Raw genomic sequence first — 576,716 nt, forward strand, 5'->3', positions numbered from 1 at the left:
ATGTGGTCACAATACAGCAGAATAATATTTCCTACAACCCTTGAACTTCAAGTTATCTGCTTAAGTTATTTGCAACAGACTTCGCACTTTGATCTAGTACAAACTTCACAATCTATAGATCGATAAAATACCTAAAGTATTTAGTAGATACTTTCTGTATAAAGTCTACACATTAATACAAGATTTATGAAAGTTCTTCTGTGATAATCTTATCAATATTTTTAACCAATCAATCTTCCCAATCTCCGATTCCCCAACACTCTTAAATTCCTAACCCCAACAAAAGGCCGGCAACGCACTTGTAACGCCTCTGGTGTTCCAGGTGTCATGAGTGACAGCGATTACTTACCATCAGGTGATCCGTCTGCTCGTTTACCGACTTATACCACGATTATTATATTAAAATATTATTATTTTTTATGTTTTTTTTATTATTTTAAATAATCGTTAGATACGTAGATATCATATATTATAAACATAGAATACCATTAATACCTCAGTACATATTCAAGAAGTTATCGCTTTGTTTCCACGTAACTGCTGTTTGTCATAATTAGGTGAAGTTCATCAACCTGGGCAGGTATTTGTTCTCTTCATTGGCGGTAATAAAAGATAATAACTTTATGCAGCAAATATTTTGCTTCTTTCAATGCTAATTGGGGGTCTTAGGGCGGAAGGGCACAGGTAGTTACCCCCACACTTGTTAGAGACGAAAGAAATCGAAGTGAACTCTATCCCGATCAACCATGTCTTTTTTTATAACTTTTTTTTCGAGGGGTGAAAATCCAATGACTTCTCCCGCCTTGGGCGAGGCGGGGGGGACAGTTTTCAAACTCTTACTGACTAAAAACCACCCCGTTCCTTCTCCTGCTTCGAGCCGGAGCCCGGTAACCCGGTACGTTGTCCGCAGCTCCGAGTCCCCCATGTTTTTGGTTGATAGAGCTCACTTTGAAAGTTCCTGCTAAAATTTGACTTCCCAAAAAGGAAATGGTTCTCAATTCGGCCAGTATGTTTTTTTCTATGTATGTACACCGATTACGTCGAGGTTTATGGACCGATTTGCGTAATTATTTTTCGTTCGACGTGCATTAGCTGAAATTTAGTCCCATAAAAATTTGTTTGAGTTTGATTCAGTAGTTTTGATTTTATTACCATTAAAAGTACTTATTAAGTATTTGTGTTTACAATGTCAATACCTATCATAACCTAAAACTGATTCTACTATAAACATATCTCTATCCACGAGCAACAAGCGTGATATTTAAAAATAGACCGTATTTACAAAACATAAATACTAGATTAACGTGTGCACGAAGCGTTTCCTACCGACTTGTACAATTTGTAGTAATTAGTGATATTAATTAACTACAAGTGCTTTAGATAATAACTTTATAATAATGTTTGTAATTAATTCACGAGTCATTTATTTACTTGTAGCTGTCACGTTCTGTTAAACTGGTGGACGGTTTCTTACAGAGAGAGTTCGAAGGTTAAACCTAGATATATTAATTTATCTTTAGATATGTATGAGTGATCAGCTGGTGGTCAAAGTTTCACTGTATATGCAGATGTTTAATATACTTTTACACTATGCGTGCGTTGTATTTTGTTGTGTGAGTTAGGCTACGGGAAGTCCAATAACCCCCCTTACTAATCTTTCCAATTAGGAATATAAGGAAAGATCATCATTCCCAACATTAAACTTTTCAGGTTTATCAGAAAGAGCTACTGTCTGGCCTCTGTCCATGCACACCACGTTTTTTAAACGAGCCGTCGACGCGCGTTATTTGCGACACAGACGCAATACGCACGCAAGTTAGACGCAGCCTGTATACCTTTGCACACCTGACGCGCGTGTGTAGCGATGCAGACGCGCTGGTGCCGCGCGTTTGTATCGTATAAAAAACGTGGTGTGCATAGGCCCTAAAAGGTCCCAAATGTGGGTTACCTTACTCTACACTCTCTAATCTTACACTAACTATCAACACATCACTAACACTACACAACATCTAACACTTGACTTACTTTGACTTAAGGTCCTATGACCCCTAGATGGGGCAGAGGGCGTCCACAGAGGTCCTCCATCTCGATCGGTCTTGAGCTTCCCGCTTCACCTCGCTCCACGTCATGCCGATGCCCGCCGCTTCCGCCACTACAGTACGTCGCCAGGTTTGCCGAGGACGGCCACGCTTCCTTTTCCCCTGGGGATTCCACTCTAAGGCTTGTTTTGGAATGTGGTCGGGGCCTCTTCGGAGAGTATGGCCAATCCATCCCCACTTGCGGCGTTTTATTTGGCGATCGATGGGGCTTTCGTGGCATTTCTCCAACAGGTCAAAGTTGGAGATGGTCTCGGGCCAGTAAATACCGAGAATGCGACGCAAACATCGGTTAACGAAGACCTGGATTTGGCGGGAGATGTCCTTCGCACCCGTATAGCAGCACCGATTTGACGTTGGACCCAAAGATCTTGAGCTTGATCCTTCGGGTCAGTTTTCGGGACTGCCAGACCGGTCTCAACTGTGCGAAAGTAGCTCGAGCTTTGGCGATCCGTGACGCGATGTCCTCCTCACTTCCTCCAGTTTCTGACACGACGCTCCCGAGGTATGTGAATTTGTGGACGCGTTCCACCGCCTCTGTGCCAATCAGCAACGGTGAATTATTCTTCACGCCAGATCTTATCTCTTTGGTCTTCCGGGTGTTAATTTTAAGCCCTGTTTTTGCTGCCTCCTGTCGCAAATCGTCCAACTTAGCTTGCATGTCGGCATGGGTGTGACTCAGCAGGCAAAGATCATCGGCATAGTCCAAGTCTTCTAGTGTGTTGGACAGTCCCCATTCTATCCCGCGGCGCCGTTTATCTGTGATGCGAAGCATAATTCCGTCCAGGACGACCAGGAAAAGCAGCGGTGACAGAAGGCAGCCTTGGCGGACACCTGCGTGCACCGTTATGTCTTCCGAAATGATACCATTGTGAGTGACTCTACAGGAGTACTTTCTGTACATACTTTCCAACAGGCGGACAATCTTCGGTGGCACTCCAATTTCCAGTAGACGAGACCAGATGCTCGGCCACTTCAACGTATCAAAGGTTTTTTCGAAGTCAACAAATGTGAGGTAAACCTCTCTGCCATTCTGATGCCTGTTCCAATATGATACGAAGAGTGTTGATCTGGTCCGTACACGAGCGGCTCGATCGGAAGCCAGCCTGTTCCCTGCGGAGGAGAGGGTCCACTGCCTTTACCAGTCTGTCCAGAATGATCTTGCAGAAAACCTTAGCAGGAATCGAGAGCAATGTGATGCCTCTCCAGTTGTCACACATACTAAGGTCTCCTTTCTTAGGTACTGTAATAACAAGGCCTTTGTTCCAGTCATCCGGTAGCTCCTCTGAAATCCAAATTTTCTCAATTAGAGGCGTCAGAACATCGACAGCGGAAGGTAAGTCTGCTTGTAGCATCTCCGCAGTGATAAGGTCGAGTCCTGGCGCTTTGCCTGTCTTCAGAGAATGGATTGCTTTTGCCACTTCCAAGGCTGAAGGTGGGTCTACATTAATATCGAGGAGCTGTGGTGGTGGGGAATTAAAATGAAGTTCGCCAGGTGTTGATGTCGTAGGTAACCGGAAGACCTCTACAAAGTGCTGATGCCAGCGTGCCAGCTGCCCCTCTGGTGTCACAATGAGTTGCCCATCTTTATCTTTCAGCGGCTTTTTTCTCCTGGACTTACTGCCACCTGCCAAGGACTTTGTAGCATTATATAGCTCTTTTAAGTTACCTGTGTTCGCAGCGTGTTGAGCGCGATCTGCAATACCGTCAGCCCACTGCCTTCTATCCTTGCGGGTACTGCGATAGATCTCTTTGCGTTTTTGACGGTATTGCACGTTAAGTTCGGCTCGAACAGCGTCATCATGAGCTTCGAGGCGTCTCAGGTGAAGTCTCCGTCTGTCTTCTATCAGGTCCCATGTACGTTGCGACATCCAGTCCTCCTTTGAGTGAGTGCTCTTACGCCCTAAAACGATGGAGCTGGTCTCTGTATAGGCCACTTTAATCCGATTCCACTCCTCGTCCAATGAGTCAGTAGCCGTGTCGAGTGTGGCAAAACGATTGCGCAATTCAAGTTGGAATGATTTGCGCGTATCTGGATCGTTTAATTTGCCCACCTCAAACCTTCTCCCAACTTTGCCAGGTCCCCCAGCTACGCGGGCCACCGCGACCTTAAGCCGGACTTCAGCAACAACCAGGTGGTGGTCGCTATCAATATCGGCTCCCCTACGGTTGCGCACATCTAGCAATGAGGAGCGCCATTTGGAGCTGATGGCTAGGTGGTCGATTTGGTTCTTCGTGGTGCCATCGGGTGAATTCCACGTGTATTTGTGGTGGTCGCCATGAATAAATAATGTCCCTCCGATGGTCAGATCATGGTTCTGGCAAAACTCGACAAATCGCTCACCATTCTCATTACACTCCCCAAGTCCGTGTGTACCCATATGCCGCGTGCGGTTAGTGTTGTCGCTGCCAACCTTTGCCGTCCCCCATGACGAAGACAATGTCCTGCTTCTTTATTTTCTTGATGGTAGCATTCAGAGCATTGTAGAAGTCATCTTTGGTATCCTCTGTTGCTGCATTAGTTGGGGCATAGCACTGGATGATTAAAATTTTGCGGACGTCTGAATTAAATCGAGCGTATATGATCCGGTCCGAGATCGGTTTCCAATCCAAACATCTAACACTACACTGACAAAAAACCACCCGGTTTTTTTTCAGTAAGAATCACAGTCTGAAACGTCATTGGATGATTGTTCCCCTCAAAAATGGTAGCTTTCGCGTCATTCCACAACAACAACCGAACGTATGTATATTTCTATACTTGTACCTAAGTAAACACATGTGGTTTTCCTGTGAGTGATTAAAATTCACAAGTGATACGTTTTATTGATGTCGATTCGTAATTTTTTTTACGATTTAGAATATTCATCATTTCTTTGAAAATCTTTGACGTGCGTAATATGTATATTTGTTCAATCATAGATACATTTAAATATGTTGTGCTCTCGTCTCCGTTTGAGAGAACTTCCTATATTATTACACTACCTAATTACATCAACATTATTTTAATAATTTGTACTGACTTTAAAACTCAAATAATATTTACTTAAGCTCGTAACAGAGATGTGACAAATTCCTTAATTTTTACTATTGATTTTGACGCGAAACAAAGATCAACAAATTAGCTTCTTTATATAGAAACAACTCGTAGTCATTAAGTTATTACATTACATCTATAATAATAACATTCGTGAGACAATATACTACATTAACTAAAAATGAAGCTTTACTTACGAAAATATGGCAAGGTTTTAAGGTGCGGCACGACCTCCGGTGCTTTAATACCGCTTCTATTGAAAAAGCCATCGAGCAGAATCGGGGGTCTAAGGTGTTCGTACAATCTCTCGGCAGAAGCCACCTGACGAAACTGACCACAGCAACTGGAGAAGTTGTTGCCTCTAAGCCGGCGGTTCTTTCGGAAATAGAGGACTTCTATAGCCGGTTATACGCTTCGCATGCATCTCGTCCTGATCCCGAAAATGAGGACTCTAGAGCTACATTAACGCGCCATTTCACCGAAGACCTGCCAGAAGTCAGCATTGGCGAAGTCGAGATTGCTCTTGGGCGGCTTAAAAATGGAAAAGCCCCTGGAGAGGACGGCGTTACCACAGAGCTGTTAAAAGCTGGAGGCAAACCCGTACTGAGGGAGCTCCAAAAGCTTTTTAACGCTGTCCTATTTGAAGGGAGAACTCCAGAGGCGTGGAGCAGAAGTGTGGTCGTCTTGTTCTTCAAGAAAGGGGACAAAAGCCTTCTGAAGAACTATCGACCCATTTCGCTTCTAAGCCACGTCTATAAGCTGTTCTCAAGAGTGATCACGAACCGTCTTGCGCGAAGACTCGACGAATTCCAACCACCGGAGCGTCCGCATCCACACAGTGCGGCAGATTATACAGAAAACCGAAGAGTATAATCAGCCCCTGTGCCTAGCATTTGTGGACTATGAGAAGGCCTTTGACTCGATAGAGATCTGGTCTGTCCTGGAGTCCTTGCAGCGATGCCAGGTTGATTGGCGATACATCCAAGTGATGAGATGTCTTTACGAAGCCGCCACTATGTCCGTCCAAGTACAGAATCAGCAAACACGTCTCATACCATTGCATCGAGGAGTGAGACAAGGGGACGTCATATCCCCGAAACTGTTCACTAATGCAATGGAGGATATGTTCAAGACGCTGCACTGGAAAGGACGTGGCATCAATATCAATGGCGAACACATCTCTCACTTGCGATTCGCAGATGACATCGTCATAATGGCAGAAACGCTGCAGGACCTACAAGGGATGCTGAACGACCTGGCTGACTCCTCTGCACGCATCGGCCTACGGATGAACTTGGACAAAACCAAGGTCATGTTCAATGAACATGTTCTACCGGAACCGATTGAGATTCACGGAGCCGTCCTCGAAGTTGTTCAGAAATATGTCTACCTCGGGCAAACGTTGCAGTTAGGTACAAACAACTTTGAGGATGAGGTGAATAGGAGGATTCAGTTGGGTTGGGCAGCTTTCGGAAAACTCCGTCGAGTCTTCTCATCGTCAATCCCACAGTGCCTAAAGACGAAAGTCTTTAACCAGTGCGTCCTACCCGTAATGACATACGGTGCCGAAACGTGGACACTTACGGCTAGACTGGTCCACAAACTCAAAGTCGCTCAGCGGGCTATGGAAAGGGCTATGCTCGGTGTCTCTCTCCGGAATCGCATTCGAAACGAAGTGATTCGGCAGAGAACCAAGGTGATCGACATAGCCCACCGGATCAGCAAGCTGAAGTGGCAGTGGGCCGGCCATATTAGCCGCAGGACCGACAACCGTTGGGGTAAGCGAGTCCTGGAGTGGAGACCGCGTCTCGGTAAACGTAGTGTAGGACGCCCCCAGGCGAGGTGGAGTGACGATCTGCGCGGGATGGCTGGCAGGAGCTGGATGCGAGTCGCTAGTGATAGAGCAAAGTGGCGAACAATTGGGGAGGCCTATGTCCAGCAGTGGACTGCTATAGGCTGATGATGATACGAAAATATATTGAGAAATGCTCTACTAGTTTCGAGTCACAGAGGGACTCTTCCTCCTAAGCAGCGTGCGCAGACGTGATAGCTGACGTCGCGCATCAACTATTTTTAGTTAATTAACATCTATTGACACAATAGACACACCCACTAGGTATATATTTAGGAAATATCGTCATCGTTACGAAAATATTGTGTTATCAAGGCAGTGACACGGTATACTTATGGTACAAAGTCCTATTTGATCCACACAATAACAACAATGTGTAATTGCATCACTTTTCTTATTCATTAAACAAATAATGACAGATTTGCTAACAGTAAATTCATTTTAACTCAACAGTTACTTGGAAGAACACGACCATTAATAGTGAATTATGGTATGAGATGAAGAAGAAACGTTTCTATTATGGCGACTGTCCATGGGCGGCGGGGATTGCTTACCATCAGGTGATCCATCTGCTCGTTTACCGGCTTATTAAAAAAAAAGACTAATACAGAATTAAAAAGAGAAGCCAACGTCTAAATAAACGTATTGAACAACCACCCCTAAAAGCTCCTGCTTTTCAAGACGCGAGAAGAGATAGACAATTTTCCCCCTAAAAAAATCCACTCATCATACCTTACTTACGTAGCCTAATCTATCTATATTAACATACATCTTTATTACCAAGCTACCAGTTCATAAAAACAGAGTTAAATTTCGTACTTTAGCCTCCAGCATTACAAAATCATTATCACTTGACTAATCAGTTTAATATTAATTAAGTATTCTAAGCCTATCTCACATATGTACAGTTGCATCATCTAACAAGCCCCTCATGTGTCTGCCTATCCCGAAAGGCCACTGTGATAACCGTGATGATAAGTAACACTTATCTAAGTATGTAATATAATAAATGTGACATTGTGTTTGTTTGTCCTCTCATCACTCTTCTGTACCAATTCAAAGTATCTGGCTTGGGAGTTTTAGTCATTTATTTTGTGGTCATCAAACCTTTTATTTTAACTGTCTTGGTTTTTGGGGACAGTAAAACATCCTATGACTTCTCCCACCTTGAGCGAGGCGGGGTTAGACACTTGTTTATTAAAAACCACCCCGTTCTGCTTCGAGCTTCGAAATTTTAGGTAATAAGCGTCGAGTCTGTTATAATCTCCTATTACAGGAGGACAAAAATAACATAACTGGTAAAAAAAAATTAAAGCTTACAAAATTATGTGCTCAACCTCACGTCTTTCATGGGGTTAGGTAGAGACTAAATATGGAACGTCAAATGCTACGATTCTAACATACCTCAACATTAATATGCCACTACCTTATATAAACAAAAAGGACTATTTTCCATCTTTCAGAAAAGCGAACAAAGTCACGTTAATACACCAGTATACAGGGTGTATGAAAAACAAGTGTTGTTTGACATAGATATAGTAAATGTTATCGCGCGCATGCGTCATAGCGGCCGGCTCGCCGCGTTGTGATTGATGCGTGCGGTGGGCGTGGTTCGAGCCTGGGTGAGGTAAACGCTACTGTTGGTAGAAATGAGAAAACATATTTTTTGTTTTAATTTCCGAGTTGGGTTTTTATTTTGATATTTCTTAAACTTTCTGAGTAGTAAGACGGAGGCTGGTAATGAACCCGGTAATTATATTAGATTTACCAGCCCATAAGCGGCTAAGAGGTGCAAGAGCATCACATTCCTCAGAAATAAAAAAACATGGAGATTTTGTGAAAATCTTTCTTTATTTAAACAATGTAACAAATATTTATGATTATGTATTTTTATACTGACTGTAGAGCTCTACAGTCCTTAGACGCAAAATACGGACATATACCGACCAGATTGGTGATATATTAAAGAAAGACCATAATAAAAGTACAGTTAACCAATATGCATGTGTGGCGACACATTGACAAGTGACAGATGACAGAAGTCGCGCACATAGACTATCGACGAGCAAATCAATGGATGACGTCATAAATATCCTGCATCGCACATATGAAGTTTCCTCATCAGCGTCTAGGCGCAGCACTTTCTGCACACGGTTTGAGGACGTCTTCCTCCCGTCAACGCAGACGCCAGCCACTACGCACCTACCCTCGCAGCATCAATTCCCCGACTCACCGTGGGACACTGCGACTACTCCGACTCACTGGAGTATCACCCTGCACCGCTCACCCGACTCACTGGGCATTCAGCGGCACAGTTCCGACTCACTGGAACTAGGGACATTCTACACTGGCTCTGGCACCGCTCATCTCAAGCATCGACAGCCGTCTCAACAGGATCGACCTCCGGTCTTGGGGGAGTGATGTGGCGACACTCTGACAAGTGACAAGTGACAGATGACAGAAGTCGCACATAGACTATCGACGAGCAAATCAACGAATGACGTCACTAATATCCTGCATCGCACATATGAAGATTACATGAAAATAAACAGGGATAGAAAATCCCAACGAACAATAGTTGGGCAGAAAGCCCGCCAGGCTGATCACCTCGCCTGGTCTGAGGATCCTCCTTTTCTTAGGGAACTTTACTCTCTGTTTCCTAAACATGCATGAAAATATTGATAACTGTTGATAAAGTGAAAGAAGTATGCAAAATTGTAGCAATATACGTTCCATCGTCTCTACCTACCCCTATTGGAGGGTTTTGTATGCAATACCTTTATATTTATTTTTTTGGCCAGGTTTAGCGCTCTTGGGTTTTCTCTTTACATGGGATTTGTAACATAATCGATCAGTTTCTGTCTACTCCTTCGTAGGTATTCTTTGTTATGTAATTATTTTGTTATTACTTAAGAAAAACAATCATTTGTTCATTTTATAATTTAATGTTCTTATTTTTATGTATTTTCCTCTTATAATTTTTTTATTGGTATTGTGTGCTTTATTTAATTACATCTGTGTGAAAAAATGCTTCTTTCTTTCTTCATCTCTTACTTCCTTATTAAATAAAAAATCTATTTCAAAATTACACCAGGCTCATAAAAAGCGGCTCACCGCTTAATATTTAAAATAAATAATATTTTAACTTATCAAGTTATTGTTGGGTTAGTAAAACATAGGTACCTATCTAATCGTTTTACAAAACATTTAAAACATTAAAATATAGTTTATTTATAAAAGTATGTCGTAATCATAAGGAAATAAGATACACTTTGGCATTGCTCTGTATTTCCCGAAGGTAGGATAGGCAAAAGGCACTTATGAGACTTGGTATGGGACTTGAAGGTACTTATGGGACACATTTCTTTTAAATCGTTGCCTCACCCTTGTTTTTTCTCCTGTGTCGTGGGTGCGTTTACAAACATACAAGTTCACATACACATGACACTCAATCCCGAAACAACAATAAAATTTGTAGATCACAAAGAGTTGTTCCGTGCGGGAATTTAACCCGCTACACGTTACACGGCAGCCGGTTGCCCACAAATTGTTGTTTCGGGTCTAGGTGTCATATAGATGTGAACTTGTATGTTTGTATACTCACCCACGACACAGGAAAAATCCTAGAGAGAAAAAAACACAACAATTAATTAATTTGAGCCTTAGGGAAGTTTATATAAGCAGGGCACAAGGTTAAACCTATCTAGACTATCTCATACACTATGTTTTAGTTAGGTACCTAATAAGACTTTTAAAAACATGTTTATTTTGTTCTTTAAGTTTTTCCTTATTTCCTACGACGAGGGAATTACCCACATACCTAAGCCTATATACTTTTATATACACAAAACAACATGACATGACTGCTCAACCAAGAAAGGATAAGTACATACATATAATTGTTAGTTATCATGTGACATCTTCAGGTTTTTTATGGTATAAGCCGGTAAACGCGCAGACGGATCACCTGATGGTAAGCAATCGCCGCCGCCCATGGACACACGAAACACTAGAGGCGTTACAAGTGCGTTGCTAGCCTTTTGGGGGTTAGGAATTTAAGGGTGATTGGGGAATCGGGTATGCGATAGATTGGGATGGGGGTAACAGGTAATTCAATATACGTTAAGCACACTTGACTTTATTTGATTTCATTTTATGAAGTAACGTTAGGTTTTTAATTTTTCAAGGAATAAGCAATGGATGTTAAATCCCCAAAAGGGTAGGATAACAGTTTTAACATTTATAATTAACAACACGTTTTCGCATATTTTTATTTTAACTGTTGGCCGACGCTAGGTTTTTCACATATATCGTAAGTGCGTTTACAAACATACATTTGACACCCAGACCAGAAACAACAATTTGTGGACACAAAGAGTTGTTCCGTGCGGTAATCGCGCCCGGCATCAAATAGAAACCTTAAAATAAAACAATTAATACAAGTGAAATTATTTATGGACAATTTTAATGTATTGAAAAGTCGAAATAAATTATTTTGAGTGAGGAAAATACCCCATACATTGTATATTTTCACCTCTGCCTACCCCTCTATGGACGGGACGATATACTATCCACGTCCTATATACTCCGGAAGATATTAGTTAATCAGTCGCCACGCAATAACACGATGATACCGATCGTGACACGCCTACTATTTTATCTCCACAGTTATTTATTTAATTTTATTTATAATTAAATATTCAACAAGCCTATTAAAATGCAATTAATAACACATTAAAAACGAAATAGTTTTTAATTTTGGTTATTAAAATCTAGTTCTGACTTGTGCCAGTCGTATCTAGTTTCAAATAGGCTGAACTGGTTTTAGTCGGTTCTCTTTCTTTCTTTCTCTCTCTCTCATTAGGATTTTCTCCTGTGTCGTGGGTGCGTTTACAAACACACAAGTTCACATACACATCACACCCAGACCCGAAACAAAAATTGGTGCATGACACTAAGAGTTACCCCGTGCGAGAAACGGACCCGCTATACGTTGCTCGGTAGCCGGTAGCCCAACCATCGCGCCAACCGTCAATCATTTTTCATACAAACTAAAACTAAGCACACTAGTCAAAAGTGGATACTTCAATTTGCCATATTTTAAGATATGAGATCTTAACAAAACTTCTAAAACTAAAATCCATAAAAATACTATTTGTACTGCCTGTGTCTACCCACTGCTAGTTTAGAAGTCGCAGTAAAATGGGACCTAAGTTGAGAAATTCCCCGTCGAAGACATAAAGAATCACGCAAATCGGTTCATAAACGTCGCTGTAATTGGTATACATACAAAGAAAAAAAAGGAAAATAACATACCGGCCGAATTGAGAACCTCCTCCTATTTGGGAAGTCGGTTAACAAATATGCCTCTATTTACCCGACTGCGCCAGAAGGAGGGTTATGTTTTTCGAGAGTATGTATGTATGTATGTATGTATGTATGTAGGTATGTATGTATGTATGTATGTATGTATGTATGTATGTATGTATAATTGTTTGGCACGCTCTACAGCCTAAACGGCTTGATGGATTTTGGCTTGAGAGGTGTCGTTGGATTCGTCTTTCCTGTGAGAGTGACACTGGATATATCAAAATAATATAAAAAACAAAATGGCGAATTTTTGGCGCCAAATTCGAATATTGCCACTCTCTAGCCTAAACGACTGGATGGATTTTGGCTTGAGAGGTGTCGTTAGATTTGCATTTACTGTGAGAGTGACACTAGATACCTATAATTATCAAAATATTAAAATAATAAAACTAAAAGAAAATAAAATAAAATAAGGTAATTTAAAAAACTAAAAAACCCGACTGCGTTTCTTCATAATATGAAAATGAAAAACCCTAAAACAAGAAAGTCATCGTAAAATTGAAGCAGTCGGGACCCATTCTAAATATGAAGACTTAGTGAGTGTTTTCTAGAATGGGTCCCGACTGCTTCAATTTTACGATGACTTTCTTGTTTTAGGGTTTTTTCACTTTCATATTATGAAGAAACGCAGTCGGGTTTTTTAGTTTTTTAAATTACCTTATTTTTTTCATATACTCTTTTTAATAAAAAAATAATAATAAAGCCTGAGACCCTTTACGCGTGTACCTAGGGACCCCTAAAGACATCTTAATCGCCACTCAATAAATTATTATACATAGTTGACCCCCTGAACGTTTCTTTCCATTCATGTATCACATGTATGTCACTGATAAGCTGAACACTTGACGAACAAACAACATGAAATACTTTTAATTTATATTTATAGATTGATAATAATAGAATGAGACCGTAGATAGCTATTTTTATATAAATAATAGCGAAGGAAAGTTTTTTTTATGGATTGTGCGGTTCGCGCGGGGTTTGTTCATCATCAGCCTATTTGTGCCCACTGCTGATTAAAGGCCTCTTCTCACACGGAGAACGTTTGAGTTTTAATAACCATGCTTACCACAGGTGGATTGGCAATTTCTCACGATGTTTTCCTTCACTGTTGCGGTTTCACCATTCTGAAACGTTCAATGCTGAAAATAGATCTCCTATAGTCAGGGGAGTTTGTTACATTTCCCAAGATGTTCGAATGAACGAAAGGAACTTGAGTACCGACCGCCATGTCATTGGTTGTAAGAATAATCTTGACCAATGAAGAGCGAGAATGCGATCGAGCTCACTTTAAATTTCAAAATGGACAGTTACAGTATAGCCTAGCAGGTCTTGTGAGACGCAGTTTTATACCATCCCTGGGTCCAATTACGACACCAAATTGCCATTTTAAATTAGAAAATCTCTATCAGCACTGTGACAAGATTAAGTACTAAGCCCGCAGTCAATCATCAAAGCCGGAATAAGAAAAATTAATGACATTATTGTCTGAACGAATAAATAGGTAATTAAAAATGTCCACAGTACATAATGTGCAGTAAAAATTGTCCATGTGAAGGCTTAAACACGTGATCACATATCTAGAGTGTGATTTTATCCTCAAGTGTTGCATAAGGTCGAGTTTCATACGACACTTGAACAAGGATATCCAATGTTACATTATGATAATAAAGTTAGTAATTACAATGAAAATTGTACTTTAGATTATAATGTTGTTTTAAGTATTGCAGGATTAGTGATATAATATCGAACATAATACTTTTCTTGCACCTATTTTTCGTCAATTGTAATCTACAGATGTTTTTAATCCTACTAAAACTTGTACAGATATAAGATACCTTCAAGGCTGCAAGCTTTATTGCATGCATATTTATTAGTAGCACATTTAGTAGTACTCCCTTAGGCATTGGCTAATGTCTAAGGGGAAGGCTTTCGTTAAGCAGTGGACGTCTCTCGGCTAATTATGGTGATACCTATGTCCAGACGGTAAGCGTTAAGCGCGCGTCTTGATAACGTGCGCTTTACAACAACATGCATTTTATTCAGCCTAAAATCCCTGCGTTTTGTGCGCAATTTGAATAAAATGTGTGTATCAAAACATAGGCCAATATTTATTAAAAAAAAAAAAAATATTTATATTAGGCGGCGAACTAGATAATTTTGTGTTTCGACAAACAGACTATTAAACCGCGGATAACCACTAGTTGATAATTCAGAACAAATTACTTCAGATATTTTTTGAAAAACACCTAATCTCTAACTTGTCATTTAAGACAAAGGTTATCATCATATTTCAGCTATCTTTCAGACCCACGCGACTGTTTCATGGTGACTAAATAATACAACCTAACTTACTATCTATTACAGTTCACAAATTGTAATCTTTCTGATAATTTTATTTACTTTTTATTGTAGATATATAATTAATACAAATCTCAGTGGTTATTAGAGAGTTGAAGGCCGGTCTCAGCTAGTTATTTAAGAGTTTGACGTGTAAAAAAGTTACATTGTAACCTATTTGCAAAATAAATATCATTTAAGAAGTAAAGTTCAACTTATAGATAGACTGTTAGAATTTCCACTGATAAGTAAGGCTTAGTTTAACTTATAAATAGTGTTGCAATTTCGACTGATAAGTAAGGCGTCTCTTTTTTTCATGGGAATAATCACCTAATGACTTCTCCTGCCTTGGACGAGCGGGAGTGTCAGACTGTTACTGACTAAAAACCACCCTGTTCATACTCCTGCTTTTCGAGCCTACTAGGCTGTCCGCAGCTCCGTGAGGCAGTCCACAGCTCCGACAAGGATCGATAACTATATGGTGCAAAATATGTGTCAATGAGAGGTTTTTGATTTTCCGAAAATTTCACAATAAATAGTACAAAGTCTGGAGTTGACTCCGATATTTATGGCAATAGCTTTACCCCCAGTTACAGTAACATATACATACATGATAATACAACTGAACTATGTGCTGTTGCTCTGTCTGATCTCCATTCGAAGCTACACTCTGGAACGAGCGCCTAACTTCACTGATATACAGACTGACGGACAATTCAGCCTTGACGTTTCAGTAACAGATGCATGATTTAGGATATAACTGAACTATGTGCTGTTTTTCTGTCTGATGATCTATCTACTATGGAGATTAAAAGGAAAAAATAAACACTTAGAACTTCCTTATAAGAAAAGATATTGTAACTCTACATATATAAAAAAAATATACCTACTTTACCGCGTATTTTCCAATAAAGACATTTTTGCAAGACAAGACTTGATTGATGTGTCTTTAGTAAATAGTAAATAGTCGATACGATATGTACGTATAAGTACGTATATACGATTCTTACGTATCGACTATTTCGCTTCATTACAGTCATCAGTCTTTTCATGCTCGTCGGTTAAGTGTACTTTAAATTTGGTCAGACGGACCAGGTTTTTTATTAGCGTTGATAAATCTACGTTTGGCCACCAACTTACTTCTAGAACGGCGAAGCGAAGATGTGGCCAAAGATGGATCACACAGGCTTAGAAAGTACCTATTCACTCTGACCTTGAAAAGACACGGGTAGTATTTCCGTATAGATTGCCGATATATTAGAGTCAAAGCATTTATTTCAATTAATCATTATAATTAATTATAATTGGGCACATTTGAAACGGCAAATTGATTCGTCTGTCTGTCAGTGAAGTTAGGTATTCGTTCCAAATTGTAGCTTCGAATGCACGTACAAATCTGCATATTACGAATTACAAATACACATATCTCTATGTAAATTTATCAAGATTAATTACTATGTAAAGAGTAAATTCTTAGTATTATCAAATTCAGACTTTAGATAGGTATTCAGACATCTGTCAGACAGATGTCCTAAAGTAGATTTCCTAAAGTACACAAGTAGTTTTACTTGACTAACATTTAAATAAGATATTGTTAAAGATTGTGGCCAAAAATAAATATACCTGCTTTGCATCTGCGGTTTGGTCTGTGTGTTTTAATTCGAATAAATTTTCTCGAGTACTTACTCGATACAGGGGACTCCCCATCCTAAGTATGTAGGTAACCGCTTTAAAAACAAATATACCGTGAAAAGTGTACCTTTTGTGAATCGGTTCAAAGTAACTAAAATAAACGATGTTCAATTCTACATACAAATGTTCGTACGAACAAAATCGCGAGTTAAAAGGAAAAAAGCAATTGAGTACCCAACACTCATCAACAGCCTATAAGTGGCCACTCCTGACCAAAGGCTTCTTCTTCTCACATGGAGGTTTGAGTGTTAATCAATGCGTGAGTTGGCGATTTCAAACTTTTAAAAATTATAAGTCCAGGTTTCCTCACAATATTTTCGTTCGCCGTTTATCAGTGGTGACTAAATATGCTTAGAAAGTACATAGATATATCTCCAAAAAAGTCACATTGGTACTTGCTGTTGGTAAGTCATTTAAGTTTCAAATCCGCAGCCTCATACATGAGAAGCAGGCATCTTAAATCTCCGGGCTACGACACTCATTGGGTAGGCAATGTGATGCATTCATTTGAGTCTTGTGCGAATTGTGTGGTACATACAATATGACGATCAATTTTTATTATACATGCAGAAAGATGTAAACTCAAATAAATAACAGTCAATTTACGATTGGACAAGTAAAACAATATTTAAGATTACGCTATTTTATTTTGTACATCTGTTATCAGACACGATATAGTAAATAGTGCCTAAGTAAATGACGTAGGAAGTTCAGCGCTATCTCAGTGTTTATCCAGATGTTTTCACAGCATCTTGTTTGTGATAAACTTGGACATAAGTAAATGTAACACGTAACAGGTTGGCTATATTTCCGTGGGGTAGGTAGAGGTGATTCTGTAGTGTACTTTTTATGCAAACGACAAACGAACCGACGGATCACGCGATGGTAAGCAATTAGCGCCGCCCTAACTGCGCTGTTGGTCTTTTGAAGGGATATAGCCTCCTGTGACCTCACAAATGCACGTTTCCTGTGAAACAATGAATTTATTTTTGTAGCCTACTATAAAAGAGCACTTTTACACGTCAAAATTATTTAAATCTAGATGAAGTCGGCGTGGTACTATGGTATCCCTTCAGTCGAGCTGGCGCATTATCGCCGAAGCAACCCACTATACAATATAAATTCAGATTCGCGATCTATGAAAAAAATATATAAGGTGATTTAATCTCTGCCTCGGTTTTAATGGAAGGTAGTGTTGTGTTTGAAGATTACAATAGTGAAGAAATTTCGTAGCCCCTATATAATACCATACGCAGAAAATTATATGGATCAGTAAGGTATTTTAAACCCACAGCTAAATTATATTAAACTAATCCAAAGGTGTTTGTAGGCCAAATCCATTTTGAATATTTGATGAAGCTACAGAACAAAGACGAAGTATTACAAGGAAAACTCGATGAAAAACAATGTCACTGAGAATAATTGAATTAATTATATGCAAGTACTGTAGTAGCATCGAGAGACGATCGAGAGATAGTCACTGGAGGAAATCTATTTATTATTTTCTGTACATACAACACAAAGGACGTCTGACTTGATGATCATGAATATTAGGTTATAAATATATTTCTTTAGAACTTGCAACATTTACCATGTTTATTAAATACAATTAAGATCAGTTCATCAGTGATCATGGCGCTTGCAACAGTGCCAAAATGTCGGAAAGTCAAATAAATTTATAAAACATGGTAAAAGTCCCGTTGCAATTTCTCAAATAGTTCTTTTGTCAATTTAATTGTTTGAATAATGTGTATCAAATAAGCCTGCAAGACCTACTGCTACATACTGAATACAAATTCTTATTCAATAACAAGAATTTTATATCAAAAAAAACAATTCCTTGAAAACATCCGGCTCACAAAAAAAAAACGCTTATCCAAACAAACCCTTAAACCTAAAGCCCTTCCCTAACCAATAACTTCCCTAAAATCTATTTTTACACAATTATATTTATCACGCAACGCTATCGGCATAGAAGTTGATAATGGAGTCGTATTTAAGGCGTATCGAGCGGTCAAATACACCAGTGTGAACGTAGTATCGCTGCTTAGACGTACTGACGCTCTGTCAGTGGACGGGAGAGCGCGTGCGACTGCGAACATCGCGAAAAAAAAAAAAAAATCGAAAAAATATTTTTATCCGCGAATTAAATCCGGCTAGTAAATTACATCTGGACAGTTTTGAAGACATCAAGAGGAATACTATAGACGTGGTTGACCAGAACAGCAGACGCCATGACGAAGACCGAAGTTTCAATAAATATACTCAGGAAACTAGTCCTCGACTGTTTCCTACTAATTGGATGTAAGTGTTAACTTTTTTTTAAGTGATTATCTGCCGCACTGAGACACGTTTAACGATTACTTAAACTATGCCTCAGTAAAGATTATTTCCTAAAGCAATTGCTAAAGACTGGGTTAAGTAACCATTAAATGACTCTGAGTACGACGATTGTGATTATATGAGTTACATTAATAGTCAACTTAGTTTTATAACATTGCTATTGATAGTAGTAGTCATAACGACTGAATGACTGAATTAGATTCTGATAACAAGAAAATACTAGTTGTGTGAATTTTTCTAATCATTGCCTAACTTCTAACTAATGCTAACATTACATAGAACTTAAGACAGGATATTTACCATGTTTATTAATGTCTATGAGTTTCCGATAATTCGGCACTGTTGCAAGCGGCGAACACCAGAGGTGTTACAAGTGCGTTGCCGGTTTTGGGGGTTAGGAATTTAAGGGTTATTGGAGAATCGGGGATTGAGAAGATTGGGAAGGAGGAGTAATTGCCCCACCGGTAACCTCACTCACATAACGAAACAACGCAAGCGTTGTTTCACGTCAGTTTTCTGTGAGGCCGTGGTATCACTCCGGTCGAGCTGGCCCGTTCGTGCCGAAGCATGGCTCTCCCACACTTATCTTAGTAACCATAGCCCATTTCAAACAGGCGTGGTTATGAACTAACACAGGATGATTATTTAGTGACACATCGTTTTCCGATAGTACATCTTTTAACTCGTTTAAAATCCAACCGAGCGATTTTAAACGGCTGCTAATGGTTTCTGGTCACTTGTAGTGATTACAGTAATTTACTCGTTCAAGTACCGTGACTATAAATAACATAATATCGTTACCAACGCTATTATATTAGTGTTTAGAGAATGTGTGTAGGCTGTATTTTAACGTGGATGGGATTTAAAAGAACTGTTTTGATTTTCGACCCCTTGTTAACACATTAAACGCCATGGGGGGCAAAAATGACTGGCGTTAGCGAAAAATTTGCCTTCAATAGTTTTTGAATTATGTGGTCAGGTGGGCAAAGTTTCTCAAATTCTCCATTGGGTATTTTTATGGTAAAGCCGGTAAACGAACAGGCGGATCACCTGATGGTAAGCAATCGCCGCCGCCCATGGACATCTGAAATACCAGAGGCATTACAAGTGCGTTACCGGCCTTTTGGGGGTTTGGAATTTAAGGGTTGTTGGGGAATCTCCACTCCATCGGCCATTTTCTTTCTTAGTGCTATAGGCTCTTATTTTGTCTATTCTTCTTCTTTTTATCCTTATCCCAAACTACTCAATATTGGCACAATATGTCTTCTTTCTCCATTCTCCACTATCAGATGTAATTCTATGTTTCTCTTACACATGATTTTTACATCATCTATCAACCTTTAGTCGTTATTTTCCTTTCCATTCCTCTTTGTGCGTTTAATATCAAGGTAAGAATTACTATGTGTCACACATACTAAAGATCTTAACCTTTTTTTGAGGGGGCAAAATCATCCAACGACTTCTCCCGCCTTGGGCGAAGCGAGAGGGAGTGTCAGACTCGTACTGACTAAAAACCACCCCGTTCCTACTCCTGCTCTTCGAGCCGGAGCCCCGGTTACCCGCTAGGTAGTCCGCAGCTCCGGAAAGTCGTTAACCTAACCATAACAATTGGCAATTTATTAACGACAAAACGTTAAGAAAATTTTCCTTATGTGCTTAAAACAAAAAACGGAGGCTTGGCCAACAAACTTAGAAACTCGTTTGTGTTTGCTATAGAACTCGTATGAGACCTTAAATATGTATAAACTAAACATACATTCCGCAAATCGTGTTTTTTGTGTTATTTGACATAATTAATATAATATATTCGCGAAGTTTTTTTATTCTTTCGTTTACGTCTCCATGGTTTTCTGGTTTACGATTTTGGCTGCTTTGTTTTAGTGGCTTTAAAATGTATAGTAATAGAAGTGAACTCTATCTGCCGCACTCAGAGTCATTTAATGGTTACTTAACCCAATCCTTAGCAATAGTTTTCGATACAAAATCGTTGCTAAGGAATAGTTTAAGTAATCATTAAATGACTTTGAGTGTGGCAGTATAAGTGATTTATGGATACTAATCTAGGAAGGCAAAGCATTAATCATTAGCCGAAATAGGTACATCATCTGCTTAACAAAAAGGTCCATCTTAAGATTTACTATCCAAATATTGCTATAGTCACTACATTTGGCAGGTTCATCGCAGTTAAGTAACTAACAATTTGAAACCGTGACCGGAGATTGATCACAGCTTATTAAACGGTACTCATAGCTGACAAAAAAATATTTTAAGAGCATATCACATGTTAACGGCACCGTTCCAACCCAGCAATTAATTTATCATTTAAATTTGAACAGTAAATCTTATGTCGTATGATATATTTTATAACGTCAATACAAAAAGGCTGTTAGCACGGTCCACATGCTGACAGCGCGCTTATTTTCGTGCCGTGTCCTATTTGTGTCCAATGACCCTTAGATTTAATGTAAGCATTTCTTTCTTCAAACCATTTCGACCAATCACAGTTATGTTTTAATTCATGTCCTCAAATATATTCATATTCATTTATTTGCTTTCCACAATGTATGTATGTAGATATTTTAGTCCTACAGGTAAAAGTAACAATTATCGACCCTGTTTGAGCACAGCAATTTTAAGGATATAAAAAAGCGGGCTTCAAATATAACATTATTTTAAACATTGTTTATTTGTCTTAGTTTAGGAATACTTAAATATTTATAATTATTGAGATCTTTAAATATACTTTGTAGGTGATTACAGACCTTCTGACTAATAGGTATTTGGTATTCATTTGTTTCAGTGGGGCTATGCATATGTGCAACGAATGTTCTCTGGCAGCCGTTCCAAAGAGGTTTCTTCTGCGGAGACCAGAGCCTCATGTACCCCTACAAGGGAGACACTGTCACAGTACTTATGTTAAGGCTTGTTGGACTACTACTACCTATTTCAGCGGTGAGTACCTATTTATCATCACTACGTAGTATATATTAAATGAACAAAGTCGCTTTCCGCCGTCAGTCCGTATGTATGCTTAGAACTCTTTCAAACTACGCATTGGATTTTGAAGCTGTTTTTTGTACTTTTTAAATACGTTGCGTTTGTGTGTGTGTGTTTTTACAACATACAAGTTCACATACACATAACACCCTGACCCGAAACAACAATTTATGGATCACATAAAGAGTAGTTCCGTGCAGGAATCGAACCCGCAACGTTGCGCGGCAGTTGGTAGTCAAGTCAAGTTTTAAATAGATATAGTAATCCAAGAGGAGGAAAAGCAAGAGATATATATTGTTCTGGGCATTTTCAATATTGAGTAATAATTTCCATCTGGATCCGCAGATTATGTGATTGAGTAACAATAATTATATCAGAACTTTTACTCATAATATCAGTATAAACATCATGGTATCGAATCAGTAATGTTACGATTTAAAACAACATTCGATCCGCTATTTTTAAACAAATTTGAGAATTATTTAAACACGCACATTCTCTACATTTGTTGCCATTTATCAAGACACGTGTTTAACCTTCGATTCTTGTAAAAAATATTTTAATTTTTAATGAACCGAGGCGGATTTTATAACTAGTTTTTCAAAAAAAAAGGCTGATCTAATGCTCGACAACATAACTAAGATATAAAATTTGCTACGCACATTTGTCTTTTGAGCACCATACCTCACAAATCCGATGAGGTCAATTTCCTAGATATGAAATTAAAATAAAGATTACACTTTTTAATCTTCTATTATCTTTCTTTATTTTCCTCGTTATTTACCAATCAATCTCAATAACTTGTCTGTTCATAGATTTGCTTATCAGTCACTTGTGTTGTGATACCACAAGTGATGAATACTAGATTTTCCAGACTAGATTTCAAACCTAGTATTTGAAAAATTGAGATCAAGTTTGTTCTTCCTTACATGGGAGCCAATAATAATGGACTGAAACTAAATCATCAGTAACCTTAGTACGAGTTTAATTTACGTTGAACGAAAACGAAACGAGGAAAATGACATTCCATGTGACCGCAACACAGATAAAACATCACGTTGCTATTAATTATCATTTCTAATTACATTCTTAACTAATTGACCCATTATACAACTCAGTAAGTGATGGTTACCGTGGCCTATGAACGATTGCAACACTTGGGGCATTACATGTGCCTTGCCGACGCTGAAAAAATGTTTACTCCCTCCTTGAAGAACCCTAGACTATCTTATAGTGGAGCATACAAAAGCCATTGACTTCCAATGACTACCATTTAAGAAAATGAGACATAAAAGTGAAATTATAACAATACTTTTCCGTATTACCATATTTTTTCAATTTAATTTTCCCGCAAAATCTGATGACACATGAAAATGCATACCTATCGATATTACGTCTGCTGAAGCAATTGATTTACTTAAAGACATATTTAAGATAAGAGATTATCTTGTACTTGCATTGTAGTGATAAAATTATTTCTGTGAAAAAATATGACTAAGACAATTATTACGTCCGGTGGCGTTTATTAGTAATGATTTTACTCAATTATCCTATTACAACGTTAATCCATTTAATTTTAGATTTTTTTATGATATAAGCCGGTAAACGAGCAGACGGATCACCTGATAGTAAGCAATCGACGCCGCACATGGACTCCAGAAACACCAAAGGGGTTACAAAAATGCGTTGCAGGCCTTTTGGTGGTTAGGAATTTAAGGGTTGTTGGGGTGAGGCCATGGTATCCGGCCGGTTGAGCCGGCCCATTCGTGCCGAATTAGTCAATATTATCAAAACAATAATTTGATGTCAGTTTCAATATCTTTCTTTTATCGATTATCGACAAAAAAAATGTTTTCGTACGATACTCATGTAAAATAATCATTACTTAAAACATTTCTTAAAAATTTATGGACCTTTTGTATTTTTTGTTTCTAAAACTACTTTTACTAGTCAGCTATTCGCACTGAACATCCGTATTATCATAGTAGCACATCCAGTAATTGTCTCAACTCTCATCGTCTACGTCTGCGTGCCTTCCGCTGGTATTGAATGCAGGGACCAACTATGCACTTATCCTATTGACGGCCATACAGCACGATAATACGCACTATATTGATGGCATAACGGATGGAAAATACCAATGTTTCAATTGGTTAATCATTGGATTTTGAACCTACAATAAACTGTTACTAAAGTCCATTTTTAATATCACTCTTTTGTTCTTAAGTAAGTAATTAAATGCGTGCATTAACTATACTTGATTAGGCCTTTTATTTAACATTTCGCTTCTCTTAATTAAGTTCTAATAGAAATATCAGATGGCTTAGTACGAGTTTGTTTTACGTTTAGCGAGATCAAAACGACGAGCGTTCGACGCTCTGATTGGCCGGCACGAATGAACCAACCAATCAAAGCACCGAATGCGCTCTCGTTTCGTTTCCGTTCAGCGTAGAGCAAACTCTTTCTAAGGGTACAGAAAAGTAGCATGATACTCTAAGAACATTAAGATTTAAAATGGTAAAAAAAGTAATCTAATCAGTGAAAAATAACCGATTAAAAAAGGAATCAAGTCCATTTATCTATAACTAGCTACTTCCGCGCGGTTTCACCCGCTCTGCTCGGCTCCTATTGGTCATAGCGTGATGTTTTATAGCCTATAGCCTTCCTCGATAAATGGACTATCCAACATAAAAATAATTATTCAAATCGGACCAGTAGTTCCGGAGATTAGCGTTATTTGTATAGATTTGTATAGATAATTGAAAAGTATAAAACGCACTACCCCGCCCATTAATCCATCAATTACATATGCCAGCTACAGAAAACACGAGATTTTCTTCAATCACCACACAAACTCATTTCAATCACTGATCAATCTCAAGTACAGGCTGACGTCACGATACATAGTCGTACGTTCGCACCGTATCTTCACACGTGCGTTAGGCCGCGTTTCCATTGAAGCGGAGCGGGGCGGAGAAGAGCTTAGCGGTGCACGAATTGACCAATCACTATGCTCGAAATCTCCGCTCCGCTTCAATGGAATCAACATGAGCGGGGCAGAGCAGAGCTGAGCGGATATTCATAAAAATATATAGCGAGACGATGCGGTGCGGAGGGCAGCGGGGCGGTGCTATGCGGAGGACAGCGGGGCGGTGCGGAGCAGCGCGGTGCGGTACTGTACTGTACTTAAGACAAGGATAGTGACACTAACACGACGCCAATGCTAACGTGTGACAGAGACATATAATCGAGTACCGAGTATTGTCGAATAAGCACGAAGATTCACGAAGTAACCAAAAAGGGATGTCCAAGTAGCGTGAGTGAGGGTGTTGTTTATCGATTTTCTTAAAATCGATTACTACGAAACAAATTACTTATCAAACAAAAATATATTTATTTTCAATGTTATATTGATGTTTTAAATTTTCTTAAACAGTCGTTACTCAAATAGTCGTTAATGATAATTGATATTCAAGTAAATCATAACTTTCAATTGAGAAAATACTTTCTTTTAGTTTTATTTTCATGTCGAAATATCGTTTATAAAATTAACTATATTTGTAAATCTTATTTAGTTTAATATATCATATAAAAAAAACAATAAACTCTAAATGAAAATATCGATTGCGATATTTCATCGATAAAGGGTCTATTGTATTTAGACACATGGTCAATCTCTCAATATGATTCCAAAAGTATGCTCCGCTCCGCCTCACTCCACTCCGCTGATCATTTTTCACCGCTCGTCACCGCTCCTCTCCGCCCCTCTCCGCCCAGCTCCGCGTCAGTGGAAACACTGACCACTTTTCACCGCTCTTCTCCGCTCCTCTCCGCCCCGCTCCGCGTCAATGGAAACGCGGCCTTAAGCCAATCTGCAATCAAATCTGCAGCAATAATTACCTATTGTTAGCCTAAAAGGACTGACATTGTCCAACCACACATTTTCCATTACAATGAAGTTGAAAAATGGTTGTCTTTTATAATTATTTTTATCGATGACTGTGGAATCATTTGAAATCTGTAGTACTATAGTAGTACTGGGTCGGTTAAAGTTAAATTCGTTTATTTTTAACGTGTATTCAGTAATTGGTTCGGTTGATTGGTTACCGTAATTGCAAGGTTATTGAAGGTAAGATGTGACGGTTCGAAGTTAGAAGAATTGATTTAGGTTACGAGAATAAGTTAAATGTTTTAATGACTGAATGGGTGATTGCAATTTACACGGTTGCAGTGATTTTCATTACACTGTTGATAAAATGGCATAGTAAAGTAGTTGTTAAATGGAGCCTTTACGAATCTACGATTAGGAAGGAGTACTATTCCATTTTTCCGTCTTTTTCATTATTGAAGATCTTAGAGGAGTCTCTCTCATCATAAAGCATAATAAATGTCTATCTTCAAGTGCCTAAGTTATTGAAAACAATGCTTTTGCTTAGACTTTATACTAATCATCTATGTATTTTGTCCTCAGTTCCTGATTTGTGAGTGGACACTCCTGCGCAACGTGCGCGACAGTGAGCGGTGTCTGGGCGTGCGCATCCCTGCCTGGGTGCGTGGTTTCTACAGCACCCTCGTCTGCTTCGCCATCGGAACCTGCTTCGTCGAGATCGCTGTCAACATCTCCAAAAATGTCATTGGAAGACCTAGACCTCACTTCTTTGATGTAAGTTTGATTCAGTATTATTGTTATCATTAGAACTTGAGACGGGATATTCGTTTATGAGTTTCCGATATTTCGGCACTGTTCACGGATCACGGATGACCTGACTCAGTTCATCAGAATTTAATAAACATAGTAAATATCCCGTCTCAAGTTCTACTTGATATTGTTAGTGGCTATGACCGTTTAAAAACTTACACAGTATTAGGATGTCTCCTTGAACGATAGTAGTTATCCAAAAACAGCATGTTTAGTTAAATATTTTGGTCACTTGGAAACTATTAACATATCTATCTCAATGAATATGAAAAAAAATATTAAGGCAAAAATGTTTTTCCTAACTTTTATTATTTTAGTTGTACCTATCTCAGAAAGTAGTTCTGTCTAGTCTTTCTAAAGTATTCGATGTGTTCATTGCATATAAAGTAGCTACTTACTTTCAAGATAGTGTTTGAAGTACCAGAATTAGTATATGGAACAAACAGTAGCATTTGCTACTAACACAATTGAAAGATTAATTATAAGTACTTACAGTATCTTATTAGAAATAAATGTGACGTTTAAGTAAAGCAATATTATATTTATCAATACAATTCAACATTTTCCTGAATCATACGTATTATGTAGCAGAAGCATTTTAGAAAAAATAGGCGTTCCTCAAGGTTCAGTTCTGGGTCCATTCCAGTTTTTTTTATCTGATCCTTGTGATATACCTTAGGTATATTTAATTTAAAAGAAATCACAATAGACTCTTTTCTAACAATTGTTATTTAATATATACATAACTGTTACATTTATTACAAAAACCAGTATAATAATAAGGATATAAAATGCGTTATGTTTAGTAATATGGATTTATTTCCTGGATTATATCTATTGACATAAAATGACGTATATATCGTAGTAAGTTCCTTATTTATGTTGTCGTAAATCATTATTTACTATGTTTACGATTGATTAATAGTATTATTGAGGTTTATCTAATTCATGACGTATTTTATAGTAATTACATAATTACTTTGAAGTATGAAGTTAACAATGAAGATATGATTGCAGGAGGTTGTGGGTTCAATATCGAGTTAGAGTTCTTTGACATTCCTAAATTAAGAAAATTGTTTTTGATTTTATAAACGCTAGTTTATATCATTATGATGGCAATTGATGATGATGATGTCAACATTTCAAGAGGTTCCCATCTTTCCTTTACGTAAAAACCTTTTTGTTTACTCACTCTCTTACAGATGCAACGACACGACTTTTATCCCCGAAGGGGTAGCCAGAGGTGCACATTACGACACGTAATGCCGCTATACAATGTACACCCACTTTTTACCATTTGTGTTATAAAATTATTTATTTTCTTTTCTTTTTTTCCAGATCTGCCAACCATCAATAAACTGCAGCTCCTTGGAATGGCAGGACCGGTACATCCAGTCCTCAGACTACACATGTACAGGACCACAGACTGACAAGTACGAGGACATGCGCAAGAGTTTCTTGAGTGGACACTCTGCGTGGGCAGCGTATACTATGGTTTATTTAGCTGTGAGTATTTTGGTTTAATGTTTTTGGGTTTACAGTTTATTATTGAAATTTAATTATATTGATTTGGAATTCTACTTTGAATATTTTTTTGAATGATAGCGATATTTTAAGAAGTATAATATCTGGTTCGAAAAAAATTAATATTAGCTCTAACTGTTACTTTGTCTACACTATTTTCTATTTCGAAATTATCATTCATAGAGTCTGGACATTTGTCGCATAAAAAGCAAAGGTATCCAAATATAGATTTGCAAATCGTTCTTTCTATGATTATCTACGAACCAATATAGACTCTATTCCCTTATACTAAGTACCTCCACCTAATCCATCATCTTCTTCTTTCAGATGTACCTAGAAGGCCGAATGACCTGGCAGGGTACGAGGACACTCCGCCACGCCCTTCAGTTTGGAGTCGTGATGCTGAGCTGGTTCACCGCGCTCTCGAGGGTCACTGACTTCAAGCACCATTGGAGTGATGTGCTCGCTGGGTACTCCCTGGGCGTCGTGTTTGCTGTTGTCATGGTTAGTATTACATACCAGTACCAATTTGACCACCAAGTTCAAATTTTTGATAGTCAATTAAAACATCAAGCACTAGTCCCACTCGTAGCTGGTCGTACTCGGACCACCTAGCGGGTTCCGAGTCTCTGGCTGGATACATGAGTAAGGAACGGAGTGGTTTTAGTCAGCAAGAATCTGATAGTCTCTCTCACCTCACCCAATGCAAGAGAAGTTATTGGATAAAAAGACAGATTTCTTGATTCTTGAAAAATAGAAATAATTTTATCCTTCTATCGTAGGACAAAATTTATATTTTTAACTAAATTCAATATAGGTATTTAATTTAAGTCCATGAAATGTGAACATTGACATACACATGTTCAGAACAATACACAAGTTTTAAAATGTTACATTTGCTGACTTTAAGTATTAAATTTTACATCCAATGTCAGTTTTAGCCAATAAAAACGACAATTAACCATTCTGTACATCCAAGAACCCATTGTCTAGATTAAATTTAAATAATTAACATTAATATAATTTTACAACCGTTTTATACTCTTAATTAACCTGTTTACATACCTACCTTGTTAATTATGTAGGTATCCACTACGTCTCTAGATCAATGTTCAGTCGTTGACTTGTTTGCAGTATTTTCAAAATATTTACATGTTTTTATGATCTTATATCAGTAATGGGTTAATTATCATTCACCTGCATCGCATGATAATAAACTAGCTTTGCGCCTGCGGTTACACTCGCATGGCATCTCTATATATAAAAATCAATTGCAAATCAATTCTATCAATTCTTTAATCTCGATAAAACTCAAGAACGGCTGGACCGATTTGGCTAAACTTGTTGAATGTTTGTAGAAGTTCAAGGAAGTTTTGAAAGAGATATAATGTTTAAGGCGGTACAAAGTTTGCCGGGTCAGCTAGTACACAATATTTCTCGTGTGTATATTCTAATTCTGTGAGAATATTACGATAAACAAAATCTATACTAAGCTAAAAGAACTAGCTAATAAAACATTCATGGTTATTCCTTAACGAGTAAGTTTTTAGATGGTGTTTAACAACTTAATCGGTTCAGCAGTTTCAGAACGTACAATGCAAATGAACAAATAATAAAATCTTTCATCTTAACCCGGCGTCATGGGGGTGGAAAAGTGTTACACGGACGTTGGGGTGGGTCTCACCGACCCGTTCATAATGTCGAAATTATTTCAATAAATTTATAAATAACAAAGACTATTTTTATGCGTGTTTATATTTTTGGGTATTTTTTTGATTAAATAAAACACAAATATTATGTTATATTATGTTTTAATTATATATAATAACATTTAAAAAAAAGAACTAAAATTATCAACAAAAATTTTCTCTTCTACTTAAATGTAATTATATTATTATTAATTAACAATCAGTCTTAAAATTTAATGGCACTTTTTTGTAGGTAACTAAATAAATTTAAAAAATAAACAATTAATCATTTGGAATCATTATCTTTGGTACAGTCAGCACAGAAAGGTACTATATGTTCTACGCAGATATATTGCAATCGAATAGACAGTGGAATATCATCATTATCAGACTCTGAGATATCCTGTTCTGTGTCAATTGAAATACTACGCTCCCTCAAGTGATCTTCTTCGTCACACACATCCTGGTCTGACAACTCAGTATCAGAGTCAGACTCTTGTAAAATTGCCAGAATACGCTGTCGTTCAGCCTCTTCACGGTCCATTTTTACTAAGTACCTACAAAAAATACAAATAAAATACATTGAACTATATATAACCAGTTACAATTGTAAATAACAATAAAAATCAAAAATAAAAATGATAAAAACACAGATAATAAGTGAAACAATATGTATACAAAATGGCGCGAAATTGTTACACCGACTGCGGGGATGGGTCTCACGTACCTTTTTTAACTTTGTGCACCTGTATCTCCCACTGCGGCCATGGCAGGACTAACGTGTAGCTTGCGACGCGTAGGACAACTCAACAGCTCCAGCTATTGAGAAGAGCAGCAACGTCACACGCATAGTAACCGAACTACAAGCGAAATAAAATGTGGTGGGTCGCACAGACCCAACCCCCATGACGCCGGGTTAATTGTAGTTTATTAGTATAGATTCAATCAACTTTAATGGTTGTTTATCGATATTATTCTCTTAACCTATTAACATTTTGGATTTGTTGACAAGAAATGGGACACTGAACCTGTGTAGTGTAGATTTAATCTGTAAATAATGTATAAATAGCTACCCATTAATAAATAAATGAATAATTAAAGCAAGTTGAAGATGACAGAACAAATATAGCTGTAGATAAGATAAATATTGATCAAATTTAATATTTCTCCATGTTACGGTTAAACATTACAGTAATATCTTAAACTCTTATCAATAACACTTAATTTAGGAAATACGCTCAGTGAATTTGTAGAAGAATATTATAGGGTCATTCAATATCGTAGATAGATTGTTTTACCAATATTTTTTTAAACTAGTGCGTATTTTGGAATGGGGCATATCATCCAATGACTTCTTCCCCGCCTTAGGTGAGGCGAGAAAGAGTGCAGATTTACTGACTAAAAACCACCATATTCCTACTCCTGCTACGAGCCGAAGCCCTGGTAACCGGCAAAGTTGTCCACTTAAAAAGCCTTAAATAAAAAATATATACAAAAAATAATAACCCAAACCAAACAATCCCCTTTCCTATATATAACAACTCGTAATTGAGTTGCCTTATAAACATGCTAACAAGATTACTCTCTTCTTTCCAGTGGGCGTGGGGCACAGATGTAGTTCAGAAGAAGAAGAACTGCAACTCGTTGCCGCAGTTCGAGATCGCCATCACCAGCCAGTCGATGCAGCCACAACGTTAAATAACAGTTTTACTTAACTAGACACACCAGAAGAATTCACGATTGCCTTCTTTGGGATTAGTGTAAAACGTCTCATTAGCCCTATATCGTGAGTCGTGAGCACAAAATGGAAACCTCTCATTAGGTTTTTAGACTTCTGAATTTCTCTATGTATCACTAAACCACCAGAAGATTATGCTACTTAAAGTTCTGTCTTATTTATGGCACTTTTCTATTTTGAAAGTGCTAAGGCAAAAATCGTTATTGCCATGCTAAATAGTGGACATTTCTGGGTCACATCTATCCACCTAGTCCTAGTCCACTATTGGACTATGGACCTCCTTTGAATTTAAAAAAATAACCCTAGCAGACTGTGGGCCCTTTCTGAATGACCGTCTGACTTAAGCTCTACGCTTGGCTGACGGATTGAAAATTGCAGATTATTAAGTTTATAAGAGAGCTTGTGCTGTAGCTGCTCGGCCTCTAGCAAATGTGTAATCCCGTAACTTAACGGCTCTTATACACCCACGTGAAGAGAAGGGCTGGTGGCTGATGCGAAAGATATATAAGAATATTCTCCTCTGTCATCACCGAATCTTCTTCGAATTTCTGAGCTAAATATGTTTCCACTGTTCTTTACCAAAGAAGTCAATCGAGAATACTTCTGTTTAGTTATGTTAACAACTAGTTATTTAATTAAATAGGCTGTGCAGTATATACGTTGTATCAACGTCTAGATTTATAAGAAATATTATTTAATGTGATAATTTAGGTTTATTAATGTTATTTAAATAAATTCTCATTATTATTTAACAGAATTTTACGGTGTTTTTTTTGATGGTGTATAATCATCCCATGACAGATCCCGCCTTAGGTGAGGAGTGAGGGACTGTCAGACTTTACGTTGAATGAAAACGAAACGACGCGTTTGGCACTCTAATTGGCCGGCGGGAATGAACCAACCAACGTAAACCCAACTCGTATTTAGGGTACTGATCCCAACTCGTTACTCTATAAAGAGTGAGTGAGTTTCCAAAAATACAAAGTCAAAGAGCATTTGCTTCAACTAAACCATTAACAGGTACTTTTGAAAATTCAACGAACAAATAGTCTGTCTGTCTGTTCATCAGCGAATATAGTTCGTTCCAAAGTGTAGCTTCGAATAGAGTAGAAAGAGCAAGAAACTCCATACAATACTCTTAAAAATATATTATATATTTTAGGTACAATCTCACGGTTACATTATACAATCCAAGATTGTACATATACATATACATATACATATATACCTATGTGAAGACAATGCCGAGACACTGCGAGACATAACACAATTGATATAAATAATCCACTAAGAGACCAACTCCTCATTATTCAGTTTTAAAATACCTTATCCACAATAAAATTCAAAGAGTTAGCATTTGAATTTTATTGGCTCTAACTAAAAAAGTAGTTACTAGAACAATGTCCTGATAAAATGAATAACAATTAACTACAAGATAAAAATACTAGATTAGGTACTTCATTTTGTCTGTAATTCTAATTCAAGAGTAGATAAAACATATTAGCCTTTCAAGTTTTTAATTACATTCGTGGCGCCATCTATCTAACCACATTTTAAATGCAGACACTCTTGCATTTTGTCTCCTAACAAAAATTTTATAGCAATACTACAATATCAAACTCGTTGCTGTATTTTTTAAATATGACGCCTGGATATTTTATTCTAATCGCTAATTTTAAAATGTAAGACTCATCTACACATATATAAATAGAAAAACTTTTGAAAATTTTCGCAGTATACGGCAACAGACTCCAATCGTTTTTAGGGTTCCGTAGCCAAATGGCAAAAAACGGAACCCTTATAGATTCGTCATGTCTGTCTGTCCGTCCGTCCGTCCGTCCGTATGTCACAGCCATTTATTTCCCAAACTGTTGGGCCTACATAGTTGAAACTTTGTAGGATGGTGTATTTCGGTAACCGCTATTCGAATTTTGAATAAAAATTAATAAATTTAAAAATTAAAGGGGGGCACTCCATACATGGAACTGATTAAAAAAAAATTTTTTCAGCTAACATATCCGTAATGGGTGTCTATGGATAGGTCTTTAAAAATGACATTAAGGTTCCTAAAATCATTTTTCGTGAAAATCAACCGTTTGAAAGTTAGACGCTTCCAAAGTGGAAAAATGAGTGTCCCCCCCTCCAACTTTTAAAATAATAGAGTGAGAAAACTAAAAAAAATATATGCTGTAGATTTCAATGGAAAATACCAACGAAAATTGGTTTGAACGAGATATCATAATTAGTTTTTAAAAAATAAAACATTTTCAAAAACCGCAAATATAAGTTTGTCGTTCATACAAACACTATGTAAAACCAAGTTATTTTGTAACGTCTATATTATGTCATCTACTTGCTGCTACGGAACCCTTCATGGGCGAGTCCGACTCGCACTTGGCCGGTTTTTTTTTACATGGGATCTCAACTGCAATCTCGTTTTTTTTTTTGTATAATCCGATAAACGAACAGACGGATCACCTGTAAGCAATCGCCGCTACCTATGGACACCCGAAACACCACAGGCGTCACAAGTGCGTTGACGGCCTTTTCGAAAATTAGGAATTTAAGGGTTGTTGAATCGGGATTTGGGCCCAATTACCCTTTATCGTTCTAAAAAGTTAATTTTAAAAAGTATTACTGTAAAACTTCTAAACCTACGATGAGATTAAAGTTTTGTGTTCTGAAAATGGAAATGAGTAAGATCGACAATAGCGCCACTAGATGATGACGAAAGTAAGAAGAATTACGCTACGTGAGCATTTAAATATTTTGCGTTTATTTATATTTATTTTTATACCACAATAGGATAAACATATAAACAATAAATAAGCTTATGTCACTAGATAATTTCTTTGGTTTTGGTATTTTGATATTTTGAATGGGTTTTTTAAGTGAAACCTACGAGGTGATTTGCGAGATTCATTAACCATTTTCAAAATAGACATTAGAAGAAAAAGGACATAGAGTCAACTTGGATACATCTTTTATATCATTTTAAATGTGAGAGAGCCATGCTTCGGCACGAATGGGCCGGCTCAACCGGACTGATACCACGGCCTCACAGGAAACCGACGTGAAACAACGGTTGCTTTATGTTACGTCGTATGAGTGAGGTTACCGGACGCCCAATTACCCCCTCCACCAATCTTTCAAATCCCCGATTTCCCAATAACCCTTTAATTCCTATAGGTACCCCAAAGGCCAGCAACGCACTTATAACGCCTGTGGTGTTTCGGGTCTCCATGGATGGCGGAGATAGCTTACCATCAGGTGATCCGTCTGCTCATTTACCGGCTTCACTACATAGTATAAAACAAAGTCGCATTTTGCGTCCCTATGTCCTTTTATATGCTTAAATCTTCAAAACTACGCAACAGTATTTTTAATAGATAGAGTGATTTAAAAGAAAGGTGTATCATACATATGGTGATATATTATGCATGCAGCTTTGCATGGGCAAAGCTGGGGCGAGTCACTAGTATACCAAATAAAAATATCATTTCAATAAAAAAACAGATTTATCAATCAATCAATAAAGATAAAGACTACAGCAAGAAAACACCAAGAAAGATAATCTATAGAATCCTGCGCTAATTGGATCGTGTTAATTTAATTAAGAGGTAATTGAACTGCAATCGCAGATGATCGCGACGTGGTGAGGAAATGCGGTTAGAATGTTTGTTGCAATTTTCCAGACAGGAATGTGAGCAGAGATACTGGTTCTTGTATGTTCTTGGATGTAAGACTGTTCAAGAAATATGACCATTTAATTTTATGATAGACACTGATACAGCGTAGACATTTATTTAAATGAATCTTACTTGAGTAAAGTTTAATTAAAATATAATATGATTAACCGTCGTACTCAGAGTCATATAACTGTTACTTAACCTAGTCCTTAGCAATTGTTTTCAGAACTAAATCGTTACTAAGGAATAGTTTAAGTAATCATTAAATGTCTCTGAGTACGGCAGTATTGTCCTCAAATACTGACACGTTGATTATTCATCTCTCGTTATTTCAGTAAGAGGTCCGACTTTATTCTCGGGAAATAAAAAAAATATAAATAAATCGATAATTAACTATGAGAAAATACAAGAAAAAATATTTGACCGTAAGAATAAAGAAGTGACCATTTGAGATTTAATTTCGATTCAAGAAAAATATTTTATGAAAGGCCTAAAAAAAGCGTTGCCCCACACTGGGATTTTCTTCTGTGTCGTGGATGCGTACATACACATCACACCTAAATCTGAAATAACAATTTGTGGATCGCAGAAACAGATGCTTCGTGCGGGAATCGAACCCGCTACACGTTGCACAACAGGCGTCCAGCCACCGCGCCAACCGTGCAGTCTAATGTTAATAAAACCAAGTCTTTTTATCATCAAATCACTCTTTTGCTACTTACAAAATTCTATTTGAAACATATTAACAGAAAAGTATTTTCACCACTCGTTGATGTCTTTTCTATAGGGAAACTTGTGAACGGGTTTTTCAGGAACTGTTTAACAATATGTATTATATTAATTACTATTTATCTATTATTGTATATAAGTATCTATCCTACCTATCTCTTTAGGAGAAATCCTATTTATTATAAGTACATATTTAAACAGAAAAACCAATATACCACCAGTTATAGATTACTCTACTCTTCTCTACGTCTACAGTAGAGATTACTCTACTAGAAAAAATAAGACAAGCTTTATAACCTGTAACAAATTTCTTAATCAGAAAGTTTTACTGTAAGGGCATCGCACCGCACTATTAACATACAATTAAACACAATAAGAAACGAATCCCTAGGCCTTACGGGGCATTATTTCACCGTCCACCATACTTTGACCATCATTTTACAATGCCTGCTTCAGAAAATACACAAAAACCAACCATAACTTCACAAAAATAAAATTCATATCGCCTTAACACGTGTTGATGGAGAATTTAATCAATTGATATAGGAAATTGTTCTTTATTTAGTAGGGAGGAAAGTGTAGAATGCGTTGTTGGTGTTGTGTGAAGAGGCTCGCGTAAGATTGGTAAAGTTTACTTTCGCCGGCGGGCGATGTCGGTCGGAATGCCCGATGTGCCGACTAGCCACACTGCCGTGTCTACCACTTGGCCATAGAGTGTGTTATGTTACAGATGGCCAAGTAGGTTGTATTGTGTTATCTTAACAAAATCATTGTGATGCTTTTTTTCTTACTTCAGACTAGAATTTTCACTTGTGCTGTAGTACATTTACCAAACCAAACACATAAATCACATTCAATTATTTTCCCCAAATGAATAAACTAAAGACCATTCACAGTTTTCGTTAGGTTATCTTAAGAAAACGGTTCAATATAATTTGATTATTAGCCATTGGAAAATATGCCGTTGGCACGATATCAATTAAACAATCTTTAATGTATTTCCGTTTTAACAAAAGCGTTTTATCTGTTAAACTATGTATTTTTACTAAAATAAGGTCCTTGATTTCCTTTGGTCATGTTTCTCTTATTTATCAACAATTGACGAAGTAACTTAATCAACATCTTTATAATAAATAATTATTGTTGAAGATATTAACTGTACGCTTAAAAAAACCTTAAATCACTAATGTTTGACTTTAGGAATTCCACAAGGGAGTACTCTTGGCCCTGCCTTACTTTTTTAATGCTTCGGAATCGCTCTCGTTATTATTTAATAATGATTGAGTCATAAACAATCATCGTTCTCATATACATATATTGAATAATCTAAAAATATTTTTATCATATAAACAATAGCATTTAATATTATGGATATGTACCGGCGGTAAAGTCCCGCAGGAACGATTGTTAGTGAGTCATATTTTAACTTTGGATTGTTTATATGAATTGATTTAAATACCGCCGCTTTTATCTTTACAACCACAGATGCTTCACAATATAATTATACAATGACGATTCTTATTTACCGACTTCACAAAAAGGAGGAGGTACTATGTTCGGCTGTTTGTATGTTTTTTTTTTTTTTTTTTTTGTATGTTTGTTCATCGAATACTCCGTCAATTGTCGACGGATTTTCAAAATTCTTTTTTTGTTCGAAAGTAGATAGTTCTGAGGTGGTCCCATTGTCACCAAATTAGGATCTGATGATGGAATCTTAGAGAAATCGAGGGAACTCCTCAAATATTATAGGGAACTATATAGTGATTTTGGTATATTCATCTAGAATTGAACCATTTACAGTCAAAAAGTAACCTTTGAAGAGGTGGAACTGATGAACTGACCAGAAATGGCCAATGGAACTTCATACTCACTTAGAAATCACAATAAAATTAATTAAGTGACTGTGACAATACAAATAAATAAAGTAGTTATTGAGATAGAGAATTTTAACTTATTTATTATTTTTAACTTATTTATTTTTGTGAAATAAAATACTTTTTACAAAAAAATAAACCGACTTCACTAAAAAAGTTAAAAATAACTTTAATTTTTTTGTTTAATACTTTAATGGAAATTTAAATGAAGAACCTAAGTGTTTTGAAACGAAAACAAAAGAAAAAGCAGTAATTACCCTCACATCGCTAACAATGGCATATTAAAATGTAACAACCCTGAATCAAAACTCAATTCTGTCCTCAGAGAAGCACTGGCGAATTATGCACAAACGAAACGCTTAAACAGAAAGGCTCTTAGTAGAGTCGACGGCGAACCTACAGTAAACAATTGCGGACAGTTCTCGCCCGTGCCTCGCGTGAGCCGCGCGCCCGCAACGACACTGTAAATGACCTACCCGACAGGTGTCTGTGAATCTAATTCAAATATCGAATGAGAAAAAAAAGAAACAAGATTCGTTCGTTTACTTTTTTTATTATTTTTTTCTCACAAACTTTTTTTTTTATTAATGTACCGTTGCGCTGTGATGTTTCCGTTAACCGTGTGTATTGTGCTGTGAGACCCAATGGACTGTTCTCGTGGAAAATGGTTTTAGTTGCTTCTATCTCGCGTGTATAATACTGTTTTTGACGTTTACATGACGTTTCTGGCTGTATGGAATAGGTTTGGATGTGTAAACTTTTGACCTGTGCCGAGTATTTTTTTTTTTACTTTTTTTCTTTTTTGTGAATAGGAGTTTTGTTGCTGTTTTTAGGAGATTATTCTTGTTGTTCAAGGTTTTACAGTTATGTTAGAATTGTTGAGTTAGACGTCTTTAAGGTTAAGTTAGGTTAGTGTCTGTTGTATCTCAGTGTTCTCAGCTCACATTCTTGCAACAGTTGTTATCCATTACGTACGTAGAGATTTCGTAACATCAGCAGAAAAAAATGAGAACATTATAAAATTAATTTTGAGTAACAAATTCGCTCCAAAATTACGTTCTGACCTAAATACAAAATTGAAAGTCGTAATGATTGAGTCAGTTTCAATCGTATGCAAGTAATTCTCACGAGAAACGCCGAATACTTGACTTTTATCAGGTTGCCTTAGGAGCAACAACCGGCCTTGAGGTGGACGCCATAGAAACATATATACAAGAAACAGTATAAGCCAATAAAATTCCTTATCACCCGCATATACATAAGAATTTATATTAACCTAGACATATACCGTGTGGTATATATACATATACAAGAATTTATACTTAAATCGGCAGAGTATAATACATTTAACACTACTACCCTTTCTCTTCGCCCTCGAGCTGCGGACTACCTAGCGGGTTACCGGGTTCGGCTCGAAAAGCAGAAGTAGGAACGGGGTGGTTTTTAGTCAGTAAGAGTCTGACTCTCTCCCCTCGCCCGAGGCGGGAAAAGTAATTGGATGATTTTCCTCCCTTAAAAAAACCTTTCTCTTACTGTGGGTTGTCGTAAGAGTCGATTAACGGCCTAAATTATTAACTTATCTCAATCCAAACCTTGTGGATTAGACAAATGATTTGTCTAAGGCGGGAATCAAACCCGAGACCCCTTGCGACAAGCACTTGTGACCATTAGGCTAGCGAGGCAGCCAAAAAACAACTTATGTCAAAAGTTCTTGTCCACAGATTTTGAATTGAGATAGGTTATTTATTTCGGTCGTAAGGAACTGCATATTTAACAGAGGCTGGGCAGCAGCGTCCTCTAATTAACTTGAACCTCTTACTGCCGCACTCAGAGACATTTAATGATTGCTTAAACTATTCCTTAGTAACGATTTTGTTCCGAAAACAATTGCTAAGGACTGGGTTAAGACTTTGAGTACGACGGTTAAACTACGATCTCCAACCCGCCTGTCGAGCGAGGAGATCATGGCAAACCCAACTTATGTAGAGGAGGCCTCTTTTTGAGTAGGGAATATCATTCATTGACTTCTCCTCTACTGACTAAAAACCACCCCGTTCCTTCTCCCGCTTACCTAACGTAACCTTTTACGTTGTCCGTAGCTCCGGATATGTAGAGGAGGCCTACGGTCCAGATGTGGATTACGGTCACATACTGTTGATGTATGATGTGCATGTGATACATAAGTATGTATGTATGTATGTCACAAACACTTATCGCGAAGACGTTAAACGTATAGAATTGGTTTTGCAAGTAATGGCAATGTGGCAAATTGTGGATGCTCATTGAAACGCACACCCACTGCTTGTGGATACGTTGTGTTAATTCACACATTTGATTATATCCCTCGGTTGCTTGGGTGCAATGTTACTACTGACTAGTGACTGAATACGATTTTAAACGATTTCGAAATTCTATTATCATGGAGTCTAGAATTATGGTCAATGTTAAGAAATGGCCTTATCCTCTAATACTCATATTCGTATTCATTTATTCATTGTAGATCAGGTACATAATACAGTAATTATGGTTATATTACAAGCTTAAGTATAGTATTATTTATAAGCTTAAATACTAAAAAGCATAATATAGTATAATTAATGCATTTCAGATAATAACGTCACTAGATATCCTCTCCTTTCGACTTTCATACATACGAAAAGAGTTCCTTTATAAAAGGTCGGCAACGCGCCTGTCGCTCCTCTGGTGTTGCGAGTGTCCAACACCAGAGGTCCAATATCATTTATCAAATAAGGCTTTTTTTGAGGGGGAAAATCATCCAATGACTTCTCCCGCCTTAGGCGAGAGCGAGTGTCAGACTCTTACCAACTAAAAACCACCCCGTTCCTTCTCCTGCTTTTCGAGCCGGAGCCCCAGTAAACCCGCTAGGTAGTCCGCAGCTCCGGATCACCGAATAAGGCTTACCGGAACTTCTCAATCATCAACCGGCTAAGAGGTTTAGTTAAAATAGTTATTCAATAGCCTGTCAAAATAAAAAAGGTGCTTGTAAAGAGAGTATATCAAAGTGAGAGTGAATGTATGACGTAAGCGCGAGTCTAGATTTAAAATAGTCTATCTAGACAGCCGATACATAATCAATGCGGAAAATATTTTATAAATTACACATGCATTATATTATATTTAAAATTCTCATGTAAATGAGTTATTTAAAATATTTGTTACGTAATTTTTCAAAATGTTTGCATAATTTTTGGTTTTTGTAAGCTATTGTGGTGTGCGGTCGGATTGTTACTAAATAAGTTAAAAAGTCATTAATAACTAACAATTCTTAAACAATTTGATGAACGAACATGAAAATTATACCTACTTCTTAAACCAAACCAAAGTCTTTGACTGCCAATAGAAAACGAATTATCGTTTTAAATTGTATATTTTAAAATCATATATATAAAAAAATAAAGAAAAAAAGGAAAGAAAGTTCAGAAAGCTCTGCATAGAGAGGAGTGGAAGGAGGGTAAGCAGGCCTCTGCCCTACTGAGGGACGACCACGGCTAAAAATAAATAAAATATAAAAAAATATGAGAATAAAATCCTGTATTTTTTATTTATCGGAATGCAACACTGAGCAGATGAGGACTGAGAAGCCTAATTAACTTCAACTGCTGATCAGAACTCAAAAACTAGTAAATACGTTATCTTCACGATACATATATAAATGAGTGAGAACTCGTCGATTATATAACTTATCGAAACCAGTAAACCACATCAAAACTGGTTTGTAGACATTTAGATAGAATAATAGTAAACAATAGTAATAAAAATGTCTAACGACCGAAATTAATTCAAACCAATCCTAAATATAGCTGCTGTTCGATTATTAAGATTAGTTGTATTCAATTTCTGTCCAAAATATCAACCCGGACATTTTGGATTAAGATTAGCGTTATTCAGTTATTCCGTCGATCGTTCTGCCATAATTTTCCTGCCCTTAATCCAAGTGACTTGTATTCTGGAGCCTGCGGACAAGCTAGCAAGTTTACCGAGGCTCCGGCTGTGCGCGAAGAGCAGGAGTAGGCATGGGGAGGTTTTTTAGTCAGTAAGAGTCTGACACTCACTCTCGCCTCAACGCAAAGCGGGAGAAGACGTTGGATGATTTTCATTTCGTCATGTTATTGTTTTAATTCATCGAAAAAAAGTAAAAAAAGTAAAGTCATTTTTTTAGTACTAATCCCCAGTTAATATTTTCTTCTTAAAATTTTCTCTATGATTATTTGTCTGTAGATATCTAAATTGGTTTCTATCATAATTTGTTGGGTTTTCCTGGTTTTTTGGTTAAACTATTTAACGTAGGTTTAGTTTTTCTCTTTTATATCATTAACATTTTCAACTATAGATCTCTTCTCTAAGTCGTCTATTTAAATACAAACACTACTATTGTCTTCCTGCTATGTCAATCCTGAGTAACAGCGTAAATAGTGAACAATACTCTAATATACGTATTATTTGCTCTCTTTAATAGTCTTATTGATGACAAATACCGTTCAGTTTAGTAAAGCAAACGCTTGCCCTTCACGTCACGAGTTGTTGAATGAAAATCACAGACACGATAAAAAGATATTTTAAAAAATGTCAGGGTCTTTGGCTGGTAATAAATTATTCTACATTCAATATAATGCCGGATATTGACCAAATCTTGCACAACGATTTATTTATAAAATATTAAGATAATAATAAATAATATTATGAAGGATATAAATTGCTCTCTCTTCAAACATAATTGTGATGTTTCGCAAACAAAAATGTTAAAGAATTTAATGATTAAACTTGATTTTGCCGTAAGGGACTATTAGAAATAAAGAGAGAGAGAGAGAGGGAGGCAGAAAGAGATTTTTTGAGGGGGGAAAATCATCACTGCCTTCTCCCGCTTTGGGCGAAGCGAAAGGGAGTGTCAGACTCTTACCGACTAAAAACCACCCTGTTCCTACTCCTGCTTTTCGAGCCGGAGCCCTGGTAACCCGTTAGGCAATCACTAGCTGCAGCGTAGCTCGGAAGAGAGAGAGAGAGAGAGAGAAAGAAAATAAGTGTTGCAAAAAAGTTTTCTTGACTCTTTGTAACGTTTTCACTCCAAAATTGCTGAACCAATTTCAATTTATTCTTAGAAAACATTCAAAATGTTTTTTGCGAAAATAATATCAGAAAAAGAAGACACGGAATGGGCGGTGTTAAACAAGTATAAATGCGAACGAAGCCGCGGGCAAAAGTTATTATAATATTGATAACATAAAGCGATCTTATTAACACACCTTTTTATTCATTAGGACATTCTAAACTATCGATGTTATACATATTACGTGCAATCAGAACGGAAGTAATAAATTTTTCAAAAAAATGCAGATTAAATAACTTTTTTGAAAATTTCTGCATATTAGTGTCATTTGATCGCAATCGATTGGATGATTTAAGATGATTCAATCATTTTAAATTAAATCAAATCATTTAAATTCTATAATCGGAAAACTATAAAATATTTTTTTTCTTTTTTGAATTGTGCATCGAAATTTAAATCCTTACCAAAACCTTTTATTTTTCTTTTATGTTCCTACGGTCTTTGATAGCTAACGCTAGTTACTAGCTAGTAGTAGCTCTAGCTAAATAATCAATTAAGCTAGAAATAGTCATTGATAACTAAAAATAATGCTTTACTCAATATATTAAGAAAAGCTCTTAAGTAGTAAGCTGCGCGATGTCGCTGCGTCCGTACACGCTGTTTATGAGAAAGAGTCCCTCTATGACTCGAAACTAGTAGAGCTTTTCTCAGTATATTTACGTGAGTAAACCGTTATTTTAGTATATTTTAAGATGGTTATTATAAAATATAATTATTGTTACTTTAAAATAACAAATACATGAGGTGTTTTCCACGTACGAAGGGAATAATTTCTAGAAATGTATATTTGCTATCTAATAAGCGAATGTATGCGTCGTGTATGTAATGTTGTATGTATGTAAGCATTCGTAAGTCGTTCGGTTACCTTCGCCTTATAACTGGGATGTGGGCAAACTGCATGCCACCACAATGGCGACTACTATGCGCGTGCGCAACCTGCTAGTGATGCGACATGAGCATACGATCACTTGTAAAACTTGAGCTAAATAATTGTAATTATGGTGGTTCTTATAGCTTTTATTTTAGTTGTTTTACATCTTATTTGAAATGGATAAGTATTTTTTCATTTACATTTTAAGTCTCAATTTCTTAACAATTACCTGATTTTGTTTAACGTTAGATTTATTCATTTGTCCTGCGTGTTAGCGTGTATAATTTCGTATACTATACTCATATAGTCAAGAAATTCTAAATCGGAGCTGCGGCTCCGGCTCAAAAAGCAGGAGTAGTCAGTAAGAGTCTGACACTACCTTTCGCCTTGCCCAAGGCAGATGAAGTCATAGGATAGGATGATTTAGCTCCTCAAAAAAATGCCAGAGAATTATTTATACCAGTAATATGCCTACCTAAGGCTAATTTTAATTTGTGCAAAAATCTCAAATAAATAAAAAACATCAGCCAGATGGCATTAAAAGAAGATTTCTTAACCGAACTATTTCACAAAGCCCACGTTACTATGAAGCACTTCACTATGCCTAAACGAGATCAGTATATGACGGCAACTATGCAAATATAAACCGATAAGCCTTACATGGCTCATGAATATGGATCACACACATGACCACACTTCAGTAAGTGGTAAGTGGTGGTGAATGGTGGTGAATGGTGGTAACATGTGGTGCCACTAACCACACTATCTAGGTATTTAGCCTAGTCTAGTTTAGTTTGAAATTGTTTGGGTTTAGGTATGTTTGATAAGAGAATTGTTCTGACATTGTTCGTTGATAGTTGTGGTGTTTCAGGGCATATCTTAGGGCATTAGTTATATTGGTTATGTGCATAGAGTAGTGCAATACAGTATGTTCTTATAAAGACCTTTTAAGGTATTTTTAAGTGAGATGTTTTCGGTGTTTCATGGCATTTCTTAGGGCTCACATAATGTAGTATGTTCTAAGAATTTTGTTTTTTTAGCTAGATATGGATAATGTTATTTATCTTATAACAATATGTTATGCAAGCATCCCTCTTTAGAGGAGGTTAGATCTTTAAAATTTAGAAAATTCTTCTCACCTTTAGGACCTGATAATTTGGTCCCATCTGAGTACTCTGTACAAATCTAGATCCTTCTACAAATCTTTAGACCACTTTAAACCAACAAGACAGTATTGCATAACAATCTGAATGCTTCTAAGCCGCCTTGGGCTGTTTCCCATCGATAGCATCATCAAACATAAATAACATTACACCTGTCCGTGTACAATACCAGATTACATTAAGAAATCTAAAGTAAAAGTAGTTTTTAGGATCATTGATGCGCCCACGCAGCGCCCACGGCCGCCCGCCGAGCCGTTGACCAACGCTGGCCAAAAACTGCTCCTACGTCCATTACTGTTTAATGTCGCTTTCAAAATCATTTTTTCAATAGTACCGAATAGGGTTCCGTGGGAAAAACGATAAAGAATCGGTACATAATGAATTATAAAGTACATGTATTCTGAATTACGTTAAGCTACTCAATAAGTATGTAGATTATGAATTGTCTTTTCTGATAAACCCGAATATTTTACACTGCGACCTACAACCCGCCAGCCAAGCGTAAAAATGTGTGCTATGGATAGCTTCCCTACTATCGATACATCGCATACTCGAGCTGCGCATCTTCGCACAGCTACTTTGCGGTGGCGCATCTTCATAGACGATGACATAGTTTCACAGCTTAGCTATTACATCTTCGTAGCATAGCTACATAGCTCATTTCTGGTGGAAAAGCTGCTTAATTCTCCATTTTTGCCAATGTTATCTGCTCATAACAAATGGGTGTTATTTTATAGCTTGTTCGCAACTTTTTATGATCCTTAATGTTATTCATGGTAGGCAGGAAACCTTTATTTTTTGACTTTATGATCTGTAAAGTGCTGCCTACTTAGATTAGGAAGTTTTTATTGAAAACACATTTTCTAAATATAATTTTGCTATAAAATTAATATTGTTTTTATGTAATTTTAATTCGTGTTTTTCTAAGATAAATTATGTTAATTATTTATACATTATCATTCGAATTGGTCAGCGTTAATTGACTTTTATCATAGCAATTTAATCAGATTTTAAATTATGTTGTTAAACCATAAAATTGACTAATTAAATTAATTATTAAAGTGCCCTTCCTCCGGTTTTGGGTACCTTAATACGGTTATTTTAATCGCGGTCTATTACATACAAAAAATATTAAAATATTATGTGCAGATAGCATTTCTCAAGTTATAAGATGGTTGAATGAGTGATGGTTGCCAACCCGCATTGAGCAAGCGTGGTGATTAATGCCCAAACCTTCTCCGCGTGAGAAGAGGCCTTTGGTCAGCAGTGGCCACTTATAAGCTGTTGATGTATGTGTGAAAATGGTTCAATATACCCTGAACTGCTTCGGTAAAAGGATGGTAAAGCACTTTTTTTGTTCCATTTAGCTTAGAAACTATCGTGCCTCTAGAATCTAGAGTCTAGTCAAATAATAAAATTGATATTATGTAGAACATAAATATTTATGTATATTGATATAGAAAAAAAATGTATTTTAAATAGGTTCTCACGGTCGTAATTATAACACATTTAGAATCAAAAGTCTGGCTTATTTTTATTTTTGGTTTTTATTTGACCCGGATTTCAAAAACGTATAAAAAATACGCCTGCAATTTAGCAATAACAGACTTAACTAGACAAAAGACCAAAATGGTGTTTAAAATTTTCGTATATTATTCAATCTAAAAATATCTAAAATTCCCCATATTTTATTGCAATAGCTTACGTGTGTGTCATAATTCAAAAACAATTTAATAACAACCACCTCTATACCAATTGTTATCAATATCAATACAGTAGTTTAAGTGTAAAAGCGTGACAGACAGACGAACAGGTTAATCTTCACATTTTTAATAACAAATATAGGAGTTTATTATTTTAACTTGGATCCTTTACTATCTTTTTCGATAGTCTACTTCACCTATAGTATCCTCAGTCACTAATATATGCCAATATCATGCTACCAACACCGTTAACCTGTAAACTAGTGCGTTATGTACGATGTACGTAGTTTTCATAATTGCCGCAGTTTTTGCCGCGACCATTTAATAGTATGGAACACATAAATACTAAGGCAAGGTATCATTACGCTTGCACGTTCCAATACTTTACCGACTACTTTGATGTGTGGCCCAAGTTGTAAGATTGAGCGAGATTAGTATTGCTATGTATCGCTAGGATAGTGCTAGATGTGATACACAAAATAATTGTGCAACTGTCAATACCGCAAATGGAGCTTAATTTATAGGAAAGTAGTATAGTGTATGTAGTGTTTATGACAGTCCACTCTCCTCAAATCTTAGGAGATGGTGGAAGTCTTGATACTCCAATAAGATAATCCTATTTATTTTAAATATTTAACCTTTTTTGAATTTTGCATGTCTTTAAGTCTTTTAATGGCATCTCATACATGCGCAGTTCCAGTAACTTATTTCTCTTTCCCCTTTTTTCAACCATACTACTACTACTACATCCACTACTCAATGTCCTCTAGTTTTACTCCGCTTAATCTCACCGCTTGCACCACACAACCCCAGAGGCTGCACGCAACCAGCAGGCGCACAGCCTCCAAGAATGAGGAACGGCATTCGTTGCGAAAATTTACAACCGCAGTGATGCAACGCATCAATGGCTCGATGATATGCCGTGGAAAGTGAATAGAATATGAGAGAGTACTGTCTTTTAGTCTTTTAAAGGTTAAATTATTGTTGGCAGCAGTAACTTCACATTTCCTTCTTTATTAATCCAATTATCTATTGTAAAAGACAAATACTCCAACGCCACTCAATTTTAAGGCGCTCTCAAGAATAGTTATGTCGCTACAAATTCTTTATGAAATGACAGAGATAGCACTACAATTAAGTACAACTTAAAATTAAGTAGCATTTCAGTACATGAAGATTTGCCACGATATTTTTTCTACTATCCGTAGGAAAAATGCTTGATGCCCGATAATAAGTGCCATACCATAAGCATACCTTTTTTTGAAAAGAGAAAATCATCTAATGACTTATCTTAGTCCCACATTTGCATCATGAGTGCGATGCTGTCTCGATATCGAGGGCCTGTCGTCCCTGAAAATAATAAAACATTATGAACTAAGTCCCCTATTCTACTACCTCAGTTACTAAGAACAAAACTGTTACATAAACGAATTAACTATTACAAACACCAACCAGCCTTGAACAGTTAATACATTTTTGATGACTGTTATGAATGAAGGGGTCAATGAACCGTAGTGGTCATTAAGTAAGGGTGTTTCACGATCAATATAATCGCGTGTCCAAGGGGAACGATGAATTTGGTCACCGTACTGTACTTATTTAAATGCATAATAAAGCAGATTTAACTCGTAGTTAAGTTTAGTGAGTCATACTATTTTTCCCTTCGATTTCATTACAGCATGATTCAGTTTTTAATGCACATTTGAGTAATAAAGCATTAAGTAGCGATAAATTAAATTACTTAGTAGTAAAACGTAATGAAAACCAAGTAATATTAAACATAAATTAAACATTAAAACCTTATTTCAACAAAACCTTTTCAAACTTTGAATTAAGAATGCAACGAAAAAAAATAACTGTCAATTGAATAATGTCATTACCCGGAGAGCATTTGAAGAGTTTTAATTAATTTTGAGTTAAATCTTTAACTGCTGACTGAAAACTGTTGAAAGGAAATCAGTCAACATTGATGGCATTGGCAGTCATGTGGCAGTAATTTTGAGTCAAATTGAAATCGATGCTAGTTACGTTAATCTGTTCTAATTCTTAAATCATTGACAAAAGACGAATACTGTCTTAAAGAAGAAAATTAAAGACCGCGAACGAATCTTGTTTCCTTAATAAAATAATTATGGTATATAAAATCAATCTTATTTTCTCTATACTGACAAAAAGTTATAAAATTCCAGGTGCCCGAATGAGTGTATTAAAGTGTTAGTGAAGTGTTGACACAGTGTTAGTGATGTTAGTATGAGGTGATAGAACAACAGTTAATGAGTAATAATGTATCGGCCGAATTTCTATGAGAGTACATGTTTTCGTTGCAATGAGATTGTGTACCAGGTGGACAGGGTCGGGCCGCTGAAGGATTTCACCTTCTTCCATAGTGGCTGCTTCAAATGTGCTGTCTGTGGGACCAAGCTGACTTTGAAGGTGAGTTCTTTCATTATTTATTTTCTAAGTTAAGGGAGCAAACAAGCAAACAGGGGCCTTAGTCTTTTTTTTTTTTTTTTTTTTTTTTTTCGGGGGAAAATCATCCAATGACTTCTCTCGCCAGGGCAAAGCGAGAGGGAGTGTCAGACTCTTACTGACTAAAAACCACCCCGTTCCTACTCCTGCTTGTCGAGCCGGAGCCCCGGTAAACCCGCTAGGTAGTCCGCAGCTCCGGATTGGCATCAGCCCTACTGGGCCCCATCTGTGGTGGTCTGATGGCTCTTTGAGGCGCGCGCGGAACGCAACGCGCCGCACGCACGGGTCTGGTTCTGGTCGGGCGGCGAGCTACCCTTGCTCGCCGTCCGCAGACCCGCACTTACGGTGGCCGGAGATCGTCACGCGATCCCCGACGCCCGGAGTGTCTTTCGCGTCGGCTAGCGTGAGGAAGTTCGTTCCCTCACGCGTCCCGCCTCCTCCTTAGCTAGCATAACTGCTTCGCAGAAGGAGGAGACGGCATCCCAGTCCCCCTCGCTCCGCACCATGGTCTGAACCAAAGCCGGACGCGAGAGGTCGCCGTCGCCGATCACTTCCCTGAGGGCACGGCGGTGCTCAGCCCACGCAGGGCAGACCGCAACCGTGTGTTCCACCGTGTCCTCCGGGCGGTCTTCGCAGTGATGACACCCGGGCGTTTCCTCCCGCCCAATCAAAAACAGAACCTACCGAAACTCCCATGTCCGGTAAGCACCTGCGTCAGGCGGTAGGTGAGGACGCCATGGCGCCTCTCTAGCCACTCCTCAAAGAGGGGACTTACCGCTGCAATGACAGCGAGCCCAGCCCTCGGTTGCGACAGTCGGTGCTGCCAATCCGCCATGAGATCGCGCCGGAGCTCGTCCCGCCACGCACTAATCTGGCGCGGCAGCGGAGTTTCGCCCCGGCGACGCGCGTCGGCGCGCAGACTAAAGACGCGCGCGAGCACTTTCGCCTCCAAATCCCACGGCGGTAATCCGGCAAGGAGGTTCGCCGCCTCCCCGGAGATCGTGCGATATCCACGGATCACTCGGATGGCCATGGCCCTCTGGGACGTGAGCAGCGTCCGAGTTGGCCGCCGCATCAGGTTCGGCGCCCACACAGGGGCGCCGTAGAGGGCCATGGACCGCACGACCCCCGCATACAACCTCCGGCAGGAGGCATTTGGCCCCCGAGGTTGGGCAGGAGCCGCTTAAGCGCAGCCCCCGTCCGTTCCAACTTAGGAGCCAAACGTCGGAAATGCTCCACGAAGTTCCATCGACTGTCGAGGACGAGTCCTAGGTACTTCATCGTCGTCTCGACGCCGATGGTAACCCCTCCTGCCGTTATTTGGGACCCACCTGGAGGTGGCGCGTTCCCGCGGCCATGAAAGCACATGGCCTCGGACTTGTGGAGCGCCACCTCGAGTCCCAATTGCCGGATCCTTGCAACGACTATCGCAACCGCTGTCGTCATTAAATTGGCCGCCGCCTGGTGCGACCTCCCGTGCGCTAGCACCAGCGTGTCGTCGGCGTAGCAGATTACGCTGACGCCGTTCGGGAGGTCGGTGCGCAACACCCAGTCGTAACCGATGTTCCACAGGAGCGGCCCCAAAACCGAACCCTGTGGAACACCGCGCGACATTTCTCGCCTGTTCCACTCGCCCTGGTGACCGGGGAACGTAACATACCTGTCTGACAGGTAGGCCTCGATTACACGACGGAGGTAGGTAGGCACCCGGTGGTACCGAAGTGCCCCTAGTATGCAGCTCCAGGGTAGGGAGTTAAAGGCGTTGGCGATGTCTAGAGACACCGCCACGACGACCTTACCCCTGGACACTGCAGTCCCCGTCGTGAGGTCCCTTACGCGCATGATGGCGTCCACCGTAGAGCGCCCTCTGCGGAAGCCGAACTGGCCATCCGCGAGGTCCGGCCCAAATTCGGACAAGTGCGCGACGAGGCGGTTCGAAATGATCCTTTCGAAGACTTTTCCCACCTCGTCGAGCAGCACAATGGGCCGGTACGCGGACGGAGAGTCCACAGGGCGCCCTGGTTTCTTCACGAGGACCAGTTTTCCCGTCTTCCACTGAAGTGGAAACTGGCCCCTCTCCAAACATGCGCTGGAGAGACCTATTAATCGAGGCCCGAGAGCCTCCGAGGCCAGGACCCACGCCTTGCCATGCAGGCCATCGGGTCCTGGGGCGGTGTTCTTGGCGCCCATCCGGCGCACCGCCGCTCTCAATTCTGCCTCGGTCACCTCCGGAACGATGTCGTCGTCGTCGTCGCTGTGGCCCGCATTGGGCACCGCAGGGGGCGGAGTCATGGATGGAGGGGTGAAGCCCCTCCGTAGTCGGGGGAACAAGGCGCCGACCACTTCCTCCACGACCTCTGGCCGGAGACTCTAGGGGCCTTAGTCTGCTATTACAATTGTGTCAGAATGGTCGATCACTGAGCAATGCGAGAGGGACGCAGCTATGTAGGTTGTATAGCTCCATCCCTCTTGTACTGCTCAGTGATCGATCATTCTGACACAATTGTAATAGCAGACTAAGGCCCCAGATCACCTGATTTATGGTAAGCAATATGTAACGAACTTTGACCATGTGGGTACATGTTCATGCTGGTTTTCAGTGACTATGGTGTTATACCATTCAAGCCGGCTCATTCATGCTCAAGCATGGCATTGATAAATAAACGTTTCTTAAAGGTATTATGGCTCTCCCACATGGAATACTTATTTCTCAAGTTTTATAACTTAAACCTTCGTAATAAATAACGCGACTTCTAATACCTTTGTCAATTCTCTCTGATAACCTCACTTACACAACGAAGCACAACGCAAGCGTTGTATCACGTCGGTTTTCTGTGAGGCCGCCGTCATTCCAGTCGAGCTGGCCCATTTCTGTTGAAGCATGGCTCTCCCACACTTTTTACTCAAACCAAAAATTAACAGCATGCCTTCTTCTTTGCATACGCTCTCACACAGACATATTTATGACGTCAGCAACAAAGCACAGATTAAAAAATATTTAAAAATAACCAAAATAATGCAGAAGCTTTTTGAAAATAGCTTGATAAACACAACGGTTTTACTAATGAAACCAGTTTCTCATGTTTACATTATTATTGATAAACAGAATGGCTATTTCCTAGTCTCTGCCCGGCCTTGTAACGCCGCATCTTCACGACCTTCAGGCATTACCAGTTGGCATTTATCTGACCTCTAGAATCTTGAAACTTTTTGCTACAAATTTTATAAAATCCGGCTACAAAAAGCTGTTGTTTTTAAATTAATTACTTAATATAAAGTACTGTTTCGCTTGTGTTCTGGTTGTAAATGTGACTGAGAAAAGTTCTCGTTTTGATTAATTGATGCTTAATGGGTCACAGATTATGACAGGTTCGGTCTCTCCACGTCTATGACATATCAGCAACGTCCTAGTGAAACTGCTGATATTGTGTTTAGTATCAGTTACTAACAACTCTTCATCATCACCATTATTGGCTTGAAGACATCCACTGTTGAACACTGGACTTCCACTTAGTCCTTCACATCAAAAGACAATTCTTACATACATGAATCGAATCCTTTATCCAATAAAATTTTACCTACCCCAGCAAAAATTACGGAGAGCTTAGATAGGCTTATGAACGTTACATAATTTTTAGCATTTGTCATTCATGCAAAAGACACCGCGGTTAAGATCCATACTATCTATTTTCTAGAATCACACTAAATTAACAAAATGAATATGTAAAAGAACGTTAGCAGAAAAATGTGCATTAAGTCACGAGATTCACGGACATTCATTAGTTAAACCGTTTTGCGTTTAATTGTGTATTTAAAAGTATTAGCGGTACATTGAGGAATGTCTCAGTAAATACTTGCATTTACAATTAAAATGTAAATAAGAACGGGATATATAGACGTAGAGGCGCAGTTTTCGTTTAACAGAGCCTCTTTGCAAATTGGCAAAAATCGTGCCAAATGCGCGTCTTTGCGATTTTTTCTTTTTGAATTTGATATAAAGACGTCATTAATTACATTGGCCTCCCCAATGACTTACAAGCTTGACGAACTCATAAACGCAGGACTCTGGAGGCAGGTTGCTTCTAACCAGCCGATCCAGAAGTCACTGGTAGAATCTTATGTTCAGCACAACGTCTTATAGCTGACATAATAATGATGAATTGCTGGACATATATAAACAAAATATAAAGTTAACGATGAATTCAAATCTGGACTGCACGGTTGGCGCGGTGGCTGGGCAAATAGCTGTTGTGCAACGTGTAGCGGGTTCGATTCCCGCGCGGAGCAACTCTTTTTGTGATCCACAAATTGTTGTTTCGGGTCTGGGTGTCGCATGCATGTATGTTTGTAAACGCACCCACGACACAGGAGAAAAGTAACCGTCTAGTGTTGAGGCAACTTCTTCAAAAAAAGCTACATTCTGTTAAAAATTAAAATTCTAACATACTCATATTTTATATTCTTATACAACTACTTAATTAAAGAGCCGAGGTCAAGGTACACGGCAGAGTTCATTAAGAACACAATATAATTATTTGCACGCACATTACACAGTTATTAAATGTAAGTAAATACCGGCCGTAGCATGAGTCAGTGTGTGTGATCTGATGGTGTGTCATATGGCCTTAATCTGTTTGTTTAACACCAGTTTTAATGAAAAGAATATGCCTACATACAATATAACATTTTCATTCAGAATTTTGATCACAATATATTGCGTGAGAGAGCCATGCTTCGGCACGAATGGGCCGGTTCGACTGGAGTGATACCACGGCCTCACAGAAAACCGACGTGAAACAACGCTTGCATTGTAATTTGCCCCAAAGGACGACAATGCATTTTTAAGTCCTCTGATTTTCCGAGTGTCCATGGGTTGCGACGATTGCTTACTATCAGGTGATCCATCTGCTCATTCAGCTTCCTATCGCATAAAAAACGACAATCCCATAAAAGTTCTTATTTGCAACGGCAACCAGAAACCCATCCATTAACCAACCGCACTATGTGAAGCTTAACCTAAAAGAGAGTGATACGTGCTCTATACTCATAACACGTATTACATGAATGAATGACGTTCATTACAACTTCCTCAGCCGAATATAAAATATTAATGTTACATTATGTCCGTATGTCATTGCTTGCTTTTTTTGGTAGGTAGGTATGTTAAAAATAATTAGAATTTCAAAATCTTGACATTGACGCTTTCATTCATTGCCTTACATATAAACACATAAAAAAATATTGATTTTGTCATAAATAAACAGTTTGTTCAATTAAAACATTCAATTTTGCACTTCCTAGATGGCGCTAGTATCGCTTAGAGTCATATTAGTCCAATCAGCGTAACTTTCACAAGTTAATTAACTAATCTTCTAGTGACGTGAAAACCTTCAATTAAAGACACTGAAAATTAAACACTAAAGTTGTTGTAACAAGGTCTTATTTTCTGTAAACTAAGTACACGTATGTATCTAAAAAAGCCTTTAAAGGCAAAAAAGGTTTTAATATATCAATTATTAGGTTTAAATTCCGACGTCATTAATTTAATTCAGTTCCTCTAACTGTTCAGTTAGCACAACAGTTTGATGTAAACGATAATTAACAGTTAACTGACGCGCGGTTATGGGAAATGCATACACACCTCTATTTGTTAGCGGAGCGTTTTGTGGGCCACTTGTCTATATAGGCATTTTAGTCAACTAAATAATTTTGAAACATAATATGAAATTACTTGCCTTTTTGAACAAGTAAGCATGTGTAACCGTCGATTATTATATTAGGTATTAGGTTAGATTTCCCAGTCAAGAATGGTTTTTTCACCGTCGTTTTTCGAGTTCGCCGGGTTTGCTAATAACTTATATTTCTGAAACTTGTTTAGATTGTAGCATTGCCCTTTGTAATGGGATACGAACAACTTGACTTAGCTACTGCTTTCAGCAGAAACATGCCAAAAAAGGCATGTGTTGCATCACAGACTTACAATTTTGAACTTGGTATGAACACAAACAAAAATAATAAAAAAAATACATCAATACGAATCCAAACACAAAACTGGAAAAATATATATTAGACCGACAATACAAAGTTATATTCAATGAATAATCCAATAAAAACATTCACTTTGTCACAAATTAACTGTCCGTACCGAGTCCCATTCATAAAACACCAATTTAATGTGACCCATTGATCCATTTCACGGTCTAAAGTATCGAAGGTCACTTTAAGCTGGTTACCAACCATTGTGTTGGCTATAATTTGTGTAAAATGAATCAGTTTGACCAATAAAAGAGTCAAAAGTGACGTAATTTTACTGTTGTTCATATGAATCATGCTTTTAAACGAGAGCTTTGTGAAATTAAACTCGGTTTCTTTTCATGTAATATTAGGCTGCTTTTGTATATACAATGACTTCTCCCTCCTTGAGTGAGGCGAAAGGGAGTGTCAGACTCTTACTGTCTAAAAACCACCCTGTTCCTACTACTGCTCTTCGAACCGGAGCCCCGGCAACCCGTCTTTAATCAATGTCCACTCAAAAAACTTTACGTATTTACAGAATTTCCACCAAATAACCTAATCTTCTCTTCTTCCACAGACATACTACAATAACCAGCACTGGACAGAAGACAAAGAAGTTTACTGTTCCAGTCATGTGCCCAAAATCGGGCCTGGACATCTGGACAACTCTTCTGTGGGCATCCGCAGCGCACTGAATGTGCCCAAGAGTAACAATTATGTCAACGAACAGATTCGAGGACACGCCAGAAATAGCCACGATAATGAATGTAAGTGATACTTTATCTTCTTCTTATTCTTCTTCAATACTTGCTTCTATTTTTTGTAGGTAAGGAAAAGAAATTACCTAAAAATGCATTACACATTTATTGAAATTTTGGCATCCGAATACTCAAAATTATTCTACAAACAATCCAATAAACACCAGCTGTGAAATGAAATGTTTGGACATAGTTTTCTCGTCCTTTAGAGTCCTAGCTGATGTCTAGATGTTAAAAGCTACAAACAGATCAATTCATTCAATGCCGTACCTAAAGCATACTGATCATATTCCGCGTCCAATGACCTAAGGACTTAAAACTTTTTGTGATTACGTACAGTATAATTACGTCATGATCACGAATTAATAGTTTATTTACCTAATTAACAATAAACAATAGCCATTCAATAGACCTTAATTTCATAGACAGGCGTTTCGGAAAAGAAGGAAAGAAACAAACATCTATTTCATCATTTTTTGGAGTCAAATAGACAAATACCCATTTATGCCAGTTTGAATAGATGAATGAATTTTCTTTTTCTATAGTAAATAAACAGAGCTGGTCAATAAACGGGGACAATGCCGCCGTGCAAGGGCAGCCATTGTTTTATTGCAATCAGACGTCGATCACACAATGACTCCATGACTCTAAATCATTGGCGGGCTCCAATCAATCATTGCATCAATCCTTTGTCTAAGGAATCTGGGACTTTTAGTTATCTATCTAAATATATATATAACTCAAAGGTGACTGACTGACTGACAGTAATTTATCAACGCACAGTCCAAGCCACTGGATGGATCGGGCTAAAATTTGGCAAGCAGGCAGATGTTATGACATAGGCGGATGCCTAAGAAAGGATTTTCATTAATTCTACCCCGAAGGCGATGGAACTTTGTCAATTTTAAACCGATCGGACTGAGACTTTGCATGCATGAAGCTTTTATGACGTCAAGTTCTACTCCTAAGGGGAAAAAAAGATGGTAAACTGATTTTTTTACTAAACCTCTTTTTATCAAACTCCTGAACCGATTGAAATGAAATCCGTTATAGGTATGGTTGGTTGGAACTGGAAATGTCTATTCAGTCATTGCACCTATCATGCAGTCAATTCTTTAAAATATCGCATTACTAACTAACTTCAAGTTAAAATTACTTCATCTCTTCACCTTAAAATTCGTCAAGCCACATCAAGAGCAATGCGCGTGCGGCTCTGACGTCATAAGCACGAAATAACGTCACTCTGTGGTCATGTCAGATGAATGTATCATTAATTTATCGGTGTCACACCCAACCTTTTTTATTGTAACCTTTTTGCACCTTTTTATTGATGGTCATCGCGCCATTCCGTCTGGTAATTAGTATATTTTTTTATTGGGACAAGTCCCATACCTCTGGTATTCCTGTAAGCCAGGATCTACAGTAGATACAACCATGAAAAAACCGGAACATTGTAGTCCGGCGCGTCTCAGGGACATGAATGACTGTGTTGAATCCCGCAACGAAATAAATCAGAAGATATTATTAGAGGAGAAGAAAAGAATATAAAATAATTAGTATATTGTGAAATAGATTACTGTACCCTTAGTACGAGTTTGCTTTACGTTGAACGAAAACGAAACAAGAGCGCATTCGGCGCACTGATTGGCCGGTGCGAATAAAGCAACCAATCAGAGCGCCGAACGTGCTCTCGTTTCGATCTCTTTAAACGTAAAACAAACTCATTCTCATTGAAATAGGACACAAAATTTGTAGCTGCGGACTACCTAGCGGGTTACCGGGGCGCCGTCTTGAAAAGCAGGAGTAGGAACTGGATGGTTTTTAGTCAGACTGCAAGCCTCTCGCCTCGCCCAAGGCGGAAGAAGTCATTGGATTGGATTTTCCCCCCTAAAATAAACGACACAAAATTTAGTAATTTCTGCTAAAATCCACAAAGCGGTTAAACCACAACGGTTATAAATAAACGTGTAAAGAATTTAAATAGACAGGTATGTGTTAAAACCGTGCAAGATACCGTTATTTAACAAATAAAATGTCTATCACAAATCCGCATCAAAAAGGCATAAATAACAAACAGAACTTGCAAGAATCCAGTCTTACTTCCGAAGAAGGTACGATGTTATGCGAAAGCTTTTGAACTTCGGCACACTTCGGGAAACTTCGGGTCCATTCGTGTGGGAGAGCGAGAGGTCAGTGTGTGTTAGAAGGGGAGCGGAGAACTTGTTGCAAAACAACCGGCCACATTCCACTGTCGGCAGCCCAGTGACCTAAAGCTCGGTACTAGTCGGACCTTTGGACCCTATACTGAGTTTACCTTCAAAAGTACGGCCATTTGTAGAAATTGTTAATGACTTTTTGAAAAAAAAAGTAGCACCCATTTCTTCCATAATATGGTAGGAATGCAATGCAATCTGAACTCTGTTACAGCACTGAATAATGTACGCTTTTTATAAAGTAAAATTATTATAGTTTATACTGAGAGAGAGAAAGCAATCCATAGCACGCATCTTTCCATAAAAGCTGAGTCCGTTTCCACTAGTGCTATGCTATGTGTACCAATGAATATAATTGGTGGAACACAGCAACGTAGCAAAGCACATTTCTGGACCCTTAAACTCGTAACATCACTGGCGATAAGTCGGTATTACATTTTACACGCGCTTCTCTGACTACCCCTTCGACCCTTCCGAGTTTAAAAGGCAAGGCGTTATGAAATCTAAACCGAGTTTGAAATTCCTTAAGCTTCAGATAATATTAAATGTAAACAAATCTTGTCTTGACACACATCAATTCGTTACACCACTATAACAAGCCATCAATTAGGGAACGCCAACGCGAACGATTGTTTTACATAAAATTGAAAATATATTACTAACCTGTCAATATGCACCTACATACAACATTGTTCTCACGTATATTTGATTACAAAGGTACCAAGCATCCTTGCATTAAAGCTTTGAGCAGATTATTAAGGTTTAAGTAAACGGATCTAAATTAACTATAAATCACAGGGGGGCTCTTCATCATGAGCAGCGTGAGCAGACGCGGCGACGATGATGAAGAGTCCCTCTGTGACTCGAAATTAGTAGAGCTTTTCTCCATTAATATACGTGGGTAAACCGTGATTTGTTAGTTAATTAAATATGTCTCACGATAGTTATTACAAAGAGACTTATTAAGAAGAGTTTGGCAAAGGTAATCAAATTCAACTCAGATTTCATAAATAAAAAATACAAAATAATTTCTATAAATGCACTGATTTCAAAAGACAATTTTACAGACAGTTGTCGAAACTATATTCGTTAGTTATTCCGTCACAGACAACTAGCACTAGCCTATTAAACGTATCGTAGGCGACACAGGAATTCTAAAGCGACAACTGTTTACACATTTCCGGTCCAAATAGAAACTAGACTAGTTCGATACAAAATAATGACGGATTTGAAGCCGAAATTCTCTTTAAAGATAATATGTTAGGGTAGCACAATATATTCTCCCATTAAAAAGATGAGAACACAGATGGCTTTATCATTTTATTTGACTTAATTTGGGGAATAGAATACATACAAAAACCAAAACAAAAATATATTAATTTCCCATTCTACAAAAATCTAGTATATTCTATTCTACACTAGATTTTTGTATGTGTATGTAGAACAATTTAAATCTAAGTATAATATAAGCATAATTTGAATTGCATTGTACCTACTTATTTTTATTTAATGTAATAAAATTATGTAATGAGCGCCTCTCGCCAACAAATGTAACAGTTTGGCGAGTTTAGATTTAAGGCGAGTGGCCTTAATTCTAAACTCGCCAAAAACTACTACTACTGCTACTACTGTATACTTTTATAAGATAAATAAATAAATATAAACCTCTTCTATATCACATGCATCTATTCATAAATGACTTGCTGATAATTCACACATTAATCTGACTTCTGCCGCCCTGGGTGAGGCGAAACGAAGTGTCAGGCTCTTACTGACAAAAAAACCACCCCGTTCCTACTCCCGCTTTTCGGACCGGAGCCCCGGTAAACCCGCTAGGTAGTCCGCAGTTCCTGATCAGGCATCAGACCTACTGGGCACCATCTGTTATGGCTCTTTGAGGGTCGCGCTCCTACCGCTGATATTAATACCCGATCTTAATTCAACAGCTCTAGATCGATCTACATATTGACAGAAGTTCAATCAATAGAATTAATATCAAAAATCCTAATCTCAATCACAAGATTCTAATACGAGATCGTTTACTAAAGTAAGGTCGTTAATCTGGGTCACTTAAACTAAACTTAACTTCTCTTTACTTAAACCTTCGTCTCTAATCTAAATGTTCCAAGTAAACGACATTAAGAAGGTCGCTGTGACGTCACGAGCGACAGTTTCGCAACTCAAGCGCATGCGCAGGTATCCTGAATCGTGCGCAATGTTGCCATTACAAGGAACTCTAGTTTATAGTGTGACATGAATATGTAAGAGTTTATTTTTTTTCCTTTGAAAATTCGTGTCGGTGTTGCCAGATTTGGTGATGGATATTAGCTAAGACTGAGCTGAGTAAGGAGGTTGGTTAGGTCAGTTTACGTTTTCCTTGTGTGTGATACGAGTAGTATTGGATAACGGCACGCCTTTTAATCCCGAAGGGGTAAGCAAAGAGAGCCGCTATACGATGTACACCCACTTTTCACCATTTGTGCTATTAGTCCCATGTGATAGGGGGTGAAATTATTGCTATATACTGGGCACAATACCAGACTCTGTGTTACTCCCTACTAATACTTTGCCCGACCCGGGAATCGAGACCCCTTGTCCGTTGCGAAACTTCCCAAGAATGACGACCACTTGACCAACGAGGTAATCTTGGAGTAGAAAATAATGTAATACTAATACATATTTATATTTTTGGCAAGCTATAAATAAATTAATGTTGTGTGATATCACTGCTCGTAATATCCATTTGACATTCTTATATATTTTGGACGACATTATCCTTAAAGGAAAAAGGCCTTTATAGGTGTTGGTTTTTTCTGAGACTAAATTGAACTGAATTAAATAATCTCTTTTGATATAGGACAGATTATGAATAATCTTTTCCTGTTGTGTTTCGCTGCACTTTATAGTGTACAGCTCATTCTAAACCATTTAGAAGTAAGACAATATTTATAAAGTCTAAGAACATTTTTAAGCAAGTGTTTTTACTGATTTACTGCATTGTTGATTGCACGGTTGGCGTGATGGGTGGCCAACTGGCTGCCGTACAACGTGTAGCTGGTTCTATTCCCGCACAAAGCAACTCTTTGTGTGATCCACAAATTGTTGTTTCGGGTCTGAGATGTGCATGTGAACTTCTATGTTTATAAACACACCCACGACACAGGAGAAAGATCTAGTGAACAATGTTTAAAAAAAAAAGAAAATAATTTCAAGCCAAAAACTACGAATTACCTAACATCGAACAGCTACACCTATCAGCTCTGTGGACTGTCATAAATCTTGCCATAGCTAAAACACTATCTCTGCCATAGCCATATTGGCCGACGGCGCCATATTTAGGGATAAACGCCACAAAATTGCCGGTCGGTTGCGCCATACATTGCATTGCAGTAAGAGTGTAACGCTCTGCATAACGTAATCTCCGCGAAAGGTGTTGAATGCATGCGCAGGAGTTCCGTAAACATCGTTTTATTTTACTGAGGAATGTAATTGGAATTTTGTAACCGATTTCGCTTGTTTTAGTATTGAGGTGATCAGTGTTGTATAATTATACCAATTGGTTTCTGGGTGCTCTATATGTAGATGTTATCTTGTCAGTTTTTAATGGTTACTAAAAATAGTAAATGAGATACTAAGTAGTATCTAGGCTAGACTAATACATGCATTGTAGTGTCTGTTTTTAATTAATATATTTGTTACACGAAAATAATTATAGTTTACAATTTTTATCTCTCTTTCTGTCGGTTTGTTCCGACCAATCTCTGAAATGGCTAGACCAATTTTGATGGGACTTTTATAAGCAGGTAACTGATGTATTAAGGATAACTTAGGCTTTTATTTTAGCAAAACACCTCTGCACCTCTCAGATTGGCTGGTAGAGAATACCATTTGGCATTAAGCTCGCCTATGTTCATTTTGTACATAAAGTTTTAAATAAATAAAACTAATATAAGAATAATGAATAATGTTAGGCTGTCTGTCCACAAGGATATATTGCCGAAATGCAAATAGCCGGTAATTCGTGCGGATATTAAGACAATAGCTGTTTCAATGGCGACAAGTGAATCAATTAAGTGATTGTCTTGAAGGAAAATGTGTCATTGTTATTATTTGACCGAGGTGACCTTGCTATTGAAGTCTGTGACTTTATGTCGGTGGGTGCCGAAATTTCCGATATGTAATTGGGATTATTTCATTTCGGCACAGCAAAAGATAATACAAACATGTCGACGCCCCCAAGCAATAACTCGGTAATCGAAAAATCAAAATTTTACAGGAGAAAAGATTTACTGATTTTATTAAATATCTTTTCAATATATAGGTGTATAAATTAAATATTAATAACAACTATGACTAAAATGTTTTTAGCTTAAAAATATCTAAAAAGGAATTTGATTAATTTTAATTTCGGTTTAGATTTTGCTTAGGTATAGTTTCTGGAGTACCTACAGATAAATAGCATCTTAATTACCTAAGTCTTTAAAAGCATTCCAATATAATAGAAAATTCTTTGTTCCAAGAAATGTCTGTTACAGTATAGATTCTGGTACAGTGTACGAAAATAAGAGCACCCCTTATTACATGGAACTCAATTCTTTATTGCTCTTAACAAATCCGCCGTTAAGTTCTATTTTTTTAAACATGTTTTATTATAATTTTCTTTTTTTGTTATTTTAAAGAACATCATCCCAACCTAGGATTTTATCCTAGGTCGTGGGTGCGTTTACAAACATACAAGTAACTTACTCACATGTTCAATATAATAATTGTTATAATACAAACGTACGCTCGAGAGCGCATCTGTTTCTCGCGTTTTATCATAAAATAACGCTTTACCTACTTTTTATACGCTGCGTTTGCCAAGTACCTACACTTTAGCTCGCCAAATAGTGTGTAAAACTTATAGAGTAAGCCAGGTCATTGACACCATTCAAACGTATTGCGTCCGCATTGTAAATCTTACTTTATCTCCGCACGTTAAGATTGAATTTCAAATGTGTATTTGTGTGATATAATATTTATATAGGAATGTACAAAATATAGTAAAATTTAAAAAGGTTCGCTGTATGAGGTCTCTTTTACAACTATTTTTATAGTAGGTTTTGATAAATGTGTATATTTAAAAGTCGTTGAAAGAATTTAATATGATAATGAAGGTGGTAGGTCGATAAGGTTCATTTTAAACGGTATTTGATTGGTTTTTGTCCCTAATTACAATAATTCCATCCTCTGAAATATTACTTTTTGAAGAGTGACGTAGATTAATATTTATTCTGAGATCATGTGCGCTGCAGCCTACCTCTTCGTACAAACAACGTGTAATAAAAGGCGTGACGTTGCAATTATACAAGATCGAATCAAGAATTAATTAATACTTAAGGAAACTTATGAATCCCTAACGATCGTAATCGCTGCTGGCAAAATGCTAGAGTACAAAATATACTGTGATTTGCACTAATCCTAAAATTTTGTCTAGTTGAACCAGTTTTTAATTATAATCCTTGATTTATTGATCTTATATTCTCCGCTTAGTATTTAATCATAAAGCATACCAAACAAAATATTTTTAAAACAACATAAATAATATTTATTACGTGTTTATTTCAATATTGTGAAAGAGATTTAATCCTCGAATTGATTGTATGACATAAATTATTGTCATAAAAGGAGTGTTGAATCAAAATTGTATTATACTGTGGGTCAATCGATATAAAAATGATAATGATTATGGCAAACCACTACACTTAGTACCGTACTTAACAACATATACTTAATACAATTCCAGATCTTTAATTTTGAGAAACCGAAAAATGTACTGTACTGATAATGTTTATTTAATTGTTCTTTTTTAATTAGGAACACGAGGAAGTACTTATTATACATACCTATTTGTTATCACCTTTTTTAAAACCTACAAATGGCGTCTAGCTTTTTAGAGAGAAAGACTAGGAAGTATGGGATTTTAACTTCACTAAAACCATCCCGGTGGACACCCTCAGCACCTGTTAGGAGCACCGGGTCTTCTAATAGACCTGCTCTGGATACCCCAGTGTGCAACGCCTATTACTGCATATCCCTAGGGAGATGTGCATCTCCATTGAGCCTCGCTGCGCAGTTGCACGGCAGCATAGTGGTAGCGTCTTCCCTAAGGCACTGGGAAGGTAATAACCTCCCCAGTGATATTTTATACTGCGATCCCAACCCGCCAGCTAACTTTAGACATTGTTGACATTGCAAATTACCTCGTAATATAAAATAGTGTAGGTTGAAGTTCTCTTTGAAAATAATGTTATATCTATTTCATGACAAGAATTCCATATGATCTAGTCCACCTTGGGTATTATAATAATTATGCTGATTATACAGAATTAATTCTGAATGGACAACTGTACCTGCAATTATATTGCTCATTTCATTATTATGATGTTTTGCTTAGAGAAATCATTGAAGCTTGTATGGATATAGACTTATACAATATAACTATATAACTTATATACTTGTATATAAGTAGGCTTAGATTAAATTATAAAAGTTTACATATACCTATTTTTGCGTTTTTCAAGCGATAACTGATTCGAATCTAAAGTTAACTAATAGAACATATATTTTAAACTAGCTTCTACAAGCGGTTTCGCGGTAAGATCATTATGACCCCTGTTCCAAATTTCTCCCGATCCCTTTAGCCGTTCTAATGTGGTTGAGCAACAAATATGCACATAAACATATCGTGCATATAGTACAAATTAAAATAAAATTTTACACATCCCTAATAGTACTATAAGTAGTTGACATTTATTTACCTATATCGTAAAATAATGAAACTGTTTTTCGCTAAAATTTATAAGGTATTTATCCATTTCCAAAATACCAAATACTCAATTTACCTTCAAAACCTCTTAAGACTTCTATTAATACTACATATTCTGAGATAAAACACAAATACCACACACGTAATAAAATGCAATACATTTAATGCGAAGGTGCAAAGATCACAGATGCACATAATTATTAGTTAGTGGCACACTGCCAACTGCACGCAAGGACGAATGCAACTTAATTTCCATGAATTCTTGCAAAACTCGTGATGTCATCTCCATTTTGATTATCTACTTGCAGTAAATGCCTTGTGTGATAAAAATAATAAGTATAAGTAGTTATTCTATTACATGGAATGAGAAGGACAGTATGTAAATGTTATTAGTTTCACTCGCCAGCCAGATGCACTGAGGATTTCCAAAATGCAAAAAGATAGTTTGGTACGGCTTATGTTCGATCTTAGTCAAATGTTTGATTAGAAACAAATGTACAGCCAGTGTGGCAAACCAGGAGTGGACAGAAACGGGATGATATCGATGATGATGATAAATACAAGCTAAGATTTTGTAAATTTATCCAAAAACAACCTTATGTGTATCCAACTAAGACACTAAAAATACAGAGAAGAAGCGTAGATAACAACTTAACTAAAAAAAAATGTAGGAAAACAAGAATTATATCTAGAAACTTTTGCAAACAAACTACTTACAACAAAATGTATTAACATACCTCCTCAGGCACGCGTTAATCACATCTGTCACTATCAATTACTAGATAACCATAAAGCGAGTCAATAATTCCTAGTATCAACAGGTAAATTACTGTTGTACACAAAATCCAGTTAATTTAACTAGAGGCCTTCGGTCCGATACACACGGGCGGGTGCGCAAACGCCGAGCCACTCACACGAACGCTAATCACCCGTTTATTACATTTTCCGTTAGTGTGAACTGCGCCTATGATTGGGTCGTTATTTTATGAATAGAGATTCCTTCGAAGAGAGTTTTATTGTTAATGCAAATTTATTGCTAAATTGTTTAGGTTTATGTATTTATTGCTTTGGGAAACTTGAAATCTTCTAATGATGTCTTTAAAGTAATTACGGTCCTTCGCTAGGTCGGAGCAAGCTTTCTACAATAAATGAATGAATTAACCTTTTCTCATTCAACTTCTGCCACTTATCTCTGAAATCTTCTGCTCAATACATGTCTCTTGTATGTACATCGAAATAAATAAATTAAATTAAGTAATTCTCTTCTTTTCCAGTCCTATCAGCAGTCTCCCCAACTCGCACCACAAACGGCGGCAGCGCGCACGCGTCGCCTGCGCGGGAGTTGTCCCGTGACACTCCAGACTACCAATATGGCCGATTCGACGCAAGCGCACTCCACATTGCACATGCGCTCAAACAGACAGAGCTTCAAAAGGCGTATCATAGACCCAGGGAGAAGCCCATCGATTGTTACTTGGTAAGTGATTAAATATGTTTTAAGGAAATTGTCACAGAGCTCTTTTAAGTCATTGGACCTTTAAAAAGACGAAAGAATTTCAACCCTAAATACTTTACCATGAGGTTCCAAATACATGACAAATATTAAGTCTTAATATAGTAAAGCGGCATGAATCTGATCATCTCACATGACATAACTGTAAAGTTATAAATTATAAACATTGTTTAATATAATAAAAAAGGAAGAAAAAGAAAAGAAAACAAACTGAACCTTAGACCAATGCTTAGACGTATTCAATACACTTTTTGAAAAGAGAAAAATCGCTGAAAAATGATAATAGTTACTTACACTTATTAATTCAATCATCAAACCTTCCTTGAAGACACAATCTGAACGGCCTCATACCTTCATACTCACAAACATGAGATGTCCACAAGGTCGCTACCACAGATACTGCGGTACTGGCATTTATACCGGCAGTAGGATTATATTATGCTAATGTAATGAATGAGTTGTTAGCTTTAAATGCTACTCCAACCACTGATCGTTATCTGCTGGTATGATGATTTCATTTCGAAAGTTGTTTTATTCTTTTATAAATGGATTGTTGAATTTCCTCTGTTTCTCACAATGCTGGCTCGCTTGTCGCGTTTGAAAATTTAAATATCGGTTTTTGGTCCTCAGAAGCAAAAATTTTTCTTGTAATTTTTTAACAAATTTTCCTGCACACCTAAATCTGTTTAATTTTTTTTAAACTGTGTGATAATATAACATAACTAGATAACCTCGGTATAGGTACACGAGAGTATTGGTTAGGAGTTTATAAATGCTGTGTAAAATAATAGAATGAAACATTACTTTTCCAAATTAACTAAATCATGATTTACTCACGTAAATTACGCGACGACGTCGCGCATCCAACTGGACGTCGCTGCGTCTGTGCAAACTGCTCATGATGAAGAGTCCCTTTGTGATTCGAAACTAGTAGAGCTTTTCTCCATTAATGTACGTGAGTAAACCGTGATTTTTAGATAATTTAATATGCCTTGTGATAGTTATTATAAAAATACTACTATGCTGGACCTAGGTCCAGCTATGAAACATAGTAGTATTTAGTAGAAAGTAAATACATCTAGTATTATTCACCGAAGGTATAACACTGGTATAAGACAAACTAATGTAGAACTAACAACATCAAACGACTACCATTAATCTCATGTTGACAGTTGAAATCGATGTAAAATTCTAAATGATTCGATTGCACACAAATATATATCGTAACTCCATCGCATGACGCGACCGATCGAATTCACAACGCCACAGTACTATTATTATAAATGTAATACTCTATTGCAACTGTTTCTTTTAAATTCACAATATTTGTGGTTTTACGAAATTGTTCCATAACGTAATTGGATAATTATATCAGTGGCCAATTTGGTGTTCTTTGGGAGGGCATAAAAAGATATTTAGTTCTTTTTTTATAGCGTTGCATAAGGTCTCGTTAGGCGGTTAGAGAATTGGCCCTTTACTTGTTTTGATAGAAAACAAGCGTTCGGCAATAAAAGTAACGTAATCTCTGAGTTTTTGTTTGGAAGTTTCACTTTTAATACGTTTGTTGGTATGGTCATGGGTATACGTAATCTTGTTTTAAGTTAATTTGATGTAAACTTATTTAAAAGTCCGTGTACGAGTAAAACTCATCTTGTTTGGCTGCAAAGTCAAATGTCAAACTCAAGAAAGCATAAAAAAAAAAGACCTATAACTGCGACCAACATCAAGACATGATTAGCTGCATCCTCAAAATGTTCTGTAAACTAACTGTGTATGTGATAATATCAAACCTTATGGACATCTTTATTTAAGGAAGTATCCAGCTGAAGATGATAGTATTTTTTTACAAAAATCATCCATTCTCCCGCCTTGGGTGAGGCTAGAGAGTGTCAGATACGCTGACTAAAAACCACCCCGTTCCTATTCCTAGGTAACCCGCAGCTCCGGAGGCTGAAAATGATAGTGACAATCACTCATTTTATTTATTTCTTAGAAAAACCGAAAACACAGAAACAATCTCCTACTTTTATCATTTCTAATATTTCATTCACATATCCCCAAAGCAGTACACCAGAGTGTTGATCACTTGTTCTACCGTTGGAAGAACAATCAATTACCAATGTTTCTTCGCCAATTACTATGTGTTATGGCTTATTTTCCTCGGGGGAGGCGGTGATGTACCGACATCTGCTGCATTCCTGTCCTCTGGAGTAGAACGCATAGCGTGTGCACTCGGAATGTACGCTTCAGTTGTTTGATCTAAGTTACAGGAGATTGCCTATTTTGGTTAAAGCGAATTTAGCTGTTGCTCAATTTTGGTGATGTGTTGTGCCATTGTTCTATTAAACACATATGGAAGCCCAATTCCCCGCTTCCCAATCTTCCCAATCCCCGATTCCCCAACAACCCTTAAATTCCTAACCCCCCAAAGGGCCGGCAACGCAGTTGTAACGCCTCGGTGTTTTAAGTGTCCATGGGCGGCGGTGATTGCTTACCGTCAGGTGATATGTCTGCTCATTTACCGGCGTGTTCCATAAAAAAATGGATTTATAAACATGGTCTCTTAATGCATTCATGTTATTGTTAGCCGTAATTACCTAATACATGGTGAGTCAAAAAAACAGACTGTGCGATTATATCAAATTCGGAGTTAAAAATATCAACACTATTTTACCATACCGAATAGAAACCCAAAGACCTAAATTCGGTCGCCTCTTAACCTTGTGTAACTTATCCCACTTTGCTTTGTAATATATATTTTAGAAAAACGTGCGTGCAAGACAATGGTGCAAGCATGACAAAATCGTTACATACATACATACATAAGATGTGAAACCATTCCAATGAATATGCGTTCACAATTATTTCATTCACGCAATAATACGTGTATCCTTAATTTTTATTGTGTTTACACATGTATTACATACCTATAGATAGTAAATAATGTTACGAAACACACGCACGATACTATCTACTTAATGACAAAAGTGCGTGCGTAGTGTCGCAATATTGGAAGCAAGTTAGTGAACAATTAAAAGCATATTTTAAGGGTTTTACCGCTGCACGCAGAGTCATTTAACGGTTTCTTAATCCAGTCCTTAGCAATTGTTTTCACTACAAAATCGTTACTAAGCAATTATAGTAGTTTAAGTAATCATTAAATGTGTCTGAGTGCGGCAGTAAGCAATAATTTTTTTTGCAGTTTAATCAAAATTTTATTTTCATAGTTTTTGTACAACATGTCAAAGTTACCAGTAAAGCATTTTTTGAAAGTCAAATGAAAAAATGTTTATGTCTAATTTAGATAATCCTCTTAACTTGTTTAATTTACTTATTGTTTTTTAATAGTGATAGTGATGAGATAATAGATGCTTACTGACTTTTGTGAACATTATTTCCCTTATATATTCGAAATGTATCTCCAAACAAACCACTTTCTTTCTACCAAAAAATATGCCCGCTTGGTCTCACACCTTACACCAAACCAAAGTTGCTCTCTCGAATCGGCAGCAGTGATTTAGCATCGAGAAATCTGCCGTGACTGGACGATTACATACGGACGATCATTGCAGATAATTCTATATTAGACAATGGAATTATTGTACTATGCCTCTGTAGAGCCCCTTCATAACTTGGGGCCAACACTGGCCATTGAACAACGTCCAACGCTTCATTAGTTTTCAAATGATTATGTAAGCTTGTATGTAATGGGGCAATGTATGTTGGTTAATGAAACCGAATAGTTGTGGACAGTATATTGTAGTGTAGGTAGTTTTTTATAATAATGATTAGTTTGTAGACTTCCAGTTGCTGAACTTAAGCGAGAACAAAGCTAGAGGCTATAAGTATTGCTATGTTCCACAAAGGGGTCTTATACAGTTGTTCAAGAAATGTAGTACAACTTAGCTTAATTTGAAGACTATAATCACGTTACCTGTACAGTCATTCATAATTGAATTGCAGACAATTTATATTTTTTTCTTTTATGGAATAAGCCGATACACGAGCAGACGGATCACCTGATGGTAAGCAATCACCGCAGCCCATGGACACTTGTAACACCAGGGGCGTTACAGCCATTTAGGAGTTAGGAATTTATGGGTTGATAGGGATTGGGAAGGGAGGTAATTGGGCCTCTGGTAACCTCACTCACACAACGAAACACAACGTAAGCGTTGTTTCATTTACAATCCGCCTAATTACTAAAGATAAAATTAATAAAACTCCAAATAAACGTTATAAAATCGAGATAACATTAGCTAGAACACCCATACGAATTCATAAGAAAAACAAATTAATAAAGAAACCAGTTCTTTACATAATCTTCATAATTTCTGCGCCGGACATGTAACATTGCTCCCACACGCCTTTCTACCGTCGCCGAGTGAGTCACAGATTGACATTTCTATCAAACCACGCCTTAAAAGCTGAAGATTGCTTTGTATTCTATACTAGGTCTTGCCCACGGCTTCCTTCGTGATAATGTAGATTTTTATCGGATCTAAATCACTCTTCAATTATTAAGAATTAAGTTTTACTTTTGAAAATGAAAACACATTACGCTAGCAAATATAGGCAAAAGAATTTTGATAAATTTAACTTTTAAGAGATTTATGTGATCTCCAGTTGTCATATGCCTATTATAACTCAAAAGTGAACTGTTGGTAAAAGGGTACCGTTGTTTTATTCTACTTTTCCTACAAATGAATTATTGATCCAAACAGTAGGTAAAAGGGTATCGTTGTTTTATTCTTAACCACTTTTCCTACAAATGAATTATTGATTCAAACAGTTAAATAACACACACGTCAATATTTCAAATAGATGAGGCCGGCATTTCCTATCCCTAATAACAAGGATCTCTTTTAAACAGACAATAAATAGAGGATAATTGCCAAGTTGATTCTGTAGTGGTCAGCGGTGATTTTACGACACTCATTTTCATTTGAAAGTGAGTTAATGTGATTACCATGGTCTAAGTTACTTAAGGGCTACACTTTCTTCAACAGCACAGTCTATAATAAAACATTATCATAATGTAACTACTATTTTTATTTTCATCTATAGGAAAAAATAAATAGTAACAATAGTCCATTTTATTCAGAACAAGACAAATTCAAAGACTAATTAGGAGGATGGTTGATATTTTTGGTGATCGAAAGACTGGCTACTACTTTAATCAAAGGTTAGGTATTGCCATTTGGCAATGATTGGGCATTTACCTCACGACTGCAATGAGGATATTTTTTTCGATGCCGTAAGCTAGATTTTCTATTATTATCATACCAAGTATTCTATTTAAAGAGAACTCTAATAAAACCTCGTAATAAACCATGAATCTTAAACACAATGACTTGTAACCTTCATAAAGCTTAATTATCGGATATCCTTACGAAACTAGTTTCTGAGATATTCAACATTTTCGGTTTTTGTAAAAAAATCCCGAATTGATTACAAAAACATCAATAAATAAAAAAATACTGGTTGGTGAGTTAATGTGATTACCATGGCTTAAGTTACTAAAGGGCTATACTTTCTAAAGCAGCACAGTCTATAATAAAACATTCAAAAACATCTTAATTTGCAAAATTTTGTTAAAAATGATCTTTCCTACGACGAATACATGCCCGAACACACTTCCTTATCTCTATGACGTTCACTCTTGGGCTGAATATGCGTTTTATTTCGTCACTATGTTTTGGAGAAGAATTTCGATGCTCGGCCAATTCCCTTTGCATAAACATGGGACTTCATGTAAAAATCAACCAACGTTAGATTCTGGACACCGCAATTGCCGTGTAGTTGGACCCCCATGCCAATATAACGCCTGGGAACCAAGGTATCCAACCATTGCCTCACAGTAGTTCGATAGTGAGCTGGATAGACTAATATCACAATATCCATTATTAGCCACAAAAAAGTCAACAAAATCCGAAAAAAGTAAGCCATCGTTAGCGCATCGCGGTTTTAATTCAAATGTTTGCAATTATCATAAATAATTTGCAATTATCATAAATAATTATTTGATTGGACCCTATTTTTCATCCAACAATTTAAATGGTGAGAATTATGAAAAAAAATTAAAGAATGTGCATGAATGAATTTATTCTACTTATTGAATTAATTTATTAATTTGATTGACGAATTTATTCCACATGACGATTGTCAAGTGCATTATCGAACTATTGTGCGGCAATGGTCGAAAACATTGATTCTCAGGCATTGGATTAGTAGGGCGGTCCAACTACATGGCATGCACAATGACCAGAACCTAACGCCGGTTGATTTTTACATGAAGTCCCTTGTTTATACAGAAAGAATTGGCCGTGTATCGTAATTCTTCTCCGAAACATATTTGAAGATAATTACGAAATAAGACGCATATTCAGTCCAAGAGTGACCGTCATAGAGATAAGAAAGCGTGTTCGGGCATGTACTCGTCATAGGGGAGGTCACGTTGAACAAAATTTTGCAAATTAAGATGTTTTTGAAATTGCGCTTTTCTCTTTACACTCTACTTATCATCAATTAATTCATTTGTTTTTGGGAATATTGTAAATAATTTAACGTTTCTGGGTAGGTAATAAACCAAGGAAGTTTTTCTAATAGTTTGTACGCTTAGTGTCATATATTTTTTTCAAAATAAATCCAGTTATCTATTGACCAAATTAGTGAAACAAAACAAAATTTCATAGGAAATTACTTGCTATTTTAAAACGAATGATATTTCTGCCATTATTAGTATTTATAAATGATAACTGATGTATTGGCAACTGATTAAAACTAAAATAACTAAAATCCAACCAGTATTTTTTTATTTATTGATGTTTTTGTAATCAATTCGGGATTTTTTTACCAAAACCAAAAATGTTGAATATCTCAGAAACTAGCCACTTTCCGCCCAAGGACCTCAGAGCTATTTTTGTAGGAAATTAGTTATATTATCACCTCCCGAGAGGAATACGTCGAATTCAAAGTCACCCTGTATATAAACTAAAGCAACATCTACATTCTTACCGACTCGTTGTAAGGGAAAACTCATGAATGGCATTCACATAAGAGGCCAGATTCATTCATGGGAAAGATTCGCTTACTACGTAATTTCTAACAATAATTACTGGTTTTTGTTGGCTAAAGAACTGGGTCTACCATAGTCTCCCACTCCTCACGTAGCGGTACAACGATTACGTAATAAAGAAGTAAAGAAAATAGCTCCCACATGGTTTGACAAAGCGAGGTGGTATCACCATGTATGGGCTCCTCGGTGGTCACCAACCACACCACAGTAATGACCATATATGATTGATGTGAGCAACAGCTCCAATTTTGTTATGACCGGCTTGTTTTGTCCAATATCTATTTTTGGTGCCTATAAAGAATTGATTTTGTCGCCGATTCCTATGTTGGTGTTAATCGCGATGTCAAATTAATTAGCTTTGGTTGCTATGTAACTTATTCCTAATACAATGCCTATTTTGACGTGAAGATATTAAGAGATCATAGATATAAATATTTCTATGAAAGAGATACACTCATCTCAACCAATTTTCTTTTGACCTTTTCACAGCACATTGGGCCTATCAATTAATTTTTACCTGATTCAACTAACTCGTAATTTATGGAGAACATTTTTTTATTTTGTGTTTTAAAAAACCGTTGTCCTACTCTAGGATTTTCTCCAGTGTCATGAGTGCGTTTACGAACATACAAGTTTACTTACATATCACACTCAGACCCGAAACAGCAATGTGTTGATCACACAAAGCTATACGCTTCGAGCGGGAATCGAGCCGGTTGCCACGTTGAACGCGGCGCCGACCAGTCCTACATGTACCCTATATTCCAATATAAACAAATACCAAGTTACTCTCACTCACTTTCCTAGAGATAGATCAGCATCGAGAGCTCGTTGATATAAAGTCAGTATGCGTACTATCGATAGTCCGTCACGTACTGAATTAAACATAATATGACCCACAACGAGCGGATGGGCAGACAACGAGGCCATTCATGTCCTTTCCTTTGGCATGAGCCAGTGAAAACCGGACCCAGACCTCAAACTATTGATTGTTTTGTATGTTTATTAGTGGAAGAAGATAATGGTGGATTGTTGATTACAGAAACATTATTAAGTTGTGTACAAAAGCTATATGAATTAAGAATATATTGTCATAATGTTTAAGCCGCGGAGATCTGTGTTCAACAGTAAGGATGCTTTTCATGTAGCTATGCTACGAAGATGTAATAGCTGAGCTGTGAAACTATGTGACTGTTTCTACTGATACTAAGCTATGTAGCTGTGCGAGAAAGATGCGCAGCTCGAGTATGCAATGTATCGATAGTTCCCTACTAGCCATCCATAGCACGTATCCATAACACGCATCCATAGCACGCATATTTCCATATAAAAAACCTAGTTTAAATGAGTCCATTTCCACCAGTACCAATATGATGGGTGGAAGCCAAACGCATCCACAGCAACGTAGCATAGCACATCTCTGGTGTAAAAACCCTAAGTCTGACTAATACTTAGCTCTAAGTTCACATTAAAGTGCCTACAAAATGGTGTCACTTGATCCGTACCTTTAAATAAACATGAATGTAGTGGACATACCAGAGACACGAGAGATCGGTGTCAGCTATGAATGGCGGTGTCGGGTGCACGCGACCTTGCGCCTACGCACCGTGCCCGATACCCTGCATTGTACGTGGGCATCTTCTTGCCACTGCACTCGAGTAAACGGGATTTTCTTGCTTCTCTCAATGCCATTAAGAGTAGGAGGTTGCAATTTTAGAAAAGTTTTCAAAAAAATCATAGCTGAATGGCTGAAGAATTAGTTTTAAGTAATTAAAATTATTGTACTTTATTTTGTTATATAGGTATTTATATATACATACATTGAAGTATTTTGTATCTTTTTAACTGTATAATGTTTTGGCTCAAGCTGTAAAATTATGTACAGTTTTTTTTACTAATAAATAAATCGCTGATTTTTTTATTTTTCTGTATTTATTTATTAATGGTATACCACTTTATTAACTCCATTGTCCAAGTACTTGTAGGGCCATGAAATCAATTTGGTAGAGGTTACGTTTTTACAACATATCCAACCTCACGTACGACGTACGTCTTTCAAACAACAAAAACCTCACGAATTTGACTTCTCCAACCTTAGAAATTGTCCACAATGACTGGATAAACGTAACAAAACTGACAACTAACAAGTACCCACTGTTTGGTAACACTCTTACTTTCCAACTTATAATTTTGCAGCGTCACTTAAATACCCTATTTCCGTCTCATTTCCTCTTATGAAAGATCTCAATTGTGCGAGGGAGATAACAGATCTGTGTCGATACGGAAGTTGGTTTTATCGTAAGGAAGACAGGGTAACAATGGGGATAGTTGTATAACGTTGTTCCGAGATTTAAAAGTTATGTTGGTACATGGCATGTGTCAGGTGTGCCAACATGCAGTTACTAGTCACCATAGATAACATATTCTTTTTTTTATTTGCAAAGAGAAAGCTTTTGAAGGGCCTACAGTTTTATTGTTTCTTCTGCATGGGGTTATCTTAATTAATATCTCATTAATAACAATTGTATGTACATTTTATGTGTGGATTATAATAGATATACGTCACGGTTGCTAGCTGTGTATGAGTGGTTTGTACGTTTTGTATACAGAACGGCTTTTACATGTGATATAAATTACTCAAACAATGACACTAATCGGAGTTTAAAACATTAATTTGTTTTAAATAAACACAATTTCAATTAAGCACAAGTTCTTATGAGAAACGAACGGAACACGTGTAAAAAAAACAATTATTAAAATTAAGAATAATGGGAAAAGTTACCTACCGCTGTACGGTATAATTAAAATTGCCCCAAACTAAAATACTTAAAACCTCATTTGTGAAACATGGTATTACAAGTTTTAATGAAAACTGTTCTTTGACTATTAAACACGCGACTCATATTACAAAGGCCATTAAATTAGTGCAGATGGACAAGTGAAAGCCAAACGTTAGTAAAAGTATTAGAAATTAGTGATCATTCATAATAAATCATACATATGTATGTATTCATAAATCTCTGTGATTGCATGAGAGCACATCACACACTTCATCTACAATTAATTGTGCGAGATCAGAATCATGAAATGTAAAGCACATCTGTATTAAATATGCCACAGACAACATTTGTCATGTCCAATTTAACTTGTCAACTCTATTTGATCAAGTTGTCAGACTTCTTTGCAAAAGATTTATAAGTATACCGTTTTGTAGAATCTATTTTAATTTCTTTATGTGCTTATGTTACAAGGAGACAACCAATTCACCTCATAAATAACCAAATCCATAAATAAAATGTAAAATAAACTCTCTTTTATTTTATTTCGCGCCAAAACTTTGACAGTTGTTCTTATTAATCATCGCCACAGATTAAATATGAATAAAAGTTTTCGGAAATTAAAAAGTTTGTCTGCAATATTAACTACGTTGTTTCTGTACATCTTTTTGCATTTTGATTACAGTATTTTAAACCGGGATTTAATTAAAACAATAATTACTGATGTTCACTGAGTAAAGTGGGAAAGAGTTGCCAAAAACTTGATTAATTTAAAAAGGCTGGTGACCTGACCTGGCGGCCTTCTGGCGCAGGTTCTCACGTCCGAATGTATTTAATATACCGTAACATTATTTAACACAATGTTTAAGTTTTAGGTCGACGAGATAAACATAACTTAATTCACACCGTAGATAGAAATGTTACCTAGCATCTTATCTCACCATTTCATCTTTCACGATGATGCATCTTAAAACTTGAGGTCTTCTTTTAAAGCGGATATAAATTTTCGTTGTCTAACAATAAATTATGTAGTTAATTACCTACATTCCTTGTTATTAAGACATTTTTTACATAGAAATAGAACTCGTAAATTATGTAAAATGTTTACTAGAGAAAACGCATCCAATGACAGTTAGGTCCAAGTGGATAAAATCAATTTAAGGTAACCTAACCAAATAAGGCCTACCTTATTTTTATTACCGCCTAGCTCGTAGGTTTAAAATGACAATGGGCTGATAATTTCAAAATCTTATATTTATTTATTAAACTTTGTAATAATGGAATCAAAATGTCTTTAGAAACAAAATTTACAATTTTATAAACACAAATAACTAAAGTGTCACTTTGGCCTTATTGGGAACCCTATGTCTTAATAAGGCCTCAATAAAAACTAGTAAGTATTCAACTTCTTAATTATAACAAAACTTTGTCAATGCTTATAATAAATGTAATGAGATCTTATTAATTAATTTTTGTCATTACACATCAGGCTAAACGAGTTTCTCATCATGTATACCCAAGTAACATCTTTGAAGTCATCGGTACCCCAGCATCAGTCAAACGAATGAGAATAACTTCTTGTTCTGTAGCCAATTTAGCGACCGACCTAGCTTTCGTGTAGTGGAAACCACTCTTTAGATGATGCGTACTTCTTTGGATGTTATATCTGGCTGCAGCAGCCTACCGGGTAAAACAGGGTGTATAAAATTCGAAGGGTGAATAGATACTATGAAGAATTTCCCGATATCCATTCACCCCTTTTCTGTATCTATTCACCCCGTTTACCCCTTTCTACCATTTTAACAGCGTTTTCCATCTTTTGCAAAATCCATTGGCTTTCTTTTTGACAGAAGCTGGTGATCCGTTTTCTTTGAAATTACTGAAAAACAACTATGCCGTAATAAGGCCTACACGTTTTTTTTGTAGGCTTTATTAAGGCATGGCACATAGGTAAACAAAACAACGATTATATGAAATACACCGATATTATAGCTATTTCACTTATGTGAGGAGATGGCTAAATGTATAATTGTCATACAGACAAAACACGGTACGTCGTATACTGATAAATATAAAAATACTAACAGTTTACGCTACTCGAATTTTATAAAAACTAAAGTGCGCTCCACGTCGTGATTGTTTTCGTCTGTAGGTTCCAACATAATCGCGGCACGGGTTGCTTGCTGTGCTCAAATTAGTTAAGTAATGTGCATGCACACTTCTACAAACTTTGGCGACCATTTGACATCGGGAAGATGGAAATTTTCAAAATAGGCTTTATTGGGGCATAGGCCTTATTTGGTTAGGGTACTATACAACCTTTAACATTAGGTATTATTATCCTAAAAGTACTCTAAAGTCCTATGTTATACGTTATTTGAAACTGCATACTACTGATCAAAATATTTGAACTAACAAACCTTACAATTCATTAAGCTTAATTAAATATTTTGACTGTAACACCTACACTCTATAGGTGTGCTAATGCGAGACGAAGCTAAAAAAGGGTTCTTGGTCCTTAAATAAATTCTTACGTTTATTTTGTTTAAATACTTTATATACCCTCAAATAAATTTAAACTTTATCCACCTTTCCTTTCCTTTCCATCAGTTCTCATATTGAATGTAAAGGTACCACGTGAAAGTAATAAGGATTAACGCATGACACAATTATCTTTTATCCCAGCTTCCACAAAACAACTCATTCTTTACTTTCAGTTCACATTAATGGGACTAACGACTCGCCATATTTATTACATTATTGCAAAAAGCACTTAATCCACTTCAGAACTGAGATATCAAGCACTCGGAATAGACGGCGGACTGTTGCGATATTGCAGACTTTAATGGCTACTGCACAATGGTATTCTTTGTCTAATGCTGCTTTTATAACAAGTGTAGTTTGAACAATATTAAAGAACATCTGTTAATTGATAGTACCTACTGACTAAATTGCTGTTAGGACTCTTGTCTACTACTGAACATAGGCCTTCTTCGATAACTTACAAACTAGCCAGTTAAGAGCTTCATCTCGATAGAATCACTGACCTGATTTACCTAGCTTGTCAAAAATATTTGTTTCTTATTTATACACTTCTTTGTACGCCATAAATCAAAAAAGAAGAATTATGAAAAACAATATATTATTTGTACAATGTTATGGTCGGTCTACAAAATAAAAAAGCGGTCTTATCGCAGAATGCTACTCGTATATTCTGTACTTACATCTTTTTTACAATACTCACATGAAACTTGAGCTACTTATTAACCCAAATACACGCTATTGTTTGCAAAACGACAACTAAGTTCTTATTTCAAGGACAAAACGTGACTCGTTACAAGAACCCTACCATTAAACTCCTAATAACTGGCTGCTACCGAAATAAACACTATAATCAAAAATTGTTGCTACACAATTACATGAAGATAAATATTTAGTAGGCGAGCGGGTTCCCACAAGTTCAAAGCAATGCAAACACTAGACAATAAATCATTTCGTCATTTACCAACAATGGTGAATGAATCTAAAGTAAAAGGTTTAAGCTTCGTAGGCGACTGTGCAAATTGTGCTGTTCTGTGCAGACTGTGCTTGTGCGTTTATGCACTAGACGCCGTGGGAATATCTAATAACGGTTATGTTAACAAAGCTGTTTTCGCGTCGCTGAGCGGTGAGAGTAAATAAAAAGCGCATGAGAAGCCTTCGTTCGACTATGTTTTAAAATATTCGCCTTTTGTTTCCGGGTTCCTGTTGGTCAGATATGAGGCCACGTTTCGTTGTTTCATCAAACTTATTATAAAAAAACGATTCATTATTAAAGCTTAAAACTCTTACGCATCCTGTATTAGTTTGTAGTGGTAGTGGTAATCATCTCCAACGACCTGTATCCATGAAGGTAATGAAAAATTTATATGATATAAGCCGGTAAACGATCTGACGGATCACCTGATGGTAAGCAATCGTCGCCGCCCATGGACACCCGTAACACTAGAGGCGTTCCAAGTGTGTTCCCGGCCTTTACTCTTATCTTCAGAGATAAATTGCGTAAGATCTTTTAAAGTAATAAACACCAAAATTCATAAGTATTGCCCGTGGTTGAGCTTTATAAAGAGCCTATTCAACGTTTTTAAAGCACTCCGTGGAATTCAAAGTGCTGCCTTTAGGCATGAACAAGGAACTCGTCAAGTTCCCTGCAGCGTTCGCAATAAATAACTTTTTTGCACCAACACAAAATAAAATATGGAAAACCCAATTGAGTTACAAAAATTCTCATTTTTTTGTCAACATTCCCACGTTACTGTGAATACTTGAATTTGGTTATTTGTGCCGCTTTTTTTTTAATCCGGATTGTGGGCCACAGGAACAACTTCTTTAGGTCGTCTCTGAAGTTTTCTTAATACCTATGCAAACTTTTAATTTTTGTATTTATGTTATGATGATTTTGAATAGATACTCTGAATCTGTTACATGTACATTGGCACTTTTGCCTACTCCTTTGGGGATAAAAGGCGTAACGATTCGTTCGCTCTGAATTCTATGATAAATATTGTTATCACGTAAACATCTAATAAAAAAAAATGTTATCAGAAAGTCGTGTTTTAAGAACAGCCAGCCAGCAAGGTTTTAAGTTTACCTAATAACTATAAAAAGTTTTCAAATTCGACGGTTAGTTTTTGGGACTTTTTATGTCATATACATACAAAATAATAATATTACATGGTCTAAGCATTTAAATGGTATTTATAAAACCCACATAAGACCATCAAATCCCACTCTTAAACTATTTGCCGCCATTTAGGTATTTGTAGACTCTTTTGCCAAGTTGATGTGCCAAAAAGCCATAAATTAGCTAATTCTAACATCCTACGATGTTCCCACACAAGTGTACAGTCGACTACAGCGTTTGCATGCAGTATAGTGCTGATAAAATCAATGTTTTTGGATAAAAAGTTAGAGAATTATGGATCTTAAACAAATACGGCTAAGGAAAGCAAAAATACTTATTATGCCACAAATATTTTAACTGCCTACGTTGTAACAGTCTCAGCGTGATTAACGAACAAACATCGAAACAAACTTCTCAAGAAGGTAATAATTCTGTTGTCTTCTTACAGAACTTATTACACAGCTACACTGAACTATGCTTCAATTGGACAACTGATTCATCTTCATCATCAAGAATTTCCTCTGCAAAAGAGGTGTTTACCATAATCTCGACAAATCTTTTGGCAATCGGAATTTTAAAGGTTCAGATTTATCAAAAGGCGCTGTTGTTCGATCTGTATTTAATGTAAACTGAATATTTGCGTTATCCACGCTTCGATAACACCTATTGATCGATACTTAGGAAAATGAAACTATAGCTTAGTAAAAATTAAACACTCTTTATTTTGCAGACCATATATTTTCTAAACACAAAATTAATAGAACATGGGCATTACATTACATATGGCAGATAAATTCATTGAATACAAAGTCTCGTAGGTTGGCCAGTTAGAATGTTAAATAGGATTATATTCTCGCATTAGAATACATTACTGTCTCCGTTTGGTGTGTCTAATTAAATGACGTAATGTCATACTCGTTCCGCTGACCATTTGCATTTTATTGTAGGCGATGGTATCCGAAAGCTGTAAAGTACCAAAGGGCACTCTTTATAAGCCAAGGTTGGATAACTGGGCGGCGTCCATCATGGGCCGCATCATCACTTATCAACAGGCGAAATAAAGACCAAACGACGACACAACAAACGTAAAAAAATATTTGGTTATCTGGTGAAGTGCTTATAAAGCTTAAGACTAATTTAAATATAAGGTATGGTGGTGAGATGCATGGGAGTTTTCGATTATAAATACACATTTCTCAATGAATGGTATAAAATCTAGATTCCAAGAAATGTTTGTGTTGGTTCATAAGTCTGTAATATATGTTCCAGTGTTTTCATGGTTGTATCTACTGTAGATCCTGGCTTACAGGAGTTGCAGCAGTGTGGGAGGTTGTGGCGGGCTTGTCCCTTTAACAAAAAAAAGTCTGTGATATATACCTAAGTGGGTTTGACCAATAGAACGAGCTAATCTATAATGTCTTTCGAAACGCTGACACTTACTACAATACTCCGATTAAGTACTTTTGAGCCTTCTTGAAGGTTATCTGAGAAAATGAAACGTTGGACATTACAACAGTATCTATAGGTAAAAAACACTTCTTGGAAAATATCCAACCATCTTTTGTACTCCAACCACACCACAAATCCACATGTCACGCAGTATTAACTCACTTCTCCATATTAACGGCCCGTAACCCAAGGCCCGAAGACATTCTGATCTAAATAAGATTTCTAAACACATACACGCGGACGGACACAAAAACTAACATTACTTCGTGTAGCGGTGTGTAATTTGCATCAGACATTAAGTACGGCACCGTACTGTGTACTGCTACTAGCAAGGTTAGCTGATACAGTCCAGGGTATGCGTATGTATTTTGCTTATGGTGTATCTTGACTTCTGGAGGCAATAAGTAGTGCAATGATAACACGTTCAAAAATCACTTGGCTCAATATGGTAAAAATGCCTGTTTGAACGTCCCTTGCGTGAAACAACGCTTGCGTTGTGTTTCATTTTGGGAGTGAGGTGAGGTTACCGGAGGCCCAATTACCCCCCTTGCCAATTCCCGATTCCCCAACAACCCTTAAATTCCTAACCCCCAAAAGGCCGGTAACGCACTTGTAACGCTTCTGGTGTTTCTAGTATCCATGGGCGGCAGCGATTGCTTACCATCAGGTGATACATCTGCTCATTTACCGGCTTATTCTTTAAAAAAAATCCATTGAAACTAACTCATTTCTTACCCCATTTTGCATTCGTAGAAAATAAAATGGAAATACTATCACGCACCTATAGGTTTCTTCCGAACCCAAATTTTCTTCTATAAACAAAATAATAGAATATCTAGCTAAAGTATATTAGACGCATAGATTCTTCCGCTTTTCTAAACACATGGTCACTGCTAGCAACACCAGCAAATAGCAACGGACGCAGTAGGAAACACAAGCCATGCATGTCGGGCCGTTGATTGCGTCCGAAGCGACACCTAGTCATAATGCGAAGTGCACTGCCACTAACTGTCACCTGGACACTTACTGCAGTTACTGTACTTGGATGTTAGGTGCAAATGTTTTCGTTATTGTTTTATTAAGGAGTGGTATGAATTGTGCATGGGAAGTCAATTGCAATGGATTCCATAGTTATTGGTTATTATTAGATAAATCTCAGGAAGATTGTAGTAGAATATTGGGCATTCGTATTTCAAAATTTGCGTGAACTTGTACAAATGTCTAACTAATGTTTTTTTTATAAGTAAATGTTTTTTTTATAATAACTTTTTATCCAAATTCATGATAGAGCAACAAATACATACGAATAACAACAATTTTATAGCAATTTTCACACTATTCTCGTAATAACTATTTTTGTCCAAGGAGGTCCCATTCTCCTCTAAGTAAGGTGTTTACAAGGTTTCTGCTCGTGTGACGTCACTCCACCATATTTAGGAATAGCTGTGTCGTGCGCCAACCGGGCTGATTACCATAAATGTTGATTACAAAGAAAATTAGACGCGGTCACGTTTGTGAATACGGTATTAAGATGTTTGTTTTAAAGCTGAGAGAGCGTAGAACTTTGTTTTAGGAGCAAAACTTTAATTAATGTCGTTAAACATAGATTTTGGCTGTTGTTTCTTTGAAATTCTCGGTAATTGCATGGTTTAAGTTTTCGATTACATAGGTCTAATAGTAAGTCAATATGGTTTGACTAATCAAATCATGTTATCATATACTTTTAAGGTATTAATTGGCGATTACTTTAAAATCTCATTTAGAGTTACTATCACCGTTGACTGCCGACTATACGATAAAACTGTTGCAATGATGTTGAATTGATGATGAATGCAAATCTTCAGCTATCATGACCCATATTGTGCCCCTATGGCGCTTAACGTGTTAAAACTGACTAATTCAAGACTCAGATAGGATAGGAAGAAGCTTTGCTTATAATTACAGCTCGTATAGATCACAAATAACTTGCCACAATACTAAAACCAAAAATCAAAGTTACCGTACATTGCGCCGGCGCCTCCAATGCTATGAATAAGAGATTTTTTTCCGACAAATCCGTGAATAATCACAATGTAACAATAGAACAGTTATAATGCGGAAACACTTGCTCGTATCATAATAAAGATGACAGAAGAACAACTTGAAATAACTGACTACTTAAACTACGGTTTATTTCTTGGGATTAAGGACTTGTTTCACAATGTCTGGATAGCCGCTATGTATCAGATTACTTTGAATTAAGAATGTAATTTGTATCTACTATCTGTCACATAAGTTTATCAGGTACTTATATGAAGGTGGTGAAACAGGCGCTAAGTCACCTACACAATTTTTATACTAATTTTTACTTAAAGCTTGCAAATACTAGCTCAAGCTTTATCTTAAAAACGTATAATCAACATATCAATAACTAAAGATCACAATTATAACTTCTCTCGAAACCAAACTCCTTCATGAGGTATCTAGTCCATTGTCGTCATTGAAATACTTACAAAATTTATTTTAATCAGTAATCCTTAAACTTGTAGAACCAAAAGACATTTAACGCATCAGTTTATCAATGGACTCACATATTTTTCATTCCAAAATCTACCTTCTAAACAAGTAAACCTTCTGATGTTACCTTTACATCACAATAAAGATTACTCAGATGAAACTAGCGATGATATCTGTACTATTTCCTAAGAACGTGACTCACTGAGATTGGCTAGTCACCGTATTAATTACATTTAATTAACTATATTAATCAAATGTAACATTAACTTGTTATTTATGCTTTATATAATATCTTGGTAAAAGTATTTTGCATTTCGGATGTATTTACATGTAGCCTAAAGTTTAGATTTTTGCTCATTTAAGTATTTTAACATTACAATAATTATAATAGACATTTAAAAAAGGGAACGGCCATCCATTTTGTGTACTGCCTTCGTTTTGTTTAAGTCAGGAATTATACCTAAAACCTTCTCCTAAGTCTGAAAAATACTATGCTGAAAACGGCATTAAAATCGGTTCAGCCAAACGAGAGATGATACACACTTCTATGAAAGTTTAATTTAATTTCAATTGATTGTGGTTTACCACGCGGACGAATCTACGCACGGAAAAGTTAACATATTCTAAAGTAAAAATTGCGATAAAAACAATATAAACATTCCTGCATTTATTTACTTTCCGCAAAGAGAAAACTTCAAGGGCTTTCATAGGTTTATGATACAGCTAACGAGAGAAATTAAATCTAGAAAATGGGATATAGATTTATATCCACGTCGTAAACATTTCTTCATTTAAAATAAATTACAGGTTTTTATGTAGACACTTACAGATAATTCGCGGTATTTACCTATGTGGGTCAGTCAGGCCATAGCGTAGCCGTAGTGTAGGTTAAAGAAAATTTTCTGGTAGCCATAAATGACTTTGAATAAAATAAATAACATAATCCAACTTCATTTTACTGAACAAGTGATGTGATTTAAGATTTTAATGCAAAACGAACATTCAAAATTCGAACAGTAAAACGAAACGCGCCAATATTCGACACAGATTAAAAAATACAATGGACAATCGAAATAGATATAGCAAATATTTTTGTTTTTTTTAGACCACTGCAAATCAACCTACAGCCTCGTTCGTTGACTCGCAGATAGAAAGTTGTTAATTAAGAACGCGCCTGATTGGCGGGCGATTGTGTAACCGAACGCAACAGATCAAGCATGTGGCTGAACAGGGAAATACCTTTGCCAAAGAAAGTAAACACGTCATTTTTCCTATTGTGCAATAGTTGGAGCACGGTCGATTGAATATTGGTCTTTTTATGATAATAACTCTTTCAAAAATAAATACCTAGGTATATTGCTTTAAGAGAGACTGATTATTGGGTGGCATAAAATTGCAATGATTTGATATGCCCCAATTTTATTAGAAAAAATCTAAAAGAAAATGCACAGATGTTGCAAAAAACAAAAATTTAATCCGTTGGGATACAAAAATATGTCGGACAATATACCCGGGGCAAAAGACAGCACAATCGCAAACCCGTAAACAACTTTATCGGGTACTAAACTTGATAATTAAATCTTCTTAATAATTTACATTGACGAGTATATTACTTATAAGTATTATTAAAACGGTAATAAAGCCAAATTGGTTTATTTATGGCCATAACCGGATCGGACACAGCGTCCTCGCGAAGTGGAACATTGAATCAATTGTGCAATTGCAGATTTCACATAAATATCAATCTGTTAACCCAAGAACGGTATCACACGGTACAATGAGATACGATTTATACACAGATATCGTATTTCAAGGAAACTACTTCCATTCTTGAGGACTTGAGTAGGATCACGAGGATTCTGGATTTACTTACAAGGGTATACTAATAAAATAGGGTTATTAGCTCTTGGATTGAACCATAGATGGAGCCCAGTAAGGCTGATGCGTGATCCGGAGCTGTGGATTACCGGGTTTACCGGGGCTCCGGTTCGAAAAGCAGGAGTAGGAACGGGGTGGTTTTTAGTCAGTAAGAGTCTGACACTCCCTCTCGAAGTCATTGGATGATTTTAACCGCTTAAAAAAAGCTTTTAGATTGAAACCTAGAAATTCTATCTGAAGTTACCACACATGTAAAGATATTTTTAGTCGTAGACCGAGTAGGTTATATACCTCTGTATTTGTGTGCATCCCACAGTTATGGTTTTGCAATCTCCTGTTTAGTTGACTAACTGGTTGAAACTGGCTTGAATCAATCTGTATTCAAGAAATTCGTCCATTTAGTACAATACTTATAATGCACATAAAATTAAGATTGACGTGTTGCAAGCAGAATTAAATTGATGCCAATTAATATGTTAGACAGTTCTGAGTAATTATTTTGTTTTGATTTTAATTAGAATGCTGTAGCGGGCATGACAGTTTCCCGCCTCCTATAAAAGTGAGCAAAACTAGGACTCAAGAACTAAGTATTGCATTCTTTCACGTTAAACAAATAAAGGATTTTTACTTTTACAAGGATATTGTTAAAACAATGAAAATGCAGGAGAGTTCGTCATAATTTCTCATTCATAAAATCTGGCGTTGGAAACACGGTTCAAAGTATTCTCAATCACCTGTCAGCGAACTCCGCAGCTACGTCAGGTATTAAAATTTATGTCGCATTGTTTAAGAGTTCAACCATCCTAAAGATTGTTTCCAAACACCTCGTTGCTTCAGTGACTCAGTTTCTAGTAAATTCTTCACAATCAATTTTCTTATGAATAATTAAATCTACGAATAAACGGCAGATCTCGGAATTTGATCACCCATAACAATAAATTAAACATCTATTTATAATCAAATATTTAAACTTTTTGAACATTTAGTCTATGATCACCGCTGATTTTATTTTAACGACAATCCAATCTTGGTTTTATGGCAAAGGTATTTACGTGAACAGCCTTAATTGCATACAGTTACGCAATCAAAAGTTACCCGCTGTTATTCGAATGTGGAATTGTTTGTAGAAGAAAAATGATTTAAAAATGGTGCCAGCGCCGTGCACTCGCCATATAGATAGGCAATTAACTCTGTTAATAGACTGGCCGGTGCTTCGCCGGATAGATTTTCTTGTGAAGAATTCCAGTTAGAAAAAAATCACGCACGCGGCGACCGTTGCGACTGGAAAGCGTAAAATGGCAAGCCTCGATCGTAAGCGCGGACATATTGTTGCCAATCAATTGTTTATTATTATGATTTATAGTGAAATTGGATACAGTAAAGTTAATTTGATATTGTGAATGTAACACGAAGAAAACAAGGCGATTCGTGATCGTAGCCTACATTTGTAATAACAACGCTTTATGTTACTGAAACTGTTCTTAATAATCTACTTACTTACATATTTTTATTGAATGTATATTTATGATGGTTTTGATCCCATTTATTTCTCGCCAAATTGTAGTATTTAAAACACAAATGTGAATTTCCTATTTCAAATTTAGTCCTACAGTCTACAAAACAGAATGAGATTAAGGCGCCATTTTGAAAAAAATACAAAGAAATAAACAGGCACAGATATTTATCGATCAGCCGGCCTTGTCATCTAGTCCTGCCAAAAAGTTCTAAATTTAAAAGTGAGTGGCATTATATCCTATTGTTAAACTTGAACTTTGCTAATGGCGGTCGGGTCATTGTATTACATTTGCATGTTAATCGCCCTGTAATGTGTTTTGTTATTACTGCTATTGTTCCGTCCAATTAGACGTGACTATGATTGAGCATCATAGCAAATATTATACAAGTCTTTGAGGATTTGGTTTTGGTGTAAAAATATTTATCGAGAGTCAACTAATTAGCGTATTAACTTAGCAGGGACCTAATGAGTTTTAGAAGGGATAATAAAATGTGTATAATGTGTCTATATCAGATAGGTATCTACGTAATAAAAATATACTATGTGACTTAACCTTTCATAACGACAGACACAATAAAAATAAAAATAAAAGCAAAAACAATTTATCTCACGCTTTTATATAACATTGAAAACAAATTTTAAAATAAGGTATAAAAGTAAAACTTTATTACAAAAATAAATACTTGTGACACGTATTTAGTATTCGCATTACAAACGCTGCCATTGGAAAAACATCTGTGATAATATTAAGTGAAGAATTCTTGAATTATACAACTCCGACTCTGTTTTGATAACCTGTTTACCTTCCTAAGACGGCTAGACCTTGAGAAATGCCAGGACATGTTCATTCACAGACGTTCTAACATAAAAACTGACCACAAACTGTATTTAAATTCCTAGCCAGTGAACAAAACGGATCAATATAGAACGGTTTGAAAATAAATTTATTCAAAAAAACTGTCGACCTCAATCAAGGCTCAAATTAGCAAACATTATCTCTCGAATCGTTTAGTAAATCTGCTGTGAAAATAGGCGTGTATGATAACAGCACAGATAGGTATCTTCATACGGCGTACAAGCAATATCAATATTTAAGTAAGAATCTTTTCTGTTGCCCAATTAACAACTCGACGATTTTGGCGTTGGCAACACTATCACCACTGATAAGATATACAGAGATTAACACAAACTTAAATTTACCGTTCGTTAAATGTTAAGGTGAACATTATCATACACACAACGAGGTAATCAACGGCAATACAAAGTTTGTATAACTCGGTAATAATAAAAATCAGAGTTATCGTTCTTACGTCTAATTACTGATAACGCAAAGTTTCGTCATGTCATACAGTCTTTATCACTTCACATTCTGAACACACCGAATTTGCTCTCTCTAAACGGAGCGTTCAAGGCTGCGGACAAACTGAGTCCTATCACTTTCCTCGTGTCCTTGGGAGCGATGACACCGTCGTCCCATAGTCTAGCAGTACTGTAGTATGGCCGTCCTTCTCTCTCGAACATTTCTTCCAAAGGTGCTCTCACTTTCTTGTCATCCTCCGCAGTCCAAGGCTTTCCACTCCTCTCAGCTTTCTCCTTAGCCACCAACGACAGTACAGTAGCCGCTTGTGGGCCACCCATTACTGAGATCCTTGCGTTGGGCCACATGTACAGGAAACTGGGAGAGTATGCACGACCACACATGCCGTAGTTTCCAGCACCATAACTGCCTCCGACCAGCACTGTGATCTTGGGTCCTTTGAAACAACTGACAGCTGTCACCATCTTAGCTCCGTTTTTGGCAATACCTCCGGCTTCAGCGTCTTTGCCGATCATGAAACCTGTGATGTTCTGTAAGAATAGTAGAGGAATCTTCCTAGCTGCGCAAAGTTGAATGAAATGAGATCCTTTCAAAGCTGCCTCTGAATACAAGACACCATTATTACCGATCACTCCGACAGGATGACCATAAATAGATGCAAAACCACATACCAAGGTTTCTCCATAAAGTTGTTTGAATTCATGGAATCTACTTCCGTCCACTATCCTAGCGACAACTTCACGCATGTCGAACGGTCTTTGAATGTTGGCTCCAACAATACCATGAAGATCGTTTACGTCATGGACAGGTTCGTCAACTTTTGGTGTGTGGATTCGGGTTCTCTGTTCATTATTCCAATTTAAATTGGCGACAGTGTTCCTAGCTAAATGTAAGGCATGCTCATCATCCAAAGCATAATGGTCGGTGACTCCGGATTGGCGACAGTGTAGATCAGCACCTCCTAATTCTTCAGCAGTCACTGTTTCGCCTGTGCCAGCCTTCACCAATGGTGGGCCGGCTAAGAAAATGGTTCCTTGATTTTTAATGATGATACTTTCATCAGACATGCTAGGAATGTACGCGCCTCCAGCGGTACATGAGCCCATAACTACCGAGATCTGCGGAATTCCTTCCGCTGACATATTTGCTTGATTGTAAAATATCCTTCCGAAGTGTTCTCTGTCCGGGAAGACATCAGCTTGATCGGGTAAATGCGCACCTCCGGAATCCACGAGATAAATGCACGGAAGACGACACTCCTGTGCGATCGCTTGAGCTCTCAGATGCTTCTTCACTGTCATAGGGAAATAAGTACCTCCTTTAACAGTAGCGTCATTAGCCACAATCATGCAGTCACGACCGTGAACTTTGCCAATGGCGGTGACGATGCCGGCGCTCGGCACTTGCCCTTTGTACATGTCGGCGGCGGCTAGCGTACTCAGTTCTAAAACGTCGCTTCCCTCGTCCACCAACCGGTTAATCCTGTCCCTGACGAGCAGTTTTCCTCTTGCCGTGTGCCTCTTTACGGCCTCCTCCGGGCCGCCTTTGATGGCGTCACCGGTTTTCTGCCGTAATTCTTCGACAAGCTCGTCCATTTTGGCCTTATTCTCTTGGTAGAAAGGATCAGTTCTGTTCGGCTCGGAGCCAATGACGGTAGCGTGATTGTGCCGGCATTGGTTCAACCGCCGTATCCCTCTGACTAGTTTGAGCATTTTAACGTATATTAAGTGCAGAATGAAACACGACCGGTCGGCGAGTCGCTGTCGCGCTACTGCCGATAATGTAGTACCGTTATCTATACGATTAACTTGTACAAAAACAAATTCCTCGCTCGCCGACCCTCCACGGCACGATAAAAACTCGCATTATGTATGAAATGATAATGTGAAGCCATTGTTACTCGTTCACTATTTACGTAATATTTACATGTTGTTGAGGCGATGCGCTGAGGGTTCATTCATTCGTTCTCAGAGAAATCGTGCTGATATAAGTGATGGTAAATAATATGAGCGTCGTGTGTCGTGTGCTCTCCGAGTGAATAGATACTTATTGAATGATTCAATGATCGTGTCATGACCTACTTGCAATAAGTTCATGTTGTGTGACGCTAACCTTGAGCGGGCGTTACTTGTATTTATTTATTTCCTTTTCACATCTGTTAGTTATTGTGATAACTAATGGACTATTGATGGCTGACTAATGTGCAATACTTTGTTGATATGACATAATGGCTTTCGTAGATATTTGTTCCTGTTAAATGCATAATCAACATTCGACTTGTTTGTCTAATAGACACGATTTGAGAGAACAAATAGCTAAAATCATAATAATACATAAATTACTATGTATCCTACATAAGTTAAACAGATTTATTTAAATGCCTCAAGGCCTAAGGGTTTTAACAGTTCAGGATAATGTATCATCAAACTTATGATGTAACAAATTGTCTCACCGTCCAAAGAACAAGAATGGGCAATAAGATTTACAAACATAAATATTTCTCGAAATTTCTCAACGCACCTTCCAAGTTATCCGGTTATAAAAACGTTTAATTTATTCATTCCTAATGATTGATAACTGTTAGTCAATTATAGCTACAACCGACATCTTCGCTCGTATTAACTGGGCAAAAAATTTTTTGCGTGTTAATCCAGGTCATGGTTCTATCTTTACTTATAACTTTTATTTAGTCCGTAATAAAGAAAATTCGTAAGTCTCTCTAAATCTAAATCTGTTGGACTAATTGTGATCTCATATTTATTACACCTGTCATTCTGCGAAGAGATACGTTGACTTTGACTTTTGTTACAAGAGACCCAATTTTCACCAGCCCTTGTTTTTAATCCCCCCTAAAATCCATCATTATGGCAGATAAACTAGGTCATTGATGATTGCACTGAATGCATCCTTATGCTACTTTTATCAAAGTCTATTTGCTCTGAGTTTCTATGTACTATATTCATACATACGAATCAAAGATCTGACTATGATATTGAAATATGTAAAAAAGTTTATCAAAATCGGGGACGATGGTCAAATGAAACCGATTCATTTTGACAGAAGTTACTGTTACTCGAAGAAAAAATCTCATCAGTAAGTACTCGAGTATAATTTCATACTTCTAGGGCAGTCACCGCTGGAGGCCCTGCTGCTATTAATAAGAGCATAAATTATACTCTTTATAAGCACTTTTGACATACATAACCAACGTCTTTTAACACCCAAAGGGGTACTCAGAGATACACGATCATATTCAATGTAACACTAACTTTTCACCAGTTTTATTTTGTTATGAGTTCCATGTACTAGGGGGCGAGCCTGGAGAATTTTTGAGGAACCGATAAGACTCCAATAACACCTTCCTTGATCCAGATATGAAACCTGGGCTCACACAAGTCACATTTCATTTCTAGTCATTTGACCACCCAATTTTTATCGACTATCGACAACCACAAACCAAATAAGATCTTCAAAAAGGAGCTCCAGTACTAAAAATAAAAAATACAACACACACTGGCCCCATAGTTTTCTAACTTTGAAAATACTAGGAAATTGCTAAACACTTTCCGATTTACGATGCTACGAGCAATTTATGAATTCTTCCGGCATTCGTGCTACCGCAAAAACAGTACTAAAAGACAGAAAATTACCGTGAGCAGTGAACACCGTGATAAACCTGTAGCGAGCTATCAATAAATAAGCTGGTGCGATCGGTCATCTAATCATGGAGTAAGGAAGATACTGGTAAACAGAAGGTCTAGTTGCGAGAGAAGTGGTTCTTTACGGAAGAAGATAACTTCAGTAAGGTCCTTATTACGCACATTATGTGTAGGTGCATTGTGTACTGCCAAAAACCGTTTGATTCTCCAAAGGCTTTTTTATTTTGCTATCCTAAGATATAGCAACTTATGTGCACTTCCCTGAACACATATTTTTACAGTGACATAAAATTACAGTCCAAATTCCGTGCACCTATACGTTCTTAGGCTTTGCATGAACTATTAGTTTAATTTGAAAAACATAATGAACTACCTCGTCATTGTTCCAACTCGGTATTCTGACCCTTCCTATTCTACGATCTAATCGCTACCTTGCGCGCGCGCAGGTGAACGACACAATCGTTTCACTTTTCACGGCGGCCGCCAGGTGGCGACACTTTCCATCGTGACGATCTAATGGTCGTCTAGCCGCTAATCTTTCCTGACATATTGCTAAGCTAAATAAGATTGAATTAGATACGGTATATAGGTAGCTATATACTTTGATTTATGATCAAGATAAATATAGTTGTAATTATGGCCACTATCTGCCTTCAAGCATCTGTTATGGTGGAAAGTGGTAGTTTTTAGCCAGTTATTATGTTTCAAGTCAATGGACTGATGAAGCCTTGTGTAATAAAAACTTAGTAAGTTGTACATTTCTCCTTTCAAGTTAAATTGTACTTAGAAACAGATTCATTATGTTTTTGCGCTCTGTTTAGAAATGTGTCGTCATTATTGTATGCTTAACGACTTATATGACAACACGACTGCAGATGTTACGACAAATTGTGACTGAGTTGCTAACAGTCTTTATGAAGAGATGATTTTATGAGATCTATTAATCTGTTGTGCGTGTTGCATGGATCCGTATGGTCAATGGATATTCCTCTGAAGAAAGCAAATATTAGATAATAATAAAAACTCGAAAAGATAATAATAATACTTCTTAACTACCACTACTTGCAAAATAAATAAACATGTTCAGTGAAAATTATCATGTTCTAAATAGCCAATGCATTGTTTTGTCCTCAGGATCGTGATGAACAGACTAAATTAGAAATGAAACATCGACAAGAGGAAGACGACCTGTACAGAAAATTCTCCAAACACCGAGAAGAAGAAAACAGAAGAATACGAGACGAAATACAGGTACAGTTAAACATCTGTTTTAATCATTTGATTATTATGTACATAGCAAAAGAACATTTAGTATCACTCGATAAATACGCTTATGTAGAATTAGTTCAGTAAACGTAGAATTACCATTTTCATATATTCTAGTTCATTAACGCAAACTAATGAACACAATATAAGAAAGTACACATATTATTGAAATACAATTAATAAACACACATCTTCTAATTACAGGATGAATGGGAGCGCGAACTAGAGAGGCTGACGAGCAGATTCCAGCAAGAGATGCAGGTTAAGAAGAGAAGGCCGGACTCCGAGATAGGAGCCCTCACGTTACGTCACCAGCAGGAGAGAGCTGACTTGGAGAAGAATATGACGCTAAGAAGGGACAAGAAGAAGGAGAGCTTGACGAGGAAGATGTTGGAACATGAGAGGTTGGTAACAGACAGATAATGCAATAAATTAAACGTCACACAGTTTCCCTAACTTATACTTGAAGTCAAGAGCTAAAAGGCTAGGCTATTGCTATATCACACACCCAGTTAGATTAGGATAATTGACATAGATCGGAAAAATCAATAATACTTTGTTCGATCCAGAAATTGAACATAAAATCCTGTATTCAGCAGTCGTATTTGCGACCACTTAATCAACGAGACTATCTATTAATAGAAATCTACAGTCGAAGCTAAATTCCACCTAATAATAAATTCCAGAGCGGCGACAGCGGCTCTAGTAGAGAAACAAAGTCACGAGATGATGGAGCTGATCCAAGAGCGTCGGTCGGAGTACATGGCGGCGTCATCCTTGTTCGTGGACGGTGAAGAGGCACCGCCCTACCCCGCCCGCGCCCCACCACCTCAACCCCCGCTCGTCTCCAAGTTCCATATCTACACAGATCCCGCCGAATTCGCTGATGTTGATAAGATTGCTATTTCGGTAAGTCTATAAGGGGATATTATAACCTTAATCTATTTATAAAAAGTTCAAAGTGACCTTAAAATAAAGAAAGAATAAGTGTATGTATTGATGAACACCCCTTTTCGGTCCGCTACGTATCCGCGAGCGCTAATAATTTTAAAAATACCACTAACTTTTAAAAAATACTTTTCATTCCAGGTGGCACAAGAAGACCAAAAAACCTTTACGGATCTAGTCCGACAGCTAGTAGGTAGATGCGCAAGCGACGTTGAGAAGGCGAGGACCATATTCCGCTGGATCACCGTCAAGAACCTGAACAACATCCAGTTTGATGACAACCTGAGGGGAGACTCTCCTCTTGGACTACTTAGAGGCATCAAACATGGCACTGAAAGTTACCACGTACTGTTTAAGAGATTGTGCAGGTAAGACCTTCTTATAAAATATACTTTGTTGAAATTCTAATTAGTTGAACTACTAATTCAGACTTACTTAACTACTACAGACTATAAGAAAATCTATTATAATTAATTGCTTTTGCATGACCCAATTCCTGGGGAGAATCCATGAGGACCACGAGATATTTTGGCATCTTTAACCAAATCTTCCTCCCACTTCCAGCTATGCAGGTCTCCACTGTGTGGTGATCAAGGGCTACAGCAAATCCGCGGGCTACCAACCAGGAGTGCGCTTCGAAGACAATAGATTCCGCAACTCTTGGAACGCGGTATTCGTGGCTGGAGCGTGGCGCTTCGTACAGTGCAATTGGGGAGCCAGACATCTGGTCAACGCTAAGGATGCGCCGAAACCGGGCAACAGAGGGAAGAGTGATAGCTTGAGGTATGTGGTGATCAGAATGGTTAGATGAAGATGTCTTACGACATCTCTTATTCTTAACGGAGAAACTTTTTTTAGGTTTAAGTTTCTTGGATGATGATCAATTGATCATCCGCCTTGGATGAGGCGAGAGGGGAGTGTCAAACTTACAACTAAAAATGAGTCCTTCCTACTCCTTCGTGCCGGAGCCCCGGTAATTCGTTAAATTATCCGCAGTTCCGGAAGAAAAACGGTTAGAATGAGAAGTCATTCTAATGCGTGTGTCCAATAACGTCGCAATCCAATTTAGCATTAATTGTGTATTAAAGATGCTTATTTCTGTTCCAGATACGAATACGATGACCATTACTTCTTAACGGACCCTCGGGAGTTCATCTACGAGTTCTTCCCGCTGCAGCCCGACTGGCAGCTGCTGAAGACGCCCATCACTCTGCATGACTTTGAGGAACTGCCCTTCGTCAGGTCGCTGTTCTTCAGATACGGATTGTACTTCAGTGATCCTAACACGAAGGCTGTTATGTTCACTGATTCGACTGGTAAGTAAACTTGGCAACCATTTTGTAACTTCAACCTTGTTTTTCGATGGTGTTATTGCCGTTCTGATGTCACAAATCCAGACTCCGTACCACTAATGAGAATTTGGAATTTGAAAAATTTAATAATTATTATTCTTGCGCGATCCGAGGATCCACAGTGCTAAGTTCCCTGGGTAGTCTTAAATATTTCTTAACGCGTCTATTACATTATGTGTGTACTTATTCCAGGTGCGGCGACTATGCGTATAGCCATGCCAGCACACATGCAGAGCTCGCTCATCTTCCACTACAACCTCAAGTTCTACGACACGGAGGGAGACGGCTTCGATGGCGTCAGTCTCAAGAGATTCGTCATGCAGGTATGGGCCTCTTGTCTGTTGTACGAAAAGGTGTAAACGATTCCATGAAAGCATGAAAACTTGTCCACGTTTTATCAAACATTATAATTATTATGTTTATCGTCTATTCCTTCCTCCGAACCGTAGCCTCCTTAGTCCTCCGGAGTTGCGGACTACCTAACGGGTTTACCGGGGCTCCGGCTTAAAAAGCAGGGGTAGGAACGGGGTGGTCAGCAGCAGTCAGTCAGAGTCTGATACTCCCTTTCATCTCGCCTAAGGCAAGATGATGATTTTTCTCCCATAAAAAAGGCTTTTTCCATAAGTCCGCAATAAAAAGAACATTGCTTTTATTACTTTTTCTTATTTCATATTATTCTGTTGTATTATCCCTCAGTCGGTGGTCGGCAACGTGGTGTCATTCCGTGTGCACGCGCCCTGCAGCGGTGCGTTCCTGCTGGATATATTCGCGAACGCCGTCACACCCAGGGAGTACCTCACCGGGGAACCCATGAAGTTCAAGAGCGTTTGCAAATTCAAGGTAAGTAAACCTTCTATTATGAACACATTCTTCTTCTTCATCGCAGAAGATTTGCTTATATGGATGTTTAAGAAATTAGAAGAATTAAAAAAAAAGAGTGTTGGAGTTTGCGATGTTGAGAATGGAATGGAGAATAAAAAACAAAACATACTGTGCTGACAACCAGTAAGTTGGTATAAAGGTAGAAAAAGCAGTATGACAAAGTGCATTCCGTATTATATTCTTCAATTTAATCTGCCTACTAAAAAAAGGCGTTATGCTACCTCATGTTATGTAATTGAAAGGTAAAAAAAATTAACAATTTTACGTTGTAGATTTGCTGTGCTGAGCTACAAACAGTGATGGTACCGCTGCCAGACTGCGCGAGCGGCGAGTGGGGACCCACGAAAGCTACCAGACTCTTTGGACTCGTACCTATAACGCATCAGGTAATAATCAAGTCGTTTTGCAAGTTGTGCAGAAACAGAAATAACGCTCAAAACCTTTAAATGTGAGAGGCCAGTCGTTGTACAATGCTCTGGAAAAGAGACTGTCAGAACTGCCCATCCTATTCAATTTTTTCACATTTAAGTCAGCAAACATGTTCTACATGACACATGTACTAAAACAAAATATAACTCACCCATACATAATATTACATAATCTGTAATTGCAGGAAGCGTTAGTGTTCGCGGGTCGCGAGCTTGAGATCCAATTCCGCATGTCGCGCCCCCTGGCGGACTTCATGGCGACGCTGCACAAGAACGGAGTGGACGAGAAGAGGCTCTCCAAGTACGTCCAGCAGAACGTGTCCGATGACATCGTCTCCTTCTACATCACGTTCCCTGAAGAAGGTAAGTTCACCATATAAGGTTACGATTAATTAGTAAATAGTAAGTCTTCATGGATGTCAATGATTTCTTTAAAATGAAAGTCAAAGTCAAAGCATTTATTTCAATTAATATTAGGCACTTTTGAAACGTCACATTGAATTGTCCATCAGTCTGTCTGTCAGTGAAGCTAGACGAAACAGAAGATTTTTGTAAAACTGGCTTACCTTTTAATTTCGATGTCGGTTAATAAATAAAACCGCCAGCGTATACTTGCGTGTCTCACTTGAGATTATGTAAAATTCTCTCAAATATCCAAACTCACAGACCCTCACAGACGTAAAAGCTCTTACTCACGAGCGGTATGTTACCAACGCCGACACGCGTCAACAGTTGCAGTTATATCTGCCATTGGCAATATTATGCAACAGCTCCAGAGCTCAAAGGTAAAATAAAATACCAAATACTTAACCTTCTGTCTCCCCAGGTCAATACGGTCTGGACATCTACACGCGAGAGCGCGGCGGTCCCACAGCTATCCACCAAAACGGTTCCACGGAGAAAGAGAAGCACCTCCTCACACACTGCTGCAAATACCTCATCAACAGCAGCAAGAGGAACTAACGAGTTATTCAATAATATACTTTATGTTTTAAGTGTTTAAGTAGGAATTTGCGTTATCATCACAAACTGGATTTTTTTTACTTTTCGCATCTGAAATAGCGACTCGTTTCTTATGAAAATAAATAATATGAATTTGCCGACTGTATCAAATTGGATAATGCCTGTTTTGATGTATTTGTTGTTGTGTTAAAGTTTAGATTGGAATAGTACCTGTGCAAAGCCAGGGAAGCAGCTAGTTTGCAATATAAATTATTAAATGAATTAGGCCACTGACTGCCGCACTCAGAGACATTTAATGATAACTTAAATTATTTCCTAGTAAAGATTTTGTATAGAAAACAATTTCTATGGATTGGGTTAAGTAACCATTAAATGACTGAGAATGGCGATCCAAAAACTTAAAAGAGGTCAAACCAGGTAATCGCATATTTTATTTTTGTGTTCTATAAACACAATACATCACTAGTTCGTAAACCTACGATTGTCACAACCATTGATGCCGGATATTATTACGATATTACTGCAATAATAAAATATAATAATAACTAGATATTATTAGTCATAATTTTACCGATATAATAATGAATAACATGTTATTTAATATTAAAAACTTTACAACAATATGGCTACCGTCCAATTGTCTTCCATGTTTTATTAAACATTATTATAACAATTTTGAACTTCCTACATTGTCAATTATTATACTCAAAAAGGGTGGTTACAAAAGGAAACAGGTTGCCGGTACGGACGAGTCGGTACGGGGATTTATTAAAACATGAGTCGTTTTTATAGGTAAACCTTTTACCTATCTGTACCGGCCAACCTGTACCGGTACTGAGGGACGGAGCTATACAACCTGTATGTTTACGTAAACACCTTTAAGAAAAAAGGTTGTGGACGAAAAACCTTTATTACTTTTAAGCTATTTTATACGATTTTTTACCCAAATGTAGATATACGTAATAGAATAGAAATAAAATACTTATGCTGACACGTAAAACATTTATTATATTATAATTATAATTACTATAGAATACGCTAACATTTATACATAAACTTATAATTGTAAATGATTCGATATAAATTGAATTTAATTAATTTTAAGTACGTAATAAGGTTGTGCCGGAGCAATTTAATTGCTTTTTTGTACTTTTTTTAATTATATTACGAATAATTTGTATAAAGATTTGAGCGTTTAGTTTTAGTATGCACGTTATCTGCGACGGCAGATTGTAATGTCATTGTCATACCTTTTTTTACATAATGGCTAACATAAATATCACTATTTCTTTAAGTTTTGAGTTAACAGTGCGTGTGTGAAACGTGAATATTCCCATAGAAGCTAGTTCATTTGCTTTACATTCCTTCCCTGTCCCATAATAAAAGAATGGCGCGAGATTTAAACTTAGAATGAGCATTGAAAATGACATTTATAAAGGTAAGCGGTCCGCAAGCCCGCATCACAAGCATCGTACGCATTCTAAATGACGTCATCAGTACGCATCGCATGTAAGCATTGCTGATGTTGCGGTCCGTATGATGCGGATCAGTGGACGCAGTTGTATGACTTTCTATACAAGACAAACAATAATTCCTTGCGTGGGATGCGTACGATGCGGGCCTGTGAACAAGTACCTTACAAGTTCGTTCAGAAATTGACATTTGTTTTTATTGGCCAATACATTGGCGCCTTTTTTGACAGGCTGCAAAAAGGTTTTATGCAACTTTTTAAATTAATTGCTCAATATTTTCAAAGTGTGGTCTCGTCTATCAGTCTGCAATGTTTCTCTTTATTCTAAGACAGTGATATACGCTTACTTGTAATGAGAATTATAAATAGATTGCTCTATTTTATTAATATATTTTTTATTTACCTGTTAAACGCACAAAATGAAATGTAGCAATTTATTATTATTATTACTTAATCCTAGAATAGTTTTAACATTACGTTTAATTTATATGACAATATTATTATTTTTTTCTATTTAATAAACACGAAAATGTATGTAAATTTTTTATAAAATATATGGCATGTTACTTTTCTAATATGCATTTTTATTTTATACGGGATTCCTAAAATAGTTCATAAATTGAGCACCAAAATTTATTAAATAATTAAGGACGGCTGAATTATCTTAAAATTAAATAACATACCAAGTTAACTGGGGGTAAATGTAACATATATATTTGTTAGACATTAAACCTTATAAATAATTTCATTATTAAACATGAGATTCAATTAAATGGATGGTCATAAGATTGAGATTTGCGTGACAGAGGAACTGTTTCATAAGTCTTTTTAGGTAGGTAATAGGTATCCAATAGTTTATATTAAATACAACTAAAATATGACAATTCCAAGGCACTGAGATTCATAAATGAGATTCTTTTTTATACATAAACTAACAACCAATTATATCATAGCTTGCGAATCTTACTTTAGCAATGAACACAATTTTCGATAATAATAATTATTCCTATAATATTAGAGTCGTATATGGCCTGCATTGTTTACATAATTATAAGGTATCAAGTAGCAACCTTTTAATTTGTCAAAGAATAATTCAAATAGTGTAATGAACATGTCAACTAGTCCTTATTGCTATTGCAAAATAGGTCATATCTCTTTTACATAAGAGCCAGAATAGGTAGCAGGAAAAACTTGATCTTGTACAAATTATTGTTGTAGGTCATAACTTAGGCATGTTTAGGGAACAACTAAACATAAAAATAGTCAAAATAAAACAGTGCAATTCAATTCCTTTTAAAACAGTGCATTAACCGCAGCTTGCGCAAAATAATGCGCTATTGCGCAAAATAGTGCGCTATTGCGCTAATTCAATTTATACTTGCGCTATTTCCACTGCTCAAAGCGAGTAGGATCATCGTACTTGGATTCATTTATAATCTGCACTAGAGTCAAGGATCAAAATTTTAAAATTCATTAATATTTTCAAAAGTACCAATGAGCTAAATTGGCAATATCAAATCAATTTTCTACAATAACTTGTTCACTCACTTTCAGCAGCATAAATGACGCTATATTTTTTCAATATCTCACTATAAAATTACATACATACATAGCATGTTGATAACTTTGTATATTACTATATCTTATACCAGTCCTTTCGTAGCGTTCAGTGTGGCTCTCTGCTCCACGCCTCGTATTAAAGTGCCAAGTAAACCTTCCATTTCGTTCGCCGTCTCCCGCAGTTGAGTATTGTCAAAGCATGAGTCTGAAAACAGACATACCAATATTAGAAACTAGTAATTAATTTGTTTTATCAAATGTAACACAGGTAGTTTAAACATGCAAGTTCTTAATAAGAATGAGTGTAAAATGAACATAGATTCAGAGCAAAATGTTCTATACATACTAATAAAATAAAGCTGAAACTTGGTTTGTTTAAATGCGCTAATTTCCGGAACTGTTAGGTAAAATTTCATAATTCTTTAGGGCTGGAAACAGTTCATTACGGCTGTAGGCTAAAAAAATATCGCGCTACGACCATTAAGAGCTGAACAACAGGGAAACTGCACGAAATAGGCTGCGGTATTATAATAAAACGGTTAACTTACCATCCATAGCAAAATTATTAGTCAATATTTGCTGCAGTCTATCGAGTACCGTGTCTAGGTCGGCATTGAGTTCCTTCATCTTATCGTTACTGTCCTCCACATGTCGTATGTCGGCCGCGAACTTCTGCTCGGCAGCCGATAGAGACTGGTTCGTCGTGTCTGCTAGGCGAGCCTTGCTACGCGCTCTTTTATCGGGTATTGATTCCGTTTCTGGAAAAATAATTTCGGATGTGATTACATAAACACGTTTTTAGATAGAGGTGACCTACATACAACGATTCACTGCAATCTGATTGGTTGGTTTATTTGAGCTGACCAATACTTTAAACGTAAAGCAAACTTGTACTCAGGGTACACAGGTCGTCTATCGAGTTTGGTGTGGATGACAAATAGAAATATTGATCCAAATATTTAGAAAGGCTTTTACTGCTAGCATATCGCTTCGACCAGGTTCCACTGGACACTTTTCAACCAGATTCCACTGGCCACTTGCTGAGATCCCAAGCAGAAACAGAACAAAAAATTGTGTTAATACCCATATAACTATACTGTTTTGTACTAATGAATTATATTAGTGTGATTAAGCAGGTACTCACCATTATACCAATTGCTGATATCATTCATAGACACAGTGGATATGCTGTCGGAGGTCGCATGCACGACTACAGGCTTCAGAGCATCTCCGGACATGGTCAGCAAATTCTGACTCTCTGGCTTAGAAACCACAGAGAAGTTTCCAGAATCCAGACTTAGTACCCGCGGCTGGCTTTTAATGTCTGTGACTTTTGACTGTTTCTCGTTTTCCAGTACTGGTATTGGACTGAATAGGTCAAATGCTTGCGGTCGTTCGATTTTGTCGGTTTTCGGAGCGTTTTCTGATACTATTATCGTTTGGCTTGATGATAGGTTTTCCTGGAATTATAAAATAAGTATATATAGAATTACTTAGTAAAAAAAAATAGACAACACTAAAACTGAAATATTTTTTTAAAAACTACTGCGCAAACTTGAATAACAAGTTGTATGTCGCACAATGTTGTTCATTAATATGAGCCCCTAACATGGCTTGAAACTCGTTGAGTCACCTCGTAGGTATATCGTAATGCGAGAATCAGCCGTTAAAGAAAATTATATGTAACTCAAGAAGATGATAAAATTGCAGTATAGCATTATTAAATTCCGCAAACAACTAAATTACTATTACTTAAATTGTCCTTGAACTAGGTATATACCTTCAAAGCCTTCAGTCTGCTAATCTGTGTGGACATGTGAGCCCAGTGCGCCTCCACTTTAGTCCGCAGCTCATCATTGTCATTGTTCTTGGCATCAGCCTCAGTCCCATACAACCTGTCAAGCCTGCTCGACAGCTCTTGGAGGGATCTACAACAAGTTAGAATTTGTAAGATGGTGACAAAAGCGAAAATTTGGTGTTATATACTATGTTGTTTAATATGTGCTTACCACATACCACGGCCTGACAGACAGTACACTGACGTAAAATAACACTTGCATAGTGTTTCATTGTGTGAGTGAGGTTGCCGCAGGCCCAAATACCCCGTTCCCAATCCCCGATTCCCCAACAACCCTTAAATTCCTTCAAAAAGCCCGTAACGCACTTGTAACGCCTCTAGTGTTTCAGGTGTTCATGGGCGACGGTAATTGCTTACCATCAGGTGATCCGTAAGGTGGTTCATCAGCTTATAACATAAAAAAAGAAACAACTCACTTGTGCTGCGTTTCCAACTGCGTTATAATATCATTGAGTACATTGGCGGGGTTATTGGCACTGTTGCCTGATGCCTTGCCCACTGTGGACGTGAATATCACAGGCTTGCCATCTCTCCTTCTTCTCACAGTACCACTGTCCACATTGTCTACATTCTTCTTAGAACCCTTCTTAGGCCCTTTCTTCTTTGTTTTAGTACAGAAGAATAGTCTCTTCATACCCTTTATGAAGTTTATACATTCTGATGTTTTCGTCTGTGCAAAAGGAAATATTGGTTAATTAGTATAGGTGTAAAAATGTGGTGATATGAAATAAAGGTGCTTTTCTATTTTTAGCTTAACATCTCAACCATGGCACACTGACTGCGGTTACTTGTGGACAGCCTACTTTTTAACCAACTTAAAAAAGGGTTCTCTCAGTTTGACCTGTATTATGTTTCGTTTAGCTGAACCGATTTTCATGCGGTCTCAGCAGAGTATATTAAGACTTAGGAAAAGGTTCTAGACAGCTGACATGAAAAAGAAAGTTTTGTTTACTAGCTGATCTCTATCAAATATTCAGTCCCTTAGGATGCCATGGGAAGAGTAGAAATGATGTCTTGTTTGTATGGCGTTTAACATAAACAGAGAATAACATTAAAAACATGTGAATTTTAACTGCTTACCTGTCCATCCATGATCTCATGTACAAGATGAGTCTTCTTATGTCCACTGACGGTGGTCAGGTCCTTGTCATACAAATAGCACTTCTCACAGAAGTAGATGTCACTGCATTTACTGCACTTGAATTTTAGCACCTGTAATTTAATATTAATTATTTTAATTGCAAATAATACTTTAGATAGTGACTTTCTGTCGATTATGTAGTCTCAAATGCTACTCCAGAATGTAACTGACTGACTCCTCCAAAAATGTATGGCATGGGCACGGACCAAAGTCCGTGGAGAACTAATTATAATAAAAAAAAATGATACACCAGAATTTCGATATGCCTATCTAGGGTGCAATCAGAAATGATCACCGTAAATAGAAAGTACTATGCCCGTTGTTTCACAAAAATAATACAATCTCTCGGTTAGAATCATTATTAGTAGTATCCCGCCACCGCGAAATCTGCCTTCGCCCAAAAACAACAACGAAGTTTAAAAAACTGTTTAATTTTATTCATATTCACAAAATAGGTAATTAATTTTACAAGATTATTTTCTTCACAAACTTTTCCGTTATTTTTAACAATACGTAATTAACATACTAATACGTACTGCAAACAGTAGCATACAATAGCAGACTACATCCCGTTACACACGTCTTCATTGTTCGACGACAAAATTGAAAGTGCGTAAAATGTACGAGCATCGGCGCCTGCGCATGTCGAGATAAAAACCGCAAGAAGTAAACAATAACAGGTAGACGATGTCAGGTGAATAACAAGTGGGTTGCAGGTAGCAATTGAGGTACTTTCAGTTTTTCTTTTCGTTTTTTTTTCTCTTGAGACCCACCCACATACTCTATAGACTACCTATTGTGACTGTTACGATGCGAATTTTGAATGTTGTTTATTCTCACTAGTGTGTCTCTTAACTGTAGTAGTTGTAAGCTATTCCTTTTAGTGTATGAACCAGTCTTATAATTTGTAAACCACAAAAGCATATTAAATTAAACAATGCTTTTTAAACACTGTTATTATTGTTGTTATAAACTGGAAAGCAAAAGTCAATACGCATTTCTTTTAGGCGCGAGATCCCACCGTACTGTACGAGGCTAGTGACGCGGTTGCCGCCAGGCGCATCGCATGAAATGTGTGTCTACCGCCCGATAAGCTGCCGGTGCTCGATAGCTACAGCTAGCTTAGCGATAGCTGCAACTGCCCGATAATATGGGACTACTATCAAGTAGTTTAAGAAGAAGAAGTACTATAAGAGCTTACTGACCTGTATAAGAGGTTGCGAACAATGAGCGCATGTGGCGGTAACATTGGCACTGTTCCTGCTGGCCACGACACGCTGCACTACGGGGAGCCAGCGCGCACTACTGCAGCTCTGCACGCCCCACTCCGACACTGCTCGAGCACTCACGCCGAGCATGCCGGCACTCTGAAATAAGTTCAGCTACATTAAAACAGCTATAATATAACTTCACGATAAACAATGTAGATTTTTTACTAGTTATTAATTCCCATGTGATTGGGGTTTTAGAAAACGATGTTGCCTCACCTAGGAAATCAAACAAAAACAGAAGGAACTTGTTTTTTTGCTTGACAAACATACTAGCAACTGACGAAGCAGTGTAGTTAAGTATGTGTACTTAAACTTTTAACCGTTAAATGTTATCAGCCTGGGAAGTAAACATAAACAATTTTGATTAAATTACAGTTTTCGTTATAATTCAGACCAATAACCTTTTGGCTGATAACTTATTAAGACACTTGAATAGACTCACGACTTTTTAATAAAAAAAATCGCATTTCGATATTCATACGATCGTAATTTCTCATCTACAACAGAATAATAGACAGTTCAAAATTAAATTCCCTTTAAATGTGAGAGTTACCACAGCCTCTCAGAAAGCCAACGTGAAACAACGCACTTATAACTCCTCTGGTGTTTCGGGTATCCATAGGCAGCGGCGATTACTTAAATCAGGTGATCTGTCTACTACTACGCAATTAAAAAAATATATTTAATGACACATCACCATCACATACCTTGTCAAAACAAGCCTCCACATCAGCTTGGGCATGATCACAAACAACTCCAAGGTATGCAGACAATGCTGTCACATGTGCTAACAAAGCGGCTAGTCTCTTGGGCGACACACACCCGTTATGGTCCATACAACAGTTGGCCAGAGCTCCCCATTTGTCTGCAGCTGACTCTTCACTCAAAATTATAAGTAAAGTCTTTGCTGCTAGAACTCGCACTGGTTCTTTTCTTTCACTGTAAAATTAATGGTAGTTAAGTCACGAAAATTAAATGAAGATGAGTATTCATGAAATGAGGACAGGATTCTTTTGAGCATCTTGAAGGATGAGGTATCGGGTTCAAACTGGATTGCAAAAAAGTATTATTGAAAGTTCAAGTAATTACAGCAACATCGCGCCTTTTATCCCTGAAGGGGTAGGCAAAGGTCCCATTACAACATACACCCACTGTTCATCATTTGTGTTAGATGATTTAATAGGAGGTGCCATAATTGCCATATACTCTGGCTACAATTCCAGGGGTAAAAGGCGTGACATGTGAAAGTTCAAGTACCTAAGTTACAGCAGATGTTGCCTAATCTAGTAGGTCACATTAGGAATAACATTCTATGAAATAAGTTTTTCGAGAAAATCACACTATTTTTAACATTACACATACACTATAATTATCGTATAATATCTGAAACAAATCCTTACACCCAATGCCATGTATGAAACTCACCTATCATAAATATTGAGTAACAGGTTGATCAACAGGTCCACAGCTAAATCTATATCTCCTGTGAATAAACCTTCTTTTTCTGCTGCAAAGTAAATGTCGGCCAGGACAGACTCCAGCTCTACTGTGTCTAAAGATAAGCTGCTTTCTGATAGGCTGAGCTGGTGCCTAGCAAATACTCCTGAACTGATCCGAAGAGGAGGCACTGGAAACAAAGTGTATTTTCTTGAAAGTTTGTATAGTTTAATGCTCAAAAACTACTGGATAGATTTAGATGAAATTAAGCATAGTGATAGATGATAGTCAGACTTTTAGACATAAGGTACTTTTATTCCAGTAAGACGAATGTTTCGGTCATAATCTAGGCCAAAAACAAAGCATAATTATGTTCTCTTATGATCAGATTTATTGTTTTAGTACTCTCGTAATACTATTTTACTAGTGGCATGAGTAAATCTATAGTTATACTAAGGAAATTCTTTGACAAACGTCTTTGTTGAACTTTGGTGCCGAGTTTCGAAACATTCTAGTCGTAGTTTACGTATAACTAGTTTTTAATTAACTTTACGCAACCAGATACTTTATCATTAATAAGAATTCAACATTATTGAAGATAGAACATTTCTAATAAATAGTAGATAGTCGGCAACAGTAAATTCTATCTGAAATCCGATATATCACCATAAATGGTAAGAATAATGTCAACAGGTAGCACTTGCACCTACCTCTCAGGTGTTTTTGTAAAGCGTATATCTTGAATGCAACACGATAAGCGTTATATTTGATCCCGTCATATTCTTCAAGGGACTCCATAATCTTCCGAAACTCAGGATGATCATATTGTTGTTTAGCAGACACCTCACTAAAAACAAAAAACTTTTAAAGTTCCAACTTGAAGACGAAATAAGCACTCGAGGTGTGAAAGTTTTACGTACTCGATATAACACGGATACCCGGCCTCATTTTCTACTTTTTTCCACTGTGTTAACGACATGTTGACTATTTTATTTCACAATTCCATTATTTTAAATCAAAACATTAGAGCTGAAACAGCAAAATATTTATTACTCAACCGTCGTATAATATTCAAAAAATAAAATAATTCTCATAGAGATAAAAGTTTTAAAAGGTCAAGTATTTAGGCGAATCAGCACGGTGCTTCTACTGAACCTATATTCTTATTGGTCAAAGAATATTAAAGCATAATTTCTATTGGCTATATACTGTAATGGACTTTAAAGCGAAAACTGGTACAAAATCACACACAAATGAAAACTAATTTGAAACAAATATAATCCCAACAATTAAAAAACATTTTTTCAAGTATTATCATTACAGTTGAAAATTATTTTATTTGTATTTACTTTCTTATTTTGGTTTATTGGTAACAGTAAAACGGTTTTAGTGTTATGACTTAGCGTATAACGAAACGTAGTTCGATGACATTAGCTTGTTTTCTTTGACAAATCTGAATTCCTCGATTCTTGTGGCCAATAGGAGCAGAGCAAGTTTTGTTTACGCGGTGTTCTAGCCAATCAAAAAAGGGAATACAAATTTATTTTTTTCTACCATTTTCTAATTGTAACGGAGACGCCATTTTGCAAGCGTCACTTGGCGGCGTGTCGGGTATCCGCATTTTGACCCGAAATACCTTTGTTAGAATCATAATATTGTTTTGTTTCGTATAATATGTCTTATCAATCAAGTGTAGCTCAAGACTCTTTAGCTGCGGCACAATTAGAGATGACCGGTAACCCCAACGCTTTGGCCTTGCGTCGGCCATTCGACCCGGTGGCGCACGATTTAGAAGCTAGTTTTCGATTGACACGATTTGCTGACTTGAAAGGAAGAAGCTGCAAAGTTCCCCAAGATGTTCTTGGTAAACTTGTGGAATCGTTACAACAGGACTACTCCCAGCAAGAGGATCAATTTATGCATGTGGCGATCCCGCGCATCGGTATCGGCTTGGACTGTTCGGTAACGCCACTCAGACATGGAGGGCTTTGTTTGGTCCAAACCACCGACTTCTTCTACCCTCTGGTTGACGACCCCTATATGATGGGTAAAATCGCTTGTGCTAACGTACTAAGCGACCTGTACGCGATGGGTGTTACGGAATGTGACAATATGCTTATGCTGCTCGGCGTGTCAACAAAGATGACTGAGAAGGAGCGTGATGTTGTGATTCCTCTAATTATGCGTGGATTCAAAGACTCTGCCTTAGAGGCTGGCACCTCTGTCACTGGTGGACAGACGGTCATTAACCCTTGGTGTGCAATTGGTGGGGTAGCCACCACAATCTGCCAACCCAATGAATATATTGTTCCTGATAATGCTGTTATGGGTGATGTACTTGTGTTAACTAAACCCTTGGGTACCCAAGTAGCTGTAAATGCTCATCAGTGGCTTGATCAACCTGAACGCTGGAATCGTATCAAGTTGGTAGTGTCTGAAGAGGATGTTCGTAAGGCTTATCACCGAGCAATGGATTCTATGAGCAGGCTCAATCGTATTGCTGCTCGTTTAATGCATAAATACAATGCTCATGGTTCCACAGATGTTACTGGCTTTGGCCTGTTAGGTCATGCACAGAACCTGGCTTCTCATCAGAAGAATGAGGTTTCATTTGTTATTCATAACTTACCAGTGATTGCCAAAATGGCAGCAGTAGCCAAGGCATGTGGCAATATGTTCCAACTTTTGCAAGGGCATGCTCCCGAGACATCAGGTGGTCTGCTCATCTGCTTGCCCCGTGAACAAGCTGCAGCATATTGCAAAGACATTGAGAAGCAAGAAGGCTACCAGGCATGGATCATAGGAATTGTTGAGAAAGGCAACCGCACTGCTCGCATCATTGATAAGCCACGAGTCATTGAAGTTCCTGCTAAAGATTAAATAAAGTTCAGTTTCAGACAATTACAAATTTTATATTTTCTAAGTAATTAATTCTTGAGAACTGGATAAATTTAAAAATTTTATTTTGAATTTATTATGTATAACTTGGATCTTAAGTATTTTAGTTTGAGAGTTTGATTTCCACTGTTTTCTTGTAAGATAAGTTACTTAAGGTATAATTGTTGTAAGAAAGCTTCTAGGAAACTCAATCTAGTGACTATTTTGGTGTTTATAAATCTAGATAAGATATCATAAATGAAAAGAGAATAATTCCATTAGGTACACGTAACCTATTTGTTTGCAGCTTGTGGAATGTTTCTGCAACTTGTGAGATAAGTATAATGATTAGAATAAAGTTATTTTTCAGTCAATTTGTAGTTTTATTTTAATTCAGTAAATTAATAACCTTGACTATTTATTCTGAATACAATATTCAATTTTCCAAAACAGTAGTTATATTTTTTTATGACTTGTTGCATAGTAGTCCACAACAAAAGAGTTACTAGCTACAAAGCCCAAGGCAAACAATAAAAACACTTGTATTATCATAATTAGAACTTTATTCGTCTGTTTCTAGTAAATTATGAATAACACAGCTATCAGCAAGCTGGGCCCAAAGAAAATACAATATAATCCACTGTCATGCAATTATAAATTTAATTTTGTTTCTATGACCTACATACATTTATTGCCAAAAAGGTTTAATTGCTAATTATAAGGCTGGTAGCACATGACAAACATATTCACTAGCTAATGTGGAGCACATAGTACACTAATATGGGATGTACAGTAATTGTGTTCACTACTATAAATATTATATAACAGCAATCACATTTTATTCTAGCATGTGCACTCATTTACTGAATAATTTTGATACTACTAAATTTAAAATCACAAATCACCTATTACACAGCGATTATGGAATATTGATAACTTAAAATGGTGATAAAAATACACTATAATGTAGAATATCTACAATTGGAAATGTTAAGCTATGTAAATAAGTTCTAATTTTATTGAAGTTTGAATTTTCATTAACGAAACACGTCACAAAAACAAAATATGATTTTAAAATTGAGTTATCAATATTCCACAGTACAATCTATTTCAGACAGTTGAAATTAATACATAATATACTTTTTATATTATCATAAATAGCATCAAAATTAATATTTGCAGTACTGCTTTCAAAATACTCAAATAAATTAATTCAGTAGTCATTATAAAGTATATATTTAGTGCCCTAAACATCTAATAAGACATCTTTCATGAACCTCTGCCTGATGCATGGCACAGTACACTCAAGTACTCCAACACATTTAGTCAACTTATGTGCCTAGCTAATGAGAACTACTCATTGGCACAGATACAGCATAAGTTCACCATTTTAGTACATTCATTTTTGAAAAATATAATAGTCAAGACAACAAGTAATTATTTAGCACATCTGTAATAAAATCAATTTCAAAAATTATAACACTACAGTAACAAATGTAGTCCCAAACAATATTGCATAACTCAAGAATATTACGGAGGCACTAAAATTACTGAACACATTCTTAATTTTAGAATATTAAAATTATTTATACTATCAGATGAATTTAGATTCAAAGATATGAAACCTCCAAGAAGGTATATGTTGAGTAAAAAAAAAACTTATGAATAAAACATGGAATGAATATAATTCATACTTTGATTTTCAATATTCAATATCCACTGAAATATAAATAACTTACAGCCACACTTGAGAACAAATTAGTTCAAAGATCCGTTGTAATGGCACTTGACTGTCAGATGTAATTTCTCAGAAGACATGAGACCAATACATTGAGAATCAATGTATAATTTGACCTAAGATGTGGAATACAAATGTTACAAAAATGCCATACACTTGAAAGTCTATAACTGAAGCACAAACTAACTGGCTGACTTGTTGGCCGGTCTTCAGTTTAGTGGTGAGTTTAGACAAGGCCTCTTGCGAGGTCGATTGTCGTCGCCATTCTGTTCAATGTGGCTGTGGTCACGCTTTTTTGGTGAATTGTTGTTCTGAAATTGAGAAATTGGATTTTATTACAAAAATAAGTACATAATCTCTTTAGAAAGTATATAATCCCACTTATTTATTGTTGCAGAAAAGTGGATTGGTAATCTTATTGGTTTTATTCATTACTCAGTATTCTGATATCTTGTCTACAAAAGGTGAAAGGTTTATCTCCTATAATAGTTAATAGCACAGCTGAAGAAAATACCTACCCAATCGGGAATACCAGGTGTGATGCATCAGATATAAAAGATAAAAAAATTACTACTGTGTAATCAATAGACAACATTTAACAATATGTAGGTGCAACGGAATGACTATTTTTTAATTTTTTATTCTATATCTATCTTAACCTATGTAGTCTGTCAATAATCAACACAACATCATGCCTTTTAACCCCAAAAGTAGTAGGCAGAGATATACACTGCACAATGTACACCCACTTTTTATCATATGTGTTATTAGGCAAAATTCCAGACTCCTTGTTACCACAGAGACATTTTCGAAAAACCGAAATAATCTCAGTAATACTTTGCCCGACTCGGGAATCGAACCTGAGACCTGTCTGACCAACAAGGTGTTTTATCTTTTTGCAGCTACATATATTATTGTTAAAAAGCAACAAACAAAACTTATAAATTAATGAAATTTAAATGAATGAAAATAGCTTCTATAAACACTATCTACTTTGTAAATGTGTCACTATGTACTGCAAGTTGCAACAGGTTTCCTATGAAATGCGACAAGTCTCCTGCAAGTTGTGACAAGTATTAACCAACTAACTTGATTTTATAAAACATTGATGGTCAGTCTATTATTCACTTGCTGACATTTTCAAATGGCATAATCTAAATTATCAATATGTAACCAACATGTTTTGAACTAACCCGTAAAGTTTGATGCTTTAAATTTTTAAAACACAAATTCCGACCTATAAAACTATCCTCAATGTTTTAAAATCATTTTAAATCATATTAATATTCACTATTTGCTGTACTTTGATGATTAAATTGGGAATAAACATTCAGTTTTCTTTATAAAATGTAAATCTAGGCTAAGTGCTGTGTTTAACATTATAAAATAAGGTTAAAAGAAGTTTGCTTACAGGAATCAATATAAAAAGAATCTTTACCTTTTTCTCCCATTGCTGATGAAGATACCTTAACAGTATATTTGTCTTTTCTGTTACAATTACTGAAAAAGAAACAAATTCACTAGATTAATGTATGTATAATTAGTCCACATTATGAAAAGTAATGAATGAATAGATAATAATTATCTAAATAAATATAGGTTATGTTTTATCAAGATCAACGTGATTAGTGTTAATTCGAATGCTGCTATAAATAAACAATCTCATTAACTCTTACTAGAATCGTATACTCAACTTTGCTCAGACGGTATATCCTTAGTTGGTAAATATATTGACGGTCTTTTCGAACAGTTTCTAATCCCATGGTCCGTATTGAATAATGTGAAGTTGTGCTCGTCGTACGACGGTAGATCCTTCAGGAATTCCATCACCGACTGCCGAAATATCACAATTCAATCAAACACTATTGAAAGGTACAACATCAAGGCCCAAGCATGGTGCGCAATACAATCACTTTTTGCCGATATTTGGATCCAACTTCCGCACTTACCATAGTAATCCTACAATGATATGGTCAGAGCTCGTTATTTAACAATCAACAATTTGACAAATCAAACAATAAAGCCAAAATAATCAAAAATAAAATTCTCAACGATCGCTTCCACCAGCAACCAGATGAGAATGACAGCTAGAACTAATGTTGCCGCATGCAAATAAAAAGCTAAAGAAAAGAGTGTTTTTGTAACGAAAATAATAAAAATAAGATTTACTGATTTTTTTAATTACTTGGTATTAAAATTAACTGAATATTTTTACTTCTTAATTTACCACGAAACAACAAAACTTTAAAAGTACACCTCAGCGAATAAAAATTATATTATTCTGAAAAGCCAACTTCAACTGAATGGTAACATTATTGCAACATATTAAAAAAAAACTTATAAGCGGGAATTTCAAATGGTTCTATTTTCCTTATATTTAAAAGTGAGCCGTTAGTTTAAAATTTAAAGTTAAAAATTAATTTAATTTCCATAATTAATATTAAACATGTACAGTTTAGTTAATACTAATTTTAACAGAACTTATAACCCAAGTGGACGACAAAATGCTTTATCGGATATCAAAAAGCTGCTTACTTCCCGGGATACAACTGCACAAAACAAGGCTTGTGGATATTTGATCGAGGTCATTAGCCGTTATAACAAGAATTCAAACGAAGGTGCTCGTATGGTGGAGTACTTACTCGACAATGACATAACTGTGTTCCTATGTGAAGCTACCTCAAACCTAGATTTTACGCTGTTTAGGTAGATATGAATTTTTCTTATGTAATTTGATGTTGTACTATGTACACACAATAAAGTGTGTGAAAGTAGAATTAGATGCTGAGACATGAATTAATTAAATCTAATTACTTACCTTACGAATATAATATTAACTAAAATACTTAATTTTTCTTTCACTGATTTTCTTAATCTACCTTCAAAAAAATTATAGAAACATATCAATGAAATTAATTAAATTAACTGTTTGCCGTCCATTGGTCGTACTCTCAGCTTGTTTATAAATCCCGGTGCGACTCAAAACTAATAGAGCATTCTCGAACTATTTACTTGAGTGAACCCGTGAGCCGTAAGATTAATTCTTCTTTTTTTATTATTTATTTATTTATTTAGGAACTTTTTCTTAAACATCCTCAGATCAATCCTATCATGTCTCCGGCTTCTATGGCGTTCTCATCAGTTCTTTGCGGACGAGCACGCTGCGCACGCAATGACAGCCGTGTTGCGTGCCCTAGCGCACTACGCAGGGAGTGGTTCCAAGCCTCCTGTGGACGCCTGCCTGCATTTCTTGTGTGACTTGTTGAATGGGTAAGAATTTAAGAAATACTTAAGAAGAAAGAAAGTGACTTTTAAGTGTGGGAGAGCCATGCTTCATCACGAATGGGCCGGCTCGACCGCAGTGATACCACAGCCTCACAGAAAACCGACGTGAAACAACGCTTGCGTTGTGTGAGTGAGGTTACCGGAAGCCCAATTACCCCCTTCCCAATCTTCCCGATTCCTAAATTCCTAACCCTCAAAAGATCGGCAACGCACTTGTAACGCCTCTGGTGTTTCAAGTGTTCATGGGCGGAGGGGATTGCTTACCATCAGGTGATCCGTCTGCTTCTTTACTGGTTTATTCCATAAAAAAGTAAGAACCTACCTACTTTAAGCACTTTTTAAATTCTTTTTACAGGGTGTCTGCGAACAAGACCACTCCACCTCTTTCACACCAAAGCGCTTACAGTGCTGTACAGCTGTTAGCTTGTCTAAACGCTCTAGCTACTCATATCAGTACAAATCCAAATACGATTTTATCAAGCGCTTTAGTGCTTCACGCGCTGATTTCTTACCAACCGGAGAACTTGACCATAAACACGAATACAGCATCAGCTTTACTGGAAGTTTTGAAGAAATGGTTCAGCTTGCTTATGGGGACGTTGAACCATTCCATGCTGGTGGGGGACAATGGAATTTCTGGAATGTTCTACGTCGTCATTTGTCAAATTGGTCTGGATGTCTTTGGGTAAGAAGCATTTTATTACTTATCTTATGACACTGTATTTTTTTGCACATTGAATGTCACATTAATACTTACCTATGTTATTTGTACCTACCTGGTTTATTTGGCATTAGAACTTAAATAATGAAGACCTCTAAATAGTACCTGTAGAGTCTTACTTTATTGGTTACTTAACACAGTCCTTAGCAATGGTTTTCGGAATAAAATCATTATTAAGGAATAGTTTTTATAATCATCAAAATGTCTTTGAGTGTGGCAGTTACTTCCTTAATTCACCGGACGCCAGTTATTAACACAATTTCACCAGGAACTATTTCACTAAACGACTTAAATATGACCGTAATAATTTTCTAGACTAATAAAACTGGTCGGTCGGGATCGGAAAGCGGACTTTGTGCAGACGATACTGAGCGATGATCACGAGATAAATGCTCTGAGGCAATGTGCCGGACATTTGGGAGAGGCGGTTAGGCTTGTGGTAGCTGAGCTCATTTCGTTTACAAAGGTGAGTGCTCTTTATTTCTTTTTTCTTCGTGGTTATTTATTTCTATGGTATTTTAAATTGTTTAAGTGTGAGCCATGCTTCGCCATGGGCCGGTTCAACGGACGTGAAACAACGCTTGCGTTGTATTTCGTTGTGTGAGTAAGGTTACCGGAGTCCAATTAGCCCCCTTCCCAATTTTCTCAATCCCTGACTCCCCAACAACTCTTAAATTCCTAACCTCCAGAAGGGCGGCAACGCACTTGTAACGCCTCTGGTGTTTCGAGTGTCCAAGGGCGGCTGCAATTGCTTGCACGGTGATCCGTCAGCCCGTTTACCGGCTTATCCATAAAGATATTGAATCGTATTTCTGCTTACACAACTGAGATAATCACGGTCCTCATATTCTAGGAACATCAAAACCAAATCTCTACAGAAGAATACAACGTATTCCTAAAGTTATTACTCATATTTTTCTACGACAATAGAAACAATGAGTACTTGATAGATTTCTGTGATTTGCTATTTTCGAAAGGATATCTCATGATGCTGCCACAGGTGCAAATAAATAGGTGAGTTTAGTAATCAGACTAATAGTAGGTAATTAGCACCATACTAATTGGTCTTAGAATAAAATCTTCTCGTAAACAGCCAAAAAATTATGGTCCCAATATCGGTCCTTGAGAAAACTTTACTTACCCAGAAAATCAGTGTAAAATTTTGTTCATCAGACTGATAAAGTTGTCGAGGTACGTCTACAGAAGGACCTAAATTACATTTGCTTTTCAGAAACGATGTGTCCGTCCGTAAAGTAAGCACACTAGTGCTAGGAGAAATGCTAAAAGTTCTAGCTGAAAAATATCTTAATGTGAACGATGTACAGAATAGTGACACTTGTGCTAAGGATATTCACGTGAGTAAAGATCACTCAAGACTCAGTAATATGTATTAAAATTCAAATCAGTATTTCTTTAATTGCCATGACCTTTTCCTAACTAGCTTCAGCATTGAGTTTTAATCAGAAACTACATAATCAGTGTGTTTCAGTGGTTATTTGCAAAAAATGTATCGGTTATTTTATTAGGTTAACCTAAAACTAAAGTTTAAAATTCCTCTTTCAATCATCTTGAAAATGTCTCTACATTTTCATACACTACACTATACATGTTAATATTTTCTTTGCAGATGGGCTTAGTAGAGCTACAATATGGAATAGAGAAACCTCATCGCATTGGTTCTCAACTGCAGAAAAACCAACCTTATAGTTTACTCATTTACATCTACTTCTACTGCCAGTCTTCAGAAAAGTATTGGAATATTTATTAAAATTAATCAGGGACTATTTACTTCAAATATGTTTTCTACCGCATTTCACAAACCGGATTTATGTTTTAATTCTCTTCAGCCCAGAAGAAGCAACAGCACCACTTCTACCGTACCTAGTAGAGCATATTCTGAAACTGCCCAAATCGTTCAAGCCACCTGCTTACATTATAAAGGCACTGTGGCTCGTATTCGCAGTGAGTATCTATTGTCTGATGAATTATAGAAAGCAAACTTATTGCCACACACAATGCCATTTCAGACACCGCGATATTAAAGAGAGCTAAAGAAACTTAAATATGTATATAGAAGGGTCAATTACTTCCTAAATCACAAGTTTCTCGGCAGATGTCAACAATATCGAATGGCTCACTGGAATCTCTAGGCGAGAGAGTGTACCTGGAGAAGGCGACGGATCGTTTAATAGCAATGTTATACCCAGACCCATCGGTTTACTACACACATAACCCCGCGATATTGCTTTGGGCTTTCACCTCGCAAAGGATTTCGCATTGTGTTAGGTTACATGTGGTAAGTTTGGAACTGATACTGGTACAACAAGATGTCTTGTTCCTAAATAATTATTGTTATCAATTTTTTTTATTTAAAAATTATAATCAGAAATACAAATGAAAAGAGTCTTCGATAAATGGTTAATGACTGTGAAAAATAAAAACTTAAGTCTAGATAAGTCCTTACCCATTTCCCATTGCTAATTAACATAATGTATATAGGTACCTAAGATAAAGGAGCTTTCATAAAATCTCTAATGAAATCGCTCAAAAGCGATCGACACCTGTAGAGGCTGTAAATACAGACTAAAAAGGAATATAGTCACTTTCTGAATGCATAATTTCATTTTTAGCTATCCCAATGGTTCAAATCCGAAGACTCATTACCAGCAGACCTTACAACCCAGCCAATAGTTTGGGAACTTCTCTTGAACATTTTGATACAATGCAATGACAAAACTATAGTGGCTAACTGTATGGAAGCTCTCCACGTGTGTTTGGAAGACGGCGACGATGACTCTAGGCAGGACTTCGCTGGACTGATTTGGTCTATGCTCCCTAATGTCTTGTCTAAAGTCTTGATAGACACTGAATATCAAATAGGTTTTTATATCACGTTCTAAATTGTTCTACCACTCTACCTCATTATACGAGTACTGATCCACAATAACCACTCTCACATCTTCAGAGAGAAATGTTTCCTTACTTATTTCATTTTCTTTGTTTGCGGCTTCTTCATTTACATTATCCTCAACCTAATTGTCTTTTTCGTTACATCAACCTAAGTTTTCATTATCATTTGTTACTTTATTTCGAAATATTTTATCTCAAGAAAATTCTTTCAGACACAAACATCTGCCACTTCTTAGACCTAGCAACAACTCTACCGCCTCTAGAAATAGACCAAATAGTGTGTCTAAAGACTGCGGTGCTTATAACCGCTATATTCTCAAAGAATCTTCCAGAACATTGTGAAGAAAGCACTAAGCATCATTATGAATACGTTTGTTTGAAACTTGGTCTATATTTGCTGAGTTTGGCTAATAGTCAGAATGATAATCGAGGTGAGAAAGACACTGCTAAAGGAATTTGAATCAAAAGTTCTTTGTTGAAGTAGTATTATTGTTTGTTTCAGTTCTCTTAACTTACACAAATCGAGTAGGATTTCTGCAATCAGTACTTGCTGCAGCTGACAGTACAAATGAAAACGTGGCTTGTGCAGCTTTGCAGCTTCTCTCTTACGTCATTCACTACTTCACAAAGAATAATTATCAGGCAAGTTTTTTATGATCCCTAAAGCTATCCTAATTAAGTGTCGTTATAAGATGGGTCTTTTGTCGATCCCACTTTAAACCTTTCCAAAATTTTGATAACTATTGTTTGTTTACAATTAATCGCAATGCAGTTTAAGACCTCTAGACGACAAGATTTTGAGAAATCGACAATTTTAAAACCCAAAACTTTCACTAGATCATCTTTTTGATTCCTGAGTTGACTTTTAGCCAAAATCAGTGCTGCAGATACAGACACACTTGATTATAAAGACTTTAAAACGGGACAGTACTAGTGAGAGAGGGGCTTCCTTGCTGCAATTGGTGTATATGGTGCTAAATACGGGAGCATCATCACCATTAGCTTTGGCGTATAGTGTGGAGGAACAACCGACTGTGAACATGCAGTGTAATGCGTTAAGAGCTCTGATGTTGAGGATACAACTGATGCTTTGTTGTAGGGTAAGTAGGAATAATTTGATCATGATATAAATGTGACTGTGACATCTCTGGTATTGCAGGTGCCCATAGGCGGCGCTGATCACTTACCATTTGGTAATCTGGCTGCTCGTTTGCCCCCTATTTCATAAAAAAAAAAAAAATCTCAGCCTTAACCGTTTACTCACTAAAAACGAAACTATACAATGACTAATTTGCATTGGCGTCTCCCAGACTGCTTTACAAAAGAGCTCATGTTTTATTAGCCAAAGTGATATTGGAAATTGAAACGATGTACTCATATTCTTATAGGATTCCAAAAACCAATCAACAGCTGGCTGGAAGACCCTAAGCTCTATATTCAAACATGCTATAGTCACAAAGAACGATACAAAATTGATAGCCACACTAACATCCCAACCTTGGACGCACACATTGATACAATTTCAACTAACGCAAGACTTAACACCAGAATTTTTAACGTTCACACAAAATTGGCTGACTTTGCTAAAAATAACGATAAAAAAGTGCCAAGAGATGAACAAAATGCAGCTTTGTAAGCAAAGTCTGGTGATCAAAACGATGGTGTTGATGAAGAAGAATTTGGTCATAGAGGGCGCTTTGAAAGAAATGAGCGAAAAGGTCCTGGTGATTGTCGATGACATTTTAGAAGACGCTAAAGTTAAGTATTAACTATTTGTTGATTTAATGTTTCTGTTAATTAAAGAGGTAGAATAGAATGGTTACACATTTGTTTTAATTTACTGAATCACCTACTGTACTTATTTTTGATACGATCCAACATTTCGAAACACTTGATACTTTTACAGAATTCACAATGAATGGTATTCGCAGTTCGTAACACCATTTCCTACAAAAAGTCAATTTAGTAAGCGATTGCGTAATCTTTGGCAACTAAATAGCCCTTACCGAAAGGGATTCGATTACGAAGTTTTCCATTATAAGATACATTGTATTCAAACGTAACGTGTATGCAAAATTACTAATTAACTTTCTATTTTAACGATTGTCCAAAATATTCCGGAACAACTTTCCATGCATCGCTTTCCAAAGGACGAGAGAAATTATATATCGTACAGCCCATAGGTGTTGGTACTCGATTGGCATAGGAATGAGCGTGAAAAGCGAATACAATAGATATTAATTTATTTATCGATGCAGTTAACGCCTGCGTATTTATATGCTGACAATTTATATGGGGTTTTATAATATTGATAGATAGAGAAAGCATTGGGTTCGGTTAAGGCACTTAATATGATTTATCTTTCACAGCTTTTGAGACATTCCGTTATTTCATTACTTCATTTATTATTATGAATACCAACTCCAAAAAATCCCTTTCATCTGCACTGTAGATTTGAATTTATTGGATTTGAAGTAATAAAAATAAATAATTTTAATGGTAATTCGTGGCACGGTGACACTTCACACAGCTGTTAATCATTAAGCTACTACTCCGAGCGTGCATCTTAATTTATTTAACCGCCATTTATTAAAAGTGTCAGATAACAGAGAAATGGTCGTATTACCATAACAGGTGTTATCTAATAATAAGATGTGAAGAACTTTGGAAAATGGAAAATCTCTAATGGTAGGTACTTTCCTAAGATTGCGTGTTGTCGTGTTTAGCAGCACTTGCGCTACTGGACCAGTGGGCACAATCATCCTACACGCAAATAAAATCACTTATCAGGTTACTATAAGAACTTGTGCTATTAACTGACAATTTCGAAATGAAAACCCAAAAGATTCTATTTCTCAGCAGTCACAATTGCAACCAAACCAACGCAGTTGATCCGATCGAATTTGATGAATGATTCGAAACATTTTTTAAATGCGTGGTTATCCTTCGGGACCCCCTCTTAAATCTTAATGTGATGTATTCTTTAACGAAATAATTGTATGACTATGATCTAATAAACCCTTGCGATAGCGTTAAGACCAAGTTCTAAAAAATACAGACAACCTTCAAAAACATAAAATATTTACCAAAGCTTCGAATATGATAGACACTGATAAACCTACATTAAAAATGTTCACGATAGAACTATATTTGGCCTCATCTATATAAGGGATAGAAGATCACAGCACAATTTATTAAGTTCAAATTTAGTAGACAGCGCTGCTGCCCGGTCTCTATTCCCTTAATCAGCTCTAATGATACACGCGGGAAGTAAATGTAGGACCCTGTTTTGCGAAAACAAATTGATATCACTCTATGTTATCAGTATCACTGTGCTGGAGAAAGCAGATGATAATGCTTGAAGCGTGACGCGTTAATGTTGCTTGCAAATTCTACAAAGGTAGGGCATAATGATTGTGATTTGTGATTCACTGACATCGTTGTCAGGCCAACCTTGAAGCTAGTTAAATCTAAGAACACTGCGTACATGTAGTTTTAATTGCCTCTGTTTAATTCTATTGATGTACACAGATTTATAAGATGCTAGATTTAGATTATACTCGTAAATGAGTTAGTTTGGAATGCTGATGCCTCAATGTTTTTAAAGCTGCTATCCTTTTCTATTTACTTATAATGTTGTTGTTTTAATTATTCATAAAGAAGATAAAGAGGAAGATGAGCCGGCTGGTAGCCCAAAATGTCATAAAAATAATTATGTATATTCCTGATCTTTTTTTAAGAGTAAAAAGTCATCCAATGACTTCTCCCGCTTTAAGCGAAGCGAGAGGGAGTGTCGGACTGTTACTGACTAAAAACCACCTCGTTCCTACTCTTGCCCTTCTAGCTGAGCCCCGGTAAACCCGCTATGTATGACCCGGAAAAAAAAACACTAGATTAGCTCAGCCGTTTTACTAAACCATCCACGACTGACAAACTAATAGTAAACGCAAGTAACCATGCCATATCATTCTCAAAACTCGCCACTTTCCATGTTTTCTTTTTACGGAAACATTAACACCAGTTCTTAGTATGCGCCATAACACACAATTACAGAGCAACAAATGTTTGTTATTTAACATAACGGCGTAAAGCAGTGCTTATGTTACGTATACATACATGTAAAAGCCCTTGAATTTAGTTCAAAGTTTTCTAAGTAGGTATCTACCTACCAATCATGAGCTTGCACCTTTTATGATTCAAACGTCAGACCATTGCAAGCTCGTTTGTGATTATTTTTTAATTACTTATCGTATAGGTTTATAATATCTTTAATTTCTAGAAAGTTATTGAGATCCGCGCCGAGATTAGGATTTAATTGTTGGGTTTTAAGAGATTATTATCAAACGCTTAATAAGAAAATGATGACGTAGATGTGTGTAAGTAAGTATTTATTTAGTGTTATGATAACTTCGTTAATCTTTTTACTATTTTTGTTGCATTATTTAAATATTTATAGTCATTAGTTAATCCTTTATAAGGCATAACATTAAAGTAAAACTTTTTGTGGTTTATTAAAATATGCGTTTTGTAATATTCACTGAACTTTTCGTTGAAGTAAACATGGTGGTAAAAATATTCCCTTTGCTTTATAAAGGGATTTTGTTTTACGTGTCAAAAATTTATAAATCTCACAGTAAGGTAGAGTCTGCCTACAATAAAAATCTAATATTTTAGCTGAGTACTGACTTTTTTGCGCTGTTTTGTTTTCTTTTAATTATTTTCTTGTTTTGCCCCCAATGCAAGTATGTTACAACGGTGCAAATAAACTGTTTTCTTTCATCTTTCTAATAGGCAGTTGCGTCAAAACTCGAAAGTTTGCACGCAGTACTTACCAAATATTTGCTGCATAACTGTCACACACATATGCGATTACAATACCAAAACAAAGCTAGAATTCGCCACATTACATGACGTCACAGCTACCACTATTTTTTGGTGGTGGTGCTTGCTCCCCCGTCGGCAGTAGCGAATGGAGCAGTCGACCGCAAACCGCTGAGCAAGCGCCACTTTCCACCGAGCCACTCCTGCGCAACCTCAAATTGTACACTAGTGAAGCTTACTGAGTATTTTGTGAAGTGACAGTGATGCAACCGTGTGCATATTAGTGATCGACATGCTTTTATTGAGGACTTTTTGCAGTGCAAAGATGAATGGTAAGACCTATTTGGTGTGTGATTTTTTACAGAAATATTCGGTACTCCTTATTTATATTCTGAAAATCACCAGTACTTAAATGATATCGTGTTTTTTCGTTATTAAATAAATCACATATTTTTTATTAAATAAAATGCAATTTTTTGCATGATTCTTTATAACCTGTTACGATCATGTTTTAACATTTTTTTTATAGTCATACACGACTTAAGTTATCATAATGATTGATTTATTCGTCTTTAACATTTAGTAATATTTTAAAATATACAAACGCAATAAATCACAAACTACTTTATAAAAGTTAAAAAAAATCACTTTCATCCGATTAAAAATAACATAATAAGATTATTTATTTATGTAGATTTAAAAACAGGTGTAAAAAGATTGAATTTAAAAAAAAAGTTGAACAGGACGTGCATAATTTTATGTGAAAAGCCCCGTTAGTATTGGTTGCTCGTGCTCATGTGAACAAACCTGAACAATATCTAGATCGGATGCACACATCGAGATAAGTAGGGCTTATTTTTTATCGAATTGAATTAATAAGCTTTAGATAGTACTATACGTGTTCTTACAACTACTTAATATACCAGACTTATGACTTATTCTACTTTTTCCCACCAGCCATTAATTTATCGTTTTCCGACCGTGATTGCGGTAAGTAAATTAACGTTGAATTACTTTGACACAGTTAGCTAGGAAGGTACTTTCGTTGTGTCGACAGCTTTTATTAAATTGCGGACTATTTATATACTTTCCGGAATTTACGGGGCTTACAAATGTCTTGTTGGTTTCTTAAGAAATATTGTGTAACTAACTTCTGCCTGCGACTTCACCCGAGTTCTCGCGGGATAAAAAGTAGCCTATGTGTTATTCCAGATATAATCTACCCCTGTTACAAATTTCATCTCGATCCCTTCAGTAGTTTTGACGTGACTTACCTTGTACCTTCACAAACAAACAAAATTTCGCATTTATACTATTAGTAGGATCTTTTATTACTACTAGGGAACCGCTAAATGCATGTAGCTTCCATTCAGATGATTTGGAAGTTATTGAGGGAGGCGTAGTGTCTTTCATGACATAATGAAAGCATTTCTATTATATTTCTTTTTTGTTATCTATTTTGTTCAATAGATAATAATATCATCATTGCAAAGTAAATCTTTGTCTCAATATTTTCGTTGTCTCCGTGGGGAAAAATAGAAAGCAAATCGTGATCGATTAGACATTTTCACTTTTATTGTTCTCCAAAGTATACAAAATTAGATTCAATTCGCGCATTGTTTGTACAACATGTAACTGTCGTGAGAACTTATCGAAAAAAATCGTAATTCTATTATAAAATTTTGATAGAAGAAGATGAAAATTATTTGTTAGGTTGGGTAGAAATGATAAACACAAGCGGCTGTACAAGTATCTCGCGTTTCATTTGAGGTCAGATACGGTATTAGACAAAACTTTAGTTAATCTAAAATGGTGCCTAATACATGCAAATAATACCAAATTATACAGGGTGTCCGGTGGCAGAATTAGGATTTTAAAATTAAATAATAAAAAAACGGCATAATATATTTTTTTATTTCAATGACTATAACAAAGAAGGGAATTGCGGGTTTTATATCTTAAAAATTATTTTGTCTAAATGTTGACCATCACGTCGGACACACTCTTGGAATCTGGCTTCAGTATTCCGCGCCACTCGCTGGAGAAGGGACGTCGGGATGCCATTAAACTCGCGAACGATATTTTCTTTTAATGCTGATATGGTCGGTGGGGCGGTTTCATAAACTTTACTTTTGAGGTACCCCCACAGAAAAAAGTCCATGGGGGTAAGATCCGGCGACCTGGGTGGCCAGGGGATGTCAGCAAAACGACTTATTAATTTGTTAGGGAACAAATCACGAAGAAGCGCCATGGTCTCTCTAGCAGTGTGAGGCGTGGCGCCATCTTGATGGAACCATGTCTGTGAACTGTAGGTAGGATGTTCTCTTAATATTGGCAGAAAAAAATCGGTAAGCATTCGCCGATAAGAAACGGCGGTCACAGTAATGGTTTGTCTTTGACGATTTTCAAAAAAATAAGGACCGATTATTCCACTGCTTGACAATGCACACCATACCGTCACTTTGGGACTGTGAAGTGGCTGTTGATGTTTCAATCGTGGGTTCTGTCCTTTAGGTGACCAAAAACGACAGTTCTGTTTATTTACACTTCCATTTAAATGAAAATGGGCTTCATCACTTCAAAAGATTGTGTTCACCGTACGAAATCGCTGCAACATTGTTTCGCAGAAACTTTTGCGCAAATTGTAATCATTAGGCTTAAGCGCTTGCACAATTTGAATTTTAAAGGGGTGAAGTTTAAGGTCCTTTTTCAATATTTCGTGCACAATCGTTTTTGGGAGCCCTAGAGCAGCCGCTCTCTTACGCACGGACTGTCGCGGGTTATCACGTAAACTGTTTGCGACAAGTTCGATGTTGTCATCAGTCCTCGACCTTCGACTGGGTCCCGGCCGCGGATTATTTGCTGCTGAACTTGTTGCTCCGCACCCACAATCGAATCAAATCTTCGCTTGACGCATCACGTAACCGGCGGATATTGTACCGCGAACAAAATCTTCGACGAGCAATAGCACAGGAATCGTTTGCTTTAATAAATCAACTAACTTTACTAACTCATCACACACATTATAATGTAAGTAGGTACAATTATTGTTATTTTTGGAGTCGGTGTCAGCCAACTAAGATAGGTTTGTTATTTACCTATTATCACAACAAAACATTACAGTTTTACACCAGTTGTAAGTAGGTACTTAACCACCACTCCGCCCGTACCGTGCTAGTTGTTGGCGTTTCCTAGGCTGACACCGACTCCAAAAATAACAATAATTGTACCTACTTACATTATAATGTGTGTGATGAGTTAGTAAAGTTAGTTGATTTATTAAGTTGTTGAAAAATACGCAATTATTTCTTTTACTTTTTAGTGCATATTAATTTGTTTTGGAATATTTATTTTTTGAAGTCGGTTTTTTTTTGTTAAAAATGTTTTTTATTTCTTGATTTTTAGTGAATAACTTATTTGAGTATGGGTCGACCTATTAAACGCGCTGCTCATATGAGACAGCACCGTTTAAATGAATAATATTAATATCTATCCATATTGACGCATAATTACATTATTTTCAAATGTATATTAACCTGATACCCTTACTTATGATCTGCTGAGCCGACAGCTGACAGTAACCTGTTCATAAGCTACATACATAGTCAGTTTTCAAACACACAAACAGATTAGATACCCACATAGGTATACAGTCATGTAACTCAGACAGCACATCAAGCTTTTTTTTTGAGGGTGGAAAATCATCCAATGACTTCTCTCGTCTTGGGCGAGGCGAGAGGGAGTGTCAGACTCTTACTGACTAAAAACCACCCCGTTCCTACTCCTGCTTTTCGAACCAGAGCCCCGGTAAACCCGCTAGGTAGTCCGCAGCTCTGGATCAGGCATCAGCCCTACTGGGCCCCATCTGTGGTGGTCTGATGGCTCTTTGAGGCGCGCGCAGAACGCGACGCGCCGCACGCACGGGTCTGGATCTGGTCGGGCGGCGAGCAATCCCTACTCGCCGGATCCTTGCAACGACTCCTTGCGCATCAAGCTACCCATCATTCTATACCAGATATGCTACTATCTGTCCTGAATTTTATGGCTACTGAGAAAGATAAGCTAGTATGCATCACTTCAACGTAAACGCAGAGCTCATTCTGCTCATTTTTAAGGAGTTCACTGGATTATCTTCCACATTTATGGTCAGACTTTAAAAACAATTATATGGAACCACACTGCCATCGTACTCTTTCAAACACAAAAAGAATTTCACAAATTGGACTATAACTGCCAGAGATATGCATTTGTCAAACACAAACAGATTAGGTACCTACATATACATGTAAATCAGACAGCACATCAAGCTACCCATCATTCTATACCAGATATGCTACCATCTGTCCTGAATTTTATGGTTACTCAGAAAGATAAGCTAATATACATTACTTAAACTCAAACGCAGAGCACATTCTGTTTATTTTTGAGGAGTTCCCTGGATTATCTTCTACATTTATGGTCAGACTTTAAAAAAATTATATGGGACCACACTGACATCGTACTCTTTCAAACACAAAAAGAATTTCTCAAATCGGTCTATAACTGCCGGAGATATCGATTAACATACATAAAAAAAAGTTTTTGTTAATTATCTCAAAAAGTGCTGAACCAATTTCGATAAAATTTTAATGGAACAACGTCTGATGTAAGACCTACGAAATACAACAATTATCATCCAAATCAGTTCATAAACGACACAGTTATTCGCGAACAGAAATAGTAAATGTTTGTATTGATATTTGTTTTTGTTAATTATCTCAAAAAGTGCTGAACCAATTTTGATAAAATTTTAATGGGACCACCTCTGGTATAAGACCTACCAAATACAAAAAGAATCATCAAAATCGGTTCATAAACGACAAAGTTATCCGCGAACAAACATAAAAAAAAAAAAAAAAAAAAAAGCATATATACGGTCGAATTGAGAACCTCCTCCTTTTTTTTGAAGTCGGTTAAAAAAAGCTTCGATTGCGAACGCACGTTGTTCACCCGTCCACTGCGACATCGTGGCTAAGGAATCCGCACGAATGACGAATCGAACGAGACCACCCCGTCCGTCCCTCCGCTAACGGTTCGAAAATAGTTTGAAATTTAAATCCTAATTCTGCCACCGGACACCCTGTACATACCTAATGAAAATTTATACTAAGTTAATTCATTGCCTAGGTATTTCTTCGAGGAAGCCCGTACAAACTGGACCGTATCTATATTGGTAGATTAAAAGCAAGTATTTTTATTCTGTCATTGAAAAAAGTTACACCTAGGTACACGAGTCCATGAGATTAACACGTTCACTGCGGCTGTGCAAGATTAAGACTTACTTCCAGTGCTGTACAAGTCACATACTTCCCGTATCAAGATTGCCTGGTGTGCGTTACGACGTCTATGTTCCCGTATGTAGTCCTGACTTCAAACCTCCACAGAGACATGGAAACTCCTCAGCAGAATTTTTTTCTGTACCAATACATAGTTTATATCCTTGTGTATACACAGCTGCAGTAGCACGGGGTTCTTAGTAATATTTTAAAAGTTACAGGTATTTTTAAAAATGGTTGATTTTACGGGAAAATAGTTGCCGTGGCGCATACAACAGTCGTATTGCTAGGGATGGGGTATCACAAAAACGTTGTTTTGTTTTAGATTTTAATTTTTTATTAGAGTATTACGCAATCATCAAAACCTTTTTTGTAATAAAAGTAATAATTGTTAACAAAAACAGTAACTTCTTATTTTATATAATTATTTATTTGTTTTACTCGATAATCTAATCATCAGAAAAAAAAATACTTAAAAAATAATAAGAGTAGTAGGTGCCATACCATGAAATATGATAATCCTTAATAATAATTCTTTACATAACATCCTGCATAATCACGACTAATAGGAACTTTAAGTAGGATATCGCGTTCTGTAAAAACGTATCGACTAGACACAGCACTATGACTAAATGAAGCTCACGTTCAGTGCGGTACGGGGTTTAGGATACGGCCAAATAGTTCCCGTATCGCACTATTGTACAATAATTACCTTTCTGTGCGTTACGACAAAATAATTCCTGTACATTTTTATTCTTAAATTTGAATACACTATAAGTAAGCACATCGGGAATATAGGTGTCTCTTTTTTACTTGAACGAATACTTGAATAAATCACCTCCGCACGGAGAGTAAAACCAGGACAACTAGCTGCCGCACAGAGCAAGACTCAATTACAACCAAATATTTCCCGTAACGCAGTGAACGTGTTAATACTGCTACAGCATTAATATGACATCATCATAAGAAAGCCAAGAAATTGATAATGGGATTACATAAAAACATTGGATTATTCGCAAGAAAATCGCATCAATTTATCATGTACAATATTAATTCTTGTGACAGGTGCATTTTATAATAATAATCGATAGATTGATGGGGTTCCGATTAGCGAGAGAAATCGTTATAGAGAAGTTTATTAAAGAATGCCGAATAGGGTTGGTACCATTTCTAAAACATGAATTATACGGTTTTGGGCCTCAAATAGGTCTATTTTTGAACAATAAATAAATAAGCAAAAGTTAATATGTAGCATGAAGCTTATTAGGACCCCGAAGAAGTAAAATTTTCGTGAAATTTTCAATGATCTCCATGTTTAAAGTTTCGCAATCAAAAAGCTTATTCGCTCGGATACCATTAATTGACCTACATTAACAACTTATATAGTCAGCTGAAAGCAGTTACTTTTCTTAGAAAACCTAGTAGCAGGAAATGTTAGTAGTTTGTGAAAACTTATGAATATTCATATATTATGTACAGTTACTGATCGATATCTATGAACGTACTTACAATAATTTACATGGAAAAATGGAAAAGCCAGTAAAGCACCGACCGGTAGACATAATCTATGTTTATTGTGTTCTTAACTTCATTCGTTTAAAAGAGCAATGACAGGACATTCAAAGTGATTTTTATTTTCACTTTTAACTTTGACAGTGAAGAGTGAGTCATACATATTGAATACTATGAAGATATTGGTACAGATAATCACTCGAGTTGACGATTAAGAAGGTACATTTAATAAATTGTAATTAGTTTGCTAACCGCTCGGCGCTCTAAGTTAACGGGATTACGAGCGTTCTGATTTCAAAGAAACTTTTAAAGATTTCTCAAATATTATTTTGCTCTATAGCACAAACCGCTCGTTCTCAAAGACTCTTTAAAAATCACTCGTTCAAAAAACTAAATATTTAAGTATGCAACCAAGAATACACTCATTCTTAATTTTAACCACTACTCTAGAAGACTTCCTTCCCAATGAAGTTTAATACAATAACCACTACAGATTACAAATAGAAAAGCTCTCGACCACAAATGGATCAAATTGCATTAGGTACCCACTGAAATATATTATACGTGGTCGGAAGTAGCTGCGTGTGTAACACCGGGCACAATTTTATTGACCAATAAGAAGTCTTGCTCGTCACGTCATTAATAATTTTATTGTCATTGACAAATTAATTACTTTTTTTTTTTTTTTTTTTTTTTTTTTTTTTTTTTTTTTGTGACGGGGGAAACCTATTAAAAAATTAATTACCTACATATCATATCTAAGTAAGAAGTAGTAGGTATTTCATTGTGGTAATAGGAAAAGTTATTATTGGGTTTTAAAAATATAATAGGGATGTAAATAAACAAGACACTAAAGGTCCTTATTTCCTGAAAAATACGCAAACGATGAAAGTCTAACTGCTATACTCAGACTCATTTAATGGTTACTTAACTCAGTCCATGGCAATTGTTTTCGTAACAAAATCTTAATAGTTAGTACGATCCGAATAGTTTAAGTAATCATTACATGTCTCTGAGTACGGCAGTGAGATAGACAATTAAAAACTGCCAATTAAAATCAAGACCTTATACGAGACCAATAAAATTAGTTCATAAATATGGCCGAGTTCTCAGTATCTACTTTTTAAGTCAGGTTGATTACCACAATTCAACGTCATAGCCTTTTGAGAGGACTAGTTTATTTTAAGGTCCATTTTACAACCTCTCCTAGTGTCGACTATGCTGCTTTTACCACAATTTGCTACTAACGTCTCTCTTAATACTTAAGCAGGTATTTTACTATCAACCAGGAAGAAAATGGCGTCTAATAATATGGCTAACTTGTCATATTATATTACTTATCCATCGATCACGGACGTAAACACCATAGCGAGACTGGTTCTGCGGTCAGCTACCTATAATAGTTGCGGGAATTCTATGCTGGTTATGGAAGATTCTATGGGGTATACATACCACAATATACGTATTAGAACATCAATCCTCTGCCTCATCTAGCTATTTGAAATATTAACGTGTAAAAGTGTTATTTTATATCCTATTTACAGAAATAAATATAATTTATCAATCAGTTTCAGTTTTGAAGCTATTGTAATAAAGTTAAATATGAACTTATTGAAGAAATCGGAAAGTTTTATCCAATTGTTTTATTCACATATCTATGTTATATGCATTGAGTGTGGGAGAGCCATTGCTTTAGCACGAATGGACCGGCTTGAACGGAGTAATAAAGAGGACACAGAAAACCGACGTGAAACAACGCTTGCGTTGTTTGAGTGAGGAGGTCCAATTACACCACTTCCCAATGTTTGATACCCCAAAAACCCTTAAATTCCTAACCCCCAATAGGCTGGCAACGCACTTCAAACGCCCCTGGTGTTTCGGGAGTCCATGGGCGGCGGCTATCAGGTGATCCATCAGCTTTTTTTGGCCGTAGCATGGAATAACTAGGGGAAGACTTTTGTTCAGAAGTCTTGTTGATGGAGTCAGTATCCTGTTCTGTTTATTTAATTGGTTTAACATTTAGCTAGTGCACTTGCTACTAGTGCCAATTCGTTTGTTGTCGCTCTTTCAGATCATAATAAGAACAAACGCGGTTTCTTAGAACATCCAAAATTAAACTCTGATCTAGTCTATCTAAAACGAGTTCAAGCACAAAGTAAGAATACAGATGTGTTACTAAAGGTTAGAAATGATTTAAGTACAGAATATTCTAAAAATTTATAACTGAAAAAAAAAGTTTTATTCATAATCTAGAATTGCGAAGTACCAAAATATGTATATCTTAAATAAATAGAATTGGTCTCACAAAGCTAAATGAAATTTAATCATAATAGTCCCAAACAGATTTAACCATAACTATTTAAAGACGTTCAATGAGACCCATGACCAATTGGGAACAGTCTGGGTAACTCTTGTCTGTGAGACGTAGAAATGTAGGGCTAACATAAAAAATACTAATGGAATAACGAGTTCTTAGCTCATAAGATGATTACTGTAATTAGTCTAATTGTTTATGTCTCATAAATATGTAAAAAACAAGAAGCGAAGACCATTAAGCGTGCCAACTCTTTACCGCCGTCTCTGCCCGTCTTTGCCGACAGACAAAAAGTAGTAGGTAGGTACCTACTTAGATTTATCTTACGTTAATAGTAAATTTAATTCTACGTCGCTATGTAGTGGCCTTAAACTTGAATGCCACAAAGGAGTGTCATAAATGCGATTCGAGATTACGGTAAAATATAATTGAAGGTTTCTGATTTTAGATTTTTTTTCAGTGCATTAAATTTTCTACACTATACTTAATGTTCGATCCGGAGCTGCGGACAGCGTAACAGGTTACCGGGGCTCCGGCTCAAAGTAGGAGAAGGAACGGGGTGGTTTTTAGTCAGTAAGAGTCTAAAACTCCCTCCCACCTCACCCAAGAAGTCACTGTATGATTTTTCCTCCGCACAAAAAAAACTCAATGTAAGAAGTGAAAAATTGAATATACACTACTGCTTCTTTAAGGAATAAAAGGCATGATAACATCTATGTTTATTTCTATAGTAAATACAACACTAGATAAAATTCACGCAGTTGTTTCTATTTCCGTCCATTGACAAGCCATGTATGCTTTCTAATTATAGAGGCAAAGGAAATGTTTCCGCGGCGCCAAGCCGTTTGTCCACACAAGCTAAGCCCTCATTTACTTTCCTTTAACAGTTTAACAAGTCTATAATTTAAACACAAATACAGAATTGTTATCTAAGTGAAACTGAAATAGATAGACCTGTTACTTATAGTAAACGCGAAAGTAAGTTTCTTTGTCAACTTATAATCTAGACACACGGCAGTGTGTCCGCCAAGTTCGAGCAAAAAAACCGACACACCGGCCGTGGGTTATATTACACGAACCATTTCGGGCCAAGTTCGACCCACCTATAACTCAAAATCTATTTTATCTACGCATATGAAATTTCTAGTATCTATCGAGATCTACTTACTTATCTAAAATACAAAATTTCATTAATGTACCTATTGTAGATCTTGAGATATTGACGTCAGAAAATCGCTATTTTTACTATACACTCACTGACTGACTCACTCATCAAAAACCTAGACCACTTCCAATAGTCGTATTGACTTAAAATTTGGCATGGAGGTAGGTCTTTAGGTCAAGGTAAAGGAAAAAATCTGAAAATGGCCAAGTGTGAGTCGGTTTTAAAAATAATGAAGGTGTAAATTCATACCCCTAAGGAACTAAAACAAAAAAATTATCTATATCTTCCAATGGTCGTACCGACGTAAAATTCGTTACGAAGGTTTGTATTTAGTCAAAGTAAAGTAAAATAAGAAAAAAAGAAAATAAACCTTACAAAAATAAATGAAATCCCACCCAAAACATAAATGTGAAAGGATGCCAAGTTCGATAATATTGGAATGCTTCGCCTATAAAAGAAGTGAGATCTAAATAAGTACCAAGTTCCATACACAGACCTCAGTTAAAAATGATATAACTTGGCAAGTTTTAATTGAAAATTATATACCTACTTGACTCATTGCGTTTAGTAGGTTTATAACAAAGTGTGTGAAAACTTGCCAACTTGTTATATCATTTTTAACTGAGGTCTGTGTATGGAACTTGGTACTTATTTAGATCTCACTTCTTTTATAGGCGAAGCATTCCAATATTATCGAACTTGGCATCCTTTCACATTTATGTTTTGGGTGGGATAGAGTATATTCTAGACGTCCTCTATAGAATCCATTAAAAATTAATATCTTTAAGGACATAGGATAATTTCATGCGAGCAAAGTCGCGGGTAAAAGCTACACAGAACTCGGTACAACTGAAGAAAGTGCAGAGAAGTCAATTGTCTGTCGACTAATTCGCTTTAATGAATTTTGATAGGTACATAACAATAACACTACATAACTGGCATAATTAGGATAAGCTATTAAGACGCAATAGGGTAGATGACTAATTTAAATAAAACACGTCTTTTTTATTTTCTCACGGGAACAAGTACTTTCGACGATATATTGATTAGATATATTTTAAATACCGCGTGACGTCACTTCTGTGTAAAAAGTGAAGTGTTGTATAATTTAGCATAAGTCGATGGATTTTATGATTTCTTTACGATTGTTTTATAACTACTTAAGTTACAAAGTATTTTTAGTCAGCGATTACCTAATCATTATCTAGATAAAAGATTATAATAATAACTTCTATTTTAGAAGCTATTTTAAAACTGGTTTCATAGTCTATAAATAGCTGTTTTAAATCTAGAATAAATAATGATTTTGTCAGCTTGTCGATATATTAACGTATTATATTATCGGAGACCTGAAACACATGCCCTTTTTCGAGGGGAGAAAATCATCCAATGACGAGAAGGAGTGTTAAACTCTTACTGACTAAAAACCACCCCATTCCTACGCCTGCTCTCTGAGCCCCGCTAACCCGCTAGGTTATACGCAGCTCTGGGTAGGGCATCAGCCCTCGTTAAACTAGCCAAAAAGTACACTTTACATAATACATTTGAGTTACCTATCAATCAAATCATAACGTTGTTGTTACATTGTCATGTTTTTGATAGAGATTTCCTTAAATATCTCTAATTAAGTCACCCAATCCATCAAACTACGACATTTAAAAACTAATATGTATAAGTGAAACCGCGAGACAAGGCATGTTGTACAGACACCAGCAAGTCAACCTACTCCAATCTAATTTACCTTCAATCGATTTTCAACTTAATCACTTTTGTACCACAGTCGAAAATCCATTGAAGTAACTTGACATATACAACACATGCATATTAAAATGCAACGTATTAATTAATTCAAGCTCAAAACCGCACAAACTTGAAATATAGTTGTTGTAGTCCAACCGAAACCTGATACTTGATACATGTATGTAAAAGGAAACATTATTACAACTTCCTGATTATGATAATTAAGATATCAAATAAAGAAAAGACTTTCGATAAGTAGAAAGAGAATGGGACAAAGAAACATAGTTTTGTTTGTATTTAAAAATTTACATACGGAATATACGGCAATAGACTCATCCTCTATTACATGGGACTTAAAATAAAAATGGTGAAAAGCGGGTGTAGATACAGTGGCATTACTTGCCGTAATGTGCACTTCTGCCCATCCCTTCGGGGATAAAAGGCGTGACAAATAAATGGCCCACGAGGCCTCTTCTCGTTTAAGCACTGAGATAAGTAATCACCACGCTTGGTCAATGCGGGTTGGCGATTTTAAACTTATAATTAGAAATTATAAGTTTCCAATTAGAAAATGTCATATTCAACATTGGTACTTTTCTTAAATTCATAACGCATAACTATACAAAAACAAAACGTCAAAAAAGAAAAATAAATTACACTAGGTGTAATATAAGCAAAGCTCATGACTAAGAACATTTAGCTTGTAGAAAAGGAATATTTATCTATATACACTACTCATCTACATCTATATATTAATACGTGATGCCAAAACTTTGGACCGCTTTTTACGAAAATTGCGCGGACGTAGGAGCATAAAATTTGGTACACTTATAGTTTATGTGTAGGAGAAGTGCAGGACGCTAATATTTTTAAAAACTAATGCTTATAAAGTACATTAAATCAATAAATAAAACATTACACACACATGCATAGTATCTGATCGTATTTGACAAAACGTCAAAATCGATAGACATTGCGATGGTATTCTGACGTCTCATATGAATAGAGTTTTATAAAAGAGTTTGTTTGAGTTTGAGTTAAATAAAAATTATCCTTGAACGTATTTTAAGTGGTATTGTAAATTAAATCGTATATGGTCGAATTTCGATCACTAGGCGACCACTAGTATATTTAAATACACGTCCATTGACCTATAGGCAAAAGCCCTAGTAGGTAACCCGATCATATAGCACCTACTGCCATCTGTAGCGTGTTACACAACAATAGCAGTTACAACACACAATAGCTTACGAGTATAACTCCACGCAACAATTATTGTTATTAACACCAATTTGAAGCCCTTTAGTGAAAGTATACCACCAAATGGATACCGTGTGAACCATTAACACAGCCATGTTTAATATCTAGAACTTTTTATTGCATCCATTAGCATGTTAGTGGAATAGAAATCTATCTACAATTGATTTCCTAAGCCTATATTTGATGTGAAACTGTTGCAACTGCTTTTAAGCAGTTTTTGCTCGGAAAACACGTTGACTTTTATAACGTTTTTGTTCTGGATAAATAATTTATCAGTGTTGAATCGAATTAATGGATTGCAATGCCAACTGCATATTACTTAGGTATGTTTTTTAGAAATCGAAATGAAAAGTTATTGAACTTTTTCGTTTAGAGCAAGCCCTCTTATATACTTGGTTCTTTGAGGAGAAAAAATCATCCAATGACTTCTCTCGCCTTAGAGGAGACGAGAGGGAGTGTCAGACTCTTACTGACTAAAAACCACCCCGTTCGTACTCCTGCTATTCGAGCGATAACAGCCCTACTAATGTATAGGAGGTCTGATTGTATCTACGGTTAACCGATTCTAATAGCAGACATATGAACAGCTAGAATTATTTAACTTTTAATTATTTTTTTATTACACATTCAGGCCAGATAACAAAAATAAATAGGTAGTCTCTTGAGTTGCTTAAGACTGTGAGCACTCCATTCATAATTTCCATACGGTCATTCAGACTTTAGCGTTTATTGTATCGGAAGTACTAAGTAGGATACCAGACTGTAAACTGTAGGTACCCTTAGTACGAGTTAGCTTTACGTTTAACGAAATCGAAACGAGAGCGCGCTCTCATTGGCCGGCTCGAATGAACGAACCAATCAGAGCGCCGAACACGCTCTCGCTCAACGTAAAACAAACTCGTACTAAGCCCTCTGGCCAGTCTGACTAACACGGATTTCGTCTAGTTTCTCCAAACCTAGTCTAGAGAACACAAGCGTAACTTTTACATAATTTATTTTAACTTATTGTTGTTACATGTTAACTTAAGTGACACGTTGAACATTTTTCCAATGAATAGCAACTTTCTTAGAGAAATTGTATTATAACAACGTTTGTGTTAAGTCGTAACTGAGATTTAAAAGTGTATAGCTTTGACTGTTCACATCATCGTTATGTAGTAACTTAGTTATTTTAATTAATAAGATTCTTTCTTTTGCCTCGTTGGTCGAGTGGTCGCAAGTGCAACTGCCGAACAAGAGGTCTCGGGTTCGATTCCCGGGTCGGGGAAAGTACTACTGGGCTTTTTCCGGTTTTTCGAAGATTTCTCAGTAGTAGCACGGAGTCTGGAATTGTGTCCAGTTTATGGCAATAGGCTCATCCCCTATTACTTTGGACTTATTACACAAATGGTGAAAAGCGAGTGTACATTGTAAGTATAGAGGCATTACGTGCCGTAATGTGCACCTCTGCCTACCCCTTCGGGGATAAGAGGCGTGACGTTGCATAAAGATTCTTACTTTTCTAGTATTGTTAGTAATAATTATTATCTATGCAATTCTCACTTAGATTAATCGGAGAGAGTCTATTATTCATGTTTATGTTTAAAAGAGGATAAAGTTTAACATGTATTTAGATAGATAGAAGTGTAATGTCTACATTAAATTTATAGTCAGTTGTAAAGAGAGAGAGCGAGAGAATAAAACCTAATTACTTGCCACCTATGTACTAATAGTCCTTTCTCAAGATAGACTTCTAGATAATGCACATTCACAGCACTTATTGTTAATCGAAGTGCTAATGGCACTTATAATAAAATAGAGAGATTACTGAACAACGATTAATTTTGACTCTTAATTATAGAATAAACCGCCGTACTCCGAGTAATTTAATGGTCAATTAACCCACTCCTTAGCAATTGTTTTCGGAACAAAATCGTTACTAAGGAATAGCTTAAGTACCGAATCATGAAATGACTAAGATTATTGTTACCCATATAATTATGTATTTATGCAAATATTTACTAACTACTTGGTAATAAAATTAACGAAATCACACTGTACAATGATTTTATTACTGATTGTGCGTTTAGCAATTATCAAATGAAACTAACTTTGACACAATTTTTGCCTGCATTGTAAGATTACAAATAAAAGTTATGTTTTTAAATGTCACATGCAAAGCGTTTGTTACTACAATAGTAAATACTAGGTCTATTATAGTATTTTTACCGACTTCACAAAAAGGAGGAGGTACTATGTTCGGCTGTTTGTATGTTTTTTTTTTTTTTTTTTTTTTTGTATGTTTGTTCATCGAATACTCCGTCAATTGTCGACGGATTTTCAAAATTCTTTTTTTGTTCGAAAGTAGATAGTTCTGAGGTGGTCCCATTGTCACCAAGTTAGGATCTGATGATGGGATCTTAGAGAAATCGAGGGAACTCCTCAAATATTATAGGGAACTATATAGTGATTTTGGTATATTCATCTAGAATTGAAGCATTTACAGTCAAAAAGTAATCTTTGAAGAGGTGGAACTGATGAAGAAGACCAGAAATGGCCAATGGAACTTCATACTCACATAGAAATCACAATAAAGTTATACTCCGTCAATTGTCGACGGATTTTCAAAATTCTTTTTTTGTTCGAAATTAGATAGTTCTGAGGTGGTCCCATTGTCACCAAGTTAGGATCTGATGATGGGATCTTAGAAAAATCGAGGGAACTCCTCAAATATTATAGGGAACTATATAGTGATTTTGGTATATTCATCTAGAATTGAAGCATTTACAGTCAAAAAGTAACCTTTGAAGAGGTGGAACTGATGAAGAAGACCAATGGAACTTCATACTCACATAGAAATCACAATCTATATATTAATACGTGAAGCAAAAACTTTGTAACAGTTTTTACGAAAATTGCGCGGACGTTGGAGCATAAAATTTGGTACACTTATAGTTTATGTGTAGGAGAATTGCGGAACGTTAATATTTTTCAAAAATAATGCTTATAAAGTACATTAAATCAATAAATAAAACATTACACACACATGCATAGTATCTGATCGTATTTGACAAAACGTCAAAATCGATAGACATTGCGATGGTATTCTCACGTCTCATATGAAAAGAGGTTTCTAATTGAAGGAGGTTTGGTTATTCATGATGCGCCGGAATATATTAATTTGAATTTTACAAAACTAATAGCAATTCGTTAAATACAAATTATCCTTGAACGTATGTTAAGTGGTATTGTAAATTAAATCGTATATGGTCGAATTTCGACCACTAGGCGACCACTAGTAAAGTTAATTAAGTGACTGTGACAATACAAATAAATAAAGTAGTTATTGAGATAGAGAATTTTAACCGACTTTTTCGCAACTAAAAAGTGTGAAATAAAATACTTTTTACAAAAAAATAAACCGACTTCAAAAAAATAAAAATAACTTTAATTTCGGAAGTCGGTGTAACAAACAAATAATACCGAGAAACACCGACTTCCGAAATTAAAGTTATTTTTAACTTTTTTTTTGTGGTTTAATTATAACATTGCTTATGTATTTGTGTGCTACATTACATTACATAAACATGCAATCATAACAGTTTAAATAAATATTTCCTAGATCTGTTACGATCGCCATGTTTGATCAGTGTAATAGCTATGAAATACAATATTGTTGCATGCTAAATGTATACAATCGTGCCCTTATGTAAGTCATGCACGAACACGTAGTATTATGTTGATACATATCATGGAAATAATTAAAAAAATAATGGATTTACACACGTCAACTCGTGGGCCTTGTGGCAGCACTGTCGTTTTTGAGGCTAATGACCTTTTTGAAGCGAATTGAATATTTCAAATATATTTTGTTTATGTTTTGAATTACTATGACTTCTTTTAGGTAATTTAAATGTCACTAATTGAAGCTCTTATCTTAAATATCTCGTGAATAAATTAGATCGCCAACTTAAAATAAGAAGAAACTACCAAAACATTTTCAAAATAAAAACCATGAATCCAAGCTTCACAACATAGTCTGACCTACACAGACACATAGTACTACCTATCGAAACCTTTTTTAAGGGACAACAATCCAATGACTTATATTCCTTGGACAAAGCGAGCGAGAGTGTCACACTTACAGACTAAAAACCACCGCGTTCCTACTCCTGCTTTTTAAGCCTCGCTAGGCAGTCCGCAACACCTATCAAAACCTAAGTACCTATAATAATACAATCAAACCACACACTTACACTTACGAAATAAAACGCGAAACCATCCACTTTTCCTTTTCGAGTCCTCAATAAAAATGCGTTAGTATTACGAAACTCGTATGAGTCAGGGTCCCTTAGCAAAGAAAACAAAAGAAAGTGCACCGTATATCCGTAACGGGAGTGCTGTATTCTAGCCGCGTCCATCATGGAAAGTGAATGACTGAAGGTCACGGCCGTAGAATGGTAATGGAGTTGTAAGAAGACAGATGGACAGACTGATAGTTTAGTGAAGATCTTTAGTGTGTGGCGTGAAGTCTGTATTTTTATAAGGTGGTTATTTTTTGTTTTGTCTTTTTGTTGCGTCTGGTCTATAGTTTATTGTCTGTTTGCTAAAATTAACATAATTTAGAGATACCTGCAACTTTCTTCGCGTGGATTACCTAAGAACTTGGTGACAAATCAAAGTTGCCTAAGTTACTCCTTAGTAGTTATATTAGCTACCTGCCAATAAAACTCCTGTCAAAATCGGTCCAGCTATTTCAGAGATTAATGAAAACGAACCGATAAATAGACAAACATTGTAAGAAATTATACATGGGTGTATTGGGTGTATGTTTAATCGTATGTGTATTTCATATGCATGTAGTAAAAATCGGTTATTTCAATATTACAAACAGACACTGCAATTGTATTTATTAGTCTAGATTAAAGTAGTTCATCTTACTAACTGCCGTACTCAGAAACATTTAATAATTACTTAAACTATTCCTTTAAAAATAATAGCTTTTTATTGAACTGGGTTAAGTAACCATTAAATGACGGTAAGTAACAACTTGATATGTCAGCAAAGCAAATGATTGAAATTTTATGAATCTTGTTTGCTAATATTAAAACAAAATACTTGTGTGTTTACTTTTTAGTTTAAGTATCACTTGATAATTACTATTTCGTTTTTTATCTTAAACGTGGTGACTTTATCAATATTGTTATTAAAATTTTCGAAATATTTTCACCGTTACCAATATAAAGTAAGAAGTCGCTGACTAACAGTCGTCAACTTTCTTCACTTTTGAAAAATAATCGAGAGATTGGAAAGTTGAGTTTTAAATCGAATTAAAATGACATAGAAACTCAATAATGTGCACAGCCTATTAATATTTTTTTAAATATAAACTTATTTTTAAGGTAAAATGAACTCAAAAATAACCCAGCTTAAGACACAAAATATCAATTAGGTATCGGTAAGTTCGGGTTTCTTTGACCCTATACTCTATAGGTTTCCAAACGCAGACTTATCAACTCTAAAAAAATAGGGTAACATTGACCCAAATTTATAACCAAAATGAATGTAAAAACAACGCGTATATAAGTTTGGGTCAAAATTACCCAGTAGTGTTAAACATCCCGATGTTACGGCTAGTTAGGTATTCCTTTCTTTACCAAAATACAGACTATTCCATACAAGGCCAAACGTCAAAGAAAGTTACGTAACAAAATACACTATTTTCTTTCATCCCTTGCACAATGGTGCAAAAACGAGACTCCTACAATGAGGCGTTCCCATAGATTCTAAAAGTCATCAACGACAACTTTTTTATGAGGCAATGAAAGTGAATGATTTTTATTAGTAATCATTGTCATGATGGAGACAATCAATCGTTAATCGTGTGAAATTATTACGTTAGTAAATTGTTGTTCGTTGAACCGTCAAACGACATCAGTAACTATTAAGAACGTGTAGTAGTATATGCGGGAGAGCCATGCTAAGTGTGGGAGCATACCGAACCGTACTGTGAGAGGGAGTGTCAGACTGTTACTCACTAAAAACCACCCCGTTTCTGTTTCCTCCTGCTTGTCGAGCTGGAGCCCCGGTAAACCCGTTAGATAATCTGCAACCTAGGTAGGTACAATATAGCATATACATAGTAATTAAATGTTAAACAACAGCTTATAATATGAAATATTGAAAACAAGGTTAACAACACAAAATCGACCTTATTGTATGAAAAAATTACATCAAATATTTACAAAACTTGATCACAATTCGCAATAACAATTATTAGTCGTATGCTATGACTGAAACTATGCGGAGGAAGCTAACACATTGATACTGGGTATGTGTGTCAGTTAGTTGCTATAAAACAGTTAATGGCCAATTACATTCAACATAAATAAGTTTTTATAGCGTAATATCACGACACCGTTTAATATTACAAGTTACTGCATGAAAATCTTGCACATTTCTTACAAGATTAAGGTGCTTGAATGCATTTCACTGTTCTCTTATTTTAGGAGTTAGCTTACAAAGATGTGTGTAATAGTTTACCACTCTCTTCTGCACTCTTTCTTCTGGCGTATTTCCAACAAGGACAGGCTCAATCTACATAGGTTCGCAATTTAGTAACAATTCAGGTGCAATAATTCTAGAACCAGACCTTTCCAAGAATGAAAACGGCGTATTTCTTGTTAAAAGGCCCGCAGCACACCTGTGACTTCTCTGGGTGTTGCGGGTAGCCATGAGCGGCGCTGATTGCTTACTATCAGGTGACCCGAATGCTCGTTTGACTCCTATTCCATTAAAAAATACGAATATATCCGATTTAAGCGTACTAGTTAGTTCTAGAGATGTCACAATGCTTGATCGATTTGAGTATTAAACAGGGTTAAATTTATCAGCTATATCTTCTAGTTTCATGGTATCTTCCTTTTTTCTCCAAAAATAAAAAAGGTCTCGGTCTCGATGTCTAAGAGAAAACAAAAGCCATATTTAAATACTTAATAAGCATTTCTCTTGCTGGTGTTGTGCGTACAAACTACAAAGTGCGGTGAACACCGTAAAATATTGAAGCAATCTGAGCAAGGTAATCTATGCTGGAACAAGTAGGGCGTGGAACTCTCTAAATGGCCAAGTTCACTGTTTACTTGCATAAAATAACATCATTAGTAACTAGTGAATTTCGGATCAGTTTGAGTGCAAATATTTGATATCACTGTTCTTACCAATAGACTTGTTACCATGGTAAGAACAACGTGGAAGTACGGATGGAAACAGAAGTGACTCTTTTTACTTGGACAAATGAAATAAAGCCAAAACTTCTCCTTTTTCATAATAATAAGGTACAAAGACTAACAAAAACCGCAAACGCCACGAACCGGATAATGTTCTCACAATAAAAACTAAACAGAACGATTGAAAAAGGGTATAAATAACAAAATAACAAGTCGACTAAATAAATAAGGCAATTTTACGCGCTAGCTGAATAAAAAGTCGTGCAAAAGTGGAACTAATTCATGTTGCCGGAAATAATTGATGGTAAACATTGTGGTGGACGGTGGACGTGTCGATATGGCGGCGATACTCACGAGAGGTTTGAGTAAACATTAACAATCATCAGCACAACGAGTATTCATGGGAATGGTATTATACTAGACTCTAGAGCGTGGGCTTCTCTAGGGATATCCATGATATTCGTAAGGAAAGATTTCTTGAGTTAGCCTTCTCAGAAAATATGTTAAAACATGTTGTGTTGTTGTTACTCATCTTTCGTTGAAACAACAGTTCATTACAATTAAAACCTATATAATAAGCGAGTAAAGCATTTTAATCATAACATTAAATATCTAGCTAGACGTTAGAAATGCTGAACACGTCCAACACGCAAATAGAATCTCGCGATGCGCTCATAATTTGCAGCAAAGTGCAGTCCAATATAATTTCTCGAGGGTAATACTCTACCCGACCGCAACAATGGCATCTAACTTCATTAATAATATTTACATACCGATTTCGTGTACATAGACCGATACGTGACGCATACATCGGGTGCAATAACCCGAAACTCCGAAAGAAAACTACTTTTATTTTCATGTGGGTAAAGTGGATTTTTATTTGTGTTGAGCTAGATGGTGGTTGAATATGCGGTGTGCTCTCTCGAGCGAGATAAAAGCATAAAAATGTGGTTGGTAGTGTTTTCTCGAGTCGAATAGCTGTAGTGAAACGGGCCACGGTCCGCGGAGCAGGCACGAACGGTCACGTGGAGCACCGTTCATCCACTCGACGTTCTGTGAAAAACTTGCTTCACGCAATCCTAAGTTATGGCAACTGGATTGAAGTTGAAACAAACTAAGTATTGCATAATTTGACACACGAATATGTCTAGCCGTCACATTGAACACGCTACTCGCCCAAATTACCATTCCAACGTCCAATTTCTACTGATGGATAAGCTAATATTTGTAGGCGCGGTTTCCAATTAATCAAACTTAACGATGTTATTAAATACGTTTATTTAACATTAAAATATTGAATATAAAGTAGGCAGGAATGCAAAACTCTGGTAAATCGTTTATTAATTTGATAAAAATAAACTTTCGACGCTTGTATGTTTATTAATTTTCACTTAATTTTAGTAAAAAAAAGTTTTAAATTAAACGTTTTGCGGTCGATAGACCCATTTCTAGGCTCGATTAAAATCAAAGTCGATTTCACTATAATTCTGTTGATTTTACATAAAATAAACACGTTATCGCACATCAAATATCCATATTTATGTTTGTTTTATTTAATTAGTGTAATATACCTTTATCTTCACTATCATTTTAACTCTCAACATTATGATCAATCAAGTTTAAAAGAAGTGAGTAATCTTACCTAAGCCGTATTTGTTCTTCATTCACTCGAGTCTTTTAAGTTAAATATTTATTTAAACCACTATATATCAAACCTTCCCTCCGTTTATAAGTTTTCCGCAAGGAAGCATTTTGGGACCATTACTGTTTTAGCAATTTATGCACAGATTTTAGAGCTCATGACAAATGAAATGCTTATAACAATGCGTTTTGAACTATAGGTATACAAAGTATGCTAAGATTACTCACTAGTATTTGTATAACACCAACAACATAAGCAGCATAGGTTTTCACCCAGCCACCGAGGCATGACCAAATTAGGTGCCAAATTCGTAATTTTCTTCGGCAAATTGTGAATTATCTCACAAAACGGCATTTTAACAATTTAGTCTCATGGACGAGATAGAATTTGTTATGCTTTCCTTTTCTGGACCCAGATACTAACAGGTGTGTCTGGGTAGCGACAGCGACGGTCAAAAATATTTTATGTTGATCTAGAATTAAAATAATTATAATTAGATTTTTTTTGGAAATGTGTTTTATTAAAACTTCAAATATTTATTTAGTAGTAGGTGATTAGTGTACCTAAATGATATATTAACTCAGGACAATCTGCGTAGTTTATCTCGTATCCCGAAACTATATGAAACTCAATAATTTCTATAGTCTACCGGTAGACTAAGACCATATCAACACTAACTGTAATTTGACGGAAATCTGGACTCCTACTCAATTAGCGAAAGGGCCTAAGGACATGTCAGTTTATTAGAAAAAAAATACACCTATGACGTATAGCAGTTAGGATATGTTACGAAAGGCAAAGTGACAGTGGTACATGACTCTCATAACATGAGTCTTACGCGACAGTAATAACTGGCCTAAAGAGTCAACACATTTATGACAGCTAGCACCATAAACAGTCCCATAATAAACACACGAATATGAATACTAACGTGATATTATGCTTTTTATTATCAACTTTATAGTTAGGTAGTGAAAGTGTAAAATGTCACCTCGTCATTATATTAGATTATGCAATTTATGTGACACATAAAATGAATTAATTTTCTTATTAAACGTATTAGTATTATATTCTTCTCGATATGGTTATGTTATATCATTTATGGAAATAAGGGTCATATTTATTATTGTACATTTGGATCTATTTTTAGATTTAGATTATATAAGAAAAATAACACCAATAGTGTTCTAAGAAGTCACTATCAAGAATTTATCGAAACTAGTGGTCGCCTAGTGGTCGAAATTCAACCATATACGATTTAATTTATAATACCACTTAACATACGTTCAAGGATAATTATTATTTAACTCAAACTCAAACAAACTCTTTTATAAAACTCTATTCATATGAGACGTGAGAATATCATCGCAATGTCTATCGATTTTGACGTTTTGTCAAATACGATGAGATACTATGCATGTGTGTGTAATGTTTTATTTATTGATTTAATGTACTTTATAAGCATTATTTTTGAAAAATATTAGCGTTCTGTACTTCTCCTACACATAAACTATAAGTGTACCAAATTTTATGCTCCTACGTCCGCGCAATTTTCGTAAAAAGCGGTCCAAAGTTTTTGCATCACGTATTAATATATAGATATTTCGAGTTGGTCATTGTAATAACAATGGCATAAGGCAATAAGATATCTGGCGGAAAGTAAATCAACTACTAGGTAGTACAGTTTTAAGTGTGGGAGAGCCATGCTACAGTATGAATGGGCCAGCTCGACCAGAGTGATACCACGGCCTCACAGAAAACACGTCGTGAAACAAAGCTTGCGTTGTGTGAGTGAGGTTACCGGAGACCCAATTACTTACCATCAGGCGATCCGTCAGCTCGTTTACCGGCTTGTATCATAAAAAGAGCGCAATACAGCTTAAACTATCTTAAGCAGTCAGCTAAAAGTTAACGACCTACCTAACGAGGAAGGTCTAATTAAACTCTTGTTCGTATATCAAATCAACCAAGCAATGCTATTAAACGGGTAACATATTACAGGTGCATAAGATAAATTAACAATACAATAAAACAACGTTACGCCTTTTATCCCTGAGGGGTAGGCAGAGGCATTATTAAGATAAATTAAACGAATCACAAAAGAAAATGAGTGTCTCGCAACAAAAGAAATTCCTAGAACCAGACGAAGTATAAGATGTAATGTGTCTATTATCTAGAAATGTACTCCACAGTCTGTGACCATCTTCCGTGGTGTGAGCCAAGTACGAAGGCTGAACAATGGGGACAACACCTGACAACGTAACTATGATGTTACTTACGTTGCTTGCAGTCTCGAGATTATCTTTCTCCAAAGGAATTTACGTTACTTACGACTACAATGCGTTTTATGTTAAAAAATAAACACGATGTTAGCTTTTTTTGAGGTGGAAATATCATCCTTATGACTTCCCCTGCCTTGGAAGAAAGAAGACTCTTATTAACTAAAAACTACCCCGTTCCTACTCCTGCTTTTCGAGCCGAAACCCCCTTAACCAACTAGGTAATCCGCAGCATCGGGTAGTCTCTAGACTTTAGAACATGAATATCAATCCGATTTCCCAGCTACTGTAGCCATCAGCATCTTTATACAAAAATAATTATCTAAATTAGTTTTACAATTAATCGAAATCTAGATCATGTCAATCAATTTGTAATCGATTAAACTAATCAATTTGGTTTATTTACAAACTACTTCGGCGAAACAATCTGGTCAAAGAGAAATGTTCTTAAAAAGTCGGAAATCAACCATGTTAAAACACTCTCTCGTACTCGTATAGTCACGCCTTTTATCCCAGGCAGAGGGGCACATTAAAGCACGTAATGCCTTAGTACAATGTACACCCACTTTTCACCATTTGTATTTTAACTCCTATGTAATAGGGAATGAACTTATTGCCGGGCATAATTCCAGACTCCGTGCTACTACTGAGAAATTTCCGTAAAACCGAAATAAGCTCAGGAACACTACCCGGCAGTCAGCATTTGCTTGCGACCAATCGACCAACGAGGCAGTTATCAGGCATTCATAATAATATTGATAGGGTTATCATGGAACTGTACCAATACGAGTGCATCTCTGTGTGATTTATGTGAAGAAAAAGCCTTACTTATAGACCTGTTTCCCTTTAATATGCTAAGTAAATCAAACATCTTATCATCAATCTTAAATGTCACCTCTATATTATCCTTATTACAAATCTCTCCACTTTAGTCCAGTAATGTAATAAGAACCTCCATAACTTCATATACACCACCATATATACAATGTGATAGGGGCGAGACTTCTAACCCGTTAAGGCTGAGTACTACATCTAATTTTATCGACAAAAGTCAGGGGTCGAAGGGGTCGAACTGTCACCCTAAAAATTATGGCTATTTTAATATTTTTTTTACTTTTATTGATATCAAAGGTTGTATGCGTCGTAGAAACAAAAAAAACGACAAACGGTAGCTAATAACCTTGGCTAACTAATTCATTACTTTTTTCATATGTTTGATGTTTGTATAGGCTTATCTAACAGAACGAGTGATAAAGTAATAAACCACACGAGGAAACGAAGTTCACACCATAACGTTACGTTACACTACCATTTCGGGCGAGTGACCATAATAAAAATTATTATGATGATAGAAAACAGTACGTGGTCGTGGTCCCCAGTGGCCGAATGGAAACCACGTACACATGCTGCGAGCAATGGAAAGTGATACTGCACACATATAATTGTGTTAAGCCTTTCTAGTTTTCCACGGTTGAAATTTTTAATATCTTTATTCTGCACACGTTTCGCGTTATTGTTCTTGGGACAAGGATTGCGAATGTTTTGTTGAGTGACTTAAACTTAAATGTCCTATTAGTCATGTAATCTGTCATATTTGGCTGATTTTATTTGCACTGATATTTTCTACAAGTTTTGAATCGAAATGTTTTTGTTTAACAGAAATATTCAAACCAGTTCGAATTACTACTTTTAATCTTATGGCTTTGTTCTGGATCCTATTGGTTATAGAATTTGAGTCAAAGTTACCCAGTAGGGTCAAAGAAACCCGATCGTGCGGTAGTGGTCTTTTTCGGGTGGATTCAAAAGTCTGTTTCGCAGATTTTGATGTTTAATAGTCAAACCTTACTGCAGAATAATCTTAACCCTAATTAATAAGTTCTGCTCTGCCTTTAGGCTTAAGTCATTTTGTCTCCTGCCTTAAATTCACCGAGGGAAATGGAAACAAACGTTTCTTGTCCTCTAATACCTAATATCTTCTAATTTATTTCGTTGCGAGATCCAAGACAGGTTTTCATGTCCCTGGAACGCGTCGGACTTCAGTGTTCCGGTGTTTTCATAGTTGTATCTATTGTAGATCCTGGCTTACAGGAGTTACAGCTGTTTGGAAGGGTATGACGGGCTTGTCCCATAAAAAAAATAAATCTATAATAATCGTACTATAGCAATTAGACAATCGAAATTGGACTCTATAGCTATCCAAATAACTAAATAGGCTGGCATAGGCCGGTACAATCAAAGTTAAGTGTAGACTTATGGACTCAATAATTTCACATAATAATGCCGTAACAAAAACAGTAAATTGCACGTATATTTCCCATGCAAGTTGTTATTATGTGTTCACTTTCCCACAAAGTGTAATAGGAGATAATTTTACTCAATCAAATGATATGACACTTTTTTTTTGTCCCGAAGTGTAATGCTCTATAGAGTGTATAGTTCTGTAAGGAAGTAGAAAGTATAAATATGATTCTTAAATCTATTATAATAGAAATTATAATTGAATAATGAACTGAAATGCGTATTGTGGATAGACGATGCATTGTTGCTGTTCAAAAGAAGTAATCACCAGTAGTTAAAGTATTTGCTTTTTTTTGTAGGATTTCTAATTCAATTTAATTATATTTACTTCCTTCGACTGCCTCGTTGGTAGAGTGATCGCAAGTGCGACTGCAAAGGGTCTCGGGTTGGATTCCCGGACAGAGTATTACTGGATTTATGTCAGTTTTTCGAAAATTTCTTAGTAGTAGCACAGAGTTCGGTATAATTGTTTGAATTTTTCAGCTTATTTAGTTTAAAACTATTTTTAGAATGATCGAATAAAATCAATTTTCTTTGTGCTCAGTACCTATATATGGCAATAGTCTCACCCCCTATTACATGGGACTTATAACACAAATGGTGAAAATATGTTCAGTCTGAGAATCGAACCCAAGATTTGCAACTAAACAACCATACTTAAGTGAGCAATTAACTGACATACTTAGAAATAATGAAAAGTTAAGTTTAGCCAAGTTCAATGTAAGTATGATTGGCTAAAACTGACGGAATGACTTGTAACTTAAAAATGATGAGTATGACGGAGGTCAAGACCACAGATAATAGATATAATTATAAACTTGTCTGTGGTACGTATGTTATTTATGGTTCGATAGTAATTTAGCTTTTACTTTCACGTTTGGCCTATCAATTGCGAAGAATGTTTTAAAAAGTAAATTTCTTTAAGCTAGAATTATAATTGTTGTATCTATAAAAGATATTATTTATGATTGTGTCATGCTCAAGTGTATGTTGACAATGAATATTTATCGTCGTCCGTAGAAATAAAAATATGGCTATTCTACACTTATCGCCGTACTCAGTCATTTATGTGACAGATAGTGCAACAAGTGTTTCAACAAGTCCTTAACACGTTAACTGCCTCGTAGGTCACCGGCAACCTACGCTAGCGGAGGATTTGCCTTCAACAGTTTTCTGGTGGCAGTTAAAGGCTTAATGTCTCTGAGTACGGCTGTTAGTCATTAAATCTTTCTAAACAATTATTGGTTATTTCTTGCTCGACTATCATTATTGACTCGTATCTGTACCTAGAACCCAAAGGTACGACTTATAAACTCATCAACATCGAGCTTACATTTTTTTTTCTGTTTCCAGATGTACGGCTATGGGTGTTTGCGGTCACACTGCAGACGCTGCTTCTATCAGCCAGCTGTGGCAACCACCGGCGGTCCATGGCCTCACAAGTGGTAAGGAAACCTTTCACAATATCCCCCAACTCTTTTTAATTATATATGTCATGAATTACACCACTGCATGACTTCCATTAAATGAGACCAGCCATTTATTGGGCAGACAAATAGAGATTTCATTTACAAATATTGACTTTACGTAGGTAAAACTTATAAATGTTTGATATAAATAAAACAATTATATGATAAACTATTCTGTTCTTCCAGGGTCTAGGCTCAAAAGGTGGTTGGAGACCCGTGGTCGGATCAAGCGGCATGGTATACGGGTCTTACGGCACAGCTCCATTACACGCGCCACACTACAAGATCCCAGTTCCCGTCATAGACCAGTACCAGTACCAATCGTCGACGCGTCCTGTCGCTACGAAGGATGGGAACAAACTGACTTCTATCGCGCAGTCGTACCGCCCCACGACGCTGAGGACCGTTCCAGCTGCCTCCGCCATCCCTGTCATCAACCAGCCCATCAACACTTACCACAATCCCTTCGCCTTCCAAAACAACGGGTTCGCAAACTACAAGTTCGTCCAAAACTATCCAGTGGAGAGCGTCCTTGTGAGAAACCCCCACAATCCATTCAACGCACGTCCCCTGTACTCCAAGTATCCCAATAAAGTGAAGCAAAACAATCACCAGAACCTTATGATGCAGCAACTGACAAACGTCCAGCCGATACAGTTCGGACAATACCAGACGGCCAAACCTTTGGACTTGTTTGGTAAACCGATTGAAAGTTACGCGAGACCCACAGAGACGAAGAAACAGCAGACGAGTGGTACTGAGATCTATAAACAAGAGCTGTATAAGCTACAAGACAGTGATACGGCGCCGCAGTCCGTCAGCCAACAAGTTAAGACAGGTCCTCAGCAAGTGAAGACAGCGCAGCAGCAGGGCCTGGTCGGCATACCCAACATTGTAAACCCCTACGCACAGTATTCGTTCCAGGATGCTGTCTTCCCACCGAGTATATTAGGTAAGTTTCTTTCTTTCTTGGTAGATTTTACAAAGGACTGAAAATTGCTTATGTATCTCATTTGGAATGTGCTTTCTTTCAGGTTCGTTTGGAACATTTGGAGTTCAATCCGTTAAAGGCAGGGACCCCGTGTACCAGTTTCCAGCCACGAAGACTACATATTTACCTCCACATTCACAACCGACAAAGACGACCATATTCAACTCGTTCAGCTACTCCCCGAATTTCAAGACTACTCCGACAATATTCGATTCAACTACACCCAGATTACCCACAACAGCTAATCAGCTGCACTTCGGGACAACATACAGCGATATTAAGATCACACCCACACCACAAACTAAGGTGTACGTCCCACCAAAGATCGATCCCAATGCCGGAGCCAAAGATGCCTTCAAACCAAGTCCTCAAGATCCCTTCGCAAAGAACCATCAAAGTGACTTCAATAAAATCTCTGTCACCACCTACAACCCCACCGCTGCCACGACAACTCTAGCCAACAACTTCTACGACTACAATTTCCCCACACACCAAAACCAGCAGGGCCAAATAGCACATGAACCTCAGAACGTTAACTACAGTAATGAGAAAAAGAAACACAAGATCCACGACAACCTCGCTGCCGGTGGTAACCAGCAACCGTCAAAACAGTACGCTAATACTCCCTTGAGAACAGATGCACAGAACGCACAAAGCGCTCCTTATCGACAGACTTACGAAGTAACTGAATCTTCAGATGACTTCCATTCTCAATCATCAACAGCACCCTGGACATTGACCTCTCAAACGTATGAGTACAACAACCAGAAACCTACACAAGAAACAACAAAGCCGCAAGACTATTCAGATTCGTACCGCAAGCCGGAGCCCACGCCTGTGCCAGACCTCCCCGAAGAATTTGCCATCGTGACCGAGGCTGAGAACGGCCATGACAACTCTTTGAGCTACGACGCGAAAGTCGAATCCCAAAGCAGGCGGCCTCTAGAAGACGACTTCGTTGAACCAATCGGTAAGCACAAGCTTAAAGACTACTACTACAAGGTATCAACTCCTTCATACGAAGACTACACCACGTCAAGACGAACGAAGAAGCCGACTGAAGCGGCGAAGTATACCTCCACACCAGAGACTACCACGCAGTTTAACAACAAGGACAACAACGGAGACGCACAAGTGGAAGCTCTGCCCACGTTACCTCCTAACAAGCATTTCAAACGACCCAACACGTCTGAACGGAAGAGGAACAAGGTCAGGAGGCGCCGTCCTCCGCTAGCGAACAACAACCGTAACAAGGATGAGACTTCCAGCACTACGAGTACGCTAAGTACCAGATCTTCTGCATACATCTCGTCAACCGAGCCAACCCTCACCACAGACCCCGAAGAAGTATACACCATCAGACCGAGAGTTAGACCAACGAAGTCACAACCCAACCTGACCACACCAACTGTCACGACTGACCTGACCACCAGCGCTCTACCGACAGTCACCCCTACCATCCCCACTATAGTAAAGAAGAAGTTACTTCACCGCCGACCATTAACCACACCTGCTGATAGACCCGAAACTACAACATACGTACAAGAAGACTTAAACAAAGAATCGCAGATTATGAAAATAACAAGCAGACCACATGGATCTAAAATAAACAGTTATGACTTCAAAAACGACTTTACACATAAACAGGATGAAAAAGACACGCCGACAAGTGACGTCACTGTTAGCTTATCCGATACACTGAAAACTACCGTTGAATCTGGACAAGAATTTTCATTCCATAAAGATGTAAAGCCTATTGAAGCTAAACTAGAACCAGTAAGGGCTTGGGAGACAACAACAGAGTTTTACAAAGAAGATAGAACAGACTATACGACCACACCGAGAGTCGACGTCACCACTACAAGCCGACCTCAACGACCGAGACTGCGCAACAAATACAACAGAACAAGATTCAACGTCAAAGACTACAGAAACAGACTGAGTTCCACAACCAGCACTACTGAGAAACCTGCTGAAACCGGACCCAAAATAAGATTCCCTCAGAGAAGAGTGCCTTACAATGAAAACATTAACAACGAAAATGAAAGCACTACAGAACGCAAAAGATTTACACCTAAAGACCCGCGATACAAGAACGGAAATGTGGAGAACGAACAAACTCAGACAGAGAAGGAAACACAATTTACTAAAGCAAACAAACAGAGACAAACAACGGAGAATGTTGAGGCGACCACAATCAGAGTATCAGCGCGGATTCGGAACGGACAGCGGCGGCCGAGGCCTACGACCGAAGAACCGGAGACGACCACACCAACGACAGTACACAGCAAAAGACCAATAAGGAAGAAGATTAAGGACTCTGAAATAGGAGAATCTGTGCAGGACATATCGGTCACAGAGACAACAGTTTACGACAAGAACGAAATAACATCAGAAAGGACAAGATCAGAGAGTGCGATTATGAAAATAGCTGACAAAAAGCACCAAGACCATTTAGAGCATTTATTTGAGCATTCGAAGAGGGTATCGGATCTAACGTTAGCAGCAAGCAAAGATTACAACAAGCCGGGGATGTTTAAGACGGTGTCGTCAAACAGTAGGCGGATACCGAATTACTTTACGATAGCAACAGATGATCCTATTTTACCAATAGAAGCATTCTTTCCCCAGTTGAACCAGAAGAAGGAATCGTAACGTTCCTAAGCATAGTTTATTCTACAAACCAAATCCTCTTTACTGCCAAAGCTTTTCTGTAGGTCTATGTGACAGCGGTAAAAGAAATTTAAGTTATACAAGTTTTTGTTATATTTATATTAAAGCATTGGAGTAATGACGTCACTACACTCTCTTTAAGAGATATTGCTAGTGATGTCAACTTGTCAATTTTGAAATTAATAATAACATATTACAACTGAAATTGGGTAGTTTCCTCAGTCAAAAATAAATTATTTCGACTTTTCAATACAATACAATTTTCAAAAATAATCACACTTTCGTTCACGGATTTGATGATCTACTTTATTTATAGAAAATACCATTTTTGACGTTTCGAAAAAAGTATTGAATTTGACTAGTAGGAAACTAGCCTATTGGGTTTAATAAGCCCTGTTTTAAGACATTTATTGACCGCTGGACTTTACACTATAAATAGATAGATTTTAGCAACGACACGTCTAGCTAAACTTGCAAGAACTGACACTAGATAAGACTTATTTAAATATTATTATATTCATCTCATTTCACAACTGTTGTTCGAACTCTATCGGTGCTCATTTAGTTATTAAGTTATAATACAGTACTGCATTTAAAATAACTACATACATTTAAAAACCTAGATACAGCAGTCTCGCGATTTTGAATCCTATTACGTACGCAATAAAACAAAAATTATAGCAGCAGAATTTTATACTGCAAAGAGTAATATAATAATTCAATTTAAAAATTGATTACCTAGTATATAAAGTATTAGAAAGATTTGTGTAGTGAACAAATAAATTGTTTCACAAATTTGGACCAAGAGGTTATTTAAATAAGAGGCATTTTAAATTGTTTGGTTGTTATTACTTCGTTCCAGCATGTCATAACATGTTATTTTATTATAAACCAAATGTCCACATGACAGAGTTCACAAATTTTCAAATAAGCTGCTAATCAAAGGGTAAATGTAATGTTATTTTAAATGCAAAGTATGTATTTGTGGTTGTTCGTTATATACATAATATTAACTATATTATAATGTTACGTCTGTGTGTACGTCTGTTTTATATTTATATTCAAAACTTCGCAGCATTTATTATAAAGAATATTATTTAAATGCAAATTAATTTCTGTTATTTGAATATTGAAGTGAAAATGGTTATATGAGTGAGGAATGAATGAATAATTGAAAATGAAATTAAATATTTATACTCTTAGTGATTAATTGTGTAAATAAAAGATTTTTTCTTAACAAATTTTGTGTATTATTTGATATAAATAACCCTATTTATATTACATTAAATATGTTGTAAGTAATAATTAAATGGACTTTATCCTGCATTCGGCTGGACTTTGAACATTTTCTGAATGCTCTTCACAGCTGCTTGGTGAATCGTTTTGTCCAATGCATCTGTAATGAAAGAAAATACAATCAGAATAAAGTCACCTTGAACAATATTGTAAGTTGGTTAAAGAAATAGAAGTAAGGGCTAGTCGAATGCGACTTATAAACCAAACCGGTAAATTTTGTTTAGCTATAATCTCTTAAAACCTCATATTTTTAATTATTATTTTTAAATTCTATGCTCAAGTTATATAGGTTTGTCCTTACTTGTTAAAAATAACTTACATATTTTATGGGCTCCTTTGATCGGGAACCGAAGCCTCAAACTGATGGGATTGGAACAGATGAACACGTACGGACTGTCGCTCTCTCCTCCTGGGTATCTGGAAATAACGTTACATTATGGAACTATGATTTGGTTTATATCTTGTCAGATGGCGCCACTGAGGTAAAAGATCCTGATCGGGAACCGAAGCCTCAAACTGATGGGATTGGAACAGATGAACACGTAAGAGATTAATACTAAGTTGTTTGGATGAATTATCCACTATAACCAGAAAAATCCATACATATTACAAAGATTTCAAAATGTATATATACTTGTCCGCCATACCTAACATTTCAATGGCACAAAATTCTATAATTATTTTTTTCATTTATTTTCGAGACAAGTTTTTAATGAAATAAAGAATACATCAGAAATGTCAAGGAGTAGCACACAACTAAAGCCAGGACACCTGTTAAACGTTAAACAATAAGTAATTTTATTTCTTAACAATGAAATCATAAGGTTCATAATGCAATGGACTTACTTTTTCTGGTACTCTTCTTGCGGTAGACAATCGTCCACGTTGACACAGCCGAGGAGACATCCAGTTGGGTAGAATGATGGGAACTTTATTTCTGTCTCTGTAATATTTAAAGCAAACATTGATACACTTACATGTCAGGTAATAATCAAATGAATATATAAATGAAAAATCTATTCTTTGACAACATGTAACATGTAGCGGATTCAATTCCCGCATGGAAGAACCCTTTGCAACACGAAACAACAACTTATGGATCACACCACAAATTGTTGTTTCAGGTCTGGGTATCAAAAATATAAAATAAACGAATTTTTACCTGGGTATAGGACTCTGTACTGATTCTCAATGGCCCTAATGATTTCCTGGTCTGGTGGCTTCACCGTGGACGCAATCCACAGCCGACCGCGGTGGCTGGAGTACCAGGTGCGACCTTCGTGTCTGGAACAGGTGAATTGAAGCATTGAAAATGGAATGTCACGTAAGAGCATGCATGGAGCTAAGGAGTATGCATGGAGCTATTTATCATATTATGGTAATCATCATCATTAGCCGAAAGTCATCCATTACTGAAGCTCAGCAAAGTCCTCTTACTGCCGCATTCAGTGACATATTAGACTATAATTTTAAAAACGATTACTTAAACTATTCCTTAGTAATGATTTTTAATCGGAAACGATTGCTAAGGACTGAGTTAAGTATCTATTAACCACTTGTCTGTCGATATATGAGACACAATAGAAAACACATTGTGTCTCGCGTAGATTTGCGTTCCGACATACAACGGGTTAAATGACTCAGGTTAGCCATCCAAGGCAAGGTGAACGACAACTGTCCGTCCATATACAGTTTCATTGTATTAACAAAAAGAACTTGATCCCTCTACTTTTAATAAATATCTGGGGGCACTAATATTTAGGTATAATATTGAATACCACTTTACCCGACGCTGAGCAATTTAGCAGTCATGCGTGTAACTTGTAACCGATAAGACCAATTTCAAATTGGTATTTTTTTGGCTATTAAAATGGGGTTAAAAAGAGCCGCTCAGGCAGCGCTAGCGGTACCTAAGTCACTATGTCCCTCCAAAAAGTCCTGTAAAAGTGACTTGAACGATCATCGATAGCTGATGTCGGTTTCCTCACAATACTTTAGACACCGCATCAACTGGTCTCACGTTCCTTCCTAGCGCCATACATCATAGCGGCTCATTGAGTAATTTTTAACAGGGGCAATCTAGGTATTACCTATTAACCCTGCTAAAAATTCCTGTCTGAACATCCGACCGGTCCGCGAGGTCATACAATCGCGGAGAATCTTAACACCGCGATTCAGAAATCGAGTCTCAATGTAAAGCGACATCTAGTTGCTGAAATAAATGTAAATTCTGATTCCTCTCTCTCTATTGAACGAGTAAAGCGACATCTGCGTAAGTTTTCGCTCCTGTGACGTCACAAAGCACGTGTTGGCTTAGTCTTTCCATTCTATATTGAATGGGTAAAGCGACATCTACGGTACTTGTTTGAAAGTTGTGACGTTACCCTGTGACGTCACAGGCCACGTGTTGACCTTTGTAGCGAGGTCACCGCGCAAGCGAGTCTCCCCCTCGCTACGTCATGTCAACCCTGACCTATTTAAATATCGATCACCTTGTACGTAGTACTTGTACCGTTGACTTACTTTTGAAGTTGGGAAAATGGTTAAAAATATAAAATTTCTGTAATAGATATTTTTTGTTTTCAGTATGGAACCGAATTAAAAAAATATATTATTTTCATTAGTGTCTCTATGTTGTTAAGAAATTGCTTTTTTCTATTTTTTGTAAATCGTAGAGATGATGATAACTAGTAAAATGAATTTTGTCTACAATTATTACTAGATGTGACGTGATAACTTTAAAAAAATGTTAACAAGGTCTTTTTTTTTACACCATAATTTCAATATTGGCTGCACGTTTGCTGCGGTGGCCGGCCACGTGTAATAATTTCGATTCCAGCACAGAGCAACTCTTTTTGGTACACTAACAATACAGTAAGATTATTTAGTTTCAATTCTATTCAATTCCATTCAAGTATCGTAAGTGACCCGGTTGTGGCCACTTTAAGAATTTTGTCGACTTTGAGGCTTTCTTAACTTATAGTTTTTGTCATCACGAACATATTTCTTGTAAAAAGTCATTTAACATGTATTAATCTTGCCTAAGAAAACCCCTTTTTTAAAGAACGTCCAATAGAAAAATAACTGTATAAAAAAGAAAAAAAAAAGGGAGTTTGTGCCAGTTTTGGCCAGATTCGTGCCATTTCTGGCCACGGTCGAGTGCCAGTTCTGGCCATCAAAAAATACAATAAAAGTAATCAAAAATTATCAATTAAATTTGACATTTTAGAAACAATGGTTTTCATTTAGTCTGGAAAATATGAAATATTATTACTTCACTTGAATTTAACTTACAAATAAAGAGATCAACATTTATATGATGTTGGTAAAAGCTGCAAAGTAAACTGACCTCCCTTTGTGTGAAGGCAATTTATTGCATCTCTGAAAATGAAAAATATGTATTTGTTGATATGTAAAGTCAAGGAAAAATAATAAATAAATTACGATAAATGACTAGAAGTGGGGCGTTTATGTACAAAAGTTTTGGCCAGCCGTGTGGCCAAAGATGGAGAAATTCATAATTTTGTCTCCATTAGTGGCCACCTTCTAATAATCCCACTTCAGAAACATATGGCGACAAAATAACTTTAGTTCCACTTAGACAATATATTCTTCATGTAGTATTAACATAAACACCCAAACAATAAGCAAAGATTAAAAAAATAAAAACCAAATCCTCACCCGCTCGCCTTAGCCTTTTTGTTAAGATCTTAACAATTTCACCCTCAACTAAAAATAATGACTTGTTGCATCGAAGTGAAGTTTGACACATCAAAGCTGCCAACGGTATCAGTGTCTCCAATATTCAATATTTTAAATACTGTACATCACAGAGTAATTTATTTGTCCATGCCTAAGTTATAAATATTTGAAGGCCCAAGTGGCCACAAAGGGGTCGATGGCCACAACCGGGTCACTTGCCCTATAAGCGGCAGTAGCATGGATTTCCGCAAAGTAACGCCTGATTCTATTCTATATAAACTCTTTTTGTGATCCACAAATTGTTGTTTCCGATCTGGGTATCATAATATGTAAGTGAACTTGTACGTTTGTAAACGCACCCACGACACAGGAGAAAATCCTAGTGTGGGGCAACATTTAAAAAATAAAGATATAATAACAAGTATAACACTTACAGCTTAATCCCCTCAACAAGCAGTGACGCCCAGGGTTGGTGCATGGACAGACAGCGGCCAGTATCGCTCATCTCCTGCAGCTCCATATCCTGCACGCGAGGCATCTGCTGGCCAGGGTTACTTCTGGCCACCTGAGCCCAGCCTTTTGTCTCCACTGACGGGTCGAACTGGAAAACATGTTATAAAGCTTATATATTTGGCAAAAGCTATAGTTAGCAGGTCACACATCAACACGTGCTGCCGTGCAGCTTGCACAGCGAGGCTCACGGGAGACGTACGTCTCCTTAGGATTGTGCCGTAACAGGCGTTGCACCAATGGGGGCTCCGGAGCAGGTCTAATTAGAGGACTCGGTGCCCTTTTATAGGTGCTGAGGCTGGCCACCGGGGTGGTTTTTGTGAGGTAAAAATCCCACACTTCCTAATGTCTTTTATCCCCAAAAAGCTAGGCGCCTTTTGAAGGTTGTCCCCCGTTATCAAAAAAACAGTCGCACATCAACACAACTATTATTTACAGGTTTATACAATATACATGTGTGGATAATTTCATATTAATGTGCATAAAACGTGTTTCCATCACGCATACACAGACATTTAGTTTCAAAATCTTCTGTTCTTTCTGCTTATCTTATCAAAAATCTAAAAGAGAACTCAAAACTGTATATGTCTATACAAATGATTCTGACTGACCTGTAGAAGCGGCGCATTAACTCCGGGCGCCACGTCCCTATCACTGGCCACTCCAATGAACATGTCGTGCTGCAGCTTGCTCCCACCGGTGGAACTGTCGCTGGTCATCTGTCTGATCTGGTCCTCGTCAGGCTCGTAGTCTATTGTGTTGTCTTCCACTATTTGGCGGCCTGAAGAAAAATATGTTTAATTTTGTAGGTGAAGTTTATTTTTTTAGCACAAATTTTAAATAGACGTTGTATAAATATGTTACATTACTTATTTGATATTATAATTATCTTATATTTAAAGAATATACATTGTAACACTTTCATTTTATTGAGTCATTGTCACCGAATTTTAATTCGGAAAATTCGGTTTATTTATAAGCCCAAATTAAAGTAACAGTTTGCACAAGTAAGAAACATTTTGCGCAAGTGTTGCGCATACAACACTACAACGAAGTCAAAATAATAAATAAATAGCGGAATGCTGCTCATTAATATAAGCCTCTAGTATGGCTTGAAACTAGTCGAGTTACTCGTCAAACAGTTACGTGAGTAGCCGAAAACATATAATTAATTTAAATGTCCGAAAGAACGAAAGTTTTTAATAAAATTTAAAAAAGTTTTAATTATTACTTACCAGCAAAATCAAATGTCATCTTCTTGTTAAGCCTGGAGCCATGTTTCTTCTCATGGAGAGATTGTTGGTACTTCTCTAACTTCTCCTTTTCAGTAGCGTTCAGCCATACACTGTTAGCGTTGAAGTAGTCGCTGTCATCATCCGTGACGCGGGTACGGCGCTCACTACAAATACAAACGACGGTTTTGTTTAATCCTTAAAATTTAATTATCCTATCGCGTTATTAGAGTTTAAGGTCACTGCCTATTACACAGGTCAAAATTAAAATCACCTCTGCCAAACCCATTCCTTCGAAGATGAATAGGTAATTTTGTAAAAGAAAAAAGTTACCAAAATATTGTGCAGTACGCACAGCATAATATTTTGAGGTATTTTTATATCGAACACGTAAACGTATACGGTAAACGAGCAGACGGAACTTGATGGTACGTAATCACCGCCGCCCATGGACAGCGAGCCCGCGTTGCCGGCCTTTTGGGGGTTATTGTTGGGGAATCGGGGATTAGGAAGATTGGAGGTTTAAGCTGAGTATTGCATTTGCACCTCTGCCAAGCCCATAGTACCTATTCCTTCGAAGATTAATAGGCCAAAATTTTGCAAAAAAGTGACTAATTAATATTAAATTATTAGGTAGTATGCACCGCACAATATTTTTAGGTATTTTTTAAGATACACACCTTGTGCGATCATACTCCAGTAGACGGTTCCTGTGTGAGAGGGCAGCCTCCCATCCCTTAGGTCTGCTGCGCTCCATCAAAGACTCCATCAGCTTGGCAGCACCCTTGGTCTTTGAATTTATCTCCTTTTGTTCTTCTGGAGTGCACACCTATAAGACAAACAAAACATGATATTTTTTCTATTGTAGTAATTTCGCGTTACATATCTATTACTAAAATGATACCTAGAATGTATTAATGTTTACACAGGTTTGATGGAAAAACTTCTTAACTTTAGCGCAAAAGTTTCCGCAATGTAAGAGATTTTGCGCAAAAACAAAATGGATAAAGAAGAAATAACAAACAAAAATATGTTAAAGTAGAAATTAAGGTCTTTACCCATACTTTATACTCAGAGTACTTTAATTTTGTAATAAATAAATATAAAATTACTTACCAAATTGCCACAAAACAGGCATGGTCCTGAGCCTTCTTGCGTGCACACGACTCGTCCACATTGGATGCAGTTGTTGACTAAGTCATGTTTGGAAGCCTGACAGTCACAGCGGTGTCTGCCTGCAAAATATTACCATATTTTGTTAAAATAATATTATTCTATACAAGTAAGTAATTGTTAAGAAAAGAAACAGAAAATCATTCATTGAAAAAGAAAATTATATAATCAACTTAAATTTTATGTAAATTAAATAAAAGTCACTCCTAAATGTTATTCTCAATCTTATCCATTTTGCAAATAAGTTAAAAATTCAAGCTAGCCTAATCTGATTTCACATTACAATAAATTTTCAACCATATCCATTTGCAATAAAGTTGAAAATCGATTAAAAGATGGAAACTATATAAAAAATATACCTTTTAACAACACAACTTGCGCATTCTTCCCTTCTTGTGAGTACAAGTTGACATACTTTGTCTTTTTCTTAGATTTGCTGTCAGTATCTGCCGGTTCCTTTATTTCCTGGACTGGCAGGGCACTGATGAAGTCCTGCTGCTTATTCTTTGATATTTTCTTCTTTTGTTTGGGTTGTGAGGCGGCTGGAATTTTTGTGTCCAATTAAGAATATTACTTATGGAGTTAGATAAATAGTTGTACATATATTTAACTTAAGAGTCCTATGATAGGATTTTTTTACTGCATGGTTGATGAAATGGCTGGACAACCGGCTGCCATGCAAAATATAGTAGGTTAATTTCCCACTTGGAGCAATCTTGTTGTGTGATCCACAAATAGTTTTTTTGTGTCTGGGTATGTGAACTTGTATGTTTTTTAATGCACCCATTATGAGTGTGGGGCAATGTTTAAAAAAAAGATAAGAAAAATCATAACGGATGAAAAGTGGGTGGTCTCAGTGTATATTAACCTACCTAGGACTAAAAGGTGTGAGTGTGACATCAAGTGTCCTATACCACCGCAACAGGTTAAAAAGAAAATAATATAGCTATTGATGATTGTAATGATCACTCAGGTCATATATAAAAATAATATTTACACAATATTATGATGGTGATTCGAATGTGATAACATTGCGCAATAATAAGTAAATCAACAAAATAATATTTTGCAATTAATGATATTTTGCATTGTATTTGATAAAGTGTGTAAAACTATTAATAAATGTAGGTAACTTACCTCGGCTTGGGAACTTTTTCTTGCATAGTTCCAAGAAGAAACCTTTATGTTGTGAGTTATCAAAGTCAAGCAAAGTTTTCATGTACTCATTCAAATCATTCTCACTTTCTATAGACATTATGTATCTGAAAGTAAATAATAACAATAATTAGTTACATTAACCAGCCACCCTTCGTTTTAAAGGGTTTTTAAAGTGATTTAACATGAAAGGTTTAGGAGTGAAAACATAAACACGATTTCTTAATGCAACTTACTTTATTAAATCATCCGGTATCTCGAAATCCAAGATTTTGGACAATCCTTCACTAATCCACTGTTCCATGTTCATTGAATTTATGTACTTTCTTGAATTTTTACAAAAACTTATTTCGTTTTACGTGGAAAGTTGAATTTGTAAGAACTTCAATAATCCTGAATCCAGCTGATCCAGCTGTTTCTGACAGTGACAGTACCCACTACCTACACGATAGGCGACTCATTGACTCTAAAAATATGAAAACTTATCGATATCGATATCGATATCTAAACGATAATGGGTCTGTTGTGTTGAAAATTCTTTCTTCAATATTATTATAATATTTAGCCTGTAAATATAATTTGATAAGTATAGGTACGTTTCACTATAAAAATATCTAGATTTTAACACGAACTTTAAAAAATAGACAATATTATTTTATCTGTGTCAAATTTATGAATCTGACAATACAGATTGCTGTCAATGTCAAACTATTGTTTTCGACCAGAAAATCTTTGATCAAATTCGATTTTCGAAAGAATTTAAAAGGTAATTTGTTTTTCATGGATAGACAGAATAGAGGCACATTCATTTGTTAAAATTAACACGTACAATATGCAATACGAATGAATCAAAACCTGCTAACAATGTCCATACAATTAGATGTCATTTGTTTACGTAATTTTGTAACCTAAATGTAGTTTCTGAAGATTTTTTTCGTGAATTTCAGACATAACAATGTCTCTTTCACCGTTCCTTCGCTCGCCGTTCACGGACTTGACGGGAGGTATTCACTCCCATCAAATGCTGGGTCGTTGCCAGAAGCAGGAGAGTCGTTTCATGGAATGCCTGGAGGCCTACGGTCTTGAGCGCGGAAAGGTCAAATGCGCCCATTTGTTTGAGGACTTCCATGAATGCCAGACCTCGATGAAGCAGTACAAACGATTCGTGGTACGTGTATTTGAAATAAGTATTAAAAAACTTTAATAGTGAACAGTTAACAAGAGGTGCACACTACGGCACTTAATGCCACTGTACAATGTACACCCACTTCTCACTTTAGCTATTTACTGGGCACCATTACAGACTCTACGCTACTATTGAGAAATTTTTGATTAGTTGAAATAAGCCCAGCTATCCTTTGCTCAAACCGGAAATCGAACCTGGGTCAACTGTCAGGCAGGCGAACAAGTGTAGAGGATTTCTTATTCATTTATATTTAGCCACCATCTTTCAATGTTATACATATTCTGTAACCAGAGACACTAGTTGCTTACAGCCTTACACTAGTTAGCTAACTTAGTATTATATTCTCTTTGGACTAAGTACAGTAGAACTCCAATTATCCGAACTCCGACTATCCGAATCGCCGATTATCCGAATCACAAAAATTGTCAAAAAAAAGTCTAAGTGCGCTATTATTCTCCCCCCGCGAAGCCAGTGTTTGCGCGTCAAGTCTTGACTTGACTTGTCTTAACTTGCCGTTGTGCCTATACTGACTTCCCCACGCAATTTAATTCAATAAAAAAATAGTGCAATATCAAAACGTAGCTTTTATTCTCTTCAATGGCATTTTTTTTTAAAAATCCGATTATCCGAATATTTGATTATCCGAATGGGTCCCGGTCCCCATTAATTCGGATAATTGGAGTTCTACTGTATTCATAATTAGTCTAAAGTGTAATCAACAAGTAATGTTTAATTATGTATGTTTGTTTTACAATATCTATACTAATAGTATAAAACTAAAGAGTTTGTTTGTTTGTTGGAACGCACTAATATCCGGAACTAGTGGTACGAATTGAATAATTCTTTATGTATTGGATAGTACATTTATCGAGGAAGGCTATGGGCTATAAAACATGACCAATAGGAGCCGAGCAGAGTGGGTGAAAAAAGTAGCTAGTTACTTATAATATTTTAATCTTTCTGAGTTTTCCAATTTCGTACTTTCAGGCTATGCACAGAGAGCGAGAGAGGCAAATTGCTGCAGGCAAATTGACTGGAGACGACAAATATGTGTCACCGAAAATTGATAGCTACTAATTTTACGTAGATCAACCTTTTCCAATAGTTACTTTAATTTTTGCAACAGAATATACTGTAATACTGGTGTAAATAAAATAATTTAATCATCAATTTACCTATTTGTTCTATTTGTTCCCTAATTTTTTAAACATATATATATTATATATATAAAATTGTTTACACAAACACAAGGTAAATATACAGGTCCTTTGATGTTTAATAATATTATTTTTATTTAGGAACTTTGTATTAATTTGCCACTTGGTATGCGAAACTACGTAGAGAGCGGCGCCTCGTATTTTATCCTTTAACAATACTTATCCAACTGACAATCGCCATCATCCACCATAAACGGCGAACCAACAACTGTAACTATCTGCATTTAGGGAAGAAAGCCTGTATTACTTATTATGTATCCATTTCAAGAAATATACCCAAAGCTACGAGGTAAGCAAGAAGCAAGTCAGATTAACATATTGTTGAAGAACATGCGATGCCTCAGCGCATTTCAAGATCACAGGTCCTTATTATGGGTAGACTGGGCAGGTAAATACAAGTACTTTAAATTATTTGATAGATCACTGTAGGTGTGATGCATGACTTACTGCCACACTCGGAGACATTTAATGATTACTTAAACTATTCTTTAGTAACGATTTCATTCCGAAAACAATTGCTAAGGACTGGATTAAGTAACCATTAAATGACTCTGAGTATGTACTTTGGTTACTTAACTTAACCGACATTCGAGTCTGTAAAAATATTCTTATGATCATGAAACAGTCAGTGTTGATCCAAGCAAAAAAATTCAACAAACCATGTATTTATGAAAAGGATGTTCTTTAATTTATAAAAATATACAAACTATTTTAACGTTGTTTTTTTTAGTAAAGTGATAATTTGAATTTGACATACCTATTGAACAAAATGTCAATCTTACAGATCTTGTTCTAACATATATTTTACTAGCTCGAGTATTACAAGAAAAGTGTGTTAAAATGCACAATATATCGCCATTTTTTCGTTCCCCTTTGACTGACGTTACTGGGTGCATCCATTCCTACCAGATGTTGGGTCGTTGCGCGAGGCAGGAGATGGCATTGATGGACTGCCTGGAGGCTTATGGACTGGACCGCGGCCTTGTGAAGTGTAACTATTTGGTCGACGACTTCCGCGAATGTCATACCAATGCGAAACAGTTCAAGCGATTTTACGTACGTTGCAATACTTACTTATAGCTTACTAATTTTGTCTGAGTAGTCCTCATACATAATTTCAGATTTCATTACGTACCTATCTTTACTTTCGTACATAAGTATATAGCTAGATTTCTAGGCGCCTGGCTAAAATGATAAGGTACATAAATGTGATATTTCTAAGTTAAATCTATCAGGCGCTGAAGCTGGGTGGTACTACTGTAGTAGGTATCTCTTATCTCTACATTACCTAGATGCCACTCTGAAGTACCGAACGACATATTCTGAACTTATTTATTTATTTGTCTATCTTTTTACGTTAATTCACCATAATAACTCATGCCATGTTCTGTAACACAATTACACAACACACCCACGAAAGTCGCGTGTTGTGTATTGAAAATAACCCACGAAATGGGTGTCACATTCGCGCAGATCCAGACTGAATTAGGTATCTTAATTTTAAATTAAAAGAAGACGTACATTACATAAATTCACCCCTGTCTCCTATGGGGGTACGCAGAGAAAATGGAACGCCAATTGCTACGAATCTTACATACTTCTTTCGCTTCATCAACAGTCATTAGTCTATTCATGTTCGTCGTAACACGTCACACCACATAGTATAAAAAAGTCGCTATCCTATCCCTTTGTAAGCTTAAATCGTTAAAACTACGCATGGCGCGCATGGTTTTGATGCGGTTTTTTTGTAACACATGCATAATATATCACCATTGCATGATTGCACCCATGTGAAGCTGGGGCACGTCGCTAGTTTTATATGTCGCCAATCTAGACGATATAATTATGTCTATTCCTTATGTATTATCGATGTAATTATGGACATACCTATGTGATTATTAGGCATTGTCTATCTAAGGCGCCCTCTACCGACGGTCCCATTTATTATTATATCCACTCTTTATAGTTCTTCCGTAAATCTGCTTTCATCCATCTTTTCTAACTGTCTAAATCTGTAACATTCACTTTTCTGTGTTCCCCATTCCATTAAAAGTAGCATCTCTAACTAAACTAATTTGGTTTTTATTCAAGGCGATGCGCCGTGAGCGTGATCGTCAGATTGCGATGAAGAAGCGTACTGGCGATAAGATGTACTGCTCCCCGCTTGTCGACAGCTATTGAACTACCAGTTTAAGAGGAACCACAAATAAACAAGAAATGAAACTACTCGTATCTTGCGTCGTAGTTTAATTTCGCAAAACTTAACATAATGTCCTTTGTCGTTCCTGAATATTTTGTTAAGCATTCAAATAAATACATATAACATTGATGCAAAAGAGTTTTTTTCTTCAAAGACCTTGCTGTGTTCGAGTGACCTTTATCTACGTAAATGCTGAAAGACAGATAGGTAGTACAAGTAGTGATGTGACGAATATTCGCACTCGCATTCGCGAATATTCGCACATTTTTTGACATTCGCATTCCCAATTTTTCGCACGAATATTACGAATTTGAATGCCATAAAAATAAATAATGTTTTCAATGGTAAATTCACTAGAGAATTTTTAGTATTAATTTCTAATTTAGTATTAACTAGTGGTCGCCTAGTGGTCGAAATTCGACCATATACGATTTAATTTACAATACCCCTTAACATACGTTCAAGGATAATTTGTATTTAACGAATCGCTATTAGTTTTGTAAAATTCAAATTAATATATTCCGGCGCATCATGAATAACCAAACCTCCTTCAATTAGAAACCTCTTTTCATATGAGACGTGAGAATACCATCGCAATGTCTATCGATTTTGACGTTTTGTCAAATACGATCAGATACTATGCATGTGTGTGTAATGTTTTATTTATTGATTTAATGTACTTGCTTGAATGCTTATAGCATTATTTTTGAAAAATATTAACGTTCCGCAATTCTCCTACACATAAACTATAAGTGTACCAAATTTTATGCTCCAACGTCCGCGCAATTTTCGTAAAAACTGTTACAAAGTTTTTGCTTCACGTATTAATATATAGATTTCTTTTATATTTATTACAAAACCTTATCTTACGATTAAACTGCCTTTTCTTGAAGGGGGAAAATAATGCATTGACTTCTCTTGGACGAGGCGAGAGGGAGTGTCATACTCTTACTGACTAAAAACCACTCCGTTCCTAGAGTTTTTAGTAGACAGTACTGAGAAGACTGAGTAAACATGCCACCCATTTTGTATGGAGCTTATGTCAAAATTCTACCGCTGGTAGGCAAATCTACCGATCGGTAGGTTATTGGAATGCGCCGTTATTAGACTGAGTAGACAAGTCCCTTGAGTAGACTGAGTGGACAAGACTACTGAATTTACTGAGTAGACGAGTCTACTAAGCAGACTGAGTACACAAGACCATTGAGTAGACTGAGTGGACAGGTCTACTGAGTTGATTGAGTTGACGGGTCTATTGAGTAGACTGAGTAGACGGGTGTATTGAGTAGACCGAGTAGACAGGTCTACTGAATATACTGAGTAGACAACTCTACTGAATAGAACTACCACAAAGGTAAAGTTCGCCTGTTCATCTACCGTCACCACTCGACACTAGCAGAATAGTCGACAACTTTGTATTGGAGACCTGGTTGCCATCAAGAAGAAAAAAAAATTGCTACGCTTCTTTCTAAATATAATTACATACACACATACTGAATAAATTCTTAATTCTTCGCATTCGCTTTCGCGAAAGTCTAAAAACTGACATTAGTTACATCACTAATAGAAATAGGTAGATACCTAAATATTTACCTTCCTACACATTTTGATACTATGCTATCCTGAAATGCCTTACAAATATGAAACTGACGCAATGTTGGTAGAAGTATAGACGGAAGTTTACCCCGATAGACTGTCATCAAATGAACTAGATTATAAAACCATATACACTATGATGAAGTGTAAAGTCCATCTTAATACATCTAATCGAACTTCAACTTGCGTGATGACCATTATGTTCTCGTCAATCCCATACTGTTTTCTTCTAGCTCTGAACCCTTGCTCCTGAGTCTTCGTCACTTTGAACTCTGAATCCTGATATGCAGGATGCTCTAGGCGTCGACTGCTGCAAGTCAAATCCAAGAAAATTGAATAAACGGACTGCGTACTGCGTTCGTTTGCTGCTATACAGACTACCTGATCGCAACCAAAGAGCATTTTCACATTATGGGTTTTTTAAGGGGGGAAAATCATTAGATATTCCCCATTGAGATAGAGTGTCAGACTCTAATTGACTAAAAACCACCCCGTTCCTACTCCTGCTTTACATGATGGGTTAAGTATCCGATCCGATATCGGCATCGGACACTGTCCACCACCACACACCACTAACGGAAGTTTTTACTTTAACTAATGATAGAAAACCGCTGTGCAACAGCGCTAGTGTGACATCTTTGGCCATCAATCATCGTCATCCTTTCCCATCTTCCCCATCACCAAAACTTAATCACTAAAAAGTCAGCAACGCACTTGTCACTCCTCTGATGTTTTGGCAAGTGTCCATAGGTGGCGCCGGCGCCGATTGCTTACCTAGGTGATTCGGGCGATACATCTGCTCGTCTATCGACCTATCCCATAAAAAATATGGACAGATACACAAAAGGTTACATTGAATACATGCGAAGTCGCGGGCAAAAACTACGTTTTATATGGTGAACTGCGCTCATTACTAAATATTATTTATTCGTAGATTAAAGCGTTGTAGATTCATATCTAACAGAGTATCTTAAGCAGGTCCAGTACTCGATACCTTCGCGGTTTTTTGCGTTCAAGAGTCACGGTCGTTCAGCCACGTTTTTGTGTGGAATTTTGGCGCCAAACTACAATACAATTAATCATTATGTACTAGTTGTATGTAACACGATCGATAAAGAATTAAAATATATTTATTTATTAGTAGTCTTCCTACGCAGATGTGTTCTACATACATAGGAATGGCGTGAGTTGTTTTTTTAGACGCGCTGCGCTGTTTGTCAGTTATTCTTGAATTTTATATTAATTTATGAGGGGCCTGGATAGGTGGAAAATAGCACGGAAATGCTTAGATTTAGGTGTTATGCTTACAGATAGAAGCTAGTTCATATTCAGTGTTAAAATCGGGACAAGTACCTAATATTTTTGGAATATTTTTTTTAGGTTTTGAAAACTTAGATACACGATAATTTAGTAAGACAATACCAAATCTCATTTTACCTTGTCACACTAAGTTACATCTAATATAGTATGTGATATCTACCGATTCGAAGAACCTACCAACTTATTAAAATTAAAACACATTTTTCATAACAAATATGCAAATGAACCAATTAATGATTAGATAAATAATTTCAAAGTAACTAAAAGCAATAGTAACGAGCAAAAAAGTGTTTATCATGTTTGGCGCACAGGTAGCTGCCCAAATGCCGATACGTGACATTTGTTCCTAAAAATGTTAACATGAATTTAATTGCAAAATAATTCTCGTCATTACCTTAGTAAATGAAGTTCATCGACCGTCTATTTTAGTGACGAAACATATTCGAAGGTTGTATCTGATCACGTCAAGGTAAAGCCATCACGAGTCCTTTATAGAAAAAAAATATTTTTTTCGCTTGCGGAACCGATTATTAAAGGTACACGACCTCGTTTAGATTTTGAACCATTTGCCATCTTATACGTACATAACATTTGTACGGGGTAGTACATTGGTAGGTAGATGGAAAGGCCGGCCAACAACCCTTCGGCTGTGGTCTTCGAACTCCACAGAATGCAGATTTTGCATTAAAAGCCACAATTTTATTGTAAAGGTAATGGCCAAATAAGGTTCGACGACTTGATTATGGGTATGCAAAGTTCTATTTACAGGGCTTCTCTGATTCATCGGTAGCACCCTAAATGTCACCACCGCTACTTCTTATATCCTTAATTGTTAAAAAACATCAGATGACGCAGGAACAAAGAGACCATTGGTAGACGAAGCATTCATCAAAAATTTGCTCTTTTTGTTCGTTACAGTCCAGACAAGATTTTGAAAGATTACCAGGAATCTGAAAAGGAAAATTGTCGTCCAATTATTTATAAGAGCTGAGTCGGCTCAGTTAAGTTTCCTCAAAAATACTTTCACAATTCCCCGAATTAGTGACTGGACCTCATCAATCACCAACAAGCCAGGACTTAATTCTCATGAAAATTAATCTGTTCATGTGTTTTTATGAGCTAAAGCTTCGGAGAACCTCCCTGAGTCACCCATTGTCTCATCGAAAAGATTGCGCCAAGGTTCAGGAAATTGGACCCAAAAAATAGATAAGTCACTACCTGAGTACATTGCCGCATAGGAACGCAATGTGATGCAACTTTATGAGATATTTACTAAGCCTTGCATTTAGAAATAATAACAAATAGAGGCAGATAGACAGGCTACCTTATAGGTACTTAAATATAAAAAGAAAATACTTATTATAAGTTATATTTCACGCGTTTGTTAATAAGAATTATTGCTTTTCTTTAATGATTTTATTTTTCGGATTCGAAATTTTTATTCAGCTTGAAATTTAGATTATTGTGGCGCAAGCGGCTGAGTAAGGAATTAAGGATGCGCTCGCGCACGCTGTAGATCTTATCTTAGTAAAAAGATAGAGGTTTTTTTGAGGGGGGACAAATCGTCGAATGAATTCTCATGCCTTGGGTGAGGCGAGAGGGAGTATCACACTCACACTAATGAAAATGACAGAAGCAAGAAGAGCATTTAGTTAGATTCTACCTATGCATATTTATTAAGTTTAAGTATATTCAATTATGTTTTGATCAAAATGATATAATCTAAACACAATAATATCGGTGACAATGTAATGGCTGTCGTAGCAACACGGTGTGATGCAAATATATACGGCGTCCGTCAGACGTATCCAGCCCGGGACATATTACCACCTCATCAGGGACAAACATCGATACATTATGCATGCTCGGTCTCTCCTGATTTAACAATGTTATTTTAGACTGTAACTCGGTCTCAATATTTTCAGGCATCAAGCTTCAATATTATTTATTTTCTATTTGAAAAAAATTAAAGGCCGGCAACGCACTTGTATCGCCTCTGGTGTTTCGGGTGTCCATGAGCGGCGGTGATTGCTTACTATCAGGTGATCCGTCTGCTCGTTTACCGGCTTATACCATAAAAACATAGTACCTATATCGTATCGTTAACGCACGCTGTACGCAACAGTACTTTGGTAGAGCGCAACTCTGCGTTTACAAGTCAAGTCACAATTCTCAATATAAGCAGATATTCCTTTTACTTCCTCCACGTGTAAATATAAAGTATTTAGGTAATCGAACATGCTCATAATATTTCAGATAACACAATCACCCAAATACTGAATCGACACCGATTCAATTTTAAGCTCACATTTGCCAATTTAGATCGTCTTGGAGATGAGTGGCATTCGTACATTTGTGCGAACAACGTCCACTATTGATCAGTAAGTGGGCCGCATGTATTGCCAGGCAATAAAAAAAAAAGAACAGGTTAATCAGCAGAGTACCAAGTCTTTATTCCATGTCAAAACAGTTTTAGTAATTGGCAATCATTTGCTATCTGCAGATTGTTATCACGGTGGCTTTATAATAATTAAAGCTACACAACCGAGTACCGTAGCTGCAATCCGTTACTTACGGTCCCACTTACATTTCTCTCAAATTCAATACACATACAAAATATAACCGATTGTTTGACAACTTTACTAGTGACAAGAGATAAGTCGTCGACCTATACCAAAGTCAAATATTTCATTCGTCCGACACCGAGGTGTGCGGACATTATAATTTCAAAATCTAGTGTTTTTGTGGGGCCCGGCGCCGATAGAATATTTACCACCTATACATAAGAACGACTAACTACAACATTAACAATCTAGAATCTAGTTCTTATATTAGATGTGGTCTATTAAATGCCCGGTAGAGGTCGTTGGCGAGACGTCGCGTTCCGTGCCGACCTTAAATGCCTCGTCAAGTGTCATTAACTTAAGTGATGCAGAAGGAGAATGCAATTAAAATTGTAGTTTTCTGATAAAAAAGAGAGGATTTTCTCGACATGCATTCTTAACATAACACATACCGACTGGGCAGCTAATGTAATCACTCACATCTTTTTTAAAAGCTTGAGCATCATGTGCATTGTTGATGAGTTCATAGACGCCGCGTTTCCCTACCTAATATTGCTAATATCATCCGTATACAATCATCTCTCTATTCACACTAGAGCTAATTAGTAGTAACGATGAGACTGGTCAACTCAATTCAATGGTGTTGATGACGTAAATTAATAAAAAAATGTAACACGATTTCTTTCTATACATCATCATAACTAGAAACTATGACGCAGAGAGTCGCACACTTACCAAAAATAATTAATAATTAACGCATTAAGTACATTAAAAAAAAATGGCGCGGACTTATTTTCTTAAACAAACAATTTCTCAATTAAGTAAATACACCGTTAATCCCGTCGCCAAATCTTTGTCTCTCGTATCCCGTTACCTGAATACTTGAAAAGACCTCAATTCTGTTATGGTGGAATGTAAATTGTACAAGAAATCGTGTATTTTATGGGATTACGATGAATGCAAATTCATTCAGATATTCTCATGGCGAGGAAGGGCTGTGTGGCAAGCTGGTAGTGAACTCGACGCGTGGCGGTCACAAGAGGTCATTCAGTACTTTACCTACTCACAATACAATGACGTAGGTATAGAGTCCCGGTTTTTATTTTTATACTAGGTATCGGTTGCATCCTTGTATTAATTAAGCATTATATTTATGTACTAGGTACTAAAGTTATAGTGACAATTAATAAGGTTTTAATTAAGCTTAGGTATGAGCCATCTGATGGTAAAACCGTCACGTAGGTACATCGGTGTGGACAACCTAACAGGTTACCGGGGCTCCAGCTCAAAGCAGAAGTTCTAAGTTTCAAGTTCTGGTAAGTTCTAGGTTGAAAGAGTCTGACACTCTCTTTCGCCTCACCCAAGGCAGGAGAAGTCCAAGTATTTAGGATTTTCCCTCATTTTCCCTCTGGTGTTATTACCAATGGGTATTTTTTGAAAAAAATGTGTTTTTGTAATTTTTGAAAAAAAATACCCATTGCTAATAACACCAGAGGTATTACTAATTCGTTGCTGATCACAGAGGAAAAAAAGTATGTGGTTCACTATGCATTTTCAATATGTACCTAAGGGAACTACTCATTAGACAGAAGTGTAGCCTATTGTACCTTTGCGTATAGCTAAAAGTTGTCAGGATAAAATAGCATCTCAATAAATATTGACACTAAAGTTATGCAAATAAAACTAATAATTCCTAGTTCCTAAATCTAATTAATTATTTAAAATCGTTATTTCATTGACATCTCGTGTTTTTATTGCAATACTAATGCAAGACTGGATAGTATTTACGTCAGACCATACACTTTACTTATATTTATAGCTGTCAAGCAGGAAAGAAATTAATATAATCGATGTATATTCATTTCTTTAATTGCTATATTCGCTTTCCGTCTGCAAATTCACTCGCGTCATAGAATAGGAAATAGTACAGGTAGGCTTTATAAGATTTCTTTCGAGGTCCTTTTACCCTGTGGGAATATCAGGGTATAAAAGAACCTATGTCTCTCCCCTAAAAGATACTTTCCAATGGTGAAAGAATTTTTCAAATCGGTCCAGTAGTTTCGGAGCTTATTCAATTCAAATAAACGAACAGACAAAATTAGAAGGAAGGTAATAAATTAATTCGGAACTCATTTATACTGCATTATCATAATAATAGCATATTTTCTGATTTTAATTGCACAAGTTACGCGATTGTCTATGTAAAATACCTACTTACTGATGTATAATGACCAAAATTAATTAAACATTATAAGCATTGACAAAGTTTTTTTTAGTAAAATACTTTTATTTTGGCTACACCATTAAGTTATTAAGAAAAGGAATGATGAAAAAATAAGCAGCGAAAGAGAATTAATTACTTCCTTAATATAGGTTTTTTTAAGGGAGAAAATCATACAAAGACTTCATTGGGTGATGCAAGATACCCCTCTTGCATCAGCCAATGAAGTCATTCAGACTTATTGACTAAAAACCACCCCGTCCATACTCCTTCTTCGAGGAGCCAGAGCCCCGGTAGTCCCCTAGATAATCTAGGGGACTACAATCTAGGCTAGATTGTCCAGAACTCCGAGGACTTAAAGACTTAACGTTAACACCACAATTTTAAAGCGCACATACCTCAAATAGGTAGCTGTGTCTCTCTAATTGATACAAATGTGCAATTTATTATTACATTATATAATAATACCTTCGCTTAAATGTCAATAAGATTTATTGACATTAAACTAATTAATACTAGAAGGTGGAACACTGAAGGTGACCGAGACGATCTTTCTGCTCCTATCCTAGATGACCATATCGTGTCGAGGGGCCCGGTTTATTTAAACTTTATATGTCCAACGACCTTAAACATAATTATTACCTAGTTCAAATGGAAAGGAAAAATAATAACAAGTAAAAAATGACATTAAAATTGTATTGACATTTGAATTACGAGTATGTGCATTTAGATATGGCTGCAGCTGTTTCCGTAAATACTATGAGAGCCTCTTTGAGGGGGACAATCAATCTATGACTTCTTCCGCCTTTTTTTACGGGACAAGCCCGCCACAACCTCCCATACCGCTGCAACTCCTGTAAGCCAGGATCTACAGTAGATATAACCATGAAAACACCGGAAAATTGAAGTCCTTCCACCTGGGGTGAGGCGAGAGATAGTGTCAGACTCTTCCTGATTAAGTACCACCCCGTTTTTAGGTACTCCTGCTTTGAGCCTCGGTAACCCGTTAAATCGTCCGCATCTCCGGAGCATTATAAGAGCTGTGACTACGAACACTAGTGTTGACGCAACGAGAACGCAAAATCTCTTTAGAACCAATTACTGGATGTCTCAATTAAAGGCAGTATAAATAAACTTTAACGAAGCAATTAAGTAATGTATAACTTATCACCAACCTACCTTACAAACTATAGCTTATGCCAGCGTATTTGCCCGCGTTACGTGCGATAAAAAGTATCCTATCACCCAAGTCAGCTCATACTCTGTCTGTACGCCCAAATTTCATCACAATCCATTCAGTAGCTTCAGCGTGATTGATGGACAAACAAACAAACTTTTACATTTATATAGCGTGTATATATTATAGCGTGAAGTGTGATACCAAGCTTGCCTTACAGGTTACAATGCATGCCAAAACAATTTCTGGAACACTCTTTTTTTTGTAATTATAATATTTTTTATTGAATCATAAAATACGCGGACACTTAATTCCGGATTCTTTTATAATGTGGCTACATATTTTTAAAAGTACTTTCGAGATCAATTATTTAATTACATATACGATTACGAATTATGATGTATTAATTAATCAATCGATTAACCAGTCGAATAAATCGAGTTATCGTGTAGCTATATCGAAATTAAATTAGATATCTCGAAAAAATTTAGTAAATCCGAGAACATTCTCCATTTTCAATGATAGTACAGACCCTGGAATGTACCATAAATGGGAAACGGCTCGGCTCTTACTTAAGTAGACCTTCATATACCAGAATGCACCAAATTATTTGTTGAATTGTACTTTGTACTCACCACCATATTACATGGGACTTACAACATATATTGTGAAAAGTGGGTATACATTGTACAGTGGCATGTGCACCTCTGCCTACCCCTTCGGGGATTGAAGGCGTGACCATATATATTGTACTTTGTACCTAAGCCAAAGACCAAACCTGAGACCACGTGCTCTAAGCTCGCTCGCAACCACGAGGCAGTCTATCCGCTAGTAATGTTAAAATTAACATACTTAGGAGTGCCCCCGTCTGCGATTGCGCAATTATATTATAGTTCATTAACTTCCGCTGAATTTAATATATTCAACATATAATATATTACTATGTTCAAATATTCGTAGCACGTAACAATATTATTCATTAAATACTTCAAATGTGACGCGGTTACTACGAAACTGTAAGATGAATCACTGCTACTGCAAAATTTGATTTAATGTGGTGTAATTATTGCATATTTTTTGTGTGTAGTAAGGAGGAAAAAGACCGCAGTACCAAAGGACCGCAAAGGACTTTTCTTTTCAGGCTAAAGTAAATCATATTATTTTCCGAAAGACAGCAAAACTAGTTTTAATATTTTCATCTGTTATTAGTTCTGTATTTTTTTTCAGGTGAGTAAAACGAAATGCCCTCTTACAGGAAGCTGGTGAGGAACGGTTGTCAAGTCTTGCTGTTGCTCTTTCTTCTTTCTGGGGAAATACGGGTGGGGTTTGAAAATTAAATTACTATTAAGTACGTCAGTTATTCAATGATAAAATATTAGACACATGTTTTTTATTTGCCATATAAGATAACAATACTTAGGTAAAACGAATCAAAGTTTAGGAGTGGGAGAAAAAGTCATTTCTACGTATTTGTTTCCGTAAGAAAATATAAGTATCTAATATTTTAAAATAATCTACCTACCAGAAAAATTAGTCATCTACGCTACTCTTGTGAAATAAGTAACCGCTAAAATAAAAATGCACTTTGAAACAATTTCAACTAGCCAGTTCAATTCCGAGCGATGTCCTCGGAATAACTTTGGGATGGCACGTGCGATGCTATCAAGTTTAAGACACGTACAGATCGGCACGACTGCCTGACTTTTTATTTTATTCAAATTGATAACAATAGACCTAACAGTCATACTACCAAAAATAGCCTGTATCGATCTAGTCTAGTCTCAATTCTTAGTGCCATCCACTATACACTAACAATAAAAAAGGTGATCTTGTATAATGTACAATAGAAAGTACCTATCTTCTTCGTAAGATCACGTTAACGGTAAGACACATGCTACCCAATAGTAAGGTTATTTGATGGAATCAGACGCATACGCAAACCTCATTAGTATTTCGCTAAAAATAAAAATAAAATGCATAAAAGGACGTAGCTCGTAAAGCCCTTTAGGCAAACACGGAGATGTTACCACGTGTAGGAATGACAAATCAGCCAGTTTTTAAAATAAAACTGCACACAAATCACTTTACTTCACAGAGATGAACAATGCATGCCTATTATCACGTACGCACAAATTTTAATGTGCTTGAGACAAAAATTCGTTTTCGGCGATTCGTTTGTGATTCGAAGAACCATTTTTTGCTTTATTTCAAAACAAGAGAAGTTGAATGGGAATGCCGCATATTAGGTAGAAGTTTCGCTTTAATAAGAGAGCTTTCGGGCACCCTGCGATACGGTTAGGTGTAAAGCTCAGTGGCGTGGCGCCCCAGTTCCGAGTTGAGGGGCGGCGCGAAGGCACAACTAACGCAGCACCGCGCTACCGCACGCGACTGTACTTTATCGCTCTTATTTATCGGAGCAAAAAAGTTCGCAATATTATCAAACTTCTTTCTGATTATTTACTTTTTTCGAACAAACTTTTTAAATAAAAAAAAAAAACTATAATTTAAATTACGAATTGAGATATTTTGTTTTTCTTTTTTTTCGTGATTTATATTTTCGTTAGGTGATGTGTGATTTTAGTTGATTCTACATGTTTTTAATTAAGTTGTTATTAAAATGTATTACAAAAAGTTTGAACGCTACATAGCATTATGTTTGCTAAAACAAATAACTTTGACACTGTATGTGAGTGGAAAACCGACGGGTGGTGAAAACAGTAAAATATTTACGGACTTTCAGTTAAACGATTTGGCGCTAGACGTGTGCACACAATTGGAATTTTTCGTAAATGTGGTAAGACATATTTTTTTAATAATTTTCAATTTTAAAGTTACCCCTTGGTTACATTTATTTATAAAAAGAGTAAAGTTAACCTTTTAAAACAGGAAGAAATAAAGATTTTTCCAATTTCTTCCTTCAACGAAGAAACTAAAAAAAATATATCTCATGGCGGAAAAATATTCTAAAACCATTTAGGAAATTCACAAAAAAAAATTAAAGCACAATCAGTAAAATTGTCGCACTGTTAAGATCGCGGTACAATCATAAATGAAAAAATATTGAGATGTCGGAGAAACTCGTATGACTCCTTATCAGTAGATAACAAGTGGGCGTATCATTTAATACGTCCATGCATCTTATTACATCAAAACAATATTACGTAAAGTATTAATGGACCTACCTCTACTCGCAAACAAATTAAATCATAGAACTCAAGTTGTAATATAAAGAATCACTGCACTAATACCTTTTTTAAAATTGTTGTCATGAAAAGTGCTATTTTTGTAGCAAACAAAATATTTCCAAAAAATCAGAACTTTAATTCAGTAATTTATTAACACTACAATTAAAAACAAGTACAAATAAGTAATTGATCTAATTAAAACTGAGTTCATTAACTTTATCAGACAACACAATATAGATACAAAAAAAAAATATCACGTGAAGCAATTTCTCACCATCTTTTTAAAAGACAAATTAACACTCTCTTAATACTTAATTAGTAGTTAATTGTAATTGTAAGTGTGGAGATTACTATATCGATGTATGTGACAAAAGAAGTGCATAACATAAACATATTCATTGATAATATTGGAACAGCTCATATAGGGTAAAGGTGATAGTTATCTGCGATCACTCCCAGACAGATACCGGCTACGTTTCGACCGATACCAGCAATCAATAGGCCGAAAATGTTAACTGCAGTTACTGCGAATAATATAAAACAACTGTATAGGTATTGGTAATATACAGGATGCTGTTACTATACCCCTAATAAATAATTTGAATGCCTGGAACCATAACACTGGAGTAGATTCCAAATAAAGAAATTACATTTCAAGAACTAAACAAAGAATTTTGATTAGTAGCATATGCACGGATGGGAATGGATGGGATTTGCAAAAAGAGGATAGTCAACCTCTTCTGAACTTGAAGATTTTTTACCTTTGCTTGGTTTGAAGAAGGCAGAAGAAGGGTGTGGAAGCGGGAAAACCGCCACTTTATTTACGTCACTATTTGAGAAAAGTCAGAATTCGTTTGTCTTTACAGCGTGTTTCAAGAATATCGATAGCTCAAAATTTTCTGTTGAAAATCTCCAAAAACAATTCTTTATTCGGTTGGACCTTTTGCCAAAACTTGAAAGTTATACAGAATATTTCCTAACCGCTAAGTAATGAAGAAATGTTTGCATGATAAACTAGAAGATTGGAGCTGAATTTAAATATAAGGAGTAAACGTATTAGTCCAAACAAGAACTTTTACAAGGCACCTTAAAGTTTGTATAACTACTATAATCAATAATTCTCTTTAGATCATTTCCATCCTGTATAATAGTGCTTATCGTATAGCACTCTGTCGGCATTGACACTGAAAGATTTGAACTTGAATGTTCTGTTTTGTCACAACTCACTATCAAATCAATTGACGGTAGCAATGACGCAAATTGTAATACAGGCATCAAGGTGTGTGTGATACTACGAGATTCTGAATTGATATTATCAGCACTCTTTCAAAGATAAATCGTATTTTACCATCTGATTGCTTTTAGTGACTATTTTTACCTAATCTTGCTGGAAACGTTGATTGGGTTTTCCTATTGGGAATTTCTTTGTTGATTTTATCTTCTGAAAAAAGATTGTCTTAAAATGGAATACTGCATTCATGACGTATCAAAACCTGTGTAATATTATGTTATTGCAAGAACTCTCTAATCATTTTTATACAAATCTGATTGAATTGATAAAAATTGTCCTCAATAACAGCTGTTTAGAAGAAAAGGACTGGTTGACACCAAAAATCCTGCTTTAAGTAGACATCCTCCGCCCCCTTCATTAATTACCAGTAACTATTAAGACCAGGTTTATTCCCTAGATTACAATCCAGTCAAAGACACGTCCAGCAGTGGATCACCTGAATAAAATGAAGAACATCATTTGAGTTCAGTAGCTTAGTCCAGTTATACCCAAAACTGGGGATTGTGGGCGACTTCTCTTGTTTCTGTCTCGGAAATAGTTCAGAATGCAATTGAATGCATAACTTGCATTCCTGCAGGTGGAAGTGGAAGTCATTAAAACTAAAATTAATATTGTCGCATAATGTACAGAACTAAGCGAAAGGTATGAATGGGAACACGAAACGAACACTTTAGTGAACATCACAGTACCTACTACGCAGATGATAAGACCTGGAAATTATAAACCATATATACGTGACAGATATTACATTAAACTACGTCAATTAATCATCACACTTATCATCGCGTACCTCAGCAATAAGATATACCATCAAAAACATTCTGTAAAAAAGTCCAAGTCTCGCACCTTATCAGTTTTTCTACCGTAAAAAGTTGTGAGATCCATGTAATACCAAGTCGGGTTATTTTATTTAGTCCCTACTTAAGGAACCTTCTGTCTCAAGTTATTATGTAAATTGTTACCATATCAATATTACATTGATTTTACGTTTTAAATAAAATAGATCGACTTGGCCATCGCACGTAATCATGCAATGGACCATCGTGATTTGTGATCATGAAATAAACAAGGTATACTAATGTTTTCCCAGATAGTTAAGTAAATCCTACTAGAGTACTTAAAATACATCATGTACCAGGTCTGACGTGGCATCGAACGTGTGCCGTAGGTAAATGATCTACATAGCGTCGCTTCGGTGTGACCTGTATGAATAACTACTATTTCAACGATTGAAAATGCAACTAACGTTGTACTTTCTCTGTACTTTGTCTTTGTTGGAGAAATTTACGCACGCTGTATATCGATAACTGTAGGAATTGTGTGTGATGGATACGTTTACCCAATTTATGTATGAACTATATGTTACTTATACACCTGGTCCTGTAGGGGTAGTTCATACTATAGAACGCTAACAGGTATCAATTCTTACATAAAATAGACACTTTTATTTTCAACGGTTCCAAAGCGTTCTTGCCCCTATATCATGGCTAGCCATTTTTCGAAAAAATCTCCAATGATACCAGAATTTAGTAGCGAAAAATTTGGTAATTAAGATAGACTTTTTCAGACTTTCAGACGTGAACTATGGTCTAATTAGTTATAATTAGAATCTCGTATAATACCCTCAGGTTCGCCGTTCTGTGGTATTTCTGTGTGTTTGTTGACAAACTGTGCATCGCTGCAATGATTCAACCGCGCATATTGGAACGTGTCGCTTTACGTCCCAAACACTTCCACTTTCATACCTTGTTCTATTAAAAGAGACCTTAAAAACGTTAAAATAGGACATATATTTGTAATTCCCTCGTAAATAACCGTGCCCGGAAGTTTGCTAGACGCTTGAATTCGTAAAATAATCCTTTAATGCGTGTTGATTTCTTCAGCGCTTTATGTAAAGGTTATAAAAACTGATAAATTGTTGATTCACTTTATTTTTTATCCGTCTGGTCTAGGCACTCCACATTTTTTATTTGTTGTCTGAAAGAATAGCAAGTATCCTTTGTAGCATAGTACTTTTCCATTATATTCGATAATTTTTTGTCCATTAGGTAGATTCCATTAAGTTCCACCGAATTAACTAAATTACTGCTTACTATTGATAGTTGAATTTCGTACAATAATTTGTATTAACTCGAGAATATAAAAAGATCACAATTCGCACCCAAATCGAACATCGTGAATCGTGGTTGTTTTACTTGAAGCTTGAAAAGAGGTCGTTTACCCAGCAGAGCTAGTAAACGCCAGACGTTTTTTGGTTTTTAAATTTGATCGATTTTTCTTTTTGTTTCAGACAGTAAACAGGTGCATGGAAAACTACTGGGGTTAGTATCAGTATCTTCGTATTTGAATTAATAATCTTAGCATAAAACAAAACTCGGAGTTTATAAGCGCAACTGACAGAAATTGACCTTATTCGTAAAAAATATTATAACGGGTTTCCAACTTCACAGTTCTCAATAAAAGCACTAAGATCGATACACTATACTTTGGGGAATTTTAGAGCTCTGATGGCAAGCGAACGCCAATATATAAACACACTTGCATACATCAGACGTATCACAAATACGTTGCGGATACTTATAGTCACACAAATAACAGTGAATAGCGGACTTAATGCCTTAAGGCATTGTCTGACAGTCAACAATAGGGAATGCCGAGCAGAGAAATGTATCGGATGGCGCAAAGCCAGAACACAATCTCAAAAACACAGATTGTACTTATTTAATTTTTATGGAATTCACGCCTTTAATCCCCGAAGGGGGAGACAAACAAACAGACGTTTCACCTGATGATAAGCGCCGCCCTTGGCCACCCGCAACATCAGAGGAGACACAGATCTAGTTAGTTAGTTAGTTAGTCAGTTATAAATACTAATTACATATGTGTCGTCTTTTATCCTAGCTCCAGAACAAAGTATGCCACAGTTATCTCCACACGTCAGGATACGATGTTGGAGGAACAAGAGCATCTGGTTCCAGATAAAGCCTTCAGAAAACTTCCAGCTTGTGGCGTTAGTGCCACATCCTAACAATGACGATTATTTTGTAAGTATTTAACTTTTATAACGTTTTTAATACTACATCGACATCTATGACAATTGATTGGCCGCAAAAAGCTTTAAACAGAGAGGAGTGGAAGGAGGGTAGGGAGGCCTTTACCCTGCAGTGGGACGATCATGGCTGAAATCTAAATCTAACTTTTAATAAGTACTCATCCGCTCTGTATCGTCCGGTTTGGTACGATGTTTTCGTTATTTCTCCCATTTTCAGTTGGATGATTCGAAATCCAAAATTGAGCACACCTCCTCATAACAATAGAGACGATGAAAAAGTTAACTATCAATCAATCAGTGCAGTTTAGAGAATCCTTGTATGTAATGATAATGTGACGAAAAATCATTTGTGATATGTGCCTAATAAATCATCTTCTGCATAGTATTGAGGGCGCTCTGATTGGCCGGCGCGAATGAACAAACCAATAAGAGCGCCGAACGCGCACTCGTTTCGATCTCGTTGAACGTAAAACAAACTCGTACTAAGGTTACCGTATAATAGTATAGTACATAAATAACATTTACGAAGGGATATTTCACACATGACATCATTGATCACCTTATGGGACCCTGATGTACCTGTTTACTATGGCCGTGAAGCATTTATTATATTTGCTAATGTGCTATTTGTAGTTACTTCGAAGTACAAGTTGCAGAGTTCAGTCCCACCTGTTGCGTGATCTGATTAGTCTAGCCATTGTCTCTCCAGTACCGTTGCGCACGATTTTTCCCGAAATCGTTTATCTATGCCTACTTCTATATATACAGTATGGAGATCACTCATACTACATCTACAGAAGCATTACTAATACAACTAAATAATCCAACTGTATGAACAGCTCCATGTACCTTGATCACAGAAGAGCTGTAATGTTGTAGGTTGTCTAGAAATGTTACAGACATGTGGCGCGGCAGTCGCAATGCCGTGTTTGTAAAGAGTGTTCAAATTAGCTCAAAGAGAAAAATGCACTTTTTGGCTTACCTACTGGGCCTATTTCGCTAATTTTTCGTATATTGCCAGTCAAGATGATAACAAATATGTGGTTTAATTAAGTCATAAGAGGTTTCCCCATACGGTGTATTGTACGTCCTGAGGCAAACCTTCCTTATTATTTATTCAATCTACGATAGTCCGCCATTACCTAATATAGATTTTTTAAATAATCCCTAAAGTTTAATGACGTAAATAACAAAGGAATTTCCATACGCATCTATAATAATTTGTCATATTTTTGTAACCATAATGAATCCATTCAATTTATCCGCACTCGTACGTACGTCAATGCGGGTTTCGCAGATAACGCAACAAGCGGGCGGGAAAGCGTTTCATATACCCACACTGTTTATTTATATCCATGAAAGAACTGTTATTTCCAAAATGACATTTTACAGGAATGTAAATCTACCTACTATTGATACGAGTCTGTGCACACATAAAAGGTCCCTATGGATACCTATTTTCCTTAAAAGAACGTTAACATTATTAGCAAAACGTATTTTAATTAATACTTTTTCAAAAATAGGTTTTATGACACCGGAAAGTCCGATGATTTATAAAACTAAGCTACCAATTGCAACGGGTTGCATTTTAATTTTAAAAATTTTATCTATACTCGAAGTAGGTAGAATGCAGTTATATAAAAAAAAAACATACCGGCCGAATTGAGAACCTCCTACTTTCACCAGGGAAGTCGGTTAAAAAGGGTTCTATCTACAAATCAATTGATTTGTTACAGATACAACACAGTATTATAGAACCTTGGGGTGAATTCGAAGAGATGCCCATAACTCCTCAGGTTAACTACACAATATGGAGCACGGAACTCAAAGATGGATCACCAGTAAAGTGGAGGAGAGGTGACACACTGCCACCACACGACAGACTTATGGCTCAAGAGAACAAAACGTACGAAATTAAAAAGTTCTTCCACCCCACTGTGGACCCTTCGGTCTTGGATGGAAGGTTCACATGGAATACTAGTGGAGGTAAGACTTTATCCAATTAAAAAAGTACTTAGGAAGTAGGTACGGCTAACTACGAGAATTGTTTGTAAAAATACTCGGCTAGTTTCAAGATAGACACGGGACTTATAATAATCATAAGCTTGAACAGTCGGCAAGGCCGTATCGACCTATGTTTCAAACAATTTCGATATCACAGGATAGTAAATCTTCATCCAAGTCATAATAAAAAATCACATAATTTCGACAGAAGAAATGTACTTAGTTTCTAGAAAATATTTTTCTTACAGATGCTGATGTATGCTTCGATGTTTTGAACTTTTGCGGGAAGTCGAATTTGAAACAGAAGAAAATTTGGGTGAGTTACGTTTTGGTCAAAATAGAATAGAACTTGTGAACTACCTAAACTTGTAAATAAATATAGAGAGAGCAAGAGCAAGAGATTGAAAGGAAAACATCTTTTTAAAATTATTTTTGCCTAAGAAAATACTACATGAAAAAACTCCAAAAATAATCACTCAATTTTTAAGCCTTTAACTGCCATCAGAAAACTGTTGAAGGCAAATCCTCCACTAACGTAGATCACCGGTGACCTATGTGGCAGTTAACGTGTTAATCTTAGACTCTTTTTTTCATATAAATCTTAGACGTGGGGTAAAATGGTAGAATTATTCACAGAAGAGTTTATATTAATTTCAGCCAAACAATGAAAACATCGAGCCATATGTGGTGTTCGACAGGCTGCCTGTGGAAGATGAGTGCATCATGGAAGTAGTTGGCATGTACGGGACCACCAAGGTGACGTACCGCACTCCTTTCTGCTACCCTGGCGACTGTCCTCCTTGTAAGTGCCCCATTAAGTCTCATCTGTTAGTTTATGAGACACAAAAGCAAACACATTGTGTTGTATAGATCTGCGTTCCGACGTACCACTGGCTACCTTCTAGTATTAAGAAATTGGTATTATTGACAGAATAAGTAGCAGCTCTTAACTGTTACTAAATCTGAGCCAAACTTTGGGTCCTAATACCAATCCTTAAACGTGGAGATTCCACAATGATGCAATTAGGAAAATAATGTCGCGATTTTCCCATTTCGATATGGTGCGATTGTGTTTTTTGATATGGCGACAGAATTCAAATCGTAAAATCTACTTTTAACAGTAAAATTACAATAAAAACACACATTGTATGCGGGGAAAATCATCCTATGATCAGACTCTCATTGACTAAAAACCACCCTGTTCCTACTCATGCTTTTCAAGCCAGACCGCAACCCTCTATGTAGTCCGCAGCTCCAGGTTGGGCCTCAGCCCTACCGCGCCCCATCTGTAGTGGTCTGATGGCTCTTTGAGGAACGGAACGCGACGCGCCGTACGCCCGGTCCTGCACGTGTCTAGTTCGTGGTCGGGCGACGATAAAAACTTTTGTTACTTTCGTTTCCCAGCCCCAATGGAGCCAGAAATGGCGACAAACATCACAATATTTGCGATAGAAGATTCCTTCGACAGCTGGGAGGTGCACGTGAGCTGGGCGAGGCCAGATGTTCTCCATGACTTATACAACGTGTCTCTATGGATGGATGAAGTGGAAACACAGAGAATCATCTTGCCTGGGGTTAGTTTACTTATTTATACTTTACATTTAAAAAGGGGTTGTATGTCAACCGCTGTCCAAAGCAAGACTGAACGGATTTAGATGAAACTTAGCACAGAGATTTATTATAGTCTGGAATCATACATGGGTTACTTTTTTTCCCGGGTAACGCCGCTGAAGCCGCTGGTAAAAGTTACTTACTTTATCAATAAGATTCATCAAGACGTACTCTAACTAAATATAACTTACTTATGGCATTAAATTATTCTTTCCTCAAATATTTCTTACTCGAAATATTATTTTACAGGATGTAACAGAAGCAGTGTTCAGAAACGTGACAAGTAACAACAGCTTCGGCTTGTACCAAGTGGCCATCAGGTCCAAGCTGGGCAACAAGACAGCTACCACCATCAGACAGGCCCAGTTCCCTGGTAAGTTCACTCTGCACTACACAGACGTGGATGAAGAATACTGATCAGGAAGAACAGCGTTAACAACACCTTTAGACAACAAAGTTTGGGGGCGATAGGAGTCGCCCACACTCCCATATATGCAATATCTTGCAGAGACATTAATAGGCGACTCTCCAACAGACAGGTGGAAGCTTGGTCGCCACCAAAACACTTCAATAATACTAACACATATTAGCAGACGTCCTGCTAAATTACCTATTCAACAAATAAACTCAATGCAATTTGATTTGATTGGGCCGGCTCGACCGGAGTGATACCACGGCCTCACAGAAAACCGACGTGAAACAACGCTTGCGTTGTGTTTCGTTGTGTGAGTGAGGTTACCGGAGGCCCAATTCCCCCTTCCCTATCTTCCCAATCCCCGATTCCCGAACAACAACTCTTAAATTCCTAACTCCCAAAAACAACGGCAACGCACTTGTAACGCCTCTGGTGTTTCAAGTGTCCATGGGCGGCGGCGATTGCTTACCATCAGGTGATACGTCTGGTCGCGTTTACATGTTTAATAAAAAAAAATGCAACCCTTTTCCTTCATATACTTACAGCATCGAGACACTGACTGTACCTGAAAACCAACCTTATTACAATAAAATCAAACTTCACAATTCCCTCGTCTGCATTTTTATTCATCCTACACATAACAAGGAAATAAACTATCACCACTGATTTTAACGCATTTTTCGTGCACCCTACTCATCTTATACATAAGATTACACATAAAATAAACAAAGTACATAACAAACTGAGAAAGCTCTACTGCTCGTGTGTCTAGAATATGATGATTTTGGAAGTTTCTAAAAGCAAAAAATGTGCCTCACAATTTTATTATCCCAGAAACAACAAACCACCCTATAGATACCAAAGTTCACCAAAAGGTACCATTAATAAATTAATATTATGATGTGTAATGCTCAGAAATATAAATCTGTTTTAACACATAAGAAATACGCACTAGAGTTACTAGATTAGACTTTTTTTGAGGGGAGAAAATCATCCAATTACTTTTCCCGCCTTGGGCGAAGCGAAAGAGAGTGTCAGACTTTTACTGACTAAAAACCATCCCGTTCCTACTCCTGCTTTTCGAGCTGGAGCCCCGGTAAACAAGCTAGATAGTCCGCAGCTCCGTTAGAGTTAGCTGTAGTTTTTCTAATAGCACGATAACTAAGCACAACTGCTTTTAGAGATACCCGAATGTAATCAAGGTCTTAATGCATAGAATCAACAAAATGAGGTATGGTACTTAATATTGAACTTGCTAAAGACCATTATTTCAATCCAAAGAAGATTAATGAAAATAAAATTACCTATCTACTAATTCTCGGAATGTAAGTACTAAAACACTAAACCACAATGAGAAACTTATCAAAAACAATTTGGGTATACTCGATTATTCTACCATGCAGATTGATATAATAACCAAAAGCTTATCGTTTTATCTGTATCCTGTATGACTTATATCATAGAGAGCGACATCAATCATTATACAACATACAGAAAGCAGTATACACTCTATTTACGCCCACTACACAATAGGCAACAGAAACCAAATCCTTTCTTACGAAACAAACAATTTCTTATACCATAATCTACGTACAACTAAGCATAGTACATACGTGCCGCCTGGTGATGGCCACCAGCTTACAGCTGCAATACTAAAACCATCGTTATTACATTACTACTTGTTTTACGATAAAGGTAAGCGTCCACAGACCCGCATCGTACGGAACGCACGCATTCCGTATGACGTCATCGGTACGCACCGCATATTGCCGATAATGCGGTCCGTACGATGCGGATCAGTGGACGCAGTTGTATGAGTTTCTATACAAGACAAACTAAAATCCGTTGCGTGCGATGCGAGGGTTGCGTACGATGCGGGCCTGTGGACGCGTACCTTAAGACTGCACATCATAGAAAACACATACAATAGCTTTGAGTATAAACTTGTAAGATCTCAGATCAGTGACTTAATGCTAGTTTTCACATTAATGAATATAAGATGTAATAGAATGAGAATAACGTGGTATAGTGTTGCACGTGGTCAGACACTGCGGGGGCGGCGCGGGGCGCGGAGCAGGCGGGCGGGGCGGGCGTCGCGGCCGTGGGCGCGGGCTGCGCTGCGGCCGCCGCGCTGGCGCTGCTGTGTCGCTGCCGGCGCCGCAGGGACCACCTGCCTGTGCCGTCTTACAAACCGGTAACTTGCACAAACCTTAGCACTTAGTCCTTAAGATCAAAGAATTGATGAATCCAAACTCAAAACATACATACTTAATCATTCTTCCAAAAATCTGAACTTTATTATTCTTCCAAAATTCTTCTTAATGTCATTCCTCAATAGAGGATATAACTAAACCACCTAGACTAATGGCCCAATTAACGGCCTCAGCAGGACGACAAACCGTTGAAAGAAGGCGACACCGATGTGCTAGAAGTATGGAGCGAGACAGAAGACCGGTGGGAGGTGCGGGCAGACAAGCTCGTGCTGCACGAGGTCATTGGAGAAGGAGCGTTCGGTGTCGTTCGCAGGGCTACACTCGCGCCGCACTCCATGCTCGTCGCTGTTAAGATGCTAAAAGGTAAAGCTGGTGAAATGACGAGAGACACCATGTCATTGGTGTAAATAAAAACTGAATAAACAAAAAGAACTTCTGAACAATTTTCATTTATTTGCGGATAAAATCACCCCCACAAAACGTCAATGAAAAGAACAAACAAATCTTATTCACTCGGTTCGCAAGCAAAACAGCAGCAATTGATCACAAGTTTTCTCTTTCCCTAATAGACTTCCCATCGCTGGAGGAAATCCGATCATTTCGTTCAGAGATGGAGCTGATGAAGAGCGTGGGCGTGCACCCGCACCTCGTGAGCCTGGTGGGCTGCTGCAGCGGCAGGAGGCCGCTCATCATTGCAGAGTATTGCAGTCGAGGGGACTTGCTCAGTTACTTGAGGTACAAGAACAGACCGTATTAGATTAAAAGCACTTTATTTGGTTTATTTTTAAACTTATTCAAAATGAAAAGCCCCTGATAGTTTACCAGTTATTCTTCATTTTACTTATTTCCAGATGCACATGGGACGTTATGCTGTCCAAACGTAACGCGAAATACTACAACAACAACATAGACGTGTCGGACTATAGGAACGACTTGTTCAAGTGCAAAGCGCAGATGGAGAGCTCCAAGCTAGTCGTCAACAAACTGTATGAGCTACAAGAGATCTGCGATAAAGAACTCACTGCTTTAGACCTTCTCTCTTTCTGCCGGCAAATAGCGATGGGTATGGAGTTCCTAGCTGCGAACAGAGTGGTCCACAGAGACTTAGCAGCCAGGAACATTCTGGTGACAGCAGACAGGACTTTGAAGATAGCAGACTTTGGTCTTTCAAGGGATGTGTATGAAGAGAACCAGTACAAACAGAAGGGTAACGGCAAGATGCCCATTCGGTGGATGGCCTTGGAGTCGCTGACGCGGAGGATATATACTACGCAGAGTGATGTGTGAGTATTATTTGCATAATTTAGGTAATAAGCATGTTGCTAAAAAGTAGACGTTCTTGGTAAGAAAAGATTTGTCTTCTGATGTCAAGATTTATAACCTGGAGAAAAGTTTAACACTTTCTGGAACAAGACAACTGCAGAAAAGCTATTTTCTAACAACACACACATATACACATATTCCTTTGAGATAAAATATAAAACACTTACCAAAACAACTTGTGTTTGTCTCAGCTGGTCGTTCGGTGTGGTGGTATGGGAGGTGGCGACAGTGGGTGGCTCACCGTACGCTGCAGTGCCGGCCGCTCGACTCCCGCGACTTCTTCGAGCTGGGTACCGCATGCCCAGGCCTAATAACTGCAGCCCGCAACTGTAAGTATACTTTTGTACCTATTACAGTTGTTGATCATTAAAATGGATGATTCAATGATTCGCCACTGGGCACAATCGGAACATCATTTACAGACCTTTGTATTTAAAGCACTCGTAGAATAGAAAATAAAAACTTAAGATAACTTACCATTCTTCAATACTTACTTTTATTTCAATATGCGCAGATACGACATAATGCTATCGTGTTGGCGCACGCACCCCCGCGACAGGCCGACGTTCGCCGACCTGCACCAACGCCTGGACGAGCTACTGAACAGCGCGTGCGCTAACCAGTACCTGTCGCTCGAGATAGACGCAGACGACGCACCGCCCACGCCCAAACACCACAGATACATTAAGATGCTGATGAGGTGAGTTCCCATTACTTTAAAAATGTTTATTTTTGGTGTTGAGGACTATTAAATGAACTACGAGGATTAACTACCTGATGTCCAATGCTCATTGGCAAGGAAACATTTGATACCGTGTGTGGTCAGACTGTCAGTTCCATAATCGACAGTGGCGCCATCTGGACATTGCAAGAAATATAAACTATGTTATATTTCTTTTTAAGTTTTATTTACATTTAATTATGTTATGTTTGTAACACTGTCAGATATAGGTAGTGCGCGTTCTATTTATTCACTAATGTATTGGATGATACACAGAGGCAAGCGCGCATGGTCCCGCGGCGAGACGTACGAGCGCCCGCTGAAGGCGCCGCAGAGCAACCACTACACGTCGCCGCCCGACTCGCTCAGCGCGCAGCCCGCTTCCTGACTAGCTCCCAATACTTGAACAGAGTACATTTAGTTTTCAAGAAAATAATGAAGTATTTGATACATCAACACTTTGATTAAACCTTATTAAAGAGTGCTAGGGTGAGTTTTCTCTCCTATTCAATCGCGTAAATGACCTGCACAAACCGTAGTTAATCAAAAAAGGGAGAGCCATGCTTCGGCACGAATGGGCCGGCTCGATCGGAGTGATACCACGGCCTCGCAGAAAACCGACTTGAAACAACGCTTGAGGTCCAATTCCCCCTTCTCAATCTTCCCAATCCCCGATTCTCCAATAACCCTTGAAATTCGTAACCCTGGTAGGTTGGTAACGCACTTGTAACGCCTCTGGTGTTTCAAGTGTCCATGGGCGGCAGCGATTGCTTACCATCAGGTGCTCTGGCTGCTCGTTGAAAAATGTTAAAGCAATTGAATAGGAGAAAAACTCGGACTGGACACTCAGAAATATGAGATAATTATTCAGATTTGTAAAATGTTGCCTAACTCATTACAAAGTCTGAGGATTAAATTATCAATCTATTGTTTATATCTAAAATGAGGGCTATGATGTGATAAATATTAGGTGCAATACAATATAAATATTAGGTGCGAAATGTATATAAAATAATGTGTTTACTTGCTGTGTTGTGCTGTGATACGTAACTGTAGCTATATAGATAGTTAAATAGAATTTTAAATAAATAAGGTTACTCGTACAATTGTCAACAATCGACTGTTGACGAAAATTTTGCTTGAAACTAAAACATCACACTAATGTTATAAATGTGAAAGTTTGTTTGTTTGAATGTTTGTCTATCAATCACACTGAAACTACTGAATGTATTTTGATAAAATTTTATATACAGACAGGGTATGAGCTGACTTGCGTGATAGGATACTTATTATCACACGAAAACGCGGGTGAAAACGATGGCAGAAGCTAATGTTAAATAAATGTGTGTGAAATGACAAATGCATAAAATGATACGATATCAACTATTCGCTCTAGTTGTTTGTAATTTAAGTATTGAAGGCGAGAAATGCAACTTGTCTTTCATAAAGATTAACATGACAATAGAAATATGAACATTGTTTTTTTTTTATCAAAAATTTTGCTAATCATGTAGAATTGGACTAGAAGTTCAATTTCTTAAACGTTAACTAATTTGTGTGTTTAATAATTAAAATGATGTACAAACTATAGTTTTGTAAGAAAAAGTATTTCTTTTAAAGATGCTTTTGTAAACAAAATGTTCTGAGCTATGTTTTACTTAGAAGTAAGTAAGTGATAAGGATTAGTTTTGTAAATAAGTATTGAGTTTTGTACTTAAATTTTACATAAGATTAATAATAAAGTAATAAATAAAGCACTGACTAAACACATTCAAAATGTGTGCAGAAATATGTCTTTTTAATTACCAACCTTCGATTCGATTTCTAAAATAATGACACACGATGCGGCGACTGTTGCAGAATGCTGCTCATGAATATGAGCCTCTTAGCATGGCTTGAAACCAGTCGAGTTCCTTGTGAAATAATAACGTGAATAATCCGAAAAACATAATAATTATTTTAGTATGTCTTACGATGTCACGACAATGTCGTGGTGGCATTCTTATGCAAGAGAGTGCGTATTCGAAACCTACCAACGGCAAGTACCAATGCGACTTCTTCCGAGTTATATGTACTTTCTAAGATTATTTAGACATCACTGACAAACGGTGAAGGAAAACATTGTGAGGAAACCTGGGCTTTTATAATTTCTAATTATAAGTTTGACATCGCCAACCCGCATTGAGCAAGCGTGGTGATTAATGCTCAAACCTTCTCCGTCTGAGAAGAGGCCTAAGATCAGCAGTGACTACTTATAGGCTAATGATGTGAAATAAATAAAACATTTGATAGATTGATATATTAACTTCGTATATTTTACAGCAATATAACTTATCTCTAGATATAAAAATATCCATATGATCACACCTCGCTTTTCCATCATGGTGCCTCCGATACATCCTTCGTGGTGCGTGTGCCCTGTACCACACACTTAAAGCTTGCCAACACGACTCCGTATATTACAATACACATTATTATAAAAGTAATAATACAAGACACACCCACATCACGACCAATCACATTCCTTTATTATCGATACTAGTGATGTACCAACTATCACAATTTATCGACTATTCCCACTACTGGCACATTAGAAAATAAAACGACAAAGCTTTGTACAGAGGCAAACAAACGAACCATAATATTAAAAATGATATACCAGCGTATGTTAGCTATCAACATATCGCAGTAGTTGGTACTCACTCACACTATATAGCTATAATACATATTATATTATTAGGACGTACTCAATGAGCGAACATAAGAGCATCATAATTTCCATAAAGTATAAACGCCTTAAAACTCTATGATATGACTAAACCAAACATTTTAATTTCCTTTACAATATCACACATAATTTTGATGTAAATACATAATTATATTTTGATAAAGCTACGTACAATACGCTTTATTTAATTATCAGTTTGTTAGAAAGCTACAAATTATCTAATAATGAATTTATCAAATAAGAAAACAGCTGTATATCCCTTACAACGGGTCTTCAAAAGAAATGTAAAAATAAATCTAAAATACATAAAATAAATTGCATTTTTTGTAATGATAATTCGAAAAAAAAATGTAATGTTTTACCAAAAGCCTCAAAGACTTTGTATATCTAAAAACATATTTTAGTGCCGAAATTAAAATGATTTATTTAATTGATTTTCAGTCTCAATATAACTAAACATGGCAAGAAAGCCTTTATATGTCGCGAATACACATATAAAAACTGTACTAGTGAACTATGTCATGTACGCACAGACTATTAGGTACATACATACAAACATACATACATATATTTAAATACTATTTTCGTAAAAAAGTGCGAATTCTATTACATTATTGACATGAATATTATACATTAAAACTTTAACAGTAATTTTACTTGACGATCTGTTTCGATGCGGATTTCAGGAAAATAACATACTTATAATCATCACTGGGTAATATGACTATATGTCATCGAATTATTGCAATTGCTAAGTTAATATTGCCATAAAATCACAATTATCATTGGTACATAAATCGCCGGCAATATAGAGTATCATTTATATTAATTAGCAAATAATAATTATTTGTTTAGCACTATTTAAAGTGCGCATCTTTCGTTATTATTCACTAATCTACATTCATATAAAAAGTGCGAATCTTATAAAAACCTATGTCGCTAACGTAATTAGGAATGATGTAAACAATATTTGCCTTTCGTTAGAGATCAAACTTCTATACACATTCTATTTTAGACGAACAGAATTACATACACATAACTTTGGCTGTTAATACTTCGAGTGTACCACACACTGGTCGGATGTTGTGTTCATATAATATACTTTTTAATTTACAATGAGACATCGACAAACCACTTAGAAAATAAAAAGAGCAGCAGCTTAACTATTTTTACATAAGTACAATTGAATTTGCCTTGTTCACGCGAATTTAAACTTTAAGCGCATTACAAGTATTGCTATAATACATCGAAATGTGACGATATCTGACACTGCAATTATAGCGATAGGCCGCGGAGTACGGCAAGACAAATTCGCTAACACAGTTTCTGAAAGGCTGAACTTTTTATTGATCATAAAATATGATTTGTTTCCAATAGCAGATAGATAAATAATTAATAAAAAATAAAATCATCAATAATTTGATCGGAGGATTTGTCCTCAACAAATTTCCTCTTTTCGAATGAATTATTTGGGTAATTAGAGATTCTACAGAAGACTTACTTGAGCGTTTGTCTGGGTCAGCAGTAGTGTTGTTTCAGAAACACGCGTGTGTCTGTAGTGAGGCGGAGAGTACCGTCGCGCTGGGTACGGGTCGCGCTGCCTGGTCAGTCGATGGGCGGCGGCTGCGCCGGGATACTGGACGGCGGCGCCGTCAGGTAGCCCGCCGTGTGCGGGGCGCCTAAGGAGGGCACATAGTGAGGATGATAAATAATGATCCTTGAACGATATATTTCTAAACTCTAAAACTATCTTTCTTTTTTAAAAAATGTCAATAGTTATAGAGCATAGAAATCAGTTATTTTGAACCCATCACAAAACAAACTCGTAAAATCTCTAGTCTATTTATGTTTACTCGCAATAAACTACTATTTTAAGTAATTTATTGTAAAAGAAAACTACTGAATAGATTCTCACAAAATTTACACTAATGAATAACAGCGATTTTTACGGAAGGTTTTATATTTAATGCAGAATTATTGCCCATACAAGTTTAGTAATTTCCTTAATTCCAAGAGTACCTGTGAGTAAATTATTCTGCGGCGCGGCGGTGATGAAGAGGTCGTGTCTCTGCGCGCTGTAGTGTTCCCAGACAGTGGACCTGGCGAGCACGGCCTTGACGCGCTCGCCGTGCAGCGCGGACCGCGCCATGGCCTTCAGAGCCCGTACTAACTGCGCCGCCGTCGCTCCATCAAGGCGAGTCTCCAGGAGAGACAGCAGCTCGCCTATTAAATCTGTTTCTAGTGCCTGTGGATATTTTTGTGTTGAGGTTAATGATTTTGGGCGTTGACTTAAGTCGTATATAGTAAAAATTTTACGATTGTATAAGATCGAATTATGAAGATAATCATTATATGACACGAACGTTAACAGTTTACCGAAATATACACAAGATTAAACTTTTTGAGTTTTCAAATTTTACAAACGTTATCTAAATTATAAATGATATTTATTTTTGCAAATAGGTTACAATGTAACTCTTTTACACGTCAATCTCATGGCATTTCCTATCGGACTACTCTGAGAATTGTTATATTAAAAGTTATACAAATTTTCACTAAGCTTTATGGCTTTAAAACACTTATACAAACTAGAATATAAGACAGACCTGTAACACCAGTCGGTCGGTATTGGCGTTGCTGGAGAATATAAGTGCGAGCGCCTCGCACGCGCAGCCCACGGCCTCCTTGCACGACTGTACCGCCGTCTTGATGCCCGCCATTACGTCCGTCTGGGATAGTGCCACCACACATGCCTGGAATATATATGAGATTTAATATCGCTATTGGAAGAAAGGATAAATGTATAGTAGTAGGAAACTTGATAAATTTCATTGTTTACAAAATGGTGTTCACGAGTTGTTACGTTGAACAAAATCGAAACGAGAGTGCGTTCAACGCTCTCAATGGCCGGCATAAATGAATCAACGAAAAGCGAACTCATACTAAGGGTACTGAGTAAAGCGAATTATTGCTTATATGTTATGATTATTTAAAAAATTTGTTCAGCCACAGATTGCAAGAAAATCTAGGGAGATTTAATACATCCTTCTCATCAAGAGGTGGCTTTTATTTAGCAGAAGACGGCTTTTAGTCGATAGTACCTGTGTGGGCGCGAGTGCGGCGAGTACGGGCAGTGCAAGCCTGGGCGCGGCGGGCAGCAGGCGCGCCAGGCGCGGCACCTCGCCCAGCTGCGCACACACCTCGCCCAGCGCGGGACGGGCGCGGAGGGCCGCGCTCAGCGCCAGGGCGCAGGTCTCGCCGCGACTGCCCTGCGGGGGGGAATGGTGGCTGTCACTTCTTTACTTACGGAAAGATACACGATATATCTCATTACTCAATATTTTATTTTAAGGATCCGTAACTAATAAAAAGCTATGATGTAGTGTGTACTTCTCGCCTACCCTAAGCGAAAAATATATTTTAATTACTCCTTACAGGGCAAGAACCACTACAAATGACCCTTTTGTCTAGACTTTAAACGAAATTGTGTCCATATTTCTTTCTTTTCAGTAATCGATTAAAAAGTTTCAAGCAAAGATTCACTTGAATGTTAACGTACAAATACCAATGTCCTATTTACATCAGACCAACAACAAAAAATGCAAAACCTTAACAACCTCAAACCAAACAACTCCACAAAACATACCTCTGACGAATCCTTATGCACGGCAGTGATGGTCTCAGTCAACAACTCCTGGAGGAACCGTTTAGGGCTGCGCAAGTTCCAGTGCGGGTTCTGTAGGTAGAGCTTGAGGTAAACCCCGTCGACCACGACCTCGCCGGGCGGCGCCCACGTCTGCTCGCCCGACGCCGCGCGCTCCAACGTCTCCCGGTCCTCGAACGCCGCGTTTGGAGAACGGAGCTGCTCGGATTGGTGTCTGGATAGGAATAAAGTTAAAGTTATTTCGTGTTTTATGTTTTATTCGTGATTGTAGAATGTCAATTTGCTGTTAACATTGTGAGCAATTAGATTGTATGATAATTGAACAATAAACCAGCTGTGCAGATTTTGAACAACAAAATAAATTTTAAGTACAGACAACAGCAAATCAACCTCCTCCTTTCTATCAAACTACATTAAAATGTCCACCCTATAGTTCTCATATAAAGTCAAAAATTCAATGAAAACAAAAAATACTGATTGGCAGGTATCATCAACAGCAGGTACCCTTAGTATATTTAAAGTAATCTAAACGAGAGCGCGTTTGGCGCCCTGATTGGCTACCTCGAATAAACTAACCAATCATAGCGATGAACAAGCTCTCGTTTCGATTACTAAACGTTAGGCAAACTCGTATTAAGGGTATTGTACATAATATGTATTTTTTTTTTAAGTTAGTCACTGACCTGTCTCTCAGTTGCGTGATGTGTGCAGCGAGTCTCCGTCTCGTGTCGTCAGTCCACACGAGCTCTGGGTGTTCGTGCTGGGCATCGAACATGTGCACCGCGTTGGACGCGCTAGACTCGCGCATCGCCTCCGCAAACACGCCCGGAATGTATCGAGATATTGTTAGACGAACCTAAAAGATAAATTAATGATTATTTTTTCGTATTTTTTTCTTTATTTAAAGTCTTATTTATGCTGATACTTCATAGATCTTTCGAGAATTCTGTCTTTTCTGGAATGCGATTGTTACAAAAAAGCGAGGCATTCAGTTAGTAAGTTTATAGAAATCGAACAATGTTGACTTACTGCCAATTTCAATAACCGATCTTAATCAAAAATACATATTTGAATAGATATTCATTTGTGACAGAAGCTCTATATAAGTAATGTCAAAAATCAATCTTGATCTAAAGATCGAAGATCTAAGATTCGTATTGAAATGGGCAGTTAATGTGTTAAATTGTTCCAGAATTGGCTGTCTAGATTTCCAATCGGTCGATTATCATGTCATAAAGGGACGCCTTCGTTCAGCAGTGGACGTCAGATATCTAATAATTATGATGACAATGATGACGAAAAATGAGATTAATGGAACATACCTTAGGTCCATGTAATTTGTCTGCCATCATCCTGGCTAGCAGTTCAACCGCCGCCTCTCTCGTCTCTGGCAGCTTACTATTGCAGAACAGATCTAACAAGTATATCACAGCACCTGTGTTAGGACAAAGATAATAATACTTATTAACAGTAGAAATAAGAAGTATAATCATGAAAAGCATATAAGAGAAATCTTTTAACGTGTTACATTGTACACAACTAGCAAACCCGGCGAACTCCGTTTCGCCACCAATGATTTTCTCTGTTTCCTGCTTTTCTCTTGAATATTTTCCTGAATTTTCTTTGCTACAAACCTCACGGAGCTCGAGACCTTTCCAACGAATGCAAAACCGTGGAAATCGGTTCCTGCGTTCTGGAGTTATAGCGTCAGGAAGGAAAACCCGACTTATTTTTATATAATAGATATTATTTTCATTAGCGCAATGATTGCTCAAAAATTTTACACGCGAAACCATTGCGCAAAAAGCTTTAAACAGAGAAGAGTGGTCGGAGGGTAGGAAGACCTTTGCCCTGCAGTGGGACGATCATGGCTGAAATGGAATTGAATTGAAATTGGACCATTGCGCAAACAGTTCATACGCTAAACATTGCGCTAACATTTATTATGCGCAACATTACGCAACAAGCATAAGTAACCAACACATAAATAACTATCTACATCACACACTTACCTTTATTGAGTGCCTCTCTAACAATAGCAGTATTGGCGAGTAGAGCAGCGAGCGCAGTCAATGTAGCTGGGCGCGGCGGGCGCTCGGCCAGCAGTGCCAGTAGGTGGCCCAGTACCAACAAATAAATAACTATCTACATCACACACTTACCTTTATTGAGTGCCTCTCTAACAATAGCAGTATTGGCGAGTAGAGCAGCGAGCGCAGTCAATGTAGCTGGGCGCGGCGGGCGCTCGGCCAGCAGTGCCAGTAGGTGGCCCAGTACCAACAAATAAATAACTATCTACATCACACACTTACCTTTATTGAGTGCCTCTCTAACAATAGCAGTATTGGCGAGTAGAGCAGCGAGCGCAGTCAATGTAGCTGGGCGCGGCGGGCGCTCGGCCAGCAGTGCCAGTAGGTGGCCCAGTACCAACAAATAAATAACTATCTACATCACACACTTACCTTTATTGAGTGCCTCTCTAACAATAGCAGTATTGGCGAGTAGAGCAGCGAGCGCAGTCAATGTAGCTGGGCGCGGCGGGCGCTCGGCCAGCAGTGCCAGTAGGTGGCCCAGTACCAACAAATAAATAACTATCTACATCACACACACACCTTTATTGAGCGCCTCCCTAACAATAGCAGTATTGGCGAGTAGAGCAGCGAGCGCAGTCAATGTAGCTGGGCGCGGCGGGCGCTCGGCCAGCAGTGCCAGTAAATGGCCCAGCACTGCACTGGCCGCCACGTCCTCCACACACTCGCGCCGCGCCCCGGCACTGCCCACTACTCGCAGCGCCCCCTCTTGGAGCTGCGGGTGAGCCCGCGCTGATAGAAGACCGAAGATCAAACCGAACTGACCGATGCATTGGATCTCCGTACCTGGAAATTATTATAGCTTGTTAAAATTACTGTTTGATAAACGCATCGTCGTATAAAGTCGATATTTGTAACAGCTGCGTCTTAAAATTACTGTTTGGCAAACGCAGCGTACAGATGAATGATATTTGTACCAGGCGCGTCTAATATGTAACAAAACTACACAGCTACATTCGTAGAGATTAAAATTGACAAAAATAACCACTGGCTTGACTGACTTCGATAAACAAACAAAGTGTTAACCAATATTTACTGTATTTTCTATTATTATTACTTTTTTATCTAAAACAGTACATACTAGGTATAACTTACCCGGGTTCTTAATAATAACGTTGGCGAGTGCAGTCAACGCATACGTGACCTGTTGCACTCTCTCCGCAGTCATGTCGTTTTGTGTCTCCTCCTGGATGAACTTCAGCAGTTCCAGGATGAACTGCTGTGGATTCTGGGCAAAAGGAAGTAAAAGTTGGTAATGGCATGATTGAATAAAGGATTATCATCAATATTAAGAAGTTAATTTGTTGCGCAATCTCTTTAACAACATATAAAGAAGTTATTAATAGTAAGTCTACCTAATAAGTTTATTATATGCAACATATATTCATTTAAAGTCAACGGTGGCGTTGCGCAAAATTGCGCTAACTGCCAGTTGACTTCTTATACACAAAACATTCAGAAAAATCGAAAAAACATTATTCAATAGACGTTCCTTCTGAAAAGTTAGCGTAAATGCCGTATTTGAAAAGAGTGTTCTAATTCAAAGCTCAAAGAGTATAATAAATTTTTTGGCCTTCTACTTCGCTCATTTTTCGTATATTGTCAGCTAAAATAATAACACATGTGGTTTAAATTAAGACATAAGAGGTTTCCCCATACGGTACACTAATGTACATAGTTATAAAATATATCCAACCACGTTTTATAAAATCTATATCTATATAATAAATATGTATCAAAATCTTACCTCAATAGGGAAGTCAGGCTGTTCATTATAGATGTCTATGTACACGCCGCCAACAGACACGAGTCCCTCATGGGCGGTGTACGTGAAGGGTTCTATGATAGGTCCCTCGTCCTCCATCAGAGGGCGCGAGTTGCGCAACACGTCCTTCAGTTCTGCGCGAGTGCTGTTGTCCCACACTAGGTATGGCGTGCGCCAGTTCGATGTTAGGGTTTTTAGAAGCTGTTGATTAAAGAAATTGGGGTTAAATGGAGTAGAATATGAAGTTTGGTGAGAGGCTTGCGATTTATTTGGTGTTGCAAACTTCTATAAGCTATAACAGTAGTTATAGCTTACAGCAGTAGCTTATTCCACCAAACAGAGGGCTTAATACGAATTCGTTTTACGTATAACGAGATCGGATCGAGTCTGCATTGGGCGCTCTGATTGACTGGTTTATTGTAGCCAGTCAATCCGTGCGCCGAACGCCGAACCATTTTATTTGGTCCCCAGATGGCACAAATCTAGCAAAAGGTCTGTTTGGCCAATCATTGCAGCTGTCATAAATATTGAACGTGCGATTGCTTATTGAACAAACTAACTAAATTCCTTTTGGACGGAAAACGAGATATTCACATTAGCGCCATCTATTAAGCAAAACACAATATCATTAGTGTATTTTACATAGAAAAATAATTAGATTAGACATACCTCATGTTGATCAGGTTCCGCGAGTCGTCCACATAGATACGGCGTGAGTAACAAATGTAAGGAGTTCTGTATGTTCTCGTCCAGCGGAGACGGGGTAGCGTGGGGGCCGTACATCGCTGCTAGCGCCACCACGCACTGCTTCGCTAGTTGGTTCGCTACCTCCTGTAGTAATAGAAAAGGACGTTAGAAACAGATCTTTAAAAAGGAGGGGGGTATTGAAACTCTCATGGGATAGTTTCCGAAAGAGAAATGCTTTAATAAGCTCTGAATATTCAACGAATAAAACGAAGTTTGCAGTTCTAGAAACATATCACAGCCAATTTCTTAATACGATGAATTTTCTTACTTATTGCGATCTTCGAAATTAGAAAACACGATTCAAAGTCACAATTCGATCAATGGAAAATGGCTGGGAGATTCAATCCCCCAACCCTACCAAAAGCGCCCAAAGGGTCTGTAACTCTTCTGGTGATACGTGGGCGATCCTGATTATAATTTGCTATCAGGTGATCCATATCCCCCATCCTCCCCCTCCAGGTCCCCCTTTACGGTTGCATTATATTATAATGCGTAACTTCTCCAGCAAAATTTAAAATAACAAAGTTATAAGTGACCTGTTTATTAATCTGCGCGTCGGTGTCGACCCCGGACTCGGTGAGCGTGTAGTCGTACCGCAGCGCGGCGGGCAGCAGTGCCTGCAGGGCGCCGGCGCGGGCCAGCTGGGCCCGGCACCCGGCCTCCGCCGCCAGCGCGCCTACTGCCGCCGCGCCTGCGCACGCTGTCTCGCCCAGGTTCTAGGGACAATCAAACATAATGTAGGTAGAGGAAATAAAATACACATTAATGAAATGTTGAAAAAATAAAAATGAACGTGTGGAGTGAAAATGATATGTATATACTCAATGAAACAATCGTTAATAGTCAACACATGTTTTCAAACAAAATCAAGTTATATTATGTTGATGGATAAAAAGAAAAACGAAGTTTCAAATGTCGAGTCTGATGGTGTAATGACATTTAATAGAGAGAATGTGGTAAAAGAACAATAAACCGACTCACAAACTAGGAATAAAAATCAAGAAAATATTCCAAAAGCAATACTTACAGGTCTCTTGAGCAGTGGTACAAGGTCGTTACATAGTTGCGGCATCTCTGCACAGAGGGCGCGGCAGGCGGGGAACGTCGCCGCCACGGCGAAGCAGCGCGCCGCGTGCGCACATACCTGCGCCGATATGTCGCCCGGACCGCGGGCGCTCGACAGTACGGGGACGCAGCGAGACATGGCCTCGTGCAGGACCTGGAGGAACAAACAAAATTTCTATGTAAGGATTCACATACAAATGGAAAACATATATTAATTAATATAGAATAATGTACTAAGTAATGGAAAGTTTTCCTCGCGATTTTTTTATTTTTCTTAGCTGATCCAGCAACTTTGTGTTTAGTCTTTTAACCACTTTCGTGACGTATTTTTATGCAATTTTCACTTGTAGTTTCGAAGCTACGTCTTCGTACATATGACAAAAGTGACACCACGCTTTTTGACACGCGGCAATGGGGTTTGCTACTCTATATATACGTAACTCAATGCTTTCGTACGACATTTCTGGACATTAGAATAATCTCGAGTATAAGTAAAATTAGATATCGTCACGCCTTTTATCCCCGAACAGGTAGGTAAAGGTGCATATTGCGGCATGTAATGCCCCAGTACAGTGTACACACAATTTTCACAATTTATGTTGTAAGTCCCATGTAATAGGTGGTAAGCTAGTGTGTAGTGGTTGCCATATACTGGGCACAATTATAGACTCCGTGCTACTACCGAGAAATTATAAAGTAAGTAAAATAAACAAGTCCTAGTTACCTGCAGGCCGCCCTCCCGGCGCAGTTCCTCAGCGTTGAGCGCGGAGCAGCGCACGGTGGCGTGCGCCAGCTCGCAGGCGGCGGGCAGCAGCGGGGCGGAGTCCCGCTCCGCGAACAGTTGCTCGGCCTCCGCCTCCAGCCGCGCCGTGCGCAGCAGCTGCGGGTAGCCCGCGTACTTGTACGGGGCCAGCACTACAGACAAATATTATAGGGTTCAAAAAAGTGCAGTAACAGTGCAACGTCACGCCTTTTATCCCCGAAGGAGTAGTCAGAAGTACACATTACGACACGTATTGCCGCTATACAATGTACATTATCCACTATTCACCACTTTTGTTACAAGTCCCATGTAATAGGGGGTGAAAAAATGCTACAATGTTAATGGGAATGATTTATGAAAATGTACTTTATGCTCGACTAGTTTTAAGTTACAACCGGAGCTCAATAACCACAAGCAGTATACGAGGCGTTTCACGAGCGAAATTTTTAATTTAATTTACCATTCTGCATTCAATGCACAAGCTCTGAGTTACGGAATAAAAATACTTTTTATATCATTAGTTTCCCTCGGCAACAACATTCAAAACATCCATCCCCTTTCTTTACTATAATTCTCTACTTTGACCATTTTAATGTTACTTTCATTAGTCTTACCTTCAGAGTATCTCTGGAAGAGTATAGTCTGCGTCCTGAGTATGAGCACAATGTTGTTGGTGTTGGGTCCGTCGCCGGTCCACACGTTACGGCTGCATAGGAACTCATACGCCTGGTTCACGGCCTCGAAGCGATCCTGTAACATAAATATTAATTGTTAAAATCTCAGAAGTGAATTTCTTTGTTACAATCTGAGAAAATTAAAATCTAATAATCAATTTTAACAAATATTATTTGTTAGAATTGATAATTTTGGTTTATGAATAATGTTGACTGTAACAATAGGCTTTGCCTATTAAATAGTTCATTAAATGTTGAAAATACTACTCATAAGTTGCGCAACAAATCACAAGATGCGTATGATTGCGCAATGGTTGCGCAACTAAACAACCAAATAAAATGGAACGACGTCTTTTTATCATGGCCTATTGGCGGCGTTTGGAAACATTCCGTTTACAACCTATATAATAATATCTCTTATAAATTAAGTTAAGATCAACAAAAAAATAAAATAAACTCACCCGTCCTTCAGGATTCTTATCAGGATGGTATTGTTGCGCAAGTCTGTAGTAAGCTTTGCGCACCGCGGCCTCGTCGTGTTGGCCGGTAGTCAGGCCGAGGGCGGCGTACGCCTCGCCCGCCGTCATTGAAGGCGGCTTCTTCTCTACTTCGCGTCGCCACGCTTCCAATACGTCTTTGAGAAGACCAACCTAGATGGTAGAAAGATTTTTTGGCTTTATTTTTTGCTATTGATTAGTGAGTGTAGAGTATTGATAGCAGTTTACAGATTAGGTTAACAAACTTCCTTTATGGAGTAATCAATAAAATAATCTATGTTGACTGTTAACTGGTTGTTTCTGTATGGTGCGGTCCTCAAGTCATAGAAGTTTCAAGATTATTCATAGTACATATTATGAGACATATTCTTTATTGTTGCTTTCTAAAAAAAAACGTGTGTGTTTACAAACATACAATTTCACATACATATGACACCACGATTTATGGATGACAAAGACTTGCTCCATGCGGGAATCGAACCCGCTACACGTTACGCGGTAGCGCGGTATCCCAGCAGGTTGGAGGATGCAGATATAACAAAACTCCTAATTTCTCTATGTGTATTTCTAAAACTAAATTAAACTTACAGGGTCAGGTATAGGCCAATCGGGGAACTTCTGAGTATCACAGAGATGTCTGAGATAGAACATGTTGCAGAAGAGCTCGTGCTGCAGCTGCGGGTAGCAGACGGCGGGGATGGCGAGGTACGGGTACCGCGCCGCCACGTGCGCGCGCAGCCGCGGCGTGAACTCGCCGATGTGCGCCGATACCTTCATTATTAGCATCCGTCTGGAGGTGCAAATATTATTAACATATTAGAGGCCATGTCGGATAACACTGACCGACAATAGTAGAGCAATATTTATGTATATACAATAGCTTTTAACAGATTTTTATTGGCAGTTAAAGGCTTAAAGTAACTGTTTTTATTATGAGTATTATTCAGTTTTAGATAAAACGTTTAGATATTTAGCAGCGTTTTACTGATTTTATTAATAGCTCTAGACATAGTTGGAATTTTTAACTTTATTAATTTGATTATGGTTATTGATTAGTTTGCAGACAAATACTATTTGTGGTACAGTAATGGATAATTGATTCGTGGAGTTAATAAAATTCTGATTATAGACGTTTTTAACACTCAAGCTCTGAAGTTTTGAGAAAAATCAAATTAAAAATGATTTCAAAAGCTGCCAAGTTCGCTTCTGAACAAAACACATACATAATTGATGTAATAAAAACAGTATAACATAAAGAATATAGCTACAAACCTCATTTCAGAGTTCCATATAGCCTCAGGCGTGTCCCACTCTCCAAGGAAGATCTGCGCGAATTTCTCAGCGCCGTGGTTTTCTAAGTAACAAACCATCGCTTCTGGCAGTAGTTGGCCTAATATCGACCTCTGCATTATATCTGAACTCGACTACAAACAGAAATATATTAGAAACATCGCAAAATAAAACATTAAAACTACAGAAAGTTCATTGCATTTTAAACCTTATTCCAATGACATACAACTCAAAATAAAATATACCAAAAGAGTTACTCTCTTTTTACAAGAAACATATTCTCATAGAAGTGTTCACAAACCTGATCAGCTCTGAATGCTTGCTTCATATGAGTCAATCTAAGGAACCTGGCGATAGGTAACAAGTTTGATCCTGTGTATAACAGCATGAAGTAAAATACTCCAGTCAAATATAACTTGGAAATTTCCGGATTATCCTGCATCACTTCGTACAGGAGTGTAGCTACCTGAAAATGTGTAAAACGGTGGAAATAAATGGAATTGTCAAAGCAAGTATGTTTAGATTCATCAAAGGCGTTTGATACTCCACAACATGATAGAACAATATAACACATGCTAATAAAAACTGAAATTATATTATAATCAACTATTAGCTGAATAACGTAACTCAGCTAAATTATGGCATCGTTAAGTTAATGTTAACTAAAAACTAACAACATTTAATTATGTTATAAATAGGAGTTCCTCAAGGACCCATTTTCGGTCCAACGTTGCATTTTGCTTACTTTATGAAAACTTCTGTAAATAACTTGGACTTTACGCTGTAACTATAGGGCCGAGGGTCCAAATTAGCTTGACTGGTTTTTAACAATGCGAAAATGTATGTGTATATGTGTTACTCAATCACGTCAAAACGACTGAAAGGATCGAAACGAAATTTGGAACAGGAGTAGATTACGGTCTATTTTTGTGAAAATAAATAACTTTAGAAGGAATAATCAATCTCTTACCTTTTCGACGAGTATTGGATCAAACGTGAGTAACAGCTGCACAACATGCGCCAGACAAGCTGGTTCTGATAACATTCGCTTTACTTTTGGTAACGGTCTTATTACTGCGTCTTCCTCATCCCTAAAAATAACCAGAAATGTTAAACCTCTTTCTCCAGTACGTAGTTCCCATATATAAAAGTAAATAGAACTTAAAATTTAGTTTTCAGTTCTACGTATCTATCTTTATACAAAGACTAGATAGATACATAGGGTTAAGGTTTTTATAATAGAAATGAGCCCATTTTCCAGCACTGCCCATCTGTTATCTCATTTCGAAGTCTATAATGCTAATAGTACTGTTCGACTGCACGGTTAGCGCGGTATCTGAGTAACCGGCTTCCGCGCAACGTGTAGCGGGTTCGATTCCCACATGAAACAACTCTTTGTGTGATCCACAAATTGTTGTTTCTGGTCTGTGTGACATGTGTATATGATCTCGTATGTTCGTAGACGCACCCACTAAACAGGAGAAAATCCTAATGTGGGGCAACGTTTTTTAAAAGGAAGAACAATAAAAGAAAAATACCTGCTAGGATAATATCTGGCACAAGTAATGAGCAGGTCCAGTACAGTGGCAGCCAGTGCACTCTCGTCATACACGGCGGTTCCCCTCGCAGCGAGCGTCCACTTGAGCTGCGCCACTCCGCCCACGGCGCGCCAACCTTCCATACTGTTGGCCCACGCCTTCGTCTTGTTGTTTATCTCACCAGATTTGTATAGGTCTTTTAACTGTGGAAAATTAAATAATATTTATATCAAGCTATGCATGACCAGTATAACCTGACCTTTGAATGTATGAAAAGATTATACAAAGGGTGACCGTGTTAAACTGGTTGTGTATTTATAGCTCGATAAGTAACTGTGTACAAAACCATATGTGGGAGAACTGTACTTCGGCACGAATGGGTCAGCTCGACCGGAGTGATATCACGACTTCATAGAAAACCGAAACTGAAACAATGCGTTGTATTTAGGCGTCTGAGTAAGGTTACTGGAGGCCCAAACCTCACCTTCCCCTTCCCACCCCCAATCCTCAAATCCTTTACCCCCCAAAAGACCGGAAAAGCATTTATAACTTCTCTAATAGTTAAGGCGTCAACGTTTGCTTACCATCAAGTGGTCCGTCAGCTCATTCACCGGCCTATACCACACATGACTACATTAAAGATCTATGAACATACCTGTTGGAAGCTAACAGGTCCCTTCCTCTGTACTTTGTCCCCCTGGTCGACATTGTAGTACCACTCCCTGTCCCCGCCAGTCTGTTGTTGCGGCCCCTCTATAACGTTACTCTGTGCCGGTACTGTCGCTCGCGACGTATGTAAGTGTGCTAGTGTCATTAGTTCTACTAGGATTCTGAAATAAAAATCAAGCTGTTTTATAAATCCAACTCTTAATGAAGCTTGAAAATATGGTAACAGTATAGTAATAATTTACTTTTGAAACAATTGTATGTCGTAGAAGAGGATTTGAGAAATGATTTTTGGCGATAACTAGGTGGCGCCACTATCGAGTAAAGTCTTGTTAGTCCTTCCATTGTCGCTTATAAAAGTCAATAAAAGATATAATGGTTCATTGATTACTCGTTAGTAAAACTCACTTTACAATAGTAAATAAGTATTTTTGATACTTTAGTAGTTAAAGTTAGTTAAAAGAACACTGTACTCACCTAATACCGTTCCATTCTAAAATATCGCTAACGTTTCTTCTGTGTAATATTAATTTCGATAAGAACTGAACTAATCTATCTCTTTCCATTCTATCACATGTCTGAAACAAAATCACAAAACCATAAAAGTGACATACATGTACAGTTGAATAAAATATGATTGTATAAAAATGGTTGGTCTTTAATATAATGAATGGAGATTATGTCACATTGGGGGCTACCGTTTTCTTGGTCACCAGATGGCGCTAACTTAGAAGGAGTCTGATTGTCCAATCACTGGAGCCGTCAAATATAGAACGTCCAATGTTGTGACACTCGCTAACTCCCTATTGGACGAAGAACGAGAGCACACTAGCACCATCCAGTGAATATTGAACTGACGACAACTTAGTAATGGCGTTGCAGTTACGATAAAAATATTTTTGCTGGTTGTTTACCGTTTTAACAATTGAGAAGTATTAAAACAACATTATTATATCAATAATCAATGAATGGCAGTCAAATAACTTGGTAAACTATACTGCGCTATTAGAAGGTTTATATTTTGTAGTGCTATGCTAAAAAAACAGGCAAGTATCGTAATTTAAAATATACATTTTAAATGATTCCGCCGAATTTATAACGAAAATAATCTTAAAGTAATGCGGCGGTTCATTTTGGAGGAACGGTAACGAACTCAAGTGTTATGTTGTGCCCACAACATAACACTCAAGTGTTATGTTGTGCCCACAACATAACACTTGAGTTCGTTACCGTTCGAGTTCGTCATTCACGTCACGACATCACTAGAAGTGACTAACTGATAGGTGTCAGGAACGCATTCTCTGAACGGCCGAAGTATAATGAACATACAATGTGTCATGTACTGATGAATAAATTATTAGAACTAGCTGTGTGCTTACCCTGTCCAACATTTGCACGATATACTTGGTGTCTGCAAAGGGTCCTATATCCTCGTAGTACCGTCCGTACACAATGCTCATTGCTTGCAGACACATACACTTCATCTCGATCTTAGGAGTCGACAGAAACCGGTGGTACAGGTCGTTGAAGAATTCGTAGCTGGAAAGAATGAGCACTTATGATTACTGTATCTTTAGTATAAGTTTGCTTTACGTTTAAAGTAATCGAGAGCGCGTTCGGGGCTCTAATTGGCCGGCTCGAATAAACCAACCAATCAGAGCGCCGAACGCGCTCTCGTTTCGATTACTTTAATCGTAAAGCAAACTCGTACTAAGGGTAGTAAGTGACCTATAACTTATCAATGCAATGCAAAACAGGGTTCTTGTGATATCTCCAGTGAAGTGGATAAGAATAGATACTGAAAAATGTAACATAATACTCACCAAAAGTTAATTAACTATAAAAAGTACTTGTACATTTAGAAATACACATAGATATATAAATTACGAAGTAAGGTACTACTTTATGCTGTTGTACCTTAATGACAAGGCATTTTTTGACACAATGTGTCTCCCAAAACGTTTAATTAACGCACTTCAGACATTAACACCTCTTTACACAAAACAGTCACACGTATCAGTCTTCCTCAAACCCAATTTCGAACATAATAAGACAGAAAAAAACATCAATAAATAACTTACGACTTCCTAATAGGGCTGTCATCATTATCCCTCTGTTCGAGCAGTATCCTGAGGTAGTAGTCTCCGATCTTGACCTCGTTCTGCAGACACTGGTAGTGGACCTCCAGCTCGGCGTGGTTCCACGACGTCAGGGTCGTACCCGCCACTTCTCTGTCCGATGTAAACGCTCGTAGCTCGTTCTCTAATGCATTGCGAAGTTCTTCTCGAGTCTTTTGGAAGTGAAATGTACTTTATTTTTATGTGTTTAAGATTGTTTTTAGATTATTAATGGAGGTGAATTTTGTAATGATATCTTTATAAAATTGTTCGTAAAGTACGTTTCTAAAAAAGATAATAAGTACTTGACAAGAGGTCTTACACATTATGTAAATCAGATTTAACTAAAACTATTACTAACTTTAACATCATACTGTTTAAAATTCTATGTCAACATACTTGTAAATAATGCTATAGAAATAATGATAAGAACTCAATTGTTGTTCATATAAGAATAGGTTATAGCTTATTGAGCTTGGCAAGACAAAAGTTACACGCTGACATTCAATTATATGTATAGTCAAAATTAAAGTCAAAATTATTTATTTCTAATAAACCAGGAAGACACTTTTGAAGGTCATAATATAATTATATTTCTACTGTATACTTAAAAAGTATATAAATCAAATAATCTCAATAACAACTTACAGTATGATTCCATATGAGGTTCGGTAGCGCGTGGTCCTTGTGGAACTGGTAGTAGAAGAGTGGCCAGTTGGCAGTGGACTTGACTCTCTCCCTCCGTCTCCGGAGTACCACGGGCCGCTCCCGCGTGGCGTCCCTGCGCTCCGCCGCCGGACGACCCAGCCGGGCCGCCCAATGTTGGAGGGCTAGTTGGGCATAGTGCTGGGGGGACACGACAAAATTATAGATGTCTTACGCCTGTCTCCCGTGGGTGTAGGCAGAGACAATTGAATTGAGAAAACGATATTATTTGATTTAAGTTACATGTGCTATGTACAGACACATTACAACTTCTCTCTCTCTTAATTCAAACTTTAGAAGTATTTAATAGTAGTGTGTATTTTAATTTCAGAACTAGTAGTTTTAAAAACACTTGAAAGGCGGAAAAATTAGTAAGAGAAAGTTAGATGGAAGGAGGGTATACGAGAGAGAAAGAATAATGTAATATTCTCCTCTCCTTTTTATTTTGGAAACGTGGGGTTATCAGGTTTTGTGTTTACTCACCTCCAGATGTTTCTCAACATATTTGACCTGTCTCTCGAGCGCCTCCCAGTGCTGCGCGCGCGGCTTGACGCTCGCCTGCGCGAGCGACAGGTTGTCGCGCTCGGGCTCCACGTCCGCCTCCACCGCCGGCGGCACGTCCGTCGACTCCAGGAATGCTAGCAGACCTGACGGCTAGGGGAACGAGGGTAGGTATGGAGTTAAAGAGTGATCGATGTGTAGTTGTTGTTTAAGTGTTTTTTATAATAAAGTGAAGTCCGATGCTAAAGTTTAGCCTTTGTAAAATTTTGCATGTGTGCATGACTGTAATTTTGCATAATTGTATGCTTAAAATATCCGCGAAAACAAGTTTTAATTAGGAAAATACAGCAAAATCCAATAAATTTACGGGCAATCAGTAATACTTTTTAGTGGTGTAGGAGTCAAAATGTTTTATCAGTTCATCATGCTTTCCAACACAATATCAAATAGCAATCACAACAACATTCACAAAAGTACATACCATAATCCGTCTTAGCAGACAGTGCGCGGGCGCGTGGTCGACGAGCCAGAGCGCGACGAGATGGCGCGCGAGATGGCGGTGCTGCAGGCGCGGCGGCGCGTACAGCGCGGCCAGCAGGTGGCGCGGCAGCGCGGCCTCGGCCAGCGCCAGCGCCTGCATGCGCCCGCCCACGCCCGCGCTGCCCTCCTCCACCAGCGCGCGCATCACCAGCCCCGCGCCCTTCACTATCGCCATCGACGGGTGCTGCGTGACGTTGGGAACATATACAGTACTCAACAGAGGCCGCCCTATTACTTAACCAGACTATTACTGAACAAAGATCTTCCAAAGGCAATTGGTATTGCCCGCAACTTCAGTAAGTTCATCTCAGTCACTTATGTAATCTACATGAGCCAGACTTCCGCTTGGTAGAGTCTACCTAACACACATATTACGCCACATCCATGTTTTTTTATGTTTCATTGCTTACTCATATAATTGTAACTAACTGATTAGGTAACTCGACAAATTTTAAGCTGGGGGTGGGGGTTATGGGTTCATAACCATTACGCAACAAACGATTGGCCAAGTTTTACGCTGCTAACTGCCCCTCAAGCCGACTATGGCATCTCTGCTCAAATAAAATTGAATCATTACGTATAGTTTTTCTAATTACCTCAAACAGTTTGAAGAGCACCCGTCCCCTCTTGGAGACCATTTCCAGCAGCTGGTCGAACTGCTTGCCGTCCGTGGTCTCGCTGTACGGCACGCACAGGGCAAACGTCAGGAAATCCAACATGGCCGCCACTACTAGGGCACCACTGCCGCCAGTCTACAGGAAAATAAACCTTATGTAAGCAGAAATAGAGAAGCAAATATTTTCGTGTAATAACTGTCGCAAGACATACTAAATTAAATGAAAATTCGGCTAGACTGTACTCTGTAAACTAAGAGCGGAATACTCTAGTAGTTTCAGGTCACATCGGGACTCAAATTCATAAGTAAAGTCCGCAGCGCAGCAGCAAAAGGGAGACTCTTACTGACTAAAAACCACCCCGTTCCTACTTTTCGAGCCGGAGCCCCGGTAAACCCGCTAGGTAGTCCGCAGCAATGTGTATACCTTACTACTACAACATAAAGCACAATTTCAAACAACAACATCAACAAAGGCACTTACGACATGATCAGCCCACATAGTGAGCAGTCCTTCGAGGAAGGTGGCAGAGGACAACATGCTGGCTTTGTTGAGCTGTTCCTGGCGGAGGTCTGGTTCCGCGTGCATGGGCTGCAGGAGGGCGCACACGGCGTCCAGCGCGGCGTGCGCACACGCCGCCGAGCCACGACGCAGCGCCGCCACTGTCGCCGTGCCGATCCATTCGCGGAAACTTAAAGGAAATGTTTGGCTGTTAGTTTAATTATATTATTTGGTTATAAGGTGTTTAACATGATTAAATAATATAATATGAGATAATAATAATAATAGTGTGAGAGAGAGAACGCGAGAAAGAGAAAGAGAAAGAGCAATAGACAGAGAGGAATAGAGAGAGAGAGAGAGAGAGAGAGAGAGAGAGAGAGAGAGAATGAGAGAGAGAAAGAGAAAGAGAAAGAGAAAGAGAAAGATTGAGTAACATTAAATTTTAGTCAATAACATTAGGGGATTTATAAAATTAGGCTAACTGTCCTCCATCGAGAACAATTTCAAAGCCCTTGCTATCAGATTAAGTCAAATATCCTGTATATCCTTGAACCTTATCAATATATAGCACAATAACATCGTTACAAGATAACGTAAATAAGAGATACGAGGCACATGTCTTTGTTATCGCAATACGGAACAATTACACGCCCCTTTCAACAACTGAGATAAGAACTACATCGAAAGTTAATAAGCGTTTAATTAACACATCCAGCCTCTCATAAGTCTTCCGAAAGGCGGAAATAAATAATAATTATTGACATTCGAAAAACATGTTACTTTTATAATAATGATCGTGACTAAAAATCACGGGTTTACTCATCTATATATTAATACGTGATGCAAAAACTTTGGACCGCTTTTTACGAAAATTGCGCGGACGTAGGAGCATAAAATTTGGTACACTTATAATTTATGTGTAGGAGAAGTACAGAACGCTAATATTTTTCAAAAATAATGCTTATAAAGTACATTAAATCAACAAATAAAACATAACACACACATGCATAGTATCTGATTGTATTTGACAAAACGTCAAAATCGATAGACATTGCGATGATATTCTCACGTCTCATATGAAAAGAGTTTGTTTGAGTTTGAGTTAAATAAAAATTATCCTTGAACGTATGTTAAGTGGTATTGTAAATTAAATCGTATATGGTTGAATTTCGACCACTAGGCGACCACTAGTATAAATTAATAGTAGTATAATTAACTCTACTAGTTTCGAGTCACAGAGGGACTCTTTATCATGATCAGTGTGCGCAGACGCAGTGGTAATGCGCCTACTGATCATTAATTTACGTGAGCAAAACCGTGATTTTTAGTACATTTACTGCCGTACTCAGAGACATTTAATAATTACTTAAACTACTCCTTAGTAACAATATTGTTCCGAAAACAATTGCTAAGGACTGGGTTAAGTAACCATTGAATGACTGTGAGTGCGGCGCTTAGTATATTTAAGATAATCGATTGATTTGTTACATAAAAAAAAAACAACTTACCCAGGTAACGCAGTAAACGCAGCGAAACCAACTTTGCTAGCACATAGTCGTCTTAACGCGTGGAACTGTGCTTCAAGCTCCCGGGGCGTTAAGTTGCTGCCGGACGGCGCACTGCTGACTAGCGCGGACAACGCGCCCGTGATCAACTTCTCCTTGTTCTCCGCAAACAGACGCTGCGATGCAACATTTTAGTGCACTCGGCTTTGTAAACACAACTGACTTTCATCATTTCATTGTAACTTTCATGAGACATACTAAATTAATTATTATGTTATCGGCTTACTCACGTATCGTTTTGCCTCTAGCATGGCTTGAAACTAGTCGTGTTCCTCGTTAAAACAATACGTGAGTAAGCCGATAACATAATAATTAACTGAGTTTCATGTTGGATTTTCAAGGTCTCTCAATAATATCGTGCATCTTTATAGTGTTATCCCAACATTAAAATATTACCCCACTCAAAATATAGTACCCAAGACTAATAACAACATAAATACATTATGCAAAATGTACAACATTCCAATAGTTAGTGCAGACATTGCATTGTAAAACTATGGTATTTACATGTATATATGATGTTTCTAACCCACGACCACGAGGCCCTAAAGCGATGGGAAGAAGATACTGACTGCGAGTTATTTCTACGTAACGCTATCGACACGTTTATTACGTTCGGCGCTCTGATTGGCTGCTCCAAGTTAACCAACCAATCAGTACCCTTATTACGAGTTTGCTTTACGAATAAAATAATCGAAACGAGAGCGCGTTCGGCGCTCTGTACCCTTAGTACGAGTTTGCTTTACATTGAACGAAAACGAAACGAGAGCGCGTTCGGCGCTCTGATTGGCCATGAATGAACCAACCAATCAGAGCGCCGAACGCACTTTCATTTCGAACTCGCTAAACATAAAACAAAATTGTACTAAGCCCAGTGATTAGTCCGGCTAATCGGAGTTCTGGACGCGTTCTCGTTTCGATAACTTTAAACGTAAAGCGCAAACTCATTCTAAGTATAAACGCTAAACGCAGTAACGTTTCGATTGCGTTCACGCAAAAGTAAACTCTATCTGGTAGATAACCTGTCCCTCTACCTTTGATAATACAGAGTAGCAATGTAAGAGTGTAAAAAAATAAAATCATCAGGGGACTTACAAGATCCCACGTAAGAAACAGCCACAACAGGGGACGGGCCTAGAGGCACACAATGTACATTAATATGTCCCAGGAAACAACAATACAATATATATAAGAAGCGTGATGTTTGTGGATAGCGTGACGTGAGTATTTTAATGTATTTCTGTACTCTTTTCTTTCTGTTTCCATCAATGTAGGTATTTAATGAAAGCAGTATAAAAAATAAATAAATAGGTATAGAAAAAGCAAAAAATGTCTAAACAAATGGACATAACATGGGTTTCGCATCGTATCCCATAAAACACAAATCCGAATATCGCTTAAAAATTCCGTCTGAATATAAATTACAACATGCGTCAATGTCAATGTACGATCGTATGCAAAATGCATGCGTAAAACAAACTCTTTGAAAACGAATCTACGCACACGTAACTAGCTAATCAATTTTACACACAAATTCGATAGTCATAAGGTCGAATTTCGAATAAAACTTTATCTATGAAAAAAAAATGTGTATTGTTAGGAGAAATGGGTATGTTATTAGATTAGTTTAGTATGCATGTATAGTGCAGTTATACAGCGTGTCAGAAACAGGGCTTACGTCTTGGCTGACGGAGTATATGAGGCCGCTGTAGCCGACGTTCGCGTTGAATCTCTCTATCACCTCGGCGCGCGACATGCCTACTGGGTTCTGGAATAATCTGGAAACAAATGGTTATTAAGGTTTATAACCTGTGACGTTTGCATGTAATAAATGTACTGTGGGTAATTTGACTGCAAAGGTTGGCGCGGTTCGATTCCCGCACGGAGCAACTCTTAGTGTGAACCAAAAATTGTTGTTACGGGCCTGGGTGTGATGTCTATGTGTGAACTTTTATGTTTGTAAACGCACTCATGACACAGGAGATAATAATGATGTGGGGCAACGTTTAAAAAATGTATTTGCATAAACTTTAACAACAAGAAGAAATATTTAATTATCAGTAGATCCTTACTTTTTTTAATATATTTTTATAACTTATTAATTACAAGTTAAAGTTGAATTTGCAAAATCATATACGGTATGAAGAAATACCTGAGGTGATTGGACTCAGTCTCCTCGTCGACAGGTTGGTGCAGAGGTCCCAGTCGGTAGCCGCGAGGGGTCGGCACTGAGCGGACGTGTACGTCGCGCTGTCCAGCGGACCTCACGCCGTCTAGCAACGATGCTAGTAACGCGTCCCTGGAACAAACCAAAAATATAAAGTTTAAAATTACTACAACTAGCGTATTCATGACATATTTATAATTAATTGCAATAAACGTGAAACACACGTCAAAGCACTACTAGTTTCAAGTCATACGGGGACTTATAAGTCTTTATCCTGTGCTTCACATGAGTAAGCCATATATTTCAATTAATTGATAATATAAATGTTTATTTAAGTGTTACAGGATTTTAAATAGTTAAAAAGATTTTTTAACAAAGGATGGAAGGAAAGAGGAGGTTCTATTTATGAAAATTAAATAATTTTTGTGTAGACCCATAGATTATTAATTACTACATACCTTTCTCCCGCTAAATATGTGCGTGTTTGTCCATTAAGGTATTCGATGGAGAACTTCTGAGGATGTTCCGTGTCCCGCACTAATGCGAATACATCGCTCAATGGACGTAGACATACCACCTGGAAAAGAACATAGATTTTGAGTAATTTCTGTCATGCCATGTCTCTCATATTTCACATTATATTGAGGAATATAAGACATTTGTTTATCAATTAAAATTAACGCAATAGGTACATATTTTTTAGCATTAATAAGTCTGCGTTTGGAAGCAGAACGGCGAAGCGAAGATTTGACATATATCTTATATCCAATGTGTATAGGTATCATTTGCCAATCGCTTAAATAGGGTGCGTGGAAAGTCAATTAAAACATAGAAATTTGCTATTCTCAGTATTAAAAAGGCTTTTAAACTTAAAACAAATAAAAAACCTATTAATCAAATCAACTTACAGAGTACGTCTGTGGATCTCGCTCCAGTATGCAGGTATCAGAGAGACAGAGCGTCCGTCGCATCGGCTCCATGTGGCGAGCCGGGTTCACTTTGTGGACTATAAATTCGCTTAGAGAGGTCTGATGTTGGTCGCCACTGCAAAATAAAATAACAAAACTTATGTATTGCAAGATTTTTTAAAGTTTATAACTGCCGTAGGTACTCACCGCCGCACTCGAGAGTCATTTAATTGGTCACCTAACTCAGAGTCCTTAGCAATTGGTTTCGATACAAAATCTTTACTAAAGATTAGTTTTAGTAATCATTAAACGTCTGTGTTACGGAGTACGGCGGTAAGTAAATAAAGACATTTTTATTAGGCTCTTTCATTATATTGAGTGTGACTTCTTCAATTCGATTTCTCAGTAACTTTTTGTATCATCCACAAATTGTTGTTTCGGGTTTTCATGTGTGTACAGTGTATATGAACTTGTATGTTTATAAATGCACCCACGACTCAGGACAAAATTCTAATGTGGAGCAATGTTTATTTAATGTATTGTAGATAATAAATATATCATGTACATACAACTGTTACTTAGCTTAAATACAACCCGCCATAGTCATAAACATAGCTTAAATATAATTAGGAAACATAAAAACACCCATATGACTGTTTCCTCCTAAAACATCATCAGTAGAAATGAAATAATTGACAAAATTGATACGTCCACAAAGCGGGTGTATCGCGTTAGATAAATGAGTTCACACTCAAGGTCGCACAAATCAACAGACCACAATCACATATAGGGTAACATGTGTGAATGAACAATAGCTGTAATTACGTATGTATATGGTTAATTTAGAAGGCCAACTATGTTACTAATTTTATAATATTTTGGGTGAAAGCTTTGAGGATAAACATGCTTATAATAACTATTGTGAGACATGCTTACTAAATTAACTAAAAATTGTCGCCGGTTTGAAACTAGTCGATTTAGTAAGCCGATAACATAATCATTAATTTTTAATTTAGTATGTCTCACGAAAGTTATAATAAAATTATTTTATTATGTTCATTTACAAAACACCATTTAAAGTAAAGCTGCTATATCTCTGTCACTTTGACCAAAATCTAAAATAACTAAACATTGTAATATGATTCATAAGGAAAAAAATTAATTTAGGTGTAATTAATTAGGAAATTATCCAAATAATACATACGCGCATTACGCATACCCATTACACTGCACTGAGTCATCAATTAATTTAAAAATAAAACGTAGGTAAATACATACCTGTACTTTCCAAATCTCTGATCATGATAATCGTCTAACGTGATCATTGTGGACAATACTTTGATGCTAATGCTGAGGGTCAGGCTGGCCATCTCCAGCATTTTGTTTATGATGATCTGATGGTCCATGGCGTTGGAGAACAGGTGGAGTCTGCTGTAGCCTCCCACAGCGAGGACAAACCCGCCTGGTACATCCCGAACTGGCAATATTCCTTGCACATCGCAGTACGGGTAGCTGGCGAGTAAAGTGTGTGTGGACGGGTCCAGCTGTTCCAATGCACAGGGACCAACTTCTAGCACTACTGGCAGTCGAGTCCCGCTCCAATGGTGTTTGTATGCTTGGTATCTCTGGAAAACAAACATACAAAAAACTTAACAACTTAATGGACCTTAACCTTTGGAAGGTAAGTTAGTAAGTAACCACTTACGAAAATTGGATAATCTCAATAATGTGCTGTTGAAGCCTTTTGATACACTATATAGAATAACCAAAACAATAATACTATTCTCAACTAAACAATTAATGTAGGTAGGCCTGTAAATCCTGTAATTACTAGACAAAGGAGGTTTATAGCCAACAGAATACAGGAAAAGAAATCCTTCATTGAACAACATTACTAAGTAATAATAATTCTATCAGTATGAAAATGTATATCAACAGTTGGTACCTATTTCCTTATTTACATTTGAATAAACAAATACTCACATAAATATCCTTAGGTTTTTCAGCGAATGCATGTCTATATTTAAAAGCCTCAGTGAGAATCAAACATTTGTGTTCCGAAGAAAACTTCATTGAATCCACTTTCTTTTCTTTTTTCATGACAAGTGTGAAGTCATGGTTGGCGGTCGAATTTGAATGTTTTGCAGATGCAATAGTGACTACATCCGCATACAGCCATTTGTTGGTCACCTCCAAACAGTCGGGGTTGTATGTGGTGATACCGTGAGTGCCGATGGAGAAGACTCGCTTGTACTTCCCCCTCCATGAGTGCTTGGTGACAAGGAATGATGCCACATCCTGGTTGTCTTTTAATGGAATCATCTTAACATCGCCTGTGGACAAAATAAAGGGAATGTTTCTTAGAAGCCTTATAAAAAGTATGATATATGTAACTGTAAGTAAATTGAGCTGTGTCCTTCTCTGTACAGTAAAAAAATACAAGAAGTCTGGTTGACTAGATAAAATGTAAAGAGGTAACAAACTCAAAACTTTTGAATCTCTATATCCAAAAATTAATTTCTGTTTGTTAGTCTCGCTAAAACTCGAGGACAACCAGACTGATTTGGCTAATTTTGGTCTTGAATTATTCTTATAAGTCTACGGTAGGTTTAAAAGGTGAGAAAAATATATTTGAGACAAAATGAAGTTTGCCGAGCCAGCTAGTTTATAATAATTATTTTAATTGGAATTATCTGAGTCATAACAGCATCTACTTACATTTGTTTTTTTGTTGTTACATAATAAAATTATGCTCTAAAAAGTAACTTCCTTAACAAAATTAGTTTGTATTTCACTTTCTGCATCAGATATTCTATGATGTAATCTGGACTTTTACAATCATTTGATGACTCATAACTTGTCAATGAGATTACTTTAGTATCACTGACTACTATCAGATACATCTTTATACCATTAAGATTAGTTTTTGACGGTTTTGTTGGTGATATGTACCTAATACCTATACTGAGTATGAGTTGAAAATAAATCTAGATCATTCTTAAATCAGATGTTTATTTTTTTATTACTAATTCTAGAGTTTAGTTTTAGAAAGTTTATAACGATTTACTTTAAATTAATATGCCTATTAATTTAAAGTCAATTGTTATAAACTTTTTACTAGCAATAAAAAGTTGTTTTTCAAAATATCTTTATATCAAAATAAAAAGCAGGTTCAAATATGAGCCTTATCTACAAATGTCAATGTAAAAATCAATAAAACATCAATCATTGTTTACTTTAATGACTAGCTACTAACATGTAATTTATCATGTTCAAACAATAATGACTTTATTTTTTGTTCTCTTTTTTAATTGCCTCACACCTACCTCACAAATCCTGGCACACGAGGATTTACACACTGACAAATTCACACTCAGACTATGTTAAACTATTTTTAAATGTTTGAGTAATAAAAATAGAGTCATGAAATCATTATCACTATCACAAAACTAGGTGTGATGGTGGCCAAACACCATCCTATTATAAATAAACAATAGTAACTATTAAAACTTTACTGTTATAATTTCTATATCAATGTTTCCTGATTCTCCAATAAGTAATCTAATAGGACCAGGGAACCATAACAGTTTAGTTAAAAAAAAATAAGTGTTGTTTTTTTTTTATTCAATGTTTATTAGATAACAGCTCTTGTCAGAATCTGATTCATTTATTATCAGTCATGCTTGGGGGCCGAGTTCTTATCATTAATGTGTCAGGATCACCTCTTCATCCCAACTGGTTTGTACAATACAAAATAATAGTGATTCAAAGTTAATTCGCTTTATTAATCAAGTAATTTGTAAAAAGAATTCGTCAATGATTAGATCACAACCGGCAATACAATGTGCGAATTACGAAAAAGTGGGTTGCAATAACAAACCCGTTCACCATATTATCTGAAACGCATCAACCAGTAGCATCTCTTTATAACCTCTAGACCTACAAATTATAAGAATTCAAAACAAAAACCATCCAACCGGAACCTAAACAGAATTTAATGAGAACAATCCACCCCTTTGTAAATAGATCGGGAAACCATTGATATCGAATACGTGTAAACAAGGAACAGTCAGTCTCATTTTTATGCGACAACCAATAAAAGGTACTTTAAGCAAATACTCACAAATTGTATGTGGATAAACAAGCTTCAATACTCTCAGCTGGTATCCGATAAGAGCCACATATTATACAAATAAACGTAAAATTTATGAACAAGAGCTCGAGAAAGGGCCGACCAATCGTTCAACAAATTGACAATTACGACAGGTGTAGCCATTTGTAAAAATACACAGGTCGACGTCAGTGAATAAAAATAAAAGTCATGGTTCCTACGACTTTCTCATTTTTGAATTAAGACCGATAATACTCCTTATACTTTCATGCCCTTTCCTCTATCCCTTATCTATCCAATTTCAGATTTTACGAAGAGTTGGTGTATGAATTTGCCATTAAAGCTCCAAGAGTAGAAATCTCGGAGTCCCTAGTCAATAATATTTGTAATAGGTAATCAATTCTTTTTTATATATACTGAATTTCTCAATATCAATATTATCAACGTCTTTATATAGTTTTGAATAAATTTTATTTATTTAATATTGATTTCATACATCTGCGTCGGTATCAAACGGTTACCGATGTTTTGAACGTATCTGTATCTGTCAAAAAGACAAAATTTTGTAAACGTCAACCTGACTACGTTCAGAATTCTTAAATTTTCATAGAAAACCAAATTTTTTCATTAATTTACTTGAAATAAATAGAAGTATTTTACGCTTTAAGACTAAAAAATACTTAAATTTGAATAAGTCAGGTTAAGGTCCGATTTTAACATTACTATTATTTATTTCGTTAAGTGCGTTAAGCAAGGCGTTAAGTATTTGATTGAAGGAACTGTCAAATATTCAAGATTTTGAACGAACCCTCTCTCTTTTACCGCATGCAGTGCTACGTGCACTGTATTCTTTTACATTTTTTACAATAAACTCGAGTCTGTACAGAGTGCGGCATCATGGTGCTAGACTTAGACTTATTCCGTGCCGATAAAGATGGTAACCCGGATAAAATCCGTGAAAATCAGCGTAAGAGGTTCAAAGATGTTGCCCTGGTCGACACGGTGGTGGAACAGGATACCCTTTGGAGGAGATTGCGCCACGAAGCTGACAATTACAACAAGCTGAAGAATGTGTGTAGCAAAGCCGTGGGTTTGAAGATGAAGAACAAGGAGCCTTTAGGGCCGGAGGACGAGCCAGTGCCAGCTGAATTGGCTGAGAAACTGGTGGACCTTACTGCAGATGACTTGAAGCCTCTTACAGTGAACCAGATCAAAAAGGTGAGAGAAAGTGTTCGGTAAAGATGAATAAACTGCATTCACTGGCTAGCTTATCTCATAATTCATATGTGGCATGATTATACCATTCCATATGGCTATTTAAAGGTTCTAAAATGGATGTAGTTTGAAATAGTATGCAGTAATTTATATAAAAAATTCTATTACTATATATAAATAACATATAAAAATATCTATTATTTAGTAATTTATAAATAGAAGTGATTAATAAGTGGATAATTATGTAGTGTTTAATCCAAGTAGTTTGACTTTGACTCAATTACTCAAGCCACTTTACATTGTTATTGATTTCAGTGAACCAAAGTTTGATAACATTGCATCATGCTGTATAGTACAAACATTTGTGACTCATGTTGCTTATGTAAACCAATGTTAATTTGAGTTTTTAAGTTTTATATGTACAAAAAAAACTGGCCTAAATAAGAAATAATATTAATAAGAAAAAATTTGTTCCCCTTTAGTCACAAAATAATTAATCTAAAATCTCATCAAGCATCTTATTAGACAAAAAAGAGAATATTCCCCTTTGCCTACATTTACACGAACCTATTGGTAGAATACCTTTAGTTCTCAGTGTATGTGGCTAAAATAGGTGCTCAAACTATTTTTGGTAATAGGTCCTTCAAAAATTATTTACTTCAAAATATTTTTTTAATAATCATAACAATTTTCAGATCAGACAACTGATAGATGAAGCCATAGTAAAGAATGAGCAGGCTCTAGTGGTGGCAGAGAAGGCTCGTTCAGCAGCTCTCCGGGAAGTAGGCAATCACCTCCATGAGTCTGTGCCAGTAGACGATGACGAGGACCATAACAAAGTGGAGAGGACACACGGAGACTGCACATTCAGGACCAAGTACTCCCATGTAGACCTTATTTGTATGATTGACGGTGAGTTTTACCTTTTTCCAACTAGATTAGATTGAAATGTTCACTGATTTCTAATTAGATTTGTCTTTGTAAATACATTTAAGATATTCTAGTAAGCATTATCCTCTTATATATTAATTTTATTGTGATGATTTGGAAGTTAAAACATTAATTAAAATTTGACTTAAATAGCACTTAAGTATGTATTTAAAAGCCTTATTTACTACAAATAAAAAAGTTTTTAGTAGTCACGAAAATTATTCTATGCAATCAGTATGTTTGCAATAGACATGATAATAGTGTCCAATATTAAACAGTCCTTAACTTAACTTCAACTGAATACAAGATCCTTATTCCCAAAACAGGCCTGTAGTGGTTGTAGCATGATCTTTTATATCCTAGAACCTTCCTCAATAAATGAACCAGTACTTCCAGAGATAAGTGTGTTCAAACAACAAACTTCAGCCCAATATAATAAGTATAAGATTATTATTCTCTATAATTGAGTTGTTTCACATTGTGCTCCACTTGTGTAAACATTATCTTCATGTAGTTGACATTATTTCCTTTCAAGTACTTTGTATTTTAAGTCCCATTATTCAGTTCCATAATATTCAAGTTGTATTTAAATTATTTACTTATCTAATCATACATATTGAGTCCTTTTCACAATGAATAATTGCATAACTATTGTCCGTAACATCTTCTATGTTTTTCCCCTCTTTGAGTACTGCTTTATGAGATACAATAGAACAAAATACATTGGTTCTTGGCTCTGATACTAACGAGAAATTAAAAAGAAACCAGTTACTGTGCAGGGCATCTTGGTGTTTTTACAAGTCTATTAATTCAAACTATTAATTTTATAAAATCTTCTTTAAATTTACAGGTATGGATGGCGACCGAGGATCAGCAGTAGCTGGTGGCCGAGGATACTACCTCAAGGGTCCCGCAGTGTTCCTGGAACAGGCCCTGATCCAGCTCTCCCTTAGGATACTATTAGACAAAGGCTACACGCCATTGTACACTCCATTCTTCATGAGGAAGGAGGTTTGTTCACTTTCCTTAATGCTGTATTATTTAGGAACGAAAGGTGTAATATATCCTCATTGTATGTCCCCATACACCAGACTCCTTCCTTGTTTTGAGACATGGGATATCTCAATATATCAATCAGGTCATTTTCAACCTTATTTTTTTGTAATGAAGTTAAAAATCTATTGAATGATTTAGCCTTACTGTACCCTTAGTACGAGTTTGCTTTACGTTGAACGAAATGAGAGCGCGATCGGCGCCGTGATTGGCCACCTCGGATGAGCCAATCAACCAGAGTGCCGAACGCCCAGTTCCGATATCGTTAAACGTAAAACAAACTCGTACTAAGGCCTCTGGTGTGCACTTTTTTCACATGTATAAAAGGCACAGAAATACTCATCTTTAAAAATGAGATACATAGTTACAGCTTATTCCAATTGAAATCTCTGTCGTATTGCAGGTGATGCAAGAAGTAGCTCAACTAGCTCAATTCGACGAGGAGTTGTACAAAGTGGTGGGCAAAGGCTCGGAGAATAAGGGAGACGCCGCTGTTGAGGAGAAGTATCTCATCGCCACCTCCGAGCAGCCCATCGCTGCTTACCACAGGGATGAGTGGCTGCCTGAGGCTTCATTACCTATTAAGTAAGTGGATATGACTTTATAAATTACTAAATTAGTTCTTGTTCTTGACACATTGCTTAAGAAATTATTTTGGCATGCTACTGTATAGTGTTATGATTAAATGTATAAGAATGTTGTGTCTATTTGATATTTTCCCTAGGAAGTGGTCTGGAGATATAATAAAACATTAAATCATGATTCAGTAGGAGGGCAAACTATTTAATTGATTGCCCTTTGTTACTCTCAATCCAAAAGTGTTCCCAGAATTCAGGTTTTGACAACTAGTTTCAATAGTATATATGTAATTAAATCTTTGTTTACTTCCAGGTATGCAGGCCTCTCAACTTGCTTCCGTCAAGAAGTAGGCTCCCACGGTCGCGATACTCGCGGTATCTTCAGGGTACATCAATTTGAAAAGGTACATTCATGAATTTACATTCTACTACTGCATTGTCAATTTCATAAGTTAGGTACGAAAACTTCTACAGACTATTTACTCACGAAAGTAAAGTAGATAACCTATAAGCTTGACTGGATTCTGAGACTAGTCACACTCTATTTACAGGCATTAAGTTTCAAAAAAGTTAATAGATATTTATTCTGTCTTGCATTTTTCTAATCCTCCTTTGAACCTCATATTTCTTCTTTACCTAGTAACCATTAACCATAGTAAACAAAGGAACGGAAAAGTAAGAGTTTTCTTACTAACTCTCCTCTACTCTTGTCTCCAGGTAGAACAGTTCGTACTGACCTCTCCCCACGACGATGCCTCATGGAAGATGATGGATGAGATGATCTCCAACGCCGAGGAGTTCTACAAGCTACTGAACATACCTTACCGTATCGTGAACATCGTGTCTGGAGCGTTGAACCATGCTGCCTCGAAGAAGCTGGACTTAGAAGCGTGGTTCCCTGGCTCAGGAGCCTTCCGTGAGCTGGTGTCTTGCAGCAACTGTCTGGAGTACCAGGCTAGAAGACTGTTGGTTAGGTAAAGTTGGATTTTTTGTTGGATGGTGGTTATTTTTGTTATTTTTTTGGGTAGAGATAGAAATATTACCTAGATCGTTTCAAAGGATAATGGTTAGTTGTTAGCCTACCTGTTACCTGTTATAATAGAATCCTCCAAACTGTTAAATTTCTTTTGGATTTACAATAATTTTCAACATAGAGAATGATGACGTTATGATCTGTAATGTATTTTGAACCTTATCTTATTGTGTTAAAGTCGAAAATTTACTTAGCAATTAATTCCCTAATGATTTATAGCCCTCATTGATGTTTTAAAAACATCCGAATTCAATAAACTGATTGCTATTGAAATAATTTTCCCAGATACGGTCAAACTAAGAAGATGAACACGGCGACGGAGTACGTGCACATGTTGAACGCGACCATGTGCGCCACCACGCGCGTCATCTGTGCCATACTCGAGGTCAACCAGACTGAGGAGGGAATCAAGGTAATACCTCTTCAACTTAACAACACAATACAGCCAAATTATAGAATAAAGCTACAAAAAAGGAAGAGGACATTAGCCACTCTAACGTCCAGCCGCGCACGGCATCCGAACCGCGCGCGACTCGCAAGTTCGTCGTAACAAAAAACCTATATAGCTACTGAACCGTAATGCCTAGAATAAAGAAAAGAATACCAAAAAAAAGATTGAAGAATACTGATCAATCTTAACGATTTTTTTAAATCTTTAGTTAATCTTTAAAATACAATAAAACGGGTTAAACATGAAACACAGAAAAAAAAAACAGAATTATTTCTACCTTTTTAGAATATACGGCACAACTATTGCATATTTTATCAATAAAATATTTTTACAACAAACTAGACTCATTACCCTTTCTTTTGATGTATATATGATTATATTCGGTTAACTCTAAGTATTGTAATTAAATCGAAAGAAAACACTACTCGTAATTTTACACATCAAAAAACCTGAGGAACACATTGACATTATTATTGAATCTTCAATGAATTTAGTATATTTCTCTTTGAAAAATGTATTATTTTGCTTATTACGAAATGTATTTCGATATTTTATATACTATTGTAATGCAAAGTATGTAAAATATGTATAAACAAAACTAAAAGTGGCCAACACCAGACCGGCCATTTTTTTCGAAACAACAATCGTTTGAAGTTAAAATTAGACTAGATTTATCAGCTAAAACTGTGATATTTGTACATCATCGTAAAGCACAAATCTTCTAGTTTATTTTGATGTATAACACTTGCAAGATAAATTAAACAAAACTGTAGTATTTACGACATAATTGTTGGAACTCACAAAAACACTTCAAAAACGAGTCAACTAACTTTAAAAAATTATATTTTGTTTGTCAAAGCATATTACAACGCCATGTCTTATTTTTTCGTCGAACAATTTATTCAGCTGTATAGATAATCAGTCAAAACTCACCAAACAAGACCGTATTTTAAACTAGAGGGAGTTAAACAGAACTCGTCACTTTGGATACTATAGTATCCATGGACGCTAGAGTGGTTAGACGCCATGTCGGATATAGCTGATGACGCTAATGGAGGAATAGCGCTTATCAGTATTTTGTTGGCAGTGAAAGGCTTGCACAAAGAGAAACAGCCACTTTTGCTGACTATGATATTAGTTCCTTCTTAAGGATCAAGCTTATTGCCATTCACAGGGCACAATTACAATTTCCATAGCTCAAATCTAATAAATAAAACATTCCTTAATTTACTACAGACAAAGCAATATCAACCCTCTATCTATACTACTAAGAACTTTTATTCTTTAACGCAGATACCTGAAGCTTTGAAACAATGGATGCCCGCACAATACCAAGAGTTGATTCCCTTCACGAAACCAGCTCCCATTGACTTGGAGGAAGCCGCCGCAGCCGCCAAGAAAAACAAGAATAAGAAGTAATTTTGCTGGCAAAATAATATCATTCCTGTGTATGAAGCATTTTATTTATTTTGTTACACTAAGCTTAACATATTTTTGCAAAATTAAATGAATGGCCAGATATAATTTATTGGTTGGTTTTATTTCAAAGCCTTATTAAACTTCGGATATTTACAGTCACTTCCAGTATGAATCGTAATATCAAATTGTTACTTGACAAAAGTATAGTTTGGTAGTGCGTGGTGCCAATGTCGAATAACATACTAAAATCATTGATATACCAAGTAGTGGTTAACTATCACATAAACTGCCTATACCTATACAAACAAAATTAATAATAACTGACTACAAAATATCTACCTAAAATCTACTACCTATATAAGTACCTGAGTAGTAGTAACTGACTAAGCACTTTCCGATTAATCGCCATGTTTAGTCGATTTTAGTGATCAACGCTACCTATGACGTAATGTAAACAACCAGACAAACATTTGATAACGGCAGCTAAATGTGACGAATAAAATAATCTTATCAATGTGGAAATAACGCCTTCAAATGCATACAGTCACAACAGGCATGAATCAACAACTTTACTATGCTATTTATTGTCACTCATTCCAAAGGATGTAGGCAGAAGTGTACTTCACCAATTAATAATTGTGCTTATGTTGTTCATAAAAGTAACGCAACTTCAAGCCTTTCATCCCCGAAGGGGTAGTCAAAGGTACACATGCACATTACGGCACTTAATGCCATTGTACTATGTACACCCAGTTTTCACCATTTGTGTTATAAGTCCCATGTAATAGAGGGTGAGAGTATGTTGTTCAGAATACACCAGTTTCTCAAAATCGATTATACCCAATTGATTGATTGATGTACTATTGGTAATAATGAGACAAAAATATTTATTAGGCAGATTTAGACCTTTGTGCTCTGTGATAGAGTCGAAAAATTGATTACAGATTGTATTAGGCTTTATCATGTTGATATGCTGGGCCTGACTTATGTATATTGAGATAGGAACCAGTGGACCACAAGCTTAGGCTTTTTTTTAACGTTGATAATTCTGCGTTTGGCCACCAACCCGCTTACTGCCAGAGAGAAGTGAACATGTGGCCGAGGATGGAGCACACAAACTTAGAAAGTACCTATTTACTCTGACCTTGAAAATAATATAGTTAGTTCCTTAGAAAATAAAACATCAACTTGCTATTTTCATATTTATTGTGACAAATATCAGTCAGCGCCGATTATATGCAATGCAAACTTAAATTATTTACATTCGTCAAGATACAAAATGATAACAATAATCTTTCAGAATGTCCATGTACATTGTGTACTGGTACCTACAAAAATGCACTTACAGTTTAATATTTTAAAGTTCAAAGTTGCTGTTGGTTACATATTTGTTCATTACAGTACCTGCTGTAAACAGTAAATAGGGAAATATTTATCCAGAAACCATTAGATACCAATACACAAATGTGGCACCCAAACGGGACTTCAACATGACAACACACTACACGAGCTTTAAAAAGCGAACTCCACAACTAACTAGTGCAATGTTACTAAATATTCGTCAAGCAAAAATCCCGTTTTAACTATGAAGCTATACAATAAAAAATAAAACTATACATAATCTGTACAAATAGGGAAAGCAATCCTCATGGCTAACAAAAAACGATTAAATAAATTGCATTAACACTTCTACAACGTGTCCAATAATGTGTTAAACAGTGACTTATTTACTTTTTAATACATACAGACAACGATAAACAAGAATATAAGCTATTTAAGACAAACACTCCGTAATCGCAACTTTTAACATAGTTACAAGAATTTTCAATGTGTATAATATTGAGATAGGTACTTATATACTTTAATAAAAGATCTTATATACACAGTCTTGGTAGTGCAAAAATCGTAGACATACAATAAGGTAACTCGATGTTAATGAACGAGAAACAAGGGCTGAAACGTTGAGGAAATAACTACGTGACTTTAATTACTAGATTCATGCAAACGTTGAAATTAAAACAATTAACTATAGCTCCTAGACTATAATTGATTATGTGAGTAGTGTAGGAGCTCGCATGCAATTTTCGTAGTATAGAATAGATAGTACCTACTTAAAACTACTTACTAACGACTTATGAATGGCTAGCTTGATCGATAGATGACATCATGTCGCGACACCGTAATTATCGTGGCCGTGACATTGCTACGCAGTAGGCAGTTGGTATACACTAGAAATAAATAAAATTTGATCTAGGTATATAGCCTTTCCTAAAAGGGTAAAGCAGTACAAGAGTCTGTTTAGCTAAATTTTCATTTGTGTAGGCTTTTATCGTTATAAAATATCATTAATTCCTTTTATAAATACGACACTACTCTTAACTTATTATCCATGAAGATACATAACACATATGTGTTGCTGCATAAATTGCAGTTTATCCTAATTAATTATGTGACAAAACAGTAAATATTAATTAAATAATTTCTCATCCCTTGCCTCGTCATGGCACATTGATTTACAACCAGATCACAACGCCCATAGCACTAGTTAATGATGTTTTATTGTCTACCACTTAAAAACGCAACCCTGTATCTTGGGGGCAGTGCACACCAAAAGTATATTTTATTGCTGACTTTTTGATAAAAAAATTATGGATGAAGTCCTTTCTGCTGTCCTCCCAGTTGTTCACAATTATAAATATTTAAAGCAGCTTTTAACTGAGTTTCAGTCATGATAATCCCACCCAAAACATAAATGTGAAAGGCTGCCAAGTTCGATAATATTGGAATGCTTCGCCTATAAAAGAAGTGAGATCTAAATAAGTACCAAGTTCCATACACAGACCTCAATTAAAAATGATATAACTTGCCAACAAGTTTTCACACACTTTGTTATAAACCTACTAAACGCAATGAGTCAAGTATATAATTTTCTATTAAAACTTGCCAAGTTATATCATTTTTAACTGAGGTCTGTGTATGGAACTTGGTACTTATTTAGATCTCACTTCTTTTATAGGCGAAGCATTCCAATATTATCGAACTTGGCAGCCTTTCACATTTATGTTTTGGGTGGGATTTCATTTATTTTTGTAAGGTTTATTTTCTTTATTTCTTATTTTACTTTACTATGACTAAATACAAACCTTCGTAACGAATTTTAGGTCGGTACGACCATTGGAAGATATAGATATTTTTTTTGTTTTAGTTCCTTAGGGGTATGAATTTACACCTTCATTATTTTTAAAACCGACTCACACTTGGCCATTTTCAGATTTTTTCTTTTACCTTGACCTAAAGACCTACCTCCATGCCAAATTTCAAGTCAATACGACCATTGGAAGTGGTTTAGGTTTTTGATGAGTGAGTCAGTCAGTGAGTGTATAGTAAAAATAGATTTTCTGACGTCAATATCTCAAGACCTACAATAGGTACATTAATGTATTTTAGATAAGTAAGTAGATCTCGACAGATACTAGAAATTTCATATGCGTAGATAAAATAGATTTTGAGTTATAGGTGGGTCGAACTTGGCCCGAAATGGTTCGTGTAATATAACCCACGGCCGGTGTGTCGGTTTTTTTGCTCGAACTTGGCGGACACACTGCCGTGTGTCTAGATATCGTATATAGGTTGACTGGTAATTAGTGACCGATATTTCAACACGTGATTGTACTCATGATTACAAACTACTTTCCCAAAGAGACTTTTTTGTATACTCATTTGTTATATTTTTATCGCACGCGAGCGCGCAATTTTGTTGTGTTGGTATTGTGATAAAAATATAACAAATGAGTATACAAAAAAGTTTGTTTGGGAAAGTTGTTTGTAGTCATGAGTACAATCACGTGTTTAAATATCGGTCACTAATTAGGGTGCGTTGGGGTAACATCGGACGGATTTTCGAATAGTTGCAAGGATGTTGCAAAAACTTTATTATCTCAATTTTGGTACACAGTAGATTAATGAAAAATAGTGGAAACGAATAATGATTAAACACAGTGTAATTTAAAATTTAATTTATTTATAAATACTTAATACTTTTTGCTCTGCAAGCCTATAAAATCAGGACAATTTTTTTTTTAATGTGATGACGATTTGGCCGTCATGGGGTAAGTTCGGACAACAATTTAAAATAATTTCTAGTGCTAGGAGCACAAGGTGTATGAAAGGAACGTATTCGATCTTTCCTGTACTTTAACATGACATCACAAAAATTTACCTAATACAACAAATATAGATGTTCCAAATGATTCTTTTTTTTTCGTTTAATTTGTCCGATCTTACCCCGCATACCAAATTTCAAAGAAATTGAGTTTCTCAAAGTTTAGATTTATCCACAAGCATTTTTGAAGTGGCTGCATACGTGAGTTCTTTATTATTTATTTGCTACATGGCTAATTCCAGCGCTTCTTTTGTATAAGAAGTGGCCCGCGAAGAGGTTCGGGATTATTTACGTGGCAACTGAAGATTGGAAAATCACCCCTAAGTAATTATTTAAAATTAAATTAAAATCATGTGTAACAAAAGTTTGACAATCACTGCCCATTTTCGAATAGGGATATTTTTGCCCGATCTTTACCCGACATGGGTAACACCGGATTTCAGCCTACAGAGGTAGTAGACAAATCTGGATTAGTTTTATCATATTATCATTGCTCAAAACTTAGTATTTAGGCAAAAACATGTCAAAATAAGCTATACTTTTGCTAAAATATGCAAATAAAAATGTAGGTGAAAGACCGGATAAACAAATATTTTATAAAATTTGCGTTTTTTCTAAAACGGCGCGGGTACACGTCTGTGTTGACCGGAGCGAGTGGTGGTCACCGCGGGGTGAGGCGGGACTTAATGACGTGCCACGCAATGTGATCAGCATTAAAAAATATTGCCAAATAAGTGAGATATTTGATTTGTACGTTCTTACCCCTCCGCCGATCTTACCCCAACGCACCTTACCACTCACCCTATATAAAGTGTGTCAAGCACCCAAGTTAATCTTCAGCTTGATGTGCACTGCCACTTCTGATAGAATCTTTAGGAGATTCCTTACGTTTACAGTTGATAAAAAATACGTAAATAAAATGTTTAAGCAAATATTTACCTGTTCACATCTATAGTATAGTTCGTTACATCTAAGCTATATTTCTTTAGTTGAAACGTGATTAGAGTAGAGTACAACTAGACTGCCAACTTCCACTAAAAAGATTACGCATTCTATCTTACAAGCTATTTTACAAATGTTTACAATTTATTTTTCTTTCACAGTCAAGACACCCCCTGTTACACGGGACTCATAACACCACTGGTGATAAGTGAATGTTACATTTAATATGTTCACCTCTGCCTACACCTTCGGGTCTTTTAATTAATCTATTATATTATATTATAGTTATTTTTTTTAATATAGCATTATCAAGTACTAACTACACTTTATTCTCTAAAGTGTGAGTCAGACAAACGCATATTAAATGCATCATTTACTCTTTGCCAGTTTCTAAGTCCTATGTAACAAGAGTTAAAACATATTCTCAAATATGGCTTTTCAAATTCCATAACGATCTTTAATAAAGAGAAGCTTAATTACCAATAATTAAGATAATAGGATATGGGTCTAAAGCTTTGAATAATTACATTACAATATTTTAATATACTAATTACGATATTGATAACATGATAATATAACCCAAACTGTTTACATAATGATAGCTAGTCACCTACTTTAAGAATACATAGTAAATGCATATTCTCTAGAAACATAGTGCAAATTCTGTGCAAAATAGAACTTTATGTAATGCACTTCAAATACTTCAACGAGAATGAGTTTGTTATCAATCCTAGTTATAAATGAGTCACTGACTTTAAAAGATATAGCAATATAATAAAAATATAATGTGATGCTACATAGTGCTTTTATTATGTTGTTTACATAGCATAATATGCACAGAGATATTATGCGGTGTGCACTGTTACCCACTAATCCATTTGTGTTACTAATCTCATAGTAATATCAAGCAGCCTATTGGAAATATTTTTAAACCAATATGAAGAAGCCCAAAGATGTTTTTTTGACTTAAAGATCATCCAAGACCTCATTCTGAGCTGCAGTAACTTGAAACCTCTCAACCCATGAGGATTTAGCTATAATTTTTATAACCAGTGCTATAATTTTCATTTTATATGTATAGCCTAAATTCTAATAAAATAGATTTGAAAGACAATACTTTTTTTGATATTATATTTACATTTTATTCTTCAACATAGTTTTGTCATAGAAATTATGCAATTTAAAGACTAAAGATACAATGATATTTATATTCACCAACATTACAAGGTGATACACTTCTTGAATGGGGTCTCTATATAGAAAATTACAAGTGATAGCATGTACTACATGTCATTTACAGAGTTCAAAGCCAAGTTGGTTATATTTTATGTATAAAGATATATAGACACAGGAAGTTTTAACAAGTTAACAGTTTTGCAGGCATTAGCCTCAACCAACACAGTCCGTCCACCACAAAATGATGTAACATCATCCGAGTATGACTCATAACCAATTACAAACAAATCACAGAGTATTTCATTTCTGGCAAAGTCTTAAGGAAACATTGCCAGAAACGACGCCACTATTAGCACGCCAACTGAGCCTTCTGCCGACACTTGTGCATCAGGGCACGCAGAGTGAACTGCCGACGAGCTAGAGTACGGACCTGCTTCAAGAATGTGTCCAGATCAATAACTTCCTTCCGCAGCGCCTCACCCATGTAATAGATTGCATCTTCCAAAGTTGCTTCTTCAGCAAAAGCATTCAGGAGCTGTGAGTACAAAGGAGCAGTGGTCACAACAGCTTCATCCACATCAATGCCTTCTTGTTCTTCCAGGCGTTCAATAGCAGTGTGCAATTCTTTCTCCTTCTCTTGCAAGATTGTCACATTTTTGTCTAATTCAGCCCTCTCCCTTTGCAGCCTTGAAAGAATCTCCTCAAGACGGGCTTTGCCCTCACGTAGCTCCTGCTGTGTTCTTCTAAGAGTTTCTAATTCTGCCTGAGACTGTAGAGACTGTTCCTTCAGCCTCCTTCGTAGTTTATCTTCTACTGCAGATAATAGTGAGGCTTTAATATGTTCCTCTGTGATGGTACCACCCGCTACATCTGCTGTTACACTGGGGCCTGGGTAGCCTGCTGCAGGAGGATAAGGCGTAGCTGATGAAGAAGGTGGATACGGCAAACCATTGCTACTGACAGACCCAGGATATGGTGCACCATAGCCCGGGTACGGCAAATTTGATGTTGTAGGATAAGGTGCTGGTGTGGGATATCCTGGTTGAGGAGCTCCTTGCGGGAATGGGTACCCGGTAGGCTGTGGCATGAAAGAGTTTACTGGGTAAGGCGCTCTAGTTTCGTTGCGGGGCTTCGAGTAAACTGGTGGCAGTTCTCCAAAGGCAGAGATCATACATTGAATAAGCTTCTGTAAGGTGGAGCCATTCTGTGTCCACTCGTGTAGATAGGGCAGGTACACCTTTCCATTGCTGTCTACATATTTTGAGACTTTGATAGACATGTCTGACGTGGGTTTGACGAAACACAGCGGCGCATTTTGCGGGTGAGTGTCCATTAGCCAGATACAAACGGGTATGTTGTAGTAGGCTCCTTTATAGTTCACAGGAATGGTACCTTCTAGGTTTAATAAGTCTTTTCGAGCGCCGTTGTTGAACACAAAGGCTTCTAGACGATAGGTCAAACTTCTGTACGCTTGAATCAAATTAACAACTTCCCGAGCCGTATAGTCGCGGTGTTTGTATTTAGATAGATATTGTTTTAGCACTACATCGTCGTTAGCCATGATTTGATAGATATTTTATAAAATATTAAACGAAATTCACCAATTAATTGAAGAAAATTACTAAGAAAATCCTCAATCATAAAATCACAGAATCACATCATCATAGACAGTAGACAGTTCAAGTGATGTATCAATCAAACAAATGTTTATTGAAATTAGAAAATCGACTAAATAGATTGTAATGAATAAAATAATAAATAAATATTTTAATTCACGCAAAACACTGTTTTATATTGTATATAGGAATGAAATAAAATTTATTCGAAATCTCTCGCTCTATTCTAAGAGATTTTCCTTATGAAACAAAATGTACACGATACCTTCACAGAAAATATAACTCCGATGTTGCCCAAATGTAGTGTACGGTGATTACCTTACACCTAGTTTGTTTATACTGTTAAAATGTTATGAGTACCGCGCCGCGACCCTGTTAGGGAATTTGATTAAGTAAAATTACACGGATTTATTGGTACTAAAGTAATTATTGACAACAGAGCGCGATGCGTCGCATCGTGAGTGCAAGCGTCAGCATTATTACTAAACAATACAAAATGTACGGATTTGTTCGTACATGTAGCTACATACTAAATATTTAAATTATTATGAATGAAACTATACTCTTTTATGAAATTGGTGATAAAATACAAATAAATTGTGATAAAGATTTTTAATCTATAATATAAAAATTAGTCGGGTTTTCCTTCCTGACGCTATAACTCCAGAACGCTCGAACCGATTTCCACGGTTTTGCATTCGTTGGAAAGGTCTCGAGCTCCATGAGGTTTATAGCAAAGAAAATTCAGGAAAAAAATTAAGAAAAAAGCAGAAACAGAAAATCATTGCTGGCGAAACGGAGTTCGCCGGGTTTGCTAGTCAAATATAAATAACAAGCAAGTACTGGATTAAAAGACAAGGTTCCCGTCAGGAAATTTAATTAAAAAAACGATTTTATGTCAAAGAGACCTAATGTCAAATTGTTTCAGAACATTTCTTTTTCGGTGAGCTGTCAACGTTGCCAAACGTTTGATTGCAGTTCGCCTTTTTAATCCAAGTTAATCACCTTGGAATAGTTTGAAATACGTTAATTTGTATTTTAAAAATACAGCACAATGCCGCCTAAGTTCGATCCTAATGAAATTAAAATCGGTAAGAGTTCATGTCAGTGAAAAACATACCGGTTTCTGAGTGATGGTGTTCTACAACTTTGTGTGTGTATTTTTGCAGTAAACTTGCGATGCGTCGGTGGAGAAGTTGGTGCCACTTCATCTTTGGCTCCTAAAATCGGTCCTCTTGGTCTGGTGAGCATATAATTTATCTATTTACCTCCTAACCTAGAAGTTTCGCATGGCAGTCCGAATACCAATTCCATACGATCGTACCGTTCAATATTCAATCAATGGTACAGAATAGAGACAACTCAATTTATTAGATAAAGATAGAAAGCTTATATCTCTTTAATTTTCATAATATATGATAATTAGCGAGCTCAAATCGATTTTCTTGATGTGTTGAGAAAGTACAAATTGAGTGGTCTCGTATACAAGTTGATCATCCTGGGGGGTGCCTCCCTACCAGGCGCGTCCTTCCGGGTGGCGGATGGAAGGAACCCGCGACTCAGGATAATTTCCCTGTCGCGGCTACTCCGAATGTCCAATAAGGAGTCGCGGACCAGGCAATGTGACTGCCATGCTTTCTAGGTACCTACTCACAGATGGAACTGAGTAAGTTGCACATACATATATTTCCATAGCTGTAATACACGGAATAATGAACAATGTGTTTTAAAAGGATCTGGTAAACAGGTACATATTTGTTAAAGCAAGGGATATTATCACCTTTACTACTTGTCAACATTGTTCAACTTGTACATAAATGTCTTACTAATATTTATTTCCACACACAGTCCCCCAAGAAGGTTGGTGACGACATTGCCAAGGCTACCAGCGACTGGAAGGGTCTTAAGATCACCGTGCAGCTGATTGTACAGAACAGACAGGCCCAGATCTCTGTGGTGCCATCTGCCGCTGCCCTCATCATCAGAGCACTGAAGGAGCCCCCACGTGACCGCAAGAAGCAAAAGAACAGTATGTTCCAAGTCTTTTCTGCAACTAAAATGTTCAATACAGCTGTATCTGTACTTTACTACTATATATCTAAAAAAAAAGAACCGCCATGCTTGTTACAAACTTCCAGTAATATGCAACTACCTTTTGTAATGTTATAAACAGTTGCACAATATTAGGAAACTGGTTGTAGTGTCATTTGCTTTTTTACCAATATTAAAATTGAAAACAGCAAGTTTTATGGAGAAATTGCAATATACTCCTATGTTTTCTGATTATTGTTTTTTATATCATCAATTCTGTAATATTATAGTTAGTTACTTAGAATACTACTGGAAATACTACTAGAATATACTGGAAATTATTATAGTTAGGTACCTAGAAATAATTTTATGTCACTAAGCTATATGCATATGATAAATAATTGTTCTATTCTCTTTCCAGTCAAGCACAATGGCAACATCACCCTTGAAGATGTTATCAGCATCGCCAAGACCATGAGAGCCAGATCAATGGCCCGTTACCTGTCCGGCACAGTCAAGGAGATCCTTGGAACCGCACAGTCTGTCGGCTGCACAGTCGAGGGCAGGCCTCCACATGACCTCATCAATGACATCAACTCTGGTGCCCTCACCATTGATGAATAAACCTAACATCTAAGTTTAACTAAATTGTGTTTTATTTCCAACTTTCACCACTGTACCATGTTTTTCTGTTCAGTGATGAACTTATTTTCAACTGCATAACTTCTAATACCTACTCTAAGTAATAAGAAACTTCTTATTACTTAATCTAAACCACATATTTATTATCATCTGGGCTGACAACATACAAAAAATTAGCGAAACAGGCCCAGTAATCAAGCCAAAAAGTGCATTATTTTCTTTGAGCTAATTTGAACACTACAAATACGGCATTATAACAGCCGCGCCGCATGTCCGTAACATTCCTGGACCAAGATACAACATTTCAGCTCTAGTGGTCATACATGAAACCAATCCCACAGAATTTAATACTTAATTTTATTATCTATTTTGTTTGTAAATACAATTATTTTATTTTCGGTTTTCGTTCAAATATTTAGTAGTATTATGCTTCTGTGGACAAGCACTAATTACAGTTTCATTAAATCATGAGTTATCTCCATATTGTATAGTATGCTGGACTTCACAGCTAAACTTCACTTTTTAAGGCTTTATTATTCCTGCATAGTTCCTGTATTTGGATAAAAAAGGAATAGCTTATACAATCGCTATTAGTACTGTAAAATCTGAAATAGCCCATTTCCCCTATACTTTTATACTCTGCCATTTCCTCAATGTAATACGCACATATTCCTTCCGAGAGAAATCACCCTTGTGCTTGGATTTGGATGTGTAGTGTTTATGGATAGAAATAAGGGTGAATTTGTTGTTACATTAGAGACATCGACTCTACGCTGATCTAGTATCGAATCGAAATCATAAGGAGCAAATAGTATTCGTTAGGTAGATACGGTTGGTCATTGAGACGTTCCGTTACGGGCAAATGCAGCAATCAGGGAGGCAGTATAACGTCGTACTGCTCAAAATAGGAGCCCGTAACATGTAGATGTCTCTAAGCCCGCTGACTCCCCTTTGAGTGCCACTATAGTTACTGTACGATAGGCACAGTGGTTGCTGGATGAGCAATTATTACTACTACAAAGCATGTCACAAGTTTGATTCCCGCACGGAACAAATCTGTGTGATTGAGAAATTGTTTCGAGTCTGGGTGTTCGTACGACGCAATAGAAAATATTTTTTTTAATAGCTTGCAGCCTTGATGCGTTTTTGGATGTCCGAGTGATCTGCGGCCTCTCCACAACCTATAGATCAGTAGGTCCAAAAATTATATAGGTAAGTTAAAGTCAAAGTCAAAATCATTTATTTCAAATAGACCAGGAAGGCACTTTTGAACGTCAAAGCAAATATTAATAACGTCTGTCTGTCGGTCAGTCCTCTAGTGAAGCTATTTGCTCGTTCCAAAGTGTAGATTCCTATGGAGAAGAAATTGTAAGGGAACGTCGTCGGTTTGACGTTTGTCGAACTGTCAAATTCAATTGACAGGATAAGACAAGCGTCACTTCCGCCCACTTCCGCTCCAGACCGCACCGCGACCGGTGCAGGATATCGCTTTTGAATCGTATCTCTTTATTGTTATCCTTTGTAGCCAGAAATTGGTAATATCAAGCATTGTATTTGTGTTAGTAATATTAAAACCATTTAGTAAGTTGTAGAGGTGGTTTCATTCTCCTTACATCAGAAGTGGGATTCCTACCTATTGCATATCCACGTGCAGTCTTTAATTATCAATTTCTGGCTTCTTGATTCGTGGCGTAACTAGTGACGGATTACTGTGTAATTGCGTGTAACAATGGGCAAACGTGATCGTTCACGCAGTGGACCTCACATATCCCGAGGAGATCCGTGTTCGAGGAGTCGACACCCATACGGCGTCGGCATCGTAACCGTCTCGCGCGCAGCCCGCGAACTCGGAGTAATTCAGTGCTACGTAACTCCTTTCAAACAATTCTTATGAGGCTAAACGCGTTAGAGGATAGATCTTCGTTAGGTACGTCGTCTAATATCGAAGTACCACCATCAAATTGTGATTCGACAGAAAAAGTCGTTGAGGCAATTCATTCTTTAAAATATGGCGGAACACGTGATTTTTACGTCTCAAATTTCGACCCGAATATACACAACGTTGATGCCTGGTTTGATGAGGTAGACCGAGCTCAAATTCTTAATAAGTGGAATGATGCTGAATGTTTGTCACGTATCGGTCACTGTCTTAAAGGCGACGCGAAATCTTGGTTAGACGAGTGGGTTACCTACTACGGATCGGTCCTGGAGTAACTTCAAACGAGATTTTAAATCATTGTGTGCGAGAAAGATTGACGTAGCGAACATTTTATACGAGGTCATGAGTACCAATTCTGATAGTTTTGTTACGTATGCTGAGTACGTAAGACGATCATTATTACGATTACAAATTGTTAAAGGGTTAAGTGACGAACTAATTAGCGCGATCGTTATGCGTGGGGTCAATGAACCTAACTTAAAAGCTGCTGCTACAAATAAAAATCTGAAACCGTGTGAGTTACTTAATTAATTATTTTTCTACTTTTGTAAAACCAGTCGGGAGTAAAAATGAAGGTCGCGTAAATCGAGACTGTTCACTCTAAAGAGGCTGTAAAATTACATTACTTAATACAGACCTGCTCAAAATCCTACACTTAAATGTTTTTCCTAAAGATGAACCTATTATCGCTATCTTTGAAACTGATTTAAATACGAAGGCACATACTGATGCTAGTAGTTATGGTTACGGTACTTAAAATCTTTCATAATTAAAATTGTCACATCGGTGCATATAAAACTATTGGATTGATCCCAAATCACTTTTGGTTAAGGAACCATGTCTTAATGCTTTTGTGATAAAGTATATGGCATATTGTTTAGCTTGCATGGCTAGTAAGTGGATTCTTTAAGCACCATTACAACCCATTACTTCATGGCAAAAGCCAGAAGTTGCTTTCATACCTAAATTAAGTTGCTTCATACCAATGTCCTGGGTCCTCTACTGGAATAATAGCTATGAGCATGTTCTTGTTCTGGTTGATGCTTTTTGTAATTGCTGTCTTATTTACCTACTGTACAGACAGTATTCTTATGAGCTACAGAAAGCATTTATAAATGCTATCTCCTTGTATTGCACTCTGCATCTTATAGATGCTGATTGTGGTTGCATGTTAGAATCAGCAAACTTTGTAAAATGGGGTAATGATTTAGGATGCTCCATTCACTACATAACTCTTGAGATGTATCATGCCAATGGTCAAGTGGAGCGGTGTTTGTACTCTTTTCAATATGTTAAGGGTTGAGACCTATAACAGGAAGAATAAGTGGTCTGAAGAGCTGTGGCATTCGCAAAATGTCACCAAACAGGAAACTACTCAAGCGTCTCCACTCAACTTTTTGATTGGCATTGGAGTGTGACACAGTATGCTGAGCACCTCATGTTTTCCAAAAGGAAGACCTTGCTATTGTCATAACCAGATCCTGGAATGCACGGACCTTATAGGGTCACAAGAATCTTGAAGAATGACCGAAATGAGTTGAAACTTGTTGCTGGGGCTTATGGAAAGGTAACTTTGCTGTGTTGCAGTTCATAGTGCCCTGGAATGGCGAATGGACTCCTTTGGGTGTGCTGCTTTCTTTGCATGTGAGTACTTGCTGAATGGCTAACCATAGCTAGTTTTGTTGAATAACTAGGCCTTGTGTTATGTCTAGTCTTGCTTAAAACCTAGACCTTGTGTTGTGTCTGGTTTTGTTGAATTACTAGACTTTATGTGTTATGTCTAGTTGGATAACTAGACATTGTGTGCCATGTTTAACCTTGCTTGAAGTCTAGACCTTGTGTATTATGTCTAGTTGGATAACTAGACACATTGTGTGCCATGTTTAACCTTGCTTGAAGTCTAGACTCTAGACATTGTGTATTATGTCTCAAGTGCTCAAAAGAGCCCCTGAAAGTGGTTAATAACACTTGTGTTGGGGTTGTCTCGCTCCTCCCCAGTTTTGATATAGTATCGAGACATTTAAAATACATGCATAACTATATAACATTACAATCAATAGTTATTATAATAATCAAATTAAAATAATAATAAAATAAAAAACAAGATATACAAATTTAAAATATTACCAAATTAAAAATTCGAATTAAATAATGTACAATTTAAATATGTCTATGCAATCAAAGATATCATATAAGAATAGTTGGATAACTAGCCCTTATGTGTTATGTCTAGTTGGAAACTAGCCCTTGTGTATTATGTCTAGTTGGATAACTAGCCCTTGTGTGTTATGTCTAGTTGGATAACTAAATAACTATGTCTAGTTGGATAACTAGCCCTTGTGTGTTATGTCTAGTTGGATAACTAGCCCTTGTGTGTTATGTCTAGTTGGATAACTAGCCCTTGTGTGTTATGTCTAGTTGGATAACTAGCCCTTATGTATTATGTCTAGTTGGATAACTAGCCCTTATGTGTTATGTCATAAGCAATCAGCCCTTGTGTGTTAGATTGGATAACTAGCCCTTGTGTGTTATGTCTAGTTGGATAACTAGCCCTTGTGTGTTATGTCTAGTTGGATAACTAGCCCTTATGTATTATGTCTAGTTGGATAACTAGCCCTTGTGTGTTATGTCTAGTTGGATAACTAGCCCTTGTGTGTTATCTAGTTGGATAACTAGCCCTTGTGTGTTATGTCTAGTTGGATAACTAGCCCTTATGTGTTATGTCTAGTTGGATAACTAGCCCTTATGTGTTATGTCTAGTTGGATAACTAGCCCTTATGTGTTATGTCTAGTTGGATAACTAGCCCTTATGTGTTATGTCTAGTTGGATAACTAGCCCTTGTGTGTTATGTCTAGTTGGATAACTAGCCCTTGTGTGTTATGTCTAGTTGGATAACTAGCCCTTATGTATTATGTCTAGTTGGATAACTAGCCCTTGTGTGTTATGTCTAGTTGGATAACTAGCCCTTGTGTGTTATGTCTAGTTGGATAACTAGCCCTTGTGTGTTATGTCTAGTTGGATAACTAGCCCTTATGTATTATGTCTAGTTGGATAACTAGCCCTTATGTGTTATGTCTAGTTGGATAACTAGCCCTTGTGTGTTATGTCTAGTTGGATAACTAGCCCTTGTGTGTTATGTCTAGTTGGATAACTAGCCCTTGTGTGTTATGTCTAGTTGATAACTAGCCCTTATGTATATGTCTAGTTGGATAACTAGCCCTTGTGTGTTATGTCTAGTTGATAACTAGCCCTTGTGTGTTATGTCTAGTTGGATAACTAGCCCTTGTGTGTTATGTCTAGTTGGATAACTAGCCCTTGTGTGTATGTCTAGTTGGATAACTAGCCCTTGTGTATTATGTCTAGTTGGATGTCTAGACCTTATGTGTTATGTCTTGTTGTATATCTCGACCTTGTGTATTATGTCTTGTTAAATAACTTGACTTTGTGTGTTATGTCTTGTTGAATAACTTGACCTTGTGTATTATGTCTTGTTAAATAACTTGACTTTGTGTGTTATGCCTTGTTGAATAACTTGACATTGTGTGTTACTTGTTGAATAACTTGACCTTGTGTATTATGTCTTGTTAAATAACTTGACCTTGTGTATTATGCCTTGTTGAATAACTTGACCTTGTGTATTATGCCTTGCTAAATAATTTGACTTTGTGTATTATGCCTTGTTGAATAACTTGACCTTGTGTGTTGTCTTGTTGAATAACTTGACCTTGTGTATTATGCCTTGCTGAATAATTTGACCTTGTGTGTTATGTCTAGCCTTGCTTGCGACCTAGACCTTATGTTGCTTTGTATATGACTAATTATTATTGCAATAGATCATTTATTATCTCAACAGGACTGGAAATCTTAATATTTCTTTTCAACAGGACTGGAAATCTTAATATTTCTTTTCAACAGGACTGGAAATCTTAATATTTCTTTTCAACAGGACTGGAAATCTTAATATTTCTTTTCAACAGGACTGGAAATCTTAATATTTCTTTTCAACACTTGCTTGCCACTTAATATAGCTTGGGATGTGTTTTTATTCGTGCAGATCCTTCCGATGACAGAGGTGCTGAGCACTCCAGTCTTCGACGGTGAAGAAGTTGGTGCAACAACGCCTGTCGAGGACGCCAGTGTGTCAGGAGAGGCCGTGTAAGGGAACGTCGTCGGTTTGACGTTTGTCGAACTGTCAAATTCAATTGACAGGATAAGACAAGCGTCACTTCCGCCCACTTCCGCTCCAGACCGCACCGCGACCGGTGCATTATATCGCTTTTGAATCGTATCTCTTTAATTGTTATTCTTTGTAGCCAGAAATTGGTAATATCAAGCATTGTATTTGTGTTAGTAATATTAAAACCATTTAGTAAGTTGTAGAGGTGGTTTCATTCTCCTTACATGAAGTGGGTCATATGGTGAATTTACTGTGTTGTGGTTTCAGTGGTGCATGTCACAGACTATCAATGGGTTCGACGATGTTAAGTTTGAGGCAGCAAGTGTGCTGGCAGATCTGTTTGAGGCCCAGGGCCAGCCATCACTTTCAAAGCCCATTCTACGGAAGGCCATTGAGTTGTCTCAGCACAGTGTGTACTGGCACTGCAGGCTAATATTCCAACTAGCAGTGAGTATTGCATGTTTGTTGTTCTGTCATTTAAATAACCTTTTGCTCTTTAAGGAATGTTTATTACATTATCGGTGCTACTTATAAATGGTTAGATAAACAGTAATGTTGTTTGTGAACCTAATCTTAGGTTTCTAATACGTTTGTTGCAGTAATATGACAATTACTGTGTAATATTTCTCTTTATTTTAGATATTTATACTAATTTGATTTTAAAATCTCCAAATTATAATTGCCAAACAATCATATGTTTGAATGTTATTGTTTTGTGTCAAGTTTACATTAAGTTATTATCATAATGAGATGGCAATAATTATCTTCAAGTAATTGTTTTATCAAAGTATATGATTTATAATCAGATATTATTTATAGGACTTATCATTTGTTTATATCAATTTGAATATTAGGAATTAATAAAAATTTTTTATTAGTTACTTAACTAAATAGATTCATGTATATAGTTATTCAAATTATTTCTTAAAAGACGGATAAATTTCTTGTTATGTAAAGAAGTCTTTATAAAAAATTAAAATTTTGATTGTTTTATTGATTGACTAACAGTAAAAGTACAGGTTAAATATAGTTTTTAATTTCTATCTAGTGTTGGTAGCTGCAATAAAAATGTGATACATGAGAGTGTATTCTAAGCAAGTTATAATTTACATAACTAATTAATGCTTATAATAAAGCAAGAAGCATTTAGAATATGTACTTGTTAATTTTTAAAAGAACTTTTTGAACATAAAAACACATTTTTTATTCAAAGTAAGGGTTGGTGGAGGTTATTGAATTTAACACCTCCCTTAACATTTCAATAATAAAACCAATAAACTTTTCTATGGAAAATAATAAATTGGTAATGTTGTTTAGCCCTTGATTTTAAATTGTGTTTCTAAATGTACTTATACCGGGATTAATGTCAAATCTTTATAAACAAACCACAAATGGCACTTTTCTATGATTTTATTGTATTTTCAATTGGCACTGCCACTAAATTGAGTGAAAGTTAAAGTCAAATTTATTTATTTCAAACAGCTCAGGAAAGCACTTTTGAATGTCAATGCAAATATTAGTTAGTCCTCTAGACTTAGAAATACTAAGTTGAGCAAGGCCAGGAGTGTGGCCACATACAACAAAATAAATGGGATGTAATGCACTCTTGTAGAGACAAGAGTGGTTTGTTTACAAACATTTCTTATCAATCTTGAAATAAGAAGTGCAAAAAAAAAACTAATTGTGTATGCAAAGGAATGAAAGTGATGATTAATGAAATAATTTATTTTCAGCAAATCCATGCCACTGAGAAAGAGTATGAAGTGGCAAGCAGTTTGTTAGGAGTTGGAGTTGACTATGCACAGATATCAAATGTGGCCTATACACGCGTCCTTTTCTTACTCAGTAGGGTTATGGTAAGTTTATTTATACATATATTTCAATTGTGATTGGCTCTATACATATATTGAAACTATGTATGTACAAGTTTAAAGTTGTGAATGTAACATATTATTCTGTTATGATATAGATCTGTGTGAGAGACAATGTGTTTTCTATTATATCTCATGTACCAGCAGACAAGAGGTTAATAGATAAGTTGAACACTTAATAAAGAAATGTATAGCGAATTGGTAAAATATTTAACAGAAATTAATGTTTAATGTTTTGAGAAAGATTGCTTGCTCACAATTACGATTAGAACCGTTCACATTATTTTGTAGAAAAAAGCTCTACTGATTTTACTAGCTTGGGCGACATTACCGCGACGCATACGCTGCTTATGAATATAAATCCCATTGTACCTTGAAACTAGTAGAGCATTTCTCAAATAGCTCACTTGAGCAAGCCATATTCTTCAGTTTACATAGGTATAACATAGAAATTGATGTTATTGTTTTATTGCAGCTGTTGTTAATAGACAAGAGGATCACAGAGGTATTACCACTCCTGAACCAGGCTGGTCACCTAGTGGACGCATGGAGCGGCAGCCACCACCAGAAAGAGTACCTCAAGGTGTTCTTCCTTGTTCTACAGGTAAATTATTATATTCTTTGAGTCTTCCAGTTTTGTGAATGTTTGATTTTATTGAGCAGTCAGACTGCTTTGTTGGTCAAGTGGTAGCTAGTGCGAGTGATGGATCAGGATGAACTTCGGGCTATTTACGGTTTTTCTAAATTCTCTCAGTAGTAGCACGGAATCTGGAATTGTGCCCAGTATACGGCAATAGGCTCACCCCCTATTACATGAAACTTATAACGTAAATGGGCGTACAGTGGAAAAATGTGTATCTCTGCTTACCCCTTGGGGGATAAAAGGCGTGACGATATGATACGATGATTTGATAGGCTGATAGGACAATTATTAATCAGGAGATACTTATTCTTAAGTCACCCAAAGTGTTACGCGAAGTTCATAAAGTTCAGCCCATAATCAACTCTCAACAGTACGAAATACAAAGTAGACTTTATAAACATTACAAGTAAATAGTATACAGGAATAAAGACCTGTAGTTTTATAGTTTGTACCTCATAGCAATTAATGAAACCTTCATTACATCACCGTGGCTACAATACAATGGACTTATTAAAACATGGCAAGGTTAGCTATGTAAGGCGAGCGTTAAAACCATTTTAAACAATGTTTATCATAAACTAGCTATCATATGGCGCGGCTCCTATTGATAGTAGCGTGATGTTGTGTTATGTATAGTCTTTCTCTATAATTGGACTCTAACATAAAAAATAAATAATTCGAACCAGTAGTTCCGGAGAATAGCGTGTTCAAACAAAATCTTCAGCTATTATAAAAAACAAAAACAAAAAAAAAAAATACGACTTTTGCCCCACAGGAGAAAATCATATGATTTTCTCCTGTGTCGTGGGTGCGTTTACAGACAATTTACAAGTTCACATAACATAATCACCATCACCAGACCCGAAATAACAATTTGTGGATCACACAGAGTTGCTCCGTGCGGAACTCGAAACCGCAACATGACGTGCGGCAGCCGGCCAAACGTAAAACAAAGTCGTATTAAGCCATTGGAACGTTAAAAAACATCTCTCCTGATTGGTTTTGATATCATCATAGCATACATATTATTATGCGTTAATCATTTAAGCCAAGGGGTAGGCAGATGTGCACATTTTAAATGTAACATTATTTTTCACCAATTATTTTATGACGTGAGTCTCATGTATCAAGAAGTGATTCCATTGCCATAATTAGGCACGATTCCAGTTACATGTACTACTATTGTGCCCGATTCCGACCACTTGACTAACTTTCATAGGCAATAGAATTTGACCCTAGTCTACAAGTTATCAGTGACCTTAAATAATGTGTTTGTCGGCAGGTGTGTCACTACTTAATGGCCGGGCAGGTGAAGAGCGTGAAGCCGTGTTTGAAGCAGCTGCAGCAGAGCATACAAGCTATTATGGCGCCGCAGTGGCCCGACGATGACAGTAAGTATTGTTTACATTATTTTCCTTCGTATTTTTGTTTTTTAATAATTTTAAATGTTCATTAACACATACGTTTAAGTTTTTTTAACATTAACAAGATAGGCTTTATCAAAATGAGATTATGATTACTTAATTAATGATTTAGATCACAAACTGCAGAAATAGTCGCTAAAATAACCAAAACGAGATACGAAATATCGAATCGAAAAGATCCGTGGAACTTACTTCTTTAATGTCAATTTGAAAAGAGTTGGATGTCACATAATTTTTTCTTATACCATACTCATCTTAATTTGTCCTACAGCTGTTTGCGGCAGCGTGCAAGGCGAGTCGTTCGTGTGGATGTCGCGGCAACAGCTGTACGTGCTGGTGTACCTCGTCACCGTCATGCACTCCGCGCAGGCCGGCTACATGGAGAAGGCACACAAATACACCGAGAAAGCGCTCGCGCAGATCGATAAGCTTACCTGTAAGTCGCTAGTCTTGATACTTAAATTGATTATTATTCTCTTTTTGATTAAGTGGTTGTAAGTGCAAAGGCAAATTTTTGACATTTTGTTTACATCCTTTTAATGTGTTGCATTCCCCATTATGTTCAGTTCTTTATAGCCTTATTAGGAGCATAATTGCCATTATTTTAACACTGTGATTACATTTACAGCAAAAACATGCGAAAAGGATGCTTTGGGTAACGAGAAGTGTGAGAGGGAGGAGAGGGAGCGAGTCCGGAGCCGGAAGGGCGCGATCTTGGCGTGGCGCCTGCGCATGGCGCTGGTGGAGCACGCCGCGCTGTGCCGCCTCGTCGCCGGCGGGAAGGCGCACGCGCTGCACGAGATCGCGCGCGCCGCGCATCTACTCACACAGGCGCCTGAACGTTAGTAGCGCTCATAAATACCTAAAAAGTCACTACATATCTCCAAGTCACTTCCAAATCGGCTGATTTGAAGCAACTTGCATCCAGCCTGTAGTGTATTCTCAAAGTAATATTATGGTGATATAACATTTTGTTCGACTTGCAGCGGCGACGGCGGAGCTGCACACGCCCCAGCTGCACTGCCTGCTGGGACTGTACGCCATGTCCATGAACTGCATGGACGCCGCCGAGGCACAGTTCCACACTGCCATCAATGTGAGTACTACGTAATAATAATGGCTAAAATTATTAGTATGATTCCACACCAGACTGTGACAGTCCCGGAGCTGCGGACTGCCTACCGGGTAACAGGGGCTCTAGCTCAATAAGCAGGAGTAGTTTTTAGTTAGTAAGAGTTTGACACTTACTCTCGCCTTGCCCAAGGCAGGAGAAGTCATTTGTTGATTTTTCCTCATTAAAAAAGCCTGTGTCGACTACTGTGCTATGGGCAATCTCTACATAATCATTTCATGCTTTCTATTCTTTGTTTGCAGATGTCACAAGAAAGAGATTTATGGATGTTCGCGAAGCTCAACTTGGCGATTGTATATTTACGAGGGAGGAGAGACAGTGAACTGACCATACTCATGGAACAGGTAAAAACATTGTTCTCATATTAACTAAAATTTATATTCTGTATTAACCTTTAGTCTCCATTTCTCAAAGACTTCTCTGGTAAGCATATCATGTGTTTGATAGTGGATTTAAAAATAGTTTATAATTAATGTCATATTTATGTCTAGGTGAGGCCCGAAGCGCTACCGGCGTATGCGCACGGGTTACGAGCTGCCTCCTACTACGTATTGGGACTGCAAGCTTTCTTCCAGGCTCGGTATAACGAAGCCAAGTAAGTCACCTCAGAAAGATTCCTCAGAATGTCTGCTCGATATCGACGTTATTGATTTACTCATTGCTATTTGTTTCGTGTAGGAGGTACTTGCGTGAGACGCTGAAGATGGCGAACGCCGAGGATCTAAACAGACTGACATCGTGCTCCCTCGTGCTGCTGGGACATATCTTCCTGTCCATCAACAACTCTCGCGAGAGCATGAACATGGTCACGCCCGCCATGCAGCTGGCCAGCAAGATACCCGACGTGCACGTGCAGCTCTGGGCATCTGCTATATTGAAAGGTACTTTTTTGGCTTATTGCAGAGAAATGTTGTTGCTCATCCACCTCAAATTTCGCGTAAAATCTAACACTCATTTGATGTTTAGACTTGTACCGGCTGGCGGGCGACACGGAGCGAGAGAACGAGGCGTACCAGATGCACTGCAACTTCTCCCAGGCGCTGCTGAAGGACCACTTCCAGGCGACGCAGCTGGCGCAGCACGCGCTGGTGCAGTGGACGAGCGGTCCGCCGCCGGCGCTGCCGCCGCCGCAGCCCTAGTGCGCGTGGGACTGCGCCGGCCCCGACCCGGCGCGCGAGCGCTCTGGTACTACACTCAACCTTAAGATCACTGTCATCGGCCTAAGGGGGACCTATTCCCGGCAGTGATATTCCACGCCAGTGACTTAACAGATGTTCATAGTGATAGTGCGGAACCTTGTGACGTGTGCGGACGTTACGATCTGATTATAACGAGGATACTGCGCGCGTGTTAGTGTGACTGTTCCCGTCGCGGGGCCGAGGGGATCCGACTAACCTAGCCAGTAATTAATAGGTAAAGCTTGATTTATACGGTCAATTAACATCATCTTCATTGTACATCCTCACCCTTGGGTTTATCAGTCACGCTGTGGTTAGGGTTGTAGAATACGGCAATTAATATTGCTCAATTGTATCCCCTCATTCCCCAAATGTCATGGAATATTTAGATAAGCTGTGAAACCAACTGCTCCATTACATCTCTTTGAAACATTGGTGTAACAGTTGCTTGGTTTCTGATGGGCTACATGACACTGGATCGTCTCTGAGTGATTGTTGAGTTTGTATAAAGTTGTGACAATAATATCATATCAGACTAGTATGTGTCTGGGTGTACCGTGGGTACACCGGCGATGTCGCGACACCAGGTATTGCGGCACTCGTCCTGCTACTATCGTCTATATTGGTTCTCATAAATGTCTGATCTCATTCATTTATCATCATCACATGTGAAGCGAGCTGAGGGGAAGTTACCGTAATCAGTATCAAATTAACAAATGACATTTCTATTTAATGTTTTTTTATGGGGTTAGATACAAAAGGCAGTGTCAGTACTTGTCAAAGTTAATATGGCTTGTAAGCATTTTGTTTACAATTTGTAAATTAATTGCTGCACCTACTTAAGTACAATTATGTGACTGCCTTATTGAAGATAACTGTTAGGATTGAGCATGCAGCTGATCTTCAGTTTTCTGAATATACTTTAAATTTTCTTTTTGTTACTTTCTTTTGTAAATGTTGTGAGAGACAGTGCTTTACTGCCACTATAAGTATAGGTACATGTGCAAAGTTTGTGTAAACAGTATGGTATACTGTTTTGCCGTCCGAGAGGCCCAGCTACACACCTGCACATGAAATTAGTGGAGTCTAGCACAAACAGTTTGTACTGTGACATTACTATTCACCTTTCAATGGTTTGCCATTTCAACAAAACAAGCCTACTTTAAAAAAAGTAGTATTTCTAGTAGTTGGGCCTTAATGTGTACATGCTTGCTTATATGAATATTGTTGGAGCCTTGATAAATGCAGATGATACAGTAATGAATAGTTACATTGTTGGTGTTCCCCTGGGAGGTGAAGGGGCGTACTTGGAGTGTATAACATGCCTGTCACTTGATTAACCCTGGAAACATAGACGACACGCCAAAGGAGAGAGAGCATAATAAATTGTCTTATTTTGCACAATACACAGTTGAATTGTGGACAAATTTCGAAGTAAACGTTTATGCAGATAATATGGACTGATATATAAATTAATTGTACATAATGTGTCAAAATATGAACTTGAGAAAGAACAAAATGTCTCATATTTATTATTAATTATATTAACATTTATTTTATTAGTTATTTTCCTTAGTATCTTGTTAGGAGTGAGTGGATGTTGTTGATATGCTGGTTAATTAATTTTATAGTAGCATTTGATTGTTGTAGTTGGTCTCAATAGAGTGTTTCACCATAGTACATAGTGTCACAATACTGTTGATATCTTTCCATGTTCATATTATTTTTGTAATATACTAGAGACAACTGTTTTCCTTATCCCGAAATGATTCTATTGAGATTAAACACGACCGACCTCTTTAATCACACAATCTTTCGTAAAAACAAAATGGAAAGAACTCTGTACACATTTTTTATTTTATAGTAATTCCCTTTCGAACAGTTAGATGTGGCCTTAGACAAAGGGTACATTTGCTGTTGTTAATATGTAAATAAAAGTTGAATTATTGTAAATAATAAAATTATAAAATATATGTTTTTTGCTATATTTCGTCTATTATTTATACCATTTTATTGAAAATATTTATAAACTGTTGTATGTTCGTCGTATATTTAATCTTAGCTTATCCTAGCAAGTTCCTAATTGAAGTTACAAGAGTATTCGCTGCAGATGGAGGTCTGCCCGCCACTGGGCTCGCCATAGTGCGGCGGGTCGGGCGCCACGTTGTTCCTGCGGTAGAAGGTATGCTTCAATATTAAGCTTCGGCCAAAGTTCACGTCGCGCGCCTTCAACCTAGCTTGCTTCTGCTGCCAACCGTAATCCCAACTCGTAGCTACGCGGTAGAGAAATCTGCAAGAAAGTTAATTATTATTTCAAATAGATCAAGACCGACACTGCTGCGCAGCGTGGCAAGTGGAATTCACGTTTGCACAGTTAGTGCAGTAGCTGGATGACTCGTCGCTGTACCATGTGTCGTGGTTCGATTTCTGCCTTTGTGTTGTTGCTTCACAAATTGTTTCGGGTTTGGGTGTCACGCACATCTGAAATTGTGTTTGTGGCGAAATGTGGCAGTCGCATTATAATATTAATAAGTGCACTTGTTCTCAACTGCCAGTAAACAATTTATTATAAAAAAAAAACAAAATAGGCGTGCCTTAAACATTCACGACATACATCCTTCCATCTCGCAGCGAACAAATCTCACTCTGGTGCGGACGTCAAGAGAGCATTGATCATCGTCAATGAACGAACGAGTGGAGAATTTGCATACAATACCATACCCTACTTGATGACTAGATAATACTAACTTATCTTCCGGTGCTTTTTTGTATCTCTCCTTCAGATATCTATTGGCAGATCCTTTTTCAGTGCTTTTGTGCAGTATATCGAGAACTTCCTCTTCTATCGGGTACATCACGGCGTCTATTTCAGTCGGTATCACACGCCGCAGCGGCACCACTGCGGGCGGCGGTTGAGGCGCGTTTAATCTCTGAAATTAATTTAACGATAACATGCTGAGTTTGTTTCGGTATTTGTTTTCATAGTAGTCCAATAGATGAGTAGTCGGATAAGCCGGTAAATGAGTAGTCGGATCATCTGATCGTAAGCAATCCGGCAGCCTAAGGACGCACTCGAAACACCAGAGGCGTTACTAGTTCGTTGCCGGACTTTTGGGTGTCAGAAATTTAAGGGTTGTTGGGGAATTGGGATTGAGGAGATTGGGGAGGGGGTAATTGGGCCTCCGGTAACCCCATTCACACAAAGCAAGCGTTCTTTCTCCTCCGGTCGGGCCGGCCCATTCTTGCTGAACCATGGCTCTCCCACACTAGTAATCGAACTAAATAAATATATGCAACAAAGTACATATTACCTGCCAAAATACATCCTAAGACTATTGTCTAATTGCCTCATTTGTCGAGTGGCGACAAGAGCGACTGCCAATCAAGGGGTTGGATTCCCGTGAGAAGCAAATCACCTATTAAGTTTACCGACTATGAGAATGGAATTCTACCCGGTAAGTAAGTACTTATTAGGTACATGTTTCTTTTCTACATACACCTGCGTACTTCCTGACTAAAATGCTTAATCTTAATTAAGTACGGACCCGCATAAGTTCCTCAGCAAGCGCAATGGATGCGTCGATATCTCTCTGCTGGTTTTCCTTGGCTGCTTGCAGCACGTTCAACAAGTTGTCCATGTACCATTTTCTGTTTCGGCGTTCTGATCTTTTTGCCGCATCCGCGAAAAATGCGTGCGCCATGTTTGAGTGATCACTTTAAATTTTAGTCCGGAATATTAGCAAAATTGTTGTTACTTGTTATTTATTTAATTGTGGTGTTAGTTTTTGTTTACACTGGAATTTTGGGTTGACATTTTGTAGGGTTGTTACTTGTTAGTGGTTAATTGTCATATGTGACTTTTATATTTTTCTGGGTGCACGACCACAGGTTAATTTAGTGCATTATGAAAGAATATAGTAAGAATACGGAGGTCAATCAAAGAACAAGAACAAAACATAAATATTATTGTGATCATTTCTATTCAAAAAGCGTAGCTGAGTAAAATAGAATATACACTTATATAATAGGATAATAATAACTTGCATTAGGTACGCAGCATAGGAACCATTGTTAGTATTCTGCAGCACAACTTATGAACTTCAATAAAACAAAAGTACTAAAGCTTAACATTATATTATATTTGTAACATAAAATAACATATAGTACTCTCACACAATAAAATAACAGGAATGTATTTACAGATATAGGTACACATACAGGAACTATACAAGTTAGTTTTGGCTGTGAGATCGACTGGCTTTCCTGCCCATTACGGGGCTGCCTCCCATTTGTCGTAGCAAGCCTCGAAGGCCCTTGGCTTCTCGGACCCCACTCTCCAGTTGTTCTGAAGGCACGGCGCAGAAGTCATCCACCAATGGTAACGGGCCACTGAGTCGCTCTGAGTACTGAGACAGTCGCGACTGATGACCTATTGGCGACGTCTTCTCTGTTTGTTGTGGCTGACTCTGAAAATAAGGAATTTGGAAATGAATTAAAGTATTGTGAAGAAGTATGTGTTCTGCACTCTTTAAAGGGCCATAGAACTATCACAGAGAAAGCCTATAAGGGCAAACCTAGTCAAATACTGTGGCTCTGTTAAAGGACAGGAGTGTTGGAACAGAGTTGTTTTAGTGATTCAAAACCCGACTTTCTCACCCAACCCAAGTCAGGACAAATCATTTAATGAATTTGTATCCACATAAAATTACTATATCCATGTATAAATCAAACACTAGGCTTCAACAATTACCTTCCCAGACACAGCAGCCAGTTTGTCTTGGAGTCTCTTCACCATGGCGGCATCACTTTCATAGCTGGTCAGTGTGGGCTGCGGCATGCACTGGAACACAGTGGCCAGGAGGTTGTGTAGCGACACCAGCACACTGTCCTGCCATGCTCTTGTGAAATACAGGCTGAATGATGGGTTCTCTTCTGGTTTCTGGATGAATGGCAGCACTAAAAATTAAAATGATTGTGCTTTATTGGGTTTCTTTGGAGTTGGATAGGTTTTTTTTGGATTTTCATTGTAAGTAGTAGTTTTCATCGTAACTAAATTGTTACCTAGCTTACCTCAAGCTTGAGAATTCTAAACTTTATAATAAGAATTTATTTATTTATTTATTTATTGGTTTGTCTACAATTGTTACACATACATTTACATTAGGTATACAAGCACAGATGTTAATAAATAGCCTTTGTGTACAATATTACTTGACAAACACAACATTCACAAAATACATGGATGACAAGTTAGTCCACTATTAATTATCAAAATATTATCCTATATAATAATACCTACAACTTATACTATTATTTGCTGATCTTACGGACTTGGTTCCTGTATGCATTAAGGGAAGCACCAAACATATCTAGCTTACAGTCGAATTTATTAAAAAGCCTACACAATCTGGGAACTGGGGAATTAGTGCCTAAAACTGTTTTTCGTCGGGGTGGGTAAAATAACTTAATGGGTTTCCGCGGGTATTTGTGGGGTATATTAAAGTTAAATTTCGAAACAATTTGTGTACAGTCAATTAGATTGTTAAAAATCTTGTACAAGAACAGGAGATCGAGAGCGTCCCTACGCGTTTCTAGCATTTTGACATTAAAGAATTCCAAACGTTTAGCGTAACTTCGTACCCTCTTAGCTATGCCTTTAGTAAAAGCAAGATGATTCAAAAAACGCTTTTGTATACGTTCTATCCTGAGAGTGTGTGTCGCGTAGTGAGGACGCCAAACAACCGAGCAGTACTCTAAAACACTGCGAACGAAGCAGTTGAACAACAATATCTTCGTTTTAGGCTGGGAAAAGGGTTTACCGTTGCGTATGATGAAACCAGTAGCTTTTGCAGCTTTTTTTATTATCGCGTCTATGTGGGGAATAAATGTTAATTGTTTATCAAGAAGTACCCCTAGATCTCTAACAACTTCAACCTTGTTCAAATATTGGCCGTTCATATTGTAATTAGACTCAATGAATTTATGTTTTCGAGTAAATGTAATTTGGGAGCATTTCTTAACATTAAACTGCATATCATTCCGGTCACACCATTCCAAAAGCCTGTTTATATCTTCTTGAAGCAATTTAACGTCCGAAAACGACTTGATGACTCTAAGTATTTTCAAGTCATCAGCAAACAAGAATGCCATTGTATTATTCAAATAGTCCGGTAAATCATTTATAAAAATAGTGAACAATAACGGGCCCAGGTGTGATCCCTGTGGTACTCCAGATGATATTCTAAAGATATCTGATTTATACCCGTTGGCCACCACGTAAAAAAATCTTCCAGTCAAGTAAGAAGAAAGCCACTTGACAAAGGAACCCGCAAAACCATACGAGATGAGCTTATCTATCAGTACCGCATGAGAAACCTTGTCAAATGCCTTACAGAAGTCAGTATAGACTACATCTACCTGTTCATTATTATCAACTTTATCAATAACATGTTCAATGAAAGACACTAGATTACTACAAGTAGATCTACCGGCTATGAATCCATGTTGATGGTTCGACACAAACCGTTTAAAGTAACTTTGAATTAATGGGCATATCAATGCTTCAAAGACCTTGGCAATAGCACACAGAATTGAGATTGGCCTATAATTACTTACCAACTGATCGTCGTCACCTTTGTGAATGGGAACAACTTTCGCTAGTTTCCATTGTTCCGGGAAAACACCAACACAAAGCGATTTATTAAAAATTATGTTTAGAGGAATCGTAAGTTCCTCAGCACACCGTTTAATGAATATAGCAGGAATTTGATCGGAGCCTGGGCCCTTAGTAATGTCAAGTGATTTTAGCTTTTTAAAGATGTCTTCCTGTTTAATATTAGCCAAAGCAAAAGAATCCGAATTATTTATTACGATCCGTGAATTAATATGTTGACTACTAATGGATGATTGATTCTCTGAGGAGTAGACACTTGAGAAATAGGATACAAACATATTACAAACATCACTACCATCATTTGCAGTAGTTGATCCATCAGTCATAGTAGCAGGGTAAGATTTCGAAACACCGCGTTTGTTTTTTATAAATGTCCAGAATGACTTTGGATTAGCTGAGATGTGTTTTTCTATTCTATTTATATATGTCTTATAACACTCTTTCGAAAGTTCATCACACTGCTTGCTGCATGATTTAAAAGCAATTTTATCCATGGGGTTTTTATATTTATTATACCTTTTTCTATATTTATTTTTTTCACGTATTAGTCTAATGAGGCCATTACTAAACCAAGGTGGGTGTGAATTTGTGTGTATGAAGAACCTGGGAACATTCCGCTCAATCGTTTGATTGACGACATTGTAAAAGATTTCGACTAAAGTATCGGGGTCATCTATGTCAGAAAAAAGATCTTCCCAGTTAGTATTTCCAAGGTCTTCTTTGATAGATGAATAGTCAGCCTTTTTAAAATTCAACCTCGACGCTTTATGTAATTTTAGGAAATTTTGTGAACTGTAGCGCAACTGAATTTCAAGAGGAGGATGATAAGGGTCTATTTTACTCAGACACTTGGGAGCCTCTGCAACAGTACATTCCAAGCTATCAACAAGAACCAAGTCCAGGATCTTATTCTTAACGTTAGCAACATTGTTACATTGCATAAGATTATTCAAATGTGTAAAGTCAATAAATGTTTGGTTGATTTTGGTGTTCATGGCTGGTGGTGCAGGAGTGCCAGAATCTGTAGTGCCATTCACAAAACTCCAATCTATGCTACTCAAGTTAAAATCTCCAATCAATATAGTATGTAAATCTTTCTTATCCGATACCATGTTATATTTATCAAGAAAGTGTTCCAAAATATGGCAATGCACTGGAGGCGGTATGTATACTGCACAGATCGCAACCTTAAGTTTGGGAGTCACGCTTACTGTCACCCACAGATCCTCGCAATCGCTTTCCCAAGTACATTGTCTATTAGCAGTGAAATTCCTGGCAACAGCTATTAAGACACCACCTCCATCTTTAGCTTTGTGAAATCCTGATGTTTCTCTATCGCGTCTAAAAACCTTGTACCTGCTGTCAAAAAGTTCACTACTAAAGACAGAATCTTTAAGCCAAGTTTCTGTTAACACTAGAATATCATAGTTAGTACATGCCAAATCTCTATAAAACTCATTACTCTTAGATCGCAGTCCTCGCGTATTCTGGTAATATATATTTAGACAACTGAATTTTACAAATCAAAAACAAGAAAAACTTTCAAAAATTAAAAAATTAAAAAAAAAAATTATGTTAGCATGTTTAAGGACTTAATATCTCTTACAATCTTATTATCAGAACCTTCATTTTTTTTAACGTAAATGCGCCCCCCTCGTATCCACACGTATTTATAACCCTTTTCTTTGGCCTTAAGACGAGTAGCTGCGTGTAATGCTTTAATACTTGGACTCAGGTGCTCGGTGATGTAAATGCCAGATTTTTCACCATCAAATCCTAAATGTGAAGTATTTAATTTATCCGTAACAGGTTTTGATTTGTTGAAGGTTATTGATGCAGCTAAGACTGTGTCCCGGAATCTCGGTGTATTAAATTGGACAACGATTGACTTCGGACGATTATTTGAGTTATTTTGCTTCATTATGCGCGTGCAGTTGACGATATTTTCATCCGTTATATCACAATTTATAACCTTGCCCAACTGTTTAACAATGTTTACCAAGTTTTCATTGCTCTTTTGTGGGACACATTGTATCTCAATATTGTTAGCCCTAGCATGATGCTCTAGATTATTAATACGTGTTGACATGACCTGTACACTTGTTGTCAGCTTATCGTTTTCATCCTGTAAGGCCTTCATTTTTTGCGCAGTAACCTCGTTCTCCTTTATTATGTCATCATATTCATTGCTTAAAAAGGCAACGGAATTCTTTAAACACTCAATATCTTCTCGCATGACGCTGAGTTCTTGATTTAATAAGGCACGCATGTTAAACGTAAACTTTTCAAGCAAGGATTCCATTTGTGATGCTATCACTTCCTGGATGATGGTGCGGACACTCTCCTCAGTCAGTGATGGATTTGATGCACTTGGCGGGGAGTCTAGTGCCACTCTCTTGCTGGAACGTGCAGTGACATTCGTTTTAAATCGATTTGGTATTTGACCCTTTTTATTGCTTTTGTCCAAACAAGATTGGCAAGACCACTGTGACAAATCGCTTGTGGGTTCAAGTTCCAAACATTCACGATGAAAATTTTTATTACAAATTGAACATTGAAGAGTACTTCCACCCTTACTCAACAAGGTACAGCACTCCCACACAACCTTTGGATCATTCATATTCAAGCCAGGTAAATAATAAAAAAAAAGTTAAAGAATAATTAACTTTACGGCAAAAGTATGCACAAATAAAGGCTCACGTAAGATGTTCGTGATTATTTAGTAGCAGCGGCACACTAATAAAGGCTTACTGACTCACGGTAGTCGTCACTGTCTCGGCTCACAACGTAATTCTCGCGACCAAAAGGTCTTATGTGCGCTGTATACGGCGTCGCTTACGCGTTCACACAAAACATCTGCTTATAAACGTTGCGCGGGTACACTCCACAATAAACTCACAGATTTCTAGTTTTGTTTAGTTGAATATAGGCGAAATCAGTTCAGTTGTGTAGTTATTCTACAACCAATCTATAGTACACTATTTTATCTTTATAAGTTAGATTAGCACTGCACCATATTATGACTTAAAACCACTGTTAAACTTTTTTATCGGCGGAGCGCCACAAACACAACTTGTCATTTGATTTTTGTACCGACTGTGTTAATAAAATGATTTACAATGTAAGATCAGTTTTTTTTCTTATTAGAAAATGTTTATAGTCAAAATTAAAATGGAGTACCAATTTGCAATTGATTTAGTAACTAGTTTTATCTTTCTAAATATACAAAAACAAACTATAACTTACTGAACCAGTCTCTCCACTCATTCTGTCCTTGGAGCTCAGGTAACATTTTAGATAAGAAGTCTGTGATCCTCTCATTTCGTGCGCCACCGGTGCTCTGCGCTGCTGTCACTAAATATAACTTGTATAGACTGTATTCCAGTTTGCGCACGGCTATAACAAACGAATATATGGCGATGTACTAAGGGCAATTCAGACATTAGAAAGTACGATTACAGATCAGATTTATTCTTACCAGGTTGAACATGGATCTCCAATTTCGAGAATACAAGAGTGTCAAGGTGCGACCAATAGTCCTTAAATCCGTTCAGGTCGGAAACATTAATATAATGCACAATTTGTTCAACTATTTTATCAACCCTAAAACCTTTGTCTTTATCAGCCTTCAAATCATTGTCAAACGCTTTCACTGTTGATGTAAATCCTCGGTAAAGTAGATATTCTCGGACTAATTCATCAACAAATTGTATATGGGCCATTGTCAGCTGGGAACTTTATTTATTTATCAAATCAAAAGAAAACAATACAAAGAAGCTGCCCAGTGATTTTGTTGACAATCACTTTTGATTGACGTATTGACATTAGTGCATTTGAAAATTCAATAAAAATAAATACCGTCAATTTATTTCTTTAGATTGAAAGTAATAAAATGATTTAAATTGCTATGCGAAGCTGACTTTCTAAAACTTTATAATTTTTGTGTTAGTTTTTAAAGGGAAATTTGTATTTCAATAATAATTCAGTACGGTCTATAATAAGTTTTTGAACGCTTTCAAAAACTTCAAATAGTACCAACATTAAGACATTTTGCAGATGCGTTCAGTCAAAAAACAAATTACTGTTATGGAAAATGTTTATACTGCCTCATAATTATGTATATAACAGATGAACATACATATTTAATAATTTCCATTGATAAAGATATAAACCCTATATTTGCACCATTTAACTAATAAGAATCAGTTTGTCATTATGTAGATTTGGGAATTTACTGAACGCAAATAATGGCCAAAGATGGCCAACCTATCAAAACAAAATCGAAATGTCAATCGCTTTCAATCAGCTGTCGATTTTTTATTGAAGAAATAGAAGACACCTAAATTATTTGTATATAAACCAAAATGTGCATTGTTAAATGAAAGGGTTTTCCTAGTGTTGAGTGGTGTAAGATAATTCGGCACGGTGGTGTTAGTGTTCGGCGGGGGCGTGTGCGGCGGGCCATGGCGGTGGTTGCGGTGTGAAGGTGGCGGGCGCGGCTCTCGGGCGCAGGCATGCGGCGGCATGGCGGTCGAGGCTGCGGGCACGTCGCGCGGCCTCCGCGTCTACAAGATCGTGGTGCTGGGCGACGGCGGCGTCGGCAAGTCCGCCGTCACGCTGCAGTTTGTCAGTCACAGCTTCTTGGACTACCATGACCCTACTATAGGTACTTGCCGGAATTAACACATTCCGACTATTGTTTACATTCGAAATTAACTAGCGGCCGCAGGTATGACGAGAACAATGCCCATATTTGATGGTCATTTTGGTTCCATATGGATTGATTGAGTACTGTCACTTTGTTTGTTTAGTCTACAGTTGCTATATGCTATACACTTGGAGTGCTTTTTGTATGGTTTACATTTGATAACAGTATAGCTATTGTTTATATTACAAATGTTTCATAAGGAGCAAAACATTGAGAGGAAAATAATGTGTTATGAAGTGAATAAAGCTATGTATTTATTATGTATACATAATTCTTTTGTTTATCAATATATTTTAAGACACAAATTATTTTCAATGTTATCTGACAATCTGATAATATTTAATCAAAAACTTAATTTACCCTCATTTTACATATAACTTGATGTTTTTTTAAATAAAAAAGTATTCTAATTAGACTCAAAGAATTTTCTTTGCACAAAATATACTGTCTACTTCATAAAAAAAGGACAGAGATTATTGTGCCTAGCTAATATACCTAATTATTGTGTGATGTTGCATACAATTTATACATTCACACAAGATTAGACATTACACATAAGTTAACTTTTATTATACTACAATATATTATTTATTTTTATTTTGCTATTAGAATATGTTCCTTAATGTCCATGGTTGTGTTTACAGAGGACTCGTACCAACAGCAAGCAGTGATAGACGGAGAGCCAGCTTTGTTGGACATACTGGACACTGCAGGACAGGTCGGTAATCCTATTCATACATAAATTAATATATATATGTTTTTCTTTTTTAAAAAACATTGCCCCACATTAGGATTTTCTCCTGTGTCGTGGGTGCGTTTACAAACATTCAAGTTCACATACACATGACACCCAGACCCGGAACAACAATTTGTGGATCACACAAAGAGTTGCTCTGCAGGAATCGAACCTGCTACCAATTGCGCTGCAGCCAGTTGCCCAGCCACCGCACCAACTGTGCAGTCATTATATATTATAGAGGTTATATTATAGAGGTTCACTTCAATACACTTCAGGTACAAAAGTTTGAGGGCCCAGTTGAGCAAAGTATTATTGGATATTTTTCAGGTTTTTGAAAAATCTCAGTAATTGAGGCAGGAATTGTGTCCTGTGTATGACAATGACAATAGGATCACTCATATTTACCTAATGGGACTAGGTGGCACATAATTTTTTTATTAATTGATGTGCCTCTGCTTACCACTTTGATGAATGAAACTTGTCATCTATAATATTATGTCATCTATTCAGGTGGAGTTCACGGCAATGAGGGAACAATACATGCGGTGTGGCGAGGGGTTTGTGCTGTGCTACTCCGTGACGGACCGGCGGTCGTTCCGCGCGGCCGCCGAGTACAGGCGACTGCTGGCGCAAGCGAGGCCCTCCGAGAGACTGCCGCTTGTGCTCGTCGGGAATAAACTAGATCTCGCACCCAGGTTCAGACAGGTAAGTTACATTGCAGTTTTGATGTGGTATGATTCTGATGATAATGATTTGTCATCTTAAGGTGGAAGAAGCTTAGTGCTGAACAAAACTCAGCATCAGTGATATTCTTAGTCAGAAATACAGTCCTATTATTGTTTTTTTTTAATGTTCCCTTAACTACAGTCAACTCTTGTGTCATGATCGGAATATGTTAATCACTCCCAGACTCGCAACAACAATTTGTGGATCACCCAGAGAAATTTTTCGCACCTGTGAGTAATTGCGTGGTAACTAGTTGCCCAGCTATTGGAAAATGACCTGAATAAAGCTCTATTAACATTGAAAACATATCTATAGGTAACGACAGAAGAGGGCAGGGCACTCGCGACGCAGCTCGGCTGTCCATTCTTCGAGACGTCTGCAGCACTCAGACATTTTGTGGACGATGCCTTCCACGCGCTCGTCAGAGAAATACGACGGCTGGAGAGACAAAGACAGGTATACAATTTATATTACGTCTTTTATACATATTTTGGAAGGTAGTTGCGCCAATAGAAACTTAATAATAACCTGGTAAACGATTCTAAAACCTTTAACAAAGGATTTGTTCTGACTACATGCTCAATGAGCTACTTTTCTAAAATTTGTTCAGTTAACTGTATGTGTGGTAGTGCACCGCCAAGGCTATTTCGTTTTAAAACCAATTGTTTATATTCCAGGCATCAATATTGGGAACAGGTATTTCGACGAGTGGTGGACGCAGACGGTGGCGACGTCTTCGAAGCATCTTCGCTCTGGTCTTCCGACGGAGAAGAAGGCACCACACATCGCCTTAAACACACCACATGGAGGTTCAACAGTCCGTAAGATCTTTATACTATCAACTATGGAAAGGATAATATATTATAATGTGAATATGTGAGATATTCCATAATACTGACATTGCGTTAAGCAAGAAAATCGTAACTTTAAGGAACATAACTTTTGTTATGTGTCTACCACGGTATAATAACCATTAAACGACGAAAATGTATTGATATGATAAAATGTAATAGAAACTAACGTACTTATTAAGGTTTAGGTACGTATATTCAAGTTTATTTTTTTAATTGGCAACTATGTCTTTGAAAGTTTCTATTCTCTATGATTAACTAAACCTTTACATATACTACTTAAACTATATGACTTTTGATATGTAATTAAAAAATAACCAAAAAGTTTCAATGCGCGTAATATCTATGAAGATTTGCGTGTATTTATTAAACCAATTGAATTTTATATGCCCCTTCTTCTACCTCAATGTGATGCTACTATTTATCGTTACGTAAAAGAGGGATAAGTAGTCTATTTAGCATTTTATTTGTTAACTTCTATGATATTTGTATGCTGTTTGCGCAAGATTGCGTGTTGCAATAAATTGTGATCTGTTATTATCGAATATATAAATGTTACAGGCACTAATGTAAAAGTAAACAGCATTAAATATGCCAAAATCTTTGCTCTATTATGCCTTTCTTCAATTTGTTCGAGAGCAATAATATTAATGTATGCTTAGTCTGTGTTAGTCAACTTAGTAAATGAGGCCTAAGATAAAGTGAGATACTAAAACGTCTATCTGTTTTAATGTATATGTCTTACGAATTATAAGAGTCAGGTGAAAGGAATTCGAATAACTGTGAAGGTAAAATTATGTACAGATGCTCGATGGACACGATTTTGCGAATCAATATTTCCAAAACCTTAACGGAAAAATAGGTCCATTTGAAACATTCGTCCTTTTCTTAATTTTTCCACCAAGTGTTACTTAATACGGAAGCCATAGAAATTAGTTGCCATATTGGAAATGCTATACTTCATGCATTTAAAAACCTTGCCATACAAAGCTACTTCAACAGGATACCTTGGTCCTCTACCTCTTAAACAATTCCTAATTAGATAATTGGATATATCTAGTAATTTATTTAGGACCCCTTTTTATAGTAGGTAATTTTAGAAGGAATTTAGGCCTAAATGACAAGTTTCTATTGATGTTATTGGTGACAGATGATATTGCCTTTAAGTGACAGTTGTTGGCAATTGCTAATGTCACGCGTCTTTGTTGTGTTTCAACTCTATTGTACTCTATAAATGTTCGTTTTACATATTTGATATACTATGAACCCCCTAATTGTAAAGATATTGTACTTAATACTTTTAAAACCGGTGCCATTCGTTGTAATATTTGAACCCCGTAATAGATGAATATATTTGTACAATCTTGGCTTGAGTACCTAATAGATTAGACCATACGTCTTCCGAGAAACGGAATCCGTGAAAGCAATAAATAAATGTAGAAGTTATTTTATTGTTCGGTTAAGCCATTGGTTAGAAGATGTTCATTTTGGGAGACAAGTTTGAATGTTTAGCTTGTATCGTAGCTGTAGGTAGGTGTAGCCTGGTGACCAACTGGAACATATGGAGATACCATATTCTAAGCGCATATTTACATTTTATACTACATTGAACAGTCGCGATTTTAATTCAGGGACAAACGTACTTTATGAAATAAAAACTTGCCTGTGTAATGTAATCTCAGATATTCTATGTAAAGGTGGGTCCACACTCAACTGTAGTGTTACAAACACCCACCACTAGGGATGAGGTTCGAATATTATTAAATAAGCCTCTGTATAGGTTATTGTATATTAATAATCTAGGCGATTTCATTGACTAGTCTAGAGTAAGATTTTAGATTAGATGATATGGAAGTTCTTTTAGAGTAGAGTAAGACAGGCGATGTTCACATCTATTCCAGTTGGTTCACAGACCTGGCCATAAGTCATAGGGGACCTTATGTATGGAAACGAAATTCGAAACGTATTATACAAATGCCATATTCGTGTATCCCAACCAAAGCAGTTTTTTAAAAAAAGTAAAAGTTTTGGTATTCTCATTGAACCTCGGAGTACAATTAAGTAATGTAAGTGAGATGTCGAGCTCTTCATTTATCTGTGTAACAGATGCAGCAATAAGTATATGAAGTAAATATATAAATATATTTATGTATAACTATAGAGTAATCGGTGTATGTATATGAGTACGGTCGGCGGGCGTGTGAACTTGTATAATACTAGGTCGATACGCACAAATACTAGTGTAGACGTAACGTACGGTCGCGTGTTCGTGTGTGTGTTAGCTCCGCCCCCCGGAACATTGGACGTGCACGTAGGTATAATGTTAATGTTAATGAGAGATTCCTAAATACGAGCAATATTAAACGCCTAATGTGGTAACTAATTGTGATGTGGATGTTAGCTGTGTCTACATTTAATTCATATTAATGGTAGTACTTGTCTAACCGGATTGTACCGGATTTTACCCCCATATTAAATATGTTTCAACGTAGATTTTGATGTATTTCTCGTGTTTTTTATTAATATAGTTTGTACTGTCGAATGTTTCGGGCGGGGAGGTTGTACCCATAGTGCAATAACATGGTGTCAAACTAGGGTAATCGTTCTATGGCGGCTTGGGAACGAGTGGGGGTTACACATAATGTGCAATCACCGTTAATAGGAGAGGAGCTATCTTTTGACTATAAAATAAAACTGCATTAAGGTCCAATTTCAAACAAACTCTAAGTACTTCTGTTTAAATAAGTTTCTTTATGCTGTATATACAATATTCTTTTATTACTTGTATAAAACAACTTTACCATGTGCTAATCACCACTCATTTCGAAGTCCCAAAGCGCTCGAGCTTTGCCGTAAGGCATACAAAGCCTATTGTCCTAACAAGGGATTATAATATAACTACCTAATTTAGTCCTAAACGCTGTTTGATTAAAGTACAATTTAATTTGTATAGTGAATGTTTAATGTCATTGTTCGTTGGTTGCATTGAGTTTGTATTCTCAGGGCGTCTTATGTTCATCTAAATCTCGATTCTGGCTAAGTTTAGATAGTCTTGTTTATGTTCATAAAGTGCTTTATCATTTTTGATAAAATCTTCACACATTATACAATATTAGACGAGGGTTGATACATTTTATTGTCTTTGACTACCCGGACAGCGAAAGTGAGCATCAACCCTTACGACATACTCGTATAACTACAAAAATGAATTAAAGTAATAACTTACCTCTGTTTTGTTATGCGATAATGCACCTTATAGCATACAATATAAGTGTCACTAAATACAAGGAGTGATTGACAGTCTAACTAGACTTAGCTACAATGGAGACTTATATCCAGTCTCAATAACCTATCTTTTAGTAGATAGCTTACCTACTAAAGAAGTAAATTCTCACACATTGTGTATGGAAGTTGTGTATAAAACCAGTTACTCCCGCGCATTTTCACCACCAGGAAGGCTATAGACCATAAGATATCAGTCCACAAGACAATCGGCGAGGCGTAACCGCTTCATGGTAGATATCCCACCCATTCGCACGAAGCGCTTCGCATCAAGCGTCCTTGTGCGAACTGCTAGGGAGTGGAATTCTTTGCCGGAGTCTGTGTTTCTTGATGGGTATCTTCAAAGCCCGAGTGAATAGGTTGCTTACGGGCAGACGTGCTCCATCGTAGGCCGCATGATCACTTGCCATCAGGCGAGATAGCGGCCAAGCGTCGACCCATCAAATGTAAAAAAAAGTCATAACTTCATATTTTATGGCCTACAGCCTTCCTTGGTAAATAGATTATTCATATTATCTTTGTAGCCAAATCTACAGATAGGTTTGTAGAGACTGGTTGATGAATACTGCCGACCCCTTAGTAACGTATGAATAGGTTCTAACTCTAGTCATTATTGTTTTGTATAGCTGTTAATAGATGTTCATCTTAACTTTATAATCGACGGTTCACTGGTAAATTGAGCTTTATTACTGCCTGTATACAAGTTATATCTTATTGCAAGTTTAGTATTAATTTAAAGTGGGTGTTATGTGCACCTCTGCCTACTCCTTCAGGGATTAAGAGTGATGTTATGTGATCTTTTATTTTTATTAATAATATTTTCTTCATGAATCTCTTTTTGATGTTATTAGTATTTAAATTGAATTATGAATTTGTGGTTAATTTTTTGATAAAATTGCTTTGAACAGTCGACTTGTCGTCTTTTTAGTCGAGTTACAGGTTTTCTACAGAAGGCTGTTACGACTTGATTAAGGGGGAAAATCGAGTCATAATGTAATTCAATCTTTTTAATGACCGTCGCAATATTATATCGCCCGCTAATATTATTGATTTGTATACTAATTCGTTCCAGAATCTTGCAATAATTTTCGGAAATATTTGATAATACTTGGATAAAGATAAACCGGGGATGTAACATGTAGTTAAATTCTAGCTTCAATTCACCAGTGAACCAGCACAATATTATTAAATAATATTGTAGTAGGTATTAGCGTTAATTGAACAAACCCTCTTTGTTCACTAGTAATTTTGCCACGAGTACTAATCATATTGTATTTTATGGAATACGAACTTTGAGGTGGAAACATATTTCTATCATACCACGTCATAACACGAGACCATTTCTCTAAAATTGTTATAATGATTGATAACTAACGTTATTATTTTAACTATATGTCGTTACATGCGTTGCATGTGGTCCTGTTTGTCTAAAGGTAAGCGTCCACAGGCCCGCATCGTACGCATTCCGTATGACGTCATCAGTACGCATCGCATGTAGGCGTTGCTGATGATGCGGTGCGTACGATGCGGAACAGTTGACGCGTACCTTTAGACAAACAGGATGCATGTTACAGCAACGACAGTTTATATACAAGACAAACTAAAATCCGTTGCGTGCGGTGCGTGCGATGCGTACGATGCGGGCCTGAGGACGCGTACCTTAATAGAGAATGTTCTAATTTTAAACCATTGGACACAGTCAGTTTTTGACTATATTGCCTGGACAAATAGACCTTACACTTCATTATCGCAATCTGGGTTTTACAAAAACGGTAGCTCTCATGCAGTGTGTTTTATTTTATATGCCTTGAGGCGTGGTGTGTGTCAAGTCTGTTTCCACCTTTAAAATCACTGCCTTGCGTGTTGTATGTGACAGCGGCGCAGAGTATAAAGGAATGAATGTTACCATATTTAAAAATTCGTATTCCGTGTTTGTTTATGTATCATTTGGCAGTGTAACTGGCCTAATTTGATGTCTTATGTATTGGTGTAATATTTATTTATTTAACACGAGGTATTTCAGCTTTATTAGCATTTTGTTAAAGTTTAAACTCATTAAATTATGTAAGACATGACCAATTTGCTACAACACTGTTTGCATAAATGTATTGAATTGCCATAGTAAAATATATTTTGTAACTAATTTAAAGTAAAGCTGAAAAACCTCGTGAATTTTGTTTGTGAAAAATAATTAAATATTGAATGAAACTGACTATGGAGATTTGAACTCTGTAACTAAAATAAAATCTGAATAATTTTAATACGAAATGGTGCGATAACTACATTATAACATTTTAATGAAACATTTACTTTATCATTTTGTCATATGAAATATGAATTGTATTCAGTATCTAGGGATCTGATAATTTACTTATATACTAATATTATATACAAACGCCAGCACTTAAACTTACTCCCTTCTTCAACAGATTTTAGACTTTATTACAAGAAGATAAAGTTGTTTTTAAGATATATGACAGGGGGTAGGTTGACTTGCTGGTTGTCTGTGCAAATTGTATGTTTTGTGGAATGTTTCGTCAGTGAGGTAAATTAGAAGTTTGTAAACTAGTTGTTCGGAGCCCGTAGTCACTTGTACTTGAGATTGACGCTTAAAACGTATATAAATTTAAATGTTTAATTAATATATTCCATAGATTAGCGGTTATTAAGAGAGTATATTACCCTACAGTAGGTGATTTGAACAATAATATTAATGAAAAATGAAATATTTCGTGTTTTTATGTACAAAAATTTTATATGTTGATAAAATTGTTGTATATTTTTGTTTTGGTCGATATATTTATAAATGCATATTTAGATATTTACTTATTTTGTTATTGTGTAATAATTTATAACACCAAATAGTACCTTTCAGATTATTATATTTAATGCAAGAATTGTAACCAGTGTGTAGAGATTTTGTTGAATAAATGTCATGTTTCGAAAGCTTGTGTTATTATTTACCTTGTTGAATAAGGGATAAGGACATATTTTTATGTTCGTCTGGTAGACTCATTAAAAATACATAATAATGCTAACGCCTCGCCAAGCTCTTGACTGCAGTATCCTTAGTAAGAGTTTGTTTTACGCTTATTTATATGAAGTAAAAAGATGTAGATAGGTTGTTAATAAGATCAAAATGAGTGGCAACAATTTTGTGGTATCTGCGCTCTGATTGGTTGGTATATAACGAGCACCTTCTCTGACAGACAGACTGACTGATGGACAATTCAATTTGACGTTTCAAAAGTGCCTAAATAAGGATTAATTAAAATAAATGCTTGGACTCTCTCTAGATACGAGAATCAATTTGTACACCATTTACCCTAAAACCACTGTACAAACAGACATAACAGAGAGATCATAAAATAATGAAACGACAATAGCACGTCGAGTGGTCAGTGAGAACAGTTAACGAGTTAACGGCATTCAGTTGACGGGGCCATAAACAAGTTTACGACCGCGCCGGGGTTGCCAGAACTAGGGGATACTTGTCACATGACACAGATTTAACTGTTTTAGGGTTACGCTATAGATTGTTTTAGTTTGAGTGAGATCTTTTCCGCTTTATTGAATAAGTGAAAGTCTGAACTGCAAGTATGGCAATAGGCTCACCTCCCTATTCCTTATATCTCTACTACATGGAATTTATAATACAAATGGTGTGAAGAGTAGGTGTACATTGTACAGTTGCATTATTTCCGTAATGTACACCTTTACTTACCTCTTCGGGGATAAAAGGTATGGCGATACATACATACAAAAATAACTGTAGGAAAGGCAGTACAAAGCAATAGATATCAACATATCCGCCCAGCGCTCGTCAGTAGATCGTGATAACTGTTGTGACTGTGACAATTGTCATCATTAATGTTGGACTGTGTGGCCTCCTCTACATAAGAGGGTTACCCATAATCTCCAGCTTACAAGATTTAGGTTTATCAGAGAGCTCTGCTGTTCCATCTTCGTCAAATGGGGTGGTGATAGATATAAATGTGAAAGTTATTTTTTGCAAATAGGTTACAATGTAACTCTTGTACACGTCAATCTTTTAAATAACTAGATGAGGCCGGTATTTCCTATAGGATTACTCTGAGAAGAAATGCCGAAACATACTCAGAGGTCATAATGTCTTTAAAAGTCCAGACAAAATCAAATAAGCTGAAACTACTGAACGGATTTCAATGAAAATTTAGTATAATTCATATCGATATAATATGCTATGAGCTGACTTCAGTGATAGAATATTTTTTACCCCGCGAGAACGCAGGCGAAGCCGCTGGTAGAAGTTAAGCTAAGGCTTCACTATTGTCTAAACGAAAACATATACAAATACTGTCTATTTCTAAAACATCATCCCCCATCCCTAGTCAATGTGGAGCAATGTCAAAATTTATAGTCACTCGGACGCTCATAAAGTGAAGGGATATTGACATCTTTTACGCTTCACAAACTTTTGCGATTCCACTGCGAAGGAGCATCCATAACGGAATAGGAAATCTTAGAACCCCTTAGTCCTTTACAAGTGTTTCGCCATATGTTAGAAGGACTCCATTAATTGCTGCTCGAATTGATAAAAGCTACTTGTAGAATTAGGTAGAGGTACTTAAACAAGTTTATTACTATATACTCTCACTCACTGCCTATCAAGATTTACTTGAAAGCCTCTTCTCACACGGAAAAAGTTTGAGCACTAATCGGGTCAGTCATTTTAAACTTATAATCAGAATTAAAAGCCCAGAGTTTCCTCACGATGTTTTCCTTTATCGTCTGTCAATAATCTTAGAAAGTACATATAAGAAATAGTCACATTCGAGCCCGCACCCTCATGTATTAGGAACGGGTGTTTTAAACCTCCGGGCCAACACGACATATTACTATTGGACGATATATAATCGGACTGCCTGCTGATAATAAGTTAATTAACGTAAAATTGTATCTCTTGTACGTATCCTTTTGAAGAATAAATATGCTTCCGCTTTTCCTTAATGAAAAGGAAAGGGACTACTTAAAGTCTCCATAGACATTTTATAACAATATTCGAAGGGATTTAGAAGGGTAACCTAAACACGCATTTACTGTGAACGATGAAAAGGGAACTTAATTAAAAAGATAATTCAAATTCCATCGTCGACCCGCCGACTCAATAACCGTACTGGACCCAATTTTAAACAGTATATTGCTACATTTTGGTCGTTCGCTTCTCATTATTTTATTTTCTAAGCGTAGGTATTTTTCATCTATTTACTTTAGGTATTTGTCTATTTTCTGATCCTCGAAAGATGGGTTTCTTAACTTATACAACATTTATCAGTTACTAATAGCGCCCCGCCTTATTTCACACGAGTGGTAATACCTCATGGACTGCTACATTGGTCTGGAGGTTGCAAGATTTTTCGGTTTTACGAAAATTTCTCAGTAGTAGCACGGAGTCTGGAATTGTGTATGGCAATAGGCTCATCCGCTATTACATGGGACTTATAACACAAATGGTGAAAAGTGGGTATTGTATAGCGGCATTACGTGCCGTTATGAGCACCTCTCTCTACCCCTTCGCGGATAAAAGAGATCAAGAGAAATACCAATAATTTCTGAATCAAATGAGCGATCCACAAACGAATCCGTGGAAGAACCGTGTTTTGCAGTCGCCATCACACAGCACGTTGGGCAGCAACCAGTTGTCAACCGAATAGCAACTAAATAACTGTATCTACGAAATAAACAGTACTGACACAATTAAATTAAATCACGGTCCATTTCCATTGTACCTCTATTATATAATCTAATATCTCACGGTCACAAGGTAAATACTACATAATCCTCAGTTTATGCCTAGATACGTCAACATTTATGCAAATCCTCCGCTGTACTTGCGTCAAGCCAGTAGAAACGACCATGTTAAACAAGAATTGCTTGATATTAAATTCATAAAGTAAAATTAGCTGGATGCCTTAATTCCAAGAGAAATATTAAGGAGCGCCCGTATCAAAGATTAATTAAGTCTTAATTTGATGCATTATTAATTGTTTTACTGTTTTAGTAGCAAGATGCTGGTTTATTTTAGGATCCGGAAAAGTAACTGTTAAGTATCTAATTGTGAAGTTCTATAATAGTAGAGTTATTACTCTTCCTCAAGAAACTTAGTAAGAATATCTAAAACCAATAAAACAACGACCAAAACAATCAAATACATCAACTACGAAAAATAAACAAAGTCCCACGTTGGGCGCCAATAACCAATAAATAAAAATAGACTAAAATAATTGATTTTTATCATCTTCTATCACAATCTATTTATTACTCACGATATTCAAAAATAGCTTTACTATTAATACCAAAATAATATTTAATATAGAGAATAGTGGACAAATAATCTTGGCTTATAAAGTTGGGGGGATTTGTATCAATTACATGACGGTGGGGGGTTGGTTTGGCTTGGGAAAGTGGACCTGTTGCGCCCCCAGCCTCCCTTTATTACTCTATCTCCGGGTTTATCCAGAATCTGAGGAGACCGGCCAGTCGCCTTCCACACGTGGACTGAGAAGCACGTACGCTTTGTTACCTTCGTACCGCGAAACGTATTAAAGTCGTAAATAGTATTCTTTCTAAAATAAAAGATGGATAAGAAATTGTTTCAAGTTTTGTGACTGTGTAGTTTTTATTGTAATAGTGTTAATAATATTAAACATTGGGAAAATATCTCCAAATTATTACAAATGCCCAATTAGGACCCAGCTGAGTTAAAGCTTGATTTATTTACATACATATATCATTTAAGCCTAAAATGAGGATTAGTTTTCTCCCTTAATATATGTGTCGCGTTTAATAAATAGCAGAGAATGGACCATTAACGTAAATAAACAAGACATAGTAAATCTTTATATAAAAACAATGACTAGTGTATAAAACTAACAAAAATGTATATTCTGCATTTATCCTGTATATTCCTGTTCGCGCCGGTTCTATCCGGTTCGCTTAGTTCGCGGGTTGTGTATAAAGTTGGGGTGCTCATGGCTTCTCGTTTGGACTCCCCCTTTGACCTGGAGCGCTGTGGCCCGGCTGTGGACTTGGCCTTGGATAAGGTCAATGAGAAATTCCTCGCTCATCACGGTATCGAGCTGCAGAAAGTGCAAGGAAGGTATGTGATACGTAGTTTTATTCTAAACATAAAAGTTTGTGTGTTTGGTTGGATGGATAAATGTTTTGTTACTCAAACATACATACAGAGTGTAAACGGAACGCTCCCGAAAAACGATACAATTTTTGTTTTGCTTTTACTAGTTTAATCGTGTTACTCATGCAACATCAGCCTTCAGCAGTTGATTACAACTATTATAAAACGTAATAAACATTGAATTCTCAATTATTTTTTAAATAAAGCCGGTTTTTTATTATTATCAATGTTTGTGGTTTTTGGGAGCGTTCCGTTTACACCCTGTATGTATGAAATTTTAAAGGAATTAAGTTAAGTAAAGTATTGTAGTCTGAATTATAATTCTATTAAAAGTTAGGTTGGTTTTTATGACGGAAATATGCGGCCCTATGAATAATTAATCTGCGAAAGGATAGAGTTAGGAGAAGCGCTTGTCTAATTTCAGATCAGTCAGTATTTTATTTAATTTGTATTTTTTAGTAACTTATATCGTGAGTATTCAGTTTTACACATTAGAAACTCCTTTTTCAGTAATATTACAGGAAATCAATACTTGAATAATCAAATAGGTATGTAAACGCGACGCGACGGCATTTAATCAAATTAGTCTGAATTGGTTGCGAATAGTACATGCCGTCAAAATATTACACAAAACACACGTCGAAATAATTGTTCGGTAGAAAGTCTAATTATAACATGTCTCCTCTATGAAGGAGTATGTAGACGAGGAAATATTTATTTATTATATTTATTAAACACTTTAAGTTCACTTATAATAAAATATTCAATGCGACCCCTAGTCTTCATCGCTTATGTTATGAATCTAAAGTAATCAAAACGAGCCTATTGTCATTCACCAGCCACATTTTCATACACGATCAGAAAAATCGCCAATAATGTCTTGTTCAAGGATACCCATTGAGAAATTGAATTCAAAACCCCTTCCTCGATAGTCGCATTTCCAATAACTCGGCCGACAAAACAGTAAAGTAATCATGCCTTTAGATAAACTAGGTAGCTATGTATCTAGGTATCTATGTACATCTCAACGAGATCATTAATCTAGCACTTAACTCGAGAATTGCCCATCCATCTCACTCGAGCGGGCAACAAATTAAAATAACAGGCACAAACAAAGGAAACTTTCACTCAGTAACGTTTCCAAGTAGTCAAACACTCAATTTTACTTGTTCCAAACAAGTTTTATTATAGAACTCGAAAACTTTTCAACAGATGTGCTTCTAATATTTTTTTGGTAAATCTTGTTTTAAAAAGGTTTGGGCTTGTAACAGAAATACTCGTATGTTACATTACGTAATTTTACTCCTCAAAGACAAAAGCAGATTAAATCATGTCGTAATTAAAATGCCATCCTTTTTACGATTCCACTAAACAATTAAATTTCTTTGATGTTATTAATTTAGATGGGCGGTAAAGATCATTAACAGTCAGGTTCTATCTACTCGTTTGTCTCTAAAAATTGATGGATTTTGACAGAGAGACAAATAGAGAGAGAGTAAGGGACTGTTTCACAATGTCTGGATAGCCGCTATGTATCAGATAACTTTGAATTAAGAACGTAATTTGTATGCACTATCTGTCATATAAGTTTATTGGGCACTTATATGAAGGTGGTAAAACAGGCGCTAAATAAAACAAAAGCCTAACTCTTCGTGACTGCACCTGTAAAGTAAAACTGCCATTACTGCACTTTAAAGTAGACATGTATCATAAAGTGTACAGAAAGGAACTCTACTTGACATTCGTCGCATGCAACATTTTTATAGTGTCAATAACTTGCAGACGTTTCAATAAACCTTTTACTACGGAGTATGGAATAAATTTACGTAGATACAGAAGTTATTGGAATACGATCATTCTTTGATTATAATACGGTGAGGAAGACGTATTGGGTAGGTGCTATATTTCCTACATATTTACTTTTATATGCAGGATATGTGGGGTATATTCGCTTCTGGAAATGTGTCAGTTAGTCAATTTTATTAAGGCATATTTTCTTAGTCGATATAAGGGTAAACTTTATGAGGATTGTAAGTATACTGCGTAACGTAAATGAGAATTTTAAGCATGAGATGATTGCTGAGTAAACTTTTTTTGGGTTTAATTTTGGGGACAAGTAAAGAAGTATTGTGTTTTGCGGTTTCAGGATGGTATCCAGTTTAGGAAATAGGCTCTTCCCTTACAATAAGGGACCCATAACTGACGAAAACTGGATGTTCATGATATATTTAAGCATCACTGTCTATCCATTTTAAGGACCTATTATAACGCGTATTATGTTATTAACTAAAATCACGGTTTACTCACGCATATATTAATAGATAAAAGCTGCTCATAATGAAGAGTCCCTCTAAGACTCGAAACTATAATTATATACGTGAGTAAACCGTGATTTTTTAGTTAATTTTAATTTAGTATGTCTCACGATAGTTATTATAAAAACGCGTGTTGTAAATTATGTAAACACACAACAGCTTCATGACACCTAAAAATTCTAAAATCTAATAATACTTTGCTAAAACGGGATCGAACCCAGGGTCTTGCACTCATCAGGCTGTGCTTTGTATGTAGTGTATGGGGAAAAGTTTGTAAATAATATTAAGTAATTGTAGCTCCAGTTGCTGTGTCTGGGTACTGGGTAGGGAAGTTGGTTCCCAGGGGAGTTCCTCGTTAGATACCGTCTCATAGGGAGGCTTTCCTCGCACCACATTTGTTACCGTTTTGGAAAATATTTTCTACATATATTCCAGTCTCCAGAATGCTAGCATTCTTTGTATAAAGATTGTCATTTTCTAGACTTATTTGTATAAAGATTGTTTCGTGGACGAATGAGTGGAGATTGTCGATCTAACTTTGGGTTCAAATCTCGGGTAATGCAGATAAATTGCTTATGTGTTCTGCGTATCTCTTGACTTTTTATTTTATTTTATACGGATTCTGAAATAAGATTCGATATATTTCAATAAATTCATCGCTATTTTGCATAGATATTTTTAAGCCCCAAAATACAAGTGTGAACCTCTATAATACCAACCACAGAGTTATTGACATTTTAGTAAGCCGATATTTTACTGAAAATATAATAAAAAATAATATCATAAAAGGAGCGTATGGAACAACGCGATGTCAATTTCAGTGATGGATGCCTGTAAACTGATGTATCCACGTGGATCGTGTTTACTATACAGTATGTATGTGTGTTTATATGTCAATATATGTATTACTTGCATTCAATGTGAATGTACGGAGAACATACGATGTTATTATGATAAGTATTGTTTAAAGTTCAAGAGCGAGATAGAGTTATGGATGTTTGTTTTGGTAAATAAGGTTTCATATAACATTATAAGGTTCAAATTTTTGGTTAAATTATAATATAAGCATAATTTGATGTATTTTTCCTAACAATGTATGGTATATTCAATGTATGGCTATATGCTCGATACTCGACACCTACCACCGCTTCAGAAATTCGGGTACCTAAATGTAAAATTTAACATACATTCATAACCTCAAGTCTGTCTCCCATGGAGGTAGGCGGAGACAATGGAACACCAAATGCTACGAATCTTACACACCTTTTTCACTTCATCAATAGTCATCAGACTTTTAATAATAATATAAATTATTTAACTTATTCATAGCAGAATACGAAAGTATATGAATACCGTACATAAAAAGTATAAGTAAGTGCACTCTTTTATCCTTCACTTTTATGGTCCCAAAGGACGTCAGTTCAACCGAAGAAACGTCAGATGACTTAATAAACATAATAAATAGAGATCACCTAGAGAAATAAACTCTATGTTACTACAAATTAAAACCGTTTAAAATAAGGATACATTCAACACAAAGCTCTCTAAATATTAATCATAAAGTCGAGTTTTAAGTGTACTTTAATTTAGCGGGAGCGTATGTATGTACTTTGTTCACATCGAGTCACGTACGGCATTTAGTAAAATAATGCTGACACAAAGGTGAATGACCCTTTCCATACTTTAAGACCTCTATTAATATAATACGTTCTAGTTAAAAATAATGAGATAGGTCTTGATTTAATTTTAGCTAAACCTAGAATTTTAGGTCTCTGTTATGTCCGAATGGCTGGGTTGAGGTGAAGGTACTGTGATACGTGGACTCTTGTAGTCTTTGGGTGAAGGGTATTTCGACAGTTATTATAATGCATTGCATCTATGATTTTGTTATTTTTGGAATATATTTATTGGCTTATAGATAGGTAATTTAGTAATGAATCTGCAGCTCAGCAGTTTTAATAAGAAGCTTGGATAACAGTTCGAGACCAAATAGCAGGCCTTTTTGCAGTTTTATTATTATTTATAACCAGACCTCCATTCGGTTGATTTTCTTTAATTGAAAAAGTTTAATTAAGTTGACTTCAATGTAAATATTTGTTTTCGTTTTTGTCATGTAGTAACGTGACGAATTTCAAGGTCGAGCACATCATCAATATATTTTTCGAAGTTTCGAAATAGTCTAGTAATTGGCTCAGTAGTGGCAAGAAATAGGTGATAAAATGCAGGTCACTTATCACTTTTTCCCCTCTCCTATCCTAATATTTCACACTAATACAGATAATTCTTCCACAGCTACCCATCCTGCTCGGGAGCCATAGCTCCAGGGTTGGCTGCGGACATGCACTTCAAGGACGACGTGATCGCCTTCATCGGACCAGCCTGTGCCTTCGCCCTGGAGCCCGTCGCCAGGCTGGCAGCCTACTGGAACACACCCATCATCACTGGGATGGGAGACCAAGTAAGTAACATCGAGAGATTATCTAAAAACTTCGATGTGAGATTCAAGTATTAGAAAGATGAGAATATCGATACGACATTCAAACCTTCAAGAAAAGAGCGTACGGTACAAAGGGGGAATAGAATTCAAGGGGTGAATAGATACAGGATTGTCTATTCACCCCGTTTTACTACTCCTTTTAAAAGGCCGGCAACGCGCCTGTGTCTCCGGGCGGTTGTCCATGGGCGGCGCTAATCGCTTACTATCAGGTGACTCGTCTACCCGTTTGCCATCTATTCCATAAAAATAGTATTTGTGGAAGTATTTAAGGAGTCGATGATAACAGCGAATATCTCACGAAAATATAAATAACAGTGATGCTATTTGTTTGTCCTTTACGTTCGCAATTTTTCAATTTTGTCTATTTCATTGCATTCGATCGGTCTCGAGCGTACATAACAAATCTTTGCGAGACGCGTTCATAAGTTTTGGTCATAAAAATGCTGAAAATATCCAAAGTACTCTAAAAACGGTGTATAATCCATAAGCCAGTTGGCTTGCAGAAATATATTTTTAGTACCTACGTGTCGACATATGAAGTGAAGCCGGCTATAAATAGACTGCCTAATCTTTTCTTAGCCACGCGACCAACACTCGTCTAGCCCTTTTCTACGAGTACACTATTTAGGATTAACTACGAAGAAAAATGGTCTTAGAAAAAAATATTGATTGTGTTATATTTTTTTTTATCACATATTTTATTCGTCTCAACATTCAACCCCGTAACTTGCACCTATAAACCTTATCGATTAGAGACGCCATTCAGTGAGTATAATTTAATTGAAATCAGTTTGAAAAATAAAAACTGAAATAAAAATGATAAATGCTAAAACAAACTGAATTGTAATAACGTTGTCTTAGAAGGCCAGCCATTATAGAGGTGCAGCATGAATAATTCAGTAAATCACACTAATTGCTCTGGCAAATCCCTGCAAAAATAATGTTCTATAAACAAGCACTTAGTTGAATAGTGCTTAATTGTTATTCGTAGCAATGCTACGTACGTGGCGTAGCGCGTAGCACGTAGCAACGTAGCGGCGTAGCTGCGTAGGCGTAGTTAGCTGACTTGTTTTATTAGTCGTATTATTTATTACGTACTATTTCGAGTAGTTGGCTTTATTAATTCGATTATGAGTTGTGTAGGGTTTAATGTAATGTACGCACATACATAGATATGTAACTTTAGGTACATGAGTTATTGAGTATATATGGTGTTGCTACGCTTAAAATTTGAACAGAGCTACCGTGCAGATCAATCGTCCTCAAGTCAAGCTGTGTTTACCACAGGCTGGCTTGGGTATTGTGTCCTTGAGATTTCAGATTTGTTATTTGCGTTTAGATTTAGAGTGTTGACTAAGGTCTAAGAAAAAGTTCACGACACTGTGATCCGCTGGTGAAATGTTTCTATTGACCTTGCCTGACGTGTTATATAAGAAAACATAATAAAATAAACAAACAAGCATGATTTATATTATATAGGTATACAAACACTCATGTTTACAATTGATGAGAGTTTTCCTGAAACTGTGAAAGAGAGCGTGGTCGGTATACTGAATAGTTCGATCAAGTACGGTCGCGAACAAAAGTCTACGATGACTTGGTAATCGTCCTTAACTTACAATATTTCCTTGATCAACATTTTTCGAAGTTTCTCTGAAATTGATCTTAAAGTAGGCGTTATACAGGGAACAATGTTGGTTTGTGGGTGGAAAGCATTAAGCAGGTTTCAAAAGTTTTGATTTTTGTTGGTTTACCTCCATTGATTGGTGAGTGATTTATACATGATTATGTACACAAGATACTCACTAGTGAACTTTTAATCACCCATCGAAGGTATAAAGTTCATTTGTTGAAAGCGTGACTTTTGAATATGGAGGCTTTTACATACATATTTGTATTATTCAAATTTTCAGTTCAGGATATAAAGTGCATTTTGATTGTATGTATTGTTCAATGGTTTCGTATTTGACACTGTAACGGGTTACTTTTAGTGTGGCCTGAACAGTGAACATATGTAATTGGATAATTTGACAATGGCATTAACAATGGCGTTTGGCGTTAGGCGATAGCTCAGGTGGCGGTAAATCAAAGAGATTAAGGCGATAATTAATGCGTAGTTAAAATACATTTGTAAATCATTTCAAATGTGATCTACAGATTAAAACCTTCTCGGTAGATATACAGTAAATACTTGTATAATTTATGTATGTTGTCTGTATTCTTAGTCGAATGTTATACGGCACGACTGCGACTCTATTGTTATGCATAGGACACAAATCCAGTCTCTTAACATTGAAATTGTTTCTTTTACGAGCATATCTCTTGAAAAGATTACTATTTACCTAATCCGACAATCAAATATATGACTAGGTTATGTTTTGTATATTTTATTTCATGTAGTGTACCGTTTGAGTCTAGATGATTTATTTGAGAAATATTTCACAAGTCCACCCATAGTTAGATCCTCTCCTTTGTTACGCAAAACTCAATGTGAAGATCAGATTTATTTCAAAAAATATGCTGGTTTGTCTCAAATGATAAGTAGAAAATAATGTTTTCCATTTTCAGTAGTCTTCAATTAATTAACTTTAACATGTATACCGAGGAAAACTAAGTAAATCTAAGTTAACGTGAAGTTATTACGTGCGAGTTAAGTAAGTTAAGTTTAGTGGAACAGCTAACATCAAGTTAGGGAGGGCTAACTTGTAAATAACCAGTACGTTCTATTGTTTGTTTTCTCCCAAACCTTGGTGGAGCCTTAATTCTGAGAACTTTATATTTTGTTACGTAAAAATGTGGGAACAGTTGACTACTAGTAATTTATAGGTAAAATTGAAATTGTAGTATAAATATGAAAAGAAAAGTTGCCATTGTTTTGATAACAAAGTTGATGCTATACACATATTGAATTATGAACGAACGTAGGAATTTGAATATGTATGTCCAATAATTTAACCATTTTAATCTAAATGTTGGTTAAAAGTTCACGCATGTAGAAAATACTTAACATTAACCATTAGACAATAAAGATCGATAACACATAATAAAATAACGTGTCATTAAAAAGTAGCAAGTCACGATCTAAGGAGATAACGAATCGAAAATCAAATTAGAATCTTATTTTCTGATATCGAAAGTTCATATCAAATTGCGACCACTCCGATAGCCATCCGATGCAGACTTATAAAGCTAATAGAAAGCCTTATCTTGACACCTCTGACCTTATGATCTGTCAGACCGTTCACTCTTTACTTAGCCTTTCAAGGTATAGACCTTCATAGAGGCTAATGGGTTTATCAATCAATATTCAAGTTCAAAACTTATTAACCTGAGATGTCAATGCAAATATTGATTTGATATCTTAAAAAGATTATGCTATCAACCATTATTATCATTTGATATACCCAAAATTCATTCACTAAAATGTGTATAGAATTTTTCGATTCTATAAGTTTTTAAATTAAAATAAACTAGAGTTTCTAATTTCGATAAAAATGGATTCGTAATACAATTATTATTTTTTATTTCGAAACGAAACTAGTTGAGATTAAAATAAAAATAAATTTCGGAGTGCTTTTTTGAAACATATTTTCTTTGTAAATTGTAAAGTATTTTATAAAAGGCTGCCAGTAATCTGAAGTTTTATAATGTTTTCTCAACTTTCTAATGTATGGATCCGTTCAATCTTTGTAGAAGCGTTGTAGACCACTTTTTTATTATTAATGATAAAATGAAAGAAAGTTACATTAAATCGGGCGACTTCGTTAAGGTTCAGGTCCTCTGAAAAAGAGAAGTCGTGTTAAAATGTTGTTTTATTATTGTTTTTATTTTCAATTTATACGAGCAAAACAATGTACTTAACATATTTTTTCACATTGAAGATATTGAAGATTAACTTTTTTGTGTGCAAACCACTAATCAAAATTTTATTATTTATTTTAACAACTAGCTTTTGCCCGCGACTTCGTTCGCGTGGAATAGTGACTTCCGGCAAATTTTTGGTTTTAATAACATAGTTCCCGATCTCGCGGGATCTCTTCAAAAATGAGATGTGGAAGATATTCCAGGGAACTCTTCAAAAATCAACATGATGAGCTCTGCGTTTGAATTTAATAGATGTATACTCACTTAGGGCATTGAAAAAATAGTTTAAAAACGGACTTAAACTAACTTAAAACTAATGGCGCAGTCGGGTAAAAAGAAACTATATTACAACCTATCCTCTATGCTATAATAATCAAGCTTAAACTAAATAATTTAAAAGAAACGACTTAAATCTAATCTAATTAATTTATAAATTAGACTTACAATTTTATTAAAAAAACTAACTACAGTAACTACTAATAATCGATATCAAACTAAACCTACGTTAAATAGTTTAACCAGAAAACCAGGAAAACCCAACAAATAAACTTATTAATTGACAAATACAACGAAACCAATTTAGAATATACGAAACAGCAGGACCACTACAGACAAATAATCATACGACTGATAATACACTTTTTCTACGATAGTACCGAAGCGCTCGGCCGATACCCAACCAAATGAATGTAACGAAACCATAGCGCGATCTATTTCGATCCCAACGCCATCTATCGAGGATAAAGACAACTTGGATTATTTATTTATACTCCGTTCGGGCATTTTCTTTGTACTAAAAGTTTAATTATATTGATATTATTTTTTTCATACCTTTTTACTATTTATTTACTTTTTTTCGATGAATTAAAACAATAACATGAACCGAAGTCGTGTAACGATCGACATAGAATTATCTATAAATAATTTATTTCTTATTTTTATTTTCTATGTCCTTTCTAAGGTTCTAAACTATATCTGTACCAAATTTCAACCAAATCCGTCAAATAGTTGCGGAGATTAATGGTATAAGCATAGAATGTTCGACGTGATTCTTTAATTTGACATAACTTTTTTATTTATGAACCGATTGACATGAAACAAACATTAAATGTAAATTTAAGCATCCCACAATATATTCGTGAAAACCGCATCCAACTCGGATCAGCCGTTTCTGAGATTAGCGCGCATAGACAAACAGACAAACAGACAAAAAAAAAGTTAATTACATCGACATAACAATAACCCCTGCTATTTTTTTTATTTTTATTTTCAATGTACAGACAGCACTTTTCTACGATTTTATTATATGTATATAGAATAGAAGATTACGGACGGACCCGGGTACGTCCTAAAACTGCGACCAGCCACCGAGGAATGGGCAGCAGCATTCTCAAAATTTATCGGTGACCTAACTGCGATCCCCAAGCCGCCTGCCAAGCGTGGGGATTATGGCAACCCCCCCCCTTTCACTATGAGCGACAACAAAATTACACGGCCCCCAGTCCCCGGCAGCTCCGCTATTCCTGATCTAGGTAGCGGATCAGGTAACGGCGGAGCAGGGGGTGCTAAGAATCCCCGGCAGAGAAAGCGCTACCACCCCCGACGAACTTTGGCCCTGGCAACGCACAACATCCGCACACTGCGGACTGATGAGAAGATTGTCGAGCTGGAGGAAGAATTGAGCAAAATGCGGTGGGACATCTTGGGACTATCTGAAATCCGAAGAGAGGGTCAGGATACGATAATCCTAGATTCCGGCAACTTGCTCTTCTTCCGGGAAGGAGACCGTAAATCCCAGGGTGGTGTCGGATTTCTCGTCCGCAAGTCTCTCGTCAACAACGTGTGTGAGGTCGACAGTGTGTCGAACAGGGTAGCGTACCTTATACTCAGAATATCTAACCGGTATTCGCTGAAGGTCATACAGGTATATGCGCCGACCTCGACACATTGTGACGACGAAGTAGAGGCTCTGTATGAGGAAATTTCAAAAGCCATACACTCCTCCGAAACACACTTCACCGTTGTGATGGGGGATTTCAATGCAAAGGTGGGCACACGGAATAGCGATGAGTTGAGAATAGGGCCATTTGGATATGGGCAGCGAAACCATCGGGGCCAGCGGCTGGTCGACTTTATGGAGAGGGAGAGACTCTATTTGATGAACTCCTTCTTCCAGAAGCGACCGGCCAAGAAGTGGACATGGATAAGCCCTGATGGTTCTACCAAAAATGAGATCGACTTCATCATGGCGACCGAAAGACGTATATTCAGTGATGTCTCTGTGATAGCGAAGGTGAAAACCGGTAGCGATCACCGTATTGTCAGGGGCACACTGAACATCAATGTAAAACTAGAGCGGTCACGCCTGGTGAAGTCCACGCTCCGCCCTGGACGTGCCCAGATCCAAAACCCCGAGCAGTTCCAACTCCAACTGCAAAATCGCTTCCAGTGTCTAGCTGATTGTGGAAACGTGGACGAGATAAATAATGGGTTGGTGGAAACTGTCCGAGCAGTGGGGTCAGACTTCTTCAAGACCCCCGCCGAAACAGGCCCCAAAAGCTCTCCGACGGAACCTTAAAACTTCTTAAGGATCGTAGCGAGATGAGGCTGCAGTCTTCAGACGATATGTCTGAATACGGCAAGCTCAATAGACGAATCTCGAAATACATGCGACGTGACCTGCGGGCCTATAACGCCGCAAGAGTCAGAGACTTAATTGAGCGAAACAAGGGCTCAAAAGTCTTCGCAAAGAATTCGTCTGTTGGGCAAAGCCAAATGACGAGGCTGAAGACCGAGGATGGCAGCGTCATCTCGTCGAAGTCCGAGATCCTCGGAGAGCTCGAGAGGTTTTACGGACAGTTATACACCTCAACACGGCAACCCATCGTCGGTACAGCTCGGGACCCAAGAGCTAAACTGACGCGGCACTACACTGAGGATATCCCAGACATCAGCCTGTACGAGATTAGGATGGCTCTCAAACAGCTTAAAAACAACAAGGCGCCGGGCGATGACGGAATCACGTCGGAACTTCTGCGAGCGGGTGGAAAACCGATACTTTTAGTCCTCCAGAAGCTATTCAATTCCGTCATACTCGAGGGAACCACGCCGGTAGCATGGCAACGGAGTGTGGTGGTTCTGTTCTTTAAAAAAGGCGACAACTGTCTGCTAAAGAACTACAGACCTATCTCACTTCTGAGCCATGTGTATAAGCTGTTTTCGAGGGTCATCACGAACCGTCTCGAACGCAGGCTTGATGACTTCCAGCCTCCCGAACAAGCCGGATTCCGAAAAGGTTTCAGTACCATAGACCACATTCATACGCTGCGGCAGATTATACAGAAGACCGAGGAGTATAACTTGCCACTATGCTTGGCGTTTGTGGACTATGAGAAAGCCTTCGATTCAATCGAAACCTGGGCGGTGCTGCAGTCTCTCCAGCGGTGCCACATCGACTATAGATACATCGAGGTTTTGAAGTGTTTGTATAACAACGCCACCATGCGCATCCGACTCCAGGAAGAGACTACGAGGCCAATCCAGTTGCGGAAGGGCGTGAGACAGGGAGACGTTATATCTCCGAAACTGTTCACGAACGCACTGGAGGACGTTTTTAAGCTCTTGGACTGGAGCGGACGCGGCATCAACATTAATGGCGAATACATCACTCATCTCCGTTTCGCCGATGACATAGTCGTAATGGCAGAGTCGCTGGAAGAGCTGAACACCATGCTCAGCGACCTCAATACCGTTTCCCAACAGGTGGGCCTTAAAATGAACATGGACAAGACGAAAATCATGTCAAATGTCCATGTTGCACCTATACCGGTTGTCGTTGGGAACGATATACTCGAAGTTGTAGACCACTACACATACCTGGGTCAGATCATCCAGCTAGGTAGGTCCAACTTCGAGAAAGAGGTCGCTCGAAGAATCCAACTCGGATGGGCAGCATTTGGGAAGTTGCATGAAGTCTTCTCGTCAAAAATCCTGCAGTGTCTGAAGACCAGGATGTACAACCAGTGTGTGTTGCCAGTGATGACGTACGGTACCGAGACATGGTCCCTAACTGCTGGCCTTTTAGAAAGGCTCAGAGTCGCCCAGCGCGCGATGGAGAGAGCTATGCTCGGAGTATCTTTGCGCGACAAAATCCGAAATATGGAAATTCGCCAAAGAACAAGAGTTACAGACATAGCTCTCAAAATATGCAGGCTGAAGTGGCAATGGGCAGGCCACGTCGCTCGGAGGACTGATGGCCGCTGGGCCAGGAAGGTGACTGAGTGGCGACCGCGGACCGGAACTGGGCAGACCTCCCACTAGGTGAACCGACGACATCGTCAGAGTGGTGGCGAGCCAGTGGATGCAGGGGGGAGGCCTTTGTTCAGCAGTGGACGTCTCTCGGCTGATGATGATGATGATGAGAATAGAAGATAATATACTAGTGCCACTAATTTAATCAAACACACTCTTGGTAAGACATATACTTTTATAGCCGTCACGTTTCTACTTAAGAGAGAAAAATAACATAATTTAGACTCTCTCAACGAGTAAATAAAGAACGTTTTTAATTTGAGATTTTAAAGTAATCTCACGTGCTAACCATCTCTTAAGACGTCGTATTTAACCATCATTGTAATTAAATTCTTCTAATGATTAGTCTCTAAGGAAAGTCTGAGGTTAAGGGCACGGCCATCTGTTCAGTAATTACAGATTAAGTCCGTGATTCGTTAGTAATGGACGGAACAATTAGAAATACCTCGGGGTACATTGGAGCGTAAAGGTCACTAAGGGCCTGTTTCACAGCGTCTGGATCATGAAGCAAATACAAAGAGATGTCGTAACTAGATTTTGACTTCACAGTTGGCGCGGTGGCTGGGCAACTGGCCGCCGTGTAACGTGTCGCGGGTTAGACACAGAACAACTCTTTGTGTTATCCACAGATTGTTGTTCCGGGTCTGGATGTCATGTAAACGCACCCATGGCACAGGGGAAAATCCTAACGTGGGGCAAAGTTTTTTTTTAAAAGACTTCATTGTAACATAATTTTTCGCACTTTACGAGGAGCGCGAGATATTACAAATCACGCCCCTCTTTATTTTCCAACATGCGGTCCCATATTAAAAACCCGTTGCCAATTGTCCACATTTTAATGTACTATTTTCTGAGCGCTTACTACCTATCTACACCTTTTAAATATCATTGGGCAGGATCCATTTGTTTTGTCAAGTGCACAATCACATTATGTCATCTCTTCTTTGTACTTACTTCATAGCCGCTACGTACCAGATAAACGTAATTTGTATGAGCTATCTGTCACATAAGTTTATCGGATACTTATATGAAACAGGCGTTAGGTAGGTAAGTGTTTTGTGTCGCTGCGACGCTTTTTAAGAGCTGAGAGCGATAAAATCTTGCTCGTTATTCTCAGGTGCCTAAACAGAGCCTGTTGTACAGTCTCTCCCTTAGAGTGCCATTGCTACAAGACCCAGAACTTTTTACCGAAAATCAGGCTCAATTTCAGAGTGTAAGAAAACAGCTTTATTTTATTGAGTAGCTGTGACCTGGCAAGTAATGGTTGGATTTCAAGTGTTCGTAAGTTTTCTGTTAGTCGTTTGGGTTTTAGGTGTATTTTAGGCTCTTGGATCTAATAATAGAACTACGAAAAAAAAAAAATACGCGTAACTTTCACTTTAGGGGAAATGAATGCCTGATCCGGAGCTTCGGATTATTTAGCGGGTTTATCGGGGCTCCGGCTCGAAAAGCAGGAGTAGGTACAGGGTGGTTTTAGTCAGTAAGAGTCTGACAATCCCGCTTGCCTCTCCCAAGGCGAGAGAAATCATTGGATGATTTTCCACCCTTAAAAAGGGGAAGTGTATGAAGACTTTATATACAACGACGTTTTAAGTAAATTATTGCATATTGCATTATTCATTCAGACCTTTGTCCGGCAGTGGGACGATCATGGCTAAAAATAAAATGAAAAATTACATTCGGAGTATGTGGACAGTCCTATAATGTTCCTTTTACTCCCAAATCCCCTGACCTTTTATTTTATCTCTTTGTTTTACGAGTAAACACCGGTTTAATTTCAATTGTTATCTTGCTTTTGTCGTGATTCCGCTCTTTGTTAGAAGTCGCGACGACTGTTACTTTGCGATAAACCATTTGATAATTATTAATATTAAAAATTATTAAATTGTTCATTTACCTGTTCGGTTTATTTTAACTGTAGGTAAAGCTTTCTCGTAAAATTGTCAGGACCAGATTTTGTTATTTATACTTTGGTAATAATTATTTGTTTGTCGTAAAAAGCTTTGAATTATTGTAGTAACAGAAGCGACTAAACATTATACCTAATTATGATATTTATGTACTAGCTGTTGCCCGCGACTTCGTTCGCGTAGAATAATGATTTCTGACAAAATTTGGGTATCATTTACCAGCTAAAATTTACATTTCCTCTAAAATTAAAGTAACCTAAGTTGCTCCTTAGTAACATAAGCTACCTGCTAATAAACCTCTAGTCAAAATTGGTCCAGCCATTTCAGACATTCAGACAGACAACGCGAAAAGTGGTTTAATTTGATTTGATTTTACAAAAAAATAAAAAATAATTGTTTCTGGTATATGTATCGTATATGTATATTACATATTCATATAGTAAAAAGGTTATTTCAATATGACAAACAGACACTCCAATGTAATTTATTAGTCTAGAAATTTAACTATGTAACCTGTATTACCTGTACAATGTACTTTTTATGTAGATAATACTTCATGTCTTTGATCCATAGGTCGTAATAAAAATAAATAACTAACAATTCACTAACGATCCCTTTTTTCTGCGATTTTGCAAAAGCTACCTAAAACCCTTTTTTAACTATGTGAACGTAATTGGTATAAAAAGTCACTTTTTCATATGACATAATGCTTGATCCTTTTTTCTGTCCGTGATCTGATTCTCAAACGAATATTACAAGTTAAGGACCTTTTTCCAAATTAATTATCAATTTATTAACCCTTGGTCTATTGGGTTTGTCGAGTAAATAAGTGACGGTCACGTACACAAGTTCAAGACCCTTTTTATTGTATTTACAATTATTATTTTACTGTTTGATGTTATTTACTGTAACTTTGAATGATGTGTTGTGTTTATTTCATAATTTAGAACTGTATTATTAAGCTTATTTTTTTTAAACGTTGTTTCGCTCTAGGATTTTCTCCTGTGTGGTGAGTGCGTTTACAAACGTACAAGTTCATTTACATGACACTCAGACCCGAAACAACTATTTGTGGATCACATAAAGAGTATATATTACTAACAATACTAGCTTCTGCCAGTATCAGTATCCTATCACCCAAGTCAGCTCGTACCTTGTCTGTAAACCAAATTTCATCAAAATCCGTTCAATAATTTCAGCAAGCAATGATTGACGGACAAATCCAAACAAACAAACGTTCACATTTACAATATTAGTGTGGTTTCTCCCTAAAATATTGCACTATCTACAAGAGTGAAGATGAGAGTGGAATCTAGAACCTCTATAAAATAAATCGTGCGAAACCGTCGATTGATTCCTAAAATCCTTTTGGAACTACGCCTACACACTCCGTCGTCCTAGACGGTATTCAAATATATCATACAAGATCGAACATACTGTATAATCATGTTTCTACTAACACAGCTCTATTTTAGAACATAATATTTTAATAACAACCCAATGTTGACGTGTTTGAACAGAAATTTCCGTGTTTCTTAGTATTAAATTGTAGTAGTTTCTGAATTTGCTAGCGTATTTGTCGTCAACTCGGGTATTGTGTGTTGAAGGGAAGGAGTTTATTATTGTGGTTTGTTTTGAAGGCTTATTTAATGTTATTGTTGTCGTAGTAACAAGAGAATATTTTGAAAGTGGACTCAAAGAAAGCAAAGGCACTCAAATGAAGTGAGGTTAGCGGAGACCCAATTACCGATCTTCCCGATTCCCCAACAATCCTTATTCCTAATCCCTAAAAGGCCGGTAATGCACTTGTAATGCCTCTGGTGTTTTGGGTGTCCATAGGCGATTGTTTACTATAAGGTGATCCGTCTGCTCGTTTACAGGCTTATACCATAAAAAAACGTGTTTGCTTTTTTGGATTCATAATTCAAACATCTTTCCCGCTCATTGATTGTCGAGCATATTCGTTTTTTTTTTCGAACGCATGTTGATCGAGATTGAAAAGTAATAGTGATGGGCATTTTATCAGAGTGTATCGAGTACTGAAGTATCGAGTGACGCATAGACCCTTATGGTCAAGGGTACAAAGAAATCAGGGAGAGAGCTCGGGCGAACTTGGCATTGACGGGGAATGTGATTGGATTGCAGTGTAATGAGCCAGGGAACGATGTGGTACGGTTTAGTAGTCCCTTCTCTATTTTAGTGAAATCTGTTGTTTATCTGTGAGGTAGAGAGATTGATTTGGTAGCGAATGAGTTTAGATGTGCCGGTTTAGTGATGTTCTTGTTTTATTTACTGTGTTATTCATTGTTTATTTTTGTTTGTTGTTTCGTTTTATTTTCTTGAACCATTGTTTTCTAAGTATAATTCGTAGAAAGTATATGTAATCTATTTGGTTTATTCTTAGATCCAACGTACAGTTCAGTTATTTCGAACAACCAGATGCTGAATGAGTAAAGATCAAAGATATCCAGTGCAATAACAATTTGAATTTCAAATGTTCACTCAGAACTAAAGTCGGAACATAAAAATTTCAAGCAATATCTGCCTGCTCGCCTCAACGTTTACAGCAAAGGACATTTAGGCTACCTCGAAATAAATTAATAAAACCGTGTTGCCCGCAGCTGGGGTGTCATTTGTCAAAATAAGGTACTGTAAGCACACATTGTCAGCCCTATATCACGGTGACTGACATCCTCCTAACTGCCTCCGTTCACCCACAAACAAATTAACTTCCAAAATTCCAACATAAATCAGACGCTTTGCATAATGATTGCTATAAGAACTTATTTAATATTTTAAAAAGTTTAAAATGAGCGTCTCTGGCCAGCAGCAACTGGCATCCATTTTGTTTTTTGAACATCTGGCTTCTAAATTCAAAGTAAATGTTTCAAATTAGAATGTCAACGTTTTATTTAGGTGTGTATTTTAAATATTTTGTAGATGTTTGTTGTTGATTGTAATTTAAAATTAAGTTTTAAGTAATTTTAAATTATGTTGTAGACTTTTCTCTTACGTTCATAAAATGATATAATTTCCATATAAATTAATTTTAATCTGTGTTCCAAATTATATGTAATCTTAAACAGCAAAAAAATTATCAGCCTTACAGTGCGTATAAACCTGCACTGTTCAAATTCAGGCACTACGTAATCTTTAACAAAAATCGATCACAAATAAAATAAGTCATAAAACAGAGTTTCAAGAATTCATTACAATTTACAACCTCACCTTTCTTTGTAAACAAGAAATCAGCAGTAAATTCGATACATAAAACCTTTTTAAAGCACTGAGCTAAAAAGTACCTCGACATAAGTATCTACTTACTTTTCATTAAAATGCATTGGGGGCTAACCAAACACATTTAAATATAGGCCACTGAAATTCAGACCGAAATACATACATAGATTATGGCTACGGTGAAACCCTTTCATGAAATGTATGAAAGCGAAATCATGTAATTCCTGGTCATGAAATATGAATGGCTTTGCTAATGATGTCCGAGAAATCATACATTTGTATGAGATGGTGTATGGTCATTCGGTTAATGATTGTCATTAGCGATAGTTTGTAATTTTGTGACCATGTATCGTTGTTATTTTCCTTATCCTGTTTGTGAGATATGTTTGTGTCAAAGGGACTATCAATTTGATGTCCTTAAAGTATGTTAAACATGTGTATCGTCCTTCAAATTTATTTATTGTGAAGTAGCGGGGTAATTTCAAAAAAAAATCACAAACGTAAACGATGTCATTATCCTTAACCAAAAGTTAACAATTCTGCCAATTGATAAACAAAATTTGATGTCAATCCTTCGACGGCACAGTTGGTGCGGTGGCTGGGCAACTGGCTGCCGCGCTACGGGTTCGATTTCCGCACGGAGCAACTCTTTGTGTGATCCACAAATTGTTGTTTCGGGTCTAGGTGTGAATGAACTTGTATAAACGCACCCACGACACAGGAGTTAAGGCGGGGCAACGTTTAAAAAAAAAAATTAAGCCGTGCCACTGCTCTCAACCAATCCAATAAAAAATAAGGATGATAATTAGATATCACGATGCTTAATAACGCAGGGGCATAATTATTTGTTAAATAAAAGTTAAAGTTTTTTGAAGAAACACCCCCACTGCAGTTGTATGAAATATTTTTCGTAAATATACATATAATACCAGACTTACTTCATTTAATGTCCTGCTTGTGTCCTCTAGTTGGCAGAGAGCGTCCATATAAGTCCTCCATCTGCATCGACCTTGAAAATATTCCGGTGAAAATGTTAAAAGCATTAAGTAATAATATTTATTTCACATTTGTTCCATTAAAATAGCAGAGTAGAGGATTTTTCAATTACTTATATTTATTTTTTATTTAAAAAAACGTTGCCCCACACTAGGATTTTTTCCTGTGTTGTGGGTGCGTTTACAAACATACAAGTTCACATACACATGACACTCAGATCCGAAATACACACAGAGTTGCTCCGTGCGGGAATCGTACCCACTACACGTTGCGCGGCAGCCGGTTACCCAGCCACCACACCAACCGTGCAGTCATAGTAATGTACATATTATTATATTTATTCAACATATAATACTAAATTACATCCACATATTGTGTTGCTCAAGGTCTTTGCTACAATCAAAAAATATTTTAACCAAAGATATTGCTACAATGTATAATAGAAGTTTGTGTACGAAATCTGTGCAGAACAATAACACGAGCAATTAAATAAATTATGCTTTCTGCTCCCAGGAGCAAAACAATAAGGCCAGTGCAGACAAGAGACTTTTCGACTGACTTGACTGACTCGACTCGACTGCTTTACAGGGTATCGCTTGAGTAATTCTGTATAGTTTAAGGACCTATACATACATTAACATCTCGTGACACTTTACTGCTGGACTAATACGACTCCTGTACAAGGTTTTCTATAATTTTCATGCTTAGCACCTGGTTTTTTTAAGGGAGGCCAATCATCCAATGACTTCTCCCGCTTTGGGCGAGGCGAGAGGGAGTGTCGGACTCTTGCTGACTAAAAAACACCGGACCCCTGGATAGGAGATCGCAGTTGCCCGGTTTCTATCAAATGTGTAGTTCCTTAGTTGACTTTTAATACAACTGTTGAAAGAAAAGGTGGTAACGAAAGTATTCTACTTTGCTATCACCGCACGGTTTAAGTGAAATGATCTTTATCGTTTTTTTTATGGTATAAGCCGGTGAACTACCCGACGAATCACCTGGTGGTAAGCAATCGCCGCCGCCTATGGACTCCCGAAATACCAGAGGCGCTACAAGTGCATTGCCGGCCTTTTGGGAAATTTAAGGGTTGTTGGCGAATCAGGGAATGGGAAGATTGGAAAAGGGGGTAGAACCTCTTGTATCTTTAACTTTGACTTTGAACGTTTTTCTTCAAGTCCTTAGTTGATTATAGTCCTCAGCGAACAAGAGTCCCTCGTCTGCACCGGTTCTAATGCTCACGATGCGTTCACTTCAAAAGTTTTCAAGGAAACTTAATTAAAAGTACTTTTGAAGGCTCCCGTATTTGTATCTGTGCACACTTCAACTTACGACCTCCTTATTGTTTTCATTTTAATTAAAATATAATCCAAAGTTTATCGAATGGAATTAATTGTTCAAGTTTTTGTTTGTTCAAGACATTTGGAGAATATTGTAGAATTATCTTTTCTGTGTTAGTGATGATGTTAGATAAAATATACTGTGTAACTTTTATTTAAAGAACTAAAATAAAGTACACAGTAAATGAATAGTAACTCTCACTGTTCATTGCTTTTGATATTGCTGCTTTTGCTGTTTGATATATAAATACATATAAATATAAATCCCTCGATAGATTCTGATCACGGTGGCTAGGCTATTTAACGGGACTAGCCCACTATGCATGAAATATTCTAGGTACATGTGTGTGCAAACACAGGTGATTTATCTGAACCCGTTGGTATGGCAGACCGACACGACTGGAAAAGAGATCAAGAGCAGGACCAACGGCTATACATGCTTTTTGAGGTTTGGGGATATATAATTGTGTAACCTTAAATTAAAAACAATAATAAGGTTATGATGTTGTAGTTATATAGGAAGGAATAAAAAGGGGTCGATAGTAAAACATTAGAGAATTAATCGAACGACAATATATGGATATGTATATGACATATCCAAAAGGACGTTGACCTCATTAGTATATTAAAAAGGTCCAAATGAAAAGCACCCTCAATCGACGATACACATGAAGAAATCGATGAATATGGATGTAATAAAGATGTATGCCCAAATTGGGACATATGGAGTTTCCATTTAATGATATTTCAATAAAAAAATGACTGCGAAAAGTCAAAAAAACTCAATCAACAAAAGAAACCCTTACGATAACAAAATAAAGGTGCTAACAATACAAACAGCAACCGTAAATCCGTTGATTTAACATGTCAATAAGGCATTCTCAACCGAGTAAACATTGTAGTAAGATCTATTTTCTATTGGGATTTACGATGTATATCACGTTTCGTGTCTGTAGTATTTTTTCACGTTGCTTGGCAAATAAGCTTCCTTATTGGACCTGGTTACCTTCGTCGTGGACGTGATTAAAGGCGGTGAACGACATATATTTTATTTTGTCTCCTTTCGTAAAGAATTCTTATTGGTTTTATTCGCGACGGGATTTGAATGAGATTGTCTTTTTGTTTGTTTCTCTATATTGTTGATTTGCTTCATCGAATGTGTATAGGTCCCTTCTGAGCTATAGATCTATTGTCTTATTGTACGTTTTGAACTTTGATTGCGACTTTTTTGTACAAGGTTAACGAACTGAGTCCACCCTCATAGAGATAGAGGTCTACCTACCCAATCTTTGTTGGGAATAGCGTGATACTATCTTTTTATTTCTACGAAGCAATAGACTGAAACAATGTTACAGTTTCTAATCACTACCATACACTGTAAAAAGAACAATAGAACAAGCCTGTCGCTTTCGCGTAGCAGATCGGAAATTTGCTACGGCGTAGCGTGTGGCGTAGTAACTCGTAGCAACTACGTAGCCAATTACCAACTCTATTAAAAGTATCGGACGCTGAGCTTATTTCATGTTATAAAAAGAGTTTAAAATAAAGAATTGTTTACACTGTCGTGTGTACATGTCTAGTTTTTTATTTGCACGTTCCAAATTTAATGCTTGTTTGTTTTGGTTAAATATTCGCATTTTTGCGAGTTTCAATATAAATGGTAGTTTGTATAAATTCTGATATGTTCTCGTTTAAATGTTGTAAAGATTTTGAATCATGACTAAATTATGGACTTACATTGGCACATAGAATAAGGTTGAGGATTCCGATTCCGATAAACTTAGTAATAAAGCAAAATGTTTGGAATCAAGGTGTTACAAATTGTTTCCTTTGTTTCAATGAGACTTTTGACTACTAAACGCTAACACATTAAACAGGATATATTGCTCTTGCTACTTCCAATAATTTTAATTTTTGTACATTTCATCATCATCATCATCAGCCTGTTCTCGTCTACTGTTGGACATAGGCCTCTTCAATGGCATACTACTGAGCTCGATCTTCAGCTCTACGCATCCAACCACTATCAGCCACCTTGCGGATATCGCCACTCCACCCAGCTGGAGGGCCTTCACTACACTTGTCTAGTCGCGATCTCCACTCCAAAACACAGTTCACCTTAGAAAATATCAAATCACAATAATTATTTACAGAATCGTGTCAAAACCAACCGACGATCAATTGTTAAATTAAAAGCTTAATTAAATACAAACAAACCCTGAATACGTTCTCGAGATTTAAGCAGCCGTAAACAAACAGGTTTTGTATTCATCTCAGTTAATAAAGTGCTCGAAACTCAAGCACTGCAAACATAAAGCTGCTTTGAAAATGAAATGTTCTCGAAAACAATAAACACACAGATTTCTATAAACATTTTAGATTTTAGATTTAATTTATTTATTGTGATGTTATTATAAGTGAAATGTTTACTTACTATTTAGATTTGATGCGTCACGCCTGTCTCATTAGGGCAGGCAGGCAGTACACTTATGTATCCTTATTGATGTGGGTTATCAACGTTATCTAATGTGATATATATACAGTCTAGAATATTTGACGCCTTCTAGCGGGTGTCGTAATAGCCGACTAATGGATTACCATTTCACTTTGGCTAACTTTAGACTTTGGACCAAAGTCTAGCAATAAACAGTCCCGAAATCGACAAAAAAGCGTTATCATCACCATGTCTAGCTTAGATATTAACTTTATTTCCATTATGGACCACATTTATCTTCCTGGGAATCATAAGTAAAGTGGACGGATAAAATGCTTCCCTGGGACACATCAATCATTTTCTCACTTCTCTTTATAATACAAATGCTGATAATATGGAAAAATATTCTCGAATTTATCTCCCGCAAACATTTATATCGGGTAAAGAAAGATACGGTTTTGGATTTCCTAGCTTTAAAAAAGCTAAATATGTGCTTGCTTATGTATATATGATGTATGTATGTACTATGTACGTGCCTCTTTAGTTAGTCGTTTTATTATGTAAAGTGTACTAAATTTGATAGAAATACTGTTTAGGGTCAGAAGATATTTAAATAATTTACAGGGATACCTCTATCATAAGTTTGAAGCAATAATATTTGTCGATAATCGCTAGCGACGACGTAAATTTTTTGTATGGCAAATTTTAGTTCCATAGGTGACCGGTAGAGGCGTTTTAACAAATACTATTGCTTCAGATTCATGGTAGAGGTACAGGAATATTTGATTTAATTGATAAATTAAATTTATGCAGTAGTGGTGTTAAATTGGGTTTTGCTTTTTGTTGTAGCCTCCATCTGAAGGAGAACTGGCGGCCCCGGCTAGTGTGGTCAGTCGTATGCATCGTCTTAGAAACCTGCGCAAGGGCACTAGAGTAAGTATCTATATAAAATAGTTTGTGTTTAACATTTATCATAATTAACAATTTAGTCTCGGGTTCGATTCCCGGGTCGGGTAAAGTATTACTAGGTATATTTTCGGATTTTGGAAAATTTCTCAGAAGTGGCACGGAGTTTGGAATTGTGCCCAGTATATGGCAACATGCCCCTATGACATGCGACTTATAGTACAAATAGTGAAAAGTCGATGTAGATTGTATAGCAGTAGGTATTACGTGTCGTAGCACCTCTGCCTACCCCTTTGGGGATAAAAGGCGTGACGTTGCATATATCACACATTGATAAGAAGAGTGACACTAGCCAAAAAGCTATTTTTGTATTGCATTTGTATCTTCGGGTGCTAAGAGATGGCACTGCTAACAAAAAAACATATTTTTTCGTATAGTGATGGTCTTCTCATCAATGTGCACATAATGCATACATTTAAAATTGAAGAGGGTAACGAGTCACCATTTACTAACGACCTTTATCTTTTCCTCTAGCCACAAACGTTGTTCAACGACAAAGGCAAGTACCCGACGCTGACGAGGATGTCATACTGCCAGTGCCGGCTGCCGCGCGTCTTCAGCAGCGTGTTCGAGAGGTTCGGCTGGGCACACGTCGCGTTACTGCTCGACAAGTCTGACCTCTTCTCTTTAACTGTCGGTGAGTTGCTTTGTGCTCAAAGGGAATTGGTTGTGGGGTTGTGTACTGCCAGTGCCGGCTGCCGCGCGTCTTCAGCAGTGTGTTCGAGCGGTTCGGCTGGGCACACGTCGCGCTGCTACTTGACAAGTCAGACCTCTTCTCTTTAACTGTCGGTGAGTTGCTTTGTGTTCAAAGGAAAATGGTTGTAGGGTTGTGTATGGGACATTTACTGGTTGGAAATCTAGTAGAAGGATTTTTTTATAAACTGTACCTTTAGTATGAGTTTGTTTTACGTTTAAAGTAATCAACACGAGAGCGCGTTCGGTGATCTAATTGGTTGGTTTATTCGAGCCGGCCTATTAGAGCGCCGAATGTGCTTTCGTTTTCGTTTAACGTAAAATCCTAATAAGGGTACAGTTTTTCTTATTATAACTATCGTTGTTTCGGGGGCTCCGAGTGCGATGTGAGTAAGATGTCTCGAGTTTGATTGTATGGTATATAGGTTATGGATAGATAAGTATAAAAAAGAGATACCAATTTCGAAATTATCAGGATTTGTATCCAATATTAGGTAGTGAATTAGTTTTTTTACACATTTTCTAGTAAAAAAACAAATTTAATTTTTAGTAAAAGGTTTACTTGAAGAAAAATAAGCTTTCAATTATTCATTTCACTTAAGCCTTCTAGAATATTTTATCACCTATATTTTAGGCGTTTTTCGGCGAAATTTTTTTGGCTGTACATACCACGCATCACCTCGAACGGTGTAAAAGATGCAGGATTCCGTGAGATGCGGCATCCCACATCGCGTGAGTGGAATGCTTAATACTCCGACCGCCAGGTATTTTAATTTGGCAGCCTTTTTGCGAAGAAATAAGAAGTATGATGCGATCAGGCTGTCTTTCCCAGAAAAGGCAGGCTTTTTGCTATTTATGTGAGTCTCATTAATGAGTACACTTATACGTAGGTACGTAGACGTTTTTCAGCTGAAAATGATTAAAGTTAATGAAGGCAAAGTAAAATAGTTATATGTTATAAACCGATTTAAAAAGCTTTACCATTCTGTAAACCGAAGTAGTGAGTATTAGATTTTATTATAACTTTCGTGAGACATACTAAATTATTTATTATGTTATCGGCTTCCTCACGTAACTGTTTGACTACTATACTATAGATTCACGTGATTCACAATAATATTTACAATCAATAGATCCACGAGGCTGTCCAATTCATATTAAATCTATTTACGTTCGGTTAGTTCGATTCCCACGAAAACAAATATTTGTATCAACTACAGATTTGTTCCGCGTTCCATTGTTTGTGTGTATTCCATGGAATTTGTAAATAAACAAACGTACTGTATAGTTATCCTTGTTATATACTCGAAGGGATAGGCAGAATTGTAAATATTCAATGTCAGATCTAGTTTTTACCAGTTACTTTGTTGTATAGGCCGTTAAGACCTTAATCTGCAAATAAAGAATTTGAATTTGAGTTTATAATCCCTGCTTCTATGCTAAATTATTAAACAGAAATTAAAACCCAATAATATATAATATGACCTAAATGGAAAATACAATTTTTCTTTTATGCCGATAAAACTTGAATAATGAAGAAGATTTCCTTGTGTCATATAATTTAAGACGATTACTGTAATAATCTAATCCAGGGATCCCCAACCTTTTTCATCAACGGGTCTATTTGATAGCTTCATTCGTACAACTTAATCGATCTTTAATTTGTGTTTCGGCCAGACCCTTGGGATTGCAGGCCCTGGGTTGATAAACCCTGATTTAATTGATTGATTTTCCCTAAAATCCTTTCGGGTAGATACCTTGTTTGATCATTTTGAAGAGGACTTGAACATACCTTCATTTGATATCGTGTTTATGTGTGTGTGTATATTTGTTTGTTGGATGGTTAATGAGACGTGATTATATTGCGGTTGTTTTGATAGACGGGTAAATATACTGTTATAATATAATAATTATTATAAACGTTACTGTTAGTATTTCATTAACCACATTTTTAATGTCGAATAAAATTATATTACCACAGACTATAACGGCCCTAAATTTTTAGACGATTAAGCAGAATTCACCATTAAAGTACAATCAAATTTAAAACTCAAAGACTATCAGATTTGCACGTTAAACTAAATCTATTACTCAAATCGTCTGATTGTACAAAGTGAAATTGTAACAAAGAATTTTAAGACTCAAGCAATTTTCGGACTTATTAAATGCCCCTCTGTTACGTGCTAAAAGGAATCTTTTTATTACAAACTTTACCTTTTTATTACTAAAATGGGCTTTTAAAGGCTTAGGGAGGTAAGGTGCAGAATAGCTTGTATTCTGTGAAGTTATAAGGTACATAAAATGTTGCTTTATGTTGAGAGGTCATACGTTGTTGCTTCTTCCAAGAAAGGGGGATGTTTATGGGGTTGTTTCTCATGTAATATAGCGAAGTATTTGTAGGTTTGTTTTGGCAATGGAGGCTGGAATGAGCAGACTAACCCCATATATGTATAGGACGGTTCTTACTCATACATTCTTGGTTTTAAGATATTGCAGGAAATTCTATTATGATTAAAAGTTTATTGTCAAACACTGGAAACAATTTGAGTCAATTTTAGTCGTACTGTAATGTTTTTTACATTCTTGTTTTATTATTACAAAAAATATTAAATATTTAATATTTTTGCATGCCAAATGATAGCTTTGTAACAACTCATCTGTGCCTACATTTAATGCAAATAAATGATTTCTATTCTATTCTATGCACAATAAGATTTTAAAATCAATTCCTAACTCAATTTAATACTTTGTTCTGTTGGCGCATTCGCTCTGACTTAAGCTTCACCGATAAAATGTGAATACAAAGTATCATAAGACTTTTTATAATCACCAGTGTATAATTCTTTCGGCTCTATTACTTTATGCAGGTAAAAGCCTAGAGTGGGGACTTCGGAAGAAAGGAGTGTTAAAGGCAGTGAGGGAACTGGACGGCAACGAGAGGGAATCTTGTGAAGCACTACTCAAAGATGTCAGCATGTACGCCAGAGGTAAACAAACCTTATACTTATAGTCTTAGAATCCATATTAGAAAGAGCTAAATATTGTGGTCTATTTTTGTTGTCTAAAGGGTGTGTATAGGATTAATATTAAACACAGGGCGTTTTCTCATTTGTTTTCTGTTTTTGGCAGTGGCATTGTAATACCGAAATCTGTTGTTTTGTTAAGCTAATAACCCTTTTGTCTTGCCTAGTGATTTGTTGACAATATAAAAAATATAAAGGTTTATTTAGTTTATTGTTTAGTTTATAACTAAATTTATTTATTACATCAATAGCCTATACCTTGCCACTGCTAAACAAAGGCTTCTTCTCGCACGTAGGCTTGAGCATTAATCACCACGCTTGCTCAATGCGGGTTGGTTTTTTCAAACTTATAGTTAGAAATTATAAGCCCAGGTTTCCTCACGATGTTTTCCTTCACCGTTAGTCAGTGGTGTCTAATATGCTTAGAAAGTACATATAACTCGGAAAAAGTCACAGTGGTACTTTACAGTTGATTGGCATTTCGAATCCGAAAGCCTACAGGCCACCACGATATTTGTTGAATTTTATATTTGATTTATCAACAACATACCTAATTCCCGAAACTTGCAATAGATATTTTGTTAATTCGAAATAGTTAGAATTTATAAATTACGTAGAACAATCAAAATTGTTTTTGTCTATAAATAGAATAAACGTAACTTAAATCTTAATCAATCGGAACAAAAATTGAATTGATATTTTAAACTCATCTATTATTGCCCAATTGGGTTCGTTAGTGATATTTTTTTATCCTTGTTTAACCCGATATTCAACCCTTAAAAAGTTTTCGATTGCCTACCGGATAGAAACACAACAACGAATCAATTAGTTGAAAATAAATTCTTAATTGCGAATCCGAGTATTCGATATTAAAATCGATATCGGATAGTGTTGGAGAGAACTCGATTCCACTCGAGTCGGTTGCTAGTTTCGTGGAAAAAAATAATAAGGGTATGGAATCGTTGCGTCCAATGTTCTTTTTATTGGAAAGTGCAAACCACAGCTCCACAGTCTGTGGGTAATTGGAAAACTGACAGATATTACGCGTTTTATTTCCTCTTTTGTTCGTTATTTTTCCTCTTTGCACTTCAAGTTACGTTTTATTAAAATTGATGAGATTTTTTTTCTTCATGGTTACTGTTGATTTACTGTGCTTGCTTTTCTATTTTAATTGTGTTTGTTTTGTTTAGAAATGCAGTTGTGCAGTTGTCTTTATTATAATCTTTGTCTTACTGCCGCACTCAGAGACATTTAATGACTTCTTAGTAACGATTTTGTTCCGAAAACAATTGTTAAGGACTGGGTTTGATTAACCATTAAATTACTCTGAGTGCGGCGGTTAGTACTATTGTTTTATTTTCTGATTCACTGTAAGAAAATAAAAAAGTATTATTTTGAAAAAAACACCATGCCAGGATCCGGCCTACTTAATTATTCTTATTGAATGATATTCTGGTGGTTATTATGTTATCGGCTAACAAAACGGAATTATTTGACGAGGAACTTGACTAATTTCAAGCCATGCTTGAGGCTCATATTCATGAGTATCAATACGCGACACTGGACGGGCCACTGTCGCGCTGCTACCTCTTGCCTAGTCGAGTTCCTCGTCAAAAAATTACGTGAGTAATACCAAAAAAAAAAAATTATTTTAGATACCATGCTTGTCTGATGGTTTCAAATTACTTGGTTAATTTAACTTGTTCTATCAAACAGTGGTAATACTGAGCGTGCGCGGGTCACTGGTGCGAGAGTTCCTGCTGGCTGCGCACACGCTCGGCATGACGCGCGGTGATTGGGCCTTTCTGGACGTCGAAATATTTCAGGTAACTGTCACTATTATCTGTTATGCACTTAAATAGAATAAAAACAATTATAATGATAATAAAAATAAAAATAAATTATAATGATAGATTACTTACTTACATTTGACTGTAAAACAGTCCACAGTATATTAACCAGTATAAACTGATTGTTGAATGTGCGGAAAGATCATACAAAGCGAGACCAAGATGCACTGGATTTGTGCCTCCTGTATGCAGATGAAATGACAATCATGAGTTAATTATTATGTTATCGGTTTACTCACGTAAGTGTTTGACAAGGAACTCGACTAGTTTCAAGCCATGGTAGAGGCTCTACTTCATGAGCAGCATTCCGCGATACATGACGCGGCGATTGTCGCGCTGCGCAATTATGCAGCCGATAACATAATAATTAATTAGTAAGACTCACGAAAGTTATAATAAAATCATGAGTTACTTTTGATTAGTATGCTAAATATTGTTCTTGAGTATTCTACAAGTATTTAAACAGCGGTAGTTACACTAATATACTAAACTATTTACAGTTAAGAGTGGTATTTTGTTTAGAATTTAATTAGTAGTTCTTAGTAACAAAGTCCTTTCCAAGGCCAGCAACTGGAGTGACTAAATAATCGCCGCACATCTTCCATTAAAAACTTTAATCAGTAAATATATTCAAGAAATTGTTATGCATACCTTGTTGGAACTTCATTTCATCAAAGAAATAGTAGCAAGGTTGTTTGAAGAAAACTATGGACTTAGTATATTTTTTAATGAAATTATTTCTTTAGATTAACTTTTTGATCATTGATCAAGTTGTAAGACTGACCATGAAATTATCTTCAGTCGGTCAATTTTTAATATAAATGCGAAAGTTTGTGGGTTTGTGTATCTTTGTTACTCAATCACGTCAAAACGTCATGAAGGGTTGAAATTTGGAACAGGGGTAGATTATGGTCTGGAATAACACATAGGCTACTTTTTATCCCACGAGAATGCAGGCGAAGCCACTGATAGAAGCTACTTTAATATAATATATATGCACGTGTAAGATGATAATGATTGAATCTGAAAAAAGTGTAAACTAATAGCTACTGTCTCAGTACCAAATGCATATACATATATTTATATTTTATAACCAAAATATTTTAACTAACCGAACAGTATTATAACGGAATGTAAAGCAATATAAATAACACTAGTTTTGGAAAATTTAATACAGATTTTACGAAAATAATAGCCGTGTCCATAGCCAAGGTATTGAGAAAATATTTTTCATTTTCGTGTATCGTCACGTTCGATCGCAGTTTAATGATTTTCTATATTAATACTCTGTGGAATTTTGACAGTATGACACCGGCGACCTCTAGCGTAGACGTGCAAAAACATGTTGTAGCAAATATTTGTGAAGAAAAAGTTTTAACTTGCCGTTGCTTTTATTAAATTGAATGGATTAATATCATAAAACTTAGTAGAATTAATCTCGTCACATAATAGTCGATAGTGTGGGTTTACAGATTTTTGCTAAATTGATTTTGTATTGTATTAGAAATATACAGAGGGATACAAGATAAACAGAAATCCGTTGCGTGCGGTGCATGCGATGCGAGTCTGTGGACGCTTACCTTAAGACTCGATGGGTTAAGACGTTTCAAATAACGAACTAACCTCGAATCCCTGATAACCAATCACAAACGCGGATACTGCCACAGATAATCTAAGCCCATCTATTAATTCTAGAACGCGTCCCTTCAATCAAGCTGTTATCAGGCATTCTCCACACGCCTCCCTTGACCTTTCAAGCGAAGGTAAACCTTCATACCCCTGATTATACCGTTCAAAGTCGCGTGTATGTTCATGAAGTTGCTTTTTGTCTTAATGTACTTTTTCAAGGTGCGATTTGCATTTGTTTTGGAGTTTGATATGGCGTGTCGTTTGTTTGTTTCAAAAGACTTTCAAGAGACTTTTTTAAGGAGTTTTGTCGAGCATTAGATTTATAATGGAAAATTGCCAGCATTGTCAGTAAAAAATATCAGCCAAAATGTAACGCCATACAGACGCCAGTAACGTGTTCTCTTAATATTGAACAATAGCGTAGTTATACCACTAATATTTCCCTATTACATAGCTGTGGGCTACTAAAAACCTTGAAATACAATTTTTTAAATACATAATTATGTGTCTTTAAAAAAACCTTCCAGTTTCTTTTATATCCTCAAGTTTCCATTGACGAGTGTAATGAAAAGCATTTCTAGGGTCATCATCATCATCTGATGGCTGATGTCTTATGACGTCCACTGCTGAACAAAAGCCTCCTCCTTAGTCCTCCACGGAAAACGACAAGCCGCCACCAGCATTCACTGGCTCCCTAATTTCTAGCTTACCATATTATTATTTCAATATATTACTCTACTATACCATTTCAGCACATACACATAGTAAGATGATAGTAGTTTCATCACTACGTGGAACTTGTTAACAAATATAACCCAAATATATGTCGGAAGGAATATATTCGCATTCAGCATTTCTGGAAGCATTTTGAGTCGAATTAGATTTACTTACATTTACATAAGGAAAGGGTTCATTCTAGTTCAATTACGAGTAATTGATTCGGGATTTGTGTGACGTCACATGCCTTGCTATGTAGACAATGTTTGCACGAATTGTGTCAGGAGTTCAATTGTACAAGTAATTGGAGGTGTGTTGTTGCCAAATGCTGAATACAACTACAGATGTTACGTTGCGAAAAATAAACTTGACGATATTACACTAATATTACTTGATTCGACGCGGGAAATTAAAACTGTTAAGAATTACTTTTAAAACTACTTATTTAAGTTTTACACATAAGAATAACTAAAAATGGCTCTAGATTATAAGAAAGAATAGCTCTAAAAAAAAATGTTTAAAAATCCCAACAAATCCAAAAAAAAAAATAAATAAAGTAAAACCAAACTAAAAAGCAATACGAAGCTTTTTTGACAAAATCAATATTAGAAGAAGAGCCTATTGCTTAATTTCAGACACCATCTTAAGAATCTTCTACAAAATTAATAAGATAATTATTTTATTTTTATGACCCAGGGCGGGTACTGGGGCGAGACAGGCTGGGCGGCTGATGATGAGAGGGACACTGCAGCTCGAGCAGCCTACGAGGCCCTACTCCGTGTCTCCCTGAAGCTGCCCACGGGAGACAGGTTCGATGAATTCGCTGATGCAGTCAGAGCGAGAGCCAAACAGCACTATAACTACTCATTCTCTGATGGTGAAGAGGTAAGTTTCATGAATTTTGTGATTTAATACTGAGCCGTAAGGTATAAAATGAGTTATCGTGATTCATGCTCTGTAATCTGAAGGTTACTTTATTTTCATGCGAGTTCATTGTCTGAACAAGATCTATTTAATGGATTAAAAATGTCTTTGCAAAGACTAATCTCAAAGAGAATCTTTGTTTTCTTTTTTTAAGTATAATATTCTCCACTTGACCTATGAAGTGAAAATAAAACGTTAACGTTAATAATAGCATTAAAACATACTGTAGTGAACACTTTATAGTCTTATATGTTTAAAATGTAAAAATATAGCACATATTTCTTGATGCAGAAACAGGAAAAAGGCAACACCAGTTCACCAACAATAAAAACATGGCATTACGAAAAAGTGTTAGAGTAAAAAAAGGGGAAAAAACGTACCAATGAATTTGTAATTTACGATTTTCCGCCATTTTAGCCTCTCTGTACACAGCATAGTATACACACTTCGTGTCGACACCCGTACGTACACATGGTTGCACATCAAGCTATACAAAACCAGTATAAACTGACCGTTGAATGCGGAAAGATCATACAAAGCAAGACCATGATAAACTGGATTTGTATAGTACACACAGCTATACAAATCTCCTGTATAATTCACTTAATTTTCTAGCGAAATTGAACAAGAGATGAATGAAATATCCTTGTACATTTACATAACTAGAGAATAAGATTTGTTTTTTTTTTCTGTCAACGTATCTAAACGATATGTTATAGAAATTTGTAGAAATATTTCTTGGATCCATTTCAAATAGTACAATAAGAAATATAACTGGATAAGGAAATACCGTATTCCTATTGGTATTGTAATACTCGAAGTATTAGGTTAATATTGTACTTACACATCAATTTAGAATAGGAAGATGTGTTCACTATTTATCATAACTGCTTTCTCTTTAATACTTTTGGATAGAGTTCATATATGCTTAATTCAGCTTCGGGTGTATTAAATTAAAATAACAAGCATGGTTGGTGCGGTAGCTGGGCAACTGGCTGCCGCACAACAGGTCACGGGTTCGATACCCGCACGGAGCAACTCTTTGTGTGTTCCACAAATTGTTGGTTCGGGTCTGGGTGTCATATGTACGTGACAAGTTCACGTTTGTAAAGGCAACCACGACACAGGAAAAACTCCTAGTGTGGGGCAACCTTTAAAAAATACGTACATATCATTCAGCTTAATGTTGAGGAAATAACATCGAAATGACTAAGCAATCTGAATAAACTTTGAACATTTTCAATTTGTGACGTAACCTTGGTCTCGCTGACGTCACGCTACCGACTACAATCTAGTTAGGATTGACCTCCTTCTACGAAGGGCCAAAAAAAGTAATTTGTGCAGATTAAATTTAAAATTACTATCTCTTGGCCGAGAGGTTTCAAGCATAATTCCACGCTCGATGAAGTTATATTTGAGTTTGCAATCCATCCATATGTATTTAGTTACCTAGATAATTGATGTTTTTTATGGTGTAAGCCGGTAAACGAGCAGAACGATCACCTGATGGTAAGCAATCACCGCCGCCCATGGACACCCGCAACACCAGAGGCGTTACAAGTGTGTTGTCAGCTTTTTGGGGGTTAGGAATTTAAGGGTTGTTGGGGAATTGGGGATTAAGAAGACTAGGAAGGGGGTTAATTGGGCCTCCAGTAACCTTACTCACACAACGTAAGCGTTGTTTCATGTCAGTTTTCTGTGAGGCCATGGTAATACTCTGGTCGAACTGACCCATTTGTGCCGAAGTATAGCTCTCCCAAAGTCATATGTTTGTTCTATTTTCCATTATCAGGTCAACTTCTTCATCGGTGCCTTCTACGACGGAGTGTACCTGTTGGGTATGGCGCTGAACGAGACCCTGACAGAAGGTGGAGACATCAGGGATGGGAGAAACATCACCAGGCGCATGTGGGGCCGAGATTTTCATGGTAAGGACTCAATGTGTAAGGAAAACGTACAAAAGATAGCATCAGACCACCAAAGATGGTGCCCAGTAGGGCTGATGCCTGATCCAGCTGCGGACTACTTAGCGCCACTCCCTCTCGCCTCGCCCAAGGCGGGAGAAGTCATTGGATGACTTTCTCCCCTCAAAAAAAAGCATTATACCTCGCTTTTTAATGGCCGAAGCGTCAGGCAATTTAGGAACAATCCAAAATTACTTCTGATAAAAAAATTTACTATAAACTGTTACAAATGTAAGTACCAATTATTATCTTAACGGCTTACTCACGTAACTGTTTGAAGAGAAATTACTGACTAGTTTCAAGTCATGCTAGAGGCTCGTATTCATAACCGAAAACAAAATAATTAATTTAATATGCCACACGAAAGTTATATATTAAGAATGTATAAGTGTTTTTAAAGAACACAACAGTTTCAAGATTCTTTGGAAATACGAGATCTTTGATACTATTTCGGTAAAAGTCTTGAAATAACTCCTCGTGCGAACTATTACAATACCAGTAATTGACGCCCACTTATTACTAAATTTACAACAGGAGAACAAAGTTTCATTAATAATTGATTTATTTATTAAGGTGTAGAGTTTCTTTGTTGGTTAGAAATCACTCAAAGCCAATCAAAATATCAAAGTAGTAGGTGGGATTTACGAAGTAGTTTCTTCAAGAATGAAGTGCCTTAAATTATATTTATCGGTAATTCAATATCGGTCATCTAATACCATCTAAATATATATGTACCTACATGGTGGAAATCATATTTATTTTTATTTATTTATTATATTACTAGCTTCTGCCGGTGGCTTTGCCTGCATTCTCGTGGAAAAAAAATCTTATATGTTATTGCAAACTTTAATCTACCCCTGTTTCAAATTTCATCGCGATCCCTTTAGCCGTTTTGACGTGATTGAGTAACAAACATACACATAAACTCACAATCTTTCGCATTTATAATATTAGATAATATTATCGACTGCATCTTGCGATCCCTGAGTTTTTTAGGTTTCTTGTGGTCACTGATTCAGTTTAAGATCTTAGAGGGATAAGTAGCAAAGATTGGGACTTTTTTAAATTTACTGTAATATGCCATTAAAACATAATACACGAGACGCCTGTATACGCCTTTGTATACCTAGGTACTTAAAGTTTTATTTAATTCGTTTTTTAATACTTTACGTGCACATTCCACGTTATATAACAGTTTGACCAGACAACTTTGAGATTTAACACCATTCTACAAGATCACAGTGGAAAATGTTTATAAGCTATTATCTGAATTCACATAAAGACTCGATATTGGCCACTTAATGATCTTTGCCATCGTTTATGGCGTACGACATTATGTTTATGGCTATAAAAATGGCGGACTTACGATGGACTCGCGATTTAATTAAGTCTATTGCATTCTTTGTTATTTTGTGCTCTTTATTACAAGTTGTCTCGTTCATTAAGTGTGGGATTCCGTACGAGTACGAGTTTTCTTTACGTTGAACAAAGAAGAAACGAGAGCGCGTTCGGCGCTCTGATTGGGCAGCGCGGCTGAACTAAGCAATCAGTACCCTTAGTACGAGTTTGCTTTACGTTTAAAGTAATCGAAACAAGAACGCGTTTGGTTGGTTTATTCGAGCTGGCCAATTAGATAGCCGAACGTGCTTTCATTTCGTTTACGTTCAACGTAAAACAAACTCGTACTAAGCCCTTTGATGTTTGTACATTTGATATAAGATATTTTGTGGTATACGACCGATTGGTTACTATTAGAGGCCTATGTTTAGCAGTGGACGTCTTGTAGCAAATAAGATGATGATACAATCAATGTTGAAATACATAAAAATGTGGAATACGTCCCGCATCAATGTTATTGATGCAAAAATGGTTTAGAATGTAAAACTCATTGCTTCAATCTATTAGAAACTTTCTATTATAGTTGTTTCAACCTAGATGTGAATACGAGTAAACCCCAAATAGTTACTGAGCACCTATTAATGACGTAATGGTAATTATTTTTGAAACTAAAGGTATTGTTTGTAGTCGTAGTATTTTGCCTTTCATTAAAGGTCACGCCTACGTCATTATTATTGAAACAATATTCCCTATATTTAACAGCTCTTTATGAACAATAAAGAGTCAATTACCATAGATTCCGGTGTAGTGGTATTGAGTCGTCTGTAAATATGTTTATAACTTGAATTTACACGCGATATTTTTTGGAGAATTGGTTTTGGTAGTGTCGTTTTTTCTAGCTTTACCTCTAATGATTATAAATGCCAATCAAAATAATTATAATTAGTGATTTTATTGTAACTTTCGGTGTCAATCAATTAATTATAATTAGTGTTGACGAGGAACTCGACTAGTTTCAAGCCATGCTACAGGCTCATATTCATGAGCAGCATTCCGCGACAATCGCCTCTAGCATGGCTTACTAAGAATCACTATCTGATATATTACACCTTTAAAAAGATAAAGAATCACTATCTGCTATCAGTCGGTACATTACTCAAATCGAGTAAAATCAAAATAGATTGAATAAGAATCATTTGAATAGTGACCTTATTTTGTAAACATTATGGATGTTTTTCAAAGTCCCAATCACCTACTTACGAATGTACAAAGGTACAAAGGAGCCGTCCTGATTGTTTTACCAAGTCTTTGAAACTAGACAACTCGATAACATCGATATTGACATACTTTGACGACGGTCAGTTGGCATCAGTTTGTTGGGATCTATGTATATACTGATTGTACTGTATATATATACTTGTACTCATGGTAATGGCTGACTTCTGTTCAGAGGTCCATGACTAACTACCGCACTCAGAGACATTTAATGATTACTTTAACTATTCTTTAGTAACGATTTTAATTCGAAGACAACTGTTGAGGCCTAGGATAAATAACCATTAAACGATACGGCGGTAAGCGTTTTTAAATAAGTACAATATGTTTTTTTTTCTCTTATTTCCTCATACCACTTTATGGAATAACGTTCTACGACCAGCTGGTTCAGCTAATATACTAAGCCTGTTTAAAAGTGTTAACACATTGAACGTCGAGGTGGTCACCGACGTTAGCAGAGGATTTGCCTTTAACAGCTTTCTATTGGCAGTCGAAGACTTAAATATTATTTTTCTCGCAGGTATAACAGGGCACGTGCGCATCGATGCAGTCGGCGACAGAGACGCAGACTACGCCATCTTAGATCTAGATCCTGTTACTGGAAAATTTGAGGTAAGCTATAGCTTAAGACGAGACTACGAGCCATCACGAGCCATCGCCATTATTCTTCGAAACTCCGATTTTTACCAAATTTTATAGCCCTATTCAGTAGGTCTGAGAATCGGTTACTATCTATTTTCTAGAAATAATTTATCAAAACAACGTTTGCCGGGTTAGCTAGTGAAAATATTAATGAAGGCTAATTTAAACCTTTTCGAATTTTATTTGAAACTTTCTAGCTGTCATCGTCGAATGTTCTAGAAATAACCTATTACAAAAAGATAAACTATAAAAACTAAAGTAATCATAAATATTTTAAAGATTGAATATTAAAACTGTATTTAATATCCATTTTGAAAGGTGAACGATGTTTAATACTTTGTTCTAAGTTTAAAGAAGTTTGATCAATCAAGAGCTTATTTAGTCAAAACGAGGATTTTAGCCAATTCTTAGACTTTGTTATAAAAGGTTTTTTTTGTTCAATGAAATTGTTTCGTAATTGGTATTTAAAGGCAGCCATTTTAGGTTTGTCTTGGGACTTGGGACCTGTTTTAGTTCGGGTCTATAATTGGAAGTCTTGCAGTTCAATTCGTTACGGTTACTGCTCACGACTTAGTAGCCAAGAAAAGCTTTTGGTATTTAAATGAAGATAGTTTTTTTTGAGATTAGACAAATATTGATAAATTTTTCATCAAATCATATTTCATGGAAATGGTAAATGTTATGTGAAACCTGATTGTGTGATAGTACTTATACAATGTTGCGTATAATATTTTTTATTTTACTATTGCGATTATATTGCAATAGTAATTAATAATCTTAACCACTTTGCACTCTTGAATAATAATCTCTGATAATTGAAAGGTCGATACATTTCACGTTACATTTGTTGGACAGATAATATTTTACTGTATAAATCACTGAAGAATTTAATTATTCATTTATTTCATTATCACTGTCATCGTCATCGAGATCGAGTTACAAAATGTACATTGATTTTTTACTTCTACAAAACATATTTACAATTGAAACAAACTTTCTCAGCCAGACGGTTTCTTCTAAGCTACGTAGTTTGGTGGGTACCATAGGGAGTAAACTAATTACTTGGAGAGTCGCGTGCGCCTTCCAAACTAACTTTATTTACAGTGGCCCTGGACATTGCGAACCATTTCTTTAATTAACCTTGGATAAATACATCAAATTACTGATTAACTTGGGTTTAATATAAAAATAAAGTATTTTAGACCGAGAAAAGTTTTTTGTTTGTTTTTTCGTAATTAGTGTGTGAGCCTGTATTAGCTCACATAAGAAGAATGTCAGTAGAATGTCACGGGGAGATTAATTAGAGAAAGAGTTTGTCATTAAAGTTTACATGTAAAGTTAAATGGACCTATATCAGACTAAAACATTACTAAAGGACAATAACTAACTATAGCCAATGGTAACATTTCACCCAGGTGGTGGCATTCTTCCACGGCCTCAACAGCAGCTACAAGCCGGTCGCAGGTAAAGCTATCCACTGGCCTGGAGGTCGCCGGGGTCCACCACCAGACACCCCTCGCTGTGGGTTCCTGTGGAACGACCCCATGTGCCAGGGTGGTAAGTATTTAATAGCAATCTTTTAATATTATTAACATATTTATTGTTTCAGGGATTTTTGTCTATAGGAATGCTTTTTAAGTAATTAAAAATAGTAATTTATTATTAAATAAACATAGTAGATTATTATTCGAGTACAATTTTAAAAAATATAATAGAGTTTGAAAGTGCCCAGACATTTATTATTTAACAGACAAAACCTTTTACTTCGATAGCATTTTAGTTGAAAATATTTTTATACCATATAATTACGCACAAAAGATTCTAAGTGGATTGCTTTTTGTTAAAAACTATTATTTTAAATTCACATCTTATAAACTAAGCAAAGTAACAAGGACACGTGTTGTATAAAGTATTGACAAAACAAAATCAACTTTAATAGTAACGACATAAGTCACAGATTCACAATGTACTTTATAAAAATCTCGACAAAGGTAGTTAACGAGCAATTACTAGTAAGTTCTTGTCCAAGTTCATGTCCATTCCCTTAAGTACATTATTAGCGGATTACATGACAATCCAATTACTTACAATTATAAAGAAACATAGTATATAACAATGTACATCAAGAGTACTTGATTAAGTGTGGGAGAGCTATGCTTCGGCACGAATGGGCCAGCTTGACCGGAGTGATACCACGGCCTCACAGAAAACCGACGTGAAACAACGCTTGCATTGTTTAAGTGAGGTTACCGGAGGCCCAATTACCCCCCTTCCCAGTTGTTACAATCCGTGATTCCTTAACAACTCTTAAATTCCTAATCCCCAGAATCGGTAACGCACTTGTAAAGCCTCTGGTGTTTCGGGTGTACATGGGCGGCGGCGATTGCTTACAATTAGGTGACACGAATGCTCGTTTACCAGGTTATACCATAAAAGAAAACTTGATTATATAATTATACAGCCTACTGTTTCTCATTAAGCCAAGTGTAGTAGTAAATGTTGTAGCTCGTAGCGACTACGCCGTAGCAGCTACGGCGTAGCACTCTGCGACTAATTAAAAAGACTGATTAAATTTTTTCTTTGTAAATGTGGAAGGAAGAAAACGTTAATATAATTTAAAAGATTGTAGTCTGAATACTTAAGGTGGAAGTAAGAGATTTGAGCACGATTCTGAAGTTTTGGCGAACGGAATTGTAATTATTGAAACTAAGTCACGATTGAAACAAATTCTGTAACAAAGTTACTAAAATAAAGTTTTTATCAATGCTAAAAGCAATGAACCTGAATTATTGGAGTGTTTTACCTAGATAATAAATTCTAGATAAAGTAACAGACCAAACAATTATAGTCTTTTTAATAAACATTAGTTTCAAATGCATACCGTACTAAAGATTATAATTTCAAAGACTATGTAACTTTAACTAATACCAAGGAGACTTCATCATACAAACAAGATGCCTTCATTACGTTGCTCTAAATTATTTATCATTGTTAATTAAACCGAGACAGGTTTACATAGAAACTTTTAAATTACTTTAAGTTTGTTACACTGTTACGTGGCTACTAACTCGTGTAGGTGTGTTAAAGTGTCTTATAATATGTAGTTTTGTAAACAGTACAAAAATATATGTACAATGTACTATATAATATGTATGGTTTTGGTCTCGAATTATTTGTAGATGTTCAGGGACGGTTTAAAAGGTAAGAAAATAATGTTTGAGGCGATACGAAGTTTGTCGGGTCAGTTAGTTTGTTCTGGCTATCTCTTAATTGGCTGGAACGATTTTAATGTGACTTTTAGTCACAAAGTTCTTATTCCACGTGAGCGTATCCGCGGGCATCAGCTAGTCTGTCTGTATAATAAGGTATATACATATAACAATTTCAAAGTACGAATTAACATATTTGACCGCTGTGTTCATATAGAAATACCCCACCAAAGATATAGTAGTATACTAAGTATGAGTACGTTATCTTGTGAGTCAATGCTCCTAAGACATCGCCCTCATAATTCAAGGTCGGCTCATACAGCTACCTTCTATATATGGAGGAGCACTATATAAAATCACGCATGACTTTCAATAAAGTATATAATGTCACTGATAGGTATTAATATTGTTAAAAGTATTTATAAAATGGATGCGAGAAATTTAGAAAATGTACATGCTGTTTCTTATTTTTGTTGCTATTAAAAAATATATAAATATTATTATTTAGTAAGGGTGATTAAAACCAACGTTTCATTCACCTAAATATACTGAGAAAAGCTTTACTAGTTTTTAATACAGAACTAGTTTTTTTTTTATGATATAAGCTGGTAAACGAGCCGGCGGATCACCTGGTGGTAACCAATCGCCACCGCCCATGGACACCCGAAACACCTGAAGTGTTACAAGTGCCTTTTCGGCCTTTTGCTGGTTAGGAATTTAAGGGTTGTAAGGGAATCGGGGATTGGGAAGATTATGAAGGGGGTTAATTGGGCCTCCGGTAAAACCTCACGCACAATGAAATACAACGCCAGCGTTGTTTCACGTCGGTTTTCTGTAAGGCCGTGTATCACTCCAGTCGAGCCGGCTCACTCGTGCCGAGGCTTGGCTCTCCCACAGTTAGTAAGACAATACTAATTTAATATGATTCATGCTAGTTATTATAAAACTGTACTAAGGTTCATTAAGTTTGTCCGTTAAACTGTAAAGCTGCGTGTTTACACTTCTTACTGATAAAAAAATAATAATAGAGACATACCTTCGTCAATAATGTCCTCAATAATCAAACCTCAAGTGATATGTGGTTTAAATTAAGTCATAAGAGGTCTCCCCATATATATGTGTGGTTGTATAAAACGTCACATTGTTGTCTGCTATGTACAATATTTGTTGCACGCTGCCCGGACAGAGGCGCAGACTGTTATAATCTATTGTTTCATCGGACTAGCAGTCTTCCTCACCTTCGCTGTCACTGCTGCGTGTGTTGCTTACAAGTAAGTCGATTATCAAGAATGTTCTTTGTTACCAGTACCCTTAGACGAGTTTGAAAGTGATCAAAACGAGAGCGCATTCGACGCTCTGATTGGTTGGTTTATTCGAGCTGCCCAATCAGGACGCCGAATGCGCTCACGTTTCGACACTTTAAACGTAAAGCAAGCTCGTAATAAGGGTTACAGAACATTACTAATAATGAATGATGTGAACTTAAACGGTTTAATTATTTGATAAAATAAGAATGATTCTGACTCCTTTACCTCTTCTTGAATTATGATCCCCGACCTAACTTCCAAGTGCGAACAATATTGTACCGTACTTTAGTTGCAATAAGGTTCGTAGTCCTGCAGTGGACTGTCACAGAAAGTTCAGCGTACTAATATAATACTAGAGACCTTTTTGTATTTACCTTTTATTTTGATAATATTAATTTTGTTCTGCTGAGTTAAGTAGCAGATTAAATAATAATGTATTAAATAAATTAAAATTAGTTTTTGTATCACATTTTTAGAGATGATCGCTGTATATTGGTTTACGTCGAGTCTCATTAAAGTGAAAAGAAGATTATTATGAGCGTGAAATTATGTTTATTTTTTATCTATACATATAATAAAATCGTAGAAAAGTGCTGTCTGTACATTGAAAATAAAAATAAAAAATTTAGCAGGGGTTATTGTTATGTCGATGTCGAACCCAAAAATGTAATTAACTTCCCCATTTTTTGTCTGTTTGTCTGTTTGTCTGTTTGTCTGTTTGTCTGTTTGTCTGTTCGTCTGTGCGCGCTAATCTCAGAAACGGCTGATCCGAGTTGATGCGGTTTTCACGAATATATTGTGGGATGCTTAAATTTACATTTAGTGTTTGTTTCATGTCAATCGGTTCATAAATAAAAAAGTTGAAATGTCAAATTAAAGAATCACGTCGAACATTCTATGCTTATACCATTAATCTCCGCAACTATTTGACGGATTGAAATTTGGTACAGATATAGTTTAGAACCTTAGAAAGGACATAGATATATTTTTATTTCAAAAATCAAAAAATAAAAATAAGAAATAAATTATTTATAAATAATTCTATGTCGATCGTTACACGACTTCGGTTTGTTATTGTTTTAATTTATCGAAAAAAAGTAAATAAATAGTAGGTATGAAAAAAATAATATCAATATAATAAAACATTTAGTACAAAGAAAATGCTCTAACGGAGTATAGATAATTCTATGTCGATCGTTACACGACTTGTTCATGTTATTGTTTTAATTCATCGAAAAAAGTAAATAAATAGTAAAAAGGTATGAAAAAAATAATATCAATATAATTAAACTTTTAGTACAAAGAAAATGCCCGAACGGAGTATAAATAAATAATCCAAGTTGTCTTTCGATTTCGGATCGAAATAGATCGCGCTATGGTTTCGTTACATTCATTTGGTTGGGTATCGGCCGAGCGCTTCGGTACTATCGTAGAAAAAGTGTATTATCAGTCGTATGATTATTTGTCTTAGTGGTCCTGCTGTTTCGTATATTCTAAATTGGTTTCGTTGTATTTGTCAATTAATAAGTTTATTTGTTGGGTTTTCCTGGTTTTTTGGTTAAACTATTTAACGTAGGTTTAGTTTGATATCGATTATTAGTAGTTACTGTAGTTAGTTTTTTTAATAAAATTGTAAGTCTAATTTTTTTTTAATTAGATTAGATTTAAGTCGTTTCTTTTAAATTATTTAGTTTAAGCTTGGTTATTATAGCATAGAGGATAGGTTGTAATATAGTTTCTTTTTTAATTGTTATAAATTCGTAATTCGTAGCTTTCTTTAGTTTTAAGTTAGTTTAAGTCCGTTTTTAAACTATTTTTTCAATGCCCTAAGTGAGTATACATCTATTAAATTCAAACGCAGAGCTCATTATGTTGATTTTTGAAGAGTTCCCTGGAATATCTTCCACATCTCATTTTTGAAGAGATCCCGCGAGATCGGGAACTATGTGGTTAAAACCAAAAATTTGCCGGAAGTCACTATTCCACGCGAACGAAGTCGCGGGCAAAAGCTAGTATTGAATATAAATAAAAAGTTTCTCGATTAGTAATTTATCAATTTATCATCGAGTGGCAGGCTAATTGAAGTTTGTTAAATTTCTTTTATCATTTTATTTTGAATCTTAAGTTGTGTACCTTAAGTTTGAAAGTGAATTTCTTTCAAGTTTTTATTGACATTTACGATGGCTTGGAGTTATTAATCTCAGATTATGTCTAAGTTTGCCCTAAGCTTAATTGGAAAACAAAGTATGATATTCTCAAGGATTTCGAAGAAAATGTTAATTTAATCTAAATTTAATTAGGTTTCCTTTAGGCTTCCTTATAGATCAAGTGTTTTATAGAAGTGATTACTTGTATAACGCGAGATCTCTTAAGGTCACTCGATATTTAACAAAGAGTCTGATTTGAAAGTCTTCATTTACGTTTAAGAATAACTTAAATGAAACATGATATTCATATCATGAATTTAGTTCAAGTTCAATATACGCTGTTTTTGTTTCGCTTTTATAAAAACTATTGGCAAATCCGATAAAGTTAAAAATATGCATCTACACAGCGCCTAATACAAGAGTTTTTAGATCTGTAAAGGTTAACTAATAGGGTAGATGACTAATTTTAATTTTAATGTCCGTTTTGTAGATTATTTTAAAATATTTGACACCAATTTTTCATTTTCTTATGAAACAAATACTTTCGAAGATATGTCCACGAAGAAATTACTTTCAGGTACATTTTATACCTAGAAATGACGTATTTACTGTCATTCCTCAACTTTGATTAGTTTTATCTAAGTATTCTATATCTTATATAGATTAAATAATAATATAACTTAACGGACGGACTAAATAGATTTTTAATTTTCATACCCTGTCATCATTCCTATTACCGCTTTTATACGTGTCCTTATTTGTCTATTCATGTGTATGGCAGGCAGGCTCGTATAGACGCAGAGCTGAACAATACATCCTGGCGAGTTAGACCTGAAGAGGTACTGGTTGAGGTTGGAACTGGTATTGGAGCCAGTCCAGCGCTGCACAGCATCAATGAAGTACTCAAGGTATATTTTACTATATTTTGTGTGGGTGTGTGAGTGAGTGATGTGTGGGTGACTAAAGACACGTTAGATAAGTTTGTTTTAAAACAAATAATGATATTAATAGTACGTATAATAATATGTGTTAAACTTCTTGTGTCAATACTTCCAAATTACAAGGAATAATTTTGATTACGTAATAATAATTATTAGTATGACTCACGAAAGCTATACTACAAACGGGAATAATTGTTTTTTAAAGGTTACTACTGCTGAAATTGTTACTAAAGTTACTTAATTTCATCGTAGTAATTAAGTTCTATATTAGTTCATACATATATACATTTATTTCTTTCATACTAAAAGTAATTATGAACCTTAATTAGTTTATTAATGAGATTGCTAAGTAACCTTTCATAACTAATTATTGTTATTTTCGTATATTTCATCTTTCACCCAAATATCAAATTTATTAGTAGTACTTGTGCAAATATACGCTTACAAACACATCCATTCACATACACTTCACACATGAGAACAACAATTTGTTAAGTAAGTAATAAGTGTGGGAGAGCCCTGCTTCGGTACGAACGGGCTGGTTCGACCGGAGTGATACCACGGCCTCACAGAAAACAACCAACGTGAAACAATGTTTGCGTTGTGTGGGTGAGGTTATCGGAGGCCCAATTACCACCCTTGCCAATCTTCCGTATGCCCGATTCCCCAGTAACTCTTAAATGCCTAACCCCCAAAAGACAGACAACGCACTTGTAACGCCTCTGGTGTTTCGGGTGTCCATGGGCGACGGCGATTGCTTACCATCAAACGATAGTTAAGCTCGTTTTCTAGCTCGTGCCATAAAAATTGTGGAACACATAAACAATTGTTTTGTGTATGGATCGAACATGCGATACGATCCGCAACAGCTTGTCGCCTAACTACTGCGACAATCGTGCAATCTTAATATTGTGCCCAGTATATGGTATTCGTGACAGTTACATTAATTTTAGACGCATTTAATTTCTGTATTTGGTTGTTTACTAATGATTCCAGTTCCATTTAATGGAATATCAGCCTAATGGTCTCTAATATTAAATTGAGTTTGAGTATTTGAACTATGATCGACTCCAATACATGCTTTCACATTAATTAATTTATAATATAGCGTAGAGCTAAGTAATGCATTGTTGTATTTCAGTATTCAGTACTATTAAATTCGACCAGTAACGTTGTGTTATTATTTAAACTATGTAGTAAATAATATTTGCGATTAATTTAATACGGTAATACTTAAGTAGGTTTCAAGATGGTGAATATAAAAATTAAATGGTTCACAAATACATATCAGAATTATGGATAATCGAAAAATGATAAGTAACGGTAAGGCGAAATTAAAATTATCATGATACACTTGCACCTTAACACTTTTAATATTAAGATCTAATAGTGTTTTTCTTTGCCAAACAATTATCCTTCTTATGATGTTTATATTCTGTTTCACAATCCCATAACAAACATTTCCTAATAACAGCTTTCTTTTCGTTAATCGACTCAACGCGTAATTAAGCAATATATTATTTACTAGGTTTTGCCCGCGACTTCGTTCGCGTGGAATAGTGACTTCCGGCAAATTTTTGGTTTTAACAACATAGTTCCCGATCTCGCGGGATCTCTTCAAAAATGAGATGTGGAAGATATTCCAGGGAACTCTTCAAAAATCAACATAATGAGCTCTGCGTTTGAATTTAATAGATGTATACTCACTTAGGGCATTGAAAAAATAGTTTAAAAACGGACTTAAACTAAAGAAATATTATAATCTTTCCGAACTTAAGATGAAAACTAACTTAAAACTAAAGAAAGCTACGAATTACGAATTTATAACAATTAAAAAAGAAATTATATTACAACCTATCCTCTATGCTATAATAACCAAGCTTAAACTAAATAATTTAAAAGAAATGACGAAATCTAATCTAATTAATTTATAAATTAGACTTACAATTTTATTAAACAAACTAACTACAGTAACTACTAATAATCGATATCAAACTAAACCTACGTTAATAGTTTAACCAGAAAACCAGGAAAACCCAACTAATAAAATTATTAATTGACAAATACAACGAAACCAATTTAGAATATACGAAACAGCAGGACCACTATTGTTCAATTTCGTACTTATAGTACGGAATTGAACATTGTATGACCGGAATAAATTTTTAATTTTATTTTTTGATTTTTGAAATAAAAATCCTATGTCCTTTCTAAGGTTCTAAACTATATCTGTACCAAATTTCAACCAAATCCGTCAAATAGTTGCGGAGATTAATGGTATAAGCATAGAATAGTGTTCGACGTGATTCTTTAATTTGACATAACTTTTTTATTTATGAACCGATTGACATGAAACAAACACTAAATGTTAATTTAAACATACCACAATATATTCGTGAAAATCGCATTTAACTCGGTAGAGCCGTTTCTGAGATTAGCTCGCATAGACAAACAGACAAAAAAAGTTAATTACATTTTTGGGTTCGACATCGACATAACAATAACCCCTGCTAATTTTTTTATTTTTATTTTCAATGTACAGACAGCACTTTTCTACGATTTTATTATATGTATATTTTCAATGTACAGACAGCACTTTTCTACGATTTTATTATATGTATAGATTGACATGAAACAAACACTAAATGTAAATTGAAGCATACCACAATATATTCGTGAAAACCGCATCCAAATAGGATCAGCCGTTTCTGAGATTAGCGTGCATAGACAAACAGACAAACAGACAAACAGATAAACAGACAAACAGACAAAAAAAAAGTTAATTACATTTTTGGGTTCGACATAACAATAACCCCGGCTATTTTTTTTATTTTTATTTTCAATGTACAGACAGCACTTTTCTACGATTTTATTATATGTATATAGATTGCCTTTGTATTTCATGTTCAGATTATATTTATCTTTATAACATAATCTTCCCTGGCTGGCTAAGGCTCTTTCACTTGTTGCAGATAAAAATACATATTATACGTACATACATACAACATACATATGTAATCTCACACCTGTCTTCTATGGGGGTAGGCAGAGACAATGGAACGCCAATTTACTCTTTCACTTCATCAATAGTCATCAGTCTTTTCATACATGCTCGTCGGTTAAGGGTACTTTTAATTTGGTCCTTCTTTAATATATCGCCAATCTGGTCGCTATATGTATACCTATCTAGCTACTTCATATCCTTGTATATTTCTTTCGTAAATTTGCTTTTATCCATCCTTATAACATGTCCAAACCATCGTACCACATATTATACTTATTTATTTACTTTGAAAATATAGGCTGCTACAATAATGTTAGCCCCCAAAGTCAATAGACTTTGGGGTCTAATAAAACCTGTGAGCTTTCGCGGCATAGATACATTCGTTAGGCCGCCCAAAGATAGGTTAATAAACTTTGCTAACCACACAAACCTATTGGTATTGGTTAGTATTGGATTTATCGGTGATCCGTTTCAGTGGACTCGAAATGGTTAAGAAATAGGGTTCTATTAGATCTAGGGTTTTACAACAAATCTGGTTAAGATTCAGTGACAACTATCAACAAATCGAAGAAAGCCAGTAGAAAGGACGATGTGTAATATTTTGTTGTTAATTATATTAAACAGTTTACTCGAGTTGTGTGTTACAATAAACCATTGGTTTGCACGGCACTCTATGAGTATGAATATCGTCCCTAATTTAGCTTGAAACTGATTGAGTTACCTCTTCATACAATCAATCGTCAAAACTAATAAGCCTTCAAGAAAAGAGTGTATTCCTTTTTGAAAGGCCAGCTACGCACATGTTACTCCTCTGGTGTCGTGAGTGTCCATAGGCGGTGATCGCTTACCATCAGGTGATCCGTCGGCTCGTTTGCCTCCTATTCCATAAATAATGTCTCACAAGAGCTATATTTTGTCTGTTTTACAATAGCTTTCCCTGGGTTGGAGCACCCGCGGCAGTACAGGCGCAGCATCTACTCTGGGCACTCCATCTCTTACCCTGTCTTCCTTCACCGTGGGTCTGTACAAGGGGAACAGGGTGGCTGTGAAGAAGATCCACAGAAAGAAGTTGGATCTTAATAAGAAACTGCTATGGGAAATTAAACAGGTTTGTAACAACACTTATTATTAATATTAGTTTTGATAGCTTACTTGATATAAGAGAGATGGAACCTTTACGTCAACGTGCCGTTAAAGAAAGGTTTTTTAAGGTGCCTTAAAAACATTTTTTTGGTACTTTGGTAAGCATTTAAATACTATCCAATTTTGTGATTAAGGTTTGATTTTATTTCCATGTCTAAGAAATGTAATTAGTATGTTTTTTAAATTGAATTTACCTTAAAATATAGACATTGCACCGGAATCTCAGATAATTTAGCTAAAAATTATTTATATGGCTGATTACATTTAACTTTCTTTGAACAAAAACGTTCGCGTGATATTGTATATTAAACGAGAGAACCTGCAGTATCTAATTAGTGTGTACACAAAACTGACGTCTCACCCTCAATTAATAGATTACTAATTACGATGATGGATCTTTTGTTCACAAATGGGCGATTGATTGATTGATATTACGTCATGTTGGAGAATTAACTTTATTGCAAGAGAAGCAAGGTATAAAATGCTTTTGAAGTGCTATTTTATCTAAAAGCCGAGGGTGATAAATGATATGATAGCTTCATTAGGGTATTGATGGGTTCCGGTAATATTAATTAATGTCGCCCAAAGCTACATATCCTTGAATTTGGTTAATGGCACATAGACCGCAGGTTTGATCCAGTATTTATGTTGATAGTACGTATGATTTTTGAATAGTAACATAGACCCATAGACCATACTCGTTCATAATGTAACTTAGGACAAGTGAGATAATTTTTAAAACGGTTTATTATTTACTACGCTTGTTCGTTACGAATCAATAAAAGTTGAAAATGTAAAACGCAAATTGATATTTGGAATATAAATATTATGGACAATTGATTGACACGGTGACAATGGTAAGGGCTTTTCCACCAGATACGTGCTATGTAGCTATACTACGCGAAGATGTTATAACTTCGAAACTATGTGACCGTTTCCAATGGCACTAATATGTAGCTATGCGAGGAAGTTGCGCAGTTCGAGTATTCGATATACCGATATAGGGAAGTCATCCATAGCACGCTGTTGATTATCTCTTTGCATATAGAAATCATAACTTAGCTGAGTCCGTTTTATAAGTTACGCTATGTGTACCAATGAGTTATTGGTGGAAGCTAAAAACATCCACAGCAACGTAGCTAGCACATCTCTGGTGAAAAACACCTTTAAAGCTAAAAATTGTGGCACCACTACCAGCGCCCTACTCCAGATAAACAAATAATTGTTCAGATAAGTAAGACTCCAAGACTAAAGCACCCTACAATTTCAAGTAACTTGACAGTCACATTTATGTGACAGTTAATCAAATGTGACGTCACGAAGCTGCCATATACTAACTGGAAGTCGTAATTCGGAGTGACAGGAATTCTTGGAATCTGTTCTCGATGTTGTAACTAAATCCCTTTGGAGATAACTTCTTGTTAAGGTGTATAGGTATGGTAATTGAATATTGGAATTATATGTGTGTTTATATGAACAACCCCTCATGGTGATGTGAATAATATTGGATTACCAGCACCATGAACCTTTCCTTTTACTAGCTATATTTTGAGTTTTATGTGGTGGGATAAGAGTTAGAGCATATTTCATACAGTTCAAATATAAATATTTTTTTAAAAACTGAAAAAGTCAAATAATGCTTCTCGACCTGAGAATCGAACAGTAGCGTTGGCAGTCATTCAACAAACGAGGCAGTCTTCTTGTTGCCTTCTTCTTTTTCTTATTCACCAGTACACCTATCATAATATTCACCTACATATGTGTGTAAGATTGTAATTGGCCTTCATTTAATCATAGTTTTAGTTTTCTTAACGTAAAAACAAAATAAAATATTTTTTTATTCTTCTTCAATAATCATAATCATTATTCGACTACTAGGCTCGAAATGTGTCCCACGAGAACACAGCGCGGTTTATCGGCGCGTGTGTCGACTGTCCGCTGGTGTTCGTGCTGACTGAGTACTGTCCCAAGGGATCCTTGAAGGACGTCCTCTCCAATGATGAGCTGCAGCTGGACTGGAACTTCAGGACGTCGCTGGTGCATGATATTGTGCAGGTAAGTGGATGATATGATACATTTGGATGCTTCGGTGCGATTAGGAACAATTATTTAGTGTTTTAATTTTTTACGAATTCTGTAGCATCGTACCGACGGAATTGGCGACCGGCAACGGTTAATATTGTGGTGTAGGGATAAGATCAGTCCGGAGGCTTAAGAGGCCCATTTCTCATGCATGAGGACACAGGTTCGAAACCTATCAATGCGAGCTTTTCCAGGTTATATGTACTTTCTAAGATTACTAACGATGAAAAAACAACAAGTCGTTGTGTGTATTTCGTGTAGAAACAACAATATACAGAATACCATCGTAGGTAAAACGGGGTTTGAACCCACAATACATAATTTAGCTACCAATAACTGTACAGTCGAGGCATGGTATAAAAATTCAAAGATTTTTTTCATGGCCCGTTTGTTCCATGTACCTTTTCCAAAGCGAAGGTGAAATAAAAATAAAGCATTCTTTGTTAAAACAGGTTTCTTTGCCTTGATCTACACAATTAATAAGGTTAATCAATGCTTCAACTAATTACTACATAGCGTCGTATAAACAAAGGTTAATTGGTTGCGTAATAAAGAAAATTACTCCTTTGTATACCTACATTTGCAATCGTAATGTAAGGTTTTGTGATTCCAATCAAAATGCTTTCAATATTTTAATATTTAAATCATTCCGTGTACCTATTAAACAATGAATCAGTAACTTGATTTATTTTGCCTCTACGTACCTATAGTTCATTGTTATAACAATATTATGAACCTTCCCCCTGGGCATAGTCGATATCTTAATCCAGTAACCAATTTTTTACTTTTTTGTCACATTTTCGGACCAATTAAAAATAGCTTAAAGATTACATAGCTTTTTATATCTAGACAAAGGAAAACAATAAGTTAATTGTGAATGTTTCGACCTGTCACCGAATTTACCGCCTTAGGGAGTCTAAGTTTGAGAGCTGTTAGTAAAGTAAAGCTGTACAAAACCAGTTTATTATGGTCCACGATACGATTAATAAACATAACTGGCGAAACACGAGTATACCTCAATAAAACCTCCACTCTTCTTTGAAAGAAATAGGTGTGATGTTAAAATATAATGAGCGCATCAGAACTGTGGGCACCTCTCATGTTAAGTGCTGCGTTTTGTAACGCCAGACAGATTTAATAAACATTTGAAAGGTTCTTAAGTATCTACTCTCACTCCGTGTTTATTTAAAAAGCTTTTATTAATCTTAAATAAATTATTACATTTTGGATTGTATAGCAAATGTAGTTAATCTATATGCTAGACATGTAATTACTAAAATTTTGATGATAAACGTAAAGGATTTACTAAAATACAAACATCTAAAATAAACATCATCACTTACCATCAGGTGAAATAGCGGCCAACGTCGACCGATTAAATTAAAAAAAATATGTAATAGGTAATGATCAAACAATCTTACATTTTGTTGATTTGATGTTTTGATTGGAGTTAGCTTAAAATCTATACTAATATTATAAAGCTGAAGAGTTTGTTTGTTTGAACGCGCTAATCTCCGAAACTACTGGTTCGATTTGAATAATTATTTTTGTGTTGAATAGTGCATTTATCGAGGAAGGCTATAGGCTATAAAACATCACGCTATGACCAATAGGAGCCAAGCAGAGCGGGTGAAACCGCGCGGAAGTAGCTAGTAATAGATACACATAAACCCTAATTCAATAATATTCAAATTAATTCATGATTAGTAGTTAACAAGAAATGAAATTAAAAACGGATTTACCATCTTGATTTATTAGCAAACTTGATTTGTAGTCCCGTAACGATTAGTTACAAGAAATAAAATTAATACAGATTGAACATAATCTTGATTTATTAGTAAACTAGTACCATAACCTATACCTTTAGTTACGTATGCAAACTGGAAGATTGTCGTCTCACAATTGTTTACGCTTTACGTTTTTTTAAATACATAACACATTACATTCGTAAGTGTAACAATCACTTATAAGCCAACACCACATGCCCTATATCAGGTTACACATAACTTTTTAATTTAAACATTATAATCCTGAAGTTAATCAATTACTTAACTATAAAAAATAAGTAAAATAAGTAGAGTAAGTAAGTGTTGAATATAAAGCGTAAATAGATGACAAACAAACCTACGAACTTTTAATATTATAAGTAACATAAAATAATACAGCTTGTATATTGGCATTGTGTACTGCAGAATCCATTAACTAATATTTAAAATACATAAATAAATAAATTGTTCGTTGTCCAGGGCATGTGCTACTTACATGGCGGGCTGGGTGCGCACGGCAAGCTGCGTTCCTCGAACTGTCTCATCGATGGACGCTTCGTGCTGAAGATCTCCGACTACGGCCTCAACACGCTGTGCACACCGACCGACCTCATAAAGGATGACACATATTATTACAGTAATTGCTTGTTATAATTTTATTAAACTTCATATAGCATAAGTGTGGGAGAGCTATGCTTCGGCGCGAATGGGCCGGCTGATACCACGGTTTCACAGAAAACCGACGCACTTGTAACATCTCTAATGTTTCGGGTGTCGATGGGCCACGGTGATGGCTTACCATCAGGTGATTCGCCAGCTAGTTTACCGACCGTCTTAGAACATAATTTTAAAAACATTGTATGTAAAACTGTTTTTTAGAAAGAATAAGGATTCCTACGTATTGCACGATTGTGAATGCTGCAGTTTCACATAGACACTGCAACAACAGTTTTTTGGAGTTTATTATTTTCTATCACCTTATTTGCAGCTATTGTTATTTTTCACTTCTGTTCTTGATGGCAATTTCGTCTGCGTGGATTAGAGACTCAGGCAGTTTTTTTGTTTGAACAACAAGTTTTTTGTTGTTCAGTAAAGATGGAACTTTTCTAATGTTTTTTTTTTAAATAGAGTAGTTTATGTGTAGAAACGTTACAAACATACAGATAAAACACAAATATTTCTCTCATATTTTTCTGTCTTTACTATATGGGTTATCATAATTAACTGTTTTAATACTTTACGCATTTAATGCACAACATATAATCAACCTAATTCATTAAAGTAAGCGGTCTGCGGTTTTAATATATTCAAATTTAGCGTTGGTTTGTTTGTGATTTAAGTCCCGTTTAATATCTGTAGTGCTTGCATTTATTAAATGATATTACCTATGCTATTTGTTAATTTATTAGTCTGTATTACTTGATGATATTACCTATGCTATTTGTTAATTTATTAGTCTGTATTACTTGGTATTTGTTTTATAAGTATTTTAGTGATGGAGGTGAAAGATTCTGTATAGACGATTTTTAAAACTTTATCCTATGTCGTGGATAATAAGGTTTAATTTCCAGAGTTACTATGGACGGCTCCGGAGTTGGTGGCCAGCAGTATATACCCTGGTGCTGCAGCCTCCCTCAAAGGAGATGTGTACAGCTTCGGCATCATACTCGAAGAGATCGTGCTGAGAGCGGGGCCCTTCCATAATTATACCACTACCATGTCTAGTAAAGGTTAGTGTTTTAGATTAATATGAAGAATATTACGTCATGCCTTTTGTCCTTTGAAGGTTAGACAGAAGTGCATATTAAATGTTATATCCACATTTCAACAGTTATGTTATAAGTCCAATTATGGGTGAGCCTGCTAATATACTAAACACAATTCGTGTGACGAAAAAAATATACAAAAAACGATAGACCTTAGAATCGAACCCGAGAATCCTTTATCAGCAGACTAACGACCACTCGACTAACGAGGTAGAAGTCTAAAAAATATTTCGAAAAATTACTACTGACTATTTATTAATCCCCCAGTTTTCCAGCCAGTCACATTCACTTTAAAAAGTAACTATGTAGGTATAAAGCAAGAAAAAAAAAAGAATCTATCAGCTTTTTTTCCAACCTTGATGCTTTTAAATGGAATGTGACGGCTGAGCAGTTGTTTTGTAGGTCACTGCAAACTGCAGCGGAACAACTTTTATTTATATTGTCTGTGCTTTCACGGCTCAGCGGACAACTCTGTCGGTAGTTTGTGCATTCATTGCGAGTTTACGACTGTGTTGTTCATTAAATTATGAATAGTAATGGCTCTTTGTAAGATGATCCAGTGCTTTGATGATATGATTCAGTTTTTATATTATAAACTTTATGTATTTTGGTAAACGGACAATTAATAGGTCTCGATATGTACTTTATTTACTTACAAAGACATGACAGAAGTAGCACATAGAAGATCGACAAACAATTCAATGTCATCAAAACACCCACATCGCATCGTAAAAATGAATAGAAAATACCAACAAACAACTATTGGGCAGAAAGCTCGTCAACCACGATCACCTCACCTGGAGGATCCTTCCTTTTCCGATCTTTGAGAACTTTACTCTCAGTTCCCTAAATAATATTGGATTTTAATATACATACACAAATACAACTTCAACATTAAATAACCGATCGATCATTCACATAATTGAACGAGCGTAGCTGTAGCATTAGTAATTTGTTAGGCGCTACGGCGTAGTAATTTTGCTACGAGCTAGATTTACTACGAACTCTGTTCATCTTGAACAAGAAATCACGGAGTGTCAAGATTCAAAACCAAAGTTAAATACAAACACAATATTGGATATTCCAAGAATAAATATCAAACTTACCGAAATGTTACTAATTCTCAAAATAAATGAAATTTTATTTACAAGGGAAGTTTTGTACAAACTCATCAAAATTCTGAAAATATTTGTCGATGTTTTAAAGCAAACAAATAAATGCTATTGCTTAATTAATTTTATCATTCGGCTGAATAAACATATAAAACACAAAACGGCTAAACTCGATCGCCTGAAAAAACCGTCCTTTTGAAAGTTTGTGTTTGTACAAATAAGGTTAATTCTCGTTTACAAAATTATTTATTACAACGCTGTTTACTTTTTGATAACAGTTTACGTCGTAGCTTAATGAAATTTTCTCTTTTCTTGGAGATTTCTTTTAAACAAGTTTCGTGTAGGTGTAGATAACATTTATGTACAAGTTAATAAAACATATTATATTTACTATGAACTTTATTCCATCACGTGATACTGCACTACAGAGTACGTGCTTAAGCCTGTATCAACTTTATTTATGACAATATACAAAGTAAACTAAGTCCCACACGTTGCTATAACGTTGCACTTCTTTAACGGGAATTATGCCTGTTTTAAGAGGTATGACACTTAACGACTTTGGTTTTAACCTCGTATAAGTGACATCTTTTTTGTTGGTCGAGTTGGCTCAAGTGCGACTGCCGGACAAGGGGTCTCGGGTTCGATTTGAGGTGGGGCAAAATCTAACTGAGCTTTATTCGGTCTGGAATCGTGCCCAGTATATGGCAATAGGCTCACCCCCTATTATATTTGACTTAAAGCACAAATGGTAAAAAGTGTGTGATAATTGTATAGTTACATTATGTGCCGTAATGTGCACCTCTGTCTACTTCTTCGGGAATAGAAGGCATAACGTTACAGTAAGCGACACCTAACAGCACAAGGAGTAATTTTAGATTCTCTTAGTAGTAACTTTTAGTTCAACAATTACCATTAGGTAGTCACAGGCAATATTTTCAATGAACCTTTTGCCATTTATAAAACCCATTAACGTAGTCTAATCTCCTACTTAAACAGAAATAGTCGGCCATGTATGTGCTCGGGAGTCCCCACCATTTCGCCCAGTGGTCAGTGTGGGGGAGGTGGGCGCGGCCGCTGGTGGTGGCGGTGGTGCTGCAGTGGAACTCCTGGACCTGGCTGAGAGGTGCTGGGCAGAGGCTGCTGATGACAGACCCAGCTTTGATACTATCAATGCTAATTATATCAAGTAAGTGGTTTAATTGTGGTTATTTTAAGTGTCGTGAGTAAATTAGGTACAATAGTGTGTCTTTTTCAAAGGTACCGTACGTTATTAGCAAAGTTTATTTCGAATGTTAAAACTAGTAACTAATGTGTGGTTTTAACAATAAACGTGACTAAAAAGGTTAGAAAGACCAAAGCCCAATCGGGAAAGACAGACGAGCGCCATCCTTAATTTTCTTTAACATGTTTAAACCTTTTTATCATACTTGATACGTTCATACATCATCGTCATCAGTCGGAAGACGTCCAGTGTTGAACAAAGGCCTACTTAGTCCACACATACTAGTTACGAAGGTTAGACAGGAGGAGATAGTCCATATACTACTTTTATATAACATATCATACATAATACATTAGGTACATTTTTTATGTCTAGGGGCTACTGTGACAATCTAATGGACGACCTCCTTCGTCGCATGGAACAATACGCGAACAACTTGGAGTCGCTCGTTGAGGAGAAAACTGAACAACTGTCGCTGGAGAAGCGTAGATCTGAAGAGCTACTTTATCAAGTACTGCCGAGGTACGTGCCTTATCTTACTTCTTACTTAATATTACAATAGCGAAAGTTTGTCAGTGATTTCGTGTGTTTGTTTGTTACTTAATCACGGCGAAACAGCAGAAGGCTCGGAATGAATTTTAGAACATAGGATTATGGTCTGGAATAACGCATAGATTACTTATCCTACGGGAACGCAAGCAGCGAAGTCGCTAGCATAAATAAGTTTATGACTTTAAATTCATACTACTGAGGGCTTAGTACGAGACTGCGTTCGGAGTTCTTACTGGCCGGCTAAAATGAATAAACCAATCAAAACACTAAACGCGCTAACGACTAACCAAAGATATGATTTCGTTAGAAAGTATAAAATATAGTGTTACAATAGTAATGTATAAAGCTAAATTACCTATTAGCTCATTATCTGTCTCCACTCAGGCCTGTAGCCCAGCAGTTGATGGCAGGAGAAGTGGTACAGCCGGAGAGCTTCGAGTGTGTGACGGTATACTTCAGTGACATCGTCGGCTTCACGGAGTTGTGTGCTGCCTCCACTCCCATGCAGGTCGTGGACCTCCTCAATGACCTCTACAGCACATTCGACAGAATTATTGGGTTCTATGATGTTTATAAGGTAAGTTGTTGTGAGTCGTTCATAGGGCACGGTAACCAATTACCATTAGGTAGGCCGTGTGCTTTCTTGCCACCGTCGTATAAAAAAAGTTGATATGTTATCAAAAACTTAAAGGTTTAATCATTTATGTTGTATGTTTATCTGCTTGTTTTGTAATGATTGAGTTATTACTAACATTTTTATTTGTCATGTTTCCAAAATATATTTATTTATTATTTATTTGAATAGAACGGTACAAACTACTGATACTATTAAATACCTTACAAAAATAAAAAAATCCAAAATTATAAAATTAATATAAATATTAAATATTCATTCATTCATCTCTTTCGCAAAACTTCAAACATATATTGGAGGACATTTATATTGTGGAAATTGTATAGCATTTTTTACAAAAATCTCGGAGTCCTTGATTGTACACATAATATTATGATCACCAGTACAAGAAAGTATCTAGATCTCTTTCCAAATAAAATGTCTAGTCATATCATATAGATACACCATCAATTCTTTTATTCCTATTTAACAAAGGTGGAGACAATAGGCGACGCCTACATGGTGGTGTCTGGCCTCCCGGAGAGGAACGGCGACCTTCACGCGCGGGAGATATGTCTCATGGCGCTCGCCATTGTCGAAGCTGTCAGGGGATTCGTCGTGAGGCACCGGCCTACTCATCGATTAGAGGTAAATTAGTATTGATAATATGTACTATATTGTTACATCAATATTTAGTAAGTTGGATTTTACATTACCCCAACACTAATATGTTAAGTCGTTGGCATTGTCATTCTTGGTGTGTGTGGAGTACAGTCGTCTCTCCAAGTAAATTAAATTGATAATATTAAAGTAATATTCCAATCTTAAGAAATCAAGTTGTTTTAATAACCAGAACAACAATAGATATGTCATTATTTATTGATTTTGATTTCGTTTTTGTATTTCATGTTAATGTTTACTTAACACTAGCTTAGAGTATATTACGGTAAAGTGTAATGACACCGATACTTATATGATATTGCTAAAATGTCGGTAGTGTACAGTTTTCAGCGAAAATATAATCTTTGTCTTCATTCGTAGCGCTATCGATGTTGTGTTTCCTAAGATAGTCTTCTTAATTTAGGTCACATTTTATTTGTAGACTAAATTACAATTTACACTGTATTCAAATAAGGTCCGTATTGGTGTGCACTCGGGCCCAGTCTGCGCCGGAGTAGTAGGGGTGAAGATGCCCCACTATTGCCTGTTTGGAGACACAGTGAACACAGCCAGTAGGATGGAGTCTACAGGACAACGTAAGTTGGAATACTCGTATTTGTTGTAAAAGTAAGAACCCGTATTGTAATATAAAGATTTAAGAAACAGAATGATCCAAACTTCCATAAGAAGCACGCTCACTGCCGGATTTGTTAATTACAAACTTTGTAATAAAGTTACGAAACTGTTATAAACGTCGGTCAAAGGATTCGGCGTTTATTTCTTTGAGTTGTATGTAAACAACAGAAGAATGAATTTCACTGTAAACAGGGTCGTTTTAATTAAAACCCGAAATGAGATTTTTTTCTGTCGTACATTCTATCGAATAGTAAAAGTTCGCGTTACTATTTGCAATAGGCATCTAATCTAACTTTCCGAAGTAATGTTAAAACTAAAAATGTAATCTTTTCAGTAGTAGTGTTACTTTTATTACTAAGACACGAATGTTACTTTACAAAGATAGTTGGACATTTTTGTTATTCTCAATAAAGCCTATAAAGTCCAAACTTAATGAAAATTTGTAACTTTGATTCGCAAAAAAGGAACTACAATTTATAACTTATAACCTATAAGCTTGTAACATATATAATATACCTTCTCCATAAACTCCGTAAATGCATCTGCAAAAAACCTCACACCTAAATTTCTTCCAGCACTACGCATCCATCTAAGCGAGAACACCAGAGCATTACTGGACCAATGGGGCACATTCGTGGTGGAGCGTCGAGGTGAAGTGGAACTCAAGGGTCGGGGGAGGATGCTCACACACTGGCTGCTGCACTGCTCAGAGCCTGAAGCCAGACCTCCCACGCAAGGACTCCAGCCACCTCCACAGTATCCTATACTGTTCCCAGCATTACCACAACCGGCTTTATCGCTGCAAGTTCCTTATTTAGTTGTGGAGCCTCCTACTTTAGCTGCTTGAAGAGTTTATTATACTTTTGTAATGGTGTGAGTGTGTGCTGTGTATGAGGGTGTATGTATGGGTGTATGTCGGTACCATGTTTATAGGGAGTAACCGTTTTAGCCTTTTAAGTTTAGTTGTTTGTTATGTGAGTAGGAGATTTGAGCTCAAAGCTATTGTTATTTTTTTGGCATAAACAAGACAAAAGAAATCATCTGTCATACAGAAAAGGAACAAAAATCAACAAATATTTTTACTAGGTCACAGCCAAGTCTTAAATTATCAATAAGCAAAGCTCCCGTCAAAAACAATACCCAAAATGAACGCTCAACAATTTATATTAACCAGGCCGAACGATAAAACATAAAATATGGAAGGATAAACCAAAAATAAACAAGTACGTGAGTGAAAATGCTAATTTTATGAGTATTTTATCCGCTTTCCAGTAGTTAATGACTTGACAGTGATAACATTTACATTTTACTAGCTTTTACATCACAATGGTGATTTAACGAGATAATTTGCATTAAGTCAACACTACACAAGCGTGTTATATTATCTGTGCACAGATACATTCGAACTGTATGTTAACGTCACTTGGGACGTTCGAATTTGGAACGTTTAAATTAACCAATAATAAGCGTATATTCAAAATTATTGAACGTTCTACAATAGAGAGTAACGTCACGCCTTTTATCCCCGAAGGATCGGATAGGTAGAGGTGCACAATTGCACATTACGGCACATAATACCGCTATACAATGTACACCCAGTTTTCAACATTTGTGTTATAAATCTCATGTAATAAGGGGCGAGCCTATTGCCATATACTGAGCACAATACCAGACTCCGTGCTACTATTGCGAAATTTTCTAACAACCAAAATGAACAATATTTATTGTAGATTCAAATAGTTTTACTTTTAAATACATACCGTACTTTGTTTGTGGTTATTTTTACCTTTAAAGTATTTGATCAAATTGTTTATTCTGTTTTATATTAGGTAAGTAGAAATGATTTATCCTTTTTAATGTTTATTTAATTTGTCTACGTAAATATATTTCAAAGGATATAATTAGCCTTTAAGCTTGAATCTGGCGGTAACGATTTATTTTTAATATTAGAGAACAAAAATAAAACATCAGAAACGTTACTAATATTTTGCTTGGAGTTTATTAATAATACAGGAACAATATATTAAGTATTTTTGTTAAGAATCAAGCTTAATACTACGGAATAAGAATTAAAATTTCTAATTTCTATATTTTCCTCAGTTTTACCGTAAATGACTGCGTGTATCCTTGGAGCGTAAAACATATTCGTCGGTAGATTACACCTCATGTGCGTTGTGCGTACACTTTGACAAATGAGGGAATATAAGTTAAAATTACCGTCGGTTTCACTGTACTGAAACATTCATAAACTGCGGCCTACGTACTAGAAATGTTACGCCGAAATTACTGTAAGAAAAATATGAAAGTGTTCGGTTAAAGGTTACTTATTCCTCCCTATACACTATGTATGTACCTACTTATTTCTAAATACTTACGTGTTAGTAATATAATATTTAACCTTTTATGTTTACTTTGTTGTTGTTGTTGCTCAAATCAGAAAGATGTGAGTTTGACGTGTTTTACCTATTGTTTGTCACTGATTTCGAAACTAATTTACATATTTTATAATTTACTAAACTAGCTACTTCCGCGCGGTTTCACCCGCTCTGCTCGGCTCCTATTCATCGTGATGTTATATAGCATATAATCTTCCTCAATACATGGGCTTTTCAACACTAAAGTACCGATTTATACACCTATAAGTATTTTTCTGATAATTTTAAAGTAATTTAGTATATTATTTTATTTTATTAAAAAAAATTATAAATGTTAATTAATAGTACTTAATATTTATAACTTCTGCGGCCTATTTATTCTATGTAAATTGTAGTGAAAATGTAGACGTAAGAAATAAGATATCTCTTTTATATCATATCTATTGTAATCTTCTAAAAGAAAACTAATTTAGAATTTTGTTTAAATGTAAAAATATTAAACCAAAATCCTATTTTACTAGCTTAACAATGTATAAATACTCTTTAGAATGTGATTTCTTTGAACAAAATGTATTATTTCTAGTTCTAGCTGAATTGTAGAAAGCCACTCTTTATATTTATAAATACTTATATAGAGTAAAATATCGGTGTCCCTAAATGTCTATTTTTATATGAATGTTGAAACGAAACTATTACTTATAGAATGCTTTTATTTATTTTACGTCAATTAAATGTGAAAAACGACAATTATTTTCCATGTTTGGTGATAAAATAAATACGAAAATTTATATTGCAGTTTTATTTCTATACGAAAAGAAGTTGAATATAATGAATTTTGTTTCAGAGATGAATGAATAGCTTTGTTTGTGTAGAAAACTTCTAAATGCGGTGAGCGACCTAACCAAGTAATTGGCTTGGACCAAGGCTACGAATTACTCGTATACTATTTAAGCAAATGTCATAATCAAAGACGCTAAAGCAGCTAATATAGGGTGTCCCAAAATTAACGCAAGATTTGAATTAAATAGAAAACGCCGTTTTTAGTCTTTTGATAGTTATATTTTTATTGATTCGTAAAGTACATAGGATAGGGTTATGTGTGGAATAACACATCGGACAAATGGCCTCCACGGCTTTGCGAGACAAGCGCACTCTTTTGTTGAAATTTTCCATGACCATTCTGCATAAAGTGGCTGAATTTCGTTGATGCAGCGTTGAATCTCCTCTTTTAATGCACGGGTGGTTGTGGGCTCGTTGACATAGACTTGTGATTTCAAATAACCCCATAAAAAGAAGTCTAATGGTGTAAAATCACACGATCTAGGAGGCCAATTTTGATGACCGAAACGAGAGAGTACACGACCTGGAAATGTCTTTGAAATATTCTTTAATAATGAAAACACGTTGTTCTGTCGTGTAACGCTCCATTTTTAATAACCCTATACTGTTAGCTGTCAAATTGCTTTTTTTCAGGGTTGCCAACACTTCACTGCACAAATGGCGGCAAATTCAAATCTTGCGTTAATTTTGGGACACCCGATAGAATACATCACTATTCTTTATAGTCTCTTACAAACTCCCACTCTTTCTCCAGCGCTACCAACTTACTCTTCTTCACGATTGTATAGTTAGACGACTTCTTTCTCAAAATCTCCAAAAAGAATATTATCAAAGAAATCAAACAGCCAAAAACAAGACAGAGGAAGCAAGTGAGGGTCTGATGCTGAGTCAGTGGTGATGGATCAGAATTTATTGTGGGGACGTAAGTAGTCTTCAAGTTTGCTTCTTTCTCTAACAGACCGCTTTCAATCATCCTCGGTAACCACACAGAGAGAGGTCTCACAAACGGAGAGTACATCTTCATCCACACAACCAATGGAACAGTTAATATGGAGTCCGGTAACACATGACCACACTCATTCTCTTTCTTCCCTTGCGCCAAGCAAAAAGCAAATGCATACTCCAAGGACGTAGCTAGCACAAACTTCCTCTTCCCTTCCAAGATCTCACGGAAAAAGTCTTCGAACTTCACCTCAGGGATTATTTCAAAGCCATCTCTGATCAAGGGATCAAATTCGAAGTGACCGTAAATGCCAGCCCTACCTCCAAACTTAAACCCACTGTCAATAGTTTCCTTCAAATTCGCGAAATTTCCTGTAAGAGTATCTGTCTTCAGAGCACCAATAAGGACGCTTTGGTATGCGTTTCGGACAACAAAAGTGAACCATATCCACAGTCCTACGATGTAGAAGTCTCTGAATCTCCTTGGAGCTACTCTGATGGTCTGACCCAGCATAGCTCCCCAAACTCTAAACGCTGCTCCCTGAACTTTGTCGAAGTTCTTGAAATACCGGTTACAGAATTGCTTTGTACGCTTAAACTTTAAAACAAAGGGGAGAGAGATGACTATGAATGTTACTACGAGGAGTATGAGCCATAAGTACCCATTTAACGGCGATAGAAGTCGCCACCACATGGGCCCTGGACCAACCGGAGGAGCCAGCCACGCAATGCGAATACGGAAATACGGCATCGAATAATCTAGAAGACCTAGTCTGTCGACTCCTAAAGGTATGGTGCACGTAGAAATGTTCGCGAACCCCGAAATAACATCATTCAAAGAATCCGACCAGTTCTTGGCTCGATCCGAATCGATGCTGATGTATTCTCTGGCCGATATTATGGGCGTAAAATTCATGATGTCCCGGAGCAATCTCACTATTGATTTCTTGATTATTTGCAGTGGAATTTTCCGGTCAGTGCCTCCCTGGTGGTAGATTTTATTCGTAGAAATGTACAAAGGACACTCATGCATGTTACTCATTTTGTCAGGATACATGTCCCTCAGAGACATGTCCGGCTTCCAATAACTGATGAAGGTCGGTTCCGTGTTCTGACAGTTCAAATGATTTCTATAAGGATAGTAAGTGAACAAGGCAACTTTGTTCTTCTTGTCTTTCGTTAAGATTATTGCGTCGGTGACGTAGTAACTCCATAGAATGGTAGTAATATGATCGAGTTTCTTGCGGTTTGAATTGATGACGATTAAGAATTTGGCTCCTCCATTGAATAAGTATCGACCTCTCAGGTCCGACTTCAGTCTACTGAGTAGCCTCATAAAAGATTGGTAGTTATCCACAATCATGACAACTTGCTTTGCAGGGTCTACTCCTCTGCTTTCAATCAGCACCGTTCCGTGATATGCCTTCACGAAATCAGTCACCATCTTGTTATCGACATCGTTATAAAGAATTAAAGTCGATTGTCTGTAGTTAAAATTGTTATTTGCGACTTCAATCGCGCAGCTAATGAGATCGTCTCGTCTCTCAACACAAGATGAGATTTTGATGAAAACTATTGCAAAATAAAAGGTCCTTAAATCACAGCGCATTTTGAGAACCAGCCGGTTAGTGTCGGCTGCTGTTTCAAAAGTGACTGTTTTTAGTTTTAGTTTTTGTTAGAAAATTGATGGATGGTGAATGTTTCTGACTGTAAGGGTGCTTTTCCAACAGAGATGTGCTATGTAGCTATGCTGCGAGGATATTATAGCTAAGCTGTAAAACTATGTGACCGTTTCCACTGATACTAAGCTATGTAGCGCTACGGGTCCCAGTAAGATGTGCTATGAAGATACACCGCCGCCGCCGTGAAGTATCTTTGTGTGGAAGATGCACAGCTCGAGTATGCTGTATCGATAGTAGGGAAGTCATCCATAGCACACATCCATGATCGCATCTTTCCATATAAAAAACATATCTTAGTTCAACCCGTTTCCACCAGTGCTAAGCTATGTGTATCAATGAATATGATTGGTGGATACCAAACGCATCCACAGCAACGTAGAATAGCACATCTCTGGTGGAAAAGCACCCTAAAACCCTAAAAGGCAATAAATCATCTTTTGTTTCAAAAGTTGCGTTGGTGTTAATGTGGCAGACATTTACCATCTTTTGATGGATGCATGTAGCTAATGCAGTTGTTAGATCAAAACTAAACGGATTTCTAAACTGCAATAAATCATTTTCGCATGGTTTCGAGTCGTTGTTGAAAGAATTTGAGTTTGAATTTGGGTTTGAATTTGATTTGAGTTTTTAAGGACAATAACGTAAAACTGGTGTCGTCACATCTGAGTTGAGAAAGGGGCTCGGGTTCGTCTCCCGTTATGGCCAATTATTATCGTTGTGATTTTTTGTTTCTATGAAGGATTTCTTCTTTGAAATTCTTTTCTTGGTGATGCTTTGCCAAGACTCGTGGTTAACTAATTAAAAGAGTCTTACTTTATATGCCCTACCGCCTACCTATAACATGAACAAAAAGGGAAGCGTTATGTTACTTGTTGCTGTCGTTACTAAAAAACATGATAAAATAACGGTCTATACAACCCACTTCCCTCATTTTTCTGCATCACTGCGCGCCTGCGTACCCAGCCGTGCGTTGCTATAGCAACGGGAATAACAACATTAATTGTAAACAAAACAGCATCGCCAGTATTGTGTAACTTCCAATGTTATTAAAACAATTTAATATTAAGATCAAGTGACATAGTTGTTAAGTCATAGCGTCAAAAGAAAGTTTAGGTCACCGCGTCAGAAATAACAATTAATTTGAATACCCTTATTTATTATGCTTGGAAAATTAACTGTTTTAGGAACTGTGGTCTAATATTTTAGAAACTAACTTAAATCATATTTCATAGTAGAACTGTATTTTTTACTGTATAAATTATATAGAAAGGGTTAAAGATAATATAATTATTAGGGGAGATGAAAATGAAAAAGCTATGGTACTTTATTTGGTTTTTATTAACTGTAGGTGTGATAATAATTAGTGCTAAAGAACTTGAAATGCCGGGTAGCTGTCAACAGGGCTATTATTACGAACCTAGTTCCCTTGGGTGCGTTACCTGTCCTGTCAATGCTTCCATGGTACCTTCAGCTGATGGTGAGTACCTATAGAGGACATAGATTCTTAGGAATTAATTATTTTTCTACAATAACACTATCGCTCCTCATCACTAACAATAACGTTCTCCTTTCATTTTCGTTCAACGTAAAGCAAACTTGTACTAAGGGTACTGATAGTAAGCAATAAACACTGCCCGTGGACATTCCACAGATATCAGAGGAGTCCATGGAAATGTAACACCAGAAAAGTTAAAAGTGCTTCAAAATCAAATAGGGCCATATATTAAGTCTTTGACTGCCAATAGAGAACTGTTGAAGGCAAATCCCCCGCTAACGTCGGTCACCGGTAACCCCTGTGGCGTTTAAAGTGTTAGATAATAGATCTTGTACAGAAATAAAAAAAAACAACGCTATTTTTTATCAGTATTATTATTTCATTTTAGGTTTTGGCTGCTCCTGCGCGGAACATAGCGTGCCAGTAGGCATAGGTAGATGCAAGCCCTGCAATGCTACTGAGGTGGTGTCAGCTGATGGTTACACGTGTGTGCCACGTCGCTGTCAGAACGTGTCTGGCAGGATCGCGTGTAGGAAGTGTCCTAATGATTATATTACAGGTTAGATAAGGGTTTTTTTAAAGTTAAGTTTGATATGGTTTCTTTCATTATTGCCTTACCTTGCCTGATACTGTGATGAAACGACATAGGTATTACATAGGTAAGATTCGTAGCAAGTAGCCTTCCATTGTCTTTGTGTACCCCCATGGAAGACAGGCGTAAGGTTATGTATTTATGGCCTGAGTATAAAATAATTACAGAACATTTTTTAATTTTTACTCTAAGATAACCAACCTTTTAAGCCGAAACAATACAATAAATTGGGACCCAAGTCGTGTCTTAATGCGATTTCAGTTTGTTTTAACACTTAATCTCTTTTTTTACAAAAAATAATTAAGATTCATTCTTCTAGTCACCCAAAACATAGACGGGTCGCCACTCAAAGAGGTTCAATGCGTGAAATGCGCGCGCGGCTTTAAGCCAATAAACAACGTGTGCGCACGTTGCGAGTCGTGCACATGCGCGAAAAATCAGATCATTGTTCGAGGCATCTGTATACCGAAAACCTATGTGAACTCCAGACCGAAGTATGAAGAGAATAGTTTGCATCCACTGGCCCTACTGGATGTCGTTAAACATGAGTATTTATGTATGGTAAGTGGAAATCAATGGCTTTAAAAACGCATCTTACGTTGTATTAAAATTTAAGAAATGTATAAAATTTCATTAGTTAAGTTCATAATTATTTACAATTATAGAACGAAATTGGAAGAATTATCTCAGAATGATAGGATTCGAAGCTTACTACGCCGTAGCTGCTACGCTGAACTACGGACTACGCTGGCTACGAATTCGTAGCAAAAACGTAGCGATCAAAAATATTATAATAATGTAATTTATTACCTTATTTCACAGCAAAACGACCTCCGAGCATGTCACGCGCTTGCCAATGAGTGTGTGAGGAACTTCTACTCGACTGATGCAGCAGGACCTTGTAGACTTTGGATACAGCCTAAATTGACTACACCTAAAGGTAATGAGGTTTTATTTTAAAGGGTTAAAGTCACAACGGCTTGATGTAATGTTTGAATTGTTAAATTCTAATAAATACTTATGATAAATATCGTGGGACATACTAAATTAAATAAAAATTACGGTTTACTCATGTACATTAATGGAGAAAAGCTCTACTAGTTTTGAGTCATAGAGGGACTATTCGAATCAGCAAACGCTGCTCATAATGAAGAATGTGCGCTGTGTTGGTCTTTGATTGATGTTTTAGGTAGTCATCGATACGACCATCTTTGTAAAAATCTATGTATAATCTATATACAAAAGTATTTTTTTATAGTGTAACGTAATGCAAAAAACTATATAAATCATTCATATGCATGCAATTTCCATTAAAGTGCATTTTTCCTCCTAGCTAATTACTAATACACGAGTCCTTTGATAACAACCCTTAATTAATTAGTACGAAGACATTTCTATTTTCTATAAAAGAAAAAAGAAGCTCCTTTTCAATTTATGATGTTATAATTTATAACCACACTCAGACCAAAGGGATTTATGCTATTGCTAACAAGTTTGCATATAAAACATTGCTGTGTTCCAACTAAGAGTATAAAACTCAACCTTATTGTGTAAGTAATAGAGGTCTTTATTGTTAAACAATGTTTGAAGAAAGTTCTTACAACTGTTTTTCATTTCAGCATTGCCGCGTCTCATCGTAGAATCAACTTTAGAAGATAAAAATCCGGGAGAAACTTACCTTGGAAGGAAGAAGGTATGAAAGTTAAATCCAAAGTTATAAGCTAGTAATGTCATTCAATACATAAAAGTATCTGCCACGGCTTTAATGGAAGGTAGTGTTGTGTTTGAAGATCTGAAAGACAATCATGTCCAGTAATCATTAACTTATATTTGATCCATTTACCTGGCATGCAATTAACACTTGGCATAGGGGTAAACTGCATGGTTGATGCGGTTGCTGAGCAACGTGTAGCTGGTAAGATTCCCACACGAATCAACTCTTTGTGTGATCCACAAATTGTTGTTTCGGGTTTGGGTGTCATGTGCATGTGAACTTGTATGTTTGTAAACACATCCACGATACAAGAGAAAACCATAAATCTGTTTAAATCAATTAGTAAACATGTAACCAGTAACTCAAACGACATACATTTTTAGATGCTTTCAATTACTTTACTCGCATATTATTATGCCACTACAAATTCTTTGTAAAATTAGCTGCATCAACACTTCTTAAGTCTTATGTCCACAGGATTCCATACTAATAGCGGCAGCGGTGTTCTTATCAGACGGCCGATTTAAGTTTACCACGGACACAAACCAAGATCACAACACCTCGTGCCGTCTCCCCGTTATAATTAGAATCGGTCGAGATTTCTCGTAAGTTCCAACATAATATTTATGATAAAAACAAATGAAACAGAATGCTTTAGTACCTTACTCCTCGAATTTCTGAGAAAACACAAAATCTTTTATCTTTTGTTCGCGAAAATTTGTAAGAACTTATAAAACGTCTGTTGTACGATATTTTCGGGATCTCGCGTCGAAAATTTGAAAGGGAAAAATTTAAGAGATGACCAATTACGTTCAAGGTCAAGTGTTATTTTATGAGTATCTATTGTGTTTTCTGTGGATTCTGGAGATCTGAACAAAAGATTAGGAAGAAATGAACTGTGTAATAAATAACCGAACACAACGTGATGTTAAGCGTTTCGGCTTACTCACGTAATTATTTGACGAGGAACTTGACTAGTTTCAAGCCATGCTAGAGGCTCATATTCATCATAGAGGCTCAGTAGCAGCTCGACACGACAGTCGTCAAGTCTTATGTCGTGTAATGCTGCTAATGAATATGAGCCTCTAACGTGTTTCGAAACTAGTCGAGTTCGCTGTCAAATAGTTACGCGAGTATGCCGAAAAACATAATAATTAATTTAGTCGGTACGCTTTTTGCTACTACAGTCGCTAAACATAATAATTAATCTAGTTACGCTTACCAAAAGTTACGCTACCGGGAGGAAGGTCATAAATCAGCGAAAGATAAATAAAAATTCACCAAACATCAATAAGCACTTACATTTCGAAATAACTGACATTAAAACTCAATATAAGTTGAGGAAATTCTTTAATTCTCAACTTGATCAAAATTTTCTTGCCCACATCCCCTTTTCTCCCTCCCCTCATATTACACACAAATATTTTTATATACCTCTAAACAAAATGAAAACATATTAATAAGTAATTTATACTTTTTTTCACATGAATTGAGGTCAGAAATGTAATAAATTGTATTTGTGAAACTATTTCATTGCTACCGTAGAATGGCTAGGTATGATGAGTGAGCTAAAATACTAAAATGTCGTGGTAGTCCGGAGGTTTAAGACCTCATGTATGAAAATGCGGCTTCTAATAGGGTATTCTTTCACCTATAACTATAAAAATGATACCAAACAAAGAGAAAAGTTTATACGGTTCAAGAGAGTAATTAAATAAAAGAAATTCCCATCAATTTATCTTTTTTCACAACAGATCTAACGTAATTATTTTCCTGGATAGCGTTCATAAAATTTTATGGTCACTGGCTGGCTGATTATAATTTCTTTTTTGTCTGGTTTTCTACTCATAAGGATGCTATAGAAGTACGGTATAGATATATTGGTTAAAACTTTTTCTATTTTAACTTTCATCACACTATCACACTTTACAATATTATATTCTAAATGTAAAAGTCTAAATGTGAAAGTCAATTACGCTGAAATTAGTGAACGGATTTTAATGAAATTTCGTATACAGACAGGGTATGAGCTGAATTGGGTGATAGGATACTTTTAATCCTATGGGAAAGCGGGCGAAACGACTGGCTATAAAATTCGATTGTTTTGATTGGTAATTTCTTACATAGACATTCTAAAATCGTTAGTTCTGTATACCTTTAAAAGTATCTATGATGATGTAACCTTACTCCAATCTCATTCTATTATTAGTGAACCATCATTTAATAGTTATTATAAGTCCTTGAAAATATACTGCTCATAACAAAAACATAGATTCTAACAGCCGTCTACATTGCAGTCGCGATTGCATCATAAATGTATCGAAGATTACCGAAGATTTGAACGAGACGATATCGCCTTATCTGTATGCTGACGGGAAACTCGTGCAGATACCAGTTTATCCCAGGAAACCTAATGGACAACCAATACAGGTATACAATGTTTTACTGTACACTTTATGTTTCAAGCTAAACGTGGTTTTATATGTGAGCTCCTAGTTTAACATACATACATACGTAACCTCACGCCTGTCTCCCATGGTGGTAAGCAGAAACAATGTAACGCCAATTGCTACGATTCTTACATACCTTTTTCGCTTCATCAACAATCATCCGACTTTTCATACATCACATACATACTCGTCGGTTAAGCGTATTTTTATTTTGGCCCTTCTTTAATATATCACCAATCTGGTCGCTATATGTCCGTCTAGGGCACCCTCTACCGATGGCCCCATTCGTATCCGCCTTGTATATTTGTTTATTTCTACTAGTTTAACTTTTATTTAAAATATAAAAAAGCCTATATATATTTAAGAACATTTTTTTCACATTTAACTTATAATTTGGAGTTTTAAGTTTAAAATATATTTTGATCCTTAAAATAGTATCATATCATTTAATCATCATAAAAATTTTGACAGATATTAAGATGTAAAAGCTAATTCTAATTTAAACTACTATTTTGTTTGTCTTTAGTTTCAGTTCAAATTTAAATGTAAACACTAAATACCGAGTAATTATTAAACAAAGATTATTAAATCTAAATTGTTGTATCTGTTTACAGAAAGGTACCTGGATTTCGAGTAAATTTAAACGATTCTTCGTAATCGATAGCTCTCTCTCGATAGTCACAAATGCTACGAATTACGTATACTTACGTACAATGGAGATAAAACTACAGTAAGTAAATTTTGACTCAGTCTTAATGTCACATAATAACATGTATTTAGCTACGTGTACTAGTATTTTATTATATAGTAATTTTATTTATTTAGTTTTTGCTTTTCGTCCACGGTTAGCCCGTATTATTAAAATAAAATACGTTCTAATATTTTTCTCTTTGTATTCACAACAACAAAAAATATAAGAATGTGAAAAACTGTCTTCAAATTTTACATGACTAACCACCGTACTCAGTTATTTAATGGTTATTTAACTCAGCAATTGTTTTCGGAACAAAATTGTAACTAAAGAATAGTTTAAGTAATCATTAAATGTCGCTAAGTCCAGCAGTTAAATTTCGATTTGTTTTACACAGGATTGAGCGAGACAAAGCAAGTCCAAGTTCTCTACGAGTGCAAGTATCAGTAGAAGTTAGTTATGCATCGAAGTCACCTCTATCAGAGTCTGTCACCATGACCCTGAAGGTGACACATGTGATGCCTGAAGCTGGAGTTCATCGTGGACTAGAGGTAAGTTCCATAGTTAAGTAAAACACTCAGTGGCATAGAGTGTCTTGGCGAGGTCCCGTATAATAAAATATATGGTGGTAAAATTTATTTAATCTACTAACTACTCGCTCTGCTCTGCTCAGGCCCTATTGATCGTAATGTAATGTTTTATTGTCTTTAACCTTTCTCAATAGATGGACTATCCAATACAAACAATATTTATTAAATCGAACCCATAAAGATTAGCGTTTTCAAACAAATTACTCTTTAGTTTTGTATTATATTAATAGTGTATTGCATAAGATTTACTTGCTCATATTTTTACTTATTTTCTGTCTTTTCCTTTGGAGAATACAGGTAAAATAATTTTATGAGTTCTTAAAAACTTTTTTAAGCTCATAAAATATTCTACAATTAGATGATTCTCGTAATAAAATAACGGTGGATACAATTCTTGAGTAAATTTTCATGTTTTAAACGACTTTTTACATTTTTACGGAATATTTCACCACCCTCGGGCCGTCGGCTAAATAATTTATGGATGCCGTTTCTGAGAATCCGAAACAGGAAATAATTTCAAAAATTAAGGCAATAAAGTCACCATTGCTCATAAACTTGATGTCATAAATAACGTTTTTCTTTACGTTTTCCGGAAAAAAGGTATTATTTATTCTGTACTTTTTAAAATGGAGATATTCAAGTGATATTCTTGAACATTATAAATATCAACATAATTGGAAGTTTTGAGTGGGACTTAAATCTTCATTAGCTTATTTTGAATTCGATATTAAATGTATTGATCAGAAAATATTATTGATAGTTGTATTTTTATGGTATAAGCCAGTAAACGAGCAGAAAGATCATCTGATGGTAAGCAATCGCAGCCACCTATGGACACCTGAAACACTAGAGGCGTTACAAATGCGTCGCTGGCCTTTTGGGGGTTAGAAATTTAAGGTTGTTGGGAATCGGGGATTAGTGAGATTGGGAAGGGGTAATTGGGCCTCCAGTATTCTCATTCACCCAACGAAACACGACGCAAGCGATAGTAGTGTAGTGTGTGGTATTTATTTATGTTTATAGATATGGGGCGGGGTGCTTGGCTGCCTGCTGACTCTGTACGCTATGGTGCAGTGGCGAGGAGTGGTCCGCAGAGGAGGACTCTACGTCTCCGTCCTCCCTTTGATGGCGGCTGCTATTTCTGACACCTTTTATTTTGTGAGTAAATACTATATTGGGTCATATGTGGAGGTACTCATTGGACAATTTTCCAATTTAGATCTTTGATGTTGAAATTTTATTATCATGTGAACTATGGATTATTGTTCTATTTTTTTTTTTAAACATTAGACAGGTATTTTTATTTACTCACGGAAACAAATACTTTCGAAGATATATTTAATTTGAAATAAAATGATAAATGATAAATAAATGATAAATGATATTTATTTCTGTAAATAGGTCATAAAATAACACTTTTACACGTCAATATTTCAAATAGCTAGATGAGGCCGGCATTTCCTATCTGACTACTCTGAGAAGAAATGCCGAAACAAACTCAGAGGTCACAGTCTCTTTTAAAGTCCAGACAATGAAATAGAGGATAATGTGAGAGAACCGTGCAAGTTGGTTCTGTAGTGGTCTTTAGAGGAAAGAACCACAACAGTATGAGCGGACCTGTTCAGATGGCCGTACGCATGTGTCAGTTTACAATCAGCTCAGCCAACGGCCGTTGCTGAATGATCCGACGAACACTACCAACCAAAAGAACACTTGGGCAGGTCTCGTAAATGCTCACACTGTCAGAATATAATTAACTAAAAGTGAAATAACTAAGCAAACTCTCACACGGTCCTCAGACTAACAATTTTAAAAATAATATGATAAAAATAAAAATAAAAAATATCGAATGATATTAATGTATATCATGTCAAATTGTATAAAAATGTAACTTGTGTTACAAACATGTCAACATGACCTGTGTGGACATTATAACGGCTCACTCCCAAGCCTGACTATCATCTAAGTAGTCTTTAATTTTATAAAAAGCTTTACTATACAGTTTTTCTTTAATAACATTTTTAAATTTATTCAGGCTCAAACTTTGAATATCGCTGGGAATTTTATTGTAAAAGCGTATACATTGACATCTGAACGAACCACTTATTTTCTTAAGTCTAGTAGTGGGAACTATATATTTGTTTTTACTTCTAGTGTTTATATTATGTATATCACAATACTTTTTGAATAAATTAATGTTTTTGTGAGCATACACTACATTTTCATAAATGTATTGAGAGGGAACAGTCAATATATTAATTTCTTTAAATAGTTCCCTAAGAGAGTGCCTCGGACTAAGATTATAAATTGATCGAATGGCTCTTTTCTGCAGCACAAAGACAGACTGAATGTCAGCAGCATTTCCCCACAGGAGAATACCATATGACATGATACTATGAAAATAACTAAAGTATACTAATCGCGCTGTATTTACATCGGTCAAATTTCTAATTTTTTTAACGGCATATGCTGCAGAGCTGAGCCTTTTCGATAACTTATCTACGTGTGGAGCCCACTGTAGCTTAGCGTCCAGGGTTATACCTAAAAAGACAGTTGAATCTACAGGGTCCAACTCCTCGCCCTTGATTAGCACGCTGGTTTTCACATGTCTAACATTTGGTGTTGTGAATCTAATGCATTTAGTTTTTGATTCATTAAGTAACTGTTGGGGTGTGCCGTGGCTGGTTCAACGAAGAAGGCAGTAAAACTCGAGTGGACTGTATTTATAACTGTATTACGAATAAAAAGGGCTGTAGCAAATGTATTACTGGTACAAAGGTGTCGCGTCTACGGAACGAAATAATAAGAAAAAGGGGTTTAGGATGCGCGAGCGCGGATGATCGTCTTGTGAGTTAACAGCTGACTCGCGGGTGGCGGGCGCGCGGTGAGCCGGGCGGGCGGCCGTCGCCCCTCTCCCCGCTCCTCTCGTTCACTCCCGCCAGCGCGCGGCGATGTTGAAGACGGTGGTCTCAACATACTCCCCCCGTTGAAGGATCTTCAACTGTAGTGACTGGAAGAGGGCAGATGGTATTAAAAGCTCGCCGAATGACACCCTTACGTGTGCGGATGTCGGCGACTCTAGTGATTCCATCCCTGCCAGGTAGGACGTGGACGATTCGACCTAGTAACCACAGCAGAGGAGGTGACCCCTTATCCTTGACTACGACAAGTGTCCCTTCCTTAAGTTCCCCGGAAGAACGGCGCCACTTGGTTTTCTCTTGAAGCCACAAAATGTATTCGTGGGAAAACCGGTGCCAAAAGTGCTGCTTCAGGTATTCAATGCGACGGAACCGCTGCAAATTGGTGATGTTCTCGTTCTGGATCTGTGGATGTGGCAACATAATGAGTGATCGTCCAATGAGGAAGTGGGCCGGAGTAAGAGGGACGAGGTCTGTTGGATCGTTGGACAAGGGAGTTAAGGGTCTCGAGTTTAGGATGGCTTCAACTTGTATCAGGCATGTGGCCATCTCTTCGAAGGTTAAATTTGTTAAACCCAAGATACGTCTAAGGTGATGCTTGGTGGATTTGACTGCCGATTCCCACAACCCACCTATATGCGGTGTGTATGCAGGTATAAAGGAAAAGTTGATACCTGTGTCGATATCATTGAAATCTAGGTTTTGCGATAGAAGATTAGCCAGTTCATTGAATGCGCCAACGAATGTAGTGCCATTATCTGAAAAAACGTTACGAGGTTTCCCCCTGCGAGCAATAAACCGATTCATAGCAGCCAAGAAAGCGTCTTTCGTGAGGTCAGACACCAGCTCGAGGTGAACAGCTCTCGTTGCTAAACACACAAACACACATATAAAACACTTAATGAGTCTGCAGCCCCTACCCTTGCGATCAGCTATCATGATAGGACCAGCATAGTCCACCCCTGTATCTAAGAAAGGGAACTCTAAATGCACACGCTGCTCTGGAAGGTTACCCATGATAGGTTGAACAGTCATAGCCTTGATCCTACAGCATTTTACACATTGCTGTGAAACCTTTTTGGCTAGGTTTCTACCGCCTATAGGATAGTATCGGTGGCGAATCGTGGCAAGTAGAAGTTGCGGTCCAGCATGCAAAAGGCGCAGGTGATACATGTTAAATATTAAAATGCAAATTATATGTGAACTTGATAAAAGAATTGGATGTTTTACGTTAAAATCATAGAATGAATTAGCCAATCGCCCCCTACTCGAATCAAACCATTTGATTTATCTAGGAATGGAGACAATGACAATAATTTATTTTTAGAAGGTAGTTGTTTATCGGAAGTTAATAACTTGTATTCCTCAGGAAAGGAATCCTGTTGACTATGTCTAAGTAAGAAATGTAATGACATAGTCAACTCAGTGTTAGAAAGTGAGCCACACCTTGTAGAGTTTTTTTTACATTTATTTATGAAGCGCATGAGATATGCAACCACACGCTGTAGTTTAATAAAACTAGAATACTGTTTACATAGTAAAGTAAACCAGTTGTCAACAGTAACCGTAGTATCAACATGATGAGATAATACTGTCTCTACTAGGTACGACTTATCCCCTGAATTTGACTCAGGAAATGAAGGCCATGAAGAAGATTCTTTGTGTAGAAACTGAGGACCTGACCACCACAAAGAAGAAGACACCAATTTGTCAGCTCTAAGTCCGCGCGAAGCTAGGTCTGCGGGGTTTTCAAGTGAAGGTACATACCGCCAAGTACTACCACCAACATAATCTTGAATCTCGGAAACGCGATGACGAACAAAGGCTTTAAGTTGAATTGGTGATGTAGATAGCCAACCCAGGACAATGGTTGAGTCACACCAAAATACTGCTTCATCAATATGCAAGGTCAGCGATTGACGAACCTTGAGATACAGCCGTGTGCCAAGTAATGCAGCGCATAGTTCGAGCCTAGGTATAGTCGTCGGCTTAATAGGAGCAACTCTACTCTTTGCAGTGAGAAGATGCACGCTGACCTCTCCATTCCTCGTTTGACTGCGCACATATACACAGGCACCATATGCCTTCTCAGATGCGTCAGTGAAAATATGAAGCTGAACAGAAGACGGTGACTCACATGAAATCCATCGGGGTATGTCAATGTTATTGAGAAGAGGGAGAGTGGTTTGAAACGCACTCCAAATAGTATAAATATCTTTAGGTATAGGTTCATCCCAAGAGCATTTAGAAAGCCAAAGCTGTTGTATAATTATTTTGGCCTCTACAATGCAAGGAACCACTAAGCCAATTGGATCAAAGATTTGGGCAATGACCGATAGGACTTGACGCTTTGTAGTTCTTTCAGTGGAAGACAAATTTATTGAAAAGGTGAATGTGTCAGTCGAACATCTCCAGTTAAGTCCCAACGTTTTGGACATATGACTATCGTCACTGAGGTGAACTAAATCTGAGCCAGTGGGATCATTGCAAAGAGCCTGCAACACTTCTCTTGAGTTGGACTGCCACTTGCGAAGGTTGTATTTTGCAGATTGCAAAATGTCCACGACTTGACGACACTTCTCTATTGTTTCTGGAACAGAAGAACCACCTGACAAATAGTCATCCACATAAAAGTCATGCGCTATGGTATAAACTATTGCTGGGTCAGAGCTCTCCTTAGACAATTCAATTAAACATCTAGTTGCCAAGAATGGCGCCGATGCAGTACCATACGTGACTGTATTCAGAGTGTAAGCTGTCAATATATGATCTGGTTCCGCTCGCCACAAAATTTGTTGTAACGGTCTATGCACTTCACTAACCATAGTCTGTCGGTACATCTTTTCGATGTCTGCACTGACGACGACTTTATGCTGACGAAATCGAAGCAGGATCGACAGGAGATCATCTTGCAAAGTTGGACCGACCATTTGGATAGCGTTGAGTGACTTGCCCGACGTGGTGACAGCCGAAGCATCAAATACTACTCGCAGTTTCGTAGTTGAGCTTGACTCTTTCAAAACGCCGTGATGAGGTAGAAAATGAGGCGGGCTACAGTTAGGTGTTTGACTATTGCTTACAGACATGTGACCCAATTGTATGTACTCATTCATAAAATCAACGTATAATTTTTTGAAATGAGGATCTCTGGCTAAACGTCTTTCAAGTGAAAGAAATCTAAGCTTAGCCATTGCATATGAGTCACCTAAAACGTGAGGAGACTCTTTGAGAGGGATGTTTACCACAAACCGACCATCAGGGTTGCGGCCAGTGGTATCTACGAAAAGTTGCTCGCAAGCTCGTTCCTCTGAAGTAAACTTATGCTTTGTATCTACCGAATCTAACTCCCAAAAGCGTGATAAGTCTGACTGAAGGTTGTCAATATGCATACACACCTGAGAAGTGGAATTCGATTGAATTAAAGCGCCAGAAATAAGCCAGCCTAACTTTGATTCGAACAAAGAAGGCTTGTCTTTACCTAATGTGACCCGATTCGCGCCTATGATCTTCCAAAATACCTCCGCGCCGACTAAGATGTCGATCGAAGACGGAATGTAGTATTGAGGGTCGGCAAGACGAATGGTAGAAGGTATGTGTATGTTGCTCGTATCAACAAATGTGTTCGGTATGTACGATGATACTTTCGGTAAGACAAAACACTCGATATTGATTTTATAATCACTATTGAGTGACTTTAAGGCAATCGAACAACCTTGCGAGCAACTAGAAGATTGATAATTTATACCTACCACCTTAGACTTGGCATTGTAGATAGAAATTTGAAGCTTACGGACTAAGTCGCTGGACACGAAGTTGGCCGTGCTCCCGTTGTCCAGCAAGACTCGAGCAGTGTGACAGTTGCCCTTTGTGTCCGTCACCTGCACGAGCGCTGTGGAAAGTAGAATTATGCGAGATGAAGCAGAATGATTAGCCGACAAGACGACATTTTGAGTGTTTGAGAGCTCACTATCACTATGAACGTGCAGCAATGTATTGTGCTTTTTATTGCAATATTTACAATGTCCTAACTTGCACTTATTAGCATCATGGCCTGGTCGCAGACAGTTAAGACATACATTAAAGCCATGAACCCTTTTGATGCGAACCTCCACTGGAAGTGATTGGAATGTCTCACAAGTGAATACATGATGATCCTGTTTACACATTGGACACAATAAAGGCTTATATTTAGGTTTATCAGTAGTGGCCAGAAAACTTTTATTAGATTTATTGTTGTCGCTGTGACCCTCGCCTCTTGTTTTGATGGACTTCGACTCCTCAAGTGTTTCTAATAAATCTGATCTGTTGCTGAGGAAGTTAATAAAAATATTTAATGTTGGAGGTTCAGTCAGAGAGTTTCTATGCTCCTCCCACTCACGATTTGTCACCTGATCTAATTTACTAGCCATAATATAAATTATAAGCGTATCCCAGTGTTGAACTGGTTGCCCAAGTGTAGATAAGGCTCTAAGATTTTTGTTCGTTGTATCAATAATAAGGCGTAACGACTTACTTGACTCTTTAGAGATAGGGTTTACATTAAAGAGAGCTTGCACATGATTATTGACAAGTAATCTCTTATTGTCATACCTGTCACAAAGTAACCTCCAGGCAGCGTCGTAGTTATCCGCACTGAAATCTAAATTGTCTACGACAAGAGAAGCACTATCCTTTAAAGAAGCGCGTAGATAATGTAGTTTATTGATTTTACTTATGTTATTATTGCTATGGATTATTGAAATGAATGTGTCCCTAAACTCTAGCCAATCATGATAGCTGCCCGAAAACTTAGGTAGATCAATTTTTGGTAGACGTATAGAGTTATGTGTATGTGTGTGACTAGCACAAGACCCCACCTCGGACGACGAATCTCCTGCCTGCTTACTGCGGGTGGCGCTGATCAGCTGACGGGCGGTAGCCACCAAGCTGTAATATTGCTTCTCAAACTCCTCCCGCTCCGCATATTGCTCGCTGGGATCGTCCGCGAGTGTCTCCAAGTCACACTGTAATGCATCGTATTTTTCGTATAAATTTTCAAATATGTTAAGACGGTATTCAACCTCAACTGTTTGCGTATCGCTAAGTTGCTTACAGGATTGAGATAGAGTTAAAAAGGATGCAAATTGTGTAAGCTTAGCTTTAACTGAAGCTCGCTTCTTAATTAAGCTTTTGCATCTGTCATTATGCAAAGATAATAAAATTATAAGAAAAGCAAAAGAAAAAATACAAAAATATTTTTTACAAAAATATGTAGGGTAAGATAAAAAGTTATAAGCAAGTTTATTAAGCTGCAGTTCGCCTAAAATCAATTTAGAAGCAATTTCTATTTATGTGATAGGTTGCTAGGAATATCTCAGCAGGCGTTTAGCTGTGTGAAGTTTGCAAAAATATGCTTATAATTTAAGTTGCTGGAAAAAAAAACAATTAAATGAAATGAAATATGATAATGGAAATGACTGCCTAAGCTACTTATGAATGTATGAAGAGATGAACAGCACTAAATACAAGATGAATGACTAATCTATTGAGAATGACTTGCAGTTTTCGAATGACTTGCAATATTATAGAAATGAATAAATTTAAAATGAAGTTAATGAAATGATGGTTAGACAAGGTGATGAAGCGTATGGGATGATTATGGTGTTGAATGGATATGCAATGATAAATGAAGGAATAATTTGGAACGATCTCACGATTTTTGTTGCAAACCACTGATGATGATTGTGACGTGGAGTTTTTCAAGTATCCTCAAGACACGACGACAATTTATAGTTGTATGCTTGATATCGATGAAGATCTTCCTGTCCCGCAGTCCTGAGAGTTCTTCTCCTGGATCAGTCTTCGAATCTGGGCACCAATCAACAAGGACGGTACTTTGTTCCCGTGTGATTGGAGACGTCCCTAACGACGAAAGCTTCAAGAAATCCAAGCAAGCAGATAATCTCAGGTGAAGACGACTTGAACCCACTGTACAGCTCCTTTGTTCTTCGATCTTGTTTCTTCGTAAGACGGTAGAAGGACCATATGTTGGGGTGTGCCGTGGCTGGTTCAACGAAGAAGGCAGTAAAACTCGAGTGGACTGTATTTATAACTGTATTACGAATAAAAAGGGCTGTAGCAAATGTATTACTGGTACAAAGGTGTCGCGTCTACGGAACGAAATAATAAGAAAAAGGGGTTTAGGATGCGCGAGCGCGGATGATCGTCTTGTGAGTTAACAGCTGACTCGCGGGTGGCGGGCGCGCGGTGAGCCGGGCGGGCGGCCGTCGCCCCTCTCCCCGCTCCTCTCGTTCACTCCCGCCAGCGCGCGGCGATGTTGAAGACGGTGGTCTCAACAGTAACAAATTATTGGCACCAAACCAGCGAACTATTTTTGAGAGAGCACTATTTACATGATCACTGACTAATTGTCCACGTTTGAGTTTAAACAATAAAGATGTATCATCAGCAAACAGTACTATCCCATGGTTATCCTTCACAAGGTAAGGTAAATCATTAATATAAATAAGAAAGAGAAACGGGCCGAGAATTGACCCCTGCGGAACACCCATCCTAACAATAGACCCGGAGGAAACTTTTCCGTTAATGTCGACTCTCTGAATCCTATTACTCAAGTATGAGTTAAGAAGATCCAGAGAGCTGCCCCGTATTCCATAATGGGATAGCTTCCTGATCAGTGTTTCATGAGGGACACAATCGAACGCCTTGGATAAGTCACAAAAATACCCAATGCGTCGGCCGAGTCCTCCCATGCATCATAAATGTGATTAAGAAGTTCAACACCGGCATCAGTTGTTGAACGACCCCTTGTAAAACCAAACTGATTTCCATGTAATAATTTATTTCTATTAAAGAATCTTTGCAACTGATGTAGAATAATTTTTTCAAAAATTTTACTGAATGTAGGTAGTACTGAAATAGGTCTAAAGTTAGTGGGGTCAGAAGTACTACCCGATTTAAATAACGGAGTTTTTTTACTATTCTTCATGAGATCAGGAAACACACCACGATCGACACAGTTATTAAAGATTAGAGCTAATACGGTTGCTACAATATCTATTACAGAGCCGGTAATGTACACAGAATTACCCCACAGATCTGCAGTCTTTTTCTTGTTCAAGGTATGGAACGTTTTGACTATATCTGTATAATCTATGTGTTCGAAAGAGAAGCCTAAATTGCAAGCTGCAACATTTTCTTTTAGTAAAGATTCTGCAACTGTGGGAGATGAGTTCAAAGACTTAGTAGTGGACACAGGAACGTCCGAAAAGAAGTTTTCAAATGCAGCTGCGACTTCTGCATCCGATTTAATTACATTATTATCAATTATAAGACTAAATTCACTACTCTTCTCTTTAGACCTCCCTGTTTCACTGTTAATAATACTCCAGGTCGCTTTAATTACATTGTCACTGTTTTTTATTTTAGAGCTCAAGTATAACGATTTTGCAATTGAGCAAACTTTTTTAAATAATTTAGAATATTTCTTTACATATTCACTAAATTCAGTTGTATTAATATATGTCCTCTCGTTATAAAGCTCATATAGGCGTTTCCTACTCTTATAGATACCAGTAGTTGCCCATTGATTGAAAGACGCATTGCCATGAGCTGGTATGGTTTTAGGTGTGAAGGTGGACTTAAACTCGGTATGGTAAATGTTAAAAAATTCATCACACAAGTTATTAGAATTTTTATTCCTTAATAATAAAGGTATTTTGTCAGTGAGTTTAGATTTGAAAGTTTCAATGCGTCTTTCAGTCTTTGGGTTAACAATAATATGTGGTTTCGACACTTTATTTACTTTATTTGTTATTGAAATTAATTGTCCACAATGATCTGAATCAAGCAATGATATAATTTGTTTATTAGTTGGTACAATATCAGTATAAATATTATCTAGGCAATATCGCGTGACGTCACTTCTTGGTACGTTTTTTACGTAGAAATGACGTATTTGCATTTAAACTTTGATCCGTTTTATCTAAGTATTATTGTTTTATATAACAAAATAAAACCTACGTGTGTAATATTTTTTCATTAAGATTTTTGATTTCCCCGTCATCATCCCTAATTCAATTTTAACACAACAGGCTGCATGGTTCTCCACTCTTCATGCCTTGGCAGCGGAGGCTGGCACGCTCGGATTGACGTTACCACTGTCACAAGCTGAAGAACGCATCGTCATGGCGTTTGTCTACACTGCAGTTTCATTGAAGGTTGGCTATGAAAAGTGACTATATACAAATACTTGGTTATGTTCGTTGATCATATATGGTGTTCTAAAATTATCTACCACGGCTTTAACGGGAGGAAGTGTTGTAAATACTTTTATATGGCTACATATTAGTTTTTTTTCAGGCTGTTAAAGTAGCGTGGTTCAACTTCAACCAATGTCGATGTGATCTCTTCTTTTTGGATTGGTCTGAATACAATCCGCCGTATAAAGGTATGTAGTCACCAGTTAGGTCATATATAAATATAATATAACTTATTTAAAGTTCTATTTACAAATTGTTCCTTTATGTAAAAATACAATCTCCTCTATTACATAGGAGCAGCAACAGAAAAGTATAATAGTTGGAGAGCTTCCACATTAGCCAGAGAGTGGTCGAGGATGCAGACTATGAGAAGAGTCTCTCCGGGGTATACCGTCAGCTTAGCACTGCTTGTACTACATGTAAGTATTTGATACAACTTTTACCCATAGTTAGTGTAGTACTTGGAAGTACACATACACCGTGAACATGTTGCTTTCGAACCGTAAAACAACTTTCCATAAGGAGTACTTTCGATAAGTAAAGTAAAAACAAACATATTAGGTATATTACTTTTTATCTTTATAGCTATATCTTAATCGCCTAAGTGCTTATGAATGTTTAGTGTTTCTGATTATGCAATCAGAATTTCTTTGCAATTTTATACATATTTAATTCAAACCTAATAAGCTAAAATGAATCAGTATAGTTTACTGAGCTAAGCAACATTTGATACGATGTTATAAAAAGACATATAATATTTGATATTAAAGTGAAATAGCAGTCGATTATACGACAATATTAAGGTCCCTGGCTGCTGATAGACTAATCAATTCAATCCCTGTCAAATGTGCCAACAGTTATGAATAAATGGGTGAATTATAGCAATAATATGGCTATGTATACAATATTATTTGATATGGGTCCGACAGTAATCTCGGTCGCTTGCTTAGCTGGGGTTCGTGACCTGTGCACAGTGCCATCTACTTTTATTAGTGTGAACTATGCTTTAAATCATTGTTAAAAGTAACAGCGAATATATTTTTTTTTTAAATGTTGCTTTTGTATTTATTCTTACCTATTTTTTTATATTTCAATAATTACATTAATCAAGTATTAAATTCTGTATGAACAGCTCCAAGGTCCTTGATCACAGAAGAGCTGTAATGTAAGTTGTCTAGGAATGTTACGAACGTGCAGCGCGGCTGTTACAGTGCCGTATTTGTAAAATGCCATGTTTAAATTAGCTCAAAGAGAAAAATACACATTTTGGCTAATCTACTGGGCCTATTTCGCTCGTTTTTCGTCTATTGTCATATTGGTTTACGTATAGTTGACATATTTTTATCATTGCCTACTACGTGGCTAGGTAAGAATGCCGATGCCGATGCCGACCGTTCTCTTTACCTTTGGTGACATTTTCCTAAGATTGATCGATATAATTGAGTGTGACGCGTGGGAAAGTAGATCAGTCACTTTGCCACGCGTTACGCATTCGTGCCTATTTAGGACTATTGGCAAAAGCACTATTTAATTATTATTACTAGTATGGGTATAATAATCCGTTTGTTTCGTCTTTTGATCTTACCATGCAGATTAGTCTTTGGATAATGAAGCTTGTTGAAAAAGATGATGCAACGTCACGCCTTTTATCCCCAAAGGTGTAGGCAGAGGTGCACATTACGGCACGTAATGCCGCTATACAATGTACACTCACTTTTCACCATATTATTATGTAATAATAAGTCCCATGTAATAGGGGTGAGCCAAAAAATTGCCAATTTTTTTTTAAATAAACACGCCGCGGTAAACGAGCAGCCATAGGTATCACCTGATGGTGAAACACCAGAGGCGTTACAAGAGCGTTGCCATATATAGGAATTTAAGGGTTGTTGTTCGAGAATCGGGGATTGGGAAGATTGGAAATTGGGCCTCCGGTAACCTCACTCACACAACGAAACACAACGCAAGCGTTGTTCCACGTCGGTTTTCTGTGAGGCCGTGGTATCACATTTTATTTTTATTTACCACAGCTCCTGGTACCCTGGAGATCCTACCTTCCCCCAAGTCAAGGCTACAAGTGGGCAGTGGCCACGATAGCCTGGTGGAGTTCATACGCCACGCTGCTGTGTTTCCGATGGGTGGTCGACAGGGTGCTAGGGTCCCCGACTGCTGCCCTGCCGAAGATCTGCAGCAGTGTCGGTCTGTCGCTGTTGGTGTTTGAAGAGGAGCACTATGCTCATTATATTCATGGACGGTAAGGATAACATAATTAGCTATTTTAAGTTTTAAAATAAAAAAACATATTGGAGGTAGGGATATTTATTACGATAATTCTTCAGTGTAGTTAGGAATATTTATTATGCTAATTCTTCTTTTTTTGTGTTTTTAAGGCATTTATTTTTTTGATGTAGAAGACAGCTTCACGTCCTATTAGCGTGTGGAAATATCATACCATGTCATAGTCATGGACCCATTTATGAGAACCTCGCTCCAAATAATATAGCACGATCACTCGTAGTTATGGGCCTTTTTATGAGCCACTCGCTCTCCTCATTGGTTTTTGAAAGCGAAAGATTTTATTCGATTACACCTACTTCTTACTGATTTAGGTAAGTACGTCCTTATAATACTTAATAATGGATGTATATTCTGTTCAGTAACGATGACACCAAAGACTTGCGATCTATCGCGGGCCCGCTCGCTGCGTGCCGAGTGGTCTGCGCTCCACAACTCAGGTAACGTAACACCAACAACACCAATGGCCTTAATGTCGAACATAATAATTAATATTATTATGTCCAAATACTCAAACACTACTCAATTTTAAGAACGCCCTCAAGACTAGTTCTGTCGCTATCAATTCTTTATAAAATGACAGAGATAGCACGATATTTAAGTACAACTTAAAATTGAATAGCATTTCAGTATTCGGGCGTTACATTCTGAACCCATAACTTCGTAATATCTAGAGTTAAGGGGAATCGTAATTCAATCTTAGTTAGGTAAATTATTTTAACAGAATTGTTTCTTTGAATTTGTTATTTATTCTTTATCTATAGTAATTAATTTATTGTATTATTTCAGGATCGTGTATAAACAACTATCAATGTCGATACCAGGTAACAATGAATGTTTTAAACCTTATCATTTATACCTATAAATACATACACCTATTGGAACTCTTAGTTACTCAAGGTTTATGAGGCATTGGTACGAGTTTGTATTACGTTTAACGAGATCGTATATTACGTTTAACATAAAACGAAACGAGAGCGCGTTCGGCACTCTGATTGGTTGGTTTATTCGCGCCGGCCGAATAGAGCGCTGAACTCGCTCTCGTTTCGTTTTCGTTTCACGTAAAGCAAATTCGAACTAAGATCACCTAAGGTACTGAGCACACTTTGAAAACTCTCTGAGAATTCTTTGACTACCCAATAATTTGTGTTGTTAATATAAAAATACTAATACCTGTATATCCATATTAAGTATTTATTATATTTTCAGCTTTAGGAGAAACTGAAACTAGGCAGTCACTATTATCCCGATTCCTGGCTGCGTTCTTTGAAAGAGTATGTTTGTTATTTAAATCAAATATTAATATGAAAATATAAAATTATTTCAATATTGAATTAACTTCATTTTGTGTTCATCTAGGCATTGGACGGCCTCAGCTGGGTTGCCAGTGAACGCACAGTATTTGAACGGTTACTGAACGTGGAACTGAATACGAGAGAAGCTGGCAACACCAGCACTTTGCTTTATGACCCTGACGAGGGTACGCCTTCGTGTTTTGCTGTTACTTGGTAAGCACTAGATGCACAAAACCGATAGGTTTTCCGTTCCAATATTTAAGTAATTGGCAATCTCTTCAGTCAAAAACAAAATAATTTGAATGCCGCGGCTCAGATTTTTTGGTGTAGCGTCTCAGGCCTAAAAAAATAATTTCCTTATCTATTTTTGAAGGTGGGGCGAAGAATGGTCCCTGGCTACATTTGAAGCCATGCTCTTCGGTAGCCTGATGATGGCCACAGACGAGCCTTTGATAGCTGCCCTGGTCACTCTTTTAGTATGGCAGGTGGGAACAATTTTATCTTTTCTAGACTGCAGAGCCAAATACACCTATAGGTACTTCTTACTACAGAGAACGGACCGCAGTGGTTTCTGATACACTAAAGCCTATTAAGGTAAGCGTCCATAGATCCGTATCGTACGTATCGCACTCATTCCGTACGACGTCATCAGTACGCATCGCATATAGACATTGCCGATGATGCGAATGAGTGGACGCAGTTGTATGAGTTTCTATACAAGACAAACTAAAATCCGTTGCGTGCATTGCGGGCCTGTGGACGCTTACCTTTAAACTACAATATTCGACCAGCCATGTCATTAGTTCAGTCAGTGGTGTGTCATGGGCTGTTGATCCGTTTACCAAATCCGTTATTATCTGACTAGTAGTGATTTGTTACATCCAACATCGCAATCAATGCATGATTAACCACGCTGCAACTTATCGCTTTTACGTTTGTACATTATCTTTTAGAATAGAGAATTGTCTTTCACAAATTGGTATTTTGGTCCTAAAATTTTTACAAAATATTTCAAAATCTCTGAATAAAAATGATAAAAGTATTTTGCTTTACAGGTAATGATGCGACTACGAAAAGGACTTGGAAATAGGAATCAACGAGAAAAGACTGATGTCCAAATGTAATTAGACGCAAGAGACCTGTCCTGTTAAGATGCGGTCACAATCTTTATATATACTGTTCTGGGCAATATTCTGCGGTGAAGTAGTCATCCCACGGAGAATAGGAAGATCTCGTGAATCCGATAGTGAGAGTGATAGTGATTGTGACAGTGATAGTGAGAGTGAGAGTGATAGCGACTGTGATAGTGACAGTGAAAGTAGTGACGACATAAGTGAAAGCATGGATTTATACGACAATCATGGAATGTCAATTGAGTCGAGTATGTACAGCAAAAACACTGCTCCACCTCCCAAGCCTAAACAACATAAGCGAACCAAGTACGTGAAGTACATAACTCTTCCTCCGCCCGTCCCATTCACCCCGGTTACTCCTGCCTCCAAGTTACCAAAAGGACCTTTTTTCGGCTTCCTAAAAAACATTTGTGATGCGTTAATCTCCCCTAAGTTTAAGGAAAAATACCTCGGAAGCTATTTCCATATACTCGGCAAAAGTCTCAGAGGATTCGGCATTAATTTTATACAAAAATTGTGGATAAGAAGATTTCGAAGAAAGTTGGAAAAATACTCTATTTATAACAAAAAGACGTTGAAATTGAAAACAAAGGCATTTCTAGACTTCATATCTGATGAGAAACCTAGGAAGATTGCATATTTCGAGGCAATGGATGCTATTTATACAATTAATGATGATACGAAAATGGATGACTATGTCTATTTACTCAAAAATTACGGGAAAGGAACTGTGCATCATATTGGATATGAAACAAGACGCATATTCGAGCGTATTATTTTTGGGAAATATAATCGACTAGATGAAGACGACCAAGCAAAGATTAAACTGAAATTTAAATCAGCATTAGTCGAATACTGGCAGGACAGACTTAATATAACTTCTAATTATAATTCCACACTGGGCCATCTGTTTAATTACACATTAAACTTACCGCGAAATTGATTTAATCCTCCTCCATCACTAATGTGAATTTGTCATATTTCCACGACTAACAGACAAGCGAGTCACCGGTGCGGTGCAACAATGCGATCGTTGTATTCAAATATTATTTTTCTCGCGTATTCCATTAGTATAGGAACTGCAATTAGTATTCGAGGAATAGTTGATACCAAGAATGCCAACAGTCCACTGTTGAGACTGCCAACTTGGGGCATAGATCCCAAAGTTAAAAGTGAAGGAATTTTTGAGAGGTTTGTAAGGAATTACCTCGACATGCTGTCAACAGCGTTTACCGGTAGACAGCTCTTAAGATTTTGCAGAATGCTGAGCAAAGAACTGACTCGACTAAAATTCTCATACACGGACAAATTAGCGAAACATTTAAGATATTTGTCGAGAATGTATCGCGACGACATAAAACAAGAAATGGCGGAATATAGAAAAGAATACGATGAAAAGTTACCGAAACGTCAGTTGTTCATGGATGCTATGAACGAGGTGTTCACATTGCAGCATAACTTGAGGTTCGACGACTACATACAGCACATGGTGGACCTCGGCAATGAACATAGTAACATACCAGCAATACAAGTGGAAACCAGGAAAATTCTGGAAATGATAGTGGACTGCGTTCGCAAATTGAATAAAAATGACCAAAGGTCGTTAGAAAAGAAGTTAAACCTGGCCATTAAAGAATATAATTATTGAATTAGTTAACCGGGTATCCAAAAAGGAATATACAGTACCTTTGTACCTTAATTAATAAAGTACTGTAATTACCAGTATTGTGTATGTGAATAAATAAGTTAATTAATATTTCAAAGTGTTTTTTACTACCCCGTTGGTCAATAGACATAAATCTACTGCCTAGTATGAACTAGGTTGGGAGTCGGCCCAAATATTTCAAAATTTTCAATATTAGCATGGGATTTTGGCTCGCTGTGCCGATGGCATTAGGATGATGGGATTCATTCGTGAAGTAAGTACAAAGAGGAGATACTATAATGTGATTGTGCACTGTGACAAAACAAATCGGCTTTGCCCAATAAGTAAAAAGGTAGTTACGTTATAAGTAGTGCCCAAAAAGTGGCATAAGTATTAAAATGTGAACAATTTGTACCGTGTTTGTAGTATGGGACTGAAAGTTGAAAAATAGTGAGAGGCGCAGTTTGTAACGTCACGCACTCCCGTAAAGTGCCAAGCATTATATTAAAGGGAAATTCAATTCAGTTATGACATATCCTCATTGTATTTGCTTCATGGATTCATTACATAACTAGTAAAAAGTGACATTGAAAACGTGCACTGCCTGCTCCTTCAAAGGACAAAAGGCCTGATGTTATAATGTTATCTATGTATCACAAAAATTACTTCATCAATAATAATAGCCCATTTCGGTCATATTCATTACATTGTATTATTCAAATGGTCACCCACTTAAGAAAAATCTTTTTGGGAAAAAGATAAAATTATACATTAAAAAGTACACGAAGTACATTAAGAAACTGAGTCACATTTATTTATAGGAAGATAAAATTAATTTAAATGTATCTACGTGATAACCTGAAACTTCCAATACATTACCTACCTATTTCTAAGTTATTACCTGATAAAACTAGGTGTAAAAAGTGTGAAAAATACACTTATCGTACGCGTTGTGATAAAAACCGTCACTTTATAAAAACCGTAAATACCCGAAATGTAAACGAGAACGGACTTTTTCGCCATAAACAAGTATCATCACTCTGGCAACATTGCGGTCGGCGACGAACAAATGAAATACGGCAACGTCACGCACGTATTGAAGTTGGTAGAGTGATTGTTCATTCGGCGTTCTGAAAAACTAGTAAATTTACAAATTGTAATTTATATTTTATAATTAAAATGGCAGATAGTAAAGGGTAAGCATATTATTACTTTTAATATAAATGCACAACATTGCTGGACGTATTGTTTTAAATTAAATCGATGCGCTATACGGCAAATGATTCTTCAAAAATTGGCTTGTCATCATGTCTGTGTTACAAACCGACTCATAGAAATCGAATTTTGCAAGTTCACCATAGAACAAAATTTTGTTTTGGGGAAATGCTTAATTATTTCGATATTTGAAGTTACCAATAGCGTTAGTGCTTAGAACTCGTATGAAGTAAAGGGTTTGGTTAAGGTAAGAGATGATTGATATTTTTTCTTGTTCGGCAGTAATCCTGATGATTTATCGACCGCGATCCTGCGCCGCAAGGACAGGCCCAACCGTCTCATCGTGGAGGAGGCCGTCAGCGATGACAACTCCGTGGTGGCGTTATCACAGGTCTGAGCCCTTTGTCTTAGCCAGCGGCGTTACGTGCGGCACAGTTTCCATTACACTATGGTCACCATCAAAATGCTTTGTCACCCTCATTAATATTTGCATGGCCTTAAACTGCTGTTTCTCACAGTTACCCATAGTTTGATAGCATTTCTTCATTCATATAATATGTCAAGTACTATGATGTGGTTTGGCTGTTGGGGTGTCAGCACATACTCAAACTCCCCCAAACATCATAACACCACCAATTAGGCATTTTGATAATCATCACTGCATATTATATTAAAGAGCACTAAAAATACCTAATATGATAATCTGATTGGCAAATGTCATTATACTAAGTTAGTCAGTTTATTGACCTTTTTGTCTATTATGTTGGTACTTTGTGTATAATCAAGTAGTTTATACTTCCTCTACATAATTTTCCAATAGCTTCAGCTAGTAGATGTTCTACAATAAACACTCCTGTCTTGTATTTCCTTTGTCTATAAACAAAAAAACTAAAATCTTTTTTTTTTTACCAAAAATGTCATGTCAATCTACAATAGTGCAATGTATTTTGTATGTTTTTGTTTATCCCATAACAACAAACAAAGAGACGAGAATTTATCTTTAAAAACAAGACACCACAAAAACTATTATAACTTTCATTTTAACCCCTCTATTTTGGTATAGGCAACTGAATAACCTCGAGATTAATTAATAAAATCATGTCATATAATATGCAATATACAAAAATTCTGTATAGAATGCTGTTTTATTACAACTAGCATGATAATTCACACAAAAACTCATACACTTATTTACTTTATATAACCCTTATTATACATAATACTCATTATAACTGCCAAAAACAGCTTGTAAATAATAGTGGCCAAATGCTAATCTATTAGTGTACATACTCCAGTTTTTCTAACTACCATTACTATTAATATTTTGACCTAAACAAATTATAATATGACACAAATCAAAGATACTAGTTCACTCATTGTTGGTGGCTTAGAAGATAACATGTTTAATAAGTCAAAATAAAAATGATCATTAAACTAACACATTCATATGGATATAATTGCCAAGTAATCTCATTTTCCAATTGTGAAATAGGAACCTAGTTATAACTTTTGCTTGCTTTATTCAATTTCTGTTGCATTGAGAACTAAGTTAATAATTTCTATTGTAACTAACCATTGCATTCCACAAAAGATGGTAAAACTAAAAAATCACATAATTTTAATGTTTCTTTTACATGGAATTCAGTTACTTGATCACAAAAAGTTTACTAAAAGGCCAGTTTTTCATGGAGCACCACACATATCTTATTAGTTTCTAACAAAGAATTGCTTTCTTGTAAGAAATGTTTCAGGACGGTATCTAAAGACTAAAACTGACTACCAAATGATTTTTTTTTCCAAATATGTAATTTGAATTATAATGCTGACTCATGAGTTTCACAGTATTGCACAATCATTGTTTAGATTTTTTCAAAATTGTTAAGTCCTAAGTGTTTTTCTTCTGTCTAAGTCATTCATCCCATTTTTCAACGGGTTTTCTTAATTTAAATAAATAAAATTGACTATGATTGTAAAAACTGTATTTTTGTATAATAATTAGTACAAAATAATCTCCTCATAATACAAGAACTGAAAAAACAAGCAAAACGCCTAAGAACTTGGAAAACAATGTCAAATCTAGACAAGTATTTTACCTACAAGTTTTCCTCGTACAAAGAAAAAGTTACCGTTTTTTTTTATTACTTATTTTCATCCATCATCAATAACAATCTGTAACAGTCCATTGCTCAACTATAGACCTTCTCTACATAAAATTTGTCAAACCTTTCTTTGGTTGGATCCAAATTTAAACCAAATAAAACCATACATTTTTGCATACAAAATTTACAATCATGGAACAAATACTCAACCAACACTCCATCTTTGTTCACAGGCAAAAATGGAGCAGCTGCAGCTTTTCCGCGGAGACACAGTTCTCCTGAAGGGCAAGCGTCGCAAGGAGACAGTCTGCATTGTGCTCTCAGATGACAACTGTCCCGATGAGAAGATCCGCATGAACCGCGTTGTACGCAACAACCTGCGCGTACGTCTGTCCGATGTGGTGTCCATCGCGCCTTGCCCGTCCGTTAAGTACGGGAAGCGTGTCCACATATTGCCCATTGATGACTCCGTTGAGGGCTTGACTGGGTAAGTGTAAGAAAACTGTTTGAAATTACATGAAATGTATTCTGTTATGTCACATTTCAGAACACTCAAATTATTCAATTACTGTCTTTTCCCTAACTTTAATTTTTTTTTACTTCATTATCACATCAACCTATAAGGCTGCTAAACATAGGCCTTGCTCAATTACTTCCAGATAAGCCTCAAGTACGCAACTTTTATATTATTTTACCTATTCTAACATAATAATTGTTTGTCACAGAAACTTATTCGAAGTGTACCTGAAGCCATACTTCATGGAAGCCTACCGGCCGATCCACCGCGACGATACGTTCATGGTGCGCGGAGGTATGCGCGCCGTGGAGTTCAAGGTCGTGGAGACTGATCCCTCGCCCTACTGCATCGTAGCTCCTGACACCGTCATCCATTGTGAGGGAGATCCTATCAAACGCGAGGTGAGTTATCGATGACTTTGTCTAGCTCTATATTGTTCGTTTTCAAACTTAGTGGTACTATCCTTGTGTAGCTTTAACTAAAATACTTCTTGCAATACTAAAACAAAAAAATTAACCTATGAACCTCAAGAATTAAATAAAATTAAAATAACAAACACATTTGGTTAGGGAATCAGTAAATTAATGCCAACTATTTAAACTAAGTATTAACACAAAAATGCAGTTAAACTGTACAACTATTCAGACAACACTATTTATGTATTGTTAAAGTTATGTATGTATAGGTATAAAAAACATTTTCCCACAAACACACACATAACATGGCCTTATCAGTGGCTAACACGGTTGTACAATCTCAGTGTTGTTGGGTACTGAGTCTGTACTTGACTGTTCTTACAATGGAACTGACTGATAAACTATCAAAACCAATCTTTAGTATTTTATTTGTGGATTTTTTAAAGCTCATTTTTATTGTTGTAATATTCTGATTCTATATTAATTTAAAATAAAAACGCCTATGAAATCAGAAGTTATTTTAAATAAAAGGCAAAGTAAGTGTTAGTAAAATAACAACCACAATTTTAATACATTTCTAGAAATCTTTATTATTACGCTGATGTAAAATTCATGTGTTCAGAATCACTTCTTTTACTTTTCATGCAAAGTCTTGGCCAATCACTATTTTGACTACAACTATTTCATTTTTCTTTGCGAACAGGAGGAAGAGGAAGCTTTGAATGCCGTTGGTTACGACGACATCGGTGGCTGCCGCAAGCAGCTGGCTCAGATTAAGGAGATGGTAGAGCTGCCCCTGCGCCACCCGTCCCTGTTCAAGGCTATCGGTGTGAAGCCCCCGCGCGGTATCCTCATGTACGGGCCCCCCGGTACCGGTAAAACTCTCATCGCCCGCGCTGTGGCTAATGAAACCGGTGAGTTTATTGTTTTGTAATTAGAAGTTGGATAACTGGTTGTTTTAATTGGTTTTCCAAATTAACTGCAATATGGGTTTAACTTTCATTTCTATTTAATTTTGACACATAATTCAAAGTACATAGTCTAAAAAACTATCTTTAATAAAACCATCAACAAGACAAATTAATATCTTTTGGCTAATTTTAATGGCATACTCTTGTCTATTTAACCAGCTATGTCCACTATACTAGCAAATAAACAAAGACATTGATAAATAACAAACCAAGTCCTCTTCAATAACATGTCTAATCTTGTCCATCAGGTGCCTTCTTCTTCTTGATCAACGGACCGGAGATCATGTCCAAACTGGCCGGTGAGTCCGAGTCGAACTTGCGTAAGGCATTCGAGGAGGCCGACAAGAACTCTCCAGCCATCATCTTCATTGATGAGCTGGATGCCATCGCACCCAAGAGGGAGAAGACTCACGGAGAGGTGGAGCGTAGGATCGTGTCCCAACTGCTGACTCTTATGGATGGTAAGTTTAATACTACAGTTTACTTGGCTATAGTTATGTTTCCAAATTGAAATTTAATAAATTGTGATGGTAATGATTTGATGATGGTGATAATGATCATCAAATCATTTTACATTTTAATTTATTTTCAAGGATAGTAATTATGTTTTTGAATCTCTGGTTATTATTAGACATAAAAGTATTTCACTTTGAATGTTAACCTCAAAAAAAAAAAAAAAATTCAGACAGAAATCATCTTAATTTTGATGCATAGGGTAACAAAGTTCGTATGATTAGTCATTCATCAAAAATCTTTCCTTAGGCATGAAGAAGTCATCCCACGTGATCGTGATGGCGGCCACAAACCGCCCGAACTCGATCGACCCTGCACTGCGTCGTTTCGGCCGCTTCGACCGTGAGATCGACATCGGTATTCCAGACGCTACCGGCAGGCTAGAGATCTTGCGTATTCACACCAAGAACATGAAGCTTGGCGATGACGTCGACTTGGAACAGGTCAGAACCGTAATATAGCTTCTATGAGGGATAATGTTTATGCTACTATTTGGTTTTATAAGTGACATTCCATGATTCTACTTAAAAAAATATTGCAACTGTATAGTTCAGTTTAAATAAATATGTATTTCCAAGTTGCAAACCTCTGCCGACTTGTATTAAAATTGATAATGTTCAGACTATCTACATATTATATTCACGAGTACCTATGGACAGCTCATTCTAATTAGAAATAAAAAAAAATAATACAGCATTTTAAATAAAACATTATTCTTCCTACAGATCGCAGCAGAATCTCACGGCCACGTGGGCGCTGACTTGGCGTCGCTGTGCTCGGAGGCCGCTCTCCAACAGATCCGTGAGAAGATGGACTTGATCGATCTCGAGGACGACCAGATCGACGCTGAGGTTCTCAACTCCCTCGCCGTGTCCATGGATAACTTCCGTGTAAGTTTTCTCAATGCTTTTTTGTAATTAGATATGAACTTGTTTTGTTGTTGCAAGTTATAATGAATGGTGAGCAAACCACAGTCTGTAAAAAGATCAAATCTTGTCTCCCAAACTGTGATGGATCTTCGGTACATTAGTAAGAAAACCAGGTGGACTAACAAAGATAATCATTTTGATATGGGTCATAGTCTTCTTTAGTATCACTCTGAAATCTTTGTAACTTTCTTTTTACACATAGAATAATTTTTACGTCACAATTTACACTTAGCCGCGAAATGTAACAACTTAGTGCGATAATAATAAATACATTGAACTTGTAAATGATAAGAGAAATTACATCCTATATTTATTGTTTAGTACGCGATGACGAAATCGTCGCCGTCGGCTCTGCGTGAGACGGTCGTGGAGGTACCGAACGTGACATGGGGCGACATCGGAGGGCTCCAGAACGTCAAGCGCGAGCTGCAGGAGTTGGTCCAGTACCCGGTGGAGCACCCCGACAAGTTCCTCAAGTTCGGCATGCAGCCCTCCAGGGGTGTGCTGTTCTATGGACCACCTGGTTGTGGTAAGTTGTATTTGCTATTTAAACTTGTGTTTCTAAACTGTACATTTCGAGTCGCGATTTATCCCATTGTGGGATAAAGGTTTAGCTACCTGCCTCCTCTTTGTTAAGTTTTCTGTAGTAATTTAATTTAGAAAGTCATCCAAAGTTGCACTTTTAATTCGAAAAACATAATTTTCAACATTTTATAAATAGAAATATAACGCAACATTTTCAAAAAGTTTTATATAAAACTTGTTGTATGTTCATAAAAAAGTCGTCATTAATTAACTACCTATCATCAAGGTACATACTTTGGTAACGAATTGATAACCTACAAATAACAAGTTATGGTTGTACTCAAAACATATTTTGTCTGAAAACAGGTAAGACTCTGTTGGCCAAGGCTATCGCTAACGAGTGCCAGGCTAACTTCATCTCCGTCAAGGGCCCTGAACTGCTCACCATGTGGTTCGGTGAGTCCGAGGCTAACGTGCGAGACATCTTCGACAAGGTATGTATTTTTTATTTACCTAATAATTTTGCGGCGGTTTTTCTTTCAATATACTTAAATTGGGAGAAGTAAACTGCAATTGTGGCAGTATTTATTCATTCCCTTGTTTCACTTGCTTGAACTTTTAAAATATACTACGTTATAACAGGTACTGAAGTGTAAGCTATGGCGCAGCTAATCCCCACTAAAAATATATTTATTGCTGATGAATTTCTAAACCACGTAAAATTAACAATGTCCTCTATTATTGTACGATAGGCCCGATCAGCGTCTCCCTGCGTTCTCTTCTTCGACGAGCTGGACTCGATCGCCAAATCTCGTGGAGGCTCAGTGTCGGATGCAGGCGGCGCGGCTGACCGTGTCATCAACCAGATCCTGACTGAGATGGACGGTATGGGCGCTAAGAAGAACGTCTTCATCATCGGTGAGTTACTGGACTTCTGTTAGGATTTATTCTATTGTTATTACGTTTGGTGTTTTACTATTTGGTTCAAGAGTCGCGTCAGGCTTATTCAACCCGTTTTCAACATGGCCATTGGATACATTTAGTACGAAAAAACATGAATGATTTTTTCATTATCATGGTAGACAAAAACACGTCTATTATACTGCTTATACAAAACAAATGTATCTATTTGTGTGTTAGGTGCGACAAATCGTCCGGACATCATCGACCCAGCCATCCTGCGACCGGGTCGTCTGGACCAGCTGATCTACATCCCACTGCCGGACGAGAAGTCGCGTGAGGCCATCCTGCGCGCCAACCTGCGCAAGTCGCCCATCGCCAAGGATGTCGATCTCTCATACATCGCTAAGGTAACATTTTTTACACATAAATATTAAACTAGAATAAAATTGTGTGTTAATTGAAGAAAGAAATTAAGTGTATTATTGATTTTATCAGATCAATCAGTCTGATAATACTAATTATTTTAATTTTTGTTCAATTATTGACTCACTGACTGACTACATCACTCTTAAATACAGTCAACTTGATAATAATAACATTTTATGCAACTATCTTTTAAACGCAAAACGTTGGCGTTTGCAGGTGACACAAGGGTTCAGTGGTGCCGACTTGACAGAGATCTGCCAGCGCGCCTGCAAGTTGGCCATCCGACAGGCCATCGAGGCTGAGATCCAACGCGAGCGCACTCGTCAACAACAGACTGCCGCCGCTGTCATGGATGTAAGTACTATAGTAGCTAGACGACAAGTCAAAACATCCTCATATTCTTAATTGTTTAGATAGAATCGTGTGTATATGTTTCCTTTTATTGCCCAAGTCTTAGTTTTTGTGTCCTACTTGTGACTGGTTGCTACTTAGGAATGAATAAACTTTCTTTTTCTTTCTTTTTTTTAATAAAACGTTGCCCCACATTAGGATTTTCTCCTGTGTCGTGGGTACGTTTACAAACATAGAAGTTCACGTGCACAACGACACCCATACCCGAAACAACAATTTGTGGATCACACAAAGAGTTGCTCCGTGCGGGAATCGAACCCGTTGCGCGGCAGCCACCGTACCAACCGTGCAGTCATAAATAACTTTAATTGTTTTAATGAATTAGATGGACGAAGAGGACCCCGTACCTGAGATCAGCCGCGCCCACTTCGAGGAGGCCATGAAGTTCGCTCGCCGCTCCGTCTCAGACAACGACATCCGCAAGTACGAGATGTTCGCGCAGACGTTGCAGCAGAGCAGGGGCTTCGGCACCAACTTCAGGTAACTATGATACATGTGCTCATTATTTACTAGAGATGTTACTTGTTTTGTAAATAGTTTTGAAGTCACCACTAAGTTTAAACTACATTTGGTTGAATCCCAATGAATTTTACATGAAGCAACTGTCTTCTGCCTCGCAGTTATATATAAATTAGTAACATAGTTAATAACTGCGTGTGTTTGTCAGGTTCCCTGCGAGCGGCGGCGCGGCGGGCGGCACGGGCACGTCGGGCGGCGACCAGCCGACGTTCCAGGAGGAGGGCGGCGACGACGACCTGTACAGCTAAGCGGCGCGCGCACCGACTGGCGCCGCAGGTCTCTACGACTGACCTTACTACTTAAGATTATCGGTTCACATAGCGAATGGGTGTTTCGGACTCGGGAAGCGACCGAATGGTTCCAGCGGGCAGCCTCTCTCCGTTCGAGAGATTAAACATTATAAAGTCGGCGTGCGCGTCGTGGTCGGTTAAATTTCTACCAATCTGTGTCTAATAATAAATAATATGTAAATGTATTTATTTTATAATTGAATCATTCGATAGCATTTGTTTCTGTTCCGATTTGCTTATGTTTAGTTGTAATTGAATAAATAATGTTTGTGTATGTACCGCTCGCCCCAGCGGCGAGCTTGTAAGATCACCATATGATAGAGTAATTGTTAACTTTACTGTATTTGCCAGATCCTGTGCGTAGGCGGTGTCGGTGGGGATGCCTCGGCAACCACGCCGACTAAACACAATATTACAGTGATTTTTTTAATAAAAGATTTTTATAGACTAGAAATACGTTTTTATTTGTTAACTTGATCCTCATACAAACAATATCAGCTCGTTTTTAATAATTGCAATGGGTAGATGACATAATTCATAGATATCGTGGTGTCCTAATAACTATTTTATCTGAGAGCCTCGGCGAAAATAATATTAAATAGCGTAACCCTGCAATCAGTAGCACGATCAATGAGACAGCCTCGGTTTTCGCTTTGCCCTCTCTAGCTTTATTTGCTTTATACATTGCCGTAGCGCGACTTAGTCGTATGAACAAAGTGGCCTTTTGAAAAAATCACATGTGGACTTCGTGGACATGTCCCGTGGCCTGTGATACGTGTAGCTAGCGATGTTGCATCGGTTTCCTTGCTAGGTGTTGGGTACATTATAAACACAAACGTTAGAGGAATATAAAACAACGATTGATTCACGTAAAAATATTTATTATATCATGTAGTACAGTTCTAATGATTTTCTAAAAGAATTATAAAGTATGTAAAAGCCTATACAGAATTATAAAGTATAATATAACAAATTAATAATAATTATAAAACGAAAATTAGTTTTTAGAATTCCTTTCTCGGTTCACTAGGAGGAGAAATACACATGTTTAATCTAAAATAATATGTACTTTATAAGAAAACGTTTATAAATAAAATTAAGCAATGCAAAAAGATTAAGATATAAAAATTATTTACTTAGCTTTGAATAATTCTTCAATATCAGGCGAGCAGGTATCAAGCCAAATCTTTGGAGAATGTATCTTGTCTCTAGTGTAGGACTCGTCCTGAGTAGTCGACGTGGATGGAGTAGAGTGGTCGATAAACTGGAACTGACTGGCAGTTATTGAAGGATGGTACACTTTGGAGCCGGCAATCTTTCGGTTAACCCATAAATTTTGGAAAGAGCCAGCTGATAAACATTCGCAGAGTAATTCAAAGTCTTGATCCTCATCCTCATACTGAGTAGCCACATCTCTACTCTTCGATTGCTTGTCGTCCGCAGACACATGAGATTTGCGCCCCATAGCATCTCGAACCATCTTTTTCATCATATGAAGCGAGCATGGCTCATAGTTCGGCAAATAAGCTTTATCAATTGGTTTACTTCTCATGTATGCTGGCAACAACTGCTGTAGATGTTTTCCAGCCATCTTAACGCATTGACATCTTTTGGGCAAAACATAAGACTCGAAATATTGATCTACCTGGTTATTAGTTTTATAAACTAATCTAGTGTTAGACCTTGTTTTCGAAATGGATGGTTGTGGCGCAACGGGCGTTTGGCTGATTTGATTCGTTTTGTCGACGTGTTTCTTCGTGCAGAAACAGTAAGGTGCTTTGCAAAATGTACATACGGTAGGTACCTCCCTTACGTTGTCGTATTCTTGCTGAAGTATTTGTATGAGAGAACTTTCTAACTGGAGTTCTAACAATTGCTGCGACTTTGGGTATGTTACCGGCACATACTGCGTATAGTCGCGCCGATCTATGAAATCTGCATCATCACCCCTGTGACCATGCATATAATCCTTTACTTTGTTGGTGAATTGTTGGAAGTTGTCGCAAGCCGTGTACATGAGGCGTTTATTTATAATTATAACTGGCATATGCGAAGCACTAGATGTACAACGCTTTGGACAAAGTTCTTTGACAAGTGGCATTTCTGTTGCAGTGAACCTTTTGTCACAACAGAGGTAGTAAGGATGCGGATTAGGTCTCGGGTCTTCGTGATGTTCCTCATCACCTTCAAAGATGCTCTCAGCGTTCGGATTCTCTAAAACTTCATCGAGGTGGAGCAACATTAACTTTTCCAAATTAATAAAAAAATCTGCATGTGCTGGTAGTACACTCAAACAATACGATATAAACACTTGGAAACTCTTCACGATGCGCAAAACTTTCTTCTTCCACGTTTCTTTAAACTCCAAGTGTGCCTTATCTTTTTGTATGTGCATAGCAATTGTGTAGTCTCTGTAAGCTATTTCGTCTACTAAAGTAATTACTTCTTTCTTATGCAATTTTTCAGCATATTTAATTTCTTTTTCGCATTCTTCCCTCTCTTTCAAAGCTACATAGACTTGACAAGCTAGGCTTATGCATTGCATATATTGTCTTGACTTCTCAATTGCAATATGTTTATCTAATACGATGTCGTGTATTTGCGTTCCAAGCTGGGTGCGGCACTTCTCTACATTTTCAATAAATTCAGATTTTAGTCTTGCCTTTTCTGTATCCAGACTATCCCTAAACTGTTCGTATAATCGTCGTGCTTGAAGTGAAATTGACATATAATATTTTTCCAACATAAATCGGCGAGCTTCATTCTGTATTCTTTTAATCTCTTTGCAAGCTACTTCATACAACAGTGATTCCAATTTATTGATGGATGTTTGATATAGAACTGAAAATTGTTTGGTTGCTTTCTTCAATATTTGCGTATTTTTCAACGCTGCTTCTTTGGATTGCATTTCGTAGCATTGCGCACTTTTGGCTTCCACGAAAGCTGTCCATTTCTTATCGTTATCAGCGATCATCTCCTTTTTCTCTTCTCTCATGGAATGTTGATGCTTTTTAACCAGATCCATACAAATATTGTCGATGCCGAGGTAGTTTAGTTTGGTCAAATACTTCTTTTTCAATGGTTTTAAGACTGCTCTTCCTTCTAAAATATCCTTGGGTGGCATGTACCAGTCGCCGCCCCCGCCTTTCATCGGAGGTTCGAGGCCTGCTAACACCTTCTGCTTCGGGGTCATCGTCTTGAAATATACTGCTGCAAGCTGAGGTTTCATTTTTTCTTTCATCATACTCTGAGTGGGTACCTGATTTGTTTTCAGGAAATATTCTCTTAAATTATAGTTTTCGCTCAATAGGTTCGTGCGTTTTATATCCATAGTAGCAAATAACTTTAAAGAAATATTAAAAATATTTTACAAAATTGTTAACATTACCGTACATTTGTAGATAATGTGACAATCATGTGACGTTACTACAAGAAGAAACTGTCGGAAAAGAACACGAAAAAGCTTTTATTGCAGATCTAATTTGTTTCTGTATCAGTTTGTAAACTTACTACACAAACAACTCTATCTGTTTAGTAGAGGATGTGGTAACGTAAACGTACAAATCTTGAGAAAACAAGAGCAAATATTAACATTTCAAGTAGTACCTTAGTAGGTACCTTACCTTAGTACCTCAACCGATACGACCTTCAAGAAAAAAGAGTATTCCTTTTTAAAATGCGGCTTTCCATGGGAGGCGCTGATCGCTTACTATCAGGTGACCCGTCGGCTCGTTTGCTCCCCATTGCATTAAAAAAACCTACGAGGAAACAACGACGTATGATTATTTTATGGTCTTAGTATTCTGATATGTGAGGATGATCAGGGTAAGGCTTGTTCTAACTGCTCCATTTATTGCCAACCATATCTATTTACCTGAGTAGTAGTGTGTAGTACGACGCGACCAATTTTAGTTAAAAGTCATTTCCAGAAGCTTGGCGTTTAATCTATTAATGATTGTTTGAGTTTACAGGCTTTTAAATTATCCTTGCTGTTTCTTTTTGTCTGATAGTATACTTCTAATCAGGTCTTTCTGAGGTACTTTATCGACGGCTTACTCCAACACGAGCGCGAAAAGTTGTCTACTTCGGATAAAGGTAGAGGATCCTCTCTACGGACGTTAGTCTGAGACAAACAGTGGCATAGATAATTGAATTCTTCGTCATCATACTGGGTGGAAGCGTCTTTTACATTGGATGGCGCTGTTGATGAAGCACTTTCAAAAGATTTGTCTCGTTTTTTTTTAGCTTTTTTAACCATCCTTTTCAAAGCTAATACGGAACATTTCTCATAGTTGGGCAATTCTAATGTTTCAAACTCAGACATGTTCCTCATATACGGCGGTATCTGCTGAACAACGGGTTTCTTGATGCAGCTACAGGTTTGGGACGACATGTATTCCAAATAACTCTTCAGTTTAGGTTCTCTTTCATGTTCTATTTGCTTTATTTTCGAAAGCGGAGTATTTTTTTTGGGAGAGGACACTGAAGCTTCATTTGTGTCATCCTCATCACCTGTTGGGGAATCCATGTTATCAAAACATGTACAGACAGAATTCGATTCGTTATAATTTCTCCAAGACCTTCGTTTTGTTTGTTCGTTTTGCAACATTTGCATTATTGATGTTTCTAGTTTCAAATCTTGAAACTCCTTCATCTGGGCGTCTGTTACTGGCACAAAAAGCTCGTAATCAGTATCATCTTTCATATCAGCGACATGTTCACGTTCCCCAAAGAAGCAGTCTTTAATTTCTTCAGTGTATTTTGCGAAGCTGTCACAAGCTGCATATAAGCATCGTCGGTTGATAACAACTGCAGGTAACACCGACAAACTAGACGTACCACTAGGTTTTGGACATATATCATGGTCGAGGTTTGCCTTGTAACCTTTGTCACAGAACAGGTAGAACGGCTTCGGTTGTGGTACGGGATTGTGGAATTCTGGTTTTTCTGGATTAAAAATACTATCAGCAGTTGGATCTTCAAGTGTTTCACTTATTTGTAATAGCATCAGCTTCTCCATGCTGATGAAAAAGTCTGCATGGTCTGGGAGGGTATGCAGACAATAATCAATAACTCTTTGAAAATGTATTACAACACGGCGAACTTTGTTTAGCCAGAACGAATTGAGCTCATCTTGTTGCTTTTCTTTTTGTTCTGCGACACTTATTTCAACATCTTGCAATTTATCTTGTTCTGTCAATAACTGCACACGCTTCTTGTGTTTACGTTCCAGTTCTTCCATTTCCTTTAAACATTCTTCTCTCTCTTTCAGTAAAACATATAACTGACAAGTAATCTTTTGACATTCCACAATTTTCCTAAGCCTTTCGTAGATTTCATGTTTATCTATCTTTAAATCATGAATTTTCTTCGTCATGTCAGTGCGAATGACTCCCACATTCTCAATGAACTCCACTTTAAGTCTAGCTTTTTCTTTATTAATTTTATTGTCACACTCCTTTGTTAAGTTAATCGCCTGATTTTTAAGAAAGGTATAGTAGCGTTCCTTCATTCGGCTTTGTGCTCCTATTTGAACCTTTTCCACATCTAATTTGACTACTTCGTGAAAGGCTTTCTCTATTTTTTTAAACGAGTTTTGATATATATCGGCAAAAGTATGGAACATTCGCAGTATTTTTTCTGAATTATGTTTTTTCCATATTTCGGCCTTTTCATTCCAATATTCATTCATAGCTAGTTCGATTTTTGTTTTCCAAGCGATATCAGCTTCATGAATAACTCTGTCTTTTTCTTTATTTCTAGCCAGGCGATGAGCGCTATGCGCTTGTTGTCCAAGTTCTAGAATGCCAGCGTAATGCAGTTTGCCTAAACATTTACGACTAATTGGTTTCAACACATGTCTGCTTTTGTCAAGATTCTCTTTTGGACACATGATCCAATCACTTCCTCCCCCTTGCATCGGAGGCTCGAGTCCGACAAGAACCTTAAGCTTTGGGGTTAAAGACTTGAACAACACACCCGCCAGCTTATCAGTCATGGTTTTCCTTATCACGCTTTGTGTAGGTACCTTTTGTTCTTTTAAGTAGTACTCTCTTAACTTAGAATTTTCGCTGAGACCTTGCATTGTGCGGTTAATATATTTTTATTTGAGTATAAATAAATAAAATATGTATAAAAATTCAATTACATTGGCAATTATCTTAAATGCCAAAGACTTAACCATAGTAACTACAGCTAAACTTTTTTATGTAGTTTTAAGCCAAAGGTAAGCCTACTTGAGTCATCCAAGAGCCAACGAGTAGCAATTATATGGTATTAAGTCCTCTTTTTGGTATTATAGACGTCTATAATGTGCTGTGATAACTGATATAATAGCATTTTTGAGTCATCACTACGTCCAAGCTTTCTAAATTTTAAGAGCTAAAAGCTAACGTACACACTACACAGCTTTGTCTAATGCATTTAGCAGCAGCGCCGGGTGTGTGTGTGACGCGCCAGCTACCCAAAAACCGGAGCGTGTGAAAAATACTAACGAAGTCGGTGATAACAATAGTATTTGGTCAACATCGACAGATTTATCCAAGAGAAAGTGCATGACTACAATATTAAAAACAAACATATATAACCTTAAATATTTATTAAATAAACATTGAAATAGGGAAACATTAACTTCAAAACTTATGTACGTATCTCTAAACTTAAAAAATACTAAAAATAAATCATTCTATAAGGAAGGTAAGATTCAGACATTATTCTGTTGTGAATGTTAGAGATTGGAGATGTGGCAGCTCTTCGAGGAGACTTCTCAAAGAGTGTGCTCTAGCTTCGGCAAATAAACCGCTTTCTTTTGATAACGGTCCTGAGATCTCTGCAAACTGACTAAGATCTGTCTTAGTCTCAAGATTCCAGATGTCGTTTTTGTCAGTGTTCTTGGTCCCATCCAAATCGTCAGCGAAACAAGCGCACAGGCTGTTATATTCTTCATCATCGCATTGAGTACCTGCGCATTTCTTTGTAGAAGCTAATTCTGTCACAACTTTAGTAGGAGCTTCTTTCCTAGCTTTTTTCACTAACTCTTTTAATGTTACAAGCGGACAAATCTTATAGTCCGGTACCAAGGGCGGCCCGTACTTCATTTTTGTCATGTAGGGAGGCAAAGGATTTGTTACGTATTTCTTTTTAAGACAAACGCATTTTTTGGAGTCTATGTACGAGAGAAAGTTTTCCCATTTAGGTTCCCTTTCGTGGGACAATTCGTAGTCTTTGTCCATTGGTGTAACTTTTTTATTCAATGGTTCTATAGATTTTACTTGATCTGGACGTCTCGTCGGAGTATTCTGTTTGGTTGCCTTACTGACTGCTGACGCGGTACGAATCGAGGTACACGAACAAGTAGGCATTTTACAAAAATGGCATGATTCAGACTTTTTAGTGGAGTACAATTTTTGTAAATCATGAATTTCTTGTTGCACTATTTGCATTATAGAACTTTCCAGTTTTAACTCGTTTAGCTGTTGTGATGGTGTGTACCTTACAGGTACAAAGTTCTCATAGACAAGATCATCTTGAACAATCGTGTCGTCTCCACCACGACCGTTGATGTATTCTCTAATCCTGGATGTGAACTGGTCAAAGTTGTCGCAAGCCGCATAGAGAATTCGTTTATTGACGATAACTGCAGGCAATACTGTAGGACTAGACGTACCGCTATGTTTTGGGCATAAATCGTGATCCACATTGGCCTTGTAACCTTTGTCACAGAACAAATAGAAAGTCTTCGGTTGTGCAACTGGAATCTTAAATGTGTCGTCCTCTTCTTCAGCTTCAAATATATTTACATTAGAAGGCTGTTCGAGTGCTTTGTTTAGTTGCAACAACATTAACTTTTCCAAATTTATGAAAAAATCCGCATTTTCGGGGACAGTGTTCAGAGAATACGACACAAACAATTGGAATTTTTTCATCATGAGGTAGAGTTTTTTCTTCCAATTGCTTATGTGTTCCTGGAGTGCACTCTCTCTTTGCTTTTGATAGTCAATTTCAAAATTTTGTAGTGCTATTTTATCTGTCAATGTAGTCGTTAATTTTCGATGCTGATATTCAGTTTTCTTCCGTTCTTTCAGGCATTCATCACGTTCCTTAAGTGCGACGTAAACTTGACAAGCTAAGGTTAGTTGTTTTAAATAGTGCTTTAAAGTTTCTGTGGCTGTTTGCTTATCTAAATGAATGTCATGAATTTGGTGGCCCAAGTGAGTGCGACAAATTTCTACGTCTTCTATGAACTTTGCTTTAAGTCTAGCTTTCTCTTCCATTAACTTTTTCTCATATGCATCAGTGATGCAGTTTGCTTGATATTTTAATTTCTCCTTATATATGTTTTGCATTTCTTGCTGAGTATCTGCTTTAACTTTATTTAAATCGGCTATGGCTGTCTCATGGAAAAGTGTTTCAATTCTAGTAAAAGATCGTCTATACAACGTAGTGAAGGACTCAAAATCGTTCACAAGTAGTCTACTATTCATGTTTCTCTCGAGTTTGGCAAGTCTGTCCCATTCCTCGTTGTACGTGTTTGTAACGAATTCTCTCCACGTCTCGTCATTTTCTAAAACAGTCTTCGCCTTTTCCATTTCTAATTCCTTGCGATGTTTCTTATATATTATATCTCCAATAAACTCTACACCCTGATGGTTTAGTTTCATCAGTACGCTCTTTTTCACCGGTTTCAGCACTGCTCGCCCTTTTAGCAATTCTTCGGGTGGTACGTACCAATCATTTCCTCCGCCCTTGAGCGAAGGTTCCAGACCTGCAAGCCGCTTCAGTTTCGGAGTCATTGACTTGAAATAGACATCCGCGAGAGCGGGAGTCATTTTCTTTCTTATCACACTTTGAGTCGGTACTTGATCTCGTTGAAGGTAACATTTTCTTAAATAATAGTTTTCGCTCATATTATACATTATTAGTGTTTATATAAATACACAATATCAAATTAAAATCATACCAAACTACAGTAAATCGCATTAATATAACAATTAGACAAGTTTTCTGTCATCTAGCGACAGAAATTGACTTCTTAAGTCAAATGCAATATTTGAGTCATTTTAGACATCAACACAAAAAGTATGCATGTATATTACTTGCCAGCTATCTAATGTATGAAGGATAACAATAACAATAAATTATAATAAACTAGCAAACTCGGCGAAATCCGTTTCGCCACCAATGATTTTCCCTGTTTTCCTGCTTTTCTCTTAATTTTTTCCTGAATTTTCTTTTCTATAAACCTCACGGAGCCCGAGACCTTTCCAACGAATGCAAAACCGTGCAAATCGGTTTGTGCATTCTGGAGTTATAGCGTCAGGAAGGAAAACCCGACTTATTTTTATATAATAGATAAATAAGTTCAATTTTACTAAAAGATTATGTGTGAATACGATTTACACTGTTCAGAACTTGAATGAACGTACCTAATTAAAATCTTACGTAATTAAAGAACCTTATAATGTTGAAGCAAATCTTTATTATAAGCTAAATACAGCAATATCGTTTCAAAACTTACCTTCTCCAAACTATAAATAAATTAACACTACAAAACTCAAAACTTAAGTAAATCAAAATATAACTATTCTAACATATTATTAGATTTTAATGTCATTCTTTTTATTTTGCTCAAAGTCGGTATCTCGGCCAGAAGATTCTTCATGGAAAACGCTCTGTCTCTCGCAAACGAACTGGTCCGCTGATTCATGTACGAGGGCGATATGTCACCACCGACCACTCTGCCCTTACTTGCCCACGCAGACGCGAATGCTGTTGGATCGACAGTCAGATTCAGTTTAGCAAACATTCGAGCCACTGCGCTACCAGAGAAACAAGCGCAGACATTATCAAACTCCAAATCAGTACACTGAGTCCCCACGTCTTTACTATTCTTCTCATTAGATTCTACTAATTCTTCCACCACCACCGGAGTACCTTCTCTCGCTTTTTTAACCAAGTCCTTCAACGTTTCGAAGGCACACACTTCATAATCTGGTATGTTGGGAGGTATCCATCTCGATTGTCTCATATACGGAGGTATGTCTACCAAATGCTTTTTAGTAGATCTGATACAATAGCAAGTTTTAGGTTTCATGTATTCTAAATAGCTGTCCCATGTAGGTTCCGTCTCGTGAAGATATCTTATTCTATTCATTTTAGCTGAAGATACTTTCTGGCTCTGCGCTTCGGAAGAGGATGACGAAGGAATTATTAGGCTACTGCCACTGGCTTGAGCATTTGTAGATGAAATGCTTTTGCTCATATCAGCACAAAGGCATTTCATCTTGTTTTGCGCATTTGCAGATATATCAATACAAATGCATTTTGTCTCATCTTCATCCATTTCCAAGTCTGTTATTTCTTGTTGCAGTACTTGCATTATCGAACTTTCTAGTTTTAATTCGATCTGCTGATCGGACAGAGTATACTGCGCTGGCACGAAATTTTCATAAACCAGGTCATCTTTAACAATATCCTCGCGCCCACGATTGCCGAAAATATATTGTGTGATCTGTGTAGAGAACTGTTCAAAGTTGTTGCAGGCAGCGTACAGGCATCGCTTGTTGATTATTATAGCGGGTAATTGCGAATCTTCAGACGTGCCGCTATGTTTTGGGCATAAATCTCTATCCAAGTCAGTACGGTAACCTTTGTCACAGAAAAGATAAAAAGGCATTGGCTTCGGAACAGGAGCATGATATTCTTCATTTTCGTAATAAAACATACTGTCAGCAGATGGGTTTTCTAACGCGTCATCTATTTGCAATAGCATTAACTTCTCCATGTTTATAAAAAAATCTGCAGAATGCGGTACCGTTTTTAGACAAAACACGGTGAATTCTTTTAAAGCTCTCAGAACATGCAAAACTTTCATATGCCAAGCCTTGATGAACTCCTGTCGATGCTTTTCTTTCTCTTCTTCTTGATGTATTTCCCAGTCTTTGATCACAGCGTCCTCATTGATGGCCTTTATGTATTTATCGTGTTTACGTTTTATTCCTTTCATTTCTTGTGCAAATTCTTCGCGCTCCTTCAATGCAACATAAACTTGACAAGCCAAGTTTTGACAGTACAGAAGTTTCCTTATCTTTCCTATAGCTATACTTTTATCAACTATAATTGCGTGGATTTTATCCCCCATCTCCGTACGGCATTCGCCTAGCTTTTCTATAAACTGTGCTTTAAGTCTAGCCTTTTCTTCCATTAATTTCTTTTCGAATTCATCGTAAAGTGTAGTCGCTTGGTATTTTAAAGATATTTCATATTTTTCTCGCATCTCAAGTAAAGCCTTTTCTCTAGTATCATTTATTACTTCAATAGATGCCTCTTGTAGTAAGCTTTCGATTTTCTCCATTGAGGCTCTATATAAAGTAGAGAAATATTCAAAATCCTTCACGATGCATTCATTATTCTTTTTTTTGAAAATTCCTGCTATACGTTCGCTTTCCTCCTTACAAGCTGCATTGATAGCATCTCTCCATTTTGTGTTGGAAAGAGCAACAACCTTATCTCTTTCCCACTCCAATGCCTTATGGCGTTGTTTGAATACTTTTTCTCCGAACATTTCGACACCGAGATGGTTTAACTTGGACAACACTTCTTTCTTAACTGGTTTTAGTACTGCTCGCCCATTCAGCAATTCTTGAGGTGGTACGTACCAATCACTTCCTCCGCCCTTGAGTGAGGGTTCCAGACCTGCAAGTCGCTTCAGTTTCGGATTCATTGACTTGAAATAGACATCCGCGAGAGCAGGAGTCATTGTTTTCTTTATCAAACTTTGTGTCGGTACTTGATCTCGTTTCAAGAAGCATTCCCTTAAATGGTAATTTTCGCTTAAATTACTCATTGTTCAAGTATATTTAATGTGTGTATTTCTATAAGGTTTTGGAAGATAAAAATATAATATGGTATAGTGACAAGCTTGATAATAGTTATTAAAGTCTGAAATGCCATTAATGCCAAGTTGTTTTTCATTATTCTTCTTTATGATTTCTTTCGAACCTCCTTGTATACGTTTTTAGAAGTAATACTTCTTCCAATGCATGCATGGATTACCTATAATAATAATTTTAAGTTTCTGTTCGGATTTCTGTTCTACTTCAGACCTTTGGAACTTAATCCATCAAAGTAGACCTTTATTGTACCATTTGCCACCTTTCGTGAACTGCGTGCGTGAACAAATCATAAGAGAATACTTATATAACTAACTAGCAAACCCGGCGAACTCCATTTCGCCACCAATGATTTTTTCTGTTTTCCTGCTTTTCTCTTGAAATCTATTAAATTCTTCCTGAATTTTCTTTGCTATAAACCTCACGGAACCTTTCTAACGAATGCAAAACCGTGGAAATCGGTCCTGTGTTCTGGAATTATAGCGTCAGGAAGGAAAACCCGACTTATTTTTATATTTTAGAACAAATAGATCTATTTCGATCACGGTGGCCAATCTGAATGTTTAGTTAGCACTATACATACACTGACTCAGCAGGATATATATATGTTATAGTGCACAAATAGACACAAGTGCAATTCCCCTCTCTCGCTCTCTCACAACGGGTGAGCAACAACTAAATTAAGCACACAAAATGAGGACGAAATATTTATTGAACTAAAAGCTAAAACAGAGCAACTTAAACAAAACAGCGTTAAACTAAAATTGAACTTAAATAATTACTGGATTAAAGAGTTAAAATAAGGATAGACTAAACTTAACATTTCAACTTATATAAATAAATATTACGTACCTATACCTAATAAATAGGACACTCGAGTCACGATAGGTGCAACAATAGACTTAGCTCAATGTGGTACCGTGCATGTGTGCCAATACAGCCTAGCCGAGATAGGCAGTATTGCAATTTAATGCCTAAAATCAGAACACAATCGGTAACATTACTGAGGCAAATGCTCACTGTAACGACTGAAGCTACCCAGCATCTAGTCAGTGGAACTTAACATAATAATTATACTTAACAAACAAAAATAAATCTAACTTCTCTTAAGTAAGCTTAAAAACACATTCAACCTAATCTATTTTACCTATTAGTAATAACTTACTCACATTTCATCTTCTTAAATACATCTTGAAGGTCCGGTACATCATCAAGGATGTTCCTCAGTGAAAATGCGCGGTCTAGGGCGAAAGACTCAATTGGTTGCGTCATGTACGTGGTCGATATGTTAGGGTCTGCCACCACTCTACTACTGTCCCGTGTTGGTACTTTAAACAATGCCGGATCTAAGGATCCAATAAGAGTGTCAGAGAAGCATGTGCATGCGTTCTGGAAATCAATATCAGAACACTTGGTGCCTACGGATTTAGTCTTAGAACTCTTAGATTCAACTTTTTCCACAGCAGGGGGTCCTTTCCTGACATTTTGAACGAGTTCCTTCAACTTCTCAACCGAACACATTTCGTAATTCGGCAGACAATCGGGTGGCGGATACTTCGCACGCCTCATGTACGCAGGCAAACGATTACCTATCTGTCCCATAATCGATTTCGCACAAACGCACGATTTGGGCTCTTTGTAATCAAAATAGCTTTCCCATTTATATTTGTGGATGTATTCTAATTGCTTACACAGATGTTCTGATAATTGTTTCTTCTGTGTAACAGAAAATACAGGGGATACAGGAGGCGGTTTAGTTTTGGCAATCGTTTGTATTTGCGCAGTTTCTTCGGGAGTTACGCACATGCATTCATCTACAGGACAGAAGCACTTCTCAGTAAGTCTTTCAATATTAGCCTCCTGCAATATTTGTAACAAAGAGCTCTCCAATTTTAATTCCGTTAACTGGTCTGACGACGCAATTGGCTTCATAGGCACGAAATTTTCATAAACAAGATCATCTCTGAAAATTGCTACATCACCACGTTTGCCCTGAATGTAATCTTTAATTTTACTTGTGAATTGTTCGAAGTTGTCACAGGCTGCATATAGACACTGCTTGTTTATTATGATGGCAGGTAATTGAGAAGCATTACTAGAAGTACCACCATGTCTTGGACATAATTCTTCATGGAGTTGTGCCTTGTAACCTTTGTCACAGAATATGTAAAACGGTTTGATTGGTGGTATAGGAGTGTGGAACACTTCTTCTTCCGCGATAATACTTTCAGCAGATGGGTCTTCTAATACTTCGTTTACTTGTAGCAACATCAATTTCTCCAGGTTTATGAAGAACTCCGCATATTCAGGAACTGTTTTAAGACTGTAAGAGACGAACGTTTGAAACGATTTTACAAAATGGCAAATTTTCTTTTGCCATGCAGTTACTGAATGCTGGAACATCTCTTCCTCCTGTCTTGCAGCGTTGATTTCATTATCTAAAGTCTCAATTTTTCTTTCCATTTTCCGTATTTGTTTTCTGTGCTTAACTTCTAATTCTTTTCTTTCTTCCGAACCAGCTTCTCGCTCTTTTAAAGCGACATATATCTGACAAGCTAAGTTACGACCGTGAAGGAATTGTTTTATTAGATTAACACACGCGTGTTTATCAACTGTTACATCGTGTATTTTGTCGCCCATCTTAGATCGCTCAATTTCAAGATTTTTAATAAATTCTTCTTTCAATCTAGCTTTTTCAATATTAAACTTTTTCTCATATTCCTCGTAAAGCATTGTTGCCTGTGTTTTAAGGGCGAACATGAACTTATTGTTCATCAATTCCATTGCTTCTTCTTTACTTTTATTAATTGCAAGTACAGATGCTTCGGTAAAAAGAGATTCGAGTTTGTTGAAGGACATTCTGTAAAAATACTCAAATTCGTCGCGAGCATGGACCAACTTTCTCGTATTTTCAGATTGTTCGTTATCCGAAAGATTCTCCTCTATTTGGCGAAATAATTTGCGAAGGACATCCATCCAATTAGCATCGGCGTCAGCGAGTACTTTCGCTCTCTCTTGCTCCATATACATACGATGCTTTTGGTATAAGCCATGTCCAATTTTCTCGATGCCTTTATGACTCAGTTTTTTTAATACTTTTCTTTTAACTGGTTTTAGCACGGCGCGGCCGTTGAGTAGCTCGGCTGGGTCTACCATCCAATCCCCGCCACCGCCTTTAAGCGATGGTTGTAAGCCTACAAGTTCCCGTAGTTTAGGTTTCAAAGACTTAAAGAAAATGCCCGCGAGCGGTGGCGACATGTGTTTAGTAATCATACTTTGAGTCGGTACCTGGTCTAGTTGTAAATAATGTAATCTTAAATTATAGTTTTCGCTTAAATTAGTCATTGCGAATATTTTATGCCATGTATCGCAATTTAAACAAATAATTTTACATAATATAAAAATGTCGCCAATTGGTTGCCAATGGCGACGTCAAAGAGTGATAAGCATAGGGCAACGTAAACGACGCAAAGGCAACCAAACTTCTCATCTATAAAAGCAAAATAGGTTTTAGCCATATGATATTATTAACCGCCGCGCGCCCCTGCGTCGCATGAGTGAATTTTCGGTTATTTTTCTCTCCTTCTCCGGACCGAACCTTCTCCGGACACTAACAGGACAAAAAAAGAATTATCGGTACGCGAGATCGATGCACACGTGATGCGATAGTAACTAACACCTAATAACAGCTTACTTACTTAACTGTTTGACGAGGAACTCGACTAGTTTCAAGCCATGCTAGAGGCTCATATTCATGAGCAACATTCCGCGACACACAACGCGGCGATTGTCGCGCTGCTACTGATTTGGTTTAAAGTTTAGGGAATCTAAGTCATAGGGGGAAGTCCCGTAACGCCGGACGGCACCTAGCGCCGGACACTCGTACTATTCAAGCGAGTATAAAGCAGTTTAATTCAAAATACACGTGAAAGGGTCGCGGGGGGCACACAGGTACAGGATCACGCGCCAGGTCTCGCCAGGGACGCACACGGCCGCGGCTGGAGTAACTGTTTGCTGTTTTAGGCGTGAAATCACGGCGTCACCTAAATATGAATGTAAGTAATTCTAGTATATTTATTCATTTACATTTGAGTGATATTAATAGATAAAAGCAGTACTCGATTGTTATCCGTAAAATGGTAGAATATTATTAGATCTTTTAAACAATTTTAGCAGGTACCACCTAATGAACGAAAAGGTGAGTCCCTTAGCGCCGGACACTAAGTCGTCCCTTAGTGCCGGACAGTAAACATATCGATATTTCTTGTAAGAAATGACGTATTTTATTCTAATTATTTAGTTTTGTTTTAGAGTATAGAAGAAAGAAGATAATTAAAATGAAAGAGAAGAAAAAGAAAGGATCCTGGGAGCCACAGAGCTTACAAACTGCTATTGATAACAATTTGCGTAGTTTGCCTAGAAGACACTGACGAAGACTGGATCCAGTGCTCATCTTGTCGTGTGTGGGTACATGAAGTTTGTAAAGACATTCTAGAGTGTGGAGATGGCTACATATGTGATCGATGCAGGTTAATTTGAAATGTCCGGTGTTAGGGGTATGGCACAAATATACGTCCGGTACTAGGTGCCACTTTTTAAAATTATGATTTTTGTTATCAAAGTTTGATTGATGGTATTAATTATTTTTTTGCAGAGGTTGCATTTTTGTTAATTTAATTTGATTTCTAACTTTGTTATCTAATATAAGTCATAATTTAATAAACATTCCTAAAATAGTTTTTGTTTTATTTATAAATAACCTTAGGTGTCCGCCACTAGGGGACTTCCCCCTACATAATATAAACAAATTATGTAGGGTGTCACGTGTCAAGCAGTAAAACACAAGAGTACCAAGTCAAAATACTTTTTATTTATTACAAAATTATAAATACTTCCACTTAATTATTAAATTCAGTTCTTCTTACAACTAGGTAACCTCGCCGACCGCCATCTGCTGTAGCAGCGTCATCACGTGGCAGAACCGCTCCTTGATCTCCGTGGCGGAGCGGTGCGGGAGCAGCTCCCTGATGCGCCCGAACACTTGCTCGGAAACAGCCTCTCCTTTTAGGATTTGTAACATCGTTTTATCTTCCTCTCGCGTCCAACTACTCATCTCATTTTTCTCAATTTTCTTAGGCTCTATACTGACTACGGTCTCCAACTTGGCCTGCTTGGCCTTAGAACCCTCATCTTTCTTCTGGCACGTGTGACTCTTACTGTCTTTCCTCTCTCTCTTCTGCAAGTTCTCACTTTTGTTCTCCGGCTCCTTCTTGCACGCCTTACTTTTATTATTGCTTTGAGACTTTTTGGTAGTTTTAGGGCTCAATAAGTTAACTGTGCAGTCTTTGTGTTTTGTGTTGTCGTTCACGTCTTTAACACTTTTCGTGGGGGACTTGAGTTGTTTTTTAGGCTTTTTAGGTGGGATTTTGCAGTTTGCTTTAGCGTTTCGTTTGGGGGAGGATCGTTCGTCGTCGGAGTCTGGCGGGGAGAGCAGCGTGTGCGTGGGCGCGAGGCGGCGCGCGTGCACCCGGTAGGGCTCCTTGCTGTACGGGTACGTCACGCTGGCGCCGCGCAGCAGGCGCCCGTGCTGCAGGAACACGCGCCCGTGCAGGTACTACGGGAATAGTATATCCAACATTAGATTCTTATATTTACAACAAACTAGTACAACTACAAGTATATACCATAATAGAGTTAAACTTCCCTTTATTTCTCTTTCAGAATTTATCTAATAATTGTTAATTCTACTGAATGATTCTTCAAATGACAGGTAAAATAATACACTCAAACACACACGACATGGAACTACATGCAAACGAACCAAATAAAATAAAGTATCAACAAAATTTTAATCACGACAAAGGTGATGAAATGATGATAAAATAAATAACCATCAAAACAAACAACAAATATATATTTTTAAGTTAATACTAAAAAGCTAACGATTTAAATTAAAGTTCCTATTATAAAAACTGCTACTGAAAAAAATATCGATCTCACTATCCATTCGCTTAAGCAACGCAGCGGGAACAAAATACGCAAGAAAAAAAAACACCTCAATTATAATAAATATGAAAGCTGTTACTCACCACAGTATCCAAAGACTCCTTGACCTCAAGCTTCCTCCGTCTGCTGTCCGTCTCATCGTCGAAGTCCCACACGTCGTACCCTTTGTCGCTGGTGAGGAAGCTCTCGTCTATGAGATCGGTGCCCGACTCGTACAAACTGGAAATAATAAGGTACCAATTAGAACTGGTATATGGTACACAAAGCTGTGCGGTGATCGCAGAGTAGAAACTATTTGCCTCAGTCTTTTGCCGCGTAAACTAAAGACTTCTCGTAAGAACTGACTAAAGACTCGTGAGACGAGGAGAGGAGGGACTCTTCATCATGAGCAGCTTGCGCTGCCTTTTCTGTGACTCGAAACCAGTAGAGCTTTTCTTCATTAAATTACGTGAGTAAACCGTGATTTTTTTGTTAACAGACTACGCGTTTGCTAGAGACCGATCAGTACAACTTTTTAATAAACCTTAGCTTATTTGCAATCCCCACCTCGACTGCCAAGCATAGAAATTATGGTAAGCTAGAAGAAACCCATATTTCAGCAGTAAACTCTCACGCGCTATTGATGGTGGACATAACACAGAGGTAAGTACCTTATTGGCTTAGATTTTAAGCGGAAAATATCGAATAACTTCTCCCGACTTGGGCGAGGCGAGAGGGAGTGTCAGACTCTTTTTTACTAAAAACCACCGCGTTACTACTCCTGCTCTTTGAGCCGGAGCCCCGAACCTTGAACCTTTATACTTACTTTGCTCGACCGAATGAATAACTTAGTGACTAGTGACTTAAACTCCAAACAACAGAACTTACCTATCAGGAGGCCGTTCATCAGGGAACAGCGACTTGAACATGGTGGCGAGCCGCGGATGGGAGCGCAGGTGTGGCAGGACGCGCGCGCGCATCTCCTCACTGCTGCCACTCTCACTGGTAATCGCGCGCAACACCTTGCGCAGGACCGTCGGCTTGCGAGCTAATGTAGTCTGAAAAAATAGGTGTAATTTTTTTAAAATAAGTCTACCATAATTTTCATTGAACTTGTATTTACCAATATGCAATACATATAGCAGACCTTAGTTGTAGATGGCAGCACTATCTTTGTATTCCAAAAAGACTAGAGCTCGAAACCATGAGTATGTAAAATAATATTTAGAGCCCAGATACAGATTTTTTGCTAATTGAAGTCTACTAACAAAATATGGTAACGTCCCCATCCCATCTTCAAGTTATAATGTCTCCCAAATTACAAGTTGTGGTAATTGAGAACATCCTTATCTATGGATATTTACAGAAACATTCCTACTTGTGACTCTTTTTACTGTCTATTCATTATTTCTCTCACATACCCAGAGAGTGAGTGTTAATTAATTTAATGAAGATAATTTGGCCTGTTTCCAAATTAGGCACATGACATCTAATTGAATTAGAATTAACTTTTTTAATTTTGTTTGCACATGACTTCATAGAAATAGGTGAATTTGTTATAAAACTCCTAAACTTAAAATATTATTGACAGTCTGTTTAGTATTTTAATAGACAATTAGTAAGAATATAAATAAGTCATAGCCAAACTAAAACAAAAAAGTAGCAGACAATATTATGCTACCAAATGGTAGTTTTTTATATAAAATCTAAATGAAATGGATAGATTAATTTTTATTAAAAATGATGTGAATATTCTGGTTTCACACAACACAATTTTTTCCAGCAAAATAATAATAGAAAAATACATGAGGTTTGTATTTAAGGATAACATTTACAGGGTAAAGGGAGAAGGAAATACAAAATTTCTACTAAACTACCAAGCCACAAAATGTACCTATACTAAAATAAATCATATTACAAAACAAATAGGCAAACTATTCGCTTAGCAGTACCGTAATATTACTCATAATACTTACTTGCAACATTTCTATGAAACCAGTCATTTGCACTAACATGAAATGGTCCATGAACCGACCAACTTCTGCCGCTTGTCCTGGCTTCAGAAACAGGAGAAACTCTTCCACAATATCCTTATGCTCTTCACCGAATATCTCCTCAATTTTCTTATACAATTCAACAGGGGTTTCCTTAGCGGGATCAAATGTCTTCAATATATTTTGAAACTGTACAAACTTATTGGTAGGCACCGATGGGTTGGAGGAAAATCTTGTTTGTACTTTTGTGTAGTAGGATTTAACCAGAGCTGGAAAAGGATTATTGCATGTAGAATTAAGGGTGTTGTCAATGAACAGTCCTCTTAATTGTATTGCTACTTAATTAATTAATTTTTAAACATGTCCCGTTCCAATCTCATATTTTCCAAATATCTTTTGCATGAGATATGAATGTGCACAGCTGCTATTTGATGTGTCATAATTTTATAAAAAGAAGTTAGAAAATAGTGAGGTTATTTATATAAAGAATAGCATTTGAAGTGCATCATTATGTTGTATGACTATATTGTGAATATCCTACAATGATGAGTTGGAAGTATGTCAGAATCTTGATAGTATGAAAACAGTTAGTCTTAGTTTACAGTAATTAATCTTTTGACCTAAATACGCAAATGACAAAAAAATATACACATCTATTATAAGTTTCGTGACCTAAATTCACTTTTAAACATAACATGGTATTTTTATTTTACATTACATAAGAGGAAATGCTGCTATATAGATTGTCATCTAGTGCAATGTTTACCTGTCTCTATAGCATTGCTGTCAGGTTTAGGCGGTTCAACTTTTTTCTTGGTATTTGTTTTGCCCTTGGGTTCCTTCTGTGCTGGTTTAGCAACCTCCTGCGCAACCTTCGGTGGTGGCGGCTGAAACAATAACATCATAAGGTCATGTAAATAGATCACGTATCTTAAAAACATGGCGACACATTTATATTGTCCTTCGTGTTCATATGATACATCGCCTATTTAAAGACCACGCTTTCAATAAATATACAGAATTTCACACGCAAACTATTCTGAAAGTATTTAACCTGGCTCAGAATCACGTAAATGGAGTTATCTCACATGAAATTACATAAAATCATCAACTACGTTTCATCACTTACCTCGGGCTGAATAAAGGGTTTAGGAAAATTATTTTGATTGAAAAAGCTTGTGCTCGGTTCAATTTTGTTTCCAAAAGCATCCTGACTCTCCCTCGTAAACAGAATGGGCATAGAAGGCAGCATCTGGAAGATCTACGATCCACCCGTGCAATGAAGTCTCAACTGCACAGCACCACGAACACGTACAATATTTACATGATAACAGCACTTAGACTCAACACAACATAAACACCTTATAAACTTTACTATAAACAAAGAGATTTTTAAGAATTATCTGATGTATAACACATTATTGTTTTGATTTTATCCAAACAACACAAGCCATCGAAAGAATGGAAACATTTTTGACAGATCGAGGACGCGAAATCGGGCGGGCGGAGCGCGCGCACGTTTCATTTTATGAACTTGCCAACAAACTTTATAAATATTTTTAAAGTTACATTTTTATTTATAATAAATAGTATAAAATAACACGAATACTCCATTTTTATCTCTGTAATAAAAACAATAAATATTTTATGGTAAGAACAGAAACGGAGTTTACAATAAAAAAGATTTGAAGTGGTCGTTTTGATCTTTCGTTCTTCTTGCTTTGCACGTCAGAAAACTTTTCTTTTTTAATGTTTTTTGCGGAATATTTGATATAACTATTTCTTAAATAAATTGGGTAACACATTCATATAGGTAATCCCAGCATCTAACTATTATTTTTTAGATCTTTGAGATTTATTATTACAAAAACCCGGGACAAAAACACTAAAGAAAAGTCGTACTGATTATCATGAGTATGAATTTTACTTGTTTTATTTTTAGATATTTGAATAGTTACCTAGTGCCTAGGGTATTTAGGTCAAAGGCAGTCAAACCTGATTTAAATTTATAATATCAAATTTCTAGCAAATACTAGTTTTCGACGTTTCGTGTGATAAAATTATTTCATATAAATTCGTAAGTGGCTAGGAGAAATTAAGCTTCAGGTTCCGTTAGGTACTTTATTTGAAATTACACTAGATAATAATATGTGTACCTACTTAATTATGATCATCGTCATACACGAAAGTGTATAACGATTGAGTAGAATTTAATTATTTTATAATCACCCCTAAGTAACTACATTACATTCCCATGGATGTCGTCAGAGCTGGCTACACTAGGTACCTACTTAGAAATCACAGTCACCTTTGTTTTTGGGAAAATCTCTATCTAATGACTTCTCCCGCTTTGGGAGAGGCTTGAGAGTGTCAGACTTACTAATTAAAAACCTCCCCGTTTCTAATCCTGCTCAAAGAGCAGGTAGGCAGGCTGCTAGGTAATGCTCAGCTCCGGGTTTCTAACTCACCTGCGGCTGCGATGAGATTATGACAAATCCTAAGAATACGGAATACCTCACATTCCTATTTATTTAATCTAGGTATTTATTAGGCAATAACCTAACCCACCGACCTGTAGGTACGAGTCGAAAGCGCCCATTATTTTTATAGTGAAGGGCGCCTTGCCTCCTGCGCAGTAGTATAGTTACAGGCAGGTAGGTAGGCAGGCAGGCAGGTAATGGTAATGGATAATGATGACAATTAAAAAGTACAATTTGATACTCTATGAATTTTTTGCGTGCTTGCGTGTATGTTCGTTTGCCTTTCTTTTACGGTTATATGCTATATAATTAGGTACGCCTGAGGGCTATACTCTTGAAACCAATCTCAATGTCAATGCAATTTTAATCCAATAATTATTTAATGTCAAAACTATACAACCCTAATCGTAGCTGTTAAAATAGCATTCAGAGTACGGAATATAAATAAAGCCAAACTCAATAGATACTATTTAGTTCATTCAATATCCACGCGATACGAATGCAATAGGCGCTAGTGTTACAACTGAAGAGAATTTTTCACAATGTCAATATCGTTCGATGGGAATTGGATTCAAGAGTAAGCTCCCCTGGTTTTTGAGTTAAATAATTTGATAAATATTGGAGTTGGATCACATAATTACCTTCGAAATCTAGTGTTATACAGTACTTTTGAGTTTGCCTTTTATAATATAATCATGAGCGAAATGTTATCCAATGCTGAACAAATCAGAGAAGCTTCTTATTAAAGCGTAGGGATAATAATAGCTTCCCTGCTTCGAGTGCTAAAAGTACCACGCTATTCAGATCCTTTGAGATTACCTACAGTTACCTAAGTCGCCAAAAGCTTAGACAAAGCCGAGCGCACACAGACTGCTTCAGGCTCTTTTTTTTGTAGTTTTTTGTAGTTGGAGGACGTACTTATGTACCAACTCAATTCCAAAATACCAACTACAACATTTAGCCACTAGTGCTGATGCCCGATATGGAGCTGCGGAAGACCTAACGGAATGCCGGGACTCCAGCTCGAAGGGCAGGAGTAGGAATGGGATGGTTTTTAGTCAGTAGGTAAAAGTCGGACGCTCCCTCTCGTCTCACCCAAGGCGGGAGAAGTAATTGCATGATTTTTTCACCTCAAACATTTACATACCTAGTTTAAGTACTAGCAATCAGCCAGCTGCGTAGATTCCCAAGTCAGGTTTCAATTAATTATTCAACAAAAAGGTTGGGATTGAATTAATAATGTCACAGCTACCTAGGTAGGTAGGTGTAGGTACTATGACTATGTCTACAAAGTCTCAGGTGTTTCGAAAGACTGTGATCAGATCAGACCATTCACTATTCAGATCCAACAAGATTAGGAAACTGAATGGTTTTCGAATTGAGAACGCGTTCAATAAAACTCTACAAAAATCTTAAAATCGTGAAACAAAACTTCTTTCACCTAAATAAGTTATTGACCTATTAAGTGTTAAGTAATTTAGATAATATCGTGTTGGCCATTACCTAAGCAATTACTACGAAAGGATTACGGTAAAGTAACCGTAACAGCTACACGTTGCGTGGCCATTAACGCCCATGTTTTCAACGTTTCGTTTCGACAACGTATCGTAAACTCGTAGTACTTTAATTAGACCTTCAAAACTAAATCGCGTTGTCAGCAAACTTTCAATTTCCAAGTACATAGTACGTCATTGTTACTGAAACTATAGTCAATTGTTGTTGTACCATCCGTCGTCAGGTAACGCCATCGATTTTATTTATTCTTTGGCTGACCGTGGTGACTTCCACAGCTCGAAAAAATAACGCGGAAATTCAAACATTGTGGTGTGTTCGTGTTTCAAATTTATTTGTGTACCTACTATGGTTGTTTTTTTCAGTTGATAGTGTTTCAACAGATAATTAAATAAAAATGGCGGCCATTCTGCCTACTGGATTGCGAAATGGGGTGAGATTTTCGTGATTTATTTTATAAATGCACTGTGATGTCTTTGTGTTTTTATACTTGCATGTACAATAATTATTTATTAAAGATTTTTTAAATGTATAATTAAAGTATTCTTATTATGGGTTAATACAGAGTAGATAATTAGGTCTGTACCTACCTATGATTTAAATTTAAATGCTTATAATTAAAATCCATTTGAATTAAAACCATGCCAGGTAATACTCATCCATCTTGATATTATTATACGGTCGGAAACCTACATCATCAGAGTGACATTTGCAACTATTTACAAGTTCGCTGAAGCGAAACCGCAACCGCAATAATACACTGTAAACTAGGATCAATTAATTAATAACAATTAAATAATACCAAGTACTTTTCAGTAATATAATTAGGCATATCTGTTAAAAATATTGTGGCTCTAACCTTGCAGAAAGGATGTGTGAGTAAGTAGAAACAACGAGTTTCCGTTTGTTGGTCTTCGGCTACCGACCTTACCTACTTTGTTTTAATTAATTAACTCGGTACCTGTGTACTTAAATATTTTTATGGCATTTGAGGAACTAAATATGTACGTTATAGATAATTGTACGAATAACAATAGATTTAAGTATCTACCTACAATACCTACATACGCTGCGTTAAGATTATTTTAAGGAGTACCTAGATAGAGGCCTAGAGTAGGTACCTATATTTTAGTTTAGTTGACATTATTGCACATTTGCATTTTCCTGAACACAATTCCTTTTGCATCCAATTTAGGTGTACTTTGCCTATGTAAATAAACCAAACAAATATGGCACCGAGTTCACTTCAGTAGTCCTTTGTGGCTACAATACGTTCAAAGCATTGATCCATGAAAATGAACTGTATCGACGGCATTAAACGTATTACTCATTTCAGTGTCACTTTTCAAGGCCAATGCAAAAGATTTAGACCAGATTTACTGTTAAGATACCTAAAATACTTTTACTAGTACACTGAAATTAAAAACATTCAGACAATCGATTAATTCGATAAACAAAGAAATCGAAATTCACGGAATCGATTTTCCTTTACCGATTTCCGATCTGATTGATTACAACGATTGATGATCGGTATCCTGTACCTAAGTATCAACATTCAACAAGGTATTTAATGCTGCTGGATGCGTTTCTAAGGAGATTTAAGCACCTTATTGATCAAATGTTGATATCGGCCTTGTGTAAAGGAAATGAGGTATGAACTACGGTTTCTTACATCCAATGCTGTAACGACGAGCAGTGTTCATCCACACGCGATCTCAGTAGCACTCCAAAATTGATCGGTTTGTGTTGAGTTATTTCTTATTTAAAATGGAAGAGGGCAGTAAGGAGAACCCTGCCTGTGACCAAGAGAACTGTGATGAGATCGTGACTAAGGAACAGGATGCACCGACTGACATCGTTTGTGATGAAGTAAATATTCTCCTGTATTTTTATCGTAAACGTGGTTTTCAGACGATTTCTCAATAATCGTACTCCTTTTTCAATTGCGTGTTTTTATGGGAAAATCATCCTATGACTTTTCTCGCTTTGAGCAACGCAAGAAGGAATGTCAGACTCTTACAGACTACCGCGTTCCTACTCCTGCTTTTCGAGTCGGAGCCCCGGTAAACCCGCTAGGTAGTCCGCAGCTCCGAATCAGGCATCAGCCCTACTGGGCCCAAAACCATTGCTCTAGTGTTTTTTATTTCCGAATCGTAACCGCGACGTTTTGCAAAGCAATCATTGTACAAACCGTGTAGTTAAATGCCTAGCTTCGCGAAATCACATACGTATCAGCGTTCCGAACTTAGGTGTCCCGTAATGATTAGGTATTGTACCTTTATCTACTGTAACACTCTTTGATTTTTTTTTTTTTACTTTTAATGGGTCGACGTTTGGCCGCTATCTCACCTGATGGTAAGTGATGATGCGGCCTACGGTGGAGCACGTCTGCCCAGTAAAGATTATTATTATTATCTCTGATATACGGTAAAGTTTCAAATCCAAATCCAAAGTAAACCCAATTTCGTTTCTATTATCTTGACTCACACATCTTAATTGTAGCTCTACCTAGGAATCTAAAAGTCCGATACTCGTCCCGGCTATGATTAAGTACTATGTAGGTATGTATTCGATGAAACCTAATAAAATTATATTATCTAGGTATCTCTATCTATCTACATCTGCCTTGGTCTAAATAAATAATAAACAACTATTTTCAACTCCTGATCATAAAATATTGTCTCCAGATCAAAGGGCTGGACGCGAACAGGTATGCGACGAAGAAGACGGTGGCGCAGGGCATGCTGGACATCGCCCTGCTGACGTCCAACGCGTCGCAGCTGAAGTACGTCCTGCAAGTCGGTCCCAAGCACGAGTTCTACACGCTACTGGTGGTCCTCATCTCTATATCCATCGTCCTTCAGGTGAGAATAAAAAGAAATGTCTGTTTCCTCGTCCCGTAGATTTTATTGTTCAATTTGTGAGATGCTTCTATCAGACCTGGGACAGTTGTGTGCAAATCAAAACAGAATAAGTGTATCCTTAAACACTACCTACATAATTATTATGTTATCTGCTTACTCACGTAACTGTTTGAAGAGGAACTCGACTAGTTTCAAGCCATGCTAGAGGCTCATATTTACAATAGCATCGCGATAATAGCCGCGTCGTTTATCGCAGAATGCTGCTCATGAATATGAGGTGCGTTCAAATCAAGAGTGGATTAGTCGGACATACTAATAGGCAGGTCCTATTCAAATATCAGCAGCATCGATTACACCATATACCCCACACCAGCCAAGAAAGAGCTAAACATTGACTTATCCACCAAAAATACCTTCAGAATAGATAAGGTCTCTTAACTTCAATTCACCTTCAGTTCCCTGAACTCTTCAAGCAGTATCCAGGTGTTTAGGTGGCGATGGGGTTCGTGCTCCTCACTCTGAACCTGTGGCGGGATTGCTGGTTCCACAGGCCGCGGCACCGGACCTCCGCCCTGAACATCAATTATGGGACCACCGCCACGGCTTTTATCGTCACTGTGCTTAACGTCCTCGTGTCTGCCTTCGACTCCTCGCTTGCTAGATACCAAGACTTAGAATTATAAGACCTATATATTAGTAGGCTGATATAGTTCATGGAAGGTTTTAATTTTAGTGCGGTTATCAGTTTTTACAGCGTCAATTTCAGATCTTTCTTTAACTCGTCTAATAGCCCTAAAATTATACCTACTTTACGATACACGATATTTACATTTCTACCTAAAGAAAAGCTTCTTTTTATGATACACGAAATTTTATAGTTTGATTTCAATTTTTACCGGATTGTTACTACAAAGTAAAACTTTAGAAGGTCGGAAAGTAGGGATCTCTACATATGTGATTCTTCTATTGTTTTCTTATTCTGTCTGTTAAATTAAATTCTTAATCGATATCTGAATGAGAACGTAGTTCAATATTTCTGAAGTATCATTTCCGATAAAATTTTCCTCCACATCGATTTCAACCCGCATGAAACCGTTTCGAAAGTAGTCCATCCAAATGATATTTCCACAAAAGACCCAGTTCGATTGGGTAATGCCTTGTTACCGTAATAATACCTAACTATATACATAATAAAACAAGGTTTTAGAACGGAAACAACTGGATGTTACCTTCAGTACCTTCGTTTTTCTACAAACGGAAACTTTACGTGTAAAAAGGAACGGTTAGTTAGGCGTTTACATGCGTGGATTAAATAATTTTTGCCTGCGTAGGTACTCAAGTACCAGGATTTGGAAATATTTTGGTAGGAATAGGTGATCTTAAAAAGAAATCTGTACTTGCGTTTAGGTACTTATTTAGTCTACAATTATTTTCTTTTAACGGATTTGTATTTGAAAACTACGAGATTTTCTCCACATAAGCGTGATTCCAAAACCAATACAAAAATCCTCTTTTGTTTTAGCTTCTCGTTGGATTACTATTCGTGGTAATCGGGGGCTTGGACCTGAACGATCATGAGGATCAACCGTCAGCAGTCATCCTCAATGACGTCATTGTCATATTTATATTCGTCATTTCCGTTATAAACATCGTCATTTCCGCTTTCGGCATAGAGTATTCGAATAATCCTTTAGTTTTGGAAAGATTAAATTATATTAATGAGCAATATCTACGAAAGAGTAATTTTACTGGACATTAGTAATTGTCTATTTAGGATAATTCGGTGCTATCTGCTAATGGTATCTAGGGAATTATTTTATTAACATGCAACAGAGTCATGCAACAGAACATACCCAGTCACATTCGGTATTATTTTCTGAAATATTCACTAGATGTCGCCGTAGAGATGGACGTTCTAATAGCGTTCTGCATTTTTGTTTTGTAATTTTGTTTTTTAATTTTTTACTTTTTTAATTGTCAGTTTAATTTATTTTCGACCGCGGAAAAGAATCTATTATTATTTTTTATTGAATCTTAGAATTTTATTTTAATTTACATAATAATAAAGAATGGTAGGTAATAAAATAGCCAAAATGCGGATAATAATCAACATTGCTAAAATTATAATAAGGAAATAATACAACTATAGTTAGACCGACATATTTTACTTAAAATTATTTAAAATTTTAGGTATTATATACTTATTTATCCTGCTTCATGGTCTAAATTACCTATTTATTAAAATTAAAAAGTCTGGTAACAAAAATTCTACTGTTAAATAGTTTTATTGCAACACTTTTACTATAACTAGTGCCTCTATTTGTACTTTAATCATTTTGCCAATCATTTTCTTAGGTCTAAAATATTTCATTTACCTGTTGCATTACTTGCATGGAAGACACACTATAAAACATCCTAGGTAGTCACTCCTTAGTACATAGTCTTTTCACCTGATTAGTTTTCTTCCATTGTTTCTTTATACACTTATATTTTTTTTATATATTTTTTGCTAATTAATTATTTTTGATCACGCAGGCAAGCGCGGGAGTCCTGGCACTAATCATATCCTCTTTGGACGGTGAAGCCGACCATAAACACAAGAAGCTAGCTGATTGGTTGTACCACACGTCAGTAGGCATGATGACAGGGGTAGTGTTCTGTGACGTCATCAAAATGACATTTGGCCTAGACCCCGCGCTTTCCCTGCAAGATTATCTTGGGAATAAAACCTCAAGCTTATACGATACCTTCTTTAGGGTGCAAAATACTACGCATTAGTTCGATCAGTGCCATTGAATCTGATTATTAGAATACCTTTGTTACCTTATAGGTACCTACAGCTTCTCATCACAGCGTTTTCATGATACACTTCCATTATCGGAAATAATCTCATATACCTTTTACTGAAATAATCTCATATCTACCTAAATATAATTCAATTATAAAATCTTTTTGTGTTATGCCTTTTTTAATATTTTGTTTCAGTTTTTTTTTATTTCAGTTTTTTTTGTGCACATTTTTATTTTTTATTTTGTTTTTTTTTTCATGCATAGGTGATTTCAGCAGTAGTAGCGGTAGTGCTCAGCTTTATATTCAACATCAACCATCAGCCTGACCAACGGAAAGCAGAATTATTAAACAATATAAGTTTAATATTCAAAGTATTCAGTATTACTATAAACATCATCATCAGCATATTCTATTCAATGCAAATCGACACTGATGCACTCTTGCTTAGTCAGACTTAATTTTTTATGTTTTTATTTTGCAAATAGCAATTCTGTTGAAGTATTTATTTGTCTATGCCTATGAAATTGCCGTTTTATTTTTATAGACATTTAAAGTTAAAAAAATCGTCCCTGGTAATTTTAATAAAATATTATTTCTTTCGATCAAATTAGGCTAATTTATTTAATGAAAAAACGGTAATTTAATAGAAAATCCAGTTTATAAAAAGTATTTTATATAGCTAATAGACCATCCACTACAATACTTCGTTACCTACTTATGTAAATCTCAGTTTCAACCATAGATATAATAAAATAGATGTTATGTATGATATTTCTGTAGTTTCAACAATCAAATTTATTTTGTATTATTATATGTATAGATTTAATGACATACGTTATTAAAATTATGAATTCATGATATTATATTATTATAATTTAGAAAATAAATAACCACTCTGTAGAACTTAATTACCAATGTAAGTAAGATTACTGTCGTATGTAGGCAATTAGTTGATAGATATTATTAATATATTTCTGCAAAATACTGTCTGTAATATAAATAACTTGTAGGCTAGTTATAAGGTACTCATTTTTGATGATATTGTCTACTTTCAATAAAAGATAAATATTAAATACAAAAAGTATTGTTTTTTCTTTATCTTTGCGTTTTTAGAACACCAGAAATTGTGTGATATAGTAATGTGACTAATAACAATGTTACATCTGCAAACGTAAGCTTTTTTTGAGGAGAAATACATCCAATGATTTCTCCCGCCTTAGGCGAGGCTGGAGCTCCTGTAATCCCGCTAGTTAGTCTGCAGCTCCGGATCAAGCATCAGTCCTACTGGGCCCCTATAACACTTTGCAAAACCCCAGAGATACCGAAATGGCGTTCTGCGTTTCTGGCAGTCTCCCAAAGGCGCTTGTGACTTTTGAACGACACGAAGCAATCAGTTTTACACCTTATAATATAGTCTACACGCCTTATAATTTAACTGTACAGTCGAACTGGTCCATGCAGCTTACACATCTTCAAGTAAAACTGTGCAGTTCAAGTATTTGCCTGCATTATTCAATATTTCTAAAAAGAGTTTCTATTTCTCTATGTTATGCCGTCTCCTTGAGATAGATGGATAGAACAATCAATATTGGCCTCTACGATCTTTGTAAAAAGCAAAATATTAATGTCAAGTTTTACTTTTAGGTCTATCGAATTCATGGAAAATAAAATTACCGTTATTGTATAGTTATCTACAATATTGTTGATGTCTAAAGAAGTTAAATGAGTTTTGGGGTAAAATATAAAGAAACTACATAGGTACTTAATGGGATATTGCAAGTTTAGATAAGAAGTATAAAATACACATTGGGATAAATTATACGCATTCAGATTCCAAGTAGTGAGTTGTGTATTGTGGAGTGAAATGACCACCTATAAGTTAATGGTCTACGGAGGCCGAGGCGCCTTGGGGAATGTATGCATAAACCACTTCAAACAAGCGAACTGGTGGGTAGCAAGTATTGACTTAAAACCCAATCCTATAGCTGACTACAACATCATTGTGGCTCCAAATGCTACATGGTATCAGCAAGAAAAACACGTCATGACCATGCTGGACACGGCCCTAAAAGATGGGAAACTAGATGCAATAGTCTGCGTAGCTGGTGGTTATAGACGTGGTAATGCCGCAAAAAACCTCATCGAAAATACAGAACTGATGTGGAAACAGAGTGTGTGGCCTTCCTCAATCGCTGCATCTGTCGCTACTAAATATCTATGTAATGGAGGCCTGTTAGCATTAACTGGCGCTAGAGCAGCTTTAGCAAGCACCCCCGATTCAATTGGCTATGGAATGGCTAAGGCTGCAGTACATAACCTTACAAAATCCCTTGGTTCCAAAGACTCTGGTATGCCACCGAGTTCCACAACTGTTGGAATACTTCCCATGACACTGGATACAGATGTGAACAGGAAATGTATGCCTAATGCCAACTTCAGTACGTGGACACCACTGAGCTTTATACCAGATTTGTTAGAATCGTGGATTAAAGGCGTCAATTGTCCACCCAGCGGCAGTTTAGTGAAGCTTGATACTAAAAACTATATTACAGAAGTGATTTTACCTAAAACAAAAGATGAAGAAGTTGAAGTTATTACCGAATAATCTGAAATAATTTAATTATCACCATTGTCCCGGCATAATAAATAACTTTTTTCCTGTTTCGCTTCTCACCTATATTTTTATTTAAAATATGAAGCCCATACTATGTACGTATGGACCGACGTCCTGTCTTTACTACAATAAAATACTTTGTCATCCTTGTATTTTTGCTGACTAATTATTTCTTATTAATAGAATTTTGGATACCTCATCGACTAAAGTTTAAATCGACAAGACAACTTTGATGCAAAAGACCAAGGTCTAAGTTTAAAAAATGAATATTACGTTGCTGTCATTGTCAATCAAGAATAATGTCAAAGTCAAATTGGCACTTGTACTTGTCATTTTCAGTTGTTCAACTGTCAAATGAATTTGGTATATGTTGTCTATTTCATCTATTTGTCTACAAATTAGGCAAATTGCATTATTTTCTATTTAAGTGGTAATAACATAAAATATTAATAGTTAAATATACTATTCGCATAGTCGAGATAGTTTATACAATTTCCTTTACTTGTTATTGTCTTTCGGTAAGCAAGCGATAAAAAGTGAGAGCCGAGGTTACCGCGCCGCGCAAGTTATAGCTAGCTAACTTTTACCAGTCGGCGTCCAGTCAAGTTGTTCAGTTGAGTCTGCGCCTCGATACAGTTCAGACGTGTTAATAATGGCAAGCGGAAGGATCGTTGTGTACGGTGGGCGAGGCGCGCTCGGAGCCGCGTGCGTCAATCACTTTAAATCAGCTAACTGGTGGGTAGCTAACATTGACTTGAACCCTAATGAAAAAGCCGATTTCAACATCACTGTGCCGAAAGACGCTTCGTGGGTACAGCAAGAGGAACACGTTGTGAACGAACTGGCCAGCGCCCTGCAAGGTCAGAAAGTGAATGCTGTGATCTGTGTCGCCGGCGGCTGGGCCGGCGGAAACGCTGCCAAGGACCTCAGCAAGCAAGCGGATCTAATGTGGCGCCAATCTGTGTGGAGCTCCTCTATTGCAGCCACTGTGGCTGCCAAGTACCTGTGTGCAGGAGGACTGTTGGCCCTGACTGGTGCTAAAGCTGCTATGGAAGGCACACCTGGTATGATTGGCTATGGTATGGCCAAGGGTGCAGTACATCAACTCACAAAATCTCTTGGTGCCAAAGACTCTGGTCTGCCGGAGGACTCATTGGCTGTTGCTATACTTCCTGTGACCCTGGACACTGAGATGAACAGGAAATGGATGCCCAAGGCTGACTTTGGAACATGGACCCCGCTGACATTTGTGGCTGAGCTGTTCGACAAGTGGATCAAGGGTAATGAGCGTCCTCCAAGTGGCAGCCTGGTGGCACTGGTCACCAAGGACAATGTCACTGAGCTGATTGTCCAATGAACTTGCCAACCTAGGTATAAGTGTATGTTGTCTCAACTCTAGCTGTAAGCAAACACTATAACTTATTGTTCTCTTGTGTAAAATGTTTAATATATATTTTAAAGTACTTAATGTGCAAAGCATTTGTTTTCTAGCTACATTTTATAAAAAGTGTAACAAATTGTTTTTATTCATAGTTGAAGGTAAACCTTCAGAGTTTTTACTGCATTGTTTTAAAAGTAAATAAGACAATAAAATACAGCAATCTCAGAGTGTATGTTGTAGAAGTATGTAATGTATATCTTGTGAAATGTATCAGAGTATAATCAATGTGATATTTAAACATATATTATTAAATGTGGAAGCATTGAACTTGTTTTTTAATTACGTCTGATGTAATATCTCATTACTGATTAAGGAGGTCACTTGAAACAGGTTATCTACCATTAAATTGTACTCTACAGTTATTGATAATGAATTCTTATTGAACATGCAATGGGTCCCTAAGTAGTTATATTGAATTTAATGATTGTTTGATGATGTGAAACTTATTCAATGAAATGTTTTTTTGTTATCTGACCTACAAACTTCAGATTTTTGGATCAGACTCACAAGAATGTTATAATATTATGAACTTATTGGGGTCATTATCATTTAGTTTAACTGAGATATAAAATAATTTCGAGGAGGCCATGGCAACCTGGGAAATGGACAAGCAGAAATGGAGAAAGAATGCAATGATAACTTGAGATTTTGTCAAGACTGAATAAAAAGCTTTTAAATAAAATAATTCAATTACAAGTAGGTATTTTATCTGTAGTATAATGACTATTCTAGAAATCTATTAGATGTGGTTTTATTATTAATAATTAATTAGAACTTTATAAAATTACCTGAGCATGGGAAATCCCAGCTTCCTAAGAAATAGGAAGATTTGAATGAATCACTAACCCCATACAGTTGGTATTCCCCATAATGGCAACAAAACCTTTAGCTTTATCTTTTTCCTTGTCATTTAACAACAATTTTTTTAAGTTTCGCTGCGTTCGTCATTAACTTACGTGGGAACAGTTATGTAGATATTTTTATCATATAGGTAACTAGTGTAAAATATAATTTATGCTAGATGTTTTTTAAATCTAATTTGCATGGTATGCTGTTTTTTTAAATTAGTAATGTGATTTTATTTCTGCCTATGATTTTCTTAATGGAATGGTAAGAAAACATTTTCTTTTTAATTCAATTAGTCCAATAAGAGGCTGCCAAGTCTTATCATTAGAACTTAAAACGGGATATTTACCATGTTTATTAGTTTTTGTAAGTTTCCGATATTTCGGCACTGTTGCAAGCGCCATTGATTCTGGATGAACTAATTTTAAATTTTAATGTTATTACCTAGTCCCTTTATCGTGAAGTAACCATCGTCATCGTCACTATTTCCTGCTACGAGTAATAAGATCCTTTACCTAAGACAACGTAAGTATGTTCATTTAGATTCATGGTAGGTAAGCACATTGTAGCGAACATGAGTCGACATACCAACTTTCCTAAAATCCTTAAATAAATAAATCGATTTTCATTTACGATTTCGCAGATTTTTCTTGTGGTTATGGGCCGGTAGTTCGGGAATCCCATGTTGGTATTGGATCTAAGCTGTAATATTTTTTCTGTACGTCATTCTAATTGGAAGCCACAGCATGCGGGTGTTTTTGTAGAACAGATGACTGAACTAGTCATAAGTTAATTATTAATTGAAAACCGACGCAAAATGTTGAAATATCATTGTTGGCATTAGACACGGATAGGTATTTACTAACGGCCGAAATTTATGACCGTTCTTAATTCAAAATCTCTGGATGGATCTAAGTTTTTGACTTACACTCCATACAAAAATCGATCTTAATCCTTTGTCTCTGGGTTGACATCGGTAAGTAATTTTGGCCGAAAGCCTACTTGAATCGCCTATAGGTGTATGTTATAAGTTAGTTACATAAAACAATTCAAGTTTTAAGATTGTTACAGATCCAGTTTTGGTTGTTTAAAACACTTTCACTTGCCTGGCTCAGTCCAATTGGAAAGTTAGTGCCTACATACTTGACTCGATTTTATCACTGATAGTAAACTGGTGCAAAATGAACCTTAATTTGAAAAAAATAAAAGTTACATTACAATGTTTATTGGTTGAGTTGAATTTGCACGCTAGTCCGTCCCGTTTATTATATACTAATTGACTGTATAAAAATAGGTAATTGTATATAATTAGTTCCATGCGTGGTTTTATGCGATACGATAAAAAGCATAATCAAATATCTACCTAATAATAATTGGTCATGCAAGTAAATCATAGTAAAGACAAATTACTTATGTACTTATTTATTTATTTTATTTTTAGCCGTCGTCCCACTGCAAGGCAAGGGCCTCCCTACCCTCTTTCCACTCCTCTCTGAAAAGCTCTTATGTACTTCGATTTCCATTATTTGGTTAGGTATGTAATAACTATAACACCGCAATGTTAATACCCATAGATTAAGCGATTGATACAACAACGCGCCTTAAAATAATAGAAGAGCAATCGCGTAAAAACACAAGTACGAGATTTAGTTGCTTTAAACATACAGGCGCTTTATAAGTCGCAGTCATAAGTGACTAAAAGATCTTAATGTTACGATACTATATGATTTGCCTAAGTAAGTTGAGTTTATACTTAAGTTTAAAGACAATTTATTTTCTAAAAACATGATTTTTTACTGTTGCGGTATTTCTAGGTTCGTAACTGATTCTTACCAAAACAATGATTGTACTATGCAAGTACTATTAAAAATAGGAAAAGCAGGCGCAGGACAAAGTCAAGGAAATAAGTTCTTGCTTAGATATACTAGGTACTAATGTACCCAGTAGGAATGCAAAAAAATAAAGCTACAAACATATAAATAAAAGCATTTATTGAGTCACAGCTGGACTTACAGTATAAAAGCTTAATGCGTAATCACAATATGTAATTACCTTACTTAATTGTAATATCGACCTAAATTATAATAATTTAACACTTAAAATTAATGACAAATTACAATAGGCCTATACGCCTTAATTAATTCGTAATCTCCTACGTACAATAAACTTATGTAGAAATATTTCTTATTTAATATAATCTCACAGTAATATGCTGTTAAAGTTATAAAGTTAACTATTTTAATTGCCAAATGTGACCAAAGGTCGGTGGTTTTTTCACGAAATTAAAATGGAGGGAAAACCGGCTATAGACAATTCAATATGGCCGACTTCTTTACGTCAAAACTCTATTTTTTTTTCACTGGAATTAAGGCTTTTTGTGCCTACTTCACGTGTTATTGTTGAGCAATTATTTTGATGGTATCTACCGACCAACGACAGCTCTCACTGTGTTCCTGACTATGTCGGTGACAAGTTCTGTTGTCCTTATTATTTTGTAACCGATTTGGTCGATGAAGGTTATGGCCGTGGAGTATGGTGGGGACATTTCTGATACTGGCCGCAGTGGGAAACGCGTCGACTGCGTGTTTGAAGCTGCACCAGCCCATGTCATCATTGTCGGTCTGGAAATAAAAAAAGGTTTTAAATTTTGTTCACTAGCACCTATACTTAATGGAATAATGCCTGGCCCCAAGTATAAAAAGATAGATTTTCTACTGCTGAAAATTGATCGAATTTGTTGGTTTTAGGTAATGCTAACTAAATTATCGACTGTTTACTTAGAACCCATATAAAAAATTTCGTAGAAAATGGAAATGTCGAAAAGTCTCAATAACATTATAGGACTTAAGTAACTACCTGACCGGAAAATCAACCACCTTGCATTGCAGTTGTGCTTACGACCAACTAGGCAGCTTTAAAGAATCAAACCTTAGATCGTAAGGTATCTAGGTAGATCTATTGGGTAAGCCCAATGACCAACTACGGCCTTAAGCAGCAGATTTACTAATACATATCTACATTGATGCCATTTCCTGCTTAACATAACATAGTAGCCTAAACAATGATGTTAAATGTTAAGTCCTGTCCCACGCCCACGGCTTGTGGGCTTGCAAACAAGATCATTACACGGGTCATTATTCATTACTATACATGTGTGGCAGTTCAAATAGGTACGATGTATGATTGATGGTAGAAACTATAGTAGATATTATTGTAATGTCATCGTAACTGCCTTGTAGATCTATTGGCTGTTGGAACAGCTGAGCTTTACGTTTTAAGAGATTAAAGTTTAGTGTTTTCATCGGCTAATTTAGTGTAATTTTGTAACGATAGAATTGCGAACATATTTTCGTGAATTCTAATTGAGCAAAAAGGGCTCTACTTATATCAAAGGATGCAGCAAAGTTCGAAGTTTATTGTTAAGTCTTAAGCGATCGAAGATCAATTTTTTTAGAGATCAAATTTTCTTGCTCATTCTTCTCCTTATATGAAGAAGATATGAAGCTTTTTTTAGCGGAAGAAGTCATTGGAGTTCTTCCGCCTTGGGCGAGACGAGAGGGAGTGTCAGACTCTTATTGACTCCTGCTTTTCCGTGCCTGCCCATACGAACCCGCTAGGCAGTCCGCAACTCCGGTACCTACATACGAAGCTTCTTACGACACTTTGGAACGAGCTTCTAGCCTAATTAAGGATTAATTTAAATACTCGTAAATGCCTTGACTTTGATTTAAGTATTTTAATTTAGCAGACACTTTTTATAACGGTAATTACCTATTAATAAAAATTACATGATAACTTTTTGTTATCTACACGTTGCAATGCTTTGCCCGTAGGCTATACCAACATCATTAATTTATCATTAAAAATCAGGAAACGAATATCAGCTCAATGTCATAAAACACAATAGTAATGGCCCACACTCGTAATATGATTAATTTATTTTAAGCAGGTCGGTTAAAAGAAACTAGGTAGTTACTTATTCTCGCCTCATTTAGATAACGATGTTTCAATTTATGTTTATAAAAATATCAATTATTTAAAACTTGTCTAATCATTGCGAAATATTATAAACTTTTGACCTATCGATAGTAGAGTTTACACAAATAAATAATTGTTATGTTACTCAATACGTTTTGTATTTCGTGATTTCAATCGCATTCTGTGAAGATGTGGATTTTACGGATGGACTAAAATAACTTGTGGTGATTGCCTGCTAGGTAAAAATATCAAATGGAAAAGAAGAATTCAGGTATTCAGCAATTCGTTTTCGAAGTTTCTCAATCATCAAGATCGTACATGTAAAAACATTTTAATTGGCTTAGGCACGAACAGTTTATATCTTAGGCACATTCCTACTTATTATATCATGTTTAAGAGATGCCCTCTACCTACAACTAGGTACTTGCCTATGCAGAAATGATCATGATCTCTTGACGATATATAGTACAGAATAAATGCAACACATTAGCTTTAAGTAGCTTTAGGTAAATACATATAAAAGATAAAAATGCACCTTGCTCCAAAATGTTTAAGTTTAAAAATATAGCAAGGCCAGTAAATAACTAACTTTCATAAATACTTTTTTAAAGTAGACAGGGTTATTAAGATCAGATAAACAATCTCGTAGTATTTTAACGCCATAAAGAAACTTAAAAGTAAAAAAATATTAACCCGTTGTCTGTCGGAACGCAGATCTACGCGAGACACAATGTGTTTTCTATTGTGTCTTATATACCGACAGACAAGGGGTTAATCAAGTATGGGATTTTAGCTTACCTGGGTGGTACAGGCCTAGTACTAGGCGGCTTCGTGGTGGTGCTAGGCTTCGTGGTGCTGCTGGGCCTCGTGGTGGCCTGGGTCATCGGCCTTGGAGTAACGCCCGCGGACGAGGGACTGCCCACCATTAGCTCGCCGTCGCCACCAAATCTGGAATGGTTAAAATAGGACAGTGAGTTACCAAAATCATGAAGGAAAATACTTGTATCTTATATTAATGAGAGGACATGGTTTTGAGTGTCAGCAGAATATAAAACTCCATTGGTTTTTGACTGGTTTTAATGGTTTCCGTGGTCGAGAGGAGCCTGGATTGGATTCATACTTTTGACAAATATTCATTATTAGTTTCCCGTGGAATAAAAAGTCACCTATCACCCAAATCAGCTCAAACCTGTCTGTATACCAAATTTCTTCAAAATCTGTTCAGTAGTTTCAACGTGATTGACGGGCAAACATCCAAATAAACAAACTTTCACATTTATAATGTTAGTGTTCATATATGTTTATTTAGAGTTGTATTAAAGTGCTAAACCACGGCATCTAGACCTCAACAAATATGCCAAGATGCTGGCTCTGTGATATAATGAGATAGATTAACATTGGCTGCCACTCGACCAACGAGACAGTTATATACAATATCACAAAAAACATGATCGTAAGTTAACTGGTGCATGATGTCAAGTATCCGTGAAGTATCTACAAGTGAAGAAAGGTAATGATGTATATAATGACAGTAGATACATAAGTAAGGTAATAACTCTGTAAATGGGAAAGATTTGGTTATATGTTTGTTTGCATTGAATAGGCTCCGAAATTACCGGATCGATTCGAAATTTCCTTTCACTACTGGAAAGCTTATTTTTCAGGAATCTACATAGGCTGCTTTCTTATCCCAATAGGTATTACAAAATTGGGAACTATTAAAGAGAATTTTAAGTTTAATTTCGTCAAAGAGTTTAGGATGGAAAGTTAGTGCTGAATAATCTATTTTTATTTCTATTTAAAAACAATTAATTAATTAATTTGTCCCATATTAGGATTTTCTCCTGTCGTGGGTGCGTTTACAAACATACAAGTTCACATGCACTTGTCACCCAAACCCGAAGTGCGGGAATCGAATCCGCTACACGTTGCACGGCAGCCAGTTGCCTAGCCACCGCGCCAATCGTGCAGTCGAGTTGACCACAAAGGTAAGTAGGTGTCCTCAAAATTAAGATACTTTCGGTCAAAAGTCTTGAGACGGCAAAAAGTAATTTGTAAGTAAACATTAGTATCTGGGGCATGCATGAGTACTGTTTGAGGTAGCAACTGTAAATAAAGCCTGTAATTTATTTTTGTATAAGTAGGTAGTATTTTTTTGTAAGTTTAAGTATTTGAAAGTATAAATTAAGATAGGTGTTTCATACATTGGTACTGTTTAACTGTTACTAAAATAGCGCATTGCTTTTTTACACTGCTATCTACAAATGTGGAAACAAAATGATCTTATGTCCACAATTCTATTGGTATTTAAAGTAGCAAAAAGGTTACATTATCCAAACATATTTCATTTTGGTTAAATTTGGAAATACCCATTCTACCTATAGATATTAGGCTTTTTTATGGTATAATATCTATGGTTAGATCTATGCGTACGTACGGATTACCTGATGGTAAGCAATCGCGGCCGCCCATGAACACTCGAAACACCAGAGGCGATATTTACAAGTTCACTGCTGCCATTTTGGGGGTTAGGAATTTGAGGCTTGTTGTAGGGGAATCGGGAAGAATGAGTCTGAAGCAGAGGAAGAGAGAGAAGTCACACAACGCAACACAACGGAATTATTGTTTCACGTCGGTTATCTGTGAGACCGTGGTACCATTCCGGTCGACCCAGCCCATTTGTGCCGAAGCCTGGCTCTCCCACACTTATTTTGGTACGAAAATAAGGTTGTATCTATAAAATTAATAATGAAAAGACTAGAACAGTTAACCTCGCGTCGCTCCTCCATTCATAGCCCATTCAGAAATGGTAAACAACCTTATGACCATCTGCAGACCTTTCTTAGACATTTAGCGCATATTAGCTCAAATGCCGTTACGAATTAGGAGTCTGCCTAATAGTCGTGATTTAAAGCTTATCGCCATTATGAGCGTGTTAGTTTGTTTAAAATTTAACAGAATTTGTTCAAGGTTTGGTGAAACAGTGAGTGGGCAGGACACCTGCTTTCGTATTTTAGGTCATTGTTCTCGTTTGAATGATGACTGTTTGAATGACTTCATTATCGGAACTAGAAGATCAACAGCCCGTGACAGTTCATTACTTTTTTATTTGAGCAGAAATAATCCAATGTCTTCTTTCGAAGCGAGGTGAGAGAGAGTGTAAGACTCTTACTGACTAAACACCACCCTGTTCCTACTCCTGTTTTGAGTCGGAGCTGCGGAGCTCCGGTAACGGTCGGCTCGGCATCAGCCCCACTAAGCTCCTCAGTCCATTGCTAGACTATATTTAAAATAGAATTAAAATTCCATATACACTTAAAAGGTTCAGGTTAGACCTATATCACAGAGCAATGCAGTCCAATGTGTTTCTTTTCAGTCAATATTAGGTGCAGTTTTTGCGATGGCAAGGAAGACCAGGATTGCTAAATCATGTATTTATACACAGGTAAACAAAAAATCAAGCTTATTATCTTCCTAAGTTATTATAAGTATGAGGAAAATGTAAGTCATCTGATTTACGTGACTGTATAACAATTTAGATTTATGGCATTCGTTAAATTGGTTACTTTGCGAGGTAAGGTAAGTTGGAGATTTCGATGCACATTTTGATAAACTAAAGTCAAGACATAAATACGAAAGTATTTTTTATGCATTATAATGACGTTAATTGATGAAAACAAATATCTTTCTATTTCACTCACTCTTTCTCTAATTATCTCTACAAACAAGTTGTAATTAATCTTAATCCGTAAACATGGGAACGTAGCAGTTGCCATGCGTATTGTTAAGAGAGATTAGTGTAACAACGAATGGTATAATCATAGAATTACTAGAATCGTAGGTTCTATGTAATTGTAGGGCTCATGCCATTGTAAGTGGAAGATAATATATCGCTGTATCGCGTTTAGTTCTCAATTATTGCATTAATAATGTGAATGACAGCGTCATTAGTTTGTAAATTAAAGTTACGAGCTGTTTTAAGTATATTGTTGGTTTTTAATTGACATAAAATGACGTCACTTCTTTTAATCTGCGAAGGAGTAGGCTGAGGTGCACGTAGGAAAGGTAACATGTACTTTTCTTCTGTTATTTTGTGAGTCTCTTAATACTACGATATAGAATGAAAACATGAAATTTTGACAGTGTTTGGCAACATATCCAGCCGTTATTAAAAATTGCGAACAATATTTAATACAAAAATATTTTATTTCTTCTTTTTTTGACAAAAACCATAAAATCTAAAATTAATATTCTAGTCTAAAAGGACTAGTTTAAAAATTTAACGGTTCATCAAGAAGGACTATTATCCAATCGAATCGATTCGACCAAAAAAAATCGCTAGACAGTGCCGTAGTAAATCGATTAGCTATCACAAACGCTTACAACACACGTTACCGATTGTTACCGAGCAATTAATTCTGCAATGGCTGAATCAGGTCCAGAGTGAACCAGTCCATTGTAAACCGTGTTTAGAGTTAGCGAAACATCGATTGTATTATTTGTGAACACGCGAACTGAGATTTAAATAATGCTAGTGATGTAATTTGACATAATAGTTGGGAACCTAGAAAATCTTATGACCGGTTTTAAGAAACTCTCTCTCTTTTAGGTCGACTCCTTTTATCTAAAGATCGTGGTCAACTTCAGGGTAGCATCTGGAGCCTATGATCTGGGCCTGTATCCAAATGCCATATAAGCCCTTGCTCTTGTCTGTCTTTATAGAAAATTCAATGTGATCCCTTACATTTAATTTTCTATGATGCTAATAAGTGTCTAAATTTGATGTCTGGTCCGGAGCTGCGGACTACCTAGCGAATTTACCAGGGCTCCGGCTCGAAGGGCAAGAGTAGGAACAGGGTGGTTTTTAGTCAGTAACAGTCTGACAGTCTCTCTCGCCTCGCCTCAAGGCGGGAGCAGCCATTGGATGATTTTTCCCCTTAAAAAAGACATGTCAAAATTTACGTCAATCCCGTCTAATTTAGTTTTCTACTCTACTAGTAGACAATTCCTAAATGGCATTTGGCTCATGGCATTAGTCCTGACCATACGCTCTAGATCATTTAGTTCCATCGGCTTTTGTTCAGCGTGTCTCTTACTACCATGTACAAGTAAATGTCCATGAGTCTCCACTTAATTTAACTGTATGATGCATTAGGTTAATTTATTATGTATGATGCATGAAGCCTAGGTAATTCATGGGTGTCAGAGAGTCAGTCGTCCAAAGAACCATTTATCGATATAATTTTGGCTATTTAGATAGAACAAACTGTTATGGCATGGCAAGAAATATGTTAGTAGAATAGTTTCCCCACATATCTAGCTAAAGCCAATGAACAGAGCGTAATAAAATAATAGATAACGACGCAGTAATAGACCGCAATCTAGATCCTATTACATTATTAGAGTTCCATAAAGATTTATTTTTTATATATCCGTGTTATATAACATTATTACCTATTATCTAGGTTATGTGGTCCAATTTTGAAATACTTTTATGATTGATGACGATCTTGTTAATACTTATATGATCCGTATCGCATTATTGTGTTACAGGTATTTTCCTTGAGAGAAGAAAGTTTTTTTTTTAAATTAACTTTTTGAAGCTGAAATATAACTAGGCATATTTTTACCCGACTGCGCCAGAAGGAGGGTTATGTTTTTCGAGAGTATGTATGTATGTAGGTATGTATGTATGTATGTATGTATGTATAATTGTTTGGCACGCTCTGCAGCCTAAACGGCTTGATGGATTTTGGCTTGAGAGGTGTCGTTGGATTCGTCTTTCCTGTGAGAATGACACTGGATATATCAAAATAGTGAAAAAAACAAAATGGCGGATTTTTGGCGCCAAATTCGAATATTGCTCACTCTCTAGCCTGAACGACTTGATGGATTTCAGCTTGAGAGGTGTCGTTAGATTCGTATTTACTGTGAGAGTGACACTGGATATATCAAAATAATAAAAAAATTAAATGGCGGATTTTGGCGCCAAATTCAAATATTGCTCAATCTCTAGCCTAAACGACTCGATGGATTTCAGCTTCCGTTTGATTCATTTCTACTGTGAGAGTGCCACTAGATACCTATAATAACCAAAATATTAAAATAATAAAACTAAAAGAAAATAAAATAAAATAAGGTAATTTAAAAAACTTAAAAAACCCGACTGCGTTTCTTCATAATATGAAAATATTAAAAAACCCTAAAACAAGAAAGTCATCGTAAAATTGAAGCAGTCGGGACCCATTCTAGAAAACACTCACTGAGTCTTCATATTTAGAATGGGTCCCGATTGCTTCAATTTTACGATGACTTTCTTGTTTTAGACACTTTTTATTTTCATATTATGAAGAAACGCAGTCTTTTTAGTTTTTTAAATTACCTTATTTTATTAACGACATTTTCTCGTGCCATGGATGCTTAAATGGGACTTAAGTAAATTACTTAACTTAAATCTTCAATGGAGTTTGTTACCTACTTCAACAGTGAACAACCCTAGAGAGTTGTACGTCTACACTGCATTATCTATTACATATTTATTAGAATTAAGCACCGCCCATAGACGCCCGATTTTAAATTAAATTGTATAATAATATTTAAGTAAATGAACCTCACCTGTTCAGTACGATTGGTCTCGGCGGGGTAGACTCCGTGGGGCCTGGAGTCGGGGTGGTGGCTGGTACCGATTGTGGCACGCGAGGTGGTGCTAACGGAGACGACGTAGGGAGCGCACTGCCTGTGGGAGAGAAAATAAGAAGGTATGTTTAATTACGTAACATACGTACTGCAAATTGATAAATTGTCATAGTTTTTTAACTCTATGGTTTTCGAATTTGTAATTGTATACTTAAGTAATATAGTTAACTACACCAAAAGTATGTATAGAGGTGTAAAGGTATCAGATATAGTAGACGACAATGATAAGAAGCAAACACCGAAGCAGTTTTTTTTTAAACCTGCTCCACACTGCTCTTCTATATCGTGGGTGCCTTTACAAAAACATATGTTACAAATTGACATTCACATTACACCCAGACCCGAAACATGTGGATCACATAGAGTTGCTCTGTGCGAGAATCGAACCCGCTACACGTTACGCGGCAGCCGGTTGCCCTGCCACCGCGCTGTCCGTGCAGTCTAAGAAAAGGCAGTTGATTCTACAGTAGCTAATCAACGCAAAATAACATTAAAACATTTGATACCTGATCCTGGAATAGTATTATAGTGTTCCTTAGCGAGGAACTCTTCGAAGTATCTGGTGAAGTCTCCAGTGGGGTCCCACCGGGAAGCAAGCTTGGACCACTCGTCAGGATACTCGTTCTTCAACCGCTTGATCACCTTCACTGCTGTTCTCTTCTGTCGCTCTGTGCAGCGGACGCATTTCGTCCTCAATGCTTCTGGGAGTATTCCTGGAAAAATTAAAATAGCTTTTGTTAATTTAATTTATCACATAACAATCACATAATCCTTTACTTTTTAAGTAATTGAAACAAGAGCGCGTTCGGCGCTCTGATTGGTTGGTTTATTCGAGCCGGCCAATCAGAATGCCGAACGCGCTCTCGTTTCGATTGCTTTAAACGTAACAATATAAAGGTTCTGATTGGTCATTATTGAATGCTGCTTGACTGGAAACGTCATCTTGGCATTTTAAAATACTTAAGTACATTTTACTATGTTCGAAAATACATTAAACAGATGAGATAAAATATTTTGCGATAAGAGCATAAAATGGGATAGCATTGACGCACTTTAAAGATTAAAGATCAAAGAACTTATAAACGAGACGAGAAAAATGGGCCAAAAGAAACTTCAGTCTTTAATGACCAAGAAATGACCGAGATCTTGGCATTCAATGCTGTCCCTTACAATGCAAGGAACAGGTTGGTAATCGTATAAGAGCTGGCAATGTTTTTGAGAGAGCATTTCAAGAAGGCCAGTTTTTAGATATAGTATGTCTCTCACTCTTCCAGACATCATACGGGCTATCTGGCACCTGGTAGTGGTTGCGTTCACCAGTGCGCATCGCATTTGTACAGGTAACATTTCAACTTTTCAAACCATTTTCATTATATTTCCGAAACTGTTGGGCTAACAAGTTGAAACTTTGTAGGTTGATGTGTTTCGGTAATTGCTATTCGAATTTTGAATAAAAATTAATAAATTTAATAATTTAATGGGGCCACTCCATACATGGAACTGAATCACAAAAATATTTTTTTCAGCTTACAATGCTGTGATTGGTGTCTATGGATAGATCTTTAAAAAAAATGTTTAGGTTCCTAAAGCCGTTTTTCGTCAAAATCAACGTTTGAAAAGACGCTTCCAAAGTGGAAAAAGAGTGTCCTCCCCCTCTAACTTTTAAAATAAGAGAGTGAGAAAAGTAAAAACTATATGCTGTAGATTTTAATCGAAACTAACAACGAAAAATTGGTTTGGCAGATATTATTATTGGTTTTTAAGAAATAAAACATTTTCAAAAACCGCAAATATAACTTTGTCGTTTACAAACACTATGTAAAACCAAGTTATTTTATAACTTTTATAATGTCATCTACTTACTGTTACGGAACCCTTCCGAGCGAGTCCGACTCGCACTTGGCCGAATCGTTTTCTTATCAAATAACATTATACAAAAATTTCAGCCATACTAAAGTAATTCAAAAAAAAAAAAAACACGAATTGGCGCTTGGCATAGCTTAAACAACAATAAAAATGCCTGGCAATAATAGATTCATGCTACTATTTTAGCTTTAATCCAATAATAAAAAATAACTTGACTTAAATGGTTTGAAAAGTTGAAATGTGACCTGTACAAATGCGATGGCACTGGTGAACGCAACCACTACCAGGTGCCAGAAGCCCGTATGATGTCTGGGAGAGTGAGAGACATACTATATCTAAAAACTGGCCTTCTTAAAACAGTTGTTTTTTCGACGTTGCTAGCTCTCGTACCATAATGACATTGTATATTATGCCCTTCAATGCATACCATATAAGTACCAGGTCACTCCAACGGTACTTGAAACATGTCCTCGATTTACGAATGTTACTGCAAAATTTCGCGGTAACCGTTATATTTTAAGAACTTATTTTGTAGCTTTTATTTTTTATTATACGTGGAAATCAAAATAACCAATGAGACATTTATTTTAATGAAGATTGTTTTTAAAGAATTAACAGCATTTACATTTATTTTATTAGTAAAAATAATTAAACTCGATAGGAGGCACAGGCTTTTCGAATGCTACACGAGAAAAACAAAAGGCAACATGGAGAAAAGAAAACAAAATGGCGAAAGGAGTCAGTCATTACCCTTAGTACGAGTTTGCTTTACGTCGAACGAAAACGAAACGAGAGTGCGTTCGGCGCTCTGATTGGTTGGTTTATTCGAGCCAGCCAATAAGAGCGCCGAATGCGCTCTTATTTCGATTACTTTAAACATAAAGCAAACTCATACTAAGGGTACTGGATCCGCTCCTCCTCTCCTTATTACATCAATATGGCAGAATCGTGTTCTGTCATCAACCCTTGTCAATCATATCCCACTTTAATCAGTTTCACGACTACATGAACATGGTTTCTGATGGGCATATTAAAGTTTTTTTAACATGCATTGATTTTAACATTAACATTCCAATCTTTTTTAGCTTTAGCTCGAGTAAGAAACATAAATTGACTCTTTTTTTTAGACCGAATAAGAAGCATAAATTGACCACGTTCAAGCAGGTTTTTTATATTTAGTAAGGCTAATTTTAGATTTTTAACAGTCTTGATAAAACAGATATTTTAAGACTCCTCTTAAAATTTTATTACTAATGGCACGTTGTAAGTACTACTTAGGCTTGCAATCTGATTATTAATTTGAGAAGGATATATGAATTTATTGATCGTGATTGTATTTCAAGTGCATATTAAAATGTCGATTCTTCTTAATTGGAAAATATCAATTATTTACATTATGCGGCTTTATTTATTATAAGTACCATATTTAACAATATTTATTTGTACGGGTTACGACGTCCATAAGAAACTTTGGTTTTAGCCATTTATTTTAAGTATCAATTACCTATCTAATATTAAAATGTATCAAGTAGGTTTAAGAATTTACCTTAGTTATATTCTACGGAAAAAAATGCAAAACGTCTATAGAAACACTTTATTTACGTAAAAAGGACTTAAAAAATAAATACCTATTTCCTACAGAAACACCTGATTTAATTTACGTAAAAAATACATAAAAAAATAAATAATCAATTCCGCATTTACGCGGCAAAATATAGGTACATACGATAGCGCAGCGCAGATTAAAAACATCGCAAATATTCCACAGATAATAAAGAGTTTAAGAACAGAGCATAGGTAATGAAGTATTTGTATTCAGTCGACTAGTCATTCGATCACGTTCGCTCGATGACGGAATGCGTTGATTATTTCCTTGTTTATTATAAAACAAAAGAGTAACCTCCTTGTTCGTAGTTGAGTAAACTTATGTATTGTTTTGTTAATGTGCTTTATAGTTAGAGCGAGGTAAATAAACTTATTATGTATGTTTACATTGTGACATTTGAATATACATAGGAGTAAATAAATGCATTATTTGTATATTAAAACGTCTTTAAGCTGACGACGTTCCTGGATTGATTGCTGAATCAAATTGAACTATCGTATCGTCACTCCTTTTTTATTCCCGTAGGGGTAGGTGCACATTGCGGCACGTAATACCACTATACACCCACTTTTCACCATTTGTGTTATAAGTCCGATGTAATAGGGGGTGATTGCCATATGCTGGGCACTATTCTAGATTCTACGTTAATACTGAGAATTTTCGAAAAACCGAGTAACACTTTGCCGGACCCGGGAATCAAACCAGAACCCAGTGGCCCAGCAGTTGCACTTGCAAACACTAGCCCAACAAGGCAGTAAAATTAAACTAGTATTGTATGATCAGCTATTAGACCATTAAAACAGTATTTAACTTAACAACCGGGTGTAATTTAGAGTTATTTATCGTTTTAACGATTTCATACGAACAGTTATATAATTTAACAACATTTTAGTACTAACTAGGTAATGTAACATAACAGTTTTCTGCCAAATTAAAGTTACATTAGACGGGCACGCAACCCGTACCTACCACCTACTTACATCATGAACAATGCTGTAATGTACAAAACACAACATATCGTTTGTTTAACTTTAACCTACATTTAGGAACATGCAAAGAAGTGCGTTGACCTCAATCAGCCTCCGAACTGGTCAATGTTCGCGAAAAAGGTTGCTTCGAAAAGTATTGTTATTGGATACCATAAAAATTAAATGTTTTGTGCGTAGGTGCCACCTTTTTCCGTAACAGAATAAATAAAAATATGTCATGTACTTTTATGTAGAGATTATAAAATTTGCATTGTCGGTCAGCTGGCTCGTTGGTCTAGGGGTATGATTTTCGCTTAGGGTGCGAGAGGTCCCGGGTTCAAATCCCGGACGAGCCCAATCTTATTTTATTTTGTAAACAGTATGCCAATATAAATCTGTTAATGCTGTTCGCATCTTTCTTTTGGCCATTTTCCAAGTCAAATAGAGTTGTAAAGAGATATAACTCGATTATAAGGACAGTAATGAGAACATTTTGTATGTTATAGTGCCACATGTTTAACGAATTAATTACAAAATTGCAAGGAATAAATAAATAAGCTTTTTATCAATAAAGGAACCAACGCTTTCTGACTGAGTAACGATTTATCATAAATGTACGATAACATTTATTTCTAGACTGTTATATAACAGTGATTGTAATACATAGTACTCGCATGTTTAGTAATTAACATCAATGAAGAATGACCATAAGAAAGCATTGTATTGAAATTAGAGGCGACGACGCTGTGACGCCGAGAAACCTATTGTTTTCAGAACCTATACACATAGTACATTATAACTGAGTTTTTACAACCATTGATTAAGTTTATTTATGAGTATTCTGTGTATATTTTTATGCGTAAAACTGTTGGTTTTACTGAACATCGAACATGATGATTATCGTCATGATCCAGGGCGGTCGGAGAGAGCCAGTCGTCTTCAGATATCAGTAAGGCAATGGTAATTTTAGATATAATGCACACGTGACTGCATATGACTCTTACTATTTACCTAATATGAGACGATAGCAATGACCTAGGACACTTGGATTAGAATCAATCAGCAATTTTGTAGATTGAAAAAATCATTGTATAATTCTAATGAAATAAGTGTAAGAGTCAAAAAGTTGGATTTGTAATATGTAAATCTTCTTATTAATATTATAAATGCAAAAGTTTGTATCAAAACGTCATTACGGTTGCGGAATGAAATTTGGAACAGATATTCCCTTTTAACATTTTTATCCCACGGGAACGCGGGCAAAGCCGTAGAAGAGCCTCAGAAGCTAGTCCCATCATAAAAGAGTTAATTGTCATTGAATATCTCATTTTCCACAAGGAAATTAGTAGAGTACTTAGTAGTAGTGAATGAATGTTTATTATGAAATAATTGATGGCGTATTACATTTGCGTGCAAGCAACACGACAGTTATTGCAATTGCAATAGTGATCTTAGGAAACCATAGATTGCTCATCGCAGGGTACCTACAAATGAGTACTATCTTAGTACTTACTAAGATGATTGCGATACTACAGTCTTAGTCGCGATTGACTGATTGTTGTCTGTTTGTGGACAAGTTATATGTAACAGCTTTTTACGCAAAGATTGATTTAAAATCTAAGTGCCTAATGATATAATAGGCTGGCTGAGTCGTCAAATCTATATTGATCTGATTTTTTATATGTATAATAAACTAGAAAATCACGGTTTGGAAAATCAATGGAGAAAATCTCTGATACTAGTTTCCAGATGCTAATGGATAAAACCTCTACTAGCTCCAAGTCACAGAGGGAATCTTCATCATGAGCTGTTTGTCATGCATGAGCATAGTAGAGTTTTTCTCTAGTTAATTTAGTATGTAAAAATATGCATAAGTATATTTTTTTTAAAAGAAAAAAGCAATAAATCCAGCTCGTGTTCTGGCTGAGTCGTTAAATTGTAACCCTTACAACAATAAAACCTTATCCCAATAAATTCTAACCACCCACAAAATCGTTTGCCGCTTAAATTAGGATTTTCGGAAAGTCCCGACTTGTTCAGTTAGGATCCATAAAATATCATTTTTATATCGTGGCTGATCTCTGCAATGTCCATATCATCATACATTGAAATCGATACCCATCAACAATTTTCATGTAAACTTTATAAAATCATGCTTTTGAATCCATAGAGTAATTGATGTTGACAGCTAACCACAGACTATTTATAGGGCAACCACAGAATATGCAAGGGTAACCACAGACAAGTAATAAAACCTACATAATCTAGAGGTACTGTTATAATAATGATAGGATTACTGTTGTGTTGTCATTTGTCATAATAAAAAGTAATTTATTCACATTGTAAGAATTTCGCATTTGTTTTTTTTATGTAATGATCTGGGAAGCAATATCAACCGTTGATTGTAGGTATTTGTAACAACATACTTATAACAAAATACTAATGATTTTGAGTTATGTACGGCATTAGAGGATTTTGTAATATTATATCACAATAAGTATTATTATATTTCTGTAAATCTGGCAGTACACAGCGTTGCTCACAACCAATACGTGAACTGCAATGCACTTGTGATTGGTATCACAAGACCTGGTGATCTTGCAGATGCAACCACGTAAGCTATGGTGACCGCTTACCATTAAGCAAGCCGTAAGCTTTGTAAGTAGATAATATCAAATTAACTACGTACTGGATCTACTGCATTTTTAATAAAGCATATATTTATTTTTATTTATTTCATATCTTGTTGCTATTACCGATACAAGGAGATTAAAACTCCAGATTTTATGATCGCTAATAACACGGTATACAAGATCAAGTTCTAAAATATTGATACCTATTTAATTACACTGATATCCCCGAATCGAGTGCTATTAAATCATAACACCTGAGGTTTCATAATTATATCGGAATTACCACACCTCTGGTCTAACCGCAAATTAGCATAATATAAACGATTTTATTGTTGTTTAGGTATTATCTAAAACTAGTTACATGAATACAATAAATTATTTGAATTTGAATTTGAAAAAAGAAGATCTTCCCGATTGAACAACCATTTTTTGTTTTTATAGTTATTCATTTTGTAATCCTATTATGTCAATTTAAATATTAAATAATTTTGTTTTAATGTTACACGATTTTTTTAATATTTTTTTGGTATTTGTTGGGTCGCGTGTAGGTGGCGTAGCACTCGTAGCAACAGGCGTAGGGACTTCGTAGCAGGGTTACGGAGGGAGGTATCCTGTCTACGAAATCGTGTCACAGTTTTATGTTCTTCAAATTTTAAACGTTACATTGGAAATATTCAGGATTTTTTGTATATTATTTCAGTGTAATTTTTCAAATTGTACCTGTCATAAATAACAACTCCTACATCAGTTAACTACTAATGTTATTTAGCTGTAGGTTTGAAGACAATTATTTTTAAAAGTGGTGTTAAATACTCGTATTTTTACTGAAAAAAGTAATGTAGTAGAGTAAAAAAACGTCACTCCTTGTAGGATCATCGAATGAAATTGATTTTTCAACCAACTTAACATTTATTTATTTATTTATTTATTAAAAACATGCATAATTTTACAGTTAAGCCAATACATTATACAGTTAAAATGTTGAAAATTTACAACAAAGAGAGAAAAAAAGAAATACAATATTTTTAATTACTTAAAACTAATTCATCAGCCATCCATCTTCTCACAAAACCTTAAACATTCGCGACATACATAAACATAAGTTTTGTTGCTACCTGCATTAATTTAACCAAAGTTATCGTATGTACTTCGACACGTACCTGACATGCATGCGTGTACCGTCTATACATATGTATGTATATAACGATATCACCTTGTTTTTCCTTATTAGGACCACATGCCTTCCGACTCAGTATGCATTGGAACCATTCAATAGACGAACAGTGGAAGAATTCATAATTTTGTCTAAATATTTTCAAAGGTTACGTGCCACCTGATGGTAAGCGGTCACTGTAGCTTAAGTAACTACATCTGAAAGATGAGAAGTTTCTCCAGTGCACCATTATTTCCATAGCGCAAACTTGCAAAAAATATCTCCGATCGGACTAATAAGCATTTTCACGCCTTTTATCCCTAAAGGGGTAGAAGTGCACATTCCGGCACGTAATACCACTGTATAATGGGAAACCATTTAGAAGATAGAAGAGATGAATCTGATAAAGAGCCAGTGCTGATCCCAACTATAATAAGTTTACATGAAAATGAAGATACTACACCATGTTTCTTTCGTTTTGTTATTTAAGCCAACATAATTAAGAGCACGTTTTCGTTAATCATAATATTGTATAATATGCTTTCGTATGCGACAACCAAACCATTGCATCACTTTTGTACTAATGGTCACAAAAACGTTGTATTTCATGAATGGTACAGCCAGTCACTTAGAAACAATAGATACAATGATTCATATACTTACCTATCTTAACTTTAAGACATACCATGACTCACTTCTGTTTATGTACTTCGGCTGTGTAAAAACTAAGTGGTCATTATATCTACGTATATATAACAATTATGTACTTTGGTATATGCTAACTATAGGGCTTAAGTAGTTTTACTACCGACTATCATTTTACCATCTTAAATTTTTGTCTTACCAAACTATTCTTATTTCCTTATCTCTTGAGCTCAGGCAGTAACACAATATAAAATTGAGTTCAGTTTGAAATAATAAAATATTTTTAATTCTAGTCACAGAACTGATCGGAAGTACTGAATACTTATTTAATAGGTCACGATAGATTGACGCAGAACTGAATCACACTGCCTTTACTGGAGTGCTGAGAAATCCCGCAAAGAGAGTCACCATGTGAATACTAACATGGTATAAGTAAATATCGTTAGCCAGTAAACACCAGACTTATTATTTTATTTTTTCTATTATTTATTCCACTTTCAAACAGGTAATTCTTATATATAAACTAAGCCCCACAAAACCGTTACAATGATTTGACTGTGGGGTCGATGAGTCTCTAGACAAATATATTATTTAGGTACAAATCATAAGTAACTTACACTTATCAATATATAAAACATTTCTAAAACTTTAATTAAGCTTGTTTATAAAATGTCTATAAAATTGTTGTAGTAATTTGTGGGTAAATACCACCTAATAATACCTTAAACATATACCTGCGTATAAAGATAAACAAATATAACAGGATTTTTGAGAAAAACCTGGCATTAAGGAGACGCTTTTAAAAGTATTTTCCTCAATCAGAACATTAGAAATTCCCATCCATAAATACCGGTTGCTGTTATTTATTATGTTAATGATAAAATAGGTTATACACGTCTTTAAAGATACAAGTTTGATTTATATGACTTAATGCCAAACCTTTTTTAATAATTTCAATGGTTCATGGTCGCATGTAAATGAGAGTACACAGATACAGATTTTAATTCAGGAATGAATCGTTAGGTCGCTTCCTTGGCAGCCGCACTTACGACTATTCGACAAACGAGGTAGTTTATGTAGGGTAGTAAAATTGATGGATTTGATAGTACCCAACAAACATTATGGCTGTAAATAGAGCTTACTTTAGAACCTAAAGTGTAGATATTTATATAAACATATAGTATATATAGTAGATAGATATATATTCATACATAGATATAAAACATCTAATTAATTATCAGTTTATCATAGTGACTTATTCTAAGCGATTAATTTTGCGTTTAAATAAACCGGCTGTCTATATATAGGTATAAATTATATTGAGGCCAGGAAGTAAGATGACTTAAAAGGCCTTTTATAATTATACATTTTAAGATTATATCATATTTTTCATCAATGTACACTATAGATACGATGTTTTTAGAAAAAATGAATGATTTGATAATGTGAAGACAGTTACAGTCGAGAAAGAGGTCTTGAAATCAATTCCTTGGATTGAATAAATATTTGGGTGGATACAAAAAGCAAAAATAGTGAGTTATTTATATCTAGAGCGGGGCCCCCTACACAGGTATATCGTTTACTTAAAAGGAGGTCTCTATGTTATTATTTTAACTGTAAAAGTTGTACAAGTTTCTGCAATAAACCTTTTTTTTATCTATATCTGGGGGCACGCTATAGCCCCCACCAAGTCGATCACGGCACTTTTCTCGAACATTTTTTTTGCGGAATAACATGCGTGTTTTTTTGCATATTAAGCCTCAAAACAGGGTTCATTTAAATAGCTACAACTAGTTATTTAAGCGTTGTAAGTTCCTTCCTAATTTGTTTCAAGGACAACTACTATCAATAAGTATTCGTTACTTAGGAATACCTACATCCTTATTTAAATTTAATTGGTTACGCACTTGTATTTACGATTTAAGTACTTAATACTATATTTACTTAAAACCTTTAGATATTGTATTATTTTAATTCGTAAGTACTAGAAATATCTTGTAATATTTGGTATTTGTTTAAACAAGCAATCTATATACTAATTTATAAAGCTGTAGAGTTTGTTTGTTTGTTTGAATGCGTTAATTTTCGGAACTACTGGTCTGAATTTTCTGTTGGATAGTCCATTTATTGAAGAAGGCTATAAAACTGTACGTTAAGATCAATCTGAGGAGTAGCTAATTATAAAATAAAAGTGCATAGTTGCATTTCATCAATATTTCGATCCTCCTCTTTATATTTATGTAGCTTGATAGGTTGGGAGGGAGTGCTCTACGCTTACCGGGTACCATTCAATATTATATGTATTACAAATAACCAAATTCTTGGATATAAACTATAAAATTAGTCGTTAAAGCAGTAGACCTTCACTCGTTAACCCGAAGAAGCACTCGTCTCGAATAAAATATGCAAATTATAATATTATTCAAAGTAAAACCTCGTTGCGTTGAAAAGGAATTTTCTAGAATAAAATAAACTTTTGCAAAAAATGTCACCATTGACCCACTTTTGTTGTTACAATCCTGTTTTTACGAGGAAGACTGCGTTTTTGCAATAAAATAAAGAATTAGTACCTATTTATTGTATCATCCTCAATTTTCATGGAAAGTGAGTTTTCTGTTGCTTTAGGTAGTATATAAAAATATTTTGCAAGGTTCCATGGGATACTTTTAATTATTTCTTGTGTTTAAAAAAGTATTGTATTCGATATATTCTAGATTCCAACCCTCAATCACAGTACCTATGTGTTTGTAAGGATTTGAAAAAATTGGAATTGTAAAAGTCAATTGTTGTTCGTCTTGCTAAAATTCAAGAACGGCTTTGGAAGTACATTATTTGGAAATCAGGGAAGGAAGAAAATAATGTTTGAGGTGGTACGAAGTTTGCTGGGTCAGCTGGTTTTCAAATAAAAATAAATCATTTTCAATATGCATTTGGATCGGGTTCATCTCATGGTCTTATAATATCTTTATTACGCCTATTATAACTATACAACTACATATAATACTTATTCAAAAATATTAAGACCTTTTTTAATGAATTGCTTTATAATATATTTCAATCAAAACTCTTTTAAATTATTCAATGGATACAAAAAGCTGTTTGCCAATCAATGTTGTTTTCTAAATATCAATTTAATATTTCATATTATTTAATAATTATTCAATTTGTACAATTTAATATAATTGAAATATAATGAAGAAGATATATTATAATTGATTCAATGAATTACGGATTTGCATGTTTTTTGATACTCTGTTTCATTGATTTGATTATTTAAATCACCCGGTTCTTCCCCGATATCGTAAAAAAGTCTTTATGTATTTATGATGTGCGTTCAGTAAATTTTACAATACATACTGTAATGGGATTTTGTTTTCATGCATCTAAGAAATATGTCTGCGACGAAGAAAAATTTCTCTGGATAAACAAACCGAACCTTAACCTTTCTTTTATAAACTTTCAGATCTTTGCAGTAAATCAGTATTTATCTACCCATCTTAAAGTCTACTTTAAGATACACATGATTGCTTTATGTACAGTTCTGAGTACATTATGATGTGATAGATCACCTAAAAACAAGTCTAATCCATAATGTACTCAGAACTGTACATAAAACAATAAATAACAAAACATATCCTAACAATATAACAAGCTTAGGAATTCTATTTAAATCTTTACCTTTCACAGAACGAGTACTACAATGTCAACTTGACTAGAACATACTTTGGCCTTGGCTCTTTATTTTTTTTCCTGTGCTCACGAATCACGATCAGGTTGTCACATTGTCTATGACAACATCCTATTAATAAAATAAATGCTAAAGTTTGTGAGTATGGATGTTTGTTACTCTTTCACGCAAAAACTGCTGAAGGGATCCGGATGAAATTTGGAATAGGGATAGATTATGGTCTGGAATAATACTTAGGCTACTTTTAACCCAAGAGAATGTTGGCAAAGCCGCTGGCAGAAGCTAATAAATAAATAAATAAATAAATACACTAGCAGAAGGTGTGGTCTATTTTATCAGTAATAGCACGGAATCTGGAACTGTGCGAAGTGGAGTGTGCAATAGAATACAAGTCCCATGACTTTGCCAAAAGTGGTGAAAAGTGGGTGTAGTATACACATGCATGCATCTCTACTAATCCCTTTGAAGATTTAAATGTGACGTTATGTTTTGTGACGTATTTCGAGAATTCTTATGAAGTATGTACCAATTATGTAACTTTGCTTGCATCTTTATATAGTTTTTATACTTATGCCATAGGTATGTCGGTAACGTTATATCATTAGAGAAGTTACTGAGTCATTTGCAGCGCAATTATACTGAATGAATATTCAATAAATACTGTAATAAACCGTGTGTAGTTAGGTCTCAATATTAACCTAACTTTATTATTAATTATTTAACATGGTTAACTTATTGATATTTATTGATGAATAAGAGAAATAAATAATATTATAATAAATGATCGACAACCCTCGTGTAGCTTTTTTACAGTTTAAATTATTAAAAACAAATTAACTAATAAATTACTCACAAAAAATCATACGCAACATTTTTTTTACGTGTTCTGCTGTTTGGGGAGACTAAATCCGCAAAATGGCTGCCAGTCCTTAGGTACGAAGAGCTGAAGACCGAGCTCAGTGCTGTGTACTCTGTGTTCTGTACTCTACATTTATAAAAAAACCGAGACCTAAGTCTAGCTATATTTACACATACAGCCAGCAAGCTTTAATGCTCTAACTGTGATCGGATTTTTAAAACTAAGTAAGGTCTGACTAGTCACGTCAGGGCTCATGACAGGCAATTGCTTATGTAAGGTCGCCGTTACCAAAATCGGTAAAGAGAACTATATTATATTATAGAAAAAAATATTTATTTAATATGGTACATCTACAATAAATACCTATACAGTACGGTATACATATATTTCTTTTTTTTTAATATTTTACTGATACAATTCTTAAGTATAATAATATGTATATCTTTTATAGATGTACACAACATTCTTTGCATGTAAATTTAAACATAAAAAAGTAGGATAGAACAAAAAAAGGTATTAATTAGTTACCAAGATTTACGAAAATTAATGGACACAAATATATTAAATGTATAAATATTGTAGAAAAGGTAAGTGTCTCATACATTTTTATTACATTACAGTACCTGACAAAGTGAAAATTCTTCACTCGTTCCAGTTTACCATTCAGTTTTCTTATTTTGGACCTAATTCCTTGTGCAGAAGGGGTCAAAGTACTGATGATTCACTTAACGATATCGACTCATTAAACTGTCAAAATGTCAAACACGCAATTAGGGTTGACCAATGAGAAGTCAGTAATTAAAGTGACGTTTTTAATTTAGTATTTTTTTTTGTTCAGTGGTAAACTAGTTTATGTGTTGTAGATTATATTTATTTTAGTAGATGGTATAATATATGGTTGGTAGGATGGTTTAATAATGTTTTAGTACCGGTTTGTTTCTTGATAAATATCTTTGTAAAAAAACATGTAGTTTGTTCATGAATGTTCTTTTTCTCTTGTAAATGTATTTTTTTTAAGAGGCGAAATAAGAAATGTCCGCCTTGGGCGATGCGGGAGGGAATGTCAGACTCTTATTGACTAAAAACCACCTTGTTCTTACTCCTGCTTTTCGAGCCGGAACCCCGGTTAACCTGCTAGGTAGTCCGCAGCTCCGGATCTTGTAAATGACTAGATTGTTCCGTAATAATATTTTTAAAAATATACCCAAAATTTTTAATTATGATATCATTTATAACAGACAATTTTGAATTCTACATTTCCTTACACCTACTTGGTTTTCTACATTAAGAGTCAACTACAAATTCTACATAATTAAGTTTAATATTTAGTAAGAAAAAGGAACCTACTATTTGCATTTTGCATCTTGCAAGCTAGCTAAGACGTTTACCTTGTGTGTTTACGTCGACAAAAGAAATAAACCAAGTAGAAAATACCAGCGACAAAAATAGGCACTTAGTCAAAAAAACTTAAACAAACAAATGCTTACTTAACAGGTAAGCAGTTACTTAACACTTTCTCTGTCTACGAAGCGTACTACAGTTGAACAATCTACTCTACAAATCATACGGTTCAATGAACTAGGAAAATATACTTAAATACCAATAAAATAAGGTAAATATTTACACGTATCCATAAACGTTAAAAATACCGTATTTTTATACCTGTTATAATGATAAATGTTTTGAATTTTTCGTGTTGCTTGATATACTTTAAATGAGTAGCAAAAACTTACACAGCTTCTATATTATAGGTAAAGGAAGAAGGAAGGATAAAGCTCTTACGCAAAAATATGTATCTATTATAAATGTAAAAGTTTGTTTGAATATTTGTCCGTCAATCACGCTGAAACTACTGAACGGGTTTTGATGAAATTTGGTATACAGACAGGGTATGAGGTGACTTGGGTGATAGGATACTTTTTATCCCACGAGAACGCTGGTTTTTGTATTAAAAATTAGAAATATATGTTCAAGTCATCACAGTGGCCTTTTCGAAAAATTGCTTTCTGCCTCTTTCCCAAGATATTAAAATTCGTCACATTATTATAATCCCTTCCTCCTTTGTAGGTACCACAATTTCTCCCGCCTAAGTGGGGAAAGTCTATTTTACATGATCATTCTAAAGGAGGTTTCTAGACTACAATCCGGGCAACAACCGTATGCATGACTTGCACAATTTCACACAATGCCTGGTGCCTTGCCAACAGGATTCACTTTCTTATTGTGTGTACTATGAGTTCACCTTGAGGAATTTACTCCAAAGGCACGTCTCGATCACTTTCGTTGTATAGCGGGCCGCTGTTTGTATTGAAAATGCCATTGGAGAGATTGCCTTATTGGTCTTCATTATAAAGCTATTAAGCACTAGGCTTTTTTTGAAGGGGGGAAAATCATTCAATGACTTTTCTAGCTTTGGGTGAGACGAGAGGGAGTATCAGACTCTTACTGTAGTTTCACGTCGGTTTTCTGTGAGGCCGTAGTATAACTCCGGTCTGTCGCATGTTGCATAGCTCTCCCACATTGAATACGAACCTGCTTCAAATAGCGATCGTATCGTAGTCACATGTAGATTATTTACCATTTATAGGCCTTTCAAAAATATTTTTGGATCTAAAGAAATTATTTAAGGAATAAATATCGAGTATGTTTATCTAAAAATACTAAAGTATTGTCCTAGAAAGAAATCAAATCAATCACTAAAGAGGCTTGTTATAATAATAATAATAATTTTATTTATTTATTTATTTATCCTAACATTACATTTATCATTACAGGCACACCTAATGCGATAAATGCAGTATAAACTTAAAAAATAAAATAAACCAAAACCAAATATCTCTATGAACATAAAATAACTTAACATTAACTTTATCCTAATACTTACTTACTAACATTTACAAATTATAGGAACTTTTTACCACAACCTCATATGTTACCCTAGTGAACTCGTTGAGTGTACATGAAAATAGGTCCATCCTATCGCTATTGCAATGTGCGCAACGCCCGCGTCAGTGGTGCCTTCTGCAAGAGGTTCGTGCGTGCGCACGGTACCACCAGCAGCCGCGGCCGCCTCCTACGCCTCACGTACTCGTCCGGAACACACAGCCGTAATTCCTCCAGTAGTGCTGGGTTGTGAATTTTGCCTCTCAATACCTTAAAGAGATAAGTAGCTAGAGCTACTTCACGTCTCACCTCTAGTTTGTAATATCCTACCATTCCCAGTACAAACAACGTTGGGTATAAAAGTGGATACCCCGGGTACACACCATATAATTTTAAGTAGACGAATCTAGTAAACTTATTTTGTATACGTTCTATCATAAGTTTGTACTTATTCTCGTGTGGACTCCAGACTCCAGCGTTGTACTCTAGGTGACTTTTAACTAAAGCCTCGTACAACGCCTTTACTGCCGCGATGTTAGTAAACTGATTCGCCTGCCGCAAAATGAACCCTAAATTCCGGTATGCCTTCTTGCAGACATCCATTATATGCTTCCTAAAGTGTAACTCCGATACAAAACGAATTCCCAGATCTTTAACTTCCGTAACACGTTGCAAAGGTTCGCCTTCCATGTTGTACTGGTGGTGGCGGGGACTGCTTGCACGGGTGTACGACAAAACCGAGCATTTAGCCACGTTAAAATATAATTTGAATTCGTGGCTCCACTCAATAACTCTGTCGATGTCTTGTTGCAAAGTAACGTGATCCGCGTTATCCCTTATTTCGCATATAAGTTTTAGGTCATCGGCGAAAAGAAGGCATATCGATCCATTTATTACGCTTGGTAAGTCATTTATCATTAAATTAAACAGTAAAGGACCCAAGTTACTGCCTTGGCTGACACCGGACCTCGTGTAATACGGTTCGGAGCAGTGCCCACCACAGTCTACGTATTGGCGTCTGTCTCTAAAGTACGTGGAAAAGAATTTAAGAGTGTGTAGCGTAAAACCTATTCCAGCAAGTTTCCGAAGGAGGACATCGTGATCAACTGTATCAAATGCCTTTTTAAAGTCTAGGTAGGCTACGTCCACCTTCGACCAGCATCAACGGCAGGTACTACTTGCGTCATTAAATGCAATAGGTTACCCGTTGTTCCCCGGCCGGGGCGAAAACCGTGCTGGGCGTCAGTCAAGTGGGCGTCTACCTGAGCATACAGATGGTTATGGATCACTGACTCGAAAACCTTAGCTGGAGCACATAGGACTGCCACTGGCCTATAGTCGCTGGCTTCTGTACCTCCCCCACCTTTCGGTACGGGTACGACCCGAGTAAGTTTCCACAGATCAGGAAACCTCCCAGCTGCAATAAAGATGTTAAATAAATGCAGTAAAGGTTCGACTAAAACCATGCGACAATCCCTAAGGATAAAAGGTGGTATACCATCCGGCCCCACTGATCGCTTAGGTGGTAAGCGAGCGAGCGCACGACTCACCGCCGCCCGCTCCAGCGTGCCGAGATGCGCCCACGCGCCACCAGATGACGGCAACGTGGTGCTACTCGCCGCTTCAGCACTCAGTGTAGGCGGTTCTGTGTTATATACAGTTTGAAAGTATCGGGCATACTCCTCCGCGTAGTTATGACCCTAGGTTAAGTTTACCGTTATTGTTATAGAAAAATAAACAAATGCCTTAAAAGGTCCTGTGGCCTTTTCTCTCATCAGTAAAACTTCTAAGGCTTCAACCTTAATCTACATAGTATAAAATTCAATTATTTTCGTTAGTCTTGCTAAAACTCGAGAACGGCAGAACTGATTTGGTGATTTTTGGTCTTGTGGAAGTCCAGGGAAGGTTACAAAGGTGAGAAAAAAAATGTTTGAGGAGGTACGAAGTTAGCCGGGTCAACTAGCGGTATAACAAATACTGTAATTCTTGCGTTGCGTTGGAAATAGGAAGACCTCACTCATGTACTAATATAGCCTTGAACTTCTGGAAAACACAAGTACAATGATGTAACAATAAATATTAGCTAACCCAATAGTAAAAACGAAAGTGACAACTAACAATAGCCATAAACACGTTTTACACAACCAACTCCTGTGTACCAACCCTAATCTAATAACACATTTTACATTGCGTCCGCGCCGCGATCAATGATCGGATCCAATGAGCGGGCGCCGTGACGCGCATGCGTAACGCGACTACTGTGACCTTACAAGTGTGTCACGCAACGGTTTCTTTATGATCAATGGAAATGTCAACAAAGGATATTTATGTAGTGGTTCGGTACATTCGTCCTCAGTGGAATTTGATACTAAATTCATGTTTGTTTTATGGTGTTAAGCCGGTAAACGAGCTGACGGATCACCTGATGGTAAGCAATCCAGAGGCTTTACAAGTGCGTTGCCAGGCGTTTGGGTTTAACAATTTAAGGGTTGTTGGGGAATCGGGGATTCGGAAGATTGGGAAGCGGGGTAATTGGGCGTCCGCTTGTTTTCTGATTTCAAAGTACATACACATAATTCTATTAAATTCAGTATGTATGATATTTTTTTGTATCTAGAAATAGGTTTCTAAATAGCAGCTCAACTGAAGTGTCACCTTAAAAATATAATAAAAATTTAGCCTTTTTTAATTTAATCTTTTAAACAAACCTGCTAATCAATTGACTCTATTTTTCTAAGTACAGACAGTATTGTTAACCGACTTACACAGTATCAACATATTATATTACCTAATATAGCCTTTTCCAAAATGAAAGCTCGCGTCGATCGCTTGCGAAAAACGGTGCTAAGTCGCATGTGACGATTTCACTTACGGAAACGCGGAGGTCGCACCTGTGTGTCACATCGTTGTCAAAATGGGTGCGTACGCGCATGGTATGCCATTGTTTGGGATTAGTGAACTAGAAAGTTGCAAATATCTTTTTTTTTTCGCAAATTTTGTCCTCAATTTTTTTTCTTAAGTTAGGTTTCTTCATACATATTTGTTTCTTAGTTTGACCTTTTTTTTTGATGACGGGGGAAACCTTCAAAAGGCGCCTAGCTTTTTGGGGATAAAAGACTAGGCAGTGTGGGATTTTTACCCCACTAAAACCATCCCAGTGGCCACCCTCAACACCTGTAAGGGGCACCGGGTCCAATGTCTTAGTTTGACCTAATAATACTTATCTCATGCAACTATTATATGCTTTTTATTTCTTTTTACCTTAAAATGTTCTAAATTTATGCATGAACAAGCTAAAATAAAAACTGTTGTCGACAGTACAGTTCAGGAAACAATAAATCAGCCATTTTAGTACCAGGATGTAATGGTAACTTCACCCACACGTTCAGTGCACCTTGACCGTTCTAGATAATATAATTATGTTTGTTTACAAAAAAGCCTCGTTTTAAACAGTTTTTGTCTGCTTAGATATTGGTGTTTAGGTAAATATCTAAGTTCTACCTAAGTTCAAATTTTTTATTGTGGGTTTTGTTCAAATTCTTTATAGCTTTCCTTAATGTTATATAGTTCTTACATAACATGATTAAGGACCTTGTCCGGCACGCAACTTAGGGGCTGATAAGTAATAATAAATATTATTTTTATTAACATACTAAATGTTGAAATTATGTACATTAGAAGTGATATAAATTAAACGGTGAAAAGTGGGAGTATATTGTTCAGTAGTAGTACATAGTAGTAGTAATGTATACCTCTGCCTGCCATTTCGGGGCTAAAAGGCGTGACAGTACATAATTTTCGTTTGATCATTTGGGTGATACTTCATTATAAACATTGAATCAAGGTCAGGATTTAAGTGTGGACAGATTTTTGTGACGCTTTATAATACAAATCTGTACAAGACAGGGTGAAATGAACATTACAATTATTGTACAATTCTCGGTACGTTGTAACGAGCAAATCAACGATCTGAACTTGTTGTATATTATAATTGAAACACACAGGAAGCATCTTAATCTTCAATTCAAATCTTCATAGTTTTGAAGACGAGCGAGTCAAGACTTTTTGTTGTAACTTTTTTATTAAAAACCTATGTAATGATATGTCTAGCTGCTGTTATACATGCACATACTCATTATAATGGTGCTTCTTTATATTTTAATGTTTTGATTTATTACGAATAGGTACTCATTAGTTAGGCTATAAAATTCGGCAGGTTTCAAAGAGTGATAACAAACAACTAACTAAATCGCTGGATTTTCCCTATCGTGTTTTTTTTTTTAAGATTTGGTAGCTGTGCTGTACATATTCTGTAACCTAAGGTAAATTTTGCTTTTTTAGTGATCATGAAAATGGTTTTTTTAATTAACTTCGGTACATTCTTGGAATGGATTACCTACGTAATGGAAGAAGAAATTTTTTAATGACATAATGTCTAGTTCGCTTGTAGGGCTGATGGCCGTTGGGCCAGGAAAGTGATTGAGTGAAGACCATGGACTGATAAATGAAGCAATGGGCAGACCTCCCGCTAGGTGGATAGACGACATCGCCAGAGTCGCAGGGATGAACTAGAGGATGCAGGTGGCTAGCTGTAGTTCAGCATGGAGGACTTTGACTTTGTCCAACAGTGGACGTCTTCCGGTTTTTGTCGATGATGAGGAATTTCTAGTTGGTTTTTCTTGCATGTATACAGCGGAATGGATAGGCAGAAGTGAGTCGTGAAATTTATAAGACATGAGTATTAGTATATTTCGTTTTTTTTTTAAATTGGCCCTCATTGATCTCATTAAACATTGGTCCTAATGGCCCTAAACAAGCAAAACTTTAATTTTAAAAACGATTACGCAACCTTCGTCCTTTTCTAGAATATCAAATGAAAAAATATTAAAACAATAAAATACGTCTAGTAGATTACAGCTATATAAAAAGATTATCATAATAGCTATAAATAAAGACAGCAAACAGACAAACAGATTAATTAAAATATCAACGGAAAATAACAAGCGACAATTATGTTCCTAATATAAAACAGTTTGGGCGGCAAAAAATCGAACGTAAAAACGAAGATATAAAATAATTTAAAACATAAAAAAAATTAAAACCTCTTTCAAGGTTGGTAATTGGGAATATCCCAGAATTAAGTGCTTAAGTATACTGCCTAATGTCTTGTCTATTATTGGCTTGGCTTATATCTTGTTCTTGACCTATTAAAGAGCTCTTATGTTGTTTTTTTATTATTTTAAATGTTGTATAATAAATTGATATTTACTGTTTACGTTCTATTTCGGTTAGATTATACTTTTTCAGGGTTACACGTGAATAACTTTGGGTTTAAAAATAAAAAGTTTTATCTAAGTAACTGGTTTAGTAACTGAATTAATTTCTATACGTATTTTCCTATTTAATTTACGTAAATCACAAATCTTTGTAGTAAAGATTTGTGATTCATATCTAGGTATCTTTATTGTTTAAGGGCTAAGGACACAGCTATTTTAACCTAACCTAACCTAATTTTGGACATTTTCGTTTTAAAACAAGATAACTTAATTAGGCATCTATTACACTAAGTAATTCTATATAGTATAATTTTCTTATCTAAATATTATTTCCCATCAAATCTTAAACATTACTTCTACTCTGGATTACGCACATGTGCTTCGTTTTACTAAAATTTTGTAGCGAGATATCTAATTGACTGACTGACAGACTAAAAGCATAAACGATTATGCTAACCATCATTACTCAATACATTTATTGAATCTGACAGCAAGTTTAACATCATTAGCATAGCACTTATAAAAACAAAAAATGCTCTTAACTTTTCTTACATTACGATTTACAAATAATGACAAAAAGGTCCTAAAAACAAAGAGAGTTTATGCAATTACTCGTATCATCTGTCAAATACTGGAACAAAACCATTTCACCTTTGCCATAAACAGAAAAAAATAAAATAATTGTTTTGAATTCGGAACATCCGAGGTACGCAAAAAATACCGGTTTTATGGTATGTTTTTTTTTTATGGCGATGATAATAATCTGTGTTCGAATGGGTAAATCTTAATAGTTGTGTGGATTTTTATATTTATTATTAGATTGTTTTAATTTTATAGTTAAGTACTGCTCATTGACGTAATAGAAGATTTAAAAATTCCAGTTTAAGATGTTATTTTTGAAGTAGTTTTATAAATACTCATCCTCAAAGTTTTTTTATTTCAATGTTTCTTTGGATTACGTTGGAACATATTAAACACTAGCTTTTGCCCGCGACTTCGTTCGCGTGGAATAGTGACTTCCGGCAAATTTTTGGTTTTACCACATAGTTCCCGATCTCGCGGGATCTCTTCAAAAATGAGATGTGGAAGATATTCCAGGGAACTCCAAAAATCAACATAATGAGCTCTGCGTTTGAATTTAATAGATGTATACTCACTTAGGGCATTGAAAAAATAGTTTAAAAACGGACTTAAACTAACTTAAAACTAAAGAAAGCTACGAATTACGAATTTATAACAATTAAAAAAGAAACTATATTACAACCTATCCTCTATGCTATAATAACCAAGCTTAAACTAAATAATTTAAAAGAAACGACTTAAATCTAATCTAATTAATTTATAAATTAGACTTACAATTTTATTAAAAAAACTAACTACAGTAACTACTAATAATCGATATCAAACTAAACCTACGTTAAATAGTTTAACCAAAAAACCAGGAAAACCCAACAAATAAACTTATTAATTGACAAATACAACGAAACCAATTTAGAATATACGAAACAGCAGGACCACTACAGACAAATAATCATACGACTGATAATACACTTTTTCTACGATAGTACCGAAGCGCTCGGCCGATACCCAACCAAATGAATGTAACGAAACCATAGCGCGATCTATTTCGATCCCAACGCCATCTATCGAGGATAAAGACAACTTGGATTATTTATTTATACTCCGTTCGGGCATTTTCTTTGTACTAAAAGTTTAATTATATTGATAATTTTTTTCATACCTTTTTACTATTTATTTACTTTTTTTCGATGAATTAAAACAATAACATGAACCGAAGTCGTGTAACGATCGACATAGAATTATCTATACTCCGTTAGAGCATTTTCTTTGTACTAAATGTTTTATTATATTGATATTATTTTTTTCATACCTTTTTACTATTTATTTACTTTTTTCGATAAATTAAAACAATAACATGAACCGAAGTCGTGTAACGATCGTATTTATAAATAATTTATTTCTTATTTTTATTTTTTGATTTTTGAAATAATAATATATCTATGTCCTTTCTAAGGTTCTAAACTATATCTGTACCAAATTTCAACCAAATCCGTCAAATAGTTGCGGAGATTAATGGTATAAGCATAGAATGTTCGACGTGATTCTTTAATTTGACATAACTTTTTTATTTATGAACCGATTGACATGAAACAAACACTAAATGTAAATTTAAGCATCCCACAATATATTCGTGAAAACCGCATCCAACTCGGATCAGCCGTTTCTGAGATTTAGACAAACAGACAAACAGACAAAAAAAAGTTAATTACATTTTTGGGTTCGACATCGACATAACAATAACCCCTGCTATTTTTTTTATTTTTATTTTCAATGTACAGACAGCACTTTTCTACGATTTTATTATATGTATATATATATATAGATTAGTTTCATTCGAAACTTGTATAATATTATGTTATACCTGTTTTTATTTTAGGAGGGAAAATCTTACATTATCTTCTCCCGCTTTTGGGCGGGACGAGAAGTTGTGTCAGACTCTTACTGACTATAAACCACCCCGTTCCTACTCCTGCTTTTATGCTATACGTAAGTCCTTAATTACCAATGCACATTAGTAATAAAAAAACTAAATAAACTGATGTTTATTAGAATCTGTTTAAACTCTAAACAAATAAACTGAACATTTCTTCACATTTTAACAATAGTAGAGATGACGGTTTGTGGTTATGAAGGTCAAGCACATGTTTGTAACAGATATTCATAACATAACAGTACCGGATTTGTTTATGCAAATTATGATACGTTATAATACGCGTTATAATATTATAACTGGTATCCATGATACGTTATACGCGTTATAATATTATAACTAGCATTCCTTTATGGATGCTTTAGATAGTTTTGTTTACACCTCCCTTTATGGTATCTACGTTCTAAATTCAAGTGCTAGCTATTTTAGATGGGCTTATTTAGGTAAGCGTCCTCAGACCCGTATCGTACGCATCCCACGCAACGAATTTTAGTTTGTCTAGTATAGAAACTTATACAACTGCGTCCACTGATCCGCATCGTACGGACCGCATCATAAACAATGCCTACATGCGATGCGTACTGATGACGTCATACGGAATGCGTACGATGTGTGCGATGCGTACGATGCGGGCATGTGGACGCTTACCTTTAAAGGCTTTGGATCATTTTTACATAAAAAAATAAATATTTTATTTTATTTTTTATCAGCTGTGATGTCACTACCTTTAGACTACTTATTTTGGTATCCAGCTGTAGTATAAATGAAAATAAATAAAATAGCCTATTTTCATACACTGGTTGTATTTTTTTTTTTGGTCAGTGATTATGTTACAATCGATTATTGAGAATTTTGGAAAAACTTTTTAATTCTAGATATCTTTTGCACACAAATGTGTACATTAAATTGTGTCTGAGATGAAATAGTCTAATTAAAGTAAACAATTGTCCAATTCAAATATGATACGGAGTCACGAATTCACGATTGTTGCTAAAACATAATTTTATGTAAGTCAACAATAGAATTGGTATTTCTTCTTGTGTTGTAATTCATTAGTATAAATGTTCTTAAAGTCGCAAGGGAACGTAATTTTGGCCCCAGGCTAATCACTTGGAATGCGTGCCTAATTTAGCTAATTAAGTAGATAAAAATCAATCACTTATACGTATTATATATTATACATATAACATTATTACGGGGATAAAAAAGCGTGACGATTTTTCAATAAAATAATATCAATCACATTTAGACAATAATTTTTAGATCAAATAGTATTGTATTTCATTAGACACACATACTTAGTACTAGTTTGGCTAATATCAACAAGAAAAATAAAGACACAGAACAAAAATTTAAGTTAACCTAAAGAAATTCTCATTTAAAATGTCAATGACCTTTAAAGAAAAGCTTCAACTATTGTACGATTGTTTATTTTTTTTAATAATTTCTCTCGTCAAGGAAATGTTTAGTAGGCTCTTGTGACCGCCTCTAACGGCGACATTCTTTTGTCTATGAACAATTGCTTAAGTTTTTATCATAAAATGCATTAACGGAAAACTGCTATTGTCAAAGACAATTGAAGCGCCATCTATAGTGAGTTTTTAAACGTATGTAAACGAGGTTTAACGATTTCCTTTTTCAAAGTTTTTGTTTTATTACCGTTAGTCTCAAGATCATTTATTCCTAATTAACAAATTTTGTTTTAATTACTAAGAAACTTGGTAAAGTAACTCAGGAATCTAAAAACAGTCTCCTTTCCTTTACCTAACAATAAATGTAATAGCAACCCAGAGCCATTAAGTAAATACTAGTTAACCAAAGAATACACAACGTAAATTCTAGAATGTGATTCCCACTTCAGACATCAGTGATTAATAGCCGTGCAGCTATGGCTGTTTATAGTGTGTCCAGTAAATTACCATGCACACACCATCAGATCGTAATAGGAAGTCTATCATTAACTTATCAAGCGATCTAAGAACGATTATAGGTACTTTGAGTACTAACTGTATGAGTAAACCACATTCCTTTGTCAAATATAACAGAGAATAAATTCTTCACCTCATTTGCGAAATTTTGTTACTGGCCGAATAGAATTTGTTAAAAAGAAATGTTTCGTAATCCAAATATTCAACATTTTTCAAAAAGTAAACCACATTCCTTTGTCAAATAAAACAGAGAATAAATTCTCCACCTCTTTTAGCGAAATTTTGTCACTGGTCAAATAGAATTTGTTAAAAAAATGTTTCGTAATCGAAATTTGAATTCAAAATTTTCTATTTACATTTTTTATTTTCTTGCCAATCGTGTTTAATATTGAGGTTCAATCGTTTCGAAAACGTGTCTAATACGAGTATAATTTTGAATTACATTAAAAAGTAATATAAATTCCTTTTTCGAAACCAACGCGCCTTTACCAAAAACGTGACAGATCTTTATTTGAAGCTAACTTTAAAACATAAATGCGTACTTATAAACTCAATTAATTTGAGTTCTATAGCCATTAGGTCTTAATTGATCTCACTTCTATAGCTAGGTCTCAACGTGAACTTGTCTTAGCCATATAGAAAGTACCTAAGGCAGTAATATAATACATAATAGTGAAGGGAAGGCAGTAATAATAGGGTCTCGGCCGTATACTAGGTACCAACCTCTTTGGTACAGCGCTGTGGGACCATTGAGAAAATTGCACGACGATTTACTGTGAAGAACTTGCAATGTTGCGACGTTGTAGTGATTCTGTAATGTCGTGTGTATTGATCTATTTCGGTGGGAATTTTCTATTTTAAGTTTTTTACAATTCATGTTTAGTAACTGTTCTTTGATCTAGTATAGTTAGAAGAGAAAAGAAGATTTGGTTAGTTTTAAGATATTTGTTTTTCAGAGTATTTCACTCTGAAAAACAAATATATAATCAATATCGGGAAAGGTGCAAATTGTCCTATAACAAAATTAATTAGTATAATAAAAGTTTACGTTCAACGATTTCAATGAACATTTATTTTTTAACGTGTATAATTGAAGTACATAGTCATAATATAATTTTATATAAAGGTAATGATTTATTAAATTATTTTTTCGTCAAAATTTTTATAACATCATCAACAGCTTATACCTAAGTAGCCACTGCTGACTAAACCGTTTGTATAAAAATCTTTTTAATTATTGTAGATATCCTTTCACATATAATTAAGCGGGACAAGAATAACAAGGTAGCTATAATTTATGCGTAATTAAAGAACTATGAATATAACCTACTTAGGTACTAAACGTATGCGTTTTGTGTCTATTACACACGTGCAATGTATGCAGGTGTCGATACGATATTTATTTATTCATTTATTGTTATAAAAACATCGAAATTGCCAACTATTTATAATACAAAGTCGATACATAAGTCGTCATTACTTAAGTGGCCATATTATGTATTGTATATTTTATGGTGTAAACCGATAAACCAGCAGACGGATCACCTGATGGTAAGAAATCGCCGCCGCCCATGGACACAAACGGGGGCGTTACAAGTGCGTTGCCGACCGTTTGGGGATTAGGAATTTAAGGGTTGTTGTAGAATCGGGGATTAGGAAGGGGCTAATTGGACCTCCGGTAACCTCGCTCAAACAACGAAACACACGTTACACGTCGGTTTTCTGTGAGGCCGTATTATCACGCCTGTCAAGCTGGCTCATTCGTGCCGAAGCATGGCTCTTCCACACTTAAGTAATTTAAAATATTATATTAAAAGAAATCATTACTAATTATACTAAGCTATAATAAAATAACCGATGTGTAGGTATCATATCAATGGTTAGTTGTTCCTATAAGCATTCCATTCGGAAAACTCCTAGCAGGTGCCAAGTTAGTAATTAAATATTCTCTGAATTCTTGTCATTTTTCTACACGAATGTATAACCAAAAAGCATCACACGAATATAGATTGAAGTTTTATTAAAATTAGGCATTGTAATAATGGAACCTTCATTATATGAATACTGAGTATACATATAAAATACCTACATATGTAATAAATAATGTAAGTACTTATGTAACATCGTTCCTGTAATTTTCCCAGAATTTAAAAATCACAGAATAGTATGCATTCAAACTGTATTCCATTTTACGATTACATACAAAAAACGTTTGCGTCTTTGTTATTTATTAGCTTAATAGTGCAGTCCAGTAAATACCTAATTAATAGACCTGCCTAAAAAATGACATATCCAATGTCCTTTTTTTAAATTGTCCAATGGCTTCTCCCGCTTTGGGCGAGGCGAGAAGGAGTGTCAGACTCTTACGGACTAAAAACCACTCCGTTTCTACTCCTGCTTTTCGAGCCGGAGCCCCGGTAAACCCGCTAGGTAGTCCGCAGCTCCGGATCAGGCAGCAGCTCTACTAGGCCCCATCTAAGTATGTCCTAAATCTGCGACTAGCCATTGCGTGATGTGAATATTTGGTAACTACTCTTGCTAAACGTTCAGTGGTGGTGGCGCTTAGAATTATGGCAAACGTATTCTAAATATTTACGCAGTCTAAATATTTATGAATTCTTTTAGCTCAATAAATTAACATTTATAATAATACTTCCTTTTTTATCTCCAATAAAAACATAAGAATTCACATAAATAACAAATTAGACAAATTCTAACATATTACGACGCAGTTCAACGATTTTACTATTTTTTTTTTGAGTTCGCATAACAGTAAAACCAGTTGACATTTTTTGGCACGTGCAATCTTATGGCGCAGCACAGAATAAAATAAACTTTCACTGTATATCTGGTATAAAAGTGACAGTGCATCGAAGAGAGAATATCTTACATAATTATTATTAATCAGCAAAAAAGAGGTATTGAATGAACGAAAGATGACCAAATTCCAGTTACGTAACCGATCTCAACTTTCTTCTTTTTTTGAAGACGATTATATTTTAATAAGAAAAACGGATCTCTTATAAAATTACTTATTATAAACTTATTAACCGACTTCTTTTATTTATTTATTTTTTTTAAACATAATAAATGGCGTCCTGCTAACTTATTGACAATCATGACATTTTAAGAGAGAGCATGACGAAAAAATGAGTGTCTTCTCAACGAATAATATAGTTACAATCTCTGAATCATTATTCATCATATTCTGGTTTTATGGTATAGGAGTAACTTCACTCCTTTACCAAAATACAAATCATCATTGATACTCATGGACCACACATTTTATAAAAACCGGATAACAGATGCTTTCTAATAAAAAACCTTTGATGCTGCAATTTCAGAGGATGCTCTTAGTTCATTCAGGCTATTGATGATCATGAAGAGCTTCTTTAATAACACAGCTCTTAATGACTAAAAACTACTCCGTTCCTACTCCAACTTTTCGAGCCGGATCCACGATAAACCCGCTAGGCAGTCCGCAGCTCCTTAATAGCACAGCTAGGTCACACTTTTAAATGAGTTAAGTAGGTGTATCATACTTCTGGAGCTGCGGACTACCTAGCGAGTTTACCGGGGCTCGATAAGCAGGTGTAGGAATGGGGTGGTTTTTAGTCAGTAAGAGTCTGATACTCCCTTTCGCCTTTTCCAGGGCGGGAGAAGTCAATGGATGATTTTGCCCCCGCAAAAAAAGAAAAAGTACATCATACTTATTAAGTTCTATAGAAAACCACACACATAGTAATACCTACTTACACATGTCATGTAGTTAAGATCTCGGTGCTATACCAGAGAGCATGATGGAAAGTAGATTACACTTGAAGATCACCTTCCCACGCGTGTTGGCAAGCCAATAGAAATGGCTCGAGACTTGAGAATACGTCGCGTTAAACTAGTGCAGTACCCCGATCCGCTCCACTTCTTACGAGTTTAAGTATTTAGGTACTTGAATTATGTATTCGTATAGCAATATCGATTGTTTGTATTTTCATGTACTAATGGCATATGATTGTAAACAGTTTATTGAGTATTTAACAGTTGTTGTAGATAAATGGGGGATGTGGAATACCGAAATTATGGATTTTTGCTTTTTGAGAGGAGGCATCCATTGACTTCTTTCGCCTTCGGTGTAGCGAGATGGAGTGTTAGCCTATTACTGACTAAAAAGCACCCCGTTTCTACTCCTGTTTCTGCTTTTCTAGCCGGGGTTCCGGTAACTCGCTAGGTAGACCGCAGCACCGGGTCGGTATCAGCCCTACTGAGCCCCTTATGTGGTGGTCTTTTATTGAGGGATTTAAGGGGCGGATAATCACCTATTGAAAAGTAGTAGACGAATCAGCGGATGGTAAGTTATAGATATACAATTTATATTAATTTAAATTGCAATTAACTTAATGTTACCTATACCTTTATTATAGATTAGAAGAAAACCTTTACAAACACATCAATATGATAAAAAGTAGATACGACACTTAATTATTACTTAGTCATGACGTAAAATATTAGTTTCGTTTTATTTTTAACCGACTCCATTAATTATATCATCTATAACACATTAAACAACTATATTTAATTAAAATTAATGTGAGAGAAGATTAACTACATAGTTAGTTTAAGTTCAAGGTAGGGACATATAGGTACACAAGTACTTATATAAAAAAATATATAATATAGTAACACCATATATAAAGAACACAGCCATAAATATAAAAAAATATGGCCGCTTTAATCGAAAGCGTTCTAGGGACAATGACCGTATTTAGCCATATTTAATAAGGTTTATACTAAAATACTGCTAATTATTAAATAAACTAACAGATTTTATGTATTGTAATATTTTTTGTAATAACTATCAAGAGACATACTAAATTAACCAAAAATGGACGTCGCGCAGCTTACGTGCGCAGATGTCGTCGCGTCTGCGCACTCTGCTTATGATGAAGAGTCCCTCTGTGACTCGAAACTAGTAGAGCTTTTCTCAATTAATGTACGTGAGATTTTTAGTTAATAGTAATAATGGCTTATTATTGTGTTGTGTTGATTCACAGTTTAATACTATAAAACAAGTTATTTAATTATAATCTTATGATATAATCCGAGGTCAAAATGTATGACAATGATATTTCGTGAATAATTTATGGAATTATTTAATTTTTTTATCATCTGAACTATATAGTAATTTAACTGTTAAACTAACGTTAGACATTTATGAATGACTTAATATTATAATAATTTTATTATTTTTTCTCATCATTGTGATGTAAATTACAGTTTCGAAAACTTCAAAGGAATTCGATGTTTCATAATAATATTAATTAATAGTTATACATATATTCTATACTACTTTATAGTTTTAGACTAAATATTTATGTATAATAAATATGACAAAATATAGGTAATAGATCCGCAAAATTTGCATCAAATAAAATAATTTCTCTTTTGGTTTTCTTTACTTTTGGGATGAGATTGATGAGAAATAACAGGGACTCCGTGCAACGGGAAAGTCAGGGAATAGAATCTTAACAAAGTTGGTATGAATTGATCAACAGTCAGTTTATATTTTTTTTAAAGAGTAACGATGGATTTTCTTTCTCTTTCTTCTCCGTTGGAACGAGCATGTCGCTTCAGTGACAGACAGAGTGACAAACAATTCAATATGACGTTTCGAAAGTTTAAGGATTACTTCAAACAAATATTTTGATTTTGAATATTGTAGGAAATATAATTATCATTAATAACACCAGTACGTAAATTAGATCATACCTAAATAACATACACTGGGTGCATAAAAAACAAAACCTTGTTCTTTTCGTCTAAAATCAAAACATTTCGCTCACTCACCACTAAAATTGCTAAATTCACCTTGTAGATGTTAATTAAAAGAATAAAAATCTAACTTAGCTACGTACAAATTTAGTTTGATTGACCTTTCTTGTTAAATTGCATAATATACTCGCAGCGAAACAACTTGCAACAAATGCATTGAATATTTAAAAGTTGACAGAAACACTTATGTTTATGTGGTTCATTAATCCTAATTAACTTTTAATATTGCAGTTGTAAATCTTGTAATAGGTTGTGTGATTTATAACAACAATGTTGAAACTTGTTAATTAATTATGTGAATAAATGTATACAATAATTGATTAGATAGTATACAAATTATTATATTTACACGTCTAATTAGGTAATGATACAGTGGACTTTATATTTATTGCAATGTGCTAATAAATAATTTGATTTGATTTGATTTGTAGTCGATAAGAAAGATCACAGAAAACTACAGTCGAGTGTAAATAAGTAGTAACTTTATTCCAACTATATTATTGCTATGTTAAAAATGGCAAAGAAAACTCACGTTTCAGCGCTTTTCCTTCAGGCGTGCACCGAACAGCATTAATCAAACAATCCACATAATTCCTAACGAGTCTCTTGTTCGTGAAAATTGCATCGACGTCCAAATAATCATATCTCTGATCGTATTTAGGCATGTTTACCATGTCATTGACGTCTTGTCCCACCACTAAATGCACTAAAGCACAAAGGAGCAACACTGCACGCATTTTGAATTAATTCCTTTTAATGTTAAACTAAGAACTCATTCACATAATATTATAAAATGTCGGAGGAAAATGGCGCGGTTTTGCTTGGCGAGGGCGTGCGCGCGCACCGGCCGGGCGTGTTGTTGTGGTCCGCGCGTGCGTGTAGCCGCTGTTATAAGGTAAAGCTGCGCACACGATCATCTAGACGCTTTCTTGTGAACTTCTGAAACAAACAGGTTCTGTTCAAGGGTAGGATCCAGATGCTTTTGACGAGAATTAACTCCATTGTCTTAAGTTTTGAAATGTACAGTTCTATTGCCTGAATTATCGTTGTTTTTCCTTCAGCCATTAAAAAATGTATGTTTATTGATGGTAGTTCGTTTAAGTACCTCTAGGTTTTCTTACATATTGCCAAACTATGAATATATCTGTTTTTCTAATTTTAAAAACATTCTCCTGTAACTCATCCATATGATCTCGTCAACATTCATCTACCAACATTAATAGGGTTCTTCACCCTTTAAACTATCACCTTAATATTGCGGGCTCTGAAGTCTGTACCCGAATTGCCACATACGTATGTGCATATATTTACGTTATTTTATCAAAAAGGTCCTCATAGTGCACCAACTCCATATAAATGTGTCAATATTATGATGAAGGGTGATTTTTATTGTTATGGACATTTCTCAATGTTTTGAATGATAAATACTGTGAATTTAATTATAGGTAGAAAGGGGGAATTGGGGTTCTGGTAACCTCACTCACTCAACGCAAGCGTTGTTTCACGTCGGGTTTCTGTGAGGCCGTGGTATCACTCCGGTCGAGCCGGCCCATTCGTGCCGAAGCATGGCTCTTCCACACTTAATGTTTCATGTTTATTCATTAATATGTTTATGTTTGTAGTACTCAGTAGCACGGGATCAACCAGAAGGTCAAAATGATAAAAATGTACAGATGAACTTCATTAACGTAATTAAATTCGACGAAATCCTGAATCATGGCGATATTTCAATTTCAATTATTTAAAGAACTAAGAACTTGAGGTCAACAAATAAAGATTTCATCTTATTCTCGGTAAAACTTCACTAAATATTATGATACTGGCGGAAATGACATTTACAAAAAAAAAAAAAAACAATAAAAAAGAAAATCACATCTCTTTGATTGTTTTATTGGAAATCTGTGTCACTGTCCCCTTTTGAAGAACGGATGATTTCGAGAAATGTTTTGTTTCTGTACTTAAATACAACACTCTCACTCATTAAATGTACCGTTGATGGTAATGTGTTATTTCCTTTATCTTGTGTTTACAAGAATTGCGAATTATCTTGACCAACGCAGTATAATAACAGTGATTCATAGAATACAATGCTACTACCAATTATTATGAAGTTTGACATGAGAGTTACAATTTGTAGGTCGCACGTTACTTATTTCCGCGGCTTTGCTCGCGTGGGTTATGGAATTTGTGAGTAATAAGAGTAGCCTAAGTTACTTCTTAGTACATCAGCTACCTGGCAATAAAAGTCCCGTCAAAATAGGTCCAGCCGTTTCAGAGAATAGCCGGAACACACAAACAGACAGATATACAGAGAAAAGTTGTAAAAAATGACATTTTGGTGTACGTATCGTATGCATATTCATAATGCATGTAGTAAAAAAATGGTTATTTAAATGTTACAAACAGACACTCCAATTTTATTTATTAGTCTAGACTAGATAGGTGATTCAGTGTTACCTAGGTACATAAATAAAATGAACACGTTACCAACTTTCATTCTTTGCGTCGCGCAGCAAATGCTGTGGATCTTTTCATTTCTTTGTACCTAAACAATGGCAGTGAGCTCTTACCGGGGCTCTGGTTCGAAAAGCAGAAGTAGGAACGGGGTGGTTTTTAGTCAGTAAGAGTCTGAAACTCCCTTCTGCCTCGTCCAAGGCGGGAGAAGTCATTGGATGATTCTCAAAAAAAAAACCTAAGTAATTTCTTACAATATCAGAAATGTAATTTTGTGTTACTACAACAGGCAATATCCTAAGTACATAATAATTTAGAAACTTAGCAAAAACTAAATAAACCTAGAGCATTCATCCATTTCATTTGTAGTTTTGCAACATTAATGTGTAGAGCTAGCACATCAAAACTGATTACTTCTATAAAACCTATGCTGATGATGTATCTCTAAATAGGAGTTGCGTGTGCGCCGCATGAAAACATTTACTAGGAAGAGCTATTGTGCGCGGCCAGCGGTACGGAACCCACAATACGTATTACCATAAATTAGGACTGAAATTGTTTCGACAGGTTTACACATCACAAAGATTGGCCCAGATACTCGTAGATATGGTTGTGAAAAATGGCAACAGGGCAATCACCCCCTATTACACAATGGGATCCGTAACATAACTGGTGAAAACCTCTGCTTTTCTCATCCGGCACAGAATAGTACTTTTTTGAGAGGGAGATATCATGAAATTTGGTATACAGACTTGGGTACGCAGGCGAATGGGAGTGTCAGAAACTACTTAAAATATATGATAGAAAATACCACCCCGTTCCAACTCCATGCCTTTCGAGCCTCCGGAATCATATTGTGGACTACAGTATGACGTTTGGGTTTTATCAAAATTGTTTTCCTGCTATTTTTTGTATTTGCTTATGTCTCTAACCTAAACTAAGCTGTAATAAAACGGGGTGGTTTTTAGTCAGTAAGTAGTCTGACACTCCCCTCGCCTCGCCCAAGGCGGGAGAAGTCATTAATGATAAAAAGTTTTTAGTGGTTAACTCGTCCCACATCTTTTTTTGTATGGATTTTTAAACTTAATCAATGTTTGGTACAGTTAGCAACACAAGATTAAAAAATTTTTTTATGTTTTTTTCTTTACTTTCGTTTTGTATAGATTATTTCATATTAAAAAATTGTCCTCTATTTTTTTAGTGTCGCTTATGTAATCTACTACCTAAATTTTTTTAGCAATCGCACAAATTTATGTGTTAACCAAAATTACTAAGAATAGTATGTGTGGCTTAAACTATGGTCACTTATGAAGTAAATGATAACATAGATGGCGGAATGAAGTTCCTAGCTGACAAAGTAATAGAACTTTATTATTTCCACAGTAACCCTTTTGCTACTACTGTACCTTATCTCAATGGAGTGAACATGGGACGAGTTGACCCCTAAAAATATTATTTTATTTTATTTTCCCCAACTCGTCCCAAATGGGCCGTAGGTTGTGGTCCGAGTTGAACTTACTCGTATTTTTACCCGACTGCGCCAGATAGGAGGGTTATGTTTTTCGAGTGTATTATGTATGTATGTATGAATGTATGTTGTATGTACTGTATGTTGTTTATGTATGTATGTATGTATAATTGTTTGGCAAATCTACAGCCTAAACGGCTTGATAATTTTGACTTGAGAGGTGTCGTTAGATAACGTATTTACTGTGAGAGTGAACTGGGTGTATTAATAAAAAAACAGAATGGCGGATTTTTGGGCCAAATTCGAAAACTCTCTAGCCTAAAATGATGGATTTTAACTTGAGAGGTATCGTTAATTTATTTATGAGAGTGACACTGAATATATATAATAAAAACAAAATGGCGTATGTTTGGCGCCAAATTCGAATATTTCTCACTCTTAGCCTGGATGGATTTCGCAACGATTCGTATTGACTGGAGAGCGACACTAGGATACATCAAAATACTTAATAAAACTAAAAAAACCCCGTAAAAAAAGGTAATTTCTTCGAAACTAAAAAACCCGACTGCGTTTCTTTATAATATCTGGTATCAACCCTCCTGAAAGCCCCATCTATTATCTTTAAAGCAGTCGGGATTCTAAATATGGGTACATGCCTGGCTTTTAGAATGGGTCCCGACTGCTTAAATTTTACGATGACCTGCCACCATTCATTATTGGTTTTTTCATTTTAATATTCCAATTTTATAAATTTACTAACTAGGTTCTAGGACTAGGTTCGTAGCACTTTATCCTTATCCTGCCATCTGGAACTATGAAAAATAAGTTCACTACAAAAAAAAATAGGTTCCGAAGTAGAATTCGCTGACATTTTATCCTTCTCGACAATATGGCGCCAAAAATTTAGCACTTGCTCGTGAATTAAGAATTCCGTTCTTTAGAAAGTCGGTTATATGCGACTGGACGGGTTGTTTACCAAAATATTTATGACCAACTCGTTTTGCAAATCCAAAGAAGCAATAATTGTACCATAATTTAAAACTTTATTTGATAGATTTGATTAATGATAACGATCTTTTAATATGGGTGTCATGTGTATGTGAAATTGTATGTTTGTAAACGCACCCACGATACAGGAGAAAATCCTAGTGTGGAGCAAAGTTAAAAAAAATATTTGACTTAATAATGATTTTCTAGAAATTATCTAAAATTCTTGTTTATGCAATATTTTAACTTTTTTTATAATGAGGACTAAGGGATGCCATTTGTTGACGGATGAACATTCATCCGTGAAATGGCGCTTGCAAAGTCTGTCGGAAACTCTGACATACATAACATGGAAAATATCCCGTCTTAAGTTCATTGTTAGTGTTAGTGACCATGTCGGTTTAAAAAATATTATCCAACATTTTTTTAAGTCTGGAAAAATCTTTCAAGAGGGAGTGTCAGACTCTTACTTATTAAAAACCACACCGTTCCTACTCCTGCTCTTCGAGCCGGAGCCCCGGCAACCCGTTAAGTCTTCCGCGGCTCTGAATCAGGTATCAAACCTCTTGAGCCCCATAACAGATGTCGCTTACTAGACACTTAAAAGAACACGATTCCTGGGATTTTCCTCAAAGATGATACCTACATCAATAATATTATGTTTCCAAATAGATTGCTTTTAATTTATTTCAATGAAACCTGCCATTCTATATTAGATCTTATTATGATCTATTCCAATCACTAAATGGACAAACTACGTTGTGTATTTAGTACCTATATCTACCTACATGTTTAATATGGACAAAATAATGCGCTAATTCTAGGTACCTACCTAATGCCAAACTGAATTTACGACCAATATTTTATGATACACCCAAAGACATGAACATAAAAATATAAATGAATACGAATTTAAATTTATCTGATAGGTAGGTACGATAAAATCATGGTTTTACTTTTAGCTTTTCCTCATATTTACCTTTAAGGCTGAATTTGTATTCCTTAATTAATGGCATCTGCTATTAAATGCCATCTCCCAGGGTCTACCGGGGTCCATTCAAAAGCAGGAGTAGGAACTGGTTTTTAGTCAGTAAGAGTCTAACAGAACTCCCTCAACAGCAGTCGCTCAATAGAGGAATCTCATTAATTATTATTCCCCCTACAAAAAAAAGGTCCAATTAGAATGGTGCATGCAGAGCTGTCCTTGTCAGATAGTCTATCCAAATTGTTTATAAAAAAATACTACGTAAATGTACAGAATTGTATTTTGGTTTCACTTAGTAGGTCTTATAATATAGCAAATAAAATAACTGCACCAGCTCTTTATTACAATTTCGAAAATGCCAAAAATTACCAGAAATAGCAAAACTATCAGTTCGAAATACAATCACATATAAACAAATAAATATCTGCAGTTTTATTAGCTGTTCTAAAAATATATCAGTGACCTGTAGCATTTTACCTGAAACCTGTTTTAATTTATTGGCGAATTTATAAATAAGACTTATCCAGAACAGTCTGATATAGGTACCCAAGTTTTGTATTATGATTACTCTGGTTAATTCTTCAAAAATGTGAAAATAACAGGAATCCGGTGGAATAACATTTTTTATTTAGTTATAATTAATACATATTACATTTATATAATATGCAATACAAGTCTATTTCTGAATTAAAATTTTAAACAAACCATAGTTATATTTTTTAAAACTCTATACACCATAGACACTAAAAAGTCTATAAACCTTCCTTAAATTCTATGTAATATAGACTAACTACTAAATGAGACTAGACGTAATCCAATATTATTTTCCGAGAACCAGATTACAAAATAATTGTATATCTTTACTGAAAAAGCCAAGGAATCGATTGAATCCGGAACATCAATACAACCACTACAACTCTATTCGTTGGATTACATGAAGCAACGTCATTGCTAACATTACAAATTAAATATGAAAAATAAATCGTAGTGTTAAGAGAACATCCAACTTATAAACTTATGGACATGTACCTACTTAAAACATAAAAAGTAACCTTTCTAAAGAAAAAAGAAAGTTGCAAATTGTTACTAAAATATTAATACAACACAACAGACAAAAGGATTGCCAAATAAACATTTATGAGAGGACGGGTCTCCTCTTGTATTTTTTTAAATTGTTTAGTTTTTAAACGGAGAAGTTGTGATTTCAATGGGTCAAGGCAAATATTTGCATAAAAATCCGTTTCATATTTCGTATGTTTTTTTTAATAAAAATGTGCTAAAAGCCATTGAAGCTTTTATTGTATCATTCAAGAAATAACAGTTAGTATACATATAGTAATAAAGGAACACTTTTCACATAATAATTATAGCAAAAAGGTTTTATTTAATGACCCACAGTAACTGGCACTCTTTAGATTAAGACAGGCAAAATTTTAGCCATGTGACAAAAGAAAATTAGAAACAACCAAATAATCAATGGCATCTATGATGATCGCCAGTATTTACTAATAAATGAAAACAGAATTTTTATATCAAAATGTTTGTATTACTTCTTGGGGTAGTTCTTTTTTTTTGGTAACAAGAATGTGGCGAGCAAAAATACAGACCATTACAACAGTAATTAATGCCATATTTTCCGTTCATTGTCTAATCTTTAGAGATGGTTTATACAGGGTGTAAACGGAACACTCCTGAAAAACGCTACAATTTTTTTTTTTTGGTTTTTGTAGTTTTAATCGTTTTAGTTTTCGTGTTATTCATGTAACATTACCCCTAAGCAGCTGATCACAACTACTATTACATAAAATATACATTGAATTCCTTAACTTTTTGAAAATATAACTCGGTTTTTACCATTACCTACATGTTTGCAGAGTGTGGGAGCGTTCCGTTTACACCTTGTAGGAAAACTAAAAGGAAAAGCAAAACGATATCTATTTCAAATTTAAAATAGCCTGCATCTGTCATCAACAGATCAATCAAATGACTGAAATATTTTATAATACAGCTGTTTCGAAATACGTATGAAGTAGAATAAAAGAATAGTCTTTGTTATATTTGCTAGGAATTTTAATGAAGAGCCATGCGAACAATTAATGCGTAGAAAAAGCTTTACAATGCATATCTGACCCCAATTTGACACGTTATTGTAGGTGTAGGTTAATTGACATTTTTTCGCGTGACTGCCTTGATGACTTAGGGATCACAAAAACCTCTACTAAGGTTCTGCTGGCGAAGAAACTAGTATTATATATGTGAGTTTTCGTGAATGTGACTAGTAATATTAGGTTTTTTTTAAGGGTGAAAATCATCCGATGATTTCTTCCGCCTTAGGCGAGGCGAGAGAAAAAGCGAGCGAAAACACTGGCAGAAGCTAGTATTCTTACAATAATAATGTATTGTTATTATCTTCTGTTCCTAATTGTCATTATTTTACACCTTATTTATTTAAATTAAAATAGTACAACATTACAGTCGTTAAACTAAAGCGTTTATAATGAAAGATAAGACATTAAACGTTGCCTCCATAATTGTTTTATATGACTTACGAAAAAAGAATCGTAAATATGAAAACATTAATTTGAAAACTACAATGTTTGTAAAAAAAACTATTTATCATAGACAATTTATCATTAAGGCGGGCTATTCGCTAACACGTATCGTATTCACACGTTAGCAAGTAATATGAACCGCGCATAATTTACTTTTACATTATAAGTACATAGACAACGCAACAGCAATCAAGTTTTCTTTATTACAGTTACGAAAACTACCATTTTACTGTTAGATACACTATATTATGTAGAAATGGAAATTTTCTTATCTTTTTTCCCCGATCTCGAGATATTCATTGTCTTCTATTTTATTGTTTACAGTGTTGCAAATTAAATTTATGGTTATTTTTTTATTTTCTGCGTGATTATAGAATAGAGGTTATATATTTCTATTTCATATTACGACCCTACTGTTGTAAATATAATTAGAATTAGGTACTTACATTGAATTTTTAAATAAGAACTTAAATGGATCACATCAACAGCCTATAAGTGACCACTGCTGACCAAACGCCTCTTCCCACATTCACCACGCTTGCTCAATGCGGGTTGGCAATTTTAAACTTGTATAAGAAATTATAAGTTCAGGTTTTCTCACGATGTTTTCCTTCACCGTCAGTCAGTGGTGTGTCTAAATAATCTTAGAAAGTACAATATAACTCGGAAAATTACATATTGGTGTTATGCATGAGAAGCGGCCGTCTTGAACCTGCGGGCCACTACGCAAGAACTTAAATAATAAAATTTTAATAAATTAAAAATGGATATAGTTGAATAAAATTTGAATATTACTAAATTATCGTATTTACCTAAGGCTAGTCTTACAGTAAATACACAAGCATAATCCCATGTCTACTTAAGTACCAGTTTTAATTTACTCAGCTCAGTAGACGGACGGAAGCAGTGATTTGTTAACATTATCTTGATGTAAACGTCAGTTGTCAGTGTTGCCTGGCAATTTATTATGTTGCCACCGCAATTATACTGGTTTGTGTCATCATTAGTTAGTAGTAGACCCTTTATTTTCCCGTGTGTAAGACATTCCGTCTCATAAAGCCATCAGACCACCACACTGGGGCCCAGTAGGGCTAATACCTGATCTGGATCTGCTATTAAGGAGCTGCGGACTACCTAGCGGGTTGACCGGGGCTCCAGTTCGAAAAGCAGGATTAGAAACAGGGTTGTTTTAGGCAGTAAGAGTCTGCCACCCCCACTCGCCTGGCTCAAGGCAATGGATGGTTTTTCCACCCTTTAAATAGGGCCTTTATTTTGTCAGGCAGATGGAATTTTTTAATTGTTTTTATTTCTTGTATGCTTGTTCATCAATATGTTTGACTTGTATGCATCATTTAATGTGAAACTATTTTGATTTTTTTTTTGTAGCCAGTTATTAACCATTTAAATTTAAAAGAAAGATTATTAATAAACCAATGTTTTTTATTTGCTGTCCATTCTATAGATAATATATTTTAAATTATACGTTAAAGAAATGCATCGAATAAATAAGTAACGTGAAACTGGTTGTTAAAAAACACATTAGGTATTTAAAATTCATAGTTATTAGTTATTTTTTTAACTTTATACTGGTTGTCAGATGTATGTATTTTTAGACGGACATAATTATATATTTTGTTTTTAGCATTCAAGTTTGAGGTTATTAACCTTAAAATATTTGTACTGTTATAATCAATTTACGCTTTTCAAATATAGATTAGACCAAATTGCTAGCAAGTTCTGACATAAAAAATAATATGATAAATGATTGGCATCTTTACAAAAAAAAAAGTTGCAAAAAACATTACGTACGAAAAAACTATGATCGCTGTAACGACCTACTTATTTTAAAAGTTTTTTTTTTTCTATGACAAATGAGTCGTTCCCGCCATGCGCCAATATGTTTTACGAAAGTTCATTAGCAAGCAAGCACGCAAAAAGATTAGGGGCATCAATAATATTTGTCAAGATTTTAGAGAAAGTAAAATACCTACCTCAATAGAATATACTGCGCTTACTTTTTTAGAATGCTAAAGTTATTTTTGCTTAATATAAAACTCCTTTCTTACTATCAAGTTGAAGAATGCAATTAACATAACATGACATATTGATAACGAAAGTGAAAAGTGCTAAAAACCTTCAATAGGTGCCTAGCTTTCTGAGGATAAAAGGGAGTGTGGGATTTTTACCTCACTAAAACTACCCCGGTGGCCACCCTCAACACCTGTGGACTGTGGACCCGGTGTCCCACCGGGTTCTCTAATAGACATGCATCGGACCTGCATGGTGCGACGCTTGTTACGGCATATCTTTGTAAGACGTGCGTCTTCTTTGAGCCTCGCTGCACGTGACCAGTGCATTACCGTCTTCCCTGAAGCCACTGGGTGGGCACCTAGAGTCCTCACTATATAAGTAGGTTGGTACCTACTTCCACTTTTGATTTTTTCCTTTTAAGTTCTACCACCTTATATGTAGGTACTTAAGTATAAATAACGAAGTCGTCTGCTGGATCGTAAACTTCCCACCAACCTGGAGTAGTTCGGATATTGAATCCAAGAACCATACCGACTTCCAATGTAAGGATATTTAAAAAAGCCGGATCAAGTTAACATCCTAAACACATTGACGTACATCTACATCTACCTAGAAACGATATACTTACGTGTTATTTCGTTGCATAAAAAATATGTTTTGGATATTTCACGCCCTAGATTTGACGATTAGGTTCCGCTTACTAATCCTAAGGAAAATATCACTACGATAAAAAACTAGTTTATCACTACGGACTACCTAGCGGGTTACCGGGTCTCTGGCTCGAAAAGCAGGAGTAGGAACGGAGTGGATTTCAATCAGTAAGAGTCTGACACTCCCTCTTGCTTCGCCCAAGGCGGGAGAAGTCATTGAATGATTCCCCCTCCATCGGTAATACCGAACGCATGGAACTATAATGCTATTACTTTTTTATGGGATAGGATGCAAACAAGCAGACTTGTCGCCTGATAGTAAGCGTTCAGCGCCCCCATGGACACCCAAACAACTAGAGGAGTTACAGGTGTGTAGCCAGCCTTTAAAAAAGAATTACAAACGACAACTTGAAAGAAGTCGGGAAACAAATATAGTAAAACCATCCACAAACATTTAACTACGCACTTTGACATCGCAAAGTCATTGATCTCACGCCCTACTGACCTTCTATCTATAGCGTGATGATTTGGCGATAATTTCGCGGAACAAACCACAGACACCACAATTGTGACGTAACATGGCACCATGTGAACGAGTCGACATAGAAGTAAGGGTATGGACACACGAGTTCATTTAAATAGTTGCGACTAATACGGGTTAATTAATAAGGGTTAATTTCAAAAACTTATCTACATAATATGTGTAAATTTTTATATCTATTTGTCAAGATCTTAAGATAATTCAATCTGATTCAAATTGTGCAGTGGTATTCTAGATGCATCGAATTAATTGGCAAATTTTAACAATTTCAAAATTGAATGTTCCTCTACATATATTTATTCGATGTTAATTTGTGATTTAAATATAAAAGTCAGAAACAGAGTGAAATATTAATGGTAATACAATATCAATGAAATCTGTCAAAATTCAATCATTAATCAATGCATCTATAAAGTTAATGAAATCAATGAATAAGTACTTATAATTAATCATCAATCAGTTTATAAATTACTACTGTCAGTTAATCTGTTCTTATTAGCTCATTATTTTCTTATATTTTAAATAAACTATAGCAAAAGCAACTAGGTAAAATAGGACGATTGAAATAAATGGAGCCGTAATATACATAAACAGTAATTAATGTTCAAAGTGACAAACAAATTTGGCGTAGGTCGTGATTATAAGTCCAGTTACAACTGTGCGGAGTTGAAAAATATCATATAAAAATAAAGTCAAAATTACGTACCATTTTATGTTACTTTCAGACGATAATAAAAAAAAATGGATCAAAAGTGTAAATCCCAGGTCACTCAGTGTGATATCGCCCTAAGCTCCGAACCGCAAACTTTCCCCAGTTCGGGTGTCCATAGCGCCTACCAGTGACTCGCGAGTGACGTAATTATCGCGAACTAAATTATTATCTAACACATCCGCGTAATACTTCCTATAATATACTTTGATTAAGAAAATTCGTTTATTTTTAGAAACAGATCTTTGTAATAAAATCTCTTATTGTGTGTATTAATTACTTGTATTGGAAAAACTATTTTAAAGTGTTCCGCTTCATTAGATTTCTCATTATTTAGTTATTTAATGTTTGTATATAAGATATCGATTGTTGTTGTTTCTATTAAAGCTAAGCTGATTGAATACTTTGTCGCTTTTTTGTTATAGATAACAATAATAAGATACAAAACGAGATAGAGAATAAAATAACTGGTAGAGAATGCCATATGAGGAATGAAGTCCCTCTTATTATCCCTATATGTACCATTAAAACCTAAAACTATTACTAACTTACTGGCCGAAAGTTCTTCATCGGTCTTATATAATTGTCCTTAAATATAAATTTAATTTATTTACTGTGGTATTTATTAGACAGCATCTTATGTATTTTTTTTTTCATTTCATGGACCATTTTTTTATCTTCTGCGGACCACCGGTTGGGAAGCCCTGATCTATACAAAGTTGAACATAAAATATAATATAAAGTAGGTAGGTAAAGTAATAACTACGGCAAAGTATGTAATTATTTACACAGTTTACGGTCGTTTGTAATCAAGTGACGGAAACCCGGTATCGGTTCAGATCATACAGGAACAGTACTGCATACGTAATTATATGCAGAGGTAAGCACGTTACAATATTATGCTGATAATATTTCCACTTTCTATACAAGGTAGGAATTATTACGTAACATTAGGTAAAGTGGAATGTATAATTGTATTAATAACCCGTACCGTTTGCCTGAGTACCCTATTTGTATTGTCAAAACAAGGTACTTTCCTCAGTCAAAACAAAATTGTTTCTATTTTTCAATAGTTACAATAAATTAATGGAGAAAAGTCCTACTAGTTTCGAGTCACAGAAACCATTCCAGGGTAATTGTAGCTGTAGCTGAGTACCTATATTATCAAAACAATGTACTTTCCTTAGTCAAAAGAAATAGTTTCTATTTTTCAATAGTTACAATAAAATTATTCAAAAATGTACATTCGATATTTTTGCAATACTCTAGTTTTTTCGTTTTACACAATTAGGATTAAATTCTATTTGTTGTACCTTATTTAAAACAATATAAAATTCACAAAGACACGCTTGTTTCATATAAAAACTATAAATTAAAACTAAATAATTTCCCTTCCTAGAATTCATATCTGTAGGCTTAGCTACGCATACGCTTTCTTCAATTAACCGTGAGCCAGTGAATGCTGAGAGCCTTTCCATGTAAGATTTAACTTAAGCCGACGCTAAAACGTGCCTGAAGTACCAACTGCTTCACTTAGGAGGGCAATGAACTAAAAGGAAGAAAGCTGCAATTTATCTACAAGATAAATTATTCTTAGTTTTATTATTTATTCGTCATAATTAATATCTGCGAAAAAGAGTCGATTATTGGCCCCAACAAATCCAGTTACTCGAACGATCTAATTTATCCTTCAACGCGTATTTTGACTTCGAAAACTTGTTCGAAACGAAACGTGTTATCAGTTTTTTATTACTTTAAAATTGTTGGAGTAATAAATTAATAAAATATCTATACTCACTCAGGTAGGTCCTTCCAATTTCTTAAAACTTGAAAATTAAATCGATAAAAAATTCTCGATTTCCAATCTGCATACTAAAATAAAAAAATTAAAAATCCTCGTCAATTTAAAAATTAAACATTATAATATTACAAAACGTCAAAAATCCATAGACAAAGTTCGAATTTTGAATCGTTAAAAAATAAATTCGCGCGCATCGTTCACCGATGTTTTCCATGAACTGCATATAATCTGTGGTTAGGTAAGTAACATCGCGTGCAAGCAAAAGATTTTTCATTTGTGTTTATTCCGTAATTATTATTTCTTTATTCTCTTCATGCATTTGTACTTTTGGTACACGATATGTTTTGTTATTTTAAAAAACGTTGCTCCACACTAGGATTTTCTCCTGTGTCGTGGGTGCGTTTACAAACATACAAGTTCACATACACATGACACCCAGACCCGAAACCATAATTTGTGGATCACACAAAGAGTTGCTCCGTGCGGGAATCAAACCGTGCAGTTAAATAATTAAATATATTATGATTGTAGGAAACTGGTTGCGATTATGTTTCTAGTATGACATTGATATTGATATTTTAATTGGTGTTTCCAATCAACACTTATTTGCGCAACGACTAGAGCTAGAGCTCTCATAATAATTAATAGTTGTACTACAATTATTATCACTTAGGTACCTAATCGTTGCTAAAGAATGATAACAACTTATTCAACCGTTTCCGCGTCATTAAATTGTGCAACTTTCAATTAAGATAATATTTATAGAACTTAAGTATCTAGGTAAGTATGTAACTTTCCATTTTTATCGTAAATCATTGTGTAGATATTTATTACTTTTATATTTATTTAGTAATTATAGCTTACCTAGTGTTCTATAGTGATATAATGCTACCTCTCGAATCACTATCTACCTACCTATTTAAACAACTGCATCAAAATCCGTTGCGTAGTTTTATAGATCTAAGTATACAATAGGGACAGTCAATGAAAACAACTTTCTTTTATGCTTTGTAGTAGTATAAAACAAAGTGTTTTATAGTATAAAATTTATACTATGGAGTGACAGTAACTTAGTTATTTAGTAGTAGTTCATCACATTACTATTTCAGCAGCGGCTCTTAACGTCCAAAATGTTCATAAAACTGAACTTGCGATTCGAATCGAATATCCCTTGCATGACAGTTGTTCTTACGATCACACGACGTACAATGCAGTCTGTATACGTGACTGTATTTTAAGCTCCCATAAAACTGACTCACTCCTACATCAGGTTTATAGAACCACCTGACTTCTGTCACGTAGTCCAGAGCAACATTTTCTAAGAATGTATTTTCTAAATCATTTATACCCTTACATAACATTAATTTATGTATAAGGTGATTAATTCTATATAACTAATATGGAAGTAGGCTTCATTAGTTAGAATGAGGTAGTGAATGATGAATCACAAATATATCATCATAGCCTATTTTGATTTTTTTTTAAAGCCCCACATTAGGATTTTCTCCTGTGTCGTGGGTTACAAACACTATTTCGGAACAATTTGTTCCGTGCAGGAATCGAACCCGCGACACGTTGCACAGCAGCCAGTTGCCCAGCCACCGCGCAAACTGTGCTGTCGGTTGATAATCTCAATAAAAAGAATCACATAAAGGCATTGCTTTCCCTAGCCCTAAAACGTCATGGTTGCCACTTGCTATTTGGCAGTTGTTTATATTCACAACGAGCAAATAAAAAAAAATACACACATATAAAGAACATCGACCTTTTTACACTTTGTACGCAATTTCGACATAGTATAAAGTATCTAATGTCTTTTTATGACGTCATACACCACCATCAACCTTATCAGTACCTACATCTACAACTATTTCTCACTTGACATAAACATTAAATATATTATGTTACGTCACGAAATAAATCGTTCATACTGGTACCTATACAACGCAATTTTATTTTGATAAGCATCTTTCCTTTATCAAGACATACATACATCGCTATATGAATTACAACATTTTACGTTAACTAGGTAAAAGCATGTCTGACCCTTTTCTCAATGAAGATAGTACTGAGTCTTCAATAAATTCAATCTAACATCAGTACCCTTAGTATTAGTTTGCTTTACGTTATTAAGTAATTGAAACGAGAGCTCGTTCGTCGTTCTCATTGGTTGGTTTATTCGAGCTGGCCAATCAGAGTACCGAACGCGCTCACGTTTCGATTTCGTTGAACGTAAAGCAAACTCGTACTAAGAGTACGGATGATATTATATCCCAACAAATTACCTCCTTTATAAGATCACTGATCACAATAGGGTAGATGACATTTTTTTTCATGTCCGTCTTGTAGATGATCTTAACAACTTAACTGTCCAATGAGTCACATATGAGTCACGGAGAACTTTTGGAATAAGTTCAAGAGTCACAGGTGACTCATTTCTTTATACAACTTTGGCACATACTTTTGTTATGAGCGTGAAGTAATATTATAATTATAATTACGTGAACGTATCGCAAAAAACCTAACCTACATGATAACAAAATAAAATTTCGCAAATTTTTGTATCTTTGGTATCAGGTCAAAAAAGAATAGCCGATGGTCGTAGGGTAGTGGTAATTTGTATTGTATAGGGACAGTGAAGTTGTTAAAACATTAGACGCGTATTTTTTTATTTTTCGAATACTTCACTTCAAACTCTTTCAAAGATATATTGATTTGAAATCACGTGACGTAGCTACATTTTATACGAAGAAATGACGTATTTGCACCCACTCCTATACTTTGCTTCGTTTTATCTAAGTAATTTTCATCTCTTTTACTTTTAAGAGGAGGCAAGACTTAATTAAGCACTAAAGTGTAATTTAAAGAAGGATAGTTAGGTATTATGTTGACCACGAACTAGAGTTCTGTGATTTCTTCCTTTAATAACAATAACAAACCCGTGAAAAACAGACTGTGTAAAACAAAATCAACAGCGAATAGGAGGAGTTAAAAATAGATCGACCTTGTTGTCAGTTTATATTTTAAAATATTTATGATCATTGTATGTTAATGGACCTGTCGATTGGACCAAAATATAAAAATAATACACTGTGTTGTTTGTCTAACACGAAAATACATCTATCAATACAGAACATACATAATTTAAATCACAAAATTGCAACCAATAAATACCCAATTTTCTTTTTTTTTAATTAAAACCTTGCCCCACACTAAGATTTCCTCCTGTGTCGTGAGTGCGTTTACAAATATACAAGTTCACACACACATGCCAACCAGACCCGAAATAATAATTTGTGGATCATACAAAGAGTTGCTCAGTGCGGGAATCGAACCCACTACCTGTTGCGCCGCTCAACGGATAGTGGGTTCGATTCCCGAGCCAGTTGCCCAGCCACCGCACCAACCATGCAGTCTAACCACACCAACCATGCACTCTAAATAAGTAGCAGGATGCTTACTTTTTTAGGTGTGACCTGTTCGGTTACACTACACATTTCCTTCGCGTAATATGTAGGTAAAAAATACTCCTTGATATTGAACCTTATATGTGTAAGTCACATGGTGTAACACGTTTCATTACACACCTCGTATATAAGCCTGTATAATAATCACATTAAATTGCAAGTCTCCTCGTTAAATGCAGACTGTACTTATTAAAAAACTACACAGCTATTATAACTAGGCATAATAATGTGAGACGACCACCATTTAATGCTTATTATGATTGTCACAGAACTAAGTAAGTACCTAATTTATGCGCAAGAGTTTCCTTGCATCCATATTATTAAATAATTAAGTAAACGTCGACAGTATTATTAATTTATTTATCTTGTAACCAATAATGATACTATTATACATAAGTATGTAACTATGTACAACTAATTGTAGATAATAATAGTTTAATAATTGCAAAAAGTGGTAAATTCACGCTTAGGTAACTAAGGCGGATGGTCTAAGGTTGTTTCTTGTTGGTAGTCTAGAAAAAGATGATGGTTCTAGAAAGATACGAATTTTGTGGCTAACAGAGTTCAGTTAGTAGTCATTCAGTGGAAAGCTTGTAATATAAACCAGTAGAATTTTAATCGTTGTTTTCCTTGCCATCAGTAGTACTATCCAAACATACAGTTAAACTTAGCAAATTATACAAACCTTTTTTTTTAATAATGAAAAAATATTTACTAACTCGAAAGAGTGATATTATGTTTGTATACCTAGTACTACTCATGGCAAGTCATTCTGCCGCAGGAACAAACGACTGAAATTTCATGGTGTATGCAGCTGTGTAGACAGCCTGATTTCTATCACCGATCTTCCAGCTTTGAACTACGTACTCTGTAAAAAGTTAGATTATGTATAATCAAACACAAAAATTAAAACAGGTGGACTAAAAAAATACTCTTCCGATTAACATCGGTGTCGTTACATAGTCTATAGGTCCATGGAAGATGACATAAGACACGTCGCTCGTCGCAGCTTTAAAACTTATAATAATACTACAAGGGTTTTTGGAAAAAGGAATCCCACAAAAACATTTCATGTTAAATGTTGCCAAGACGAGAATATAGCTCGCACTGTCAAAAAGTAATCAGATCCCGTGTAGAGCCAAGTTTCTAACCCTATACTTTTGAACTGGCGAGTCGGCCGCACGGACTTTTTGCTATTCGTCATATGGGCTTGAGCTTAAAAATCTATTCAATCTTCTAAACTCTTTCCGTGCGGCCAACTCGCCAGTTCAAAAGTATAGGGTTAGAAACTTGGCTCTACACGGGATCTGATTACTTTTTGACAGTGCGAGCTATATGGTCTCGTCTTGGCAACATTTAACATGAAATGTTTTTGTGGGATTTCATTTCTTTTTGTAGGTTGCTTATGATAGAAAGATAAAATGAGCGACAAATTCACCTACTAAACTACTAAATTTATAAGAAAATTGGAAACGTAATCCTAATACTTTTTATCAATGAAAATTAAAACACTAGTATCTAAACCTTTACCTACTAAACTACTAACAATTAAATATTAGGCAAATGGTTTTTTTCTCCGCGATAGCAAACTTTTAAATCACCGAAATATTCCGAAAACTTTTCATTCAACGAGACAACCGTCAACGACGTCTGCCCTCGCGCGTCTGCTCGCGTTCGGGTGCCGCGCTCGCTGACGGGCCGATTATTTTTAGCTACTGCGCGGGGACGAGGGGGCAGGCGGCGGGCGTTGGCGCATACTATACTTACGATGCTTATGTTCAAAAGTATAGGTTGATTAATAAACACTTACCGAAGTGAAAGTAGTAATATTATTCATATCTAAGTACTTATGGGTAGGATAATGTTTTGATTTGATGAAAAGTTTGTGTTCTATGTACTTGTGTATAATTTTCAGATCTCAAGCAGGAAATAGGGAATTAAGTTTCCCTATTTCAGATTTTTACCCCTCCGCGGCCGCATTCAGACCTCTAGCGTCAAAAGTTGCGGAAGTCTCGAACAAACTTTCACCCCCTAGTTTAAGGGGTTGGAGGGTAAAAGTTCCAAGTTTTAGGATTTTTTTGTTGTTTGGGTACTAATACTAGCTTACATACCAAATTTCAGTTTTCTAGGACTTCAGGAAGTACCTTAAGAATTTTGTTGATCATCAGTGAGTGAGTGAGTGAGTGAGTGAGTGAGTGAGTGAGTGACGAAATCGGGGTATTTTAGATATCAATAAAATCTAAAGTATAAGAGCTATGCAATTGAAACTTTAGAGGTTTATTAAGTCTACCACTGACATTATATCCTGAAAATTTTGTTTATCTGGTATAACCCAAACTCAAGTTATGAAGGTTCAAAAATACGACGAAGCGCTTCGAGAAAAGGTAGGTAGTGCCCTTGCGCTTCGCTTGGCTCGTCTTGGGCACTACCGTGCCCCCAGATTACCTCTCTACACTATCTAACAGGCAGGATTAACATGAGTTAGTGTGTTGCTGTCGACCGGAACAAAGTACCGGTCGAGTGCGCACGCGCCAGTACTTTCACTGCTAATGTTTACATTGCGGATTACATTCGAACCTTCGTTTGTGTTTGGCATTCTTGTACATGACCTTCTCTACTGTTATGTGGCTGAGAAGAACTTGGAATTTCTACTGGTCTTTTGTGTGATCCTATGTATTGAACGTACATAGGTAATACAATCCTGTTGATATTATGTTTGCAGTATGTATGTATGCCCATTTCGCCAGGTACGAAGCTATCGCAATAAAAAAGAATCTCTTTAAAATACAATAAAACTACCTGGTCTACCTACTGTGTACACCTTAGTATCCAAGTGCTTTTTTTAAAAAAAGGTAAAATCATCCAGTTTGTTCTCCCGTCTTAAGCGATGCGGCATGGAGTGTCAGACACTACTGACTAAAAACCACCCCTACCTACTTCTGCCCTTCGAGCTGGATCCCCGGTAAGCCCGCTAGGTAGTCCGCAGCTCCGGATCAGGTATCAGCCCTACTGGGCCCCATCTGTGGACGGATAGACAACCAGATTATTGTTATCACAAGTAATTCAAAATTCTTTTTAACATTAACCTTGAAATTTTAATTGAGTTTATGGAGAAAGAAATATAATTATACGTTCATGAAGGCAAAGCCATGGCTTATAGCTAGTTGCATATAAGCTTTAAGTAAACAAACCTGGAAGTTTCCTCATAATTAGTATTCTATTAACATTAAACGGATCAAAAGATTCTTCCATTTATTAATGTAATTTATTATAACGAATAACACATGTCATACGGCTCGATATAATGTTTTATAATGGCAGACTACATACTTACAGCAATTATAGCATAGCTTAAAAAATAACATAGTTTTTGTACAATTAATACTAGCAATTAAGTGCAATTTAAATTCAAAATTACTTAGGTATATTCACATCGACATTAAGATAATGTATTCGTAACAAAAACAATTATTAAGAGTCAAAATTTTCCAAAATCTGTGTGGAAGAATAATCTAGAGATACACAAGGTTCTTTATACGTAAGTCTTAAAATTTTATTACGAAAAATAAAAATACGGGAACAAAAAATAAAGATACAGGAGAATAAAATACAGTTTCTGGCAGCCATTTTATTAATTTTAATTGTCCTATACGTATACGTCTCTAATTGCAAACGTTTTTATTATATGCATGTATATAAATCAGTAATGATTTTCGAGATAATTACAGAACTGTTATTTTTAAAATCTCGTGATTCCCAGCCGAAAAATTAATGATTAAGTCAAAAAACGGGATTTCAAGGAAATTAAATTCTTATTAAGGCAACTAGACAATGTAGAGATGCCTAAAATAGATATAAAACAATAGACGCTAAAGTTTTTCAAACAATTTAGTTAATTAGTAATAATGGTTAGTAATTAGTTCCTTGTTTTCCATACTTTGTTTTATTTTTATCTATAACTAGCTCTGAGGGCTTTGGGCTGAGGGCTCGTTTTCGTTCAACGTAAAGCAAACTTGTACTAAGGGTACTGATTGTTTGTTTTATTCGAACCGGCCAATCAGAACTTCCACTCAAGCCTTTGACATGAAATCACACCACAAGAACGCTTCCACGCGATCTGACAATAAGACAAACACACTTACGTATTTTATCTTTATTTTATTTTAAGACTTATTACCGGTAGTAAATTAAATTTAACTTGTTTTTACACTACACTATTATAATTAGGGGAAGTCAGCTCAAAGCGGCCACTCTTAATTTTTCGGTTATTTGAAATGATAGCGCAACGTTGCTGTTCTGTACGTATAACCAAACCTCCCTCCCCGCGCCAGTCACTCATTTTCAGGAAGGAGAACGAACGCGTGGTTCTAGTAACGACAAATATTTTTTTGTGCGTTTTGTTAAAATAATACGAGGTAAGTTCAACCTGTTTTGGTCAAAACTATTTATATTAAAATGCTTTTATTGCACGTTTAACGTTACTTATCTATTTTGCCTTTTTTGTGTGGTATATGCTTCGAAATATAGTTAATAATGTGAGTGAAAATATTTTTTTTTATAAAATGGTTGAAAAGGGCAAAGCGGTCCGGGCAAAGCGGTCAACTGACCGCTTTGCCCTTACTTTCATATTATCGCTGCATAGATATAATTCTTATTTATTTTGTTTACACCACAACAGGAAGAAGGCGTCTTAGAGTACTTGTTTCATATGGACAACCTCTTTTTTGGCCTCACAAAGGAAGATTTTTTGCAGCTTATGTTTCAATATGCTGAATCAAACCATATTCCACATCCTTTTAAAAATGAAACGGCTGGACACGATTTTTATAAAGGCTTCATCATGCGTCATCCTAATATTTTGACCTTGCGACAACCAGAACCCACATCCATAATAGCCAGAGCTCGAGGCTTCAACAAATCCCAAGTATATCGATTTTATAAATTACTTTTATGACTGACTGTGATTAAAATAGGTAAAATGTTGTTGTTTTTTTTTTATGTGAATTATATGTGTTGATTTTTGATTTTGCATTTTTATTTTGTCAATCACGGTATTTTCCAACAAAAAACAATTCATTAATTGAAAACTTTTGGGGTGGCCACGTTGCCCTTACCCCCGTGGCCGCTTTGGGCGACCACTCGGGCAAAGCGGTTTTATGACAAGTTTTCGTAATCTGCAAATCATATGATTATTGTTCAACTTACGCTAATTTCAATTGGCCATTACAAAAATTCGATAAATTCTCGACTAGCTAGTATAAAATTCTCTTTAAAAATCTTTCGTTCAATGGCTTTTTTTTAAACTCAAAGTTAAGGTGGCCGCTTTGAGCTGACTTCCCCTAAACAATGATGTAAGAATTGAACTGGATAATGATCTTACACATATTTTTAAACAACATAACTTACGAGACCTCGCAGTTACCGTAGCCCGTACAACGGCTACACCAGAAACTTCACGAGTGCGTTACCGACCAAGAAGGGACATTAACTTATGATTTCCATAACCGATCTCAATCCAAAATATTTAGATTCAGATCGATTTTTGACATTAGTTCTATAAAGCTTCTGTCAAAAATGATGATGATGAAAGTCGATCCAAAGATTTTGGATTAAGATCGGTTATTGAAATTAAGTCTAAATGGTGCTGAATGAAAGTTTTGTCAATCTCCAAAACAGGAGCATCGGTCTGATGCCCCTCAGACATAGACATTTAAGGGCAATTATGTATCTTATTGAAAACAACAAAATATACTATTTATACTATTTTTTCACCAATAAACATCTATAACTTTGGAGATTGAACCTTTTATTATGTTAAAAGAATTTTAAATATCAATCCTTATTCTTGACACCTGTTCAATGCAAAGAAACAAACAAATATTTTTAATTTATTATTAGTAAATATGAATGTACCTATGTATATATTGAAACTAGTTTAATACCTTCTTGTGTGTGATATGAATGTACCTAAGTATGTATATACTCGTATGAAACTAGTTTCATAATTTGTTGTGTACTATGGAAAAATTTGCATATCGGTAGAATAACATCTTCAACTGACCTTTTGATGACATATCAAATCATGTGGATTTTCCCGTTTTCTTTATAGGTCTACCTACTAGGTACGTAGGTACTACTATTATCCTTATTTTACGTAGGTATGTTACTTATTTTTTATATATTATAATGAACTTTTGACTTAGTTTTGTGGATAAGGAAAAGTCATTACGGTTGAAATAGACTATCAATCGAAATATCTAAATTCTCTGAATCGATTTAGTTTTTTTTTATAATAGATGCACATTATAATGACAGTCCCTATACCTACATATGTATATAGATAAAAAAATATATCGTGCGTTTCTCGTAACTTATAAATTTTAAATTATGTATTGAACTGGTAAACAGTAGGTGCTGCGTTGTATAAGAGAACACTGCCTCTGATACCCTGCGATATTTTAATACTATTGTAATTATAGTAGGGAAAATCATCCTATGACTTCTCCCACCTTGGGTGAGGCGACAGGGAGTGTCAGATTTGTACTGACTAAAAACCACCAAACCGGAGGCTCGGTAACCCGCTGGGCAGTCCGCAGCTACAGGCTACCTACCGACCTAAAACATTTTTCTGACAATTGCAGATAAAGTCACAGGACTTCACAAGTAATGCTAGAAAACAAATACAGCACAACGAGTAAACAAATGTAGATAATAATTTATTCAAATTGTACTTAGAAAGGACGTTGCAAAATGCAGATTAGAAACTAGTTTTGAGTAAAGTGTCCTGCAAGTGGGCACTCGTTGATAAGACCATTGCCAAGACCGTATACCTAACGGGTAAGAAGTAACATTACTAAGGGACAAGCTACATATTATACAAGTTTAGTTTACCGTTCGTTAGGTACAAATGCAGTTAGCGAGTTAGCCATAGATTAAGATAATGATAACAGATATGGACAAGTAATACATAAAACATATTTTTATAACGACTTTCGTGAGACATATTAAATTAAACTAAAAATCACGGTTTACTCACGTACATTAATTGAGAAAAGCTCTACTAGTTTCGATTCACAGACGGAGATCATGAGCAGCGTGCGCAGACGCGGCGATATCAATAGGCTGCGTGATAATAAACCGTGATTTTTAGTTAACATTAGACATATTTTTATGTTTCCTACCTATTTTCCCCATCTCCTTTTAAATGGGTTTCCTATCACAATTAATGATTAGTGGCTATGAATACGAGTATAAGGGTCTTGTGTACGATGTCATATTACAAAAATAATATTGTAATTAAACTTATCCGCAAGAACTGTCCGTCTCATCAAAAATTCGACATTTTGTCTGACATTTTTTGTTGGACGAAATGTTGAAACCTCCAAACAACATTTTATTTTACAAAATAAATTAATAAACATATTCATTTTTAAATTGCACCACACATTAATGAATCTCGGATTATTAAAAGTTCACCTTCTCAACCGATGATTTGTTTTCCATATTCAAATGTTTTTATTTTTATCCATTACTTAAGTAATGCAACACAGCGGTGGTATTTTTAGCGCAGTATCCTATTTAATTTCTCATTATATTATTTTTATTTCAATAAAGACGTCTTTCTTAAGAAAAATAAACAAAAGTATTAATAAATAATTTAATGCATGACTACACGGTTGACGCTTTGGCTGATGCTGCGCAGGAACAACTCCTTGTGTGATCCACAAATGTTTGTTCCTAATCTGGTTCTGGCATGTATATGAATTTGTATACTTTGTCTTAATTGGCAACCTTTAGATGTCCTCCTCTAGTACCACCGCTCTCCGTATATTCAGGAAGATAAACAATGAAGTCGGTTATGAAACGATTATCAAAATTTACACCAATATTAAAAAATATATGTTAGTTATAGTAGTATGTTATACACTGTTTATAACTCAAAAACGGCTGAATCGATTTAGCTGAAACTTGTATTTTAAAACCAGGAAATGGACTAGACTAAACTGGACATAGTTAGGATATTTTTATCTAAAGATTTGTGCGCGTAACTATGGAATCGCGGACAGAAGCTAGGTAGATTATAAAAAAACGTTTATCTATCTGTGGTTTACCTTCAAATAACTGTTATATCTCAGTTATAATTACAGTGCAACTGCCGGTAATGAAATAAATTAACAATAGTGTTAATTATAAACCTACAGTCGTATAAATAGGACTCAATTCCGGTTGTTATAAAATAATAAAAAAATAATTATTACGGAAACATTCGTACAAGGTACATATGTACATAACAAACGCCTGTATATGGTACCTACCTAGTATAGACTGCCTCGTTGATCAAGTGGTCGCAAGTGCGACTGCCGAACAAGAGGTCTCGGGTTCGATTCCTGAGTCGGACAAAGTACTTGGCTTTTTTCGGTATTTCGAAAATTTCTCAGTAGTAGCACGGAGTCTGGAATTGTGCCCTGTATATGGCAATAGGCTCACCCCCTATTACATGGGATTTATAACACAAATGGTGAAAAGTGGGTATACATTGTATAGCGGCATTACGTGCACCTCTGCCTACCTCTTAGGGTATAAAGGCACTGAACACTTACCATCAGGTGATCATCTGATCATTTGCCCCTATTCCGAAAAAAGAAAAACAAATTCCAACCTCATCTCGTGGCAAGTCTGTGCCCTATCTGTTTTGTGGTTGCGTGCATTAAATTGCAAGGAATCTAGTCTGGCGGGTCTGACAATCAAGGCGATCGCCACACTGGTCTCATTCCATACACTTACTGCTCTTAAGGCGGATGTCACTACTTTGTGTATATTATTCAGTATCTAGATAATCTGATAACTAATATTACAGGCGGTACATCAAGCCATTCTATCCTGTTTAGTTTCTTTCTCCCTTATCAAATGGCATCCTATCATAAAATCTTGTTTCTTTCATTGCAGCTACGTCTAAGTAACTATTTTCTTTTAAGGGAGGAAAATCATCGGATGACTTCTCTCGCCTTAGACAAGGGGAGAGCGGGTTTACCGGGGCTTTTTTTTTTTTTTGAGGGGGGAAAATCATCCAATGACTTTTCTGGGGAGTGTCAGACTCTTACTGACTAAAAACCACCCCGTTCCTACTCCTGCCCGTCGAACCGGAGCCCCGGTAAACCCGCTAGGTTGTCCGCAGCTCCGGATTAGGCATCAGCCCTACTGGGCCCCATCTGTGGTGGTCTGATGGCTCTTTGAGGCGCGCGCAGAACGCGACGCGCCGCACGCACGGGTCTGGTTCTGGTCGGGCGGCGAGCTACCCTTGCTCGCCGTCCGCAGGCCCGCACTTACGGTGGCCGGAGATCGTCGCGCGATCCCCGACGCCCGGAGTGTCTCTCGCGACGGCTGGGGCGTGAGGAGGTTCGTTCTCTCACGCGCCCCGCCTCCTCCTTAGCTAGCATGACTGCTTCGCAGAAGGAGGAGACGGCATCCCAGTCCCCCTCGCTCCGCACCATGGCTTGTACCAATGCCGGACGCGAGAGGTCGCCGTCGCCGACTACATCCCTGAGGACACGGCGGTGCTCAGCCCATGCAGGGCACAGCGCCGGGTTTACCGGGGCTAAGGCTTGAAAAGCAAGACTAAAAACAACACCGTTCTTACTCTTGCTTTTCAAGCCTTAGCCCCGGTAAACCCACTAGGTAGTCCGCAGCTCCGGATTAGGCATCAGCCCTACTAGGCCCCATTTGTAGTGGTCTGATGGCTCTTTGAGGGCTAAGCTATTTCGTAAGTGCGTTCACAAACACATCACATCCAGATCACACAGAGAATTTTTCCGAGCGGAAATTGAGCCCGCTTGGAGACACGCTGCACAAGAGTTGGTTGCCCAGGGCAGTGCCAACCGTGAAGACAAAACTTATTTTTTTTCTTTAATTGTTTGCAAGCTTAATGGTAAATACCTACTCTTCGGTAGGGTAACGAATCTGGCCGAAACAATGTATGTAGTCAACCGGCACAATCTGCTTTAGAAAAACAAAAAATTAGGTAAGCTAGACTTAATTAAGAACAAAATACTAAAACTAACAAAAAATCTCAGTTTTTTTCACTTGCATACAGTGTTTGTATCCTGTAGATGTTTTTTTATGAAACAGGGAGCAAACGAGCGGGCACTTTACCTGATTGTAAGTAATCAGCGCTAACGATCACAATACCAGAGGTGTAGCAAATGCGTTGCCGGCCTTTTTTGAGAATAATGTAATCTAGTGATAAACGACGCAAGCGTTATTTTAGTTCACGCCCATTGTCTGTGAGCCTATTTTTTAGGTATAAGCCGGTAAACGAGCAGACGTCGCCGTCACCCATGGACATCCGAAACACCAGATGCGTTACCACCGCGTACACCGTTGCGTTGCCGGCTTGGGGGTTAGCAATTTATGTGTTGTTGGGAAATCGGGGATTAGGAAGACTAGGAAGGGGGTAATTGGGACCCCCGGTAACCTCACCCATACAACGAAACACAACGCAAGCGTTGTTTCACGTCAGTTGTCTGTGAGGCCGTAGTATCTCCCCCTAGATAGCCTATGCCATAGGCCTATTCGAAGATGATATTTTCATGATGATATCAACTGTCTCCTTAACCACACAAGTTAATAAGCTTTATATTTTTTTATTCGACAAACAAACTAGTTGGTATTTATCAACGTATTGCTGACGTCTGCAAGCTCCTGTATTTAAAGTAATGGAAGCTATTTATATCTGTTTGCTAATTAAGTCATTAATTAAAGCTTAAACGGTTGCAACGTGGTAAATATATGCATCTTTACTTACGTATTCGGTTAAGTAAAGTATGTACTTAAAGATGTGAAAGGTATGAATGACTTGAGGCCATAAAATACTCCCTTTCATTGGACTGCATTGAGCTACTATTTAAAAGCAGCTTAGTAATAATACTGATTATTCTGATTAACTAAATAAGGACAGTATTCTAAAGTAGTTTAATCACCTTCAAATATTTCTGACACTGCAATAGATTCCCCTCGCTATATCATTAGTGGAAGTCCAGGGAAGGTTTAAAAGATGAGAAAAAAATGTTTCGGGCGGTACAAAGTCTGCCATATCAGCTACTTTATAATCAATACCTATAATCTACATGTATATGAGAAGACATCTGACCGTACTTGTCCAACAATTGTGAACAATTTTAATTAATTAATTGCATGGGAACTTCACTAATAATGAAACAAATATAATTTGTTTTTAATTAAGTATTTAACTCTTCAAAATAAACCTACGCATTACCGTCTTCCTGCTTTTGACGTCACTTGGAAAATACAAAACCAGTTTTTTAACATAAAAATACTATATTAAGATTAACATTTTATTTAAAAAACACCTTTATTTATACGAGTAAATACGACTTAACTTCTTAAATCAAATAAAAGTAATACAAAATAAAAGATAATATATAAAATCAGAATAAGACTTATTTTTTTATTTATATAAATACGTGTAAGTACTAGAATTTTCTCCTGTTTTAGTTTATTTACCTGGGTTTACAAACATACAAATTCACAAACACTACCTCAGAATATAAGTAAGTTTATAAATTAACATGGCGACTAGTAATATCATTAGAACTTAAAACGGGATATTTAGGTAAATGTTTATTATTTTTTGTGAGTTTCCGATATTTCAGCACTGTTGCAAGCGCCATGATCACGGATGAACGATGATCAGTTTTAAGTTCTAATGATATTACTACCTCACAATTTGGGTAAAGATAGCTCCGCGCAAGAATTCACTGCGACAAGTTATGTAGCAGCTTACATAAGCCTGATGTGTAGATTAGGCTTATTCCTAAACAACTTGTATGGGTTTAACACCGATTCTCTTAGCCATGGTCTCCATAGCCTCCAATTGTTTCTGAGGATAATTCACTGTTCCCTTGGCTAGGGTCGCCTCTCCAATGTGGTGCTCTTTGTCTCCTGGGGCCAATACTGGGAGGGCTGGGTCAACCTGGAATGAAAGGCAGTAAAAAAATAATTCTATGAATCGTTATTTTTTTTATGAGACATCGAAGTATCGTAATCGAGCAGACGGTACGGTTACCTGATGGTAAGCAATCGCCGCCGCCCATGGAAACTTGAAACACCAGAGGCTTTACAAGTGCGTTACCGGCTTTTTGGGAGTTAGGAATTTAAGGGTTGTTGTTCGGGAATGGGGAAGGAGAAGATTGGGAAGGGGGAATTGGGCATCTTTTTTACTTCTTAATATGTAGATTTAGTAACATGCAATGCAACGTCACGCTGAAGGGGTAAGCAGGGGTGCACATTACGGCACGTAATGCCGTTCAAGACTCCGTGCTACCACTGAGAAATTTTTGAAAAATCGAAAAAAGCCCAGTAATACTTTGCCCGACCCGAAAATCGAAACCGAGACCCCTTGTCCGGCAGTCGCACTAGCGACCACACAACCAACGAGACAGTTTAAGCTAGGCGTCTCCAGTAGGAACAATTTTTGTCGAGCGAAATTTGTCCCGCAGATTTGTTTGCCACAGAAATATTATCATTTCATCCACCATTTACGTACCGGTTCCAGGTTCCTCCAGGTTGTTAGACAGTCGGCAGCTCTGTCCACAAAGCCTGGAGCAAAGCATTCGGGGTTGATGGCAGCGAAACACTGGCCCAAATCTGGTGGCCCTTGGGTGCTGTTCAGCTCCCAACCACGAATGTTGTGGGTCGAAGTTGACCCTGTAATTTTAAGAAGAGGGTCTTGTTAATTATTTGCCTCACAAGATTGATTAAGGGTGTTAAAAATATGTTGAAGGCAAATTCTCCGGTAGCGCTGGTCACTTTTGCCCCCCATGGCGTTTAATCTGTTAAAGCGTATTTATCACAACATACAGTATGTTGTTGACTTATATAATCATAATATCCCCAAGTAGATTTTTTTTTATAATTTTTGACGTGTAAAAGTGCTCTTTTGTAGCCTATTTACAGAAAAAATTAAATCAAAATCATATACATATTTATTGCCAGTTCATTCTGGTTCATAGATCTACGTACGTATCATGCTTCGTACCTGATAATCCACTGCAGAAGAGTTCTACCATGGCACTGAGGGCATAGCCCTTGTACCCACTGGTCTTCTCTTCCCCACCCAGTGGCATCAGACGACCTGCCTGGAACGCCTGATGAAAAACAATTAACTGTCAGTGGTCTGGATCAAGTCTAACCGCCGCGCCGTACTCAAAGTATTTTACCTAATGATTACTAAACCAAGTCCTTAACAATAGTTTTGACACAAAATCGTTACTGAGGAATAGTTTAAGTAAGCATTAAATGTCTCTGTGTGTGGCATTAACATACAACATTAGTAGTCACTTTCACGAGTCAGGTCAGTGACTGAACACAAAATATCAGAGCAATGTGCGGTTAGGGTAATAGTACGGTTGCTATAAAAATATATTCAGGCGCAACATTTGTTAACTTACCGCCTTGGCGTCCGTTATGGTCTTGCCATCAGGTCCGACTGCCCAACCAGGGGGCAAAGGTTCTTCTTTATGAATTTGTACTTCAATCTGAAAAAGGCCAACGTTTAATAAAATGGCAAAATTATTAAAATAATTTTTTTCTCAAGAGTTGCTCTAAAAATCACGATCAACATATGAAAGTACCTGATATACAAAGAGTTAGGTAAATTGATGATGAGGAACCAACAAAGGGTAAAAGGAAGTACCTAATAGTTCGTAGAGGAAAGGAGGAGAGGAGGAGAGTTGGAGAGTTCAGTTTTGATGAAAGCAATATTCCGTCTGTTCCAAGGATAGAATAAAAATTCCATACACAAATATACTATACTCACATTAAAGGAGACCGTAATCTGTCTAAGTAGGTATGCATTCTCACTATACCTTTCCCATAGCGACCGTGGTGGTAGCCATGTCCACCACAAGTTTGTCTCCATCAGCCGCAGGTGCAGCCATTGCAATAGGATTCGTTCCCAGCGCTTTCTGAAACACAAGAAACACAATACTAAGTATTGTATTGAGGTAAAGCTAAAAGGATTAAGGAGGCTGACGCACACATAATTAAAAATCACACTACTAAAAATCAGTAGGTTGAAATTTATTTCGCTGGTTCAATAACCTAAAGATAGTTTTAGCTTCCGATACGAAAAGGTGTAATGCGGTTTCCTTTACGTGTATTATTAAAATTAAATAAATCAAGCCTCAGTTGAGTACAGAATAACCATCACGAGTATCTACTCGTGATGGTTATTCTGTGCTCCGGACAACGATCCGATGAAACTCTACCATTAGATTTGTTATATTCGTTGAGCTCACCTGTTTGGACCTGGTGGGAACCATGATCGGAGACGAGTTGGTGAAGGCGAGCCCTATCAGACCCTCGCGCTCCGCCTGCAGCGCCCAGTAGCCAGCCATGCCGAAGTGGTTACTCCCTATACGTTTGGTTTCGCATTAGTTATAACAAAATGGGTCCTCAAAGAGGTTATGGTATCCAGGAGTTAGTTTAAGAGGGTAATCTTAGCATTAGCCCATGTATATTTCTTCGTGAACCTAATTGTACCTACACGTGGTTAAGAGGTGATTTAGTAGTAATTTAAATTTTGCATCTTTGCAAAGTTAAGTATTTGTCGTAAGGCTATCTATACTTGGCAGAGTCAAAAGTGAACACGCTTGTCCAATAAAATCTATAAGTAATATAAAAATAAATGGGTTTTTCCTTCCTGGCGCTATAACTCCAAAACCTATGAACCGATTTTCACGATTTTTCATCCGTTGGAAAGGTCTCGGCCTCCGTGAGAAAATTCAGGAAAAAATCAAGAGAAAAGCAGGAAAACAGGGATCATCATTGATGGCGAAACGGAGTTGCTAGTTATTTTAAAAATATAAATGTTGTTATTTTTTAACACTCACTTTTAGCACAAACCCATCCAACGCCACATTCTTTCGCCTTCTTAATGGCTAGGTCCATGCAGAAGTTGCCGACGGTGGCACCAAGTGCGTTGTGACCGTCCACCCAGGCTGTGGCTCCAGATTCCTTCAGGATCTCCGGCTTAGCAGTCGGCACACACGCCTTAGACTGACAGTCATTGATGTAGAATTCTGTTAAAAAAATATACGTAAGATAAATCAATTGGCTGATCCTTAAAAACCTCCACATCCATCTTACGAGGCTGCCGTTAGATGGATGGCTGAAAAAAGCCAGTTTTCCTGGAAACGGCACGTTTTGTGAAGAAGTTTCGGCCTCTGGATCCTTCATCTAAACTTTTCTTTATTATATTGGGAGAGGGGGCTCATCCAGTGAATTTGCTATGGACCAGGAACCATATATTATAGTTACGCCACTGGTCTTATGGTGCTTACGTTTGTAGGTACAATCAATAAGTTTTTATCGGTGATCTCAACAGTTAACTAAGCCTCTGTTGTCTTGGGAAGGAATTAAAAAACAAGGTCGGAGGTATTATCAGAAGCCAAGAGATTAAACTAGTTTATAACAGCACAATTTCCAAACAAAGGATTTAGTGAATTTATCTATGTTTTATGATTGTTGAGATTTTATACGCAACCTTTGTAAAAATTGAAGGATACTTAGAAAATATTTTACCTAGCTTTTTTATGATATAAGCCGGTAAACGAGCAGACAGATTACCTGATGGTAAGTAATCGCCACCGCCCATGGGTACTCGAAACACCACGTTGGGGTTAGGAATTTAAGGGTTGTTAGGGAATTGTGTCTCCGGTAACCTCACTTACACAACAAAACACAACTTTACTGTTTACTGCGAGGTCATGGTGTCACTCCGGTCTATCCGACCCATTCGTGCCGAAAAATGTAGCTACTAGACTTTGATATTTGCTGCACATAAGCACTAAGTTTCGATTAAGTAACCTAATTAATATATTAAGTACACACACATTGCAGAAAATCTGCGCCGCGTAAACGCTCCTAAGTCTGAAATCAAATGCACTATTAACATTCCCTCAACAACTTACCAAGTCTATTCAAACCATGGCTATAATGTCCCACGGTGTCTGCGTGCATCAGCAGGTCGGCGTGGGCCCTCGCCTCCGTCTCCGGAGCCCCCACAGCCTTCAGACTGTCCTCCATGAACCGCCGCACCTCTTCCAACTTTACTTCAGGCATGGCTGTGACGATACTAAAAATAAATGTAAGTTAAAACACGGAAATCTTAACCTTTGAAGAGTAATTTCTTTCAGAAACAAATTCTGAAAAAGATAATCTAAAAGAATTAAGGACTGGTCTAATGAGAAATTAGATATCATTCAGAGTAAGACAGTATAAAAAAAATCACACCTAAGATATTGTTACTCTTTTTTTGTTTTTGATTGGGGGAATCCCTTAAAATGCGCTTTGCTTATTGGGGATACAAGAATAGGGAGTGTGGGATTTTTACCACACTAAAACCACCCCAGTGGCCACTCTCAACACCTGTATAGGACACCGAGTCCTTTTAGCAGACCTGCTCCGGAGCCCCCAAGGTGCGACGCCTATTACGGCACATCCCTAAGGAGACGTGCGTCTCACATGAGCCTCACTGTGCAAGTTGCACAGCAGCACGTGACCACTGTGTTACCGTCTTCCCTGAAGTCACTGGGACAATTAGAGTCCCCACTCTATGTGTCCGTGGCCACAAAGAAAATATTGTAACACCTACCACATAGTTACAGAAAATGTACCTACCAACCAATATTCCGCAAACACTGATAAGAATTGTGCACAAGTTAGGAACGAAGTTATTTATTCAAATACAGAAGGAGAGCCTCCACCAGGTGTTATAAAGAAAGTCGTACTTCTGGAGGGAGGAACATGTAGGTAGGAAAGGGAAATTAACTACAGGATGGTTGTAACTCAAGTTGTATTTTTTCACTGTTCATCAAATGTGTAAACAACTATGTACGATTAATAAAATTTTACTTTTTCAAAAAAAGGTAATCGGCTTATTTTTTTATTCAGGTAATATCCTTAAAACCTTCTCCTAAGTTTGAAGAACACTATGCTAAAAACTACATAAAAATCAGTTCAGCTAAACGCGAGATAATCGCGTACAAACATACATACATACAGGTAAAACTGAAAAAGTTACGTTATATTTTGATAAGAAACAAAGTACGGTATGGATCCTCTGTGGTTTCAGTATACTTTAAAAAGGTCCTAATAAAAACTTGATGACTCCAGTCCACCTGCATCATTGAAATAAAAAACACATGCCAAACAACTAGCAGTTAAAGTTAAATGAGAACTTAAACATATACACTGCCTTAAATTACCTAAAAATCTTAACTTATTTTGTAGAAAACAGAAACACTTTCCGATCAGAATTTCTTTCCGTTTATTCAAACACCATGTACGCACTGCAATACGAGACACTGATACACACTGGTCAGCTTTCTGCTGACCACGTAATGGTAACAGAACACCAGGAAACTGAACCGACAGTAGAAAACACACTCCTTTTATATATAACAAGAAAATTGGGTAAAAAATGTACGAGATTTCTTCAGTGAACCGGCAAAATTGTAAAGAAAAACTAGAAAAACAGCAGATAATTGGAAAATTGGGGAGTTTTTTTTAAACTTACTTGTTGTTGTATTGGCCTTCGTGTAGTGATAATAGTAAGAGGAGGAAATCAATTACCTGATCTAAATAAAAGATTCAATGGACAGTATGAATAGATCACTTACACAAAAATGTCTGCAGAATTTTTAGACCTTTGTTCGTAGTTAGGAAGTTCTACTGAACTGAACTAGATTTTATATACACGGTGTAACAAAAAGAGGGTATAAGTACCTAATTTTAATTAGAAATAGGTACAAGGCGATCAGATTTACAGAAGAAATGTTTCGTAATTATCAAGTGACCCCTGTAGTATTGTGACAAGTTTGTATGATTATAAAATCAAGAACCATGCGACACCGAGTATTTGGTACCAATTTTTTTTAAACGTATTTTAAGCTTTCTTCAGTGCTTCTTGATGTACTCGTATCTAGGTATTTTGTTACACGCTGTATATTTAAGGTAAGCGTCCAGAGGCCCGCATCGTACGCATCGCACGCATGTATAGAATACAAATGCGTCCACTGACCGCATCGTACGGCCCGCATCATCGACAATGCCTACATCCGATGCGTACCGAAGACGTCACACTTAATGCGTACGATGCGTACCTATGTCAGTACTTGTACTTATAGTCCCTGGTTTGGTTGCCTCTAATAAAATTCTAAAAACTTGTCCCTAAGTAGGTAAGTAGAAAATTTTACAAATTAAAAAATAATACTCACTCACTCACTGGTTCCCAAAACCACAAACAAAATGCACTATCACGACAGAAACTATAGATTATAAGTAATATTTCACGACTTTTAAGTAATAATTGTAATTTCCACGACACGACGTGTGTAAGATAAGTAGTTAAACAATAAACTGTAGCTGTAAATCAGAATGGCTGGCATTACGTTTGACTATCTGTTAGTAAACAGTGATAAATTACTGACTATTGTCGAGAAACGTGATGCTGGGAGTTTGTACACAAACCGACAAACACACTGCCTAGTTATGTAGGGTTTCGTAACTGTAGTTTTTCAGTTTAGAATTTTTTTATTCAAAACTAGCTTTCGCCCGCGACTCCGTCCGCGGAGATGTCGGTCTTCGCGTGGAAGTTTTATTTCTCCATTTTAAGTAACTCTGTCAGAGTTACTTAAAATGGCATCTTATAAATATATCCAAATACGGCGATGCCCATAATAATTAAGGAGATCCCTCTATTGAGCTACTGCTGTTGAGCTCGCGTTCTGTAGAATAAAACTGAAAAATAAAGATTTTTTTCTACGTATTTTTCCATGATAAAAAGTATCCTATTTTATGACCAGGATAATAAGGTATAATTATACCAAGTTTCATCAAAATCAAACTGTTAGTTTTCACGTGATGCCTGAACGCACAGATAGACAGACAGACAAAAAAAATTAATCACATATTTGGGTTTGGTATCGATCCAGTAACACCCTCTGCTATTTATTCTTTCAATATTGACAATATACAGAATTGACCCTTCTACAGATTTACCTATTATAATATGAATGAATGAATGAATGAATATAATCAGAAAGCTCCGAACTGCTAAGCTATCGGGAGTTATACGTGTTATTGTGAGTCAACCATAAAAGATAGACATTTGCTGTCGTGGAATATTTTTTAAACAATTTTAAGGAGAACATTTCCGTCATACATGATTTTTGTGTAGCTTTAACCATTAAGGCTGCACACGCGACGGAAGCTTAAAAAATTGAATAAGTTCGCCTGTTTTCCCAACATTTCCCTTCACTGCTCTGCTCCTATTGATCCTAGCGTGATGAAATGTATACTATAACCTGCCCAGGAGTATGAAGAACAATTGTACCAAGTTTCGTTGAAATCTGTCGAGTGGTTTTTGTTTCTTTAAAGAACATACAGACAGACAGACAGACAGACAGATAGACAGACAGACAAAAAATTTTCTGATTGCATTTTTGGCGTCAGTATCGATCACTAATCACCCACTAATAGTTATTTTGGACATATATTTCATGTACAGAATTGACCTCTCTACAGATTTATTATAAGTATAGATAGATATAGATACATACATACATACATACATAACCTCATGCCTGTCTCCCATGGGGGTCGGCTGAGACAATGGAATGCCAATTGCCAGGGTTCTTACACATTTTTTTCGCTTTCTTTCTTTTTTATTCAAAATTCTAATTCAAAATCAAGCACCCTAATTCAAAATCTACAGATTCACCATCACTAGTGATGTGCTATGTAGGTAATTATGCTACGTGAAAAAAAAACTATGTGATCGTTTCCACTGGTAATAAGCTACGTAGCTGTGCGAGTAACATGTGTTATGAAGATGCGCCCCCGCAATGTAGCTCTGCGAGAAAGATGCACAGCTCGAGTATGTGATGTGTCTGTCGATCGAGAAAGCCACCCATAACACACATAAAAAACATGGCTTAACTGAGTCTATTTCGAGCATTCAGTAATATGTAGAGATTATTAACTTTTATTATTTTATTCCGGCTGCTATCATAAACTTCTTCTTACCACTGGCACAGATAGCAGATGGCATTATCTATATTTACACGTATTACATCACAATTTCTATCTACTCAAGTTATCTCAATGTTTGGGGTCGTCTTAACAACGAAAACATGGAATATTTTATAGCTAAGTATATTTTTTCGTAAAAATAAAATTGTAGATACCTATTTGTGATAAGTACGTTACATAATATTATATTTGTATTATACATATAATAATACTTTGATTAATTTGGTTGTACGGCTGGCGCAGTGGTTAGGTGACCGACTGCTGTGCAACGTGGCGCGAGTTCGATTTCCACGCCGGATAAAAAGTGTTGGCATTTGTCTGAGTAAAATGACTATTATTAGCCCGGAATCGGAAGTTCTGTAGTATTTCACCCCTGTGTCTCGAAAAGCACGTAAAAATAGTGAGTGGAAACCACATTGCAAAATAACTGTGCGCTTCTCGCGTAATTTTCTGCCTCGCAGAGCAAAACTGTGGAATGAGCTGTCGTCGGCGGTATTTCCGAACCGATATGACCTTCAAGAAAAGAGCATACTACTTTTTAAAAGGCCGGCAACGCACCTGTGACTCCTCTGGTGATGCGGGTGTCCATAGACGGCGCTGATCGCTTACCATCAGGTGAATCGTTTGCCACCTATTCCATAAAAAAAACCTAATGAATCTTCTTTCACGAAATCATATAGGTATGTGCATTTTTTCATGTACATTCTCTATAAATAAGACGAATGAGTGATGCACAGTGTTGTAAAGTCAAGTTCATTTATCAATGAATCGTGAACGACCTCGGCACTGCCAAGGTTAGAGCCGTCTGTATTAATACTTATGTAAATACATAGCTACTACATACATGCATATAGTACATACATACCTAGGTACGTGATACTCAGCTCGTCTGCAAACATTTCGCGTATTAATAGTAATTTTTAATGTACCTATACTTAGTCACTGTTTAGAGGATAACTTATACGGTAAAACTGGGAGAATAGATACGGATAAATAAATGACGGGTAAATAAATTGTTGGGAAAATATTTTATTCGGTGGTTTTTAGTCTGTACGTTGTGACACTCCCTCTCGCCTCGCCCAAGGCGGGAGAAGTCATTAAAGTAATTTGATGTTGTTTCGGAAAACACTCTATTTCTACGTATTTAGGTACATACATTTACGTAACACTCTCATACCTTTATACCATTACGGTTAATAGAACCTACAGAGTAGTATTGCCCAGCAAGAGTCTTGCAAGTCTCGCATTTACCTGTTAGGCAACTTTAATTTTTTATACGATTATGATTTAACTGTAGTAAAACTCTAGTATTAACTGTATTGTGCAGATTTAATTATACAGTTATATTGTAAGGTGTGGCCGCTATTATAGTCTAGTACTACAGAGAGCCACCGACTACAATCCAATGGTCGTGTATAGGAGCTAATAAAAAAAAATGCATTTTATTAGCTGTCATCACATACTAACATCATGAGGCTTAGAAACAATAGCCGATGGCTATGAATATTTACTAACCAAAAATATGAGTGACACATAAGCACTTGCATATGAAGTCAATTAAACAAACGATCGTATTTAGTTTTATATTGACTGGAAATGGCAGTTGTCATAAAATTCTCGTAAACCAATTTGTATCAATAATTGTAATGACACTGTCCGAATGACCTTTATGTTTCTTGACGCGTCAGTGATGAAATCAGTCGACATTCTGGAGTCCACTGGAAAGTCAACCTCATTACCATACTCGTTGTCTCGTTGATAATAAACCAGTCAGATAGGTTTGGAGGTAGTATTCACTGTAATCAGAATATTCAATCATATTTGAGATGACTCTGTAACATGCTACTTTTTAGATAGATGATACAAGTACGTGTATGTAGGGACGAAGATCTTATCGTATCTACATTTTGCAGGATTTTTTTAATGGTATAAGCCGGTAAACGAGCTGACGTATCGCTTGATAGTAAGCAATCGTCGGTGGACAATGGTCATCCGACACACCAGAGGCGTTACAAGTGCGTTGCTGGCCTTTTGCAGGTTTGGAATTTAAGGGTTGTTGGGGAATCGGGGATTGGAAAGATTGGAACGGAGGTAATTGGGACCCCGGTAACCTCAGTCACACAACAAAACTCAATGCAATCGTTGTCACTCCGGTCGAGCAGGCCCATTCGTGTAGAAGCATGACACTCCCACATTTGTACTCATTACCAACAAATCTTGTCATCAATTATTATTATCATAAAAATCTATGAGATTTAGATTAAATTTATCTATAAAATAAATACATTTTATCATAAATATTTACACCTAAACATAGATATGACGAAAGTAAAAGTATTGATGCGAAGATTACCTACATACATTTAATTCACCTTCAAAAATAGCCTGATAAACCAGAGATCAATGCAAAATAAATACATAAAGCAGACGGCTATTTATATTACAGGCAGCATATATATATCCTGTATATAGCACCACAGACATATGCGTGCTAACAATAACGTAGACTAAAATTAATATGTCCATAAATTCTCCTGGAAACATCATTGAGCCGGCGACTCACTAAATAAACATTATGACCAAACTGAAGTGAGCCGGTAAACTAAACTCAGTTGGCCGGCACGCGGCAACACAGACGCGCGTATAATCTGTGGCCATTTGTATATTAGTTATTTAAAAAGAAAACAACATTGAAATATCAAGTTTAACTACAAGATATAGTAAAAATTATGTAAGTATTGTGTTACTACTATTTATTTACCTAATAAGTGTGCTATCACAGTTTGTTTTGTTAGTAAATAAATGTTATGTACTATCTTAAATTAAACTCATCATTTCTGTCGTTTATATTTTGATTGGCTAGTGATTAAATGTTAATGTTAATTAGAAACAATTACTTATTCAATTCTTTATTGTTTTCATTGTAAACGCGGATTTTAATTGTGTTACGTACTCTTTACTAACTGCTGTACTCAGAGTTAATAATTAGGTATTTAAACTATTCCTTAGTAACGATTTTGTGTAGAAAATAAATGCTAAGCACTGGGTTAAGTAAAGATAAAATGACTCTGAGTACGGCGGACTTAGAACGGATTGAAGAATGAGATTCACTCTGTTTATAGATAGATACCTAGTATTTATTTTGTTCTCTGAGAGCTTTGAATTACTGCACATGTGTGTTAAAGACTTAACACATATGTGCAGCAATTGGTTGCTAAGTTAAATGCACCACTGCAGAACTACGAGTAGTTCAGCGTAAAGCACTTATTTCTATTGATTTTTCAGCCCAGTCCATTTTATAATGCCATTTACCTTGAATTTTACTTTGATGTATGCGACACTTATACATATGTATATGTATACACATACTAGCTACTACAGATGGCTTTGCTTATTTTTGTATCAGAGATCGCATTGTATGTGAAAAATGTAAATTTTCCGTTTTCTTGCTTTTCTGTTGAATTTTTCCTGAATTTTCTTTGCTATAAACCTCACGGAGCCCGAGATCTTTCCAACGAATGCAAAACCGTGGATCGGTCCGTGCGTTCTGTAGTTATAGCGTCGGGAAGGAAATCCCGACTTATTTTTATAATAAAGATATCATGAGTGTTTGGAGAGCATCGCGTACAATAAAATGCATTTTGCCTTTGGGTTTTTACACCGCATTTGTTTTTAGTTCATCGTCTATCTACCAAAGTCAAAATAAGGAAAGATTTACTAGTTTGTTGTTTTTGAATATACTCTGAAAATACTAAACCGATTTGAACAATTCTTTCACCATTGGAAAACGTACTTTTTAGCAAGTGATATAAGGTACTTTTTTCCTGATACAAACTCGAGAGATAATAGTAGCCGGTATGTTACGTAATGTTAAAAACAAAGTTATCACGATACGTAATGTAATGACCTAGATAAGCGTGTGTCAATGCTTAATAACTTGTGTCATTAAGTAAAATTAAGCTGTCATGCTTATCTTATATACGCCTTTTATCCCCAAGGGGTACGCAGAGGTGCACATTACGGGATGTAAGGCAACCGTACAATGTCCACTTTTCACCATGAGTCCCATGTAATTGGGGGTGAGCCTATTGCCATGTACTGGGAACAATTTAGACACTGTGCTACTACTAATAAATTTTGGAAACATCAAAAAAGCCCAGGAATGCTTTGCCCGATCCGGGAATCAAACTGAAGACTCGTCGGTTTTTTATAAGGTCTTGGTATTACTCCGGTCGATTCAGTCCATTCGAGCCAAAGTTTGGCTCTCCCACATGTCTGAATCACGTGTTAATGGAGCGATTTCGATATACATTTTAGTGTAGTTGGTATATAGAGAAGATTGAGACAGAAAAATTAAAAGAAAATCCCCACAATCAGTAGCTACGTATGTTATTTCACTGACCATGGAGTCACCCATTATCCATCTTGAAATTGCCTTGAAGAAAATTGTCGAATCAAGAAAACAATGCTACTTTATAGGTAACTAGCGACCCACCCCAGCTTCGCATGGGTGCAATGGTGATATATGTATTATGCCTGTATGGTATATCAAAAACCTTCCTCTTGAATCACTCTATCTATTTAAAAAACCGCATCAAAATCCGTGGCGTAGTTTTAAAGATTTAAGCATACAAAGGGACATAGGGACAGAGAAAGCGACTTTGTTTTATACTATGTAGTGAAAACCAACCTACAGCAAACTATCTTGTCTCCATAACTAATGGGAATATGTACATAATGTACATTGCATTTAGTTATTTACCTGTTTATACACCGCCATATTTATATGAATATTGGTCCCCTAATATCTAAATATACATTTATTTATTACCTACTTATTAACTTTTCCTCTTAGGTAACAGAAAATTGTATCATTCCTTGTTAGTGGTATGACTACGAGGTAAAATGTACTTATTGTATTTGCGATTATAGGTACTTAGTGTACCTAATTATTATTGTCTGTGTCGAAGGTTTGGTTGAGGAAAAGTATATTTAATAAGTTGGTTACCGTTAAACGCTAAACTTAGCCAAAGCAGTAACGTAACAATCTACCGCTTTGGTTTTTCTTATTTAGAATCCACCTTTAGAAGCGGCCATCAGCAATGCACTCGTAGCGCCCTCTGCTGTTGCGGGCTGTGTATCTATGGGTTGTCATAGGGTTGGCTGATTTCTGGCCATCAGGTGGTCGGTCAGCCAGTATCTTTAATATAAAAATGAATCGCTACATGTTTTGCTAAGCGCAAACCTCGATATCTCAAATAAACTGAACCGATTTCGTTCATTCTCTTTTTTGGTTCGTTTGTTATAGTTACGGGTATCCATGGGTTGGAACAGGATCTGCCTATTATTTTCATCGCTTATACGCTGCTTTGGGATTAGGCATTGACAAAATATGATGGACCATTCCCACATTGTAGGTACATATTTGTCTCGAGTTCTCTAAACGAGCAAAAAAAACTGATACATTCTGACAATAAATGCGTAATATCTTCTTATCATACCATACCACATTCCCTAAAATTTGGCGAATATCTTTTTTTTTGTTAATTAACAAAAATATTTTTTTCATTAAAAGAGCAAAGATGGTGATAAGTGTGCTCTGATGACACCACACAGCAATAAAGGAACATACTAGCTTAACATTTACAGACGATCATTACAATGTGTAATGAACTCGAAGTAACAAGGACATATGGTTACATCTCGGTACAAATTGATCAGAACTCTTTACACAGGTCATTGACCGATTAACAAGCATCGCCCTTGAAGCGCGTTCCAAGTTTAAAATGCGATTTACATGTACATGTATGTTCTCGCGCAGAAATATTAACTCATCTTTTTCCTGTTACCAATTTGTTTGATGAAATTGTTAGGAACGTGCGTAATATACCTATGTAGGTAGGAATGTACGTACTAAATGTTGTCTAGTAACACTCTATTCTATTTTTGGGACAAGCCCATAAACTATCAATAAACATAAATTATAATCATTCAAATGTTATGGCATGTTTCTGGGCGTTGTCTCGACTAAGTACCAACCACTGAGAGATCCACTTCTCTTTATTAGATGTCTTGGACTGTCATTTACTATGACGCCATAGTTACTCAACATAAATATTATTACAGGTATTATGTTTTCAAGTTAGTCGAGGGAACTGTTAAATGCTTGTAAAAGTGTACCTATCTATTTATTTATCTTTATATAAACTAAAACCTAATTGCTGGTAAAGAGCGCGCGTATTGCTTCTTACCACCGTACTTAAACTATTCCTTGGTAATGATTTTGTTCCAACGACAACCATTAAATTACTCTGAGTACGGCAGTAAAGTACGTAGATAACGCTTTATTTTGCAGCACTTGACACTTAGTACTTTATTTTGCTCAAAGGACATAAACAAAAATAATACCTACAGCTTTAAACTTACATCCACTGTATAAGATTCGGTTTTAGATTATCTATTTAAAGAAAACTTATCAGAAGTCATTATCGGATCGTTTTCTTGTCAATGACGCAAAAAGCAGCAAAATAAAATATGTGCCCTACTCGGTGGGGGCACGGTAATGCCAGATAAATATAGAAAGAAAGATTATAATGTACTTACAATAAACTATTTGGTGACTGGTAATTAATTTCTCACGATTACAAACAACTTTTTCAAAGAAACCTTTTTGTATACTCATTAGTTTTATTTGTATCACAATAACAACAAAATTTCATTAGCACGCGCGCTTTAAATTCCAAAATACCCACTAGTCTTCCGATAACGCTGGCACAGGCGCCTCGCTGCTAACAGCTGATCGTGCCATAGCAAGCGCGCCCGAAATTTTGTTTTATTATTGGGATAAAAATAAAAGTAATGAGTACCTATATCAAAAAAGTTTCTTAGGAAAGTTGCTTGCAATCATGAGTACAATTATGTATTTAAATATCGTTCACTAATTACCAGTCACCCTACATAAGTATCAATCTATACATCTATACAAATATTATAAAGCTGAAGAGTTTATTTGTTTGTTTGTTTGAACGCGCTAATCTCCGGAACTACTGGTCCGATTTGAATAATTCTTTTTGTGTTGGATAGTGCATTTATCGAGGAAGGCTATAGGCTATAAAATATCACGCTATGACCAATAGGAGCCGAGCAGAGCGGGTGAAACCGCGCGGAAGTAGCTAGTGTCGTTATAAAATGTCGCATTTCTGTTTTCAGTTTCTTCAACCATGGGCAGAGTAAAGGTATCTGACGCCCAGCGGTTCATGTCGGACTGCCTGAAGGCTGTCGGCACTGCGAGCAAGGCAGCCGACCTGCAGGCCGCGCTGCTCATCCAGGCTGATAAGTTTGGACACCCTAGTCATGGACTGAATAGATTAGGTGAGTACCTTAACCTATATGATGGTGAAGAGAGCAAAACAGCACATTTATTTTCAATCCGCTCATTCGTATGATACCGGTAGACTAAATACTCCGTTAGTCGTAAACATAGTTCTAAGTTATTATTAAGTTATTCTAGTTAGTGTACCCTTAGTGCGGCGCTTAGTTCGAGGCTCTGATTAGCCAGCTCGAATAAACCAACCAATCAGCGCGCCGAACGCGCTCTCGTTTCGATTACTTTAAACGTAAAGCAAATTCGTACTAAGGGCACTGAACTACTGAAATTATCTCCTTTAAAACATTAACACAAAACAATTTGCTGTTGCTAAGAATACGATCAGAACCAAAATTTTTGTTGGAATATATGTATAGGTACATGTTTAAGTGGTTGCCTTGCTAATCGGTCTGGTATTGTCATCTCTGTGGAAACACGAATGGGCCGGCTCGACCGGATTAATACCACGGCCTCACAGAAAACCGACGTGAAACATCGCTTGCGTTGTGTTTCGTTGTGTGAGTGAGGTTACCGGAGGCCCAATTACCCCCCTTCCGAATCTTCCCTATCCCCATTCCCGAACAACAACCCTTAAATTCCTAACTCCCAGAAAAGCCGGTAACGCACTTGTAAAGCCTTTGGTGTTTCAAGTGTCCATGGGCGGCGGCGATTGCTTACCATCAGGTAATACGTCTGCCCGATATGTTTCATGGAGAAAAAACTCATGGCTTATATTCATTCTATTTTCAGAAATGTATATCAACGACATTTTAAGTGGTGCCTGCAAACCGAACAACCAGCCGAAGATACTGAAGGAGTCCCAGTCGACAGCGTGGGTCGATGCCAACAACGTGCTCGGAGCTACAGCCAGCCAGTTCGCCATGGACATAGCGATCAAAAAGGCACAGGAGACCGGCGTAGGATGGGTTTCAGTAAAAGGTAACATTTCTATTATTTTTTTAATTCGATTTAGGAAAATGTGATCTAAGTATGTTCATAAAATCACGCCTTAAAATCCTTTATTTTTATATTTTTCTTCAGTTACCATTACTTATATTATACAATACTAACACCATTACATATGCAATTACGGCACGCTTGTTAAGAGTAAATTCGTGGACTTCACTAGAAAAAACATACGAAGCTCGTTTTTACCATTTTATCAAAAACTGTCGTAGAACAGTCGAAGGACAGCTTCTGCTAAACGTAAGCCCCTACTAATGATGCATGAAAGCTAAAATATTGTCCATTCCGTCGCCGCTTGCAGACCGCTTGTTACATATAGCAGCGCATGCGATTAATGGATTGATCAAATAATTCCAGGCTCCAATCACAACGGTATGGCTGGTTTCTGGTCTCAAATGGCAGCAGATAAAGGTCTCATTGGAATGGCTTTCACCAACACCTCACCCTTGTTAGCACCGGCTAGGAGTAAACAGGTGAGTTCCATTACATCACATAAGAACATATTACAGTGTCAAAAAAAGTCAAAATTATTTATTTCAAATAGACCAGGAAGGCACTTTTGAACGTCAGAGCAAATATAATTATATTAATAACGTCTGTCTGTCGGTCAGTCCTCTAGTGAAGCTATTTGTGGGTGCCTTCAATTACCCAAAAGAGTGGGCCTTGGTGCATACACATTTTTAAAACAGCCTTTGTTGTAGCTGCTCCTGTGACCACTCGGCACTCAATCAGCTACGTATTCCGGCTATATAATCACTAAACGATATTAGTTTATAATTATTTCCAGGCAGCCTTAGGAACCAACCCTCTGTCAGTAGTTGCACCTGCCTCGAAGGGGGAATCCTTCTACCTCGACATGGCCACCACTGCAGTTGCTGTGGGAAAGGTAGGTAAAAAAAATACAGCCATTTTTTCACAAATTGCTTTCAAATGTCAAATAGAATTTGCACAGAACTTAGGACTTTAAGTTCTGTGCAAATTCTATTCTATTCTGTTTTTCGGCTTTCTGATTAGCCAGCTCTAATGAACCAACCAACCAACTCGTACTAAGCCCTCTGATCTCATGGAAGAAAAAGTGCGAAATAATTATAAATTATTTTTTCAGATTGAGATGCAACTTCGTAAAGGAGAACCGATACCCCACGGCTGGGCGCAAGGACCTGACGGCAAGGAGACTACAGACGCTCAAGTAGTAAGTCCTACCTACTACTTTGAAACTCAGAGCCATTAACACTGTTGACTATACCTACACAAACATACATTTGACGGGATCTACATACATATTCCACCAAATATAAGTTTTCATCAACCGAGGTTTACTAAGCATCCTCGGTTTTTACTGGCCCGAGACCATGTCCAATGTAGAGCTGTTGGAGAGATGACGCGAAAATCCGATAGACCGTCAGATCAAACGTCTCAAATGGAAATGGAAAGGACTTTAAGTCACTATACATGTAACAAGGTTAACTACTCTAGGGAAAGGACAATAAAATCTTTATAGTCTCTTAAACTCTCTTCTCTTCTCCTTTCTCTTTTCTTCTCCTTTCATAACATCTGATTTGTTTCGTTGTGAGATCCAAGACAGTCATTAATTTCCCTGGGACTTGCCAGACTTCTGTGTTCCGGTGTTTTCATGGTAGTATCTACTGCAGATCCCGGTTTAAAGGAGTTGCAGCGGCAAGGGAGGTTGTGGCGCGCCCCTTAAAAATAGTCTCTTTAACTCGTAACAGCTTAAATAACTTATTTTTGTTCTTTTTCCAGGCGTTCGATACGAAGTGTCTAATGCCGTTGGGCGGCAATGAAACCACATCTGGCTACAAAGGGTACGGGCTGGCGGCGATGGTGGAGCTGTTCTGTGGAATATTGTCAGGTCAGCCATTTTGTATTTTATATGGGATAGGGCATTAAATGTTCGGAGCAGCGGACTACCTAGCGGGTTTACCGGGGCTCCGGCTCGAGAAGCAGGAGAAGGAACGGGTTTAGTCAGTAAGAGTCTGACACTCCCTCTCGCCTCGCCCAAGGTGGGAAAAGTCATTAGATGATTTTCCACCCTCAAAAAAAAAGGGCATTAAATGAGCAGATAGATCACCTGATGGCAAGCAATCTGCCCCATCCATGCAACACACGTTTAAGGTACAAGTGCCTTGCCGATCTTTGGTTGCCAGCTGCTCACTCACATGGCGAAACACAACGCAAGCGTTTTCTTACGCCATCAGATTTCTGTACTCTTAACGAAAACGAAACGAGAGCGCGTGTGGCGCTACGATCGGCCGGATCGAATAAACTAACCAATCAGAGAGGCGAACGCGCTCTCGTTTCGATTACTTTAAACGTAAAGCAAATTCGTACTAAGGGTACTGTTTGGCCATGGCATCAGTCTGGTCGAACCAGAAAACAGGGTCCGTTTGTGCCGAAATAACTCTTCTACATGATAGTACAAAAACACATATGAAGTCCATTTATATACATTAAACAGGTGCTAACTACGGACACCACGTAAGATCATGGTCCCACGCGGGAGACGGTGGGCCAGCCAACCTGGGGCACTGCTTCGTGGCCCTCGACCCTGAACGGTTCGCGCCTGGCTTCGGAGACCGCCTCGCTGACTGCATACAACATTGGCGACAGTTGGAGCCTGTGAGTAATACAATACTAACAGTTTTTGTGGATGTTGTAGTTGTAAGTACGAAGTTAGAACCAAACTACTTAGGACATACCATAAATATACAATATAAAAAAACAAGATGTACATTATACTTAGGCTCACTCCCTATTTTTTTGCTGACGGGTTTACACCTTCAAAAGGCGCCTAGTTTTTGGGGATAAAACTAGGGAGTGTAGGATTCTTACCGTAATAAAACCTCCTCGGTGGCCACCATCTGCACCTAAAGGAGGCCCCAAGTCCTTTTAGTAGACCAACCCTGGACTCACCCCCTATTACATGGGTCTTAACACAAAATGGTGAAAAATGGGTGTACATTGTACAGCGGCATTACTTACAAAGGTGTGTCGTTGAATGTATATAAAAATAATGTTTGTTTTTTAATAAGCATCAATCTCTTTCTAGACGGATCCTAATCTGGCCGTGCTGGCTCCTGGAGACAAGGAGAAGAAGGCGGCAGCAGAAGCAGAAGCCAGCGGCACAGTGTCATATGTCCAACAACAGATCGAGTCTAGCGCAGCGCTCGCGGAGAAACTCAAAGTTAAACCAATGCAGGTTGAAGTTGATCTTCAACAGTAGGTGTGAAATGAGGGCCTTTTTTGGTCACCAGGTAGCGCTTACGTAGCATGAGGTCTTTTTATCCAATCATTATATTTATAATTTTATTATAACTTTTGTGAAACATACTAAAATGATTAGATAGATAAAAATAGGCTACTGACTAGCCATTGGATATACAATTTTTTACAAATATACTGATTTTTTTAATATTTGACGACGAACTCGACTAGTTTAAGTCGTGCTAGAGGCTCATATTCAGGAGCACCGAGCAGCATTCATCAGAATATGAGCCTCTAACATGGCTTGAAACTATTTGCGTTCCTCGTCAAACAGTTACGTGAGTAAGCCGATAACATAATAATTAATGACTATCAACAATGGCTATTATATGTCCAATGGCTTGTCAGTAGCCTATTTTTTGGACAAACTGACTTCATGCACATAAGCGTTATTTGGTGTACAAAAGAACAGTAGCTCTCATTTAGAAGTACCTACGTTTCTGTGATAACTGACTGAAGAATGATGATGTCAAGATACTGATGCAATGCATATCGCACTGTATGTGAACTATTGTGTGTTTATACATATTTTGTATAATAAAGTTGTTGTTTGTTACCCAATCATCGATAATAAAATAAAAAATATCTGTGTTTTGTTTTTTTATTCCAAATGAAAGTAGTCTATACTCACCTTTATTTGCTGTCAACTGCGCAACATAATAGCGCAACGTAACGTAATAATAAGAGACGGTTCTTAGAACGTCAGTTTTTGACGATTTCCTAACCGATTTTAGCCAACAGAATTATAAAAAATCCTTATAAACTGTCATTGATACGGGTGTACCGTTAAGGATTATTAATAGAAATTATCGATATTCAGATTTTATCAATATCGATAAAATATAAGCCATAAAAATATATCTAGAAGACTAACTTAAGTCGAATTTTGAAAACTAACAGGTACTTATAAAACAATAGGTGCTTTTATATGATTCTATTCATGTTTATTTATTTAACAGCTAAAACATAGCAAGTTACAAAAACTGTTTCATAAATAAAATTTATAAAAAAAATACACATGTAAAAGGAAAAACTGAACTGGTCCAGTACAAACTTGCAAAAAGCAACTTGTTTCAAATTGTTAGTTTTTCGTTAATACCGCAAACACATCGTCTGTTTTTTTTTTCAAGATAGTAAGTTTGTATTTTTTATGAGGTTGGCTAAAATCGGTTAGGAAATTATCAAAGACTGATGTACTAAGTTCCATCTCTTATTATGACAGCTGATGACATTTAATTTGGTGTTGCCATACTTTTCATGATAGAGACACAATGCATTGATAAAATAATCATAATAATATGTATGCCCAAAACTAATAGTGGGTATCTTTATGAGGAATTAGATTTGTTATATTTTGAACATAGTAAAATATCCATAGATTTGAATTAAAAGAGACTAAACATAAAAGCCGGTTGGTTAGAGTGTGATTAGACCACAGAGTTTCAGACTGCAATATTAAAGCACAAAAATGTTGACATCGGAACCAGTGTTGCCAACTTAGTAGATTCTAGATTCTCTTCACTAGACTTTAGACATGTATGTGTTTCGGCGGGAAATTAGTTTTTAGTGGCTAGTGGAATATTTTTTTATTAGATTGTTAACCACTAACCCAATTTATAAAAAGCTGTAGTATAATTTCTAGTTTATAAGAAAATCATTTAGATTTTTTTTTCTGTAGGCTTAGTGTGTACGTGAAGGCCGAAGACAAATGTAGTAATAGGTAACATAACTTAATTCACTGATAACTGAATTAGATTTTAAGTAGAATTAGGTATATTACAGAAAAAAATATTGACACTAAACTAAGAAAATTCTTTATAAACAGAACAAGATCAGATAAAGCTAATTCTTCTGAAGATTATTTTATTATAGTACATATCTACTTAGATAAAGTAGATATGTACAATAATAAAATAATTATTTCTTCGATGTTTTATTTTTTACAGCAGTGCAGCTAGGACATGAATTTTTTACGAGGCACCTTAATCACAGTAAGTTATAGTAAATATGAAGTTATCAGTAACAATGTTATTACAAATGAAAATCTAAATCTATTAACATTTAGAGATATGTTTGTGTGTGTATGTCGTTACTTTATCAATTGATATTGTTTTACAAAGCCGCCAGTTGCAGTAGCAGCGGGTCATCAGGCGGACTGGCGCTGCTGCGAGTTCAAGCGCGGTCATTTATTAACTGTTTGTTACATGTTTCGTTCGCTTGCCCTGTGCTGTGTGCTCTCGCACTGACTTGCACACACGCACACTACGCGAATATTATTTCGTTTCGATTGCGCTCGCGTTCGCGTGCGCCGATTATGTAGGTGTACGTGTTTCGTATAGCTGTTTTTAATTATTTAAAAAATATTTCCAATTAAAAACACTTAATAACAATACTGTAATAACTTTATAACTTACGAAAATATAAAAAACATAGGCAAAAACTTAAAAACAAAAAAGAGTTACTTTCACCTTTCCAAAGATTTGTTTCTCTATAATTTTGCTGTGGGATCCACGGGTCGGATCACTGTGAATCGGGTGAATCCTTCTGTCAAATGTCAAAACCTATTTTTGTTGATTATCACGGACTGCTTTTTGTTTTGATTCATAATATTAAATTGTCAATAATACGTAATTTAGTGAATAATAGTGTTATTGAAAACGAAATATAAAATCAGTGTATATTAGTGCGAATTAAAATAACTGGTGAATTTGATCATTGTTTTGCGGTCATAGTCAAGTGTGTCGTTTGTCTGTTGTTTCTTTTAAATAAAAAATATAAAATAAAAGTGTACGTGTTGTGTCTGTGATCGTAAAATTTCGGATAAGGAACAAGTTTGTGGATTTTATAGAAGGCTATGGTAAGTTTTAGAAAATTCATATTGTATTCTTATCAGAACACTAGTGCTACATCGAGTGTTAATATTTCATAGGTATTACAATTCAATGAGATTTTTATTTGTTACTTCAATAATATTTTGGTAAATACTACGTATTCGCAGTAAAACGTAAGTAGTGACTATGTACTTGTTGTTACATTTTTCTAAAAACAGGGTAGGTTGTATGTAGTCTAACTAATTTAACTAAATTCTATTCTATTTACTTAACATGTAGGTCAAAATGTAACACATAATAATAATAAGTTTACTTACAAAATAAGTACTTGTACTTAATACATAAATAACAGTCTACTAATATCAACCTAATAGGAATTATCTTTAACTTTTCATTTACCCCTGACCCAGAATGACATTCTGTGTGTCAGTAATATTAAAGTACCTAATTTTTAAAAGCTTATTTAAATTAATTACTTGTTGAGAGGTTATACTGACAATAGATTGTTTATTTTTTGCAAAACTATCACAGGTGCTTGAAAACTAATTCTCTCACATTCTTGCCAATAAACTGTAGATATTTTTTATTGCAACCAGATAGACCTTTTATTCTATTTTTGAATTAAAACCTAACAATGTTATTAGGCAGTACAAATTGATTTCCTGAAACCTGTCTGACAAAAAAAAAACAAAATAAATTGTCATTGAAATAGTGATTGTAAGTTTGGAACATTTGCAACATACTGGCAGGCAACAATAACTTGATTGTACCTACAAAGATTATACATAATTGGAAGTTTTACAATGTTATTGTAAATATACTAAGATTTGTACCACTTGGACATCAGACAATGGCCTTTTGCCAAGGTGAAGGTTAAAGAATCAAAGCCACAAATATAATACAAAGCTGTTTATAAATGTCTGGAACAGTATTGTAAGTTATCTGTTCTTACTAACCAAAGTTCCATAATGTGGCATTAGCTGTGACAAAAGAGGTTTTATTTTATGGTTTTATCAGAAAATTTTAAAATAATATACTTACATTGTAAAAACAAAATAGAAACACAAATGTATTGTCAATTGTTTTTGTTTCTTACAATTATTTGCAATTGTTACAGTACTTAATTGATTAGCTGGTATTTAAATTTAATTACTTACAGTAATTAACTTTATTAGGTTTATTTTAATCATAATAATTTGGACACTACTTAACATATAAGGTTACAGCGATGGGTTGCAGACTGACCTGAAACTTTTTACGCACCATACTATTTTGCTTTACTTTGTCAGGTTTCATTTAATTGTGAAAGGATGGAAGGTAAAGGTTAACCAATGAAAAGATAGATTGTGTAGAATGAAATGAAACCAAAAAGAGTTTATCGAGGGGCAATGTCTTATAGGAGAGAACTGAAAAAGGACACATTGTGTAAACTCCAAGTAGCCTGAGGAAAGGCCAAGACAGGAAGAAGATACCTTTCAAATAAAAATCCCTTATCTAATTTCCATACTCAGTCATTTAATGGTTACTTAAACCCAGTCCTTAACAATTGTTTTTAAGTTACCATTAAATGTCTCGAAGTTCGGCAGGTTCAATCTTAAATTAATTGACAGTAAGAACTAAAGCTGCTCGATTGATGTTGATATTTAAAATAGACAGCAAGCTACACACTCTGTCTTTGATTGCACCGAAGTTCTTTTTGCTTTTCTACTTATCTAGTCATACCTAAAGTTTTATTGTATACTTCATATTCATGTCCATGACATCTATACCGATATATCCGAAGTTAAACTCTAAACAGACATTATTAAAGTTCTAATAGGATTGTCTCTCACTCGCACCATTTGTGAAAGTGATAGTCCAATTAGGTAATAAATACAAGTATACATATTATTATTTTTATTCATTTATGGCCTTTCTATTCAGACATAACAAAAACTATTTTAAGATATCATTGCATTCTTTCTTCACTTCTGAGTGTCCGTTTTAGCTTCCTTGATCCAGTAGTTTTGGCTGTGCATTGTCTGTCAGTTAGTCACTCAGTAACGAAAGAGTTTTATATACTTAACTAACTATATCTTTTTTTTTTTTTTTTATTTTTATTTTTTTATATTGAATGGGCCGACGTTTGGCCGCTATCTCGCCTGATGGTAAGTGATGATGTGGCCTACGGTGGAGCACGTCTGCCCATAAGCAACCTATTCACTCGGGCTTTGAAGACACCCAGGTTGTACCCATCAGGAAACACAGACTCCGGCAAGGAGTTCCACTCCCTAGCAGTTCGCACAAAGAAGCTTGAAGCGAAGCGTTTCGTGCGAGTAGATCATAATCAAAGTCAAAGTCATAATGATTTAACTATTTCAATTAACTAGAATGGGAAGGCACTTTTGAACATCAAAGCAAATATTACAATAACTATTAAATAAATATCTGTCTATCGATCAGTCCTCTAGTGATAGTTTCACTGTTGCTTGTTTCAAAGTGTAGATTCCTATAGAGAAGAACTAGCAAGAAATTGCATTTACTTTTACTCTTTTCCAATCAGGTTCACAATAAAATTCTTGTTTAGGTACATTGTTTCATTAGTTCAATTAGTTATGTGAGAAAATTGGTGGTCTAGTCTAGAATTCTAGATTAGCATTATCTATTACAATGTTTTTAATTAAAATGTATGACTAATTAATTAATGTAAAACAGTAGGCTTATCTAATAGAAGTAGGCTTATTTATCATTGTTACCTAATACCTAAACTTAAAATTTATCACTTAATTAACTAAGATAAAAACTTCTACTGTTATTTATTTGGGTAGTTAACATTAGGCTGTAGTTACTTGTAGAATAATAAACGATAAAGTACTTGGTGGCGACCTTGGCAACCGGTAACTAGGTACTTACTTACTTTAGTCGTCGATACGCCGATATTATTTCTAACGTACATATTATAAATCAATGTGCTACCTACACACCAAGCTAATAAAATGCAAATTTCCTTCAGATAATGTTGATTTTGTAAATCATTGTTAATATTCTTCCTGTTTTATTATTTTATCCTTATAATAGGTACTAGATATGCATATTATTATATTATGTATGAGCTATGAACTAACTAAAAGGATATATGTAAGTAATCTGAATATGAAAATACCTACTTACCTCTTTAGTCGTCGTTTAGGTAATCACATCATCCAACTAATTAAGTTTTATCTACAAACAAACCTTATGCATTTACTCTATCGATGTCGATTTAGATACTTGACCTTTCGTTAGATCACAACATGACATGACATAGGTTGGTGATCTCATACATTGTCACTTGCCTTGTTCGTGTAAGTGGTCTACTTATATGGCCCCAAAAAACCCCAAAGGCCCTAGTGATGTCAACTGATGTCATTAAAAATAGGTACCTACGAACTTTGTTTATTGTCATAACTGGGTTAACTATTATATATTATAGTTTATGTAACTGACACTATTAACAGTTGGCAGTTTCCATGATCCTCGCAGGATGCTGGCTGATATCTCTGTTTCTCTATCAGCTAGCCACGCATAGCGATACGCGCGAAGCGGCCCTCTTCCTGCTTCACACGCGACTCTATTTGTTGAACTTATGCGAAGTCGACACCAAATTCGACGCCATCATGTTTCAACTTTAAATAAACATAATATGTGACCCAAGTACTCGAGTTCTATAGTAAATATGCAATGTAGATCCCATGAGAAGGCCCATTGTTTTTGTAACATTGTAACGGCGAATGAGTTGCGAAATAACTATTATTTATTTTGTTAGCAGACCACAAAAAATAACTGTGTTTTGTATGCGATCATCGAGATATTACGGAGAATTTTATTTAACGGTATTTCATTGGAAGTGAACTCTGGGTGGACAATAAGTGGGTCAGTTTCAAATTTCATAGCAATTAGCGAGCTTATTAACAGCAGAAACTGAGACCTTGCACACGGTTGGCTCCGTTAAAACTCTACTTACTAAGGAGGTAAGTCCTTGCCTATCATGGACCATGATGAATGATGAAGTATATAGGTGTTTAGTGACTGCTGCAAATTGTTGAGTGTAGATTGAAGTTTTCAACTTCAAAGTCCAGAAATACTTAACTAAGTATGTCGATTAGAGTTTGGAAGACAAGCAAATTTCTATAGTTCCAGAAGTTTTTTAGTCGTCCCAAAAAGTGTAGATTAACTACCAACAAGAAATCACCAAGGTTCTATTTTTAAATTGTATGATTAACTATAGATTTCGTCCATATTCTATTTAGTTAGTGTTTGGCCATGCCAAGCTCGTTAAAACTATTTCTATACCTTACAATACTGTTTGTGTATGTGTAATACCCATTGCCACCACCTAGACCCTAGCAGTCCTTATCAGTCATGGAAATTCAATTTAACTAACTACCTACCTAATAGCCAATTTGTAACTCCGTTTACCATGAAATTTACTTCACTTTCTTTTTCAAGTCGTCATCTGCATTTAGTTAGGGAACTACTAGACCTAACTAAATGCTAACGTTAAAGACTCCTCTGTTGAACATAGACCACCCTCCCCTAAAACGCTGACGTAGTCGTATCTAAATAAAAAAGGGTTATTCATTCATTAAGAGATGCCTCCCCCATTTATTGAAGTATGTAGATGAGAAGGAAATTGTTATTATACAGAGCACTTGACCATTTAAGTGCTGCGGATGTGAGCTTGAATATTTGAGCTGATAAACGTTTCGTTAAAGTAATTGCTCTCGAAAAATTCTTGTCGTAGGTGTAGATGGACAGGATAGACATGGAATAGTTATCATCGTCAGCCAGAACACGTCCAATGCAGATCAAAAGCCCCCACGTAACGAGCGGTTCCCTCACAGTCCGCCGGCATTTTGAGGATCGCAGTTAGTTACCAGCAGATCGCAAATAAAAATTCACAGTTTTAAGATAATCTTGAGTACAAAGTACGTTAGTGGTACACACCTCAAAAATGATAAAACAACCCAAGTGTAGTGAACTATAGCTATCAGTCGTTCTAATCGTAAATAGTATTATCAATGATAACATAATACTGATAAACGGCGAGAATTCTGTCTTTATATTAAGTACTTTTTTTCTTTGCGTTACCAATTAGTGATAGTTACTACAGAAAGACCATTCAACCATAAACTTAAGTCGATGGTATTACAAGGACTCAGTTGCTGAGACTGCGTGTTAAGTTACACTCCGTGTACTTAGTGTGAGTCAAGATACCTAGTACCTACCTATACCTACCTATATCTATGTATATCTGTGTCTATGTATATTGTTTTTAGATAGTTAGTTATGGAAATGTGATGTGTAACTATTGTTCATCTACAACTAACTATTCTACTCTTGTTTAATTAGTGATAGACAAAATCACAAACAAACCACTTTAATTCCATAACAATTTGTTCTAGTATTCAAAACATCTGTCGTACAATTTATTCATACTCCAATTTCACGCTACTGCACTTCGATGGTCCAATCTCTCATCTGTGACAAAATAATTTGATAACGGATAACTACCTAACCTATGTAGAATTATAAATTTGGTATGATGTCATAGCAAATCGGAGCATCTGAAAACTGACACCGTTTTGTTGTTGAAGTGGCAAATCAACGCGTTTTATCTACGTAGGTAGGTCCGGTTTATCTGTTTATTCTGCTGGTGTACAGAATACACAGATGTTCTGATAATTATCAGCGAATGCACGGTCAGTTAATTGGCTGCTATCATCTGTGTAGCGATTAGCTCCCGCGGCCGTCACACGAGTGACTCTCGTATAGATACTACGTTTATCTAAGAATAGCTTCTCATCACTTGGGCACGCACGACTTTTTTGCCATATTGGCAGTTTCTGCTGCATTAAATTTCACTTCTGCTTTTATTGAGTAACTAGTTTGGCTTAAATTCGTTTGTTTCTTAACAGATAGACTTTAGTTAGTGGATTAATACATATGCATTCTACCTCAGATTACCACTAATAACTAACTATATCTTAATTAGTTATGGGTTTTGTAGTTAAGTAAGTGAAACGTCATACTTTCAAATCTTCTTGTTCCTATCCATATTCCAAATTACCTAGGATAACTTGGACAGACTATGGACAGAGATAGAAGAAGCAGTAGTCTTCTTTTTCAATAGGGGATATCTCTATCTAGATAAGAGTGGATTTATCATCTGAATTTTGGAGCTTATAGGAATAAACTAACGTTATCACGTAACTGTTAAGAATTTACCGATTGAAATCTTGTAAGATCAAAACAACAATTTCATAGAAATCGTTTAATTTATCTAAATTATATAGCGTGAGTCAGTCTCGCGTGCTGTTGTTAGTGTAATAGTTACCTACGTGTGACAAAATAATGACAAACATGTACAGATTGTACAGTAGCCATTATTACTAGGCATTTATCAGTAATGTTTTCAGCAGTTATCAGTAGTCAATAAAACTATGAACACGAACAGCGTTTTTTATAATGTTTAAAATGGAGTTATTAAAGCAATTTAAAAAAAATATACAATAATATCTACAAAGGCTTTTGGTGGAAAACCAATAACAGCGCCATCTATTAACGAATATGATAAACACTATCGCTGAAGGGCGGGAAAGTGGTGTAATAGGGAAAGCGCCTCCACCCTACAGCTTTTACACTGGGTACGTCCAAAGCAAAAGCTTATAAACTACGTCACTGGATGGCGCTGTACGTTTGGTGAAAAGAGCAACTGGTTAAGGCAACAATACTAACTAAAGTCAGACTAGATTTAACTTGCGACTGTACAGCGAACGTGATTATTTAACATAAACAACCCCATTTAAGTTAGCATACAACTTATGATAGAATACTGTTTCCACAAGAGCACACGTTCTGAAGATAAATAACTAGGTGCAAGTATGGTATGAGTTTAAAGTTACCGTTATAAACCACCAGGCCAGCACCACCACACGTCACCAGTCAGGACAAGACCAAAGACTAAGAAGTTATTGTATTAGCTTTTCCAAAATTGTTTTCTGAAGAGAGTAAGTATTATAAGCAAAGTAGAAATGAGAATAATTTAATAAATATCTAAGCAAAACAGGTTTGTTGTGAAGTGTACCAAGAAATTGAACAGCCTAAGGGTGCTTTTCCACCGGAGATTTGCTATGCTACGTTGCTGTGGATGCGTTTGGCCTCCACCAATCATATTTATTGGTAGTACATATAGCTTAGCCCTGGTGGAAACGGACTCAGTTAAGCTGTGTTATTTATATGGAAAGATGCGTGCTATGGATGGCTTCCCTACTATCGATATATCACATACTCGAGCTACGCATCTTCGTAGCACATCTTCACTCGTCCAATAAGTCAAAACATAACAACAAAAATGAACAGCAAAGTTCTTACAATATTGCTAACTACGTTCCATTTTCTAATTTAACTTTAACAGCGTTCCCATGTTGTGCCGTTTAATGAGAATTGCGGACAGTTGCCATCTAGTGCGCCTAAACTAAAAGTATTGCCACAACCACAAATTATAAAACTTGTTTATGCTGGCGCCACACTATCGCTTGAAACACTGGAAACTGTTTCGGCGGTCCTCGTACCTCTGTGGTTCCCTGTCAATTGGAAAGTGACCATTGTTTGCACTGGCTGCATTGAATGTTAATGTGAGAGCCACTAACCAACTAACAATGAGTTCAAGATCACTCGCTGTCAAGTTTAGATCTTATCTTTTATTGCTCGTTGTAATTTTCTCACGTATGTGCTCTTCTAGTTTGTTTATCTTAGAATGTAATTAGTGCTTAGGTTGGAAAACTACGTTATGATAAACCTGAAGAGTCATACTTATGGTTTCATTACGGATAATAAAGAGTACTTTGAGACCATGGAAAAAATCACACTACAACACTTGAGGCAGAAACAAACGAAACTGAAGAGTTAATAACTAAATGTTTCTATACTGAAAAGTATCTCTCGAACTTCTATAGAGAGACACCAACGTCGCATCGACGTAAAGCAAGTAATCTCAAATTATAGCAGGTATTAAACCGCTCTCTATCGTGTCTCCGTTCCGTATGATGTCAAACAGAATTTTGCATCAAAATTCGCAATTTCACATCATGAGCTCAGTAAACAATTCGTATAGGGGAGTAGGTATGAGCATGAGCACTAATATTCATTTTCCTTTGCCCGGCCACAGCTTATATTAAATACGTTGTTCGACACTTCACCGCTCCATCGCCATGATTATTCAAAACTTGGGCCACGCTAAAAGCAAAGCCGATTAAATAATTTCCATAATGTTAAGTTATTTTCATTGAATTAAGTAGTTAGTGCCTAGCTTTGTTACGAATTATTTTTGTCTGTGCATCCACCTATTGTAAGTATGTGATGTATTCATGTCTGCCTCGTCATTAATTTTACCTTATCGTGTTTGCACATTCTTATCAAACAAACCACACGTAAATAAGTTGGTAAACTGGACTAACTATAGTTAGAAGAGACTTTTCGAGGAAGAGCCTTCCTTTAAGGTCACAGTTTAAAAAGTACCTAAAGTAGTTAGTTAGTTACAATATGTTTCGCAGTAAAGATTTATACAATTACATAGTACTTACTACTAACTAGGTAGTCTACTTATGTAGTTATTACTTTTAACTATATTCTGCTTTCAGACTTTATAGGTAACTACGTTCCAAGTGAAATCGTTATAATAATTAGTTAATTCTTAATGCTCAAACTAAAGTGTCACTGCAAAGCAAGATTCATAGTAGAAATGCACGCTACCTGTTGGTAAAGCGAGATAGTTAAATCTTAATTACGAAAATTAAATTATATAGCTTACTCATGGAAGCCATTTAAACTACCCAGTTACTTTACAAGTTTTAAGAACCGAGTCGTGAGTGCATGGGAAGAGTAAACATGTTTTGCAATCCTGAACTTTACTACATTGACATTACGGTTGTAAGGGTAGCCTTCTTGTCGCAGTCATCAGTAACTATGCACCAGCCTTTTGCTGAACAAAAGCCCCCCCAATTATACGCCATTTTGCTCATTTCTCGACCACTCCAGCTACTGAGAGTAGACATCCTGCAAAAACCTTTTCTCTGATAGTTAGGTAGGTACAAAACTTTCGTTTTACAACTCGTCCACTTGTCACCACATTACATACAGTCCACTATAATAAAATATAGGTAATAATGAAGTCCTAGGTATATGAAAGACATATAAGTAGATTAATTTCTCCCTTTTATTACGCTCGTAATATCCGGTTGCTCTCAATAGCAAATACGACTCTTCAAATATAATAAAATATGCCATCTGCGCTTCGAGACGTGGGCACGTCACTAAATAATATCTTTTACAGCCTAAGCAATAACCTAGGGGTGTTTTCAGGGAAAATTTAATATCATATGGGGAGAAAAAGTTATTTTCGCACCCAATTCTAATGTTTACCGCACATGGTTATAGAGTGTTAAGTTTTTTTACTGCACTTTATTAAATATGTGCATAATTATATCAGACCGGAGAGGCCCTTTATAATATTAGTATAGTATTAGTTAAATATGTCTAACAGTGCAATGGACGGAAACAGACTGATGACGGTGCAGTATTTACTTTTCTTGTCCATTGAATAACTGTTTGTCACTATGCCATTTGCTATAAGTCAACCTACCCACCTGTTTTTTTTAACAACACTTAATGACGTATCATACAGCATGTAGGATGCAAATAATGTCTCATAAATATGAGATGATAAGTGTAACAATCTGGGTTTACGCCTGCTTGAGAATAATTGTTATTGTAGTGAAATCCTGTTATTTCTTCCGTACAATACAATGTTCAGTTTAGACTACAGAGAGTGCATCTCTATTGATTCCTAAGATACGCTTAATCATATAGGTATTGAAAACTAAAAAAACTGTTATTGGTATTAGCAATTTTCCTTTTATTAAAACCTTATTAGCCCTTTTTCTGTTATCCTATCGCCGACTAAAAAACTGGTTTCAGTGAATGATAACATAATTAACATTTGGTGTGTTATCTAAATTAATGGTGTAATTAAACAGTCTGCGTCAAGTTTAATTGAATTTTCCTACTACATTGAGTACCTACGTGTACAAAAAACCTTTTGCATGAAAAGTCTAATAATAATTAGTCCACTGCAAATACAAGTCATGTTTTTGTGTCTGCCATTATCCCATGGACTTTGCAGGAGATAAATGAAATGTCTCTTGACCCGGTACTCTGGTCCGGGCCATATTTCATATAAGTCGACCCTTCCACTTCAGGGGGTCGGCTAATAAGACCACTACAATACATGCACCTGGACAAAATTAATGATTCGTTTTTCTGGACCTGTGCCATTCTGAGATCTGTTGCAAGTTTCTGAATTTCTAATTTAACTGTTACTCCTTCTGTTAGTTTGATTCCTTTGACTATATCTTACGTTAAATGTACATATATGTGGTGACAGATTTTTTTTCATCCGCAACTCGTACGGTCAATGTCTTGATAGGAAACAAATAGATAGGTATCTATCTGTATCTGTCATAGTAATCTCATGATTACCGAAACTAACAGCTTTGCGTACTTTCAAGACACTGTCACCATCTTATTGCATTGTGAGTAGTTATTAAACCAGTCGTTATTTTTGTGCCAGTCAATGATCGAATGTGAAACTGCAAAATTTTTTATTACAACAGCCACTAGGGATTATAAAACTTATAGCATTACATAATTGTTATCCCTTATTAAGAAGCTTACATGAAAGGTAACTGAACTTCGATCTACGTAATCCCTAGCCATAGCCATGTCTGCGATAATCAACCTGACCTTGCAAAAATATGTACGATATGCTTCCATAACTCAAAATGTAAATCCTTTAATTATGTTCAATCGGAAATCAAACATTAATTCGCTGATTAATTAGTCATCACATGAGTAAATCAAGAGCGTGTTGCAAGGAAATTACTTACGACATAGTTAGAGGGTCTCGTGTAGCCTCTTCAGTTTGAGGAACTGCGAACGACGCGCGACGGTTAAAAGTTTTAATGGCTAATTAACTGGATAAACTAAGCAGCTATCAGCGTGCCGAGGAACGAGTGTGACATCCTCATTTCCTATTTTTAACGATATTTTACTTTATAAGTCGTAAATTGCAAATATCTCTTGAAGTTTTAAAGTTTTATTTGCTAAGCTTGTTATCACAATGGGAGAGAGTAGAGGATAGATGGTAAGTATTTACAGTAAGTAATAACTAATAATGATGTTATGATGGAGTCAAATATTCATGATCATATTGATTGGTTTCTCATTTAGAAACACCTTGTAGAAAAGTAGCCATGTATTGTGCCGTTTAACGTTTAACACCCGAAAAAGTGCGAGTAAAAAGTAAGCATTAATGTGTTATCTGATCAAAAAGCGAAAACGGATTGTTATTAAGCGAAATATTTGCTTAATTTACAATTTCCTTTGGTCCGAGCGAGTGCCGTACTTGAATTCGATTTATTTCTTTTTTCCAAACCTCATCGCGATGGCCCTTCAGCGCTTTACCGCTTGATTTGCGAACAGACTGTGAAGAGCCACGACTGGTTGGCCAGAACCACTTGATATTTATTCATAAAACCTTCCACATTTATTTGCGATCAGTATTGATAAATACCGCGTAATCTTATTATAATTAATAATGCAGGATTTATTTAAAAAGGGTTATAAACTAAACAACACTAATGTGTTCTAATCAAAAGTAGATATAGTAACATTATTTTGCTTCTTTTTAGTTACCTATGTTCATGAAAATAGCAACATGACGTAAGATAAGTAAAAAATTCTATATTCATTCCCTTTAGAACAAAAATCTTTTTTTTTTAATAACTAGAGCGTCTTCAAAAGTTATAGTGCGCACCACTCTTTTTTAAAGTCGATTATAAACAAAACGTGACTTCTGACATAACATCCGATACCTAAGTGATACCTCCACAACTTTGTAGAAAAACATTTTTCATTTCATTTTTTAACATTTCTTTTTAAAACATCTTCGTTCCAGCACTTGAAAGATCCTCTCGGGTCGTAGTTCGCAACCTCTCGCAATGAATTGCTTATCAGATTAAAGTTACAAGTTGACTCGCTATCTCTCATCGTATCGAACTTGTCGACGGGACTGCATATTTTTTTTACTTTCATCCACTTTTAAAAGACGGCGTCGCCTTGGAAACTTTTGTAAGTAATGTAATGTAGATAAGTAGATAGATATTCGAAGCGTGGTAGCAACGAAGTTGTTTTGAAAATGTTGTGTCTAAATATAGAATCGAATTTGTTTATCATTAAAAAAAGAACAGGACGTTACAAGACAACCATTGCTGCTTTCTTTATAACTGTTTAATTTACATAAAGAACAATTTTATAAGATTAACAATACCTTTTGGAATCCACACTATCCTCAAATACGAGTAGGTTAAATATGAGCAATAATAGGTTGTTTCCTGTGACTTCCCTGTCCGTGGATGTGAGTAAACAAACCAATAAAACTCGCTGTTTGCTGTAGATAATTGTAGTTCACTTACTTTACTAGTTCCTCTTCCTGCCTGGCCAAAGCTAGGGCCAATTGCCTAATAGATAGACTAAACAGAAAAGCAGTAACTAACACTAAATATTAACTATTGATTTATCTTACTGAAAAATGGTATAAAGCCGGCCAGGCTTTATACCATTTTTCAGTAAGATGGTCCCTGGTTGGGTGTCCATTCGTCACATCTCAAGTAGTCAGAAGTTTGTCTGAAAATAGGTCTTAGGCTGATATCACATTGAGGATTATAGATTCTGGAAAACTCTTAAATAAAAGGTACTTTTTTAAAAAGAAATTCGGTACTTAAGTGTGTTCGGTACTAGTTGGCCGCTCCTTTGATGGCGAACAGGAGTTCGCGGGAGGTTTACCTACTGCTGATACTACTACTGATAACGTGAAAAATAACTGTTCAATTATAACAACCGCGCACACTATAATTCCGAAATTCCCAACTGATAAAATTATCGCTAACTCTTTGACGCTCAGGAAAACCCAAAACAATTGCAAAGAATCGAAATTATACCTAATTAGGAATTTATTTTGTTTTAAAAATAAAAGCGTTTTTGTACAATACTTATTACTTAACGTAAGACGTAGGTTAATACAAAAAAGTGTACAATTTAAACATTAGTTTATTCCCAGAATTATTATTAATGCATATTTCTTTATTTGTTTTGTGTTGGTCGTGGTCATGTGCGCAGAATACTTAGAAAAATAATAAATCATTATCAACAGTTTGTGGACTATGAGCCTCCTGCATCTAAGGAGGTTATGATATAATCTCTGCGGTTTACAGATATGTTGAATGGTTAGTAAAATTTTAATTTGTCTGACTTAATATCAACTACATTAGGTACGGATTCCCAGACAACTACATTACACCCAGACATAGAACAAAAAATATTATTTGCGGTAATCGGACACACACAGTCACAATAGACAATTGTTTATTGTTTGCTGTATATAATCATCTGTATATCCCTGAAATTGTGCTTAATCATTCTAACATTATATACCTAAATCCATGTGTCCATCGATCTAATGTAAAATTTGCTAAGCCCGATATGAGAATCAAAACTGTAACATTGTACCTACTTACTTTGATTCAATCAACTGTGTAAACAAATCAACAATGAATAACTAGTTAGTGACTCCAGCTGCACCTATTGATCGTAGAGTGAAGATCTCCGGCTCAGCGGCTTACCTAGCGAGTTACTGGGGCTTCGACTCGAATCGCAGGAGAAGGAACGGGGTGGTTTTTAGATAGTAAGATACTGACACTCTCTCGCCTCGACCAAGGCGGAAGAAAACTATGGACGATTGTCGTCCCTCAAAAAAATTTGTGTAAAGATCCGTCACTAATAAAGCATTTTTAAATTCAAACCAGCAGTTCCAGAGATCGGCGAGCTCATCTAAACAAACAAATAAAGTCCTCAGCTTTATTTATAATATTATGTTAGTAACTATAAACGAGATATAGATGTAACAACAACGATAACAACCTTGTGTCTGCCATTTTTATCCGCGCCCAGTAATTTGATATTCAGCATGCATTCTAAGCAAACTAGCTGTGTATTGTTACATAATTATTTTAATGAGGCCCGGATCATTACGTAGGCACTTCAGACGATGAGGCCAACATAACAAGGATCACAGTAATTAGATAGATTAATGTCGTTATCGTCGGATTAATTGGTAAAAATATTTCTTAAGTAAGTAGTCTCCAGATGAGATTATCGTCAGTGTTATCACCTAGGTGCTACTACACGTTTGTTTAAAGCTTCTTTATTGTTTCTTTTCTAACTTTTATTACATTCGAATTGCGTGAATGCATCATAAATCATGCATATGAAATGAAAAAGATTTTTATAATTTTTAATTAAAAAAAAATGTTGTTAGTCTCATTAATAATACGTAACGAAATAGCACGAGTAAATAAGCCGTGTAAATTTTAAACGTAGTTTTAGTAAAAACAGCGCGCGTATGGCATGAAAAGTGGTGCTTACGTACTTAGCTCGGGATCTAAGTACCACTGAAAGCAGTCGCATCTGCCTGTAGTTAAATAAGGATGCTTAAAACACACAATGCTTGCCCGAGGGCTGGCGGGCAAGCGAGCAATACCCTCCCGAACATCCAGTTAGTTTACGTCCTACAATGAAAGCATAACGTTGTGAACGTTGCACCAACGAAATTTCCCATTTTTTGTCGATGAATTTCCACATTTTCACTGTTACTCCGTCTGTTGTTCATGTCTGTAGATAGAGGTATAATAAAATCAATTTCTGCATTCGGCTACGATGCGAGCGATGTATCAGACTTTTGTTCGCAGATGTTTTTTTAATCCACTTGGAAAACTCAGTATTTTCATGCCAATCCGAGGTAGGGTAAGGTACTTAAAAATTCGGTTATCAGTGTAGTTAACTCCGCGCCAGTGAATGCCATCAAATGAAAATAATAGGATTTTGTAAAATAATGAACAATGCGTTCCGAATTTCTCCATTGTCTGATGCTACTATTGTATCACAAGAATTAGTGGAACATGAAAAAACTGTACAAAAAACGGTATTCGTCAGTTGAATGGGACTACCAGAGACTTTTAATCACGTATCGATTTGATGAAAGATACCCTCGTTAATCATAGCTACGAGCAGTCATTCGTTTACAGCCGAACTCATAAACTATGCCAGCCGCATTCAAACCTCGCCCGCCATTATTTTTAACCGCCATATTTCTTTTTTTAAACTTGGAATTTCGTAAGTTCCGTATTGTGTGCAGTATGCACTACTCTCGGCTGAGGTTCGTCGCTTATTGCCAATTTTCTATACCGATGCACCGGAGATCGGACAATGGACATCGCATCGAAAATTGGGGACGGTCTTTATATTGTGTAAACACAAACTCTATTACGATATTTTTGGTTTGTTGATTTTATAAAATACTGCCATGTGATGCAATCTGTTGATATTTTGGGACGTGAATAGCGGCGGCTGTGTATAGACAAAGTCTGATGATGAACATGTACTATTGTATTTGATGTTGATGTAATGTTTGCGTAATACTTATCTCTCAATAACTCGTTCATTAATTATTATGTTATTGGCTTACTCACGTATATGCCGCGGAATGCTGCTCATGAATATGAGCCTCTAGCATGGCTTGAAACTAGTCGAGTTACTCGTCAAACATTTACGTGAGTAAGCCGATACCATAATAATTAATTTAGTATGTCTCACGAAAGTTACAATAAAATTCGTTCATTGTATACCATCATCTAATGTACTACTTTTATTAATATTTGATATAACTGTTATTACATCATTAAATGTTGAGACAATATTATGTAAAATAGTAGACCGTCTTGCGTTCTTTAAAGAAAGAGATGCAATTATAATATTATTACTTAGGTGTATTATTTTTAACCGACTTAAAAAGGAGGTTCTCAGTTTGACCTGTATGTATGCATGTATTTTTGTGCGCGATTATCTCGCGACTGGCTGAACCGATTTAGATGCGGTTTAAGCATAGTACTTTTCAGACTTAGGAGAAGGTCTAGGGCATACTACTTAATTGGAGGCGATTACCTTTTTAAAAAAGTTTCATATGAGACCCAGTGTTTTCTTTAAACTAAAATACCGCAAAAGTACAAAGAGTTTCAGCGTTGAAAATCTCATTAATTGAAATCTAGGAATTCAGTTTAACTGTTACATGCATTGATAAGCCGGATAATGAGCCATAAATCTGCACCTTGTGATAAAACTTTATTAATGGTGTAACTAATTGTTCGACAAATTGCTTAATAGCGCCGTATAATTCCATGGTTTACAAGTACTTATTCACATAAACAGGCGATGAAAACGATTTGTTCCTATGTATGTGATATCTCCCGAATTATATGTAACTTGATAATCTCCTGACTGCCTCATCGGTCAAGCTGTTTTGATTCTTGAATTTGGCAAAGTATTAGGTACTGTGAAAAAGACAATTTGTTTAAAAAAAGAACTGCTTTCTATGTGCTGCACCTTTTAAAAATATTGCAACTGTTCAACGACAGCCGAATCTATTGCCGTGGCAACTTTTAACCGACTTTGTAAGGTGAGAAGGTATTTTTTTTTCTTGTCAGCTTCCTCAAATTCTCGAAGCAAATGTGCAGACAAATCACCTGATGGTAAGCGATCACCGCCGCCTGTGGACACCCGCAACACCAGAGGAGTCATAGTTATAATAATTTTATTTCAAAAGTTAACGGATGTTACATACACAGATTCAATCAAGTGTATCCTGTTTGATTCCCATAAAGTTTACGTACATTTGATAAACTTGCAAATTGCTTATATCCCCCATAGTTTCCGGACTACGGAATCGCTTGAGGGCCGCTCGAAATTGAGGAAGCTGACAAGCTGGTCTATTTGTAAAATAACTTTCAAGATAAACTGAACACTGACAATAGTGTTAAAATGGTAGATAAAGGATTGTGATAACCTAAATAACATTTACTTTCCTTGGTTTAACCGCATACTACAAGTTAATATTTTAGTTCAAAACTCTTAATGAATATAAGTGTACTATCCTGCAGAGAGATCATTTTATAATTTTATTATAACTTTCGTAAGACATACTAAATTATTTATTATGCTCCAGCATGGCTTGAAACTAGTTGAGGTCTTAGTCAATCAGTAACTTGAGTAAGCCGATAGCATAATAATTAATTTAGAGATCATTTTATTAACTAGTTCCGTGCCAATAATTGACCAGTCTGCCTATCAAAGGGTAATATTCTAGATTCTTCTAGAAAGTGGATGGAAATTACCCAATACTGGAGAATACGACACAAACCGAAGGTGACAAACACCATATAGGTTGATAATCGAGATAATGTTGCTTATGAAGACCATTCTTTACCCAATCCAATAAACAAGTCCACCACTAAACTAACTGAACTGTTGAGTAAATCATTTAAATATTACATTTTTAAAATTTGTTGCCAAATCATTATTATTGGTATTCAGTCAAATGCGGGTGGTGTTTAATATTCACTACACATGTTTCCTTGATAACGTAAGTAGTACGGATAAGTAGAATTACAACATCTATTAACCTACTCATTCATATCAGTAATCCTGACTGTATAGTTAACACATAATGATAAGTTAAAGCCTTTTAAAATAGCACATTACTAGGAATTTTTGAAAGCACGTGCGATTGAAATAGTAATGCGTGCAGACAGATTTAAAGAATGACCTACAATAGTGTTCTTTAAAAAAAATTTTTGTGACCTAACTGCGAACCCTAAACTGTTTGATAATAAACCTTGCTTTAAAAAGATCACTGTAGTGCAACGAAATTAAAAGTAGTTACCTAAATTTTGATAATGGTGCAAAGTTATCAAGCACAAACTTGTCGATTTACCTTTAGTTTAGTTTTATTGATTAGTCACAACGTTTAAAGTCTTTTTCATTGAGTATTACGTAGTGTTAACAGTATAATTTTCCCAATTATCTGACAAAGGAACCTTGTAAAATATTTATCTTCTGTCTGCATGACTTTTGGCTGGAGGTATATTGTTTTAGGCTCTCCAAATATAGCTAGATTCCCGAATCTGCTCGTCTTATTAACCTATTCTTAGAAATGTTTGTCCATCAACTTGTTAACCGGTTTATACCGGCTTGTGCTGGTTATTTGCTAAGGCTTTGATGTAAAGCGAATTCTTGAAGTAACTTCGCTAAGCTTCCGTGCATGGTATGCTGAAGACGCCTTGCTGAAGCTATAAAGTGCTTCGGTTATTTATGTTCGTAGTTTGACAAAATGCAACTTAAGTCCTCTACGTGCTTGAACAGTGATGTAACGTGCTATTTTCACTTATTTTCCAAAAGAGATGCACAAAATGAACAAGAACACAACATTTGAAAGTTTTGATGGAATTGTGCGATAACTATACTATTTGGAAAGTAAAAAAAAAACACAATAATAAGTACCTACATATTCTATTCCATCTAGGAAACCAGCACGAAAGTCGTTGATACTCGGCAGTCACATTTGCAAACGTTGATGTAGAATTATATGCAACATTAGTTTGATTTCGAAGAAAAGAATGTATAAACTGTAGGTGTGAATGGCAATCGTACATTTGGAGATCAATACCGTTGCTCTAAAATAAACATTTTGGGAATGCTAATGCGATTCCCCTAAAATAGCTCGGTGAAAAATAAAGCAATATTTTACGTTCTCTGTCCATTCATATCGAAAGCCTGTTAAGTCACCTTTTCTGTACATTGTCAAGAATATAAATGAAGCAAAAAATCTCTTAATATAATGCAATAAGATTCACAATAGCATATTAATGTCTTTGAAATAAAAAATGATAATTTATTCTTTTACCTTTTATAGCTAGTGGCATTTACCTACATAACATAAAAAAATCAGTTAGGAATATTTTGGTTCTTCGAATAGATATTGATTTCTTGCTTTATCATATATCAACGGCTGAATGTATCCGGATAAAATTATATATGTAAGCAAACTACTGTCGGGATAGCCAACGTGGAAGTCAAATATTTACAATATTTACTTTTTTATGCATATTAACAAGAAATTACCCACACATGTATAATGAATAACACTGTAAATGACAGTTGTGTCGATGTGTTGCCTGTATACCAGATAATGTTGCTTCGTGTACATAAAGTGCAATATTGTAAAAGTTTGTCTTCAGAATGAATGTTGAACAGCGACACAGCTCCGATGTTCAATAAATTATTAAAAGTTGAACATCTTGAGTTACCTATCTCTGTGACTAAGCATATCGTACAATATGAATGCTGCAGTATTTACGGTCGCGAATTGAGTGCTAGAATGCAATTTACAAAGAAAACTCACGATGTTTTTATTACTAGCTGTTGTCTTCTTTAAAAATTCTATTAATATGCAGTAGACGGAGCACTTAGTTCGGTGTTGTTCCACAATTTTAATGGTCTTGTAATATATTTCTTTTATTCAATATTTTCTTCTATTTTCAGGTACTCGTGTCCTTGAGATGAACATCGAGGAGAGATCTGTATTAAAGTTTAATATTGTAAGTATTTTCTTGTTTTGTGAGGAAATAAAGTGATCATTGTGAAATAGAGCTATAATAGGTATAAAGTTATGGCTTTTCAATCACTTTAAAGTTGTGGGATCTCTGCCTCCAACCCAAGCCACCCACTTTTTATCAGTTATGTTATGAGTGTCATGTCTAATTGAGCTAGTGAAAAGCTGCCTATACGTAATTGACTAGACCTGGCACTTGTGTGATGAGGCCTACTATACATGATACGGTGAGTGACTAAGCCTAGAGTGGTGGACACGGCGAGCGCTCAGGTTAGACAGGTGGTAATTTTTGGCGAAGTTTTAGATAATAGTTTATAATTGTAATCAGAAAACAATAATGGCATAATTATCAGTGGGTATAGGGTTTCATCACAAAAATCTTAGATTACGTCAATACATACATATAGGTAGCTTTTCACTAGTTCTTAAGCTATAAAGTGTACGAGTCTTGAGAGATTGCCCTATATGGCACATACATATGTCACACCTCGCCCAAACTTCACATAGTTTATTTACAACTACACCGCACATAATTTACAGTTATAAAGGTTGCAACCTTTTTAACTTGCTCCAATGCCAATTAACACCAGCAATAGTAAGTTTGAAGTACACTTGTACCCTGCCCGGCGAAACCAAAACTGGTCTACTTTTCAAAGGATACTTTTATTTAACAACATAACCCCACAACGTCACGCCTTTTATCCCCGAAGGGGTAAGCAGAGGTGTACACTATGGCACGTTATGCCGCTATGCAATGTACACCTATCACCATTTGTGTTATAAGTCCCATGTAATAGGGGGTGAGCCTATTGCCATATACTGGGCACAATTTCAGACTCCGTGTTACTACTGAGAAATTTTCGAAAAAAAACATAACTCCACTGTTTTAAAAAAAGATGATACAAAATATACATACTGCAATGATTAATTATTTCTTGATTCTGTTTATAATGGCCGCTTGTATTATTTTTAGTTTGGTAAATATTATTATAGTCAATAACATAGAGTATAGAGTGGTAGACGAATTCACATATGTATTTGTATTGCCTGAACTAACAAATATCGTCATCATCATGTGTGTGTGTGTGTGTGTTAATCTGATGAGGGCATTGACCTCAGACGTGCACATATGGTGTTCTCAAGTTTATTATGTATGATTCGAAACAATAATCGATGAAACAACACGTGCACAAACCATAACAAAATATTTTTTTCTTTGAGGAGGTATTGAATGAGTCATCTTATTCATCACCCACTTTTCGCCATATTTTTCTTTGTAAGTTTCATGTAGATAGAAAGTGAACCTTTTCCCATATACGGGGCACCATTCTAGTCTATGTTCTATAGTTCACTAGTTATAAAATTTGCAAAACCGAAAAAAATGTTGTTGTAATGCTTTTATCCAGGAATTTAATCTATTTACTCTAATTTACAACAACTTCCTTACACAATAATCTAGAAAAATCCTATAAAAATTGACTTCATAAAAACCTGGTCAAAACAACCTAGTCCATGTTCGCAAATGAAGGCCAAGCCAAAATAAAGGCGAAAATCGAAATTTCGTCCAAAATCGATCACTAGAGAATGAATATTCATAAAAGTCGTTTGCGTACCATCGTTATCCTTCACCGTCGCTAATTAGTTCTGACAGAAAGTACTTTACTTAAATGCTAACTAGTCCTTAAGCCCGAGACCTTAGCTTTGTCTATTGTCCACAAAATGAGTTCTTTGTTTAAAACTATTTGTTTATGTCCATCCTTTAAAAAAAACGGTCGACTTTTCTGTCTATGCTGAAGTGCTCTTATAAGTTGGAAAATGGCTGCTTAGCTATGTATATAAGAAAAGACTGTAAGTTGTGTGGTTTTATAGTTTTATTTTCATTAGGTATCTTTTTTTAAGGGGAGGAAATCATCCAATAACTTCTCTCACCTTAGGCGAGGCAAGAGGGAGTGTCGGACTCTTAGCCGGAGCCGGAGGTAAACCCGCTAGGTAGTCCGCAGTTCCGGATCAGTCATTAGGTATGTTGAAGTTTACTCACGTAACTGTTAAACTATATAATAACTTGACTATTTTCTTGCCACGACAGGGGCCTGCAATCTTGAATTTTTAAGCAATTATTTCTACCAATATTTATCAGGAACTTAAACGGCAGCAGCGAAACTACTTACAACTGAAGGGTTAGGTTACTTGAAGAAGGTCTTAGCTGCATGTGACATTTGAAGAGCACCACTTACCTAAACATTATCTGAAAAGAAAAATATATCTAATAATATTATTACGTCAAGCGGCACTCGAATGTTTCGTAAGGTTTTGCAGATTCTTGAGCACTTTGCGCCAATCCGAGTGGAATGCAGCGTAGCCAACCATCGAATCGATACTCCGATATAATCGAGATCCTCTTAAATATGTATCGAGTCAGGTGTTGGCAGAGCCACGAATTTCAACAACTTTTGCACTATATTTTTTTTTTAAGTTTTGCTGGTGCACGAAATATTAGTTCCCCAATTTTCGTGAGTTGAAATTCATTCAGACATGAGGCTCATGTCTGGCAATGAAGGTAACATACAACCTAAATAAAATAAAACATTACGGAAACTGTCTCTATTCGTACACAAGTACCTACAAAATCTCATTAAAGGTTGTTGGCCAAATATGAGGAAAGACATGATATAAAATTACATTAGGTACTGATGCATGCAATCTCCTTAAGGTGAACTGGTGTAGAAACACTCACCTGTGCTTCTAGCCAAATGCAACTTTAGCGCTTGTCTACCGAGGGAGAAGGAAATTCAAAGTATGGGAAGGTTCTCGAGTGGAGACCGCGTACTGGCAAGCGCAGCGTAGGACGTCCACCCACAAGGTGGACAGACGACCTGATGAAGGTCGCAGGGAGCCGATAGATACTTACACTATCACTTACCATCAGGCGAGATAGCGGCCAAATGTCGGTCGATTTAACATAAAAAACTGGCCTATCTAGAAGTCATTGGGGAGGCCTATGTTCAGCAGTGGACGTCTTATGGCTGATATGACGATGATGGGAATGACATTGCTAAGTGTCAAAATTTACGTCAATCCCATATAATTTAGTTTTCTACTCTACAAGTAGACAAGCACTAAATGGCATTTGGCTCATCACTGTTTATCTTAAACAAAACGGTTCTAAGTACTAAGTAGGCACTTTAAACAAAAGTAACAAGACGTGGTAACATATTTGTAAGAATAAACCAACATTTGTTGTAATGTAGGCAGACAAGCTTCCTTGTTTGTGAGCCACTTCTATTTAACTCACGCACTGCAAACAGTTTAGATAATGCAAATTGTTACTGCAACTTGAGTATTTTACAGTGAAATTGTCCGCAGGTTTTCCTCAAAAGTTTTAACCTTAGAATGTAAGTGATGTGCGGGTCGTCGCCCGACCATAACCAGACCCAGCTAATTGGGTAGTTTCCTAGGTCAAAAATAAATTATTTTGACATTTCAATATAATAAAATATCTCAAAATAATCGTACTTTCATTGATTAATTTGACGATATACTTTTTTATTAAATTTTTTGCCTAATTTTAGAGAAGTTAGTATGCTATTTGACGCTAAAAATATGACGTCATAAGTTGTGATCTCCTACAAAATTCTTAGAAACGTATCGTTTTTGACATTTCGATAAAAGTATTGAATTTGACTAGTAGGAAACTACCGTATTATTTAGATAGATAACAGCATAACATTGAGTTTTAATGAAACTTAATTTATATAGTTATTATGTAGATATGTTTTTATGTATGTATGTATTTATAGATAATAAATACATTTACCACATTCCCAGACTACCGGAGTTACATTGATAATGACATGTAACTCAATATGCTGACGGAAGCCACAGATTAATAGCAATTTCATAATAATAACTAAATTATGTATTAAATTGTAGTAATTATGTCAAACTAGACAGAGTACATATTTCATTTGCACGACCGCAATTGTAATGTTAAAATGTAACGCTTGTTGATTAAATTATCTGTAAAACATATTTAATTCAGGTTTACATGTGTTCGTACGAATCATATTTGTCAACTGTTAACTAAATAATAATGGTTAAAGTATTCGGTCTGAATACAGATTGTGTGAAAGGCCTACCTACTTTAATCGTTCAATTACAGGGCAGTCCGTCTAATTTCGAACCGAACCAGAGCTCTTACTACCTAGTCTGCTTACTTAAAACTATTCCTTAGATTTTGTTCCAAAAACAATAGTAGGTACAACAATTCTGAGTATAGCGATTTTGCATATTATAAAACACATAGTAATAGACAAAAACAGAATATTAACCTATATTCATCCTATATCCTCACAAATATATTACACTTGCTTATGCTTTTATCATCCACAACTTGCAGTGTATCCACACTGTATCATTGCACATTTGAACACTCCGTGAGATCAACACTGAGCTCTACTAAACCTCGCATCGCTTTCAAAAGCATGTTGTGTGTATACTCCCGATTCTACCATCCTTCGCTTGTGTCGTAGCGGAGCGGATCAGCTCGGCCATGTCTGGTTTAGTAACGTAGTATTGTGTGCTTCTAACAGTGTTGCCAACTCCCAATACCAGCTCCATTTAGTTTCGGATTAATACCCATGTTTCGGGGAATTGGGACCGGACACGCACAACCCTTTTTTTGTTTAGATTTTGATGTTAGTATTTCTATTTTTGTGTTAGTTTTTTTTTTTCGATGGACCTGAAAATGCTGTGTGTGGTTTTCGCCGTGGTTTTTTGGGTGGAGTCTTTCAAAATATCTATTGATTATTTTTTAATCTTAACACTTTGGCTGCCAACAAAAATCTGTTGAAGGCGAATCCTCCGCTAGCGCCGGTCATTTTGACCCCCCATGGCAGCCAACGTGTTAAAGTTTATACGTATTTATAAATATCAGAATAAAAAAAATACATATCATCACGCCTGTCTTCCATTGGGATGGACACAATACATGAAGCACCAGTTGACACTGACAGACTTTTCTTCAAAAAATCTAGTTAAAATAAACGACTTTGCTATATCTTTGCCACAATTCTGGAAAATGCTTCAACATTGTGTACCAAACTGTAATTCAGTATATCTAAAAGATTTCCGCCTTACAAAGTCAAGGCGCTCTATAACTCCAGCGGAGGCCTCCCATTGTGCGGCGTGCTTGAGGCTGGAGTGGTTCGAGAGGGATCGTGGTCGCCACTCACGACACTCCACTGTACCTCCCGCCATATGCTCGGAAGAACTTTGTCAGAAGAATTCAGTTATAAAATCGGCCTTGTTGTAAAAGTTTCTTTGGATTTGATATATGTTTGATAGTGCTGTGTTGTGTTGTTGTGACTTAAAAATGTTGATAATGGTTTTGTGATAAGTTATTATCTATCGTAATAATCAATAAAGTAGCGATATCTGAAATATACCTAAGATTATATTTCGAAAAAGGTATTGTGGAAATCAAAAGAGATTATCTAAAACTATGACGTGAACTAACTTACCTTTTCAGTAATTGATAGCCCTATATTTTCGCTATAAACATTTATCAAGATTAAAGAACAATTCATGTAATTGGTTACTGGGAAACAATTTGTAAGTCCAGTCTTCACCTATTAGCAGTTAATAGTGTAACCGACATCTAATTTGTATTCAGTGTCGAGTCCCGAAGCGGTCCATTCTACTCGATTGGGACGTGCGTACCAGTTTTAATTTCTATGTCGAACGCGTTTTGGCATATTTTTGTTTAACATTCTTTCCAGTTTAAAAGATTGTCCTTGGGAAGATGTCGGTCATTGTGTCAGTTGGCCCTTTTTTTACATTTGAATACAGTTCTTATTAGCCGGCAAGGTACCTAAGAGCTTTTACACAGGAGCAGAATGTTGCCAATTGCAAAGGAACTGCATTCGTGACATGACAACTGCAACGATGCTACAGCTGCAAGCTATCGACGCTACAACTGCAAATGTCGCTGTAGGTCGACGCGTCAACGGATGCCGGGCGGCTGTAGTTACCTCTGCAATTGGCAACATGCCGCTCGTTTGTATAAACTCTAATGCATTTTTGACAAGTTTCGGTTGTTCCTGCCGCCTTCTTCTGAGCCGACTATGGGTCTAAGCATTTGACTAAAGCAGCAGCGTTCTCTACTACTGATACTTTTCAATTGTTTTTTACAATCCGCTTGCCAAACCTGAAGACTATGGCAAACTCCTCGTTTATAGAATGGCCCAGCAGTGGGCTCTGATTCGAAGCTGCAAACTACCTAGCAGTTTTACCGGGGCTGCAGCTTGAAAAGTAGGAATAGGAACGGGGTGATTTTCAGTCAGGAAGAGTCTGACACTCCTTCTCGCCTCGCCCAAGAAGTTATTTTATGATTTTCCCCCCTTAAAAAAAGCAGTGGGCTCTAACGTAGTGTTGATGATTAACACATTAATATTATTATCAGGTGATTGAACATCTACTAATAAATAAAAATAAGCGATAAGCCCCGCCTGTAAACAGTCATAATGTCATTAAGTGTGACGCAAGGTGATAAGGTACATATATGAGTAGGCAATGTTTGTTGTTCTTTTTCCTTAGTATTACATGTAATTATTAAACGAATTTAGATAGGAAGAGATAACCTTATCATATCAGCTTAGTTTTTGTTTTTTATTAGGAAAATCATCCAATGACTTTCCCACCTTAAAAAAAACGCTTTGGACGAAGCGCGAGAGTGAGTGTCAGACTCTTACCGACTAAAAACCGTCCCGTTCCTACTTCTTCTTTTCGAGTCAGAGCCTCGGTAAACTCGCTAGGTATTACATACGTTCCGATATCAGCTTATAGCTTAGTAAGATAGGTTCAACTGTGGGAACACAATAGCCACTTTCTATTACTCACTTAACAATTTTATTAGCACGATATGATAGCACGTACTTTAGAAAGGGTGTCAATTGGCCATAGGTTTGCTAATAACTACTAGTAACAAATGTGTTAAAATGTAACTAAGTAACATGACTTACCCTGACTAATGAAAAGTACATAATATATATATTTATTTTATGATTTTCCAACCTTAAAAGAAGCAGTTAATTTTAGGGTAGATGACTAATTTTAATTTTAGTCCAACTTATTTTCTTACGGAAACAAATACTTTAGACGATATATTAATTTGAAATATTTGGCTTCCACTCCTAAACTTTGATTCGTGTGTTCATGTTAACTAAGTAGGTACTGTTTTCTTATATGACAAAATACCTACGTGGCTAATATTTTTGAAGGACTAATTAGATTTTTAATTTCCTTACCCCGTCATCATTCCTATTACATTTTCTTCTTTTTTGGAAAAGATAAGCATGATTGCTTGTTCATTAGAGTTGTTTGTTGAGTATGATAATACCATAAAACGTTTTGGCCGCAATTACAGATTACCTAGTGACGTCACGTCGTAACGAATCTTAATCTTTGAACTACATCAGTGAATTATGGTATTTGTTAGGCACGCCAAATCTAAACGACAGCACCTCAAGTTTAACCTAAGTATGTTACTTAATTTTCAACTCTGTATCGTTTGTCTTTAAGATGAAAGTCCAATAAAAAAATGTCAGTTGTGGTATAACTTCATATGAAACCAAAATTTATTGTTTAACAGCGCTCTAATTTCTGTGGTGGACTGAGTTAGCTTAGGTAAGCTTTAATGATTTAGGTTTAGGGGACACCTACTTAAGAAGTGATCAATATTATATTATTTAGGTATTGATACATCAATTTTACAGTTCGATTATGTTGAGTTGCATTAAAATTAAAGTAACTATTGAAAGTTAAAAATATATTTTCAAATATACAATTCGCAAATTGTTATACGTTTTCAAAAAGGCAATTTTTTAAAGTTATTTTTAACTGAGCATAGAAACGTGCGTGAAAATTTACGACAAGCCACATGTGGGGTGATTAAAAATGTATCGATTGAAATGTACAGGGTGTTAATACAAGGGGTGTTCATTTTTATTATTTAAAAACTTTGTTGTTGCTTGTTGTTTTTATCGCGTAGTTTAGGAGTTCGGTGAAAGCTTAATTAATTCGTTTTTTAATATTAATAAAGTTACAGGGGAGGGAGGGATGACTGTATTCCCTTTTGATCAAATTACCTATCAAATACTAGAACTGTGTTAGTTAAAAAAAGCGATTAAATAAATAGAACAGCATACACAGCGTGATAAACAAATGGCAACCGCATTGTGGAATATAGGGGACCACAAATTGTTAGTAAATTAAACAGACCACACCGGTATTCGAATATAGGTACAGAATGTAAGCAGAACGCTCCCAAATGCCCCAAACAGATGATGACTGTAAATGTACAATGTACACCCACTTTTCACCATTTGTGTTATAAGTCCCATGTAATAGGGAGTGAGCTTATTGCCATTTACTGGGCACAACTCCAGACTCCGCAAAACTGTATAACATTGATTCCATGTAGATTTTGGCAAGTTTTGTACTAGAACCGTCCGTCCTAGAAAATAAAGTAACTAAATAAGCAGAACAGTCCTATATGACTAACATTTTGTAAAAATACAATTACCAAACGTATCCTAATTATAATTCTCTAATTAGTAGGCATCTGTGAACAATTACAACAGACGAAACTGCTTAGTAAGACTACTGATATACATACTAACAAGTTATACAGGTATAGCCAAATTCTCAGCATAATCAGCTTAATTGCCGATCCACGCGTGAACAGCTGAATACCTCGGAGTTACATCGTGTTAACTACACCCTTAGTACGAGCTGATTGGTTGGTTTATTCGAGCCGGCCAATCAGAGCACCAAACTTGTTTCGATAACTTTAAACGTAAAGCAAATTTGCGTGTCTCTGCCTCTCATGTCGTATTGCTGCGACAGAGAACATGCATGATTTTTTCGTTCTATTCACACGATTGCTCCTCCTTATTTAGTGTAGATATATATTTTTTGTTTTGTAGCCGTGGCATGACGATTGTAGGGTATTGTAATTGTAATTACTTAAGTAATTACTTACTTAGAGTTCATTCATTAATCACGTGAGGAGTTTTTCATGGTTTTTATGAGTATATGTTTTATGAAATACCTATGTAACAAAACTTTAGACTTCCAGTTTACCTGGTTGGAAGTGATTGTTGAAGCGACCTACAGGTACATTTAATCATAAAAAAATACATAGTGTTGATCACTATGACAATTTTTTTTGTTATTTTAAATATTTTATGTGTCAGCAAGTACAATACAAAAAATGTATAAAATAAAATACCTTGAATAATATGTACATATTTTTATGAAAAAAACGACAGGTGTTTAAATAAAACGCAAATATAGTGTGCAAATTGTTGACGTAAGTTGACAAAACAAATATGGATTCCTGTAGCAATTTATTCGTCGTTCGTTTATTAAGTAAATACATTTGTTTTTGAGGAAAAGTATTCATAACTCATACTTTGAAGACTTCACAGAAAAATACATACATATTTTATGAAATACCTATGTAACAAAAACTTTAAATCAACCATCATGTATAATTAAAATAAATTACGACAATATTAATTATTAATTTTATCTTCATTAAAGTAGGTACTATCTAATTATTGTTGCATTACATTTACTACAAAATTCGTGACAATTATTACATTAGGTAATTATTTAATCATAAATAAATTAAAAATACATTATATTATGTTTTAATGTGCTGTATAAAATACATATTGTAGTTACCTATACAATTAATTTCTACGAGTGACACAAACAAGGTATTTCAAATATTTTATGTAATAAACTAAAAATTCAGCAAGTACATGGCACTTACTACATAATTATACGGGTTTAAATTATTATTATACATGGAATAAACAACTGTATTTAAATCTTCTTTTTATATTTAAATTAATATCTTTTGCACCTACAAGAAATACCATCTTATTTATACTTCGTATTTTTTTAATATTATGATGTTCTCAAAGCGATACCTATAAACACATTAAACTTTTCCTTGGAATAAAACTTAATTCGAATATTGAATATAGCACTTGAAAACTAACTTAAAATTACAAATTATATGTCTGTTTCTATTTACTATTCTTAGGTCGATCATTAAAGCGTCTACTTATAATTAAAGACTTACTAAACAAGCGTAAAACGACTATCCAATAATTAGATTAGATATAACTAATCTGTATACATATTTAATTTATGTAATAGTTACTTATTCTAGTCATAAGACCCCGTCTGAACATGACACATACTGGTACATAATAAGGCTTAGATTTAGACCGTTTATAAGCACTAAACATGTATCTTAATCATAAGTCACCATTAATCTTTACCCAATTCTGAAATAGCCTACAATGTACTTGTAAAATACATCCATCAACCATTGAAATAATATGAATGTAAATTTAAAAATAATACATGTAAAATAGTTATTTATTTTAACAAATAACTGTGTCACGTTTTTGTTGTAGATATATCGTTAAATAAACAATTGAAATGAACAGCTACAGCGTGTTATGTATTTTATTTAATTAACAAAATAATATGTGACCGTCATATATCAGTTACCTGTTATGACTAATTGGGAAAACAACGTATGTAACGAATATGTTATGGTTATATATTCCTGTATAGATAGCGGCTTCGTCCGCATTTCCGTGGGATAAAAAATAAAAATCTTATTACTCAAATCAGGCCAATCTGGGTGTGCTTACCAAATTTCATCAAAATCCATTCAGTAGTTTCATCGTGATTGATGAACAATCCAAATTACAAAGAAACAAACTTTCACATTTATAATATTAGTGTGATTGACATTAACACTGTCATTTGACAAATTAATTATGTCAAACTATTATATAATGACGTCATCGAGTCAAAATCACATATCTGATTTGATATTTATATTTTTATTTGATATTTTGTTTCTCCAAAGCAATCCGGCAAGCTACAATAAATTGATATTCCATGGAAGGTTTTACAATCACAGAATTTTATTGCAATTTACCTTATCTTCAATGTACATAACGTGTAGCATTCAAATGTGTTCTGTTAACCAATATTTATTACATTTACACGATAATAATTTTCTACTCTCCAAGGCATATTTACCACCGATTTTGTTTTCATTACACTGTGTAATAGATCAAACTATGAACCAACTAAAAACGTATTACTATTGCTTATCTAACTTTATACTCGTCATAACATTACGTGAGTAAGACCGATAACATAGTAATTATTTAAAACATGTCTCACGATACATTTTATCAATAAAATAATTTTCACTCGTTTAAAGTAAGAAACAATAGAATGACGGTCACTTGTCAAAATATAGATAGATATAGGTAGCTGAACAAACATACCCCTGAATTAATTTCACGTCCCTAAGGCAGTTGTCCCACCGGCAACGATGAACGAGTAACGAGTAGAGCTAGAACTAGAAACGAGTGAAAACAAAAACAAACAAGTGAAGCGAGCACTCGCCGGCAGTGTGAACAGTCAGCGATCAACTATTTGTATATGCATCTCTTTTGTTTACACGGAAAGTATATCTATTGTACGTTTCTTGAGCGAGAAAATAGCCGATAGTTAGTCGTTCACTCGCCGTTGGTGGGACAACTGCCTAAGCGTAGTTAGTTCTCATAGAACAATGAAAAAACAAGCCGACTGACTCGTGAGGGCATTCTTAGAGCTGAGAACGTCAGATCTCTTTCATGTTGTTTACAGAAGCTAAGTAGCTAACGGGAACCATTTTGCAAACTAGAAATGAGCCTAGTATTTTAGTTCTACACAATGATTTATGGTGAAGGAAAACATTCGTGAGAAAACCTGAGCTTATAATATCTGATTATAACGCCCGAATACTGAAATGCTACTCAATTTTAAGTTGTACTTAAATATCGTGCTATCTCTGTCATTTTATAAAGAATTGATAGTGACAGATCTAGTCTTGAGAGTGACTTAAAATTGAGTAGCGTTTGATAATTCGGACATAAGTTGGAAATTGCCACCCAGCATTGAGCAAGCGTGGTGATAATGCTCAAACTTTCTTCGTGTGAGAAGAGGCATTTGGTCAGCAGTGGCCACTTATAGTCTGTTGATGTGATACAATGATTTATTTACTCGTATTACTGAATACAGAACCCCATAATTAATAGAAACGCGATCAAACAAACAACCAAACATCATTATAATCGCTGAAAACTAATTCGAATTTCAATCCGAAATTAATTAGGTTAATTGTTTTATAACAACGTTTAGATAACTGACAATGGATTTTGTATTTTAATCTTTAATCAATAAGTACTTAATTGTTATGTCGACACCAGCACTTCAAACTACTCTATTCTGTCAAAATTTTAACGGATTTTCAACTCTTATCTTCTTGATATTGAGTTGAAAATCCAACGAAGTTAGATTGGAGTAGTTTGACCTGCATCTTTATACCTATAACGGTGCAGTGCGTTTTATAACTTAAAAGACAAAATATACAAACGTTACTTATAAGTTACTTAGTCTACCTAATTGTCGGTGGTCGTGCACGGTCTGCTAAGGCCCTCAAGGCATTTTACTTGGTGCTTCGTAAAGGCTATATTACTTGGTAGTTGCAGCTGTTCCAGGTATTATAACTTGGTGTCCCGCAGGAGAACAGCTGCCTCGTATGATGGTAGACCGCTGTCGCATCGTGTTCCACCCTGACATCGTATACATGGCTCTGTCACCACCTCCTGGAAAATATAAAACAGTTGTTATTTTAAACGAGTTATAGAATTACGTCTCCTCTTAACCTCTTGTATTCCGTATATAAGACAACAAAATAGAAAACACATTATGTCTCGCGTGGTTCCGCGTTTATGGACACGAAGGGTTAATGTCTGTTATAGAGATGTTACTGAATAAACTAGGTACCCATTTCATATTATCTCTTTCCATCTCTTTTAAGATTCTTATAAAGCGAAACGAACCATTCTCTAAATCAAAATCTACACAAATATGAAACAAAATTTACAGTTCCTCAAGTTCCTCATCTTAAAATGGACACGAATAATTCAATATTAATGATATACCTCTTCTTAGTATGAAATAAACACCAATTAACATACACCTATACCTAAATAGCGTATCATACACATATATAGTACAAGGAACTCGTATAATGTTACATTCATTCAGATCAAAACAATAAAATGACATAACACTCAACACTATGCGGTAACATGTTCTTATATCACCATCTAAATTGGGACTCTGATCATCAATGTAGACTAATTAATAGTGCCAAGACGTCGTGAACTCGGCCAAGTGTATATAGGTCACAGTAACTCAATCCCTTCATTAGATCGCTTGTAAAAAGAACAAACAATAATATTTTGACGGCATCAACTAGGAATTCGTGGATTGTAAACGAAAAAATTAGGTCATGGCTTCCTCCATTTTGGAATCAGATGGAAAACTACACCGCATTTCATATTAGTTAGCAGTTGTTTGTTTACTTAGGGATCCTGTCAAATTTTCAATAAAATCAGGTTCCATGATCGAAAAAAGTAATATTTTTTCATGTAAACCTTGCCTTAACCGATCACGCTGTCCTTTAGTGATGCTTCGTCATACATGTGGCAGTTGATTTTTATTATTTACATTTAGGTAAACCTATGTTCCATTATATTCTTGTTTGCTCAGAAATAAATTAAAACGTGTAGTTGTAGTGACTTTCATTATATTAAATTTGTGTATATATAAAGTTACCTATTTATTTGTGGACAAAACTGCGATATTCGAATGAAACAGTCAATGAACCTATTGGCTGACAATCTTCTTGTAGCATGGGACTAAACATGGGATTGAAACAGTCCTGTTGACTGACAATCTTCCTGTCGCATGAGAATAAACATAACAAAGAAAACTGTGACATTATATGACGGAAAATTCTTCTCTTAAAAAATAATGAGGTTCTAAAAATATGAATGTAGGTGTACGAGGACCCAAACGATTTAAATATAACCACGTACAAAAGCTAGTAATATGCCTAAATAAGTACCAAGTTTTCCATAACCAACATAAATCCGGTATAGAACAACGTTTGACCTCTAGTATCCACTTGAAGTCAAACATGGACGAGTTGGAACACCCCTTCAGTAATATGAAACCCCATTCGGAACGATTTGCAAATAGAAAAAAAAACCTAAAAATAAATCATCGGTCGGAAAGCCACACAACACCGCCATTTTCTCTTCAAGTTTTATTATCTGTCGTTGTAAATTTTGGCGCGCACTCCGCCATTTTGTTCGATTCGATGAAGTGCATTCGATTGTCATTCATGCGTAGTATCGGTTTTTAATCCGTGGAGATCGTAAAGTCGAGTCGTAAACTGTATATTTCTATAAACATACATAAAAATAGTTGCTAAGCTAGCATACATATACATAAGTCGTAACTCACCTGCAATGAATGACAGTCCTTGATATTTGGAGGGCCTTCGACTACAGTCTCGTACGCTGGCGGTGGCCCGGGCATTTCCAACTGCTCCTGTGTAAGATAAAAATATACATTAAAAAAAAAACATGTTATTTCATAATATTCATCATAATTAGTTAGGTTTCGGAACTAAGAAAAGAACGTATTCCTTTTTAAAAGGCCGGCAACGCATCTATGTCTCCACTGGTGTTGCGGGTGTCCATGGGCGGCGCTGATCGCTTACCATCAGTTGACCCGTCTGCTCGTTTGCATATTCCATAAAAAAAAACTAAGACTACAACCTTCACTTATATATTAGTTCCCTACATGAAGCAAAAAACTGTCATCTGATATCCACAACCCGCAAATAGTCAAAAAAATGGTTAAACATGGATATGTCAAATACATTCATATGACAACAAAGACTGACAGCAAGGACAAGTCATTAATTAAAGTAAAAGTAATACTGTTACCATACCGCCCGTCGCTATAAATAAATAATGGCCTACTAAATATACATTAATTAATGACACAAATAAATCAATAACACAAATTGGGGACGATGGTCATTTAATCGACCAAATTATTTATTACTTTTAATTTACTTTGGTTGCCACATTTCCCTGGATCTCTTCTTCGTTCTTACTAAATTGTTTCTAATTTATGGCCAATGAGCCCTTGCCATGCCTTGAATAAATCAAATTATAATGTATACTATACTATGCTAACTTCTACAACTTTGTACGGAATTTAGAAGATTTTTTTCCGTTTCTGATCAGGTAGGAATATGGGTATAAAATAAAATGACGTATGTCGCTTTCTGAAATGGTGCTTTCATTATTTTATGGTATACGCCAGTAAACGAGCTCGATCACGAGACGGATCACCTGATGGTAAGCAATCGCCGCTGACCATAACACCAGAGGAGGTACACGTGCGTTGCCGGCCTTTCTGGAGTTAGGAATTTAAAGGTTGTTGGGGAATCAGGGATTGAAGGGAGTAATTGAGCTTCCGGTAATCTCACTCACACAACAAAACATAACGCAAGCGTTGTTTTACGTCGGTTTTCTGTGAGGCCGCGGTATCACTCCGGTCGAGCCGGCCCATTCATGCCGAAGCATGGCTCTCCCACACTTCAGATGGTCTTAGATGAGAGAAGTTTTAAATCTGTGCATTAGTTTCTTACCTTATTATATTTATTTAAAAGAAACAAAACTGTCCCCTTTATTAATATAGAATAACAGTATTCAACTCAGTTAACCTAATTCCTTAATAAATAAACCAAATATTTACTTCAAACGAGGCTGGAAATAAACTCATTCATTTGTTATTGAAAGCGACAAAGTCCATCAATTAAATGTCGGTAGCCAAGTTATTTTAAGTCTTATTACTGAACCACAGAATGATTAATTACGTGGCAAACAAACTAACGTCACTTATTGGTTAGTAACGAATGTTATTTTTAATCTATGAGCCTAGTAGTAATGTGAAGTTATAGAGTTTCTTTGTTTAATTAAGTCTTTGACTGCCAATAGAAAACTGTTGAAGGCAAATCTTCCGCTAACGTCGGTCACCGGTGACCACCACGGCGTTCAATGTATTAAAAACTAAATTATTTTGTATTGAATATTGATAATTATGTAGATGTCAAAGTTCTTATTTTCTTTTAATCAATTTCTATTACATTAGCCATGAATTAAACCAAGTAAACCATACAAATTCTATTCTAGTAGGGACACAAACATGAAAATTAATTAGGCTATGAAAATACAAGTTCTAGGGCCCTAAAACAATAGTTAGGTTAATTGAAATGACGCCAGGGAGCCTAAAGTTAGTGAGTTAAACTTTACAGACATTTTACGGGTGTAAATAATGATGTTATTGTAGCTGTGACGCCATTTCTGTTGCTATGGCAACGGGATTGTTTGTTTAAAACAGAAATTTCTGAGAATACTCGAAAAGGTTGGCTTAATTAGCTGAATAGTGTTAAACACAAATATGGTACCTGTTAAATAATATACAGCCTGTTTTGATAATTTCTTTTTTTTTTGGTAACGATCCTTCAAGCGTTCCATTTTTAAATAAAAAGAAATTAAATCTTTTTGATCCTTTAAATGTTTTTTAAACGTCTTTCTTTTGTTTTATTAAAAAATGAGTCTCAGAAAAAATTGGCAGGTGATAAAATCCAGGCGATATACATATAGGTGTCATACTATGGAGGGAGAGAGTACTTTTTCCTTTGCCGGTTTTTACTATGTTCATTCATACATTATATTACATACCATACATGTCATATTACTATGGAGAATGCCTACTTTTTCCACTGACTTTTATAACATTGCTATCCTTCTTTTCCAGATGCTCCACCACATGTGAAGACTGTCACCAGGCCTCATTCAACTTTTTTATTAAAACCTTAATGTAATGGTAAGTGTATTATAATAAACCATTAACAAATAACCTTGTATCTTTATTTCCTATTTTTGTACTACTAACAACAAATTGTTTAGGCTGCCTGACTATAATCTAAAGGCCGTATCTAATGGCCAATTTCAATAATCTATGTATCTATACATTTGCCTACTAGAGATATAATTTTGACACATTTTGTATGGAGCCTATGTCGAAATTGTATCTCTGGTAAGCAAGTCTACAGATAGATAGGGTATTGGAATTAGCCGTTAATATATTTGAAATGACAGAACTGTTTAATAATGCCACCATCTTTGGTGAGTCTGGTAAAACTGATAGATGAGAGGATCACTTACTAGACGAACCAGTGACATTATGTTACCAGTTCACACTGGTTTCCACGAGAATTCACTTTCTCGGTCGAGCACATTCAAATTGCATATAGCAACTAGGCCCTACCATCGTTCAAACTTGTAATCGATATTATTCGATTGACTGCCTCGTTGGCCGAGTGTTTGCAAGTGCGTCTGCCAGGCAAGGGGTCTTGGGTTCGATACCCGGGTCGCGCGAAGAATTAATGGACTTTTTCGGTTTTCCGAAATTTCTCAGTGGTAGCACTGAGTCTGAAAATATGCCCGGTATATGGCAGTAGGCTCACCACCTATTACATGGGACTTACAACATAAATTGTGAAATGTGGGTGTACATTGACTCTGCCTACCCCTTCGAGGATTAAAGGCGTGACGTTATAAAATAAAAAAGTATTATTGAACTAATTCGAATAGTGTTATGAAATTGCTACAGCGTTTAGTTTAACAAGTGAGACTAAATTACTACAAAATACATGTTTCTATTTGTGCAACTTAAACTGGTGTTAAATTGATTCGGCACTCTCTATATCGATTTAAACTCGTATTAAAAACAACTGTTTAAATCGTTTGGAGTCGAGTTGGTACTTTGTTAATGAGCTAAGCAAATACAGGGTGACAAACGGAATGGTCCTGAAAAACGCTACACATTTTTTGTTTTTATGATTTTAATGGTTTTAGTTTTCGTGTTATTCATGCAACGTTAGCCTTAAAGCAGTTAATTAAAACTATAATTACATAAAATAAATATTGAATTCTTATGTATATTTTTTAATAATGCAATTTTTTTATAGTTTATGTATAGTATATGTACCGTGTAATGTAATGTAACGATAAGCAGCCAAAACGATTACTAAAAAGTCCTTCTATTCTAAACATATAACTCAGTAACAATTTCATGACTGATAAATCTCTTTGTACCCCAAATATACATCGGTTTTGACTATGTATTTCCAAAAGGGAAAACACAAAATAATGATGGACGATGACGCGCCATTAAATACAACTGGAATCTGATATAGCAATTGTATTTGTGTACACATTTATGTTCGGTGGATCGTGAAATATTCCTAATTTTGTGCGCCGACGTTTTCGAGTAATGGAGTGGTCTGTCTGTGACACTCATTGGTTATATGATTAATTCCGTTAATGTATTTCATGTGTTGCTAGTCATATGAAAATCGTCACACTTTAATTTTATTGTAACTTTCGTGAGACATACTAAACGATGCTACTCTAGTATAGTAGCATCGTGACAATCGCCGCGTCGTGTGTCGCGAAATGCTCCTCATGAATATGAGCCTCTTGCATGGCTTGAAACTAGTCGAGTTAATCGTCAAAACAGTACGTGAGTAAGCCGATAACATAATAATTAATCGTCACACTTGTTTAATTCAACAAATTAATGTTTTAAACTGAATACTGAACATCTCTTCGCAATTATTCAGAAGCGAAGTTATTTTCAATTGGCAATAGACACACCACCTATTACATGGGACTTACAACATAAATTGTGAAAAGTGGGTGTACACAATGGCATTACGTGCCATAATGTGTACCTCTGCCTACCCCTTCGGGGATTATAGGCGTGACGATATGTATGTATGTACGAAGTTATTTTCGTCATCAATACAGATTAGAGGTATTGTTACCAACTAGAGCTGAACTCAAGTCACACAGCGTAGTCGAATGGAGGTCGGTATTCGTTGGAACTAGCTCAAGAGTCTCAACAGCTTGTAAGCTGCAGGGTCTAATTATTCCCACTACGTTAGTCTGCAGGATTGGAAAACGAGCTGTATTTGCACTTAATTGAGCACACATCTCGATTGGCGTCGTAATCGCGCTTTGCAAGTTGCATTCGAAAAGTCAATAGCAGACTCATTTGTCTCCATTAGTTCTGGAGCTTTTAATTGCTTAACTAAAAGTAGAAGTACAAAGAAAACACGTTAAATAGTTTTCTATTATTACGAAAAACAAGTTTATAAAATGTAAAATCAACCCCTTTTATCGTAGAATGTAAAATTTGTGCAGGCTGCTCTAGATGAAGAGTCCCTCTGTGACTCGAAACTAGTAGAGCTTTTCTCTATTAATGTACGTGAGTAAACCGTCTTTTATAATTATTAATGTGTCTTTAGTATGACTTACGATAGCTATTATAAAACAATAGGTTTATAAAAATCAAATTGCTTGTCAATTTATTAGAATGTGTTTCGGCGGTATAAACTAAACTGCACTATAGGTATATTTTCATAAAAAAAATATCATGTAGCAACTAGAAAATCGGATACGATCGCTCATTTAGCTAGTCGAGTATGTAAAACCACGTTCAGTTCAGTTCGCCGGGCCGAAACCAATTATCGCAAATGCGATTTTTATTTCTAGCCAGTCGACAGCGGCCATTAAATCCGGTGAGAACGAATCTTTAGTCCGTAGGGACTCGACTGCCAATTGTGATTGGGCGAAACAAAATAAGACATATCGATGTGATTTGATTTCTGACATTTGATACTAATAGGAGCTTTGTATTGTTGGTCCAGTGATAGGTTATTTAACAGTCCGGATAGTTGATTCCGGGTTTTTGGAAATCTCAGTTGTAGAATAAATATTTGTACTATTGCCCGGTGCATGGCAATAGTGTCATCTCATGTATTACTGTGGAATAATTGTGTAAAATTAAATATGTCACCATGCTTCTTTGGGAATAAAAAGCAAGTGTATTGAAAATTATATTAAAAAAAAACAAAACTCTAATCATTTACTCCAATTAAAATGTATACAGGTACTTTTCAAATGTCAACAAATAAAGAAATAAATAATAGTCTGTCAGTCTGTCCGTCAGTAAAACTGCTGCTCGTTCCAAAGTGTAGCTTCGAATGGAGAAGAACGAGAACGAAACTCCATTCGTTACTCTTTAAAAAAATATATGTTTACAATTTCTCTGATACATTTTTCTAAACATAAATTGTACATATAAGTGGGTTGTTTCCTATATTAGAACCTTCAAATACCCTATTTTTAGATTACCACATTCATACATCACAGGACCCTGACCTGGGACAGTTAGATCGTCCAGGACTTTAATATTTCAGCCACAATTTGAGTGTAACGGTCGCCCAGACAAGACAATGTCCACTTTCATCGTCTCATCCACTTCCTACATTAAGAAAACAGTAACATATGATGGTAGCAAGCAAGCTTATACTAAATTCAGCGTTATTACATATGCGGTACTAGCTATATTTCTCTAATCTAATTTCTTTAATGTATACAAGACACAGAATGCCACAATATTGCATTCCGTCTTTTATTTTCCGAGAGCTTGCTGTACATTGAATCTAAAACCAACTTTTCAATATTCAGCTATACTATGCCTATCATGACTCCGCGATTTTCCTTGCCCGGCCCAAGAATAGATCTTCCGGAGCTGCAGACAACGTAACAGGTTACCGAGGCTCCGGCTCAAAGCAGGAGAAGGAACGAGGTGGTTTTTAGTCAGTAAGAGTCTGACACTCCCTCTCGACTCACCCAAGGCGGGAAAGTAATAGCATGACTTTCCGTCCCTCAAAAAAAAATAAAATAGAACAGATCTTCCAGCAATAACGCTTACCTCCCGGCAGAAATCTATTAAAGAAAAATTGTTCAGAATAAGTTGACCTACTTGCGGTTGTACATGCAGTCCTGGTATTCGGATATAACAAACATACCTATACAGGCTGACTTTACTTATTTTGTATAAAAAACTTGAGCAAAAAACATAATATTTACAAGTGCATACCGCATACTTTTTACCGAGGAAGTTGAAATAACTTCGTAACTTTGCCCCGAGTTAAGTAAAAGGGGTTGTTTTTATTTCTCATTAAAATATTCGTATCCGTACGTTTGTACCTTTGATGTTATTGTTTAATATTAAACAAAAGCTTTTCAACATTTTAAAATTAATATAGTACTTGTCTTTTCTGTATTACATTACGACTTCTTTCAAATAATAGTAGATTTAATATTTAAAAGAATAATAATGTTTGAAAAACCGACTAACAATAAAGATTAAGGATTGATTACATCCTCATTTGTCGATTTGTTTCATTTAATTAAGGTCGAACCCTTTTTCCTCCCCAATTATTTCAACCAAGGACAGTCAAATCAGAATTCAACAATAACTGAACAACAGTCGCCTATTTGTTATCATTGATACTGTAAAAATGTATTTTACCCGAAATCATTAATTAGTTAACATACGAACTCCCATTCACAAATGTCATATTACATTAGACAATACACCGCACTCCCGTAACTGATTAAAGAGGTTGCTCAACTAGATTCAAATCACGACTGGAATCCATAAGCAACATGCGTGATGACCGACACGATGACGTGACGTCACGCAGCCTGTTTATATATTTTTAACATTAAGTCAAAGTCAATGCATTTATGTAAATTAATTCTTAATCAACAAATAAATAATCAATAAACTTTTGAAATATCAAATTGAATTGTCTGTCAGTCTGTCCGCCAGTGAAGCTAAGTGACCGCATTAATCATATTAATAGACAAACTTTACTAAAACTGAAGAAATTAAACATTATCTATGACGTCAAGCCAATGGCTCAATATTGGCTCCAAATTCACAGTTAAGTTTAAACTTTGGAAGTCACAGTAAACAGTTGGAAGTTAAAACGGTTTCAGTGTGACTGTCCAGTGAAGCGACTGTTTATTTAACACTGGCTTAAATGGTTAATACTTTAACTGCCACATACCAAATGGAAAACAGCTCCGTCATTTCACAGCAGTTACTGCATTTCGAAGAAAATGTGTGCGCATTTTATAGTGGTACTAGTCACTTCTGTATATTTTTATTTATTTACATAACAACGTATATAACTATGTAAGTCTTAAAGTTAGTAGGAAAAAAAAGAATCTGTACTGTGCAAAAGAGTGAACTTAAAGTCATACGGAAGTTTTTGTTTTATTAAAAACTTTGCCTCACACTAGGATTTTAGCCTGTCTTGGGTACGTTATAATTTAATTCAAACATATAATTTCTGCAACGACCAAACAACTCCATTTCAATATACACTCACACAAACATAAACAATACCTATATAGTGAAAGAAATGGTTACGTGGTACCATACCATAAACGTAACAATAATCTAAGCATTACACCTTGTACGAGATTTCAGGTTATTGTACCCTTAGTACGAGTTTGCTTTACGTTGAACGAAAACGAAACGAGTACGCGTTCGGCGCTTTGATTGGTTGGTTCATTCGCGCCGGCCAATCAGAGCGCCGAACGATGTCGTTAAACGTATAACAAACTCGTACTAAGGCATACTGAATATTGAAACTCGAGTTACAAAGATCATAATATCACCTGTCTTTCTTTAGTAACTTTTTCAGTATTACACAGTTGAATGGCACACAGGAAAATTGCTTTTCCTTACATTTCAATATTGTGTAAAGTATAGGTAAGTACGAATGTGCTGTGAACAAAATAAAATTTGTTCGCTGAAAGTTTCCGAAAATTGTTATGTTAAGCCTTGAATAATAAGTTGGTTCTGAAGTGGATTATAGATCGGCCAGCTATTATCTATTTGCCTATATACGAGTAGTTTTACTTTTTGTTTAGTTATAAAGTAAAGATAGTACTCACGACTAACTTTACCACGCGACTTGGTGCGCTAAAATATATGTCGTTTATTGATATATTATGTCTTAACTACAAATCACGGTCTACTCACGTAAATTAATTGTGAAAAGCTCTTCTGACGTCAGTAGGCTGCGCGACGTCACCGCGTCTGCGCATGCTGCTCATGATGAAGAGTCCCTCTGTGACTCGAGTTTTTCTCCATTGATTTACGTGAGTAAACTTTGATTTTTAGTTAATTTAGTATGTCTCACGATAGTAATTATAAAGATATGTCTTTTATTTACTAACCGAATAAAATAAAATAATCCATTACTCAATTTTAAAAAATATTCACCTTTACATTTAATAAAACAAATGCATCAGAATCAGTTAAGTCGTTACGGAGATAAGCACACAACACGAACACAAATCAAAACAGAATCACAATGAATCTGATGAGATCTCGCTATCTTTATCAAACAGATTACACAATGTTCTTCAATTGTTTAATGGCTAACATGAGTTAAACTTTTTGCTCTACACGCGTATTGCGTCTGCATTTAATTACCATTTATCAGTATAACTGCCTTGTTAGTCGAGAGGTCGGAAGTGCGACTTGACAAGGGGTCTCGGGTTCAGATCCCGGGTCGGGTAAAGTGTTACGATTAGATTTTAAATTATTAAAACTAATCCACATATTATGTCAAGCCAATCCACCGTGAGAAAGGGTGTTGATTAATGCTCATTCCTTCTCCGTATGAGAAGAGGCTTTTTCCCATCAGTGGGACAGTTAAAACATGTGCAGGCGAACTTTCTAAAAAAAATGAAATACTACAATTCTATTTATTGCGAAATTTATTAAGAAATTAAAAATAAAACGTTATTTCAAGTAATTCTATTAGTAAATCAATAAAACCTACGGCCGAAGATTAAACGAAACTTCGTATTCGAGAACCGGAGTAGGCCCCCCCTGACTTATTATTACACTCAAATCTACCAACACTCAAATTGTAAATCAAGTTAAAATAAACTAATTAAAGCCGTGCCTAGAGCAATATCGTAGGAAATGAAACAATGCAGTCAAACTAAGGCCAGGTGATGCAACTTGCAATCCAATGGCTGACCGACGTAAATACGTAAAGAGATTAACACTGCCAGAATAGTGAACGTTTTGACTGAATTATAGACTCTGTGGCCTTAACTTGGCCTCCTAGGGATAATGTGACAGACTGAACTGAGAGTTATATTGTAAGTAAGTTATTTCAACGTCAGTATAAGCTTATTAAAATACTAAAAGGTAATTAAATAATTATAAGCTTTTATAGATGTTACAATGCATTCCGCTAACAATGATAGTGTGTAGTGTACAATACATAGGGACATCGCACATATTCACTTAAGACTTTATTTAACTGCTATCAGAAAACTGTTTAAGGCAAATCTTCCGCTAACTCCGCACACCAATGACCTATGTGGTAGTTAACGTGTTTAATAAATATTTATAATAACTATCGTGAGACATACTAAATTAAGTAAAAATCACGGTTTACTCACGTAAATTAATGGAGAAAAGCTCTACGAAATACTACAGTCGCCGCGTCTGCGCACGCTGCTCATGTTGTAGAGTCCCTCTCTGACTCGAGACTAGTAGAGCTTTTCTCTATTAATTTACGTGAGTAAACCGTGGTTTTTAGTTAAGTTAATGTTTAGTATATTATAAACTAACAATCTATGTGACGTGTCACTAACTACATCATAAAATATCAAGACAAGAATAGTAAGTTTAGTACCATTCTATTTACATAATTATCTTCGACTGCAGAGCAATAATAAATTTTATAGCATTCGAAAATAAATGAGCCGTGTTTAATAGTCAATTAAAATGCACTTTAAAGACTTTAACAATATATATATGCATGAGATACTAAAACATTGCTTTAAATTGCACTACAATTTTAACTGGCATTTAATTTATATGTTCCTAGAATTCAAGTTTAGGTTTGCTCGGGTTTTCCGTAATGCTGTTAATAGGAAAATTGTTAAGTTCCATTCCCGAACGGCTACCGTCCACCACGACAGCTGACGTCCCTGGAGCAATGTCAGTGGGGGGGAGGGGGAGGGAATATTTACATAATTGCACTCATGGGTATCCCGGAGTGGCAAGTGCCTGGAACAAACCACTACAACTGACGGTCGAAGACGTTTTAAAATTCACTCGTTATGCATAATTTTATAATATTTCGCTTATTTTTTTATTATGCTTCCTTCCGTGTAAAGAGATTTATATTATGTTCAGAAATAAAGGTTTCTTTTTTTAATGACTTACTTTCTTAACGAGGGAAAACCGTATATTTAAGTAAAATTTATAGTTACGAATTTTTTGGGGGGGGGGGGGAGGAAATCATTCGATAACTTCTCCCGCCTTATGTAAGACGAGAGCGAGTGTCAGTCTCTTACAGACTAAATACCACTACCCCTGCTTTTCGAGCCGGAACCCCAGTAAACCCGCTAGGTAGATAGTTACGACTACGACTCTAGTTCGTAACGTAGCTATTGAGCTACGCGCTACGCCCCGCTACGAGATTGCTACGAGCTACGAGTAACTACAATTATTGGTAGAAATATAATTGAATTAATTAATAGGTATGACGATAGAGTATAAAAAATTAAAATCTACTCTAGCTCTTCAGTTACATAATTAGTTTTTGTTATGTCGAATTATTAAATAAAAATCTTACGTAAAAGTGATTAAAGTTTAACGATTGGGAGTTTATTTCGTAGCACAACGTGACAACATTCCGGAGCTGCGGACAACGTAATAGGTTACCGAGGCTCCGGCTTATAGCAAGAGAAGGAACGGAGTGGTTTTTAGTCAGTAAGAGTCTGACAGTCCCTCTCGCCTCAACCAAGGCGGAAGGAATTTGATGCTTTTCCCCCTCAAAAAAAAAACCGTGACATCATGCGATATTTCGAATCAAAATATCTTCCATATTAATTAAACTCTATTTAAATGTTCCTAGCATTACAGTATCGAAACTCATAGTTTATAGCGTATCATAATGTACGGTGAATTATAAGCAATAAATGTAGTATTCGCATATATGAGAGTTATCAATCCGGGCACGTAGTTAGAGAATATATCGTTTGCGAGATTTACACCAGTGGAGTTATGGTGTTATTGCGCTAGGAAAGCTAATGTACGAAGAGATTTCAGTCATACCGCCGTACTCAGAGTCATTTAATGGTTACTTAACCTCTCGTATGCCGTATATAAGACAACAATAGAAAACACATTGTGTCTCGCGTAGATCTGCGTTCCGGCACACGAAAGGTTAATCTAGTCCTTCGCAATTGTTTTCGGTACAAAATCGTTACTAAGGAATAGTTTAAGTAATCATTAAATGTCTCTGAGTGCGGCAGATAGACATTTATTTAACACTAGCTCATAACGTAAATGGTTACCGGGGCTCTGGCTCAAAGCAGGAGAAAGAACGGGGTGGTTTTTAGTCAGTAAGAGTCTGACACTCCCTCCCGCCTCAACCAAAGCGGGAGAAGTAATTGGATGATTTTCCCCCCTCAAAAAAAAAAACTCATGGATTACGGACTATGTGACTAATAAAAGTAGCCTAATTTACTCCTTAGTACATGAGTTACCTGCCAATAAGAATCCCGTCAAAATCGGTCCTGCCATTTTAGAGATTAGCCAGAACAGATTAAAACATTGGATGATTTTCCTCCCCCAAAAAAAAGTGGAACTGCGAGTGAGTACCTAGTTTTATTCTACGAATAAAAATAAGACCAAGTTAGAGAAAAACTACGGTCAGAAAAATAGTACGTATGACCTTTATACATATACGTTGACATAAAACGGTCAAGGTTACTACCTCTGCCTCCGTAAAGGTAGTTATAGTGCACCTATAGAGCTTAGTTATAAGCCTCTACACAATAATAGATTGTGTACTGAAATATTTCATGTACAAGAACATCTTACATGAAATAACTTAAGTTATATTGTTGTCTCATTTATTGTTAAACCTTCATTTCGACTTCTCTACAGCATATTTTCTCTGAATTCAATAGTATCCAATACATAGATTAATGAATAACAATAGCTAGTAAATTAATTCATATAAGCAATAGTTGTCATTAGAATTTATTAATAACGTGCTAGTTCATCATCATCATCAACATCAGCCTATAAGTGGCCACTGCTGACCAAAGGCCTCTTCTCACACAGAGAAGACTTGAGCATTAATCACCACGCTTGCTCAATGCAGGTTAGTAACGTGTTAGTTACGAGTACACTTAAATTGTTTTACTTCAGTCGTGATTCAAACCTAGTAATTTATGCAAACTAGATTCTTAACAAATGTCTACTGTCCTACAGACTACAATCAGTTCAATCTTATGCAAATCTAACAAAGAGAAATTGTTCTAAAGATTTACTTCAATTATGAACTTTATTTTTTATTGTTAAGGTTCATTGCTCCGTGGCTGAGAATTGAGCACAGTTAACACAAATAGCAACTTATAAACTTCTTCATATTGGACTCGATTAATTTATTGAATTGGAACTGCACAATTTGACTTCGTTGACAGACAATAAACAACTCTGTAGACACAACCAACACAACAAAATCTATATATATTGACAAAGTCTCGGCTGATATTATTAAATGACCTATGTAATCTAGATATAGAAAACGGCAAAATAATTTCATACGCCGACGACACAGCGCTAATTTTTACTGCGAAAACTACTGATGAACTCTACAAGAGCGCACAAAAAGGTTTTAATGTTGTCACTAACTGGCTCAAAAGCAATCTACTAACCCTTAATGTTGATAAAACGAAATTTATACACTTTTCCATGCGCAAAAGTCAAAATAAAAATACTAACACCCATCTATACGCACATCAATGTAGTAATCCTTTAATCAACTCATGTCATTGTCCTAAAGTCCTTAAAACAAATAACATTAAATACCTGGGTATTATAATTGACGATACTCTTTCCTTTAAACAACACATCGAGAGCTTGGTGTCTAGAGTACGGAAATTAATGTTTGTATTTAAAAAACTACGCACAATCGCAGACCCTAAGCTAATAACGCAAATTTATCTGGCCCTCTGTCAGTCCATCCTTACATATTGTATTACTTCTTGGGGAGGAGCACCAAAAACTACAATGCTTCCCCTCGAACGAGCCCAGAGAGCAATTTTAAAAGTAGCCCACTTCCATCCTTTCCTCTTTCCCACAGATCAGTTATATAAATCCTGCAATGTTTTAACTGTAAGGCAATTATTTATCTTGCACGTAATACTAAAACAACACTCTCAGCTTTCCTACAATAATTCTAACATTACTAACAAAAGACGTAAAGATATAGTTTGCAGTTCAAACTCCACCTCTAAATATATGTATACGAATAGATTCTTTAGATTTTTAGGCCCATTTCTGTATAATAAACTAAATAGTGAACTAAGTATTTATAGCCTAAACTACTTTAAATGCAGAAAAAGTGTTTTTAATTATCTGCAAAGTCTGTCTTATGACCGCACGGATAACCTACTTACAGTGTGCAAATAAAACTGCAGATGCAAACAATAATGGATAATGTAGGTATTAGGTATAAGCAAAAATATGTATTTTAATGGATGTTAGTTATTTAATTATTAGTATATTAGATTGTTAATTTATATTGTCAAATTATCATATAAGCTCTTTTTCCGCCTGAGACACAGGTTCAACCTAGTTCAGGCAATTATAATGTCAGCAGATATGTTTAGATTTTAAGAAATAATTTTGTATTTTAGTGTGCACTTTGTTAAATGAATAAATGATTATTATTATTATTATTATTATTATTATAATCGTCCCAGAATCGAAACGTCATAAAGATCACATTTCTGCAGCCATTAAAACAATGTTATATCATGAACGTATAAATAATTTACTGCGTGCACCAACAGAAATGAAATAACCATCGTGATATTAGGAAACATTAATATTCTACACCGGCTTCGTAGTTCCAATAACTATCACGTAAGATTTCCCCTCCTGGACGATAACTTGCGTCGGCAGTCCCTAGAGATGTAATCATCTGCGCAGAATCGCTGATAAAAATCGCATTAGGCTTAATTGGCCCAGCTGCGATTAGTCGGACGTTTTGGACGCTTCCCTCTATGGACCACGCACTTTATGAGCACTTTTTATTGCATTGCAAACACAATAAACGTACGTACATGAAAATAATCTACTTTTATGTTCGACAAAGATCAACAGATGAGAAATTAAATGACACTCGTAAACCCTCGATATAAAAATACCAATTTGTTTTATTACCAAACTGGCCAAAATTTTAATTAATTACTCTATTACCACAATTACCTTCCATTGCTTTTTTTTACAATATATTGTCATTTAATATAATTTAACAGTGAATACGGTACTTATACGCCTTTTTTGAGGGCGGAAAATCATCCAATGACTTCTCCCATCTTGAGCGAGGCGAGAGGGAGCGTCAGACTCTTACTGACTAAAAACCACCCCGTTCCTATCCCTGCTTTTTTAGCCAGAGCCCCAGTAAACCCGCTAGACAGTCCGCATCTCCGATACTTATAACTTACAATTCCAATGAATTGAAATCAAATTGTCAATTATTTACAAATTGAGTAGCATAATTATTTACATCTCATTACATTACCCACAGCAATAGTTTATGCGTACTTGTTTACTCATGATTATGGTCAAAATCACAGCCCCTATTTGTTGTACCCCATGGTCGTAGTGAACATATCGTGATAAGCAGTGACCTCACGCACGTGTCACACTGCTTGCGTGAGTGAGTGAGTGTTACACTGCTTGCGTGAGTGAGTGAGTGTCACACTGCTTGCGTGAGTGAGTGAGTGTTACACAACATGCGACCGGACGATTTACTCAGCTACCTGTACCACACGATCTTATTCGTGATTATGGAAAACTAATATTAGTTTTAATTTGTTTTGTAACGAAATTATGAATAAAAAGTATTTATAAATATGTGTATTCAAATAATTTGTTAGAAAGTAAGAGGTTTTAAGACACGAAAACTAAATTTTACTTAATTTTACATAATATGATACTATAATAATGGCCATAAACATACTATAGGTAACGATTTGTGTTTCTAATCACTCTAATATCATAAATGTGAAAGTTTGTCTGTTTGGATATTTGTCCGTCAATCACACTGAAACTACTGAACGGATTTTGGTGAAATTTGGTATACAGGCAGGGTATAAGCTGACAGTGTGATAGGATACTTTTTATGCCACGGAAACGCGAGCGTAGCCGCTGAAAAAAGTTAGTTAAGAAAATAAGGTTATCTCAAAACCAGTTTACAGGTTCAGAGGTATCAACTCTCAAGTACTACTTGCCTTCTACTTCAAAGAACAATAGCGTGATTTATCTTCTTTTCTCATCATATACTTTCATAGACACCAAATGATATAATTAAATATCAAAAGATTATCAACCTTATTACAAAGTAAAAAGGTTTAAAATCTATATCCGCAGTTACCTATGGAAGAACTACGAATGAAAAGCTTATAAATCACATAAAAAATATTGTCTGTTAGTCAATATAAATAGAATTCCTTTATGAACGACAGTGAAACACGCATCCGATCTGTACCCTTAGTACAAGTTTGCTTTACGTCGAACGAAAACGAAACGAGAACGCGTTCGGCGCTCTGATTGGCCGGCGCGAATGAACCAACCAATCAGAGCGCCAAACGCGCTCTCGTATCGATCTCGTTAAACGTAAAACAAACTCGTACTAAGCCCTCTGAAGTCTAAGATAGCCATACAGTTAATAATACATGGCCTTCGAAGAAACTTGAACTTTCCCTTATTTATTCACAAGGCAGTCTATTTTCACTCACTGAAACACGATTACAACGTACAAATTATAGCCCTAAACAAATTTCCACACAATACTTAAAAATAATTCATTTTCAGGTACTTTCATTAGTTACTACATGACATGAAATCATAGGATTATCGGTATAGAAATTCTCGAGAAGAGAAAAATAAATACTATCACTACATAGTATAAAACAAAGTCGCTTTCTCTGTCCCTATGTCCTTTTGTATGCTTAAATCTTTACAACTACGCAACGGATTTTGATGCGGTTTTTTTAATAGATAGAGTGATCCAAGAGAAAGGTTTATACGTATAATACATGCATAATAATTACACCCATACGAAGCTGGGGCGGGTCACTAGTAACTAACAATTAACATTTTTAATGTTTAATTGAGGTATCATTAATACATATTATTATGCTAATATTAGACAACAATTATTTTAAACGATTGCGGTTGTGGTCATTTCATACAACATTAAACATTTTAGAAAACAATATCGGCGAGTAGTTAGCGAACGATACTGATAATGAACGGTACATTAGTGGTTGCCAAACAATCCGAGTGTCAACTAATTACAGCCAAACTAAACGGCTATAAACTCATTTTATTGCACACGAGTTTGAAGTGTGTCTACAATACGTATACAGCGTTTGTGGAAGGTTTTCATAATTGTAATTACGCAGTCATTGTGTACATTTAACGTGCGTAATCCTAATTATAAAAGCGAAAGTTTTTTATAAGCTAGTAAACGAGCAGACAGATCACCTGATAGTAAGCAATCGCTGTCGCCCATGGACACCCGAAACATCAGAGATGTTATAAGTGCGTTGCCGGCCTTTTGGGGGTTAGGAATTTACGGCTAAAGCGATCGAGATCAAATTTGTGACAGGAGTAGGTTATGATCTGGAACACATAGGACACTTTTTATCCCACGGGACCGCGAGCGAAGCCGCTGACTTTTAATTATGTCTCCTGAAGTACACCAATGTTAAACAAGGAAGTAATAGTAAACGGTTCGGCGCGCGCGCTTGCATCGTTCGCACGTCTTACCTATAACCCCACCTACTAACTTCGCATCGCTACTAGTGATGGGAATACGCTCGATAAAAAATTATCGACATGGATCGCTTTCTAACACGGTCCAACTCAGTTGGCAAACGGCCTCTCGAAGGTCCTATTAAAACAAGCGAATGGAAAATTCCCAAAAGAAGTGCGCGTCAAGCCGAACAAAACCTACCGGAACCAGTCAAGACTAGCAACAGTTTTAGTTATCTACCTGGCAACCAATTATCGGCTACTGACCCCAGCGCAAGACTTCGTGATGCCGTCACGCAAAAGCCAAGCCGCATCCCTCCTATCATCTTGAACATTGAACCGACCTGGACGCACGAGTTCATCAGAACCACAATCACGTCTTACTCGAAAAACTTTCATCTGCAGTATAGACGTAATAATCGAGTAGCTGTCATCTGCCACACATCAGAAAGCCATCAAGCCATCAAAGACGGTCTGCGTACCAAGGACATAGCTTTTCACACTTACTCGCGAAAGGATGAGAAGTTGTACAAAGCAGTAATCTTCGGTTTACCTAACTACGTCGAGGATGCACTATCTGCTGAATTTGCCGCGCTTGGGTTCGAAAATGTGATCGTACGTAAAATGAAAGTCCCTGCAGAAAAATCCTCATACTGCCCCCCCTTTCTGGTCCAACTACCGCCTGGTGCTGATTTCGGAAAATTCCGACAGATCAGGCTCCTTTGTAATACAGTAGTACAGATACGGAAATATCGAAGCAACAATCGCTATGGAACTCAGTGCTACAGATGCCAAGGATTCGGTCATTCTTCCAGCAACTGCAACTTGGCGCCCCGCTGTGTAAAATGTACCGCACCTCATCAGACCGGAGAATGTCCCAAAAAGACCCGGGATGAACCAGCCCAGTGTTGTAACTGCGGTGATTACCACCCTGCCAACTTTCGTCAATGCAAAGAGCGAGAAAAGTATCTGAAGAATATTCGGGAGCGTCAAGATCAACTCAAGGCCGCCAGGACTGTGAAGCCCCTACAGAAAACGAACTTTGTCGATGAGCGACCCTGGAACTTAGTTGCAGCTGCCAACACACAAAAATTCACTCCAACAGATAGTACCCAAGATCCAGCGACAGCTGATATGCTAGCCATATTGATGACGATAAAAACCATTAAAAGCCAATTCCTAGGTTGTACAAACATGATGGATAAAGTTATTCTCATACTGACGCATCTGGGTCAATATGTCTAGCAAACAACACGTACGTATCTTATACTGGAATGCCGATGGCATCCGTTCCAAACTTATGGAGTTACTGGATATGGTAAGCGAGCTTTCTATTGATATCATAGCGTTGTCAGAGACTAGATTATCGCCCAACACCAAATTACACACACCAGGTTATACCTGTTACCGTTGCGATAAGAAACCTGATGGAATCGGCCAAGGTGTTGCCATCTTAATCAAATCGGACATTGAACACTCCCCTATAAATTTACCCACTACTCGCAACCTTGAGTGTTCTGGAATACAAGTTACCCTATCAAATCAGTTAATTGCCTTTATCTCAGCTTATCAATCCCCAAACTTACCCCTACTAACTACAGATCTAGACAAACTTGTTAATGTTCATGCTAAAACAATAATAATGGGTGACCTGAACACCAAACACCCTTACTGGCATTGCTCCCGTTCAAACATTCATGGCGAAGTCCTTTTCGATCACATGATAAACAACGAATATGATATCCTTGCACCCTCTTCTCCTACTCTAGTCCACTATCATAGTTCATACACACCATCTACTCCCGACATCATCATAGCTAACTCCGTATACAACCTTTCAGAACCCCAGGCTATCAGCCGCCTTTCTTCCAACCACTTACCTGTTTACTTCACAGCAAGTGGTAAACTCAACCGACAAACGCGTACCATATACAATTATAAAAAAGCGAACTGGATAGCTTATAGATCTTATTTGAATGAGTCTATAACTTTGAGCCAAACTACTTTTAATTCTCCCCCTGAAATTGACCTCGCTATTAAACACTTAACCCAATCTATAATAAATGCAAGAGATAAAGCCATTCCTAAATTACCCAGCGAGGGTGGTCATAAACTCCCACGGCGGGTGCGGTCTCAAATCAAACACAAAAATCGACTTCGAAAATTGGCATTAAATGAGTACGATCTAAATAAGCGACGTCAGCTATTCTCCCAAGTCAACTATATGCAGAAATGTATCAAGGCTCAAATCCAAATAATAAATGATGATGTCTGGAACACTAAATTAGCTAAAGTTACCAATCCTACCTCGGACCTATGGAGAGTGGTCAAGTCATTAAATTATCAGCCTGTCTCAATTCCCCCCTTAAAGTTAATAAACAATACTACCACCTCTTCGGCACATGAACAATGTGAGGCACTAGCGAATTCCTTCCTAGAGAACATGAACCTAACCAAACATTGGGTCAGTAATCCTAGTACTGAAGAGGCTGTTAAAGAATCGATCAGGCTTCTTGACTGTAACGAAATGAGCGACTACCCAAAACTTGTCAGGCCGCATGAAATACAAAAACTATTAAGAAAACTTAAACCAAACAAAGCGCCTGGCTTTGACGGGCTGGGAAATGGCTTACTGAAAAACCTTCCTCAGAAACTTATTGTCTACTTAACTAAAGTGTTTAATGGATGTTTACGAATTGCATACTTCCCAAGTACACTAAAACACGCTAAAATCATCCCTATCAAAAAACCTGGGAAAGATCAGTCGATCCCCTCTAGCTACCGACCAATTAGTCTCCTGCCAAGCATAGGGAAACTCCTAGAAGCCATTATCCTATCCCGCCTCATTAAAGTAACTGAACACAAGTTGATGCCAGAACAGTTTGGATTCCGAAGCTCACACTCAACCACACAACAGCTTGCCAGAGTGGCTGAACACATAGCCCACGGGTTAAACGGCGGCCTCTCCACAGGCATGATTTTGTTGGATGTAGAAAAAGCTTTCGATTCTGTTTGGCATGAAGGTCTATTACACAAATTAATAAAACTCGAAGTAGCTCAGTGTCTAGTGAAAGTCATTCAGAACTACTCAAGAGACCGATCATTTTCCGTTTATATTGGCAAAGATCACTCTGCTCCTAAGACCATCCCAGCCGGTGTGCCTCAAGGCTCGCTGGTAGGCCCTTACGCATTCATCCTTTATCTGAATGATATACCTAAACAGCCTCACACGCACCTTGCAATCTATGCTGACGATACGGCAACATTTACAACACACAGCGATATTGATGTAGTGGCTGGACGTCTACAGTATTCACTGGAACTACTCAGCAGTTATTTTAAAACCTGGAAACTTAAACTTAACTCAGCGAAAACCGAAGGCATTCTGTTTACTAGAAAACGCGCACTTCCCAACACACCTGTAATAATTGACAACTTTCATATTAGATGGAGTGTTTCGGTAAAATATCTGGGAGTTATTTTAGACAAAACCCTCAACTGGAACAAGAACACTGAACTAATCATAAGCAAAGGTGTAAAGGCCCTAAATTCGTTAAAACCAATTTTAAACCGTAAATCAGTCCTTAGCCCCTCAACCAAATTGCTCATTTACTCTACACTTGTTAGACCTTGTCTTACTTACGCAGCACCTGTCTGGTCCAGTCTCACAGAAAATAAATATAACAAAATCCAAACTATTCAGAATAAAGCATTAAGATTGGCATATAACACACCATTTCGCACAAACCTTAAAAGATTACACAAGCGTTTAAAATATCCATTCATAAAAGAATTCATTTTAAAAATCTCACGTAAATTTTATCTAAAGAAAAACCCAGCACATCATAACATTCTCATATCGTCAATAGGTAAAACTCGTCTCAGCATACTATCGTACGCCCGCACGTATAATCGATACCGACTACCCCATCACTACTTCCTACGTGACGCATCATGACGACAGCTCGCTTACTACCCGACGCCCGCGCCGTTCTTACGGCCGGTGAATACTCGTTCTTTTACGAAGTACCCGCGACTTACCACATTACTATAATATTTAATATTATTGTTGGAATAATAAAAGTACATTGCGTAACCTAAACATAATAAATATATGTGAGTCCTTCCTAAGACTTGCACATAATACCCAGTAATATAATAATATTAATAAGTAATAACTTAGTTAACTCAAGATAAATAATATTTAATAATAATATGTTGTAATGTTTGTAAAGGCGTTTAGCCTATGTAACAACTTAAATCCTGATTTGTGTACAAATAGAATAAGATCATTTGTAAACTGTATATTTGAACCATGTAACTAATAAAGACCTTGAAAAATCAAAATCAAATCAATAGTAAACGTGTAAGTGTTGTTAATTAGTCACTAATCTCAGAAAATTTTGTTTCAAATAAAAAAAGATATGTTTGTGTTGGATGGTCACGCTATCACGCTGGCCGCAGCGTGATAAATGTCCTTGATGGTCCGAAGTTTTTGTCAACAGTATAAATACTCAATATTTAATAACATTAATACATTCAACTTTATTATAATAACGATAGAAGTCGGTTAAAGAGTGACAAGTAACTCGTATTTATGTTTCCTTCATAAAAAAGCACATTTTCTTAAAGACGTTCAAGTCGGAACGTGATAAAAACCGTTTATTGAACGTCTATTGACGGCGGCGAACGGAATGGGAACCGGAATAACAATCCCGTGCCGGAACCGGGGCCGGTAGAGGACTAACCGTATTACGCGGCATCGCTGCTTGCCGCTTGCTGTACGCATTTTATATCCCACTCTTTTAAACAGTTTTCTTTTTACATATTTTTGTTTTTTTTTTTTTCATTTTAAATGCTACAATTTATTCTACATATAGACGATCTTAGTTCATTCTATTCGAAACTTTTTAAATTATGCACGAGTAGTCATTACATATTTCTACAATTTTTTTTAACACTTTAAACGCCACAGGGGCCACCGGTGACCGACGTTAGCGGAGGATTTGCCTTCAACAGTTTTCTATTGGCAGTCAAAGACTTAAAGATTCAATTGGTCAAAAATATCGATACAGTCAGTCTGAATATTAACTGATATTTTGACTAACTCTAGGCACCAACAAATAGACACAAAGTAAGTTGAGATTACTTAGCCTTAGATAGCTTAGCCTGTGCTACAACTTAATAAACACGGAAGTCAAAGAAAAAGTAATACACGCTTTTCTGGACAAATATAAGTAAAACAGTTTGAAAAAGAGTTATACAGCAGGGTCGGATCAAAATAACAGGCGAGGAAAAAAGACGTGTAGTGGTGTAACAAAAACATCATTAAAGAAAATTGACATCTACAACCCCGTCTTAAGGTACAAATCTCGGTGTAAATATTTACAGGTATCCTATTTGAAAAGTTCAGCTCTTTCATAATTCGAACGATATTTGCATGGTTCAGTGGCCAGGAAAGCTCTCGCATGTGATACGCGCAACCCTTTAAAAATGCAACATTTCCTTCGCTCATTTTTGTAAAAAAAGATGATGTATTTTTTACAAAATTAATACGGATTCAGTATGTGATGTGATACATACTTGGTTAATGAGATCTTTTTTTATAAAGGTTTTATTAATGATAATAGCTGTTGCCTGTGACTTTGTCCGCGTAGAATACACGTAACACGTAAAATATAATATTTTTTTCTACCAGTTACCTGACAATACATGTCCCGTGAAAATCATTTCAGCCATTTCAGAGATTAGTCGGAACAAACAGACAGACACAACAAATTGTAAAATGGTGTTTAATGTGGTGTATGTATCGTGTTCATATTATGTATGTAGTAAAAAACCTATAATTCAATATTACAAAGAGACTTCAATTTTATTAGTCTAGAAGTCTAGATTATTCTAAATAACAAAACAAAATGAACATACCTAACTAAAATAAAACCTTTCTAAAAAGTTATGTCCTTAAATCTCCATAAAATCTCTTCTAATTGTTCTAAACAAATTACTATACCTATGATACACAAACGAGTTAGCTTCGAAACCTAATAGACGTTGTTAGGTACCCGCACCACACTGAGGCACGTATACATTGAGTTGTCAGAATGCATTGTTGTGCTGATCTCTCATACATTCCCGGCATTCGACTGCGAATGTATTGGCTTCGAGGTGCACCTCAATCCATGGCCGATCACAAAGGGATTGTGCCGAGAAATCGTTATATAGGAGATGTCTGAAGTTTGAGGCTTGAATACATGAGTGCCATAGTAAACATACTATTGATAATAGGTATAGGAGGTAATATTTTAAAAGTTTAATGGAAAATATTCAACAAATATGTTTATTTAATTCCTATTACAGCCTATATATAAGTGTCTATTGCTGAGTAAAGGCCTTTTCTTACACGGAGAAGGTTTAAGTATTCATCACCACGCTTGCTTAAAGCGGATTGGTGATTTCAAACTTATAATTAGATATTATTAAGTCCAGGTTTTCTCTCGAATTCTTTTAAATATATGTGTTTCTAAGCGTAAATCTCGGAAACAGCTGAACCGATTTCCCTAATTCATTTTTTTGAGTTTGTAATTGCTAGTAGATGATTCTTATGTAAGAAAAGATAAAAAAATATGCGCAGAAAAAATTTCAAAGGCAAAACAAAGTTCGCGGCGTTCGCTGGTTTAAACTCCTCAATTCCTAGTAACTTACCTACGCCTATTCGTACAAGAAAAACATTTGGAATTCTTTATAAAGAAACATACAGTTGTGTAGTTAATAATTTTCTACGAAACTAACAACTGCAGCGCGTAAAATATTCAAGTTGCTTCCCTTGCTTTCTACAATCAATGTTTTTAATTTCAACCCTGTATTGATTTCACATAAAATCCTCATGAAATTGGTATCGTTACAGCCCTGTAAACTAGTCTAGATAACTAGCGTAGTGTTTAAAAAGATTATTTTATCGCTGCGGCTATTTCAGTTTTTAGTATTAGAACTTGATTTTTCCTGGTTTTTAAGTAATTCCTGTTTGGAAAATTGATGGGAATAAGCACAGGGAATAAGTATTGGATTAAACTTTATTATCATGTTTTTTTCACATAATAGACAAGTACTTATGTCAAAAATAATTCACCTAGAAGATCCTAGATCTATTTTTATTTTTGATTTGTGTTAAAACCCAAAGACCAAAATTCCGTGTGCATTTATAAAGACGCTAGCGAATACGCGCGAATGCGCGCGTTGCTGCTGAGCTGAGCTGGATTTTACTATCGCATATGCGTTTCGTCTACGCCCGTATAGATTGTCTGACATAAATTTAAGTTTCCCTTTCATTATTTCAAGTCTGCAAAGCGTTAATTCTACATCTCAGACTGACCTGTGTCAGCCTTGTGTCTCCACTGACGGTGTAGACTCCATGGCAGTCAGTGTTGTCCTCCGGCTTGTCTGATGCTGGAGACCTGCGCCAGCAGGCTGCACAGACGGCCACCAGCACACCACATAACGTTACACTGCAAACAAAGTTATTATAAGTCCTTGATCATCTAACACAAGTAGGGAAAAATGTTTTCAGTTTAAAAGTACCTATAACTAGGACCCAAATACCCCCCTTCTCAGTCCCCGATTCCCCAACAACCCTTAAATTCCTAATCCCCAAAAGGTCGGCAACGCACTTGTAACGCCACTGGTGTATCGGGCGCCAGTAGTGTTTAATAAAATTAATCCGTTTCAACAAAATGCAGAATTTGATTGAGCTCGTTTCATAACTGCTATAAAAAATTGCGTTCACTAGAGGTAAAGTAGACTCCATAGAGTAAAAATTTCTTAATTAGTAATAATCCTCTCCGCGAAATATTCTGGCTTCGTTTGTTAAACTGATAATCTTTTTAATTACGAAATCCTTTTTAATATCGGAACACATTATTAGTAAGATAAAAATGACGGTATCTATAGTGTATAAACATATTTTTAGGGTTCCGTAGCCAAATGGCAAAAAACGGAACCCTTATAGATTCGTCATGTCTGTCTGTATGTCTGTCTGTCTGTCCGTCTGTCCGTCCATCCGTATGTCACAGCCATTTATTTCCCAAACTGTTGGGCCTACGTAGTTGAAACTTTGTAGGATGGTGTATTTCGGTAACCGCTATTCGAGTTTTGAATAAAACTTAATAAATTTAAAAATAAAAGGGGGCATTCCATAACATGGAACTGATTCAAAAAAAAAATTGTCTGCTAACGTATCCGTGATGGGTGTCTATGGATAGGTCTTTAAAAAAGACATTAAGGTTCCTAAAACCATTTTTCATGAAAATCAACCGTTTAAAAGTTAGACGCTTCCAAAGTGGAAAAAGGAGTGTCTCCCCCCTCTAACTTTTAAAATAAGAGAGTGAGAAATCTAAAAAAAATATATGCTGTAGATTTCAATAGAAACTAACAACGAAAATTGGTTTGAACCAGATATCATTATTAGTTTTTAAGAAATAAAACATTTTCAAAAACCGCAAATATAACTTTGTCGTTCATACAAACACTATGTAAAACCAAGTTATTTTATAACTTTTATATTATGTCATCTACTTGCTGTTACGGAACCCTTCATGGGCGAGTCCGACTCGCACTTGGCCGGTTTTTTTATATTATAAGCCATGTAGCGGTGCGAGCAAGATGTGCAAGATGCGCAGCTCGAGTATGCGATGTATCTATAGTATGGAAATCATCACCATAGCATATACACCTTTCCATATAAAAAAAAAAAACATATCTTAGTTGAACCCGTTTCCACCAGTGCTAAGCTATGTGTACTAATGCATATGATTGGTTCCACCAACCAAACTCATCTACAGCAATGTAGCATAGCACATCTCTGGTGGAAAATCACCCTATCAGAGATCCTATACGAACTGATGATGATGCTGTAATACGCAAGCGAATCCACAGGAACATCCAAGTCTTCAATAAATTACCTACATAAGTATCTAGTTATTCCCCCATAATTAGAGAGGGTGGTGATATTAAATTTTTCACCGCATATCTGCTGGTAAATTGATTCCGACATCGGCGCAGATTACAGGGGAGATAAATCGGGCTCGATCAGCCCGCGATAGCTTAATTAACGGCACTATCTAAACTATATGTACGTACATACATCAGTATTATAATTATACAGGATTAGATATATGTGGATATGAGGGACTCTTCATATATTTTCCTTGCTGATTGAAGTCGCGTGAAGTTTGTAATGATATTACACTGGATTTATATTGTATACAGTTTTGCCATATATATGATAATCCACAACCATTACGTACAATTAATTTCGTAAGTTATAAAATATTTAGACTAACGTTACTTTTGTGCAATGTGTTTACGATACCAACAAATATTAAAATTGTATTACACATAATATAATTAGGCTGAATTCTTTAAATATTTCAAAGTACATAATTAAAAAGGGAAATTACGAAAATTGAACATTATTATTAAGCAAATACGTGCTAAAATCACATATTTTTCCTTAGTGTCTTTAGAAATTATGTTAAAAAGAGCCTAGACCCAGTTAGGCACTAATTTATGTATGCACTTATTTATCCTTGCACTAGTTTACTAAAAATAACTATCGCTCTTTACATTTTTAAAGTCTTGTAAAATTGCAGGGTTGCCGCAGTAGCGCAGATTATATAATTAAAAAAAACTTCTAACATGCTCTTGACTTATTTTTTTACTACATAGTCTTAATACACTATCGCTTGTATTAACCTTGCTACTATCTTACTTAGCAGACATAAGTATTTTGACCCCTGAAGGAGTAGGCAGGCTTGCGTAAAACGTTAAATGAAAAACCCTCTTGTGCAACGTCACGCCTTTTATCCCCGTAGGGGCAAGCAGACCGCTAAACAATTTAATGTAATTTTAAAAAACATCAATACCATTTGGTTGAATTATGAATAAATGGATAAACGTTTGTAAAACCCACTTTTTGCTATTTATTCACAAACACTACAATGTTTTAAATCTGTTTTTCTTGTGAGTTTCGATTATCCTGACTTACTTAATGCCCTATGTCTTCTAGTTGGTGCAAAGGGCGTACATTTAACGCATGATAACCACCTTCATATAAATGCCCGATAAACTTATGTGACAGATAGTGCACACAAATAACATTCTTAATTCAATCTTCTGATACATAGTGGCTATCCAGACATTGTGAAACAGGCCCTTAGACCAGAGAGTATATTAAGTATAGGGGCCTTAGACTCATTATGTTTGTATGTAAGAGATAAAAATTAGTGTTATGTCACAGTACTACCTATAAATGTACTTCAGGTTTTCTAATTGGAAAACGACAATCATAGTCTAACACTTATATAAGTCCTTCAATTCAATAAACCAATACCAAGGACTTTACAAACCTAAGTTGTGGACAGCCATACAAAATGTAATCGTAATAAACTTACACATCTTGTATATGTAGAACTTAGCTTTTAACCACGGTTTTGCCCGTGTGTCTTTCACGATAACTTTTTAAAGAGATTTTTTAAATTATAACTTTCGTGAGACACACCAAATTAATTATTATGGTTTTTCGGTTTACTCACGTAATTATTTAACGAGGTGTTCCTCGTTAGACTCGACTAGTTTCAACGCATGCTAGAGACTCATATTCATTCGCGACGACGGTCGCGCTAATACTGACCAAACCAAACCAGAAAAAGTCGGCAACGCCTCTGGTGTTTCGGGTGTTCATGGGCGGCAGCGATTGCGTACCATCAGGTGATCCGTCTGCTCGTTTACCGGCATAAAAATAACATATACCTAACACACAGAGTAGATCATTATTAAACTGGACTGGTTACAATGTGCGAACTAGAAAGTATTGAATTGTGAAAACCCACAACTTCCAGAATCCCGAAATAACTTGGTTTGGCACACTTCTCCGACCTTGTCCGAAGTTCGGACCCGAGTCTGTTGCTACCTCATTTGGAAGGATTCCTTTTATACTTAAAAAAAAAACTTTATTTCCAATAACACAATGTTTATATTCGTTTGTCTTGAATTTTTTTCAGTTCAGTGATTTTTGACTCATTCATACATATTTGTAAAGTGTTTGCCAAACAACAAATACTAAAGTCTGTACTAAGGACTTATCCTTCGAGCAATATAGGGCATGGTATTTCACTTAGTTCATAAAATCTGGCTGGACAACTGGCTGCCACGTAACCTGTAGCGGGTTCGATTCCAGTAAGGACCAACTCTGAGTGTCCACAAATTGTTGCTTCGGGACTGGGTGTGTCATGTGTATATGAAATTGTATGTTTGTAAACGCACCTACGACACAGGATAATAACCTAGTGTATGGCAAAGTTTAATAAAAATTAGGAAGTAGCACATAATCGTAATGTCATACGGTTTAAAGGACCGGTATAAAAAAACAGCATTCTCAAGGTAAGCGTCCAGGTGCCCGCATAGTACGCATCGCATGCAACGGATTTTAGTTTGTCTTGTCATACAACTACGTCCACAGATCGTACGCACCGCATCATCAGCAATGCCTACATGCGATGCGTAATGTAACGTTTTTCAGAATGCGGACGATGCGTACGATGCGGACTTGTAAACGCGTACCTATAGGAAACAAAATCTCATTCGCTGCGCATTACCATCACATCACGTGGGTACCTCTTTGTAATCTCAAATCGCAAACAACACATGCAAACAAAGCAGTTGAACAATCAGAACAACATGCTCTTTCATTATATTAACGACAGAAATTATTTTACACAATTATCCCCTTAACGTGTCTAATAAATTCCTTCTCGTACTCGAAGCTGGAAGCTGCAAATGGATCCTTTTAGCACACAACGTACGGAGATCCTTGCCGTATCGCTTTTATGGCCATTTACGCAAAAAAATGAAATAGTATAAGACTATTTTTTAATGTCTTACTTTATACTGATATATGTGTGATGTAAATCCTATTGTTTATGGCTTAAAACTAATACTTCAACAACGTTTATACGTTGCATTAAGTACGGATTTTTCTGAATTATTTCATTAACATTTGTGATACGGTTCCGCAGAGACGTTAGAAACAATAAACCACTTTTCTTACACAAAACAATTTCATGGTCATCAAAAAAACAGTGTTTTCATGTCTATATCTACTGTAGATCCTGGCTTACAGGAGTTGCAGCATTTCAATTAATCCTAAAAAAGGGACTTTTAAAAGGTCAATTGTCCGTCAGTCTGTCTGTCAATTAAGCTAGGTTTATTCTAATCCCAAACATACCAATCTTGATCTTATTCTAATCAAATAACACTAATACGCGAGCTATTTGCGATCAATACTATATTTTTATAAACTCTAAAATAACTTCAGTTTACGTCTTCAGTTGTGACGTCTGTATTCCTAAACTGGGTCGCAATTGGGTCAAGAGATAAAATTGGTATCCATACTTTTTGGACCAACATGAGGTGAGCGTTGACTGAACGATCGAAGCCTTTGTAAATTAAGGGACTTATTAAAAACCAATTAACTCCTCTCATTCCAAATTAATTAATGATAATGAGGATTTATTTGGTCCTTTTTTTATAATAACTATCGTGAAAAACCACGGTATACTCACGTAAATTAATGGAGAAATGCTCTACTAGATTCCAGTCACAGAGGGACTCTTAATCATGAGCAGCGTGCGCGGACGCGGCGATGTCGTATGATAGTGGACTGTATACTACTATTTTTGAAAGAAGAAGAAGAAAAGAGAACAAAGAGAGTTTTAATTCTCTGATTCCAGATCTCGGATTATTTACTATTTCTAGTCTTTTTTTTTTCTTTATTAATATGTGTTTCGGCATTTCTGCTCAATTTTCATTGCCTTCAAGGTCAATGTAATACAATGTGATAGGGGTGGGACTTCTAACCCGTTAAGGCTGAGTACTACATCTAATTTTATCGACAAAAAAAATAATATGGCGGGTTGAACCCCTAATTGAAAATATTGAAAAATAGTGTATTTTTCGGTAAAAATAATTCACAAATGATTTTTTTCTCACCAAAACATTATCAAACATATAAAAAAAGTAATGAATTAGTTAGCCAAGGTTATTAGCTACCGTTTGTCGTTTTTTTTTTGTTTCTACGACGCATACAACCTTTGATATCAAAAAAAGTAAAAAAAATATTAAAATAGCCATAACTTTTAGGGGGAGGGGATTCGACCACTTCGACCCCCGACTTTTGTCGATAAAATTAGGTGTAGAACTCAGCCTTAACGGGTTAGAAGTCTCGCCCCTATCACATTGTATAAAAATGTCGTCCCGGTTGTACATCCGTTCCTATACCAATAGCGCTTGGTATTCCTAAATGCATAGGTATGAGGTATCACACGTCCAATTAATTCTCCTGTCGGTTATCGAACTGAAACTAAGTTAGAGGTAATCCCTTTGGCGACACATCTTAAGTGATACTTAGGATTGGATAACTGTTCATAATACTACTTGAATGTAAACTGTGTTATGTGAAGTTAGTTCAAATTAACACGGTCGGTTCTTGTGATAATCTGATCGAGAAATTAATTACCAAGCCCGATTATGATAATACGAATTTAACTTAGTCTGTAATTGTGCTGTGTGATACTTTTGCTGCATTTAGTAAATGTTATTGTTTCAGTTTAAATCATAAGACAAAATTCTTCTACTTCTCTCACGTTATCCTCTATTTTATTGTGAAGACTCTCCTCATAAGACCTCAGTTTCGGCATTTCTTCTCAAGTGGTTATAGAAATGCCGGTAATAGCTATTTAACAATTGAAAAAGTGTAACTTTTGCTATTGAAATAAATATTATTTATCATTTAATATTTAAGAAATAAAGTAACTTTTACATTGCTTTTCCAATTTATTATATTTTTTTGTAAAACAAAAAAATATCCCTTTAACCAAATGTTAGAGACAACTGAACGATAAATAATACAGTAAGTGCTCCAGCATAATCAGTATCCCTGAAATGAATCATGAAAAGTCCACTTAAGCCGAAAAAATCTCTCTTTGTATGAAAGTATAATTACAAAGGTCGTGCTGCCACCTGGTGCGTAACATCAAAATGATACAGAATTATCCCCACTTACCCTTTCGCCTGAGCCTCCCCATAAATCCCGAATTGCACTTTATAATGCTCACTCAACTTGAATAATGATTTCATAAATAATATCATATTTTGGTCACACACCACAAAAAAAGGTTATATTGAAAGGACCCCAAACTGTAAAAAGCCAAACTCAAAACTGAAACATATACGTTTTTCACTAGGTTAGCATACATATTAACTTTATATCTATACATACATGTCTTCTTCGTCATCTTTACTTGTCTTATTTAGTGTGACGTAGCACTTAAACTAACATCGTACTTGCACTGTTAGGTGTCACTTATAGATTGGTAATATTGAAAACTAAAATGTCACATGTTAGCTTAGCTTTTTTTAAAGGGGGAAAATCATTCAATGTCTTCTCCCGCCTTGAGCGACTTGTTTCAAACTCTTACTGACTAAAAACCACCCCGTTCCTACTTCTGCTCTTTGAGCCGGAGTCCCGGTAAACCCGCTAGGTAGTCCGCAGCTCCGGGTTGGGCATCAGAACTATTGGGCCCCCATCTCTAATGATTCTTTGAAACGCACGCACATATCTTGGCCTAGGGTTTCCTTAAAATTTAGGAAAAGTCGGTGCATTAGGCATTATTGTTCTATTTTCATCACGCAAAGAAAAAAATATGGCTGAAAATATGTATACAAATCAACTTACATAGGTACGTTTATAAAAGGCGTATAAAAGTTCTGTAGTAATGAACATCGGGGTTCCACACTTCCACCCAACTTCCAGTTCAACCATCAAAGTTTAAAAGGTGTCCGGCCATTATAGGCGATTGAAATATGGTGGTAAGGTCTTGTTATCACCATAAACCATTTACGACGTACTTTTAACCCTGACTTTACTACTCATATACAGGTTATAGTTTAAAATAACGGTTCAATTATGAACCTTACGTCCATGAGTTGAGGATTTATTTATATAACAGGATTTTGTTCCACCCTTTTCGTCTACAGTCTGATATTAGACCGGTTTATTATCTCCACGCTATGAACGTGTGATGATAACACATTTTGACAACGTTCATTAGTGTAGTTTGTTCTGTATATTTCGTCATATGTTCTGTTCATGTACTAGCTTTTTGCACACGGTTTTGCTTGTGGTTGTTACTAAAATTTTCACTTCAACCATGATCAAGAATCACCCTATCCAACCACGTAAATTGCATACAAATGTGTCAAGTACTTTTGAAGGTTATTGCAAACAGACTTTTGATATATAAAGAAACCCACCTGACGAAGAATATATTGATATTGTACGAGGAGGTCTCAGTCTGCAGTACGTCTGGTTGCGTGTGGTTGTAGTAGTGTCGTGCGTGGGACACGGCCGCCACCGCGGCTAGTCGCTGCGAGCTGCCCATGGCCCAGCCGAGCGGGCTGCGCTGCGCCCCAGCTGACCCGGCGCCCGCCACCAGACACAAGCACCAGCGAGCCACCACCCCACCACGCGGCGCCGCCTGCGCGACTGCCGCCACTAAGCCACCACTTTCTTCACCAACTAACACTACAGTAACCCTCTAATCCAAACTCTGTTATACAGCTTTCACCATATTTTTACTATCACAATTATTTCTATTCGAAGCTCTGTTACAAGCTTTTCACCATATTTTATTGTCAATGAACACTGACTCAATGATTCACGATTATATTATCATCTGTCCATCGTGTAACACAAACGGCTGTGGCTCATCTGAAACAATTAAAGACTTTTCATGTACTGTATCAACACACAAACTAATATACTAATAGTTCAGTCAACAGAAGTTATAACTCATTGGTAAATGTTTGAAAAGTTCCGATGCAATTTCATTGATGGAAAATTTACGTGAAGACTTCTTCTTTTACGTTTCAATTTGAAATTGGTTTACTCTTTAAGAATAGTACTTTACATATTCTATGTTTATGCTGCACTGAAGTGTGTTTAGTGAAGAAGAGTTCTGTGTTAATTATTATTTGTTTTCCGAAATAT

The 576,716-nt window shown here is 36.4% G+C and overlaps 37 protein-coding genes, 3 long non-coding RNA genes and 1 other non-coding gene across 63 annotated transcripts in view; 23 read left to right on the top strand and 18 right to left on the bottom strand.

The window, feature by feature from the left end:
• Positions 1 to 18,004: 18,004 nt before the first annotated feature.
• On the top strand, positions 18,005 to 32,133 carry LOC118266466 (putative phosphatidate phosphatase). The gene is made up of 6 exons (XM_035579938.2): positions 18,005 to 18,691; positions 21,531 to 21,682; positions 26,199 to 26,390; positions 27,765 to 27,932; positions 28,278 to 28,454; positions 31,235 to 32,133. The coding sequence occupies exons 1-6, from the start codon at positions 18,622 to 18,624 to the stop codon at positions 31,334 to 31,336; spliced, it is 861 nt and encodes a 286-aa protein (XP_035435831.1). The 5' UTR covers positions 18,005 to 18,621; the 3' UTR covers positions 31,337 to 32,133.
• On the bottom strand, positions 29,745 to 31,227 carry LOC126910844 (uncharacterized). Its single transcript, XR_007705411.1, has 2 exons — positions 30,366 to 31,227; positions 29,745 to 30,195 (listed from the first exon to the last, which is right to left on the bottom strand). It is a non-coding gene; the product is annotated as an uncharacterized LOC126910844 (long non-coding RNA).
• A 5,926-nt stretch (positions 32,134 to 38,059) lies between the features above and the next one.
• Positions 38,060 to 101,025, top strand: LOC118266426 (hillarin). Of its 4 annotated transcripts, none has more exons than XM_050695072.1 (15): positions 38,060 to 38,153; positions 48,720 to 48,963; positions 55,592 to 55,781; positions 66,068 to 66,270; positions 94,275 to 94,391; positions 94,611 to 94,810; positions 95,093 to 95,315; positions 95,496 to 95,722; positions 95,919 to 96,137; positions 96,462 to 96,670; positions 96,899 to 97,029; positions 97,403 to 97,546; positions 97,861 to 97,974; positions 98,202 to 98,379; positions 98,843 to 101,025. In XM_050695072.1, the coding sequence occupies exons 2-15, from the start codon at positions 48,814 to 48,816 to the stop codon at positions 98,977 to 98,979; spliced, it is 2,442 nt and encodes an 813-aa protein (XP_050551029.1). In that variant the 5' UTR covers positions 38,060 to 38,153; positions 48,720 to 48,813; the 3' UTR covers positions 98,980 to 101,025. The 4 variants fall into 4 exon arrangements, with proteins under 4 accessions (XP_050551029.1, XP_035435774.1, XP_035435772.1 ...); XM_035579881.2 differs by having other exon boundaries at positions 38,078 to 38,131; XM_035579879.2 differs by having other exon boundaries at positions 38,100 to 38,204.
• LOC118266017 (NADH dehydrogenase [ubiquinone] iron-sulfur protein 5) lies at positions 42,437 to 167,356 on the top strand. Of its 5 annotated transcripts, none has more exons than XM_050695076.1 (3): positions 42,437 to 42,441; positions 165,946 to 166,168; positions 167,174 to 167,356. In XM_050695076.1, the coding sequence occupies exons 2-3, from the start codon at positions 165,956 to 165,958 to the stop codon at positions 167,261 to 167,263; spliced, it is 303 nt and encodes a 100-aa protein (XP_050551033.1). In that variant the 5' UTR covers positions 42,437 to 42,441; positions 165,946 to 165,955; the 3' UTR covers positions 167,264 to 167,356. The 5 variants fall into 5 exon arrangements, with proteins under 5 accessions (XP_050551033.1, XP_050551034.1, XP_050551032.1 ...); XM_050695077.1 differs by lacking the exon at positions 42,437 to 42,441 and adding an exon at positions 57,748 to 57,752; XM_050695075.1 differs by lacking the exon at positions 42,437 to 42,441 and adding an exon at positions 63,123 to 63,128.
• LOC118266428 (probable methylcrotonoyl-CoA carboxylase beta chain, mitochondrial) lies at positions 88,765 to 91,349 on the bottom strand. The gene has a single exon (XM_035579885.2). It carries the CDS (start codon positions 91,191 to 91,193, stop codon positions 89,526 to 89,528), a length of 1,668 nt encoding a protein of 555 aa, XP_035435778.1. The 5' UTR covers positions 91,194 to 91,349; the 3' UTR covers positions 88,765 to 89,525.
• On the bottom strand, positions 99,968 to 108,826 carry LOC118266427 (dystrophin). Its single transcript, XM_035579884.2, has 11 exons — positions 108,638 to 108,826; positions 108,428 to 108,564; positions 107,706 to 107,907; positions 106,988 to 107,219; positions 106,215 to 106,376; positions 104,949 to 105,080; positions 104,285 to 104,538; positions 103,791 to 103,938; positions 103,155 to 103,470; positions 102,559 to 102,768; positions 99,968 to 102,215 (listed from the first exon to the last, which is right to left on the bottom strand). Exons 1-11 carry the CDS (start codon positions 108,694 to 108,696, stop codon positions 102,094 to 102,096), a joined length of 1,974 nt encoding a protein of 657 aa, XP_035435777.2. The 5' UTR covers positions 108,697 to 108,826; the 3' UTR covers positions 99,968 to 102,093.
• On the top strand, positions 109,273 to 110,968 carry LOC118266429 (inactive selenide, water dikinase-like protein). The gene has a single exon (XM_035579886.2). It carries the CDS (start codon positions 109,392 to 109,394, stop codon positions 110,595 to 110,597), a length of 1,206 nt encoding a protein of 401 aa, XP_035435779.1. The 5' UTR covers positions 109,273 to 109,391; the 3' UTR covers positions 110,598 to 110,968.
• On the bottom strand, positions 111,135 to 114,445 carry LOC118266430 (DET1- and DDB1-associated protein 1). The gene is made up of 4 exons (XM_035579887.2): positions 114,282 to 114,445; positions 114,027 to 114,165; positions 113,771 to 113,832; positions 111,135 to 112,643 (listed from the first exon to the last, which is right to left on the bottom strand). Exons 1-4 carry the CDS (start codon positions 114,282 to 114,284, stop codon positions 112,542 to 112,544), a joined length of 306 nt encoding a protein of 101 aa, XP_035435780.1. The 5' UTR covers positions 114,285 to 114,445; the 3' UTR covers positions 111,135 to 112,541.
• LOC118266431 (uncharacterized) lies at positions 114,737 to 121,030 on the top strand. Its single transcript, XM_035579888.2, has 14 exons — positions 114,737 to 115,038; positions 115,432 to 115,602; positions 115,973 to 116,302; positions 116,654 to 116,804; positions 117,192 to 117,352; positions 117,570 to 117,693; positions 117,966 to 118,087; positions 118,186 to 118,300; positions 118,452 to 118,634; positions 118,969 to 119,218; positions 119,461 to 119,679; positions 119,751 to 119,890; positions 120,118 to 120,348; positions 120,637 to 121,030. Exons 1-14 carry the CDS (start codon positions 114,779 to 114,781, stop codon positions 121,015 to 121,017), a joined length of 2,838 nt encoding a protein of 945 aa, XP_035435781.2. The 5' UTR covers positions 114,737 to 114,778; the 3' UTR covers positions 121,018 to 121,030.
• On the top strand, positions 124,214 to 156,163 carry LOC118266359 (mucin-3A). The gene is made up of 4 exons (XM_035579779.2): positions 124,214 to 124,401; positions 152,153 to 152,244; positions 152,455 to 153,220; positions 153,303 to 156,163. Exons 1-4 carry the CDS (start codon positions 124,362 to 124,364, stop codon positions 155,912 to 155,914), a joined length of 3,510 nt encoding a protein of 1,169 aa, XP_035435672.2. The 5' UTR covers positions 124,214 to 124,361; the 3' UTR covers positions 155,915 to 156,163.
• Positions 157,158 to 165,432, bottom strand: LOC118266361 (activating signal cointegrator 1). Its single transcript, XM_050695073.1, has 12 exons — positions 165,237 to 165,432; positions 164,983 to 165,107; positions 164,205 to 164,387; positions 163,789 to 163,907; positions 163,353 to 163,501; positions 162,676 to 162,839; positions 162,052 to 162,221; positions 161,365 to 161,531; positions 158,391 to 158,512; positions 158,075 to 158,171; positions 157,548 to 157,645; positions 157,158 to 157,328 (listed from the first exon to the last, which is right to left on the bottom strand). The coding sequence occupies exons 1-12, from the start codon at positions 165,308 to 165,310 to the stop codon at positions 157,249 to 157,251; spliced, it is 1,548 nt and encodes a 515-aa protein (XP_050551030.1). The 5' UTR covers positions 165,311 to 165,432; the 3' UTR covers positions 157,158 to 157,248.
• A 786-nt stretch (positions 167,357 to 168,142) lies between the features above and the next one.
• LOC118266171 (NADH dehydrogenase [ubiquinone] iron-sulfur protein 5) lies at positions 168,143 to 169,739 on the top strand. The gene is made up of 2 exons (XM_035579563.2): positions 168,143 to 168,459; positions 169,495 to 169,739. The coding sequence occupies exons 1-2, from the start codon at positions 168,244 to 168,246 to the stop codon at positions 169,582 to 169,584; spliced, it is 306 nt and encodes a 101-aa protein (XP_035435456.2). The 5' UTR covers positions 168,143 to 168,243; the 3' UTR covers positions 169,585 to 169,739.
• Positions 169,740 to 180,773: 11,034 nt separating this feature from the next.
• On the top strand, positions 180,774 to 194,776 carry LOC118266498 (tyrosine-protein kinase receptor torso). Of its 2 annotated transcripts, none has more exons than XM_050694775.1 (15): positions 180,774 to 181,275; positions 185,248 to 185,278; positions 185,859 to 186,001; positions 187,746 to 187,995; positions 188,262 to 188,329; positions 188,671 to 188,815; positions 189,418 to 189,587; positions 189,874 to 189,997; positions 192,085 to 192,233; positions 192,426 to 192,615; positions 192,822 to 192,987; positions 193,104 to 193,535; positions 193,767 to 193,904; positions 194,090 to 194,275; positions 194,573 to 194,776. In XM_050694775.1, exons 1-15 carry the CDS (start codon positions 181,099 to 181,101, stop codon positions 194,682 to 194,684), a joined length of 2,481 nt encoding a protein of 826 aa, XP_050550732.1. In that variant the 5' UTR covers positions 180,774 to 181,098; the 3' UTR covers positions 194,685 to 194,776. The 2 variants fall into 2 exon arrangements, with proteins under 2 accessions (XP_050550732.1, XP_050550733.1); XM_050694776.1 differs by having other exon boundaries at positions 192,429 to 192,615.
• A 1,804-nt stretch (positions 194,777 to 196,580) lies between these two features.
• On the bottom strand, positions 196,581 to 225,692 carry LOC118265857 (dnaJ homolog subfamily C member 13). Of its 5 annotated transcripts, none has more exons than XM_050694647.1 (39): positions 225,525 to 225,692; positions 223,385 to 223,734; positions 222,680 to 223,026; positions 221,402 to 221,537; positions 220,952 to 221,070; positions 220,479 to 220,625; positions 220,005 to 220,104; positions 218,270 to 218,442; positions 216,744 to 216,951; positions 216,243 to 216,398; positions 215,588 to 215,830; positions 215,089 to 215,259; positions 214,549 to 214,746; positions 213,865 to 214,073; positions 213,163 to 213,322; positions 212,261 to 212,361; positions 211,773 to 211,947; positions 211,118 to 211,320; positions 210,550 to 210,670; positions 209,881 to 210,045; positions 209,562 to 209,713; positions 208,878 to 209,079; positions 208,254 to 208,442; positions 207,733 to 207,868; positions 207,080 to 207,270; positions 206,318 to 206,509; positions 205,827 to 206,006; positions 205,213 to 205,374; positions 204,526 to 204,744; positions 203,874 to 204,006; positions 203,414 to 203,564; positions 202,701 to 202,813; positions 202,011 to 202,123; positions 201,372 to 201,544; positions 200,671 to 200,902; positions 200,126 to 200,293; positions 199,631 to 199,777; positions 199,044 to 199,269; positions 196,581 to 198,703 (listed from the first exon to the last, which is right to left on the bottom strand). In XM_050694647.1, the coding sequence occupies exons 2-39, from the start codon at positions 223,721 to 223,723 to the stop codon at positions 198,630 to 198,632; spliced, it is 6,624 nt and encodes a 2,207-aa protein (XP_050550604.1). In that variant the 5' UTR covers positions 223,724 to 223,734; positions 225,525 to 225,692; the 3' UTR covers positions 196,581 to 198,629. The 5 variants fall into 5 exon arrangements, with proteins under 5 accessions (XP_050550604.1, XP_050550605.1, XP_050550606.1 ...); XM_050694648.1 differs by lacking the exon at positions 202,701 to 202,813 and adding an exon at positions 202,851 to 202,963; XM_050694649.1 differs by lacking the exon at positions 202,701 to 202,813 and adding an exon at positions 203,001 to 203,113.
• A 622-nt stretch (positions 225,693 to 226,314) lies between these two features.
• On the top strand, positions 226,315 to 232,300 carry LOC118266326 (serine--tRNA ligase, cytoplasmic). The gene is made up of 8 exons (XM_035579734.2): positions 226,315 to 226,730; positions 227,423 to 227,639; positions 228,508 to 228,668; positions 229,114 to 229,295; positions 229,602 to 229,692; positions 230,006 to 230,262; positions 230,607 to 230,733; positions 232,066 to 232,300. The coding sequence occupies exons 1-8, from the start codon at positions 226,410 to 226,412 to the stop codon at positions 232,189 to 232,191; spliced, it is 1,482 nt and encodes a 493-aa protein (XP_035435627.2). The 5' UTR covers positions 226,315 to 226,409; the 3' UTR covers positions 232,192 to 232,300.
• Positions 232,301 to 236,192: 3,892 nt separating this feature from the next.
• On the bottom strand, positions 236,193 to 240,151 carry LOC118266353 (tumor susceptibility gene 101 protein). The gene has a single exon (XM_035579769.2). The coding sequence runs from the start codon at positions 240,030 to 240,032 to the stop codon at positions 238,821 to 238,823; it is 1,212 nt and encodes a 403-aa protein (XP_035435662.1). The 5' UTR covers positions 240,033 to 240,151; the 3' UTR covers positions 236,193 to 238,820.
• Positions 240,152 to 241,006: 855 nt separating this feature from the next.
• Positions 241,007 to 242,766, top strand: LOC118266354 (60S ribosomal protein L12). Its single transcript, XM_035579770.2, has 4 exons — positions 241,007 to 241,178; positions 241,257 to 241,330; positions 241,936 to 242,116; positions 242,540 to 242,766. The coding sequence occupies exons 1-4, from the start codon at positions 241,142 to 241,144 to the stop codon at positions 242,740 to 242,742; spliced, it is 495 nt and encodes a 164-aa protein (XP_035435663.1). The 5' UTR covers positions 241,007 to 241,141; the 3' UTR covers positions 242,743 to 242,766.
• A 1,367-nt stretch (positions 242,767 to 244,133) lies between these two features.
• On the top strand, positions 244,134 to 249,076 carry LOC118280840 (uncharacterized). Its single transcript, XR_007705398.1, has 2 exons — positions 244,134 to 246,266; positions 248,755 to 249,076. It is a non-coding gene; the product is annotated as an uncharacterized LOC118280840 (long non-coding RNA).
• Positions 249,077 to 249,105: 29 nt separating this feature from the next.
• On the top strand, positions 249,106 to 257,112 carry LOC118266352 (MAU2 chromatid cohesion factor homolog; the record flags this gene model as incomplete). The annotated part of the gene is made up of 11 exons (XM_050695081.1): positions 249,106 to 249,324; positions 250,611 to 250,733; positions 251,224 to 251,352; positions 252,674 to 252,782; positions 253,087 to 253,251; positions 253,444 to 253,656; positions 253,802 to 253,911; positions 254,190 to 254,291; positions 254,439 to 254,542; positions 254,626 to 254,828; positions 254,914 to 257,112. Coding segments are annotated over 11 exons (1,650 nt in total), but the record flags the coding sequence as incomplete, so codon positions are not given.
• Positions 257,097 to 258,963, bottom strand: LOC118266355 (uncharacterized). Its single transcript, XM_035579772.2, has 3 exons — positions 258,671 to 258,963; positions 257,874 to 258,055; positions 257,097 to 257,415 (listed from the first exon to the last, which is right to left on the bottom strand). The coding sequence occupies exons 1-3, from the start codon at positions 258,824 to 258,826 to the stop codon at positions 257,205 to 257,207; spliced, it is 549 nt and encodes a 182-aa protein (XP_035435665.1). The 5' UTR covers positions 258,827 to 258,963; the 3' UTR covers positions 257,097 to 257,204.
• A 280-nt stretch (positions 258,964 to 259,243) lies between these two features.
• On the bottom strand, positions 259,244 to 265,613 carry LOC118266356 (WD repeat-containing protein 91). The gene is made up of 4 exons (XM_035579773.2): positions 265,277 to 265,613; positions 265,045 to 265,194; positions 259,876 to 260,081; positions 259,244 to 259,591 (listed from the first exon to the last, which is right to left on the bottom strand). The coding sequence occupies exons 1-4, from the start codon at positions 265,518 to 265,520 to the stop codon at positions 259,358 to 259,360; spliced, it is 834 nt and encodes a 277-aa protein (XP_035435666.1). The 5' UTR covers positions 265,521 to 265,613; the 3' UTR covers positions 259,244 to 259,357.
• A 450-nt stretch (positions 265,614 to 266,063) lies between these two features.
• On the top strand, positions 266,064 to 275,050 carry LOC118266357 (GTP-binding protein Rit2). Its single transcript, XM_035579774.2, has 5 exons — positions 266,064 to 266,464; positions 267,151 to 267,224; positions 267,756 to 267,950; positions 268,287 to 268,427; positions 268,649 to 275,050. The coding sequence occupies exons 1-5, from the start codon at positions 266,323 to 266,325 to the stop codon at positions 268,763 to 268,765; spliced, it is 669 nt and encodes a 222-aa protein (XP_035435667.1). The 5' UTR covers positions 266,064 to 266,322; the 3' UTR covers positions 268,766 to 275,050.
• A 3,737-nt stretch (positions 275,051 to 278,787) lies between these two features.
• On the top strand, positions 278,788 to 341,055 carry LOC118266321 (atrial natriuretic peptide receptor 1). The gene is made up of 22 exons (XM_050694771.1): positions 278,788 to 279,242; positions 283,886 to 284,051; positions 303,029 to 303,112; positions 303,620 to 303,782; positions 306,706 to 306,825; positions 308,578 to 308,687; positions 311,754 to 311,942; positions 313,774 to 313,909; positions 317,079 to 317,170; positions 318,616 to 318,757; positions 321,596 to 321,680; positions 324,645 to 324,771; positions 328,740 to 328,916; positions 330,830 to 331,006; positions 333,280 to 333,436; positions 334,371 to 334,529; positions 336,677 to 336,866; positions 337,278 to 337,424; positions 337,839 to 338,031; positions 338,563 to 338,715; positions 339,203 to 339,323; positions 339,939 to 341,055. The coding sequence occupies exons 1-22, from the start codon at positions 279,022 to 279,024 to the stop codon at positions 340,208 to 340,210; spliced, it is 3,381 nt and encodes a 1,126-aa protein (XP_050550728.1). The 5' UTR covers positions 278,788 to 279,021; the 3' UTR covers positions 340,211 to 341,055.
• Positions 341,056 to 343,290: 2,235 nt separating this feature from the next.
• LOC118266199 (uncharacterized) lies at positions 343,291 to 344,964 on the bottom strand. Its single transcript, XM_035579597.2, has one exon. It carries the CDS (start codon positions 344,962 to 344,964, stop codon positions 343,291 to 343,293), a length of 1,674 nt encoding a protein of 557 aa, XP_035435490.2.
• Positions 344,965 to 346,660: 1,696 nt separating this feature from the next.
• LOC118265901 (meckelin) lies at positions 346,661 to 368,696 on the top strand. The gene is made up of 20 exons (XM_050695082.1): positions 346,661 to 346,679; positions 347,086 to 347,256; positions 347,609 to 347,850; positions 348,112 to 348,229; positions 348,909 to 348,982; positions 349,481 to 349,608; positions 351,301 to 351,433; positions 352,068 to 352,183; positions 352,542 to 352,695; positions 353,758 to 353,892; positions 363,746 to 363,871; positions 364,014 to 364,101; positions 364,208 to 364,332; positions 365,944 to 366,167; positions 366,571 to 366,648; positions 366,998 to 367,032; positions 367,418 to 367,482; positions 367,568 to 367,716; positions 367,877 to 367,988; positions 368,559 to 368,696. The coding sequence occupies exons 1-20, from the start codon at positions 346,661 to 346,663 to the stop codon at positions 368,625 to 368,627; spliced, it is 2,361 nt and encodes a 786-aa protein (XP_050551039.1). The 3' UTR covers positions 368,628 to 368,696.
• Positions 354,094 to 356,915, bottom strand: LOC126910898 (uncharacterized). The gene has a single exon (XM_050695200.1). The coding sequence runs from the start codon at positions 356,823 to 356,825 to the stop codon at positions 355,704 to 355,706; it is 1,122 nt and encodes a 373-aa protein (XP_050551157.1). The 5' UTR covers positions 356,826 to 356,915; the 3' UTR covers positions 354,094 to 355,703.
• Positions 355,908 to 360,294, bottom strand: LOC126910899 (uncharacterized). Its single transcript, XM_050695201.1, has 2 exons — positions 359,443 to 360,294; positions 355,908 to 356,057 (listed from the first exon to the last, which is right to left on the bottom strand). Exons 1-2 carry the CDS (start codon positions 360,059 to 360,061, stop codon positions 356,011 to 356,013), a joined length of 666 nt encoding a protein of 221 aa, XP_050551158.1. The 5' UTR covers positions 360,062 to 360,294; the 3' UTR covers positions 355,908 to 356,010.
• A 2,614-nt stretch (positions 368,697 to 371,310) lies between the features above and the next one.
• LOC118265900 (transitional endoplasmic reticulum ATPase TER94) lies at positions 371,311 to 380,469 on the top strand. The gene is made up of 15 exons (XM_035579177.2): positions 371,311 to 371,477; positions 371,779 to 371,887; positions 373,829 to 374,082; positions 374,321 to 374,513; positions 375,232 to 375,442; positions 375,748 to 375,960; positions 376,262 to 376,455; positions 376,738 to 376,902; positions 377,263 to 377,470; positions 377,833 to 377,960; positions 378,219 to 378,384; positions 378,607 to 378,776; positions 379,012 to 379,149; positions 379,532 to 379,686; positions 379,874 to 380,469. The coding sequence occupies exons 1-15, from the start codon at positions 371,461 to 371,463 to the stop codon at positions 379,971 to 379,973; spliced, it is 2,421 nt and encodes an 806-aa protein (XP_035435070.1). The 5' UTR covers positions 371,311 to 371,460; the 3' UTR covers positions 379,974 to 380,469.
• Positions 380,470 to 381,087: 618 nt separating this feature from the next.
• LOC118266410 (uncharacterized) lies at positions 381,088 to 384,034 on the bottom strand. 2 transcript variants are annotated; one of them, XM_050694773.1, is made up of 3 exons: positions 383,890 to 384,034; positions 383,639 to 383,773; positions 381,088 to 383,358 (listed from the first exon to the last, which is right to left on the bottom strand). In XM_050694773.1, the coding sequence occupies exon 3, from the start codon at positions 383,344 to 383,346 to the stop codon at positions 381,148 to 381,150; it is 2,199 nt and encodes a 732-aa protein (XP_050550730.1). In that variant the 5' UTR covers positions 383,347 to 383,358; positions 383,639 to 383,773; positions 383,890 to 384,034; the 3' UTR covers positions 381,088 to 381,147. The 2 variants fall into 2 exon arrangements, with proteins under 2 accessions (XP_050550730.1, XP_050550729.1); XM_050694772.1 differs by having other exon boundaries at positions 381,088 to 383,773.
• A 2,562-nt stretch (positions 384,035 to 386,596) lies between these two features.
• Positions 386,597 to 389,053, bottom strand: LOC118266505 (uncharacterized). Its single transcript, XM_035579980.2, has one exon. The coding sequence runs from the start codon at positions 388,928 to 388,930 to the stop codon at positions 386,726 to 386,728; it is 2,205 nt and encodes a 734-aa protein (XP_035435873.2). The 5' UTR covers positions 388,931 to 389,053; the 3' UTR covers positions 386,597 to 386,725.
• A 6,692-nt stretch (positions 389,054 to 395,745) lies between these two features.
• LOC118274088 (uncharacterized) lies at positions 395,746 to 396,642 on the top strand. Its single transcript, XR_007705423.1, has 2 exons — positions 395,746 to 395,961; positions 396,218 to 396,642. It is a non-coding gene; the product is annotated as an uncharacterized LOC118274088 (long non-coding RNA).
• A 112-nt stretch (positions 396,643 to 396,754) lies between these two features.
• LOC118266423 (uncharacterized) lies at positions 396,755 to 401,387 on the bottom strand. Its single transcript, XM_035579876.2, has 6 exons — positions 401,015 to 401,387; positions 400,652 to 400,772; positions 399,868 to 400,154; positions 398,780 to 398,949; positions 397,996 to 398,131; positions 396,755 to 397,520 (listed from the first exon to the last, which is right to left on the bottom strand). The coding sequence occupies exons 1-6, from the start codon at positions 401,135 to 401,137 to the stop codon at positions 396,834 to 396,836; spliced, it is 1,524 nt and encodes a 507-aa protein (XP_035435769.2). The 5' UTR covers positions 401,138 to 401,387; the 3' UTR covers positions 396,755 to 396,833.
• A 2,458-nt stretch (positions 401,388 to 403,845) lies between these two features.
• LOC118266177 (ninjurin-2) lies at positions 403,846 to 410,189 on the top strand. 6 transcript variants are annotated; one of them, XM_035579573.2, is made up of 4 exons: positions 403,846 to 404,103; positions 404,243 to 404,310; positions 406,565 to 406,741; positions 409,277 to 409,783. In XM_035579573.2, exons 2-4 carry the CDS (start codon positions 404,275 to 404,277, stop codon positions 409,517 to 409,519), a joined length of 456 nt encoding a protein of 151 aa, XP_035435466.1. In that variant the 5' UTR covers positions 403,846 to 404,103; positions 404,243 to 404,274; the 3' UTR covers positions 409,520 to 409,783. The 6 variants fall into 6 exon arrangements, with proteins under 6 accessions (XP_035435466.1, XP_050550737.1, XP_050550736.1 ...); XM_050694780.1 differs by lacking the exons at positions 403,846 to 404,103; positions 409,277 to 409,783 and adding an exon at positions 408,264 to 408,648 and having other exon boundaries at positions 404,110 to 404,310; XM_050694779.1 differs by lacking the exons at positions 403,846 to 404,103; positions 404,243 to 404,310; positions 409,277 to 409,783 and adding exons at positions 405,307 to 405,746; positions 408,264 to 408,648.
• A 970-nt stretch (positions 410,190 to 411,159) lies between these two features.
• Positions 411,160 to 412,299, top strand: LOC118266070 (dihydropteridine reductase-like). The gene has a single exon (XM_035579426.2). It carries the CDS (start codon positions 411,396 to 411,398, stop codon positions 412,134 to 412,136), a length of 741 nt encoding a protein of 246 aa, XP_035435319.2. The 5' UTR covers positions 411,160 to 411,395; the 3' UTR covers positions 412,137 to 412,299.
• A 182-nt stretch (positions 412,300 to 412,481) lies between these two features.
• LOC118266284 (dihydropteridine reductase) lies at positions 412,482 to 413,853 on the top strand. The gene has a single exon (XM_035579683.2). It carries the CDS (start codon positions 412,798 to 412,800, stop codon positions 413,500 to 413,502), a length of 705 nt encoding a protein of 234 aa, XP_035435576.1. The 5' UTR covers positions 412,482 to 412,797; the 3' UTR covers positions 413,503 to 413,853.
• Positions 413,854 to 416,406: 2,553 nt separating this feature from the next.
• Positions 416,407 to 457,836, bottom strand: LOC118266058 (uncharacterized). The gene is made up of 5 exons (XM_035579408.2): positions 457,482 to 457,836; positions 425,613 to 425,819; positions 425,026 to 425,146; positions 419,209 to 419,358; positions 416,407 to 417,053 (listed from the first exon to the last, which is right to left on the bottom strand). The coding sequence occupies exons 1-5, from the start codon at positions 457,684 to 457,686 to the stop codon at positions 416,855 to 416,857; spliced, it is 882 nt and encodes a 293-aa protein (XP_035435301.2). The 5' UTR covers positions 457,687 to 457,836; the 3' UTR covers positions 416,407 to 416,854.
• On the top strand, positions 429,831 to 429,902 carry Trnap-agg (transfer RNA proline (anticodon AGG)). The gene has a single exon. It is a non-coding gene; the product is annotated as a tRNA-Pro (tRNA).
• Positions 457,837 to 486,394: 28,558 nt separating the features above from the next.
• On the bottom strand, positions 486,395 to 501,466 carry LOC118266460 ((2R)-3-sulfolactate dehydrogenase (NADP(+))-like). 4 transcript variants are annotated; one of them, XM_050694700.1, is made up of 9 exons: positions 501,310 to 501,466; positions 490,584 to 490,747; positions 489,504 to 489,692; positions 488,910 to 489,025; positions 488,478 to 488,576; positions 488,061 to 488,147; positions 487,649 to 487,757; positions 487,157 to 487,317; positions 486,395 to 486,583 (listed from the first exon to the last, which is right to left on the bottom strand). In XM_050694700.1, exons 2-9 carry the CDS (start codon positions 490,732 to 490,734, stop codon positions 486,425 to 486,427), a joined length of 1,071 nt encoding a protein of 356 aa, XP_050550657.1. In that variant the 5' UTR covers positions 490,735 to 490,747; positions 501,310 to 501,466; the 3' UTR covers positions 486,395 to 486,424. The 4 variants fall into 4 exon arrangements, with proteins under 4 accessions (XP_050550657.1, XP_050550660.1, XP_050550659.1 ...); XM_050694703.1 differs by lacking the exon at positions 501,310 to 501,466 and adding an exon at positions 492,891 to 493,012; XM_050694702.1 differs by lacking the exon at positions 501,310 to 501,466 and adding an exon at positions 492,294 to 492,314.
• LOC118266443 (uncharacterized oxidoreductase YjmC) lies at positions 497,292 to 506,907 on the top strand. 2 transcript variants are annotated; one of them, XM_035579905.2, is made up of 9 exons: positions 497,292 to 497,437; positions 501,916 to 502,077; positions 502,823 to 503,011; positions 503,396 to 503,511; positions 503,826 to 503,924; positions 504,144 to 504,230; positions 504,800 to 504,908; positions 505,515 to 505,675; positions 506,106 to 506,907. In XM_035579905.2, exons 2-9 carry the CDS (start codon positions 501,927 to 501,929, stop codon positions 506,277 to 506,279), a joined length of 1,086 nt encoding a protein of 361 aa, XP_035435798.2. In that variant the 5' UTR covers positions 497,292 to 497,437; positions 501,916 to 501,926; the 3' UTR covers positions 506,280 to 506,907. The 2 variants fall into 2 exon arrangements, with proteins under 2 accessions (XP_035435798.2, XP_050550656.1); XM_050694699.1 differs by having other exon boundaries at positions 497,317 to 497,441.
• Positions 506,908 to 508,452: 1,545 nt separating this feature from the next.
• LOC118265933 (probable beta-hexosaminidase fdl) overlaps positions 508,453 to 576,716 on the top strand; it is a 95,249-nt gene continuing 26,985 nt past the window's right edge. The window contains exons 1-3 of the mRNA XM_035579226.2: positions 508,453 to 509,177; positions 528,718 to 528,773; positions 545,624 to 545,692. The gene's annotated coding sequence lies outside the window, so the exon portion shown is untranslated. The remainder of the gene's footprint in view (positions 509,178 to 528,717; positions 528,774 to 545,623; positions 545,693 to 576,716) is intronic.
• Positions 540,086 to 576,716, bottom strand: part of LOC118265935 (uncharacterized) — a 38,088-nt gene continuing 1,457 nt past the window's right edge. The window contains exons 2-5 of the mRNA XM_035579228.2: positions 575,981 to 576,437; positions 567,987 to 568,119; positions 543,251 to 543,337; positions 540,086 to 541,539 (exon numbers count right to left, since the gene is read on the bottom strand). Coding sequence (XP_035435121.1) covers positions 541,435 to 541,539; positions 543,251 to 543,337; positions 567,987 to 568,119; positions 575,981 to 576,108 — 453 coding nt within the window. The 5' untranslated portion in view covers positions 576,109 to 576,437 and the 3' untranslated portion in view covers positions 540,086 to 541,434. The remainder of the gene's footprint in view (positions 541,540 to 543,250; positions 543,338 to 567,986; positions 568,120 to 575,980; positions 576,438 to 576,716) is intronic.

This window comes from Spodoptera frugiperda, chromosome 7 (assembly GCF_023101765.2).
Source record: "Spodoptera frugiperda isolate SF20-4 chromosome 7, AGI-APGP_CSIRO_Sfru_2.0, whole genome shotgun sequence".
NCBI classification, from domain to species: Eukaryota; Metazoa; Arthropoda; class Insecta; order Lepidoptera; family Noctuidae; genus Spodoptera; species Spodoptera frugiperda.

Excerpts from the sequence above, each read along its gene's own strand:
- LOC118266171 (XM_035579563.2), top strand. The coding sequence starts at position 168,244 with ATGCACAATATATCGCCATTTTTTCGTTCCCCTTTGACTGACGTTACT. Across the intron at positions 168,460-169,494 it reads AACAGTTCAAGCGATTTTAC|GCGATGCGCCGTGAGCGTGA; the intron begins GTACGTTGCAAT and ends TTTTTATTCAAG.
- LOC118266321 (XM_050694771.1), top strand. The coding sequence starts at position 279,022 with ATGTATATTCTGCATTTATCCTGTATATTCCTGTTCGCGCCGGTTCTA. Across the intron at positions 328,917-330,829 it reads TGCTATGGGAAATTAAACAG|GCTCGAAATGTGTCCCACGA; the intron begins GTTTGTAACAAC and ends TTCGACTACTAG. Across the intron at positions 333,437-334,370 it reads GGATGACACATATTATTACA|AGTTACTATGGACGGCTCCG; the intron begins GTAATTGCTTGT and ends TTTAATTTCCAG.
- LOC118266355 (XM_035579772.2), bottom strand. The coding sequence starts at position 258,826 with ATGGCGCACGCATTTTTCGCGGATGCGGCAAAAAGATCAGAACGCCGA. Across the intron at positions 258,056-258,670 it reads TTGCTGAGGAACTTATGCGG|AGATTAAACGCGCCTCAACC; the intron begins GTCCGTACTTAA and ends AATTAATTTCAG. Across the intron at positions 257,416-257,873 it reads AAAAAAGCACCGGAAGATAA|ATTTCTCTACCGCGTAGCTA; the intron begins GTTAGTATTATC and ends ACTTTCTTGCAG.
- LOC118266354 (XM_035579770.2), top strand. The coding sequence starts at position 241,142 with ATGCCGCCTAAGTTCGATCCTAATGAAATTAAAATCG. Across the intron at positions 241,179-241,256 it reads TCCTAATGAAATTAAAATCG|TAAACTTGCGATGCGTCGGT; the intron begins GTAAGAGTTCAT and ends GTATTTTTGCAG. Across the intron at positions 242,117-242,539 it reads CCGCAAGAAGCAAAAGAACA|TCAAGCACAATGGCAACATC; the intron begins GTATGTTCCAAG and ends TTCTCTTTCCAG.
- LOC126910899 (XM_050695201.1), bottom strand. The coding sequence starts at position 360,061 with ATGGCTAGTAAATTAGATCAGGTGACAAATCGTGAGTGGGAGGAGCAT. Across the intron at positions 356,058-359,442 it reads CGTGTCCAGCGACTTAGTCC|ATCCAGAACGAGAACATCAC; the intron begins GTAAGCTTCAAA and ends CCACATCCACAG.
- LOC118266357 (XM_035579774.2), top strand. The coding sequence starts at position 266,323 with ATGGCGGTCGAGGCTGCGGGCACGTCGCGCGGCCTCCGCGTCTACAAG. Across the intron at positions 267,225-267,755 it reads TACTGGACACTGCAGGACAG|GTGGAGTTCACGGCAATGAG; the intron begins GTCGGTAATCCT and ends TCATCTATTCAG. Across the intron at positions 268,428-268,648 it reads GGCTGGAGAGACAAAGACAG|GCATCAATATTGGGAACAGG; the intron begins GTATACAATTTA and ends TTTATATTCCAG.
- LOC118266410 (XM_050694773.1), bottom strand. The coding sequence starts at position 383,346 with ATGGATATAAAACGCACGAACCTATTGAGCGAAAACTATAATTTAAGA.
- LOC118266431 (XM_035579888.2), top strand. The coding sequence starts at position 114,779 with ATGTACAGTTTAGTTAATACTAATTTTAACAGAACTTATAACCCAAGT. Across the intron at positions 115,039-115,431 it reads CTAGATTTTACGCTGTTTAG|ATCAATCCTATCATGTCTCC; the intron begins GTAGATATGAAT and ends AAACATCCTCAG. Across the intron at positions 119,891-120,117 it reads TCACAAAGAATAATTATCAG|CCAAAATCAGTGCTGCAGAT; the intron begins GCAAGTTTTTTA and ends GTTGACTTTTAG.
- LOC118266356 (XM_035579773.2), bottom strand. The coding sequence starts at position 265,520 with ATGGCCCATATACAATTTGTTGATGAATTAGTCCGAGAATATCTACTT. Across the intron at positions 265,195-265,276 it reads GGAGATCCATGTTCAACCTG|CCGTGCGCAAACTGGAATAC; the intron begins GTAAGAATAAAT and ends CGTTTGTTATAG. Across the intron at positions 259,592-259,875 it reads TGGCTGCTGTGTCTGGGAAG|AGTCAGCCACAACAAACAGA; the intron begins GTAATTGTTGAA and ends CCTTATTTTCAG.
- LOC118266423 (XM_035579876.2), bottom strand. The coding sequence starts at position 401,137 with ATGCTGCCTTCTATGCCCATTCTGTTTACGAGGGAGAGTCAGGATGCT. Across the intron at positions 398,950-399,867 it reads GTTTCATAGAAATGTTGCAA|ACTACATTAGCTCGCAAGCC; the intron begins GTAAGTATTATG and ends CTATTTTTTCAG. Across the intron at positions 397,521-397,995 it reads AGGAGTCTTTGGATACTGTG|TACCTGCACGGGCGCGTGTT; the intron begins GTGAGTAACAGC and ends CTATTCCCGTAG.
- LOC118266505 (XM_035579980.2), bottom strand. The coding sequence starts at position 388,930 with ATGTATAATATGAGCGAAAACTATTATTTAAGAAAATGTTACCTTCAA.
- LOC118266199 (XM_035579597.2), bottom strand. The coding sequence starts at position 344,964 with ATGGTGACTGATTTCGTGAAGGCATATCACGGAACGGTGCTGATTGAA.
- LOC118266426 (XM_050695072.1), top strand. The coding sequence starts at position 48,814 with ATGTATCGGCCGAATTTCTATGAGAGTACATGTTTTCGTTGCAATGAG. Across the intron at positions 94,392-94,610 it reads GAATACGAGACGAAATACAG|GATGAATGGGAGCGCGAACT; the intron begins GTACAGTTAAAC and ends TTCTAATTACAG. Across the intron at positions 97,547-97,860 it reads AGAGCGTTTGCAAATTCAAG|ATTTGCTGTGCTGAGCTACA; the intron begins GTAAGTAAACCT and ends TTTACGTTGTAG.
- LOC118266284 (XM_035579683.2), top strand. The coding sequence starts at position 412,798 with ATGGCAAGCGGAAGGATCGTTGTGTACGGTGGGCGAGGCGCGCTCGGA.
- LOC118266353 (XM_035579769.2), bottom strand. The coding sequence starts at position 240,032 with ATGGCTAACGACGATGTAGTGCTAAAACAATATCTATCTAAATACAAA.
- LOC118266498 (XM_050694775.1), top strand. The coding sequence starts at position 181,099 with ATGTATTACAAAAAGTTTGAACGCTACATAGCATTATGTTTGCTAAAA. Across the intron at positions 192,988-193,103 it reads GACTTGCTCAGTTACTTGAG|ATGCACATGGGACGTTATGC; the intron begins GTACAAGAACAG and ends ACTTATTTCCAG. Across the intron at positions 194,276-194,572 it reads TACATTAAGATGCTGATGAG|AGGCAAGCGCGCATGGTCCC; the intron begins GTGAGTTCCCAT and ends GATGATACACAG.
- LOC118266466 (XM_035579938.2), top strand. The coding sequence starts at position 18,622 with ATGACGAAGACCGAAGTTTCAATAAATATACTCAGGAAACTAGTCCTC. Across the intron at positions 21,683-26,198 it reads TACTACTACCTATTTCAGCG|TTCCTGATTTGTGAGTGGAC; the intron begins GTGAGTACCTAT and ends TTTTGTCCTCAG. Across the intron at positions 26,391-27,764 it reads CTAGACCTCACTTCTTTGAT|ATCTGCCAACCATCAATAAA; the intron begins GTAAGTTTGATT and ends CTTTTTTTCCAG.
- LOC118266443 (XM_035579905.2), top strand. The coding sequence starts at position 501,927 with ATGGGCAGAGTAAAGGTATCTGACGCCCAGCGGTTCATGTCGGACTGC. Across the intron at positions 503,512-503,825 it reads CACCGGCTAGGAGTAAACAG|GCAGCCTTAGGAACCAACCC; the intron begins GTGAGTTCCATT and ends AATTATTTCCAG. Across the intron at positions 503,925-504,143 it reads CTGCAGTTGCTGTGGGAAAG|ATTGAGATGCAACTTCGTAA; the intron begins GTAGGTAAAAAA and ends TTATTTTTTCAG.
- LOC118266430 (XM_035579887.2), bottom strand. Across the intron at positions 113,833-114,026 it reads GGATATACCGTCTGAGCAAA|TAATTGTAACAGAAAAGACA; the intron begins GTTGAGTATACG and ends TTTCTTTTTCAG. Across the intron at positions 112,644-113,770 it reads ATCAGCAATGGGAGAAAAAG|AACAACAATTCACCAAAAAA; the intron begins GTAAAGATTCTT and ends TCTCAATTTCAG.
- LOC126910898 (XM_050695200.1), bottom strand. The coding sequence starts at position 356,825 with ATGTATCACCTGCGCCTTTTGCATGCTGGACCGCAACTTCTACTTGCC.
- LOC118265901 (XM_050695082.1), top strand. Across the intron at positions 352,696-353,757 it reads GAGTTCATCGTGGACTAGAG|ATATGGGGCGGGGTGCTTGG; the intron begins GTAAGTTCCATA and ends TTATGTTTATAG. Across the intron at positions 364,333-365,943 it reads TAGCACTGCTTGTACTACAT|CTCCTGGTACCCTGGAGATC; the intron begins GTAAGTATTTGA and ends TATTTACCACAG.
- LOC118266058 (XM_035579408.2), bottom strand. The coding sequence starts at position 457,686 with ATGCGTGCAGTGTTGCTCCTTTGTGCTTTAGTGCATTTAGTGGTGGGA. Across the intron at positions 425,820-457,481 it reads TGAAGGAAAAGCGCTGAAAC|GAATACTCCCAGAAGCATTG; the intron begins GTGAGTTTTCTT and ends TAATTTTTCCAG. Across the intron at positions 417,054-419,208 it reads ACTAGGCCTGTACCACCCAG|ACCGACAATGATGACATGGG; the intron begins GTAAGCTAAAAT and ends TTTTATTTCCAG.
- LOC118266359 (XM_035579779.2), top strand. The coding sequence starts at position 124,362 with ATGCTTTTATTGAGGACTTTTTGCAGTGCAAAGATGAATG. Across the intron at positions 152,245-152,454 it reads GGTCCATGGCCTCACAAGTG|GGTCTAGGCTCAAAAGGTGG; the intron begins GTAAGGAAACCT and ends CTGTTCTTCCAG. Across the intron at positions 153,221-153,302 it reads CTTCCCACCGAGTATATTAG|GTTCGTTTGGAACATTTGGA; the intron begins GTAAGTTTCTTT and ends GCTTTCTTTCAG.
- LOC118265900 (XM_035579177.2), top strand. Across the intron at positions 374,514-375,231 it reads GAGATCCTATCAAACGCGAG|GAGGAAGAGGAAGCTTTGAA; the intron begins GTGAGTTATCGA and ends CTTTGCGAACAG. Across the intron at positions 378,777-379,011 it reads ATCTCTCATACATCGCTAAG|GTGACACAAGGGTTCAGTGG; the intron begins GTAACATTTTTT and ends TGGCGTTTGCAG.
- LOC118265857 (XM_050694647.1), bottom strand. The coding sequence starts at position 223,723 with ATGATTCCATTAAAAGACAACCAGGATGTGGCATCATTCCTTGTCACC. Across the intron at positions 203,565-203,873 it reads CGTTATTATTAAGAACCCGG|GTACGGAGATCCAATGCATC; the intron begins GTAAGTTATACC and ends AATAATTTCCAG. Across the intron at positions 202,814-203,413 it reads GACGTGGCGGCCAGTGCAGT|ACTGGGCCACCTACTGGCAC; the intron begins GCTGGGCCATTT and ends TTATTTGTTGGT.
- LOC118266177 (XM_035579569.2), top strand. The coding sequence starts at position 405,645 with ATGGAAGAGGGCAGTAAGGAGAACCCTGCCTGTGACCAAGAGAACTGT. Across the intron at positions 405,747-406,564 it reads CTGACATCGTTTGTGATGAA|ATCAAAGGGCTGGACGCGAA; the intron begins GTAAATATTCTC and ends TATTGTCTCCAG. Across the intron at positions 406,742-409,276 it reads CTATATCCATCGTCCTTCAG|GCAAGCGCGGGAGTCCTGGC; the intron begins GTGAGAATAAAA and ends TTGATCACGCAG.
- LOC118266326 (XM_035579734.2), top strand. The coding sequence starts at position 226,410 with ATGGTGCTAGACTTAGACTTATTCCGTGCCGATAAAGATGGTAACCCG. Across the intron at positions 228,669-229,113 it reads CATTCTTCATGAGGAAGGAG|GTGATGCAAGAAGTAGCTCA; the intron begins GTTTGTTCACTT and ends GTCGTATTGCAG. Across the intron at positions 229,296-229,601 it reads GAGGCTTCATTACCTATTAA|GTATGCAGGCCTCTCAACTT; the intron begins GTAAGTGGATAT and ends GTTTACTTCCAG.
- LOC118266017 (XM_035579352.2), top strand. The coding sequence starts at position 165,673 with ATGAATCTGACAATACAGATTGCTGTCAATGTCAAACTATTGTTTTCG. Across the intron at positions 165,767-165,947 it reads TTTTCGAAAGAATTTAAAAG|ACATAACAATGTCTCTTTCA; the intron begins GTAATTTGTTTT and ends CGTGAATTTCAG. Across the intron at positions 166,169-167,173 it reads AGCAGTACAAACGATTCGTG|GCTATGCACAGAGAGCGAGA; the intron begins GTACGTGTATTT and ends TCGTACTTTCAG.
- LOC118266428 (XM_035579885.2), bottom strand. The coding sequence starts at position 91,193 with ATGCTCAAACTAGTCAGAGGGATACGGCGGTTGAACCAATGCCGGCAC.
- LOC118266460 (XM_050694700.1), bottom strand. The coding sequence starts at position 490,734 with ATGCCTGAAGTAAAGTTGGAAGAGGTGCGGCGGTTCATGGAGGACAGT. Across the intron at positions 488,148-488,477 it reads CCACGGTCGCTATGGGAAAG|ATTGAAGTACAAATTCATAA; the intron begins GTATAGTGAGAA and ends GGCCTTTTTCAG. Across the intron at positions 487,758-488,060 it reads CCATAACGGACGCCAAGGCG|GCGTTCCAGGCAGGTCGTCT; the intron begins GTAAGTTAACAA and ends GTTTTTCATCAG.
- LOC118266429 (XM_035579886.2), top strand. The coding sequence starts at position 109,392 with ATGTCTTATCAATCAAGTGTAGCTCAAGACTCTTTAGCTGCGGCACAA.
- LOC118266361 (XM_050695073.1), bottom strand. The coding sequence starts at position 165,310 with ATGAACATGGAACAGTGGATTAGTGAAGGATTGTCCAAAATCTTGGAT. Across the intron at positions 164,388-164,982 it reads GAAAAAGTTCCCAAGCCGAG|CCGCCTCACAACCCAAACAA; the intron begins GTAAGTTACCTA and ends CAAAAATTCCAG. Across the intron at positions 158,172-158,390 it reads GTACAGAGTCCTATACCCAG|AGACAGAAATAAAGTTCCCA; the intron begins GTAAAAATTCGT and ends TAAATATTACAG.
- LOC118266070 (XM_035579426.2), top strand. The coding sequence starts at position 411,396 with ATGACCACCTATAAGTTAATGGTCTACGGAGGCCGAGGCGCCTTGGGG.
- LOC118266427 (XM_035579884.2), bottom strand. The coding sequence starts at position 108,696 with ATGTCGTTAACACAGTGGAAAAAAGTAGAAAATGAGGCCGGGTATCCG. Across the intron at positions 108,565-108,637 it reads GGGTATCCGTGTTATATCGA|TGAGGTGTCTGCTAAACAAC; the intron begins GTACGTAAAACT and ends TTTTGTTTTTAG. Across the intron at positions 102,216-102,558 it reads TAATAATTTTGCTATGGATG|ACTCATGCTTTGACAATACT; the intron begins GTAAGTTAACCG and ends GTCTGTTTTCAG.